The sequence below is a fragment of the Thamnophis sirtalis genome, unplaced genomic scaffold (genome assembly GCF_051295495.1).
Source record: "Thamnophis sirtalis isolate CommonGarterSnake01/CBP01778 unplaced genomic scaffold, rThaSir2_p1.2 scaffold_4, whole genome shotgun sequence".
In the NCBI taxonomy this organism is placed as follows: domain Eukaryota; kingdom Metazoa; phylum Chordata; class Lepidosauria; order Squamata; family Natricidae; genus Thamnophis; species Thamnophis sirtalis.
Window position 1 is genome coordinate 37,741,655 of NW_028261384.1, and position 458,687 is coordinate 38,200,341.

The 458,687-nt window shown below is 38.1% G+C and overlaps 2 protein-coding genes across 5 annotated transcripts; one reads left to right on the top strand and one right to left on the bottom strand.

Annotated features, from left to right (window-relative positions):
• Positions 1-28,384: 28,384 nt before the first annotated feature.
• On the bottom strand, positions 28,385-136,388 carry SNX13 (sorting nexin 13). Of its 4 annotated transcripts, none has more exons than XM_014076341.2 (26): positions 136,217-136,387; positions 96,689-96,801; positions 91,451-91,553; positions 90,915-91,004; positions 83,541-83,662; positions 81,380-81,501; positions 79,977-80,078; positions 79,318-79,406; positions 75,292-75,375; positions 68,173-68,311; positions 60,905-60,993; positions 60,361-60,460; positions 57,063-57,256; positions 55,040-55,144; positions 54,707-54,839; positions 53,287-53,324; positions 52,400-52,469; positions 50,603-50,775; positions 49,741-49,848; positions 48,761-48,871; positions 44,479-44,640; positions 40,017-40,088; positions 36,101-36,246; positions 33,286-33,354; positions 32,111-32,223; positions 28,385-31,836 (listed from the first exon to the last, which is right to left on the bottom strand). In XM_014076341.2, the coding sequence occupies exons 1-26, from the start codon at positions 136,229-136,231 to the stop codon at positions 31,589-31,591; spliced, it is 2,910 nt and encodes a 969-aa protein (XP_013931816.1). In that variant the 5' UTR covers positions 136,232-136,387; the 3' UTR covers positions 28,385-31,588. The 4 variants fall into 4 exon arrangements, with proteins under 4 accessions (XP_013931816.1, XP_013931823.1, XP_087568888.1 ...); XM_014076348.2 differs by having other exon boundaries at positions 50,603-50,742; positions 136,217-136,385; XM_087712762.1 differs by lacking the exon at positions 136,217-136,387 and adding an exon at positions 131,421-131,545.
• Positions 136,389-136,659: 271 nt separating this feature from the next.
• LOC106557200 (histone deacetylase 9) lies at positions 136,660-430,787 on the top strand. Its single transcript, XM_014076373.2, has 18 exons — positions 136,660-137,190; positions 153,814-153,903; positions 161,443-161,535; positions 162,062-162,130; positions 164,280-164,383; positions 233,367-233,489; positions 330,136-330,198; positions 385,786-386,027; positions 387,705-387,852; positions 390,027-390,153; positions 391,597-391,715; positions 397,609-397,668; positions 400,398-400,529; positions 402,201-402,313; positions 410,492-410,608; positions 411,114-411,333; positions 412,719-412,936; positions 428,492-430,787. The coding sequence occupies exons 6-18, from the start codon at positions 233,471-233,473 to the stop codon at positions 428,804-428,806; spliced, it is 1,893 nt and encodes a 630-aa protein (XP_013931848.2). The 5' UTR covers positions 136,660-137,190; positions 153,814-153,903; positions 161,443-161,535; positions 162,062-162,130; positions 164,280-164,383; positions 233,367-233,470; the 3' UTR covers positions 428,807-430,787.
• Positions 430,788-458,687: the final 27,900 nt, after the last annotated feature.

Below are 458,687 nucleotides of genomic sequence, written 5' to 3' on the forward strand. Positions count from 1 at the left end.
CCTTTGCTTTTGGAGGGTTCACAGCAAGGGCTTCACCTCCCCTCTTCCCCCCTTGGCTTGGATCACATCTCAGCTGAGCGGGCGGGGATCCTTTGCTTTTGGAGGGTTCACAGCAAGGGCTTCACCTCCCCTCTTCCCCCCTCGGCTCGGATCACATCTCAGCTGAGCGGGCGGGGATCCTTTGCTTTTGGAGGGTTCACAGCAAGGGCTTCACCTCCCCTCTTCCCCCCTTGGCTTGGATCACATCTCAGCTGAGCGGGCGGGGATCCTTTGCTTTTGGAGGGTTCACAGCAAGGGTTTTACCTCCCCTCTTCCCCCCTCGGCTCGGATCACATCTCAGCTGAGCGGGCAGGGATCCTTTGCTTTTGGAGGGTTCACAGCAAGGGCTTCACCTCCCCTCTTCCCCCCTTGGCTTGGATCACATCTCAGCTGAGCGGGCGGGGATCCTTTGCTTTTGGAGGGTTCACAGCAAGGGTTTTACCTCCCCTCTTCCCCCCTTGGCTTGGATCACATCTCAGCTGAGCGGGCAGGGATCCTTTGCTTTTGGAGGGTTCACAGCAAGGGTTTTACCTCCCCTCTTCCCCCCTTGGCTTGGATCACATCTCAGCTGAGCGGGCGGGGATCCTTTGCTTTTGGAGGGTTCACAGCAAGGGTTTTACCTCCCCTCTTCCCCCCTCGGCTCGGATCACATCTCAGCTGAGCGGGCAGGGATCCTTTGCTTTTGGAAGCTTCACAGCAAGGGTTTTACCTCCCCCACCGATGCCGGCTTCCCCGCTGCGACTGGCGGGAATGGCAATGAAAGCTCGGGCTTCACTCCTCCGTCTGGGGCTGCGGCTAACAGGGACGGCCAAGCGCTTTCCTCAAAAACCCTGCCTTCCACACACACCCGGCTTCCAAAATCCGGGGAGTTGCGGGGAGGGACGATCTTATTCCCCTCTCTCAGGTTGCCCGGTTCCCCCCCCCCAGTTCCTCTCATGAGTAGCTCGCAAGGGAAGGCCTTCCCTTCCCTTGCTAAAGGCCGCCGCCGCCCACCCAAAGCAGCGAAGCCTCCCAATTCCCACCGGCACCAGAGTTACTCACCAGGGCAGTGCAGCAAAAACAAACAGCGAAGGCAAAATGAAATGGAGACAGTTGAGAGTCACGACTCGCACGGCGTGCTTAAGCGGACTCCAGCCAATCAGTGAGCTGGCTGGGATGGAAAATTTTAAGCACCCTCGTGCGTGCTTAAAGTTTTCCATCCTAGCCAGCTCACTGATTGGCTGGAGTCCCGGCCAATTAAATCAATGAGCGGCAGGCTGGGCTGGCTTAAATTTGTAGGTAGCATAGAACAGAATGATGAGCCAGCCAAGCAGCTGATGGGCGGGAGCTGCGAGCGCCAAAAAAAGCGTGCCTTTTAAAGAAGCGGGCGGGACGCGGGAAAATGTATCAAAAAGCGGGGGTGTCCCGCCAAAAGCGGGACGTCTGGTCACCTTAAGGTAGACCAGACAGAAAACCAATGCAATGTCAGTCAATACTACTTTTATTGTAAAAACTATAGTAACAGTATCTTGCAAGTCAGAATGTGCCTCAGCCCCTCCCCCTCTTTATCTTATTTTGAAATGAGGGGCCTGTCTGACACATTTACTCAAGCTACTTTCTAGAGCAGGCCCCAATACCCCTTCTATCTGACTACTATCTTGGTAACAACTCTTACTCCTATTCTCCCAACCCTGGGAGCAAAGTAATAAAGAAAGGACATTTGGAGGAGTGGGGAGAATGAAAGAAGAATGAGTTTAGAAAGGAATCTAAAGAAAAGAACTGTCAGTTAAGAAAGATGCAAATTAAAAAAAAATGTTTGAAGTAGAAAGAGGCCGCAAGAATGAAAGGATCATTTGAGGGCAAATTTCAAATTTGAAAAGGTATGCCAAATTAGAAGAGAAGCTAGACATTTATTTGTATACATTGTTTAATTGTATAAATTAAAGTAAAATGGCAATAATGGTAAAAACCAGTGGTTGGATGCTGCTGGTTTAACATTCAGTTTGGTGAGCGCGCACTTTGTGAACATGTGTGCTTTGCACATGCATGCAGTTCTGAAAATGGAGCATTTAGAAGCTCAGCTGTTTGCCTTCCTAGTCAGCAATGATAAGTAAAACAGCAGGAGGGGGGAATCAGCTGTTCCGAACAATTGAGATGAGCTAGAAAGCAGGAAATAAAGGATAGAGCAGAGCAGGTGCGTGGGTCCAACCGATTGTTGGAGCTGCCAGTTTGCCCGAACTGGTCCGAACCGGTAGAATCTCACCCTGGTAAAAGGCTTGTATACAAGAATGGTGACTGTCTTTTTACTTATATTATCAGGTCAACTTTGGATCTTCACACTCCAGTAATATTGGATTAAAGAGATCAACATAATGCCTGAACTGAGTTTCTTTGAAGGCAACACTGTTACCCCATAAATGTATAAAAGAGAATCTGTTGTTATTTTTCTTTTACTGTAAACTTTGAAAAGGAAATAGGGCCTTAATGGAAAATAGTAAAAAAATAATAATCATAAAACATTATTAGTCATCTTTTGTGAGCCTAGGAATTTATATTCAAATAACATGTAATACCTGCTGGAGATGCCAAAGAGATTTTAAAAAAAATCTTCAGAAAAACACAGCTTTGATGAGGATGAGTAACACTTGACATTTTAAAGCTTGGACTTTTTTTCTTAAATGTTTGCCTTTCAAAGGACAACTACATTTCCAAATATTTGGTTTATTGTGATCCATCTCTTTGATGCTAGGGCCATGGCATTAAACAGAGGAGCACATTTCTTTTTATTTATTTTTTTCAAACTAATGCATTTAACACTTTGCATTCTAAAACATATTGAAACCACTTGCTTGAAATTACTAAACTGATCGAGAACTTAACTGAAATGAAGAACATTATCATTAAATGAAGAAAATGGTTTCTTGAGTGATCTTAAGAGCCTGAAATGAGATTTGCCCCTTGAGATCTTCAGTGTAATAGACTTAGTAATGTGTTTTGATTAACTGAGATTTACTGTGTACAATGCAAGGAAAGTAATTTTGGAGTCTGACAGAGGGAATTAATTCAGCTGATTCCTTCTCTACAGATAGTCCATAATGGAGAAACACAAATTGAAATTTCATTTTCATGTTAAATGAGTCACACCCAATTTTATGATTTTTCTTTTCTAAGCAGTTGTTAAGTGAATCACGCACTCATTAAGCAAATCCGGCTTCTCCCATTAACTCTGCGTGCTGGGAAGGTTGCAACTAGCAATTACATGATCCAGTATGCTGCTACAGACATAAATACATGCCTGTTGCTATGCACCAAAATTTTGATCATGTGACTGTGACAATGTTGTGACTGTTGTAATATGACGAACGTTATAAGTCATTTTTTTCAGTGCTATTGTAACTTTGAACAGTCACTTAAATGAAGGGTTAAGGACTAACAGTATTCCATTTTGAATATGTTCATTTTGATTCAATTTTCACTATAATTTATTGCACACGAATGTACTCCATGATTACATATTTAACCCTGTTGCAACAAAATTACATATATGAAAAGATAAATTGCAGTGCTGGCTGGACTAAGAAGCAACTCTCATGGGTCCAACAAGGCTTTATGTGCTATTTCTCCTTGGGAAGAAATTGTGACACTTAAACATGCTACATTCATACCATATTGTTTTACTATGAAAAGATACAGGGGATAAAACTTCCCCAGGTTTGATTTTCTACAGAGAGAAGTTACAATATGATTTTAAACTTATTTACAGATATAGAGTTTGTTTCGGAATTACAACATCATCAAAAAAAGTGATTTAGGGCCATTCGTATACTTACATCTGTTATAGCCGTGGTCATCTGATCAAAATCCAGATGTTTGGCAACTGACTCATATTTATGATGGGGTCATGTGATCCCTTTGAAACCTTCTGACACGGAAAGTCAATGGGGAAGCCAGATTCACTTAACAACTGGGTTACTAATTTAACAACTGCAGTGATTTACTTAACAACCGTGGCAAGAAAGATCGTAAAATGGGACAAAACTCATTTAACAAATTTCTCACTTAGCAACAAAAAACTAGGGCTCAATTGTGGTAATAAATTGACGACTATCTGTAATGGATCTTGTACTCCCACATGAAATTTCCAAAATACTCCTGCAAGATTGTCTCTATTTTTGTTTTTTTATTTTCCTGCAGATATGCACTCTATATTAATCAATAGCAATAGGAGAGCGTTTTCAACATTTTCTAATAAATATATGGAAAAGGCCCTGCATTGGGAAAGTATTTCTCTACATAATAAGTGCACAGAAGCAATAATGAATAGGAAGAGCTGCCTTGATTTTTGTTTGTAGGTTGCCTAAATGCCATAGGTGTGTTATCTTGTGAGAGAAATGCTGGTTATTAAAAAGTGGGGGAGGGAACCATAGTCATTTGGGAGGACTTTTACCTAAAATTAAAAGCATATAAAATGATGGACTGCCCAGTACAGTGGTGGGTTACGACTGGTACACCCTGGTACAGGCATACTGGTGCCTACCGGGAGCACCGGGTACCGTTCCAGTACGGTGCTCCAGAGGGCCTGCCCACCCATCGTCCTTACTGTATTTGAGCTCTTCGGGGATTCCGTGCATGTGTACAGAGCATACAGCACCTTTGCGACACTCTACTGAGCAGCTGGAGCATTGGGGAGGCATCACGGAGCGTCACAGACATTAAATACGCATGCATGTGCTGCGTGCGTTCATCTGGTGGACTCCGAACCCCGTTGCATCGTATCGGTTGCACCGGGATCCGGAACCCACCACTGGCCCAGTACCACTATATGCTATGAAGCATGCTGGTCATTAGGTGTTTCCCTTCTTGATCAGTTCAACAACAATAATACAGTGTGGCAGCAATTGGTTATTACACTAATAACAAAGAAAATATGGGGAAATCCTCTACAGAGGTATGGACAAATTCTATTAGCAATAGCCACATCATTGCCTGTACTGCCTACCACTTTAACATTGATGGGAAGTCCTGTGCAAAGATCAAAGCAAAGGTGGAAAGACACAATTAACATGGACATCAGAATAATTCCATAGGGCCCAATTGCTGTGTTTGATCACATGACATGGTATTCACTGACCTGAAAAGAAACCTGAGAGAAAATGCTGGGATAATGAAGAAGTAGTGAACTGAAGAGTCTTTGTTCCCCATTAAGCAGAAGCGAAATAGCCTTTTAAAACTGTGGAATGGCAGATAGGAAGAGAGATACAATTATAACTCTGGTTCATATCAGAGCCCTGATTTATATAAAACACTATTTGACATGACCTCTCAGTAGGCATCAGTTTAAAGAGATCCACAGAGCAACATATTGAATGAAATAAATCTGATTCAGCAGCTACTGTGAGGAATTTCACCATATACTTTGGATTACCAGCATAAATTTATGTGAAACCAGGGGTGTTTCTCCTACCTGGAGTATAAGATGAAAAGGTAAATTGTGTAAAGAGATTGTGTAACTTCAGATCCAGGGCTCTCTGCAGGTGTAAAAAAAAGGATTAAGAAAGCGACTGCAGTTGTGTGACTGAAACCCCTCCCCCTTTTTTTTCTTTTGATTATGCCACGTGCCTATATAAAAAGTCTGAAGATTTGACTCTTGGTCCATTTTATACTACCTTTCAGATATCCCTAAGGATATACCCTAAGGGCAGCCAAAGCAGGTTTTGCAGGGGTGACCTTGAGAGCTAACCACTGGCCCTGAAAAGGACATTTATAAACAAAACCAAAGTACAATTTCCTCCTGTTGTTCCAGCCCAGCAAAAGATAACAACGATAAAGGCAACATACTCCTAACTTTAGAGTTCATATACAGCTATCATGACCACAGACCAGTGATTGTTTAATATTTATTTCTTTGTATCCTGCCTTTAATATTTTTACAAATAAGACAAGGCAAAGAACCAAGACATCTTCCTCTTCCTATTTTTCCCACGAAAATAATTGTATGAGGTGGTTGGGCTGAGAACACAGGTCTGCAAAAAAATTTTTTTTTCGAGAGCTGTTTTGGTTATTCCATGTAATCTTTATGTTTTTTAGTACACTGAATCCAAAAATGACCTCCGTTTTGTCATAGGACAACATGTTTCTTGACAATTTAGGTAACTAAATTGGAATTTAGTTAATTTAGAAGCCCTATGGAATTATTCTGAGCCAAGGTGGCGCAGTGGTTAAATGCAGCACTGCAGGCTACTGCTAAATCAGCAGGTCAGCGGTTCAAATCTCACCGGCTCAGGGTTGACTCAGCCTTCCATCCTTCCGAGGTGGGTAAAATGAGGACCCAGATTGTTGGGGGCAATATGCTGACTCTCTGTAAACCGCTTAGAGAGGCCTGAAAGGCCTATGAAGCGGTATATAAGTCTACTGCTATTGCTATTGCTATTGCTAACTATGTTAAATAAGGCAATACCTCAAAATAAATGGAAATAGACTTATAAAATTAAAGTTTTATTACAATATTTTCATGAAAATTCTTTTTTGAACTGAAATGAGCTCACCTACACACACTAACCTTGATTGTTCTTCCTTGTGAGGCTCCTCTTGGTGCATTTACGCTTGTGAGTAGCATCTGGAATGTCTCTCTGAAGCAGCCAACAGTAGTCTGCCATCATTGTAATGCTCCATTTTCCCTGGTATCTCCTTTCCATCTCTTTAATGTCTTGATGGAATCGTTCACCTTGTTCCTCAGGTCCCAAATTTTCAGGAAAGTAGTCAAGGTGGGACTGGAGGAAATGCAGTTTCAAACTCATCAGGCAACCTAAAGCTTGAAATGCTTTCGATGATCTTCTTGTAGTGAGGATCTTTGTTATTGCCTAAAAGTTTCAGTATGACTTCTTTAAATGCAATCCACCCTTCTTTTTGAGGATCCGTCATGTATTGACAAATTCTTGATCAACTATAAGCCTTCTAATGTCTGGTCCAACAAACACACCTTCCTTCAAATTTGCCTCCGACAGGCATGGAAATTTGGTGACCAAGTATTTGAAGCATTCTCCATCTCTTGGAAGTGATTTTACGAATTGCTTCATCCATCCCAATTTTATGTGGAGAGGTGGTAGAAGAACTTTATGGGAAGGTACCAAAGTTTCTTGGAGGACATATTTTTCATGAACTGTTAGAACCCTCGGCTGCCAACTCTTCTTGGTCCAGTGATTTTGTCGGTCTTGACTGTCCCATAGACACAGAAAACAAGGGTATTTGGTATACCCAGCTTGTTGCCGAGCAGCATGTACAAGACCTTCAAGTCCCCACACACTTGCCAACCATGGTCTTCATATTTAACTTTACGAAGAACCAATTCCAAGTTCTCATAGGTTTCCTTCAAGTGTATGGAATGACCTACAGGTATGGAAGCGTAAAAACCATTGTGGAGTAAAATTGCTTTGAGACTTCTTTTTAAAGAATCTATAAAAAGACGCAATTTCTCTGAATCATATTGGATTTTAACTTAACCCATCAGACCTTCAACATTGATGCAATAAACTAACTTGTCTTCCTGGGCGAAGTAAGAAATGAACTCCTTTTCACGATGTCTGAACCATGAAGATGACACTTCCTGAGTGCAGCTTTTGGACTTTTTGGACTGCACTTTCATCTGCCCTATTATCTGCACTTTCATCTGCACTTTCATCTGCCACGGCCATCGCTGCCTGATGCCGCCTTGGACCTGCTGCCGCAGATAGCGCCACTACTGGACGAGTGGGGGTGCTTACAGTACGTAAGAAGGCCCTCTCCTTCCCTCAACTACTCTGGACTTTTTGGACCTTCCCAGAACTTGCACCTTTTTTAATAACTGCGCAATTTTCTTTTTCTTTCTTTTTCTCTCTCCCTCTTTTTTCTTTCTTTTGTATGGGATATGCATGGGATATGCATGTGATTGAGTGAATGATCCCACTTTTATTGACCTATCTTGCTGTATTTTGTGTGTTTTAATTATTACGTGGGGATTGCTTGGGCGAACGAATGAGTGTGTTTGATTCGGAGGACCTGCCGAGGAACACGGGGGTCATCGGGGTGGTTGGGGGAATTGCGGACACGGGAGTGGGCCGGAGCATTACGGTCGTAACAGGGAGGGGCAGATATGGCGGGGATTTTAGGGCTGGCCATTACCGGGGAAGGAGGGCTTGCTACGTTACAGAGATCCCTCCTTCCGGCCCTATGAGCCTCACTCCAAGGCCAGATGGCGCGAGTAATCAGGACCCTGGTCTCCGGCTGTTGTCGCTAAATGCCAGGTCTGTAGTTCATAAGGCTCCCCTTGTCCGGGACTTAATTTTAGACGAGAGGGCAGACCTGGCACGTATTACTGAAACCTGGCTGGGCCCGGAGGGAGATGTGCCCAGAAGGTTTTCAGGTGCTTCATCAGCCGAGAGCTCAGGGAAGGGGTGGCGGTGTGGCCATTGTTATCCAAGAGTCTCTAGTTCCTCGTAGGATCCCTGATCCGGAGCTTGTCGGGTGTGAGTCCCTGCTGGTGAAGTTGGACCTCAAGGGTCAAGTGGGTCTGCTGTTAACGTACCTGCCTCCCAACAGCATTGCAGCAGCCCTCCCCTCGCTCCTCGAGTCGGTAGCCGAGCTGGCAATTGAGTTCCCCAGGCTTATGGTTCTGGGGGATTTCAATTTGCCTTCGCTCGGTGAACACTCTGATGGAGCGCAGGAGTTCATGGCCTCCATGACAGCCATGGGCTTGACCCAAGTAGTTCAGGGCCCAACCCACTCAGCAGGTCACATGCTCGACCTCGTATTTCTTTCGGAGCAGTGGACTTGTGATCTTGGTCTGAGGGATAGTGAGATCATACCCCTGTCGTGGTCAGACCACTACCTACTGAGACTTGACTTTTGGAGACCAAACCCCCACTGTAGGGAGGAGGAACCGAACAGGTGGTTCCGCCCCAGGCGACTTATGGACCCTTTGGGGTTCCAGACGGAGCTTGGGGTTATCCCTGATACCCTCGCCCGCAGTCCGGCGGAGACTCTGGTTGCTGCCTGGAATTCGGCAGCGACAGAGTCTCTTAACTGGATTGCGCCTGTACGGCCGCTCCGAGGCAGTGGATCCAGGAGGGCTCCTTGGTTTACTGAGGAACTCCGGGAGATGAAGCGCCGAAAGACATGCCTAGAGCACCAGTGGAGATCCAGTAAATCCGAATCGAGCCGAGCACTTTTGACAACCTGCGTCAGAGAGTACGTTAGAGCACTTAGGACGTCAAAGAGAAATCATATCGCCTCTCTGATTGCGTCCGCCGAGTCGCGCCCAGCCGCCCTGTTTAGGATAACCCGTTCCCTCCTAAATAGGAGGGATTCGGTCGATCCGCTGCAGGGCAGGGCTGAAGATTACGTCCAATTCCTGGCGGACAAGGTTGCTCGGCTTCGGGCGGACCTGGACTCCAATTTAGCAGACCCAGCCGAGGCACTAAGGGATAATCTGGTAAGTCATCTCTGGATTGATTTTCAAGCTGTTACCCCTGAGGACGTGGACAAGGCGATCAGAGCAGTAGGTGCCTCCACATGCGTGCTGGACCCGTGCCCCTCCTGGCTGGCTGTAAACAGCATGGAGGTGACACGGGGCTGGATCCAGGTGGTTGTTGCCACCTCCCTTCGGGAGGGGGTCTTTCCCCCCGCTCTAAAGACGGCGGTGGTGAGACCCCTCCTGAATAAACCATCTTTGGATCCAGCCGTTTTAAACAACTATCGTCCAGTCTCCAACCTCCCCTTTGTGGGGAAGGTTGTTGAGAAGGTGGTGGCCTTTCAGCTCCAGCGGTCCTTGGAGGAAGCTAGTTATCTGGATCCATTCCAGTCAGGCTTCAGACCCGGCTACAGCACAGAAAGCGCTTTGGTCGCATTGACCAATGATCTCTGGAGAGCCAGGGATGGAGGCCACGCCTCCATCCTGGTACTCCTTGACCTCTCAGCGGCTTTCGATACCATCGACCATGGTATCCTTCTGCGACGACTGCGGGAGGTGGGGGTGGGAGGCACTGTTCTACGGTGGTTCTCCACTTACCTCTCGGACAGGTCGCAGTCGGTGTTAGTCAGAGGGCAGAGATTGACCCCTAGGCCCCTAACGTATGGGGTGCCGCAGGGTTCGGTCCTGTCCCCCCTTCTTTTTAATATCTACATGAAACCGCTGGGCGAGATCATTCGATGGCACGGGATAAAATACCATCAATATGCGGACGATACACAGCTGTATCTGTCCGCCCCGTGCCAACTCAATGAAGCAATGGATGTGATGTGCCAGGGTCTTGAGGCCATTAGAGACTGGATGGGGGTTAACAAGCTTGTACTCAATCCAGATAAGACCGAGTGGCTGTTGTGCTTCCCTCCCACTAATTGGCCCAGTGCTCCATCTCTCAGGCTGGGGGGTCAAATTATATGCCCCTCAGATAGGGTCCGCAACTTGGGAGTCCTCCTGGATCCACAGCTGACTTTTGAGCATCACTTGTCAGCTGTGACCAGGGGGGAATTTGCCCAGATTCGTCTGGTGCGCCAGTTGCGCCCCTACCTGAACCGGGAGGCCCTCACAACAGTCACTCGTGCCCTTGTGACCTCTAGGCTGGAGTACTGCAATGTGCTTTACATGGGGCTGCCCTTGAAGAGTATCCGGCGACTTCAGTTGGCCCAGAATGCGGCCGCGTGAGTGATTGTGGGTGCACCTCGTTTCACCCACGTAACACCTATCCTCCGTGAGCTGCACTGGCTTCCTGTTGCTCTCCGCTACTTATCACCTACAAAGCTCTTCATGGTATTGGGTCTGGGTACTTGAGAGACCGCCTACTGCCAATTACCTCCACCAGACCGAACAGATCGCATAGATTAGGCCTCCAGCGAATTCCATCAACGAGCCAATGTCATCTGGCAACTACCCGGAGGAGGGCCTTCTCGGTGGCTGCTCCGACCCTCTGGAACGAACTCCCCATGGAGATTCGTACCCTCACCACCCTCCAGACCTTCCGCACTGCCCTTAAAATCTGGCTATCGCAGCAGGCCTGGGGCTAAGGACCTAACCCCCACCCGAATGGTATGACTGTTGTGTTATCTTTTAACAATGTATTGTATTTTGTTCATGACTTGTTTGTCCTCCCCTCCCCTGACTTGTGAGCCGCCCTGAGTCCCCTCAGGGAAAAGGGCAGCATACAAATAAAGGAACTGAACTGACACTCCTGGCAACAATAAATTCCTGCTTTTCAGCCTTGATCCAAATAACTCAGCGGCATCTTTGGGAAGATTCAAGTCTCTTACCAAATCATTCATCTTCTCCTGAGAAAATAATTTTGGTCTTGTATCATCTTCAAAGTCAGAACTTGATTCGTCATCTGGTTCAGGTATGGCTTCACCTTCATCAGAGCTAGGTATCTCTTCCAAGGTAGCAGGGGGCTTGGGTACTGGTATATCTGTGCCATGGGGGATGGGACTAATTGCTGATTGAAGATTGGGGTATGAAATGGAATGCTTCCATTTGGAATTAAACCCTTTCACATCACATGAACAAAAGTAACAATCCTCACTATGGTCCTTTTGCTCTCGCCATACCATAGGAATCCCATAACGGAAAGATTTTTTTTTTTTTTACCCTTGAACCAGCTTGGAGATCCTTAACACACCATTTGCACACTTTATGAGGCACCCAAACTTTATCTTGATCTCCAATTTTTAGTCCAAAGTATGCAAAGTATACTTTTTTCACAAAGTCTGTAATATTCTGCTGTTGCTTCAACACTGTATATTCACCACAGATGAAAGAGAAACTGTCTGGTGAATTAATAACTTTTGCGGAGCTATAACATAACAGTTGAAGAATGACAAGCTAACATGAATTACGATGAAAAAGTGTGAACAGCCTAGAACCAAGAACCTGATTCGTGCACAAGTGTGGCATGCAGGAGAGAGCAGCTCTGTGTCTGTACACGAGACTTCACAGTGCTGGCCATGCCCCCTGCACTGACCAGAGATGCTGCTATCTGCCCTGTGTCTCCGTCCCACTGGATTCTTCAGGAAAGATTAACCCCTTCTACCATTAGAAGCACAGACTTAAAACTTGCTTAGCTTATGTATATATTGATGACAATCAGTTTTACAGTGCTATTTTTTTTACATAACTCAGACAAACCCTTTAAGGGTTTTTTGGGCATTTTATATCTTAAATGCACTTATGTGAATTAATTAATAGTAATTTGGGCTTTAAATTTGGTTAAAAATCCATAATATTTTTTTAAAAAAAATATCGATACATTTGAACACAATTTTGCATGTTGTGGCAAATCATGATGTCTAGGAATTTTTTCAATATTTTATTTGTTTTCAGCACACTAAAATACATGGAAATTAGATGAAAATAATCCAACAGCTTTTTAGTCGCAGACCTGTGAATGACTAGCCCAGAATCACCTACAGGCTTTCATGACTATGAATTTGTGACCTTCTAGTTGCCTTAACTACTAGATCTCAGTTTCCAGCAAAGAACATTACTTAAACTTTTCAGTTATTAAAATATGTCAATATAGGTCATACTTGCTTAATAACCATTTTATGACTTTGAAATTATGGTAGCTGTGGAATTGGTGATTTATGACCTGTAAAGCACCCTGGTGGGAGTAAATCAGTGGGTTTCCATTTTTTTTACTACTGGTTTACTCATTTGCGCATGTTCATGTGCTTGTGGCGCTTCTGCGCATGAGCAGAAGCACCTGGGTGAATGGGTGGAGCCTCCTGCTGCCACCACTACTGGTTTACCCAATCTGGGCTGAATGGCAGGAACACATCTCTGGGGTAAATGGCCATACTGATCCAACCCCACCCACATTCAAGAGATTGCATGTCAGGCAGGCCTGCTTTAAAGCCTGTCACAATGTTCTATGGTCACATGACTTGGATGTGCAATGTTTTTTTTTTCTGGAAAAAAGTGCCCATTCAAATGGATGGCTTCACTTAATGGTTATGGAATTCACTTAATGACCACTGTGAAAAAAGCCAGAAATTTACTTATGGTCACATGACTTATGACTATAACATATTATGAACATAATTCCAGACTCAATTCCAGGCATAAGTTGAAGACTATTTAAAATTAGCACATTTCAACTGAGCAGTTACTGCTTGAAAAATATTTTTCACTGATAATAGATATCTTCTTTATACATTTCATTTAAAATATGATTTCTCATATAAGTCCAAATTTTACATCCCAACTCTTTCCATGATATAAAACTTCATCTGCAACAGTTTTCTGACACAAACCTTTTTACATTTGCCAATTTCAAAAAAAATATGGCTTTTCCTGAGAAAGTCATCCTCTAACATTTATTTATAAAAGATTACATCTGAAAGGTTGTTGGCGGCTTTTAACTAAACAAGGTCACTGTGACAAGTGACAAATATTATAAATCTGTCCTGAAACGATTTCCTTTTAAATTTTAAACCATGTTCCCACGCCCAAGTGTTTTAAGAATTCTGCTGTGTCATGGGGGGTGGGGGGTGGAGGAGTACATGTCTTCAGGGTGAAAAGCTCAGTATATAAATAGAGGAAATTTTAAGTGGAGATCTGGACTAAAAGTAAGCTGTCTTTATAATTCTTGATTCAAACCATAAAGTAAAAAAATACAATCTTTGAGGATGATCATTTCCACTCACATCAAGTATTATTTTCATTTGTTTTGTTTTTAAACCAATCCACTTTAAATCATAGCCTACATGAGAGGGCTAAATTTTTTTATCCATAAAAAAATTCTGTGCGACTTACCTTTTTAGATTTTATTTTTTTTAGATTTTATTTGTGATTTATAGGCCGCCCTTTTCCCTGAGGGGACTCAGGGAGGCTTACAATTCATGGGAGGGGGAGTGCAAGACAAAACATAAGACAATACGTGAATGAGAAAAAAATAAAGCAAGAAAACACAACTTTCATTCAACATTCGGGTGGGGGCGAATTAGAATCTTATCCCCAGGCCTGACGGGATAGCCAGATCTTAAGGGCTGTGCGGAAGGTCTGGACGGTGGTGAGGGTGCGAATCTCCATGGGGAGATGGTTCCAAAGGGTCGGAGCTGCTACTGAGAAGGCTCTCCTCCGCGTAGTCGCCAGTCGGCACTGACTGGCGGATGGAACTCGGAGGGGGCCTAATCTGTGCAATCTAATAGGTCGAAGGGAGGTAATCGGCAGGAGGTGGTCTCTCAAGTACTCAGATCCACTACCATGGAGGGCTTTATGGATGGTAACACACAACCTGCAGTTTAAGTCTCCTTTTTTCCTTCACATTAGGGATCCTTTGAAAGCAGAGATTCTGTAACAATAGCTAGGGTTTCCAAGCTTTTTCTGCTAAGTTGAAATAGGATTTGTTTTCAAAAGAAGAAATAAGGCTGTCCTTTCTGATTTATATTTTTCTGATTTATATTTATTTTAGCATATTGACTGATTGTATTTCAATTAATTGAAAGCAAGATTGTTTAGCACCACATACTATCTGCTTTCACTCTGCAACCTGATCATATTCCTGATTATGTTTGGATATCTATTTTGAATATTGAATGTTATATATTCAATAGTAGATATATAGAAATATACACACACATACACTAAACTGAATGGACTAAATAGGGGGGAAATCTCTAATATGAATATCATGATTACTTTCTTGGTTAGTCATGATAAATGTAAATAATTCAATTTTCTTTGACACATTGAATAATTTTTTCATAAGATTAGGTTAAAGTGTGGTTATTTAGTTGTCAATTCACTGAGATGTGCAAACAAAATTTCAGTGGCCTTTACCTTTTCCCAAATTATTCTGGATTCACAAATCCTGTACTGGTTTACTTGGAAATAATATTTTTTTGTAAATTCATCTTACTTCAAAGTAAGTATTCATATGATGACAGTATTAGGAAATTAGTAAAATATAAAATTGTTGTGGTAGTTCCCATCACATTTCTAGGTTTATTTAATGATATTCATATAATATAAGACAATGATGGTTAACCCTTTCAGCACCAAGTGCTGATACTAGAGCACACACATGCCAGAGCACCAGAACCTGGAAGAGAGCAGCTGGTCAGTGCACATGTGCACAATGGAACCCGGAAGAGCAGCTGGCGACAGCGCACCTGCCCACAGAGAGGGCTCTGTGTGCAGTATGTTGCAATTGCCAAAAAAGCCAATGCAGTCCTAGGCTGCATTAACAGAGGGATAGAATCAAGATCACATGAAGAGTTAGTATCACTTTTTATGCCTTGGTAAGACAACAGTTGAAATCTGCATCTAACATTAATCGCCATAATGCAAAAAAAGATGTTGAGATTCTAGAAAGAGTGCAGAAAAGAGCAACAAAAATGATTGGGAACTGGCGGCTAAAAAATATGAATAATAGTTATGGGAACTGGTATGCCTAGTCTAATGGACAGAAGGATTAGGGGTGACATGCTTTCAGAACAGAGATGGGTTGCTGCCGGTTTGGCCCGGTTCAGCTGAACCGGTAGTGGAAGTCAGGCTTGGGTTGCAGACCCAGGCCTGCCATGCCCCTGAACTGGTTCCCTCACTGTTGCTGGGCTGCATTTTGGATTTGCACATCCGTGCGGAACAATTTAGATTGTAAAGTGCACGCGAGTGCGTTGTGCACAGGTTGCGAACCAGTAGTAAAACCAGCAGCAACCTAGTCCCGTTTCAGAATAGAAAACAATTGAAAGTTGCTACTTGTTTACAGATTGAGGACACATTCTGTTAGAGTTAGTCTAGTTAAATTAGACAATTAGAAATATATTGATTCCAAAACTGTTGCCTTATAAGGTGCTGTTTCATCTAGTTAAAAGGTCATGTCAACAGTTTTAGTAATATATAGTAGTATTAGATATATTATGCCAAAATAGTGTAGACCTTTTATGGGAGATTCCCAGAAATATGGTGATTTGGTTTAAGATTTGATTTTGCTAGGAACACTTGTCCTCTTGCTTCTCTTACAAAGAACTTGCACATTGAAAATGTTCTTCAGCATTAGAGATTCTGGCTTTCACTAATTATATATGAAGTGCCAATTAAAACTGGTACAAAAGCTGGTATAATAAAGGTTAAAGGTCAAGGGTACTTGAGAGACCGACTGCTGCCAATTACCTCCCAAAGACCCATTAGATCACACAGGGTTGGCCTCCTCCGGGTTCCATCTGCCAGCCAATGCCATCTGGCTACTACCCAGGGGAGGGCCTTCTCTGTGGCAGCGCCGGCCCTTTGGAACGAACTCCCCACCGAGATTCGGACCCTCACCTCTCTTCAGGCCTTTCGAAAAGCCATTAAAACCTGGCTGTGTCGGCAGGCCTGGGGTTGATGAGTTCCCTTCCCCTCTCGATTGTGTGTCTGTTGGTTATTTTAAATGCTTGTATTTGTAGTTCTTGTGTTTCCCTTCCCCTCTTGGGTCTGTGAGCCGCCCTGAGTCCCGCTGGGAATAGGGCGGCATATAAATAAAATGAAACCTGAAACCTGTTAACACAGAATCTTCTTGACTATTTGACATGGATATCCCATGAAACCCAATTTATGATTTTTCAAAGGAAGCAATGAAATTTACAAATATTGTATCTCTGTTGTCATATCTTTGAATCTATTTTTTCATTAAGATAGAGTTGTTTCTATTTTACTGATATTTTGTAGATTGTTCAGAACTAATTTGAAAGAAATATCGGTTGTGATTATTTCCATCTATTTATTTATTGGAATTCTTATTATTATGGTTATTTTAGTTGTTTTTCATATATTTTGCTAGTTTAATAACAAAGAAGACTTACACGTAATCTGATAAGCCAACAAGAGTTGTTTGATTACAGTGACTAATAAATCAGATCAGTAACTTAAATAAATACATTTGACTCGCCATTATGGAGAGGACATTAGTTCTTCAGATTTGGATTAGAACTGATATCATACCAGCACTTGAATCATATACACAATCCAGGTCTTAATTACCTCCAATTCCTTTTGTATGCAAACAGAAACACATGTTTAGAATTGTTTGTTTGGGATATGACAATGTATACAACAGCTGACTTACATTTTTGTTAACAGGTGTTCCTGGAAAATATGCACATGGGATAGAAATTATACCTTCTCGCTGAAATGTTTCTTGGCCAAACTTGCTTAAAATCATGAAAAAGCCTGCATCTCTCCTAGTTAGGGATGTCAGTTGTCCAGTATTTTGCAAATGTATCAATGTCCAATAATGTGTATTCTATTAATTGTATGCATATATGCTAACCATATAACTTACGTATAAGACAGCCATGCAGTTATGTTCTTATCATAATTCATGAAATAGAAGCTGTGTAAGGATGATGGTTGAATATTTTGTAAACTCCAAAGCTGGATCTTCAGAGTGATGCAACTGGAAACTGCCATTATTACATTTCTATGGAATCTATTGCAAGGACAAAATCGATATAATTTTTTGAATGTTTTATTGCATCTAGGTAGACAAGTTGAAGGAACAAATTCAACAGAGCAGCAAAATCATAGTTCAACTTACTTTCCAAAGAAGTGGCAGTAAGAAGATTGTTTAGCATCTATATGGTTCAACAATTCATCACAAATTTGCTGATTTCTTTGCTGATCACTAGATGGCAGTATAAGCCTAAAGCAAAACATTTCTGTTGTTCGGCAAGCTGGGAGAAGGGCTGGAGAACAAACAAGCAAGCAAGCAAGAAACAAGTGGGATGTGATAGATGGTTTTCCTTGTATTGTTTGAAGCCTGAAAGGGGCCCAGACATTCCTTTTTTGTTTTAAATAATTTGTATTGAACAGGTTTTTTTCTCCCAATTTTGTAATACAGTTGTCATCTTTGCAACATTCCTGCATGGGTATATATCCATTATACCTCCATTTTCCCCTTTATATCCATGCATGTATACATATACTTCTTTTATACATATTTATCTACTAGTGTACTAATTTGTATGCAATACATCTTACATTTTGTATCATGTCTATTTGTACGGCTTTGTAACTATTTTCTAACTCCTTAATCTTTCTTCCCTTGATGTTTTCCTAATCTTTACATCTATCCTGTAACCATTTGTACCATATTATTCCATGCCTTGTAATATTCAGATTGTCCTTTATCTTTTATTTCTCTTCTAAGTCTATCTCGGCACACTCTAACACTTTTCTTATAACATTTTCCTCTGATGGTTTATTTTTATTTTTCCAATTTTGTACATAGATAATTCTAACTGCAGTTATGACATGTAATATTAAATATTGATTTTTTTTCATCATAATTCTCTGAAATTATTGCTAATAACAATAGTTCTGGTTTTAATTCTATTGGTTGTTTGATTATCTCAAGCCATTTTTTTTATTCTTAGACAATATTTTTTTTGCTACTTATCATATCACATGTGATAATTTCTTTTATCATTCTTCACTCCTTCTCATAAAAATATTAATGGTACATTATTGAATCTATCTTGATTCTATCAATTATTTTTTTCTTTAATTCAATCATGCCTGATTCTCGTAGTCTGCCTGGACAAATCTTCGCAGTTTTCTTGGCTAGGTTTTCAGAAATGGTTTGCCATTATTGCTTCCTTTCTAGGACTAAGAAAAAGTGACTGGCTGACCACTAAGCTGGCTTTGTGCCTATGATAGGATTAGAACTCATAGCCTCCTGGTTTCTAGGCCAAGGATGGCAAACTGGATTTCTTTGAGGGCATTTTCAGCAGTCCGTTTGAAAACATTTTCGCTAATCTTGCTGGTGGCAACTGCCATCTGTAGAACATTTTGTATGTTTTCTTTTCTTGCCCTGAACATGGCAGTTGAGAATAAAGGAGGTAAGCAGGTTAGTGAAGGGATGTGGCTGCCTTGGGAGGGGGGGGGTGAGGGACCTGTGTGTGTTTGTGTGTGTGTGAGAGAGAGGTGGGGAGATGGAGGGAACATTGCTGCCAGGCCTGGATAACTGTCCGAGGTTGGATCGGATCTCTCTCTCTCACACATACACACATACGGGCACACAGACCATTCTTTCTTTGGAATCGCAGCACAGACGCCCGTCCCAGGATTGCAAGGCTGAAGGCTTTGGATTCAGCCTTTGGGGGATGTGTTTCTAGTGCTGCAATCCCAATAAAGAACAATCGGCAGGCTTTTCCTTCAGCCTGTCCTTTCTCCCTTCTCTTTGACAGCCGCCTGGTTTCCAATGGGGTGGAGGAGAAGGAATCCACGTTTTTCCTTCATTTGCAGGATTTCCCCCCCCCCCTGCTTCATAGGAAACCAGGCGGCTGTTAGAGAAGGGAGTGCACCCACGTGGCTTTTCCAACAGCCAAAGAAGAAACAGGCACACACACACCTACCTGCCAAAAGGCTCAATCCAAAGTCTTCAGCCTTGCAATCCTGGGAGGGGGCGTCTGTGCTGCGATTCCAAAGAAAGAACTGGCTGCAGGAAAATCCACCCCTTTTTCTTGCCGATGGTTCTTTAGCAGTGATGCTATTTCTCCCAATCCTCCTCTCCGGCAAAGGAAATGGGTGGGCAGCGCAAGCGAGTGGCGACTTGGCCGGTGGGGGGACCGAGTTAGGGTGGTCCAGGGGAGAGTGTTCCAGTGTGTGGCCTCCAGAAGAACGGGTATGCAAAGGCACACTAAATTTCATGAAGGGGTACAGGCGTACCGGGGCATACCTGCTGAAACCCACCCCTGGCGCAGTCACTAAAAACCAAAATGGTGTCAGCCCAGCGACAGAACCAATTAGGGGGCATGGCAGGCCTGGGTCACTGCCAGTTCTGCAACCCAGGCCTGAATTCCGCTTCAGGTTTGGCCATTTGACCGAACCAGGCTAAACTGGGAAGCCACCTTTGCATTTGGACATATTAATGCTTCCATAGTTAATAACCAAATTGGTAATTTATTATAGTGATTTCTTTTACATTTTTGCCTTGTTTGTAATAGAGTATTTCAAATTTGGTGTATTTGGAAGTAACTGTTTATTGTTTTTCCCATCCCATATGAAAGCACGGCAAATTGTAGGTCGTGTCCTATGGTTAATATTCTTTTATTCTTTAGGTTTATCTAATCTTTTAGCCATGTGAGAGTGGCTGCCTGATAGTAAAGCTCCCAATCTGGGAGCCCGAAACATCCTTTCTCTATACTATCCTGTAATAGTTTTAATTTGATATGTGGGTTTTTTCCCCTAGCCAAATGAATTTTGTTGTTAGTTTGTTTAATTCTTTGAAGAATTTTTTCCCTAGTTTATTGGTACTACTTTGAAAAGAAACAGAAATTTCAGTAATATTCATTTTGATTGCAGCTATTCTCCCCATAAGTGAAAATTGCAGGGTTTTTTCCAATTTTCCAGATCTTTTTTTATTTGTTGCATAATCTTGTTATAATCATCTTCTTTGATCGATGAACATTTTCCTGTTAGCCAAATTCCCAAATATTTCACCTTCTTTGTCATCTGCATGCCCATTTCCCTCCAATTCTTTCTCCTGTTTTTAGTAAGATTTTTTTATTATCTTTGTTTTGCTTATTGATTTTGAGACTTGCTACCTTGCCAAATTCTTCTGTTTTTTTTGTATTAATTTAGATCTTGCTTCTAATGGTTCTTCTAGGATAAATACTAGACCATCTGCAAGGGCTTGAACTTTATATATTTTTTTATTTTTAGACCTTTTATTTCTTTTCCTGTATAATGTTTAATAGTAGTATATCTAAGGTACCCAGACATTCCTATAAGGTTATGCAGGTGAAAAATTAGAATATTGTGCAAAAGTTCATTTATTTCAGTAATGCAACTTAAAAGGTGAAACTAATATATGAGATGACTCATTACATGCAAAGCATGAGAGCCTTCAGCTCTTCTGCATTGTTCGGTCTCATGTTTCTCATATTTCTCTTGGCAATGCCCCATAGATTCTCTATGGGATGATTCAGGTAAAATGAGTTTGCTGGCCAATCAAGCACAGTAATCCCACAGTCATTGAACTAGGTTTTGGTGCTTTTGGCAGTGTCGGCAGCTGGAAAATGAAGTCAGCATTCCCATAAAACTTGTCTGCGGAAGGAAGCATGAAGTGCTCCAAAATCTCCTGGTAGACAGCTGCGTTGACCCTTGTCTTAATGAAACACAGTGGTCCAAAGTCCTGTTGCTCAGTGGTCCAAAGTCCTCTTTTCTGATGAGAGCAACTTTTGCCAAAAGCACCAAAAACTGGTTCAATGACCGTGGGATTACTGTGCTTGATTGGCCTCTCCATTCTTCGTCCATACTCTAGGTCCTTGATTTCCAAATGAGATAGGTTATAGGTTATAGGTTTAGGTTTATTTCATTTCTATGCCGCCCTATTCCCGGAGGGACTCAGGGCGGCTAACAAACCCGGGGGGGGGGGGTAGTACAGACAAGGCAACACAACAAGCAGATAGAGAAAACAATTTTTAAAAACAATCAACAGTCACACAATTCGAGCGGGGAAGGGAACTCGTCAACCCCAGGCCTGCCGGAACAGCCAGGTTTTAACGGCTTTACGGAATGCCTGAAGGGAAGTGAGGGTCCGAATCTCTGCGGGGAGTTCGTTCCAGCGGGCAAATTCCGGGAATTTGTTAGGAAAGGAGTATTATTTATCAACTTTAATTATACTGCCACTTAAAGAAGAAAGAGACCCAGCATTAGTGATACATGGCATTAATGGGACTGTTCTTAAAAACAATCTTGAATTTACAACTGGTCTAGAATGCTGCTAGTTTGAGGTTTACTAGTACTCTTCAACTTGTGTTGAAATAATTACAGTATGTTGGTTGCAGGTGATTTTCCAAGACAAATTTAAAATGCTCATTTTGTTATATAAACTAAATATGGTTTAACTCCAAGTGACCTGCTGGACTGACTTTTTTGTGTCTTCAGTCTTTTCAGATGTTGCTCTGGATATGTAATGACATAGCAAAAATTGATAATGAATTTATCTTTTCTTTTGCTAAGCCTTTTTAGAGTAGAGAAGTTTTTTTAAATTATTAAGTAGAGCTTAATACTGTGGCAAAAAGATGATTAAAAACAAGTATGGTCCCCATGTGGTTTTAAAATGAGGGCTTCCTTTATAACACTTATTTTGTAGGGTATCTTTTATGGAGAAGAGTTAGATTTTCATAGTCTAGAAAACTATGTAGAAAGAGGCAAACAAAATTGGGTTCATACTTTATTCTAAAAGCAGTAGCTTGCTCAGCAGTGGTTTGATAAATTGTTTTATTAACTATAGATCACTGTGATTAAATTTATACATTCAAAGTCAGGGCCAAGCAGTGCATATTATGACTTCACCTAATGTGTATAGCCCATCAATGAACTTTCATAGTGATTCAAATCTTTTCCCCAAATATTAGATGTTCACTTTGATGAAAAAAATGAAAAACTTAGAAGAAATTAATAATTACTTTTTAAGTTCTTAGAGATAGGATACTTTTGTAATTTGATTCCCCTAATCTCCTTTTCTGGCAACAAAAATCAAAATAAATAATATATGAATAAGCATATTAAAAAAAATGGTATATTTTTAAACTTCAGCAGGTGAGCTTTATTTTTAGCTGCATATTTCTAACACCTGCCTTAATACAGTTCTAAATGGTCTCAAAATAATAATAATAATAATAATAATAATAATAATAATAATAATAATAATAATAAATAATGCATTTGGGGAGACGTTATTTCATCAGTATCAAACTTGATGAAAGATTCAGCAGAGCTGTATCTTGGGAATCAGCTTTAAATATTCCCTATAGTGTCATAACTCATCAGAAATGCAGAATTGATTCCAGGTATTTATTAGTTGACTACTTTCCCAAAAGATTCTAAGTGCAAAGAAATAATTCTGTGTAGCAGTCTAAATCTGTATAATACACAGGTTCTCTTTTCTAATCTTCCATCCTTCCTGCTTAAATAGGAGATCCTATACCATTTCAGAGAAGTGGTTGCCTTTGTATTCTTATAGACCAGGGTGTCAAACTCAAGGCTTGGGGACCGGATCTGGCCCATGGGGTGCTTAGAACTGGCCCATAGGGCCACCCTAGAAACAGAGAAGGACTGGCCTGCAGTGCCTCTGCCAGCAAAAATGGAGCTCGGGGCGACATGGAGATGAGACAACAACATGCGGTCCTCCTCAACTCTATTTTCACTGGCAGAGGATTGCAGGAGGCTGTTGCAGCTGAAAATGGAGTTCGGGATCCTCTTTTCTCTGGCAAAGTGTTTGTGCCACTAAAGGTGCCCCTGACATGAGTGACATCAAGCTGGCCATGCCCACCCTGGCCATGCCTACTCTGTGCCCCAAGGTCAAATACAACCCTAATGCGGCCCTCAGTGAAATTGAGTTTAACACACCTGTTATAGATCTTCTGCGATAGAATACCCACAACTTCAGAAGACAAATAGCTCTACTAATTAATTGTTCTAAGTGTTAGGAAATTTCCGCTTATTTCTAGATTGGTTCTCTCCATCCATTGCTTCTAACTTCTACCTTCAAGTGTTTTGTAGAATAAACTGACAGCCCCTTAGATATTGGATAACAAAATGCATTAACCCTTCACTATTCAAGGGCATTCCCATGCTTTCTTATGGAGAACCAAAATTATTCAAAACAACATAAATCAAAAGAAAAAAGAAAAAACCCAGTCCATCAGAGGTTAAAATAAATCAACATTAAGCCTAACTGGTCAACTGTTAAGAATAAAAAAACTAACTAACACAGAAGATTCAAAAAGTGAAATTAAAACCATGTATGAAAAATGAACTGCCAAGACCACTTCCAAAGAAAATTGGAATTGATCACTTTATTCCTAGGGTATATCATTTTTTTAAAAAAACTTTGATCATAGTATCTGGCTTCACTTAAAAGAAATTTTCTGAGAATTGCAATATGGTACTAGAAGTAAGGGATGGAATATTTAAGGCCAAGTAATTAGTAGAACCGTTTTCCATAACTATGTTTTCCAAATTTCCTTTGAATAAATTAATATATACTCAGCTTTTTCTCTTAAAGCAAGAAATAAAATTCCATACTATTAGCTTATACTAAATAAAAAGAATGTGTTTTTAGGATATGCCTAAATGTCAATCTATGCTACCTGGATAAGTTAACATAGAAAGAACAACTGTAGCAACAGTAAAACACTGAAATGTTTATTTAACTCGTTTATATATTTCCCATAACTTAAATATTCAATGGAAATGTTTCAAACTAAGCTTGATGCTTGTTTTCTCGTATCAATCAAATATATTGGAACCAGCTCTCATTTAAAAGCTTAGCATGTAACTTCAAAATAATTACTCAACCCTTAGCAGGTGCTCTTCGGGGTAAGATGTAACCAAAAAGTCAGCAGCTGGAATTTACATCTGCAAGTGCTCTTCTCATTAAATGGTGTATTGAATGATCAAAGCAAAAATTCCAAGTCACACCTCAATCAGTTGTCTCAAAATCCAATTATTGTTTGTAGAAACTTAAGCAGCTGAGAAAGGTGCATATACTGTCTCTCTCACACATGTATATACACAATAGATTTCATAAAGAATAATTATGACTTAACATTTGATTTTTGGAGAAGAATACATTTATCTCCAAAATAAGAGATAACCAAAAGAACATTAAAAATGTTTATAAATATATAATTTTACATTATATATAATTTTGCTGTATATTTAGATGTGTTGAAATGAATATGAAATGTTTTGTATTCATACATTTGTTGATTCTTATATGTCCTTAAACTTGTTTTGGTTTGATTGCATAATATTAAGATGATTACCTCTGAAAACTTCTCTTCTAATGGCTGGCATCACTAAACATTGAAAGTTTTAAAGAAGATATTGCATAACTATTTGTCTGAAGTGGTGTAGGGTTTCCTGCCTAAGCAGGGGGTTGGTTGGACTAAAAGATCACCAAGGCCCTTCCAACTCTGTTTTTTGTTTCATAAAGCTTGTTAATCTTTATTAATAACAATGAACAGTTGGAAAAAGTAAACATATATGTATTGTGTGTGTGTGTGTGTGTGTATCTATCTATCTACACACACACACGCACACATTGTGTAGGTATGTTTCTCAATGTATAGATTTGTCAAATGATACACAGGTCTGGCAGGCGAGGGGGGTGAAGGATGTTGGTTTTCTGGTCTTTAGTGATCCATATATAATCATTATTTGAGATGGTAGTACTGCAATTAAATGTTTTCCAAGTAAATAGGAATATAATCAAGATGTTGAAAGCAACACCAAAGCATTATTATTCTCTACAAAACCAGATAGGGTAATTTTGCATTTCAAGTTTATATATAGTATCTTTTGTTACAATAGGAAAATTGGCAGCTGGATTAAAATATATTAGTTCCATTTCAGGTTGGGAATTGAATTACCATCAAGTAGAATATACAATAGAATTGCAGTCTCTGTGTTAACACTTTTGAATTTCTTGGCTCACTGGGTGGAACCTGCAATACCCTTGATAATACTGGTAGGAGTGGATGCTTTATAACATTGGACAGCTGGAATGAGAGAGGACCAGACACAAATTAAATTAAGAGGTGTAAAATGCAGTGAGAATAAAAACAATTTGTGATGGTGAAAACAGGTGCCAACTGACATTTAGTCCATATTTGGTTGCACTTTCTTTGTTCTTTGTATGATTAGCAGCTAGATTGAATTAGAACAGATTTAATGCTGCTGTGACCCTTTATAAATTCCCTATTTAAAAAAGCAGGAACTTATTTTTTAAAATAGTAAGATACTCAGAAATGATCAAACCCTGTTGATAACAGAATATGTTGGTTGTAATAAAAAAAGCAACACCATAGTAATATAATTTATATTCACATAATTATTTTTTAAAATCTTGTTTTATTTTACTTGTTTTTAAATTAATTAATTTAGAATCCATCTTAGATTTGTAAATCTAATTGGTAAATAAGTATCATATACTTAAAAATTTCAAGGAAATGAATTTTTGAAAATTGTGTGGCTGGTTCTAACTTATCATGTAGTTTATCACAGAAATTATGGAAATGATTATTGTATTTAATGTAAGCACTTGCTGGTTTTCATCTAGAAATTAAAGTGGAAAACTGATTTGAGTATGCAGAAATTTAGTTTACTTGTTCATTAGTTTACCTTCATCACTTACTTTATATGTGATTTATTTTGCAAAGCCCCATTTTGTTTTGGGAACATGTTTTGGTTAGATTTAAAGGTATTGATGCAATAGACAAGTTCAATAGGAAAGCTACTTTGTATAATACATTTCTTAATTAAATGATCTGATCACAAAATCTTTCTGTTTCATTGTATCCTAAGATTGGTTTTGTCATTGCTTGTTACTGGATGTAATGAAAATTCCCAACGTTCAAACCTTCTTAGGATGGTATTAGAATGGATGATTTCACCTTTTTCGGCTTGTGGAACCAGCTAGCTAAAAACTTTTTTTCCTGAAATCAAGAACCCAAACAAATAAAGAAACAAACAAACTAATAAACAAACAAACTAATAAACAAACAACTACAGTAGATTGAAATTTGTATTGTGTGACCTTAGTTTCTTGGAAGCCTGTTAAGCTCTAGAGTTCTGCAAAAGATAGTTGTAAAAGTCCTGCATTCTAGAGCCTAATGCATCAGATTTGTTCTTATAAACTTAATTAATTTCAATAAATAACTGGATAACTATATTTTAATTGCTATTTCAAGTTTATTTTAAAATAAGCATTTTAGCACACGGGGGGTGTTAACAAAAAGTGACAGAGTTTTAAAAGAAATCCTTAGATAATAATCAACCCTTGATTCTAAGTGATATGTCATTTTCTTGGCAACTCTATATCGAAATTGGCTAACATGGCAATTGTACTAAAAGAATGGGAATTGTACCAAAGCAAGAGAATATTTGTAGTTCAGGGTTTTTGGAGGCAAAAATATATGAAAAAAGGTTGCAGAAATTGGGTATGGCTAGTCTAGTGAAAAGGACGACTAGGGATGACATGATAACAGTATTCCATGATAACAGCCCCCCCCCAAAAAGGGGACAATTATTTTCCAAAGTACCAGAAGGCTGGACAAGCAACAATAGATGGAAACTAATCAAGGAGAGGAGCAACCTGGAATTAAGGAGAAACGTCCTAGCAGTGAGGACAATTAATAAGTGGAACAGTTTGCCTTCGAAAGCTGTAGGAGCTTTATCGATGAAGGCAAACACCTATTTGAAATGGTATAGGCTCTCCTGCTTGAGCAGGGGGGCTGGTGTAGAAGATGTCCAAGGTCCCTTCCAGCTATATTCTGATTGATTGATTGAAATAACTCTTTATTGTTTGTTCTAAGATGAATCTGAAATAGCTGGAGGGTTTATAGATACCAAGCAGAGCAAGAGTCCCAGTACTCAAACCACAGCTGTGAAAAACAAAGTTTAAGAGGAAAAAACAGCTAAAGGATCTTTGTTTGCCCTAATACATTTCTACCACTATTTATAGTAAGTGTAATTGAACTACAGGTCCACAAATGTGCTCTACATGGGGCTGCCCTTGAAGAGCATCCAGCGACTTCAGCTAGTCCAAAATGCAGCCGCGCGAGTGATTGTGGGCGCACCACGGTTCGCCCACATAACACCGATCCTCCGTGAGCTGCGCTGGCTACCTGTTGGTCTCCGGGTGCACTTCAAGGTCCTTCTTACCATCTATAAAGTGCTCCATGGTAGTGGATCTGGCTATTTGAGAGACCGCCTTCTGCCGATTACCTCCCTCCGTCCCATCAGATCACATAGAGTAGGCCTCCTCCGAATTCCATCCGCCAGTCAGTGCCGACTGGCGACTACGCGGAGGAGAGCCTTCTCAGTTGCAGCTCCGACGCTATGGAACAATCTCCCCGTGGAGATCCGCACCCTCACCACCATCCAGGCCTTCCGCATAGCCCTCAAGATCTGGCTATCCCGTCAGGCCTGGGGATAAGACTTTACTCTCGCCCCTCCCGAATGTTGAATGAATGTTGGGTTTTTTATTGTTAATTATTTTTATTCACATTTTCTTTTTGTGTTTTGTCCTGCACTCCCCTCCCTTTTTATTGTAAGCCGCCCTGAGTCCCCTCAGGGAAAAGGGCGGCCTATAAATGCTTAATAAAATGAAATGAAATGAAAATGAAACATAAGCTTGTGTATGTTTGTTCTAAATAACTATCATACTTAGTACATTTGCCAAAATAAATGATTTCTAAATATAGCTAAATCACAATTTGTTCTTTTAGCAGGAATCAAAATCCATTATTAGGACACAGAATTTAACTGTTAATATTAGAAATACATTGTTGTTACCTCATAGATTGTACATTTTTTACACAAGGCAAATAAATGGGTCAAATGCAAATATTTCTTGTTAATGCTTTATTAGTGTACTTTTTTTCCAAGCTCCTTCGTTGGACAAAACATAAAGGAAACTCCAAATAAAAATTTAGAGTTTTCAGCTGTTCAGAACAAAAGAGAATATGGCATTCCATTTACCCATTTTTTTCTTTAAAGAAAAGCATATTGATAGAACCATTAGGCACGCAGTTGACACATACTATACAATTTTATGCACATGTCACTTATATATCTTCTACATGTTGATGTGCTCTTTAGATTTTGCTCCTTGCAAAGTAAGAACTATGCTTTTTTGAGCATAGAAAAGATTTTCAAGGAGTGACAAACCAGACTTTTAAAACAAGTCGTTAGATAAGCCAACACAGCAGCAATAACTGAATATTATACATTGTTAATATAGTTTACCCTTGATCTCAAAACCTTAAAAATGTTTTTTTACAATTATTCAAATACACATGCATTACATGAAAATATTGCACTAAAGTTGGAATTGAGAGTGGAGTTCATATTTTATTTTTTAAAATTATTACACTTTCTGGCAGCATTAAAATTGTTTAATCGTAGCAATACCAGAGGCAGAAGCTTGAGGATGAACTATATGAATATTCAACCTTACTATCCATTCTCTTAAATTAAGGCTAAATGCATTTGTTGGACAATGGCACATTTATTTTTAGAGGCTAGTCATAGCATTCTCAGGCTGGGATCTGTGTGACTAATTATCTGCAGCAATAACGTAAATTCTGTGGATGCGCTAAAGGGTATAAAATGATGGGCTACAGTTCATGTAATGTCAATGGATCACATGTGAGTTAATTATAATCATTTATTAGGGCAATGTATATAACATGCTAACTCCCTGTAGGCTCATTTTGAAATTAAATACAGATGACAAAACACTATGGTATAGTAACTATTAACATAAAAGACATATTATGTTTCCTTAATGCAATGGTTTATTGGCTACGAAATAAATTTCTAAAGTTAACTACTGAGAATAATCCTAAAACCTACAGATGATATTCATGGATAAGAGATACATTCTATTTTACTGACTGAGATTTGTCCATTTGTATTTTAGATCTGAGAAAATCTACAAGAATTATTTCAAGTTCAAGTAAGAAATCGAAGGATAGTTCTAATTTGTCTCTCATTGGGCTTCCTTTGTCTGATGGTTTATGTAGATTCTGGTTGCCCACTCTTTAAAAATCAACTGCCTGGAATACAAGGACATTTAGAGGTCAAATATACCTGTTGAGAGGATGAAAGTTTACACTGCAGGGGTAATTCAAAGGATCCAATATTCCTTCAGTTAAAATGCAAAGAACACCAGAATGCTAGGACCATGGACTGGGGTCCTATTTTTCTATGTAAAATAATTTTTTTTTAATAGAAACATTTATATATCTAAATCTCATTATTATTTGTACAGCCAAACTATTTTTAACTTTTCATTAAGAAATGGGAAAAAGAAAAAAAAAATCAAAAACCAGAAATTTATTAAAGGTCAACAGTTATCTATATTTAGAAGCATGGGGCATGATAGACAGGAAATGATATTTCATGTATTTTATTTTAAACTATCCTGGTACCACTAAAAGATACTTACACATATAGTATATAGATCTGTAATGATATATTTTTTAAAAGCCACAATTGCGATTTAGCACATGCTTCTTATAATGAACATAATGAAATTTTTAATAATTTTTAATAATTTTAATTTTTCATTTCTGTAAGCCGCCCGGAGTCCTTCGGGATTGGGCGGCCTAGAAATTCAATAAATGAAATGAAATTAAATGAAACATGTAAAAACTTGAAGCAATGCTGCTCACTTTTCATTTATTTTGAAGCTGCAGATTATTTTCTCCTGAATGTAAATAGTAACTTCAGTTACAAGATCTTTGCAAATACAATAGTATTTACACTCAAAAGTCAAACATTTCTTCAAAAGAAATCATGTTAATGAACCATATATTTTTAATGAAAAGGTTCAATATAAGAATAGTATATTAATAGTACATATTGTAGTTTGGCTATTCTTAGGGATTTAAAAATCTTTTTAAATAGACTACATAATATATTATTTTGAAATTGAAACAAATAAACTGTACTTTTTGGTGGTGTCAGGGATTCTTGAAGAAAAATAAGGAAACAAAAATGTAAATTCAAGTCCAAACGATTATTACTTCATTCATAATTAGACATTATGCTGGAAATAAAGAAAACAGATAGGACATTCCATGTAGAAAATATTTTTTAAAATTTATATTATGCAAAACATTAAAAGCAAGTCTGTAAGACTTTCACATCAGTAACAATAATCAGTAACAATTCATTTTAGTGTTTTACCAGCTGAGGTGAATGTATCAGAGTGATTTCTTTAAGGTCAAATAGGATTATTATTTTTTAAAAAGAAGATCCTAATGTCAAGAACATAGTACTTTTCTTTGCTTCTTTCCCAATCTCCCAGATTACTAACAAAGAAATAAATGTACTAACTCTTGGTTTAATTTTAAATATTGTTTTGAGCCTTTTCATTTAAAAGTTATATGTACCCCTGAAAGAAGTAATTTGAAGAATATATCAAGACCCTTAAACCTATGGTTTTTTCCCCTACCCTATTCCACTGTTTAGTAAAACTTGAACTAAGTGTTTCTTAAGTTCATAAAGGTTTTCCACATATTAAACTTAATTTGGAAAAATAATTGGAAAGCATAGATTTTTTTACAACCATTTGTCACTAGACTTCTTATCATGCTAGTCCAACTTCTGCAGAGCTAAGAGACACTCATAATACAAATCAAATCACACTTGATTCTCACATTGCACAATCTCCTAGTTCCAAGCAAAGCAGTCAAGTCCTCTATTTCCATCCTAGAAGTTGTGCTTTACTTTAATCAATGGACCCAACATAGAATTTTTTATTGTTCGCAATTACAATCTATAAGATTCGGAAGAGACAGAGATTTTCACAGCAGACTAGTAGTCTTCTCAATGTTACACAAAGATACACCAAATCATTTAAAACACATGAATCCAAATCATGATAGTGGTTGCATTAGTGATGAAAAATGAGAACCACCACAATTCTTATGTATGTATTAACGATCTAATATACGATTCTAAAAGATTGGTGTGAGAATAACAGCATGAGTTTTAAGCCCCAGAGAACATGCCCAGGTTTTGGGCAAATTACAGTAGAGAGTGTCACCTTTTCTGTAAATAAGATGATTGTGTAGATTGTAGTTTATGTTTATATACCTGCATCTGTTTTGAACGTGAATGCAATTTTTTGAAGAGATCATGGAATCCATACTCTGAAAATAAAGTTTCCAAGAAGCCTTCCAGGAAAACATATACCATTCTCTTATTTAGCTGAGTATGCTGGAACATTTCAAAGACTCGGAGAATGCCTTTTCTTGTTGTCTCAGCACCAAGGATATGCTTCAACTCATCTAGATAAACCACAAAACAAACTTCAGTAAAAGTTTTATCTTCATTTTCACATATACATTAATGGAATGAATTTCTGATTATAAATTATTAAAAATACTGTTTAAAATAGATTCTGTAAAAAGTTTAATATTACATTCAAGAAAGATTACCTTTTTAATACAAGTATTATTTCTCCACTTGTTTTATAAAACATCATTTACATGGATTTTATTTAGTTATTACATTTGATGGTATTTCCTATATCTGTTCATTAGTTTAACACATTTCACGTACCAGGCATTACTCCCAGCAGTTTTGTTTTTGCAGCAATTCGTGTTCGCATTCTGATTGAATGATCTCTGTGTGGAACAGTTTCAGCTAAAATGCCATTTGGCCAAAAGGCATCTCTAGAAAGAGACAAATCTACTTATTAAAATGACTATCATTTTAGAATTCCAATATCTGAAAATAGTGCTGTTACCAAATACATTTTGCCTGGTTTGCATGAAAAAAACCCACAGAACTTGAATGTTTTTTTTTCTTGATAAATATATGTGCATTATTAGACTAAGCTTTTGAGTGATTTACTGAATTTATAATATCTTTGGCATTACGCATATGACTGTGCTCCAACTTATAAGGTGGAGCCCAATGAAACAATATTAAGCTCAGGAATCAATAAAATCTAACTAGATGGTATATGAAAAGTTACATACACTCTCTCTTCATTTAGTGATTATATTTCTTTCCAATGATTGGTTGTTAAGTGAACACATAACTGTGTGAAAGAGACTACAAAGATCATTGGTTGTTGCCACCTTATTCAGATAAAATTCTTTCTTATGGTATCCTGTGTGTGTGAGACATTCTTTCCCCCCCACTCTCATTTTTTGCCTCCTCACAAGTAGATGAATTGATTAAACAAGCTAACTCTTCCTGATCTGCCCTTTTCAGCAGCATAGTGCTTCTCTAAAAAGCACTAACTGCAAATTAGCAAGCTCATTTTTATGACCTTAACTGATTGAACTCTCTGGCCAGCTGCTACTATTGCCTGAAATTGACCAGATATTGATCAGTTTTACACAGTTTACACAGTTTTTACACTTTTGTAGTCAAGTACCAGAAATTTAGTGATAAATGTATGCATTGATCAGAAAATGATTTTTAATTTACTGTATTCCTGAATGTTGCATTTGTGAATTTGTTAACCAAGGTAGTTACCAAATGAGGAGTAATTGTAAAGCTATTGCATTTAATCAGAAATAAAAGCTTGAATTTTTACTGCAGAGGGTTTTTACACCTTCTTTTCTTTTTGTATTATTTTACAAATCAGTTACTTTCTACAAAGTAAATCTTTTTGTAAATGGCTAATAATATGTTAAGTCTTAGTAAGCTCTGTTGAAGAAAAAAATATCTTGTAACCACTAAAATTAACTTTAAGGGAACCTGTCTTTGTTTTAAAGACCTACCTAAACCGTTTAACTGCATCTGCTACTTGTTCAGGAGATGTCATCCAATCAACATGATCAACTATTTTTCTGAAAGAAATAAAATGTCTGAATTAATAATTTTGAAATAAGTGTTTGCTTTTATATATCTGTATCCAAACTAAATTACTTGAACCTGGGTTCCATTAAAGTCACAAGAACACCTCTAAGGTCAACTACAAATGAATCCAACCTACTTCACGATAATTTTAAAAACTCCTTGTGACAAAGAATCAAAAATATAACAATAGTGAAAAAAAGAGAACAGAAGGGTATATGCTCCATTTGACAGATACATATCCTCTGTTGTAACAAATTTATTGCGGATACAATTGCTAAAGTATTTTTACATTTGGTTAATATGCTGTCTGAAAACATATTTGCACAGTATTCAGAATACCGAAAGCTCCTATGAGCTTTCTTTGTGGCTTATTAATAATATCATATAATTACTGAGAATTAGAAACAGCTAATCTTGATATTTATGATGAAACTTAATTTAATGATAATTTCACTCTCGGTTTCCCATCTAAATGCAACCAGAAGATAGGGCACAAATTGCTATTTTAGTTTTATTAAATACCGTATTTTCACGACCATAAGGCGCACCGGATTATAAGCCGCAGTATCAGTTAACGTTAATTTTTCAAACTTTTTTCATATATAAAGCGCACCGGGTTATAAGCCGCACTTTTTTTTGCAACATTTCGCCCCCCTGCCTGCATTCCGTTTCCTAGCCTGCCTGGCCACTCGTTCATTTCGTTTCCCCCCCTGCCTGCATTCCGTTTCCTAGCCTGCCTGGCCACTCGTTCATTCCGTTTCCTAGCCTGCCTGCCTGTAAGATAATAAATGACAGTAAAAACATAAAGCATAATTATTCTTTTTCTTTGCCATTCTTATATTATTATTATTCCATTTGGAAGGTTATAAGGTATAGTTTAAAATGCTTTGAAATCCCCATTCCCTCCCCACTCCAGGGGAAGGATACTATGAAATCCCCAAATCCTCCCCACTCCAGGGGAAGGATACTATGAAATCCCCATTCCCTCCCCACTCCAGGGGAAGGATACTATGAAATCCCCATTCCCTCCCCACTCCAGGGGAAGGATACTATGAAATCGGGAGGGAGAGATTTTCGATCTTTTTCCATATATAAAGCGCACCGGGTTATAAGCCGCACTGCCGGTTTTTTATCAAATTTTAGGATTTTCAGTGCGGCTTATAGTCGTGAAAATACGGTACATAAAAAAAACTGGACCATAAGCAGCAATGGAACCTCAGCTTCTATTTGTAACAAGAAAACAGAGCATCTATTTATGTATTAGTTTATTCAGAAAGATGGAGCAATAAATGTCAAGAGAGTATTCAATTACTCATGCCCTAGTTATTTGTTTTAAGAATATCATAATATAATCTATAGGGAGCTGCTCCTGAAGAAGTTTTACAAAAATTCAGCACTCAGATGGTGATTGATGAATTCTAAGGATATCCTCAATGCTTTGGGAATTGCACTGTTTGCTGTTGTTTTAAAAGTCCTTTAAAGCCCAATAGGGCTGGTCATCATTATGTGATGAATCAGCTTCTCCATATCCATCTGCATGCCCAGCAGATAAAATATTATCAACTTTCTCCAGGTCCTATCCATACAAGTATGTCATCTGATAGGCTCTTGGTAGACAGGGACATCAAAAATATTAAGCATGTTGGAGCTCCACCCTTCTGCATTGTATTGGTGTTATATATACAAAAAGTAAAGCTTGGTTATATTGCTATATTGTTTAAATCTTCCCACTGTAAATACTGCTGGTGTGAAGTATGGAGTCTGATGAAACAATTATGAAACAGGAGGATGCTCAGGCAAATTCTTCTTTCCTTTGTCTATTCTCTGCAGGCCCAGCAATATGAGAAAAGCAGTTATTCATATCATATTCATTCTCTAATTCACAATACAAGTAGTCCTCAACTTACAATCACAATTGAGCCAAGAATTTATGTTGCTAAGTGAGAAATTTGTTAAGTAAGTTTTGCTCCATTTTACAACTTGTCTCACAGCCACATCACTCGCGTCAGCCTGGATGACAAACAGCTGTTTCGGGTCGGGGTATTTCAAGATTGGCTCTCTAGCAAATAGGGCTTTCAATATTTCGAAGGCCCATTGAGACTCCCCTGTTCACTGGAGCAGTTGGCCAGGGCATGGCTTTGTTGATGTATGCTTTGTGTGGAGTAATTCAGTCAATGGCAATGCCACCCTGGCAAACGATGGAATAAACTGCCGATAAAAGTTGGCAAAGCTAAGGAAGCTTTACAGATGTCTCTGCATTTTGAGTGCCTGTCACTCCAACACAGCTCGCATTTTACCAGGATCCATCTGCATCCCGGAGCTGGAAATATGATAGCGAGTTTTGCTCTATTTTACAATTTTTCATATTTGTCAAGTGAATAGCAATAGCACTTAGAGTTATACACCGCTTAACAGTGCTTTACAACTCTCTCTAAGCAGTTTACAGCGTCAGCATATTGCCCCCAATAATATGGGACCTCATTTTACCAACCTCATAAGGAAGAAAGGCTGAGTCAACCTTGAGCCAGTGAGACCCAAACTGTCAAACTGCTGGCAGTGATCAGCAGAAGTAGCCTGCAGTACTGCATTCTAACCACTGTGCCATAACAGTTCTTCACTGTTGTGGACTACCTGTACAGCCATATTCATATAATTGATGTTTAAAAGTGGGAGCATAGATTTGTATCTTTTCCACTAATGCACAGTTTTTTAAGAATAAGGAAATGAAAAAAGTACTTATTTATTGTATATCCATGCATTGCTCTAATAAGCTGCTGAAGCAAATTTTTGATATTCCGTCGTAGCCACTGATTTCTCTCCTTCAGATCGAATATTTCATCCATGAGTAGCAGCATTATTTTAAGAGGTACATTGTCTTCTACCTAATAAAATATAATGGAGTACTCACTGTTTAAAGACAAAAGATTACTTAACTTAAACAACATTAAATTGCTGGTTTGTTAAAAATGTTTATTAATACTAGAATTCTTATGTTCAAGCAACTATATTGGATTAGATCCAGTAATATTTATTCTTTCAAGTAAAATTAATCCCTACTTGATCTAGCAGATAATGACATAAAAATGAGATAATTTTCCACATGTTTTCTTTCCAAAGATTCCTATGACACTGTAAGGCTACTGTTGTAGAATACTGTAATGAAGGAAAAATAAATGATAGCTCTTATTTTCCTGTTTAACTTTCATATAAGCTTCCCTTCTATTTATGCATGCAGAGGACCACTGGACAAGGCCTTAAGACCTACTTAATTAGAAGTACTAACAATTTTATTAGTAGGTAGACTTCACAGGCCCTTCCTTAGAATAAGCTTCAGCACAGACCCACCTAGGAAAGGTGAAATCTACCAGTTGATCTAATCTAGGAAAAGAATGGAGCAATGTAAGATTCTGAACTGTTTTCACACTCTATATTGAATGTTGTAACTTCTTATTTTGTTGCCATGGCCATGAACGTTTATTGCTTTTCAATAGAAGTTGTTATTCTTTTGCTTTTCCAATAAACCATTTTGGTCTTCTGAATCCATAAATTTTCTACCCACACAGTGCTGGAGCAAATGATATGCTCTACACTACAGTAGACACTATTTGAAAGGATCATTAGCCCTATAAAGCAGATTTTGTTAAATGGAGTGGAAGCATAAGGATTCTAAACATTTATAGATAGAAAACTTTACTGCGGTCTTTTACCAGTGTGATTCAAAATGTTTTTAAGGATTCAAAATATATCAAAATATAACTACTAATATTTAACACTAAAAATTTAAAAAGGATCCCCATTTTACACTTTTGTGAGACACATAAAAAACTTTCTAATAATTCATTACATAGTGTTACTTTTAAAAGCTATTATGTAAACAACTGTACATTTAGTAATAGTTCACCTATATTTCTACCAATATGTTTTCTGAAAAACTAATGAAATACAATACAATTTTTCAGAGTCTAAAGCGCACTGGAGTATAAGACGCACCAAGGTTTTGAAAAGGAAAAATTTAAAAAAGTAGGTAGGTAGCTAGAGAGATACAGAGGGAGAGAAATAAAGAGAAATACAGCAGGTAGGTACATAAAGGGATAGAGAGAGAGAGAGAGAAATAGAGATAGAGAGAGAAATACAGTAGGTAGGTAGGGAGAGTGTGTGTTTGGTAGGCAGGTAGAGGGATAGAGAGAGAAATAGAAAGAGATAGAGAGAGAAATACAGTAGATAGGAAGGGAGACAGCGAGTAGGTAGGTAGGTAGGTAGATAGAGGAACAGAGAGAGAAATACAGTAGATACGTAGGGAGAGAGAGAGAGAGTAGGTAGGTAGGTAGAGGGAGAGAGAGGGAGAGAAATACAGTAGATATGTAGGGAGAGAGTAGATAGGTAGAGGGATAGAGAGAGAAATACAGTAGGTAGGTAGGTAGATGTTTCCAGATTTAATTATCCGTGTGCTGGAGAAGGAAATCGGTGACTTTGTATCTGCTCGCACAGCACTTGATCAGTGTAGTTCTCATCAGTTAAAGAGCTTTCCAAAAGAAAAAAAAGTTTTTATACTCTGCAAACCTCCCAAAAAATGGCCTGTTTTTAGCGAAAATGGGCCCGTTTTTTTCATATAAAAGGCATGAATAGCCTGGGGGGGGGGAGAGCAAAAAACGGCCCATTTTTCACAAAAACGGGCCTGGTTTTTGTCAAAAAAAATGCATGCGTAGCCTTATGGAAGCTTATAGAATGCTGCTGGAGGCTGGGTGGGGTTGCAAAAAACGGCCCATTTTTTGCTTATTACTGCCCTCCCCAGCCCCCAGGAGTTCTCTGAAAGCCTTAATAAGGCTATACACCATTTGGTGAAAGGGGCGTGACTTCGGGAGGCAAAAAATGCTGTATTCGATGTATAAGAAGCACCCAAATTTTCAGCCTCTTTTTTGAGGAAAAAAGGTGTGTCTTATACTCCGAAAAATACGGTATGTTTTGAAAATAAATGAGGGAGGTAAAGAACTTCTCGGGGTATATCATGGCTTTGCAATTATCTATTGAAATTTATTACTTTTCTCATCACCTTTAAAGTTCACAGCACTGTGGCATATTGCAAATTGAAACTTCAATATCAAAATGCTTTAGAAATGTTAACTTCAGACAAATCTTTTTAGCATTCTGATGCCCCTTTACATATAATTTTTACACATCTAAAAAGCATTTTCTGAACCAATAAAATGCACAATGGATTATGAAATGCTGTAATACAAATACAATACAATAAGCACCAATCAATGTGCCCAGTATGGTATACCATTATTCCATTACCATTATAATACCATATTATACCAATGTACCATGAATTAGGGAATGAATGTATCAATAATGAAGTCAGAACACAGAAAATTACAGAGTTCAAAATTAATTCAAACAAGGTATATAGATAAATCTATAATATTAAAAAGAACAACATACAAACTCATAAACATATAGAACTTCTGGGATGAAGTAGGTTATTTGGCAATGTCACAGTCACAATAAGTAAACAGAAATACCAACTGGAATGCTTTAATGTGGCAAGTAAAAATGTAAAGTATAGAACAGGTGCAGAAATCTGAACCATGACAAATGTATCCATAATCACTGATAATCTTGTGGATTTGTATTCTCAATAAGATAAAATGTCTTTCAATTTATTTCATATATTTGGAATTTGGGAAAGTAGAGGATCACAGATTTGGAATATTTATTACCTAAAGTTTCATAGTGATAAAATAATCATTTGCTGATAGATTATAAATACCCTGAAAATGCTTCTTTTGTATAGTCATGGAAGTCAAAATCAAAAGAAATGCTCAATCAGTTCTGCATGACTATCACAGACCAAGTCTTCTTTGAATCTTGCACCTTTTTGTGGATTTTACACCTGACCTAAGGATCTGTTTTGTTTTAGAAAACATAAGCAAGCCACAGGCAGAAAAAGAATGTTCCAAAGTTGTAGAAAGAATCACCATTAACCATTCCCCCACTGATTAAAAGGGGTTGTCATAAATTTCTACCTGTATGTCAAATAATGAAGATAATCCTCTATATCTATATACATTAATTATAACTACAACTATTACTTAACCTTGAAGGAAATGGAGAATCCAACTTGAAGTATCCCTAATTTTAAAATAAACAATAAATTGGTATATTTTTTATTTTTTTATTTATTAAATTCAACTAAGGGACTCTGTATTAAGTATTACCTGAATAAATTATTCATAATATAATTTTTGACTTTATAAATATACAATAATTATTTGAAATTGAATGTTCATTTTTTTTTACCAAAGTTCTGAAATACAAAACATTTATTCTGCTGCTATTTGTTTTTATATCTTATTATGTTTTCATCTAGGGGACAATGCTCATGCATTCAGGGCTTGTCTTTGTGAAGAAACTGCCTTGTTAAGATGCACAGCTTTCACAATTGAAATAAATTTTCTAAGGATCCACCATAAGACACAAGGATTTGAAGTTAAAAAAAAGAACATTGTTCACGCACAGTAAGAATTTATAAAATAAATAGATTGTTATGAAAAGTTGGATACACTCCAATGAATAAATAGACTATACAATTTGCTATTTTGTAATTAAGCCTGATTTCTGTTGAAACTAATCAATCAAACAATTAACTCACATTATCATCTAGATGTGCTGCAACTCGACAATGTTTAGGATCAACATATGTCTTCTGCATTAAAGGAGGTTCCTAAATATTCCAGGCAGGGAAAAGAAATTATAAAAGACAGAATCATTTAAAAATACAGGGTAACAAAATGTAACTCAAAATTGTATTTTATAGCAGACATATATATGTTAAAAACTCTTACTTATATGTGAGATATTTAAATCAAAGTTAAAAGAAATCACAATTTGAAATATGTTATTATTATCTGTAGTCAAATGATAACCAGCCACATTTTTATACTTATTAATGTATAGCAACATATAGAACATACAAATAAAATTGAATTTATCAAATACAATCTAATATAGCATATATGACATTATACAATGATTTTATAATTTAAACCAAGGTATAATGTAATATTGACATCAATTATATAATGTTTTCATTTTAGTATAGTTTAACCAATAATATTTTGACTTATGCAAATGTAATTTGTACAGTTAATGAGACCTGTATTTGTAAATTTACAAATCTTATCAATATAACAAGAGAAAAATGAAAACATATTCAATTGCAATTAGCATCTCTTTTCCTTTTTATTTAGTCATTTAAATTTATTTATTCAAATATTTAAATAATCTTTAAAAAGAAAGATGCATTCATATGTGCAGAGCAAAGGTAGGTTAGCAATGACAAGGCCAAATGGAATAAGTATATTTTATTCAGGGATAGGTAAACGATTGATGAAAGCAAGGCTATTGAGAAAAATGAAAGAAAACAAATTGCTTCAGATATGTCCCACCCAGCAATTTTAGTATAGATCTGAGTTGTGTATATCTAGCCTGTCTAAAATCAGGCCTAACTTATTTATATCTACACTGAACCATAAAACTCAGGCACTGAACAAAGAGCATACCAATCTCTAAGAAGTACTGCAAAGACAGGTTAAATGAAAATATGTTATAACAGGAAAGTAGGTTTGACATAAAGTCAGGATAATTTAATAGAATTTGCCGTTGTTGATAATGTGTACCATTCTTATACAGTGAAAAAGAAATGTGAAGAAATTGTAAAGTGTGAGAAGTAGAAGTTTCCATAATATCCAAGTATAAAATTACATTTTGGATCAAAATCAAGGCTTTTTTAATACAGTAGTTCTATTTAAAACAACAACAACAACAACAAACAACTTATAACATGATTCGTTAGTCTCACTAAAATTCATTTGGGATATCAAATGTACCTAAGCAAACTTCTAAACTGAGCAATTATAAATGTCAAACAAATATGATAATTGTATATGTCTGCATGTATGTTTTCAGACACAAAACACCCACATATTATATCTGTATATATGTGTAGCACAAAAATTTTGTTCTAATTTATATAAATGTTTATAAATCATTAAAAAGTTTCAACTTAACCCAGAAGCTGTTATGGGTTTAAGAAAAAATTAATTATCAATGCTTATAATTTAAGTGTGAGAATTATTTATTTATTATAATTATTTCTCACCCAATTGTATCAAAATGAGATTTTTACACAAAAAAACCTGCTCTTTATATGTAGTTTACTAGTTGCTTTGACGATAAAAATGTTCCTTCAAAGCAACAGATATTATTTAATTAATCTATATGCTGTTTGTTCCCAATGGTACTAGACAGCTAACAATGATCACCAAACCCAAAACATATTTATCCTCAAAAAGAACAAACGTACAAATGAAATATATCATATAAGGAATCAAAACTATGTTCTAAAAAGATATGTAATCTGCCAAATTCAATACTTCAGACACAGTATGCTCCATTCTGGGTTTAGTTTAACTGCTCTCATGAACACAGAATGGAGTTTCTGTACAGGTTCTCATCCAATCAAGTCATGGTTGTCTCCTTAAAAGGGGGCTTTTTAAGGAGGCAAAAAAAAAAAAAAAACCAAGAAAGTCCAATTGCTTCCTTCATGACAGAGAATCTCTACAGTCTTTTATCTATCTATGTAATTTGGGATGAACCACCCTTTGAATGGTGTGGGAGTAGGAATGGATTTCCAGAGGAAAAATTGCAGACTGCGGGAATCAGGATAACTACTCGGGTGACCTTGAAGACACAGATAACCTCCAAGTGTTTCAATGACTCTCTAAAAGGATGCAAATTACCAGCTGTTTGCAAGGAATATAAATCCTTCCATTCCCCACTATCCTGTCAGAGCTGAAGAAAATTTCTTGGATGAGAACCAAAACGCATTCAAAAGAAAAAACAAAACAGCAAAGTCCAGTTGCCTCCTGAAAAAGCACCTTTGGGATAGAATGAAAATGCTGACCATGAGGAAAAATTCCAGATATAGCAACAGCCCTGGAAAAATGCCCATTTTCAAGTCTTTGTTAAATGGCTTTCTTATGTAGACAGGATATGAAGAATCTGACCCTATTTAATCTGACTGGATGGGCACATACATATAGGATATAGTATTCCTCAGATCACTGTCTATAGCTATGTAGGGCTTTAACAACTAGACAACTAGAGCCTGATTTGTATCTAGAACTTGAGCTTCTGAAGCATTGGAGTTATCTATTATTGCCTGAGTAGTCACATTTTATGTCAATGTTTTTGTGTAAAGCTTTTGAAGGGTAACCCCATTCAGACTGTATTAGAGTAATCCAAATGTAAAGTGAGTAGGGCATAGATGACTCACTTTTCATTTGGATTACTCTAATACAGTGTACAGTTATTCTTGAAAAGCTTTCAGCAACTACATTTTCATAACATGTGACTACTCAGACAATAATAGATAACTCCAATAAACAAGGGCTCCCAATTCAGGAATTGTAATTACTACACAAGATGTAATTGGATATGTGAGAAGACAGAGGATGCTGTAATGTAATGTGGTCAAGTTCCATAATAATTTCCTTATATCATTGTACAGCTTTGAGCAAACTGGTTACCTCTTCCTGAGGAAATTCTCAAAGCTCTTTATCTATTATGAATTGGAGGAGGACCAACATAATAGGTTATTTTTCATAATGGAAAAGGTCCCATTGCAAATAGCAATCACAGAGGGGTCTGTCCATGACAATGGGCTAAGCTTGATTCCTTCCACTTCCATGTTGTATCTGTTCATTTAGCCTGGATCACTTAAATACATGAGACTCTCAGTAAATTAGTTGGGTCCATGGTTGTCATGACAGTCTAGACCAGTGATGGCGAACTGTTGGGCCTGTTTTTCACCCTCTCCAGCCTCGGAAGGCTTCCCTGAAGCCTCGGGAGGTCGAAAAACATCACCAACAGCCCAACCAGAAGTCCGGGAACGAACTTCCGGTTGGCCAGTTTGGGGCGTTTTTTGAACTCCCCAGCCTTCAGAGGCTTTCCTGAAGCCTGGGAAGGGCAAAAATGGCCTCCCCCAGCCCTATGGAAGGGTGGAAAATCAACTGGCTGGCGTGCACATGCATGTGGGAGCTGAAGGCTGGCATGCCAGCAAATATGGCTCTGCCTGCCACCTGTGGCACGCGTGCCATAGATTCGCCATCAGAGGTCTCTTCAGCTCTTGCAAAAGCCTTGACTAGAAAAGGCAATTTGAAATTCTCACTGTCACTAGTTTGGAGTATTTCACTGCTACCCCAGTAAGTAGACTAAGCAGCTACAGCAGGGATGTTACTATGCAGCAAGGGCAATAGAATTTGGTATCCCGGTACTTGGAATGAAGAATGACAGATGAATGGCAGAATTGGCCAGAAATATAACTTATTATTATACACACACTGCTCAAAATTAATTATTTTATTTCTTTTTTATTCCTGCTTTCTTCTATATATTTTTTAAACTGGTGAACTCGGAGAGATTAAGTAACTATTATAAGGCATAATTTTATTAATACAAATTCATTTTTTCCAGATAATTTTCTGCTTTTCAAAGTTTTTTTAACTTTAACATTTTTTTAAAAAAATGAACTTCTGAATGGAAGGCAGAACATAAAAAAATACATTTGTAATTATTTTAATGAAAAAAGATAGGTTATTAGGGGTAGAAAACACTGATTTGAGATTTATTTACATTATTAAGAACTGATAATGCAGATAAATTCTAAATTAGTTTTCTATTATTAATAAGCTACCATTTTTTAAATAAACATTTAATCTATGAACTCAGGTATCGTATAGAACATCATAAAAGCTCAAAAAATCAGGTAAATATGGTAGATCATTATGTGCCTACAGCAGATTTCCTCTGAATTTCTTAATAAATTTCCCGGTTGCATCTTTTATTTTAGAATAAATTCAAAACAGCTTTGATCTTCAGGTCTGCTTCTTTTCAGGGTAATTTACTATATTTTCAGCTCTACAATAAAATAATTTACTAGTGTTTTACCAATAATTAACATATTCAACTTTTCACCTGCTCTTTTCTTATTTGTTTAATTGAAGTAACCTAAAACAGTACAAACTGTGTTGTCTTATTTAGTACATTCTTACCTTGAAAAATGATTGCTTTATATCTTGTCCCAATCTTTCTGATATTTTGCCCATGTTGTCTGACATTTTTGTCATCCCCTCTGTGAAGCTGTCAGGGATGGACTTGACAGCATTTGAAACATTTCTCATAGAGTTACGCAGTGGATTTACAAATGTGTCCACCTGAAGAGGAAAACATTTACCACGCTTGCAGAAATCTATGAGGACATGATTATAGTCATCCAATAATGCATGTTGGAAAACATAACACTATTTTGGAGACTAGTAACACAAAATCATTAGTAAAAATAATACATGGTATAAATATAAAGCATTCATATTCAATTATCTTGAATATAAAACATCCTAATCACATACTCATAGTGAGCATTACCGCATCAGATAGATTCTTTTTTGTTCTTTATCCACCTCTGTATTCAATTCCCAGAATGTGCTCTGCTACATTCTGACAGCAAATTTCTTAGGGCAAAATATGGTTTTTCCTCTGCTACTGAGCAAAGTTCTTCAACTGAGGCCAAATAGTTGGAAATCAATGAGTTATTTACATCAATCATAGAAGCCTCCATTTGTCTCTTTCAGCAGAAACCTTCTACATCATAGCTCATAGCCTCATTAACAGATGATTTGTTTGTTTGTTTGTTTGTGTGTGTGTGTGTGTGTGTGTGTGTGTATTCTTTTTTGTTCTTTATCCACCTCTGTATTCAATTCCTAGAATGTGCTCTGCTACATTCTGACATAATAAAGTGGTGTTCTGGAAAGCTGGGAGAAAATTAAAAGGAAAATTGTGAACCATAAAACCTTATTAGCCCGTTAGACAACTATAAATTTTAATTCAGGCAAATGCTTACTATATACATATTTTACTTTGAGATCACGTAAGAGAATATCCATGTAGGAGTAAATAATGACAGATCTATATAGAGAATGCTGGTAAGGAGGAAAGCAAAATATAATTTCAGAATTAACTCCTCATAGTTTGCAATTGCCTGTTTTATCTCTCATACAGAATGTCCAGAATATGATAATCATAAATAATAATAATTGGACACAACTTAGAAAATCTGTGCATTGACAAAAATTCCATCTAGCAATTACAAAAGGAACATTTGAATTGAATGCTTGGATTGGCATGTATTCTAGACTGATACATTATTACATTCTAGTTCTGGGGCAGACCTTGATTCATATGAAGGCCCATGTAAGCTAAAGAAGTGACAGCTGTGATATCGCATTGTTGTACATATAACAACATCTGCCTATTCTAGGTTCTTGGGAAGGACTCAATGTGAGTATAAAAATGGGAAATCCAGTCTACACATCGGGCTGACTATGCAGCAACTCATTAAACCTTTATGTTGCCCAATTCTCAACTACTTTGGGCAACTCCTAACAATCAAATAAAGAAATGACAATAAAATCAATAAATGTTAAGATAAAGCTAAGAGATAGAAAATGTGATAAAGCAAGGGATCTCTCTCTCTTTCTGACTTCATGGATTTTCTAAACAACAGCAAATTGGAAGCCATCCAGATATTAGGAGAAGCCTTGGAGCCTCCTTCCAGAGGGAAGGAACTGCTACAGAAGAGATATGCTTCCAAGGTCTTGATAAATGACATTGTTTAATTAAAATAAATCATAATGTACCAACCCTGCAAAATAGAATTGGTTGGACAGATGTTATTGGCGATAGGTGGTCCTTCAAGTAAACAGATTCTATGCCATATGTTATGACATTAGCTGATTTTTTTTTAATACTATTGAATCAGAATGCTAATGTTCAAATTATTTGATGTTTATAAATAAAGTGTAATATATATTATTCATTTATCTCCATGTATTCTGTTCAGTTCTGCATTTCATTTTCAAATATCTAGAACCCACTGGTTCTCTTCATCTGTTCATTTATGAAATTACTCTGCCACTCCAAATATGGAAAAGAGTGATCACATTTTGAAATGTAAAATATATCAGTTACAGCAGTCTAGAAAACAGGAATAACAGTATCTAAACGATACAGCTTGGGGGCAAGACATAGTATAGTAGTTAAAATAAATGGAAGCATGTTATACACAGGTAGTCCTGACTTCCAACGATTTGTTTAACAATAGTTCAGAATTATAATGGCTTTGGAGAGGGTGATCTATGAAGTGCTTCTGGCCTTTGCAAAACGTTTTTTCACATAGATACAGATGAAAGGCGCTGAAATCCAATTAGAGAGCAGTAAGTGCAGTAAAGGAAGCAGCACACTGTGCGTCAGGTTTGTGGAGAGGCCTTGGAAGACCCTAGGTGGGCCACATCCAAAACACTGCTTCTGTTCATTTGGGGACTACTTGCATTTTGATAGCAAATATTTTCAGCTCCTGAGTGGAGCCTTCTAAGTTATTCCCCGCCCCTTGCAACTCTATTCTCCTTACCTGAGACTCCATCAGCTTAATGAATTGCATAATTGCTTAACGACTACAATTGGGAATTCCAGTCCCAATTGTGGTGACAAATTGAGGACTAACTGTATTCAAGTATTTGCAAGAAAGATATATTAAGCTTGAAAAATACAGTATAAAATTTAGCATAAAATACACATTAAAGTTCACCATTTACACTTTAAACTAGATTTCAATCTAGTTTTCAAATAGAAACTTTCAAACATTTTGTGGAATATACCACTTTTTCTAGAACAATTAAGCCAAATATATGTAATTTAGTTCAGTTATTTTAGCGAGGCCTAAGTAAGCTATCAGTCACTGTCCAAAAACTCCAATTGATTCAAATACATTAAGTGACTGTAAAATTAAAAAGAATACTGCCTCATAACTTGGGAAATACAATGTCTATTTTTTAATCTCCAAAATTATTTTATATGTCAACTTGCATTTATCAAACTTCAAGAACCCAAGTAGAACATCCGAAACACTTTTTCCCATATGTCCTTCTCATATGGAAGCTTTGCTTCTATGTTTCTACCTTTTTGAGTTAATTTAGCTAAAGACAAGAAATAGAGATATTACAATTAGTGCTTTAGAAAAGCCTTCTATAAATCAGAAAGCAAATAAAAACATTTTTTTCTTATTTATGCAAAAATGTTGATGGTTAAAAAGTTGCTGGTTTATTAAATTTTAGTATGATTTGATGCCTTATACGGATAACTAAACATCCTTTAACACAGTGGTTCTCAACCTGTGGGTCGGGACCCCTTTCACAGGCCTAAGACCATTGGAAAACACATATTTTCAAAAAAAATACGGAAAACATAAAATTTTATGGTTGGGGGTCCCCACAAGACGAGGAACTGTATTAAAGGGTTGCGGCATTAGGAAGGTTGAGACCCACTGCTTTAACACATATAATAAACTAATTGAAACACCACATTTATGAAATTTGTGAAATATCTGCAATTATTTTTTAAAAAATATTGCTTTTGATACAATTTCAAGCAAAAGATTACCATTAGAAGACATAGGAAAAATTTGCAAGGCATAGTTCTCAGCTTAATCTTGAAGGAATTATTGGTCTCTTATCCAACATATAAAATCAGTGTAGATAACACAATACAAATTTTATTGCTTAATTCCATAAAGGTTTTAAGAAGAACCAAGCAACTCAGGTTATTGGAAGCTACTGTTGTTGAAATATTTTTTAGAACTGCTATTAAATCTTAAATTAAATCTTCAATTAATTTTAAAATATTTATTAAAAAGAATGGCCAAAGCAAAAAAAAAAAAAAGATACCTGTGCAAAAAATTTGCAAAGGAATGTACTTTTATCCTAACTGCTGAATGATCAGTTTTGACAAGGGCTGTATGAGAAAAAAAGCTGTGCTTTGATTCTTTGATGTTGCACAACCTCAGAAAGCAATTTCAGCGGGAGACATGCATTCTTTCTTTAGAGCAGGCAAATGGAAACTATAAAGCAAGTGATGCCTGAAATGACCAGCAGATTTAAAGGTAGATCAAAGGACAGAAATCTTAACATGTTTAAAAACACTACATTTCCGAATAAATTTTAGAATTAACCACACTTTCTACATATTCAAAGAAACATTCAAAAGAAAATATTCTCACTACAAAGATTCTATATTGAAAAATTGGTTCTCTGAAAATAAGTCAGTAGTTCTATTCCAAAATCTTATTTGCAGTCTGTATTTATACAAACTAACAAATTCATACATTAATTGCATCATATTGGTTAAAGGGCTATGCCATTGAGTTTTGATGAAATGAAAACAGACTAAACAATGTATTCTTTACAAATTTCTGATTGCTAAATTATATTAAATACAACTTACCTTCCGAGCAAAATCTCCTTTCTCTTTATTGTATGCCTTGTTTTCCAAGAAATCATACACATAGTGTGCTAAAGTCGGATAAGCTTTCATCACTTCGGGTGTTAACAAAAGCTAGTAAGTAAAACATGAGAATTATGTTTAGAAAGATGAATATTTTGGTCTGAAATTAAAACAATGCAAATATACATATATTTAAATCAATTTAAAATACAAATACAATGCAAATATACTGCCTAAAGTCCTACCCAAGTGGAGTGAATTACTGAATTATTGTTGAACAATTTTACCGATGCTACACAGCTTCCCTTGGCCAAAGCTACACATTCCACATTAATTTTAAGGACAATTAGCTCAGTATGATAAGTATGGTTTGATTACATCTGGAAGTGAACTCATTTAATGTACCAGTCTCCCAAGAGCCAAACAGGTGGTCTTTAACCAATGATGTTGTGCTAACAGGAACTCAACTGCTAAGTAAAATGAGTGAAGATACAACATTATGACAGTTCTGGCAGTCCCACTTGCTACTCTTAGGCAAATCCCAGGTAACTGCAGCATTTTATGATCAAATGATCACCACTTGTGATCTCTAGCCATCTTTCCTATTGACTTTGTTGGAAGCTGGTAGTGAAAGTCTCAAATGGCAGTCATATGACCAAGGGATGTTGCAATATTATAATTGTGATCTGGTTGCAGGACACACAAATTGTGATCATGTGATTGTTGGGGACATTGCAATGGCCACAACCTTATGAGTGTATTGCAAACACCCTGAAGTGCTATCATAACTTCAATCACTAATGAGTGGACATTAAATGAGGCCTGAGGTATTTTTCAAATATTTATGTAATTATATTTATATAATACCAAAGCATGCTATCCTAAATTACCTATAAATTGTATTGTATTTTCCTCAAAATGGGGGAGGGAAATAAAAAATGCACTCATCTTTAATTAAGAATCTGAATATGAGAACATACCTGTAAGTATGAATTTAAATCTTTTTTCCTTTTTTCTAAGAAATCTCTATCCATATTGTTGAATGTTTTTTTACCAGGAAGCTTCAATAAATTTCCTAGGTTTTCAAACTAAAAACAAATAGAATTTATTATAAACACATACATATGTTGTAGCATTTCAGCAAGAGAGAGTACTACTGATTAATTTCGTAAAGATATCACCACACAGAGTTGCTGAGAGCTAGGTGGCATTTACATTTAATAAATAAGAAAATTAGAATTAACTATGATAAAACATTATGTTTACATCGTTAGCTAATTACACTTGGAATTTACAATCACCAGTTTCTGGACTTGGCCACTCTAGCTTGAAGGTATAGATTTGAGTAACAACAGATCAGTATAAATTTTCTCAGTATCTAAATTAGCTATCAAAAAGAAGAGATGTTGCCCAGTTTACATTCTCTTTTTTTCATACATGCTAACAAGATTTTCTACATGTATGAATATTTAGTTGTGCCAGCCTTCAATATTGTGTCAATATTAACATCTAGAGTAATGCAATTAAGAAACATTTTGCAATTGTTTATAAAAAGTATATTTGCAAGAAGTCAATGTACATGGGTTATAAAAGATAAAATAATAATAATAATAACATAGTTGAAGTTTGGAACCAGACAGTCTGGAATGCAAATTTCATCAGGTTCCAATTAGCTTACACCAGTTTAAATGTGTAATCAAGGTACTGTGGAATTGTTTTAAGAATAAGATAAGCTAAAATCAGTTGATTTCAAGCAAGCAAAATGAAATTTATCCATTGCTAATTTCAATTAATGAATGTTTTTTCTCAAAAAGTAAACAAACCAAGATAATTTCAAATTACCTGTTCAATAATTCTCATATGGAAGTCATGGAAATCACTGTAGCGACGATATGTTTTCCATTCATCATTAGCAGTCACAGTTCGACGTTGAACAGTTATAGTATATAATGCATATGTCCTCCCATGGTCATTACAAACTCCTGCCATAGTATATGGGTCATAATCAGCATAGACTATCAATTAAAATAAATAATAATGGATAGACGAAAAGAAAGATGGAAATAGTGGAAGAAATATGAAATGAAAAACTGCTGAAAATGAGAGGAGTCAAATCAATATGGACATGCATGCTGCATGAAATTCTTTAGTGTTATTCTATTTTTCCCTATTTATTTCAAAAGGAAATGATATGATGAGTTTATATGTATATATTATTTACTGTTACAAGAAAACTTACATAAATTTCTGGAACTTAACTTTCATTCCTCATCTGAGAGATGCAAGGAAAATAGAAATAACTTTTTTATTCAAATTAATTAGAGTTTCATGTTATACTTCCTCTATAAAAGATAAGTAATTTTAATTAAGGGTAGATGAATTAACAATATTTATGCTATTTGTCATAATAGAAGATCAACTTTTTCTGGCCATATTTTAGATTAATCTCTTGCAAAAAAATATTACCTAGTCAAATTGGAAAACTTTAATAGATTCACCCAAAGGTGCTTTCAAAAGGCAACTGGACTTTATTTTCCTTGAGGACATTTCACTTCTCATCCAAGAAGCTTCTTCAATTCTGACTGAATGGTGGTGAATGGAAGGGCTTATATTCCTTACTCTCTCTTTCTGAGAGCCACTGAAGGTTTACCTATATCCTCAGGGTCATCTGCTTAGTGCAAATGGGTGTGGAACCTTCTTGGAACTGCTGAAAGAACTGTGTTGTAAACAGGGGACAGGTGGTGGTGTCATATCCCCCCCCTCTGTTGAGAGAGGGCTGTTCAATCTTAATATAATGGCTTTCAAACAGAATGTGGACAGAAAGAACCACTGGTTTGAAAGAGAGGTCAAAGAGACCATTAACATTAAGACCGAACAGAGAGGGAAAGATAAGACACTATCTATCTCCTGTTTTCAATGGTGCAAGGCAAGTACCTTTGAGGATCTGGCATGGCAGGATGCGGGGAGGGGGGGTAGATATTTGGGCGTGCTGCAGCATTTCTGCAAAGTTAAGAATTCTACAGAAGAATTCTACAGTCATTCATAAGGGCAAATGCCTGAATGACTTCTATAGAATTCATAATTTTGAAACAGAATTGTATATAGTTTTTGGAAGGTACATTGAAACGTTGAATGATCATTAAATGATCTGTAGTACTATCAAAGGTGATAGAGCACTGAGTTAGGTGATATATATCAGATGTTAGTAGAATCCATAATTCGGGGACAGCAATGCATATTGTTATTGTATCTTTAGCATATTCTAATATATTGAGGTTAATTCTTTGGTTTTATAGAATGATTGATTGAATAAAAGAAAAAATATCACAAGTGAAAAAAATACATGTTCAGAGAATGAAAGAACCACAGAAATGAAAGTTGAACTCTCAAATGGTACATGAAAAAGGATAATAAGACAGGCATTTTTACTGGATGTAAATTTAAAATTAATCTTAAATATGCAAGTAAGACTTTTATTAGCTAATTTAAGTTTTTCTTCTTTGATTTTCCACATATTACGACCAAGAAAATAAATGATGATAATGGCTAAAATTATATTAAACAAATAGTTAATTAAAAGGTTAATCAGTTAGTTACTTTACCTTCTCATAAAAACACAAATACCTATATGAAACTCACCAGTATCTGAAATGCATGCATGTAGCTGTATCAACTCATCAGCAGACACATTTGAAAGATCATCCAGTGACTAGTGGGTGAAAGGAAATCCAGAGTTATTATTTATATTCCAGAAATATTATTGCACAAATGGAAAGTTTTTTTTTTCAATGCAGTCTTCTAACTTTGGAATTTATTCCAAATTAGGTATACCAGTACTATCATTTCTATTTTCTGATGTCAAACAAAGACATTTTTATTCTGCCAGGATTTTTGATAATTTGTTAATGTTGTGAGTTTTACCTTTTTTTACTGATCCTTTTTAATTTTCCAACACTGTTAGATTTTTAAATAGCGCTATGTATATTTTGTTCTATTGCCTTTAACCACACATTTTTCTTGTAACTAGCTACTTAATTACTTATAAAATAAAGTAGTCTCAAAAACAAAACTATATTCTAACTTTTATTTACTCACCATTTACTTTATCAATGTCATAATGAAAAATAAAACTCGAAGTTCTAATTAAAATATATTATTTGCCACTTTTTTGTGCAAACAGAGAACTTGTAAAAATGCTTTACCTATTTAAGACTTAGGGTTTTTTTTTTAAAGCGACACAGAATACATAATTGGAAAGTAATTATTTTTCTGATAATCACTCTTTCTGATATATGATGACCAGGACGACCAAACAAATCAAATCAAATGATCAAAAAATCAAACCCTTTTCTCACTTATTTATACATATATACTTTCACTTCTTTTAAACAAATAACAACAGAATACAGTGGTCTTTTAAAAAATGTAAAATTTTCTTTATAGTGTTGTTTTTGTTTCATTGGTTGCTCTTGTCTTAAGTAAATGAGTAATATTTTGAACTTCTATAATGTTGAAAAAGAACCTACCAAATTAATGCTGCCTGTAGGGGATCCATTAAATGATTCTGTGTAAAGAGAACATTTTTTTAAATAAAAAGCCATACAATAGAAATATACATTGAAACATGAATTTAGAATTATATACACATATAAAATATTTGGAGTCAGGATGAAAAAAATAATATCCTATTTTCCCGAAATAAGACGTCCCTGAATAAAAGCCCAATTGGGCTTTTGAACACATGAACTAAAATAAGCCCTCCCCTAAAAATACCCCCCCTAAATATTGCAACACAGCAGAAACCATGAGGTGACCATGCTCACCGCCTACTGTACCTCAAAAATAATATCTCCCCGAAAATAAAGCTAAGTGCTTATTTTTGGGGCCAAAAGAAAATAAGACCTTGTTTTATTTTTGGGGAAACATGGTAGTGATTAACTGGTTAATACATTAAAATATTAACTAGTTAATCACCATGTTTTCTTCACCCTAAATCCATTTATTTTAACTCCATATTAGGTAATGAGAGTGATAAGAAATTGAACTGACATGTAAATTTTAGGACACTGCCTAGATACAAAGTATTATAACACCTCAGTTATGATATTGCTTTTAATCACACTTTTTATCTTGTTTTTAGAGATATGATTTCTCCCTGCTTATTTAAAAATATTAATTTATTTATAATGGATAATCTTACTATTTAACACAGTAGGAACTAAACATTATTACAACTTAAGATCATTATAAAGAAAGAAAAAGCTAAGGCATTACAACTCTGAAGTCATAATACTTAGGAAATATAAATTGAAATAGTGAAATTTCCATCCATCTCTTTTAAACAAGTTGAAACAAATTAATTACTAGCAGGGAATCCTTAGCTCTATTGACTGCTAAAATTTAAATGAAAATTTATGCTATTGTCAACATAGGCCACTAGGGGGTAGCCAAGCTTATGCTTTGTTTATAACTGTAGAAATACATTTAATATAAAGATTAGAGACAAGAGTGTTAGACATTAAGAGTTTCTGCATAAGCTTAAGAAAAGGCCATATTTAATTTTACTCCTAAAAGTTATTCTTAAAGAAGGAACATGTTTTTTTCAGGTTCTTGTAGAAGTATGAAAATAATCATATTCCTTTAATGACTAGCAAATTCACACCTATGAGATATGAAGCCCCTTTTCAGAATCAAAGCATGCACAACACATTACCATGGAAAATTGCAATAAAACAGCAACAAAAAAGCCAAATTATGCCAAAAATGAAATGTTCCCAATTCTTTTATGTAGAGGTGTGCAAAAATTTTCCAAATTATTTTTAGTGCATCTGCATAAACCTCTTAGCAAAAAAAAAGTTAAATACTATCTAACGAGGAAACATTACTTATTTCCTACCTACATATTGATACTTACAGGTATAAGCCTACCTGATGTGGACAACTTACCCCCTTCACCATCATCTGATCCTCTGAAACTAGGATCCTTTAGCATATCTAGCTCAGCAAGCATTCGTACATAAAGTGTATGCTGCTTGAATGAAGGATAGAACCTTTCGTCTTGCAGCATCAATTCATATACCTTAATGAAATTAAAGCTTAATATTATGCAAAATAGGTAATCTAAATCATAAAGCACTTTGTTATATAAAATATTAATGCAATAAGAAATAATGCAATAAGTATTTGCATTATTCTACATTTCAGTCTAGAAATTAACAAAAAGTCATAAATATTGACAGATTAACAATTAGATTAGCAGATCGGAATAAAACAGTTTACCTTTCTTTGAATCTGATCAAAAATTTCAGGAGTTGGGTCCTCATTATTCAACTTTTCTTCCAGCTTTGCTACCAATGGATCATCGATATTAATTCTTGGAGAAGCCTACCATACAGAATTACATTATTTTAGTTTTTATTTTCATTTATTTATTTATTTGTAAAAATTAAATAACAGCCATTATTATTAGATACAATAAAGCTAGAGAATTATAAAAACTGTGTCACTTATTTTAATAAAAGCAAATTACTCAAGTGGTTCAATTCATTCATAAAATTTTGAGGTATTTGAAAGAGTATTTACAAGTGACATACACATTGAAATAATTATATGTGGTTGGGATAAGAAGAAGTAAAAAGGTAGTTCAAATATCCACAGCTTTACTCTTAAGATCTGGAATTTCTGAATATACAAGAATGAAAACAAATACAAAGGCAATATGAATTCTAAAAATAGAAATAACCATTTATTTATATTCATTCACCAGGCTTTTTCAGAGTTTAGTGTCGCAAGATTTTTGGAAAAATGAACTGGATGTTTGGCTGTCATATAGTTATAGAAAATATAGATATCAAAACTAGATCTACATTAATTATAGAAATATTTATTATGGTGATATTTATCAGTCATGTCACAATTCAATTTTTCTTACTAAACCATCTTTGTATATGTGAGTGTCTAAAACATGGTAAAATTAGCTTATACATTTAGTTTACTCAAATCATAGGACAACCTTCATCCTGGCAAGGTGTGAGGCCCCCTTTATATTTAAAAAAATCTAGTATCCTGAATTATTGTGGACCAATGGAGATGGGAAGGTAGAAACAAGTGAGCATATGTTGCTTGCCAATACAATAAACATGTAAAAAGTACTTATATCATATTATTGCTTATATAATTTCTAGATCATCCCAGGCATTTCTATAATCTTTGCTATTTTCTGACATGAAATCTTCCATGACATATAATATGGCAAAATTTTGGGTGGCAGCATGTAAGAACAGGAAGTTTCTGATTTCTTCATAATATTATCAATAATTGTTTTTCTCCTCAGACTTATTTTTCTTTCTAAGCTTTGTAATATGTTTCCTAAGCTCCTTTGTACTTTTTTTAATACAGCAGTTAATTGCTTTTCAGAGATATATCTTCTATTTTAGGCCAAATGTTTTAATAGTTACTTCTTGTATGCACGATTGTACTGTTTTATGCACTTTCTAGAGATTCTAGAGAGTACCCTGTGTATATGGGGTAATTTTCTAGGTTCAATTTTATCGCCATTCAAGATTAGTTTGCATACAATTTTATTCCTTGACTTACGACCATGAGTTTTGTGCCATTTTACAGCCTTTCTTGCCATAGTTGTCTTAAACAATTTTAACATGACTACTTGTAATATACTCTTCCAACTGTGATTCTTTTTATTATTATTTTAGTACCTAGTATGGCAGACTTCACTACCTTTGATGAATTTTAATCAAAGGTAGTAGGTAATCAACTACTTTGAAACTCATTGAGTTTTGTACTCAACACATTTTGATGTGAAAATTTTGTCCTGGTACTTATCATTTGTTTGGTACTCAACGCACAAGCTAGAACTTGTCTGTGTCAGCTGAATTATGATTCACTATTTTATTCCTTATGGGAAAAATTTGTTTGGTATACATTGTTTTTGGTACTCCTGGAACCAAGTAACAATGAGTAACTCCTGGAACCAAGTAACAATGAGTAACAACGTACTACTGTATTTGCTACCTCAATTATATTGTATGATTTTTTTTACTTTTTATATTAAATGTTATGTTAGTCTGATTATAATAAAGTTTTAAGTACCGTTATTTTCAGTAATCAATAGTTATCTCATGTTGTTCTATATATTTTATTCAATTGGTTAGACATTGTAATAACGTTGAATGCCAAGACTATTGATTTTCAGAATTTTTTCAAATTATTCACTTCTACAAATCTATTTGTAGATAGATGTTTTATAAAACATCGTTTTTGTTTTCAAAGAACCAATTCTTACCTTTTCTGATAAATACTGATCATATATTCCAACTGCAGCTGTTCTTAATAGACCTTTGGTTTGTGTTGTTTGATGCATTCCATCCTTCTGATGGTTCAGCAATACTTCCAGCTGTTTCTGAGCTGTAACCCTGTATCCTTCTACTGTTATCCAGAAAAAAAGATGTGCTTGACCTCCCATCTGCTGCATGTAATCTTTAAAAAATAATAATTAAATAAACAATTCAACCATATTATAATGGTTATATTTAAAACATCTTATAATTGATGGAAGCCTTTCTTTCTTTCTCTTTCTTTTTTATTTCTTTCTTTCTTCCTTCCTTCCTTCCTTTCTTCCTTCCTTCAAAATGCCAACTACATTCACACTGATTTTCTGAAGCAATGTTTTCTAAAAGTGATGCACTATTAAAAAGCACATAGACTTATATATGCTCCACAGGGCTTTACATATTGATTGCTCTCTACAATCTGAGTCCTCATTTTATTGACCTCGGAAAGATGGATGACTGAGTCTATCTTGACCAGTCAGGATCGAACTCCCAGAAGTGGGCAGAGTTAGCCTACAATACTGCATTCTAATCAGTGGTGAAATTCACATTTTTTTTACTACTGATTCTGTGGCTGTGGTTTGGTGGGCATGGTGTGGCTTGGTGGAAATGCTTTGGTGGACATGGCAGGGGAAGGATATTGCAAAATCTCCATTCCCACCCCACTCCAGGGAAAAGATACTGCAAAATCTCCATTACCAACCTACTCTTCGGCAAGCCAGAGGTGGCATTTGCTAATTCTCCGAACTACTGAAAATTTCTGCTACCGGTTCTCCGATCTACTCAAATTTTTCCACTACTGTTCTCTGGAACCTGTTGGATTCTAATCCCTGTGCTACCATGACATATTATGTTATTTGGCCCTTGAAGTATAAGAAGTCATCTTTTGCACATGACTGATTTTCTTTGTTATGTACTACTACATATTTTAGGTTCTAAATGCAGACCGCCAGTTGGGGACCCTTCTGTTTGTATTGTGTCTTTTGCTATATGTTTATATAATGTTTCAATCTGCACATTGTAAGAAGTGTACAGTTAGATCAACAATATAAATCTACAATAAACCAACACAAAAATATCTTTAAAATATTACATCAAATGTAACAACTTTAGATGAAACAGTTAAATTTTGAACTCTAAAGAAGTTATGAAAGGCATTTTCTACTCATTTGAACTGGTTAGACCCTATCTGGAAATTCAAATACTCTGTTCCTGAGTGACACAAGTTATTAACTAGCACAGGTAATCCTCGACTTACAAAATTAATAGAGCCTGCCCATTGTCTGAAGTCAGGGACTATGTTAAATGAAGCACCTAACTAATGACCTCCTTGTCTCTGCTTTGCTCAATGCATTTGTTAAATGAATGCATGGATTGTTACAGTAAGTAGAACATGGGGTGACTCAGGTATGGGAGAAACTGAGGGAGGCCTAATGCATGCACAGCCACTCCCAGGAGACCTTCACCTCATCCTCTTAATATATCCCATGGCCTTCCTGCCAACCTTTGATTTCCCCAAAGCCCTACGGGTCTCTTCCATACCCCACCCCATCACCTTTCGCTTACTTACTTTTTGATAAGCTCAGGAAGTCAGCGTAGAGACTTCCATTCCAATCCTACTACTTCAATTTCTTCTTAGCTCTGCCAGCACTAGTCTTACACTGGCAGGGCTAAAAAGATATCCTAGTGGTTTATGCTGTCTGGGGGGAAATGATTCCCATGGAAACAAAAGAGATAGGATTTCTTCTTCTTGATTATGGCATTTGGCCCAGCGAAGGAACGGCCTTCTCTCCACTGACTTCCTAAAATCATCCAAAAGTAAATAAGCAAATGGTGATAGGGGACTGTGGGGTGGGAAGGAATGCATAGAACCCAGTATATTGGCAAAGCAAGCCTATATATACTGGGTTCTGGGGACCTCTGAGGATCTGGGCAGGCAAGATGGAGGGAAATAGGTAAGTGGGTGTGCTGCAGCATCTCTAAAGTCAGTTGCAAGGGTGAGTGATCGTGGGGAGGATAATAATTTGTAACTTCAAAACAATTATATTTAGTATTTGGGGTTGCATTGTAACTTTGAACATTCTTTGAATGGACTGTCGTAGCTCAAGGATTACCTGTATTGTACTTGGAAACACATTGGTAGCTAATGAAACAATAGTAATGGGAATGTTACATGGCTACATGTTCTCATTCTAATAAGCCAAAAGTAATTTTAAAAATTATGGCAGCCAAAATATGCCTTAAATATCTCGCTTTGCTAAAACCTCTGGATGAATCTAGTACGTAGGTAATGGTGTGGAGTGTACACAAAGCTTAGGCAAGTACATGAAGAACTTTGAAACACTATTGAAAGAAACCCCAATTGTGCCAGTGGATTGACTACGTTTTATTTTCTTCTTGACTACCTAATGTTCAGGTAGCTTTTACTGGAGGAAATAATTGAAAAAAAAGTGACACATTTGCAGATTAGTTATTATTGTGATCCTTGGGCAGTGAGCAAGAGAGCATACAGTTTCTTTTGAATTTCCACTGCTTTCAAAAGCTACAAGATAGAATTTTATGATGTGGCCTGATAAAACATGAAACATTCAAGCTATTCAAATTTTTGTATTGATATAATGCAGCCAACTCAAGAATGTTTCAACGGAATACTGTGAATAAAGCAATTGTTTCTGAATTGAAAATGAAGTGTTTTATGGATTTCATGCATATTCAGATTCATTGACATGAATGTTCAAAATAGATCTTTTTTTAAGCAGTAACCACCATAGAAATTAAATACAAATCTCAGTAAATTATTTTATTTTGCTTGATATTTTTATGGAAGAAAGCTGATACTAATCGGCATAAAATACTAAATGTACTCTAAATAGAGTTAATGACAGAAGTTGTTTACATTTCTATGGCCTACAGCAAGCGTGTCAAACTGGCAGCCCCAGGGCTGAACGCAGCCTGCACAGGCCATACCCACCTCAGCTCTGCAAAGGCCAAAAACATTGTGATATGTCATAATGCAAGAGAGTTTGATTGTTAATTCAAGAGCTTACTTAACTGTGTAGATATTTGAAAAAGAGAAACACCCATCTTTTTATTAAATCAATTTGGGGAATAAAAAAATAGAAGGGATCAAAACAGTCCTCACAGTTATCTTTATTCATTTTTAGGTAAATACATGCACATTTATAGCATCCTATTACAATACTACAGTTTTAATCCTGCATATATATGCATTTCCAACTACTGTTTTCTTACCCATAAAAAACTGTAGTGCAACATTGTTTACTAGAATGTTGTCCAGAGGGACTGTGCAAAGTTTTCCAAAATTTGCAGCCAGTTTCACAGTATCTATTTCCTGAATAAAGGTACAATACATTAATAGACATGGCTATGCAATATTTATACAACATGGCTTATTTTTGCTACATATAAAAATCAGCGATGTTGTCTTCTCATAAGATTTTAGGTACAGAGATTCATAAATAAAGTTAACTTTTTTACTTTAACTTGCATGTACAATTTAAGTTTGCTTGATAATGGATATGCAATAGATTCTTTACCTTGAGCTAGGATCTTAGTTCAGTAGCAATCAGGTATACAGCAAAATTAATTTCTTTTTTTTAGACTGATGTGATATGAGAACCTAATCTGACAAATTCAAGTTACTGACATTCATTAACTATTGAAAACAATGCAAAATATTCTGATAACACTGAGCTCTATTATTTGATTTAGAAAATAAAGTCTCATAGTTGGCTCAGATGGTTATGTATAATTGCAATACATGAAACATACTTACTTTTCCTGACTGTAGCCTCAGTATTCTTGAATCACATACTTTCTTAACAAATAGTAAGCTATTTATCTGATTTTTTATATGGTTAATATCTGAAAAGAAAATCAAGTAAGATTTAAAAGTATAAAAACATCTATTTAAATTCTAAATGAATTGGAAATGTATTGCTTAAGGCTACATAGAAGGAGAAGACAATCAAAAGTCTCTGAAGAAAAATGAATGCATTTTTTCTAATCAGATTCAATGCTGCTGTTATTGATAATCACAGATAATCACTATTACTTAAGAAATGAAAATTTGGGTTTTGTGAATTATTTTAGTAGAATATATTATATTTTTCTAGAGAAAATATTTTAAAAGCTAGCATTGATTCTAAATGAGATACACTTTAAAATAATGAGCTACATTATGGACATAAGTGCACCGCACTACTGTCTATTGGTTTTCCTATGTACAACCTTTGAAAACTTAAGGATTACCTCATTATTGAGCACAAAATTAATTATGATGGAAAATTCATTTTAAAATAAAAATGTCTTTCAAAGCAACATTCAGCCCTTACAAATGCATAAATTAAATTTGTTTTAGGTGCCAAGAACCAAGAGAGGCATTTGAAATTACTTAATAGTAGTTTCCTTTATTCTTTTTCACACCTATAGACAGAATCTTGCTGGACTAAAGCAACTATTTCCATAGCTAGACTATGAGAATAGGGAAGGAGGTGTCATTTTAATTCTCTTCAAACTTTTCAAGTTCTTCAGCCACTTTGCCCTTTAAAAAACTGCATCCTCACTGAATTAGATAAAATCTTTAACAGGTACTGATGAAAAAGTAATTAAAAACCTTTATGGCTACCTATTAGAGGTGAAGCTACAGGAAGAACAAGTTAAAGAAACTATGTTAGCTTGGGGGGAAAATTTTGAGCATGGGACTGACCTAGAGAAATGGCAAAAATGGTGGTCTCAAAACTATAAAATGACAATGTCAACTGCATATAAAGAGAATTTGTATAAGATGTTTTACAGGTGGCATTTATACTCAACGAGAATTGCAAGTATGTCTAAGAACAAATCCGAAAAATGCTGGAAATGTCATCAGACGCCAGGCTCATACATGTGGTGGACTTGTACTGAAGCTAAAAGATATTGGACTAAAATTCACATGTGGTTGGAGAAAACGATACATAAACACATAGACTTAAAACCAGAACTTTTTTTTATTGGATATCATACCAGAAACATACAATAAAGACTTGAAATATTTGATTGTAAATGTCTTAACAGCTGCTAGAATTGTAGTTGCAAAAAATTGGAAAAATGAGAAAACACCAACACAGGAGGAAACTATTCGGAAAATAATGGAATGTGCTGAAATGAATAAACTTACATTTGAAATTAGAGAACAGGAGAATGAGCAATTTTATAAGGTATGGGATTTGTTTTACCAATGGTTAGACAAAAAACTTGGAAATGAAATTGTTTATTTATGTACTACCAGAAAGTTATAGTCATTATTACGAAGGTTTTTTGCTATGAAATAGAGTGCTTGATCATATGACATATAAAGGACAATAATGTATTTAATGTATAAGAGTGGGATGATTTGAACACTATGTATAATTGTAAGTTCATTGTAAGATTCAGTTTTCTCCTTGTGTCTATAGTGAATGGTTGTTTAGGATTTTAATATTTTGTCTCCAAAGCGTTTGAAAACTTATGGAACTAACCCTGGAAGCTGTGCGGGAAGGGGCTCCTGCAGGAGATCGAGATTCAGGGGACCCAGAGAGGCGGCTATCTGGGGGGTTGCCGCGTTCGGGCGGCTCCCGGTCAGTGTTGCCGCCCTTGGTGGTTTTCGTGCTGGTCAATGGTGCTGGTCGGCGGCAGTGTCAGATGGCGTTGCGCTGGTGGCATTTTTGGCCTTGTTTCTTCGGCCATGGGAAGCTCGTGGACCTGTGCTGGACTATTCATCGCCCCACGGAGAGGGTGGTCAGCCTGTGACAGTACTGGGCGAGATTGGGCGAGTGGTTCTATCTGCCGCCACCGCGGCTCTCCCGGGCATCCACCCTCCCTTTCTACTCGGCTCGGCCATTCCTCTGGCGCGGCCTCTCCTCCACTCTGCCGTCGCCTCTACGGGGCCCCCTGTTACTCGACACCTGGCTCCTTTTAAACGCGGTTTCTGGACTTTCAATCTCGGCTCCATCTATTGCGACCATCGCCACCCGCTGCTGCCCCAGGAGTGCCGCCTCAGACAGCGCCATTATTCAGTCCATCTCACTTTCAGCGTTACAAATTTCAGATAGGCGGGGCACCTGGAGATTGGCCGAATACCTCTTCCAGTGACCGCCATTCCTGGCCTCGGCTGGAGCCTCTCTCACCCTTCTCCTCTGTTTCCTCCTCCGCTTTATCTTTTTGAAAAATACCATCGCTGCAGCAAGTATGAAAATCCTTTGATATACCAGCAACGCCTGCAGCTTGTTTTCCATTATACTCTTTCAGTGGAAGGGGGCGACGGAAGATGGTGAAGATGCGGGTGGGGGACTTAACGCCCTTTCAGCCAACACATGCTCCCCCTTCAATCCGCCTCAGCCACCCCAGACTTTGGCCCCCTTTTTCTGCACCGTTCCAGGTTCACAAGAAAGAAGCGAAGACGAGACACTCTTCCCCTACATCATCTACATACTTGAGAGACCGCCTCCTGCCAATTACCTCCTACAGATCCATTAGATCCCACAGATTAGGCCTCCTCCGAATTCCATCTGCTGGCCAATGCCGGCTGTCGATCACCGACCCTTTGGAACGAGCTCCCTGTGGAGATTCGGACCCTCGCCACCCTTCAGGCCTTCCGGACAGCCGTTAAGACCTGGCTGTCCCAGGAAGCCTGGGGTTGAGTTCCCCCCCTACTCGAATTTGCTGTGCTTGCTGTGTTTTTTAAATCGTTTGTATTGTTGTCCTGTTTTTGTCTTATTTTTCTGTATTTGTTCCCCTTCCCTTGGCTTTTGTTCAGCCCCCCTGAGTCCCTTCGGGGAATAGGGCGGCTTACAAATTGAATAAATCCAATCCAAATCCAATCCAATCCATCACTGGTTTTCAGCTATTTGAACTGCATGAACCGCTTGTACGAAATTAACACCTACGCAAAAAGGTTTTGTAGTGGCTATGGATGTTGCCCCCCAAGGATAGTCCAGATATTCCATCTTTAAGCCTGGGGGGGTGAAACTTTACACCCCTCAGAGAGGGCCCACAACTTGGGTGTCCTCCTGGACCCGCAGCTGACACTAGAACACCATTTGACAGCTGTGACCAGGGGAGCTTTTGCCCAGGTTCGCCTGGTGCACCAGTTGCGGCCCTACCTGGACCGGGAGGCACTTCAAATGGTCACTCACGCCCTCGTCACCTCAAGACTTGACTACTGTAACACGCTCTATATGGGGCTGCCCCTGAAAAGTGTTCAGAGACTACAATTGGTCCAGAATGCGGCCGCGCGAGCGATACTGGGTGTACTGAGATACACCATATTACACCCATCCTCCGCAAGCTGCACTGGCCCCTATCGGTCTCCGAATGCGCTTCAAGGTGCTGGTTATCACCTTTAAAGTCCTACATGGCTTAGGACCTGGATATCTACGAGACCGTCTTCTGCCACATACCTCCCAGCGTCCAATAAGATCACAAAGGATGGGCCTTCTCCAGGTGCCGTCGACTAGACAATGTCATCCGGCGGCTCCTCAAGGGAGGGCCTTCTCTGTAGCTGCCCCGGCCCTATGGAACGATCTACCCCCAAAGATCCGGACCCTCCTCACTTTCTCGGCCTTCCTAAAGTCTACTAAGACCTGGCTATTCCGGCAGGCCTGGGGCTGTTGACCTCATGAATGAGGTCCAGCCCCACTAAGATTGAGTGCAAGATGGGTCTTTTTAACTTGCTTTCCCTCTCTATTTTAATCTTGGGGCAGTGGAGACGTGATCTTGAACTAAGGGGAATAGAGATCTCGCCCTTGTCATGGTCAGATCACTTCCTGCTGAGGCTTGACTTCCGGAAGCTACTCCCCCACTGCAGGGAGGTGAAACCGATTAAATGGTTCCGCCCAAGCGCCTGATGGACCCATTGAGATTTCAGAAGGAGCTTGAAGAGATACCTGACTCCCTTGCCCACAATCCGACAGAGTCCTTGGTCGCCGCCTGGAATACAGTGGCAACTGAGGCACTAGATCGGATTGCGCCTTTGTGGCCTCTCTGGGGCAGTGGATCCAGGAGGGCACCTTGGTTTACCGAGGAACTCCGGGAGATGAAGCGCCAATAGAGACACCTAGAGCAACGTTGGAGGGCTAGCAACTCCGAATCCGACCGAACACAACTAAGAGCCTTTATTAGGACTTATTTAGTGGCGATACGGGCGGCAAAATGTACACATTTTTCCCACTCTAATTGCGTCCGCAGAATCTCGTCCAGCCGCCCTGTTTAGGATAACCCGCTCCCTCCTGAAAGGAGAGGACACGGAGCAGTCCTTACAGGGAAGGGCTGAGGAATTTGCTCAGTTTCTGTCGGACAAAATCATTCAGATTCGGATGGACCTTGACTCCACTTGGACAGTACCAGTATCGCTCCCATGGCCTTGATCAGACTTCTTGGAATGAGTTCCAGCTTGTCACCCCTGAGGAAGTGGACAAGGCCATGGGAGCGATAAGTGCCTCCACCTGTTTACTGGACCCGTGCTTGGTCTCAACCAGCAGGGAGGTAACACGAGGCTGGCTCCAGAGGATCAGGAACACGTCTCTGCAGGAGGGATCTTTCCCGCAACCTATGAAGGAAGCGGTGGTAAGACCCCTCCTTAAGAAGCCTTCTCTGGACCCAGCTATCCTTAAAAACTATTGTCTAGTCTCCAACCTCCCTTTTTTGGGGAAGGTTGTTGAGAAGGTGGTGGCCCTTCAACTCCGACGGACCTTGGATGAAGCAGATTATCTAGACTCCTTTCAGTCTGGTTTCAGGCCTGGATACTGCACTGAAACCGCCTTGGTCATGCTGACCAATAATCTCTGGCGGGCATTCCTCTATCCTGGTGCTCCTTGACCTCTCAGCGGCCTTCGATACCATCGACCATGGTATCCTTCTGCGACGGCTGGAAGAGGTGGGAGTGGGAGGCACCGTTTTACGGTGGTTCTCCTCTTACCTCTCCGGCAGGTCGCAGTTGGTGTTGGTTGGAGAACAAAGGTCGACCCCTAGTCCCCTTAAATATGGGGTGCTGCAGGGCTCGGTCTTGTCCCCCCTCCTATACAATATCTACATGAAGTCACTGGGTGAGATAATTCGCCGGCACGGGATTAAATACCATCAATATGCGGATGATACTCAGTTGTATCTCTTCACCCCGTGCCAACTCAGTGTAGCGGTGGAAGTGATGTGCCAGTGCCTGGAAGTTGTCAGGGTCTGGATGGGAGTGAACAAACTTGCACTCAATCCTGACAAGACCGAGTGCCTGTGGATGTTGCCCCCCAAGGACAAACCAGATATTCCATCCCTAAGCCTGGGGGATGAAATTTTATACCACTCAGAGAGGGTCTGCAACTTGGGTGTCCTCCTGGACCCGCAGCTGACATTAGAACATCACTTGTCAGCTGTGACCAGGGGGGCCTTTGCCCAGGTCCGCCTGGTGCACCAGTTGCGGCCCTACCTGGATCGGGAGGCACTTCAAACGGTCACTCACGCCCTCGTCACCTCAAGACTTGACTACTGTAACGTGCTCTACATGGGGCTGCCCCTGAAAAGTGTTCGGAGACTACAATTGGTCCAGAATGCAGCCGCGCGAGCGATATTGGGTATACCAAGATACACCCATGTTACACCTATCCTCCGCGAGCTGCACTGGCTTCCTATTGGTCTCCGAACGCGTTTCATGGTGCTGGTTATTACCTTTAAAGCCCTACATGGCCTAGGACCTGGATATCTGCGAGACCGTCTTCTGCCAACAGCTGATAAGATCACACAGGGTGGGCCTTCTCCGGGTGCCGTTGACCAGACAATGCCATCTGGCGGCTCCCTGGGGGAGGGCCTTCTCTGTAGCCGCTCCGACCCTATGGAATGATCTACCCCCAGAGATCCAGATCCTTCCCACTCTCACGGTCTTCCGAAAGGCTACCAAAACCTGGCTATTCCGGCAGGCCTGGGGCTGTTGATCTCATGAATGAGGTCCAGCCCCACCTAGATTGAGTGCATGAAGTGATCTTTTAATCTGTTTTAATCTGTTTTTTTCTCTATTTTTAATTCTTTACTTTTTTAAAATATGTATTTCTGTAAGCTGCCCGGAGTCCTTTGGGATTGGGCGGCCTATAAATTTATTAAATACTTAATACTTAAGTATTTATCATGTTATACTGGAAAGATTTTTATATGTTAAATGGATTAATTATGATGTAATGAATAATTGATACATATATGAATTGAAATATTCAATAACTACTTGGATTAGCAATGGAAAACTATTTCTGGAGTTGAATATGCCACACTATAAGTATTGTATACTCTATGGATAATTAATATTAATGGTAACCTGAACACATAATGCTCAATGATAATGACGTATTTAGTTATGTTTGATGGATAACCAGTGATCTTATTTTTAATTGTAAAAACTGATGCACAAAAGTTTGTAACCAAACGACATGCTTGACAAAATTGAGAAAAGTTTTTTGAATGTGTTGTTTTGTTTTTGTTTGTTTTAAAAGTAAAAAAAAATATATTTTTTAAAAAAGCTGGATACTCCTATAAATCTAGATTATATTCCACAATTTGTTAGAGCAAGCATTTTCACAGCATACAATTACCCACAAAATTGTCTTTCCTTTACAATGTCTACTGGAATAGGTAAGTTTTTTCAAGGAAACTTCTATGCATACAGGACATGGCTTCAAACTACATAATATCTCACCTTGGCAAGCTTTTATCCAGATTTAAATTCCAAAACAAAATTGGAATAAAATCATAACAGCTTGTTATTCAAGAGAGGAAAGTTTCTTATTATTACAAAATAGTCAGTTATGGAAATTTATCTAGCCATCCAAGAAGTTTACTGTGCTTATACGAGGCATAATTAAAAACTGCCAGAGTACTTGCATCTTTATTCTACACCTCCCCAAAATCCGCAAATCATCTTATTCTTAAATAGAAAATTTTTCCTTTAAGAATGATTATGACCTTCTAACTTTTAGGAGAATGCTACCTAAAGAAAAAATAGACAACATCTTATAGTTATATAATAATTATAAACATAACAGTACTAACCATCTCCAGCTGTATCCAAAGAACGAAGATACTGCAGTTCTTCTGTGGCTTTGTCTCTTACTGCTTCTAACTCTCCTATTTTATCACTTACTTTAACAATGTTCATAAAGGCCTCATAATTGCAAATTGAATCACGAATCTGAAATATGTAAGAAATAAAATATTAATAAAACATTTTCAGATGTGAATTATATATATAAATAAGCAGTTGCTTTTAAAGTCTGCATTTATATTAAAAAAAAGCATCCTCTGAATAACTCAGCTCTTATTATTTCCCTTCTATCATTGTGCGTATGATAGCACATATTAAATAAAAATATTTAATATTTACCAATGAAGCACATGTGGCTATATTTAAGATTATATTCATTTTATTTGTGAATTATACATTTTAATGGCATATACATCATTTTTTACTTTTTTTGGGGTCAGCACTACTTTGAATAGTATTATCAATTAACTAACAATTTCAAAGAAAATAAAGTACACTATACTGAATATTAGGAAATGCATATTTCAGTTACATATTAAACATGAACTGTTACCTTAAAATCATGGCTAAATATTGTTTATACAAATTTAAGATAATTTATCACTTGTGTCAGCAGAGAAGGCATGCTGTGGATCCTATCAGTCCAATTATTTCTCTGGCAGGGTGCAGAAGAAGGGCCTATTCTGCTTTGGCTCCTGCCCTCTGGAACATCTTGGTCCCTGATGTGATCAAGTAATAATAGATACCACCTTACCCCATTTCACTTCCCCTCCCTATGTGTCCTTAGATTTTAATATTTGATTTTAATTTATTAATGTTTTAATTGCATTTGTGTAGACATATTTTATGCCTGTAAGCCATCCAGGGATACTCTATGGTAAGATGGGTTGCCAATAATTTTATAAAATAATAAATAAATATTGATAAGCTATAATGAATAAAATCCTATCAATTATTTAAAAACTGAGTAATTTCTGAAAATTTCTGAAAATCTTACTGATCTTATTATTATGAACATTTATTAATACAGTAAAAATAATAATAGTTTAAAAAAAGTTAATGCACAGAATGCCTTGACAGAAAGAATTTATTAATATCCCCTTTGGCAGCTTCCAATTTTCCCTATAGCCAATTAAGAATCATTCCATTTTTTTGTCTACCCCACCTCCTTCCTTGTTCAGCCTTATGGCTTAGAAGTATTATTCATGCATTGCATATTTGTAATGTCCAAAAGATTTCAATAATTTTAAATCCTGGGAAGCCATTTTAAGACAATTTGTTTTGGTTATTGTAAGCATGTCATAGTTGATTTGGATTGTTGTCTCATACCTTTAAGTCTTTGTTATTTTTTCAATGATTGTGGAAAATTAGAGATACATTTTATTTATTATGATATATATTATATGATATATATCCCAACATGTATACAGAGCCACTCCAGTCCAAGTTTTCCAGTTCAGCAAGAGTCGAGTTGATGATTCCAGCTGAGTAGTATATCACTGGAACTGCCCATGTATTACTGGCTTTAATTATGTTTCCAGCATGTTTAAAGCATTCAGCTTTAATTTTAATATTTTGCGGACCCTCATGATGTATTCCTTTTGCGTTGACTCTTTGACTTTTCCATTCAAGATGTTATCTGCTTCCAATGTGCCTAGGTACTGGTAACCATCATCCTTTTCTAATGCTTTTACTATATTTCCATTTCCCAATTCTATTCCTTCTGTTTTTTCCATTTTTCCTTGCTGCATGGATAATATAGCACATTTTTCAAGTCTAAAGTTCATTTTGATATCACTGCTGAACAGTTGAACTGTGTTGAGTATTGCTTTAAATTAAGTGGGGCTTTTCGCATATATTTTAAAGTCATCCATATATAGTAGATTGTTTATCTTGCCATGTTGGCTTGAGATTTGGTATCCCAGTATTGTGTTTTGTAGGATTATTGTCAGTGGAATTAATGCAATGTTGAACAGCAGTGGTGAAAGTGAACCCCCTTGGAAGATTGCTCGTCTGATGTTAACTTCACCAATGTTAACTTCACCAATGTTCTCCCCATTTTGTTGTTAGAACTGTTTTTCCATTTTTACGTATTTGTTTTCAAAAATGTACATATTTTTGCTGATTCCAAAGTTTTCCAGACAGGTGTTAATCCAGCTGTGGGGTAATGAGTCCAATGCCTTCTTGTAATCAATTATTATTATTATTACACAATTGTATCACAGCGGCCAGTTGTTTCGCCGGATTTGGCATTGGTTACTAGTCGGGCCCCACCCAGGGGCCTAGGACGTCGTAACGTATTTTCGTAATATGCGTGCAGATCCAAGCAGTGCGGCTTTTTGCATTTGACTGATGGTGATTTTGTCAATTTTTAACTGTTTTAAATGTAATTCCAGTGCTTTTGGAATAGCACCCAGTGTGCCAATTACCACTGGAATAACCACTGCTGGTTTGTGCCATAGTCATTGAATTTCGATTTTTAAGTCCTGGTATCTTGCGATTTTTTCATGTTCCTTCTCGGCGACCCTGCTATCACCTGGTATTGCGATGTCTATGATTGTGACCTTATTTTTCTCAACCAGTGTGATGTCTGGTGTATTATGCGCCAGTATTTTGTCGGTTTGTATACGGAAATCCCACAAGATCTTGACCATCTGATTTTCGGTGACTTTTTCAGGCTGATGTTCCCACCAGTTTTTTGCTGTTTTGATATTATAATTTTTGCACAAATTCCAATGGATCATTTGTGCTACTGAATTGTCCCGCAATTTATAATCAGTCTGCGCGATTTTCTTACAGCAGCTGAGTATGTGATCAACAGTTTCATCAGCTTCTTTGCAAAGTCTGCATTTGGCATCATCAGAGGATTTTTCTATTTTGGCCTTAATGGCATTTGTGCGGATAGCTTGTTCTTGCGCAGCCAGGATTAGTGACTCTGTTTCTTTCTTTAATGTACCTGTTTTTAACCATAACCAAGTTTGTTCACTGTCCACTTTATCTTTTATTTTTTACAGAAATTGGCCATGCAGTGCTTTGTTCTGCCAACTCTCCATTCTTGATTTTATCACTTCTTTTCTATATTCTTGTTTCGTCTGTTGGGCCTTCAGGAGATTTTTGTTCTTTACTTCGATTAATAGATGTTCTTGACTTTCTTTTAAATAATCAGCCAGTGCATGTTTTTCTTCTTCAACTGTTTGCTTCACTTGTAATAATCCTCTGCCACCTGATTTTCGGGGCAGATATAGTCTATCAGTATCACCACGTGGATGTAAACTGTAGTGCATTGTCATTAGTTTCCTGGTTTTTCGGTCCAAAAGGTCCAAATCAGCTTGTGTCCAGTTAACTATACCAGCTGTGTATCTTATAACTGGTATTGCCCAGGTATTTATGGCCTTGATTGTATTTCCGCCATTCAATTTAGATTTCAAAATTTTCCTAACTCTGTTGGTGTACTCTCGCCTGACAGTAGTTTTTACTTCTCCATGTTTGATGTTATCCAACTGCAGAATGCCTAAGTATTTGTAGGCTTCATTTTCTTTGCATTTAATTAATTGGCCATTGGGCATTTCAATTCCCTCACATGCAGTGATTTTGCCCCTTTTTATGGATACAGTGGCGCATTTTTCCATGCCAAACTGCATTGAAATATCGGTGCTGAATACTCGGACTGTGTTTGTCAATGATTGGATTTCTATTTCTGACTTTCCATAGAGTTTCAAATCATCCATATATAGTAAATGCGAAATTTTTTCAGCTTTTTTGGCTGTTTGGTAGCCTAATTTCATTTTTTTTAAGATTACTGATAGTGGGATCATTGCGATGATGAAGAGAAGAGGTGAAAGTGAATCACCCTGGAAAATTCCTCGCTTGATATTAACCATTCCGTAGCTCTCATTCCCTACTGCCAACTCAGTTCTCCATTGTTTCATTGCCTTTTCAGTAAAGGATGTAATATTTTTGCTAATGCCAGTTGTTTCTAAGCATTTTATGATCCAACTATGTGGCAGTGAGTCAAATGCCTTTTTGTAATCAATCCAGACCATATTCAAGTTCGTTTTTCTGTTCTTACAATTTTCTAATATCATTTTATCAATTAGAAGCTGATCTTTTGTGCCCCTGCTCCTTCTTTTGTTGCCTTTTTGCTCTACTGGCAAGATGTTGTTTGTTTCCAAATAATCCATCATGTTATCTGCAATAATGCCTGTGAGTAATTTGAAGGTTGTTGGCAAGCATGTTATTGGTCTATAGTTTTCAGGTGTTGTTCCTTTAGTTGGATCTTTATTAATATAATATAATATAATATAATATAATATAATATAATATAATATAATATAATATAATATAATATAATATAATATAATATAATATAATATAATAAATATAATATAATATAATATATATAATATAATATAATATAATATAATATAATATAATATAATATAATATAATATAATATAATATAATATAATATAATATAATATATTATTATTATTATTATTATTATTATTATTATTATTATTATACAATTGTATCACAGCGGCCAGTTGTTTCGCTGGATTTGGCATTGGTTACTAGTCGGGCCCCACCCAGGGCCTAGGACATCGTAACATATTTTCGTAATATGCGTGCATATCCAAGCAGTGCGGCTTTTTGCATTTGACTGATGGTGATTTTGTCAATTTTTAACTGTTTTAAATGTAATTCCAGTGCTTTTGGAATAGCAACCAGTGTGCCGATTACCACTGGAATTACCACTGCTGGTTTGTGCCATAGTCATTGAATTTCGATTTTTAAGTCCTGATATTTTGCGATTTTTTCATGTTCCTTCTCGTGACCCGGCTATCACCTGGTATTGCGATGTCTATGATTGTGACCTTATTTTTCTCAACCAGTGTGATGTGTGGTGTATTATGCACCAGTATTTTGTCTATTTGTATATGGAAATCCCACAAGATCTTGACCATCTGATTTTCGGTGACTTTTTCAGGCTGATGTTCCCACCAGTTTGTTGCTGTTTTAATATTATAATTTTTGCACAAATTCCAATGAATCATTTGTGCTACTGAATTGTGCCGCAATTTATAATCAGTCTGTGCGATTTTTTTATAGCAGCTGAGTATGTGATCAACAGTTTCATCAGCTTCTTTGCAAAGTCTGCATTTGGCATCATCAGACGATTTTTCGATTTTGGCCTTAATGGCATTTGTGCGGATAGCTTGTTCTTGCGCAGCCAGGATTAGTGACTCTGTTTCTTTCTTTAATGTACCTGTTGTTAACCATAACCAAGTTTGTTCACTGTCCACTTTATCTTTTATTTTTTCCAGAAATTGGCCATGCAGTGCTTTGTTCTGCCAACTCTCCATTCTTGATTTTATCACATCTTTTTTGTATTCTTGTTTCATCTGTTGGGCCTTCAGTAGATTTTTGTTCTTTACTTCGATTAATAGATGTTCTTGACTGTCTTTTAAATAATCAGCCAGTGCATGTTTTTCTTCTTCAATTGTTTGCTTCACTTGTAATAATCCTCTGCCACCTGATTTTTGGGGCAGGTATAGTCTATCAGTATCACCACGTGGATGTAAACTGTAGTACATTGTCATTAGTTTCCTGGTTTTTTGGTCCAAAATGTCCAAATCAGCTTGTGTCCAATTAACTATACCAGCTGTGTATCTTATAACTGGTATTTCCCAGGTATTTATGGCCTTGATTGTATTTCCACCATTCAATTTAGATTTCAAAATTTTCCTAACTCTGTTGGTGTACTCTCGCCTGACAATAGTAACTGCAGAATGCCTAAGTATTTGTAGGCTTCATTTTCGTTGCATTTAATTAGTTGGCCATTGGGCATTTCAATTCCCTCATATGCAGTGATTTTGCCCCTTTTTATGGATACAGTGGCACATTTTTCCATGCCAAACTGCATTGAAATATCGGTGCTGAATACTCGGACTGTGTTTGTCAATGATTGGATTTCTATTTCTGACTTTCCATAGAGTTTCAAATCATCCATATATAGTAAATGTGAAATTTTTTCAGCTTCTTTGGCTGTTTGGTAGCCTAATTTCATTTTTTATTAAGATTACTGATAGTGGGATCATCGCGATGATGAAGAGAAGAGGTGAAAGTGAATCACCCTGGAAAATTCCTTGCTTGATATTAACCATTCCGTAGATCACATTCCCTTCTGCCAACTCAGTTCTCCATTGTTTCATTGCCTTTTCAGTAAAGGATGTAATATTTTTGCTAATGCCAGTTGTTTCCAAGCATTTTATGATCCAACTATGTGGCAGTGAGTCAAATGCCTTTTTGTAATCAATCCGGACCATATTCAAGTTCGTTTTTCTGTTCTTACAATTTTCTAATATCATTTTATCAATTAGGAGCTGATCTTTTGTGCCCCTGCTCCTTCTTTTGTTGCCTTTTTGCTCTACTGGCAAGATGTTGTTTGTTTCCAAATAATCCTTCATGTTATTTGAAGGTTGTTGGCAAGCATGTTATTGGTCTGTAGTTTTCAGGTGTTGTTCCTTTAGTTGCATCTTTCTGAATCAAGTATGTTTTTCCAGTTGTCAACCATTCATCAATTTGGCCCTTTTGTAAAATTTCATTTAGTTGCCTGGCCAATATTGCATGTAAACTGGTCAGATATTTGAGCCAGAATTGGTAATTCTGGTTCTTGGTCCTTTCCAGGTGATGTAATTGGTCCTTTCCAGGTGATGTCCAATTCTTTACTTTTTTAACTCGATTTTTGACCATCTCAGTTGTTATTTCTAATACTTGCATTTGTTTGTTGCCAATGCTTTTCTCAAAGTCATGTTTTTCCATTTTTACATATTGGCTTTCAAAAATGTACATATTTTTGCTGACTCCAAAGTTTTCAGACAGGTGTTAATCCCGCTGTGGGGTAATGAGTCCAATGCCTTCTTGTAATCTATTATTATTATTATTATTATTATTATTATTATTATTATTATTATTATTATTATTAATAATTTTCTGAGTCAATTTTCTGCTGGTTTCAAGAATAGAAGATAGCTGAAGTTGAGATATATTTAAATTATTCTGTTTAGCCCGAAAATTGTTGATTTCTGCTTTGCCAGGTTTGGCTTTATGATTTTTAAATAACTTACCATCCATATGAAATGCTGATTAATATAATCAGGATCACTGAGCTGATTTATTAATGGAAGAAGAATTCCTTGAGAAAGGATTTCCTGAAAAATAATGAATAATAAAATTAGACATACTGTTCCTATATATAATTTCTGCAGAATATTACTTTTGATTCAGGATTTTGCTAAAATAATTAAAAAGCCAGATAAATCAGTTTATCCCTACAGACAATTGGATTGAGATGGGTGGCTATACAAATGGAATAAATAAAAGAATAAATAAATAAATATTTTTTCATATATTTTGAAAAATACATTTAATATACTTTAAAGATTATTTTTAGTAAGTAGCAGCTAGTTTTATGTTTTCAAATTTGTATCCTTAAGTAAGCACAAGCATAGTTTAATTCTTAGTACCAAATCCTATAGTAACATAATTAAACTGAAATCCTTTTTCATTAATTGTCTTCCACTGCAATTTAATAATACAAAGAATGGCTGCATAAACTGTAATCATGTTCTACATGCACTGCAGTGTCAACATACTGATGATTATCTAAAATAGAAGATAACTCAGTACATATTGGTTCTTTATTTATTTGAAACCTCTACTACCCTGATTTTAAATTACAGAATGTATACCATTATCTTAGTCTTGAATTACTAGTTTGATCCAAGATTCATCCAAAATTGAAGATTTATATGAAGGAAAGAAGAGAAATACTGAAAAGATGAACAAGAACTAATATTGTAAGAAAACATGGTCTGAGATATGACCTAAAAATTGATTCTTAACTTTTCTTCTTCTTCAGAAGTTTATGACAGTCCTATATTCTTGAAATACAGGTTATTTATATTTGGTCATGTGTTTGTTCAGATCTCTGAAGAAAGCCTACAGTCCAATTCGTATTTGCAAAAGTCAATGTATTTCCTTAATACAAACTTGATAACAATCAAGAAATGCCCTGATTCAATCCCATTTCATCTCCTTGACTTCATAACAGCAGTTCAGGGGTGTCAAACACAAGGCCCGCAGGCCAGATCCAGCCTGCAATGTGGTCAGATCTCACCTTTGGGGCCCTCCTGGAAAATGTAAGGAGCCGCCTCGTGTCACTTCAGCCCAGTTTACCCAATGCAAAGAGGAAACATGCCAGCAGTTTCAGGAGTGATGTCAAGCTGGCTATGCCCACCCAGTTAGCCACACCCGGTGAGTGACATCAAGATGGCCACACCCACCCAGTCGGCCAAGCATACCTGGCCCCTAAAGTCATCCACAGCCCTGATGCGGCCCTCAATGAAATTGAGTTTGACACTCCTGCAGTAGATAATAAAAATTAACTTGGAAAAAGGCTAATTTTGTTAGTCTCGAAATATTAAGTCATTTCAATGTAAAGTTTTTTAACAACAGAATCTCATGGGTATTTAGTACAATAGTTATGTAATGAAGATAACTACATAGTTTGAAAAAGTAGCTTTCATTAATATTTTGTGCAACAGGGTAGTTAGAGATAGCCTACTGCCACCTGGGCTGTCTACTTTGCTGCAAAAAAAATTAGGCTACCCTACTGAACAGCAGACAGATGACACTAATGTGAAGCATTTCTTCATGATCATGGTTTTAAGCCATGGACAACATAACAGCTTATGGCTACACATTAATATTTATTGTTAATTAATAATTAAACCCGTAATGGTACTACTATTTTAAAACCTGCATTTTTACAGTACAAATTAGTTGTAGTGTGAAATACTATTACAAATAAAAACAATATTTTATTCTATGCAAATTAATACCAAATTAGAATACTCCTCGACTTACAACTTCAATTGTGATCACAATTTCAACTGTAAGTTGGAATTTTTAAAGTGTATCAGCATATGACTGGACACAATTTTACAATCATTTTTATTATAATCATTAAACAAATCACTGTAGCTTATTACAAAATAATTACAAATGATTGTTAAGTGAACCCATTACCCAATTGATGCTGGCTAGAAAGGTCGCAAATCACCATCACATGAATGCAGGGTATTAAATTAGTTGTAAATGTGAGCTGTTTGTCAGGCATCTGAATTGTGATCTTGTCACTAAAGGGATGATGTGACTAGGTTCAAGGGCAGGTCATAAATAACTTTTTCTGAGACCATTGCTTAGGTTTTCAAGATCATCCAAGTTCAGATAGATTACTTTAAACAAAGATCATATTATGAACTTAATTTTATGAATTTTAGGAGATATCAGATGTCCCAACCACAATATTCATTTTAAAGAAAGAAGGATGCTTGTATAGAATTAAAACTTTACTTAAGAGGATGTTGTGTAAAAATATGTTTAAAATGAGAGTTTTTAAGTGGTAAAAGAAATGCAGTAAAGCAATAGTTGTTAAAAATATGATGGCAAATAGTTGATTAGTGGTGGGAGAACTGGAAAAAGATGATACGTTATTATAATTATCCCTATCATTTTATCCTGTCTTTTTATAGATAATCCTTAATTTACTACCACAATTAGGACTGGAATTCTACTGCCTAAGCAATGTGATTGTTAAATGAGTCATCATATGATCAGATTCAACTTTACAACCATTTTGCAGTTCTTAAATGGCTAAGTAATCATAGATTCGTTAAATGACTCTGACTTCCTCAATTGACTTCGTTGGAAGCGAGTTGGGAAAGTCACAAATCACTGAAACCAACCATTGGTTTACAACCATTGTAAATGCAAGCCAGTAGCCAAGTGCCTAAATCATAATCATTTTTCTCTAAGTTTGGAATATAATACAACTTTGAGAATGGATTGTAAATTGTAAATCATATTTTCTAAGACTGTCATAATTTAAAACTGTCATTAAATGAATAGCCATAAGTGAAGAACTACTTGTTTATACATGTAGCTGTAGTTTGCAAAACACAAAACAAAATAGACTTTATAATTATTAGACTGGAATCTAATAATAATTTATACTCTTAACTTTGTGTCATTTAGCATGAAGCAAAAGTATCTGTTACAGGTTTTCTCATCACTGTCTTTCTTTCAGGATAGCTGGGTCAAAACAGATTTCAAATAAATACTCTACATATAACGAATCAGTCCACATAAGCTTCATTTCAAACAGACTCTCCTATCCCAAATGTATTAGTGGTTGTAAAAGTAAATACTTTGGATATAGGTCTCTTCAAGAGTGTGCAGGGACAACTCCTCTGCATTTGTAGTGTAAACTGTGACCAACACAGAGTTTTTCTCTTCATGATATGAGGAAAACAAAAATAAATATGAAAGAAATAAATAATAAATATATAGGAGGTAGCAAAGTATCTAAAAACATTTTATTATATATTGTCTAAAATATTTCAGTGACACAAGTCAAGCATAGAAATATTCAACAATATAAAATATACAATATAAATAAAGGCCTACAGTCACTCTGGATTGACGTTAGGATAAACTACATAAATAAATAACTATAAAGCAGAGAAAACTGAAAACAAAAAAAATACAATGTAGCCTGGCTCATAAACATATACACAGATGTGATTGGATGAAAAAATGAAGTTAGTGTTTTTTAAAGGAAGTATATTATTTTAAATAAAAGGAATGATGTACAAACAATAGAGTTATCCATATGCTTATATACAGTTATATAATATGTCTAGAATTATTAGATACAGAAGTATTAGAAATAGCAGAGACTTAATGCATGCCTCCTGTATTTTCAAGCAGATGTTTCATGCCTCAATCAGAGCTCCTATTCAAAAGAGGACTCAAAACCATGTTGATATAAAAGAATGAAGAATGGTCAATTTCTGGGACTTCTATAAAAATAAGTTCTCAATTGCAGACTGCCCATTTTATTTTTAGATATTGTTAATGAATATTGTATTTAATATTTATTTTTAAATTATATATTTTATTATATAAATATTATTTATATTTATATAATATACATAATTAAATAATATTTATAATATATTAATATTATGCAGCTCTTAGGCTAAATAATATTGGATTACTGCAGTCATATAATATGAAATTAAATTTACCCTGACAAAATATCTCATGATCTTGTTCTGGAAGTCCCCGGGAGGTAGCAATAAATACAGTAAAACTTCACACAGATCCCTTAGGAATCCTAAAAGTACAAGGTAAGAATGTGTATCAAAATCTAGTAATATCCATCTATCCATCCACCCATCTACCAAATACCATTGATAATTTTAGATGTAAATAGACAACTAAATTTTAGGTAAGTTTAGTCATAAGATTAATTTGAAACATTTTGCAACATTTCTAAACTAACAGAAAAATAGTATATAAATATGCTTCGTTTCTCCAATAGCAGAATTAAATGTCATATCTTATGATATAAAAATGCTTACTGACCACCAAACTATCAATATAGACGTTTAGTCAAATGAAGTAATTCCCTCCCTTAAATAGTTTACTGCAGACTTCTAATTTTTTTTCAGTCATACAATCATATTCTTTCCTTTAAAGTATATAATTCTTTTATAATATAGTAAAATAATTATATAGTCATATAGTTTGAACATAATACATAAAAACAGCTAATATTTTACCCTATATTAATTATATTGTTTTAAAGCTTAATAAAATGTTATCTATATCTATACTGTAGAATAGAGATGATGATCAGCACTTTTCATTTAATGTATAATTAAGAAAGAAAATAATCATATACCTTCTTCATCTTTGGGAGATGTGCAGACCAGATCACGACAGATGGTCTCTTCCATTTCAACTTCAACTTCAAAAAATGTATCTACAAGATCTTCTGCTCCATCTACACCAAAATTGGAAACTTGAGCAGATTTCATCTAGAAGAACTTTAGTCTGCAATAATCCCTATTACTGAAGTAATTGCATTCAGATTTCGCCTCCTTATAAACTTTTGTTATTTTAACATTTATGTACTATTTGCATATGGATTAGTAATTTAATTCTCTTTCCTACATTTTCAAAGGTATCCAGTTGCTAAAGAAGAGACTTACTGTCAATTTCGAAGAGTACATTGTATGTACAGCTGTACTGCAATTACAATATATAATGTAGATAGTGCCTTCCATATCAGAGTCAAAAGACAGCAAGGAATATGTTCTTGTGTTTGAATGTATAACACAAAGCAAAAAAGAATAATAATTCTTACTGGTTTTTGTGCAGTAGGAAGCAAACTGTTATTTGCTAGGCTGTACTGTATTGCACATCCTGTATTTCCATTTCTTTTTAGTTACTTTGCAAATCATGTGAAGATGGCCAAAATATTCTACATTCAAGACCAGCAATTCACGTACTCTACCCCTTCAAGTTGTCTTCCTTCCATCCAGGATTATGAGTTCTGGCTGAATAGAAATTAAACAAGAAAGCTTTTCTACAGAAGGCACATCTGTCTTTGGCCAGTGATTTCTGTTTATGCAGGAATCCAATGCTGTACTTACATAACCAAAATGTTCTAATCCCGCCCTTTAAATTCCCCTGCAATTGCCTCTATTCTCCCTTTAAAAAAATGCAAGGCATATTATCAGGTAGCCTAAAATCAGGGCAAGGATGAAGAAACCAGAAAAAGACAGTGGGGGAGACTGCATCTAGCAGTACAATGCGTGCCATATACAATATGCTATTTATCTGTAATGTAAACAGAACAGTGACTGAATTAAGGAACTTTTAGTAGAAAAAAACATAGTGTACCTTCTGTGTCGCTGTTTTTACTTCTGGAACAGCATTGATCCCAAGGTCCATATGGCCATGACTTTCAGGCAAGTCTTAAAGACCTGCCTCTTCCAGAAGGCATTGTATCAGGATGATTTGTGAATTCACTGATTTAGTATTGGTTTCAAGTTTTCATACTCTCTGGATGCTTGTCTATTATGTTTACAATATTATTTATTGTAATATTGCATTATCTTTATTTGTACAACACCTTGAACTGCATCAAAATCAGATGGCCTTATAAATATAATAACATAAATATAAAAATAGCAATAACTTTATACATAAGACAGATTGAATTAACGCAATTTAGGAAAGAAACTGCCTTCATTTAATTTATTATAACATTTCTATAAGGAGAACATATTTAGTCAGTACCTTTAATTTGTTCATCTCTTTCAGATATTCTTTGCTGAGCTTTTCTGAATACTCTAAGATGAGTAGTAAAGTCATCTACAATTCGAGTAGTAAAATAAGGTTGCCAATCTATTTCTTTTGTCCTTAAAAATTAAAAAAAAATGACAATGTATTACATAGAAGAATTTTTAATACAAATTGACACTTTATTTTTCTGATCTTAACTTGTTCATTGGATGATAATTTTAGTTAGATTTTTGACACTACAATAACACTACAATATTAAATATACAATAGGCACACAGAGGAAAAAATTAGAAGAGAGGGCAAAATGGATAGCCAAATTGGAGGTGGTGGAAAAAGCCTTGCAATAGGACCCAGTAAATGATAAGAAAAAAGAAGAAATGGCTAGAATTAAGCACGGGATATCTCTTCTAGACCAGGAGGATGTTGCTCGGAAACTTAGGGAGATTAAACAAAACTTTTTTGAGCATGCTAACAAACCGGACCGTTGGCTCTCTTATAGACTTCGGAAAGAAAGAAAGAGCAGACGTATAGCTCAACTGCAGAATAGTAAAGGGGAATTAGTAGAAACTAAGGGTAGAAACAGGAAATTATTCAAGGTTTTTTTCAGCAACTATATAGTAGAGCGGAAATTTCTGAGGACCAAATTAAGTAATTTTTAGATAATGCAAATCTACCTAAGATCTCAAATGAAGTGAAAGGGGTACTAAACCAAAAGATAACAATAGATGAATTAGAAAAGGCAGTCAAAAAAATGGAAAACAACAAAACTCCTGTCATGGATGGTTTGCCAGTTGAAATCTATAAAACTTTTTTGGAAATCTTAGGACAAGAGATAATAGTAATATTTAATGCTGTCTTGACGGATTCTATCACACCGAAATTGTGGGCTGAGGCCTATATAACCCTTTTGCCTAAAGCTGGAGTTGACCGTACCCAAATTAAAAACTATAGGCCCATTTCACTTTTCAATGTGGATTATAAAATCTTTGCAGCTATACTGGCAGATAGACTTAAATTCTTCCTTAGCAAATTTATACACCCTGATCAGAACGGCTTCCTGCCATCAAGGCATTTGAAAGATAATGTTAGAATTATTTTGGATGCCTTATAATATTAGGAAGCCCGGCCAGACAAACAAGTGGCCTTTATGTTTCTCGACGCACAAAAGGCTTTTGATCAGGTTAATTGGAAGTTTATGTTGTCACAATTAGAAAATATGAAGTTTGGAGAAAACTCCATTAAGCTCCATCTATATAGTTATACAAACTGACGTTCTTAATATAAAGGGAATGTTTTACAGCAATGATGATGAATCATAAATGGCTAACTAGCAATAATTCCATCCACTGAATTCCACCTAAATCTTACTAAAATTAAGTTTCTTAAGTTTCTATAAAATGCATAGATATTTAAACTATAGCTATCAGTAACTTTTCACAATTTTAGGGCAAATTTCTAATAATACTATTTTTTAAAAAGATGTTCAGTTTTTTGTAGTCAGCTTCATAAATGAGGCAGAGTTGTCTCTGGGATCTGGTGAATGGCCGACACTGGATCCATCCTGAAATCCAAGCATGATTTTGGCATAGAGTGTTTGGAGTATGACGCACTTAAAACCAGCCAGAGACAAGAGATCCCTTTCTAGTTCAGAGAGTTTGCTGCAAATTTCCCATGTTGTTTAAATGTTTTTCAGCTAGCTGTAGAAAACAGAGCAAGTCATCTTTGCAGGCAGCAGTGGCGTGCAACCTTTCCTGCTAGCTTTTCCACTGTTTGGGGAAGTCAGAAGGGAAGATTATAAATGACGATCACATGATCATAGGGAGCCTGGTAACCAATCATAAGTATGAACAAGCAACCATACTGCGATTACATGACTATAACTTAGAGTATGTCATAAGTCATACTTTCAAAAGCTAACCTTCATTTAGCAGCAATGTAATTTCAAATAGTCTCTTAACTTTATTAAGTTCTTTATGTTCATTAAGCAAAGACAATCTATAACAATATTTGTTCTGTGAAATACCTAGATCGTTTTTATAAATAACATATGTTTGAAGATATTCACAGGTAATTGCCATAAATAACCTTCTTTTATAAAATATTGGGAGATTTTTACAGACTTGTTTGAAAAAAATATACTGAAAATAATTCTTACCTAGAAGAAAACTGAATTAGTGCATTTTGGAGAGTCTGCCTGATTTCAAGAAGAAAAGATTCATCATCACTTAGTGTATAATACCAATACTGGACATAGTCACGCAAGGAAAATTGAATGATCTGAAATATATACATTTTTAAAAAAATCAAACATTAAAGCATTCATAAAGCAATTACATTTAACAAATATTTAGCAAATCAACTTAATAATATAAAAATTATGGTTATAATGATCTAGTTAGTTTGCATTACTTTATAAATGCATAAAAATCTATGAAACTTCAAACTGTTAACACTGATCACTATTTCAAATATTTATGACAATCATATAATCCCTTTACTTTACAGGTAGTCTTCAACTTACAACCAGAATTGAGTTCAATATTTCAATTGCTAGGCAAGGCAGTTGTTAAGTGAGTTTTGTTCCATTTTACGATCTTTTTTTGCCACAGTAATTAAGCAAATTACTGCAGTTATTAAGTGAATCATGTGGTCATTAGATGAATCTCACTTTCCCCATTGACCTAGCTTGGAAAAGCCAGTAGGAAAAGTTACAAATAGTGATCACATGACCCCAGGACAATGCAACAATCATAAATATATACCAATTGACAAATGCCTGAATTTTGATCACATAAGTATGGGGAACTACAACATACCTAAGTATTAAAACCAATGATAAATTAACTTTTTCAGTGCTGTTATAAATTTGAAAGGTCACTAAATAAATGGTTGTAAAGTCAATTACTACCTTTACAGCTTTTCAAATTAGGAATGAGAATTTCATCTTGTCCATATTTATGAGCAAATTAATCTAATTATTCCTAAAAACATTTCAACAGATACAATTATGCTGTGTTCTCTTCTGAAGTGGAACTGAACGAATATGAGTACATGAAGAAATAACATGCAATTGTCATAAATCAATTCTTACATCCTTAGCTTGAATCCCACAAGATAAATGGAACAATAGTTCTTTTAATTTTCTTTCTTAAGTCTGCTAACTTGATTATGTGTGTGTGTATGCAATCTTCATTTAATTTCCACTGCCAGCATCCCAATATAACTGTACTAATTTGAAGTTTTTTCAATTATCCTCTTTTGCCTTTTTTGTTTTTAAGGGATTTCATATAGAAATTTATTTTAGTAATAGAAATGAGTGTACCCCTGCACCCCCACTTGCCCCCATTGTGTTTTGGACTTTGTCTTTCATTTTCCAAGCACTTACAACTCCATATTTTCTGATTTTTCATATTCTAGATGTTTCAGAAATTGAGGAGGAGCCAAAAAGTGTAGTAAATGATATGTTTTATAATGATCAGTATATTTATATTGGCCAACAAGGAGTACCATTAAATGTGCTATGTGGTATGCATACTATCACAGTGATTCTATAATTTACCAGGAGATATTTTGTTTGTTTTCATTTTCTCATAATCCTAGAATTAAGTGATTATTTAAAAGGGTAATATAATTTGGATGGGGACAATGTATGAACCTGCTAGAATATTGCAGCTACAATAGATTATATTTTGGAGCCTTAAAACAGCTCTTTTTATCCCTGTTTGTTAGAATCAATATAAGTTTCACATATTTTCTTCCATGCACTATTTTCTCATGCTCTACACTAAATTAAATTATGATGTTCCATTTTCTCTTACAACAGAATGCATTGTTTAAAGTTTCCATTACTGATTTGTTGCAATCTACCTGTGATAATTTTGTATTTACTTTAGTTTGAATATTAGCTTACTTCAATCATAGTTTCTGAGATCAGGAATTAAATGTTTCTGCCCCATTAGACAGGGAGTGGTACCTAACATTGACATTTTTCATGTGAGCAAACCATAGTAATAACTTAGTCTATAGTTATGATCTATTCAGATTAGCAGCAGATAATATAGTACACCTGCACTATCCAAAAACAACTTCATCATCTAGCTTCTAGCAAACTTCTAGCAAGAAATTCTACTCAAAATGCATGGACTATGTGCAGAATTATTAGGCAAGTATTTTGTCACAATTATTGGCGAACTATTAGTGTGCAGAATTATTATGCAACTAAATGAAAAATGAAAATTTGTCCATCTCACTCATTTATTTGCATCTCTTAAAGTGAGAATAAACGAACAACAACGAAGTACAAATATACATTTCTGACATTTTTTTTAAAGTGCCAATACCCTTCTTTTCAATAACAGTCATAAGCCTTCCATTCAAGAAATCTGTCAGTTTCTTGATTGGTTGATGATCAACTTTTTGTGCAGTAGAAACTACAGTCTCCCAGACACTGTTTAGAGAGGTATACTGTTTTCCTCATCGCAAATCTACCGTTTAAGAAGGGCCCAAAGTGATGAAGGAGGCCATGTTACTATTTTTTTAATCTTTAAGGCTTTTTTTCATGGTCCCGTGGGAGTCTGAATCTGCAGTGGAAGATGAGGTGGAACAAAACTGACAGCGAGTGATAGAGCACTCTGTTGGCCTTGGAGAAAACTGGGGAAGGGCCCAGGCAAGGCTGTTAGGAATTAGTAAGGCCTGCAAGCAAGGAGGAGAGACAGAGCTCAGACGATGAGCAAGAACCACCCCCTCCTGATGCAAGGGTTCGGAGAGGGCAGAGAAGGCATGATATCGCAGACAGAACAGGCCACTCGCGAGGAGAGCGCCCCGCCCAGCTTTATCAGGCAGACTTGGAGAATCATGGGGAGGGGAATCTGTTGGGAACAAACACTGAGATCCGGAAGTGTTGTATGCTGAACATTTGAACTTGCCAAGAGTTCTTGCATTCCTTGTTGGTGTTCTGGACTAATTATCTTGATCTTTTGCTCCCTGAACTCCTTGCTTGCACTTGTTTTGCAAAATACATTTGGGATTTATTGCCGTGCAGCCTTAGCTCAGACGGCGCTGGGTTGGACTAATTGTAGCCAGAGGCTGTTTGAGGCTTTTATGTGGATTTGTTCTCACTCTGTTCTGGGACTTGCCAGAAACGTGGAAGCGTTTTGGGAGATTTGGAGTAATAAAGAGGCAATTTGAACTGCTAGCTGTTTATGTTATCTCTGTGCTATGCCCTTGGTCATCACACCTTTACTGGCTAGCTACATAATGCAGTACTTCGATGCAAGGGATGGAGCATTGTCCTGCATAAAAATCATCAGTCTTTTTGAAAGATGCAGACATTTTCTTGGACCACTGTTTGAAGAAAGTGTCTTCTAAAACCTGGCAGTAGATTTGGGAATTGATTTTGAGTCCATCTTCAACCTGAAAAGGTCCAACTAGCTCATCTTTAATAATACCAGTCCATACCAGTATCCCACCTCCACCTTCCTGGCATCTGAATTGAAGTGGAGCTCTGTGCCCATTACTGATCCAGCCACAGATCCATTCATCTGGTTCTTCAAAAGTCACTCTCATCTCATCAGTCCATAAAACCTTTGAAAAAAACTGTTATTTCTTGGCCTAGTCTTGCCGTTTCAACTTATGTGTCTTATGGCAGTCCGGTTTCAGTCTTTCTTCTCTTGGCCATGTCTTCAAGCACTGAACACCTTGTATTTCTGGGCACTCCAGGTAGGTTGCAGTTCTAGAATATGACCGCACTGGAGGATAATGGATTTCTGGTAATTCACATTTAATTCATCTCAAATCTTTGGCAGTTAACGTGCATCTTTTTTTCTCAACATGTTTTTTGCAATCCTGTTGACTATTAGCAATAAAACTTTTGATTGTTCTGTGATCACACCTCGATATCTTAGAAATTTTAAGAGTGCTTAATCCCTCTGAAAGACTAATGTATTTTTCGGATTATAAAACATTCCAGACTATAAGAGGCACTTAGCTTTTGTGGAGAAAAACAAGGGGGGGAAGAATCTGCCTCTGCCTCCCAGCAGCCATCCACTATTCATCTGGCCTATTTTACGCAGCCCGTTTACTGCCTTTGCCCATTTGCCACCGCCCATTTTCTGCCACCCGTTCGCTGTGGTCCGTTTACTGCCGCTGCCTGTTTGCCGCCACACGTTTGCCGTGGCCGATTAGCTGCCCCCCATTTGCAGTGGCCTGTTCGCTGCCCTTGTGGTCCATTCACCGCCACAAATATTCAGAATATAAGATGCACAGACATTTCCATCCACTTTTTTGAGGGGGGGAATGCGTTTTATTCTCTGAAAAATATGGTATTTTCAAGTTTTGACTTTTCAGAGTCAATTAAATCTTTTTTTTTTTGTCTATTTCATCTGGGGAAAAGAAGCTGCCTAATAATTTTGCACACAAGATGCTGATCTTAGGCCGTATTCTCCCCCTTTACAAAAAAATAATAATCAGCCGATATGATTATATCCACCAAGCATTCATTTTTATACAGGTTGGAGGTGGTAAATATGCATTAAAATGATTTGGTCAACATCAGAGATGGGTTCCTACCAGAATAGTCTGGTTCGGCAGAATAGGTAGTAACTCCAGCTGATACATGACTGTTCTATCCGCCATCTTGATTTTCTGTTCTGCACATGCGCAGAACAATGTTCATTGAAAAAATGTAATTTTTTCCCATTTTTAAATGTTGTGTGCATGCACAGATCATTTTAAGTACAAATGCTCCGCTGACCTGCCTCACCCAGACACTCCTCACCTCCTGGGTGGCTTCCCTGCCTAAGCTGACTTGCCTGCGTAAGCTGCCACGTGGTGCCTGCCCTGCGCTCCAAGTGAGCTGCTTCCTCCTCCTACAGGTAAGTCCCATTGCCCCCACCCAGAGCTTGCTGCACCCCCCCTGGCTTGCAACCTTACCTTCCCTGGTTCCCAGGAGGCTACAGGGAGGCCTGCTAGGCCCAAAATAGAGCGTGGAGGACCTAGCAAGACTCCCTGCATCCCCTGGCAGAAAAAGCAGGGGAGGGGGCTTCAAGAGAGAAAGAAAGAAAGAAAGAAAGAAAGAAAGAAAGAAAGATAGAAAGAAAGAAAGAAATCCTCACTGTTTGGGGATTCCCAAGTGCATGGAGCAGAGTGGTCTTCAAACTTGACAATTTTAAGACTTGTGGACACCAACTCCCAGAATTCAGCTCTGCTGGCTGGAGAATTCTGAGAGTTGAAAGTCCACAAGTCTTAAAGTTGCCAAGTTTGAAGACCTTTAGTATGGAGCTTGAGTTGAGAGCTTATTGAAAGTGCCAGATGATCAATGGGCATGTTCTCAGTTTCAAAACATCTGGCTTTTCTTCTGCATACCAAAGACCACCTGGAGTTCTTCACAGAAAGGGAGGAAGGAAGGATAAATGGAGGGAGGGAAGGAGGGAAGGAAGGAAGGAAGGGAGAAAGAGGGAAGCGAAGGGAAAGTGAATGAGATATGGATAGATGGATAGAGGGAGGGAGGGGGGGGAGAGAGAGAGAGAGAGAAAGGAAAGGAAGGAAGACCACAAACCCGGCACTAGATGCAGCTTCAGAGGATGCTTTGAAGCAACACAGCAATCCAGGGCTGGAAGGGACCTCAGAGGTCATCTAGTCCAACCCCCTGGTCCAAGAGGAGACCTTATATCATCTTGGTTATTTTAGTGCCTCTAACACAGAGGAGAAATTCCCAGAAATCCCCAGGCACTGCCAACCTCTGTGCTCTAATAATAATAATAAAAAAAACTAGAGCAAAAATTTCATGTAGTATTAAAAAGAATAGAAAGGGAGGGTGATGTATTGTTTAATGGACTGTTAAATTGGCAAAATGGACGACTAAATTGACCACATCCACCTGTCACATGACCGCCAAGCTATTCCCACCTGGTCATATGACTGCCAAGCCAGTCCTACCTGGACATATGACTGCCAAGCCAGTCCTACCCGGTCACATGACTGTCAAGCCACGCCCCAAAATAAGCCACACCCATAGAACTGGTTGCAAAGTTTTTTGAAACCCACCACTGGTCAACATACACACTTGCCTTATAATTGTACACAAGTGTTCTTATGTTTTGTAAATAGTTCTGCTATTAGTTTTGAAATACCCCTTTATAAAAACAATTAATTTTTCAAAACAAATCCTAAATAGTAACAGCAACAATTCTGAGAGTAAGCTTAGGAGAGGAACTGGCACTGGTAATAATATAAGCAGAGGATCATGATGTGTGCACGCGTGTTTGTGCGCGCATAATTTTGCTATCTATCTTTGCTAGATGTATTAACCAAGATTGGAATCAAAACTAATAGCAGAACTATAGACCAGAGATAATATCTCTCCCCCACACACCAGATCAGAGTCTGAAGACAAAAAAGCTAAAAGTGATTCACAACATAACCTCAGTAGAAAACAAATATTACTATAATATAGGTATCCCTTGTTTTACAATCGAATTGGGACCACAAGCTTGATTGCTAAATGATACTGTCACTAAGCAGAAAATCACATAACTGCATCTGTTTTATAATATTTACAATATTATTTCAGCTTTTCTCTTTTTCCCAACTTTTTCAGGTGTCCTACGGCCCAATTTGGAGTTAGGATAATTAACAAGAAGAGAATTAATGTTTGCATTTATATTTATGGGACAGGATGGGAGTACAAGAGAATAAGCAAACATGCAATGCAGAACACATACTGAAAAAATGTGTTGGTGCTGACTACATAGTATGCTCTTGGCTGCAAGCAGTTTAAGGAACTGAAAGTATATTGAAAGTATAACACTGATTAAAATCTTGTCAATTACAAGCAGCAACTGGGAGTCAGCTAAGGTCACAAAGCTGAGTTTGTTAACTTGTGGTTAGCACCAGATAGGAAATTCCAGGAAGGCAGCTCAACAATAGTTTGCTTGTTTAATCTCTCAGCTCTACCAATGTAAAAAGTGGAAGAAGACAAAAAGGATGTGTGTGCGTGTGTCAGGCACAGGACAAGTCATGCTAACTATTTTGATCAACACAGGACAAGAGAGAGAAAAAAAGAGGGAGAGACATAGACAGACAGACAGATATATAAAGATGTTGCCAATGTCATTAATATGGGCATTAGTTGCAGTTATTTTTTCAATACTGTTGTAACTTCAAATAATTGCTACCTGAAGTAGTCATTAAGTGAGATCTATTAGTATCATCATCCTAGCTTGACAATAGAGAGGCAAATGCTGACAAGAGACATACATTCAAGACATTCATGAGTCAAAGACTTTTGGGTAAAGTTAAAAACATTCAGGAGAGGGTATATTTTATATTATGTTGTGAATCTTCCATTCAAGGTTTGAAAAGAACAGGTATTTCATGCTGCACACGGCATTCATGTTACTTGTAACATAAATTATATATTGTACAATTTAAATACAGATTATTTTCTTGTCAAAATATTTACATTTAATAGTTGAACTCACAGAACATTAGAGTAATAAACTTTTTAAAAAATCAATGTTTTTCAACTCACTTGCTGCAGAGGTTCATCAATTATATAGGCACCAGTTAACCTCCTATCAATCTTAATAGGTTTGCTTTCTTCTTTCATTTCTTCTATGCACTTTGGAAAAGAACACACAAAGTTAATTTGTATTGTAGTTTTATAAGCTTGCAATTTTAGTTCACATAAATACAAATTTGAACAAAGATTAAGTTTTACAATATAACCGCTATGAAATGGTCTTTTCAAATTTTAATAGAGGTGGGATACAAACAAACATATTTTTTTTCTTGTCAATTGTTATTACTTCCTCAGTGGTCTTTCCAGATTTTAATCAAGCAGGATATAAATAAACAAACAAACAGGACCAAGCAAGTCAATGGGTAATCCAGATTCACTTAACAGTGTTACTAACTTAAAAACTGCAGTGATTCACTCAACAACTGTAGCAAGAAAATTAATAAAATAGGACAAAATTCACTTAAAAATTGTCTCTTAAAAACAGAAAAATTGCGTTCAATTGTAGTCTTAAGTTGAGGACTACAGCTTTTATTTTTATTGCTTACCTTATTAATGCCAAATGAGATTGGAGGAAGAAAGGAGTGTTCACACTGTTCGAGGTACTTCTCAGAATTAGTTTTTCCAAACAAGAGTGTTACCACAAAGCCCCTCAAAAAATAAATTACATAACAAACTTTGAGATAATGTAGTGACTTTCAGAATGAACAACTACTCATATATGCATATTTCTAAGGTTATTCCTACAACTGCTCCATTAGGATGCTAAACATTTTATTTAAAAACATTGTTATTAAAGAAGCACAGTTGGTAGAATTAAATTTTCCTTAATGCCTTTAAAATTAGCTTTGTTCCTCTAGAGGGAATTGAAAATTATTATAATTTCATAACATTGCTCATAGCAAATTTTAAATAAATACAATTGAGTAAATCATAACTATTTAGAAGTGAAAATCATAACTATTCAAGCGATGTTTGGGTCCTGAGACGGAGAAAAGGTCCTGAAGAGTATTGTGGGCATAGAGAGAAATTCCAGGCATAGGCCGTTACTGACGGTGGACCTGACCCAGGTATCTGATGTTATCTGATCCCATTGATCCGCAAACAGTTCCAGGCGGCCACCTATGGGAAAACTCGGGTTGGAGTCATTTCCCTTTATGGAAGGGGCAGCTGCCCCTCCCCTCATGAAAGGACTGACGGGACTGGCCCTGGTACCTACCCCTATCCTGGTAGTAAGGGCGATCAACCTGCCTGTCAGATCAGTAGGGAAAGTACCTATGTTGCTGATACTCCAGCTTAGGGGGCTTGTAAGAAGGTTTATGGTATGAGCCCGGTCGGGAGTCTGGTTCCCTAGCATTAGTGGGTAAGACCTTCTTCTTGTCTTTGTTCTCTATGAGAATCGGGTCTAAGGATTCACCTTGTGTACGGGGTGGATGCCAGGTTCCATTTGGACTTATTGCCCACTTGCCAACTGCGTAGCCAAGGTAGCCACCTGGAGGTCACCAAGGTAGATAAAGCTCGTTCTTGTGTGAGAAATACCTTGCAGATTCTGGAGTGTTGTTCGACTATGCGGATAGTGACGCTGAGATCCCGACATGCCTGTTCCCTGGATGATGACATCAACAAGATGATGTCCAGATAACAAACGAGTCTCACTGGACGAGATAGAAGTCATGCAGCGACAGCGGCTAGAAGCTTGGTAAATGTCCTGGGAGCCGATGAGAGGCCGAAGGGTAGAGCCTTGTCCTGGAAATTCTGGTCTGCAAATTGGAACCTCAGAAACTTGCGATGTGCTGGATGAATGGGAATGTTTGGGTATGCCTCCTTCAGGTCGATTGACGTCAGGAAGTTGCCCTGCCTGATGCAACCCAAGATGGCTGGACTGATTGTATCTTGATGTGCTTGTATGCTAAATGGATGTTAAGTTTCTTGAGGTCCAGTATGGCTCTCACCCCTCCTGAGGCCTTGGGAATGAGGAAGAGGATTGAGTAAAATCCTTTGCCCTCCTGACCCTGCGGTACCTGTTCGATGGCCACTATGTCCAGCAAATGCCTGATCTCTGCCCACATCAGTTGTCGTTTGTGGGCAGATTTCAGAAGGAGAAAGCAGATGAATGTCCATGAAGGTAAGGAGAGAAGGTCCAGGGTACGTCCATAACAGATCGTGTTCAAGACCCAACTGTCGGTTGTTGTCACCTTCTACTGATCGGCGTAGAGTTGCAGGCTATGAGAGGGGACCGGTGACGGTCACTTGGTTCTTCGAAAGGAGTGGTTGGAGAACCTCCTTCTAAAGGACCTGCGGATATCCTGCAGCTTGTTTTTGTCCCTAAATGAAGCCCTGTCATGGGAGCGGTCCTGTGTTTGGGAATAAGGTCTGGTAAATCCCCCGGAAGGAGAGACTGCAGTCCGAAAGGGCTGCCTACGAAAAAAAGAACAGCCTTTGCGGTCCAGTTTTTTTGTAACCACCGGCAAGACTTTGCGTTTGTTCTTGGACTCAATTAAGACAGAGTCCAAGGCCTCACCAAAGAGCTTGCCGCCCTTAAAGGGAGCTGAAGCCAATTTCCACTTTGCCTCCATGTCTGCCTGCCAATGGTGGAGCCACAGCAATCGGCACTAAGTCACATTAGAGGCCGGGGTCCTAGAGGAGAATTTGGTGGTGTTAAGTGAGTCGTCAGCTGAATATTCAACTGCTGCAATAATTTTGTTGATGTCCTGGCGTGATCTAGTGTCACCAGCTGGAAGGTTGGCTAGCAGCTTACGAAGCCAAAACAAGGCTGCCCTAGTAAAGTATGAAGAGGAGGCCTTCATGGCCTATGCAGTGGCCAGATGAGTTTTATGACAGGCCTTCTCCGCCCTCTTGTCCTCCGCCTTGAATCCCTCCAGCTGATCAGCTGGAAGGATCGAATTCGAGGTTAGGGCCACTATGGGGTCATCTACCTGAGAAAGCTTCAGAAAGTCCTCAATGCTACTTTCCATCGAACAGAGGTTTTTATCTACCCCACTGGGATTAGCCATAGACCTGGGCTGGGCCCATTGGCGCTGGATAACACCCAGAAAGAGCTGGGGAGTGGAACCAGATCCTGAGGAGGGGTTGCTCTCCTTGAAGAGCCGAGGGCCTGGATCTGAGGAACCAACAGTTTCCTTATTACCCTGCTCTGTGGCATTGTTCTTATCGGATTGAGCGGGGAGTCTCATCTGGACAGATGAAGCTCTCGCCTTAGTGAGGATGGCCCTAAACATGGAAGGCTTGAATAACCCCGAAAAGGCAGGGGTGTCAGGAGCCGGATTCTCTTCCTCAGATAGGTCTGGGGCGCCTCGCTGACAGCTGAGGAGAGGCCCTGCTAGGTTGGTCCTGAGCGGCAGCGGCATGCACCTTAACTCTGGCTCGGCTATTGGGAGGCAAGGTGAGGCCTAGTTGCTGGATGCCATCTGCAATGCCCTGCGAAATCACGCATGCAACCACCTCCTGCATTGCAGGGGACAACTCAGAACCTGGATCCTGAGAGGGGCATGTGACCCCAGTTCTAGGTTCTGGAGGAGAGTTCCTCTTCCAACAGAGAGCAGGCATCTTCCATGTAATCCTCCTCAAGGGAGGAGGCAAGGGACCTGAAAGATGCCCTAGAAGGATTGGGCCAAAAACCAAAATCCCCTTCTTCTACCAGGGATGGTAATCTATCTGCTGGTTGGCAATTACGGAAGGAGCTGCAGGAACTCAGCTGGTGGTGCCTCCCTGGCATGGGCAGTTTGCTCCTGAGCAGATCGTGTCCTTTGAAACTGCCTTTCCAATACCGTTTGTCGCCTCTCAGCCAATCTTTCTTCTGCTTTGGAAGTCTTGTTTTTGGGCTGCTTCCCTTTTGCAGGGCGACTTGCACTGTCCCCCTTGGCAGGACCTGTCTGATCACTGACTTCAGCCACACTATTGCTGGCCATGGTCCACTCCAAGTTGTAACACAGGCACGTTGAATAATTAAGCCTTGGAAGTGCCTGGGATATAAGTGATGAGCCCCTTATGCAGTCACAGTTCTGAGGGAAGGGCCAGACAAGGAGCAACAGTGGTGCAAAGTTTTGGCGCCAAATTGGAAAGTCTCAGTGTGCCCGCAGATCCGCGCTGTAATAAAATGGGGAATGGCCACAGCAAAGCCAAATTCCCCTCTTCCTGGGGAGGGGGGAACCTGCCTGGAGCTCCAGAATGAGATTCTGATGTTAAACGACCTCCCAGCGGCAATCTGCTTTGGAAGCCAGGCTGCAGCATTTTAAATGGCTGGGAAATAAAGCACACCACTTTTTTTCATTTCAAAATCATCTCCGCGAGTTTTGGAGCGGCACCGGGGAACTGACAGCAATATGGATGGATAGCTCAGTAGAGCCTCCAGGGCTAGAAACAGTCCTCCGACAGCGTCTGGGGGTTCCCTAGCCTTCCTACCTGCCCCCTGAGCTCGCCAACAGCTGCTGACGAGCCTCCCAGTGGTGCCTCAACTGCAGTGGTCGCCGAAGGCAGCCTCACTCCAAGCTGCCTGTTCCGCACATGAGAAAGGCTGTATGAGAAAGTTTTCACTTGCAGGGAAAAATAATAAAACCCTAATGCTTCCTAAACTATCCATTGACAACAAAAATAAAAAATTAGGCTACACTAGACTGTTTGGAGAGTCCAACTTGCTATCCAAGAACTGTATCTCCCCAACTGCATCCTTTTAGGGTGACTGAGTTTTTTAAACTGAGCCTCTAAAGGGAGCAGGAGGCGTAGCTACAAAAACTTTGAACTCAGTCCTTGGGCAGCAAGCTGAAGTTAACCCATGCTTGGACACTCCAAGCAGCGCCTAGGAGAATGGCCTTTATATATTTTCATCTGAGTTTCATTCCCTTCAGACAGACTCTCAAGCCCTAGTTATCTCAGGACATGACTACTATAACATACTTTACATGGGGCAGACCTTGAAGATCACAAGTTTCAGCCCATTCAGAAAGCAATAATGCCCCTATAACCATCACAGCTTCATAAGTTACACTGGTCACCAGCTTGCTTCAGGTGCAATTCAAACTATTGGTCATTATCTATAATCTCATATAATCCTATATTTTCAGATTTATTGGGAGTTAGGTGACATGTCAATTTAATTTAATAGAATAACGACAGTACTGTATATACTCAAGTATAAGCCGAGTTTTTCAGCCCACTTTTTGGGCTGAAAAAAGCCGCCTCGGCTTATACTCAAGTCAGTGAAAAATTTGCCCGAAATGGAGGAGAAAAAGGGGCGGGGCCATGCCGCTGGGTGACGTTCGTGAATGGCCCGGCGCCCCTGTGAGTTTCCCCTCCCTCTGTGTCAGTTTGCCGCGCAGCGCGCACCGCACCACCCCCCCTCCTCACGTTCTAATGTAATGCAGGGCTGTCTTACGATTCCCCTTCCTCCCCTTCCTGCCACTCTGCAACAATGTCCCACCTCCTCCTTGTTATGGCAAGCAGCCACATAGCGATGTCCCACCTCCTCTGGTACAGTCATCCAATGATAGGAATCACTGTGCCGTGTGTCATAGGAGGCGGGACATCGCTCCCGCGGCTACACGGGACATCATTACCGGTAGCTGCTGCATTTCCCACCCTAGGCTTATACTCGAGTCAATAACTTTCCAGTTTTTTTGTGGTAAAATTAGGTGCCTCGGCTTATATTCGGGTCGGCCTATACTCGAGTATATACGGTAATAGAGATAATGATAACAATGATAATCATATTGTCAATCTTAATTTTAACATTTCTTCACCATGATGAACAAATCAAATGATATACTTACCCACCCACAGAGCAGAGAATATAAAATGCGAAGTAAAATATAGCAAATGGTCCAAATGTAATTAGAAAAAGCAGAACAACAAGGCTTCCCCATCCCCATATGGAAAGATTGGTCTGAAATAAAATGAGAGAAAAAAACAGGTTTATGTTTACATCTAAGTATAAACTTTTGCCTAATATTTTCTAATTTGACATAACTCTCATGGAGCATCAGATAAAGTCTTTATACCAGAATTTATTTCATAAAAACATATTGTCAGGATTTTTTTTTGCCTTTTCATTGAGATAATTAGAAGTAAAAGTTAAGTAGACTTTCACAGGGATGAAAGTAATCCATTAGGAAAAATACTGCCAACATAATATCAAAACTGAGTATTTCCTGAATACTTCCAGAAAAATGTACGTTTTAATGTTACATTTTCAGAATCTAAAAAAAGGTCTGTTGTGTTGAATCCAAAATTATTTGGATTTATATTCTTGATAAGAATCCTTTGCTTATAGCAATTGGCCATAAACTATACACTATTCTTCAAAGTTTACATAAACTATTTTGAAATCAAGTCAGAATATAACCAATCCTCCTCAAAAGCCCTTTCAACAAAATACAATTTCTGTTGACTTCTGGTAGACATTGCTGTGAGATCAGACACGAGGGATGGATCTCCACACTCCTGTGCCGAGTTCTCCCCCTTGGTGAGGTCCGAAAGGAGCCAAAGCCACCGTGTAGAGACAGTGAAGCAAAAAGGAGTGTCCTATAAGGTCACAGAGAATCACAGGTCTCCTGTCTAACACAGGTTGCTTTTTTGCTCTCTGCTGCGACGAGGAGAAGAGGCAGCCTAAAGATAGCTGCAACAAAGCTGGGACAATTGAGGAACAACTAAGACTGGTACCGGAGCGAAGTAGGTAAACCGTGATTGGAACTGGGGGAGATAATTCATTTTCACTTAAAACCTAACCCCAAGGACTAATATAGAACTATTTTCTCAGAACTATTTCTTAAAGCGGTGATTAAGCATACTGAAAAAAACCCAGACTGGAAGGAAAAGACTTAAAGAGAGAAAAACAATACATTAAAAGAAAAAATGGACTCTTAAACTGGGAAGACGTAGTAATGGGAAGGCATTTTAAAATACTAGAAGTATTTGCTTAAAAATATTCTGCTTTTACAATTGAATTATTATTAAAATTACAATTGAAAGACTAAAATAAGATTGATTATTGGCAATACTGAAATTTAATCTGAGAGTGCTGACAAAAGGAAACTATACAACTCTGGAAATACTTACACGAAGGATTGTGAAAATATTTAATGGTTACATCTAACTACTGGAGACTTAAATATGAGAACAAGGAAGTTATTTAAATAAAGTGATCCCTGAACATTATATTAAATTTTTAACACAAAATAAGATGATTAACAAGGAAGAAATGAGTAGAACTTTGAAGGAGATGGTGTTGATTTTCCAAAGCAGGAAGAAAGGGTTCAAGGAGATTACAGAAAAAATAGAAAATACTATACAAGGGTTGATGAGTAAAGATCGATGCTCAGAAAAGAACGGAGCTAAAAGGAGAAATGGAAAAAAAAATGAATTGAAGAACAAAAGAAGAAAATAAGGAGGAGATAGTAATAAAAATAATAGTGATTGATGAATTAAACCAGTGGGAAAATATCTTAAGGGAGTTGAAAAGAGAATTTGAGACATAGGAAGATACCTTCGAAAGGGAGAGAGGGGTTTGGGCAGATATTTTGGAAGCTAGGCAAGAGGGTAGTGATGGAAGAAACATTTAGATTGAATAGCCAAAAGTAGATGCAGACAGAGATAAAGATCCAAGAGAGGAATATGGGATGTAAGTAAAAAAAAAAAAGCATAGCAACCAAAGTCTGAAGTGGCAAGAGACGATAGAAGGAAAGGATTTTTCTTTTTTGTTGTTGTTCTGATTCGCTTTTCTCTTCTCTTTCTTTCCTTTTTTTCTTAGAATGGTGGTATGATTAGAAGTTAGGTAGGATAGAAAGAAAACGCCTTTTAATAAAAGGGTGACATGATTAAAAGGATAGAGATAGGGTCAAGAGAAAGGGGGAATATTAGTGGATAGTTGAATAATCAAATAATGATAGACTATAACATGTGTATTATTATTAGAAATATATAAATTGGTTGAATGTAATAACTATGATTAGTTTTATTAGTATCAGGATGTATGACACCCAAGTCCCACACTGTTCATGCATTGATACATATATGTAAAACAAAATAAAAAAAATTAACAAAAAAACATTTTCTATCAATAATTAAAATATTGATGTGATAAATTTCTATTCTTCTTTATACTAACTAAATTTAAAATTGTTCTTAAAACTCCAATCATTACTTATTATTAATATATATGCCCTTGCATATTTTCTATTGCAGGTTAGTAGCAGAAGTGCAGAATCAGTTTAGAAATTAGAGATGAGATGAAAAGCAGGAAGCAAAAAAAGTATCTGTAGAAACCTATATAATATTGCTTAGCTTTACAACAAACAGAAAAGGAAAGACAGTGAAAGAAGGCATGTATTAGGTATTAGCCTAAATGCAGTTTGGAAACTAAACAGCATTACACTGACATGAAGCCTAACCACTACATTTCCACAATAGCCATGAATTATTTATTTGCTTATTCTAATTATATGTTTCCCATTTCAAATCAGTGATTCTGGGTAGCGAACAATCATAATAAAAACAATTAAAACTGATAAAACACAATATAAGAAAGATATTAAATACAAATAGTAGCCAAGTAATATTATAATGTGTCAGTGTCAACATAACTACAGAAAGAAATGTGGCCCTTCATACCCTCAGATTCCCAGGGCTGGTAAACTGCCAGGTCTTGAAGTCCTTCTAAATGGCCAAAAGAGGCAGAGCCATCCTAACTGGAAGAAGGATGTTTCAGAGGTAGGTACCATGCAGAAAAAGCATGTCTCCTAGTCGCTATAAGCGACTAGGTGGCTGTGTTCATTGCTGACTATTTATATATCCAACTATATTATCTTTCTAGCTATCATATTATGTCACACTTTACAACTGTATCATTTAGTGATGAATGATAACAGCCAGTTTGGTCTAGAGGTTTTAGAAAACAAGATAGAAAGTGGGAGACTATGTGCTCTAATCCCCTCCTCAGCCAAAGACAGCTGAGTGATTGGGCCATTCACTCTCTTTCAGCCTAACACAGTTCACACGGCTGTTATTCTGGGGGAAAAGGAGGAGAAAAGTGTGTTCGAAATGTTTACCACTTCAGGTTATTTTTAAAATAATAAAGATGGAATACAAATACATCAGTTTTTCAACTTAAAGTACACTTAGTTTTGGCACAATAGTTGCAATTAGCATAATACAGCCATAATACTAGTCCAATTAGCAATTTAGAAGCCACAAGTTATACTGAAGTTTACAAATAATCTTTGAAGAGACTAATATAGACAATACTTACAATATCTAATTTTACAAAGCATGGATACTAAATACATAATTTTGCTTAAGTATAATCATCACTAGTACACTAACTCAATTTGATAAAAGTTGCAACAGAAACATATCTGCTCTTATCGGAAAAGAGAGATCAATAAATCCTATTCCATTAGCTAAATTTCTTCCAGCGTGAGATAAAAATCATTTTATTTAGCAGATGTTTCTCTATTCAAAGTATCTGACTTGTCTGGATTGGCAAGGTTATTGGATCCGGTTATTACATATTTATTACATAAATACATAAAATCCAAAAGAGCTGAGCAGTAGTCTTCCGCGAATAAACTCTTCAGGCATGAATAGAATTACTGCCAAAATGTCTCTAACTAATAGAATCTAATCCTAAAGAATATAATGATGTGATTACATTAAAAACTGTTGAGCATTCTAAGAAAAATACATAGCCGTTCCATCTTTTTTCTGAACTGTCACCTATGACAACAGTAAAGACCAGGCAAATGATTGACCTGCCCTGTAATTGTTCGAACACCTTGCTTACCACCTCAAAAACTTAATTCAATAAAAAATGTAGAATTTGACATTACTACAGCCAATCTTGGTTGACAGTCTTTATAATCATTATTTTTCTACAAATATGACAGATTAAGCATCCAAAACACCTAGATAACAAGCCATATAGAAATTTCACTAGATGGTATTATTGAACAAAACACTATCAAAGAAGACATTATTATTTCAATACGTCAGCAGTGAGTATCTCAAATACGAAATCTAGTATCGGATTCCACCTGGGATTCCCCCCCCCCCCATTTATTTCCTAATCATAATCCCACCTGCTTCATTGCCTTTGTTCTCCAGAGAACATAAGGGCTGATTTAAGTAGGAAGCAATTAAATGAAATAACCTAAGTACTGAATGGCTATGGTAGAGTCAGTGGTTCCAATTAAATCAACTAGAAATTCTGCAAGGATTCTCTAGAATCCTATGGGATTCATAAGCATGTCAATGTAGACTTAACTGGCAATTTATTTCTGCAAAGAAATATACGCAGGTTGTCCTCAACTTACAACTACAATTGACCCAAAATTTCCTTTGATAAGCAAGATAGTTCCTAAGTGAGTTTTGTCTCAGTTTACAGATTTTCTTGCCATAATTGTTAAGCGAATCACTGCAGCAATTATGAAATGATTCTTAAGTGAATTCACTTCCCCATTGACTTTGCTTGTCACGAGGTCACAAAAGGGACCCTGGGACCCTGGGATACTGCACGTTTTGTGAAATATCTCTGTAAAGATACATCTTTGGAGTTATTTCATTTCATTTATTCATTAATTCTTAGAAAACAGGATGGGTAAAGTATTTTTTTCCCCCTGAAAAAGGGAATCATGGATATTGTGCTACAAAGTTGCTATTAGGTTGTTACTAAGCATCAGATACTCAACTTATGTATCAGATACAGATACTCAACTTATGACCACAATTGAGCCCACAACTTACACGTTAAGTAAGCTTTGTCCCATTTTGTGACCTTTCTTGCCACAGTTGTTTGTTAAGTGAATCACTGCCATTTGACCTTGGGACAGCGCAACCATCATAAATGTGAGTCAGTTGCCACATATCTGAATTTTGGTCACATGATCATGGAGATACCGCAATGGTTTTAAGTATGAAAAACATGACTGTCACTTTTTTCACTGTGTTATAACTTCAAATGATCACTAAATGAACTGCTGAAAGTCAAGGGGTACTTGTAATATGTGTTCAGTGCTACAAAACACAGTAAAATTGGAGGTTATTTTAACTAACTCATTTATGTAGGATCATATAATATTTTGTAGGTAGAATGTAAAAGGTAAGAAAAAAAGAAAACGACCATTGGTCTTACCTGAAGGGTCCTTCTCTGCACACTGCGGGAGAGTCCAAGCTGTGGGTTATTTCAGTCTGGTTGCCCTGGAACTGAGGAAAGACTTTTCCTTGGCCACGCCTCCATGCATGCCTAATCCCCAGAAATTTGAGACACTTTGGCCGTGGAGATGCAGCTGAAGAGGACCGTAGAATGGAACCGTGTTGACACGACAATCCGTAACCCCGGACAGACCAGGGTGGGTTGGACTCTCCCGCAGTGTGCAGAGAAGGACCCTTCAGGTAAGACCAATGGTCGTTCTCCTGCACACTGCTTAGAGAGTCCAAGCTGTGGGACATACCCAAGTTAATGTCCATCTGGGCGGGCAGAATCAGAGTCACGGGGTACGACAGAAGTCACTGCCTGCAGCGCCCGCCTGCCAAAGGCCGCCTCAGCCGAAGCAAATGTGTCTAGCTTATAGTGTCTAATGAACGGAGAGGGTGTAGACCACGCGGCTGCCCTGCAGATCTCCTCAATCAGCGCTTGCGTGGCCCAAGCTGCAGAAGTCGCCGCACTGCGCGTAGAGTGAGCCGTAATTCGGAGAGGAACCGCTCTCGACTGTAGTTCGTACGCAGATGCAATACAGGCTCTGAGCCATCTGCCAATCGTGGACGAAGAGACCTTCTTTCCCAGCGACCCGGGCTGGAAAGATACAAAGAGAGCCTCGGACTTCCGGAAATCAGAGGTGCAATGGACGTAGATTTTCAGTGCTCGTCGCACGTCAAGTTTGTGCCACTTGCACTTGCTCGGATGGGAAGGATGCGGGCAAAAGTTCGGCAAGACAACCTCCTGCGCCCTGTGGTACCAGGAGTTGACCTTAGTGAGAAAGGTCGGATCAAGCCGCAAAACGACCCTGTCAGAATGGACGACGCAAGTCCTGGCGCATAGACAGAGCCGCCAGCTCCGAGATCCGACGGGCGGAGGTGATGGCGATAAGAAAAGAAGTCTTTAGTGAAAGATGCTTGAGAGAGGCTGTCTGGAGAGGCTCAAACGGTGGCCCCGTGAGTGCCTGTAGCACCACAGAAAGTTGCCATGTCAGATAACAGTGGACTGTGGGAGGCCGGATGTTAGAGGCGCCTTTGAGGAAGCAGCGCACCCTGGGAACCTTGTTGAGAGGAAGAGAAGGGTCGCCGGCCCAAACGGTAGACAAGGCCGCCACCTGGCGACGAGACCCCTCCCAATGCCCCCCTGCAGAAAGTCCAGCACTCGTGCCACTGGAGCAGTGACAGGGTTGAGTCCTGATGTCTCACACCACTGGGCGAATGTAGCCCAAGTGGAATCGTAAATCCTAGTCGTCGACGGACGCCGAACCGCTTGAATGGTGTGGATGACGTCATCTGACAGACCTTCAGCCCTTAGCCGGTCCCCCTCAAGTGCCAAACGGCCAGCTGCAGCCACTGGGGCTCCGGATGGACAATGGCCCCTTGGCTGAGGGAGACATGTTCCGGGGGAATCTGCCACGGCGGGGACACCGACAGACTGACCAAGTCGGCGAACTATGACCTCCGGGGCCAGTGAGGCGCCACGAGCAGTACTTCCACCCCCTCTTCTATGATCTTGATTAGAAGACAGGGAAGGAGTGGAAGAGGAGGAAACGCATAAAGGAGGCCGCGAGGCCAGTTGCATCTGTTCCTTCCGCTCCCGGACACTGGAAACGGGAGAAGAAGTGCGGAAGGTGCGTGTTGGCTTTTGTCGCAAACAGGTCTATCTTTGGTAGACCAAAACAGCGAGACAGTTGTTGAAACAGAGCAGGGTCCAGCCGCCATTCCGCGGAGTCGATGGTGGTCCTACTCAACCAGTCCGCCTGGGTGTTGTCCACGCCGGAGATGTGGTCGGAGTGGATCGATTCCAGGTGCCGCTCCGCCCATAGTCCCAAGGTTTCCGCCTCTGCCATCAGTCTTTTGGACCTGGTGCCGCCCTGGCGGTTTATGTGCACCTTCGTGGCGACGTTGTCCGTCATCAATAGGACATGATGGTGGAGTATGTGATGGTGGAAATAACGGCGGGCCAACCTTGCGGCTCGCAGCTCCAGAAGGTTGATGCTGCAACGCGATTCCGCCGGGGACCACCTGCCTTGGACCACGAGATGATCCATGTGTGCTCCCCAACCTGCGAGACTGGCGTCAGTGGTGATGACCAGTCGGTCGGGCTCCTTGAACAGGTGTCCCTTGGTCAGAGCTGGAGATGTCCACCACCGGAGGGATCTTTTGACTGACTGAGGTACTGGAATCAGTCTTGGTGAGTTGCTCCTGTTGGCCCTCTGATGAGGAAGAAGCAGCCACTGCAGGGCTCTGGAGTGGAGACGAGCCCAAGGGACGATCAACAGACAGATCATCTTCCCCAATAGCTGTGAGAGGAGGACAATCAGAACCTGCCTTGCTTGCCGTACTGAGATGGTCATGGACCTGAGGGCCTCTAACCTGTCTTGGGAGAGGAACACCCTGCAGGAGATGGTGTCTATCACTGCCCCCAAGTGATTGATTTTGGTGGTGGGGGTAAGGTGACTTTTTTCGAGATTTAGGGAGAACCTGTGATGCCTGAGGGTCCTCATGGTTATCTGGAGATCCCGCAAGGCCTGCCGCCTGCATGACGACTGAATAATGATGTCGTCCAGGTAGCATTGGAGCCTTGTGGGCCTGCAGCGGAGATGGGCCGCCACTACTGCCAGAACCTTGGTGAAGGTCCTGGGGACCGAGGACAGGCCAAATGGAAGAGCCCTGTACTGGAAGTGGCAGCCTGCATAAAAGAAGCACAGGAACTTCCAATGTCAGGGGTGAATTGGGATGTGTAAGTAGGCCTCCCGCAGATCTATGGAGGTGAGGAGGTCTCCCTGGCGTATCCCAGCTAAGATGGACTGAAGGGACTGCATCTTGAACCTCAATAGACAATATAGACAACATGCCTGTTGAGGTTCTTGAGGTCCAAGATGGCCCTCCACCCCCCCGAGTTCTTTGGGACCAGGAAGAGGATGGAGTAGAACCCCCTCCCCTCCTGGTCGGGGGGCACTTGTTTGATGGCATTAATCTCCAGGAGGTGGAGGACCTCCTGGTTCATCTGCTCCCTCTTGGTGGGACATGAGGGAGTGGGGCACCTGATAGAGTTTCTGGGAGTGGAGGATAGGAATTCCAGGGATAGACCCTCCCTGACCACCTGTAAGACCCAGGCATCGTGAGCCGTCTGGGCCCAGTGGGAGGCGAACAGCTGCAGTCGACCCCCAATTGGCGATGAGCTCGAGGAGTCACTTGGACTTCCAGAAGGGCCTGTTGGGGGCGCCTCCTCGATTGAATTTGCGGAAGCCAAACTGCTGCCTACCGCGGTCTCGAAAGGAAGACCTGTCCTGAGCCCTGTCCCCCTGCTGCCCAGGATTTCTGTTAAGGGGTAGAAGGAGGTGGACGTGGAGGGCTCTGAGGGCCGAAAGGACTGCCGCCTCGCATAAGGTGTGGACTTGCGGTCCTGTTTTTTGGATGTAGAGGGAAGGATCTTTCTTTTATCCTTTGATTCGATCAGTTCAGTTCAGTTCAGTTGCGTTTATTTATAGGCCGCCCTTTTCCCTGGGGGGACTCAGGGCGGCTAACAACTTATGGGAGGGGAAGACATACAATAACATAAAAAACAAAGTGTAGTTAAGATCAAACAACATTCATTCAACATTCGGGCGGGGGCAAACTATGATCTTTACCCCCAGGCCTGGCGGGATAGCCAGATCTTGAGGGCTGTGCGGAAGGTCTGAAGGGTGGTGAGGGTACGAATCTCCACGGGGAGATCGTTCCAGAGGGTCGGAGCTGCTACAGAAAAGGCTCTCCTCCGCGTAGTTGCCAGCCGACACTGGCTGGCAGATGGCACTCGGAGGAGGCCTAATCTGTGGGATCTTATGGGTCGGGAGGAGGTAATTGGCAGAAGGCGGTCTCCCAAGTACGCAGATCCACTACCATGAAGGGCTTTATAGGTAGTAAGAAGCACCTTGAAGTGCACACGGAGGCCAACAGGTAGCCAGTGCAGCTCGCGGAGGATAGGTGTTATGTGGGCGAACCGAGGTGCACCCACGATCACTCGCGCGGCCGCATTCTGGACTAGCTGAAGCCGCCGAATGCTCTTCAAGGGCAGCCCCATGTAGAGCACGTTGCAGTATTCCAGCCTAGAGGTCACGAGGGCACGAGTGACTGTTGTGAGAGCCTCCCGATTCAGGTAGGGCCGCAACTGGCGCACCAGGCGAACCTGGGCAAATGCCCCCCTGGTCACAGCCGACAGGTGGTGATCAAAAGTCAGCTGTGGATCCAGGAGGACTCCCAAGTTGCCTCCCAATTATTTGGTGAGGTCTTGGATTCCTTCCTGAACCCTGGATCAGGAAGGAATCCAAGACCTCACCAAATAATTTGGACCCCTTGAAGGGGGCAGAAGCCAATTTCCACTTATGCTTCTGGTCCGCCTGCCAATGTCGGAGCCAGAGCAGTCTGTGGGAGATGACATTCGCGGCTAGAGCCCTAGAAGTGAATTTGGTGGCGTTAAGGGCCACGTCAGCAGCGTATTGAGACGCTGCAATGAGCTTGGTCATGTCCTGATGAAGCCGGGCGTCCCCTGCGGGAATCTTATTTAGGATGTCGCGTGACCAGATTACAGTCACTCTGCTAAAAAAGGAGACGGAAGAAGAAGCCCTAATAGCCCAGGCCGCCGCCAGGTGAGCCTTGTGACAGACTTTCTTGGCCTTTCTGTCCTCCGCCTTGAGGCCTTCAGACAGGTCCGCAGGCAGGGAGGCGTTAGAAGTAAGGGCCGTAATGGGAGGATCTACTGCTGGGAGAGCCAAGAGGTCTTCCAAGACAGGCTCCATTGTGTACAGTTTCTTGTCTACCCCGCTAGGTGAGGACAAGGTGGCTGGTTGAACCCACTGACGCTGTATCAGGTCTAGAAACAACCCCGGAACGGGAACCAACTCTTGCTGGGAAGTTGGAGCATCAAACATGACCGCATTCGGGTTTACTGGGACCGAATCCATCTGAGAGGTAGTGGGCTTTGGTTTGATGCCTACCATAGTGGTGGCCTTCACCTTGCGGAGGACCGACTTAAACAAGCTGGGCTTGAATAGGCCAGAGTAAAAAGGAGTATCCGGGGAGAGATCCTCATCCTCGGACAGACCCTGCTCTATGGGATCCGCTGCCTCCAAGGCCGAAGCCTCGCTCACAACAGAGGATTCCAGGGAAGGATGGCGCACCCGCTTGGCCGGGGGAGGGCCGCCCTGAACCTTGGGAGTCGAAGGAGCCGCCTGCTTATCCCGTGCCCGCATGGCATCAGCTATGCCCTTGGCTATGGCACGTTCCACTATCGCCTGCATCCTAGGGGAGAGCTCGGGATCCTGGTCCAAGTCAACATCAGCTCCCAAGGGTTCCTCCCCCTGGGAAGGTGAATCCTCTGGGGGAACAGCTTCCTGGGCTGGTTCTTGTTCAGGGGAAGGAGGTTCAGAAAAGGACCGGTCAGGAGACAGATTTTGAGAGTCCACCTCTTCTGCCATAATGGCTGACAAATCCCTTCTGGGAAGTGGCAGGACAAAGGAATCCCCGGAGGGAGTCTCCTTAGCCGCTCGGCGACTGGCTTTTTCAAATTGCTTGTCAAGCGCCCGTTGCCGCCTTGCAGCGTCCCTGGCCTCAGCAGCAGATGGAGTTCTGAGGGGAGGGGTCTGGGAGGGAGCCCTGTCTCCACTAGCCCCCCCGCCCAAAGATAAAGAGGGAACCTGATCCAGTCCCTGGGAGGGTCCTGGTCTACTGGACAGTGGTCCCGATTTCTCCATGCCTAGGTTGCACAAGCAAGCAAGCGCAGGCCGAATGAGAGAGAGCTGCAGTAGATGATATTCTGCTCTGTAACAAAGGATAAGAGAGAAGTGTCAGTAATCAGGCCATATGCAAATATAAAAGCATAAAGTAATAAGGAGCGAAGTGCAGAAAAGGTGCCTGAACTGGAGGTTTTTTGATATCAGGCGTATAGTCAGTGATAGACAAGCCTGGCAGGGATGAGGGGAGGCTTGGGCCTTGAGGCTTGAGAAGGCCAGGATTACTATAGGCCTCCCAGGCTGGGCGATGGTCTTTGATTAGGCCAAGGCACCAGCTCTGCTCGCCCAGGAATGGCGAAAAAGGTGGAGACAGAGAAGACACAAAGGCCAGAGGGCCCCACCCCTTACTGGCCTACTGCCCCTCAGCGGTCCCTGCTGTAGCGTGGTTGCGCGGCCTGCAGCTGGGCCTAAACGGCAAATTCGCGCCTAAAATGGCCACCGCGCCATGAGGGAATAGCAAGCGCCATGCGGTGATCGCCCTAGCCCTGGGCGATCGCACGCGCGTGCCTCCGCAGCAGTTCCTATGAGCGAGGGGCTTGAAAAAACGAAGAACTCACAAGAAAACAATAAAAAGGGAACACGAGGGGAGAATCAGGCTCCTGGAGCCTTCCTGCCGCCACTCACGCCGTTTTAAAAGGCACGGCAAGCCTCCGAGATCGTCCTGAGGAGATCGACAAAGGAGGCCCTTCCCCCAGCCAAACGCTTACCTCCTGCCTCCTGGAGGCTTGAATACAACAAATAGAGATAGAGGAACAAAAGGAAAGGCAAGAATGCCTAAGGGGAGAAATATGCTCAGCAGGAAAAGTCAGAAGTAATAAAGAGAGTCCAAGCAAAGCACTATTTTAGCTGGAGCTCCCAAAACAGCTTCCAAACGGGCCAAACTGAGGAAAATTTCTGGGGATTAGGCACGCCTGGAGGCGTGGCCAAGGAAAAGTCTTTCCTCAGTTCCAGGGCAACCAGACTGAAATAACCCACAGCTTGGACTCTCTAAGCAATGTGCAGGAGAAACTTTTTTCTTCACAACCTGCAGACCAGCAAAGTATTGTGTTTCATAGAGTACATAAACCTGATTCTAAATCTATATCATAAATTCTGCTATTTCTTCTGCTATAATGTTTACCAGTCATGGATTACTGTCTTTGTTCTAACTCTTTCAGATACTTTAGCCCTTGTTTTAAGTTGACATTTTTCTGAAAAAATGTCTATGTGTCTATGTAGACGTGTGTGTGTGTGTGTGTGTGTGTGTGTCTATGTGTATGTGTATGTATGTATGTATGTATGTACATTGTGAATTGTCTTATCCCTCTTAACCTTGTTTGGAGTTAAGTCAGTATAGAGAAAACTATTGTAAAGTCTGCAGCAGCGCTGGATGGTTGTCTTTATTTTCTTTTGGGCTTCAGATTCACATTTTTCTGTCTGAAAACTTAGATAAACATTTTAAATTTTTGTGAAGTTTGCAGCTTATACAGTGAAAAAAATAATTCTAGAACTGTATCAAATTATAGCGTTACAATACTATGAAAGATGTTGTGAAAAGACTTTCTAAAAGTTTGGATGGATAAATTTGAACAGATACAGAGCATAATATTATAATCTGTTTTATTTGATATTCTTTACATTTTCATGCTGCTTTTTAGTCATATTTTAAAAAGACAAAATTCAGATAATATGTAACATATAAGCCACCATAAGGATTGGATAGTTTGTGTATACAGCTCAGGTCATCCTCCCTTTCTACTTCTTTGTGCACAGCAGGTGTGTCAAACTGAGGGCCTGCGGATTGGATGCATCATATGCAGGCCACGCTCACCCCAGCTCCAGGGGAAAACGTCACGATATGTCACATGATAGCAACATTATGCTGCGAGTTTGACAGCAGTGGTGTAGAGGATGTATGACTTTTTCATTACATCAGCAGTTTAAGAGATACTTGAAATACAGCGTGAATAAGTTATTACAGAGGCTAGAATCAAAATAGTTTAAAATAATTAGAATAGAATTACTGAGTAGCAATGATTTTTATGACAGCTTCTGAGATTGTCTTATGTGATTGTTCACATAATCTTGTGTGATTGTTTCACAAGAAAAAAAATGACCTATTTTCCTCCCAAATTATATCATTCCACTTAGTGAAACTGAGATGTCCAGTTTATTCTGTTGTATGAAGGTCTAAGACAAAATAAATTCTGGAACAAGAAATAATTAAGTGAATGATTGTGCAATAAGTAGGTTTAAGAATTATTTGGCAAGAAGCTCTAAGTACATGTGACTATGCCTCCTTTAAAAATAAATTCATTGTCTTAGCTCAAATATGTTTTTAAAATGCTTTGTTAACACAGAATGATGGAGTTATCTTGTTCACCCAAAAACTATTTTTGAAACCGTTGAAACACACTGCCTAAAAGTACTTCTGTTGCAGGAAGCCAAGGTTTTGCTTTGAAAAAATCTTAAAATGTCTATAAAAAAGAGAAGCATTTGACATTCTAAAAATGGGCCTGATGCCAGTATAGAGCAACTATTAAGTGCCCATAAACTAGAATGAAGAACTGAAGCTTTGCTGAAGCTGGTCGAATAATGCAGTTGAAAATAAATAGGGAGATCAGACCTGGAATTTCTCCCCCCCCCCCTTCTCTTTCTGCATTTCTCTCATTTCTCTCTTTCTTCCCTCTCCTCTCATTCTCTTTCTCCATCCTCTCTCTCATTCTCTCTTTCTCCACCTCTCTGTTTCTCATTTCTCTCTTCTCCCCCCCCATGTGTGTGCGCGCAAGCCTGATATAAAACAGTCATCCACTTCCCTAGCAAAGGAAGGTGTTTGAGACTGCGTCGCAACTCTGAGTGCCAACATCACAACTGCCCCTTCCTCTTTCCCCCATCTTGTTGGGGTCACGGTCTCTTCTTCTTTCCCCCACCCTACGAGCTTGCCATTCCCCTCGCGGCGCCTGCAGAGCAGGCAGACTTTATCCTCTCCTCTTTCCCAAGGCATGATCAAATACACAACTTTCCAGAGCAGCATCTGTTTGGCTTGCCCTGCAGATTGCCTTTTTTTCTCCTCTTGGCTCATTTTTTAACTTTAGAGGCAGTGTTTACAGGCAGAGCCTTCCCCTTTGTTTTTCTGCCTTCCTTTTCACTCGAACTGTGTGACTGTACAGCAGGATTACCCTGCTGGCCTATGACACTGAGCATTTGGGGGAGTATAGTGCTCCTCGCTCTGTCACCAGAGCTTCAGTGCTCTACTCAGGGAGTAAGAAAGCTGCCTTGCCGCTTTGTGCTCTTTAGAAGTCATTTAAAAGGACTGCAGCGTTGAGAGGTGAACGCTCCTGGGAACCAACTAGCCACCAACGTCTAGCGGCATTATTGTCCAGCTTCTCATTCTCCACTAGCTGCCAATGAACAGAGGCGGCCATTGAGTCTCACACTCAATTCAAGTGGCTGCTAAAACACTGTCAAAGGCGTTGCGCTTGCTATGGCGGCATCCTGGCAGTAGCAGCCAAGTAAGGGAAGGAGAGGGGCCAGAGAATGAAGCAGGCTGGCTGGTGGTTTCAGGCATATAATAAAAGGAGCATCTGGGTTCGTCTCTTCACTTGGCAACTGCAGGAGCCACAACAAACAAAAGGCTTCCCTCCCCTCTTCCAGCAAAGTCATAATTACTCAAAGAAACAAGCGCGTGCACACAAAAAGATGGTTTTGGCGACAAGAGGGGAAATGTTTATTATGCCAGGGCTGGCCACAGCTAAAGGCCAGGAGCAAGCAAGCACCTCCACACATACCATCTTTATGTGGCTGGGAAGATATGTGTGAATGGGGAGACACCCTCAAACGAGTGCCAAAGCGCAGCAAAGGCACATGCAGGGCGGGTGGCTGCTCGCTTAAGGAGGGTCTTAACAGGATGTAAAAGGACGTGGCGTCTCTCCTGCACTAAGGCTCCGGCCATCGCCTTGTCGTGTTATTTCTTTCACCCTCCAATGAGAGGAGGAGGAAGGGGGAGGAGGAGGGTTGCCAGAGCTTTAGTGCCGGAGCGAAGCAGCTCTGTACCTACCTCCTTATCACATTTTCACCTAAGGCAGCCTTAGCTTCCTGCCACTTTGGGCCAGAGTTTGAGCCCTCTGTGCTCGGCTGAGGAGCTGCAGGAGAGACACGGCAAGGTGATGGCTGGGGCCTTAGTGCAGGAGTCTTTTTGTGTACTGCTAAGACCATCCTTAAGTGAGCAGCTGGCCACTCAACGTGTCCCTTTGCGGCACTTTGGTGCTCACTTGAGGAGGGCTCTCCCTGCGTGTGCGCACCCTCCCGGCCCCGCCACAGTCAGCCAGGGGATCACAACAGGAGAAGGGCTGCCCGCATGGAAGTCTCCATGACAGCAATCAATTTCCAAAAAGAAATAAAAGTAGCGAAGCACCCCAAGACAAGCTTGCTGGCTTGGCCCAGCTGCAGCTTTTTGAAAGAGAGAAAAGAGACTCAGAAACAGACACAGAGAAAGAAACACACACACACACACACACACACACACACACACAGAGAGAGAGAGAGAGAGAGAGAGAGAGAGAGAGAGAGAGAGAGAGAGAGAGAGAAAAAGAGAGAGAGAGAAAAAGAGAGAGAGAGAAGAGGGGGGAAATAGGGGGAGATCGGCTGACGAGTGAGGGCTTTCTCTGAGCCTGACACCTGGGGTGGGCGTTTGAAGTTTGGCAGGGCCAGCTCCCTTTTCTCGCTCCCCTGAACCTTTTAAAGCCACAGTTGGGTGCTGTTGACCTGTCCTCCTTTTTGATGTTCCCCTCTCCTGAATTCCATTTCCACCCTGCCAGCCCTTGTGTGTGAAGGCTGGCATCAGTCTGGGCTGAGCCAGGCCAGTGTCTCTGGGAGGAGAGCAGGCTGCGCGTCTCCCCAAACAACTGAGGCATGCTGATCACAAACAAGGGCCAGAAAAAACTCCACAAAAATGAGGCACTAGAGAATCAGTCCTGGCCTTGTCTCCATCCCTGGCTTCATCCTTATCTTCTCAGGCCCTGCGAGGGAGAGGCAGGGTCAGTCAGTGATGGGACAGGGAGCCACAGCAGCAGGAGTGGTGCGAAGCAAGTCTGGCCAGGAAGAAATGAAGGGGAGGAGAAGGCCGAGCTTCTACTAGGGAAATGGGAAAGCGAGCCAGGTTGTGTCAGTGAGCACTGCTCTTCCTCTCAGCCACCTCTCAAGGTTGGATAGGTTGGACTTGTGACTGTTCCCATCTGCTCTGCTTCTCCTCCTCCTCTAAGAGAAAAGAGGCAGTGATGCCGGCCCGGGGCTTACTTTCCTTAGTGCTCGCCGCTGTTGCCCATGCCAGATGGAGCATTGGAAGACAGGCCGGTCCCGCACACCTGCCTGCTGCTTTCCTGGCTGTCTGCCAGATGGGGCCCGGGCTGCAGCCGGCAGGGAGGGAATGTGTGCAGAGAAAAATGGGAGGCACCCTGTTAGCAGAGGCTTTGTATAGATGGCGAGGGAAGGGCACAGCGGCAGAGGAGGCTGGCCATCCCCAAGTTGGTTCTTGGAGGAGGAGGAGGCAGGGATGCCGGACCAGTGCTCGCTTCCCTTACCGCTCACTGTCGCCACCCATGCCAGACGGAGCATTGGAAGCCAGGCCGGTCCTGCCTGTTCATTCCTTTCCCACCTGCCCATCCAGCTGACCAGATGGGGCCCAGGCTGCAGCCAGCGGGGAGAGTGTGTGCGCAGAGCAAAATGGGAGGTGCTCCACCAGCAGAGGCTCCACATGGACAGCAAGGGAAGGGCATAGCGGTGGGGGAGGCTGGCCATACCCCAAGCTGGCTCTCGGAGGAAGGAAGCAGGGATGCCAGACAGGGGCTCGCTTCTCTTATTGCCAGATGAAGCATTGGAAGCCAGGTTGTCCCGTTCACCCACTGCTTTCCCTGCCGACCACCCAGTTTACCAGGCAGGGCCCAGGTTACAGCTGGCAGGGAGAGGGTGCTAGCCTAGTGTGATTGCTGCTTACCTGTGTGTAGGCAGGAGGTGGCAGTTCTGTGGATTCACATGGCAAAGCCGAGGCAAGATGAGCATTGGAGTGGGCCAGTTGGAAGGGTGTGGTCAGCCAGTGCAATAAAAATTGATCTGCGCATGCACAGAAGCAAAACCTAAGATGGTGGCACCTATGGTAGCACGGGGAAAACTAGTTCAGGGGCATGGCAGGCCTGAGTCATTGCCTATTCCAGCGACTCAGGCCGCCAAACCACTATAAGTTCAGCTGAACCGGTCCGAACCGGTACAAACCCATCTGTTTGTGATCTTGAACATTAAATATTTCAATGAGCCTACATTAAGCTGACCTTTAAATTGAGTTGGAAATTTTACCTGGGTGTGTCCATGAAACAGTCTGCTTCATAAACTAAACTGGTTGCTAATTTGTTTCCGGATGTGATTCAAGATGTTTATTAGACCTTCTAACCCTACACGGTGTGGGATTTTGTTATTTGACTGATTATCTCCTGTCATCTCTCCTGGCCAATAAGAACCAGCAAAGGTGGTGTATGTTAGTTCTCTTCTATTAAACAAATTACTTCAGGGACTAAGGAAACAAGCCTCCTGTTATATCATCAAATTAAATTCCCTTTATAATCTGGATGCCTCCTGTCCTTATGGCATTCCAGAGGGACTTAACGATCTGATTGTTTTCGCTGAACTTGGGCTGAAAATCTTTGTGAATTTTGTTGATGGTTGGATTCATCATTCTTTCTTTTTAAATTTGTTTTAATTATTGCATTTGAATTATTATATTTTATCTTTTTGTTATGTTGTTGAGATTTGTTTAGAGATAGTCTAAAAAGCACCTATCCTTACATTTTTTGAGAGGCAAATATGGATCTGGAAAAGGTCTTTGGGAGATTGTGTCTTTGTGTATAGGTAGTCCTCGACATAATTATTTGTTCAGTGATCATTCAAAGTCCCAACAGCACTGAAAAAAATGTAGTTATGACCATTTTTATACTTACACAGCTGCATCATTCCCATATCTATTGGGGGATGATCAAAATTTGGGTCCTTGGCAAATGGCGTGTATTTTTAATGGTTGCAGTGTCCCAGGTCCTTTTGAGACTTTCTGACAAGCAAGGCAATGGGGAAGTCAGATTCACTTAATAGCTATGTTACTAATTTAACAATTGCTGTAATTCACTTAATAACTTTCGCAAGAAAGGTCATAAAATGGGGCGAAACTCATTTAACAAAGGTCTTGCTTAGCAACATAAATTTTGGGCTCAATTATAGTCATAATTTGAGGACTATCTATACAGCAAAAGCACTAGTCACTGCTTCAGGTCCTGAAGGATATAACTTGACATTCAATCGAAGGTGCTAGAGAAGATGTCACTAGGCTTTTGTCACTGGGTTTTTGCTCTGTTTTTTTTTATCAGCTTCTGACAGAACTTATGAAATGCAAATTTGAGTAAAGAATAAGTATCATTAGAAACTCTTCCACCAAAATATGGACAAGGGCCAAAACTGGTCCTAGAGACACCCATACTTAATTTACACAGGCAATGACCAAAGTTGGGGACATTATTAATAATTAGAAAAATATACCATGTTTACCCAAAAATAAGACAGGGTCTTATTTTCTTTTGACCCACAAAATATTGATTGGGTCTTATTATTGGGGGGGGTATTGTTTTGGGGTTGCCAGGTGGCTGCTTTCTTGTGAGTGGGTGCCCGAAGAGCCAGGACAGCCTCAGGGGCAAACGGCTGTATTGCGCTGTTGCATCAGCACAACGTACCAGCCATGAGATGACCACGCTCATGTACAACCACCCAGCAACCATCCTTTCCAGCTAGGCAGAGCACCATTCACGGACCCACTGATATCCCAAAGGCGCTAAGCCGCGTGGTGCTTTGCCCTCTCCCTAGCTCCTGCGGCTTGACGCATTCAGGATACCTTTAGGTCAGTGCATGGTGCTCTACACGGCTGGAAAGGGATCTTCCGTCCCCAGCTGGTGTGCCTCCCAATCTCACCTTGCCCTGGCCCAGCTCTCCATGCAGGGTCAGTGTGCTGCTGCTGCGCTCCGAGCATAACCTATTCTCCAGCTTCCAAACTCCGTAGATCCGCAGCCAAGTCTTTCACCAGGGACCGCTCTGGGAGTACGCTCTATAGTTGTGGGCTGGCTGAGGCAGAGCGTACTCCCAGAGCGTACAACCATAGAGCGTATTCCCAGAGTGGCAACTTCTGGAAGGCTCAACATCCTACCTCCGTGCTTTGGAAGCCGCAGAAAAAGCCATGCAGTGGCAGTGGGCGGTGGCGACAGCTCTGCAGGGAGAGTTGGGCAAGGGCATTGTGAGGCTGGGAGGTGCGCGAGCAGGGAGTGGAAAAGCTGTTCGCGCAACACTCCCTCTCCAGCCATGCAGAGCCCCATTGACTCACCTAGGAGCATTCCGAAGGCACCAAGCTGTGGAAGCCGGATGGCAGCGAACAGGTGCTCACGCGGCTTGGTGATACCTAGGTCAGTGAATGGCGCTGTGCCTGGCTGGAAGGGGGGGTTGCTGGGCAGCTGCTCGTGAGCGTGGTCACCTCATAGCTGCTATGTAGTGCTGCCGCGACAGCGCAACACAGCTGTTCGACCCTGAGGCTGTGCCCGGCTCTTCAGGAACCCGTTCGCAAGAGAGTAACCGCCCAGCAACCCCCCTCTCCAGTTGGGCACAGCACCACTCACTGACCTAGCGGTATCCCAAAGCCGCCAAGCAACGCGAGCCTTTGCCCCCCTATTCCTGCGGCTTGGCGCCTTCGGGATACTGCTAGGTTGGTGAATGGCACTCTGCCTGGCTGGAGGGGGGGTTGTCCCGGGGGCTTATTTTCAGGGGAAGGCTTACATTTTTGCCCACCCAAAAAAATGTGGCATGGCCTTATTATCAGGACATGTTGTATTTTCGGGGAAACATGGTACTAACTTGAAAATTATGTATTAACCATACATTGTATTAATTATGTATTAACCATACATTGAGATAATAAGTGTTTAAGAAGTGATGTCTCTGACTTGAAACAAGAATATAGCAGATGCTTCATTCTATAGTATCTTACTTTCAACAGGTGAAATGGCACACCAGATCTAATATTTATGAATTATCACTCTACATGTAAAGGTATCTCTTTCAGCAGCTTTCTGAAATTTGTATCTAATTTCCTTCTGTGAGGCATCATCTGAAACTCTAATAAAAAACCAAACTAATCACTATTTACACAGCACCTTTTGTTGAACTCACTGGAATATAGTGCCAATTAATATGCTAACACCAGGAATAATAAAAAGACTACATTAAAATCAATATGCCTTATTTTAATCATGGACAAAGATCTTTAAGATTTATTTAATAAAAGGATAAAGTTAAGTTTTCAATTTTTTGCACAAAATTTGAAATTTCCAACCTGTACTAGTTTAACTTATCTATTTTTAAAAACACATTTTGATTTAATTACTGGTTAACTTCATATGCTGTAATTATATAAAATGTTGCTTATGTTCTTTGAATTCCAGTTGCTTTAACATAATAATTACTTCATTTTAAGCAATCTATTTATTAGTGACTATGTATAATTTGAATCAAAAGTGATATGTTTAGTTTCTTATTCAATTGTTTTCTTCTACGTAATGGAAAATATCTGTTTTGTATTTGATATTTGCAATATTAAAACAAAAGATATAAGAGATATTTTTGCAATAAAGAGTACAACATATTTGAAACGTTTTCATTTCCAATATACTATAATAAATTATTTCCAGAAATATACTTAATGGATAGTATACATGTAGTATATTTATCTTTTACATTGTTGCATAATACTTTCATTATGAATTGTATCCTTCTACCTTTCTTCTCTCACGTTTTATGTTCTACTTTACATCTGGCCATGTTTCGTTGTTTTGCCAAAGCATAGGGCAAAAATTTGAAAAAGTAACTTGCGGCAAATATGTCAGATTATGGTATATGTCACCTACAAACAAACTGTAGCTTGTTTCAATTACACATAATCAAGATATGTACTCTCAGTATGCTTGTGTATCCTCTCAAACTGTCACTGATGTGTTCAAAAAGAAAATGAAACATGTTTATAATATTTCAAAATGAATACTGGGGAGTAGTTTCAGAGGCAGAATACTATCCTGGGTGGCATCTTCAGCACATTCTCATTTGATGTCCACTGCCTGTAAGCCATTTTTAAACACTCGACACTACATTTTGTGTGATTTACCCCATTTTTCCTCCAATGGCTCCCATCTTATAACATTTTTCGGGTATCGATGTTCTAACAAATGAAGAATATAGCTAGCCACGGACATTCAATGTTCTATCATAATGATCTGTATCTTCCTAGGTCCTCTCCACCACAACATTTCCTCATTGGTGATAATGTTGCATAAAGTGACATCTAAAATTCTCCATAGACAAAGTTGATGGAATGACCATTGGCTTACCTGAAGGGTTGTTCTCTGTGCACTGCGGAAGAGTCCAAGCATGGGTTAAACTCAGCCAATCTCCCCAGGACTGAATTGAAACTTTAGCCACGCCTCTGGTGCTGATTTTACTCCAGTTTTTTCAATGAAGGCGTGGAACTATTGCACGTTGAAAGGTGACCAAACAAAGTCCATACAAAAAGTGTCACCTGTTGCACCAGGGCACTGATGCTCACCATCTGCTCTGGAGAGAAGGAGACCTGACAGGTCACAGTGTCTATGATTGCACTGAGATGTTGTAATCTGGTGGTCGGCGTGAAATGGTTTTTTTCTAGGTTGACAGAGAACCCGTGGTCTTGAAGGGTTTTCATTGTGTACTGCAAATCTTGTGGCGCTTGTTGGCGGGACAATGACTGGATGAGGATGTCATCCAGATAGCATTGGAGCCGCACTGGACAAGATCTGAGAAAGGTTGCTACCACTGCGAGGATCTTTGTAAATGTTCTGGGGGCAGATGAAAGGCCAAATGGCGGGGCCCTGTACTGATAGTGTTGGCCTGCATAAAAGAACCTCAGAAATCTGCTGTGAGCCCTGCGAATTGGGTCGTAGAGGTATGTCTCCTTGAGATCTACGGAGGTTAGCAGGTCTCCTGGCCTGATGCAGCCCAGAATTGACTGGAGGGACTGCATCTTGAACCTCTTGTATGCTAAGTGGTAATTTAGCTTTTTCAAATCTAGTATTCCTCTCCTACAACCTCCCCTATCTTTGGGACAAGGAAAAGTATGGAATAAAACCCTGTCCCTTCCTGACAGAGTGGAACAGGTTCTATGGCCTTGAGGTCCCTGAGATGAAGGATCTCCTGTTCCATGAGAGTTTTCTTGACAGGGCAAGAGGGGGTTGGGCACCGGATGAAGTGATGAGGTAGGGTCGAGATGAATTCTAGTGACAGACCTATGCAAATTATTTGCAGAACCCACTGGTCTGATGTGATTCACTCCCATTGGGCATGGAACAGTTGAAGACATCCGATGGGAACTGTCCTCTGGTGGTCACTTATAACATCTGAAGGGTTTAGAGCCATGATGGCGAACCTATGGCAAATGTGCAAGAAGTGGCACACAGAGGCATCTCTCCAGACAAGCAAACCATCGCCCACTGTTGTTTCAGCCAGCCAGCTGGTCTTCATGGTCAGGGGACTGCTGGAAACCAGAAGATCAGTCACCCAGTGTGCATCTGCGTGCTGAGCGGCTGCTCTTTTGGTTTCTGGTACATGCATGCACATTGGCCACTTGGTCTTCTGTTTTCTGCCACACATAGGCACTTGGTTGGTGCTCTTCCAGTTTCCAGTGCATGCATGTGCACAAGCCTGCTGGTTTTTGAGCATGCATGCATACCAGAAACTGGAAGACCATGGGAGCGATGTGAATGCACACGCCAGTAACCTGAAGAGCAGCCATCTAGTGCGCACATTGCACCAGGCGGCTGCTCTTCCAGTTTCCGGCACATGCACGTGCGCACATGCACGCATGCTCCTTTTTCGGCACGGTGCCAAAAAGGTTCGCCAAAACTGGTCTAGAGGAGGCCCCCTCCCGCGAAAGTTACATTTGGAGAACTACTGTCGGCGGCCTCTGTCGTGAAAAGTCTTTATTTTCTGAGAATAGAGCATAATACTATGTGAATGGGCTAAATATCTAAAAATGACCAAACGTAAATATACTTCTAGAAAGGATGGATGGCTTTGAAAATCAGTTGCTGCCTGGAAGGGCTATTTGTTGATAAACTCAAGTGTCCAGCATGAATAGGAATTCTCTTTTCTTCTCTAGGCCCTTCAGATGTTATAAGTGACCATCAGAGGACGGCCCCCATTGGGTGGCAAGCAAAAGGGAGAAAGCAGAACTTAACTTATTTTTTTGCATCCACCTTTACACAAAGGGAAAACACAGTCCAACCTATCAAAAACAGTACTGAAAAAACAGATTAGGAACACAAGTTGAAATAGTCAAGAAAATACCATGTTCCCCCGAAAATATGACCTTTCCCGAAAACAAGCCCTAGCCTGATTTTCATACCTGCCCCTAAAATAAGCCCTACCTCTCAAAATAAGTTCTAGTTAAGCCCTACCCACCGTCTGATTATACGAGATGGAGTGATGTACAAGCTTAAAAATCAAGCTAGGGTGGGGTAGTGGGGGAGAGGATGCTGCAAGGCTTTTTGTGGCTTTGTGTGTGAGTGGCGGCAGCTCTGTGACTACACACCAGTGCAACCACTTATGGCAAGATACCGCGAACCTCATCGTTGTGCTGCTGCCAGTCGTGTGTACAATGGCACAACAAGCCTTGCTGTGTCGTGCTCCGAGAGACTGTGCCGGTGTGACAAGCCTCACAAAGACTCTTTTCTGGTGGAGTTTGGGGGAGAGAAACAAGCCAGGGTCTCTGTTGCTTCTTTCCTGGTGTGCAACCCAATGTTCTCAAAAGGCAGGAAGGTGACATGCCAAGCTTGACCTGTACCCACAACTTTTGTATTAATACCACTTCCTCAGCCTGCTATCCAAGCCACCCCTCCTTCATGTTGAGGTTTTAGGAATACCTCACAAGCAAATTCACCCACCATTTTGCCATGAACCACCCAGCTTCCGACCTAGGGCAAAGCTAAAGCAGGAAGAAGCTACAGCTGCCGCTTCAACCATGACTGCTCACTGGCCTTGATCATACTGAGAGCACAACAATGCCTTTTGTAGCAGCAGACGCCATAACCAAAACACCATTTTCGGCTTCTCTGGGACACTGAGCTGCCCTGAAGGGTAGTGCAAAAAAAAAAAAATTTAAGACATCTCCCCCCCCCCCAAATAAATCCTTGTGCTTATTCTGGAGGTCAAAATAAAACAAGACTGGGGCTCATTTTCCACAAAACACAGTAGTTAGTGAGCACCTATCCACTCTAAATGAGTTCAAATCACCAAGACCAGATGTTTTAGATCCCAAAGTTCTGAAAAGCTAGTAGAAAAAACTGGAAAAAAACTGGTAGACATGATTATAAAACCATTGAACTATATCTTTCAAAGAACCTGGAGCACCAGAGAACTATCAGAGGACTAGAAAAGAGCTGATGTAGTTACCATCTTCAGAAAAAAAAGGGGGGGGGATTCCGGAAACTACAGACCTATCAGCCTAACCTCAATGCCTGGGAAGATTCATGAAAAGATAATCAAGCAACAAATCAGCAAACATCTAGAGGCAAACAAAGTCATAATCAAAAGCTAACATAGGTTTGTCAAAAACAATTCATGCCAAACAAATCTTATTGTATTCTTTGACAAAGTGAGAAAATTAGTAAACCAGAGGAATGCTGTGGATATAATTTATTTGGATTTCAGTAAGACATTTCATAAAGCAGATCACAACCTACTACCTTGATAAGATAGGAAAATGTGGATTAGACAGCATCACCACCAGATGTATTTTGGCTGACCAACTGTACTCAACGTGTAGTCCTCAATGGAAGTGCATCTAACACTCTCTTTTAGGCCCAGTATTCTTCAATATTTTTATCAATTATTTGGATGAGGGGATATATGGGAAACTCATCAATTTTGCAGAATCGCTATCCCATGTTAAAAGGGATTTCAAAACTGCTCACAACATCTGAATGAGAAACAGCATAATAAAACTGTATTAAGTAAACTTTGGATTCAGAAGATCACATTTCTGCCTAAATAAACAAAGGTGTTGGATGTGAAGCATTTAAATTCATGTTAATGTTATCTTAATTTTATGACCTGTATTAACATACAGAATGTAGCATTGGCTTACCTGATATGTTCAGAGGTGGAGACAGCATCCTTGTGTGGGTTATTCTCACGTACCATCTAATAGAACTGAGTCTGCAAAATTTAAGTCCCACCTCTTCATGCTGAAATCCCCAACTTTTTGACAAAGACCAATATGCAGACAGATGTGTGTGAAAAGAAATGATCTCTCTTGAAATAACGTCCCGGACCTTAAGGGTGGGGCAGGATGCTGTCTCCACCTTTTAGAAAATAAGTGTATCAGGTAAGCCAATGCTACATTTTCCTGACTCAGTGGAGACAGCATCCTTGGGTAGGACATACCAAAGCTTGTCCAACATTATGGGTGGGAAACCATCCGGGACGAATCCCTCTGACTAACCATGACCTGTTGTAAGACTCGCCTCCCAAAGACCGCATCAGTCGATGCGTACCTGTCAATACTTTAGTGTCTAATAAAGGTGGATGGAGACGACCACGTGGCCACCCTGCACACCTCATATAATGGGGCCCATGTACCTCAGGTGGCTGTGGCAGCTACGCTATGTGTTGAATGCGCAGTAATGTGATCTGGGACTGGCTGATCCTGAGAAGAACATGCCTTTGCAATGCATGCCCTGATCCACCTTCCTAAGGAAGAGGACGCTTTGAGGCCCATAGAGTCTGGTTGAAAAGAAACAAACAATGCTTCTGTGTAACGGAAGGTCGATGTCCTGCGTAAATAGATCTTCAGAGCTCTCCGAACGTCCAGGGTGTGCCAGTTGCATTTGAGGCAATGGACTGGGTCAGGACAGAAGTTGAGAAGCACCAATTCCTGAGTGGAATGAAAGATGGAATTCACCTTAGGAATGAATGCTGGATCCACCCTGAGAACCACTCTGACCATATGGAAGGTGCACAGATCCTGTTGCATAGAAAGTGCTGCTAGTACCAAGATCCGACAAGTGGACATGATTGCCACTAGGAACAACACTTTTTGCGACATATAGAGAAGGGAGGTGTCCCACAGTGGCTCAAATGGGGTCTGAGTGAAGGCCTGGAGAACGAGAGGCAGGTCCCATGAAGGGTAGCGATGCTGGTGGGTGGGTGCAGGTTACCAGCACCCTTCAGGAATTGTTGAATAAGCAGTTTGGAGGACAATGACCTGTCAAGGCCAGAGCATAGAACGGAAGATAGAGCCGTGACCTGGCGATCGCGCCAGTCTGGTAGTCAACCCATCCTGCAGAAATTGGAGAATGTGACACATCTGAGCTCGGAGGGGAGCCACCTTCTTGGGCTGGCACCAAGAACAGAAAGCCTTCCAAGTGGAGTCATAGATTCAAATGGTGGCCGGTCTCCTGGCTGTCTGGATCATCTGAATGACATCTGGTGACAGACCCTCAGCGGTCATTGAGTGCCACTCAACCTTCATGCGGTCAGCTTGACCCACTGTGGGTCTGGATGAGATGTGGCCCCCTGGAAGAGAGACGTCCCAGAGGGGGGATCCTCCATGGGGGAGCAACTGACAGAGGCAGGAGATCCGCGAACCACGGGTGGTGCGGCCAGTGAGGCGCTTGGAGGATTAACTCCGCCCTTTCCTCCAGCAGCTTCTTGATGACTCGCTGGATCAGGGGAAATGGAAGAAATAAAGAAGACCCTTCGGCCAGAGACATCGTAGTGCATCCCTCCCCTCCTTCCCTGGAGCTGCATACCTCAAGTAAAACCGAGAGAACTTGTTGCAGCTGGTGGCAAAGAGATCGACCATGGGAACCCCAAACCTCTGGTCAGCTCTCTGAAGTGGGTTGCGTGGAGTTCCTAATCGGCCTGATGTACCTGTGATCGGCTCAGCCAATCGGCCGTGATGTTGTTGGCACCCGCTAGGTGCTTGGCCCCTATGGAGAGGTGACTCCGCCCAGGCCAGCAGCTGCTGGGCCTTCTTCATCAGCCACTTGGATCAGATTCCATCCTGCCGGTTGATGTGGGCTTTCACCATCACGTTGTCCATCAGGACTAACACGTATTGCCCCTCTACTGATGGTTGGAAGCACAGGAGCCCAGGTGAATCGCTCTCTGTTCCAGGAACTTGATTGTCTGTTGCTATTCCAAGTTGGTCCACTGACCCTGTGCCACCTCTGTGTCGGAATGGGCCCTCCATCCCAGCAGGATGGTGTCGGTAGTTATGGTCACCCAGCATGGTTCTCGGAATGAGCAACCCTTCGTTATGGCTTGTAACAACCACCAGGCCAGGGAATTGTGGACACGGGGGGTAAGGTGATCCATACTAATGAACAGCTGCTGTTGTCCTTCTGGAATGGCAGGAGCAACCATTGGAGGGGCCTGCTGTGAAGTCTGGGCCAGTGCACTATTGCAAAGCACGAGCCGGCAGAAACCTTCAGTGTTGTGGCCGAATGGGAATGTGTAGATAAGCCTCCTTCAAGTTGATGGACGTAAGGACGTCCCCCTGGCGAATCCCCACTAGGATAGTCTGCAGGGATTGCATCTTGAACCTCCTGCATGCGATGTGACGGTTGAGGTTCTTGAGATCCAAGATGGCTCTCCACCCCCCTGAGTTCTTGGGCACCAGGAAGAGAATGAAATAAAATCCCTCCCTTCCTGGTTGGGTGGAATTTGTTCCACAGCATTGATCTCCAGGAGATGGAGAATTTCCTGGGTTATGAGTTCCCTCTTGAGGGGGCAAGAAGGGATTGGACAGTGGATGAAGTTCCAAGGGGGTTGGGAGAGAAACTCCAAGGAAAGCCTGACAGTCTGGAGGACCCAGGCGTCCTCCGTGGTCAGTGCCCATTGGAGGATGAACAGCTGGAGCTGGCCCCCAATGGGAGGGGAGCATTGGTCACTTGGACTTCTGGAAGGGCCTGTTTGAGGCCTCGCTGTGGTTGGTCCTGCGGTAGTTGAATGGCTGCCTACCCGTCCCAAAAGGACTCCCTGTCCTGGGAACTATCTCCCGACTGACCAGTTGGTTTGTTTGAGGGAGCAGAAGAGGATCCGTGGACTCACTGGAACGAAAGGACTGCCTCTTGAAGTAGGGAGAGGATTTACGATCTTGTTTCTTGTTCAAGATGGGCAGAACTTTCCGTTTATCTTTGGATTCAATCAAGAAGGGGTCTAAGACCTCCCCAAATAATTTGGACCCCTTAAACGGGGCAGATGCCAATTTCCACTTGTTCTTCTGGTCCGCCTGCCAGTGACGGAGCCAGAGAAGGCGGCAGGAGGTCACGTTGGATGATAATGCCCTAGAGGCAAATTTGGCCGCATTAAGGAAGGCATTAGTCGAATACTGGGATGCTGTAATAATTTTTGTTATGTCCTGGCAAAGACTAGTGTCTCCTGCCGGTAGCTTAGTCTGAAACTCACGCAGCCAAATGACAGAGGCTCTGTTAAAGAAGGACATGGATGAAGACGCCTTAATGGCCCAGGCCACCCCTGATGAGTCTGTGGCAGGCCTTCTTTTTTTGTCCTCTGCCTTGAAGCCTTCCAATAGGTCAGCCGGAAGGACTGAATTAGAAGTAAGAGCCGCTATAGGGAGTCTACAGATGGCACGACCAGGATGTCTTCCAGCACGGGGTTAACTGAGTACAGCTTCTTGTCCCCCATCACTGGGCAAGGCCAGGAGCCAGGCTGGGCCCATTGCTGTTGAATGACATCCATAAAGAGATTGGGAACTGGCACCACTCTTGCTGAGGTGCCTGAACGTTAAACATGCTAGCATTGCGGTTAACAGGAGCGGAATCTAGGATCCCTGCACGGTCTTAGGTTTAGTACCCACTTGGGTGGTGTTCTTAGCCTTGTGTAAGATGGACTTAAATAGGCTAGGCTTAAAAAGCCCTGAAAAGACAGGAGTGTCCGGAGGAGGGTCCTTGTCCTCAGAGAGCTCCTGCTCTTCCTGATCCGGGTCCTCCAAAATGGAAACCTTGCTTGGCGCTGAGAATTCCAGAGATGGGTGATGGACCTGCCTGGCAGTGGAGGAAGCCTCCTACCTAGGCTGGGAGGAGCTGGGAGTGATGGGTGCTTGGTCACACCTCTGCATCCCTTGGGCAATACCCTGAGAAATGGCATGGGCGACCACCGTTACATGTGGGCAGATAAGGCACACCAGGCTGCACTCTTGAAAGGTCGGGAAAAACAACAAATCCCAACTAAAAGGGGAATGCTGGCAGCCGCCAAAGCCTCACTGCTCCTGCTGCACTTTAAAGCAAATACGGCAGCTCTCCGCTGCCGTCCAAAGGCGGCCCGGCAAGCGAAGCACTCCCCACCACCACCACACCCATCTAGGAGAAATCAAACAACGTGAAGCAAAAAAGGGAGACAATTTAAACTGCTAGTTATGGGAAAAACAAATTAAGGAAAAAGAAAGGGAAAAAGCTAGAAGGAGAGCCCAAGCCTAGTTAAATTATGCTGGAGCTCACAAATACAAGTCCTGAACGGGCAGACTGAGGAAAAATTCTAGCACCAAGTAACATCAGGAGGCGTGGCCAAGGAAAAAGATTCCCCAGTCCCAGGGCAACCAGACTGATTTAACCCGTTGCTTGGACTCTCCAAGTGATGCACAGGAAAAATTCAACTGTTTAATAGTACAATAACATCAAAAAGCCTCCTCTCTTTTACCTTGCCAACCTATAAAGTAAAGCTTTTAAAATTCCTGATGTAACAATTCTGTTCCAAACATTTTAATTTGCATATGCATATTATTCTAATATATACTATAGAATACATTAGATAACTGACTCTATGTTCTGGACACTATGCTGCAGTAGATATGTAAATACTGCCATTAAAAAACAAGCAAATAAACAAAGCAAATCGCACAAACTTGAAATCTATCCAAACCTTCATTTACAAGTTTGTATCTAAAATGAAAGATTTTAATTTACAAAATACAATAGAATCAAATTAATAAAGTTCTGAATCATACTTAAATATAACTTCGTCAAATTGTAAGAAAAATGACCAATGAATATAAACTTATAAAAAGAGCAGCTCTGATGTATTTATACATACTGTGATGTTTAATTGCTTTGATATTTTTTTCTTTTGGATTTTAGTTTGTAATCATCTATTTAGGTTTATTTCCTTTGTCTTCTATTAAGGAAGTGAATTCAGTCCTGGCCTCACAAACTGTCTTTTTCCTTCCTATCAGGTTTAAAGTTATCCTCTTAGTATAGTATTTCATGTCACAACTTGAACATGAATTTACGCTAAATGTTATTAACAATGAACATGAACACATTTTAAATCTAGCAGACTCTTAGAAAAGATGATGTAGTGTATATTACATTAATCAGAGATGAATATCAAGAGGCTTATATTATTTACACCTTAATTCTAATACCTGAATCTTTGCTTGTAATACCGTCAGGACATTTTTCCCTAAATTAGGTGTAATAACATTCTTATGCAATTATAATCACATATTTCATATCTACCAAATAAGTATCCAGATGAAGTCCCACGTTAACAGATATTTTATTAGCACATTAATGCTAAAATAAGATTTCTAATTAAATTTATGCAGCAGAACTGCAAATGCATAGCCCTCTTTATGAACTCATATATACAGTAGCTTTTACTTATGTTGTTCACAAGCAATTCTTCCAAACAACACTGGCAATTGGTATTAAATTCATCATAGGTCCACTCAGCAAATCAGATTTCTTTACGTCGTTACACACATTTTAATAATCATGACTTGGCCACAGTGGAATCCTGTGGTACAATAATTTGTTCCCTAATAAAGATTGAAGCAAAAGCTTTTGCAAAGTCTGCCACTCAGTAAACATGCAGATCTCTTGTTCAATGAAATATGCCAATATCCAGTGATCAATTGATTTGGTCATAAATGGTAGTAATTATACACTGCTCCTCTTCTTCGGTACAAAACTATTTTTCAAATTTATTTGACATTTCTTCAGTTATGCCTAACATAGTTGCTGTGCAGCATCCTTCATGAGAAATATTCCCACATTGTATGTCTATGTATATGAAGTGTTGGAAGAAATGTCCATCTGGGTTCAGTTCCAAGTGGAGAGAAAGACACTGGAAACATGGAGGGTGATTGGAAAGATGGTTTTAATGGTGAAGCAGAACCACCAAGCACATGTGATTTTGGGTAGCTGACCACAAGAAATAGAGAGTGAGTATTATCTATGCCCTCTCTTGGGCTTTGAACTTGAGCTTCCTGTTCCTGTGGCAAGAGCATGTATTCTATTGGCTGTCAGACTTCCAGGGGGCTATGCAGGGGTCACAGCTGAGGTTGTCTGAATTAAGATTGGTTGAACCTTGCTGGGTGATGTAATGACCCAGGTGATTTTGCAATGCAGTGAGCCCTGCTGGTAGATGAGTAGAGGGCTAATCTTATTATGTCCTGAGGTCATGTCTTAATCCCATCACCCTGGAGCTGAAGTTCTAATTATCTTGTACATAGGTTGGCCCAGTCTTAATGTGAACCAAATATCTGCTGGGGACAGAGAGCTGCTCTTTGTTATTAAAAACATGTTTCTCCTTTTCTCATCCAGGGAAATACAATATTCTGCCTTTTTAATATTTCCTATAATATTTCATTTTTCTAGGAGAGGGGTGGGTGCTAACTTTCTACAGAAGCTCGTACTCTTGTTTTTCAGGCTCATGTGAATGCTTTCTAAATTGATTCTAGCTATTTTGTAAAACAATATTAAGCCTGACCCCACCCACCCCACCCCCCCAAAAAACCAGATCTGTTTTAACTAATGAAAAAAGATGTTTCACATGCAATTCTTGTTAAGGCACCTTTTTAAGAAACTCTACAGAAAAGTATTTAATTATTTCATTATCAATTTATATCATCATCAAAAAATTTCAACTCTGCTTTCTGAACTAGTTAGAGGCCGTGAAACATCTTTCAATTGTTATTTTTGTCATTTTGATTGGATACATTTTTTTAGAAGAGCAATTCCAGTAAAAGTATATAATTAAATGAGTTTTAAGTAATTAATTTAAACAATTTGGTAACTCTTATTGAATAAAAAATTATTTTTTCTTCTATGAGAGGACTATAACTTCTATGAGAGGACTTAACCATACTTGATCAAAGCTAGATTAACAAAAGGGTTAAAGATGAGCGAATGTTTGTTCTATGAGCTTTCCAATGTGTTTCAAACAATATTTTTCAATTTCTCTGCTTTAAATGAGATTCTCTTAACTACCATTATGAGATAGTAGGCTTTTATTGCAATTGTGGGGACACCCCCCCCCCGCTAGAAGAATGAAATATTTTGGGAAATATTAAAAAGGTGGAATATTGTATTTACTAAAGGAGAAATGGAGAAACAAGCCCTTAAAGACAGAAAGCAGCCCCCACCTTTACTTAATAATGCGCAGCAGACTGGGCCATCCTATCTGCAAAACAAAAGACCTTTAGCTCCAGGATGATGGGATTAAGAAGAGCAGGACATGATCCTTCAGGACATAATAGGATTAACCCTTTACGATTTATCAGAAGATACAGTGCTCACTACTTTGCACAATCTCCTAAGGGCATTTCTGACATTGCACAACCCCCCTAGGAGCATCTCTGAAACTTATACAAATCCATATACTCATCAAACCAAATGATCAGGTGACCCAGGACTGCTGTTGGTTCTGTTTATCATTAAATTTTCTTTCCAATCAGCCTCCATGTTTCCAGTGCCCTTTTCCCGATTTAGAACTGAAACAGATGGATTTTCCCTCTAACATAATTTAACCAACTTCTGTTTCAGCTGATGTCTGAATCTTGCTTGCAAAATTGGATGAAGCTGAATTTTACTTCTACTCAAGTAAAACTGGTTAGCTAGAACTGAAACAGATAGATTTCCCTCTAAAATAATTTAACCAAGTTCTGTTTCAGCTGATGTCTTTATCTTGCTTGCAAAATTGGATGAAGCTGAATTTTACTTCTACTCAAGTAAAGCTGGTTAGCAATGTAATAGATAATCAGCTTTTCTGATGCTATTAATCTTTTATAATCTCAATACATTCCTTTGCTTCTATTCCATATCAATTCAGATTATTTGAAGGGAGTGATATGTGAACAAATTGGTAAATAACTAATAAATATGTTAAAAGGAAAGACAGTTTCTTTACATTAAGTCATTCAGGTGAATACATTGTCAGGTGCATTTGAATTCAAGTTAGAAACAGAAGTAGCAATTTCTACAAAATTCTAGTGTTTCTCAGAGTAAAGACCCCAAGAGCCTGGTAGTATATTCACTCAAATGAATTATATACCTGCCATAAAATGAAAAGATTAATTGTGCAGCATATGCCCCAAAACACTAATAAAACTTCCTATGATTTGCGGAACTCTAAAAATCATCTTTAGTATATTAGGTGAGATTCAATCTCTGGACTGTAAAGTTTATGTTATTTAACCCCCAAGGGTGAAAGGTTATTTAGAATTATATATTCGGGTTAAAAAGACAGAATAAGAGGGAGACTGGATTGAAGATTTTTATATCTGAAGGAGCTCTAGCTAGTTTCAGCAATGTTTTAATCTGTTTTAAAGTATGCAATTCCAGGAGTCATTTTCTTGGGTCCAGGCTTGAGTGTTTATTCATTCAGTTTGAATAACATGAACATCTGCAATTGTACCAGATTTCATATATTTAAAAGCATTTTCCATCTCCACCACTAAAAACATCTTTATAACAGAAGTAATTCCTCCAGTTATGATTGCAATAGAAAGCAGAATTATGTCACTAAACAATAAAGTCATAAAAGTGCACATCACACCCTGTTGCCATTGGTAAACAAAGACATGAACTGTTAAGCAACTTACAACTTCCTGCTGAGTTTCAATAACGAAGTCATTAGGAAAACAGGTAGAAGGCTGCAAGTCAGCTTGCAAGGAGTTTGCAAACAGGCCAGCAGGCAGGCAAAGTAGCTGCTGGGAGAGAGGGAGAGTATGGACAGGCATACAGAGTGAGGCTTGGTATGAGTGCTGCTAGATGGATAAGTTGCACAAATGGCCAGAGAAAGTTTGAGAAGAGTGTATAAGGAGGTTGGCCTGGATGCTGGGGAGAGGGTTAAAAAAATGGCTGGGGAAATGCGGCCTGAGTCCAGCGACACTTGGGGATGGTGCACAAGGGTGAGAGACAAGTGTGAGTGCAGCAGGGTTGGGTTGCTGCTGCCAATGGAAGAGGACAGAAATGACATGGGCAACATGGACAAGTGCAGCAAGCTTGGGGTTGTTAGGTGGAGAGGAAGGCATGAGCGATTAAAAAAAGTCTACAAGTTTGTGTGAATAGCAAGGTTCAGGGAGGATACATGATGATGAATGGATGGCTGACAAGGCACACGGGGCTGGGGAAAGGTTACAGGTGGTGACACTTACTTTTGCTCTTCCGTACCAGGTTTCTCATTTACTCTGCTGATTACAAAATGTGATCCCACTACAGGATGCTGCAAATATCTCTTAGCATCAAGCACCTAGATCAGGTCTGTGAAAATGGTGATCCTCAGGCTGGATAAGTCATGTGCAGGCCACACCCACCCCAGCTCTGCAAAGCAAAAATGTCACGATACATCATGAACCAGTCCATGACACAATTAAACTCAATACCCTAGATCAAGTTCATTGCTGGGTGCTGGGACAGTACAAACTTTGAGGATAGGTTATCATTTGTTGGGTGCCACTGTAACAATAGATCAGTACCTGATCAATACTTGCACACATGCTCTTAATATTCATACTATTTCATTTTTGTTGCTAGAACTTTTCAGTAATTTACATTTAGAAGAAAATGGAATGGTGCTTATTTTCTGCTGTATGATAACGTTTTTTCATCCTGCTTTGATATTGTCCAACTTTTCAATTTGTTCCAAATGTTAGTGCAGTTGTGTATCAGATTTATCTTTCAATAAATTATTAACTTCTATATGATTCAAGATTTTAATTGTAAGCACTCCTGTAGAAAATGTTCTAAAGACAAGTTATTTTAGTCATAATAAAAAATGAAGTTTTTAATTGTATCAAATTCTTTCAGAATAGATGATCTTATTTTAAAATAAGGTTATGGGACAGGTAATCTTAACCTTTAATAAGGATATTTTTGTTACTATAGCATCATGACATAAAAAAGTAATTTAATGATTTAAATTAATTTTGCTTGTTAACTTCAAATCCTAACATGTTTGCAGAACAATGGGGAAGAACATTTAATATCATTGTTATTTTCTATCACCACTGCTTTCTTGGATTACAGTTAAGGAAGCCTGCAGCAAATCAAGTACAGATAGTCCTCAACTTACACCACTTCATTTAGTGACCAAAATTATAATGGCACTGAAAAAAGTGACATGACCATTTTTCACATTTACAACCGCTGCTGCCTCCCCTTGGTTATGTGATCAAAATTTGGATGGTTGACAACTGACTCATAATTATGACAGTGATAGTGTCAAGGAGACATGTCATCACCATTTTCAATCTTCATGTAAGCAAAGTGTCAGATGCTGCTTCATTTATTAATCAGGAAAGAAACCACTCAACTCCATTTGTTTGAAACTAAGTGTACTTTTACTAATTACAAACGAATAGCAGCAAAGCTAAGCTGAGTCTGGTTAATTGGGCGCGAAAGCAATGAATATCATGTATGGGTCAATCCCCTTCCCTTGGTCCATAGTCCAATTATAATTCACCCAACTGTCAGGTGGGAGATATCTTCAAAAAACATCATCAGGGTGGAATGTTGGACAGTTAACCTTGGCGGGAAACTCTCTTCCTCCACATGCACAATGAGATGGTCAGGACAGCTTCTAGAAGATTCCTCCAGCACATAATGATTCCCCTCCCAAATACCATGCCCCCCCTCCCGTTTCAATGGCAGCCGAAGCAGCAGCAAAGCAGAGGCTGACACAAAGTCAATGGGGAAGACAGATTCTCTTAACTACCATGTTACTAGCTTAATAATTACAGTGATTCACTTAGCAATGTGGCAAGAAAGATCATAAAATGGGGCAAAACTCACTTAACAAATGTTTCACTTAGCAATAGAAATTTTGGGCTGAATTGTAGTTGTAAGTAGAGGACTACCTGTATTCTACTGAACTACTCTGATAATTAAGACCATATTTCTATTCAAAGTATGTTGTTATATTCAACTTACTCTCCACCCATTGAAATAAAGCAAGGGAAATCTAAGAGTTAAGCTGAAGTTGCTTAATTCAGTCAGATTCAAAAAATCTACAAGACATTAATATACAACTGAAAACCCATATTATAAAATTATTTCTCCTACATGTAATGTTTTTAATACACAATAATTGTATTTTAAGATATTGTAAACTTGCATATAAAGGGCATTATATGTCAAAGCAACTAGACACACAGGGACAATTTTTTCCCTTGTGCCATCACTCTGAACACCTAATTCTCACAGTACTGTCTTATGTCTAAGTATATTCACCCCTGTAGTATAGTTGTAATTATTATCCTTCTCATCTTCTCTACCGCCCCCTCTTACTTATATTATTATTATTACCCCCAGCTTTGTATGAATACTGAGAGCTTCTGCATCAGAAACAAATTCCTTATGTATTTCGCTTGGCTAAAAAAAAAAATTCTAATTCTAATATCAAGAAAGCTACTCATGTATATTATTTCTTATTATGCTGAAATCAAATGACATAAAATCTTTATGCAATAAACTATAAAGCTAATGTACAATTTTGTGTGCCATTTCTGCTTATAATTATCATTGCAGCAGAAGCAATACACAAGAATAAACTAAATTTTTGTTATAGAAGACAGCTCTATCTCTTTGCTGGTAGAAATCAAATAGCATCATACACTGTACCATAAATCGTAGAAAGTGCATAAACCGATCTAGGAGACAAATCAAAAGACACATTTCCAATTTACCTCACATGTAACACGTAATAAAACATGTTTAAAACTCTGGAAAAAATACATTATCTGAAAAGAGAAACCTTTTCAAATAATATTTCATTGATATGAATATGCTGTAATTTCAAATTCTATTGGAACAAATAAATATTAACTAATGATGGTGTAGGATTTCCTGCCTAAGCAGGGGGTTGGAGTAGAAGACTTCCAAGGTCCCTTCCAACTGTGTTATTCTATCTATACTAATCATCACATGAAGGGTAAATCTGTATTCTATTATTTACTCTATATAAACTCTGGAATGCTTTTGTTTCAATGTATTAAGTATGCTCATTTTTTAACACTTTAACTGTGAAAATAGGATCTAAATCCTCTTATACGATTCATGCTTATTATAACAATGAAGACAAACAAAATTCAACATTATAAATTAGTGCTAAATACATTAGGATATTACTAACTTGGGACCAGTTTTCTTCTCTCAGCCAACCTACCACACAGAGAGGCTGCTGTGGGGAAAATCGTCGAAAGCACTATACGTGCCACAGTGGACCAATAAGGAATCAAGACAGAAGTTGCATCCAATTGAAGCTCTGTTTGGCAACTTTCTCAATACTGCACACATGTACAAAGTGACAGGAATTGTACTGCAATTTGATGACTGCTGTCTTAACCTTTTTGATTCCACCACTAACTTATGGGTCACCCTGAGCTCCTGAAAATAAAGGAAGCTATAATATAATAAATACTTTTAAGTAATTTTACATTAATACAAAGATTGATTATGTTGTATCCATTTTGCTGATGAAAAGAGGTTCCAAATTACTGTGACACAAAGGAACAAATTGTTTCCTTGCATCAGAAATGGCATCTTTCTGAATAAGCTTTCTCTTTCTTTGACAAGTCAAATACCTTTACTGATAAGAATAGTATTTGTTTAGAAATAAAGGATTTTTAGGTTATAAATATTTCAAGTAAATTATCTGAGGAAAACTCATTAGAATATCACAAAAATGCACTTAATGACGAAGAAACCAACTATATTTTATACAGAAAGTTGCACGAGCGAAACTATGTGGTCAGATAATGTCTAGTTCAATATGTCATGAAAATTCATAAAACAGGATTGAGTAAACTATGTTTAAATTAACCATGTATAATTATTTGAAAAGACAGCTGAAGTATACTAATGATCTGACAGGATAAAGCATCATACTTGTCTAAGCGGCATCATACTGTATACTATTTTGGGGTTTATGCCAATACAGATTGCAACTGTACTACAAGAGTTGTAATAACCAGATTTCTAGTGTAGATTTATACAAAAAATCCAAAAACTAATTAAGCACAATAGCTTAAACCACTCAACAGCAGAATTAGAATTCTCAGAAAACAATTCTGTATAATTTATGAGTCCACAAAGCTTTTTAACAATGCTGTCACACTGTGTTATAAACCTTACCTTATGGTAAGATAGTAAGCAATTTTTTACAAAAAAAGTATATTGACAGCATTCAACCAAGAATGAGCATACAGTACAATTACTGTGAAGTCAAAGTGGATGAAAAAGTAGCAGACACATGAGACACAGAATGAATGTTGTGCCTCTTTTTAAAAAATCCCACTTTCACTGACAGTTCCTACTTCCATCTTCACTAATAAATGACTGTAAAAACATCAGCTCACTCTGCCCTTGCTTTGGAAAATAAATTGCACCATCATATTAAAGAAACTGAGGCAGACACAGGATGCGATGAGGCACTGGAAGCTAAAACAAGCCATTGGGTTCCTCTCAGCTGATGACACAAAGCAACTTCAATACTGGGTTAACAGGGAAAAGAAAAGGGACTAGTGTTATTCATGTAAAAACAAGCTAGAAAGTAAACACCCTTCCAACAGAGGCCTAGGGGAGAATAGTTCTTTTCAGCAGGCATTAGTAGCCTAATCACCTTGACGTCTTTTCAAAAGCCAAGCAAACCCTCGCTTCGCTGCTAAGCGTCCGGGAAAACCCCTCACTGACAGCCCAAAGGAACACCCAAACCACAATACGAGATAAAACTCATCCGAGGCCAATCTACCCCAGGAAAGCGATGCGGCGCTCTGATTGGGAGCAGGAAAGTGGGCCTAGACCGTCCGAGGCTAGGAGATTGGGTGAAAGAACTCTTCAGAAAGCAGAGGAGCTTCAGAAAGAGAGAGAAAAAAAGAACCACTGCCTCCACCGCGGACCCCACCAGCCCTCCTCTCCGTTTCCCAATCCGCCGCTTTCGACGCCGAATTTTTACCTCAGCTAACATCATTACTCGCGGTGGAAGACTCCGGCTCTAGCTCCGCCGCATGGTGCGTCTATCCCCAGCCGCAGCCCAACGCACAGCACTAAGGAAGGGATCCCCGCAGCTCTCAGCCACTTCAGCGATCCCTCCGTAACGCCAAACCCATTCCAATTACCGCCGCCGCCGCCGCCCGCTCAAGAGGGGCGGCCATCTTAGCTACGTGAGACGCCGCCGCCCGCCGCCACCGCTTTCCGTGGCGCAGCCGCCCAATGGGGCAGTAAGACGCGGGGCAGGCCTCTCTCTCTGTCTCGTTTGGCTGGCCTCCCTGAGTTTGGCGCGGTTTGCTCTCGCGCCGAGGAGAGCAGAAGTCAGATAGAAATTTGTTCGTCCTGTCTGCTGCGGGGCGTCCCAGGACGGGGCTTTGAGCTTGCAAAGCACATCTGAACGGAAAGAGGAGGGCAGAACCGGGGTTGGTACAGGCTGTAGGAAATCCAGGTTTAAATTGGTTCTTGTAGAGAACCGGATGGTATCTGTTTAATGGCTCTTACACTGTAATAAAGGGGGTGGAGCAAGAAGAAGACATTTCATAGTATTTATCATCTTGAAGAATAGAGAGTTTAATCTTTAAACTTCAATGGAAAGATTAGCAAAGGAGAACACGAGAAGAGGAACTGCAACCAGCTGCAGGCACAAACATGCTGACCTCACTTTCTTAAAAGTGTTATTCATGTTCCTTCAGCTGACTAAAACTACCAGCATGAAGCTGACAGCCCAACCCAGTCCTGCCATGGATTTAACTCCACCAAGTGGTGATATCCTTATACAGTGTTCTTGTTAGCAAAAGGATTTCCCTGTTTTGTTTTCCTCTTTCTCCTGCCAAAATCATCAACCTGCAGGAAAACATCTTCATCCAGGTCATAATTAGGGGCTGAGGACAGATGGGTGATTCACATTTGGCCATCGAAACTTGCTCTTGCTTTGTACAGGTATTTTTAAATAGAAACCTTCCATAATTTGCCATTTTGGGACGTGTTATGGTCTTCAGGTAGGAGCTGAATTTGGGTGGATTGGGAGTTCTTCAGGAAGTTAACCCTTGTTCAAAGCAGGCTATTCAGCTATGGGATATTCCATGATTTAAATACCTTCAGTCTGTAACCCCTGGGACCAAATGCATCATTTCATGATTATGTGGCATCTGCAAAGGGCTTCCTCTGCCTTAATAATTTTTACACAAGAACTACATTTGTCTAAATTTTCTGCTCTGAAGCATCATTTTATCTTTATCTTTGTAGACAGCCCTATTGTTTACAATAAACTAAATTACTCGTTAAATACTTGTGTACCAATTCATTAATACAGGTAGTCCTCAACTTATGACCACAATCGAGCCCAACATTTCTGTTGCTAAGTGAAACATTTGTTAATTTTGTCCCATTTTACAACTTTTTTTGCCACAATTGTTAAATGAATGACTGCAGTTGGTACATTAAGTAAAACATTTGTTGTTAAACTAGTTTCCCCATTGACTTTCTTGTCAGAAGGTCAGAAAAGGGGGTCACATGATCTGGAGACACAGCAATCATCATAAATATGAAACAGTTGCCAAGCATCTGAATTTTGATCATGAGGCTAGAAATGTGCCCATAAGTGTTAAAAATGGTCATAAGTCACTTTTTTCAGTGATGTCGTAACTGAACGGTTACTAAATGAACTGTTGTAAGTTCAGGACTACCTGTATGCTGATTATACCCAGCTATATGTCTCAGCCCATGGTGAGTTAAGCTATTCCCCGACCTCCCTCTCAGCGCTTGGAGACTGCTAAGAGCTGGATAGGGCTAAAACTGAACCCAGAAAAGACAGAGTGCTCTGAGTTGGAGTTTTTTAGTTCATGGAGAATTGCCATCTCTAGTCCTAGATGGAGTGGTACTACCCCAGACAGACCCATAATCTGGGGCTTCTCCTAGACTCATGACTGCTGCTTGAGTCATGTCCAGAATGACCTTCATGTAACTGGATTGTGCACTAGGTATGCCCTTTCCTGGCTCAACAATCCTTGCTCACAGTTGCTCACACCTTAATCACCTCCTGTCTTGACTATTGCAATACACTGTACATGGGGCTGCCCTTGAAAAATATCTAGAAGCTTCAATTGGTTCAAAATACAGTGGCTCATATGGCTTTGTGCAGGCCTTAATCTGCATATGTACCATCTTTCCTGTGAGAATAGTTTTGGCTGACAATTTGCTTCCAGGTCCAGTTCAAGGTGCTGATTCTCACCTTTACATGGCTTGGAAGCAGATTATTTGAAGGGCCATCTTTTTTCTTTTACAACTACTGACCCACAGAGCAAGAAGACAGAATGCTACAGGCCCCTTCTAAGGAGTCCATGTAGCAGAATGAAACAGAAGGGCCTTTTCTGTGGTGGCTCCCTCCCTGTGGAACATCAATCTATGGAGATAAGATTGGTCCGCACTTTGCATCCCTCTTTCGCCATGTTTTGAAGTTTTTCCAACAGGCACAGGGAATCCAAAATAGGAACAACACATCAAATAGCTTATTTGATTGACTGTTGTCATCTGGCCAGTGGTTGGTTATTACTTTTTATTGTTTCTTATATTAGGATTTTATTTATGTAAGCCACACGGAATTACTTAAAGTAAGTTAGGCAGCCATATTTTTTAAAATAAATAAATGCTTATTTCGTGCGGGACCCCTGATAAAGCTTTTTGAAATAGACAAAGTTTGTTGGATAAGTGCTTCAGTTTGCGAGTGAGTGACTGAAATACCATGCCAACTACCACACTTGCATAAATGCTGACTTCACTTTTTTAATGAAATAGAGAGTGGAGTGCAATGGTATGTAGCTTCCCCTTGCTCCCAAATAGTAATTCTCAAAGGGTGGTCTGAGGATTCCTGAGAGTTCCTGAAGAAGTTTCAGCAGGCTTTTAAAGTCAAATATTTTACATTTCTCTTTTTTATTTCTAATATACCTATCAGTAGATAAATCCTTTATAAAATATAGCTCTTTGGGTCCTGGGCCATTATTAGGGAGATAAATCCAGTGGTGGGATTCAAATAATTTAACAACTGGTTCTGTGGGTGCGGCTAGGTAGGCATGTGACTGAGTGGGCATGGCCAATTCAATGTCACTCATGACAAGGTGGGGCGGCACCTTGCTGTGAGTGACATCGAGTTGGCCTCGCCTACTCAGTCACGTGACTGATGCTGCAGAGACAGGGTGATTTCTTACCTTCCCCCTCCCCTGCCCTTGGACTGACAAAATAAAAGCTCATCTAAAGATCGTGACTGCCTGCCAAGTCTGCCTGCCAAGTACTGGCAAAAGGAGACTAGGGAGAAAAAAAGAGAAGGGCCGATGGAAATGCCCCATTTTCCGTGCTGTGCTGCATTGGGATAGGTAGGTGGGGGAGGAGCAAAAAGCCTACTGGGTCTGTACATACTCACCAGCACAATGGCGAATTTCTCTTCCAGCTCGCTGGTTCAGGCATTGGGAGCTTGGCCAATTTTTTTCCAGCGCTTGTTCAGGGAATCCCAGGAGCAGCAGCATATTGCATGTTTTTCACTCCAAGCAGCCCTGACTGGAAAACACATGGCTGGGGTGGAGGAGCAGTCCTTCTGAACAAGCTCCAAACTGTTGCTGCAAGCCTGGGTTCCCAGCAAGAGAGCTGCAAGCCTAGCTCTGGTTGCAGGCATGCAATTGTGAGGGCAGGCTTTTTCCAAGGCTGTTCATAGAGGAAAACAAAGATGAATCCGCCGGAGTACAGGATTTCCACCTCTCATGTGGGGAACCCAGATTTGCAACTCAGTTTGAAGCTTGTTAAAAAGGACCGCTCCTCTACCCCAGCCATGCATTTTCCAGTCTGGCCTGCTTGGAGTGAAAAGTATGTTGTCAAGTCCCAATTCAGGGTTCGCCATACCTGGGGTGGGATGGGGGCCACAGAGCTACAACCATCGGAGCTGGCGAGCAAGCCTGTGGTGGTGGCGGTCGCAGCAGGACACATCAGGACAATGCTGGCCTGAAGCTTGTCAGCAGGCCATTCTCCTGGCCAGGAGTATGGCCTGCTGGGGTATGTGTCTGATGCAAAGAACAGGGTAGCAAAGGACCAGGAGATTGGTGCGACACATCAGGCAATGCGGTATCCGGCCACCAGAAGTCCCATCGCCCCCGTTCTGTTCTTCATTCCAACCTGTGCACCCCATTGCCTGTTGGTGCTGCTCATGGCCAGACGCGTCCAGGAGGACAGCGTCCTGAGGAACGGTAGGCCCACGTTGTCCTGACATGTCCCACTGCTCCTGGCTATCGATGCCCTGTTCTCTGCACCAGCCGAAGCTGCTCAAAAGGCAGCTGCTATAGCCTGTTCCCTTAGGTACTTAAAAGCAGCTTCCGAGGCAGGAAAAGTTCAGCCAGATCATCTTCTCAGCCTCAAACACATACAGAGAAAACATGCACACATCTCAGGACCTTCTGCGAGGAGACGGTGCATGCCCATTATCCCTAACCCAGCGCCTTCAGATGGGTGCATGTTTGTTTGAAGGTAAAAAGGAAGAGAAGACTTGGCTGAACTTTTCTGTCTTCCTCTCTTCTGACACTGGCCTGGCAGATGAGCAGCCTCGCAACCAGTAGGGCAAGTGTCCTTCCAGGCAGCACAGCCTAGCTTCCTTGCCAGGGGAGAGAGAGCATTCTCACAGCTAGCACATCCTGGCTTCCTGGCCAGAGAGGGTTTAGCCTTCTGAGAAGCATGGCCATGCGGCTTCTCAGCTGGCATTCAGAGGCAAGCTGGAAGCTCCAGAAAGCACGGGAATGGAGCCATGGTGGCGAAGCAAGCCAGGCAAGTCCGGGGACAGGGGGCAGCTAGCTAGCCAAGCTGCAAGTGCCGCAGGAGATGGAGCCACTGTGCGGCAGCGAAGCAAGCCAGGCAAGCCCAGGGACAGTGGTGGGAAGTGCAGCAGCAGTTGCAGGTAGGCCAGCCCAGGAGTCAACTCATCTGGGGCTTGAAGCGGCCTAGGCCAACCCAGGAGTCAGCACTCAACTGGGCTTGCAGCAACGGAGGCAGCTAGGCCATGAGTCAGCACTCAACTGGGGCTTGCTTGCAGGTGTACTCACCCAGGGAGATCAGGGCCATGGCGGAAGGCAAGCAGGCAAAGGCAGGCAGCAATGGGGGCGAGCAGACAAGATGAGGAATGACTGGGAGGGAAGGGGCTGGTGGGTGGGGCCAGCCAATGGCATGATTTGCTGTTTTTCTGAACTGGGCAATCTTGTAATATCCGGTTCACCCGAACCGGCTGAATCGGGTAAATCATATATGAACTGAACTGAAAATAAATGAACTGAACTGAAAGTAAATCATAAATGATTTAAAAGATGATAGAATGGAAAAATTATCAAATTTGCAGTTAACACCAAGGTAGTAGGAATAGCCAACACTCCAGAATATAGGCTCAAGATACAGAAGGATCTCGACAGACTTGAACCCTATATAACAGAATGAAATTCAATAGTGACAAAAATAAGGTTCTACATTTAGGCACAGACACCCCCCCTCCAATATACAGATATAGAATAAGTGGTACCTGACTCAATAGTAATAAATGTGAGAAGAATCTTGGAATTCTAGTGGATTCCACTAGTGGACTTAAATATGAGCTAGAAGTGTGCTGCAGCTGACAAAAAAAGCCAACACAGTCGTAGACTGCATTAACAGAAGAAAAGAATTAAGATCATATGAAATGTTAATACCATTTATAATGCCTCGCTAAGACCACACTTGAAATGTGGCATTGTGGCATCCAGTTGTGGTTGCCACAATATAAAAAAGATGTTGAGAATCTAGAAAAAGTGCAGAAGAGCAAAAAAGATGGTTTAGGGTATTGAAGATTAAAACATAAGAAGAATGGTTGCAAGAATAGGGTACATCTAGTTTAATACAATGAAAGACTGTGGGTGACATGATAGAATAGAATATAAAAAAAACAGTTGGAAGGGACCTTGGAGGTCTTCTAGTCTTAGACAGAAAACCCTACACCACTTCAGACAAATGGTTATCCAATCTCTTCTTAAAAACTTCAACCATTTGCCACTGATTAATTGTTCCACTGATTAATTGTTCTAACTGTCAGGAAATTTCTCCTTAGTTCTAAGTTGCTTCCCTCCTTGATTAGTTTCTACCCATTGCTTCTTGTCCTACCCTCAGGTGCCTGGGAGAATAGCTTGACTCTCTCTTCTTTGTGATAGCCACTGAGATATTGGAATACTGCTATCATGTCACACCTAATCCTTCTTTTTATTAATCTAGACATACCTAGTTCCAGCAACTGTTTCTTATATGTTTTAGCCTCCAATCCCTTCATCATCCCTGTTGCTCTTCTCTGCACTCTTTCTAGAGTCTCAACAACTTTTTTACATTGTGGTGACCAAAATTGGATGCAGTATTCCAAGCGTGGTCTTACTAAGGCATTATAAAGTGGTATTAACACTTCAAGTGATCTTGATTCTATCTGTCTGTTTATGGAGCCTAGAACTGTATTAGCTTTTTTGGCAGCTGCAGCACACTGCTTGCTCATATTTAAATGATTGTCCACTAGAATTCCAAGATCCTCTCACAGTTACTACTATTGAACGAGGTATCACATAAACTGTACCTGTGCATTTTGTTTGTCTCCGAAGTGAGGCATGGGAGGAGTCACACATGGGTATTAACACAGCCCTTTTGCCCTGGAGACTGAGGTAAATCTTGAGGCCATACCTCCGTTCCTCCTCTGACCTCCCAGATTAACCTCAGAACCTCAGTCTCCAGCCCAGAAGGAGTGCTTTCCTGACTCTCCCTCACTTCGAAGACTTGAGGTTTTTTCCAGAATTTTTTAGGTTTTCTTATCTTGGATTGTCTTCAACCCTCCTCATCCGTGCTCTGCACTGCTAGCATTCCAAGCCTCGCCGCTTGCTAGCATGAGCCCAAGGAGGCTGGACGGTCGCGTAAGAGGGGAAGCAGCCTCTAAGCTGTGCTGCTCACAGAAACAGCTACAGGCTTGCCAGGAGACCCCCGCAGACTTCGTAGGACCGAAGACCCTGCAGGATTGTCCCCCATCGCTCCTGAGCCTCAGAGGAGATCGGACCGCAGATTGGCGACTGCCATCTTTGCCATCTGCCATCTTGGAGCACGTGAGTGAGCGTGTGGCCAGCGTACCTCCTACGGATGCCAAGACCACTCAAGAAACACCCTGAAGTCGTAAGAGGCTTAAAAGGGGCCTTAACTCCGCCGGCAATCCGGGGAGAGCCCTAGATTCTGTGCTTGCTGGCATTTGGGCTGTGGATCGACGGCAGAGAAGGAGCGCGGAGCTTTGAAGAGTATTGCGCACAGCGACTGAGCCGGCAAGGAGAGAGGAGGGAGTGAACGTCGGAACTGTAAGTGTTATGGCGGAGGCGGCGAGGAACGGGGGTGCTGGACCTAGATCCCCAGGGGATTTGGACCCAGGCAAGGGGACCTCTGGGGGGGTCCCCCGGTCACCAGAGCGAGGTCCCCCACCAAGAGAATCACCCCCAGCCCCCCTAGGAAGGAGACCTTCACTAAGGAGGGTCAAGTTACCAAGACATCCATGAGAAGGTTTAGGATTACTATTAGTCCATCACCTTCTAGATCACGCTCCCCCCGCAGGCTGCCTACGCTGGAAGAGGCCTGGGTGGCATCCCCTGGTTCCCCAAGGAGCTCAGGTAGAGGGCGCAGCTCCCTATCGCCCCCCCCCCATTGCCTGCCCATCATCAGAGGCTAGGGGAGATCCCTTTGGGCACAGGGCCCCCAGCCCTGCCAGGCACTGGGTGGCACCGCAATCACCAGAACCAAGGGAGTTCTTGCAACCTCCAGAGCTGCACCCTCCCTTCCAGAGCTTCCTGATAGCTTCCAGGAGGTTTTCGCCAGGGCCGTACCCCAGGGGATTGCCTCTGGGATGAAACAACAGTCCCAGGGTTCCAGGAGTAGTCCTCCTGAGACCATTCCAGAGGTTATCAGGATCGCCCCAGGTCCTCTGCTCCCAGAGAACCCAGGTCACCCTCCCCCTCCATTGTCAATGAGTCTTCAGATCTAGAGGAGGGGGAATTGAAGGAGGTGGGGTTTTCTGAGGATGACGACGCCCTGGCCCCTGAGGCGCCCAACATCACTGGGCTGTTTCCCCCCTCCTTGTTTATCTCCTTACTTCTAAAGCCAGAGCCACAGCAGACTTGGACACTCCCCCGAGTCCAGTCCAACAACTGCCACCCCCGGCACTAGCGGGGGGAACAAGAAGGGCTCCTTCCAGAGGCCCCAGGTGGAGAAGGAGATCCCCACTCCAGAGATGTTCCTAGAGGTGCTTAAGTCCCAGTGGGTTAAGCCAGGGTCCTTTTCCAACCCGGGAGGAAATGAACATAGGTGGCGCAGTGGTAAGAGTGCTGTACTGCAGCCACTTCAGCTGACTGTTATCTGCAGTTCGGCTGTTCAAATCTCACCGGCTCAGGGTTGACTCAGCCTTCCATCCTTCCGAGGTGGGTAAAATGAGGACCCAGACTGTGGGGGCGATATGCTGACTCTGTAAACCGCTTAGAGAGGGCTGAAAGCCCTATGAAGCGCTATATAAGTCTAACTGCTATTGCTATTGCTATTTATAATCTCAATTCTATCTTCACCCAAGCTCTGCAGGTAGACATTCTGGTCACCAGCCTGGCTTCAGCTTCTGCGGTGATGACTGGAGACATAGCCAACTGTCTCCGTGGCATGACAAAACTGCGCTCGACTAAAGCACGCCCGATTAAACCGCATCGCTGACGTCATCAACAGGGCGACAACAGTGAGCGTGGAGAAAGAAGAGCGCTTTAAATAGCGCTTTGAAAGCAAGCCAGTTCAAGTTAAGGTAAGGGTTAGGTTTAGGTTTAGGATTAGGTTTAGGGGGTTAGGTTTAGATTTAGGGGTTAATTTTAGGTTTAGCATTTACAGCGTGCTTCTGTCTACGTGCTGTTGTCACCCTGTGATGACGTCAGCTACGCAGTTTCGTCGAGTGCGCTTTAGTCGAACGCGGTTTTGTGGTGGAACCAACTGTCTCAAGGCAGAAGACAAGAAGGTGGAGATGGTTATGCGTAAATCCTTTCAGGCAATAACCTGGGTTATTAGGGTGACCGCGACCGCCTCCTTTTTTAACAGGTCAACAGTGCTATATAGGGCTGGAACAGTTAAGAGACAGGACCCTGGCCAAGGAAGTACAACTGTTGCAGGACATCTCCAAGGTGCTGGCAGCCACCCAGTTTTCAGTGGACGCCACACTGGATGCAGTTAAGTATGCCTCGCGAGCTTTGTCGTCCTCTGTAGCGTCCAGGTGCTTGCTGTGGCTGCGTCACTGGCAGGTGGAATCCCGTGCAAAGTGGCACCTGGCAGGAGCTGACTACACCGGGACAAGCTGTTCGGTTCTTCGCTGGATCCCATCTTGGTGGAGGACAAGAATAAGCGTAAGGTCTTCCCGGCCATGACCAGACGGTCGCCTCCTCTAGAGACCCAGCCAAATGGGCCCTTACGGCTAACACCATCAAACACCTGTTAGACATCAAGACCATAGAATTGGTACCAGAGGGGGAGAGGGGTTCTGGATTTTATTTGAACCTGTTCCTGGTTCCCAAGAGTTCAGGGGTGTGGAGAGCCATTTTGGACCTTAAACTGCTCAATTCTAGAGAGGGATACCGTAGGTCCAAGATGGCCTCCCTGAAATCCATCCTAGAGAGCATCCGACATGGCAACTTCCTGGCCTCCATCGACCTCACGGAGGCCTATCTGCATATCAGAATCACCCCTGAACATTGTAGGTTCCTCAGGTTTTCCCACGAAGGCAGCCACTTCCAGTATAGAGCCCTTCCCTTTGGGCTGGCCTCAGCTCCCAGGACCTTTACTAAGGTGCTGGCCATGTCCATGGGTCACCTTCGTTCCTTCTCGGTCCGGCTCAATTGCTACCTGGATGACATCCTCGTCCTAGTCAGGTCCCCAGCCACTGCCAGGCAGGACACGCTAAGGTCCCTGGGGTTCTCGATCAACCTTGAGAAGAGTCACATAGTCCCACCTACCAGGCTTCAACACCTGGGGTCCATCATAGATTCGGTGTCTGGAGAGGTCTTCCTCTCCCAGGAGCGTAGGGACAGCATTGTTCATCTGGTTCAGGAGATATGCAAGTCATGCTCTGTCCCTGTAGTTCTTCTTTCCAGGCTCCTTGGGAAGTTCATTTCTTGCATAGGGATCATGGCTTGGGCTCGTCTCCACACCAGGGAGCTCCAGTGGTTCCTGCTCCCACACCAGACGCCAGCTTCAAGTTTCGAGTGTCATCTCAGGTGCTTCTCTCACTCCATTGATGGATGACCCCAGCCCTAGACAGGGGGTCACTCTTCAGAGAACCAGAGAGGAAGGTGCTCATGACTGACACAAGGCTGTTCGGCTGGGGAGCACACCTGGAGGCTCAGATAGCCCAGGGCCGCTGGACTCCAGCAGACCTGTGCAACATCAACTGGCTGGAGCTCAAGGCCATCCATCTGGCTCTATGCCACTTCAAGACTACAGTGACCAATCAGCATGTCCTGGTCTTGACGGACAACGTGGTAACCAAGGCCCACGTGAACAGACAGGGGGGCACCCATTCCAAGGTCCTGCGCGACAAGGCCCTCCGGTTGGGGAACTGGGCAGAGAGGAACCTTCGATCGATCAGAGCGGAGCACATCTCCGGGATAGAGAACCAACAGGTGGACTGGCTCAGCAGGGAGACAGTCGACTACAGAGAGTGGCAACTCCATCCCACCATCTTTCTACAGATATGCAAGAGGTTCAGACGCCCGGCAGTGGATCTCTTCGCAACTCCAGTGAACGCCCAGCAGCCAAGCTTCATATCGAGGTTCCCATCCAGAGGCACCATGGACACAGATGCCTTTAGTTGCAGATGGCTGCCTGATCTCCTCTACACCTTTCCTCCCCTTCCCCTCATCCCTGGGGTTCTGAGGAAGTTAATGTCAGAGAGAGCAGAGATGGTTCTAGTGGCCTCCTTCTGGCCACGTTGTCCCTGGCTAGCAACCTGGTGGAGCTATCCTCAGCTTCCCACTGGAGGATTCCCCAAGGGGAGGTATCCCTGCACCAGGGGTCTCTGGAGCATCCGGACCCGGAGTGGCTCCATCTGACCATCTGGTGATTGAGCGGGAACAACTAAAAGGCACTCAATTCTTCGTGAAGGTCATTAGGACCATTGAGACGTCCAAGAGGCAGTCTACCACTCACATCTACAATGCCTCTTGGGTCGCCTTCGCAGATTGGTGCTGAGCAAAGGGCATTGACCCAGCTTTGGCATCCGTGCCCCAGATTCTGGACTTTCTACAGGAAGGTGTGGAAAAAGGTCTGGTCCCCAGTACCCTTAGGAGACAAGTCTCTGCCCTCTCCATGGCCCTGGGGGGGGGGTGGACTCCCCGCCTTTATCCTAGCACCTGGTCCTAAGGCGTTTCTTCAAGGCAGCGGCGAATCTGAAGGCCCCTGTGGTCCATCGATTCCCAACCTGCGACCTGCCCATGGTCCTCCAGAGGCACCTTTTGAACCCTTGAGGGAGGTTTCCCTCCAATTTCTAACTCTCAAGGTAGTTTTCCTGGTTGCCATCACCTCAGCCAGGAGAGTATCTGAGCTTAACGCTCTTTCCAGCAGAGAGGATCTCTGCACCTTCCTGGATAACCGGGTCGTCCTCAGACTGGACCTCACATTCATGCCCAAGATCTACTCTCCCTTCCACAGGCATTAGGGATAGTTCTGCCGGACTTCTGTCTGCAGCCCTCCAGAGACAGAGAAAGATCATGGCACCGCCTGGACGTCAGAAGAGCCCTGCGCATCTACCTGAAGCGCACGGCGCCCTTTAGGTGTTTAGAGGCTCTCTTCATCTCCTTTCAGACGTCCACCTGGGAGCCAAGGTCTCCCCAGCAAACATCAGTAGGTGGATCAGAGCGGCCATCTCCAAGGCCTACGATGCACGCGAACTCCATGTCCCAGAGGGCCTTACCGCGCACTCCACCAGAAGTGCGGTCACCTCAATGGTCTGGGCCACTGAGGCTCCCATAGAGGAGATCTGCAGGGCTGCCGCCTGGTCCTCTCCCTCGCCTTTCATCAGGCATTACTGGCTAGACGCATACACCTCCGCAGAGGTGGCATTTGGGAAGAGGGTTCTTCAGGGAGTCCTGGACTCTCGGGGGGTTCAGGCCCATTGATTCCCTCCCAAGGACATCTAGGTTTGGTATGTCCCATGTGTGACTCCTCCCACGCCTCACTTTGAAGACTGTCAGTTGGTCTTAGCTAGACTGCATGTCTCGAAGATGGCATGGGAATAGTTACTTCCCTCCCTTTAGAGCGCCCTGCGCCAAGGGGCTGAGTTAGTTCAGTGGTCAGGCAGGGCCAGGCAGGAAGGATGTGTGTGTGTTTCTGTGTCCCTTCCTTCCAGGTGCTCTGCTATGAACCATTGGTTAATCTGGGAGGTCAGAGGAGGAATGGAGGTGTGGCCTCAAGACTTATTTCAGTCTCCAGGGCAAAAGAGCTGTGTTAATATCCATATGTGACTACTCCCACGCCATCTTCGATACATGCAGTTCAGGTAAGTCCAACTGATATTCTTGCCTAAATATAGAACCTTACTTTTTTCACCTGTGAATTTCATTTTGTTAGATACCGCTCAAATTCAAGTCTGTCAAGATCCTTCTGTATCTTAAGCCTATCTTTTGGAGTGTTAGCTGTTCCTACTACCTTGGTGTCATCTGCAAATTTGATTAATTCTCCATCTATCCCCTCATCCAAATCATTGATGAAGATGACTGACCTAAAACAGAGCTTTTGGGTACCCCACTCCATACTTCCCTCCATGTACATGAAGTTCCATTGAGGACTACACTTTGAGTGCAGTTGGTCAGCCAGTTACGAATCTACCTGACAGTGATGCTGTCTAACCCACATTTTTCTATTTTATCGTTGTAGGTTATGCTCTACTTTATCAAATGCCTTTCTGAAGTCCAAGTAAATTATATCAACAATATCCCTTTGGTCCACCAATTTTGTCAATTTGTCAAATAATGCAATAAGATTAGTCTGGCATGATCTGTTTTTGACAAACCAATGTTGGCTTTTGGTTATTATTTTGTTTGCTTCTAGGTTTCGCTGATTCTTTGCTTGATTATTTTTTACAGAATCTTCCCTACTATTGAGGTCAAACTAATAGCTCTGTAGTTTTCTGGTTTGACCCCCCCCCCTTTTTTTTTTTTTTTTTGAAAATGGGAACTACATCAGCTCTTTCCAGTTCTCTGGCAGTTCCCTGGTGCTCAAGGATCTTTGAAAGATATAGTTCAGTGGTTCTGACATCTTGTCTGTCAGTTCCTTCAGAACCTTGGGGTATAATCCATCTAGTTCTGGTGATGGAATGTTCTAATATTTAAGGGGCTGCTATAAATAAGAGAGAGTTCAACTTATTCTCTAAAGTACCTGAGCACAGAGCAAGAAGTAATACATGAAAGCTAATCAAGGAGAGAACCAGCCTAAAACTAAGAAGAACAATTAAAACAGTGCTTCCAGAAGTTCACTTGTCTTCATATAAGACACAGGAGGACAAGAGGAAGAGATTGGATAACCATTTGTCTGAAATGGTATAAGGTCTGAGTTTAAGCTTGGGGCTGGACTAGAAGATGCCCAAGATCCTATCCAACTCTATTATTCTGTTATTCTATTAAGATAAAGAGTTCCTTATACCAAGATGTTTGAGAACTGTTGCTGTACAGCAGCACCTTACAAAACCTTTTTCGCTTTCAGAAGAAAGATCAGCAATGTTCTCGACAATTTCAATTGTGAACATGGTAAAGTGTTCCAAGAGCATGGAGTTGTGTTCTGCATGAAATGATGGATCAGAACCATATTCAAAAATAACTATAGACATAGAATATGCTTTACCATAGATACTTATATTCATTGATTTGTAGGTTATCTATTGCACTCTCACAGCCATACACATGTTAACTCTATGAAATTCCTCTCCCCATACATATAAAGTCCTTAAAGTACCTTTGTAAAAAAAGGAAAAAAAATATTCACAGCAAGCTGAAGAGATTATGAGTGGAGACAAAAATAAGAGTTAGTTAGGAACTTGTGGTGTGGTAAACCAAATTGTTGACCATATCTGAAAGATGGTATGGCTAGCAACTGACCCAGTAGAAAGGTATAAATAATAAATAGGTCACATGAATGGGTTTATCTAAAATATTCCAATGTCAAGCTGTAGTTTCCACTGTGTCTCCTTTTTCTTTGTTGTGTCTGCCTTTCTCTACCTTGCAATATAGTGTGTCAGCAGTGGTTCTGCTGTTGTTCATAGCTGCTAAGCATGTATCAAAATATCAAAGCTTTGCTGAGTGTTCAACATATTCTGTAACGTTGTTTGCTGGCATACAAGCCCAGAGTCCCCTTGTAGGGGAAATAGGTAGCAAAAAAATAATAATACATAAAAATATATCTGTTCATACAGGTAGTCCTTAGTTGATGCAGCTACCAAACGAGCCAATGCAGTCCTGGACCATATCAACAGAGGGATAGTATCAAGATCACACAAGATAAAATTGCTGCTTTATACTGCACCGGTGAGACCACACTTAGAACAGTGTTTTTCAACCTTTTTTGTGCAAAGGCACACTTTTTTCATGAAAAAAATCACGAGGCACACCACCATTAGAAAATGTTAAAAAAATTTAACTGTGCTTATATTGACTATATATAAAGTAATTTTTCCACGGCACACCTTACACTATGTCACGGCACACTAGTGTGCCGCGGCACAGTGGTTGAAAAACACTGACTTAGAATACTGCATCCATTTCTGGTCATCATAATACAAAAGAAGATGTTGAGATCCTAGAGAAAGTGCAAAGAAAAGCAACAAAGATATCTAGGAGACTGGAGTCTAAAACATATGAATAAAGTTTTGTGAACTGGGGATGTCTAGTCTAATGAAGATAAGGACAAGATGTGATAGCAATTTTCCAGTATCTAAAGGGCTGTTGCAAAGAAAAGAAAGTCACACTATTTTCTAAAGCATCTAAAGGCAGAACAACAAATGATGGAAACTTATCAAAGAGAGATTCACTAGAACACTAGAACTAAGGAAAAATTTCTTTTCAGTGAGAACAATTAATCAGTAGAATGACTTGCATTCAGAAGTTATGAGTTTTTAAGAGGTGATTGGACAGCCATTTTTCTGGAATGGTACAGAGTCTCCTGCTTGAGCAGATGATTGGACTAGAAGACCTCAGGTTTTTTCCAAGTCTGTTATTCTATTCTATTATTAATGGCTACTCATTCAGCAATCCTTTGAAGTTACAATAGCACTGAATGATGTTTAGGACTGTCACAGTACCCCTGCCCTCAATTTGGGTGCCTGGCAACTAGTTCGCACTTAGCGGGATCATATAATCACAATTACAGAGAAGATTGCAATTTGCTGTTCAGATAAGACTTTCCCTTTGGTACACCTTTCCCTAGCCATTCTACTCTCACTGTGTTTCAAAGCCCACCTGAACACTCTTGCTAAGCTTTGCTGCACCCACACTTTGCCTCTCATCATCCATGCATCTTACCCAAACCTCATTGCACTTGTGCCATATCTTTTCTTGTCACATGAACCTTGGCATCATCTCTTGCCTGGCAGAAATAACCTCAAGTTCCTTACCCTCACATTGTGCATCCCTCACCATGTAAGCACTTTCACAACCCTCCTTGAGCCTTGCTGCATTCACACCTCAGCTCCGCAGACTATTGGTTACTTTCTTCCACGTGGAAGCAGTTGCCTTAATCCTATATGAACTATCTGGGATTGGCAACTTCCTGCTTGCTTTCCCATAGATTTTGGTTTTTGGGAGCCAGCAGGAAGTTGCAAGCAGATTCTTGCTTATCAACCCACATTCTTACTTAATGATGGCAACAGGTATTGCAGGGATTGTCATCAATGTAGTTATGTGATATAATATGTTACAATATCATTTAGTGATACGAATTCTGATTGCAACTGTCATTATAACTATCTGTACATCAAAATTGTAGAAACATATACCATAATGTTCATTTTTAATAGATTCCATAGTCCTCTTTTCATTTTTCTTATGCTGTTGAAAATAGGACATGAAAAAAATCTGGTTTAGCTAGAACTGTCTCCTGATTATGAATGTTTTTCATTCTGTTATCAGAATACTTATGGCAAAGGCACTAAAAACCCGTGTTTTTCTGTTTCCTTTATCAATGTGAGGGAGGAGGCAGAACTAGTGCATAAATAAGAACTACATACTTATTCAAAACCTATCTCATGGTTTACTGTAGTATCTTGTTTTTTAAAAGGTTACAGCATTTACAAAAAACAACAATTTAATCACAGCAGACTGATTAACTTAAACGACCCATGTTTTTTAGCCAAAAAAAGTTTCTGAATAAAAACACAATATTTAGTAGGAGTCATTTAGGTTCTTGTTTTCAATGTGGTTTCAAGTGCTTAGATGACTTTACTGCTCATATTCCATCTATTTAGTTGAGGCACCAGATGGGCCATCTATGTTCGTATAAAATTATGAGGGTTAGCAAAATGTCTTGGTAGATAAATAGCGTTGTCTTTGTTAACTGAAATAGCATCTGCTGTTTCTGAGGAATCAGCATTTACATAATCCACATATCTTAGTAAATCGTTTTCCTTTCCTTCTTTTATTTCTTTCTAGTTTTGAAAGTGCGTATTAGAAATATACATTGTCTCTATATAGTCTCAGATAAATTCTTCCTTATCTGCACATCTTGAAACTTCAGAATTACTATGATTTTGTGCTAATCATTTATGCTGTATTCTTCTAATCAATTAGTGTTTGAACTAAAAATAATAAAATACATTGTCCCAAAGGTGTTTTTTCAAGAGGCAACTGCAGACCTTTAAATGAGATAAAAAGTTACAATGATGGGGGAGCTTTACATATACCTCTAAGTGATACTAAAACAGTATAATAAGACATGAATCTTGAGTTTCAAAATCATAGCAGTGGTGAACAGAAATGGACGGCAGAGAGGCTAGTGGAAAAGACCTCAAAAGGAACTAAAATAAAGAGGAAAAAGAAGAAGAAATAATAAATACTGGCATTCTGTCACTCACTGATAACAAGTATAATTAAAATTCAGAAATCAGACATGCAACTGAAATACTGAAGTTGATATCCTAACTAGGATTAGCATAGCTATTTTAAATTCCCAAATATTTAATAGTTCACTGGTAAAACAGATGTTTGCTATGACAAACACCTCTAGCATCTCCAAAGATAGCAGGAAAAATTGCTGCCTTAAATATGGCTGCCAGTCACTAGCTTAATTGACTTACATCAAGTGATAGTAACTTTCACTAGTTTTGGTTTAATGTTAGCAAATTATGGTGCATTTCATAAACCTTGATTAATGAAACCATGGCTTCATGTGATGATGAATGGCAGTTTCTTGTGACACTGTATATATAAACTATGTGTTCTCTTATTGTTCATAAGTCTATCTTTCATTCTGAATTGTGTTGTTTGTATTTCACAGAGGAGCAAAGAATAGTAAGAATGATGAAGGAACAGTGTGATTTGCAGTGAAGTTTTCTCTCTCTAGGTGTTTCACATTAGGACAACAAAGGTGAGTGAGTTTTTTTAAAATAAGAGCATTAAGTATGATAGCAAGTGATTAACCTTAACAATTACTTCCTTATTTGTTGAAAATATTATTAAATACTATCTGAATTGTTATTATTAAATACTATCTGAATTGTCAGAGATTCATAGTCAGATTAATGGAATTATTTTTCCCCATCTTTGAGCTTTACTTTAGAATAGTCTTCTGGCCACAATACTATCTACTTTGACATCAGATCTGGCCATACACCAGGGGTGAAATTCAGCAGGTTCTGACAGGTTCTGTAGAACCGGTAGCGGAAATTTTGATAGTTTGGAGAACTGGCAAATATCTCCTCTGACTGGTTCCAGAGTGGCAGGGGTGGGAAGGGAGATTTGCAATATACTTCCACAAGGAGTGGGGAGGGAATTGGGATTTTGCAGTATCCTTCCCCTGTGATGCCCAACAAGCCATGCCCACAGAACCAACAGTAAAAAACTTTGAATTTCACCACTGCCATGCACTCTACCCAAGCATAACATAGTCTGCAAGGTCGCTAAGTGAACTGTTGTAATTCAGGGATTACCTGTATATGAAAATAGAAAAACAAGCATCTTCTCAAACATGCACTTTTCCTTCAAAAAGTTAATCACCCTAGACAGCTACAATAACTGATGTCTTTATCTTCATCTAGCTAGACTATTGTAGCATCCTCTACTTTGGAACTTAAAAACTACTTGAAATTGTGTAAAATAAATAAAAACAGTATTAGAAAACTACATAGTTTTTAATTCTTTGTTTGTCTTTTACTTATTAAAAGTATGCCTTATTTTTATTGTTATATTTGTTTTCACTTTAAAATATTACAATTATAAATGCTGATTTTTCTATTGAACCTGGCTTATACTGCTATTAATAAAAAATCTAGGATTTCATTTTCTTTTATTTTTGGAACAGCCTTTGAGTCATGTTTATTCAGAAATCTCTAAGATAGATTTTTTTTTTTGCACGTACTGTTGTCTAGAACAGTGACTCTTAACCTGGGCGATATCACCCAGGGGGCGATTTTGTTTTTCAGGGGAGGGGAATGGAATGGAAAGGGGTGAACTGGGGGCGAAGAAACGGAAGGGGGGCAATATGGGGGCGATGGAATGAGAAGTTTTGGTGACACTTTTGAGACTTTTTTCATACAGTGAACCGCTGTATATCTGTCATACAAAAACATCAGATCGCTCGCTATTAGTGGATTGAACTGTGTTTTAAAATGCTCCTCCAGCTAGCTTCAGTACAGAATCCGGTACATATGTGAATACACATCGCTCATCTTCATGTACGTTGTGCAGCAGCCTCTATCACTCTACCCATACAGTGGCGCGCCATTGGCCAGAATGGGCAGTGATGGAGGGGTGAGCGCTTCTTTCGAAACATCACATGCTGAGTGGCTGTCCCCTGTGATGTCAGCTGTAATGTCATCATAACTGTTGACACTAGGTTTATCGACGTCCATGTGTGTTTTATAGTGTTCCAGTCCAATCGAAAATTTAATTTGCAGTTAGTGCATTTCATTTTGAAGACCTCTCAACATAGCCGAGAAGAGGAAGTGTCGCCAATATTCGACGGAATACCTTGAATTGGGATTCATTCCATCTCCTTCCAACATACAGCTTCTGTTCATCTTCTTTGTGAGAAAATTTTTTCAAATGAAGCGATGAAGCCTTCCCAACTGAAATACCATTTGGTAAGAATTCATTCAGATAAAGCTGACAAACCGGTATCGTTTTTCCAATCCTTAAAGGCCAAGCTTGAGGGTCGCAGCACTGTTGAGAAGATATTTGGACTAAGATGCTTTTCCCAAAAGGTGAATGAACTTTCTTGATTTTTTTCCTTTGAAAACAATTTGCTTTCTCACACAGATCAGTATTTACATTTTAATTCTCACCACTCACTGAAGCACAAACTCGGAGTAATTATTGCTGTGCTGTATGTTTGCCTACAAAAAAGGAGGGAAGAGAAAATGAACAAAAACACATCAAAGAAGCCCTCAGAATTTGTAGCAATCCTAACTGGGCCTTCATCAAATCCACAAAAAGATCAGGAAGGAGCTTCTTCATAACAGACAATGAAGAGAACAACAAATGGAGCAACATTGTCATTCTATATGTTGCAGGAATATTTTAAAAGTTCAGGAAGATTTTCATCCAACACAACCATTTCATATAGGAATATATTGAGACAGAATTTTGTCCACCCCAAGAACAAAACACCCAAATACAAACAGAGTATGTACAGTATAATGCAGTGAAATATGTGTAGATGTGTAACTTGGGGAATCAAAACAATCACTTCACAAATACATGGCATAACATAGGAGAACAAACGCATCATCAGGACAAGATTCAGTAATCCATCTTCATCTGAAAGACAAGGACAGCAAAGTTCACATTCTGGACAGAGAAGATCACTAATTTTAAAGATGACATCTATGTTAAAATTGAACATTTCTCCCTCAGCAGAGGAGAAAGGTTAGAACACCACATATCTCCTGTTTATAATGCAGTCCTTTCAACAATCCCAAGAAAGTGCCACACCTGTTTACACTCTGATTCAGTTGACTCTGAGATACAGATAAACCCCTTAGTAGCCTCAATGACTCTCAGAGAAGTAACAACCAACCCTTAGAGCCGTGATGATGAACCTATGGCACGCATGCCCGAAGTGGTACATGGAGTCATGTCACCTGGCATGCACATTGTTGCCTGTTCCTCTTCTGGTTTCTGGCGTGCATGCACGTGTGACGATCAACTGGCCTTTATGCATGAGGCCGTGCCGGAAACCGGAAACTGGTCTTCCGTTTTTCAGCGTGAGCAGGAACACTGGCCTGCTGATCGGAGTGTGCAGTGGTAACTGGCATGCATGCATGCACTGCAAACCAGAAGTTCATTTTCCACGCTGCAATGCCTCCTGGGCAGCTCCTCTTCATAGTTGTGTCCCAAACAAGCTCCCTTTTTGACTTTTAGTGCCACGTGCACACACTCCCTGTTTAGAACTCGGTGCTGAAAAGATTTGCCATCACTGCCTTAGAGTGCTAACAACCAGATGACTGCAAAAAATATACATTCTTCCATTCCCACCAATCAATTAGAACTAAAAAAAGCTTCTTGAATGAGAAGTGAAATATTTTTGAAGGAAAAAAAACAGAAAAGTCCAGTTGCCTTTTGGAAAAAAGCAGCTTTGCAACTCTACATAGTGCATTCTTTCTTGCAATGGATAGGTGGCATATAAAGACATTGGTATTAGAACATAGATATTTTTAACATTTGTATTTTATTGTGCTACTAATCTAAATGAAATGTTAATATATATTGCTAGCCCATGTATGACATATGTTAATAAATATTTTTTTTCAAAGTCAAAATGGCTAGATACAATGGACAAAACAATAGGAACTGGTTGTTTGGGAATTGATAGGAACAATAGGAAACCTAAACAAAGAAATACACACAAATGATGAATATTGGCTACATAATAACAATTGACAACTTGTCACTGACTAGACCATCCAAACTCTTAAGGAGCTTCTTTTCTTTTTATAAATTATATATCATTTTATTAGATTATAGAATAAAATACACAAATACAAATGGAAATGTTAGGACACAGTGAGGAGGGGAGAGAGAAAGAAAAGTGAGGAGGAGAGGAGGAAAAGAAAAAAAAAGGTGTTGACTTTTGACTCCTTCTGTTGGCAGTAGAACAAAGCATTAACATTGAATCTCAACTTTTTACTTTTCCATAATAGTATAAACTAACTTCTATAGCAACAAATTAATCTAATCAGTAAAACCCAAAATCAAAGGATTTACTTTCTAACCTATAAATTTCTATGCAATTAAGTAGCTGATATATAGGTAGTCCTTATAACCTCAGCCCAAAATGTCTGTTGCTAAACAAAACACTTGTTAAATGAATTTTTAACCATTCTTGCCACAATTATTAAGTGAATCACTACAGTTGTTAAATTAGTATCATGGTTGTTAAGTGAATCTGATGTTTCCATTGACTTTGCTTGTCATAAGGTTGCAAAAGAGGATAACATATTCTCAGGACACTGCAATTCTCATGAGTCAGTTGCCAAGAATCTAAATTTTGATCATGTGACCATGCAGATGCTGCAATGGTCATAAGTCACTTTTTTCCCATACCGTTGTAACTTAGAACAGTCACTAAACAAACTGGTGTACTACCTGTAATTGAGCAGAATATATAGCCATGTATTTAGAGAGTTTTTCCCTATTTCAAGCCATCACCCAAGAAGCCCAGCAACATTTCCCTACAAAAGTTCAGAAGTGATTACAGTTAACCAGAAGTGCCACTTCATTAAACCCTGCAAAGCAAGAGGGCAGACTGGTGTCCATGGTTTACCACAGCATTTGTAGTGATACTGTCTTTGGTATGCTGAGTTAATGTGCTCAACGTATTTTGCAGAATAGGCATTGTGTGTAATAAAGGGAAAAACAGCCTCCTTGAGAGTAATCATATGTGGACTCAATGTATCATAAGTTTAAAGGCTATCAGGCAAGGCTTTGGGATTGACGGAGGGAGAAAAGCAAGCAAAACACATACTTCACCTCACTTCACTGAAGAATGTAAAACAAAAGTGCCAATGGGCGTCTGTGTTCAGGTTTGTAAAGCCCTCCCAGTGCTTCAGTGAGGCTGGCCTTGAAGCAACTCCCTTTCAGTCTGAAGTGGGAGGGGAATTTAGCCATTCCATCTCTTGCCAACTGGGAGAGTAGGTGGCTGCCACAAGGAGAAAGGAGTGCCTACCCATCTTCTGCTGAGGCTATCATTCCTGGAAGGAGCAAAATAACATATCAACGTGACTTACCTCTTGTTGGATATTGTAAGTTTATTTAATACTTTTATTTTTCTAAAAGAGCTTAATGAGTGTGAATAAATTAATTCCTCTTTTGGTATATCCAGCGTTTGCCTTTTGACACTGGTAACTGCTTGCCTGCTCCCTAAAACTCTTCATAAATGGATTACCCTCATGTTACTAGTCATGATAATACTAGTATTAAAAAATAAAAAGTGACCCTTTGATAGAAATCATGCAAGCTAAGGGGAGAATTTTTAATTGCCAAATCAAATGGCTCAATTAAATCAGTGTACTAAGAGTCAATTTTTGTGATGTAATGATTAAAGGGCACTAGGCTAAATCTGAAAAGATTCATATTATATAAAAAATTCTAGCATGGTTCTTTGAATAGTTGTGAGCCTTTCTTTACAATTTGAAGTTCCCATTTTCAATATGCATCAGACTTTTGCGACTTGAACCTTTTTAGTTAGGGAAGGACTACAGGTCCTGATGTAACAGACTGCATTGAAGCAGAAATTTCTCTGAAAGGAGGGAAATGAGACAAAAGACAACATAGCCAGGAGATGGATTGTAGCTATAGGAAGAGATTTAGGATAGCCACTTTCTGGAATCTTCCAGGTATATCCATTAGGGTTAGAGTTAGGTTAGGGAATGGCACACCAAATGTTTTAGAATAGACCCCCTCCTAGTTTTCCAGAGAGAAAAAGAAAAGGGGAAGAGAAATACTTTCAAACTTGTAAGATTCTGTTAATGTAACTTAATAAAGATAGAAGTAGTCCTGGCTGTGCTTCTTGTCTGAACTACACCTTAGGGCTAATACATATTTAAATACAGGCAATGTAACTATGGTTATACTTTTTAGCCCTTTCCTGCATGCATGGATTCAACTCCATTCACCAAGACCAGACACACTTCTTCCCTCCTTCCGCCCGAAATTTAAATCTTGCCCCTCTAATTCCCAAATCCTTCCATTTCTTAACAGTATCCATTCTTTCATCCAGACTAGACTGCAAAATATAATTTCAATTCAAATAAGCCCAATCCTTTTCTTTATTTTGCATTTTATAATACCTTAAATTTAACTCATGTTTTGTCCCTTGCCATACACATTTAGATATGTCTTTCTGCATTGTTTAACTTTTATATTAGATGTCAAAACTAGTATTATCTGAAATAAAAATAACATTCTAGGCAAAATATTCATCTTAATCACAGATAACATAATTCTGCAGTTCTTAACATTTAATGGATCTTGCACTCCACTTCTTTTGGGCAATAGACTTGGGAAGACTTGACACATTTGGACATTTGAAGTTTTCAACTGCTATTGTAAGAACCTGTAAGCCCCCTGCTGGTTGGTTTATTGTACTTTTTTGAACGTAGTATAATGTTCAGATTTTAGGAAGTGAAAAGAATGGACCTTTTCATAATGCCCATAAGTTTCAATTATTATATTTGCTGGCAAAATATATTATGATATGTGTAGCACTTTAAAGAAAATGGAATAAGTTCAACATCTACAAAAGGAAATAATATACCACAATGCTGTGGGAACTTACTGCAATGTTCAGAAGTTTCTACAGTGCTATGCATACCTCTACAAGGTAGCAAAATGAAATGGTTTGCCTGGCAGCCACCACTTTGTCTCCTCCATAAAAAGGTGGGACAAAATTGTGGCCACATTCAGGTTGTTCCACGCGGCCTAGAAACAAACTGTTTTATTTTCCTTTTTTAACCAGGTCTGCACAGTGCTGTAAAAGCTTTCTGCAGCATTCAGAAGGTTCTACAGTATTATTAGTATTTATATAAGGCTGCAAAATGAAGCAGTTTGCATAGTTGCCAGCATTTTGTCCCTGCCCAGAAACAGGAGGAACAAAATGATGGCCGCATTGAGGTCACCACCAAACAGCCCAGAAACAAACTGCTTCATTTTGCTGCCTTAACAAGTCTGCACAATGCTTCAGAAGCTTTCTAAAGTGTTCAGAAACTTCTGCAGCACTGTGCAAACTTCACTAAGGCAGGAAAACAAAGCAGTTTGTCTGGCAATTGCCATTTTGTTGCTGCCCATAAGGGGGCAGCACAAATGGCAACTGCTTCTGGATCACTGCCACATGGCCTGGGGACACATACCTGTCCTTCTTCCAGAACGTAAGATCTGCAAAAGATAAATGTGGTAGTGTGCTGCATGATGAGCATATAGGTAATAGACCCAAGTGCTGCAGGGTTCTGGCTGGGTGGGGTGGGAGGAGAGGCAGAAGGTGACCCTGTGGTGGGTCATTAGAACAAATGACAACAGGACTGCTACAGCCATTATAACTTAGAAATGGGATTGTATATAGCTTTTTTTGGGGGGGGGTCGTCTCTTTTCACTGAACATTTGTTAATGGCCTGTTGCACTTCAACGACTACGTATATAAGAAAGAGATTGGCCCATTTTTAGAGGCAATATCTAGTTAGTTATAATTAAACAAACACAAGACAATTAAAGTACATGTTCTGAATATAGTATAGTAGAAACCAAGGTACACATTCACCCAAGCACCTCTCTTTCTGTTTGGGCCTGGGAGTGATATGAGAAACTATTAAAATATATGAGCTTTATATACCAGGTCTCTTGTAGCAGTAAAATTTCATTTGGCTGTACATAGACTGTAAATTCTGAATTGGATTGTTTGTTTCCCATCTTGCAGTGCTTCCGTCTTGCAGTATTCCAGAACCTTTCCCCTTAGGGGGAAAATTGGGAATCGTTCAGAAAAAGAACAGAAGCAGCAGATCTGATAGAGGTGATAAGGTTTGCAGTGTGAAATTCAAAGAATCTGATGAAACCTGTGTATGAGGGAAGGAAGGGGACAAGGAAATATTTTAATATAAAAGCTATTCATTGACTTGGCACTAGTTTCTATTTTGGGTAATTATTTTAGTAATAGGAAGAAGGTTGTTTAAATTGGGGTATTACTTTGTAATTTGAAGGTTTTAATTGTAGTTGATCAGAAAAGGAGGCTCTGCAAGAATCTTTTCTTAGAGAAAAAATAGAGTATGTGTTGCTTGGGGATAACTAGAATATATTCAGAAGGGGACAAGAGAGGGCAACTATGTTGGTCTCAGCATTGCTATAAGAGCTAGGGCTTTCTTCATGCTTTTGGGGTGGGGTGTAGAATAAAGAGTGCTGATATGGAAGGTGTACTATTATTAAAGAGCAAATTAGTAAAATTCTGATTTGTTTTGATTTTGCTAGTCTACACAAAGTAGAACTTTGTCTACTTCTGGGAAGTCAGGCAAAATAATTTCTAACTTATATATTCTTTATAGGCACAGGAAAGCAAGAAGGAGATCATTTATCTGAACATAAATTCTATTTCGGTCTTCTCAAAGTTCTCAGTAAGTATGCTGGTTAGTTCTTATCTGTGTATTTCTGTAAATTTAGTACTACTCTTAGTAGTAAGTCCAGAATCTGAGGAGGATGGAATGGGGGGTCAGCAGGGGGTTGATTGTTAAAATTTTGAAAACCCGAGTGAGAAATTTGCAAAGAAGCCAAATAATTTTCCGTTTTTATTAGCATAGACAATATTATGAATCAGAGGTGGATTCAAATGTTACTACTTGTTCTGTGGACATGGCTTGGTGGGTGTGGCATGGCTTGGTGGGAGTAGCTGGGTGGGCAGGGCAGGGGAAGGATATTGTAAAATCTCTACTCCCACCCCATTCCAGCGGAAGGATACTCTAAAAAGATAATAGATGGGGGCAGGGCCCGTCAGAGGTGACATTTACCGGTTCTCCAAACTACTCAAAATGTCTGCTACCGGTTCTCCAGAACTGGTCAGAACCAGGGGTGGGTTGTTGCCGGCATTACTGCTGGTTCTCAACCTGCATGTGTGTGCACTGTTCAATGTTCTCAACCTGCATGTGTGCAGAAAAAATTTTCAGTGAATTGCACATGCACAGTCACTAAAATCCAAAATGGCAGCGGCCAAGGGGCAGCGAGGAAAGAGCTTTGGGGGCGTGGCAGGCCTGGGTCACTGCTGGTTCTGCGACCCTGGCCTGAATTCTGCTACCGGTTCAGCCGAACTGGCAGAACCCACCTCTGGTATGGATTTGTTCAAGATAAGTAGTATTCTGTCCACATCCCTGGCGCTTAGTAACCAATCTACAGATATTAATTTAGCTTGAGCAATGTTGCAACCAAGTCAAAGACATGATTACTCTTTTTAAGTGTCTATTTTATGAATATTTGCAGTATTGTTTTAAATTACAAGCATAATTTGGGATGGTTTCAAGGTATAGAATGATACTGAAAAGTTCATCTTGTAAGAATGGTTTTGGTTCTTCCAACTTCCACCTTCTGGCAAACAAACAGGGATATCTAGTTTATTATTTGTCTTTGCTATTTATATTCAAGCATAACAGGGAAACAGCATTGTGGATTTAGTCTCATAAAGGAGCACAATACTAGGAGAAGAGCCATGTTTTTCTCCTCAGTATTGTGTTCCTTCTTGAGACTGAATCCTCAATGTTGTTTCTCTGTTATGCTTGAATATAAATACCAATGACAAATAATAAACTGGATTTCCCCGTGTGTTTAACACAAGTTGAAAGATGAAACCACCCAGACCCTTGGGGTGAAGTCTTTTGTTAGGTAAAATGGGCTTTTCAGGAGGGCACCAAAACAAAGGAAGTTCACAGTTAAATACCTAGAATGTTGAGGTCCTTTAACCATTGGAGAATGGTGTTGGGTTTTTCTAGGTTGCAATTTCCTTGTAAGGTTATCCTTGGCTTGTATTATGAAATGGGGAGGAAGCTTTTATTCTATGATTTATATGAAAGTGTTGCTCTGCTGGGGCAAGAAAGATTAGTTTGGGTCTGATAAGATTAGGGAAAGAGAGGGTTTGACCCAGTCACATCCAAAATCCAATGAGAGGAATAAATGCAATCTCCATTTTGTTTTGTCTATGTAAGGAGGTATTCCACCAACCTAGAAAGAGTCTGTGGCCAGGGAATTAGACATAACATTACTTATAGGACTATTTGTCTGTTGATCTAAAAGATGTTTTTCTTGAAGAGGGAGAAAAACAGATCCATCTGCTTGTACATTCTGTCTCCTCAAAAATCAGCTAAAGACTCAAACTATGATAAGAAATTTTGCACTAACTGCAGTCTGATTCTAGGGCCAGATCTTCAAGACTTTTCTTGCCTAGGATTTGTCAGGCTCTTTTCCATTGGGATTTCGGAGATAAATAAAAATTCCAAACAACATAGCAATATATTTCTGAGTATCAGTGCTAGTAAGGAATAGCAGGAGAATAATGTAACATCTCTAGAGTATATCATTAATACTGAGTTAATTTCAGTTAATTTCAGTCTTCCTACTGGATCCCTTAGATGCAAAGAGCATAAAATATCTTCATATTCAAGATGAGCCTTGCTGAAAAAATAGCATTTTTGGGTTCCTCTGAGTTCCTTTTCCCCCATTAATCTTCGGTCTTGTCTCACTGCTTTGTCTTAATCACTTATCCCATTTTTCCTCCCATAGTACTTGCTTCCTTGTGTCTGTGCTGAAAGTACAGAAGGATCTGTAAAGTCTGCTTGCTCTTTTACTGAGTTCTTCAAAGGATTCTTTAAAGCACAAAAGAAAAGGTAAAATTATTATCTTTACCTATTACCACAATATTAGTATCATTTCTTCCTCTTTGCCTTCAAGATTCCATCCTGTATGCATCTGAAATGTATGCATTTCAGGTGCTTCTATTGCCCCTTTTCCTTAGCTTCTAGGAATGTAGATGGAAACATGGCTGCCTAGATGTCCTCTTGAAGAGAGTGAAATAGTAAGATTTATTACAATGACGTAATTTAGCTTGGATTTAGTTCATTTTCTTAAAGGCTAAATTCATTATCCTAGAAATCACTAATACAACAAAGAAAGAAATGAAGGAAAGACAGCTAGTTTGGTCTGGTTATGGTTATAGAGAAGATAGGAGAAAGGAGTATTAGGCATGTTCTCTGCCTTGAGTTATTTATAAAATAATAAAGTGATATAGTAAATAAAATAAAAATGGTACTTTAATCACAATCAAATGTCTTTTTTCCTTCCTTCCTTCCCTTCCTCCCTTCCTCCCTCCCTCCCTCCTTCCACCTTCCCTCATTGATTGATTGATTGATTGATTGATTGCCATTTTAAGGTGAATGTAATTTGCATACATTTAACAGTCCATTTGGCAGAGACAGGTATGTAGCTACATATGGAAAAGAAATGTTTCAGACAAAAGGCAAATATAATCCTTTTACATGCTAGCTGTGTTTGATTATTAACTGAACAAATGGTTATCCATACCTTCAGATGATCCCACATATTATGTGTGTAATTCTTATGAGCAGATAAATATGTTTTGTTCTGCAGATCCATTGACTGTAATGTGGTTTTATTAAATATTGTCTAATAAACATTATACAAATTTTATAAATAAACACATATTTTAGGACAGTGTATCAGGACAGTATGCCTTCTATCTTTTTTGTGCAATAGTTTAAGTATCCAATGAACCATGCAGCCTAGTAATCAAAATTAAAGAAATTTATAAAATACAGTTTCAATATCAATCTAATTCTCAACTGTAGATGGCAGTTTATTCCATCATTTTTCTAAAATGAAAGCACAATATTAGCATGAAGTTTTTAATAAGGTTTTGTTTAAAACGACATACACACCAAACTATGAATAATAATATGGTAACCCAAGGAAAAAGTTATGTCTTTATCCTATATATAGTTTGGATAAAATAAATCATATTGTACTTTTAGGAAACAATATTCATGACTCTTACTATATTTTCTAGTTATCTAAGCTAAATTTCAGAACCTATGGAAGAAGAATGGACAAAGTGTGGCTCTGCAGAACTTATTTCAGGCTTAGCCAGCATGGCCAATGCTAGAAAAAAATAAGAGTTACCGTTGGTGACATCTACAGAGCCACACATTACTTACCTCTGTTGTAGGTAACTACTAGTTGCCCTTTTCAACTCAGCATTATTATTATTTTTACTTTGCTACCAGGTAAAACTTTATAAACTAAACATATATAGTGGGCACTAAGTTTGAAGAACTAAAAAAAGATCAATTTGCATATGAATTCTGGTATGGGAATATATGGATAATATTTTATGTTAATTCTTTAATGATTGTGAGTTCTATGTACTACAAGAAAAATGTATTTCAGATTTACTATTGAGAATAATGCCAATATGTAGATCACTAAAAGGATAGGGACTTATTTGGGACACATAGTGGGGAGATTTTTCTTTTGATTGCCATAGAGAAGATAGTGCTCTCTTTATCTGCTCCAGGAGAAAAATATATTTTATTTAATATCCAGTTATTAATAATAGAGTTCTTTAATATCTTTTGGAAATAATATATCCAGAGGAGCAGACATAATTGATGACACTGTAGATCCATTTGTATCTCTAGTTTTCAAATATTTTGGAATATTTCAAATGTTATCATTTTCTATACTTTCTTCGCAATGTTGACTGAAGATAAAAAGCAAGGACGTCTTTTTTTCTTTTTATGCCTGGAGTATTTAGCTCCCTCTAGTGTCCAATTTCAGAAATTATTAGGATTTTAGCTGTCTTAAACAATTTTGTACCTCTGAAGGTACTATTTATTCCATTATGTTTTGAAGAATTATCCTGCTGATGGTCTGAATTGAGCCCTTTCTATAATTTTTCCAAACATTTCATTAGATAGGAAAATATAAATATGAAAAGAAGCAAGGAAAATAATGTGATTCAATTTTACTGAGGAAAGCAAAATTAATTTCTAAAAGAATTATTAGGAAAATGTTCTTTCCTACTCTTCCTCAATATAGATGCCTCTAGATTTATGGATAATTTCCAGGTTCCCTATTAGAATGGCCATTGCTGAGAATTCTGGAATTTCCCACATTACTTACATTCCTCCTAAATTAGATAAGACATTCTAATTGCCCTAGAGATATGAATTTGTGGCCAATACATTTGTAGCTGGTTTATTTTGTTAAAAAAATCTACAACCTGAAACTCTCAATCACAAGAATTGTCCTCCATTCTCTTTATTTATAGTATAGGATCCTAAAAAAAAACCCCACAAAGTTCTCTAAACCATAAAACTGTCTTCTGTCTTTATTTATATTCTGGAGTAGTGAGATAATGAAGAGAAGCTGAGCAGGAGAGATATATGGACAGACATTATTATTGATCCTATTTATCCTAGAACTGGTAAAAAGGGACTTTTATACAGATACTTAAGATTCCTTCCTACCCCACCCCATCACCGATGTACTGATATGAGGAAAAGGTCCAAGTGGGTGGAAGGATTTTTGATCCTCTCTCAAGCTTATTTTCTCAGAATTGGTTCTAAAACTAGACGTAAAGTTTATTAGTACAAAAATTGTAAACGGAGCAAAGAAGGAAGCAGGGGGCTTTAGAAAGACAACATTATGGCAATTCAAGTTTTTGATTAATTTTTTTTTTTTTTTTTTTTTTAGAATTGTAGGTCTTCATTTTATTTATTTGTTCACAAACAAATTGTGTATCTTTTGTTTGACTTCATATTCTTCCTTTTTATATTTAAGGATTTGTATTGTTACCAACTGTATGATCGATAAACTTGCACAACTTCTTTGTAAATGTCCAGATTATATTTGAAATGTCTTCTATCCATTATTTTAAATAGTCTTCAATACACTGTGAAGAAGATCTGATCACACATCCTTCTTCTTTTTTTTTTTTAAGAGAACTTTTTTATTTTTCTTTAAAAAAAAAACCACAAATATGTCATCATTTGTCAATCATTAAGACATTGAAGTACAATTTTTTTTGTTGTGTGTACCCCTCCCTCCCTCCACCCCCCCACCCCCCCTCCTCCTTCCCCCCCCGACTTCCCAGAACCCGTACACGGTATGGATTTTTAACTAACACAGTCTAAAATCTATTGAGAAAAAAGAAATAAAGAAATTAATGACATTCTAGATTGACCTTAGCTTCTTCTTACTGAACTGACTTTTAACAGTTTAAATCATTTCTGATCTTAAGCATAGGCTAACTGGAATTTCTTAGTCCCGTATTTATTTTGTATATAGTCAATCCATTTTTTCCAGTCTCGTTTATATCTCTCATTTGAATGATCTTTGAGATATGCCGATATTTTAGCCATTTCAGCTAAGTTTGTTACTTTCAATGTCCATTCTTGGATTGTAGGCAAGTCTTCCTTCTTCCAATATTGCGCCACCAACAGTCTTGCTGCAGTTATCAGGTGCAGAATCAAATTGGTCTCTACCACTGTAAAGTCAGTACATATACCTAGTAAAAATAACTGAGGAATAAACTTTATCCTTCTTTTAAAAACATTTTGCATGACCCACCATATTTTTATCCAAAATGCCTTAACCTTTTGGCAGGTCCACCATATATGATAATATGTAGCATCGAGAGAACCACACCTCCAACATTTAGGCTGTACATTCGGATACATAGAAGCCAACTTTTTAGGATCTAAATGCCATCTATAGAACATCTTGTAAAAATTTTCTCTCAGATTTTGAGCTTGTGTAAATTTCACATTTCTTACCCAAATTCTTTCCCATGTATCCAACATTATTGGTTCCTCAATATTTTGAGCCCATTTTATCATACAATCTTTAACTAATTCTGTTTCCGAATCCATCTGTATTAATACATTATATATCCTCTTTATATGCATTAAGCTTTGATCTCTTATTTGTTTAAACAGATTATCCTCAACTTGAATAAAACCAATTTTTTGATCTATTTTCCACCTAGCCTGTAATTGCCCATACTGGAACCATGTTTGAACTACCTTCTCCTCTTTTAATACCTCTAAAGATTTTAATTGTAATACCCCCCTTTCCGAGGTAAGAAGCTGTCTGTAAGTAATTCTGTCCTGTTTTTGTGCTGTATTCATATTTTCAATTGCATGTCTAGGAATTGCCCACATGGGTATCTTGTCATTTAATTTATATTGGTATTTCTTCCAAACCCGCAATAAAGCATTTCTTAAAATATGACTTTTAAAGTTCTTATCCAATTTTTTGTTGAATAACAGGTAAGCATGCCAACCAAATACCAGATCGTGTCCCTCAATGTTCAATATTCTATCATTGGTTAAATGAATCCAATCACTAATTACAGATAATGCCACTGCATCATAATATAGTTTTAAATTAGGTAGTTTCAATCCTCCTCTCTCACGTACATCTTGCATTATTTTCATCTTTACCCTCGGCTTCTTTCCTGCCCACACAAATTTGTTGATACCCTTCTGCCATTCTAAAAGGTTCGCATCTTTTTTAAGTATAGGTAACATTTGGAAAAGAAATAAAAATTTTGGTAAAATGTTCATTTTCACTGCCGTTATCCTGCCCAGCAAAGATAAGTGCAATTTCTCCCATTTTTTCATCTCTGTCTGTATGCTATGCCAAAGTGGTTCATAATTATGCTTATATAATTTCCCATTTGAAGTTAAAATGTTAACTCCAAGATATTTAACTTTTTTAACTACCTCACATCCTAGCATCACTCCTAATTCTTCCTTTTGTTTAATATTCATATTTATAGCTAATATTTTGGTTTTTCCTAAGTTTATTTTAAAGCCAGACACTTGACCATATTGATTAATCGTATTCATTAAAACCATACTGGATTTCTGCGGTTGTTCCAATATTATGACCAAATCATCCGCAAAAGCGCAGACTCTATATTCTTGCTGCCTAATCTTGATCCCTTTTAAACCATCCAAGCCCCGTATTTTATTCAACAATACTTCCAAAGTTATAATAAACAATAATGGGGACAAAGGACAGCCCTGTCTTGTACCTTTTCCAATTTGAAAAGAGTCTGTTAAACTTCCATTGACTATGATTTGTGCTGTTTGCTGTTGGTATATTGCTTTAATTGACTGTAAAAAATTATCTCCTATCTGCATTTTTTGCAATATCTTCAGCAGAAATTGCCAGTTAACTCGATCAAAGGCCTTCTCAGCATCCAAAAATATAAATGCAGCAGGGATCTGGTTGTTCTTTCCCAAATATTCTAATGCATTAATAATTAATCTGACATTACTTTTCATCTGTCTCCCTTGTATAAAACCTGTTTGGTCCGTATGTATCAATTGTTGAATGACCAACATTAACCTATTTGCTAATATTTTAGTAAAAATTTTATAATCTACATTCAGTAATGAAATAGGTCTATAATTTTTGGGTTGAGTAGTATCTTGATCTTCTTTGGGTATCAAAGATATAAACGCTGTCTTCCAAGATGGAGGGACTTTACCTTCCGTTTGAATCATATTAAATAATTCTCTAAGAGGTTCTACCATTTCTAACTGTAAGTTTTTATAGTAAACCGCTGTCAAGCCATCTGTACCTGGTGCTTTCCCTGACTTTAATTGCTTAATTACCTGCAGGATTTCCCCCGAGGTTATTGGTTGATTCAATTTTTGCCTGTGTTCTTCTCTAACTGAAGGTATTTTCTCCTTGCCTAAATATTTGTCTATGTCTAAACCATTAATTTTATCCCCTTTATACAGTTCTGTAAAAAATTCCCAGAAAGCCTTTTGAATCTCTTCCTGTTGGAACACCTCCTTCCCTCTGTAAATCAGTTTAGATATATTTCGAGTTTTCCTTTTTTTCCTAATCTGATAAGCTAACCATCTGCCAGGTTTGTTTGCATTACAAAAAGTATTGTGTTTTGCATATAATAAATTAGTAGCTACCTGGTCAGAGATCAACATGTCAAATTGAGATTTTAATATGTTAATAGCTTCCTTAACCTTTGTATCGTCTGGTTTCCTTGTTAACTCCAGCTCTTTTCTCTTAATTTCCTCTTCCAGTTCTGTTCGTTTTAACCCTTGCTTATTTCTATGTGTTTTATTTATATTCATCAAAACTCCTCTCATATACGCTTTGCTTGCATCCCATACAAATTCCATAGATGTACCCTTATTCATATTCAAAACAAAATATTCAGATAGTAATTTTTTACAATCATTAATATAGTTTTCATATCTAAATAAATTTTCATTCAGATTTTGATTAATTATTGTTTTCCTTATTTTTATATCTTGGCTTTAAATCAAACCAAAGACATTATTTTTGTTCAACACAATCTATATGTGGGAACTTAAACCTTTTTTTTTCACAAAGTTTGCTATACGTTACTGTGCTTAGTAGTGTGATTTTATACTATTTCATATGGTTATGTAATAATCCAAATTCAGGAGAGGGAATATGTTTTGGATGAAGGCTCATTTTGTGTTTGCCAGCAAATGTTTAAAAGATTTGAGCAGCGGGACCGGAAAAAGCACAATAGATGTGAGGTATTGAGAGGTCTGAAGTGTGTGCCCACACAGCTATGAATTCCTCTTTCCTTTTCAAATCTTCATTTATCAGCCTGTTTTCATGCCGTTTTGTTCAGTAGTAGCAAATAAACAGAGAAGGAAATTGTACCTTATTGAGGCCTTTGATTCAATCTCCCTCTCTATATTTTTACTGCTACTGAACATCCAAAATGGCCTGAAAAATGTTTCAAAACAGCCTGAAAAATGCCCCCCAAACAGGTTGAAAAATGTCCCCAAAATAGGTTGAAAAATGGGTGGAGGGACAGCCAGTGGTGGGATTAGACAGTTCACCAAACTGGGCAAAATTTTAACAATTGATTCACCTGAACTGGTCCAAACCGGTTGAATCGCACCTCTGACTATGAGAAAATATTTAGTAGAGGATCTTGTGACAATAGTTCTAAAATAATTGTCTTTGTATTTGTATACTTACCTCCATGATAAGAGTATATATCCAAGTATAATTTTCTTGAATGAAGAAATCACATTTGAGGCCTTTAATATGTTTTCAAATGTTTGTGCTTTTTTAGCAGAGCATAGTAGTGTTCAGTACCTAGAACTGAATTCTACTGAACTACTTATAGCCAGGTCTTAGGACTAAACAAATAAGAGAATGAGAAATGTGTGTTTGCTGCTCCATTATTGTAAGGTAAACATTACCAAAGTAAGAATAGAAAATGAAGATATGATATTATATATCCAAATCTTATTATCATTTATTCTGTTGACAGGGCAAATTCTGGTTCTAGCACAGAATCAGTTTTGGCAGTCAGTTTTTGCTTGACTGCTTTTTGAAATATTCTAATAGTAACTATTGAAATGCTTTATTGTATAGGGGAATTTGTGGAACTAAACTTTTTGCTACAAATGAAGGGTCATGGCATTAGCTGCTACTGCTTAGTTGCTATTTGCAGTCATAATCCTTTTTGAGAATATCTTAATCTTTTTTCATTAACACTAACTGGAATGTTAAAAACAAAGGATTTAGGACTGCTTCTATTAACACAATGTTTCTCAACCTTAACAGCTTTAAAATGTGTGCCCTTCATGATATTATCCTTCTCCCACCTCCTGAAAAGCAAAGGTATAGTGCTACCTTTGAAATTTTTCATTCTCAGAACAGTGGCAAATATACAAATGCAGAAGTAACAATACTAAAATACCTTCATTATAATCATACATGGTTCAGTAAACTTTTAAATTAGATACAAACACAGATAGGTGAACAGACAGGATGAAGATCTTAGGAAAATAAATCATGCAATGTTTTATAGCATAACAGGAAACGGATGTGACACTTTGGGATGAAAAATTAAAGTCACCTATAAAAAGCTACATTTCTTTCACAATTGCAGTGTCATTCAGTCACAGCTACTTTTTATTCTGGAGGATTAGAAAAATCACATGGAAGGTATAAGGTATTTTCTAATCAAGATACTGTTTTTTATGATAAGCATATTATTATTTTACTCATTAACTAAATAAAGATAATTTCAACCAACAAACAGATGAATTTGTAAATTAAGTTCTTAAACATGTTTTGATGAGAAAGGCACACAATCTGTGTTTGCAAGTTTTGACATTAACTGATACATATTTAAATATATTTAGGGCAGAACTGACGTATGACATTAAGAAACCAAGGAAGTGTGGTTAATGAAAACATAATCTGCTCCAAGAATCCTACATAAGACAGTTATGGTATTGAAATCATGAATTGTTGATTAAGTCTTAATGGCTGAATTCATATCAAATGTGAATTTACCAAAGTAGTAAAATAAATTAATCTGCACACTGTTAGTTAGATACCACTTGTATCAATTGCATTTTATTATTATTCCATTTGTGAATCACAAGAATGAAAATTTGCTGCTCCTGGTAGACATGGTTATTCTTGCAAATCAGTAAAAATTGATAAAGGCAGCTGTTATTCTAACTGCTGGCCTAACAAATAATCAGGATATGGAAAAAAGAAAAAAGACCAGTGACATTAAGAAGACGAATGCCACATAACATGTAATTACTGGACACTAATACTGCTGAATTCATATAGCATTCTGAGCAATAATTAGTTCAATTCAAAATTGTGATCATGTGATTATAATCCAGGATTTTGACAAATGGCCTGCAGTTCTAACTGACCCAATGTTCTATGGTCATGTGGTTGCAATTTGCAATCTCCTCTGGCAGCTTCTGACAAGCAAAGTCAATGGGGAAGCTGGCAAGAGGTCACAAATAGTGATCATGTGCCCATTATTCCCAATGATCTTTGGATTCACTCAATAACAGCAGCCAGAATTGCCTTTGCTAAATTGCATAAGCTGATAAGATCATACCATGTGACTTGGTGATGGAAATTCTAATCATTGTTATAGGTGTTACCTGTATTAGTTAATTCATTGGGCTAAGTCAAACATTGTAGTTTACAAATCATATTAGCATTAGATTTCCAGGAAAGCCAAAACCAGTCAACCCACATTAGATTTAGGACAAAAGAAAGCCTAACTATTGAAGTACACTTTGAATGTCTCTGCCAAAGTTGCAATTACAGGGGTTTCTGCTGAAAAGCATCTTTTGTACCACATTCTCCTAATGGAGATGTTTCTTTAACATTGGGAGCCCCTTGTCAGCACAGGCAGCGCCCAAAGTAACAGAATGTTAGGTATAATTTTTTATTAGAAAGAAAGAGTATATAATAAAGTTATACAAAGTTAGGAAAATATAGTGTAGGAACTGAAGGAAAACCCAGCATAGTTATATTTCTCATAATGTACAATTAAGTTAAATCTTATAATTTATTTCATGAGGTGTATTAAAGGCCAACAACTTTAATGGCTTGTAAAGAGAGCTAATTTAATTTATGGGCTTTTGTGCCAGGGTTTAGAACACTGGAAGTGTGACAGAACCAGTTTCTTAACTTTATTGATGGTTATTTTATGATGAGTAACTTATGTGCTTTATAATATGCATGTTATTTATTTTTATCTGTCATATTGTAAGCTGCCCAGTCATCTTTTTGGGTGGCTATATAATCAATAAATCAAACAAACAAATAAATTGATGGCTATTAAAGCACTATTTCCTCCTATATCACTTATGCTAATCAGTATTACTTGTTGAAGAAAAAGTAGGTAGGAGTAGTCTACTACATAACTCATAACTTTTCCTGTCAGAAGAGTTCTAGAAAAAATCATTTAAAATGAATTAAAGGAAAGAGTTCCAGCAATTCTGTATTATCTTGGTTTAAGGGTAATTTCATTTTAAAAGAATTTTAAGCAGGTCTATAAGCTTGCATAATTTGACACACTTTAAAGTTCAGACAAGAAACTTGACACTAAAATTGAGGAGTTTATTTCAAGCACAATCTGCCCTTAAGACTTTCTGGTGCTTTTTAAAACTTATTCACAGAACATAGCTTGCTTGAATTGTTCTTTCTACTCTCAGAACCTATAAAAAGTAGCATCTATCTCTTAAAAAGAAATAGTTTACACCCACTGGGATATTTTATGAAACAGGTTTCCTTGTTTCAGTACAACATGATACTGTTCTATATCTTTTCATTTATAATTATTTTCTTATAGGTTTGAGTATACAGAATCCATCCAGCAAAGAGATATTTGAATTAAATGCTTGAGTTCATATACTATGTATACCATAATATGGTTTATTCTATTTTGACTTGGCATGAGACAAGTTCCAGTTCTTATACAATAAACCCTCAGATGCTTGGGCCTTCAACTGTTGCTGATTAGTGTCAGGTCAATCAACAGCAAGTGCCCCTCCCTTATTTGTGACCTTACTGGAGGAACAAGTTGATCTGGAGTGTATCATCAAGACCTAGCTGACACAGAGGGTGATGTTCCTCTATTGGAGAGGTGTCTAACTGGGTTTAGGTCTCGGGTGAAGCATTTGTCATTTGGGAATCTATTTTGGTCTTTTGATGGCTTTTGATACCATCAACCATGGAATCATTTTGGGCCAGATGTGATATCTGGGACTGGCTGGTGCAGTCTTTTATAGATTCAGCCCCTTTCTTCAAGGCTAATCCCAATTGTGTTCATAAAGAGGAAGAGTTCCAGTTTGCAAATGCTCCTTTGTGGTGTGCCATACAATTCGGTGCTCTCTTTTTAACATCTATATCAGGCTATCTGTTCGGGATGGTTTAGGTCTGTTTGGACCACCCAGCGGCAAAAGTATTGGCTGCGGTCTCAAAGCATCGAGATCGCACGACCATCTCGTCGCGACGTTGGCTCCTCCTGCTCAGCCATTATTTCTTGTTCTATTCTCAGACTGGAAGAATTCTTTGGATAATAGGTCGAACCCTGTTCTGATTATTTTGAGTAGGGAATATATTATATTTTGGATGTTTCATTTCTTTCCTGTAATGACTTCCACTATGTTCATTTCTTCTTTATTTGAACTTCTTTGAATCAATTATTATCTGTCCATTGGTGTCTTCAGCATACTTGTGTAAAATTGGAACCTTGTTCTAAGTTCAGCTTTTGGATGAATTCTTGTTTTTCTTTATCTGTTTCCATATTCATGTAGATGTTTTTATAATACTGCTTCTTGTCTCTTGTAACAGCTGTCTGAAATTCCTTTAATTTCCTCCTCAAGATATTTGTATTTCTTGTGTTCTCTTCTGTTCTGTACTTGGCAATTTCCACCATTAGTTCTAACACTGCCTTCCTGTTAGTGTTAGTATTTTTCTTTCTGTGATCAGCTGTGAAGTAAAGCCTTTGCCTTATTTTTTCATACTTTAATATAGTGTACCATCACAATGTATTCCATGATCTTATCCAAGTATTATATATATATATATATATATATATATATATATATATATATATATATATATATATATATATATATATATATATATATATATATATATATATATATATATATATATATATATATATATATATATATTATATATCTTTAGAGAAGTGAGCCAGCTGGAATTAAAACCAGAGAGAAGCTAGAGTTAACAATAAGTGTAATATAAAGTATAAAAGAGGTGATATATGCCATTAATGAGGTTTGTTGAATATTTTTCTAACTTTTGCTTCTTTGTCCCATTATCTTCAAGGAACTAAACATCTTGAATCGATAATAATAACAATTATGTTCTATTTCTTTTGCTTTCCTTCTCTTACCATTTATGTATTACCATTTTGTTACAAATACTTTCCTTAACCATACTACCTTGATAAACTAAGATTGTCTGGTAAATGATAATAATCGATAGGTTAAGAAATATATACATTTACAAAACATTTTTGCTTATAATTTTCAGCTGTACAGGATGAATACAGGATAAATAAAGTAGGACCATCTCGCAATATGTTTTGAAGAGAAAGCTATGATTCATAAGTGTATATAGTATCTGTCTGGAAAAGCTGCAGCTATGTTAAGAGGTTAAGACAGCTCTTATAGGTGCAGTTATCACATTGCCCTAATGTAGCTTAACATTAGATTAATATTCTTCTACCTACATGCTGTTTTAGATTTCAGTTGTTTTAATTACTAGCCAAGCTAGATAATGATTTTTGATGACCAGGAATGATGGTGTGCGTGCGTGTGCGTGCATGTGTGTGTGTATCTGTATCTGTATGAGAAAGATCCTGGTAAAGATTTCATATTCTTTTGGAACTAAAGTAATGATCAGGTTATAAAATTGTACCCCATGTATTATTTGAAGTTGGAACAGTTTTACCTTGGCTTCTCCTTAAAACATCTGTTGTGCTGTAATTAATAATGGTGGTGAAAACAGAGTGCAGAAGAGCAGTGCTAATTAGTCTACATATGATGTATTCAGAGTTTTAAAAAGCAATCACATCCATACATGTAAGGGGCAACCTTGTTTACTGTAGTTCTCCAAATGTGAAGTGATAGCATCTTGTCCTAGATGACTTTACAGAGGGATTTTTTTCCTCATAAACCAATTTAATCAAACATCATTCAAATTGCCCTTCACTGCATTTGTGTGCTCAGTATCTTCCAAAACTAAAGAGTTATCAGGCAGTCAGTTTTTATATTAATGGTCTGCTTCAGAACCTTGAGTTTTTCTGCACTGCAACCTTAACCCGTTTGACAGCTGTGTGTAAACTATCTGGAAAACTAGTTAGCTTAAATTAATTTTATGGATTATAGCTCCTTCTTGTTCTTTGATGATAGTAATGCTCTGATACTTTGTCAAGACCACATTTATCAAGGTCCTAGATAGGTGGATTCCCTTGCTTCTTTATACTTCCATTTGTGCTGGAAAATGGAACCCTTTCTTTTCCAAAAGAGTATTTTATTTGACATTCCTTTATTTCTTTTCGTCTGATTTGTTCCCTGTGAACTAGTGCATAAACTCATCCCCCCCCCCAAATATATTTTTTATTATTCTTCCTGGTATTTGGCATTGAAAGGGAAACAGGCATAAAGCTTGACAATTTCCTTTGGTTAAAATAAAAATTAAAAAAGAAATAAAGATCCATTCTATCAGTAAATATGTTAAAATAATTTTAGCATTTTTCCTGTATCTTTGGCTTGAAGGGGAACTGGTGGAGCACTTGCCAATTTCACTTACTTTAAACAATAGTACCTTCAAGTGAACTTGTAAAACAAAAATTTGCCCTTTAATCTTTCCACAAATGAGCACATATTTTAATAAAAACAATCCATCAGGGTTCATCAACATCCATTCAGAAAGAGACAGGCATTTCAATGGCTTAGGAGACAATGGCAATGGCCAAGTGACAAAAAAAGAGATGGTCCTGCTACATCAAACAATAGCTGCCAACTGCAGAGAAGAAAGTGATGTTAAAATAGTATAATGTAGAAAGGGAATTGAAAGGCACAGTTTCTGCCAGAACAAATCTACTTCAATATATATAGAAGGAAAAAGCATGTAGAAGTTACCTGTCTTGGGGCTTGGGGTAGGTAGATAATTGTTAGGTTCCTGTTCCTGATAAAAATATTAGAGGCTGTACTCATACTGGAATAATCTGATTGTCCAGAATAGGAATCAAAATAATTATATTCCAGAAGTTATCTTTTAATGTTGCACTATGTGTCATAATGGCAGTTGCTGTCAACACATCATAAGGTCCAACTGATTCCTGAATTGACAAGCTTTGGAAATCTGTTAGATTTACACATTATCTAAGCTATAAACCATGGTTTATAAACTACAATGATTTTGCATAATTAACATTTAATATTAAACTAAATCAAACACTAACATTCAGGAGTAATGTAAATATAAACCCAACAACATACAGTTATAAAAAAGGTTAAATGTTATCTCCCTTGAAAAATGGACACATAAAACCACTATAAAGTAGTATAGTATAAACTTGTTCTCATTAGAAGTATTGAAGCCAATCCCAAAGATGCTTTTTGAAAAGGCAACTGGTCTTTCTTTGTTTTTCCATGAAGATGTTTTGCTTCTTCATTTCAATCAGTACAACTATTGTATAATCTGTATAACTGGGAATCTCCATAGATTGAAGTCACTATGGAATGAGTTATTATGCTCAGTTTTAATAACATATATGATAATTATTAAAAGCTTGAAAAATTGAATTTAAAATGTCTTTCACTCTATTAATCAGATATCGGGAGAAGACAGATCTTTTATGTGTTAGCCAAACTTTTAAAACATATGTTATTAGAGAATTGAGGCATTGTTTAATCCAAAGTCCAAAATGGTACCGGTCCATGGCTTCTTAGAAACCGGACCACACTAGTGATTGGCGAACAAGCAAAGCTTTATCGGTGCATATATGGGAACTAGATTGTGAGTGAAACTATTTCCCCCCACTGTTGAAAAACTATCTTCCATAAAACCAGTCCCCTGGTGCCAGAAAGGTTGGGAACAGCTGATTTAATCAATATTCTTAAAATGTTATATAGCACCTATATTTGAACATAAATTGCAACGTGGAAATTTCTTCTAACTTTGTAAGATATACCTAATTATTTTTACTGCATTTTCTCTTAATTCCTTCTTCTTTAACTGTAATCAGGAGAAAAGAAAAGCTTTAAACTTTCCAAGGCTATCATCTTTACCTTACTATTTCTAGGAAACATAAAGCAGTTCTCTACTTCTTTTCAAAACCAGTCTGTACATCTGGACTGTGTATGTAGTTGAAGGTGAAAATGCTGAAACTGAAAGGAAAACAGGACATGAGAATGTATGCATTCACATATTGTACTAAATCATCTTATGTTTCATAATGCTTCATAATATGTCTAAATTTGACATATAAATATAAATAAATAAATAAATAAATAAATATGAAACATTGAATAAAAATCCTGAACCCAGCTATCTTCTGGCAAGCTTCATGGCACTGTAGTGATTTAAACTTACATCTCACATATCTATTATCCTGTCTCTCCTTTATTAAAGAATAAATAATACCTAAGAAGCTGGTGAAGAAAAAAAAAAGTTTTTTCCAAACAAAAAATGAAGATGGACTTATTTGTAGATAACATTTTTTTCTTATGGGCCTGTCTTATGTTTAGGAGTTCCTGAAAGCACCTCTGGTCTCACCTTATCTGTTCTGTTGCTTCCGTGTACAACTTCTCCATATAACACTGTATAATGCTTGTATACTAACACTGATAGATGAATGTACTATAATTAGAATTACTGAATGAAGGTTTTTTTGTTCCTGGCGCAATGTCCTAGAGAGGAAATTCCCACCCCATTAAAACAAAATGTATGACTGCAAGGATTCAGTTTCCTATATTTAGATCAATGAGATGTAATTAAGGATGTAATCTTAAATTTAGACATTTCAGCATTCACCAGGAAGATTTGATATTAGTTTCACATTAGCAACAAATAGCAATTTTAGAACTATATAATCAGAAGAGAAAAAATAGCTTTCAATAGCAAAAAATAAATAAAAAGGCTTCAACGGAAAGAGACATTATTCCTGTGCTTTATTCATGTTGCAGTTTTTGAACCTGGAACATTTTTGGAAGAACAGTGTGTGTGTAAAAAAAAACTTTAAATATCAGTGTGTACATAAACAGATGTATTCTCTTAGAATATTGTGTGTGAGCATAATGAAGAAATATAAACAAACAAACAGCATCCACTTGCATCAAAAGGTTATTTCTTCAGTCTTGGTAAAGGGGACTATGTGGTAATAATCAATATAAACACATGGATGTTAGTTCCAACTCAGTAATGGTTATCATTGAGCATTCCTAACTTCTTTGTGTGGTCCTTGTTATTGTTAAAATATTCCTAATGGAGGAAGCATTAAGGAGCAACGAAAAGTGCAGTCAATTCTTTCAGAAAGGAAAAATGCTTTTCTTAAATACAGTTGCAATTGACAAAATGCTGGATATTTTGTGACAATTATAGCTCTTTCATAAACTGTCAAATCTTGTCATAACACATGCTATAAACAAGGACAGATTTAGAGGTGCTTTATGATAGTTATGTGTAGGATGTAGACTGCTGGATGTTAAATTTCAAGTGCAGGGGAAAAAACTTTAATAGATCTTTGCTTGTTTATTGCAAGAGTGTTCTCTTTATGTGAGTTGAATCATACATTTACTGTCATAAATTTCAGCATTTGACATTTCCAGTCAACTTTATTTGTGACAGTTGCTGATATGTAAACAGAATTATAAAGAACCTTCAGCAACTCAAGATACGTAGAAGAGTTTTAAAACTTCCTAGGTATTTTCTTACTTTTTCTTTCCTTTATGAAAACTGAGATTGTTTTTCAGGGTCTGATTATACATGGATGGTTATATTATAATAAAGCAAATCTATTTGACATGACAGCAAAAGTAGAATGCTTTGTTATGAAAAGCTGGGACGAGATTAGATTCTGTAGGTGACTGAAGTCCTATTATTATTATTAATAATAATAATTCAAATTCTAAACACTTGTAAGTCATATATAGGAACATTTCAGGAGATAATACTTCTTATGTTTGGATAAAATGAACAATGTCAGAAATTCTGAATACACCCTCAGCATGAAATCTTCACAGTAAATTAGCTGAAGAATTGGACATGGAGGCATGAGGATCACTAAAGTTCAGTTGCCTAAGTATGAAAGAAGGGGTGCAGCTAATTTATTTATCTACCTCCTGGAAACCTATTTATCTTGTTCAGCCAATAGAGGAGTGTCCTACTTTTTTTTCATTCCTAAGATCTATATGTAGCCTGTCAATTGCTGCATTTCAAAAATTAGATATTGATATGGATAGCACCAATAAACATAATTTATATCTGTCTTGCATTTATTATATATTTGACAAATTCTTGTTTTGTGATGTGAAATATTACAATTTGGTAAGAGATTTTAGACAGGCTCTGTGTATCAAGATTTTTGTAGGTCACATATTGAACTGAATGGCAGTTTATTTTATTGCAGAATTCCATTTGTCGATATAATGGACTGCTTATAGCCATTTCTGTTGTTGCATTATTGACTGCATCTGCAATATCTTGACATGGCTTTATTTATTTGTTCAATTTCTATGGATGTTATTAGGTAAACTAGAGAGGACACCCACTTAGATGAGTTAATTTTACTTTATGGTAAGGCTACATTAGCAGAATCTTGCAAGTGTAAAAGAAAAATTCTTTGTCTGTCACTTGTAATAGCCTGATCAATTAGGCTGTTCTTAAGTTTCCATGAGTGATTGGACTAGCTCTGATAATTGAACCAATTCTCGGACAGTTGAAACACTCTTGCAAGGAATAAAATGGGCCAATTTATGTAAATAAATCAACTAATACAAGTACAGTGTTATATTCCCACACTTGAGGAAGATCAATAATGAAATATAGAGAAAAAATGTCTCAAGATTGGAGTAGAGGTGTTTAGTGGTTGCAGTAATTCAATAGGCTTATAAGAGATTGGATTTAATCCCTGGTTATCAGGAAACCTAATACTTAACATCAGCATGGACTTTCAGATACAAACATTCTCTTTAAAGTCTTTATTGGGTTTTAAATATCCCCACATATTATGTTGTTTTGTTTTCATCACACAACTGTAGTTTTCTTCTGTTGTGGGAGAATGACATCTAAATGTCATTGTGGATAACTAGCCTCCTACCTTTCACCTGAAAGGTGAAACAGTAACTTGTTGGACTCTGTCAAGCTCATCCACCCAGATTGTGGCATATGCATCCTGTTGCTGATAAAGAGATCTACAGTCTATATTCCTGCTCCCAGCCTTTCATATTTCTCTAGTTTATGGCATGGCACAAAGTTTTATGGTTGCAGTATTGCTGTTGATGGGTGGATGTGAGTGGGAACTTCATAGTCTGAGGTTTCTAATTGCATGAGAAGGCATCTGGAAGCATGTTCTGGAAGCTGGGACATATGAAAAATAAAACTAAAGCAGAAGAAAAACTTTGTCCACTGCCATGGATGTGGGATTTTGTGTTTTGTAGCATGTCTAAATTTTTATGGTACGACGAACTTGCATAGAGAGGGCTGTTCCTTCCAGCAGGTCTCTCCATTATTGAAAGATATTTTTACATCATCAATTCTTTATTATCCCACAACTCTACTTAATTATAACAAGTAAATTATCTGTAAGAAGATTTCATAAACATATGAGCCAAGAATACATTTCTTAAAATGTTAGGTGAGATCAGAGTATGATTACATAGATAATATTCATAATGTTAGTGATCTGTATAAGGAACATTCTGAAATTGGAAAAATAATGCAATGTGGATGAATGTTTAATAATGTTAAAAATAATTTAGAGACTGAACAAGAAAATATAAGAGGAGGGGTTAAATAGGGAGATTTAAAGTATTTTTTTAATAAGCATCCAGATTGAAACCACAAGGTTTAACTATTCACCTTATTCTTTAACTCAAAATAAAAGCTTATTGGGCTTGTATAACTTATATCAGGAAAGATTTGGTTAATAGATCTAATAGTAGGAAAATATTATTTTAGCCACCTTACAAGTCAAGCATGTTTTTATATCAAGATTTATGATTATGAAGTGACAGAAGAGAGCAACTTATTTAAGTTTGTTATTTTAGAATGAGCCACAGGTTGATTTAAAGTTAGAACACTAACAGGGAAAATAAGTTACTCACCACTAGTTTTACTTTTTCATATATCTTTACTGTAGAAAATAGAATGGAAAGAGCTTAAAAATCTGATGGATTTATAAGATTTAATAACTACCAAACTGTTTTGCTGCTTCTAATATAATTCATGCTCTCTATTTTTTGAGGTCTGGTAACTGGTGAAGTTTCATTACAATCAAGTTATACAATAGGCAGTTATATAAAATAGCACCATTATTTTCTTAACCTTCAAAGTGCAGTGTAATATTCGCACCATATCCAACACAAGTAACAGGAGAATTTAACTGCCTACAAAATAAACAGTGATGTTTTGATCCACTTCAGCATAGCATACTGTACATTTTATCTGAAGCAGAGAAAGAAATGCAAGAATATCTAGCCAAAACTGAAGTCATGCAGTCCAGTGACTTTAAACAAGAATTTTGCAAAAGTTTTCAAAAGGTGCTTTGGGACAAGTAGAATAGGAAACAAAGCACCTCTATTTGACATTAAAGCTGCCACAGAGCAATATAATTTCTGTTCTGGAAATGAATGGACAGTTCCAATATATCGTAGAACAAGATCAGATGGCTCTCTTTATTCATCTTTTAACTTTTTTTCTGTGTTAAAAGTATCAAGAAGTCCTTGTTTTCACATGTTTACTAGTACGTGTGTCCAGCTTTCAGTATTTGGTAGCCTAATTCTCTTTTTCTTGCAATAAACCTGACAGAGATTTTGTGTAAACCTACTTTCATAAGTGTGAGCTGATGTTAGAGGATTGACACACATCTTTCACAGGCTATTTCCAACATATAAAGCAATACTATCAGTTTTTTAACAGATGGTACAAAATTTGAAGAGAGGTGCTTTGTTATATTCCCTTGAATTGTGACACACTGCTTTCAAATGCTTTCCACAGCCCTACTATATGAAACATCTTAAGTAAAATAAATTAAAAATATGCTACATATTCATAAAATGAGAATAGAGTGCTGACCTAGAACATTCTGTTCTCAAAATAACAATCTCAAAGGGAAGATATAATTAATTCTGGATTTAAAAGATTTAAATAACTACTCATCTAGAATGGTTGACTGCATTATAGCAATTTATACTTCCTATCTTGTATTGATCAAGATAATTGCCTAGAACAATCAATGCTGGAATGGAGATTGTGGGCAGGTATCTTTGCGATGGATATGGATATTCTAGACTAGTATATTCTTTAAATTTATGAATTTTTGATGTCATAATATGTCACATTAATCCAGAAATTTTATTTATCAAGTAATATATGTTGAAATCAACAATAGTAGGTTGTACTAATGTAGCCAGGAAAACAGATTCTAAGCATAAGGCAAAGACAACAAAATGCCGGCAATTACCTATTGCAAGTAACTTATTTCCTCCACCTTACAAAGCTCTATATCTTGGGTCCCTCTACACAGGATGCTAGATATCATCCATTTCTCTTTTTTTAAAGAAAAAAATAGAAAGCAACTGTTCTTATACCTTCTTACTGAAAATAAATGTTCTAGGTAGGATATAGTATGAAACCCTAACATAGCAGCTCACCCTATATTGAATAACTTATCCAGTCTGTGTCTTTCTGTAATTTTATTCTGTACCTGGGACAGGTTTTCTGATAGGCATCTTTGGTGATGAAGAAAAGCTCTTGCAGGAACAAACTACAAAAAGCCCTGGGGTAGCAATGAGAGAAAGGAATATATGCAGTAAGAATTGGGGAAATCTTAATTTAGATACTTGGAGTCAACAAGGTAGCTTAACATATCTATTTCAAACCATGAGGAAGAGATTCCTTACTCCAAACATTATTTTCCAACAGTATTTGCTTTTGTCCTTTTACTATTGGCAGTTAGAGTATGAAAAACAGCAGCAGAAAACTATTTTCCTAGAAAAAAAAATTTTTTTTGTCTTGGCTAAGAATCAACACTAACTTGATGACACATAATTAATCAGGCTTTAAAAACTTTATGGTAGGGAAGGGTCAATCTGGTTGTTCTCCTTTTGACAAACATGCAATTTAATCAAATATATACTTATTTTAAAGCAATTTTCTATGAAGTTGTGGATTAGATTGCTGAGGAATCACTAAACACTTTATAGCAGTGTTTCTCAAACCTGCCAGCTTTAAGTTGTATGGACTTTAACTATTAGAATTCTTCAATCAGTAGTTTGGCTAGGGATCACTGGGAGTTGAAATCCAAGATCTTCAAGTTACTAAGATTGAGAAACACTACTTTCAGTATAGCCTTACAGGTAGTCCTCGACTTACGACCACAATTGAGCCCAACATTTCCATTACTAAGCTTAAGTGTTAAATGAATGTTGCCCCATATTATGACCTTTCTTGGCACAGTTGTTAAGTGAATAATTGCAGTTGTTTAGTGAATCATTTGCTCATTAGGTCAGGAGTAGTCAACTTTTTTATACCTACCGCCACTTTTGTATCTCTGTTAGTAGTAAAATTTTCTAACCGCCCACTGGTTCCACAGTAATGGTGATTTATAAATTAGGGAAGTCAATTAAATTTTAAAAAGGAAAGTGCTTCAGTATCGGACAAAACCCGTACCGCTCACCATGAAAGCTGGAACGCCCACTAGTGGGCGGTAGGGACCAGGTTGACTACCACTGCATTAGGCAAATCTGATTTCCCCCACTGACTTTGCTTATTGGAATCTGGCTGGGAGGTTACAAATGGTGATCAAAGATTGTGGCATAGTGCATCTGTTGTAAATACAGGCCAGTTGCTTAACCTCCAAATTTTGATTATATGACCATGAGGATGCTGCAATGATCCTAAAATGACTGAAACTGATCATGTCACTTTTTTCAGTGCCATTATAACTTCAAATGACTACTAAATGAATGGTTGGAAGTTGAGGACTACCTGTACTTCAATATATAGCATATGTATAACTAATAGAGTTGTACACATACATAAAGGTGTTTCAAAACTTATTGAGTTCCTGTCTTTCAGTTCTTAAATAAAGCACCTTTTTCTGAAGTCTCTCCAGTAGTTGTGGAGGGCAGCTGTACAATCTGGGAAAAGGAACTTGACTTTAAACAGCCATGGACAAAGTCTACACTTGGAATTTGCATGTCAGGATACATTTTTGTTTTTGAATTAAAAGTTCTATACTGCCATAGTTTATAGATCATTAGTTCTTTTTTTTAGCTGCCCATTTTCTGCCCATTATAACTTAATGGAGAAAATATACTATTTATTAGTAGCATTAGAAGCTTTGTAAACAATTTTTAAAATTGAAAAGAAGCTTTACTGTGTTTTCATCATTTTAAAATCTAAAGTTTTAATATATCAACTCTAATTCTCACCTGATTGTTTCTTATGGTGCAGAGCATCTTATACAGTCTTGATCTGACAGGTCTATACATATGTTCAGTTTTTTTAATAGCCCAAATTTCCAAAATCTTAATGAGAAAACTGAGGTACGATTGGTAAACTGTGAGAGTATATGTTACTAATATGTAATTATTAGCTTTAAATATTTTTGCCAGAATATTCTTGGGAAAATAGAATAACAGCTGTTGGCCATACCTTCAAAATAGAGATAGCAGTTCCCTTCCATTCTCACATTTACTTAATTTCCCCATACTTCGACAATTCCTTTGTGAAGTATATTTTTTCTTTTTCTTTTTTAAAAAGTATGATATTTGGTTTTACTTCTAAGCAGACACCAATAAGATTGCAGATTTCATAATCAATGTTGTCATGCAGAGTCAATTTTATTAAACAATTCCAAAATTCCAGTATAAAATTAGTTTGGTATCCATATATCTGAGATAGTATCTGTTACATTGTGTTAAGATATGATTTAACTGAGACTAATTACCACTGTCTAGGCACTATGAGTGGCAAGAATATATTACTGGTTTTATTAATAGAATAGTGAATTGGATTATAAACTAACAAATACTCCCTATATTTAAGATTACACATCTTTAGAGGGGGTGTTTCCACCTGTTCCTGAGAGATAGAATTTATATTTGAACAATACAGCTAAAGGCATAAAAGACTTTATACAGCATATGGTAGGGGAGCAAGGAAGACTCTTCAGCAAAGGTGGCTCTGTGGGAAGGCAGTAAGAATGATGTGCTAGTCCTTCCAGACAGGAGGATGCAAAAATGAGGTTAATATTCAGGCTGTAAAAAGTTATCTAACTGGAGGTGTAAGTGACATGTTGAAGCTATTCATCAGAATTGCTGTGAAAACAGAAATAAAACAGGATGCCCATGGAGTTTACCCAAAATAGAAGGCTCAAGTCTGAGCAACCAGCTGAGCAGACAAATGAAATATGGATAACAGAGGCTGAATCTATATGAAGTGGAAATAATGACTTTAAGCTCCTCCCATTTTCTTTTTACTTTATTGAGCTGCAAGGCAACTGTAAGAGGCTTTTGTCAGAAATACATTTTGCTGAACTGAAGGTAGACACTTGAATGCTGGAATCTTTCCAACTCTCCATTCAATCATTTGCAAAATGTCTGCATCATCTATATATGAATAAGTTTCTTGCTTACAAAATTAAGTAAAAACATAACATATAATTGCCCCAAAGATGCTTTTTAAAGAGGCAATTAGACCTTCTTGTTTTTCTTTGAAAACAAGATCGAATTTGCTTCTCATCCAAGACCTTTCTTTAGCTTTGAAGAAGATAATTATATTCAGAAACTATTTGAGGAGGATAACTGCTTTTTAGCAAATAAAATAATATATTTTTATTAAATTATTATTCCCAGTGAATCACCTTTCTGGGCTTTTTAACAATTAACAGAAAATCATCTGGGGATGCCTCACATACGTATCTTTTATGTCAAGTCTTCTGTCTTATGGAGGAGCCTGCCCTGGGAGAAATAAATGCCCCTGGCCCTGTTGGCCTTCAGAAAAGAGGTGAAGACTTAGTTTTCTCCTAGGCACTGAGGCAGAATGTTGATAGAGCTGTCATGAATGCAACTTTTATAGGACCTCAACATTGTTTGCTCTTATAAATTGACTTTTTATTATTTTATGTTTTAATTTTGTTTTCCACCCAGACTTCTTTCTGATAGATGGGGAGCTATGAACATTTGCTTAATATATAAAATAAAATAAGAACAGTAATGCAATACTATACCGCACCTCACCACACCACATCACACAAAAGCGTGCACACACATTTTATTCATTCATCCATTAAAGGGCAGAAAAAGAAGGCCAAAAGAAAAACAGACATGGCTAGGTATCTCACTCAGTAACCAGTTGCAACATTCTACACCAACTATAGTTTCCAGAGCTAATAAAAGATACATTACAGTAATCTAGTATGAAGTTACTAATATGTGAAAAATAGTAGGTAAATGATTCCAGTCCAGGGAAAAATGCAACCAAAGAGTCATAGTGCTGGAAGGGATCTTGGAGGTCTTCTAGTTCAATCACTGCCCAAGGCAGGTTGAACTCCCATTGATGGAAGATACTAGGATCACACTTCCTAGTACCTGGAAATGACTTGACTTCATGGCCTTCTTGTTGTCAGAATGCAATTTTAGTTTGCATCTCAGGCTGTCACTTACATCATTCCTATGTGCAAATCCAGAATATGAACAACTTCTCCTTATTCATATACTACAGAGAACAGGACCAAATGATGACCTTCTCAAGTTTCTTATTATAAATGTAAAAAAAACCCATGTTCCTGACTCTCAGTAATGCATACCAGGTCAGTTGTCTTATCTATCATTATGAAGGAATAAAAGCTCAAGAACCAATGTGGCGTTTTACATAAGTATCAGGAAAGAACTGATAGGAAGCCACATCTACTGAGAAAAGGATTCTCAGTAGATATGGTCTTTGTTTAGTCCTTTACTCTCATAGTCTTTGCCTCTCCACAATCATCTCACTTTCTCCAAAGGGACTCCATTACACAAATAAAAATAAATTATAAATAAAGTTGTAAACAATTGTGCACCCAGCCCACCCACTAAACATAAGGAGTAAGATATCAAGGAGACCAATTCTTCCTAGTTTCACTATCAGTTCTTGCAAAAGAGGTGCTATACTCTTGAAATTTTTCATAACATTAATATTCACATTCTTGTTTCAGAAAGACCTGGCTAATGCACTGTCAAAAATGCCTCCTGCAAAATAAAGAAATAAAGAGTTTTAGAGGAAATCTAAACATGGACACTATAACTAAATCTTTCATATTCAAGTTGTAGTTAAGCCATGACATATACTTTCATAAGAATTAAAATTAAAATGCAGCCATGTTATAAAAAAGTATGAACTATGCAATTTAAAGGGATTTACTTTGCTTAGAAATGCAAATTTCAAATGGAGAATAACAAGAAAGCTCATATGTCTGGATGACTCAAAAAAGAAAAAGAATTTTGGAAAATTAAAAAAAAGATAATATCAAAAGAGCACTATTTGAAGATTAGGCATGGTTGAGAATCATTTTTGGGAAGTTTTTATGTTCTTTGCTGTAGGCATTTTCAACTGGTCACTTAATAATGGTCTCTTCAGCTCTACCTCACCCATTTTCATTAGGCAGGAAAAAAAGAAGAAGCAAGTACATGGGATCACTTACAACTGATGGAAAATAAATTTTTTCACTTCACTTCTTCAATGAGAAATTATCAAAATTTGCATGTTTCTCAATAGTGAGATAGAAAGATTTTGAAATTAAACACTTTTGAATGTAAGGAATAGCAAAGTCACATTCATAATTTCAAAGGAGTTTGATTATTGGAAGCAATGAATTTGGATTAAGTCATTTATTTATTATTTATTTATTAATAAGATTTATAGGCCGCCCAATCCCGAGGGATTCCGGGCAGCTTACAAAAAAGAGAAGAAAGAAATAATAAAAAAAATAAAGAAGACCAATTTAAAATCACCACACATACATTCGTTCTGATCGGGGCTGGACCTCAACAGTGAGGTCAACAGCCCCAGGCCTGCTGGAATAGCCAGGTTTTAACAGCTTTTCTGAAGGCCATGAGAGTGGGTAAGGTCCGGATCTCTGGGGGTAGCTCATTTCAAAGGATTGGAGCAGCCACAGAGAAGGCTCTCCTCCGGGGAGCCCCCAGCTGACATTGTCTGGCTGATGGCATCTGAACGAGGCCCACCCTATGGGATCTCACCGTCCGCTGGGAAGTATGTGGCAGTAGGCGGTCTCGCAGGTACGCTGGCCCTAAGCCATGTAGGGCTTTAAAGGTAATAACCAACATCTTGAATTGTGTCCAGAGACCAATAGGTAGCCAGTGCAGCTCGCGGAGGATAGGTGTAATGTGTATCGCTTGCGCGGCTGCATTCTGGATTAGCTGCAGTCTCCAAACACTTTTCAAGGGTAGCCTCATGTAGAGCGTGTTGCAGTAATCCAGCCTTGAGGTGACTAGGGCGTGAGTGACCGTTTGAAGTGCCTCCCGATCCAAGTAGGGCCGCAATTGATGCACCAGGCAAACCTGGGCAAAGGACCCCCTGGTCACAGCCGACAAATGGTGTTCCAGTGTCAACTGTGAATCCAGGAGGACCCCCAAGTTGTGGGCCCTCTCTGAGGGGTGTAAGTTTTCACCCTCCAGCATCAAGGATGGACTGTCTAGGCTGTCCTTCGGGGGCAACATCCATAGCCACTCAGTCTAGTCGGGATTGAGTACAAGTTTATTTACCCTCATCCAGATCCTGACAGCTTCCAGGCATTGGCACATCACATCCGCCGCTACACTGAGCTGGCACAGGGCAGAGAGATACAATTGTGTATCATCTGCATACTGATGGTACTTAACCCCATGCTGTCGAATAATCTCACCCAGCGGCTTCATGTAGATGTTAAATAGGAGGGGGGACAAGACCGAACCCTGTGGCACACCACATTTAAGGGGTCTAGGTCAACCGTTGCCCCCCGACCAACACCGACTTCAACCTGTCAGAGAGCTAAGAGGAGAACCACCGTAAAACGGTGCCTCTCACTCCCACCTCCTCTAGCCGTTGCAGAAGGATACCATGGTTGATGGTATCGAAGGCCGCTGAGAGGTCAAGAAGCACCAGGATAGAGGAATGTCCTCTATCCCTGGCCCGCCAGAGATCATCGGTCAGTGCCACCAAAGCGGTTTCTGTGCTGTACCCAGGCCTGAAACCAGACTGAAAGGAGTCTAGATAATCCGCTTCATTCAAGGTCCGTTGGAGTTGAAGCGCCACCACCTTCTCAACAACCTTCCCCAAAAAAGGAATGTTGGAGACTGGACGATAGTTCTTAAGAATAGCTGGGTCCAGAGAAGGCTTCTTGAGGAGAGGTCTTACCACCGCTTCCTTTAATGGTTGCGGGAAAGACCCCTCCTGCAAAGATGCGTTCGTAATCATCTGGAGCCAGCCTCGTGTTACCTCCCTGCTGGTCGAAACCAGCCAGGAGGGGCACGGGTCCAGTAAACAGGTGGAAGCATTCATCACTCCCATGACCTTGTCCACTTCCTCAGGAGTGACAAACTCGAACTCATCCCAGCAAATCTGACTGAGACTCTCCCTTGGCATCTCAGCTGGTACTGCCCAAGTAGAGTCCAAGTCTGCCTGAATCTGAGTGATTTTATCCGACAGAAACTGAACGAACTCCTCAGCTCTTTCCTGCAGGGGTTCCCCCGCCTCCTCACCTTTCAGGAGGGAGCGGGTCACCCTTAACAGGGCTGCTGGGTGAGATTCCGCGGATGCAATAAGTGTGGGGAAATGTGTACATTTTGCCGCCCGTATCGCCACTAAATAAGTCCTGATAAAGGCTCTTAATAGTGTTCGGTCAGATTCGGAGTTACTAGTCCTCCAGCGTCACTCTAGGCATCTCTTTGGCGCTTCATCTCCCGGAGTTCCTCGGGGAACCAAGGTGCCCTCCTGGATCCACTGCCACGGAGAGGCCGCAAAGGCGCAATCCGATCCAGTGCCTCAGCCGCTGCAACATTCCAGGCTGCGACCAAGGACTCTGTCGGATTGTGGACAAGGGAGTCAGGTATCCCTCCAAGCTCCTTCTGAAATCCTTCCAGGTCCATCAGGTGCCTGGGGCGGAACCACTTAATCGGCTCCACCTCCCTGCAATGGGGGCGTAGCTTCCTAAAGTCAAGCCTCAGCAAGGAGTGATTTGACCATGACAAGGGCGAGGTCTCTATTCCCCTTAATTCAAGATCACATCTCCACTGCCCTGAGAGAAATACAAGGTCGAGTGTGTGTCCTGTTCTATGAGTTGGACCCTGAATTACTTGGGTCAAGTCCATGGTTGTCATGGAAGCCATGAACTCCTGAGCCCCATCAGAGTGTTCACCCAGGGATGGCAGGTTAAAGCCCCCCAGGACCATTAGTCTGGGGAATTCCACCACCAACCCGGCTACCACCTCTAGGAGCACAGGCAGGGCTGTTATGACGCAGCTGGGAGGTAGGTACATCAGGAACAAGCCCAATTGAACCCCTAGGTCCAACTTCAGGAGGAGAGACTCACCCCCCACAATCTCTGGGGCAGGGATCCTGCAAGGAACGAACGACCTTCAGATGATAACTGCTACTCCCCCACTTTCTCTGGTGTCATGGTTGGTGGAGCACCTGGAACCCATCTGGGCACATTTCTGAGAGGGGGACTCCTCCCTCTTGCTCAGCCAGATTTCAGTTATTAATGCCAGGTCTACCTCCTCATCTAATATTAAGTCCCAGACGAGGGGAGCTTTATTTACCACAGACCTGGCATTTAGCAACAGCAACCTGAAGCCAGGGCCCTGATCTCCTCTGCCACCAGGTCCTTGAGTTGAGCCTAAGGGGCAGGAACAAGGAATCGCTGTGATGTAGCGAGTCCTTCTTCCCCGGTAATGGCTAGCCCTACAGCTCCCGTCATATCTGCCCCTCCCAGCCATAACTGAAATGCTCCGACTCTCCCCCATCCCTTTGCTCTAAATGTGCTTCATTGGTAGTTATAAGTCTAAGATCCAGTCTTGGAAAAGGTTATGCCCAATTATATGAAGGTGCTAATGTGTTTAGTTGATTCCCCATCTAGTTGCCATATATATCTCTGGTTATGTTTAGCAAAAACCATACTTTTTTATTTGGATTTTCTAATGATTAGAGAGTTATCCTGACAGTAGTAGCCAGATCTCTTTAGTAAACTACACAGTCCTACTTGTGAGTATGATCATAGGTCTTTGTTCATATACTCAAAGTGATACTGCAAGTTACGCTCCTTGTTTATTTATGTCAGAAGCATCACAATTAGAATAAGGCATACTATATGACAGTGATGGCAGACCTTTTTGGCACTGAGTGCCAAAAAGGGAGCATGTCCGTGGGCGCACACGCTCCATTTACCTGTGGGCACTTGTTTGGGTCACAATCAGGAAGAGGCGCTGCCCAGGAAACATGCACATGCTGGAAAATGAACTTCTGGTTACCAACGTGCACATGTACACCAGCCAGTAAGTCTTCCAGTTACTGCTGTGCATGCACACACACGTTGATCAGCTGGCCAGCACACATGCTTACTTACTCTGAACCAGCTCTTTCGGTTTCCAGAACTGCCGCACATACACCAGCTGATTGTTGCGTGTGCATGTGCATCAGAAACTCGGAAGAGGAATGGGCGACGCCGCGCATGCCACATGACATGGCTCCACGTGCCCCTTCAGACATGTGTGCCATAGGTTCGCTATCACTGCTATATGTCATGGTATTTAAAATATAAATTACAAGATTAAAATATGTACAAATTAAACAGATCTTGCCCAGAAACTAGCAACATTGCATTCTGTCACACTCTCATGAGGTACTCAAGTATACATTGATTAGGTTACAAAGAACAGGTACAAATATGTGTTGTCTGCATGTCACCACAATTGCAAAGAGCATAAGTAACTAGATAGCCCCATTTGTTCAGAGTGTCTCTGGCTCGTGTTGTACCCATGATACCCATGATGTGTCAATGATTTCCATACTTCCCAGTTTTGGTCAGATCCATGTGCGAGCTCCGTTATTGCTTCCATCCAGTGTTGATTCTTCATAGCTTTCCATAGATCCACTCTGCTTTCAAATTCTTCAAAGCCTTCCGTCAACTTAAGGAAACTTTTCCTGAATTTTAGTCTCTGCTGAGCTGATTGTAGACCATATACAGGATGTTGTCTAGATATTGATTATTTGATTCTATCTCTGTATGCTGCTGCTTCTCTGCAAACAGCAGGTAGTGGTGGGGGGTTGATGGCTAGGTGGTACATCTTATCTAGAGGGGTAGGTTTAAAGCATCTGGTAATAATTCTGCTAACTTCATTCAGAGCAACAATTCCTTTCCCAGCATATGCTGATTTATACCAGACTAGGCAGGGCTATTTGCTGCTGAGTAAAGGTAAAGGTTCCCCTTGCACATTTGTGCTAGTCATTCCCGACTCTAGGAGTTGGTGCTCATCTCTGTTTCAAAGCCGAAGAGCCAAAGCTGTCCGAAGACATTTCCATGGTCATTTGGCTGGCATGGCTAAATGCCGAAGGCGCACCAAATGCTGTTACCTTCCCACCAAGGTGATGCCTATTTTTCTACTTGCATTTTTACATGCTTTCGAACTGCTTGGTTGGCAGAAGCTGAGACAAGTAATGGTACAATTTAGTGGTATAGTGCTGCTTATATGTTAGTGAACTAGAGTGAACACAAAATATTTAGGGCTATGGCATGCTCCAATAATGCCCCTTTCCATATAATATTCCTAGCAGCCTGCTTATTACGAAGGCACATACCTGAGTTTTTGCTGAATATGGTCTTAACTGGTTAGCACAATAATATCTATCCAGCTTTATGAGGCTTCAGTTAAGCATTGTTCAACCTGCTCAAATAGTTTTCCCTGTACAGCCATTCCTCTATTGTCAGCATACATATAGTTGTTAGTACCTTAAGGAAGTGGCTGATCATTATGTAAATATTAAAAAGAGTTGAAGCTTATATTTTTATTATACTCCTAACACTATTAAATTAAAATTAGATTTTAATTTATCAGACAATTCGTTAAATTCTTCTTACTATAGAGTTAGATTTTAATAGCATTTAAAATCTAGCATCATAGGAAGCAGAATTCAGCTAATTGTATGATACAATGAAGCGACATAAGTTAAAGCAGGACCTACTGAATAGTTTGGTCTGTGATACTTTGTAATACAAAGTATATCTAATGAAATGTAAAAATATGCTTGGCATACATTAGTTCATTTCAAAAAATTGTGTTCAACCCTTGGATATAAAAAACAAGATAATTACAAGATTTTCTGTAATCATTAGCTGACTTTTCTCAAACCATTTCCACTTATTATATTTTTTCACAGTTAAAGCCATTTCAGCATCCCCACAGTGACATGATCAAAATTCGGATGCTTGGCAACTGGTTCATATTTATGATGGTTGCAGTGTCTCAGGGTCATACGATCAGCTTTTCAAACTTCAGACAAGCAGAGCCGGTGTGGAAACCAGATTCACTTAACAACCTTGTTACTAACTTAACAACTCTGGCAAAAAGGTTGTAGAATGGTGCAAAAGTCACTTAACTAATGTCTTGCTTAACAACATAAATTTTGGGCTCAATTATGGCCATAAATCAGGGATTACCAGTACAGTACACTGGGATTAATTTGATTTTTGCTTAAGTGTTTTTACTAATTAGTAAAGTTTTGTTTATGATGGACCATAGCTTAAAACTCTTTTATGAATCAATAAGTTATTTAAACCTGTCTGGAGAAATTCCAGCTTCTGGAATCCAGCTTTTTTTTTTTTGTGGCCAACATCAGTATTTGTTAATTTCCAAAAACAACTCAACTGCAATGTGTTACTTGATGTTCTTCAGATATATCCAATTTAACCTTATCATTCTAGCCATGACCCCAGTATGATTCTAGAAGGAAGCTTTAATCTAGACATAGTGGAGCATGGATAATATATATGCACTCAAACTATGGCTGCACTTTGATGATGTGTTGAACCACAAACAACTAGCTAACCATGTTTAGTCTAGGTTGATGTGTGAATTCATCATCTGTAGTTAATTTACAGTTTATCATGGCTTGTTGTGCTAGAAGACTGGGTTGCTATGAGGATGCTGAACCATAGAAAGCTGCCGTGTCCACCAAGGATGGCAGATGGCTCACGAGCTTTGCTGGAAAAATACAGCAATGAATCGAACAGGAAAGGGAGCAAGTCCTCTGAATGCTCGCTCCTGAAGTCACCTCGCGGCAGTGTTCAAAAAGAGGCGCCGCACTTAGGTTGTTCACGGATTTTTCACACATGCAAATCAGATACACAGCAGGGGGCTGTCCCTCACCCCCTCCCCAAATCTGCCCTTGCTTCTTCGTGGGGTCGGCAACTTAGCGGTCCCTCCTTGCACCTGCTCTTTCTGCACTGTTTTCCTTCGCCTTCTCCGTCGCCGCTCTCCGCACTCACTTCTCCGGGCGGCAGCGTGAGCCAGGCGCGTGGGCTGAAGTGGAATCGGCGGCAGATCCTCCGCCTTCCTCCCCCCCCCTCACTCGCTGCTATTTTTAGTAAATCCTCCTCAAATCGCCACGGCGGGCTGAGAGCGCAAAGCTCAGCCCCTCGTGGCTGTGGCAGCGGAGGTAGCGGCAGCGGTGGAGGCTCCACTCCGAATCCCTCCCCTCGCATTTCTTTCGTCTCGACCTCACCGCGAGCATCGGCTGGTTCTTTCACCCGCACCCAGGCTCGCCCGGGTGCCGGTTTACTCTCCTGGGCAGCAGATCATGGGAAGCCTCTTCCGCCGCAACCGGGATAGAGGTAACTTTTCCCCCGCCCTCCGTGTCCTAGACCTGCACCACCAGAAGATGGCAGCTTGGTGCAGGTGTGCAAGTAAACGCATCCCCAATGGAGAGGATTTTGTCAAAATAATAGTAATACACTAGCATCTGAAAAGATGGGATAGCAGCAGCGATGACGGATAGACAGATGAATCGATGGACCTTCTCCCCATCCATCCCTATATTCCCGTCTTTAAATTACTTTATTATCTTTACCCTTCAGCTCTCCGAAGGGACTCATCTCCATCCCTACGAAGCTCAGTAGGGCGTACATCAGGGCGGGAAAAGCACCTGGCGACGCAGACCCGGTCAACTTTTTCCAGCCTTCCTACCGCCAAGTGGCTTCTATTTCGTGCGTGTTTGGCAGGGGGTGCCCGAAGTTCGGCTGCCCTAGGCTTTCCTCGTGGTGGTCTTTTGCATAGTTTAGGATGGTGCTCCGGGTTGATCGGCAGTGAAGCCGTTTAGCTGCTTCAGCATCGCTTTCGGAGCTGGCAGCTTTTCACAAGGTTAGCCGGGAAAATGCCTGTGCGGGTTCTTCTCCTCTCCTATATTCGTCTGCTATTTAAACAGATCATCGGAAATCTATCAACCCCCCCCCCCCTCCAGCCTCCAAATAATCTGCTGAGAGTGGGTAGGAAGGTAAATTATATATTTGTTAAATGATTTGGCAATTATAAGCATCTCTGGATTGTCACCATATGGAATGTATCAAACAGGTAGAGAAACTTATCAGTGCACATCATGTGTAGTGACAGAATACCAATCACTGTGGTTCAGACTGGGCCTTTTCAGCTTGGGTAATTGCTTAACTAATTAATAATTCATTGATTAATTACAGGGTTCTGTGTTTCTGAAAAATTAAGGCTGCAACATGAGAAGACTTGGAAGTATCATTGAACAAAATGGACTTTGTTTTCAAGTTAGCCAGCATAGGAGGCATTTCTAAAAATGAAAACAGAGCATTATTCCCCCTGGTTTTCATCTGCTTTATCAGGTTGGATAACCTGATTGGGTTGGATTGTAGGAAGAAAATAAAATTTGTTGGGTTTGGTTCTAAGAAAAATCTATAGAACAAACTTTTGGGGATTAATAACTCTAGCCCTAAAACTAAGAAAATACCCAATGTTTGCTTTTAAAGAATAAAAAAACTATTTTAGAGGGTTTAGAAATTATTCTTTATAATAGAAATACAATTGTTTTGATATTCAATGAATATTATAAAACTACTTTAAAAAACCCCAAAATATGATTTTGTCACAGAAAAATCACGTAAAGTCAAAGAAAGTTATTGTACTTCAATATAGCAGTACAGCAAACTATTTTTCACTTAAAATAGATGAATCTGTCCTAGAAATTTGAAACTTAAAAAGGTTTTACTTATATTTTAAAGAATTAAAATGTGTTAGGTAGGTAGATGTGTGTAACCTGTTTATGTCTAAAATAAATTGTTTTACTAAATATTAAATAGTTTTAAGAGGTAAAAGGTCATTATATTTTTACACAAAACTAGATAATCACAAGAGTGAAATATACATTTTTCATCTTTGAAAAATGTTATTAGGTTCATATGATTAAATGTCACATGATATTGTGGTTTAATTATTTTATTTAAATAATGCAATTTACCAAAGAAGGTAAAAAAATATTAAGATAAATATCAACCTATGCATTAGTCAGAAATAAGAACTGCCCAGTGAGAGCAGATGCTGACTGCCCAAAGTTGGGAATGTCCATGACACATAACTGCATACAGACTTTTGCCTAGTTCTGTGTTGCTTTTTGCTTCATTTCAAAAATCTTTCACAAGTATCACTTAGAGTTTTGATAGCAGCATCTTGTGACCTGCTTTTTGGGAAACAGTGAAAAAAGGGCATGAACCAAAACATTTTTGAACATAGCATACTAGACATTATAATTATAATATTTTAATTTATTTATATGTGGTGCTAAATTTAGTATGGCATAAGATGAAGTAATGGGCTGCACAATTTTCTTCTTCCCTCCCTCCCTCTTATTAAGAAAACTTTCGTGCCATTTTATGTTGATAGCACCTTGTTATATTACTTAAACAAAACAAATTATATTTATTCTTTAATTTTATTTATGTAATAAGTTAAACTATAATTTAAAACATCTCAAGAAACCAGAGCTGGAATTATATCAGTTTTTGTATGGATTTAATATTAAACTAAGGTTAATATAGAATGGATACAGATATTGCATGTGTAAATGAGTCTAAAATTTGCTGTGGCCATATTTTAACAATATATCACAGTGAAGAGTTTCTTTTCCTTAGAGTACATGATGCTTCTCTATTAAGTTGATATGATTCATAATAATTGTTTGAAATGTGGGATAAGAATGCAAATAAAAGTCATTTATATCTTATGAGCTTTTTAAGGACCTAATTCCTCTATCATATCCTTATAAATGTATATGTATATATATATATATATGTCTTTTCAAATTCTTATATAATGTAAAGAGACAAGAAATACTTTATGTTTCTGATTTTCTAATCCTTGTTGCATATTTTTCTAAAAAATATGCTTCTCTCTTTGTAGAATTTATGAATGAATGAAGAGCCATTCAAGTAATTCCTAGAATTAATGTTTGCAGTTTTAAAGAGATAATTACATTTAGTTTCTTGCAGCAAAACATTCCTTTGTGATTTAAGCTTTTTGACCAGAACCTTTAACAAATGCATGGAATTTCCAGTTTTATTTCTATTATTTTTCTGATCTTTTGTGAGCCTGATTTCTGAGATAAAGTATGTATAACTTTAACTGCTTTAAAAGTTTCAGATAAGTTCTTATGAAATATTTTGGGTTAAAAATTCAATAACATTAGGTAAAATTTACATATAAAAATCTATTCCTATTCCTAGAAAATACACTTTTAGATATGGAAAAAATGCTAGATGTAAAAAAATTCCTAAATATATATATTGATATAGATGATATATAAATGAAATACAATTTATATGATATCATTTTGTATGAAAAATATGAAGTATTTTGGGATAAAATTCAATGACATTAGATAAAATTTATATATGAAAATCTATTGAGATTCCTAGAAGGCACAATTTAAAATATGCGAAAAGAAAGGAATACTACATAAATGCCAGAGTGATGTATCTAGAGATAGATCTAGAGATAGATATATAAAATGGAAATGTCAATCATTGTGATCCTCCAGTCATGTTTCTTTATAGAAGGCCAACATCTTCAGCACTTCTGTACAGTTAATAGAAGGAAAAGAGCCATGATGCTAAATTAAAAATAATTGCAGGTCACAAAGGAATACCTGATATATACATTAGCTGTGGAGCAGCTAGCAGTAGGGTGGCAATGATAGAGTTGATAGTGTTGATGATTGGATGAGTTGGAAGTGTCAAAAAATTAGGTGGCAGGAGGTCCTTCCTGGCACTGGCAAAATTTGACAGCACTGGATCTGCTGAGTTTTCAAAAAAAAACACCATATGTTGTACAGGTCTAATCTAATCACACCAAGTTTAAAGTCATCTATTGGAATTCCAAGATTCTTGTCCACATGACTCTACTGTATATCAGTGTTAGTCTGTTTAACCTGAGAATCATTATGTGAGATTTTCTTATCAAATTATCAACAGTAAAAACATTTTTTCAATGTTACAAAATTACCAACCAAGTAAGAGGAATTACATATTATTGTTATTTTATGACAGAATCACATAGTTTTACTGAATTCCTAATATCACTCAGGAATAAAAGTGATATTCCTTTTGTCTTTTCCATATCTAAAATTGTGTCTTCCAGAAATCTTTGTATGTTTTCATATATAAATTTTACCCAGTGTTACTGAATTTAACCCAAAATACTTCATAAGAACTCATACAAAATTTTAATATCTACTAGATATATCTATATATCTATATATATAAGATCTCTCTCTCTCTCTCACTTTCTTTCATCTGTATCTATAACTATACCTATTTACCTGGAAGAAATTTGAGTTTATTGGACTTTTTAAAAGCCAATGTAAAATATTTGTTTCTATTTGCTATACTTTTTGGGCGTTATTTAATTATTGTATTGAGCTACAAATCCCAGCTGGAATAATTCATTAAAAATCTATACACTACAGTAAAAATAAATGCAATAGAGTTAGATTTCTTGCCTTTAGAATTCTACAGTGTTACAAAAATTTTATATTAGGGTATTTTTGCATGTTTCTAAAAACGATTGAATTACCAGAATTTTATGAATGATATATGTATGTGATTATTTTTTTCTTCCTTAAATGCTATTAAAATAATTGCTTGTAGATAAGGAGTAGGAAACCTTGGACTTGGTTGCAGGTTACATAGTAAGGGTGCAAATTATGGAGCAAGTTTCATTTAATGGAGGTTATTTAAGTTATTAAAGTTGATACATGTCTGATAGTACTTTTTCTAAATGAGCTGTACTAGTTGTAACTACTATGAAGAATCAATGGAACTGATTTAACTGAGTATACTAGGTTATATGTTAATTAAAGTAACTTTTTGGTTTGAAAGACAATTTGAAATTTAAATTATACACTATCAGAAAATATATTTACTACATTATAAATACATTTAATTGTTTATTATATTTTCTTTATGTATTTATCTTGGGGGGGGGGATAGATATCAGCACACATAAATCCCAGAATGTGTCTTCCAGAGAAAACACTAAAGCAAATAGAAAGTAATTAATTATAAAGTAAATATTACTTTATGCTTCCCTTTCTCAGTGGAATTGCAATAATTTGGAGAAAATAATTTTAAGAATTTCAATCAATATCCCATATTTTTAAATGACTGTATATATAAATGTCAGCAAATATTCAGATTTCAAAATTAACACTTTAAGATCTTACGTTTAAAATCCTAATTTCTTCACACTTTGTACACTTGTCAGTTTTTTCCCTAAAGATCAGATTTAAATTAAGTGTTTAAAAGTTTATAGTTTTATCAGAAAATGGTCTTCACCCTAATACTAGTGAACTGTGATATATTAATAGCTGAAGACCATAGTATTGCCCTAATCAAGTCTTGTACAAACACCATTCTTACTATACTATACTAATATTTAAAACAATAGAAAAGAATCTCATTTTTCTGAAATTGCATGAAATGTTATGTATAGGAATCATTTTGGTATTCCAGACTTAATATACCTAACCCAAAGTGGGAAAGTTATATAATACATGCTGTGCAGTCTGTTAAATGTACAAAAATGGATAAAATGTTAATTACATATAGTATTCTTGACATATATCATTAGATCCCTAGGAGGTAAGGCTGTTAATTTTAGGCTTTGCTTTCAAAAGAGATGACTTTAAGGCAGAAATGTAAAATATTTGAAAAGTAAAGTAATATTATTCGTTTAATGCATTAATTGGATTTTAAAAAATCAATTTATGTCTGTATGAGTGTCCCACCAATTGTGTTTAAAATTGCATTTGAAAAACAATTGGTGAGACATTCATATGGATATAAATCCTTCTAATGTATATGTTATATTGTTAACAGTGTTTAACTGTCTAAAATCTATATTTTGCAATTTATGTAAACTGTTATTTAAGTATTTCTACATTGCATACTGATTATATTAGAATATATAAGAGAGACATGCTTTATATAACAGATGTTTTTGTAAGCACTGGGATTTAAATTTAAAGGATGAGCTTTAACTATATGATTAAAATAAGTAGAATTTATTATAGTAGATATGTAAAATAAGTGTACATATTATATATAAAATACATATTATTTTCCCCACAACAACACTATGAGGTGAGTTGGCCTAAGAGAGACTGGACCAAAGTTAGCCAACTGTAATTTAAGTAAAATTATTTTATTTTGCTTAAGCTATATTTTAGAATTTAATTGTAGATTCAATGATAACTTTTGAAAGTCATGTCAATTCTTTGCTGAGTCTTTCTGGATCTGATGATCTTCAGCAATGTTCTGTACAAAGTTTAGCCCATGTATTGATTCCTTTATTCATTTATTTTTCTCCCGAGTCTATTTTTAGATTCTGAACTCCTTAGGAAAGAGACCTGTCAAACATGTTATGAAAAAATGCCAGTTAAATATGCATAATACTGTGTCTTCATGCAGTAGTATGTTTATGTATGAATTCTAAAAATATTACTAATATAGCTGAATTTACATTTGAAAACATTGATTTATCTTATGCATAATGATTTAATCTCAAATTAAAAACTGTTTCTAGCACTTTTTCTTTTTCTAATTTTCCTTTATTTACTCTTTAACAGTAAATGTTCAGCTGCATTCAGTCTTTCTGAGTCGACCCTGAAAAAAGGGATTACAGCCATAAAAAGAAAAAAACCCTCTTTTTAATTAACTTTTTAATTAACTCAATAATCAATCATAGTCACTTTGTGTAAGATGGGTAGCCATTTAATTTGACAAATTTAAAAAATAGTTAAATCTAGAACATACGGTCTCAACCTGTGAAAACTTAAGATCAGCTAAAAGTACCACCTGCTTTAACAAGAGACATTGCCAGCATATTTTCCCATAATGTGCTGCCTTTATACCACTAAGTATGTTTTCATGTTGTTTATTATTATATTATAAACTGCAGTAATACCTATTTTTTCTATACTTCATTGGGAGAAAAAAGTGAAGGGAGAGAGGAAAGTACAAAAAGGAAGTTTTTTGTTACCTCTACTTACAAATGGCCTAAGAGAGAGACTGATTAAAGTTACCCAACTTCATAGCTAAGGCAGGACTTGAACCTATGGTTTTCTGCTTTCTAGCCCTGGTTCCTTAACTACTAGACCAAACTGACTACCTATCATTATTATTATAATTATTATATAATTGTATCACAGCAGCCAGTTGTTTCGCCGGATTTGACATTGGTTACTAGTCAGGCCCCACCCAGGGGCCTAGGACGTCGTAACATATTTTCGTTATATGCGTGCAGATCCAAGCAGTGCAGCTTTTTGCATTTGACTGATGGTGATTTTGTCAATTTTTAACTGTTTTAAATGTAATTCCAACGGCGGAGTTGTTATATTATTATTATTATTATTATTATCATCATCATCATCATCATCATCATCATCATCATCATCATCATCATCATCATCTTTGGTGAGATTCACAGCCTTTGGGGCTGGTTGGCAGCTGATCAGCTCAAGTCCCAACCAAGGACCTAGGTAGCCCTTTGAGTATTGCTCAAAGGGGTCCAATTACAATCGGTACAACACACAATTTCTTTTTCCATAGTCGCTCAACTTCAATTTGCAAGTCCCGGTACTTTGTGATTTTTTCTGGCTGTTTATCTTCAATTCATGCATCTCCAGGTATTGCAATGTCAATGAACCATACTTCTTTCTTTTCTACTATTGTTATGTCAGGTGTGTTGTGGGCCAAGTGCCTATCAGTCTGGATTCTGAAATTCCACAAGATCTTGACTTTCTCATTCTCTAAAACCTTCTGAACCTGTTCCCAGTAGTTTTTGCTGTACTCAAATCCAAACTTTTGGCACAATTTCCTGTGAATGATCTTAGCAACGCGGTCATGACGTTGTAAGTAGCCAGTTTCTGAAATTTTGCTGCACCCACTGATCAAGTGGTCGACTGTCTCGTCTTTCTCATTACAGAGGCGACATTTGCTATTGGTGGTAACATGTTAAATTTTTGCCTTCATGCAGTTTGTGGCTAAGGCTTGTTCTTGAGCTGCCAAAATAAAGCCTTCTGTTTCTTTTTTCAGTGCTCCTGATCTTAACCAGTTCCAAGTTAGCTTTTGGTCAGCTTTGCCTTCAATACTTTTCAAGTATTTTATGCATAGCTTTGTTTTTCCAATTTTCAGCTCGCTTCTCAATTACTTCTTTCTTAGATTCAGCTTTTGACTTAGTTGTCTTTAAAAGGCCTCCTTTATTTACTTCCTTAATCATTGGTTCTTCACTTTTCTGGATGTAATCATTCAGTGTGTTTTTCTTCTTCCACAGTCTGTTTTACTTGTAGGAGTCCTCGACCGCCTTCTGCTCTTGGTAGATATAATCGGTCAACATTACTTTTAGGGTGCAAAGCATGATTCATTGTCATAAACTTCCTTGTTTTTCTATCCAAATTGTCCAACTCCATCTGGGTCCAGTCAATTATTCCTGCACAGTATCAAATCACAGATATAGCCCAGGTATTCATGGCTTTTATGATGTTTTCTCCACTCAATTTGGACTTTAATATCTTGCGAAATCATCGAATGTACTTGGCTGAAGTTAATTCCTTGACTTTATTATGCATTAAGTCAGAGGCCTCTAAAATCTCCAAGTACTTGTAGCCTTCTTCTGGTTTTACTGCCTTTATCATTTCTTCATTCTCAAGTTCTATTCCATCATCTTTTTTGACCTTGCCTGCTTTGGTTGCCATTATTGCACATTTGTCAATTCCAAACTGCATACCAATGTCTTGGCTAAATTCTTTTGTGCTTTCAATTAATAAATTCAGTTCAGCTTTTGTTTTACCAAACAGCTTCAAATCATTCATGTACGCCAAGTGCGAAATTTTCAGTCCTTTCTTTGCAAGTTTGTATCCATAGTTCATCTTCTTCAAAATGATTGTCAGTTGTCAGCATTGAGAGTATAAAAAGTAGGGGTGAAAGGGAATCACCCTGGAAAATGCCTCTTTTAATTTCAACTTCACCCAGTACTTCTTCATTAGCTATAAGCTTCATTTTCCAGAGGTTCATTGAAGTTTCCATGAATTTTTGTATGTTGCTGCTGATGCTAAAGATTTTCAGGCATTTCTTGATCCAGCTATGGGGAACTGAATCAAATGCTTTCTTATAGTCTATCCAAGCCATGAACAGGTTGGTTTGTCTTTTCTTTGAATTCTTTAGGATTAATTTGTCAATCAGCAATAGGTCCTTTGTTCCTCTTGATTTTTGCAGCATCCTTTCTGTTCTACAGGAAGAAAGGTATTTCTTTCCAAGTATCCATACATTTGGTTTCCAATGATACCAGTAAGAAGCTTGTATGTTGTGGGCAAACAGGTGATTGGCTATAGTTTCCAGGATCCTTTCCTTTATCTTTATCTTTTTGGATCAAAGATGTCCTTCCTGCTGTCATCCACTCATCATTTTCAGGTTTTTTAAAGATCTGATTCATTTGGGCTGCCAATCCTTTGTGCACACTTATAAGTGCCTTTAACCAGAAGCCATGTAACCTCACCAGGTGCACTCCAGTTCTTCACTTTTCTTGACTGTCTTTGCACCATTTCTTTTGTTATTTTCACATCTTCTATTTTATGCACTTTAATAGAATTCTCAATCTGTTTGATCCATTTTGCATTTTTGTTGTCTTCTTGTTGTTTTCCGACAAATTCTTCCAGAATTTCAGAGCTTTCTCTTTATCAGGCTTTTCATTTGTTGTTACTCCATCTCCACTTTCTAAGCTCTTATAAAACTGGAGCTGATTTGCTCTGAATTGTGAGTTTTTCTTGAATTGAGGTACTCGGTTTTCATATCTTTTAATCTTTTCAGCAATGGCAACAACCCTCTGCTTCAGCTCTTCAATTACTATCGCAATCTCTTTATTCTCCAAATCGTATCTTGCTTCCAGATTGATTTTGACCTGCTTGTTCTTTAGCTGACCTTGCCTTAGGTTCTTCAAGTTGCTCAAGTCTCCACAAAATTTTTTGATCTTCAATTCCAACGGAATTTTTCATTTAGGCTTCCTCTTCTTGCCTCTTTGGTTCTTTTGTATTCTCAAACCCAATTCTTTGGTGGTTATGAAGGCTGCTGCATACATCAGCTGGTTTGTTTCAGCTAATGTAGTGGTTTGAATGATTTGCACAGCCTCATTGACCTTTTTAAGTATGTTTCTCAATTATTTCCGGTTCACTTGGTTCAGCTTTGGCAAATGTGTTCTTTCAGCATCTTCCATTTGATGCTCTATTTTCTCAGCTAATTGAGCAATATCTGTTGGTGTTTGTTCTTCAGTGCTTCCTTGTTCTTTATCTTCATCCATTTCAGCATCCTCTTCCTCCCTTTCTTCCTCAGTTTGCTTTTGAGTCTGCAAATCATTCTTAATTTTACTCTTCTTTGTTGGTATACTAAGATCATTAGTTGCTTTCTCTTCAATTCCTATTAATTCTGCTGTAGTGAAAAATTTGTGGCTTAGAATTACATGTCATTGGTCCATTCACCTTTGTTCACTGATATCACACTCCGTGTGGTTCACCTTACAAATCTGATACATTTTGAAATCGTTTTTGAAATCCACGTTTTGCTGGCTCAGACTGATAGTAAGCTTTCATAATAGAGATCCTTTCTTCCCTTATCCAGATTTTTCGCTTTTTCATTTTTTCTTCCAATAGCTTGTCAGCTCCATGCCCTGGTTGCCTAGCAGAGGGAGCTGAGCCCTGTAGCTCATTTTGGGCAGAAAGCCCAGGAGCCATAGTATCCAATGGAACTCTTGTTAATCCAGGTGACGGTTCTGCCAGCATAAATTTCATTTTTTTTTTTTGTATTCACCATATTTGTATGGGTTGTGGAGCAAATTTTGTCTGGCCCTTCACCTAAGACCTGTCTGATATGGTTGTATCTGTTCAGCATATCCCTTAGGATCATTAGAGCGTGCAAGCCCCTCCACCCTGAGAAGGTAAAGCTCCTCGGAGGGAATAATAATAATAATAATAATAATAATAATAATAATAATAATCATTATTATTATCATTATTTAAAAGACACTCAAGAACATCTATTAATCGAAGTAAAGAACAAAAATCTACTGAAGGCCCAACAGACAAAACAAGAATACAGAAAAGATGTGATAAAATCAAGAATGGAGAGTTGGCAGAACAAAGCACTGCATGGTCAATTTCTGGAAAAAATAAAAGATAAAGTGGACAGTGAACAAACTTGGTTATGGTTAAAAACAGGTACATTAAAGAAAGAAACAGAGTCACTAATCCTGGCTGCGCAAGAACAAGCTATCCGCACAAATGCGATTAAGGCCAAAATCGAAAAATCCTCTGATGATGCCAAATGCAGACTTTGCAAAGAAGCTGATGAAACTGTTGATCACATACTCAGCTGCTGTAAAAAAATCGCGCAGACTGATTATAAATTGCGGCACAATTCAGTAGCACAAATGATCCATTGGAATTTGTGCAAAAATTATAATATTAAAACAGCAACAAACTGGTGGGAACATCAGCCTGAAAAAGTCACCGAAAATCAGATGGTCAAGATCTTGTGGGATTTCCGTATACAAACCGACAAAATACTGGCGCATAATACACCAGACATCACACTGGTTGAGAAAAATAAGGTCACAATCATAGACATCGCAATACCAGGTGATAGCAGGGTCGCCGAGAAGGAACATGAAAAAATTGCAAGATACCAGGACTTAAAAATCGAAATTCAACGACTATGGCACAAACCAGCAGTGGTAATTCCAGTGGTAATTGGCACACTGGGTGCTATTCCAAAAGCACTGGAATTACATTTAAAACAGTTAAAAATTGACAAAATCACCATCAGTCAAATGCAAAAAGCCGCACTGCTTGGATCTGCACGCATATTACGAAAATATGTTACGACGTCCTAGGCCCCTGGGTGGGGCCCGACTAGTAACCAATGCCAAATCCGGCGAAACAACTGGCCGCTGTGATACAATTGTATAATAATCATCATCATCATCATCATCATCATCAGATGAAAATTCTGTAAGAACAGAAAAACGAACTTGAATATGGTCTGGATTGATTACAAAAAGGCATTTGACTCACTGCCACATAGTTGGATCATAAAATGCTTAGAAACAACTGGCATTAGCAAAAATATTACATCCTTTACTGAAAAGGCAATGACACAATGGAGAACTGAGTTGGCAGTAGGGAATGAGAGCTACGGAATGGTTAATATCAAGCGAGGAATTTTCCAGGGTGATTCACTTTCACCTCTTCTCTTCATCATCGCAATGATCCCACTATCAGTAATCTTAAAAAAAATGAAATTAGGCTACCAAACAGCCAAAAAAGCTGAAAAAATTTCGCATTTACTATATATGGATGATTTGAAACTCTATGGAAAGTCAGAAATAGAAATCCAATCATTGACAAATACAGTCCGAGTATTCAGCACCGATATTTCAATGCAGTTTGGCATGGAAAAATGCGCCACTGTATCCATAAAAAGGGGCAAAATCACTGCATCTGAGGGAATTGAAATGCCCAATGGCCAACTAATTAAATGCAAAGAAAATGAAGCCTACAAATACTTAGGCATTCTGCAGTTGGATAACATCAAGCATGGAGAAGTAAAAACTATTGTCAGGCGAGAGTACACCAACAGAGTTAGGAAAATTTTGAAATCTAAATTGAATGGTGGAAATACAATCAAGGCCATAAATACCTGGGCAATACCAGTTATAAGATACACAGCTGGCATAGTTAACTGGACACAAGCTGATTTGGACCTTTGGGACCGAAAAACCAGGAAACTAATGACAATGCACTACAGTTTACATCCACGTGGTGATACTGATAGACTATATCTGCCCCGAAAATCAGGTGGCAGAGGATTATTACAAGTGAAGCAAACAGTTGAAGAGGAAAAACATGCACTGGCTGATTATTTAAAAGAAAGTCAAGAACATCTATTAATCGAAGTAAAGAACAAAAATCTACTGAAGGCCCAACAGACAAAACAAGAATACAGAAAAGATGTGATAAAATCAAGAATGGAGAGTTGGCAGAACAGAGCACTGCATGGTCAATTTCTGGAAAAAATAAAAGATAAAGTGGACAGTGAACAAACTTGGTTATGGTTAAAAACAGGTACATTAAAGAAAGAAACAGAGTCACTAATCCTGGCTGCGCAAGAACAAGCTATCCGCACAAATGCGATTAAGGCCAAAATCGAAAAATCCTCTGATGATGCCAAATGCAGACTTTGCAAAGAAGCTGATGAAACTGTTGATCACATACTCAGCTGCTGTAAAAAAATCGCGCAGACTGATTATAAATTGCGGCACAATTCAGTAGCACAAATGATCCATTGGAATTTGTGCAAAAATTATAATATTAAAACAGCAACAAACTGGTGGGAACATCAGCCTGAAAAAGTCACCGAAAATCAGATGGTCAAGATCTTGTGGGATTTCCGTATACAAACCGACAAAATACTGGCGCATAATACACCAGACATCACACTGGTTGAGAAAAATAAGGTCACAATCATAGACATCGCAATACCAGGTGATAGCAGGGTCGCCGAGAAGGAACATGAAAAAATTGCAAGATACCAGGACTTAAAAATCGAAATTCAACGACTATGGCACAAACCAGCAGTGGTAATTCCAGTGGTAATTGGCACACTGGGTGCTATTCCAAAAGCACTGGAATTACATTTAAAACAGTTAAAAATTGACAAAATCACCATCAGTCAAATGCAAAAAGCCGCACTGCTTGGATCTGCACGCATATTACGAAAATATGTTACGACGTCCTAGGCCCCTGGGTGGGGCCCGACTAGTAACCAATGCCAAATCCGGCGAAACAACTGGCCGCTGTGATACAATTGTATAATAATAATAATAATAATAATCATCATCATCAGATGAAAATTGAAAATCAGATGGTCAAGATCTTGTGGGATTTCCATATACAACCGGACAAAATACTGGTGCATAATACACCAGACATCACACTGGTTGAGAAAAATAAGGTCACAATCATAGACATCACAATACCAGGTGATAGCAGGGTAGCCGAGAAGGAACATGAAAAAATTGCAAAATACCAGGACTTAAAAATCGAAATTCAGCGACTATGGCACTAACAGACAGTGGTAATTCCAGTGGTAATTGGCACACTGGGTGCTATTCCAAAAGCACTAGAATTACATTTAAAACAGTTAAAAATTGACAAAATCACCATCAGTCAAATGCAAAAAGCCGCACTGCTTGAATCTGCACGCATATTACGAAAATACTTTACAACGTCCTAGGCCCCTGGGTGGGGCCTGACTAGTAACCAATGCCAAATCCAGCGAAACAACTGGCTGCTGTGATACAATTATATAATAATAATAGTCACAAAGTTACCAGTTGTTCAGATTGAATTTAGCATTTTTATCCACCTACCAAGTCTTTCCCAAGGAAAGTCAAATGTATTGCAAATGTATTGGCAAATGTGGGTGTTTGATGGAGTTAAAAGTATTGTTGCAGGATGTAAGCTGTTAAGCTGTCTTTTGCAATTGACAGATGATGAACTTGTCAATGGCAATAGCGTTTGTGTTGCTGTTGTTGTTAATTGTGAAATTAATAGTTCACAAGCACTTTAGAATCTATTTAATTTGCTTCCAGTGCAAATAATCTAATTGAATTAGTCTTCTTGTTAAAGGTGTTTTCAGTCTGAGAAAGAGAAAGAGGACAATGGTTTGGAAACATTGCGAGCTTCGAATATCTACAAAATTCTTTTTTTTATCAAGAAAGTGATTTACCTCCTTCCCAATGGATCGCACATTTGTTAGCAAGATAAAGTATGCAAGTATTACCTCCCAAAGACCCATTAGATCACACAGAGTAGGCCTCCTCCGGGTTCCGTCTACCAGCCAATGTCATCTGGCTACTACCCGGGGGAGGGCCTTCTCTGTGGCAGCTCCGGCCCTTTGGAATGAACTCCCTGCAGAGATTCGGACCCTCACCTCTCTCCAGGCCTTCCGAAAAGCCGTTAAAACCTGGCCTGGGCTCGATGAGTTCCCTTCTCCTCTCGAATCATGTGGCTGTTGGTTTAAATGCCCTGTACTTTGTAGTTTTTGTGTTTTTCCCTTCCCTTCCTTTGGGTTTGTGCGCCGCCCTGAGGCCCGTAGGGAATACGGCGGCATATAAATAAAATGAAACTAAACAAACTAAACTAAACTAATAATATTTCTTACAACTAATGTTTTTTTTAATCTTTCAATAAATCTGATTAAAGAAGACCTAATGAGAACCATGTTTCTATTGCCAAAACTGAAAAGTTTATTTATTTATTTATTTATTAGCTGCCTGCTTAGCTAGCAATGGGTATATTAGCTGTTGCAGAGGCTCAGCCTTAAAAACATTTCCTGTGAATACTAAAGCAGTTCAAAATGATAGGTTATTATAGCCTGATTGTATATATATATTTATTGGAGTTTACATTCCATTTACATTACATTTTATGATCTTTCTTGCCACAGTTGTTAAATGAAACACAGCAGTTGTTAAGATAGTAACATGGTTGTTAAGAATATCTGGCTTCTCTACTGATTTTACTTGCCAGAATGTGGCAAAAGGTTATCACGTAACCCCACGGCCCTCTAACCATCATAAATATGAGTCAGTTGCCAAGAGTCTGAATTTTGATCCTGAGACCAAGGGAATGGTGCAATGGTTGTAAGTGTGAAAAATGGCAATAAGTTACTTTTTTCAGTTTCTTTGTAACATTGAACTGTTACTAAATGAACTGTTGTAAATCAAGGATTACTTGTTAATTTTCTTTTGTGATACTCAAATGGCTTAAATTCTTCCACATATGTAAGTATTTAAGTCATATGATATTTTATCATTAGCTCTTTCTTATATTTGGTTCATAGATTACATAGAAATAGAATATGAAAATGGTTGCTTTAGTCCCTAATGATGCTACTTGTTATGAAGAGAGATGGAGCATATGCTTTTTTTCAGAACTGAATTTTTATCCCCTGGAATGTAAGAATGCCCTTCCCTTGAGTAGATGTTTAAACCACCTTATTGTTTTTACTGAGGATGCATGACATGACTTGATACTTTAGCACTTGCATTTTTAAGTTCCTCTGAAGTAAGAACCTCACATAAACATAATGCACTGTAGAAGAAGTGGGTGTGATGTTGTGACAGGATTTATTCAACCACTTTGAAAAATCAGAAAGAACATTGACTTACAGTTCATGACCTTCATTACAGTAACATTTTTAGATAAAATTCCAAATTTGTAATTTGTTCCACACTTTTGTTTGAATGAATATTTTATTTCTGTTCTTAATTTTGCACTTACATATTTAAAATTCTTAATTATTTTTAATTTTTAAACATAACTTTCTAAATATTGGAGTATTAATTCTTTTTAGTTCTGTGAATCACTAATGATTCAGATAAATACTTACATATTGTAAAAAGGATTGTTGTTTTAATAAAGCCTGCAATGATACAACCCAACAGAGGGACAATGCCATTGTTTACGGAATACACATAATGAAATTTAAGTTAGAGGAGAGAGATCTAGGTTTTTAAGAGTAAGAGCAGTTCAGTGATAGAATCAATTGGCCAAATAACCAACTAGCTGCCAATCTATGTATGTATTCAGACAGAGGCTAGATAGTGATTGTGCTGTTTATTTGGTTTTTCTGCAGTGAATTGAAAGTCAAAACATTTGCCCAAATGGTCCCTTCCAATTCAATGATTCTACCTGTATAAAATTAATAATTAAATTCTTTTACTTAACAACTTTATTCTACCATAAAATCTAGGGCCAATATTATTATGCTCATCAATTAATTATACCTAATATTGGATCTTGGTATGGCTTTATTTAATATATTCCTTTTTCCATATGCTTTTGGCAATAGAAATGGAAATTAATTATTCTTTATTCTGTAAAACATAACAATATTAAAACATAATATTTCTGCTAGTTGAAGGCCTACCGTAGTCCATAATTTTCTTTCTCCGAGTGACCATCTAGTGCCCTGAGATGTTCGTAATAGATGTAATTCTCTTCTACCATTTGAATATATTGCCCCAATCTGCTGTAGCATTGACTAATTAGACTTTGATAGCTTGTTATCCAACCTGTCAAATGTCCAATCTAGTAATGGTATAATCAAGACTGTTAAGTTTATTCAAGAACTTTTGATAAATAAATTTGTGAAAGGTATTTTGAAAGCCCAAGTATACAATGTCAGCAGGATCACTTGTATCTATATGCCTGTTGACATTCTAAAAAACTTTAGTACAGGAGTGTGAAATTCAAGGCCTGGGGGCCAGATCTGCTGATACTTAGATCTGGCCCACGGGGCTGCTATGGAAACAGCAAAGGACTGGCCTGAAGTGTCTCTGCCAGTGAAAATAGAGCTTGGGAAGGCCACAGGAAGCCCCCTGCAGGAATGCTTCGTAGCCGAAAATGGATTTGGGAACCCATTTTTGCTGGTAGAGGCACTTCAGGCCAGTCCTTTGCTGTTTCTGTGGTAGCCCCATGGGCCAGATCTAAGCATCAGCAGAACTGGCCCCCAGGCCTTGAATTTGACACCCCTGTACTAGAGTTTTCTTCTGAAAAGATTAATACAGGCTCAGATATCTTCTTATATCTTCTGTACTAAAATTCTCTGCAATTTCCATATATTTCTTGAGCTTCCTTACACTATTTCCAGCAGCCTAACTGTTTTCCTGTCTGATTTACTTTTATACTTTTAGGAAGATTCCTCAGGTGGTAATGGTGGTAATTTGTTAATTTGAATATTTTTGTAGTGACCAAGCCATGGATTGAACAATCAAATGTCATGTATATTAACAGTGTGAATTTATGTTTTACAATAATTTCACTTTACATTATTTCTTCTGAAAGGACTGGTTATTATTGGAATCACGTGTCAGTTGCTAATTGGATTCTGATTCGTAGACTGTCTTTAAATTGAAAGCATTTTTCCTAGGGACAAGTATTTATTCCCCATAATTAAAACTGAGACAGTATTCCCAATGAATGATTTGAGAGCATGTGATGCTGTTGTATTACTGATGTTAAATATATGTACTGATCAACTTGGTTATTAAATGAAGTAGTCACTAAGTGAAACAATGACTGTGCTTATCACTTCAGCTTTCTTTTTCTTTGCTGACCTAAAAAAGTTATAATTGTGAGGATTTATCATAAAATCACTTTTTATAACGATTGTAACTGTGACTGGTCACTAAAAGAGGCAGACTCGAAACAAAAACTACCTGTAACTACCATATTTTCCCCCAAATAAGCCCTATCCCCAAAATAAGCCCTAGCATTATTTTTAATGTGCTCCTAATATAAGCTCAACCCCAGAAATAAGCTCTAGTTAACATTATCATCAGCCGGGGGAGGCATGGCCAGCACAAGAAGCAGTGAGGATTGATGATGTTTGGCAGCTGCAGGCAAGCTGAGAGATGTAAAGACAAGCCTCACATGGCTGCCCATTCCATCCTCTGTCTCTCTGCTTGCTTGTGGTTCACACGGCAAGTTGGAATTGTCAGCTGCGCAAAGATGAGCTTCCCATGCTCCCCCCTGCTCTACCCCACCGACTTTCAGCTGTCTAACGGCCCCTGCAGCCAGATAACATGCTTCCCTCTTACACCTCTACCACTTTCTGTTGCTTGGACAGGTAATCAACTCACCTGCACTGCAATGATTCACTTAACTGTGGCAAGAAAGATCGTAAAATGGGGCAAAACTCATGTAACAATTGTCTCGCTTAGCAACAAAACTTTTTGGATTCAATTGTGGTATTAAGTCAAGGACTATCTGTAGTCCTGTAGTACTTGTATTTTCTATACAAGTTATATAGTGCATTAGTGGGTTTTAGTAAGTGGTATACAGTATACTGGTAGCAACTAATGATGCTGGTGAAATATGTACTTCCATGAATTAGATACAGGTTTGATTTAGTTTTTGGTGACAGCTTCAAACAAGAGGTGCATATGACAGTGGTCTATAACCTTTGCATCTTGACAGCATGGCTAAGGAGGGTGGGGGAGGGAAACTGTTGTGCATGTGCACGTAGTCCTTGTGCAAGTGACAGGCTGGCATGCACACAAATGAATACCCACCATTAAGTTGAGCTGCTCACACGCTCCAGCAAGCCACTTGTACAGCCCAATTCCAAATAGGTGACAATCCAGGGGTGAGTTGAGTCTCAGGAGTTTGGAATTTTAAATCAGTTAAAATTTTAAATTGAACACTTTCAAACAAGGTTATAAAAGTTATCTTGATGGGGCCTTTATCTCACATAGCTTTTGCAATCATAGATTGATGAATGAAGAACTATTCATGAATGTTTTGAAATAACCCGTATAGTTATTGTTTTTTGATGTATTAATGCAATATATTAATAAATTTGCATTATAAGTGCACAATATATTGTCATAGAAGGTCACAGTAATATGTTTTATATTTCATTGTAATTTATATATTTTTTGATCTTTATGTCATTAAAGCCACATTCTTGCCAGTGATAACTTAGCTCATATCACATTTTACAAAGGAATCATAGCAAGAAGGCCATAATTAAAATATTAGCATAGCATTTTTATTTAATATGTACTTGTTTTATTTTTAACATTAAGACACACATGTTGAAATAGTAATGTGCTACAATGTTTATAAAAATTATTTTGTCTTTTTAAAATAAAGTTTAGAATACTAAATCAATTTGGCTACATAAAAATCACTTTTTTAAAGTTAACTGGAAACAGACTTCGCATCATCTTCCCTTTTTGTTTGAGGTGACTCATTCATGTTACTATGCTAATTTATTCTAGAGACATACTATGACCTTTTTTATTTAGTAAATTTGTAATATTTTCTGTTTCTAATTCAAAACTGTTGGCTTCCATGTGTCAAATGGTGCCATAGACTCTGTAAGTTCACTTGAACTGAAGCAAATGGGTCTTTTGGGGGAACTGGGTTATATAGTTATATAAAACCATCTATTCCATCATTCTAATTCCTTTTTTTGTCACTGGCTAATGAAATTGGTCAATTAATCTAAATGTTAATACATATTTTTACCATTGAAATATAGAGGTGTGTTATTAATAGTTTCATGCTTGTAAAAGCTTAATATAGAATGTCAGCTTTGCCAAGGAAAAATTAGCCTTCAACAGACTTTATTTAGTACCAGCCAAAATGCTGTCATTTTTAAAATCAGAATTGGTTTTGAATGTTATAGCTGGAAAAATGACTAACACTTCATATTATTTTATCTGGCTACAGTGTGAAAGGAAAACATCAGGGCACAATGTCAATCTTGAAACTTGTCAAACTGTGAGAATGTACACTGGCACAAACCATTGTGTCCAACAGTTGGCTTCTTTCAACCACATATTGTTCCAATGTGAACAAAATTATTATTTCCAAGAAAGTATTTTATTAAAGTTCTAACATGAATATTCCTATTATAGTTTGATGGCTGTATTTTCTTAAGTCTTTTTTTTTTAGGCAGAAGATAGCAACTAGAAACATAAAAATTAATTTTACTCAGTGATCCTATTAAATTAACAATAGATAATTGACCAACAAAAAATTAAGCGGGTTCCTTTAACTGTATGAAAACTGGCTGAAAGTTGCATCTGGCTGTGGGATCTTATACTTATTATAAAGTAGCTGGAATTTAGTTTTCAATTTCTTTTAAAATTTTCAACTCAGTTGGAGTTTTTCATTACAAAAAATATAAGTTGGTAGCAGGCAAAAGCTTTACCAGCTCCAGTTACTCCCAATCTGTTTCAGGTGGTTGATATGATACGTCACCACTTTAGTTTCTCCTGGCCAGTAAATAACTTTTATCAAAGCTATCACTGATGTTTTTCGCCAGTTCCTAATACAAGAACTGAAACCTACAGGTTGCGAGTTCTAGTCCCACCTTTGACAGGAAAACTGGCTGGATGACTTTGGACAAGTTATTCTTTCACATTCAAATTCCTCATAGGAATATTGTGGAGAAAATAGGAGCAAAAGAAGTATTAGATATGTCCATCACCTTAAGTTATTTACAAAGGTAGAATAAAGAATATAAACATAGACAAACTAGACAGATAGATATAGGGTAGATATATGGATATTATTGTTTCTAAGCTACTTAGATATCAGAGTGCAGTATTGATAACGGGGAATTGAAGTAAACACTGGCATTATATTTACAGAAATCTCCATTGTTTTCTCTTTAGATCATGTTCTGAGATTAGAATATATCAGTTACTACTTGAAATGACATTATTGCATTACACTTGATAATATATGAGTGGCAAATTGCTCCTTCTCTGCTATTGCTATTATTGAAGAAAGCTTAAAAATAGTCATTCCAAACTAAGTTAATTCATATTTGCTTCAAAATGTTCTCTCTAATTGTTTGCAAAATTTTAAATCCTTACAGTAGATTATTATCATCTTGTCTAAATTCAGTTATTGTGAAGATTAAAAAAGGCATCTTGGTGGTTTGAACTACCAATTCCTTTTGTAGCTACAGTACATAGATGCTTTAATACTTTATGTCCTTTAGATAAAGTTTACAAAGCTCCGAGGAATGGTAGATATTTAGTGTGATAATTGTGTCAGTACTGCCAAATAATTTCTTGCAAAAATCAAATTCAACAGATTGCTACCTAGCTTAATCTGCTGTAATGTTATTCAGAATCTTAAATTATCTATTTCAGGGATGGATCATTTTAATAGAACCTCACACTCTGCAGTTGTTTCAGCAAATTTAAACCTTAATATAAAGTTCCTAACAATTGACTTCTGTCAAATTCAGTTCCAACAATTTATTTTCATCGTATTTATGAAAAAAATCATCTTCTGCCTAGAGAAATAGCAACAGTAATTAAGAATTACATTTGAGTGCCACAAAAGTACAGAATCCAGTAAGAGAAGTTTTAATGGGAATATTAAAATTTGTTATGATAATTAGCTTGGCAAAAATCAGCATCAGTTCTTAGACCAGGACTATCAGTATGATCAAATAATATTCATGGGCAACAGGCTGGGAAGCCTACCAATACTAATTATTGGTGGGGTAACTGACAACCTGAAGATAGCTGAGGGTATCTGAGCAACATGAATTCATATGAAATTGTTTATACTTCTGCAGTCATGATACTTCTTTTCCCTTTCATTCAATTTTCTTACAGTTAGTGAAGTATAAACAATGGATACCATTTTAAATAAGTCAGTCATGCAGTGCAAATAAGTAAGTAGGTAAATAAATGGGACATAGATTACATAAAGATTTATTGTTGTTACAGATTATATATATATATATATATGTGTGTGTGTGTGTGTGTGTGTGTGTGTAGTATTTGTGACTTTAAAAGATATATATACACACACACACACACACACACATCTATCTATCTATCTATCTATCTATCTATCTATCTATCTATCTATCTATCTATATGCACGCACACACACATACGCACACAGACATATATATGTTATATATAACATAACATATATATATATGTTTTGGTCAAGACACAGAAAAAGGAAATATATATAAATATAACAAATATAACAAAAAGGCAACAGTAAAAAATATTGGGTTTCTGTCTGGATGGTCTCTTGTGACGAGCCGAAGACAGAGAGTGGAAGTGTGACCTTCCTCCCATATTTGGGCATACCAGGGGTTGTGACTTTAAATATATATATATATATATATATATACTTTATATATATATATAAAGTATATATATATACTTTATATATATATTTCATTTTTCTGTGCCTTGACCAAAACACTTGGGATGGCTAAACGCAATGAAAAGAAATATTATCCATTAAAACAAACATCAGCAAGACAGTGGTTAAAATAAATATATTGCTGGAATACATGAGCAAAAAGTGTAGTTTTTATGCTAAAAATATAAAAAATGGCATAAGATCTTGAGTGTTAAGATGGAACCGAAAGAGAATCTTCTTAGTGTATTTGTACCTAAAGCATAAAATTTAGTTTCTGTTGACTTGCACTACCTAGAATGAAACCTAATGAAGAGGAGCAGTGTCAGCAACATCAATTCTGTTGATTTGTATTCTTCCGCTCATCTGAAAATAACAGGCTGAATGGACAAAACCAGGACATGGCAAGATAAATGCTCAATAAACATATGGGAAAAGCAGCATGCTGCTAATGCAGCAAGAAAGAATCAAAGTGCATTGCAGCACAAGCAAAGATGACTTATATGCCTGGAAAAAAGAACAAAATTAAATTGCTCAAAAATATAATAGTTTTAAAAAAATTAAATTAAAAAACTATGTTTATTATGATTTTTATTTCAAAAGTTACAGGATGGCAAACCAAATGGTTTGTTTTGAAGTACAGTTTGTTCCAAGCTGTCATTGAAGAGAAATCTGCTTTCATATAATTTATGCTGTATTCTTGATTGCTTCTCCTAGGTATACGTGCATATAACAATTTCTGCATTGACCCCCTCATTAGGCAGATGGAGTTTTTGAGAAGCTTTGTTCCCAGTATCAAATAATAATATGTATTATGTGTCTTTCCCTGTGTTCCCATTTCAAATATAAAAGGAAAAATTTCATTTTTATTATGAAAACAGTAGTCTAGACTACTTTCTCTTCTATTTTGTTTCTGGTTCTGCAGGTTGATGTCCATTTGCTTCTTACAAAATGTTTTTAACTTACTAGATCAAATTAAGATAAGTGCATTAATTTTACTTGTGGTCTGAGGGGCAAAATTAACTTAATTCAGAACAGTTTCCATGAGAGCAGCCTTCAGGATATATTGTAAGATTTGAAAAGTCTTAACAATCATTTAGCTGAGATGTTTGAATGGAACCATTTTTAAGATATAATTTTTAATTAAAGATTTTAATTATAGTAGACACACCTATAGTAATAACAAATTAAACTGAAAGAAAGTAATTAAAAAAGGAATAAATAGTTGCAAAAAATTAAAAAGAGGACATAAAGAAATTAATGCACACACATATACATATATATGTATACATATGTATCTATATCTCTATATTTATATATATATATATATTGCTATCCCCTTTGTATAAATATATGAAGAACTCATTTCTAATATTTATGACAAGTATAAGCAAGTTTGGTAGTTCTTCATTCCCTATAAATTTGCAATAGCTATGGGATATTCTTTTGCACAACACATCCCTTATCTATAAGAAAATCCACAAGACATCAACTTTTCACCCTAGTGTCAGCTAAAAGTTTGTAAAAGAATGTGAGAATTTCATAAAAAGATCTTTCATTTTTAACACTAATCAAATAACTTAGTTCTTTCCCTGTAAAACTCTTAATCTTTAGTTGTTCAAATGTTAGAAGATTTGATCTCTTTTAAATTCTACTTGATCTTATTACTTAGGCTACTTGATCTTATTACTTAGGTCAAACTGGATTTCTTTGAGGGCCAGATCAGCATTGTAGTTCTCCTTTGCGGGCTGGGGAGTGGAGAGGGTGGAGTGACGGATGCCTCCTGCAGCACTCTGCTGGTCATCCCATTTTTTGGCCCATTTTGAGCCCATTTTGGGGCTGGTTTTGGCCTGATTTCAGCCCATTTTCTGCCGGCAGAGTGCTGCAGGAGGCATGGAGGGTGAAAATGAGGGACGGGAGGCTGCATGCGGCCTGTTTTAGCTGCCAGAGACACTGCAAGCTGGTCCTTTCATATATTCCATGCTGGCCCCATGGGCTGGTTTTAAGCACCAGATGGGCTCTGCGAGCCTTGAGTTTGACACTAGGCTTTTGCAAAGCTTTAACACACATTTTTTGTACAGCCTGTTTTCACTCTAACTGTTCATTTGTTCTTGTTCTTTTTCATTTTTGAATAATAATCCTTTTGATGAATTATCCAAATAGATAGACCAAGAAAGTTTTGAGCCTCATTACATTTTTTTTTCTTCAATATTCTTTTGTGTTGGAAATAATAAAACACACATGTGGACATAATGTTGTCTACCATCAGTTAGCAAATGGACAACAGCAATAGCACTTAGACATATACCACTTCACAGTGCTTACATAGTATGCATATATTTCTCCCTGCTCTTATTTTTAAATGTAAAATCCAGAATTACTGTTAAATATTTATTGAGGGATTTTTTCAATGAAATATTTTGGTTACATGAAAAAGTCATTGGGTTTACATTTATATCTATTAAAATTAGTACAATCTAAAATAGTCAGAATTAAATGGCTTGCTCTGTAAGTATCAGAGACTTGATCTAATCCTACTTGCCTTAATTATATTTTACAAAATTATCAATAAAAGTGAAAATGTTTCAATTAAATATTTGTATATAAGAAGTAAACATTTAAGAAGTATCTCCTGAATGATGGTAGAGCAATATAGTCACTACTGACAAGAACTTTGATTTCCACTCTGCATTTTGGCTGGTTTATTGTTTTAAACCACAGGCATCTAGAAGGGTTGGAATCAGGGGTGGACTTCAAAATTTTTACCGGTTGCTGGGTGGGTGTAGCCATGGTGGGTGGGGCCATGTCAGTCACCTGCATCACAGAGGGGTTGCCTTCCCTGGGCTCCGGAGGCATTCAACGAGCATCCGGGAGAGTGAAAATGGCTTCCCTGGGCTCTGGAGGCCCATTTTTCACCCTCCCCGAGCCTCCATGTGTGCCCTGCACTTACCTGCATCCAAAACAGGCTGGGTGGGGACTCCTGGGAGGGACTGGGCAGGGTGGCAGGGCCAGCCAGGAGTGGGATTTGGAGGTTCTTCGAACTGCACAGAATCTTAGCTAGAGGTTCTCCTGAACCAGAGGTGAAATTCAGTAAGTTCTGACAGGTTCTGGAGAACTGGCAAATACCACCTATTACGGTTTACGGTTTATTAGGATTTGTATGCCGCCCACTCTCAAGAGACTCAGGGTGGCTTACAGATAAAGGCAGGAAGGGAGAACATATAAAAAATTAAAAAGAACAGACGTTAAAATGTCTCAACATTCATATAGCTTAGAATGGGGCTGGATAAATCAATAGCCCCATGCCTGCTGGAACAGCCAGGTCTTAATCGCTTTGCAGAAGGCCGGAAGAGTAGTAAGGGTCCGGATCTCCATGGGAAGATCTTTCCATAGGGCTGGAGCAGCTACAGAGAAGGCCCTCCCCCGGGGCGTCGCCAGCTGACATTGACCGGCAGATGGAATCTGGAGGAGGCCTAGTCTGTGATCTTATAGGTCTCTGGGAGGTAAATGGCAGGAGGCGGTCTCTCAGGTAGCCAGGTCCTAAACCATGTAGGGCTTTAAAAGTAAGAACTAGCACCTTGAAATGTGTCCGGAGACCAATGGGAAGCCAGTGCAGCTCACAGAGGATAGGTGTAACGTGGGTGTACCTAGGTACACCTACTATCGCTCGCGCAGCTGTATTCTGGACTAACTGAAGTCTTCGAACACTCTTCAAGGGCAGCCCCATGTAGAGCGCGTTACAGTAATCCAGTCTTGAGGTGACGAGGGCATGAGTGACCATCCGAAGGGCCTCCCGGTCCAGATAGGGTCGCAACTGGTGCACCAGGCGAACTTGGGCAAAGGCCCCCCTGGTCATAGCCGACAAGTGATGTTCTAACGTCCGCTGTAGATCCAGGAGGACTCCCAAATTGCGAACCCTCTCTGAGGGGCGTATAGTTTCATCCCCCAGGCTTAGAGATGGAATAGCTGGACCATCCTTGGGAGGGAGCATCAACAGCCACTCAGTCTTGTCGGGATTGAGTACAAGCTTGTTCGCTCCCATCCAGACGCTGACAGCCTCCAGGCACTGGCACATCATTTCTACCGCTTCGCTGAGTTGGCATGGGGTGGACAGATACAATTGAGTATCGTTTGTGTATTGGTGGTATTTAATCCTGTGCCGGCGTATGATCTCACCCAGCGACTTCATGTAGATGTTAAATAGGAGGGGGGACAGGACAGAGCCCTGCGGCACCCCATAATTGAGGGACCTCGGGGTCGATCTCTGCCCTCCAACCAACACCGACTGCGACCTGTCCGAGAGGTAGGAGGAGAACCACCGTAAAATGGTGCCTCCCACTCCCATCTCTCGCAACCGTCGCAGAAGGATACCATGGTCGATGGTATCGAAGGCCGTTGAGAGGTCAAGAAGCACTAGGATAGAGGAGTGACCCCTATCCCTGGCTCGCCAGAGATCATCAATCAGCACGACCAAAGCAGTTTCTGTGCTGTAACCAAGCCTGAAACCCGATTGAAAGGGATCCAGATAATCAGTTTCATCCAAGATCCGTCGGAGTTGAAAGGCCACCACCTTCTCAACAACCTTCCCTACAAAGGGGAGGTTGGAGACTGGACGATAGTTGTTCAAAATGGCTTGGTCCAGAGAAGGTTTCTTCAGGAGGGGTCTCACCACTGCATCCTTTAGGAGGTGCGGGAAGGATCCCTCCCGGAGAGAGGTGTTAACAATCGTCTGGAGCCAGCCACGTGTCACCTCCCTGCTGGTCGAGACCAGCCAGGAGGGGCACAAGTCCAGTATACAGGTGGAGGCACTCACCGCTCCCATGGCCTTGTCCACTTCCTCAGGAGTGACAAGTTGAAACTTGCTCCATAAAATTCGCTCAAGACCTTCCCCCGGTACCTTGGCTGGTACCGTGCAATTGGAGTCCAGGTCCGTCCGAATCTGAGCGACTTTATCCGATAGAAACTGGACAAATTCCTCAGCTCTACCCTGTAAAGGGTCGTCCGCATCCCTCCCTTTCAAGAGGGAGTGGGATATTCTAAACAAGGCGGCTGATTCTGTGGATGCAATAAGAGAAATGCACATTTTGCCGCCCGTATCGCCACGAGATAGATCCTGATATAGGCTCTCTGTGCTCGGTCAGATTCAGAGTTACTAGCCCTCCAGCGGCGCTCTAGGCGTCTCTTTTGGCGCTTCATCTCCCGGAGTTCCTCGGCAAACCAAGGAGTCCTCCTGGATCCACTACCTCGGAGAGGCCATAAAGGCACAATCCGGTTTAGAGCCCCCGCCGCCACTGTATTCCAAGCAGCGACTAAGGACTCTGCCGGACTGTGGACGAGAGCGTCAGGTATTTCACCAAGCGCCGTCTGAAATCCCATAGGGTCAGTCAGGCGCCTGGGGCAGAACCACCTAATCAACAGTGGGGGATTGGTTTCTGAAAGTCAAGCCTCAGTAGGAAGTGATCAGACCATGACAAAGGCAAGGTCTTAATGCCCTTCAAATCTAGATCACGTTTCCACTGCTCCGAGAGAAATACGAGGTCAAGCGTGTGACCCGCTGAGTGAGTCGGATCCCAAATTACTTGGGTCAAGTCCATGGCTGTCATGAAAGCCATGAACTCCTGCGCCCCATCAGAGCTTTCGCCGAGCGAAGGCAGGTTGAAATCCCCCAGCACTATAAGCCTGGGGAACTCTACCGCCAGTTTGGCTACTGACTCGAGAAGCGCAGGGAGGGCTGTTGTAACGCTGTTGGGAGATAGGTACGTTAACAACAAGCCCACTTGACCCTCAAGGTCCAACTTCATCAACAAGGACTCACACTCGACAAGCTCCGAAGCAGGGATCCTACGAGGAATTGATGACCTTCGGATGATGACAGCCACTCCCCCACCCCTTCTCGGGTCGCGGCTGATGGAGCACCTGAAACCCTTCTGGGCACATTTCAGTGAGGGGGACTACTCCCTCCTGGTCCAGCCAAGTTTCAGTAATACATGCCAGGTCTGCCCCCTCGTCTAATATTAAGTCCCGGACGAGGGGAGCTTTGTGAACCACAGACCTGGCATTTAGCAACAACAGCCTGAGACCAGGGCCCTGACAACTCTCGCCATCTGGTCCTGGAGTGGAACTAACAGGGCCGGAAGGAGGGATTGCTGTGACGTAGCAGACCCTCCTTCCCCGGTAATGGCTAGCCCTGAAGTTCCTATATCTGGCCCCAGAGTTAGGTTAGGTTTAGGTTTATTAGATTTATATGCTGCCCTTTTCCCAAGGACTTAGGGTGGCGTACAACATTAAAAGAAACACATAATACAAAAGTTTAAAAAAATTAAATAGCATATCCCAAACCCAATTAAAATTGACAATGACATTTTTTTAAAAAAAAATTGAATTAAAGTTAACAGTGATCAATAATTTATTTTGTTTTCTTCAGGCCAACAACAGGGCGTGTTGGAAGAACTGGAGGTCAGAGATTATACGAAGCTCCGGGGGCACCTCATTCCAGAGGGAAGGCGCTCCCACAGAGAAGGCTCTACCCCTGGGGGTCACTAGCTGACACTGTCTGGCCGACGGCACCCTGAGGAAGCCAACTCTGTGGGATCGCACTGGACGGTGGGAGGCTACCGGTGGCAGTAGGTGGTCTGACAGGTACCCTGGGTCTAAGACATGGAGCGCTTTAAATGTCATAATTAGTACCTTGAATCGCATGAGTGACTGTGCACAGAGCATCCCGATCCAGGAAGGGGCGCAACTGACTTACTAGGCTTCCCTGGTAAAAGCTTCCCTGGTCACGGCCATCAGGTGTTCTTCTAAACTAAGCCGCGTATCCAGGAGGATGCCCAGATTGCGGGCCCTCTCTGAGGGGATAAAATTTCTCCCCCTATCATCAAAGATGGAACAAGATGCACAAATCAGGATGACAGAAACCACATCCACTTCGTCTTGGAGGGATTGAGCTTGAGCCTGTTCCTCCCCATCCAGATCCGTACATCCTCCAGGCATCGGAACATCATGTCAAGGGCATCGTTTGGGTGATTTCGGGTAGAGATGAAAATTTGGTTATCATCAGCATATTGATGATATTGTACAGCAATACCACGGATGATCTCGCCCACTGGTTTCATATATATGTTGAACAGGAGGGGTGGGAGAACCGACCCCTGGGGCACCCCACAAGTGACGCGCCATGGGGTCGATCCCTGCCCTCCAGTCAACACAAACTGCGACTGATCTGACAGGTAGGAGGAGAACCACCCCCAACCTCTCGAGTCGTCGCAGTAGGATACCATGTTCGATGGTATCGAAAGCCACTGAGAGGTCTAATAGGACCATGACAGAGGAGCAGCCCCTGTCCCGGGTCCACCAGAGATCATCGACCAACGCGACCAATGCTGTCTCCGTGCTGTATCCGGGCCTGAAACCCAACTGAAATGGATCCAGGTAGACAGCTTCATCCAGGGACTGGGGAAGCTGACGTGCTACCGCATTCCTCAACAACCTAAACAACTTTCATCCTGTCTCCAACCTCCCCTTTATTGGGAAGGTTGTGGAGAAGGTGGTGGCCTTCCAGCTTCAACGGGCCTTGGAGGAAGCTAGTTATCTTGACCCCTTCCAGTCCGGCTTCAGACCTGGTTACAGCACAGAAACCGCTTTGGTCGCATTGACCGATGATCTCTGGAGGGCCAGAGATGGAGGCTATGCATCCATCCTGGTTCTCCTTGACCTCTCAGCGGCTTTCGATACCATCGACCATGGTATCCTTCTGCGACGACTGCGGGAGGTGGGGGTGGGAGGCACTGTTTTACAGTGGTTCTCCTCCTACCTCTCGGACAGGTCGCAGTCGGTGTTGGTCGGGGGGCAGAGATCGTCCCTGAGGCCCCTAATATGCGGGGTGCCGCAGGGTTCGGTCTTATCCCCCCTACTATTTAACATATACATGAAACCGCTGGGCGAGATCATTCGGAGGCACGGGATAAAATACCACCAATATGCGGACGATACGCAACTGTATCTGTCCGCCCCGTGCCAACTCAATGAAGCGGTGGACGTGATGAACCAGGGTCTTGAGGCCGTTAAGAACTGGATGAGCGCTAACAAACTGGTACTCAACCCGGACAAGACCGAGTGGCTGTTGTGTTTCCCTCCCAACAATTTGGCCAATGTTCCAACACTTAGGCTGGGGGGTCAAATTTTATACCCTTCAGATAGGGTCCGCAACCTAGGAGTCCTCCTGGATCCACAGCTGACTTTTGACCACCAGTTGTCAGCTGTGACCAGGGGGGCATTTGCCCAGGTTCGCCTGGTCCGTCAGTTGCGGCCCTACCTAAACTGGGAGGCTCTCGCAACAGTCACTCGAGCCCTTGTGATCTCTAGGCTGGAATACTGCAATGGGCTCTACATGGGGTTGCCCTTGAAGTGCATCCGGCGACTGCAGTTAGTCCAGAATGCAGCCACGCGAGTGATAGTGGGCGCACCGCGGTTCGCCCACGTTACACCCATCCTCCGCGAGCTGCACTGGCTACCTGTCAATCTCCGGGTGCGCTTCAGGGTACTGATGACCACCTTTAAAGCACTCCATGGTAGTGAATCTGGGTACTTGAGAGACCGCCTTCTGCCGATTACCTCCCTCCGACCGATTAGATCGCACAGACTGGGCCTCCTCCGAATCCCATCCGCCAGTCAATGTCGACTGGCGACTACATGGAGGAGAGCCTTTTCTGTTGCAGCTCCGACCCTGTGGAACGACCTCCCCGTCGAGATCCGTACCCTCACCACCATCCAGACCTTCCGCGCAGCCCTCAAGATCTGGCTCTCCCATCAGGCCTGGGGATAGGTTCCCAATTTACCCGCCCGAGTGTTGACTGTTGAATGAAAGTTGTGTTTTATTATTTTCTTCTGTTCGCACATTGTTTGTCTTTTGATATTGCACCCCCTTCCCTGTGATTGTAAGCCGCCCTGAGTCCCCTCAGGGAAAAGGGTGGCCTATAAATCTTAATAAAATGTCTAAAAATGTCTAACCTTTGCTACAAAGCGAAGATTGGAGACAGGACAATAGTTGGCTAAAGAAACTGGGTCCAGGGAATGTTTCTTAAGGAGGGGCCTCACCACTGCCTCCTTCAAGGCGGTGGAAAAGAACCCCTCTCTCAACGAAGCGTTGGTAATCGCCAGCCTCGTGTCACCTCTTGGGAAGCCGAGACTAACCAAGAGGGACACAGGTCCAGCACACAAGTGGCAGCACTGAGTCTCCCCATAATCCTGTCCATGCCCTTGGGGGTCATAGGATCAAACTCATCCCAGATAGTCTCCACAAGATTCATCCCTGTCGACTCACCCGAGTCTACCAAGTCAGAGTCCAAGCCTGTCCGGATCTGAGCAATTTTATCCTGCAGATACTGAACAAATTCTTCAGTCCTACCCTGCAAGGGGTCTTTCCCAGCTCCTTGGTTAAGTAAGGAGTGGGTGACCCTAAACAGGGCGGCTGGGCAGTTATCTGTGGACACGATAAGAGCGGAAAAATGTTGCCGTTTTGCCATTTTTATCGCCACTAAATAGGATTGAATATGAATTCTTACTAGTGTTCAATCAGATTCGGACCGGCAGGTCCTCCAATCACTCTCTAGATATCTTTTCTGGCGTTTCATCTCCCGGAGCTCCTCGGTAAACCAGGGAGCTAACCGGGATCGACACCGGGTCAGAGGCCGCAAAGGCAGAACATGATCCAAAGCCCCAGTGGCCGCCCTATCCCAGGCTTCCGCTAGGGCTTCGATCGAGTTGTGAGCAAGGGATTCAGGAAAAGTCCCAAGCTCCATCAGGAACCTTTCAGGGTCCATCAGGCGCCTGGGGCGGAACCATCTAGTCGGTTCCACCTGTCTGCGGTGAGGGGTAACAGTATGGAAGTCATGCCTAAAGAGGAAAGGATCCGACCATGACAAGGGTTGGATAGAAATATCCCCTAAATCATTCATCCACTGCCCAGAGACAAAAATCAGGTCGAGCGTGTGTCCCCCATTATGGGTGGGGCCTTGAATTAACTCAGTTAGGTCCATAGCCATCATGGAAGCCATGAACTCCCGAGCTGACTCAGATGTTTCGCCAATGGAAGACAGATTGAAATCCCCCAGGATCATAAGCCTGGGGAAATCAACCGCCAATCCAGTTAACACATCCAGCAGCTGCGGCAGGGCCGATGAAACATAGCAGGGAGAGAGGTACATAACAAAAAGGCCCACCTGATACTCCAACTCCAAGGCCCAATTTCACAAAAAGGGTCTCACACCCACCTATCTGAGGCACAGTGACCTCCTGAGGTCTGAGACTTTCCCTAATAACCACTGCCACCCCCCCCATCCCTGCCCTGGGCTCTTGGCTGGTGAAACGCCCGGAAGCCTGGTGGGCATAATTCACTAAGGGAACACCCCCCTCATGACCCAACCAGATTTCCATAATGCACGCCAGGTCTGCTCTACCCTCTTGTATGAGGTCATAAATGAGGGGAGCCTTATGTACCATGGACCTGGCATTAAGCGACACCAGTCGGAGACCAGGGTCCTGTAATCCCGAGCACCAGGGGTGTGAGAAGGGTGATGAGGGTCGGAACACGCAATCGCTCTTAAACAGCAGACCCGCGGACCCCGAACATAATTTGGCCCTCGGCCCCCACCATATCTGCCTCTCCCACAAACAGTAGAGATGGTGAACCCCCCAATGGAATGGCTTAATGTCTCCCCCAGAATCCCAATCCGTCCTAGCACTCCCGACCCATGCCCATTATTTAGCTCTGACCTGTGCACTGGCAGACTTCCCCCCAAGCCTGTCTGAGCAATCCGACTCAACCCCCCCCGCCCTCCCCTTAAAATTTGATTTAAAAACCCCAGTAAAAAACTCCTAGGAAGTCTCTTCTTTGCATGCCACCTCTCGGGATTCCAAGATCCATCATTAAGGAAGCGTCTTGTTAGGCAAGAAGGCCATTCCCAGGAAAGGGGGAGTTCCCGAAGGGAATAAAGTTCTGTCGCAGTATAGCATAGAGTGTGGCATCAACCAAATGGGATGATATCACGGGGAGATGGAACAAGGAGATGACATGTCCACAGGGGGGAGGAGCAGACAGTGTTCAATGGGGGTAGTGGGAGGCTGCTGCTGGGCATACCCACACCAGCTGCAGAGATCCCAAGCCAGGCAACACGCTGCTGCTGCCGCTGAGCACACCCATGCCGGCTTCAGAGACACCAGTCTGGGCGTTCCGATGACCACACCCATGCCAGCTGTGTTCAAGGGGGGGTAGCGGGAAGCTGGTGCTGAGCCCGTCCACACCAGCTGCAGAGATCCCAAGCTGGGTGGCCCGCTGCTTCTGCCACTGAACATACCCACACCGGCTTCAGAGCCCCCAGGCTGGGCGTTCCGATGACCACAACCATGCCAGCTGTTGCCGCTGAGCACACCCACGCAGGCTTCAGAGTCACCAGTCTGGGCGTTCCAATGACCACACCCATGCCAGCTGTGTTCAAGGGTGGTAGTGGGAAGCTGGTGCTGAGCCCATCCACGCTGGCTGAAGAGATCCCATGCTGGGCGTCCCTCTGCTGCTGCTGACCGCACCCACATTGGCAGCCACTGATGCTCTTCATTCTCCTCTCACCGCCAGCCGCCCCCTTTCACTCACAATGTTCCGGCTATTAAGCAGTAAACAACAGCTCAAGGGTATCTCCGAGGTCCCAGGAAGTTCTCATAGCTAAATTTGGAACCAACGATGGAATAGGGTACCCCTGAAAGCCCCTGAGAAGGACAATCATCTCCCCGAAACTCTCCTCAAACACAACAGGATACCATCTTGGGCATGCGCACAGAGACCCTGTGGGGTGGGAATGGAAATTTTGCAATATCCTTCCCCTGGAGTGGGGTGGGAATGGAAATTTTGCAGTATCCTTCCCCTGGAGTGGGGTTGGAATAGAAATTTTGCAGTATCCTTCCCCTGTCATGCCCACCAAGCCACGCCCACAGAACCAGTAGTAATTTTTTTGAATTTCACCACTGTCCTGAACCCCTGCGAACTCCCAGCAGCCTACCCCTCAGACTGCTAATGTTGATTCTAATGAGTGCCAGCACAGAAGCATATTTGTGAGCAAATCTGTTTCTCTCACAATCACATTTCTTTGCAGAGAATCTGTTGGCAATAGGTGAAACCAGAGTTAAACCTGGTTAGATCTGCAGGATCCAATTCGGGTCAGTCACAGGTACCAGAGGTTTAGTCTTATGAGCTTTTGAATTCATGCTTGATCCCATCTTCAAGGAACTTTTCTCTCAGCAGAATGTATGGTGAGTGAGAAGTTACCTGACAATAGGCTAACAGCACAAGACTGAAACCTCAGAACACTAAACTTCTGGTCTTGGTGACTGACTCAGATTGGATCCTACAACATTATGTGGGAGAGATATATTTGCCTTCATTTGTGATGATTAGATCTCCCTCAGTTAGTTATTTCCAGATTGAAAGGGAAATGTAATCTTTCTGAGCATGGATTGTCTGAAGCATGTAAAAAGCAAGATAGAAATCTGGCGCAGTTTTAGCAGAAAGAATGGGGTGCAAGAGAGAAATGCCGGAACTTTTCTTGTTCTAGAAATTTTATGTGTACCCCTTCCTCCATTATTTTCTCCTTCTTTATCAGTTGACTTATGTAGTGAAGTAATTAGAAGGCACAGGGAATTTGTATGTAATATTGGTATATTTGGTATTCTGTTATTCTTAGAGGCATACAGTATGCAGGTAGTCCTAATAATTGCTGTGTTTAGCAATCAATTGAAGTTAAGATGGTGCTGGAAAAGTAATTTTATGACTGTTCATTAAATTTAACCACAATCACAGCAGTCACATGATGGTAATTTGGGTACTGGATAACAGCATGGATTTATGACCATTGCAGCATATCGCAGATAAGTTCATTTTTTTTAGTTTTAAGTCAGTTTCTGACAGTCAATGGAAAAACCAGCAGTAAAATTGCGTGTTATATCTCACTTAAAAATCGCAAATGATTTGCTTAATGACAAAGTTCCTTAGTAATGGAGTTGCCAGTCCCAGTTGTGATTGTTAAGTGAGGATTACAATACCTATATTATTTTTAAAGAAGACTTCAAGGAATTATAATTACTTTGCCACACACATTTCTCCTGTCATAAAATGGTCCCTTTTTAAAAAATTAATGTAATGTTACATTTAATGTAAAATATTACGTTATTCTCTGATTTATCACTTTGAAATATGATTAATGGTCAAAATATGTGATAATTATATTAAAACAGGCAGTGTAAATAATGCAAAATATCATAATAAAACATTAAACACTTGCTAATCATTCTAAGGATAACAAATCTGAATTAGTGTTTTTTAATCTAAAATATTTTTGAATACTTGGATTTTTGAGAACTTGTAGTAAATTTTATTTCAATATTTGAAATGTATTAAAATAAAACTTTGAAAAGATCATCTTTTTAAAAAATATTTCTATATCTATATTATCATACAATATGAAATCTTGCCCAGTTTTATTGTTCATAGGATCTCATGGATATTTTTGAGCAGTTTCATATTTTCACTTATTCCATAAAACAGTTGGCTGTCAAGTGTAACAGTGGCTTCGCATGGAATCTAATAGGGATTTACATAGAAAGTACCAAATAAATTGCAAAATCTTCTTATCTCAATTAGGAAATTAGATATTTCCTCAGATCAAATCTTTTGAGTTTTCATTAATGTTATGAAAGAGGTAAAAGAAAAGAAATATAGTAATTTCACTAAGTATGAACATTTTAGCAATACTAAATCAATTCCAAATCACTTATCCCTTTTTCAGTTATTTATATGTTGTGTAATATATTATTCTTTTTCATTAATAGATTGAATGCTATAGATTAACATCAGACTGGTGAGCCCAGTGAAAGTAGAAGCAATTTTGAACATTTGATACCTGTGTCCAGTCTTCATCACTACTTCAGTAACAATGAGTTTCACAGCACAAGGTTAGTCTGTTTTTATTTTAAGTTTCTACTGCTGTGCAAGATTGGTATTCGTGTCATCATACTGATGAGTCAAATGATTAGATAATTAAATGTGAGCTCTGTTTGATTTACTTCTAAATGAATTAGAAATATATGTATATCAAGTTGTGTGATTAGATGTTTATCTCTATGAAGTATTAATATTCAAACTTTCTGTTTTAATTTGTAGCAAATTTTTGAATGTGTTTTATTAGGCTCAGTGTGTCCTTCAAACGAAACTGAAATGCCTAGTTGTTTTTTCAGTGTGCACACAGAGCAATTTATGCACACAAAAAGAACACTATATACAGTAATAGATCACATGTATTCATAATTTTGCTGCCTGGATTATTTTTCTTTCCCACACAATAATAGTTCTATCTCTACCAATACCTGGGGTAGCTTATACCTGGCAGTACCACCTGCTAATTTAGCCATGTTTAGAAATTCAAACTTAAGTTCTATAAATATAACACATATACACACTATAATATTATCATTAATGTATCACTAAACTTTTACCAAAAATATTCTGGAGAAAAAGTGCAATTGATGATAACATTATATGATTCTAGTAAAAGTCTACAAGAATATGAAAAAGGCTTGTTTTTTTAAAGTAATTATTTAATTACTTTAATTATTCCATTATTTAATGAAAATGAATAGATGAATAGGTTAGGGTTAGGGGTTAAGGTTAACCGTAACCCTAACCCTAAAATGAGAATATATGCTTATGACAAACAGTAAATAATCTTTAATATAGTAACATGAAATGCAAAAATAGTGTGTTGTTGAAAATTTTATCAAATTACAATCAAATAATATATTTATATCTAAACAATATTTTATCATAAAATAGGCTTATATTTCACTGATTTGCTTACCTAAAATGAGGAGAAAGGTATTTCATTTTTCCAAGTAATTTTATTAAGAAGTATAAATGAAAAGAATAAAAATTAATAAAACTACAAAAATAGAAACTACCAACAGAAAAACAACAGAAAAAGAAAAGGAGATGTGTTTAACAAAAGGAAGGAAAATATAAAGAATTATCATACTTCACAACAGCTGACAGTCTAAAAGTGTATCATCATCTCTAAATGAGATACCTTCTTCCCATAGCTCATCTTTTAATTAATGAAAACAGAGTCCAAATGAAATGTAAATGAATATTTGACATCAAAAATCCAGAAAAAGAAACATATAAAACTGCTTTTATATCTGAAAAAAAGAAGAGAGGCCAATCTTATAAACTTTCCATTAGTATTGAAAATTGTTCTTTAATCTCTTCAAAAAAGTCCTAGACAGATAATCTGTGTTTCAAAGCAAAAATCCACAAGAATCTTAACTAATATCTTTTTGTATCAATAAATAAAATTTATCTTTTTGATTGTCATTTCTAAAAAGTTTTTTCAAATCAATACCATCTCCATTTTCCAATGAGAAAATATTTCTAAATAATTAAAAATATAATTCCGATTACTTCTGGGCCTCTTAATCTATTGTTAACTTTGCAAAATCCATATAGCAAACACATTTTTTATGTATAGTCCAAAATCATATGTTTTAAAAACTTTTAAAATCAAATTTACACCATTGTCTTTTAAGTAGTTGGAAATGCATCCAATCAATAAAATCTTGTCAGTCTGAAGAAATTTAATCTCTCCAATATATACCATCTTGAATCCAGAATTCCCCTTGTAAAGGTTGACTACCTACAAAAGCCATCAAATGTCAGCACACCATAGCACATACAAAATGTATAGTTCACTTTTTAATGTGTTGTAATATTTTACCTTTGAAACAAATCAATTTAATTTGTTTTTCACATAAAATTTATACTTCATTTTTAATGCATTTTAATATTTTACTTCTGAAACAAATAAATTTAATCGGTGTTTCCAATACTGATATTTACAAGTATTCAATTATCATTCTGTTTTTTCAGTTTTTTTGTTATGGTAAGCAATGTGTTTAGTTCCTTCTTATTTCAAACTCTCTATTATCATCCTGGTGCCCAAGAAACCATTCATAGCAATAGCAATAGTACTTAGACTTATATACCCCTTCACAGTACTTTACAGCCAGTTTGCAGATGATACATCAGTCATTGGGCTTATTCGGGATGGGAATAAATCTGCATGCAAATAGGGGGTTGAACAACTGACCTTAGGGTGCAGCTGGAACAATCTGGACTGAACACACTTAAAATTGTACATAGTGGATTTTAGGAACGGCCTACCACCTCTTACAATGTTAGACAGGTTGAAGAATAGAGCTCTTCAGGTTTTGGAGTTCTATAATCTCCCAGGGCTTAAAATGGACACCTAACATTAGAACCCTCATTAAAAAGGCACAACAAAGAATGTACTTCCTACCTCAACTCAAAAACCTTTTTATTGCTCAAGGAGCTGCTAATAAAATTCTATAGAGGCATTATTGAGTCTGTTAGTTGTACTTCTATAACTGTCTAGTTTGGTACAATAACCAAACAGGACAGGTACAGACTTAACAGATAGTTAAGACTGCAGAAAAAACAATCGCAACTGGCCCATCTTCCAGATATACAAAACCTGTATACTGCAAGAGCCAAAAAGAGAACTGACAAAATATCTACAGATCCCTCACATCCTGGACATAAACTGTTCCAGCTTTTCCTCCCAAGACACTGCTATAGGGCATTGCATGCCAAAACAACTAGACACAGACATAGTTTTTCCCTCATGCCATCACTCTGCTGAACATCTAATTCCCACAGCACTGCATTATACCCAAGGATATTTACCTATTTAGTAGGGCTGTATTACTATTCTTCTTCTCATCTTTCCCATTTTCTTCTACTATTGATATCTTATGATTATACTACTTTGTTGTTTGTTTGTACACTGAGAGTTTATGCATCAGAGATATAAAATCCTTGTGTATCCAATCACACAATTAGCCAATAAAGGTTTTTGTATTCAAAAAGTATACATTCAGGAAATTGAGAGAAAAAGTATGTACAAATATAGTCAAATTAGTGATTAGAATAAAAATGGAAAGGAAGAATAAATTCATTGCATATATATTTGTGCAGTTTGCATTATAATATCAGTATATACAGAGAGAGAGAGAGAGAGAGAGAGAGAGAGAGAGAGAGAGGATCAGTTTTATTTTCCTTAGTACATAAACATTTTTGTAATTCTAGTAGCAGTATCTGGAACAAAGCAAAAGAAAAACCAGTTTAAGAACAATAGCAAGATAATTTAATCATTATTTCATCTCTTTTGAATTTAAGAATGTCCTAAAACTGAGATTTGCCAAAGAAATCTTGCTAAACCCACTGAGCTGCACTTGCTTATATAATTACATCTAGAATAACAAAGGATAAGCATAATCCCAAATTTTTCATGTTTACAACCATATTCTTATTCAGTGAATTGTATGTGGGGGCGTAAGAGAGAAAGAAAGTGTCACAGTATGTGCTATTTAGTGTAATTACAAAATGGACTGGCAGTTTTAGAAATCTAGATTTTGGACCATATGTTGGAATTATTAAAAAGAAACCTTAGTGATTAGCATTCTAGCTGTATTTCTTAGCAATGAAAAACTTGTTCTAATTTTAAGTTTATCCATTTATATAGGTGCTGTTAAAGAGTTCACATAAATATCACATAATTTAGCTACAATTTCATTGTGTTACATTTCACTCAGTTTTTTCAAACTTGAGAATTAAATTTTTTTCAGTAGGGAATCTAAGATTATCTCAGTTTTTATTTTTATTTAGTCTCTCTGTATTTGCATGTACGTATGTATGTGAGAGAAATGAGAGAGAAATAGAGAGAGAGAGAGAGAGAGAGAGAGAGAGAGAGAGAGAGAGAGAGAGAGAGAGAGAGAGAGAGAGAGAGAGAGAGAGAGATCAATCTCATAGTATATGGTATAGAACCCAGCATGTAATCAAATTATCCATATTAATTCTGCAGGCAGAATTAAATTTATTTTGTTACCCTTTCATGCAGAGTGTAAAAGTAAAGATTGAAATATGTGTAACTACTTTCTACTTTTTTTTTGAAATATGGGATACAATTTAAACATAGCACTATACATCAAATAAAAATTTTACAGATACAAATTCTGAGATTGGTAAGTATTGGGGTAAAACTGAATTCATTTTTAGATTTTAGAATTTTCTTGGCTTTCTTTTCAAAATAACTTCATAAGATAGACTGAGAATGAATTATAAGCATAATAATGTCCAGAAGGCCTGCTGAATGATGACTTCAATCCAGCTCTCTCTGGACTCAGCATAACCCTGTTACTTTACATTCTTGGCATTCGGATAGAAACTTTCAGTTTTAGAATCACTGAATTCCAGTGTTTGAAAGCTATACTAGTAAGAATTGCTAGCTTGAAAAGAAAATAGAAAAATTGCTTACCATTTTGTGAAATAGAATACTAATAAACTGGTTTTACATAAGCTATTATTGATTTTTGGAGCAAGGCAAAGGTAATAACTGACACATTCATTATTTAAGATGACAAACATATCATTCAATTAAGCAGATTAATTGCTAATTTTCAATTTGTATCATGATCACCTGAGATAAAAATTTCCTGCTTCAGCAAGAAGTTGAACTGGAAAGACCTTCAAGGTCCCTTCCAATTCTGTTGTTTTGTTAAAAACAAATTTCAAACTGTAATTAACACAACAGCCACAAATTAATCTGATTATGATTAGCTTTTTGTAAACCCAGAATACTATGTTAAAGACAGTACTTTCAAACATTTATTATTATATGTTGGGACTGTATAAACAGTTTAGTAGTACTTTCTGATTAAGTAAAAGCAACGGTATTTGTTTCCTATTTTAAAGGAGCAAGATAATATGGGGTGTCTTTTACTACTATCTGTATATTATAAAATGTAATGATTTTGTGGTATCATTTTCTTGTGTTTTCTTTTTATTTCTCAGATGTGCAAGATATACACATCTGTTATGTTCCAATCCAGAACTTACACTGTAATTTTGAGAAGCAGATGGACAAATTCTTTAACTATTTACATCGGTCATTACATTTGTTTGATCATTTTCTATCAATTCCAATGATCAAACAAAAATGTATAAGTATAGTTTCCTTAGGGTAGATTAATTTATAAAGATGGCAAGATTTAGCATGTGGTTTCAAAACTTCATTAATATGGATGGTTTTGTGTAGTTAATGGTACAACTGAATAACAACAAATGAAGGCCAGAGGATGTTTGTTACTCAAATGATCTCAAAGGGACTTGCTTGAGTATTTTCTGTTCACACCAACTAAAACATGGAATGTTTCCTTCAATAGTATGATGCAACAAATGTGCCTCCTGTGTAGTAACATTAATTTACAGCAACACAAGAACCGATTTAATTGAACACAGCCGTATGAGTCTTTAGAGACTAAGCCCTGTCTAAATGAATGGCTCATTCTTACAGCTATAAAGCAAATGTTAAATCTCACCAGGAGGAGGTAAATGTTTCTATTTTGTTGTTTGCTTTGTTTGTTCTAAACTATGCTGTCATTAAAGAAATGTTTACATCCTGTAGCTATTACACATTCTTCCCCAATCTTTGTACATAAAAATCTTAGGATGAATTAAGTTTTTTTCATCAAAAAGCTGTTTGGTTTAAAAGAGGATAAATGAATATTCATAAATATTCAGTAAATGAATATGTATGGTCCATGTTTAGGAACAAAAATACTTGAATGTGCATTTTTATTGTATCTATTCATTATCTAGAATTTAGCTTTCACTCATTAATTGAAGATTTGTTACTGGCAAATGCATAACCTATCATTTTTTGATACATTTTTAAGAGAGGCTTTGAGGACATTTAATAAGCAAACAATCAGGAATTGGTGAGATATTCTATATAGTAACACAGTTTAGTTTTTTGCTCCAGTGAAACAATCTGATATTCTAGTAATAAAGAATTCAATAAGTATGTTTAGGGATAAATGTATTTCCTATAACATAGGACATGTTTAGGACATAGAATATTTTATTTACTTTTGAATGCAATATTTTACCCCTGTGCTTTTTCTCTCTCTTCTTTTAAAGTAGAGAACGTCACAAAAATTAAAATGAATGGTGGTAAAACCTCACATAGCAAAAGTGAGAGGTTTGATAGAATTGCCCTAATCAGGCTTTAAAAGTAGTACACAACTCTGGAAGCTTATGCTGAGGCCAAGAATATGTAATAAAGAAAAGTACATTCAAGTAGGTTTTTTAATGTTTGAAAATTCTGACTTAGTGAAAAACAGCTTTATTTATTTATTTTTAAGAAGCAAAATAGTTTGTGATTGAAGAACATTTTATTTTACTTATATCACCTACACACGGAATAGTTGGTACTTGGAAAATTTATTATTGCAGTAAATTGGGTATGAACTTGAGGAGAGTCAAATAATACTAGCCTATTTTTTTCTTTTTTCTTCTTCTGCTTTGTCAATGAAATTTTCTTCTAGGGGAAGCTCTGTAGTTCTGAACATTTCTTTCTCAACCCATATATTTTCTGCAAAGCTAGAAAAGATTGTGTTTCAATCTTGAAGAAAATAATTCAGGCAGCGTAGATGTTTACTAAGCAAAATGGACCGCACTGAAATTCTAGAAAGGATAATGGAACCAGGCTATTGTCATCGTGATCCTTGACAAAATTATTTGCTTTCTGTAGTAGTGAACAGTCAGTTTCCCTGGTATAAATTAAGATTACCAGTAAAAACAACAACAACCCTGAAATCTCTCTCTCTCTGGTTTATTCTTACCATGATGGTTTGGATCCTTGCTTATTTTTTCCAAATTACAACATAATACAGTTATTCTGCCTAGTCCTGACTTATAACCATTAATTTAACAACTGTTGGAAATTACAACAAACTGAAAAATATATTTACAATTGGCCCTCACACTTATAGCTGTTACTTCATCCCCATGGTTACATGATCAAAATCCAGGCACTTGGCAACTGATGTGTGTGTGCGTGTGTGCGTGCGCGCGCACACACACACACACAAACAATGACTGCAATGTCTAGGGTCAAGTGATTACCATTTGTTACCTTCCAAATAGGCTTCCAATAAGCAGACTCAATGGAGGAATCTGGATTCATTTAATAACCATGTTATTCACTTAACTGTTGCAGTGATTTTCTTAACAACTATGGCAGAAAAGATTGTAAAATTGGATGTAATTCACTTAACAGCTGCCTTGATTAACAATGGAAATTCTGGCCCTAATTGTGATCATAAGTCAAGGACTCTCTGTATATAACATTTGTTTCAAATTAACAGCAACTTATTTTATACTATTAATTATGCTGAACATTGTAATTTTTAGGATGAAATCTCAAAGTCAACTTCTATAGCATAGTATAATATATAAATTCCAAGAGTCTCTCTTTCATAGATTTATTTTGAAAATACGAATGAATAGAAAGTAATACATTTTACATGAAATTTGGGGAAGCTGAAAGAAGATTTTAAAATAATCCAGGTTTGCATTTTAAACAGGCTTTTTATAAAATTTTATTTAGATGTTAGCTAGGGTTATCAAAGTTATTAGGAAAAAATAGCTTCCCCAGATGTTTCTTCATGGAATCATAGGAAAGAATTCTGAAATTCACAGGTGAATAAACCAACTGTTAGTTACAATATGCAAACTCCCCTATTAATTCTTAATTATAAGCACCTATAAGCTTGACCCTATAACATCACTGTAGCATTAGACACAAAACCAGATCTACTTTGACTATTATATAAGTATAGGTTTCTCAGGGAAAGACAGAGAAACAAAAAGAAACCTTTCACACAACATATAATCTAGCTCAATTGTATAAGTTATTTTTAATACTTTCATCCATTGTTCACATGTTTAAAGAGATAGCTCGATGGGGAGCAGGTAGCATGTTTATATCTCTGAGTCTGTATCTGTTAAAAATGGGAAAAAAGTAGAACACAAACTATTTTATATAGCTCTCCAATCCATCTTGCTTGATAGCAAGTCTCCTGTAACAATTGCACAAACCTTTTTATAACTGTAGGTGGTTGTTCATTTATTAATGTAAACAACATGTGCCTTGGATGTGTGATCCCTAAAAATAAACCAGTAGAGGTAAAAATAGATTTCTGGAACTTTTTGAGATGCAGCTTAATCAGAAACAGCTGCAAGCTGTCTAGAAAATTTAAGTTAGATGAACCAGATGGCTTTCCTTTTAGGTTTGATATGAGCGACTTAAAATTCAATAATGTATTCTACCAATAGAACTGTTCTTATAAATGTATTTGTTTTAGAGTGGACACTTCTAATTATAAAGCTAGTAAAATGTTAATTTATTTTAATGTTTGCTTTAAGGATACATGTCAGGACGTATTTAGCATATGATATTAATGAAGGCAAATTACATGGACCTAATTCTGAAGTCAACAAGAAAACCTGTAGTTAAGTTGATTTCAATAGAATTATGTATCTTGGCATTAGTAAAAGCTGGTTCTGAATCAGTGTTAAAGATCAATGTTATATCTGTCTTTATGAGTTTATATCTGTTACCCAGCCAATTATGTGAAGAATTTGAAAAAAAACCTATTCTCTCCAAAAAGACACAACTTGATACATTTTACTGAAATAAATTGAAGCCTTTTTAGACTCCAAAAATGGAGCAACAAGTCTCTCATTTAAGAGGTTGTGGGATCAAAATCTTTCTGACAAGGTAGTTAAACAATGTCTGGGTGGAGATGCCATGTGGCATGTATATAACAATCATCTACTTGCAACTGAGATTCTTCCTTAAGGTCTTATAAAACAGACAGACTATCCTATTGTTCATTGATTCTTGGATTCTTGGATTCAATCACCTAATTAACTGATATGGTTACAAATTACATGATCTACTATAAACTATTAATTTCAGATTTTTAGCCACTTAATCACTTTTTATCTGTCTTAGACTAGACATGCTGATTATTTAAAGGTGATAAATTGCAACTATGACTATGAATAGGACAGCAAGTTATAATCACAAGGTGTTTTTTTGGTCAAACTTGTTCTGACATCTAACTGTAGAAATTTGTGGAAGACTATGAAGATAAGCTTCCTATCAAATGACTTATGACCAGCCCTTGCACTAATGACCATAGCGGTATCCGCATAATCCAGGTGGTTAGTAACTGGCACTTATTTACAACAAGAGGAACCAATTAGGTGGTTCCACCTCAGGCGCCTTATGGACCCTTTGGGTTTTCAGACGGAGCTTGGTGTTGTTCCTGATACCCTCGCCCGCAGTCCAGCGGAGACTCTGGTTGCTGCCTGGAATTCAGCAGCGGCAGGGGCTCTTAACCGGATTGCGCCTTTACGGCCGATCCGAGGCAGTGGATCCAGGAGGGCTCCTTGGTTTACTGAGGAACTCCGGGAGATGAAGCGCCGAAAGAGACGCCTAGAGCAACAATGGAGATCCAGTAAGTCTGAGTCAGACCGAGCGCTTTTAACATCCAGCATCAGAGTCTACCTCCGGGCAATCAGGACGACAAAAAGAACACACATTGCCTCTCTGATAGCTTCCGCTGAGTCGCGCCCAGCCGCCTTGTTCAGGATAACCCGTTCCCTCCTAAACAGGAGGGATACGAGCGATCCTTTGCAAGGCAGAGCTGAGGACTACGTCCAATTCCTCGCGGATAAAGTTGCTCGGCTTCAGATGGACCCGGACTCCAATTGCGCAGAGCCAGCCGAGGCACCAGGGGAGAATCTGGATGGACATCACTGGATTGATTTTCAAGCTGTTACCCCTGAGGACGTGGACAAGACCATGGGAGCCGTAAGTGCCTCCACATGTGTGCTGGACCCGTGCCCCTCCTGGCTGGTTGCTAACAGCAGGGAGGTGACACGGGGCTGGATCCAGGCGGTTGTTACCGCCTCCCTTCGGGGGGGGGTTCTTTTCCCCCACTTTAAAGGCGGCGGCGGTGAGACCCCTTCTGAAGAAGCCATCTTTGGATCCAGCCATTTTAAACAACTATCCTCCAGTCTCCAACCTCCCCTTCGTGGGGAAGGTTGTTGAGAAAGTGATGGCCTTTCAGCTCCGGCGGTCCTTGGAGGAAACCGATTATCTAGATCCCTTCCAGTCGGGATTTAGGCCTGGCCACAGCACGGAAACCGCTTTGGTCGCGCTGACCGATGATCTCTGGAGAGCCAGGGATGGAGGTCATGCCTCCGTCCTAGTGCTCCTTGACCTCTCAGCGGCCTTTGATACCATCAACCATGGTATCCTTCTGCGACGACTGCTGGAGGTGGGGGTGGGAGGCCCTGTTCTACGGTGGTTCTCCTCTTACCTCTCGGACAGGTTGCAGTCAGTATTGGTTGGAGGGCAGAGATCAACCCCTAGGCCCCTGAATCATGGGGTGCCACAAGGTTCGGTCCTGTCCTCCCTCCTGTTTAATATCTACATGAAGCCGCTGGATGAGATCATTCGACGGCACGGGATAAAATACCATCAGTATGCAGACGATACACAGTTGTATCTGTCCGCCCCATGCCAACTCAGTGAAGCGGTTGACGTGATGTGCCAGTGCCTAGAGGCTGTTAGGGTCTGGATGGGGGTTAACAAGCTTGTACTCAACCCGGATAAGACCGAGTGGCTGGTGTGTTTCCCTCCTACTAATTGGCCAAGTTTTCCATCTCTCAAGCTGGGGGGTCAAACAGTACGCCCCTCAGACAGGGTCCGCAATTTGGGAGTCCTCCTGGACCCACAGCTGACTTTCGAACACCACTTGTCGGCTGTGACCAGGGGGACATTTGCCCAGGTTCGCCTGGTGCACCAATTGCATCCCTACCTGAACCGGGAGGCTCTCAGAACAGTCACTCGGCCCCTTGTGACCTCTAGACTGGACTACTGCAACGTGCTCTACATGGGGCAGCCCTTGAAGAGCATTCGGAGACTTCAGCTTGTCCAGAATGCAGCCGCGTGAGCGATCGTGGGTGCACCTCGGTTCACCCATGTAACACCTATCCTCCGCGAGCTGCACTGGCTGCCTATTGGTCTTCGGATACGCTTCAAGGCGCTAGTCGTCACTTATAAAGCCCTTCATGGTATTGGACCTGGGTACTTGAGAGACCGCCTGCTGCCAATTACCTCCAATAGACCGATTAGATCCCACAGATTAGGCCTCCTCCGAATTCCATCCGCCGGCCAATGCCGGCTGGCGACTACCCGGAGGAGAGCCTTCTCTGTGGCTGCTCCGGCCCTCTGGAACGAGCTCCCCGTGGAGATTCGGACGCTCACCACCCTCCAGGCCTTCTGCAAAGCTCTTAAAACCTGGCTGTTCCGACAGGCCTGGGGCTAAAGAGCTTTTGCCCCCCCCATCGAATGGTATGGTTGTTGTGTGCTTTTAAATTGTGTATTGTTTTGTTTGTCTTTTTATCCCTTATCTGTATCCCCTTCCCTGACTTGGATTGTGAGCCGCCCTGAGTCCCCTCTGGGGAAAAGGGCGGCATATAAGTGCAATAAATTCAATTCAATTCAATTCAGTTGCAGCATCTCAGGGTCACATGAGCATTATTTTCAATCTTCCCAGTGTGTTTCCAATAAGCAAAGTCAATGGGGGATTCGCCTAACAAGTGTATGGTTCGACTAAAACCATGACAAAAAAGGTTATAGATTTGGGTGCAACTCACTTAACAGCATTGCCTAACAACTTAAGCTCTCGGCCCAATTCAGGTTATAATTTGAGGATTCCCTGTAAAGCACATTATTTGTTTGCGGAAGATTGTAAGTTTTCTCTCTGATTTTTCCAGTTAGGGTGAAAATTCTACCCAAACCTCTGAACTATTGTCAATCAGCACTGACAAAACTAGAGTAGCTAGATAAATAATCTGATTCCAGCTATAACAGCTTGAATATATTCCTATGACCAAGCCTTTGTATGGTTTATCCATCCAGAATTACCTTATTCAGACTAGATTTTTGGTTAATTAAGATAACAGACCTACTATATACATTTTTCATTTTCTTTTCATAATGGCTTTATTAGAGTTTTAGACAATAATAATAATAAATAAAATTAACAGAAATTAATATTTAGAGTAGAAAATAAAAAGCAAAGGAAGAAAAAAGGGACAAAGCCAAAAGTGCAGAAAAAAGTATAAAGAAATAACTTCTGTATTTTTTTTACATCAGTTCTAAATATAATTATAAATTTACCTCTTGCTCTATGGTTATAAAATAACTTTGATTTTTCAGTAATCAACTATTTCTTTTTCTAGCCCTAAAAACTATATATCAGTGATGGCAAACCTATGGCACCCATACCACTGGTGGCATGCGGAGCCATTTGTTAGGGCATGTGAGGCATTGCCATGTCAGCTCCCTGAAGCTCCCAGAAGAAGAAAAATGGCCCTATGGGCAACCCGGAAGTTCAGGAATGGACTTCCAGGTTGCCAGTAGGGCCATTTTTCGGCCTCCGGAGGCTTCAGAGAAGTCTCCTGAAGCCACAGGAGCATCTCCAGGGGGCAGGGGAGGCCACTTTCACCCTCCCCAGGCTCCTAGAAAGTCTCTGGAGCCTGGGAGGGCAAAAAACAGGTTCATCACAGGCCAAAAGTGGGGGAGGATGGGGGGTCGCATGTATATAATTATGGATGTGGTACGCCCACGCACGACCCTCTGTGCTTCCCGCTTTTGGCACGCAATGACAAAAAGGTTAGCCATCACTGCTATATATCATAAGTTCATTTCTCCCCGTTTCATTCAAATAGAGGTTTCCATTCATCATTAAACTTGATTAATCTTTTCTCTGCTCAAAACTGTCAATTTAGCCATCTCAGCAAATTCTATCATCTTTACCATCTGTTCTTCCATTATGGTTAGTGTCAAGCCTTTACTATCCATCTTATTGTAGGTCTTTGACTTAAACAGTATATTGAGTGACTGTTTTTACTTAAAAAAAGGTGACTTTTTCACATTTATGACCATTGCAGCAACCCCATGGTCACATGGTCAAAATTAAGGTTCTTGGCAATTGATTCACATTTCTGATTATTGTAGTGTCCTGGGATTATGTGATAATCTTTTGCCACCTTCTGACAAGCAAAGTCAACAGGGAGCCAGATTCACATTACAACTGTAGCAAGAAAGGTCGCATAATGAGGAAAAATTCACTTAACAAATGCCTCTGCTGGCAACAGAAAGTTTGGACTCAATTGTTGTCATAAATCAAAGACTCTCTAAATTGATTATCATTAATTTAAACTGATGTAATATCTCATCATGCATACCTACCATATTCAAAATTATTAATTAACAAAAATATCCAAGGGAATTCTTGATAATATAATACCAGGTTTTCAGAGAAATTTCCCTAATATATTCCTGCGCATTCTCTGAACAAAGTTACATACATTATATTTGGCAAACAAAAAGACAGCACTAAAAATGGTGCAGATCTGATCCAAGGTAAAATAATTCATCCACCTATCAGCATCCATCTACTCGGATGCCTAGCATGGTTTACCATATGATAATTACCACAGGGAAGTTCATTTTGATATCTTCTAGAGTTTTGGCTCTTCAAAGTAGGCCAGAATATGAAACGGTCTCTTTTATCAGTTAACGGTTCCTGCATTTCTTCATTAAATATTACCCCTGCCTCCCTTTGCATAGAAGGACCATTTACCCACAGTGCTGCATATAATAGAGCTGCATATAAGGTAACTATAACTGTAACATCAAGGACTATTTGTGTATCATCATCATTCTAGTCATTGTCTATTCACATGCCTCTTCCATATGTTTTCAACTAATACAGTCTTCAGTTTTCTTTTGAACAACACTTGCTCATGTCATCTCCATCTTGTTTTAGGTCTTTTTTGTGGATGCTTTTTATTAAGTTGAATACATTCTGTAAATAGAGTTATACCAAAATTTTCTAAAGTTGGTAATTCATTGATGGAGTTGGATCTTACATTTCAACATTTTGCTAAGAAATAATCTGATCAATTAAAGTAATCTCATGATACTATATTTGTAGATTTAAATTTGATCTGATATCTCTGGAGAAAAATAAAGCAATAAACAATAATTTGAAAGTTGGACTAAAATAAATCAATTTCTACATCAAGTTATTAGTTGAACATTTAACCAATTTCCAGCATTTTTTTCAATTCTGGAAAACAAATATATTTCAGTTTTTTATAGTTTATGCAGTTATCTTTCAAAGGCTTCTCTGTAACATTGGCTGTGAACTGGATTGATAAATCTTTCCTGATTAATTACTGGTGAAAAAAAATTAGACTGAGAAATTGAGAGATTGAAGTGCACAAATTTTCAAGCCAAAGGAAGCTATAATTCCCAAGTTTAATTTATTTATATATATAAAAGCAAAATACCACGAAATCTCCAGAACCATAAAGTCTACAAACTTGAAATTTGGCACATATGTTCCTCTTGGTATCTAGGTGCTCACTAAGAAATCATTAGTATTTCTTACATTATTATTAACATGGTCTGATGCTAAGGAATTAAATGTTCTACTCCTTCTTCCCATCTGAAACGAACTCTGTTCCAACTGCCACTTGGGCATGGATGTGGCCAGCGCATGACTCATCTGGCCTGCTTGCTGGGAGTTTAGACATTTTACTCCCCCTCCCCACCTGAAAAATGCTCTGATGCTAAGGAGTTAGACTGACGGAGAGAATGGGATAACATAGGAGAGGCCTCTCCGGAGAGAAGGGGATAGGAGAGAATCAATGGGGCCAGCCTTAGGGAGAGAAGGGGAAAAGATAGGAGAGGCCTCTGTGGGACAAGCCTGAGGGAGAGAAGGAGAGAAGAAAAGAGAGCCAAGCCTGAAGCGGAGAAGAGAGGCCCATAGTAACTGCTCATTAATTTTCTAGCTGTAAGTGTTGATTTATGAAGCCCGATCACATAGTTTCGTAATACAGCACAGGTATCCAGCCAGTATGTTATATTACTAAATTTAAATGCTAGCTTACACATAGCTTAATAGTTTACTTTATTCTGTTTAATATTCTGTTAAGAGCTTTTTGGACTGCCTTGTTGCTCATCACCAGAATGGAAGCCAAAGATAATGTCAGTTTTTATTAAATCCTCACTCATCAACAAGACATTCTCAGGGAGCATTTTTTTGATTCAGTCTAAATTACACTTTTCCATTTTATGTTGTCTTGGATTTTAGGTCCATTTGATATAGCATGCTTCAGTTTGTTTCAAAGTATATTGGTTACTTTGTGGAGGAAGGAATATTTCTTCCATCAACATGGTGCTTACTGTGCACTTTAATGACTGTTAAAGCTGCCTTTTACCATGAGAACTGTAATAACACTATGGGTGGAATTCTTGATTGACAAATTGAAGGTTAGCAATAGCAATAGCAGTTAGACTTATATACCACTTCATAGGGCTTTCAGCCCTCTCTAAGCGGTTTACAGAGTCAGCATATTGCCCCCAACAACAATCTGGGTCCTCATTTTACCCACCTCGGAAGGATGGAAGGCTGAGTCAATCCTGAGCCGATGAGATTTGAACAGCCGAACTGCAGAACTGCAGTCAGCTGAAGTAGCCTGCAGTGCTGCATTTAACCACTGCGCCACCTCGGCACCTCGGTTGACGGTTTGACATTTTGAAATCTGTTAGAAACATTCTAAAACTATTTTTTTCTTTCTCTGAGCATCTTATTGCATTCCATTTACTTATTTCATTTTTTAAAAATACAATAATGTATTGTTTCACCATTTTTCCAGTAATCTGAAGCCCTTCTGTTTGGTTTAGAAACATTGCCCCTTATATGTCATAACAATCTGGCTGTGACATACTGTTCATCAGCCCGATAATGGTCAGGATTGATTCAGCTGATCTGGCTAGCTAGGTGGATGTGTGTGCTCTTGCCCTCAGTGTAAGGGGCCAACCATCCCAGATAGAAGAAACTTCTTCTTTCGGATGCTGTGGTGTGTTCATGCCTATTGTCTTTCCTGATTAATATGCCTTCAAGAGCTTGAATTATTGGACTGTGTTGATAAGGACTTTGACCATTAGGTAAATAAACCTTTTTATTAGACATTGTTTGCTTCTCATAAGCTATTGGAATGGCAACTAAATCTAAGTATTCAACAGCTAGCTCAATTTCAACTGTGCCACTATCTGCTGTGCCAGACAACTGGTGGAAGAAGATACTTCTGCTTCGTTAAAAGAAATCCTGGCTCAAGTACAAGTCTTAAAGTTAATTTAACAAGATCTGGAAGAATTTCAATATGATTTAAAACAGATGCAAGAAAAAAATGGCTCAATATGAGGATTGATTGGCTGCCTACAAGACAATTACTCAAGCCAGTCATAATATTTTGGATAAAAAAATTACTTATTTAGATTCATAATTGTGCCTGAAGAATCTATGTGTGATTAGAATTGACAACACTTCAAGTCAATCAAACTTGACTAAATTTACGAAGGATATTTTTCAGATAGTTACCTCCATTGAGAATTGATTTTCCAGTTGAGATTGATCATTTGTTTTAATCATATGGTTAAAATTTCTTTAGGAAGAAGGAAGAGTGAAGTTAGTTTAAATATTAGTATCATGCAATTCCTCTGTGTTAATACAAGAGAAGAGATTTTACATCTATTTTTCCAGAAATCATTAAAGTTTCCTTTGAAGTGGGGTTCTAGTAAAACTAAGGTACACTATTTATTTATCCTAATTTTACTAAGGAGATTTTGGAAAGGAGAAACATCTTTACAAAAGCTCAAAAGCTCAACTGGTTAATGCAAGTTCAATATTTCAAGCTACATTTTGTGTTAATTTTCAAGATTAGATACATAGATTTGATAAAACTTCTATTTTAAAATCTAATGCTGGATAAGCTTGATTGTGTTTCATTCCATGGAATCTGCCATAGAACAAGTGTGGGTTGGCATACAGTTCTGTTATAGAAACATCAATTTAAAAGGCTTGATGCTGGCACTATTTTCTGTACTCATTTTTGTTTATGTTTAGTTATTTTCAAGATAGTGAATCCAGGCATATTGCCAATTGCGCAATTTATTTTTATCATACGGCACATATTGTTCAACTAGTAATATTTGACATTGTTGTGTAATTTTCTGTATAAAAGAATGCCATCTCCTTTTAGGAAATAATCAAGTTCTGTGATTTTTTTAAATTTTTTTACTTTTATAACTTTTTCTCTTTTTTAAAGAATCTTTTTTAATCTCTTTAATAGTGTGAGTTGTTTGCTTTATATATACACACAAAACACACACACACATAAAATCTATAAATCAGAAACTCAGAAAAACATTTACACACACACAAACACACACACAAACAAACAAACAAAACTGGGTTCCAAGTGGGGAGGAAGACAATGGAAACATGGAGGCTGTTTGGAAAGATGGTTTAATGGTGATCAGTCGACATGGTTTGAGGACCACATGGTTGAGCACATGGAAGAGAGAGAAAGATATATTTATACCTCTCTTGGGCTTTGAATTTGAACTTATCCTATTGGTTTCAGTCAGACTCCCATGGGGCTATGCAGTCATAGCTGAAGTTGTCTGTGTCCCAGGCTTGGTTGAATCTTGCTGGGTGATTCAATTAAAGGCAATTTCCTATTGTGGCTCAATGGCTTTGCCCTGAAGGCAATTTCTCCCATCATCCTGTAGCTCAGGTCTTTTGTTTCTGTTTTCTTTAAGATTTTTTATTTCTCTTTAAGGGGAAATAATCTGCTTTTTAAATATTTCCTAGAATATTTCATTCTTCTAGGAAAGGAGTGGGTGCTAACTTCCTACGTGTGTGTGTGAGAGAGAGGGGGGGGGAGGAGGATATTTTATTGTTCAATTTAGTATGGAAATTCTGATTTGTGAACAACACTGGAAAATAAGTCAAATAAATACAGAAAAGTTAATTATTAGATATGTATTAAATGGCGAAGGTCAGAAGTGATATTCAGCCAGTTCAGACCTATTCCGGTAACAATGGCTGACTGGCCATGCCCCTGAACCGGTCCCCCTGTCGCTACCTGCTTGCCCACCTGACGCTCATCCTGCCCATCCAAGCCCTATATATGCCTTTGCCATGCTGCCCAGCCCACAGATACATGGCTCGCCAGTCACCTCTGCACCTCACTCGCTCTGGTCAGCCCACCAAAAATAAGTAAGCATTTGCCCGCTTGCCCTGAGTTGGGGCCCGAGGCCCCAGGAACATACTATTTCCTGAGGCCCCAGAGTTGCCGCACTCTCGCCACCCACCTCAGCCGGGTTTGGGAATGTGCCATTCCCCGGCTCCGTCCTCGCCCTCTCGCCATCATCCTCTCGCCACCCACCTCAGCCAGCAAGAAGAAAGGTGCTGCCACCTTTGCACATGCTGACCAGAGGACCTTCTGGTGCTCTGCGGCCAGTGGCTGGCTGCAAAAGAAGCTTCTCATACATTTCTTTGAGTGTTGGCGGATCAGAGGCTTCTTTTTCAGTCAGCCGCTGGTCGCAGGGCACCAAAACATTCTCCAGTTGGCCAGTGACAAGAAAGCTCACTTCTCACTGGCTGACTGGAAGACCTTTCAGCACCCTGCAACCAGTAACTATCTGAAAGAATCCTCTCAGCCGTCTTTTTGAGTGCTGGCTGGTCATATAAAGGGAGTGGGCAGCGGCAGCAGCAGCCTTGATCTTAGTTGTGGGCCTGGCCTAGGAAGGCAGGGAGCAGCTCGCCTGGGTGCTTCTGTGACTGCTGTGGAAGGAGCATCCCTTCTCTCCTCTGACGGGCCACTCATGCAGTTGCAGCCGCAGCATCCCACTCCTGCTGGCATGCTGAGCTGAGCCACTGGGACAGCTGGGTCCCATCCATGAGTTCCCACCCTGCGGCATCTGGACCTGGATGTCGGCTACGAGCCAGTGTGTCCCCCCCAAAAAATGACAAAAAGCCCCAAATTTTTTTGCCACCAGTTCAGTGGGCATGGATTGGTGGGGGAGTCATGTAACTGAGTGTGCCTGAGTGACATCAAGTTGGCCATGCCAACTCAGTCACATGCCCCCCAACCTAGCCCCCTCCAACTCCAATTCCCACTGAACCAGTGGCGGAAATTTTTGAAACTCACCACTGGTGAAGGTCATGAAATGAATTGTTATCAGAAGAATATTGATAGGTGAGATAAATTTTATGGATGAAGTTACACTTAACAGAGAAATGTTGCAACAATACAAGAAAGAAAATGTAATTTTAGTGTAGTAAATCTCCAAGTAAATAATAAGCAGAGATATTGCTTATCTTCAGGAGAGTCATGTAATGAAACAAGATAAATACTTCATTAGTATGTAGTCTGTGAAATAAACAGATACTTTGACATAAGCTAAAGGTGTGGTCATTATGGTTCAAAAAAGGTTTCAAATTTATGTATACCCAAAGGTGGGCTTTAGCCGTTTCAGACCCGTTCGGGTGAACTGGTTGTTAAGATTCTATGCAGTTCAGTGAACCGGTAAATTCCACCACTAGCTGGCCCCACCCTACACCACTCCACACAGTCACTCCTCATCTCGCCCAGCATAGCTGCTGCTGCTCTCTGTCTGTCTCCCTCGCTTGTCTTGACCACATGGTCTCTGCAGGCCAGCAGCTTGCTTGCCTCCCCCCACGGCCTCATCCATGCAATGCTCTCTATGCAGACCAGCTTAATAGCCCTGATCTTCCTGGGTGAGCCTGCGAGCAAGGTCTGAATCCTGGCCTGGCTGCCTCCAATGTGACTGAGCCAGATTGATTGCTTTCTGGCACAGCCTACTATGCAGCAGCCGCGGCAAAGCTCACTGCCTCAACTGCCTTCCTTCGCAGATCTCTTCTCCTTGCTCACCTAGACTAGACTGACCCAGTTGCTTCGGCCTGCTCCTGCCCACTCCAGCAGCAGAAGCCTCGAGTCAGAGATAAGTATGGCTGGGCGCCTCCATGTCCAGGGGAGACATTAAACCATTCCATTGGGAGGTTTGTAATCTCTATATGGGAGGGGTAGATATGGTGGGGGGCAAATTATGTTCAGGGGACACAGGTTTTCTGTTTAAGAGTGATTGTGCGCTCCAACCCTCATTGCCCCTCTCACACCCCTGGGTGCTCTGGATTACAGGACCCGGGTCTCCGGCTATTATTGCTTAATGCCAGGTCCATGGTACATAAGGCTCCCTTCATTCATTGTCACCCCTGAGGAAGTGGACAAGGCCATGGGAGCGATGAGCGTCTCCACCTGTTTACTGGACCCGTGCCCCTCCTGGCTGGTTTCGACCAGCAGGAGGTGACACACAGCTGGCTCCAGGCAATTACCAATGCTTCTTTGCAGGAGGGGTCTTTCCCGCAACCATTAAAGGAAGCGGTGGTGAGACCCTGCCTCAAGAAGCCTTCCCTGGATCCAGGCGTCTTGAAAAACTACCGTCCTGTCTCCAACCTTCCTTTTTGGGGGAAGGTTGTTGAGAAGGTAGTGGCGCTTCAACTCCGACGGACCTTGAATGAAGCGGATTATCTGGATTCCTTTCAGTCTGGTTTCAGGCCTGGGTACAGCACAGAAACCGCTTTGGTTGCACTGATCGATGATCTGCGGCGGGCCAGGGATAGAGGGCATTCCTCTATTGATGCAATTCAAGGTGTTGGTTATCACCTTTAAAGCCCTACATGGCTCAGGACCAGCGTATCTGCGAGACCGCCTACTGCCACATACCTCCCAATGGCCAATAAAATCCCACAGGGTGGGCCTCCTTCGGATGCTGTCAGCCGGACAATGTCGGCTGGCGGGCCCCCGAAGGAGAGCCTTCTCTGTGGCTGCTCCGACCCTGTGGAACCAGCTACCCCCAGAGGTCTGGACCTTACCCACTCTCATGGCCTTCAGAAAAGCTGTTAAAATCTGGCTGTTCCGGCAGGCCTGGCGCTGTTGACCTTATTGCTAAGGTCCAGCCCCCATTAGAAATGCATGCGTGTTGTTAAATTTTTAAATTATTCTTTTATTTTGGTTTTCTTTTTTCTTTCTTTGTAAGCCGCCTGGAGTCCTCCGGGATTGGGCGGCCTAGAAATTTAACAAATAAATAACAAATAAATTTACGACCTTATATAAGAGGGAAGAGCAGACCTGGCGTGCATTACGGAGATCTGGTTGGGCCATGAGGAGGGTGTTCCCCTCATTGAATTATGGGGCCTTGGATCGCATTGTGCCTTTGTAGCCTCTGACCCAGTGCCGATTCTGGGAAGCTCCCTGGTTTACAGAGGAGCTCCGGGAGATGAAATGCCAGAAAAGACGCCTAGATAGTGATTGGAGGGCCAGCCGGTCTGAATCCGACTGAACACTAGTAAGAATTCATATTAAATCCTACTTAGTGGCGATAAAAGCAACAAAACGGCAACATTTTCCACTCATCGCATCTGCAAATAACTGTCCAGCCACCCTGTTTAGGATGACCCGCTCCTTGCTTAATCAAGGAACTGGGGAAGACCCCTTGCAGGATAGGGCTGAGGAATTTGTTCAGTATCTGCAGGATAAAATTGCTCAGATTCGCACAGGCTTGGACTCTGACTGGGTAGATTCGGGCGAATCAACGGGGATGAATCTTGTGAAAAATACCTGGGATGAGTTTGACCCTGTGATTCCCGAGGGCATGGACAGGGTTATGGGAAGACTTAGTGCTGTCACTTGTGTGCTGGACCTGTGCCCTCTTGGTTAGTTTCAGCTTCCTAGGAGGTGACATGAGGCTGGCTCCAGGCGATTACCAACACTTGGTTGAGAGAGGGGTTCTTTCCCACCGCCTTGAAGGAGGCGGTGGTGAGGCCCCTCCTTAAGAAGCCTTCCCTGGACCCAGCCTCTTTAGCCAACTATCGTCCGGTCTCCAACCTTCGCTTTGTAGTGAAGGTTGTTGAGAGCATGGTAGCACGTCAGCTTCCCCAGTACCTGGATGAAGCTGCCTATCTGAATCCGTTTCAGTCTGGTTTCAGGCCCGGGTACAGCACAGAGATGGCATTGGTCGCGTTGGTTGATGATCTCTGGTGAGCCCGGGACAGGGGTTGCTCCTCTGTCCTGGTCCTATTAGACCTCTCGGTGGCTTTCAATACCATTGACCATGGTATCCTACTGCGGCGACTCGGGGGGCTGGGAGTGGGGGGCACCATTTTGCAGTGGTTCTCCTGCTACCTGTCAGATCGATCGCAGTTGTGTTGACTGGAGGGCAGAGATCGACCCTGAGGCACCTCACTTATGGAGTGCCCCAGGGGTTGGTTCTCTCACCCCTCCTGTTCAACATATACATGAAACCGCTGGGTGAAATCATCCATAGTTTTGGGGTACGGTATCATCAATGCGCTGATGATACCCAACTTTTAATCTTTACCCCAAGCCACCCAAATGATGCCCTCGATGTGATATTCCGATGCCTGGAGGCTGTGTGGATCTGGATGGGGATGAACAGGCTCAAGGTCAATCCCTCCAAGACTGAGTGGCTGTGGTTTCCGTCATCCTGATTTTTGCATCTTGCACCATCTTTGATGATAGAGGGAGAAATCTTAGCCCCCTCAGAGAGGGCCCGCAATCTGGGAGTCCTCCTGGATACACAGCTTAGTTTAGAAGAACACCTGATGGCCGTGACCAGGGGGGGGGCATTTACCAAGTTCACCTGGTACGCCAGTTGCGCCTCTACCTGGATCAGGATGCCCTGTGCACAGTCACTCATGCTCTCGTCCTTTCTCGCCTGAACTACTGTAACGCTCTCTACATGGGGCTGCTCTTGAAGAGCACCCGGAGGCTTTAGCTGGTCCAGAATGCGGCCATGTGGGTTTTCATGGGGGTACCGGTGCTCCCATGTTACACCTCTTTTAGGTGGCCGGCACTGGTTGCCAGTTGTATTCCGGGTGTGATTCAAGGTGTTAATTATGATCTTTAAAGCGCTCCATGGCTTAGGCCCAAGGTACCTGTGAGACCACCTACTGCCACCGGTAGCCTTCCACCGTCCAGTACGATCCCACAGAGTTGGCCTTCTCAGGGTGCTGTCGGCCAGGCAGTATAGGCTGGCGATCCCCAGGGGGAGAGCCTTCTCTGTGGGAGCACCTTCCCTTTGGAATGAGCTACCCCCGGAGTTACACATAATTCCCGACCTGTGGTCCTTCCGGCACGCCCAAAAAAGTTGGGTTTTCCAGCAAGCAGGCCTGGCCTGAATAAAATTAATTATTAATTTTAATTGTTAACGTTAATCTAATTTCTAAATTTCATTGTAAATGTCTATTGGGGTTTTTGGATATTCTATTTAATCTTTCTTTTAACTTTTGTAATATGTGTTTTTATGTTGTACACCGCCTGAGTCCTTTGGGAAAAGGGCGGCATATAAGTCCAATAAACCTAAACCTAAACCATCCTTGGGATAGCAGGACTGGGAAAGGTGCTCGTCTCCAAAGCCTCCTGTTCCTCTTGCCCTCTGCCTCCTATTGCTTCTCTGAACCTCAATCCGTTTCTTTCTCTCTGCCTTCTACTGCTTAGCCTCCTTAAATCTTGCTTTTTAGGAAAAAATGAATGCTCTCAAAATGAACATTAGCCTCAGATTAATTTATATTCTGACAGGAATTCCAATTTATCTGGAAAATATTTTTTGAAAATAAATTAATGTGTTCTGAAATTTTTTGTGTGGTTCTTGGATTCTGAGAATATATTTATTGAAAATGCAATTTACAATTAATGAGATAGGGTTTGTTTTTTATGAATCTGGAGCTACAGTATATTATGCTTACCTAGTGTCAAGTAATAAATACTTGAAATCAAGAACTGATGCTTAGACAGGGCTGTGAAGTGGTATATAAGTCTAAATTTATAGTTATTGCTATATATATTCCACAGTTGTTAAAACTGGAAAATTTATACATAAATACCCCTCCTTCCCTCCCTCCCTCCTTCCCTCCCTCCCTCTCTCTCTTTTCCAAGTTCAGCAACTCAAAATATCTACATATTAAATCGTTATTTGCATGGACAGTTTTAGAATCTAAATAGATTAATATTTAATGTCTCTGGAAACAATTCCATTAATTAGAAAAGTATGGAATGGAATGTGTAATTAAAACAAAATTTGATCCTTTGCCCCCCTAAGCTACATGGCTTTATGGGGAAATCCAATTTTAAATACCGGGAAATATTAGATAGAAATGGGATATTGTCTTTGGTCCAACTGCTGAAGATAACTTTTTAAAATATTTTATGTTAAAAGACAAATACATATCCCAGATTTAATCCAGTGGCAATATTTATAGTAATTTTTTTGTTAATAGCATTGTTTGGACCAGCACCATTTTTAGCTTCTGAGAGACTTGAAATATAAGAACATCTTGTTGAATTCTTTAAAAAATTTTTAAAAAGCTCTACTACTTCTTTCTACAGATATTTATAAGCAATAAATCAATTTGATATGCAGATACTAAGAAATGAGTAGAATAAAAAATTAAAGATTTCTATGTTGCTTATACAATGAGAGGTTGTTTTAACTTTTATAGTAATTGTGAAAATGAACCATAAATTATGGCTTATACCCCAAAAAATGTTTAGAATTTATTGAATTCCATTATATTGTACAGATGTACAAAAATAAAATTTTGTTGGAAATGTAATAGGACTAATGTTTCTTTAAAACACCTGTTTAATACAGGTAATGCTTGTTTAGTGACCAAAATTAGGAGGGACAACTCAGTTATTTAAAATATTTGCTAAGTTAAACTTATGACTTTACTTCATTTTTCATTGCTTTACATCTGTTTAGGTCAAATGTGATAGAAAGCAAAATTAATTTAACTAATGGCAAGGTAGTTTAAAAGATAAAGATTTCCCATGACTAGTCATTCTGATTCTAAGGGGCAGTGTTTATCTCTGTTTCTGAGTCGAGGCAGCCAGTGTTGTCCAAAGATTCTCTATTTATCTATTCAGATTTGATTTTGATTAGTTATAGGTTTAAATGTTAGGTTAAAATTCTGTCCTGAAACCAAGGTTATGTTTATATGTTTTAAATAGCGTCAGTAATAATTAAAAACAATTATAAAATTTGAACTAATTCTTTTATGTTAAAAAACTTAGATGAATATATAAAATAATCTTGGAGCATGATAGTGCCATTTTTTTGTTACATGATATTTTCTTGGGATAGGGAACTTGATGGTAAGAAGTCAGATACTGCAAAAATGTATGACTATATAATGATTCATGAATCTTTTGTTTCTTTATAAATGTATTTTCTTCTTTGATGTCTCCTCAGAGAATTAACTTCAAATACTATGGTCATAGCATAATTTCACACTTTGTGAACATGCTGATAACCTATTATCTCTCCAAACTTTTGTGCATGCCAATTCCCTATTCAATTTCCTGATAGTTTATTACATTTGAACTATGCATGATAGTCAAACAGTTATATCAAGATTCATGAACATGCAGATTGTGTAAGGCCAAAATCCCCCCTCCCCCCATAAGATAAAGGTGGGGAGGGCCACTCTATAATATACACTGTCATTTATCTTACAGTGTATTTTCTTTACAACCAAAGTAAAAAATATATAAAATAGTTATATCTTTTGTTGATTGTTTATAGTTTATGGTTTACTTAACTGCTTTTATTTTATTTTATTTTATTTTAAGTTTTATTATAAGCTACAAAGACTTGCATGAATAACTACAGACATGAACTATTCTCAAAGGTTTGTGATTTTAACTTGTGATTACTTTAAGCACTAGTGAAAATGGAAGATGCTAATTTCACAGCATGGGATGGGAGATTGAACACAATTCAAGAACAAAGATTGTTAAGGGTTAGAAGTATTTATATGGCTGCAAGCAAAATAATGATTATGCGATAATGGTACTGTTGTGATGCTTTATGAAGCAGTAATCTGGCTCCCACCAAAAAGAATTGCTCATACCCTCATTCTTTATCTCAGTAAGGGGAATGGATTTTTTTCTGAGTAGCACAGCAGGGCAATAACATTGTTTTTATTTTGCACTTAGTTTTTATGTAAAATGCATAATATACCACAATGAGATGGAAAAAGAACAGAAAAACAATATTGACAAACAATATATTATTAGTTTGGAAATTTATAAAAACTGTACATATCTATGCACAGATCCCCAACTGCTATGTGTGTAGATACAGTGTTCTGTTCAATACCAGATATATGAATTAGGTTTGTATGTGTGTGTATGTGTGTGTATGTGTGCAGGAATTGGCACAACACAGCACAACACACATAGACATCTTTCCACACAATGGTAGAGATGGAAAGGCTTGGAAAAAAACATGAAAAATTGGGGGAAAATAGGTTTCCCCCCTGTTTTTTTCAAACACCTTTAGAAAAACAAAAACAAAAAATGGGGAAAAAATAGAAAAAAACCAATTCCCACCACAAATGTTCCAGTTTTTTTTCCAGGTGTTCCCATAGACTAATCTCTATTATGTCCCCCCCCCCCAACATTTTTAATGATACATTCATGTGAACAGTACAATTTTCATTTAGTGTGCAGTTGTAAGTTTTTATTTATTAAAAATATATCATTATTATTATTAATACATTTGGAAAATCTGCCAGCTATATAGCTTAAGAGTTCTGCTTTAGTCAACTCTGAATTAGTTATTGGAAGTTAATGGGATAAGAATTGCTTTCTTAACTCTTGAGAGTATCTCTGCATTTTTTATCGTATTAATGTTTTTTAATAATTTGATTAAAATTATCAAAATATAATAAAGTAAAGGTAATGAGAAAGTGAGGCATTAGAAAAGAAGAACATAGAAGTTGGGGTAAAACGGAAAAAAGAGAAAAAAACCCATTAATTTCCAACTCCTTACAACACAGTAGAATAAAGGCAATAAGATTATTATCTCAATTTTTACTTTTGCATACTTAGAATATACTAGTCATTTCTATAAGAACAGATCTACCTGATCAGGAAATCCCAGTCAGAATTTCATTTTTTTCCTGTCTTAAGCACAAAATCTAGAAGCAGTTTCTAACTAGAAACAAAACTGGATTTATTCTTTTATTTGATTAAAGCAGTTAATTTGGCTCTGCTAGCTCCATCATATTATTTATTTACAGGTGTTGGAAGAAATGTTCATCTGGGTTCAGTTACAAGTGGGGAGAAAATCATTGGAAACATGGAGGCTGATTGGAAAGATGGTTTATTGATAAACAGGATCACATGGGTTAGAAGTCCTAGTGCAGCTGAACACATGGGTTTGAGAGAGAGAGGTATTTACACCCTCTCTTGGGCCTTGCCCTTGAGCTTCCTGTTCCTGTGCAAGAAATGTATTCTATTGGTTGTTGACAGAATCTCATGTGGAGTCATGTTTGTCTGAATCAAGTTTGGTTGAACCTTGGGCTGATGTGCTATGTGGTTAGGTCTGCTGTTAGATGGGTAGAGGGCTAATCCTATTATTTCCTGAGGGTTGAAGGTCTTTTGTCTTACATATGGGCTGATCCAGTCTTTTGTCTTGTAGATAGGCTGGCACCAAAATATCTGCTGGGGCCAGGGAGCTGAAGCTAAATTCCTATTTCCTTTAAGATTTTTCTTTAGGGGAAATATTCTGTCCTTTTAATATTTCCTAGAATATTTCAGAACAACAAAGTTAGAGACATTCTTATCTTGTGTTGTTTTTTTTAAATTTTACATGGCTTGGTTAAGTCTTCATTAATAATACTATTTTCTTGGTGTGATCTATTATATTGCTTTAACCCCATATCTTCAAAACTTTAAATGTAAAGACTCAATTTAAATTGTGAAAACTTTTCTCTGCATCCAGAAATATTAAAGCCTGTTTGCTTCTCGTAGTATTACAGATAGTCAATAATATTCAAGAAAGTTCTCACACAGTTTTTTCAGTTGCCTTTTTACAAGAACTAGATTGATCCTCCTGGATTAAGCACTAGGGGACTCTCTTCAATATTTCTGCCAATATTGTAATAATTTTTTTTATAATTGTCTATAATGCTTTATCATCAAAAGAACTGGATTTCCTTTGATAATAATGCAATTTAGTTTCTTTCCAAGATTGAGGCATCTTTGTTCCCTGTAATATGCAATTCATTATATCTTGCAATCGCTGTAAGAATTGTCTTCAAAACATTTGTAATATTGGCTTGTGAAACAATCTGGATCTAATGCTTTACCTATTTTTATCTATTCTCAGACTTTTTTAGAGTTTGATATTTGATATTACAAAGATAGTTACTGGTTCATTAAGAAGTTGTGTTTGAACTTGTGAGAATTCCAATCAATGTTGTTTTTGTAGGTAATCATCTAGATATTTCATCTAGATATTTTTTTGTATGTCTATTTCCAGTTTCTTATAAAGATTACAGTAGGGATTATAAAATGAGATGATTATCTGTTATTACAAGTTCACCTACTTGAATTTTCCCTCTCTTTTCCTTTTCTCTTATTTTTCTCAGTATACATACCACCATCTTTCTGGTTTATTTGCAAATACAAAATGCCTCTATTTCATATAATTTAGTTTAGTTTCTATTGCTAGTAATATAGAATGTGTTAACAATAGATAGTTGTTGGCATAACAGTTTAAATTGATGTAGAATTTTATAATCCATTGGTGACTTTTGCAATTCAATCTCTTTATTTTTAATTTCATCTATTATCTTTTGCATCTTTGCCTGAAATGCCTTCTTTTCTGAATGATTGTATTGTATGAAGTATCTCATTACTGCTTTACTAGCATCTCAAAAAGTTATTAAATTTGTTCCTTTGTCCAAATTATCAAAATGTTCATTTGATTTCTTTTTACAGTCCTTTGTGATCACCTCCTTCTGCAAAATATCTTTGTTTAATCTCAATCTATAATTCAAGACTTTTTTATGAATGTCAAAAGAACTGGATTATGGTCTGAAAATGATTTAGGCAAAATATCAACTTCTGAAATTTTATTTGCCAATATTTTAGAAGTCCATATAATATCAATTTTTGAAAATGATTTATGTCATTTTCTAGCCAATCAGTTTTTTCTAGGAAAAAGGAGATGATTGATCCATGAGATATTAAACAAACTTTATTGGAATATAAACCACTATTGATTTTAGTCCATTAAGTTCTATTTTTAGAGAAAAATCTATAACTTTCCTTTAAGTTGGATTTTATATATAAAATAACTCTATTAATATTGTTTTGCACCCGCTGAGATGAATTCTTCACCTAGTTTTTATTTGTTAAATATTTCTTATCTTGTATTTTGATATGTGTTTCCTGCAAACAAAGTATGTCGCCATTTAGTTTCCTCAAATAATGAAGTATTTTTTTCCGCTTGGATAGGTTATGGCCATCCAAGTTTAGATATAGTATGTCAGGGCATGAGGTTCAGAGAATGGTGGGGTCATTTCCAGTGCTAGCTAATCTGAAGTGCAAAAACTCAAATGACCTCAAGAGAAATACGAAGAAGTTTGTTTTCTAATTCTCATTTTGGCTGTTTAGTAGTAACCTGGATTTTTGCAGCCCAATTATGTATGTTGCTTGAAAGAGCTATGCTTTATCTTGTAATTACTCTAACATCAATATATCAGCCATAACTTTTTGCTAAAAAGTTTGAAAGATGTTTGAAAGTGTTGTTTTCCTGCAACCATGTGGGGACATATTTACATTTTTTTTAAGTAAAAGGAGATAATCTCTGTTGGATTTTGCAGTAAATTCTTGATAAGTGTACATTTCAATATGCAGTTTGGGTTGTAATTCTACAGGCACTTACCTAAGAGCAAGCTTCATTGAATTTAATGAGACATCATTTCCAAATGAAAGTGTAAAAGCTTGTAATGTTAATCCTCATTCCCGCGGGTAACCTTTGTTTTTTACAGTAAGAGAAAAAGTAGTCTTCTTGGAGTAAAGGTTGATTTTTTTTAACCTGTATAATGCTGCAAATTGGTTCAGAATAAATTATGTTAATTATGTATAACAATTTTATATATATAGAGAGAAATTCTGTGTCAATAAGTGTTAAAGTAAGCAACTTTACTGTATTAAGGAGAAAAAAGAAAAACAGAAAATAAGATTTTTTTTCTTAGTCTGAATTTAAAAACAATTTTGACTCATAAAGGTGTAGTTATATATTTGTGTGTGTGTGTGTGTGTGTGTGTGTGTGTGTGTATGCATGCATGTATGTAATGTATGTATGTATGTACCGTATGTAATACTGCTCAAATCAAAAGATTATTACAGTTGCAAGAAAAAGTATGTGAACCCCTTGGGATTACGTGGAGTTTTGCATGAATTGGTCATAAAATGTGCTCTGAACTTCATCTAAGTCACAACAATAGAAAAACACAGTCTGCTGAAAATAATACTACACAAACATTAGAAGTTGCCATGGTTTAATTGCACATAACATGTAAACATTCACAGTGCAGGGAGGAAAAAGTATGTGAACCGTTGAACTTAATAACTGGTTGATCCTCCTTTGGCAGCAATAATCTCAACCAAACATTTCCTGTAGTTGCAGGTCAGACCTGCACAACGATCTGGAGTAATTTTGGACCACTCTTCTTCACAAAACTGTTTCAGTGTAGCAATATTCTTGGGATGTCTGGTGTGAATTGTTCTCTTAAGGTCATGCCACAGCATTTCAATCGGGTTGAGGTCAGGACTCTGACTGGGCCACTCCAGAGGGCGTATTCTGTGCTGTTGAAGCCATTTTTCTGTTGACTTACTTGTATGTTTTGGGTCCTTGTCCTGTTGCATCACCCATCCTCTGCGGAGCTTCAGTTGGCGGACAGATGGTCATATGTTTTCCTGCAAAATGTCTTGATAAACTCTGGAATTCATTTTCCCATCAATGACAACAATCCGTCCAGGCCCTGAGGCAGCAAAGCAGCCCCAAACCATGATGCTCCCTCCACCATGTTTTACAGTGGGGATGAGGTTTTGATGTTGGTGTGCTATGCCTTTTTTTTTCCAAACATAACATTGTGTGTTTTCCCCAAACAACTCAATTTTGGTTTCATCTGTCCACAGTATATTTTGCCAGTAGTGCTGTGGAACATCCAGGTGCTCTTTGCAAACTTCAAACGTGCTGCAATATTTTTCTTGGACAGCAATGGCTTCCTCCATGGTGTCCTCCCATGTACTCCATTCTTGTTTAATGTTTTCCTTATTGTAAATGTGTCAACAAAAATGTTAGCATGTGCCAGAGGTTTCTGTAGGTCTTTAGCTGACACTCTAGGATTCTTCTTTACCTCATGAAGCATTCTGTGCTGTGCTCTTGCAGTCATTTTTACAGGACGACCACACCTAGGGAGAGTAGCAACAGTGCTAAACTTTCTCCATTTGTAGACAGTCTGTCTTACCGTGGACACACGAACATCAAGGCTTTTGTAACCCTTTCCAGCTTCATGCAAGTCAACAATTCTTGATCATGGGTCTTCTGAGAGCTTTTTTCTGCAAGGCATGGTTTACATCAGACAGTTCTTCTTGAAACCAGTAAACCCAAAATAGGTGTGTGTTTTTAAAGGGCAGAACACCTGTGAGCAACACATCCAATATCATCACATTGATTGGAGTCAAGGTTGGCTCATGCCTGGCTCCAATTAGCTCTTGGAGAAGTCATTAGGCTAGGGGCTCACATACTTTTTCCTCCCTGCACTGTGAATGTTTACATGTTACATCTAATGTTTGTGTAGTATTATTTTCAGCAGACTGTGTTTTTCTATTGTTGTGACTTAGATGAAGTTCAGAGCACATCTTATGACCAATTCATGCAAAACTCCACGTAATTCCAAGGGGTTCACATACTTTTTCTTGCAACTGTATATCAGTTGCTATATAGCTTAAATTCTAAAGGTGTGGAAAGGAATTGCAACAGATTTGAAACTAAATTCTAAATTGAGATGGGGAAATGTTCATAAAGCAGATTAAAAGTGATTTGCCATATTTTGGATTTTATCAAGGAACAGTGTGGAATTTTTGCCTTGTTCTTTAGATGATGATATTTGCTAATATAGGAAATGGAGTTGTCTATATTGAGTTACATATAGATCTTATTTTTTTACTTATTGCAAAAGCTTTGATGTTTTAAAAAAGAGCGTAGGAATGAGAATAAAATTAAATGAGAGACTAGGGTTAAAACATTTGAGGAGCATCCATTTAAAGATAATTGAGAGTGTCAATTCGTTTTCTGCCACCATAGTCATGTTTGTCATGGGAAAATGGGGGCAAATGTATTTAAAATAAATTGCTAGAGGAAATGGAAGGAAACAATATGTCTACATTTCTCAAAATTATACTTTCTCAAAGAATTAGAGTAAAGTGTGATGACAAATCAAGCTAAAATTGGACACGAGAGAGATTTATTTTTATTGTTGCTTCTAGTGGCTTTTAAATAATCAATTTCTCAAGAAAACTACTGAGAAGTTTCTAATATTTTGCTTCAAGGAGAAATATGACTAAGGTTAATTTAGTTTTTGTTACTTAAGTGCTGGATAACGATATTGATATAAAAACAATGTAGTAATAATAATTATGTCTTTACAGTACATGTATTTTTAAATGCTTACAGAATTAAAATTGATCAGCTAATAGTAATTATGTTTCAAATATATGATGATTTATAACATGTAATATTAGTACCATTTTAGAATGATTTTCCCCTTAATTATTTTTTTAAAATAAAGGTAGCTTAGTTTATCTGATTGAAACATTTGATTTTCTATTTCCCCCTCCTTTTGAATAGTTGGATGTGTCTGAATTGTTAGATTGCTTTCATTTTCAGATACTATGATTATATCAAACATGGAACTTAATAAAAGCTACTTATGTATCATTGAATATAGTGAAATTATTGCTTAAACTATATAGATTCCAGCATAATATTGAAGTATTGGTGATTTGACTTTTTTCTTTTGCTTTCAATATTTTATTTAAAAACTGATACAACCCTTAGGTTGTATCCAAAGGTTGCTGAGTCAAATATGTGCAAGATTGTCTCAAGGATTCATAAAAATATTAAGTTTTTTTCTGTTTATGCAACAGAGGTAATTACACTATTCTTAATTTTAGCACACAAAATGCAAAAGAGCAGGATTGGTTATAATTTACTAGCAAAGCTCCATAACACTTTTCTAGTAGAAAAATGGCAGGACAAAGACAGGACAATTTATGAAGTAATGGTTTATTTTGTGTTGATATTGAAATCTTACTGCCTTTTATGCATAATTCAAAGTCTTAACTGGAAATATTTCTAAATAATGAAAAAAATCAAGTTTAGTAATCTTTTGGGCAGCCCTTGAAGAGCATTCGGAGACTTCAGCTTGTCCAGAATGCAGCCGCACGAGTGATTGTGGGTGCACCCCGGTACACCCACGTCACACCTATCCTCCGCGAGCTGCACTGGCTGCCTATTGGTCTTCGGATATGCTTCAGGATGTTAGTCGTCACTTATAAAGCCCTTCATGGTATTGGACTTGGGTACTTGAGAGACCGCCTGCTGCCAATTACTCCAACAGACCTATTAGATCCCACAGATTAGGCCTCCTCCGAATTCCATCTACTGGCCAATGCCGATTGGCTACCACCCGGAGGAGGGCCTTTTCTGTGGCTGCTCCGGCCCTCTGGAACGAGCTCCCCGTGGAGATTCGGACCCTCACCACCCTTCAGGCTTTCCGCAAAGCCCTTAAAACCTGGCTGTTCCGACAGGCCTGGGGCTGACGAGTTCCCCGCCCCCGCTCGAATTGTGTGGTTGTTGAGTGTTTTTAAATTGTTGTAGTTGTTTGTCCGTTGTTTTTCCTCCTGTTTGTATTCCCCTCCCCTTACTTGGTTTGTGAGCCGCCCTGAGTCCCTCTGGGAATAGGGTGGCATAGAAATGCAATAAATCAAATCAAATCAAATCTTTTGTTGTTGTTGATTAAAACAAGATATTCATAGGATATTAAGGTTTATTAAACAGTCATAATCTAGTATGGAAATAAGGTGAAGTCCTTCAATAGATTTAAAAAGGTAAAATGTTATTTAAATCAAAAAAAATTCCAGAGTGGGTTTGCAGGATAGTCCAGTAATGGGTCTTGTCACAGCCAATTGGCCTCGAGACTGGGTTGAATCTGAAGCCACGTCTCTGAGTCCTCTCCTCTGACCCCAGTTTCAATCCAGTCTGGCCAGCAGAGAGACTGAAAAAAGATTGATTCCTAAAAGAAATATCCATTACTGGACCCTCCTCAAATCCAGCGCGGCTTCCTGCCTTTCAGGGACCCTACCTTTTCTTCTTGTAAGTTCCCTGTTGGTGGCTGTGGTTTTCCACCTGCCTGGGGCTTGGTTTTTTTTTTCAAGTTTTAAAGCTCCGGTGATTGGATCATTGTCCCGGTGGCCATTTTGGCCAGCGACCATGTGGAGCCTGGAGGCCATGTGATCAACACTGGAAGAGGCTAATGGGCTCTGGTTTCCAGCCCGACAACTTCTAAAGCCGAAGAGAAGCACCAGCAAGCAGAGGGAGCGCGGAGAAGAGTATGAAGCCTTCAGCGCCAGGGAAAGCCGGGCTGGGAAGACACACAACAGAAGCACAACCCCCTGGAAGTTGCAAAAGGCTCCAAGGGCACAAATGCAGCAAATTCAAAGGGGAAGAGAGACCGGTTGCTGCAACTGAAGAGGAGGTAAGGGACAGATCGGGTGGAAGCACGAGGAGTGGCCGTAAGTAGAGTGCGATGGCGGACAAGGCCCCTTCACCTCTTATGTACCTGGCGGAGGGTACTTCTTCCAGGCAGTGGCCCACTGCCACCTCCAGGAGGCTTAAGGCATCAGCTGACCCTCGCCCCTCCCATGCCTGCCAGAAGGACGAGAATAGGAGGCACAGTGCTCTATTAAAGACTTTCTCCAAGGCAGAGAGGTTGTGGGCCCTGCAAGGTGGGATCAGCCCTTCCCCTTCCAGATCCAGGTCCAGGTCACCCTTGGGGGGCCTTCTTGGCAGGATTCTCTCCCCAGATCCCCTAATTCCCTAAGGGGGTGCAGTGGGGGGTTGCCCATTTCCCCCCCTTTCCATGGAGGATGTTGATCAAGTAGATAACCAGCCTGGGTTTCTATCTCTAGAGAGGTAGAGATCCATCCAGGCCAACCCTGGCACCTATCCCCAGCCATAGTCAGGTGCCAGTGGGATCCAGCTGGGGTTCCTTAGAAGCAAAGGACATGCCTGTGGGTCTTCAGAATCTCATTGAAAGAGCCATTGCATTTGGTGTGGCTGCAGGCATGCAGCACCTGGTGCCTTCCTCTGCCTCTCGGGGCGAGGTCATGGTCCCCAGCTCTTCATTATCCCAGCCACGGGGTCCTTCCCAGCCAGTTCATCCCCCCAGGTCCCCTCCTTGGCTAGTGAGGGGTCTGCCCTGGGGGACAAGGCGCAGCATGATCCAGATCTCTCTGAAGATGAGGAGGAACTGGAGTCTGAACCTCCCGCCTTCATGGGATTGTTCCTTCCAACCTTGTTCTGTTCCCTCCTATGCAAAGCACGTGCCACTGCTCAGCTGGGGGGGGAAGGTAACCAAGGAACGGGAGCCAGCAAGGAAGCTCCAGGTCATGGTCTATTCTGAGCCAAAAATGGTTAAGGAAGAGATTGCTGCTCCTGACCTTTTCCTGGAAAGATTAAGAGTTAAGAGGCAGTGGGAGACACCTGGGGTTTTCCCCACCCCAGGCATCAATGACAGACGGTTCTATAACATTGAACCAGATTTCTCGCAAGCATTGCAGATGCCCTCTGTGGATCCGCCGGTGGTAGCCTTGGCTACCCCAGCATCGCTGGTACCCAAGGATGTGGAGGAGGACAGGAAGGCGGAGATGATCCTCAGGAAGACCTTCCAATTGTTGGCTTGGGCCATTAAGGCGGCGGCCTCCGCCTCATTTTTCAACCGTATGACCATCCTTTGGATGGAGCAGATTCAGGTGCGCATTCCACCGGAGGACGTCCGCCCACACCACGATATAAACAAGTTAGTGGCAGTCGCTCAGTTCTCAGCTGACACTAGCTTAAACGCTATGAAGTTTGCTTCCAGGACTATGACAACGTCCGTCACATCACCTCCTGTGGCTCTGTTGCTGGCAGGCGAACAACAAGGCAAAGCGACAGCTAGCGACAGCAGCCTACACAGGGGTGGGGTTGCCTCTTCGGGATTTCCCTTGATTCCATCCTGGTGGAGGATAAGAACAAGAAGAAGGCGCTTCCAACATCGACCAAGAAGGCAGAGCAGAAGACCATGCCCTATTATCGCAGGTCAGGACAGAGATCACAGGAACAAGACACCCACCAGAGCAGGTACGCTGTGGGCAGGGCAGATAGGCCATCCAACAGGAGATTAAATAAGGATAGACCCGCTTTCAGCCTTAGGGCAAATGGCCCTTTCGAGGAGGGGGTGGTCACTCCTTCTGCCCGGGCAAATAGATTGCCCATGACCCCACCCATTGGCAGCTGCTTAGCTCTGTTCGCAGACGCCTGGGCGAAGATATCCACGGATGCCTGGATCCTCAGTATGGTGACCCATGGTCTCCGCCTGGAATTCCTTTCCCTTCCCCCCACTTGTTTCTGGGTGTTCCCCTCGGCCAAGAACTTTGACAAGCGCCAGCTGATGCTGCAGGCCATCCAGCACCTGCTTGACATTGCAACCATAGAGAGAGTCCCTGAGGACCAGGTAGGCAAGGGGTTTTATTCAAACCTGTTCCTAGTGCCAAAAGCATCAGGGCGATGGAGAGCCATTTTAGACCTAAAGCTGCTAAACCAATTCTTAGTATATAGACACTTCAAAATGGCATCCCTCAAGTCCATCCTGGCAGGGATTCGGGAGGGGGATTACATGGCATCGATTGATCTCATGGATTTCCCTCTCTATTTATTTACTACTACTAAACATCTAAAAGGGCCCAAAAACCAGCCCCCAAAAGAATCGAAAATGGTCTGAAAAATGCCCCCAAACAGTCTGGAAAACAGCTCAAAAACAGCTGAAAAATGCCCCCCAAAAAGAGCAGGGGTGGGGCCAGCCAGTGGTGGGATTAGCAGGTTTGTTGAGCTGGGCAGAATTTTAACAACTGGTTCACCTAAACTGCTCGAACCGGCTGGATCCCACTTCTGCTATCACCCTAGTATTTCTCTTATCTGAATATTGTAAGGCTCTGTCTTCATTTAGCTTCCAAAATCAGATATCAGAACATTTAATCAGCTTTCAGTCTATGACTGATAATATGTTAATACTTGTCCAATTGAAATGTTATAGTCCAGCTGACATGTTGACAAATGCTAGAATAGCACAAATGTTTTGTTGTACCATCCAATTCAGCTGTTATGATTGCTAAGCATCATATAACTGTAATATATGCAACTGCTTATGTGTGCTATTGGAATGGATAAGAAAGTTCATGCAGATAGGAAAATCATTAGACTCTAGAAGTAGAAATGGGTTGAAGTGAGTGACTTTAGAACAAACATAAGTAATGTCTTATGTGGAAGTAATAAGTCAGGATTTCTAAATATTTGAAAATAGAATTTTGGGATTGAAGAAGACACACTGGTGTGTGGTTCTTCATTGAACACAGATGTGGTGTTGAAGTCCGGGCTGGAAGTGTAGCTTCTAACCCAATGGGAACGTAAAAGTCGATTGTTGTATTGACTGGGTGTTATGTTGTGATGCTGTTTATTGTTTTCTATCAGTTTTTGTCAATGCCTGTCTTCAAAGCTGGTGGACAGCATAAGGCTCCCTAGTGGGTTCTGTCAACTGCTGTACATTCTAGTTTCCTTGGCTAGATGTCACAATGATGTAGGTTTTCTTTCACAACATCTTTGTAGCACTTGAGTAGTTGACTGCAAGGTTTCTTCCCAGATTCCAGTACACTATAGAGCAATTGGAGAAGCTCAAGGCTCCTTTCTGATGACATGACCCATCCATTTCAGCTGGACTCTAATGATCAGGGACTCAGTGCTGGTGGACTATGTATGATCCAAGATCAGGAAATTGGAAATACACTCTTGCCAACAAATGCCAAGGATTTGGCATGTGACATTTATTTCATTTTTGGCATATATGGACGTAGAGAGGCCAGACCATACTTCCATATAAAAGAGAAGAGATAGTCACAGCTCTGTAGACTTTCAGTTTTTTGTAGATATGAATGTTGCGTTGATTAAGCAGTTTGCTACACAATCATGGAGAAACTGAATCACTTCATGAATTTCTTTGAGCATCCATATCTCTAGATGATACAGAGAGTGTTCTGTTTGCAGTGTTAAATGCTTTTGTCAGGGCAATAAAGACAGAGTAAAGAGACTTGTTCCATGGATTTCTGTTGGTCTGGCCTCATGGAAAATATCATATCTGCAGTATTCTGTTCTGACCAAAAACCACACTGCACACTGAGACAGTGATAAGTCTGTTCAGGAGAATGTAGGCAATTGTCTGGAATGGACAGCAGTGAGATACCTTTATACTTTTTGCAGTCTGAGTTGCTTTTCCTGTTTTTATAAACAGACACAGTGAGGGCATCATGCAAGTAATCAAGTATCTCTTCTATGGACCAAATGTCTTTCAAGATAACTCGAAACACCTGCAAGACATTTGAGTGTAACGCCTTGTAGACCTCAGCTGGAATGGCATTCTATCCTATTACTTTATTTGAGTTCATCTATAATCTTTATTGATTGTAGATCTAACATATATTTATTGATCTCATCAGTGGAGGAAGGAAGGTCTAGGACATCTAAGATGAGTTGCTGAGAAATCTGCTGTAAGTCATTTGATCAACTGGATGGTCTTTGAAGTTGGAAAAGTGTTCAGGTCAGTGATTTTTCAGTGCTCCTCTAATCAGATAATAGTAAGGAGAGGCACCCTGATTTAGAAGGAGCATAAATAGGCTTTGTAGCACTGAAGAACTTTGTGATGGCATGCATGTCTGCATAGCATTCTACCTGCTTTTCTCTACCACCACTAGTCCTATATTTTTCTACCTGTATTGTTCAGGTGCTTAAACTTATCTTTCTTTGAAACAGATAATGGTTCATTTTGCCAATGTGCTTAAACCTTGTTCTTGGCCTAGAAGACTGCTGAAATTGTCCTATGGCTTTCATCAAACCAGTCTTTATGCACCCAAATTTTCAATCCAAATGTTGCAGTTTGTCTGATAACATCTTTAAGCAGCAACCACTTTTCAAAATAGGGTCCTATTAGAGATAGATTATCAGAAAGTTTTTAATCCACACAAATAAAAGAGTGTTAAGAACAGAATAAATTAGTTTGGGGTATTCAGTCAGGGTTCCCAAGTATTTGGAAATAGAATTAGTAAATGAATAAAGACATAATTACAATTTAGTTGACTACTAAAAATTGAATTATAAACGACAGTGAAAGTATAGCCTTAGGCATGTGACTGTGCATTTTAAAGCGCTACATTTAACAGCAGTGCAAAAAGGTTTTTTTTCCAGGATTTAAAAAGTTATTATCACCTTGGCTGTATATCTACCAGGATTTTTTTTTCTTCTGTAACACTGCATACATTTTGAGATGTTGTTTCAAGATGTGACCTACTTAGAAAATTAACTTCTGTTAAAGCTAATATTTCTATTTTCAAATACCTTGAAAGTGTGTCATAGAAGAAACTATTCTGTTCATAAAATTTAAATGCACCGCACATTTAAAGAATATTTTCAACTTCATAATACAATATGCTTAATTTAAATTCCAAATACATCTGCGTGTTTAACTCTATCATGATAGCCATATCAACTGTAGCATTTATTCAATGCATGTACATTAGTTTTATCAAAACAAAAAAATTGGTAATGATTGAAAACTAATAAAATAATTATATCTGTCATTAACGTTAGAGACAATTTATTCTCTCCCTCACCAACCCCAGGAACAGAGTAGCTTGGTTAAGTTTTTAAAACAAGTGTATCCAACCAGCAACCCACAGGCAACATTTAGCCCTGACAGTAATACAGTCCTACAAGATTTTAAACTTTCAATATTATTGCATGATTTATATTCATTAATTACATACATTTTGTATAAAAATAGTGCTTTATATTATGTAATTTATTATGTAATCATAATGACTTCCATTATACTTTAAACCTAACAACGCCATAACAATATATTGCTTTGATCATTAAGAATAGCCAGATATTGGGTTTTTTTATGTTGAAGTTAGCCACAATAATGGTTTTCATGTTTTAGTCATGTTTTAGTCTACCTTTAGTCTGTTTATTACCACTAGTCTGTTTATTGTAAGCTTTTGGGAGACCATTAGATGTAAATAAATGACGATTTGAAATTTAGTTAATTTTGTCTTTTCAGGTTGATAAAATAATTTATATATGAGAATTCTCCTTACCAGTAGAAATCCATGAATTAGAATTGATCAATTTAAAAAATGTCTACTTTTCACTTCGTTAAAGCTGATATTCATGCTTTCTTTATGGTTTCCTCCTAAACTGATGTATCTCTTAACCTCAAGGAAAAAACAGTATACATTCAGAAAGACATTTCTTGGCTCATCTGGTCTATTTATAGAGTTCATTTTGTTTTGACAGTGTATTTACTTTAAAATTTGAGGAAGTTTTTTGTGTGTGACTTAAAATCAGTGTTGACTTCTGATGAAAACTTCCTGCAGTTTTCTTGGCAAAATTTTCAGAAGTGTTGATTTTTTTCTCCGAGGGTAGAGGAAAGAATGATTGCCCAAGGTCATCCAGTTGATTTTACATGGGGTGAAACTCAGTCTCCCAGTTTCTAGCCTGATGGTTTAACCACCATACAGTTGGATTTTGTGGAAATTATTATTTTTAAATATCATGTATTTTTGCAATTTTACCACACTTAATATTGAAGGAAATATTTAAAAGAATATGCAAAAATATCTAAAAATAATGGTAGTGAAGAATGAACCAATAATATTGGTAACTTGCTGCTAGCCCTGGATAACTCCCAAGGTTGTATCAGATTTGGATCTCTCTCTCACTCTCTCGGATCTCTCTCTCTCCCCCACCTTCTCTCTCTCTCTCTCTCCCTCCCTCCCTCCCCTCCCTCCCTCCCTCCCTCCCTCTCTCTCTCTCTCTCTCTCTCACACACACACACACAAACACACACACAAACACACACACAAACACACACACACACACACACACACACACACACACCATTCTTTCTCTGGGATCACAGCACAGATGCCTCTCCAAGGATTGCAAGGCTGAAGGCTTTGGATTGAGCCTTTTGAGGATGTGTTTTTGGTGCTATGATCCCAATAAAGAATGATTTGGCAGGAAAAGGTGATGGATTTTCCTGCAGCCTGTCTTTTCTCCCTTCTCTTTGACAGCCGCTTGGTTTCCAATTGGGGGGGAAGGAATCCATGCATTTTTTCTAACGCATGGATTCCTCCCCCCATTGGAAACCAGGCGACTGTCAAAGAGTAGGGAGCGCATGCCATGTGGGCTTTTCCAACAGCCGAAGAAGGAACAGGAGGGGAGGATTCGGCTGTTGGACAAACCCATGTGGCGTGTAGTGCTCCCTTCTCCTTGACAGCCACTTGTTTCCAAAGGGGGGGGGATCCATGCAGAGGGAGGAAAAACACATGCATTACTTCCCCCCATTGGAAACAAGGCAGCTGTCAAAGAGAAGGGAGCGCATGCCACGTGGACTTCTCCCAATCTTCTGCTCCAGCGAAGGAAATGGGTGGGCAGGGCAGGCCTGGTCCAGACAGGCAGGGAGAGTGAGTGAGCGGCGATTGGGCGGGTGGGGCGAAGCGAGCACGGGGGCAGGCCAGAGTAGGGAGCGTTCCAGTACGGAGCCTCCAGAAGATCAGATACAGGAAGGCAGGCTAAATTTCACCATCTGGTACGCTTGTACCGGTGCATACCAGCTGAAATCCAGCCCTGATTTCTAGCTGCTATAAACCTGTGTTATATTAGACAAAGCTGTAACAAATTGTGCAGAATAAGCAAGAATCCTGTGTCTATATGGAAAACTAGTGATAAAAACAGAATGACTATATTTTTCTGTAATAAATAGATTTAAGACCTTGCTTGCAGGGTTTTAAATTATCTAAGGATTGAGTTACTGTGTGTAATGGGGCTGTGTTAAGATTTTTTTTAAAAAAAATAGTAGAAGTAATATAATAATAATAATTATGTTATTTTATCTTAAAACATAGAAGTATGTATTTTAAAGCTTTTTAAAACATTTCTGAAATGAAAACCTTTTGGTACCATAAACTGGAAGTTTCATGCTTATCCTATCTATGATTTATAACATTTACAATCAGTACACAATTTAATAGGCACAATTCACCTTCCCCAAAGCTCAGAAGATAGTTTCTAAAAGCACATATAATAAAAATTATAACATAGTAGCAAAAGTTACTATTTTCTAAAAAAAATTCACTCTAGGAGACAATGCCTTCCTTAAAGGGAAGATTTTGAGCATGACCCGGAAGATAAGAAATTTCAGATATTACGTCCAGCTCTTCCATATACAGATAGTTCTTAATTTACAACCATAGTTGAGTCCAAAATTTATGTAAGAAATTTAAGTAAATTTTGCCCCATTTTATGATTTTTCTTGCCACATTTGTTAAGTGAATCACTGCAGTTGTTAAATTAGCAACATTGTTGATAAGTGAATCTGGCTTTTCTATTGACTTTGTTCACATGATCCCGAAACACTGTAATTGTCATAAATATGAATCAATTGTCAAGCATCCAAATGTAAATCAGATGACCATGAGAATGCTGCAACAGTCATATGTATAAAAAGTCATAAGTTACTATTTTCAGTACCTTTGTCACTTTGAACCACCACTAAATGAACTGTTGTAAGTCGAGGACTACCTATACTATCAAATTTCTCTGTGCCACTGTTAGGAGTTAGTCGAAGATCTCTCTGTCGCTCTCTCTCTCATTTTTGGGACAGATAGGCTCACATGGAATGATGTATTATTAGATCAAAGAAATAGAACTAGCTATTGGTGAATAAAAATATTTGATTATGAATGGTAGAGCTGTGTAGATCTCTTTGAATTTGAAGGAGAGAAAAAAACCAACCACAGTTTTTCAAAGGGATGATGCAATCCCCAAGGGGTTTAGGTCATCTATATCCGTTAGTAGAATAGCTGATGAATTTCATAGATTTATTAAATAGTTTTTTCTAGCAACAGGACAGAAAAATAGAAATTCACAAACCATATAGGTTAGTGCACTAATAAAATATGTCCCAAACATTCAAACCAATGCTTTATTTTGGAGAATAACCTTTTCTTTAATGAAGAAAATAAAATTTCAGCTTTCATTGTATGATTTCTGTTGCTGTATAAATCACTCTCTTAGTCTAAGCTAATACCATTTTTAAATGAAAATAAACATGAAGAAGTCAGAATTAGGTTATTTTTGTCATTATCTCTGGCTTATGTAGATGATGTATGAAGAAAGATAAACACAGCTGGGGTTTGTTAATCTACATTAAGTCTGAATTGCTGAGAATAGCAAAAATATTTTTCAAGCTTGAATATGCTATAAATTCACAGCAGAACTCAGATGTCATCAAGGTTATAAATTTCAGTATACATGATTGGCTTGTCCTATTAAAGACCAGTGGGATGTTATTATTTTAGTGCTTTGCTGTGTATATTAAGAGTATACATATTGATCAGATATGTAAAATGTGTTTGAGTGTTATCTATTTTATCTATTATATATATATATATATATATATATATATATATATATATATATATATATATATATATATATATATATATATATATATATATATATATATATATATATATATATATAGTGTGTGTGTGTGTGTGTGTGTGTGTGTGTGTGTGTACATATATTTGTAAAAAAATATATCATTGCTATGACTGACACCCCATACCACATAATGATATGTGTTTTGAGGTGAATTAAATATTTATAATAGCAATGATATATGTAAGTGAACTGATAATGGCCACTTATAATCCTGACTATTTTCATGTGTGCTAATATATTTTGTACAAATCTGTTGATGATGCTGTGATCTCGTCTTGGACAGCCATCTGTTCTAATTAGAACAAAAAAGGCCCAACAGCATGAATTTAGCATAAATTTAGGCATAAGAATAGTGCTCATGTTGATGCAGTAGAGTCTATTTTATAAAAGTTTATTTTTTAATAAATAGTTAAATTTTTAAAACAACATATTACTTTTGGTTTTGCTCTAATTAGAAATAGCTAAGAGATCACCTTGGGATGTTTCAATGGTGAGGTTAGTGAAGAGTGTATATCCTGTCTGCTGGGTGTAAGACAGTGGGAGAGATTGAGAGTAACTGGGATTGCATGAATTTGGTGCAAGAATGTGTTGATTGTTGTTGTTTTTTTTTGAAAAGTACATTTTATTTATTTCATTTTCATTTTCATTTTATACAATCACTTATATACTGTGCGTAACAAAAAACAAAGAGAAAAAAATCCACCATAAAAAAAAAAACCCAACATGACACTTCAATCCCCCATACACCCTCTCTTCTCCCCCTCCAACTTTCATTTCTCCCCTCCAGCATTCCCCTCTTCTACTTCCCTTCCCCCTCAGACATCTCCCCCTCCCTCCATCTCACCCTCCTTACATTCCATCTCACTCCCTCTTTACTTCTCCCTCCTCTTTCCCTCTTCTCCTCACTTTGGTGTATCCCTACAATTAATCTATTCAGTTTGGTTTTTTAAAAAATAAAAGAGAAAAAAAAAAAGGGAAAACGAGCCGCAGTATACAAGTGAATTCTTATTGTTCTAAGAATTGAAACTGTAATTCCACCCTCCCCCCTCCCCCCTATAATCCCCCCTCCCTAACCCCCTTACGGCTTCGCAGGTCCCATACCCGGCATAATTCTTTAACAAGCACTTGAGTATAATAAAGCCAGCTAACTTTAAAATTGAAAAAAAATAAATAAAAGCCAAAAAATAGAGAATAGTAAAAAATAGAAAAGAAAAAAACACACACACACACACAAAAAGAAAAGAAAAACAAGAAGGGTCAATAAACCCACTACGTTAACACAGCTTCCCATCATCTGTAAATCTTAAACAATGTAGCTCATTCCAAATTTCGGTTATTTTACTACTTGCAGGGTTTCAAACTGTATTAGAGCCAGGTAAGTTAATCAATTAGGGTTCCCCAACTAAAAGTCTCATTGCTTTGTCTATCTATTCAGACCTTTAATTTATCTCTTTTTTATCCGAATATCCAAACCTTTCTATAAAACCATTAAACTCAAGTACTTCTTTCATTTTTCATTTCCAACATCTCCCTTTCTATCCTTACCCACCTCCACATGTAAATTTTTTACCTTCCACCCTGCCTTTATCCATATCCACATATATATTTTATCCGCGTCCATTGCTCCTCACATATTTACTCCACCTTCCTGGAGACTCTCCGACCAATCTTTCTTGACCTTATATTGAAATAGCAACTCAAACAAACATCAGCTTGCATTCTAGCCCCAAGTAGTCTAATTAAGCTTTCGCTACCCTTCCCTCTCCCACGCGCCTCCCAACTCCGTTCGTCCCTGACCACAACTCAAAAAGATCGCAATCTCCGCTCTCCTCGCCTAGGAAAATAATTCATGCGCAGTTTGAGTTAGAGTTCAAACAAATCTTATATACAATATGTGTCCACAATCAGCAACGCTTCTTTCAGTCTCCATGTCTCATCATCGATATACAACTTTTCCATTTTATCCCAGACAGAAATCATAAAGTTTTAAGAACATCGCTAAGTCTTTATTCTTTAGTCTTCTGCCCTTCCGGAAGAGGAAAGCAACACCCTCCGCCTTTTAGCCACGTGTCTCGCTGCTTGTCTTCTCCTTCTCCTTGTCTCTCTCCAGGTCCGGATGAGTCAGGAAGTCCCGCCTTCAGGGTCTCGTAGTAAAATTCTCGGGCTTCACAGACAGAATTAATGCGGTGTTTTTGGTTGCCAAATGTAACTGTAATGCCAGCTGGGACTTCCCATTTGTATGGAATCTGAGAATTTCTGAGTTCTTCGGTTAAGAAAGCGTACTCTTTCCTTGTTCTTAATATTTGAGATGGTATCTCTTTAAAAACAATCAAGTCCTGTCCATCAATTCTCAACCTCTTGCTGTAAAGCCTCTGTATTATCTCATTTCTGGATTCCCTTGTGGTAAAGTATATAATTATGTCCCTCGGAAGCTGTCGCTGTTTTGCTACCCACGAATTCTGGCGGTAAATTCTTTGAATCTGCCAATCAAAGTTAAGTCCCGGACTTCCCACCAAGCGGCTAAGAGCCTCAAAGAAAATCTGTTTCAAATTCTCCTGTTGGTTTTCACGCAGTCCTCTAACTCTTATTGCGAAGGCAGTCTTATTATAATTTATCATGACAAGTTGTTTTTGGGCATTTTCAATTTCCTGTTGTAACGTTTGAATTTTGGATATCAAATTAAGGTTAGTTTCTTCCAAAAGTTCCAATTTGTCCTCCGTTTCAGCAATATAATCTGTCATGACTGTCATTACTCCGATCATATCCTCCTTTGCCTGAGCAATTTTAGCATCAAATTGATCATATAAATCCGATATCAGTTGATTAATTTCCTGTCTGAAATCATTAAGCGTTTTGAGAAGAAATTCTTGTGTTAACAAATCTCCCGTGGAGGGTGTAGGAGGCAAGGGTAGCGGCTTCATAGCAGTTTTTTGAGATATGTTATTAAGGAAGCGCTTCTGTTTAGATTTGGGAGCCATTCCAGAGTAAAAATAAAAGACAAGCAATCAAGCGAGCCAAGAATCAAAGTCTCTGCTCCCCTCAGTTAATCTTTTAGCAATTAGTACAGAGAAGCCTTCAGGAGGGTAGGGCTGACTAAGTACGTCACATCAAACACAAAAGCTACAAGATCGCCATCTTGTGACGCAGCTAAAAAAAAAAAAGGGAGCCTTTTGCGAAGTTGAAGCTGGTATTTTAGATAGTAATGGAAGAAATTCCTCAGGAATGGTCCCCGCCCGGATTAATTTTTAAATAGCTTAGCTTTGTCCTGGGGGGGGGGGGGCAATCTGCCTAGGGCTGCAAAAAAGGCAGCGCGGAAAAACTGGCCGGAGTAAAAGCTCAGCTAATGTTGAACCTCTTCTCCATTCACAGCAAAAAAAAGCTATGAATTACAAAGAGATCCTAACGACTGACCTTCTCCCTGCCCCTTTCTGCCAGAAAGGGGAGATATCTATAGATCTTATAAGATATACGAACCAGAATCCTGACAGGAGCTTCGTTGAGCTCCCGACGGCGGCAGGCTCCTCCCCCCCAGAATGTGTTGATTGTTATCTGGAATTTGGGTCCCTGAGTGTAGCTGCAGAAGTTGTGCCGTAATCAGTATATGGATAAGGGTGTCAGCAAAATTATTAAAATGGGGCCTTTGATTTTGATATTTTTTGGAGTAGAGCTACATAAAGCACACAACAAAATTCAGTTAGTCAAATTACATATGAGTATAAAGGTAAATGCCAACAATTAAACAAATTAACATGTGCATAATATATCACATATTATAACATAGTAGTAACCTATCACGCCACAAAGGTATAAGCAGATTAAAGTAGTAAAATTAGGATGTAATCATAACCCTCAGAAATATAACGTACAATGAATATGACTGTACAAAGCACTTTGGTAGTTGCCATCATCACTATCTGGGAACTGAGAAGAAGAAAAAAGTTACCCTTTAGGAAGATTTTTCCTTCCAAAACAGTTTGAAGCTCAATGTCACCAGTAAAATAAATCCAGATTTAGATTAAATTAGTCTTCCTAACCTGGAGTAAATATCTTCTTCCATGCAAGAAATTTTCTATCTTCCTCTTCACAGAGATGATTTTTCAAAATGCAACTGGACTTTCTATGGAAGGATTTATATTCCTTGTAATCATCTAATCGCTAGTACTCTCTCCAAGAGTCATTGAGGTCACTTGGGAGTCATGTGTGTCCTGAATCAGGGTCAGAGTGCAAATGGTTATGGAATCGTCTTGGAACTGCTGAAAGCATTCTTCCTCTTCTTCCTCTCTTATTTGCAATCCTATCAAGGTTCATAATTGCATAAGCGTTACCACTTATAACACACCACAAACACATATTGTCATTAATTGCATGAGAATATTTGACCTATTCTGTCTATCTTTGGTTCCTTTTTGCTTATAACAAGTGGGAACATCCATAATCAATATATAAATCTGGCCTTTTGTATGGGAAATCATGTTTTTTTAAATCTTTGCTTCATATTTAATAGGCAGTGTTGTAGAAATATAAGATGAAAATAATTGTGAAAAATTTTCAATAAGGAAAAATAAAACAAAACAGAAAGCCTTTTCTGGACAGAGGACACAATTTGATTTTGCTCTTTTGTTTGCTCATTTTATTGTGAGATCTACAAAAAAACAGATGGAGCTGGATTTTTAAAAAGGTTTTATTAGACAACCCATGCCTCACTGGGCCATCATTTCAGAGATATTTCCTTTCCTAAACAGAGAAACAGAGACAAAAAACAGTGGAAGCAGGAATGATTTCTAACTTCTTGCCAGCTTCCCCATTAAATTTCCTTGTAGGAACTAAGGAGGAACCATCAGAACTCAGAATAGAATAGGAATAGGAAGAATAGAAATAGGAATAGGAATGGAATGGAATAGAATAGAATCTTTATTGTCTCTTTAAATGTACAATAATCAGCATATACTAAAATGAAATTTTGTTACATTTAACTTTCAAAGGACAAGCATTATGCATATACCCACACACATATATAACACAGGGAAACATCACAGTCTAGTTTGGATATGTACATATATATGGCAGGAAAAAAAGAATCCTGTGACCTTACAAGATGGATTGCATAAGGAACAAAGCTGTTACAGAATTTATTAGTCGTGCTATAGATACTTTGAAACTTCCTTCGAGACAGGCGCAACAGAACCAGATCATGAAGTTGAGTGTACGGGATCTCTAACAATGCTTTGAGTTTAAGCACAAAGTGCTTATAAGCAGTATCCTCAATAATGGGAAGTAAGCTTCCTATAATCTTCTCAGCTGTCCTTACCACTCTCTGTGCGGACCTTCTATTTGAGGCACTGCTACCACCAAACCAAACAGTGATGGAGTTTGTTAAAACATTTTCAATCGTGCCTTTGTAAAAAGTGGCCAGAACAGAAAGAAAAATATGTGCTCTTCTTATCTGACACAGAAAATGCAAATGCTGGTTTATAGGCATCACTAAATATAACGTATGAAGAGACCAAGACAAATGATTAGTTATCTGCACCCCCAGATACTTAATACTATTGACCACCTCCCCAGCTGCAGCCTTGTTACAAAGTAGAATATGACTATGGCGTCTTTTTCTAAAATCTACAATGATCTCCTTTGTTTTGTTAACATTCAAAACTATGTAATTTTTATTGCACCATTCCACAAAGCCTTCATGTCCTCCTTATAAGAATCTTCATTGTCATCTTAGATAAGCCCCATTACTGCCATGTCATCTGCATACTTCACAATATAATTTGTAGCAGACTTGGCACAAGGATCATCAAGATGAACAGTAAGGCACAGCCCTGTGTGGAACCCATACTCAAGGATATGGAATTGGGAACTTCTCTTTCAACTCACACAAATAGGAGCCTATCAATAAAGTATCCAGTTACATAAAGAAGTATTAAAACCTAATAGGCACAGTTTGTTCACCAAATGCCGAAGAATGGTTTTATTGAACACTGAACTAAAATCAACAAACATTATTCACATATGACTATTCTTCTTCTACAGGTCCGCCAAACTAAGATGAAGCATACAAGAAAGTGCTTCCAATAAGCAAATGATAATGATGTAGGGGGGAGGAATGAAATAATATAGTCCTTCACCAATCTCTCAAAACATTTCATCATAATAGAAGTGAGAGTAACTGGACGGTACTCATTAGGCATGTAATTATAGATTTTCCAGGGGGATGGGTTGGTACAATGATTGCAGTCATAAAACATGAGGGGACCATAGTCTCATGCAGCGAAAGACTGAAGATGTCTGTAAGAACAGAGGCCAGCTGGTCAGCATACTCCTTAAGTACTTGCCCAGGAATATTATCGGGATCCCTAGCCTTTCGTATGTTGACTTTCCTCAGGATTTTCCAAACGGCCATTGTATCAAACCTGAGCATCTATTCACCAGGAACAGCCTTTCTTGTTGGAATGTTATTTGAGGCCTCAATCCATCCCACAAAACATGTTTAGCTTATTTAGAAAATCCATGTCTTTCTTACATGTCAGGGAAGCTGCCTTATAATCAGTAATAACCCAGTTATCTTGCCACATGTGTCTAGAGTCCATAGGATGTTGAAAATAAATCTGTACTTTCTGACCATAGAACCACTTTTGGTTTTTATAGCACATCGCAAATCAGCTCTTGTCATAGTCAGTGCTGCCACATCACTTGATTTAAAAGCAGCATTTCTCACCTTCAACATCACACCTACCTCCAGAGACATCCAAGATTTTTAATTTTCCCACATAACAATTATCTTAAGGACACTGACATCCTCCATACACTTTTGAATATAAGCAGTCTTATCAGTATGTTGACCATTCATTGCAGCCTCTTTAAATATCTTCTAATTTATGTATCCAAAACAATCTTGTAAAGCTTATAGCTCCTGCCAGCCACACTCTCACCTGTTTCGTAGTTGATCTCTCTCTAATTAACAAAAGCTTATATGCTAGAATAAGCATCACAGAGAGATGATCTGAAGAGCCAAAATGAGGATGAGGCCTTATAAGCTTTTTCGATGTTAGAATAAGCCAAATCCAGAATATTCAGATCTCTAGTAGCAAAATCCACTAATTGATGAAAATTAGGGAGCGCTGCTTTCCAAACAATCCTTATTGCTCATTCCTTATTTCTTCCTTTCATCTCTTCCTCCCTGGGTAGATTACAATAGTTCTAGTTCTACAAAAAATATCCATCAAAATATTAGTCACAAATTAGTAAAAAATAGTGATACTTTTAAATATGTTCTACTGATAATAACTGTCATACATTGTTTTAATGAGTCAATATCATAGTACATAGAAAATTGGCCAAAATGTTACATAATATCTCATAAGGAACACTTACATTGCCTTATATGTTGTGTGTGAAATTATTGATATTAATGATAAACATTGGGGATTTGTTGGAAACACTTGTCTAATCCACTGTAGTAGCTATTTTATACAACAAATGTGGCAAACTCTTTGCACTGCTTATTCCTTTCCCTTTTAGCATTAAACTGACTATGGGCCACACAGTTTATGGATTGTAATGATAGTATAGTTAGACCATGTATAATTGACAGACTGGATTTTATCATAGATTTTAGTTGTTATTTATTATTTTATACTAGAATTTTAACTATATTTACTGTGTTTTTATTTGTTCTTGTCTCTGGTCTATGACTAATAAATTTAATTGTTAAGATTTTAAAAAAAAGAATTATACAAATTATGCACGTAGAATTTCTTAATTTAGTTTCAGCTGAAATGATATTTGACTGATTGCTTTGTGATCGCTGTGTGAGAAATCTATTTCAGAAGTTGAATTTTATTTCTCACTGCAAAGTGAATTATTGTCTGTCTGTCACCGTCCGTTCGTCTGTTTTATCTATCTCAGATTAAGTGTTAAATAAAATTATTCATAAAGGCTGAATGAAATAAAAATGATAGTTACATTTTGCTATCCCCTACCTTAAATTGCAGTCTGACAAAGCTGTTTATTACTATGATGTATATGTAAATATTTTTTATGCAGTCATTGAAAATTTTTGAACAATTATAAACAACTGGAAACAACTGGAATGTAACAATTATCCATTCTGAATTAAGGCAAAAAAAAAACATTTTACATTGTAACTCCAGTTTCCTGAAGCTGTAAGGATGCCAATACACATAAAGCACACCCTCTTTATTCAGTTACTCCAATAAAGTTCAGGGAGAACTAAGTTTTCTGAATATCCTGTCCCATGCTTATGTAAGCCAAAGTCAGTTATTTTAACCTACTTTAATGATGACTTTACTCTTTTTTATGGGTAAAATAGGCACTGAAAATATTCTAGGGTAGTGCTGTGAATGTTGAGGCAACATTTTAGATGGCTTGTGGCTGCTTAATATTATTTTTTACAAGAGACTTCAATTTGTATATTTGTTTTTGAATCATAGCACTGCCAAAAGAAATCTAATTTGGCATGATTAGTTGCTTAATTTTCCATTTATTTTTGCTTTATAGTAATAAAAAATCATTTATTATATATTATGTAAATGTAATTAATTATAGTTACATTATATTTCCCAATGTGGGTACTATGGATATATCTATAATTACAATGTGTTTATAGTGATTATATAAAAATCAATATTTAAATTATCTACATGCTGATATAAGTGGTTTTTTAATATAGGTCCCACTGTGAAGTCTAAAACTTTACTTATGTTTGCCTAGACTGAATAAAGCATTCACAATGTGATATCAGGTTGCTCTTATACTGAACATTTTTAACATTAGCATAGTTAACTCCCAGTTTTGGAAAAAATTATTCCAGTTCAAATCATCCCTTGAATAAAGTATTCTTTGAATACTGTTATGGATCTATCTTCATGCATGTTTAACCTTAGAAGCACAAGTAAAGCTTAGTTTTGAGAGGAAAAACCTATCTTGATATATTGTTTCATATATGGTTGTGCTCTTCCCTCTTTATTTCCCTCTCTCCCATCTTGCTGGTCCTCGCTTATTCCTGCAATTACCTTGTCCTTGTAAAAAAATAATGAAAGGCACGCGTGATTTAAAAGGCAGGCAGGCGCACGTGCATGTGCACACACACACACACACCACAAACGCATCCCTTCCTTTTCCTTCCCAGCTTCCGAAGCATAAAGTTCCAAACGCGGAAAGGAAACAAGAGCGAGTCTCTCTCCCTCTCTCTCTCTCTCCCCCCCTCTCTCTTTCTCTCTCTCTCTCTCTCTCTCTCTCTCTCTCTCTCTCACACACACACACAGAAGGAGAGAGTAAGAGGGAGGGAGAGAGAGAGAAAATATGGGAGTGCAAAAAGGGCAGGAAGAGCACAACTCAGAATTTGTGACTGGGGACATCGGTGAGGGCCCCCCCAACCGTTCCCAGCAAGCAGGCTGCTAAATAGAACCATGATTTTCTATCTCTTTCCCTCTCCACACACCCTTCCTGCATTGGTTATTGGGGATCAGAAGGCAGGAATCAATACAAAAGCCTGCAAAAGGTTAAAAGAAAAAGGCGGTGGTGACGGGGATCAGAGAGAGAATGCAGGGAAGCTGCACATGGTTTTCTTTTCTTTTTTTTAAAGGGCAGCTGAAGCGGTAGGTCGGTGAAAGAAATTCTCCCTCCCGGGTCAGGGCAGAGCTGTGACATTAAAAATCACTGCGCTGCAGTTGGAAACTGCTGCACAGTTTTCTTGTCACGTGTGCAGCTGTTCAGCCGCGCAGCTTAGAGGGAACATTGCTTCAGACATGTTCAGACAACCTTCAGACATCTCTGCTTGGATGACTGAGAATCTTCATCGACATTTTTGCAATTGTTTGGGGGAAGAATACCCTGAGGTTGATGTGACTGGAGTTGGTATATTCCAATGACTCTCTGTCTAACTACCTTGCTCTGACTGAGGGAGCTGCCGGATAGGCAGTGAGACATCTCTGTGTTGAGGACTCGGACAGCTCGTTTAAATATCTGTCAAGCAGCGATAATGCTGAATCGCCTGTAAATAGTTCAAATGTAAATAAACCTCTTGTTCGGCAGTCCTGGCTCTCTTCTCGTCTTTCCGCTGATTCTCTAAACTCTGAAAGTAAAAATTAGTCCAATTTTATTGATTCAACTTCCAACAACTTCAAACCTCAAACATCTCTGCCTGGATGATTGAGAATCTTCATAGACATTTTTGTAACTGTTTTGGGGAAGAATCCCTTGAGGCTAGTGTGGCAGGAGTTAGTTAGTATATTCCCACGACTCTAACTGCCTTGGTCTGACTGAAGAAGTTGCCTGGATACATCTTAGAAAGTAAAAATTAGTCCAGTTGCAATGATTCAAGCTTCAGAGAACTTTAGACCTTCAGACAACCTTTGGACATCTCTGTCTGGATGATTGAGAATCTTCATTGACAAGTGTATGTTTAGTTACACCTGTGTAATAGGTGGCATTTCCTGCCAACTTTAAGATAATTAATAATAACTTTGGGCACATTTTGATCAGTATGTCCAAGGCTAAACCAAAGCTGAATTTACTCTGGATATGTATGCTGTTTTATGTGAGCTAGAGTGTCTAATATGGAGACTACCTTTCAAAACATCATACTATATTTTACCCTTGTGTACAGCTGTGTTATATATCTAAGAGCTGATTTACACTAAGTCTGAAGCAAAAAATGGTTGCATTCTGACCAGTGAAAAGTAACTTGAAATAGGTCCTGCTTTTGCTTTTACATGTTATTCTAATTTTCTTGACCCATTGGCCAGTTCAGATATTTCTTTTAGTGACAAATCTAATGGCCTTAATTAGACAGATACCACTAGCTGTTAAAATCTCTCTGGGAACTCTTTTCAATTAATAGAAAATCTCATGAATACTAATAATGTTTTCTTTCTGGCATTTCCATAAATTTCTCTCCAGCTGAGTACCATTTCAAGAATAAAACTTGCAAACCAAGATGATTGGATAAAATTTGAACAAGAACAGCATGTGTTGGACGAAAGGAACACATGAATAAAAAACCAAGTGAAATCCACTTTGTGTTTAAATGGGAAACTTGTACCAGTATCAAATATTAACTTTAACTTTATTTACAATTCTAATGCTTAGTTGGAAGTCTCTATCAGCCTAGGTAAAGGACTTTACTTAAAGGAAGATTAAAGGAATAGTCTGTATGACTGCTATCCCACCATGGTAGTAATTGTGTCATACATACATTTTAGTATCAAAATGATACATCATTCCAGATTTGTTCCATTTTTTCATTTTATTCAAACAATTGATAAAATAAATAGAAGCAGTTTCATTATAGTCTCAAAATTTCTTAGTATATTTGAGGACCGTCTAATTGCTCTGGTATAGTCAATGATGCAGATGTTAAGACTGAAAAATGGGAGACTATAAATTGTAATCCTGCCTTTGGCACAAAACCAAACACCCAGAGTGACCTGGGCCAATTATTGTCTCCCAGTCCCAGGAAGACTATGGCAAATCATTTCTAAAATATTGCCTAAAAAATGGAGGGACTTGTCCAGGCAGACAGCAGGCAGTATCTTGAAGGTACCATATACCCTCAAATTGCTATAGGCACCAATATGAAAAACAATCTCTTTCATCTTCATATAAGATATATTTCAATTCCACCCCTCTCTACTTTTCCTAATTCTAGAATTAAGAAAGATATTAGTGGGAATTTTTCCTTTCCTTTTTTTCCTAGTTAAACAAACTGGCAGCTGGCTTTGATCTAAGTCAAAATTTTCCAGCTCAAAAGGTTGGGAACTTACAGTTTAGATTTCACTCATTTCTTACCACACCATTAAAGGCTGAGATTGAAGCTATAAAAACAACCTATAAATATTAAAATAAATATTATTCAGGTAGTTCTTGAGTTACAATTGTAATGGATCCTACCCATTCCAATCGTATCCCGGAGATTCGTGGGAGTGAATCTCGTACCTTGAACGGGATCACTCCTTCCTTTCACCAATGCATTTGGTAATCGAATAGGAAGCTTGTAAAGTGCACATGAGGTATTTCAGGGTGGGGAAGGCCATTTGGATGGAACTGATGGAACCGGCCCCCTGCCTTAAGACCAGGGGAGGCCCACAGATGGCCAAGCAGAGTATTGAAGGGCTAGAACCCCCCCTAAACTTCATTATACCCTGCAATGGGCCAGGAAGGCCCACGGAGGGGCACATGCAGCTGAGAAGCTGGAGAGGCGACTGCTTGCTAAATGACCTGGCATGGCAGGTTGGGTGGGGAGAAAAGCAATCGTGGGGCACATGAGGCCCAAACAGAGCTGCTTCTTTTTGTTTCATGTTTTTTATTCTGTTTTACATATACATATCAACACGTGAACAGTGTGACACCTGGGTGTCGTACATTCTAATGTAAATATAACTAGTAAAATTAATTGTCCTGTTTCTGCATTGCTCATATTTGCTGTAAGGAAGGTAAGTGTATAGCACCTCTGGATAGGATCCTCATTACTGTAAGTTCAGCCACCTTCCTGTTAGATATATGACCTTCCTGGTTGGCAAAGTCCTTGTGGGAGATGATACGTAGCTGAATTCTTGTGGTAATGAACTCCTCATTGAGAGAAAAGGCTTGTTGAATTAAAGAAATGCTAGTTCATTCTCTTTTCAAGGAGAAATTAATAGGCATAGCTATAATGGAAATTTTGTATCCAATATCTGTTCTTTCCTTATTAGGAACATAACAAATTCAGAGTATTTGATCTAGATCCAGATCTATATATGGGACAGAAACAGCATTGGTTGTGCTTTTAGATGTCCCTTGGTGTGAATGGGATGGGGGTAGTGCATCCATCCTGACTTTTGTTAATCTCTGGATGATCTGTGATAGCATTAATCATAGTATCCTTTTTTAGATTGATACTCACTCTTCTAGCCTTTAGGAAGGGCCCGATGAAGACATGGGTATGCCTGACTCAGGCAGTAGTAGTCAGCTTTGGCAATGGCTATAGTAAATGAATAGTGTACATTAAATACATGTGTGGTTTATATTTACTGGCTGATTGTGATTATATTTTACTGAATTTGTAATCATGGTTTTAGAATAGCTGTTAATGTTCTTTTTTATGTTTCTGATGTTTTAACTGTTGTGAGCCACACAGAGTTACATTTGTGAGATGGATAGCAATAATAAACAAACAAACAATATAGTGATTTCTTAAAACAAAGCTGCATGATATAAGGAGATGCAAGCAGGCTATTAACATCTCAATAATGTGTGGTTAAAAATTAATAAATGGTATAACAACTTAATTTGCATCTATTCAATTATTATTATCCGGGAAAATTTTAGATGTATTTTCACAATCTACTTACTAGATGCTAACACATCAGTTTAATAATAATATAATATAGTGATATAATGTAATATAATATAATGTAATATAATATAATAATATAATATAACCAGATACTTTGTATATAGTTCGATCAAGTCTTCCACCCCTAGGAAATTTCTTGTCAATTCCTCCTTTTAAAATAGTTTATTGCATTTTTAAAATTCTGATGTTATTTAAACTGAAAATTGTGGAGGTAAATGCTGCTATATTCAACCTTGCCGTATCCAAATTGTTTTGATATATTCAAAAAAACAAGAATAAAATTCTTTCTAGATTTCCTAGAAAGTCTGTTTAACATTGTAAAATCTCTCTATGAAACCAAAAGTATAATATGTGATAATGAAAAATGGAATGCCTTTATTCATGCACTGAATTTATTCAAGCATATTTACATACAATATGAAACTGTTTGCTGCATTTACTTAGTGTAGAAAGTTAAAATTAATGAGCAAGCCTTATCTAATCAGCTCACTGAAACCCCAACAGCTGTTTCTTACAGTTAATATGAATTAAAATAGATGTGTCTGTATTTTAGTGTTTCCATGCAATTGATAATCATATATTTCAAACTGCCTCCAGAATTTTGTTCCTCATTTAGACACAGGCTTATATGTATGCACACTCACATCAAAAACTATAATTTGTATGAAATTCTTTTTACAAATTAAAATGATATTTCCAAACATATAGTGATTTCTTTTCAATAATAGGTAAAGGTTGCTTAACAATGACCATTTAACTTGATTTCCAATCTGTCAGTTTGTATGAATGTATGTGATTCTAATCATGCACAGCTTTTTTTTTCTTGATTTACATAAATCATAGAGTAATCATAAATTACTCTATATAATCACAACATTCAGGATTTCTTTATAGAATCCTCTGGGAGAAATTAAAATGCACTATTATCAATACATATTCCTTATACAAAAATTGTATGATAATTCCACCTTGAAAGTAAGGTGCAATCCTCAAGGGACTTTAACTGGGCCAGTAAGTGTACGGCAGGGTTGCATCCTGTCCCCTCCCCTTTTAACTTCTATATCACCCCCCCTTATAGATCGCTTACAGAATCCTGCTGCATCCTCCTAACTTAGCACAACGCAAAATTCCAATTCTCTTATATACTGACAATGCCACTATTATTTCACAAACTCCTGTAGGACTGAAGAGAGCGATTAGGGCAACACTTGGCTATTGCAGGCAAAACAAGCTGGTAACTTGATTGATTTATCTTAACTTTGATAAATCAAAAATTTTAGTTTTTGCTAAAAGACCTAGCCAATACTCCTGGAAAATAGAAGGCATAGTTTGGAACAGGTTAGAACATTTAGATATCTTGGTGTAGTTTTCCACTCGCAAAGAAACATGAAAGGCTCAACTCGATCATACATTGCAAGCAGCCAATAGGTCCTCAAATGCAATTAAACACTTCTTTTACACAGGTGCAAGGCAGTTAATACCTGCTGCCTTAAAACTTTTCGAGGCCAAAACATTGGCAGAAATTCTATATGGGGCACAAACAGGAATCCTCGCAAAGAAAGACTTGCTAGAAACCAGACAAACCCAGAGGGACTGTCCCCCACTAGTGTTGCTTGACAACTTCCCCTTCCCCTGGAAATAGGCAATAGATCATAAACTAGGCTCTTATGGGCTCTCACCAGTATTCTTAATGTACCTAGGCTTTGGCCAGGGAAAGTAAGTAGTAATCAATAGAATGAAGCACATGGAGTTCCAAGAAGAATAAATAGGTTGCCTCTCCACAGTAGGGATGGACTCAAACAGGGTGTGTGGGAATTAGCAAGATACCTAAATGATTTGATCTTCCCAAAACAATAGCTTTCTTCAGATTTAACATTCTTCCTTCAGCACTTGAACAGCGCAGGTATAAGAGAACTCCAATAGCAGAACGGCTATGTATATGTGGTAAAGGAGAAGTTGAAGATATCTCACATGTTTTATTGTACTGTGAGCTATAGCAAGTCCAAAGATCTGCATATATTCTCCCCTTACTAAGGAGGGCAGACAATTTTTATGTAGGCTTTCTCCTCCAGGACTCAAACCCGTCTACCACGCATGCAGTGGCAAAATTCTGTGTTGCTGCAATGTCCGCAAAAAAAAAAAAATTGGTTACAGAATTATAGCTGTCATCTTGTACCAATTATTTGGACATGTTTCTAACAATTTCTGGAGCATTGCATTTACTCCCATACCTATCGGGTTTTCATCTATGTAAACCAGAGAGTGACCTGAACAGTTTGAGAGCATGTATATTATTATCCACTTTTAATATCAGTACTTTTAAAATATATTTTAATGTCAGTACTTTTTAATATATTGTAAAAAGTAATGTCTAGTGGTGGTCTTTGACCGTAATAGACAGGTCAATATACTATATTTTATAGAATCATATTTTTTTCCTAAATTAAAAAAATATGGGATTATAAAACAATGCAAGTTATTTCTGTTGCAGAAATTATTAGTGCATGCTACTTTTATGTGCATGAATGTATATCATGTATAAGTATGTACATTCTAAAACTGTGTGATAGGACAAAAAAGGTGTAAGAGTTATTCTTGGCAGAACTTCATGGGTTCTTTTTGTATAGAAGTTTATATCTGGTTTATACCTGTTCTTTGTGATGAAATTACTGAATCTTAGTTTCACGCTATTTCCTTCTGAGCTTTCTGAATTAGCTCTCACATCCTGAAACAACCTAGCTTTGATTATACAGGTGGTCTTTGATTTACAACCATTTGTTTAGTGACCATTTGAAATTACAATGGCATTAAAAAAACAAATTATTATACTGTTTTTCACACAAAAGTTAAACAAAAACAGTCATATAAATAAAATAAAACTAAACAACCATCTTGAGGCTCTCTGGCTTCACAGGTGGCAGTAAGTATTCTTGTATTTCTAAACAAAGGATTGTATTCAATTCCTATCCTGTAACAGAATGGAAGCCATTAGATCAAGGGTGTCAAGTTGGTGTCCAGTGGCCCGGATGTGTCATGCACTGGCCATGCCCACCCTAACTCCACAAATGGGAAAAACGTCACGAAAGGTCACATGATGGCAATGTGATGCCATAAGTTTTACACTCTTGTATTAGATGGATACTGTCTATTTGTCCTGTTGTAACTGTGGAAAAAACCTTGAGAGGCTGGACGAAGACGTATGTAAGAGACAGCCTAGCCCAAAATTGGATAACGGATAGGGCAAGTGGCTCAGAAGAAACCATAACTAGTTTATGTATTGGACTGTATGTTTGGGGTGGGGGGGAGATAAGCAATGCCTGTAAGTGATGCTGCTGGCATTTAAAGGAAGCAAATGAAAGTGTTCCTTGTGCCCATCTTACATTTTTATTGTGCAACCGAAGATGGATTTGAAACCAACAACTGGAGTTTGTTGCCCAAGATATCACTGATTTTTGTAAAGCACTCCTGCAAGCAGTTGCTAAAAATAATTACAAATAATAAAATATTTGGAAATTGGCACTAAATATTGTCTGAAGGAGAAAAGAAAAGGAGGTGTAGTTCAAATAAAAAATGTCAAAACCTTTCAAACCAGTGAGAGTTTCATAACTATGCCTAATTGAGGAGCTTAAGGTAAAGAGAATTTATTTCTGAAACTAAGTAAAAACATATTTACATTTCTACTGATGATACTTATTGCCCAAGCAAGTAATTTTGATATATAGGCAGTTGAATTTACCATGGTATATGTGCACTAAAATCCATAAACTTGTATTGCTAGAAAATAATTTGAAGAAGGAAAGGATAAGAATATAAATTGAGGCTAAAAAATAATATCAACACATGGGGGTTATGGAAATGATCAGCTTTATTAAATTATTTTAATTTTAGCTTTGTGGTGCTTGTATAGTAAGATGTATTGCTGTGAAAGTTTTTATGAATTACAGGTCATCAAATGTGAAGAATGTTATCTGTGGAAAAACATTCTATGTACAGAGACTATGGGAGTTCTTAAAGGAAGGCAGAGGCGATAGAGGAAAAAATGCCAAACAGTAAGAAGTCTACATATATAGATGGCATATTTTGAGCTATATTCAGTAATTCATCACCATTAGAGCAGCCAGTTTAAGACATTTTCTGAGGAATTTAGACATTAATTTCTACTTTTTATGTATTGTCACCAGCGTCATCCAGAGCACATTTAATCCCATTCAGAACAGAATAGATTTTGTGCAGATTAAGATAATCTTCATTAACCTAATTTGTAGAGCAAGTACCACATTGTTTTTTTAAAAAATTGTACGATTTTTCACAAACTTCCTTTGCTATACGTTTATTTTTGTATTACACTCTATTGGAATTACATCGCCACCTACTGGCCACTTAGTATTAGATGCAACGTTTTCTTTTATCAAACATATAAGTAAAACAAATAATTTGCATTACAGATATAATAAAGTTGAACTTTTAATGAAATTTCATACGATGTTTATATATTCAAATTAAGCCAAAACTTGGCACTGTTATAAGAATTCCCTTGATGATTTAAAAAGAAATACTGAAGGATCATACTAGCAATAATGGTTGCTGTAGAAAAAAATTAAACCTTTTTTATTTATTTATGTTTATGAAAGACCTTAAGGGAAGCTTGTGTTATCTTTCACTTACTTTATAGTTGATACCATATAATACTTTTTAAAAGTATACAGAATAAATTTCAAGCAAGAATGCACAACTTTGGTAAATTAAAAAGTTCCCTTAATTGTCATTTTACAAAGTGAAAGGAATCAGAATCAATCAGAATAGAGCTAGTAGAGACCTTGGATGTCTTCTGGTTCAGCTTCCTATTCAAACAGGAGACCCTATACCATTTCAGACAGGTGGCTATCCAGTTTCTTCTTAAAAACCTCCAGTGATAAAGCACCCACAACTTCTGACAGCGAGCTGTTTCACTGGTTAATTGTCCTCACTGTTAGAAAGTTTCTCCATTAATTTATATATAAATTTAATGTAATTAAAAGTTAAATATACACCATGACATTTATATCCCAATTAGTTAATATTTTTCCTTCTATTATATTTAAATTATAAAAAAATAATTTTGGGCAGCAAGATTTGTGAGGATAGCATCCAACATGTTAATGGGTTACATGAGCTGTTATAAACAAAAATTACATATCTCTGCATTAAAAGAGCAATTGGTCATACAAGTAGTCTCAGATTTATGACCAGAATTGGTATTGGAACTTCCATTGCTAAGCAGTATGGTTGTTAACTGACAAGCGGCTAATTTTATGAGTTTTTTGCCATGGTTATTAAGCAAATTATCATGGTGAACCATGCAGTCCTTGAACAAATTCAGCTTTCCAAATTGACTTTATTTGTTGGAAGCTGGCTGGGAAGGTCGCAAATAATGATCAGGTGATTCTAAAATGATGTAACCTTTATAAATACATGCTAGTTGCCAAGTGATCAAATTTTGATCATGTAGCTGTAGAGATGCTGCAACAATCATAAGTGTGAAGATCAATCATAAGTAACTTTTTTCAGTTCTGCTGAAACTAAATAAATGGTTGTATGTCAAAGACTACCTGTAATTACAATATACTTCCCTTTAATATAAAGGTTAGTCCAGTTTAGTCAGTAGTTCATAAGTAATAAAGGCTGAATCCATTAATTTTAAACTACTATGTGTTTTTGAGAAGATAGATTTTTAAATTTTTGAATTTGCTGTGATTTACTCTCAGTAATTATGTACTGTGTAAGACAGGGTATTATTTTCTTTTGACCCATAAAATATGGCTTGGGCATTATTATCAGGCGAGGGCTTATTGTTTTGGGGTCTCCGGGCGGCTGCTCCCTTTCGAGCCAGACACAGCCTCAGGGATGAAGCAACCATAAGGTGACCATGCTCATGAGCAGCCGCCCAGCAAACCCCCTCTCCAGCTAGGCAGAGCACCATTCACTGACCTAGGGGGTATCCCTAAGGCGTCAAGCCACGTGGTGCTCTACCTGCTTCCCAGCTCCCATGGCTTGGCACATTCGGGATACCCCCTAGGTCAGTACATGGAGCTCTGCCCGGCTGGAGAGAGTGGTTGTGCGAGCGCCTGTTCTGCCCCCAGCTCACATGCCTCCCAGCCTCACCATGCCCTGGCCCAGCTCTCCCTGCAGGGCCAGAGCAGCACCACCACTTTCACTGCCACCACCATGCTTTGAGTATAACTTCTTCTCCGGCTTCCAAACTCTGGAATTCGGCTTCTAATTCTTCCAGCAATGGCCACACTAGGAGTGCTCTCTATAGTTGTGGGCCGGCTGCCATAGGGGGGTGGGCATAGCGCCACATGGATTAGCGCCTTAGGGATATCTCCTAGATCAGTGAATGGCACTCTGCCCAACTGGAGAGGGGGTTTGCCAAGCAGCTGCTCATGAGCATGGTCACCTCATGGCTGCTTCATCCCTGAAGCTGTGCCTGGTTCTTTGGGAGCCTGCTCACAAGGGACCAGCCACCCAGCAACTCCCCCCTCTGGCCAGGCAGAACGCCACTCGCCAACCTAGTGGTATCCCGAAGGCGGGCAAGCAATGTGAGCGCTTTTCTCCCCCTGGCTGCCATGACTTGGTACCTTCGGGATACTGCTAGGTCAATGAGTGGTGCTCTGCCTGGCTGGAGGGGGGGTTGTCCAGGGCGCATATTTTCAGGGGGGCTTATATTTTTGCCCATGTGAAAAATCTGGCAAGACCTTAGTTTCAGGACAGGTTGTATTTTTGGGGAAACACGGTAACAAGGATGGGGCTCTTCAGGAATGGTATCTAGCCCAACACCTTAAGGATCAATCTTAAGCATCAATCTTAAACCCAATATTAAGCCCAATCTTAAACATCATCAGTATCAACTCCATGCCATGTAATTGGATTGAAAAGGATCCAAATAATCTTTTACTTCCAGCACTCTCTAAAAAGAGAAAGCTGGAAACAGGATGAAAACTGTCTAATACCACTGAGTCAAGCAATGGCTTTTTTGAGAAGGGGTGGATCCAATGGTGGAATTCAACCCACTTAACAACTGTTTCACCGAAAGTGTGAGTATGCATGTATATATGCGTGCATGGCTTCCTCCATATGGTCAGGGTCGACCAAGCAGTCTTTGAGGGCCTGCTCTGTTCCATCTCTACTCTCTGGGACAGTGGCTGCTTCTCTCCATTGCTGCTCTTGCTGGGAGAGAGTGTGTCTCTTGTTAGCAGTTGGGAGCTGCCTCTTTCCTCTCATCCAGAAAGCGTGCAACATGGAGAAGCAGCAGCCATGTTGATGCTGGTTCTCTGTGCCACAGCACTTTCTGAATGGGGCAGAAGAAAGCTGTGGCTCATAGCTGCTAAATTGCATAAGACTCTCTCTCTCCTAGCAAGAGAAGCAGCTGCTGACCCGGAGAGCACATGGAGCATCTCCACGAGCGACTGAGGTTCAGCAAGGAATGGAAGAAGCTGCAAGATCTACTGCAGCGCTTTTTGGATGGGGCTTCTTAAAAGCCTCCAGTGACAGTTGAAGTAGAGGCAAGCATAGGAGGGGAGGAGGTATATGAAGTCCTTGCCTAATGATCACAACCAGGACTACCATAAAAGCTATGACTAAGCAGTTCACTAACAACTGTTTCAGGGGAGAACTTCCAGACCCAATTATAATTGGTAAGTGATGACTACCTCTACTACTACTACTACTCAGAAATTCAAATGAATAAAGTAATGATATATAAAGAATGTTTGGTTTGTACTATTCACTACTGCCCATCGATCAAGGAAAGAGTAGGGTAATACTTTCAAAAACAAACTACACATTTTTACAAGAGGGGAGTTAATTTCCCTGCGAACCTTGCCAAGTTTAACCATTCTATGAAATATCTCTCTTGTTTTGCTTCCAGCTCTCTGTTTCAGATTTTGGAAACTACATATATTATGGGATTATTCAATGCCCTTTGACAAAGATGTAAATTCAATATTATGGAGACGATACAGGTAGTCCTTGATTTACAACAGTTCATTTAGTGACTGTTCAAAGTCATGAAGGCACTGAAAAAAGTGACTTATGACTGTTTTTCATATTTACAACCATTGCAGTATCACCATGGTCACGTGATCAAAATTCAAATGCTTGGCAATTGATTCATATTTATGACAGTTGCAGGATCCCAGGATCACGTGATCACCTTTTGTGACCTTCTGACAAGCAAAGCTAATGGATAAACCAAATTCACTTAACACTTAAGTATTACTAAGAACAACTGAAGTGATTCACTTAACAACTGTGGCAAGAAAGGTCATAAAATGTGGCAAAACTCATTTAACAACTGTCTCACTTAACAACAAAAATTTTATGTTCAATTGTGGCTATAAGTCGAGGTCTACTGGTTCTTATATAATGCTAATGTAGAACAGAGCATCTATACAATATAAGTATATTTCAGAAGATAGATAGATAGATAGATAGATAGATAGATAGATAGATAGATAGATAGATAGATAGATAGATAGATAGATAGTAAATTGGATTCCAGAACTTAAGTTTTGCTTAATATCAAATAGCCAGGGTTATTTACTTGGACTTCAGTAAGGCATTTGATTAAATAGACCACAACCTACTACTTAATAAAATAGAAAAATGTGGGTTAGACGGTACTACCACCGAATGGAATTATAAGTGCAATTACATGAAGTCCTCAAAGGAAGTGAATCTACATGGATGTTTTAGATATTTAGATAGATGTTTTAAATATATGTATCAATGATTTAGATGAAGGGATATTCACCAAATTTGCAGATGACACCAAGCTGGCAGGAATAACCAACACTCCAGCTACCCCCAGAGGTCCGGACCTTACCCACTCTCATGGCCTTCAGAAAGCCGTTAAAACCTGGCTGTTCCGGCACGCCTGGGGCTGTTGACCTTAGTGTTAAGGTCCAGCCCCGATTAGAACATATGTGTTGTGTATTTTAAACTATTTTTTTTAACTTATTTTAGGTTTAGGTTTAGGTAGGTTTAGGTAGTTTATTTATATGCCGCCCTTTTCCCTGGGGGGACTCAGGGCGGCTCACAGTTCAGAAGGAAGGGAAGACAAACAGATTAAACACATAAGACAGTACATTGTTAAAAGCACAACATTCATACAATTCGGGTGGGGTTGAGGTCTTTAGCCCCAGACCTGTCGGGATAGCCAGGTTTTAAGGGCTATGCGGAAGGTCTGGAGGGTGGTGAGGGTACGAATCTCCATGGGGAGTTCGTTCCATAGGGTCGGAGCTGCCACCGAGAAGGCTCTCCTCCGCGTGGTTGCCAGTCGGCATTGACTGGCTGATGGAACTCGGAGGAGGCCTAATCTATGGGATCTAATTGGTCGAGTGGAGGTAATTGGCAGGAGGCGGTCTCTCAAGAACCCAGATCCACTACCATGAAGGGCTTTGTAGGTGACAAGTAGCACCTTGAAGTGTACCCGGAGATCGACAGGTAGCCAGTGCAGCTCGCGGAGGATAGGTGTTATGTGGGTGAAACGAGGTGCACCCACGATCGCTCGCGCGGCCGCATTCTGGACTAGCTGAAGTCGCCGAATACTCTTCAAGGGCAGCCCCATGTAGAGCACATTGCAGTACTCCAGCCTAGAGGTCACAAGGGCACGAGTGACTGTTGTGAGAGCCTCCCGGTTCAGGTAGGGGCGCAACTGGTGCACCAGGCGAACCTGGGCAAATGCCCCCCTGGTCACAGCTGACAAATGGTGTTCAAAAGTCAGCTGTGGGTCCAGGAGGACTCCCAAGTTGCGGACCCTGTCTGAGGGGCGTAGTATTTGACCCTCCAGCCTGAGAGATGGAACACTTGACAAATTAGTGGGAGGGAAGCACAACAGCCACTCGGTCTTATCTGGATTGAGCACAAGCTTGTTAACCCTCATCCAGTCTCTAACGGCCTCAAGGCCCTGGCTCATCACGTCCACCGCTTCATTGAGTTGGCACGGGGCGGACAGATACAACTGTGTATCGTCCGCATACTGGTGGTATTTTATCCCGTGCCGCCGAATGATCTCGCCCAGTGGTTTCATGTAGATATTAAAAAGTAGGGGGAACAGGACCTAACCCTGCGGCACCCCATATGTTAGGGCCTAGGGGTCGATCTCTGCCCTCCGACTAACACCGAATGCGACCTGTCCGAGAGGTAAGAGGAGAACCACCGTAAAACAGTGCCTCCCACCCCCACCTCCTGCAGTCGTCGCAGAAGGATACCATGGTCGATGGTATCGAAAGCCGCTGAGAGGTCAAGGAGTACCAGGATGGAGGCGTGGCCTCCATCCCTGGCTCTCCAGAGATCATCGGTCAATGCGACCAAAGCGGTTTCTGTGCTGTAGCCAGGCCTGAAGCCAGACTGGAAAGGATCAAGATAACTAGCTTCCTCCAAGGACCACTGGAGCTGAAAGGCCACCACCTTCTCAACAACCTTCCCCACAAAGGGGAGGTTGGAGACTGGACGATAGTTGTTGAGAACGTCTGGATCCAAGGATGGTTTCTTCAGGAGGGGTCTCACCACCGCCGCCTTAAGAGCGGGGGGAAAGACCCCCTCCCGAAGGGAGGCGGTAACAACCGCCTGGATCCAGCCCCGTGTCACCTCGCTGCTGTTAACAACCAGCCAGGAGGGGAACGGGTTGTTTTTCTTTTTTTCTTCTTTCATTGTAAGCCGCCCGGAGTCCTCCGGGACTGGGCGGCCTATAAATTTAATAAATGAAAATGAATGAAATGAAATGAGCTTAAGATACAAAAAGGATTTTGATAGATCTGGGCCCTGTCTAACAAAATGAAATTCAGTGGTGAAAAAAGTAAGGTTCTACATTTAGGCAAGAGAAAAACAAAAGCATAGGTATAGTATAGGTCAGTCATGGTGAACCTTTTCCTTATGGTGTCGCAAAATTCTGGTTGGCCCTTTGGGGCCGTTTTTTGACCTCTCCAGGCTTTAGGAAAGCCTCTGGAGGCTGGGGAGGGCAAAAAATGGCCCCAATGGGCCAATTGGAAGTTTGGAAACAATCCATTTGCAGCTTCTGGAGAGCTTCGGGGGGGGGGGGGGGAGAGACTGGCCATTTTCATCCTCCCCAGGTTTCAGGAAAGCCTCTGGAGGCTGGAGAGGGCAAAAAAATGGCCCCATGTAGGTAGTACATAGCTTAATAGGAGAAATTGTGCGTGGGCTCTTGTAGTCCTAGTGGACAATCACTTAAATATGAGCCAGCAGTGTGCTGCAGCTGCCAAAAAGCCAATACAGTCTTAGGCTATATTAACAGGGATAGAATCAAGATTCTGTGAAATGTTAATATCACTTTATAATGCCACACTTGGAATAATGGATGTTGAGACTCAATGCATTGAAGAACAACAAAGATGATTAGGGGACTGGAAGCTAAAATATGTAAAGAACGGCTGCTGGAATTGAGTATGGTATGTCTAGTTTAATGAAAAGAAGGACTAGGGTGATATGATAGCAGTATTCCAATATATCAGGGGTTGCCACAAAGACAAAACTATTCTCCAAAGCACCTGAAGGCAGGACAAGAAACAATGGAAGGAAACTAATAATAAAACCTATACTATAGGCCACCCAATCAAACAGAGGAAGTAGATGAACTTTTTGCTAGTCAGCTAACTAAGGTATGTAGGAAACACATCACAATAGTAATGGGGGATTTTAACTACCCTGACATCAAACTCTACACCAAGCGGAAGATCCAATAGGTCACTAATAAACCTAACAGACAACTGTTTCCCAAAACGTAGAGAAGGGAAAAAGGGTATCAGTCATATTGGATTTAATTCTCACTAACAGAGGAAATGATAGAAGGTGTTGAAACTACAGGAACCTGGGGGGCAAATGATCATGCAATATTAGAATTCAGCATTATGCAAGAACAAGTAGTAGAACAAATTGAAACTAGAATCTTGGACTTTAAGAGAGCTAATTTCAATTCCATGGAAGTTAGAACAATCATTGAAACAGCTTGTCTCCAAATGTTGTGAATACTGAAAGTTTTTAAGAAGAGATTGGACAATAATTTGTCTGAAATGGTATAGTATTTCCAGTTTGGGCAGGGGGTTGGACTAAAAGACCTCCAACTCTGACATTCTATTACTAATTTTTTTTTGTAATTATTTCTGTATTATTAACTTTTGAAGATAGCATAAGAAACTCTGAAATACAGTTTTTGGGGAATAGTCACAGAAGTATTTTGATCTTAACTGCAGAAGGTCCCTTATTATCACTCTTCATAGGTAACAAAGGTTTTACATGCTGAGTAAAAGATCTTGAAAATTTCTAAATTAGAATATCTATTCTTATTTCCAGCAGTCTTTGATCTTACAGACATCAAATACTTTTTTTATCTTACTCTGTGATAAATAATATGAAGATTGCATGGTTAACACTAAAACAAGTTTATATATATTTCTTTATGAATTTAATATATGAAATACCTCTAGAGGGAGGTAAAGAATCATTATTTAGTAATAATGTGTATGTCTATATCAGCATGTGACTAATAGAATGGTGAATGTTTTTATGAAATACTTATATAAAAGGTTGATTTGGCTAAAAGAACAAATTAATAATAGATGTGAGGTGCTTAGAAATCTGAATATATCTGAATATATAATAAATAGTTTTATTGTAGCCAATGAGGTTGTTTCAGGATATTTGGATTATCCGAGGCAGGTAGGCAGTTAAGAAATACAATAAACAAACAAACAAACATTTTTTAAATTAATTGCAAGACAGTTCACAGAAATGAATACCTTATAGTAAGAACCCAGGAATTTAAATAATAAAAAAGTGACTTCAAAGCAAAAGAAAATATGTTTAAATTATTACAATGCACTCCACATAGGGCTTTCCTTGAAAACCACTTGGAAACTCAACCATCCAGAATTTAGCAGCATGTAAAATAATAAGGCCATGTAACACCTTTCTTACATGAGCTACAACAGTGAGTTATTGAGCTCAGCTGGGTTCCAGTTCTTTCTTGGTGCAATTTAAGAGCATCACTTTTAATGTGCTATATGGCAAAGGGCTACCTTGTCTATGCAACCACTTTCTCTACGGACATCTATGGATTGTACCAGGTGAGCTACAGTTGGTACATTTCTTCCCGTAAATATTGTCATTGATGGGAGCCAGAAAGCATGCCTTTTCCATAGCAGCTCCTGCCCTATGGAACATTCTGCTTCCTGAAAGTTCAGCAGGACTTTTAGCCTTCCAAAAAGCTTTGAACACCTGTGGTTCTACAAAACTTTACATTTAAAGTTTGATTTGATACCAGATATTCGTTATTTTTAATGTTTTAAGCTGTTTAGTTTTAATATGTTTTGACTTTTGATTGGAATCTATCCAGAATTGGTGGGAAGATGATTGGCTAGACAAATGTTTTAAATATACTTTTTAAAATAAATCAATAGAATTATTAAAAAAGAGGCACAAATTTAATTAACAGTCAAAAAGTTTATTTAACCAAAGGCTTTCTTAAGTTTGTTTGAATTAAATATTTTAAAAAATGATGGAATATAATGGAGCCAATTTGGTATGCTCATCGAAATCATGTTACTACTGAAAAATACTACTTCGTATTTTTCAAAATCCTCAAAGACCTGTTTTTTTCCAATTAGGTTATGATTATCTTTGGGAACATGAATGTTTGAATGAAAATAAGCAGATGCGAAACTTTTTTGGGGGGGGGGGGGATTTTCAGGCTTGAAGGAAATCTGTGTTTGTATTGGATAACTGAATTTTGAAACTCTTTATTTCATAAAAGAAAATTCCAAAGTAAGATAGCTGTCTGGCAGTTTTTCAGATGACCACATATTTATGAAGATTCTCTAGTGTTATAACTTAAGAAGTACCTCTGAAATGAGCAAGTTATGAAAGGTTCATCTCATGACCAAAATAAATGCACTATTTAATCACACATATTGGTAGGCTCTTCCTATGCCATATAGAGCTAAATAATTTTAAATGACTGGTTTCTCACTACATGATTCTGACACTAGTTATAAATTCTAGAATCTATGCTGAGTGATTCAAAAGCTACTCCTGTGAACGTTTATTCCCTGAATGCTCATGAATACTTTATGAAATTGATGACCTATTTAGATATATTCCTGTGCAAATAAAGGCAAAGAAAAATCTGAGCATAACAGCAGCCTGAAGCAACTCTGAAGAAGATTCTTGGATAAGAAGTGAAATGTCTTCAAAGAAAAAACAAAAAGTCTAGTTGCCTCCCAATAAAGCAGCTTTGGGACATACACTACTGTGCAAAAGTTTTAGGCAGATGTGAAAAAATGCTGTAAACAAAGAATGCTTTCAGAAATATAAATAATGATTGTTTATTTTTGTCAATTTTCAAAAAGCAAAGTGAGCGAACAAAAGAAAAATCTAAATCAAATCAATATTTGGTGTGATCACCCTTTGCCTTCAAACCAGCATCAATTCTCATAGGTACACTTGCACAAAGTCAGGAATTTTGCAGGATTATAGTCAGTTGTATGATCAACCAATTATACCAAAGAGGTGCTAATGATCATCAAGGTCACACTAGGTTGAAACCCAGTCATGAACTGAAACAGAAACAGCTGTGTAGGAGGCTTAAAACTGGGTGAAGAACAGCCAAACTCTGCTACCAAGGTGAGATGGTGAAAGACAGTTTCATGTCATGGCAAGATTGAGCACAACATCAAAACAAGGTAGTTATACTGCATCAACACGGTCTCTCTTAGACAAAGATTTCAAAGCAGACTGAGGTTTCAAGATGTGCTGTTCAAGCTCTTTTGAAGAAGCACAAAGAAACGGGCAACGTTGAGGATCATAGACACAGTGGTTGGCCAAGGAAACTTAGTGCAGCAGATGAAAGACGCATAAAGCTTATTATCCTTCGAAATCGGAAGATGTCCAGCAGTGCCATCAGCTCATAACTGGCAGAAACCAGTGGGACCCAGGTACACCCATCTACTGTCTAGAGAAGTCTGGCCAAAAGTGGTCTTCATGGAAGAGTTGCAGCCACAAAGCCATACCTCTGACATGGGAACAAGGCCAAGTGACTAAAGTATGCACGAAAACATAGGAACTGGGGTGCACAAAAATGGCAAAAGGTGCTCTGGACTGATGAGTCCAAATTTGAAATATTTGGCTGTAGCAGAAGGCAGTTTGTTCGTCGAAGGCTGGAGAGCGGTACAATAATTAGTGTCTGCAGGCAACAGTGAAGCATGGTGGAGGTTCCTTGAACGTTTGGGGCTGCATTTCTGCAAATGGAGTTGGAGATTTGGTCAGGATTAATGGTGTTCTCAATGCTAAGAAATACAGGCAGATACTTATCTATCATGCAATATTATCAGGGAGGCGTATGATTGGCCCCAAATTTATTCTGCAGCAGGACAACGACCCCAAGCATACAGAATTATCTTCAACGTAAAGAAGAACAAGAAATACTGGAAGTGATGGCCTGGCCCCCACAGAGCCCTGATCTCAACACCCTCGAATGTGTCTGGGGTTGCAAGAAGAGACGGAAGGATGTGAGAAAGCCTACATCCACAGAAGATCTGTGGTCTCCAAGATGTTTGGAACAACCTACCAGCCGAGTTCCTTCAAAACTGTGTGCAAGTGTACCTAGAAGAATTGATATTGGTTTGAAGGCAAAGGGTGGTCACACCAAATATTGATTTGATTTAGATTTTTCTTTTGTTTGCTCACTTTGCATTTTGAAAATTGGCAAAAATAAACAATCATTTATATTTCTGAAAGCATTCTTTGTTTACAGCATTTTTTCACACCTGCCTACAACTTTTGCACGGTACTGTATATATGGGTACCTTACCATTATCTGTTATAATGTTTTTATTTAGTATGTATTGTAAACTCGTGTTGTGTGTGGGTTGTTGTGAGGGAATTGACACACAGGAGCCATGTATGCAAGACAGATCTTTATTAGTACCAGATGACAAGCGATTCAAAGATTTCCCTGCAACTGTCAGGGTATTTATACTAGCCAGAAGCAACTGTCAAGCCCAACTGTCACGAGGCCAGCCAATCAGATGCTGTGCCTTGACCAACCAATTAGAATGCAACACAGGTTGTTGCTGAGTTATAACAGTATGTATCAGTACAACCCTATTTAAAATGTTACCCTTGTAAAATATATAAATCTATTTTTAATGACATAGGAAAAGTCAGTTCCCAAATCTGAAATTTATCAACGTGCATGGAGTACATATGACTATTCTGTACGTACTTTTTTTCCACACTTGTATGTTAGATATTCTTGTCATGCTGAAAGCATTGATATGTTCTGAATTGTGAAAAACATAAAATTCAGGAAGTAAATATTCTCAAATAGTATATTTTCGGACTATAAGACACACCATAAATTTGAAGAGGTAAATTTTTAAAAAAGTGTTTGCACTCTGCAGGCCTCCCAAACTTTCTGCATGCCTCATTTTTTGCCAAAAAAAAAAAGGGGAGGCATGCAGAGCTTTGGGAGGCTTGAGGAGTGTTCCTGGGGGTTGGGGGCTAAAATCAAGCAAAAAATGGTCCGTTTTTGGCCAAAAAAGGGGGCATGCCAGTTTTTTGTCCATTTTTGCCCTCCCCAGCCTCCAGGAGCACTTTGCAAGCCTTCCAAACCCTCTGCGTGTCCATTTTTGCAAAAGGGGCAGGGTTTCAGTAGGCCAAAAATGCTGTATTCAGTGTATAAGATGTACTAAGATTTTCACCCTCTTTTTTGGGAGGGAAAGATGCATCTTATACTTTGAAAAATAAGGTAATCAAATTTAGTACCGTGTTTTCCTGAAATTACAACATGTCCTGATAATAAGGCCATGCCACATTTTTCTGGTGGGCAAAAATATAAGGCCTCCACTGCAAATAAGTCCCCCTGAACAACCCTCCACCTCCGACCAGGCAGAGTGCTGCTCACCAACCTAGCGGTATCCCAAAGGTGCCAAGCCACAGGAACCGGGGGGGGGGAGGCAAAGGTGATGGCGCTGCTTGGTGCCTTCGGGATACCACTAGGTTGGTGAGTGGCTCTGTGCCTAACTGAAGAGGGGGGGATTGCCGGGTGGCTGCTCTCTTGCGAGCGGGTTCCCAAAGAGCTGAGCACAGCCTCATGGGCGAATGGCTGTGTTGTGCTGTCGAAACAGCTGCTTGTGTAACCCCCCTCTCCAGCTGTGCTGAGTGCCATTCACTGGAATTTTGAAGGCACCAAGCCGTGGGAGCTGGGCGTTGTCGTATAGGCGCTCACACAGCTTGGCAATACCCCTAGGTCAGTGAATGGTGCTGTGCCCGGCTGGAAAGGGTGTTTGCTGGGTGGCTGCTCGTGAGTGTGGTCACTTCATGGCAGCTGTGTTGCGCTGCTATGACAGCACAACACAGCCATTCACACATGAAGCTGTGCCCAGCTCTTTGGGAGCCCACTCGGAAGAAGTGAAGCTTTGCTGAGCCAGTCCGCCTGCATATTGGTCACCCCAGAGATGTGCTCTGTGATCTTTGGGGTGCCTCTCCACACAGAGGCTCAGTCGCTTGGCCTCCTGCATGAGGGACCTGGACCGGATGTGTCCCCCCCGATGGTTGATGTGGGCTATGGTGCCACATTGTCTACCAGTATTAGAAGATATTTGCCAGTGACTGTCCCTTGGAACTGACATAAAGCCAGGTAGACCACCCGCAGTTCCAGCCAGTTGATACTTCGAGCCCGTTCCAACTGGGATCACTGCCCCTAGGCCACCTGCTTCCAAATACGCTGGAATCCGTAGTGACCTTCAATCTCGTGGATTCCTTCAATAGACAGCCTCTGGAGATGGCTCTCCACCAGTGGAGAGATCGAAGGACGTCTACTAGAACATGGACCTTGGTGGACAAATTGCTATGGCCTTCTCTCTGAAAAGGCAAAGGAAACCATTGAAGATCCCTGGCATGCAGATGTGCCCAGGGAACAATGGAGATGCAGGACACCATCTTGCCCAGGAATTGTGAGAGTAGGGCTAGAGAAACAGTACATTCTCCCTTGACCCAGCCTGCAAAGTCCTTGAGGCTTGTCTGCTGCTCCTGGGATAGATAGACCCTTCATTCCAAGTTGCCCCTAAATGTAGTAGATGGTTCATGGAGGTGAAGTGACTCTTTTCTAGGTTGATAGAGAACCTGCGGTGTTGCAGTGTCTAGACGGTAACCCGCAGATCCTCCCTAGCTTGGAAGGCCAAGGATGATTGGATCAGGATATCATCGAGATAACACTGGACGTGCATGGTAAGACTCAGAGATGAGCCACCAAGGTGGCTAGGAGCTTCATAAACAACTTTGGTGCAGATGACAGTCTGAAGGGTAAAGCCCTATATTGATGGTACTGGCTGTCATAATGAAACCGTAGGTATTGCTAGTGGGAATGTCAAATGAGGACATGGAAAAAGGAAGTCACCCTCCCTGACACCCCTCAGAATGGATTAAAGTGAGTGCATCTTGAACCACTTGTATACAAGTTCAGCCCTTTAAGGTCCAGAATAGATCTCTACCCCCTTAGAATTTGGGAATCACAAAGAGGATAGAATAGAATTCCTGTCCCTGTTGGCCCTCTGGAACTGGTTGAATCACATGGATGTCTAGCATGTTTTATTGCCAACTCCATGAGGGCCTTCTTATCCAGTGATTTGGACACAGGACAATGGATGAAGAACCTCGGGGGTGTGAAAGGAATTCCAGCGAAAGACCTAACCTCATAGTGTCACGAAACCAGATGTCAGATGTAATTTCCTCCCATTAATCAGCAAAGAGGGTCAGGAGCCCCCCCTGATGGGAGGGTTCAAGATACGGTTACTTGGGGCCGCAAAAGTAATGACCTCCACCACAAAAATGCCACTTCAACCATCTACTTCTAGTTGCTCTGTCAGGATACTGCCTCTTCCTGGAGTTGTAGTTTCACTGGCACTGGCTTCCATAGTCCAATAGGATAGTTGACGGGAATACGAGGATGACCAAAAAGACCATCTGGATAAGGGTGTCAGGATCTTTCTCTTGTCCCTGGATTCAATTAGTAAAGGTTCCAGGGCTTCGCCAACCAGGTGTTCCCCTTTGAAGATAGCTGAGGCAAGTCGCCATTTGTGGCAGGCACCCACCTGCCAGTGATGGAGCCATAGTACAATTAAGTATGATTAAAGAATGAAGCCCTCATAGATGCCCGGACTGCCCATATGGCTTCTTGGTGCATTTTATGTAGCATCTGTTCCATCCTCCTGTCCTCTGGTATAAGAGTCTCTTCTGATTCCCTTGGCATGGAGGACAATTGCTGTAATGCCGCCACAGGAGCATCTATAGTTAGTATCTGCAGAACCAGAGCCAGGTCCTGGTCTACATTGTAGAATCTCCTGTCAGTTGTTGATGCGATGGGCCATGTTACAGGAGATGCTCACTGCCTCTGTACAACATTGATGAATAACTTGGCAAGATAATTACCTTTTCCTGTGCTGTAGGTTCCTTGAAGAGTGGATGAGTTGGGCTGGACTCGGGAGCTGAAGAACTGGCTCCAAGGCATGTTGTGTTTTTGGCTTTAAAAAGTAGAGATTTGAACAGTCCAAGTTTGAAAAGGGCCACAAAGGAAAGCTGGTTAGGGGAAATCCCCTCATTGTCTGACATGTCAATGTCTCTCTGGCTTTTCTCATCTGAGTGTGGAGACTGAGGCAAGCTCCAGTGCAATGGTGCTGGAGAGCATGGTTCAGGGAAGGAAGGCAACACTTGCTGGCCTAGTGGGATAAGGGTGGGACCTGTCCCCTCATGATTGCCGACACCTGGGAGGAGGCATGCCTGGACTGCTGCAGCCTAGCCTGAATGCCCTGTCTATCAACTATGATGGTCTGCATGTTAATTGGTTCTACTAGACCTGCTTCCATCACTGAGGTGGGAGTAAAAGTGGCCTCAGGCACCATCCTTGGCCACTCTGACTGCAACTCCAAGCCTCTGTGGCCTCTTGCATGTCTGACATAGAGCCCCATATGCCAGCTCTGCTGATGGGCAGTGAGGAATTGGTTGGAGAAGATTGATCTCCAGCTCTCCCTGGAGAAAGATAGGGAAGGCAATCTGATGGTGCTGCTTGTCTGTCCCCTGTCTAAAGCAAGAATACTTTTTCTGGCAGACTTTTCACATACCTTTGCTAAGACTCTGTGTCTTCTTTACTCATCCCTCTCAACCACTTTGGAGTGCTTAGAGCCCCTGCCAGAACTCTGTATCCCTGGAGCCTTGCTTTGAAGTGCCTGCTGCCACTTCAGGCACAAAATATAATGAATCTACCTATGAACTTTTTTCCATACCTAAAAATTCTGATACTAAAACTTTCATTTATGATTACAAATGAAATAGCGGTTTAATTTTGTATAACTAATAGGGAAAGGGATGAAATATTTTCATTTTGGGGTTTTATTTGCATCCCAGAGTGCTTCTGAATTGAAAATTCATATATAACCATGATGGTGAACCTATGACACCAACTACTCTTCCTGTTTCTGGTGCATGCATGCATGCTGACCAGCTGGTCTTCATGTGTGCTGAAGTGCCGGAAATACGAAGACCAGCTGGCCGGCATGGAGGCGCACACCGGAAACTGGAAGACCAGCTGGCAGGCATGTGCATGCTCACCGGCCAGCTGGTCTTCTAGTTTATAGGCTCCGGCCACCCTTGCATGCACGTTCCAGCTTTGGCACTTGGTGCTGAAAAGGTTAGCTGTCACTGATATATAACTTTTAAACCTCATCTGGCCAATTATTTTAAAATCTGGTGCTGCTTTTCTTACTTGAAATGCAGAATAATTTAATTTAGTAACTACAAGCTAGGTTCTGATTTTAAGCTCAGATCTTCTCTTTATTTAGTTGCTTGCTTGATTACTTATGTGTTGTTCTATATAGAAGCACCCTGAATGACTTAATTCCATTCTTATAATAAAGATGTTAAAATAAGCTATAATACAAATACAAAATTTGCTATTATAAAATAACAGACTATAGTAAAAATAATAACAGAAGTTATAAAAAGGGTACAAGGGCCTCTAAGAACAAAAAAAAAAAAAAAAAACAACCTAAGGACAACCTTTTTTCTCTACTATCCACAATTATTAGGCAAGTGAGTATTTTGACCATATCATCATTTTTACCATATTTTCCACCTCCAAGCTGCATAAACCTGAATGCTTAGTGAATACAAACATATCAGGTGATGTGCATTTGTGTAATTAGTTCATTGAAATTTCGTTTCCAAAGGAGAAGCCTACAGAAAAGGCGATAGAATGCTGTACAGTCAGGCCAGGAACGTATTAATAAGGAAAATCAGAGCAGCAAAAAGCTACTCTGAAAAGTTAAGGAATCAGTTCTCAACAAATAAACCAGCAAACATGTGGAAAACCCTTTAAAATATCACCAGTTACAGCAAACCTCCTTCCCATGCTGAAGGAAATCAACAACTGGCAGAGTAATGTGTTTTACTGTAGGTTTGAGGAAAAACTACTGCCACCCATCTCCACAATCCCCATCTCAGACATACAAACAACAGCTAAGCCTCCTACAACCTACCCTATCCCTTTGGACCCACCCCCTCTGGTGATTACAGAGAATGAGATGCAAGGTCTATTTCACAGACAAAAGCCATGAAAAGTACCAGGTCCAGACAAGATAATTTAGCGGGACATGACTGGTGGATGTTGGTTTAAATCAGGGGTAAAATTCAGAAGATTTTGACAGGTTCTGGAGAACCGGTAGTGGAAATTTTGAGTAGTTTGGAGAACCAGCAAATACAACCTCTGGCTGGCCCCACAGTGGGGTGGGAATGGAGACTTTGCAATATCCTTCCCCAGGAGTAGGGAGGAAACGGAGATTTTGCAGTATTCTTCCCCTGCCATGCCCACCAAGCCATAAAACCGGTAGTAAAAAAAATTGAATTTCACCACTGGTTTAAATCATATTAGAAGAACAATATGTGAACTGTAAGTGGCAAGAAGAGGCATTCTGTTGTTCTATTTAAGTGGCCTGTCTTTCAATAGGTCCTTAGTGGGAATATATATTTCTTTTTTGACGTTTGATTTCACTGAGTGATTAGTTCAGGCTCCTGTCTCTATCATGTGGCTGAGAATAATAGACTCTGAGAACAGACAATTAGATTTGTAGAATGTTCTGAGATGAATTGGGAAACATAAAAGTACATATTATTATCTGCCAATTTTCTGTATGGTATAATATACTGCACTGATTGTATAGTTTCACCATGAAATAAAGAAATGGATTTGTTCAGAAGATAGCCTGAGGTTATGTTTGATGGTGTAGGGTAGATGTTGTTGAGATTTCATGTAATTTAAAAGAGTTTATTTTGCATGAATGCAGATGGTGAGAATATCATTAATGGATATCAAATAAGAATTCTAAAGGTAAATCATAAGAAACATTGAAAACCTTGGTGTATTGAGGAGCTAACTGTGAACCTCTAATTTTCACCCTGCTTTGTTCTTTTATGTTGCCAAAGGTAAAAAAGTTATGAGAAAATACAAATTATCAGTCTATTGACAAGGCATCAATGATAGTGCTTCTGATGGCTTCAATGTCTGTAGCCATGGAGATTAAATGATGTTGTTAGGGAAGTTGCAAATAGATTCCAGGCATTTAGGAAGTATATAGTGCCTCTCTTTTGAGTCTGTTGGTAGCAGAATCCATGAAACCTGATATTCTGGCTGTGATGCTTAAGACAAGGGATAATTCAGATTGCTAGACTTTGTAGTTTGGGAAGTAGATGGAAAAGCCTCGTTGGAGCTTTTGGGGGTGTCTCCATTTGGACATGGACATATTTTTTCTTAAGAAATTCTTGCATCAGATTGTGTAGTTTCTTCTGTTGTGTTGCTGAGGAATGTCTGCATCACAAAAATCTATACCATACTAATTTATTTTATCAGTTTATCATTTATTTATTTCAGTAATAAAGGTAAATTACTCAGAGGCACAAATGAACCAACTGTTCATATTCATGATTTCATGAGCAGCATAATTTCTGGATTTTTTCATTTTAGAGAAACAGAATTGTTCTTTATTCCACTATAGAAAAACCATGTTAAATGGTTTGTTTGGTGAGCTAGTAAAATATAGGATCCTCCAGAATTCCAGTCATAAAAAGATTCTGATCTGTGTGGTAAAATCAATACATAAACTGGGTTTTGAAATACTGTATATGAACCTTAGGACATTTGAAATATCTATATATCACTTTGTAATAGAGATTGAGATTAGGTCTGTGCACTGTAGACTATAAAACTCAAGGAGATAGCAGAAAACAATTGTGATTGGTTGAACACATTTAAATGAAAGCATTTAGTAAATAATATTGATATTTAAATGGTTTGGAGTAACAGCATAAATTAATCAATTATATACTGGCTTACAATTTTATGGATAGAATGGTGGGAGACATAACAAATCGTTTATGTATTTTGTCCTAGCCTATTTTAGATCTAAATGGTGGGTCTGCAGCAAGCACTTATTTCACATATGTCCTGACTGGATGGCTGGGGACCAAAGTATTTATGAACTTCACTTGTTACATTTTCATGTCATTGGACTTATTTTTCTAATATTTTGCATGTACAAATATATTTATTTATGCAGACACCTGTTTGTAAAGCAACTCTGGGTAGCTAATACAGTTTGAACACCCCTACCCCACTCCCCTCTGCCTTTAATTCATTTGTGGAGTCTTAGTGAACATATCTGTGTATGGTATATAACAATATTTTTCTTATTGTATTTATCTTCAGCATGGATAGCATTTAAAGGAGCTCTCAACATGAAATTTGTGGGATTATTTTCCTTATATATTTCTATGTTTTTATCTGATAATATAGGATGTCCTTGCTTAATGAACATTAGTTTAATGACCATTTGAAGCTATGATGGCACTGAACAAATGGTATTTATATCCAATCCTGCAAGATATAGCCATTGCACGGCTGGTTGGTCACATGATAAAAATTCAGGAGCTTGGCAGCATGACTGCATTTATGACCACAGTGTATGCTTCAATTCCTCACCTGCTTATCTCCTGCTACCTCTGCTCTTTTGGCCACTCAGTATTCTGTGCCAACCCTGCTACCTTGCACACCACCCATTCTTCTATTTTGCACCCCTCACCCTGCAATCTGCTATCCCTGCTACTCCTCATAAAGGCTGCAAAGAACTTGCTACTGCCTAAGGGTTAATAAAGGACTAGGCTAGGCACACCTCATCAACAAATTATTCTTGATTTTTCAAGGTATTTGATTCTAACTTTCTCTAATGTTTCCTGACATAATAAAGTAAAATACAAATACTATTTCTAGTCATCTAGTATTCTTTTAAATATAACAAAAAAGTCACTGGGAATAAAGTCTGTACAACAATAAATAGTCTGAATCCTGCAGTAGATAGTCTACCTATGGAGCTTGTAGGATCTCTACCTCTGGAATCTTTTTTTTAAAGTCTGAACAGGAAAGATATTTTCTATACATTGCAGAAAAAGACAAAAATCAATGTAATTGCAGAGGGTTGATCTAGATAATTCTTGAGGTCCCTGGCAACTTTTGATTGTGTGAGTCATTATGGCTCCCTGTTTTATATCCTTGTTTCTTTATATTGTAGTGACAATGAGATTTGCTCAAAACAGAAGGCAGATAGTTTAAAATATCAGCTTCTGTCTATCTAAGGAACATGTCAAAACTAGATCAAATTGTCATTTGACATAATAATATAAACTTGTTATAATTTAACACACAACAATCTCTTCAAATCCTTTCCTCCTTCATTTTATTATGGCCTTTTTGTGTTACAGAATCATTAAACAATAACATTCACAGACTTCAAAAGTTGGCAGACTGTCTTCACTTTGCCAGATTGTCTGGAAATGAACACATTGATTTTAATTTTATCAAAAAGATAAATCTGACACTTCAACACTTCAATAATTTCATGAATAAGACTGGTGGATAGAAAATTGGGTTGATCAAGATATTATTTACTAAGAAAAATGCAGGTTTATTCAAAAAAGTCATTGGGGGTAATCATGTCTCAAGCCAAAGATTATGGTAATTTGCCTTATAGTGAGACAAGGAATTGGCAGTCATGAATATATACTTATTACAGGGGTGCTATTAAAATGATTTCTTGAAAATCACACTCTTTAGTGTTCCTATCTGCATAAAACTGGACATGAAGGAGTCAGGCCAGCTATCTGAGTTTTAATTTTCAGATGATATTATGATTGCAAAAAATGTAGTTTTTCACTTTCAATCCAAATATGGCACTCTTATCTAAATTACATCAGTACTGTCTAATTTCAGATGTTTGGAGGCTATCTGTCAGTCTTTACTAAATAATTCCAGTTAAAGCAAGATAGGAGACCTGGTGTTTGGATTTCTTTCTAATTTCTTTCTAATTTCTTTACCAACAGTGATCACAGGACTTAATCATATGTTTTTTAGTTTCATATTTGTGTGGGTGGGTTGGTGCATCTCTGTATTATATCTACTTGTAAGTGTATATTGAGAAGGATACCTGAAATGCAGCAATCAGCAGGATCCTGAGCTGCTGTACAACTACTGCCTTAATAAAGATATACCGATAGTCCTCGACTTACAACAGTACATTCAGCGACCGTTCAAAGTTATAAGGAAACAGAAAGAAGTTAGTTTCACACTTACAGCTGTTGCAGCATCCCCATAGTCATTTGATTAAAATTCAGATCTAGGCAACAGAGTCACATTTATGACGGTTGTGGTGTTCTGGAATATGTGATTCCTTTTTGTGACCTTCTGACAATCAAAATCAATGGGGAAGCCAGATTCATTTAACAACTTTGTTACTAATTTAACAATTACACTGATTCTCTTAATAAGTGAGGCAAGAAAGATCATAAAGGGGAACAAAACTTAACAAACCTCTTGCTTAGCCATAGAAATTTTGGGCTCAACTGTGGCTGTAAATCAAGGATTACTGTATTGTGATGGGATTTTTTTCTGGAATGATTTTTCTCTTGTGATCTGATTAAGGTCATTATTCTTTTCTCCCTTCATACCCCATACCAAATTTGATCATATACAAATCAAATAACTATGATGATACCTTGGAATAATACCTTTCTTCCAAAACGACACAAAAGTAAGAGTTTTGCAAGCAAAATACTATGAATACTATAAATTGAATTAGATAAATAATGATATAAATTATATTTATATTTATATAATTTACATATATATATATATATATATATATATATATATATATATATATATATATATATACATACATATACATACACACACACACATACATACACACACACACACACAAATATATTGTTCGTTTTTCTTATAAAGAAATATGTTAGAATAACTCTGCATCTTGACACAGGCAGCGAACTACATCATTATCAATCCTCTCTGCATTCTTAAAATGTTTCCTTTGAAAATGCAGGATTTAGCTTGTTTTCTGTATAATGAATTTCATAAATATTTACTTTCAAATCCTTAGGGTACTTTCATATATAACAGAACTATCCTTGCTTCTAGTAACAGTAAACAATAGTACACTTGTATTTATATATGAAAAGTTATCCCTTGACCTATAAAACACAGATGTTCACTTGCTTTATAAGCAATTGTTAAGCAGAAGGTAAGGGAAGGGCTTGAAAGAAATCAAAAGCATTTGGTCTCCAAAGATTGTTAATATATGCTATATAGGTATCTTAAATTAAGCCAGAACAACTGATATCATGCACACTGATTGGTAACAGATTTCTGGATTTCAGGTAAAATTATTTATCCAATTGTCTCAAAATGTCAGAGAGAATATTTGAGATTTTTTTTGCATAATATTTCCTGTCTCTAGACTTAAATCCTTCCTTCTGGTAGACAGTGAGGGTAGTGGTAAAGAATACCTAAAACATTTCTACCTTAGAGAAGGTAGTTTCAGTATGAATTGCCTTTTCCTTAAGGAGTTTCAAAATGCAGTATATATAACTCTTCACAACATATCCTTGCTTCTAGTAACAGTAAACAATAGTACACTTGTATTTATATATGAAAAGTTATCCCTTGACCTATAAAACACAGATGTTCACTTGCTTTATAAGCAATTGTTAAGCAGAAGGTAAGGGAAGGGCTTGAAAGAAATCAAAAGCATTTGGTCTCCAAAGATTGTTAATATATGCTATATAGGTATCTTAAATTAAGCCAGAACAACTGATATCATGCACACTGATTGGTAACAGATTTCTGGATTTCAGGTAAAATTATTTATCCAATTGTCTCAAAATGTCAGAGAGAATATTTGAGATTTTTTTTGCATAATATTTCCTGTCTCTAGACTTAAATCCTTCCTTCTGGTAGACAGTGAGGGTAGTGGTAAAGAATACCTAAAACATTTCTACCTTAGAGAAGGTAGTTTCAGTATGAATTGCCTTTTCCTTAAGGAGTTTCAAAATGCAGTATATATAACTCTTCACAACATATTCTAATGCCCAATATTTTATGATATGTTTCTTAAATTCAAAAGAGTGAAACCCTTATATCATGCAGTCACTAGAGGCAGGGGAGACGGGGCCTCACCAGTCTCCTGAGGAAAAGGAAACAATTTTTAAAATAATTTAAAAGGCCAAGGTAATTGCTCCCAGACTCTAAGTCACAGTGACTCTGAGTCTGCTTAGTGCAGTTAGTAGGAGGAGGCTAGAGAACTATGGGCCTCCTTTGCATAAGGAATTTTTCGCCTTTTAAGAGTTAACCAAGAGTTAAAAAGCAAAAAATTCCATATGCAAATGAGGCACGTGATTCTCCCGCCTCCTCCTTCAGAGGGCACTTTGTTTAGAGGCTATTTTAAAACATTTAAGCAGAGTCATCCACGTGGTGACTCTAGCAACAATTAGCCTAGCCTGCCTGGCCCTGGCTAGACCAAATCTAGCATTTTTGATGCAGCTGAAGGTATGTGGGTCAGAGGGAGGGGGCAGCGGGGAGGAATTCAATTTATTTGTAATGTAAGTAATTGTAATTTGTTTTTATTATGTGTATGTGCGTGTGTGTGTGTGTGTGTGTGTGTGTGTAGTTTTTTTTTTACCTGCCTCTGCTGGCACGCGGGCTGGCACATCTATTTTTATTTTTCATTTTTTTTATTTTTTTTTATTTTTTTTTAAAGCCATGCCTCCTCGGCGCGCCATAGAGCAAAACATGTTCTGGTTTGTGGCCGGGTGGCATGCACTTTAAAGTGCCGGCTTGCCTTCCGCACCGGCTGGCCTGGAAGGCAAGCCGGCACTTTAGAGCTCGGCCACCATTGCGAAACATGTTTCTCTGAATGGCGGCCGAGCCCTGCCGGCACTCTAAAGTGCTGGCATGCCTTCCGGGCCGGCCGGCCATTCAGCGCTTGCACCCAGCACTTGCACGCCCACCGGACGGCGCCGGGGAGGAGAGGAACTGTGCGGGTCCCGCCGCTGACGGTACGGGCAAGGGTTGGCTGGCTGGGGGTGGGGGTGGCTGCTGCTGAGGCCTCCAGCCTTGCAATCCTGTGTGGGGAAGGCGAAGGTTCGCTCCGGAGCTGTGGAAGACCGTTGCACTGGGAAGCCTCTGCCCCGGGGATCCCCTGCTCCCCCCATTCGGACCCAAAGGAGCCTGGGTGCAGGCCATGGAAGACATGGTTTGGCGGCATGGAGGAGGAAGGGGTGATCTCCCCCTCCGTTTGTCTGTCCCGCTGCAGAGCTCCTCCTAGGGGAGGGGGAGGCGGCGAGTGCGCTGATCCCCGTTTGCAAGACCAGCCCTTGCCTTTTTGTCCCATTGGGAAGGGGTGGGTGGGGGACAAGAAGGAGGCAGGCTGGCCTCGTCGCTTGCATTTCCCCTATTCCCCCCTCCCAATATAGGTGCAGAGAAAGAGCCAGGCTTCAGAAAGGAAAGGGTATTTTTAATAATTTTCTTTGTCTGAATATGATTTCCCATTGAGGAAAAGGAGAGTTTTAATTCCCCATCAGTAAAAAAAAAAGTTTAGTCTTTGAAGGGCCTTTGTGTGACATCTGCCTCTGTGTGTGTGTGTGTGTGTGTGTGTGTGTGTGACATCAGTGCCTCACCAGCCATAAACCTCCCCGCACGTCACTGCTTATATCTGTTTTCCTTGTCCGGAATGAAAATTTACATGTCTTCCCTCACTGTAATCCTGAAGTGAATGTATGTTTTGTTTACTGGAAATTGGAAAACATTTTTCTTTCATTTTCATATATAAAACAATGTATTAGTAATTATTCCACCTATGGTATCTCATTGTTATGTACCAATTATAGAATAAGGTTTTTGTTTAAAATTATTCCTGGTCATCATAAATTTTACATATTCAAACTAAATGCTATTACATTGCACACATGTCATGCAGAATATGACAGAAGATTACATTATGAAGACTGGGAAAATGTTAGGTAAATTGAACCCAAAATAATAAAAAGTATAGATCTGTGTAATTATGGCAATTATTATTCATACCCATTGTAACTAGAAAGTTATTGGCAAGCAGATAATTGACCTATAGTTGCCTGGAGCTGCCCCTCTTTCATTATTAGGTATATTTTGTCAGATGTTAGCTACTCATCAATTTTACTCCCTTGCAATAAGCAGTTTTTAATTTGCTTGGCAACAAGTAGGTGTAAACTAATCAGATGTTTCAACCAAAATTCATGTGATTCATCTTTATCTGATGCTGACCAACTCTTGGCCTTCCTTGTCATTTTCTTCTCTTATTACAAATTCTTTTTCATTTTTTAAAATTCTTATCAACCTCCTTTAACAAAACTACATTCTAATTGTATTTCTTTGGGTTATTCCATATCAGTACCCAGAACTATATTTTTCTTTCTTATAAGATATTGACTGATTCATTGCAATTTCACTATTGATAGATTTGTAAAAATGTTTCTTATTCAATTAAAATGGGTTATTCTATAATTTACAATTCTTTCAACCTTTGTATCTGCTGATCTTCTGATACACCTATTATTTGCTGTTTTATTATTTCCAGTGCTTCCTTGATCTTCCTTATTTTGAAGTGGTATTTTTGATTAGGTATTCTTCTTGTTCTTCAGTTCTTTTCTTTAATCTGTTCTAATTTGCTTTTGTCTGATCTCAGATTGCTAATCTTATTTTCCAGTCTGATCTTCCATTTTAGTGGCACATTGTTTGGCTTTTTTTCTTCTTTGTTGATTTTGCAACCCAGGTATTCAGTTATTACTGCAGCTTTGCTGTGCATTAGTTGGTTTGCTTCTTGCAGTGAACTAGTGCTTATATTTGATATTGCAGTATTGGAATCTTTTAATTCTTGTACTTTTTATTTGGAACAAACTTCAATGCAGCCAACCTTATTTGGATGTTTTGGTACTGTTTTATACACTCATTTATTCTTTGTTTCAGTTCTTCTGTTCTTTTACTTTATTAGTTAAAGGGTTTTCCTCTTTCTGAGGCACTGAGGACATGTGCCTAGTTCCAATGAGAACAATTCTATTTCCCTGCAAGATTGCTCTAATAACAACTCTGTCTTGTTTGCTTCTACACCAGGGGTGTCAAATTTGCAGAATGCAGGGCAGATGCATCACCCCCCCTCACCATTTAGCGAAAGGGAGGACAGTTGCGATATATCATGTGATGACAACATGATGCTATGAGTTTGACACCCCTTCTCTACAGTCTGAGTTACTGTACTGGCAAAGCTTTGATTTATTTGCCCTGGGTAGACCTTTGCAGTTCTTCCTATAGGAACTTTGCAGTTCTTCCTAAGAGACACCTCACATCTTGGAAATAAATTGTTTCAACTTCTACCCTCAGAACGATGCTATAGGGCCCTGCACACCAGAACAACTAGACACAAGGACAATTTTTCCCCTAATGCCATCACTCTGCTTAACTTCTAATTCCCACAACACAGTCAAATAATTTACTAAGACTGTGTTACTATTCTTCTTCTCATCCTTTCCAATTCCCACAACAGTCAAATAATTTAGTAATACTGTATTACTATTATACTTCTCTTCCTTCTTAATAAGATATCTCTTCCCACTTATGACTATAACAATGTTGCTTCTATTCTATTCTCATAAATACTTTATTTCATATTGACATTGATCTGGATGTTGTTCTTTCCAAAAATGGTGCATTTATTTCAAATATCCTCTTTTTGCTGAACTTGAACTATGAATGATCACTATTTCTTTGTTTTTAATCACTGTATATTTGTGACAAGTAAACATCTTTTCTTTCAGTATTCTGCAGCTGCTAGCTCTGGTTGCTTAACCAACGGTCCTTAGTCCTATAGTTCATTTTTGAACCAGATTTCCAGGATATACACATCTATTGCAGTTCTTGTTAACCCCGGTGATGATTTAGGTGGTAAATATTTTGGTAATTTACTGTCTTGCCATGTTTTTTATGGGAGACAAGTTTTTGTTTCACTCCTCTAATGAGACTTATCCAGACTATACCTCAGGCATAGTTCCCATCTTCCTCAGAGCACAAGTCCCACAACCATGTCAAGGTAGTGCCTCACTAGGTGTGGTTCTTCTTATTTTGTTGTTATTGTTGTTATTATTATTATTTACAGAACAATGTGAAATCACTACCGCCGGTTTTTTAGCTGGCATTGGCCTTCATATGCACTGAATTCTTCCCAAAACTTAGGATATTGTAGTATATTGGCATAGTATATGTGTGAATCCAAGCAGTGTTGCCTTTTTTAATTGATAGATGGAAATTTTGTCAATTGACAGATTTTCTAAGGGGAATAGCAATAGCAATAGCAATAGCAGTTAGACTTATATACCGCTTCATGGGGCTTTCAGCCCTCTCTAAGCGGTTTACAGAGTCAGCATATCCCCACCACCTAGAACTGCTGATCGGCGGTATTCTGGGAGGGTGATCCAACTGCCAATCAGCTGCTCAGCAGCAAACACTCCAGCATTTCCCGGCAGCAGCAAATGGTAGCAGAGGTGGCAGGCACCCCCCCCCGCCCCAATATTCACTTTATAAGACACAGAGACATTTCCACCCATTTGGTGGTGGGGGGGGGAGTGTGTCTTAAAGTGCAAAAAATATGGTAATTTGTGCATTGGTTCCTACTATTTATATTACTTTTGGATTTCTTTAACATCCAAATGTTTTTTTTAAATTCTTAACTCCCTAGATTCAATTTCCTTATTTAATAGGTTTGCTAGATTTGGCCTACAAAAATATAGATGACCAGTAGATGGCCACACACAAAACTGAAATCTTCTGCATCTCTTAGCTGCATACTAGTTATCCAGATTTTTGCATATAGATATCATAGCCCTATTATTTAGACAAGTCTGTTAGTAAGTCATCATTATCCTCACTTCATTTAAGTTATATTATATAGGAAGAATCCATACAGAATGGGTAAGAGGAAATTGGTAAGACTTTGAGAGCTGGAAAATCATAATTCAGATTCCTTTAGCTATTTAAAAGTTGTAAAAGAGAAAATAAGAGAATCTCAAATCTTTGAGAATGAAGATTAAAGAAAATATCCAATTAACTGTCTTGTGCTATAACAGTTTCCCTCCCTCCCTCCCTCCCTCCCTCCCTCCCTCCCTCCCTCCCTCCCTCCCTCTTTCTTTCTTTCTTTCTTTCTTTCTTTCTTTCTTTCTTTCTTTCTTTCTTTCTTTGTCTTGTCATCTAAAATTTGATTAACTGTATTTTGCCACATGTAGGAATACCCTTAATATATATATAAATGGATCTTCATTACAGGTTTTTTTTAACACATATTCTTCATTTAGGTTTAAAATTGATGTTCCTAAATTAACCTCTTGATCTATTCTATATAGTTAAAATTACATTTAAAGCAAACAATTCTCTAATATGCTATGTACTATAGGATCAGTAATGTCAGCATTTTTGGAATAGGCTCCAATTCCAGATGATTTAACTAAAGGATCAGATTTCAGTATCCATACATTTACTGTAACCTTGGAACTCTGGAATTTCTGTATGTCAGACAATGAGAAAGAAATTGCAGTAATATTTATCACTGCGGTAAGAAAAACATTCTGAAAAATTCCTGAAATACTATGTAATGGTTATAACTGCTGTTCTTATATGCATTCTTAGTTTATAGAATTTAGCAAGGGAGTTACCAATACTAAAAGCAGTAGAATGCTGTAATTTTGATTTGGTGAAATGCATGCCTATAATACACAACACTCTTGATATTTTAATATCCAATGTTAAAATATCAACATTCAACATTCATGCTTCAAAATTATAACACGGCTTATCAAGGCTTTATTATGGATATGCAAATAAAGGTGTGCATACTATATATTCACTGTTTTTTTTATTTGCAATTAATGTACAGTGACTTAGGAACTATCTACATAATGTACAATACACCATTTAACTGTTTTGTACATATGCACTGAGCCATAAATTAAATCTCCTCAAATAAATTCAACAAGGTGCTGTATGAATGAGTAAAGAACCTATCTATATTCATTCCTTGAAGCTGTGAATAAACATTTCAAATGTTTTGATACATATTTCACTGTTCATTCAGAAGCTCAAGACATCTTATATGATTCCATTAATTGTATTTCTCAACAACGGTCTTGTATATTAGGTCAGGCTAAAAGAGTTGATTGATCCGAAGTAAGTCTGTGAGTGTTCATATCTGACAGTGTTCTTAAATTTAGGATTGCTGAGTTCTGCTTCAACACACATCTATTGTACCACAGCAAAATAAAGTGATTAATTTAAGGCCACCCAAGATAGCCTATGAATAAAAGACAATTATGTTAGGATAACAAAACGTTTTATTGGTATTTTGCACAGGCCTAATATAAACTAAGAAAGCCTAAGAAATATAAGCTAAGAAAGTCTGGTATAATGGTTAAAGTACCAGGCCACAAACTGGAAGACTTTTTATTACCTTTGGCAAAAAGCAACTTATGTGACTTTGAGCGAGTCTCTCTATTAGCCCTAGAAAAAAGGCAATAGCAAACCATCACTGAAATTCTTGACAACAAACCTTTAAGCATTTGTCCAGGAGCCAAGACTGATTTAAGGTGTGTATGTGCAGACATACACAAAGACACACAGAAAACCTCATTCTCCACATCCATGTTTCCAAACAAAATGACTTGTACAACATATAGAACTGCAATCTGGCTGATTAGTGTGTTATTGATAGTCCAGATTATTCAATTTTGATGGGGTGTTTACATTTCCTAAAGAATGGCTGGCTGGCACATTTACTGATCCAATGTCTATGGAGATTCTCAATCATCCACATCATGATTCCAGTTGCCTTTTGGAAAAAGCACTTTTGGTATTTACTGCTTCAATGTTAAATAAAAGACAAATATAGCATAAAAAGAGGAAATCAACACAACAAAAATACTTCTCAGAATTTGACTATAGAGAAGTTTGGAGTTTTATGTTATAGAGTTCAAGATACCAAGAATCAAGTCAATCTGTATTTAATCAGGCAAAGATCCAGCGTCCTCCTTTAAACCCAGCTCAACTAAATTGAGCATCAGTATAAAGTACTTGCCTCCAGCCACAGCAGTATCAACTGTGCCATACTGACCAACAGTTTGAAAACTGGCAGAACTTTTCGCATAGGGAGATGAAATCTTTTTTTTTTTTTTGCTCCTTGCTTTGCTTTTGAGCTCACTAGGGATGCTGTACTACTGTACTTCACCAATTGCAAGCACACTATTTTGCTCTATTATTTTTACACCATGTTATTTTCTTCACAGAGCAAATGAATCACACAAAACAAGCTTTCAATTTCCCAAAGATAAAAATACCTTAAAGTATTTCAGTGTGAAAGCGGGAGGTAATAACCATAGCTTAGAAATTATCCTAGCAGGTCAAATGAAGCAGAAGATTTCACTTGCTCAAGCATCTCTAGAAGACATATCTAATCCCAAATTGTTTAAAATACAATTTCTTTTCTGCCATCTCTTAATTCTCTGATTCAATTTTGATTACAGTAATCTGTCATGCTAAGGCCATTGAATAGTTTATTAATTTGGGTGCAGTCTATGAATTTCCTACCCATTCTCTATACATCTACTGGATGAGATCAATTCCAACAGTTTGTTTTTAACGAAGAAGGGAGAAGAAAATTGATAGGCCAGATCTTGTAGTCATGTTTTCTACTTCATAAAAACCAACCATCTGTTTGAATATGAAAGACTATATAGTACTTTAGACAAACTCTAAGAAAGGAAATCAGAGACTAAGTTACCATTGAATACAGTAGTTAGCACGTTAATAACAAACTAAATTCAGCACATAAATCACTTAGTAGCAAATTCACTTCTGTGGGTAAAGGGAACATATTTCTATTTACATTCCGATAATTATATACAATTTCATATTTCTCTTCATACATTTATATTTTTGTTATTTTCTTTAAATAATTTTATTCCCTCCATCTTTCCCTCCTTCCTTCCTTCCTTCCTTCCTTCCTTCCTTCCTTCCTTCCTTCCTTCCTTCCTTCCTTCCTTCCTTTTCTGCAATGGCTAAATGATCACTATAGATTGCAGTGAAATTAATCTATGTACTATCATAGTGATGGCAAACCATTTTGGCACCCTGTGCCAAAAAGGGAGCACTTCATGCTCATCTAGACTGTGACCAGGAAGAGGAGTTGCCCAAGGAACATGTGTTTACCGGAAAAAGTATTACTTCTGGTTTCTGGCACTGCTGCTTGCACAAAGGCCAGCTGATCATTGCATGCGCATGCACGTCAGGAACTCAGAAGAGCAACGGTTGACACTGTGCATGGCAGGTGAGATGGCTCTGAGTGCCACTTTGGGCACGTTTGTCATAGGTTCGCCATTAGGGCACTATCTTCTCAAACTTGGCACCTAAATTATGAAAGGAACCATGTATTCTTCTGGATTGTAAAGTCCCAGTTTACTGTCTTTACATTTAATAGAGATTGCTAAAAACTTTATATTTGTCATAGAATAAGGTGCTCAACTAATAGGGGTTCTTTTCTGTCATACTATCTTTTGTTTTCTCTGAGGGAGTTGGCTTTATCCAATACTCTTTCAGAGCTGAAAATAACAATGAAATAAAAGTTACATCTGTTTACTACATCATTTAGATTCATATGTCATGTTTTGTTCTCTTTTTTTACTCCGTTCTTACATTTTTTAATTGGCTGCCAGATTGTCCCATCCGATTTTATTGTTTTTATATCTTTTAACGTGGTGTTTGTTAGAGATTTTGCTGTTTGTTACTTTTCATATTCATTTTGCATTTTGTTAACGGAAACAAGGAATATAAATGACACAAATAATAATAAATGAATCTATTTTATACACATTCCACAATACAATTTACTGGGAAGCCATCTTGTGAATATCTGGCTTAAATGAATGGAACCAGTAGGACTACATACTTTCAGTGGTATATCTAGTGGCTTATATCTTTTCAGTGAATTATGTCTGTTATGGGCTAAACGAAACCTATAATTTTCTGTGTTTCACAGGTATACAATGATTATATACAGCTCACATTCAAACAGAGGACATAGTAACATTCCAGTTTCTCTGACATCACTTAGTTTGTTTTGTTAATGACTTGTTAGCAGTCATGGATGAAACTAATAAACAAGTTTTATTGTTGTATTAATATTATTATTAAAATGATATTTAGATAATTTTATGCAAGTTAAATTTGCAATAAATAATCATATATATTTTCACCAGTTATTATCAAGTTATATTAATCAATCCAGGAAAAAATGAATGACAAGGGGGAATTATAGGAAGAAATACCCATTTGGTTCAATTCCAAACCGGGAGAAAGGCATTAGAGACAAAATGGAAGCTGATGACTGATTGGAAAGATGGTTTAATGATGAACAGAACTATCAAGCACATGATTCTCATACAGCTGACAAAATGGAGTTGAGAGTGAGGGGGTTTTATACTTTTTTTGGGCTTTGCACTTGAACTTCCTATTCCTGTGCATGTACATGTATTCTATTGGCTGTTGTCAAACTCCCATGGGGCCATGTAGGGATCATAGCTGCTTCTATAGACAAAGTACAAATCCTAGGTGTTTGTCTGAGTTAAGTTTGGTTGAAGTTTGGACTGCTCTGTTGGGCAATTCCTAGTGGCTTAGTGGCTTTGCCCTGTGTTGGATCTTGAGTGAGGGCTAATTCTACCATTCTGCCTTTGTTTCAAAATATTCTGTCTTGAATGGATTACCAAATCTGCATTTCTGAAAGGTGGCCTTCTCCATTTGGTTTCTGAATAGGCTGGCCCAATCTTTCTTAATGGGCATAAAATATCTGCTGGGCATATTAAGGAAATGGGGTTGCTTTCTCTCTCTAAAAAAAAATGTTTCTCCATTTGGGAAATATAATATTCTGCCTTTTTAAATATTCCTTAAAACATTTCATTCTTCTAAGAAAGGGCTGGGTTCCCACATTTCTATGCCTCATAAATAATAACACGTTCTATTAAACTTGTTATGTCCTTAAAATTGCACTGCTCTATCTACCACTGGCTTCTTCTGCTATTTACTTTGAAATAGTGCTAAGATTTATATATGTCAATAGTTTTTGGTATTTTTTTTACATTTCCATTCTGTAATATGTATATCAATTCTGTTTTCTTATAAGTGAACTCTAAATAGAGCAATTTGTTTCTTTTCTTTACTTGCACATATGCTTTTTATTGGCATCACATATACTGAAGTTGGTTCGATTGGATGATTTGTTTGGTTTTATTTTCATCTTTTTAAGAAGTATGTGTTATATTTCAAAATTTGGAACATCTTAAGTGTTGCTGCAAGTTTGAATGCTCAGAAGTATAGCCACAGAGGTATGAAATAAAATTATAAGGTATAAGAAGATGTGAGACTAAGGTATAAGTAAAACTTTTGATCCCAACAAGGAAGAAAATATCGAACTGATGCATTTAAGTGCATGTTACCATTGCTATGGATAAATTATGATGAAGAGATTTATTCAATCTTTTTGGAGTCATACATACTATCTGACTCACCAGCAAACAATATAATTTTAAGACATTTATGGAAGTTGTTACCAAAATGGATATGGGTCATATAGTAAAACAATGATCCAGTAATCAAGTCTGCAGATTAATAAAGAAGAACAAATATTGCTGAATTGAGAGTTTCCAAGAACAAAGAGCCATAATTTCTACATAGCAATTTTCCAAAGCATCCATGCTTTGAAATAAGCATGAACCATTAATATCATTAGTTTATTCAAAATGTATAAAGCAGTGGGACCCTTAGGAAGCTCTGATGTCTGTCAATGCCCAAAATATGTGATAATAGCATTGCTCCAGCCAGCCAACTCTCTGCAATAAAGCAGGAGAAACAGCAAACAAAAATAGAACATTCAGGTTTGTTGTGTGACAGTGAAGCAAAAACCACAGCATGAGTAGAAGCTTCCACAGTGTTATTTCTGAACTTACACAGGTCTATTTCCCTTGTACTCATTGGCAATCCAGTTTACTATCCACCAAAGAGAGTCATTGGCTGAAATTAAAATACTGATCTCTCTCCATCACATGCATAAACAGATTTAAAAATGTAAACATACATGCAAATAGAGAGAGAACATAAAGAGGAGAGGGGGGAGGGGGAGAGAGAGAGAGAGAGATGCATGCAGGTTTGGCATTGGGACAAAGAATTGCTTCTGAGGGATTACATTGGAGACCTGCAGCTTTTTAAGACGGAGACCGGCCAGCTGGGTTTGCTGAAATATTTTTAAATGCATTCATGAAGGCTCCGATCATCAGGCCACGCTTGACCTATTTTTGGCTCAGACCAGCCATTGTTCTATTTCTGTTGCCTGAGGGCTCTGCTGTTGTTGATCTGTATGCAAATGAGCACTCACTAGCTCCAGCCAATTTTGCCAAGTAGAGGAAGAGAGGCAGGCAGAAAGGCAAAGACAGAACAGGAGGAGGAAGAGGAAGCATTGGACTCTAAGGATAATGACATGTGCCAGGGTTGAGAGTAATTGAAACTGAAATCCATAGGGAATACAATCCCTAGAAAATGTCTGCTAGTCTTTGAATTTCAGTGGCTTTGTTTCTCTCATTCGATTCCCAAGAATAAATTGAAAGAGAAATTTATCTTTCTTCCACCTGCTCTTTGAATGCAGAACACAACTAAGGTACATCATATATTTTATCTCATTTGATACATGCACACATATACATACATGCAAACACATACACACAGTGAATTGTATTAGAACTGGATTTCATTATAAATTAAACTGGATTGATAACTTAGAAATCTGTCTGTATGAAAGTAGTTCATAGTGTATATATTCATTTTGGCAATTTGTACTATGAATATTGTTTAAATCCCTCAGAAAGGTTTGTTTCCAACATCCCTGTACGATTGGTGATGAATCTTTCATGTAGCTGCACTGCAGACTGATTGGAATATGTTGCAGACAATTTATGAGAGTGAATTGTTTTTCCTCAGATGGAGTTTCAAGACGTGATCAGCTCTTGGCTCAGCAAAGAATGCACAGCATGATCAACTCAGGTAGGAAATGCAGAGTAATTTATCTATAAAATAAAGATATGAAATATTAATAACATTGCTGAGAGAGGGATTTGTCATCTCTTATGTTTAGTTTCTTATTAGTTCCATTATTTCCAACATTTTGTTCTAATATTTTGTAGATTGAATGTCATATCATTTTGGGAATTTCTGTTGTTGTTGGTTTGGGAAACCATTACAGGTTATAATAGTAAACCTACCTAGCAGCTTGTCTGCTTGAAATAAAGCCCTACAGGCTGAGCTACTCCAAACATACTTTACTATTCAAATCAATGAGTTCTTAAGGTAGCAGTTCTTAGCCACAAATTTAAATTTTTGTTTTCCTGAAGAGGATTATGTCCTTGTTGCAACTAGAAAATCTGTTAAAATATTGCTTAGGGTTGATTTTACCAATGAACAGCTATACCAACTCAGAAGGTGCAAGTTATTGATGTCCTGGATGCATGCTCCCACTGTAATATTGTTGCTGAAAAATTTGTATGGTTTCTGCTAATATATTTTTTTGTATTCTATAGTGATGTTTTTGAGTTCCTTGATTTGCACTACATTTGAGTTCATTTCTAGGACTTGAAACATACTTGGGAAAATTGAATGGGAAAATTAGTTGGCAATGAGTCACTGCAAGTGTTTTAAAACAGGTGTTTTAAAAATGCAGTTACCAAATGGCTAAAGCTCCCATCCCCCACCCCGCCTGGCTAACTTTTATGGCAGCTTCAAATTTATATTCTGCTTAGATGTTTTGTAAAAATCATCAAGGTGATGTGATCTTGGAGCAATTATTTTATGTGTTTGCCAGTCCTTTAAAAAACAATAAATGTTGTGGAGTTTGTAGGTATTTCCAAAATTGTAATGAGATTATTTTAATCCTAATTTCTCTAGTTTGTCATTTTAAATTCTCTCCACTTTCTTCATTTGAAATATTTGCTTATATCTTCAAGTCATTTATAAAGATTTTTGAGATTAAAAAAATTGATTGACAGTTTACCTACTGTGATATTTAGCTTTCCAGTACATCTATTGATCTTTACAGGATTTAAAATGTATGACATTTGGTATTCTGTTACTTTTGCTGGTTTATGTGGTAAAACATAGAGAATTATACCTTTATAGAAAAATTTAAATAGAACAATAAGAAACAAGGTTTCTTAGAAATTGTGAATGTGTTCTCCCTCCCTTTTAATTTTGTTTTTGAGAATGATTTAATTTTTACACATTCTTAAAAAAAGAGAAAATAATGCCAGTTGAATTTTTCTATTACTTTTTCCATACTAGAAAAAGTCATGTTTTCTACTTCTTACACTTTTTTTTGATGGCTTTTGATCTCTGGCTAAGTGAAAAGTATTTAAGTTAATCTGGTTCCACAATAATTATTTTGGGAAAGGAGAAAGGAATGAGTATAAAAAATAACATATTACTACCGAGATACATTAAATGTACATCTGAACTCTTCAAAAGTCTTGAAAGAATTGCAATTAGTAATTAACTCTTAAAATAATAATATATAAAAGTAAAGATTTCCCTATCCGATCACGTCCGAATCTAGGGTTTAGTGCTCATCTCTTTTTCTCAGCCAATAGAGCTAGCGTTATGTGAAGAAATTTTGTATGGTCATGTGGCTTTCTTTATTAAGCTATTTTGGACTTGTGGAGAATTTCATATTCTGTTTATCTACTATGTATAGTCATAGACTATAAGACTGAGCGTATTGAATTCAGCGGGTCAAATTTCTCATTAGAAGCACAGGCTTACACTATAGTTCCTGTACAGATGTAAGATTTTGGACAGGTGTGATTTTCTTAAACTCAAAAGATATGGCCAGCAGTGTCTGATGATATTCCATCTTAATGGTTAAAGTTACACCACCTTAATAATTAAAGTATCAACAGAAATAATCTATACAGGTATATCACTATTTAGATTCTTGATTATCCAGGTCACGGTTGTTCAAAAGGTCCTTTTAAAACAACTTAAATTTTGAACAAGCTTCTTGGATGAGGAGTGAAACATTTTCAAAGGAAAAAAAATCAAGAAACGCCAATTGCCTTTTTGAAAAAGCACTTTTGGGACATGTACAGCTATAAAACTTCAGACTACCATTTATATGTCTTAAGAGTCAACTCATTTTTTCTTTTCCAAAACATTAGTAGAGATTAGTAGAGATTATGAAATCTCTAATAGTCATTTGAATAAAAATGTTTTAAATGATTTATTAAATAGAAAAATGATGAAATGTTAGCTGATGAGTCACAGAAAGGAATTCAAGTAAAATAAAGTATCTATAGTAGAGATCCTGGAAAGGCAATAGTGTAGCAAAAGAGTAGTAGCATGAGATATTATTTGGAGCTTTTATTAAAAGCTCTTTCATTCCATTAAAATCTCTGATGTCAAGTTTATAGTAAATAATTTAATGGGTTTGTAATTAATTCAATATATAACTATTCAATCACAAGCATGATCATCAGCATGACTAACAGTATCTCCTATGGTGCCAGCCTGACTATATGGACAATTTATATGTAGTTGACTCTGTTTTGAATTATTTTAATTAATAATTACATACTTAACAACAGACATACTACCGCATTTCCCCCAAAATTTGACATGTCCTGAAACTAAGGCCATGCCACATTTTTCGAGTGGGCAAAAATATAGAGCCTCCCCTGAAAATAAGCCCCCTGGACAACCCCTGTTCCGGCCAGGTGAAGTGCCACTTACCAACCTAGTGGTATCCCGAAGGTGCCAAGCTGCAGGAACCAGGATGGGGGAAAAGGTGCTTTCATTGCTTGGCGCCTTCGGGATACTGCTAAGTTGGTGAGTGGCGCTGTGTCCAGCTAGAGAGAGGGGTTGCCGGGCGGCTGCTCTCTTGTGAGTGGGCTCCCAAAAAGCTGGGCACAGCCTCAGGGGTGAACAGCTGTGTTGCGCTGTCGCAGTAGCGCAACACAGTAGCCATGAAGCGACCATGCTCACGAGCAGCCACCCTGCAAACCCCCTTTCCATCTGGGCACAGCGCCATTCACTGATCTAGGGGTATTGCCAAGCCGAGTGAGTGCCTGTTTGCCGCTGCCCAGCTCCCGCAGCTCCCGCAGCTTGGCACCTTTGAAATGCCAGTGAATGGCACTCTGCACAGCTGGAGAGAAGGGTTGAGCGAGTGGCTGTTCCGCTCCCTGCTCATGTGCCTCCCAGACTCACAATGCCCTGGCCCAGCTCTCCCTACAAAGCCAGGGCATCACTGCTGCCACTGCTGCTGCTGCAGCCATCCCAACATGGCTTTTTTGGTGGCTTCCAAACCACGAAAGTAGGCTGCTGAATCTTCCAGCAGTGGCCGCTCTGGTTGTACGCTCTGCTGGCAGCTGGCCCACAACCATAGACTGTACGCCCAGAGTGGCCACTGCCAGAAGAAAATAAGGCCCTGTCTTATTTTTGGGGAAACACGGTATTTCGGCTATGCTATTAGACATGAGGTCATAATGATTGCTCATACAATTTTCTTAATCTTTAAAAATTAAATGTGAGATATGTTGTTAAATTTACTTTATATAGTTAAATTTTTCATTTATTGATCAAAACACATTTTATAAATTGAGAAACAAATATATTATAATAATAAATAATTAGTTACTTAGTTATTTACTGCAATGTTTTCAGAGTCTTACAGCATTCATTACATATTGTTTTTTTACACATATAACACAAATGAAAAGTTTTTCTCTTTAACTTTGGATCATACAGAACCCATGTTTTTCTTTTTTCAATTTTATCTAAATGTTTGTCTTGTGACATTTCCTCTACTTGCAGAATTTTTCAAATTGAAGCCTTCAGCTCTCTCGGTATTTTTTTATCCAGTCTTCTCATCATTTCATTTCTAACCAATGATTTTGCTAATTGTTTGACAAAGTTAAGCCTGGTTATCTTCTTACTGGTGTTACCATAATGTTACAATTGTAAAGGATGAAATAATTTATTAAACTAATATCCAATATTCTGAAAAATATTGCCATAGGCCATATTCTGGTATGCCTCCCACTAGAATATATGGCACACTTTTGGTCCAATGAATCAACACCTCCTTTTTTACTGTTCTAGTAAATAATAATTTCAGGTTTGTTGCTATCGGGTTTGATGTATTCATTTTGATTCATGAAGGATACTAAACATACTGTATGATTTTTCTTCAAAACATATGACAAGAAGGTTATTTATTTTGTAAATCCATACATGGAGGAGCCAACAGCTTTCCTTCAATGTGGAAGAAATGAAAGAGAAATTTCAGGTTTATTTTTCTCTGGAGTCCCTACATAAGTCAAATCTCTGTCTCTTAATTTGCGAACTATTTCAATTGAACTAAACCAATTATATATTTCTATTAGTACAAAATAGATGTTTGGCTAATCCCAATACAGATTAAGTTTGGAAAATTTATGGTCCTTCTCTGATAAAGATCGTCCATCTAAATTCTTGCCTAAATATAAATAACCATTAAAAAATAGCTATTGCAAGAAACTGTAAGGCATCAGAACTTTAGCTCATATTTATCAGGTTTTAGTGGAAGATACATTTTGAATTTGCATCTCCCACAAAATCCAATTAACATCTCATCAATGGTGGCTGACGTCCCAATCATATAAGCATCCTGGAATTTTTTTTTATAAATTGTGCAAAAATTTCTGCAATCGGGGCGGAGGGATCCTTTCGGTCATCTGGATTATCAAATTGAAGGCACCGAAGAAGAACAGCAAATCTGTTTCGATTCATTACACATCTAAAAATTCCTAGACCAGTTCCATCAGTAGAAAAAAAACCAATGTTTTCCTGGTTGGATCTAAAAATTGATGTATAGAGCAGTAAACCAAAAAAATATATTGATCTCTATCAAATTCATATCCAAGATATATATTTAACATCATAGAGAATAGCTGTTAACTGGTTAACTCTCCAGTTTAGTACTTTCACATATTTTGGGCCTACAATTCACAGAATGATATAATATAGCTTCCTGACCCATTTAAATTGTGAAGTGCTTTCCTGGACTTTGTATGTGCCAGTTGGATTCAGTTAGCCATTGATTCTTGCCATGCTGAACTTGGAAACCAGACCTGTGCAACGGAGATGCTTTCTGAGGATCTATTTGGTGGGTTTGAATAAGCACCTGTAGAACTCTTGGTGTATATACATTTGTGTGGGGGGGAAAGAGGCAGCACTCTAGCACATTAGTTGTGCCATTGCATTCTGGATAAATTATAGCTTCAAATATTATTCAAAAACAATCCCATGTAGAGTACACTGCAATAGTTTAAGTAATCAAGATATAAATGACTGTATGAGACAATTGACATACAAGAAGGAATTGTGCAAGACACTTGGACTCAAATGCTTCCTGGACAATAATTCTAGACTGTGTCTTACTCAACTCCAGTTAATCTGCACATCCAGATTCCAAGTCAGAGCATATTCACGTGACTTTATATGACAGTTGCCTTGCATAATCTTTTCAGTGGTTCTATAATTTTCTTCCAGCTCATCCCTGCCCAGGAGAAATAGGTCACCTAGATCAGCTAGATCACCTTTACCTGGCTATCTGTAGACGTGATAAGAATAGAAAAATAATTATAAGTTGCTACTCTAATTACCACAATGTAATTCTTAATATAGACCTTTAACTATGCTCAGTTGTATTTGCTGTTTGTTTTCCTCCAATGATTCTCTAGATGCTGCTTTTATCACTTTGTCTCCAAAAAAATCAAGGAGCTTTCTGAAAATGTAAACAAAGAATCCATATAGGCACGATGTAATCCAAGATTAAGTCCCCTTATTTGAAGTGCCAACTAAGGCCTCAGTTGAATCATGCATCAGAACATCAGGAACAATACCAAATGGTTCAGGAAGACAAACCTTGCAGCATTTGGAAAACACAGTACAGTATATCCCCAGTCTGCTTCTTCATAACTCCTTCATAACAGTCATAACTTCTTTAGCACCATTAACCTGAGTGCTTTCATTCTACAGTGTACTAGCGGTTAGCATCCCTGGATTACTATTACCGCCATCTCTCAGATTGAAATTGAGAAACCATTCCAATTAGTCATAGTGACAATTCTGTCAATAATTCAGTACTGCCAAATCATCAGCCAAGTGGTGGTACCTTAAACTAGTGCTTCACATCTGCTGATCTGCCACTTATCTCCATCAACTCATCCCACAATCCAAAAGGCCAAATCATCCAGCTGTCAGGCCTGCAGTCATATTCCTTTTAGGATCTTTGGCATGCCACATTCTCTATTATTTTTCTATGCTCTTTCATTAGTGGGGAATAGGGAGGGGGAATAGTAAGGAGCAGAATGTGTTGTCATAATAAAACATTTATTTCCAGAAGCCCAAGGTCATCTTTTGTCTCCACAACTCTGCACCTGACCAGAACTAGATGGGTGGAAATGCCAGCATGGCAGAGGAACATTGGACCATGAGATGGACTTGGGTGTGGGGGCAAGGGTTTGAAATTTCAACTGGGTGGAAACCCAGGAAGCTTTCAGATTCGGGTTTTCACAGTTTGTACCAACATATCTGTTAGGAATATAATATATAAAGGCACTGGCAAGCTGCTAAGAGGATATTAAGATATCTTAAGCAAATGACGCATTATGCATTGTATTTAGAACCTAAAGATGATCTGAGCTTGACTGCATATGCTGATGCAAGTTTTGCTACAGATGTGTCTACACGGAAATCAATATCAGAGTTTGTTGTATTCCTGGGAAAAGCACTAATTGGATGGCGGTCTATTAGACAAAAACATTTAAGTCTATTGACTATGGAGGCTGAGTTCCCATGTTTGTCATTATTATGTACAGATTTAGTGTGTTATAAACAACTCTTGCTGGATATGGGAATTAACATACGAGAGCCTATTGTCGTTAATGAGGACAATCAAGCAGCAATTCAGATGGCATCCAATCTTGCTGTAAAAACTAGGTCAAAAGACACTGATATAAGATATCTGAATGTACGGCAAAGTATGAATAGTAAATTAGTTTCACTGGAGTATTGTATGTCTGAAGACAACTTCGCAGATCATTTTACTAAGGCCCAAGGCATAAACGTTGTTGCGAGGAATACAGATTAAGATTGTAAAATTTATATATTGTCCTACCCAAAGGGGAGAATGTTAGGAATATAATTCTAACAGTTGGGTTGGCAATATATAAATCATGTAACAATTCTATACCTGTTTCTTTAAATTGTATTGTAAAATGTGACTGGTTGCTGTTTTTCCTCAATCGGCCATAAGAGGAAGCCAGGATGATTGTTAACTCTCTGTTTGTTAGATGCTGGCTAATCTGATCTGAGTGCCGTGAGCTATTGTAAGTTTTGCAACTGCTAGCAAACTTCGATTACTGAACTGATTATATGATACTGGACTATGTTATTTGGATTATCCCTTAACTGAAAGACATTGATGACTGACTGTCTTATCTGTGTATGACTTGGACTGTTTGATGGACTGTGATACCTCTATTTCCACAAAAGTAAAAGCCTTTTAAACTGCAGTGTCTCTGAATGCTGGTTTATGTGTTCCCCAATACAACTTTCACAACACTTCGCTGAACGCTCTCCCAATGGGGAGCTTACTTAATAATGTCTCTCTTATTAAATTGGAACTTTGATGAAAGCTATGCCTTGAACTCTGATTTAATTCTGGATGATATTTGGAACGCTGAAACCAGCTTGATTACCTTGCCATTTCAGAAACTCCATACCACACAAACACATACCAGCACTGACTTCTGCTGCACTGAACTACTGTTTCAAAGTGGGTCTTTGGACCCTCTTTGGACCCCTACACAGATTTTAGATCTTGCAAGGATCAATATCAACATCAGTGAACAAAGAACTATGCCACAGAATCTGATTTCAGGGTCATTATAGAAATATTTTTTTAAATGCTTCTTAATCTTATTTTGCTTGTCTCTTCCCATGCAAACTTCACACATTACAAATACAAATACAAGAGTAGGAAGGGACCTTGGAGGTCTTCTAGTCCAACCCCTTGCCTAGTCAGGAAACCCTATACCGTTTCAGACAAATGGCTATCCAACATCTTCTTAAAGACTTCCAGTGTTGGGGCATTCACAATTTCTGGAGGCAAGCTGTTCCACTGATTAATTGTTCTAACTCAGGAAATTTCTCCTCATTTCTAAGTTGCTTCTCTCCTTGATTAGTTTCCACCCATTGCTACTTGTTCTACCCTCAGGTGCCCTGGAGAATAGTTTGACTCCCTCTTCTTTGTGCAATGCCTGAGATATTGGAACACTGTTATCATGTCTTCCCTAGTTCTTCTTTTCATTAAACTAGACATACCCAGTTCTTGCAACCATTCTTCATATGTTTTAGTCTCCAATCCCCTAATCATCTTTGTTGCTCTTCTCTGCACTCTTTCTAGAGTCTCTACATCTTTTCTACATTGTGGTGACAAAAACTGAATGCAGTATTCCAAGTGTGGCCTCACAAGGCATTTATAAAGTGGCATTAACACTTCACATGATCTTGATTCTGTCCCTCTGTTTATGTAGCCTAGAACTGTGTTGGGTTTTTTGACAGCTGCATTCCTTTCAAATCTATTTGTTGTTCTATCTCAGACTTTCTCTCTCTTCTCGGTTGGTCTTTAGGTCCTGATGAAGGTATCTTTTATTTATACAACCACTCTTTTTAGTAGTTTGCAATAGAGAATTCAGAGTGTAAAATATAGCAACATTAGATGGCTTGGGTGTTCACCATTAGACCTAGCCACTTCAAAATATTTGTCAATTTATGTTTTCTTCCACATTTTATGCTAACTTATGTCTAAATGTATTCTTTTTAGCAGATTACCTGCTGAGAATATTTATTTTGAAATTCATTGGCAGAAGATGCACACTGTTAAAAATTGCAAGCATCAAATTCTGATTTAAAATATTGTAGGTAACAGTGGCAGCTCTAGTTTCAACACTTATTATCATGGTACCAAAACCAGGGAGTGGGGAAAACAATTAAAAAAACAACATACAGGTTAATTGAACTCAAAATTTCTTTCAATTGTTAAGTACGTTTTGCTACATTTTATCACCTTTCTTGCCACAGTTGTTAAATGAATCCATGTAGTTGTTAAGTTAAGTTAGTAACATGGTTGTTAAGTGTATCTGGTTTCTCCACTGACTTTTCTTATCAGAAAGTCATAAAAGGTGATCATATGACTTCAGGACACTGTAACCATCATAAATACATGCTGGTTGCCAAGTGTCCAAATTTTAATCACATGACTATGGGGATGCTGCATGGTCATAAGTATGAAAGATCATAAGTGACTTTTTTCAGAAGTTTAATAACTGAGCAATCACTAAACAAATAGTTTTAAATCAAAGACTACCTGTATGATTAAAGTCATATGATTTGTATTTTCAAATCAGTCTGAATTGGATATAATGAATTTAAATATTCTATTATAAATTTAAATATATTATTCCTATATTGGAGAATATGTTTTATAGAATAAATTTTAAAAGGATTCTGAGTTATCAAGGGTACCTGTGATAAATATTGGGAAAACTGTAATCGTACAGTTTTGTTATGTATGTAGGTATAAAATTTACATGTTTTTCTGCTTTTGCCAATTATCATTAGGTAGTCCTTATTTAACAATTGATTTGTTTAGCCATTAAATAACTTTGCGAATAGTCCTCACATTTACAACTTTCACAAGCAAAGGAAAGCTAAAGTGAGATTGTAAGTATAGTCACACTTTCACTTACCAAACATTTTACTTAATGATTGAGTTGCAAGTCCCAATTGTTGTCACTAAACAAGGACTACCTGTGTTGCATGTTTATATAAAGCAGTTGTACAGAGATATTATGTAAGGAAGACAGAATTCATTGAATGTTATACAAGGCAATTTTAAGGGAGACCAAAGGATTCAAGGATTATCAATTAAGTGAGATACAAAAAAGCAATACTGAAAGAAAATGACTTAGAAGTACAAAAATAAATAAATAAATGGAACAACTAGATTTGTGCTAGAAAAATATAAGCTCATGCTTTAAAACTACATTGCATGGGACCAGGTTATTTGAAGGATTGTCCTTTCTTGGTTACATCTACTCATCGCACCAGAGCAGGGAATGTTAGGGGTCCTCCATCTTTAAGGAGGTGCATCTAATGGGATCAAGAAGGAGGGCTTTCTACATAGTGGCCACTTCCTTATAAAACATTATTCTTGTGGGAATAAGATTAGACTCTCACAAAGCCCTGAAGACCTGGTTTTGCCAAAGCATCTGGGAAACCCAGAGTGTGATGGAGCCCATTAAGTGGCTTATTTGATGGGTTGGTTGTTGTTGCTGGTGTGTGTGTGTGTGTGTGTGTGTGTGTGTGTGTGTGTGTGTGTTATTATTTTACTTATTTCATATTAGGTTTTATCTTTGTTAATGCTTGGAGTCACTAAGGGTGGGTTGGGTGGCCTTATAAATTTTCTTCAATAAGTAAAAAAGTTTTTCACATACATTTTATCCAGAGTTTATTTATCCACTAAATAGATAGCATCCTTCAGTCCAATCCAACACTGAACTAGAAATTCAGGGGAAAGTGCCTGATAATAACATATATGAAATGAGGTTTTATAAATTAATTTCTCTCTGTGGACTTCCTCCAAACATAATAAAACAACTTTTCAATGTGGATATCACTTTTCCAAAAAGTAGCCAGTGAAACAGAATAGGACTGAAGAATCGTTGGCTCTTCAGATTATTATTTTTTAAACAAAGCAAAATAATACTAAAAATTTACCATGTGATGATATTAAATATTAAAAATAAATTATTAAATATTACATAAATGATACCCATTAGTCCAGTAGATTAACTTTAAAAACGTTTAACTTTCCAGTATATTTAGCTACACTCAATCCATTCATTTGGGCTCCAAAGCCCTCCAATTTAATATGGAAATCACTTAAAGCTGTTTACATTTCTAGAAATACATTTCCTGACTCTATATACACTTAATAGTACTGTGACTTTTATAACAAAAGGGTGATATTTTGACCCATATCTGTATATAAATGCAGTGTTGAGTATCTGCCTTTTTTATGTCATGCAACTAGAGATACGACTTTGTACTAGTCACCAATAAAAGTCCATTTTCCTATAATCAGTATTTTCTTACCCCGTTTCCCTGAAAATAAGACCTCCCCCGATAATAAGCCCAATCAAACTTTTGAGCGCATGCGCTAAAATAAGTCCTTCCCTGAAAATAAGCCCTCCCCAAAAATATTGCAACACAGGAGCAGCCATAAGATGACCACACTCACCACCTCCTGCACCTCAAAAATAATAAGATCTCCCCGAAAATAAGGCCAAGTGCTTCTTTTTTGGGGGGGGGGGTGGTCAAAAGAAAATAAGACCTGTCTCAGTTTTTGGGGAAACACAGTAGTTAGTTAGTTATATCTATTTGTAAAATTTATTGGATACACACCTTAGCACAGGGTAACTGGATGGTTTACAGTCTTAAATTATATACTTGCATCATTTTAATAAATTAAAGATATGAAGTAGCATCAAAATAATTATACTTTAATTCTTTTCCTACTGTAAACCACATGAAGTATTGAATAGCAATAATTAAAATATATTGCTTGAAAATATGTAAATTGTGGTTAACATTTTACTTATTCACCTCAAAACTGGTAAACAGTTTTCTAGAGATACATGGAAAGAGAATATGGTCATTTTTTCCTGCTGCACCGCATTTATGGATATTAATATTGGATATCAATCAATATATATTATAGTAAATTGCAATTATACTTTATATACAATGTATTAGATATAAATTGTAATTTATATACAATGTATTAGATAATGGCTAATTTATACCTAATTAAAGGTTAGTGGGAGAAGGGATCTATCAGATTTGTGGATTTAGCTAATTTTTGATGTATGTATAAAATATTTAAAAAGAAATATTGTTTGAGTTTATGGTAAGAAGCTATTATTATTATCTGGGTTCATTTTGAGATAAAATGTTTTGATAGCAACTTGCAGACTATGTTTTTACACAATTCTCCTCACCTTAACTAATATTATGTTTTAGAGTTTTGCTTATTACCTTTATGGACTCATCAGTTCTTCCAAGTAACCACATCTTCATTTTAGACATCATATAATGACTTAAGTATATAGACAAATAAATTCACTTTCCAAGACTAGAATATAGTCATCCTGATAGTCACTATTAAATTGAAAAGTATAAGTATAGAAGTGGAATATAAAATATACAAATAATACAAAAATATTTACTAATACCGGTAATTAACAGTCAAGATTCAGTAGGGAATTGCTGTTTGTTAGTTGCAGAAGGGAAAGTATATTATCCTCCCCTCACAAATACCCCCGCCCACAAATACTTTATATTTTCTTTTAAAATTAACAACAACCCTATACTTATAGGTATCTTAATTTACAAAAGTGGTTCTTGTTACTAAAAAGAAATATTTTAACTGAATTAATCATTTTTTGCTTGCGATAAATGATATTTCTTACCAAACCAAAAATTTACAACAAATCACCCCACTTTGTTTTTTCACCTGTAAAATATGTCTAATTTTATGAAATAGTGGATAATGTTCTCTTTCTGAGGAATAATTTGTATTTAATATTGGATTCAATAAATATTAATATTTAATCTGGTAAATCTATTGAATGACTAACATGCAGCAAAAATTATTATATGAAAAATATCCTACCATTGTATGTGATGATAGAGATATAAATGTACATACTTTTTAAAGAAATATAAAGTGTATTATCTGCATACAGGTTATATCAATATGGATTTTACTCAGTGATACTCAATGATACTCAATGATATGTTCACTAATTTGCCATTTGACTATGAATAACTGGGAATTTAATAAAATTAAGTGAATGAATTGAGTAAAGAGTGATGTTCCATTTTTTTCTGGATTTGATAAAGAACAAGAACTATTTCCTCTACACAATCAGCATGAAATTTAGGAAGTTTTATTAACAGATAAATATAATTGTCATGTTGATTAGTAACTATCACTTAATTATTTAGATGACTTGAAACTATTTCATAGTTTTGCTATATTGATTTTTTTTCATTATTTCACTTTATTCCATTTTTCTAGAAGAAAAGTTTAGATGGATTAATAATATAAATTGTTCTGTTAGATACTAATCTAAAGCATCATTTTCTGTGGAACAGGCTGACTCCCCTTGGTCAGTTATTCTTAGTGTAGTTTATTTTTATCTTATGGTGTTACAGGTCTAAGATTAGTCAGTTAGGCGTTATCATACCATCTGAGTTACCTCCTAATATAACTCTACACCGGAATGATTATTTATAGACTGAGCATTCTGTCATTTTTGAGTTATTTCTGGTAGTTTAAATAAAGAAGAATAAGTCAAGAAAAACCACAGATTCCTTCCTGCTGCCAAAACAACATGATAACTGCTGGTAGACAGAGAATGATACTGTTTTAACCATGTGTTAGTTGCAAATATGACAGCTCTTTATCTTCACTTTCTATTAAAAAGTATTAACTGTTAGTATAATTCCCTCTCTAATGGGCAGAGAGAAGAAGATCAAAATGAATCAAACTATTAGACCATATATTGGATAATGATAACAACCTGATTAATCCAAGGAATTCTTTGATAATTTCCTATCATTTCGTTTCCTTTGTGTAACTCTGGTATTCTTGTTGCTAGTTTTTATTGGGTTTATAATGTAAGCCACCTTGAACCTTCCCAATTTGCAGATATATACTGTGACTAATATATTCTAGAAAGCTTTATTATTAAAGTGTTCGATGATGCCATCCAACATAAGCATGTCAATTGCTTCAGCATCAGCCTAGCTAATGGAAACTCACTACACAGGTTTGTAAAATTATTATTTGAGAAAAAGACATCCTGAATTCATTTTGACTGAATATTTTAGGCAGTTGAAACACTTTTATTTTCTCTGTTACATAAACAATTTCTTCAACTTTAGCCTTTCCTATTATGATTCCAATGTGACACCCAGATTATCCCCTTTTATATGCATTTCATTGCATTCATTGGTCCACGTTGCCTAAGCAGTACTCTTTAGTTTATGACATTATTTAACAACTGAAGTTATGACAACTCAAAAATAATATTTTATCATCATAAAGCACTTCCAGTCATAGTAAAATATTGATACAGCTGCAATTACATTATTGTAATCTGGGTGCTTAGTAACCTATTCATACTTGTGACTGGTTGCCAAACACCCTGCAGTTGTGATTGCCATTTGCAGTCTTCTCTGCCAGCTTCCCCATAAAAGCAGTGGGGAAGCTGGCAGGAAAGACTACAAGCTAGTGCCACCTGCTGAAGAATTTCCCCTCCTCTCCATACATGGTATTGATGGGGACAGAAATCCTTTTTCAGGCTGCAAAAAGAAAGCTTGGATCTCTAAGATCCCCATTTGTTTCTGCAGCCCAGCACACAAATTCTTTCTACACAAAATTCTTTATTCCTTTATTCCTTTGGGACTATAACGTAATTTCTGTGAAACTATATTGTACAGGAAATACACTTTTTAGGGCTTTGATTGGAGTAAAGTGATCTTCAAAAAAATATTGAGCAGGTTGTAAATAGTAATTCTGACCAAAAAATTAGTATCAACAAGTTGTGTGTATTTAAGGTAATTTTAGCTCTTCCTTCTTTATTACTGTCTGTACTATATCTTTGGAATAAATATGGGGTTACATCTGCCTTGGGGTAAACTTTATTTAGCACTCTTCATCCTAATTTAAAGCCAGGACAAATATATACCTTTATGTTTCTGTGCTTACAAATAATCACTTCTTCCAAGAAACAGCCATTTCCCCTATAGAACAAATACTACCCAGCACCATCATATCAAAATTTGCACATAATTCCCTTCCTTTGTAAGCATTGTACCAAGATTTCTATTTATTTAGTAGTATTTTTAATGCCTTTATTTCATTTTTTGTCAAACATGTCTACGTTTCAAAATATGGTAACTGTTGCAGTAATATCTCTACATATCTTTAGACAAGCATATGGATTTGAAACTATTAGATGTTAATTAATAATTCATTATATAGCATAGTTATATAACTTCTGAAACATTATTTGAATTATTTTGTAATTTCAAGTTATGTATTTCTGCATGAATGAAGCATCTTGATTGATATAGTTTACAATAAATGTAAAATTTTAATTGTGTGTATAAAATATATGGTAGGTATTCATTAAAAAGGAAAAGGAAATAAAATATTTATTTATTTGTTTTTATTTATTGTTTATTTATTTGTTTATTTATCTATAATCCTGTATTTATTACTTATATAAATAATTCATGGTAGCAAATAAAAATACTCCTTTGCCTCCTATTTTAACCATAAGAACAATTATGTGAGGTAGTATAGACTAAAAGAGAGTATTTGGCCTAAAAATACCCAACTGGATTTCATACCTAAGGTGGAACTAGAATTCACAATCTTTTGGTTTCTAGTCTGGTTGCTTAGCCACTGAAGTACAGATCTTTAAAAATCTAAAAATAGACAATAGCCCATACTTATTGATACATACATATTTATATTAGTAATATAGGAAAATATTGGACATTCAGTTATATAGAAGACAATATCCCTGTGAAGGAGAAAACTATTCATCAGCTATCACCATGTTTTTCATATCTTTCTTCATGACCTAATGTCTGGGTTTTTTCCCTTCACCGAACCATTAGGAACAACTATTCTGTGAACAGGAAAGGAATAAGAAGACTCATTACCATTATTATAGCTCTAAATGATCTTACATGAGGTCCTTCAAAAGTTTTGTCACATGAATAGAACAAGTCAAAACAATAATAATAATCCATCTTACTTGGAGCTCTCTATATTATCAGATGTTACCGTAACAGCTCTTAGGGCCTTGGTTAGGACTTGAATTGTTAAGTTTTTACCAATCCAAGACTGTGAATTGAATTGAAGATTAAATGTTAAATCATCACCATCATCCAAAGAAAAATAGTGAAAACTGAAGGAATCAAGCTGCCCCATGAAAATAACATTAAGAGTCTGGATGGAGATATTTACCAGAAATACCAGGTATCCTTCAAGCTGACAACATCAAGCACACTGAAGTCAAGAAAAAGATTGGAGTGAAAAAGATCTTAAAATCAAAACTCAATGGAGGAAATACCATCAAGGCAATCAACACCTGGGCAATTCCAGTCATTAGATACAAAGCAGGAATAGTGGACTGGATTCAAGCAGACCTAAAAACAATGGAAAGGAAAACCAGAAAAATAATAACAATGAATCATGCCCTTCATCTTCACAGCGACATTGACAGGCAAATAGGTAGGCCTGGAATGTTGCAAGTATATCAGATGGTTGAAGATGAAAAAATGTCTTTGGAAGAATATATGTAAGACAATGAAGAAAATGCACTGAAGTCAGTATTATTAAATACGAGGCGTGAGGTAAAAACAAGTATGCCAGGAAGCCTTACTGACTATCAGAGAGACCAAACTGGCCTACAAGAAAGACCAAATGAAGAACAAAATGGATGCATAGGAAGAAAAAGCATTACATGGCCAGGACACTAAAACAATATACAAGGGAAAGCAGATAATACAAGACCTGGCAAAGTCTAAGAGCAAGAAAGTTAAAGAAAGACACTATGGGACTAATTCTGGCTGGCATCGGCAGAAGCAGCCATGTGGGGGAAGAGGAGGCTGTGGGGGCTGGGTTTTTAAAGTCATCAAGTTTTTGTTCTTCTTTTTCCTTGATTTGCAGTATGGCTCTTTGGTTCTGGGAGCATTGTTCCTGGATTGAGGGCTATTTCCTTTGGAAGAAAAGGCAGTGGGAGCAGAGGAGGCAGGACTCAGCTCATAAGGGTCCCTTCTCTGACTTGAATTCAGTGTTTGTTTTTGTGTGTGCATGCGTGCATGTGCTTGTGGGGAGGCTTTCGTCCCCCACTACTTCTCTCTTCCTCTGATTTCTTTTTTTCTTGGAAATAAAGGAGGTGCGGGGAGAAGGGAGGAAGTTGTCTCAAAAACCGAGACCCCAACATTAAAAGAATGGCTTTTCAAATCCTTAAAAAGTTATGATGCCGATCCTGGGCCAGCGATTTCTCGTTTTCTTTTGGAAAAAAAGATGCAGCAGGTATCTGAGTGTGCATCCCTGGCTCTTAATAAGGGCCACATTTAAAAATGGGGGAGTCTCCTTCTCCCCCAGGAAAGGGAAGAGAGGAAGAAAGAAGATAGAAATGAGGGAAGAAGGCGGGGCTTAGCAGTGAGAAGACGGAGTTTCAGGCTATTCCTGAAATTCCCCTATTCCGAAGGAATTTTTGGACGGGTTGAAGACCCTAGCTGTCCCGGAGAAGACAGTGAAAGGTGAGGGGAGATCCAGTGATCTCAGAGATGATCGCAAAGTCTCTGGGGGGCGTGGAATTAACCCCTCCTGCCAACTCCTTTCTGGATTAGCTGTATGCTAACCGAAACTGCAGGTTGCCCCTAAAAATGGTATGAGTGGATTCAACTGGTAAGCTGATTTTATTACTCAAAGAGAGACAGTCCGCACTAAAATTTAAGATAATTGGAACCAAAGAACAGAAGAATCTAGCGGCGAATTGGTTTTTTTTTTTAATAGATTTATGGCTGGTGGTTACCCTATTTCTTAAACGCTTTAAGGAATTCTTCAACATTCCCCCTGACTCTTTCTAAGTGGGTTGTAAAACTAACGATCTGACACTTTTATTGCTTGGCTGTGTTGGTCTAAGATCAGATAAGATCGCACAGCTCCCAGCATGTTTTTACTTGCAAATATCTTAGAGTCTCTAACTGTGACACAACATGGCGTCGAATTATATTCCCAAGGGCTCGCTTCATACACTTTTTTCTGCATTTCGAAAACTGTTCGATTCTTATCAAAGATTTGAAAAAAAATTGGATTATTTGACATTAAAACTTGAAGGAAAAGGTGAGAACGCTGAATGTTTGAATGTTCCTGAAATACAAATGAAAAATGTGAGAAATGACGTCTGGTCTATCTCGGAGGAAGGAAGAAATGCTATGCTGGAAAGTGGGGGAGCTAAAGAAACTACACTTTATGAAACATCATTGGCAGATTCCATAATTCCACCTTCGAGAATTAAAGTCAATTTGAAAAGTTTAACAAGCCTGGGACAACATTATTATCTCATCAGAGACATTCTGAGCAAAAAGGTGTGAAGATATCCCTGTTTGGACTTGCTTATAAAAACATTTGGTAAATCTATTCAACGAATGGCAATAGGACTGAGAAGGTTTTGTTATTGGAGAGACATAGGCTGACAGATGGAAGAATACAACTTAAAATTAGCTAAATCTAATTACTCTTATTTGTAATAGATATAGCTAAATAATAACTGATATTGATAGTAATGTATATAATGTGGAGTTGTTATGATAAATAATAATTGGATATGAGAAAGGAAGGTTGGAAATACTTTTGGACTATATATAAAGGTTATTAATTACAATAATTACCACTATTAAAAATAAAATAAAATATATACAGTTAAATATTAATTAATATGGGGAAAATGTTATGATATATGATATAACTACATAAAGAAGGGAGAATGATAATAAACTATACTGCATGGAAGATGGACTTTTTGGTATTAAATATTATGGATGCTCAGCTAAAATAGGATATGAGGATTTGATGTTAATAGAGGATTTTACAAATAAGTAAATGAAATTTCAGCATGTGGTTATGAACTAAATCTTTGGCATAGTTAAGGTTGAAGGATGTTTAAATAACTGTAGTTAACTAAAAGTGGAGGTATAATGATGTCAATATGATAAACATTTGAGTTAAGATATTTGAATTAATATGAATTAATGGAAGAGATGCACCAAAACATGTTGTAACCAGCTGATATACTTTTTTTAATATAATATATACCTGTGTTGTTGTTTTTTTTGTTTTTTGTTTTTTGTTTTTTCTTCCCTGCCTTGTCCTTTGTTCTTTTTGTCTTTTTTGTTTTTGTTTTGTTGGTTTTATTTTATTTTATTTTTTCTTTTCCCACTGGTGTGGGCATGTATTGTTTAAGAGTATTATTATTATTAATATTTTAAAATAATAATTACAGTCAAATGAAAATGGATATATGCCGATGGTGATATGTATGAATATCTGAGTTAAAACACTTGAGTTAACATGAGTTATGTTTGTTGACTGTGGAGGAGATGTACGAAAGTTTATTTGTGGCCGACTGATACACTTTCTATAGCATGTAAAGAAGGATGTTGTACTTGTTTTAAATTAAAAATTAAAAAAAAATTAATAAAAAAAAGATAGAAATGAGAAGTAGGGTGGGAGAAAGGAAGGGAGGAAGGAAGATGGGAATGAGAAGGAGGGATGCAGGGAAGGAAGGAAGAAAGCAGATGGGAATGAGGAGGGAGGCAGGGAAGCTGGCCACAGCCACTCCAGTCACATTCACCCCAGCCATACCCACCTAGCCGGCTGGGGTCAATCACAACCTTGATGTGGCCCTCTGTGAAATTGAGTTTGACATCTCTGGGTTAGTGGATCAAGAAAAAGAAAAGAACTTTGCTAGCTTGATACCATCAGAGCTGATACAAAGATGAACATTCAACAATTGGCAGATGTGCTTGACAGAGTAGCATGGATAACACCTGCCTATAAAGTTGCCAAGAGTTGGACACCACTGAATGGTTGAAACTACTACTACCATTTTTAGAATCCAGCTCCTCAGTTGCAAAATATTAGAACTATTTTCATAATTCACATTTTTAGTGCTAAACAGCAAATTTAATTCTGTAACTGGATTTACAATGTTGGAATCAAAATATCATCTAGGATAGAACCATAATTTTGTTTCAATAGCCAAGACTGCCCCTATGTTTTATTACCAGAAACTAACAAAACTATTTATTAATTTAAATAGCATAGTTTATGTTTTATATCATGCAAAACACATATAAAACATTTTACAAAATATGAAATTTGATAATATGAAAAATACATTAAAGCAATAGAGAACGTATATTCATTAAAAAGTTTGGAGAGAGAGAAGAAAGCAAAATCACATAAGACCCATTTTCCCCAATATGCACATTCTTTATTGATTGCAATTCCAAATACTTTTCCTAGGAGTTAGAAGGATAGTATCAGATGCCGACTTCAACCTCCTAATTGTATGGGAGTACTACCTAATAGTGTGAGTAAAGAATCTAGTTACAGTAGTTTAACTGCCAACAGAAGTAAAAATGATTTACAAATAGCTTTTGTAACAGAATTTGCTAATGCATGTCTTCATTTCTTCTTGATGCCTCTCTAGTTCTATGTTAAAATTAGGAAGTTTTCAGAATAACAAGTTGGCAGTCTATATCCTAATTTGTGTTGGTAGAATTGATTCTCTTTAGTAAATTTGTCAGGAAATATACTGAAATAAAATTTTCCATGCAGTTATATTACCTTCATTTCTTATTAGCACAGATAACAAAGAGACTAATATGTAATCTAGTCATGTACACAAACATAAACATTGCTATTTTGATAATATAAATCATTTACTTTGAAATTAAATTAAATGCATAAAGTTAAATTATAAGAGAAGTGGGAAAAATTATTTTTCTATTTCTCTAAAAAATTGATGTAGTCTGGTAATATATTTTGCTGACTGACAATTTTATTAAAAGTCATAGGCTTTACTATAATGAACTGCAGCTCACTTCATCATATGCATTAATTTATACTTACACATATGATACATTAGTTATGCATTGCAAATATCACTTGCAGTTTGAGATACTTATAATGTAATCTACTGGATCCTCACCAAATTGCAAGAACACAAGTGAATAATCAGACGTGGAAACCCAATCTCATTGGTAGCCTTACATTGCAATGAACTAGGGCATACGTTCAATTTCATAGCTACGAAGTGTCAGCATTCAGAGTAATGCGCCCATTAAAACTATAACTCTGAGGCAGATAGATTCCTCAAAGAATATGTTTATTAGATACATCATATCAGCACAGCTGATGAAAACCAGTGGGTCGGTAAGGAGGCAGTATGTAGCATTCTGCCTCTGAAAGCTTCTGCGAGGTCTTGGTATTCAGGAGGATTCCTAGGGGCTGTTTGAACATGATTTTCATTTTATTGTTTTGATTCATGCCCTCTGGCTGTTGTACAGTTCCCTTCTCAAGGCTGATGGGAGGAGTGAGAGGGCCTATTCCTAGCCTCAGCTTTCTTTTCCCACCTTCCCACCAGATAATAGGGCCTATTTGTCCAGCGAGGACAGTCCCAGGATCATCACTTTGGTCATTTTTGGTGCCACTATGAAGCGGATGTTTTCTCTGTGCCTGCCCATCTCTAGCCTGAGTGGTTCGCCGAGGAGCATAGTGGGGGCTCATCCTATCAATGATCTATCGGCTTCTTTGAATTTTGATTCCAAACTTCAGGACATTTTGTAAACTGATTAGGCAGCAGGTGCATCCCAAATCTGGCACATAAAGAACTCTGAGAGTCAGACTATAAGTTTTAGTCCCACCTTTATCACAAAGTCAGCTGGATGACCTTTAACTATTCATTTTGTTTCAGTTCCTAGGAAGGAGACAATGGCAAGCCGCTTCTGAAAAAACCTTTTAAAGATCATTGCAGGAAAAAAAATAGCTCTAGTAGTGAATCTAACCAAAACCCATACTAGTCCAGTATTTTTCACAATCAGGTGCTATGTTTAAAATTATTGCTTTGCAACTATTATTTAATGTCATGCCTTTTTAAAATTAGAGGTAAGAGCTAAGTTAAATGGAGGGGTGCTTGGTGATCTCTGAGCTTAATTGTTTTCTTGCAGACATTTTATTACTCAAACTAGGTAACATTATCAGTGCAGTTACCTAGTTTGGGTAATGAGATGTCTTCAAGAGAACAACCAAGCTCAAAGAACATTAAAGACCCCACATTTTGACCTTGAGCTACAAATATTCTCCTCTATCAGTAACTCATATGAAAGTATTATTTTCTGGTCATTATATTTTTAAATAACTACAATAATAATTTGGATACTTTATATGAATGGGCTTCAGTTTAAATGTCTGATAGTTTGTTGGTTATCTACAATTATTTACAAATCCAATATTTAAGGACAGTCCTATTTCATCATATACAGTATTTAGCATAGTAGATGCTTCAATTTACAATTATAATAAGTTTTATTTCCAAACCATATAAATATAACAGAAAAGCAGAGTTATAGAAGGTACCTTGGAAGTCTTCTAGTCCAATCTCCTGCTTAAGCAGGAGACCCTATACTATTTCAGACAAGTGACTGTCAAGTTTCTTCTTAAAAACCTTCAGGGATGAAGAAGCCACAACTTTTAAGGCAAGCCATTCCTCTGGTTAATTGTTCTCACTGTTAGGATGTTTCTCCTTAGTTCTAGGTTGCTTCTCTCCTTATTAGTTTTCATCAGTTTTTGCTTTGCCTTTTGGTGCTTTGGAAAATAAGCTGCCACTCTCTTCTTTGTAGCAGCCCTCAAATATTGGAACACTGCTATCATGTCATCCCTAGTCCTTTTAGTCCAATGTTGGCGAACCTTTTTGGAACTGAGTACCGAAATAGAAGTGTGCACATGGGGGAATGCCAGAAATCGGAAGTACAGCTCCCCGGTGCTCATGCACTCGCTGGGAATCTGAGCTTCTGGTTTCTGGTGCACACCTGTGCCGGTCACCTAGTCTTCCAGTTTCTGGCACGCAAGTGTGCGTGAAGACCATCTCACCGGTGCATATTCATGCACCAGAAACTGGAAGTTCAACATCCCGGCATGTGCATGAGCACCAAGGAGTTGCTCTTCCAGTTTCCGGTGCTCCTGTGCATGCGAAGACCAGCTGGCTGGTGCGCCGGAACCCAGAAGAGCAACATGTGACGGCTGGTGTTCCCAGAGAGATGGCTCTGAGTGCCACTTCTGGCATGTATGTCATAGGTTTGCCATCATGGTTCTAGTCACATACACTTGTATAATAGTTTCACTTATAGTTAACATAGCATTTCTGTAGTTCAGGGAGATTTCATTTTGAGTTTTAAAAAATATGATATTATGAATAAGTGTATTTCCATATGATGTTCCTTAATATAGTTAAAGCAAAATCACTGAAATTATAAAAGAGAGTTTCAGAATCCATTAGAAAGGCTGGGGGATAAAGTATATGCATGGGGATTAAGGGATTTCTATTTATAGTCTATAAATGAAAAAGCTGATGGTTGGGGTAGAAAGCATAATCATATGCTATAAATAACTTCAAGGTAACAACATAAATGAAGGTTAGGAATATTCTTTCTCAAGAGATGGTGAAAAGTGCAGGGCTGGCCTAAAACTAGTTATTAAGCTCTTTATGTATGACAGGGAAAACTAGTCGAAACCTACAGTGAGAAATGTCAAAATGCATTCTCTCCAGCACAGAATGGGGAACACTTAAGCACCATTTGCAATGGGAATAGTGACAGTGATTGTGTTGCCTAAATGCAAAGAATACAGCTGTAATTATAGTGTTGCAGTACTTTTACGTTGTGTACTTTATGTTGCAGTATGCTGCAAGGAGTTGATGTAACAATATTAAGAAAGATTCAACATAATTGTTTCAGCATCTTGATTTTTTTTTTTTTTACTGGTGTTATGCTGGTCTTTCAGAATCTTCCAAGATATATACAGGACTTTCCGTAGCCTGATGGGCCAAGGAAGATTGAATCAGGTTATCGTCCAGGTAAAACTGGACATGCACGGGCAGAACCCGACGATAAGCAGCCAATGCAGCCAGTACTTTTGTGAATGCTGTAGCTGCTGTCAACAGGCCAAATTATGAGGCCCTATGCTGGTAATGGTGTCCAGCATACTGAAATGAAAGGTATTGCTGGTGTAGTGGAGAAATGGGCACATGTAAGTAAGCCTCAATTAATGGATGTGAGGAAGCCTCCCTCCCGAATGTCTCCCAGGATAGATTGGAATGACTGCTTCTTGAACTGCTGGTATACAAGATGTCAGTTCAATCTTTGAGGTCTAGAATAGCTTTCCACCTCCCCCATCCCTCCAAGGCCTTTGGAATGACAAACATGATCAAATATAATCTCTGCCCTTGTTGGCCCTCTGGAACCCGCTGGATCGCTCGAAAGTCCAGCAGGTGCTATATTGCTATTTCCATGAAGGCCTTCTTTGAAACGTCTTTAGAGACTGGGTAGCAGATAAAGAACCTTGGGTATGTGGAGAGAAATTCAAGGGAGGGGCATAATTTCACCATCTCCTGGACCCAAGCTTCCGATGTAATCAACTCTCATTAGAGGGCTAGGCAGTCCCCTGATGGGAAGGTTAGATGTGCAGTTACTTGGGACGATGAAAGGAACGACCTTCTCCACAAAAAAGGCTGGTTAAACTGTCTACCTCTGGCCAATCTATATGGATGTTGCCGCTATCTTGGGATATAAGTCCCCAGGGCCTGGGTGTTCCCCTTTGAAGGAAACTGAGGTAAGTTGCCACTTGTGGCAGGTTTCCACATTCCCTTGGCATAGGCAGAGCAAGCAGTCTACTAAGGCCAAAGCAATGATCCATGAGGCCAATCTGGCTGTATTTAGTGTGGTGTCTGCTGAGAACTGGAGCACTGCCACGAGCTGTTTATGCCCCTACAGCTGCCTGATGGGCCCTCTGAAGCATCTGGTCTGCCTTTCTGTTTTCTGATTTTAGGCTCTCTTTAGGTTTATCATGTATGGGGTGGAAGAGGACTGCAAGGCCGCCACTTGTGTATCCTCAGCTGGAATCTGGAGCACCTTTGCGAGATTTGGACATGTAGCCTTTGGTGTCTTGATGTTGCCAGCACTGCCTCCTCTGCCATCTTGGCTGTTATAACGGCAGACTGTTGTCAAAGAGAGCTCTCGCTCTCCTTCCTCTCTAAACAAAGTCTTGATAGTTCTTTTTTTTTTTTTAATGTTCGCATATTTTTATTTCCATTTTCATAACATACAATCACATGTATACTATACATAGCCAGTATCATATAGTATTAAATAATGATTACATCAGTTCTTCTTGTCCTCAATGCCCCAAAAAGATTAACACCCCTTATTAGCTCTTCTACTCTCCATACACCTCTTTCTTCTGCCTCTCTCTTACTTCCTATCTTCCCTCCATCTTCCTTTCCTACTCCACTTCCCCTCCCTTTCTCCTCCTCTCTCTACATATCACTCCTCCTTATCCTCATCCTCCTCATTTTTTCCCCTTACCCTCTCTCCTATCCCTCTCTTCCCACCTTTCTTTTCCCTTCTGCTTCCCAGTCTTCCTCTCATTAATGTATTTCCACTTCCATACTATTCTACTTCCCCTTCCTTTCTCCTTCTACTCTGTCCCCTTACCAGTCCTCCTTATATAACTCATCTTCCCCCTTCACCCTCTCTCCTATCCCTCTCTTCCTATCTTCTCTCCTCTACTTCTGACTCTTCTACATACTGTCTTCCCTCCATCATTTTCTACTCTACTTCCCCTTCCTTTCTCCTTCTCCTTTCTCCCCTTACCACTCCTCCTTATACACCTCATCTTCCCCCTTTACCCTCTCTCCTATCCCTCTCTTCCTACCTTTCTTCTCTCCTCTACTTCCCACTCTTCCTCTAATTCACTTGGTGTGTTTCAGCATCTGAGCAAAATCCCTTTTGTGTTGATGGTATTTATAATTCCATTTCAATATACATAAAAAAAGAAAAAATAGCAGTATACATGTACAATCATCCAACATCCTGCTCCAACTTAGTAAACTCTTGTGTATTTTCAGGGAGGCCCCTTATCCTTAAAGCCAATTCCATTTGCCTATACTGTAGCATTATGATTTCATTGTCTGCATCGCTAACCTTTTGCTGGACCGCCTCCAATTTCGTTGCCAAGTTCGTATTAGCGTCACTAAGTTCTTCTAACTTTTCTTCAAGGGCCTGTACATAACCAACTATTAAATTCAGAGCCGTCACCAAGTCCCCTCTAATCATTTGGTTACATGTCATAAGTTTTTCAGACATCTGTTTGTTAGAAGCAGCTATCTCTTCCTTAAATTTTATTTCCATTGTAACAGCATGATTTTTTAACCCATTGATTAATTCCTTCTGCAGAATTTCCCTTGTCAGGGGGTCGCCTGCAGATGTAGAAGGGAGTGATGATTGTATTTTAGCAGAAGGCGCTGGTGAAATTCCGGCACTTTTCGATGCGGGGGGAGGAGGGGGGGAATTTTTGCTTAGAAGCCATCTCAAATTTAATCTTCTTTAGTCAGTTAAAAAGTCCAGGCAGTCCAATTATACAGCAATTGCTGTTTGTTTTGATAATAATCTCTTCTTGATAGTAAATCACTTTTAGGCTTCGCAAAAGCTCTACCCAATGCACGGCCCTCCTACACAACTCGGCGCCATTTTTATAGAGCTTTCAGCAAGTAATCAGCAGAAGGAATTCTTTACAATGGAGCTAAGGATTTATACATACAATTAAGAAGTTTACAAGTATTGGTTCAGCTTGGCTTGAGGTCCATAATAAATCATTGTGCTGAAGATGAGCGAAAACCTTCGTTCTGCAACAAAAGGCAGAATAAATCCTGGCACGGAGATGCCATGTTACAGCCGGTGTTTTCCCATTCTCCTCCCGGCGTTTATGCTGAAAGAGCTAGTTGGAAAACATCCGATGCATAGCTGCTCATCTCTCTCTTTTAAGGCCGAAGGGAGGATAGATAAACTGCTAAACAGCTTGATAGATTGCTGTTTAGACAGATTAACGACACCAAGATTCCAGAGCTGTTAGAGATAACAACCCTCTCTCAGGCCCTGCCCCAAAGTCTTGATAGTTCTTAACGTTTGACAGCTCAAAGAAGTGCGGCAGCCTCAGCTGCTCAAGCTGAAGTTTGCTAAAGATGGAGTGGGATCTGCCCCAGGAGAAGACCACTGCATTTGGACTACTTCAACAAAACATTTTGGTAGAGGAGATTACCTCAGCCACTGCTATAGGCTCGAAAAAGAGTGGATTCATTGGATTAGTTGAGCCCTGTAGTTCTGGATCTGCTGCTTGAGCCCCCCCAAAAGGGGTGAAGTTTTCTCCTTAAAGAGAAGCTATTTTAAAAGACTAGGCCTGTGATGGCGAACCTATGGCACACGTGCCAGAAGTGGCATGCAGAATCTTCCCTGTGGGCATGTGTGCCATCGCCAGCTGGTCCTCATATGTGCCGGTCAGCTGGTCTTCATTACCTGAAAGCATCCCTAATAAGGGCAGTTTTCCAGGCTGTTTTTGCACCTTTTTAGGGCTGTTTTCAGGCTGTTTAGGAGACATTTTCTAGGCCTGAAAAATGTTCTGAAAATGCCCCGAAAAATGGCCAAAAAACAACATGCACCAGACAGATGATCTTTGGGTTTCTGGCACTCCCGCATGTGCACATGCCATGCATGCACATTCCAGTTTGGGCACACAGTGCTGAAAAGGTTCGCTAGACTGTAAAGGTCCAGTAAACACTGACTGATTAGGCCTCAGGTCATCCGAAAGATATAATTCCCTTTGCCCTTCCTGCTCTGAGAGCGGACACCGGCTCTTTTGTGAGGGAACAGGTGATTATGGCTCAGGGAAATTCGGGAAATCCCCTTGAAAATGGGGAGCCAGGCAGTGGTCTGGGTCCACAGGGAAACCAGAGGCCACCGAAGATGCTTGCCTGGACTGCTGGAGACCAGCAGCTATGTCCTGTCTGATAGCCTCTGCAATGATAGCCTGCATATTATCTTAGGCTATTGGCTCTTTACTCATCTCAGGGCGAAGGCCCACTGCTGTTGGGGTGAAGGTGGTCTCAGGCACAGCTCATTCTCACAGAGCTGGTCACTGATCTCTGCAAAGATATGCAGGTCTGACATTGATCCCAAAAGCTCTTTATAGCTTGCAGGCAAAAGGGAGCTCTCAGGAGAAATCTGCTCTGTAGCTCCCTCTGGAGACAGGCTCAGCGATATAGCCTATTGGAATGTCTTGGCTCAGTTCACACATCTGACAGTTGGTTCTTATTAATATCAGTTCTAGCACATCACTTTTCCAGGACTTTTTGCCCCCTGCTCTCACTTTTGAAAGCTCTTCTAGCCTTCATTATATTCATAGAGTTCTGCTTTGCCCCTGCCTCTGAGAAGAGATTTCTGTCAGAGGCTGTTGGAGCAACATCTCTTACTGCTGAAGGAAACCCAGCAATTCTACTGTTGAATGGGAGTCAGCCAGGTAACACTCACAGAAAATCCAGAAAAACTTTTCCTATTCAAAGAGATGCAGGAATGTTTCTAGAAATGGAGGAAATTTTGACACATTTGTCCTTGCTGAGGGACTGAGTTAAAAGCTGGGAGCCCTAGCATCAGAGGCGTATCCTCATAGCTCTGACAGACTCAGTCCAATCAGCTAAGCAGACAAAGTCAACCCATTCCTGGATGCTATCTCCACCACAATGGAGAACAATAAATTTCTGTTTCCCCTGACAATCTTGTTATTGTATTGAAGGGGTTCTGGATTAATGCTTCCAAGTCTCAAGATCTCCACAGTTAATCCTCATCTAAAATTATATCTCTGCCTCGGAGATTGACTAATTGAAATGGATTCATTAGAAAATAGAACAACAAAATCATTCATCAATGAATATTGTTCATTAAGTTTGAGAAATGGCATACAGTAAGGATAAAAAATGACATATCATAGATACTAATACAATTCATTGCTGTGAATAATTAGTAAGGTTCCCTGTTAAAAAGAAAGATATTTTGATTTTTTTAAGCTGTTCTGGAATGAAAAAATGTAAATGATCAGTGAGGGCAACAGAGATAGGTTTTCAGTAATTTTTTGCTAGCAATCAGATTTTAGAGTTTTGCAGCTCAGATCTAGAAGTCCTTAAACAAAAATTAACAATTAAAGTTAATAATCAGGGTGATGAGAAATAGGGATTTTAAAGCACTTAATGTAGAAGAAAAATATGAGCAAGCACCAATTAGCATAGTAGCAGGACACACAATTATGAGTATTTTTGAAAGTATGCATTTTCTAGAGCAATTAACTATTCCGTTCTTTCCAGAAGTACAGCAGTGTGATGGTTCAATTGTAATCATGCAGCATCATTCTTCCTATTATAATTTGAGCAATGATTCAACCTGAATAGTAAGGATATTTACAATCAGAGGTGGTGTTCAGTAGGTTCTGACCAGTTCTGCATAACTGGTAGCTGAAATTTTGAATAGTTCGAAGAACCGGTAATTACCACTTCTGACTGCCCCCACCTCCATCTATTCTCTGCCTCCCGAGTCCCAGCTGTCGGGAGAAAATTGAGATTTTTCAGTAACCTTTCCCTGAAGTGGGATGGGAATGGAGATTTTACAATATCCTTCTCCTGCCAGGCCTACCAAACCATGCTCACAAAATCAGTGTTAAATTTTTTTGAATCCCACCACTGTTTACAATGTGTTTCATTCATTTAGTTTGAATGAAGCTTAGATTTAGAGGCTCAGGTTCTTTCCTCCTACTGTTCAAGAATGAAGAATTTCATTTGAATATTCTAATATTCTAATATTAATATTGCTGTCAAATGTATAATTATCAAAATTATTTCTGTTATATATTGTAATAAAAGGAAATATCAATAATATGTTCTGTTCCTTTTCTACAGTTTCTTTATTTCATAAACTAGTCAAGGCTCTATGTTCTATTTATACTATAATTGTGTGTTTTTCCCCTAATATTTTAAGTTTGTTTTCTTACAAGTGTCTCTTTTATTCAAAGAATGACTGGCAAGGACTGCCTTCTTTTGGCAGATTTCCCAGGAGTTAGGGTAGCTTGAGCATGAAAACCTATCTCTCTATCATTTTATATGACACATATCAGCATTTAATATTTATTACATTTTGAATCAAGGGACATAGTGGCTCAGTGGCTAAGATTTTGAGCTTGTCAATCAGAACGGTCGGCAGTTCGGCGGTTAGAATCCTTAGCGCCGTGTAATGGAGTAAGCTCCCATTTACTTGTCCCAGCTCCTTCCAGCCTAGCAGTTCGAAAGCATGTAAAAATGCATGTAGAAAAATAGGGACCACTTTGGTAGGATGGTAACAGTGTTCCATGCGCCTTTGGCATTTAGTCATGCCAGCCACATGACCAGGGAGACATCTTCGGACAGCTCTGGCTCTTCAGTTAGAAACGGAGACAAGGTACCCTAGAGTCAAGAATGACTAGCATATATATGTGAGGGGAACTTTTACCTTTACCTTTACATTTTGAATCAGCCATCCAGAATCATATATTTACAGGTTTTGCCATTAAGACACAGTTTTCTTTTTCTGAAGTCAGTTTGCTGACTTATTTCAGTGTTATGATTGACATTTGCCTATATTTTCCTACTTTTCTTTTCTCTGACATTTTTCAATAGAACAGCAAAAAGATATGCTAGAATGGATTTTAATGCCCAGGTTCAGGCGCTCTTATTTATTTAGAGAACATTATGTTTACACACCAAATATTTTATCTATTTAATATAATAAATACCTGAATATAAACATGTGAAAACTGAATACAGGGTTATATGGGTTTGTGGTAATAAGAAAAGATGGAGCATTGTAAACTTTCTCTAATTAAATGCTGCAGAAAAAATATTAAAGATTGCACCTAACTATCCTTAAAAGTTGTAAAAGAACGGAGAAAGGAATTGACTATTGTGATAATGCAGTGATGAGAGGAAAAATTTCATAAATATGTAATAATCCCCATTATACCTTTTTGGACTCACTTTGTAGAACCTTTTACTGATATGAAAGTAACCGTGAGCCCAAAAATCCTAATTCTGGCAACTTTATTGTAATGTAATTTTTTTATCACACCATTTAGCAATATGTTGTTGGCAGTTCTACATATCTATATACAAAAATCAAATTGTCTTCATTATTTGAGTCACCTTTTCTTTTTTTTATTTTGGTATTGTTCTGAAGCATTTATAGGCATTTTCATTTTTCTTTTAGATAAGAAACATTTTTACCTAAAATATTTTACTTTGTTTTATTATTAATTAAATTGTTTAATTAATATTATAAAATAGAAAGTACTGTGACATGCAAAGATGTAGTGTATCTGAATATTAATTATACAGTAATGTAATAGTTTTTTATACTAGTAAATAATATGAAACTTTTACTTTTGAAATAAATTAATATTATAAGGGATGAAATGTTGGTAAAACAAAGTTGATGAACATCATAATGTTATATGTTCATGATTTTACAATGAAAATTTATTTTTAATTAATAACATTTTATTTTTAATCAGCAATATTTGATGACAATAGCTTCCACAATTCTTACTAAAGTACTCTAAATATCTAAATATTATGTAAACAAAATTTTGTATTTTGTTTTTATAGTATTTTTCATTAGTTGGAAACACCAATGTGTATAGCTTTATTCATACATTCATTTAAACGCATAAGCACAGTGTTGGTGCAAGTGATTTCATTCAGTTCTTTGTTATTCAATGCTGTGGGCTATGAAGTATTCAAAGGGCATTGCAAGTTCAAATTGTCTCCTCTTAGCATTAAAATTATATGTTCCCAAAATTTGGTACAGCATTAGTGCTTTGAAGGTTTTCCAACTGGCTGCACATATGTATAAACAGACATAAATAACACTTCCGTTGGGATGCAGATCCAATTGGCTGTGCATACAGATAGCTGGATGACCCATGTGAAACAACCATGCCAAAGTTCCCACACGACACAGCTATTTCATGCTTCCAGGACAGGTGTCCCATTTCATCCCTTATGAATGTCTCACATAGCTATGTTGGCATGGCACATAAATAGGATTTGTACCAGGTACCACTGATTTTGTTTAGATAATCTGTCATAAAACATCACAAATTTAATTTAATTGTTGTACATTTTTATTTTATCATACTTTATACTTTTCATTGTATTTGGTATACAAAGCATTTCATTTGCTGCTTTATTAATTGTTTATTATTGCACTTTATTAAAAAGTACAATAATCTGCTTCCCCTCCCCCCAATGGCTTGCTGTGGTGACAATCCCCATAGAGCTGCCACCCTGCCTACACATAGGCTGAAATAATTAAGAAGTTCCTAGATGGGCATGGTTAACAAGATGCAGTGCATCCACATTTTGAACAGAGAATGTGGAGAGCATTCAATTCACTTCTCAAAGCACTCCTCCACATGTACTTGTTGAGGCATAGCATACTGATACAATCAATTTCAAAATGTTTGATATTTTATGGAGTGATGATACCAATAGCAACATTTCAAAGTTGGTTTATTTTTAATCTTTATTACTAGGTTTATTTTGGACAATACAAATTCAGGACTCAGGACTAAATGGATATCATATTACAGTTCCTAAGGACAGAAATGAAAAAAAATAAAAATATAATCCTAAGGATCACAGGACTGCTATAGCATACCTGGCCTGATGGTGAATTATGAATATGTTTTTCCCTCTCTGACTTTAGATTTTAAGGTTTCTAAATCATGAAGGTTAATCTTCATATCATTCATGGAATATGTGGATGGCAGGATATGCAGGTTAGTTGGGTCAAAAGGTCTGGCCCTTCGTCCATATGACGGAATAGTCATTTATGATAATATTTATGACATAAATTTTCATGGAATTTCAATCTTCCCCAATGAACTGGAAGGTGCTCTATAAGTAGCTCCTACTGTACCAGTGAGATGCTCTTAACAGCATTTCCATCCATGAAATCTATCATAGGCAAGTACATGCCACAAATATTTATAAGGATATATTAAATGTAAGGGATGTTAAAACATGCTTTATTTTAAAGTTATTGCTATTTCCCATCCCTTCCTTAAAAATAAACCATTGTAGATGTTCCTTAAAGAAGAATTATTTGGTATTCTGTAATCCTGAGAAGTTTAAGAAAGATTAAACGACACCTTAGCAAACAGCAGATGGCAGGTACAAACACCAAGTGGTCTTTCTCACACTCGGTTTGGTATAGTACAATCTTTTTTCTAGTGCTAAGAGTTTCATGAACCCATTAAAATTGCTCTGCTATGAGGCCATGAACTCATCCTCTTGTAATGCTCTAAGAATTTTGACATGAATATGGTAGGATTTGATAACTTTTGGATAGCCACTTATCTATTTTGAGTCTATGTGGTGTTATGACTATATAAGCACTCACAAAAATTAATATATTGCAATATCATAGAATTCTCTAGGAATATATAGTGGCCCATCTGTGCATATTGCAAAAAATAAAAAACCCTGACTGTGTTATATTTTATGTAAGAAGATAGCTTATAAAATTGAATCAATGCTTTGCTACACTGACATATCAGTAGCTCAGAATAAACTGCTTTAGCTATATCCAAAACCTAAAATAACTTGAAGAAATTGTAACTCTAATTACATAAAAATAAATAACGTGGAGCATTTTCCTAATAAAAATATAAAAATACACAAGACTTAGCTATTTGCAGTATTTTTGTAACAGACATTTCAGTGAATTAAATTTCCAGGAAATTCCAAGAGCTGTAAGATTATGTGAAAACCCAGCTCTCTGGAAAAGGCGCTAAGAAAAGTAGAAAGAAAGAAGTGGCAAGGTTGATGGATTTAGTGCCTCATTGGAAGACTAGGATATGGATACATCACAGAATAATTGTGAAAACCTTGCTAAGTACATCACAGGGATTTATCTAGTTGTGAGGAGTCAGTGTTGACTTGAAGCCACACAGAGATGCACATACACACTCACAAACTCACACACAGACTAGTATGTATCTATCTATCTATCTATCTATCTATCTATCTATCTATCTATCTATCATCTATCTATCTATCTATCTATCATCTATCTTTGATTTAGAATGTATTCTGAAAGATTCCCCAAGTTCAGTCATACATAAATATGGCTCAGACAAATCATTTGTATTTTTTTATATTTGATTGGCTTAATAATTTTTTTAAATATTTGAATGGCTTAAGACTTTTTTTTAGCAAACTGTCAGCATTCCAGGTAATGCACCCAAAGAAATTACAACTCTGAGGCAGATAGATTCCTCCAAAGAACAATTTATTGGATACACCATATTGGTGAAAACCAACTCTGATTGTTGGTTTTCACCTGATTAAAAAGTAAAAGTTTCTTCTTCCCTCAAGTCATCAATCAATGTGGTCCAATGTGGTTGATGGCCTCAGCCAGGTTCACTTCAGTGTTGACAGTTTTTTCCACAGATTTACATGGGTTTCAGACAGTCTTGTTTATGACCTCTGTTGAGACTGGCAACTTATATCATTAAGCAAAGCAGTCATTAAATGAAACTATCACCATGCTTATAATCTTACTTAAGCTTTTTTGGTTTAAACATGAGGATTGGTTGCAAAGTTATCTTTTCATCATTGTCATAATTGAGAACAGTTGCTATACAAGGCAATTGCTAAATGAGGACTATCTATATACCAATTTTAAATTGTATATAGTAAGCTTTGGTTAGATGCTACAGTAACAAACTGAAGTTCTTAAATATATTTTAGATGAAATCTAAAGTACAGTGAAATTATCTAATATTTACTCAGAGATAAATATTTTAATATAGAGATATTAGAGTTTACTACTCGTATATACTCGAGTATAGGCTGACCCGAATATAAGCCAAGGCACCTAATTTTACCACAAAAAACTGGAAAAGTTATTGACTCGAGTATAAGCCTAGGGTGGGAAATGCAGCAGCTACCGGTAAATTTCAAAAATAAAAAATCAGTGTTATTTGAAACTCAAAGTTATGTTTATTCAAGGGACCCGCTTAATTAAAGTGTTCTATAATATCAGTATGACTTATAATACTGCAAGTCTGCAATATTAAAATACTTGTATAGGGGATCCCCGGGATCCCCCAAAGAGATCAAATCACAACCAGTATGCCACCTTCTTGGTATATTGTTTTTATTTTCATTGAGTTTTTAAAAATGAGCATTATTTCATCCTTTTTTTTAATGTTTGATTGGTATCTGCAATTTGTGTTAATTCTCTTTCAAGTACATTTTTTTTCATGAAAACTGTTTTATTTCATTTTCATTTTCATTTTGTACAATCACTTATATACTGTGCAATTAAGAAAACAATAAACACAACTCATCTTCTATTCCACCATAGAAAACCAACGTAACACTTTCTTCTCCCCCTCCAACTTTCATTTCTCCCCTCCAACATTCCCCTCTTCTACTTCCCCTCCCCCTCAGACATTCCTTTCTCCCCTTCCCTCCATCTCACCCTCCTTACATTCCCCTCTCACTCCCTCTCTACTCCTCCCTCTTCTTTCCCTGTACTCCTCGCTTCGGTGTATTTCTACTATTCATTAATCTATTCGATTTATATTTTATACTAAAGTTGAAAGAAAAGAAAAAAAAGGAAAATAAAAGGAAAAGAGGGAAAAAAAGAAGAAAAAAGCAGCAGTATACAAGTACATTCTTATTGTTTTGGAAATTGAAACTATATTTTCCCCCTCCCCCCCTCCCCCCATTAAACCCCCCCTCCCTAGCCCCCTTCCGACTTCCCAGATCCCATACCCGGCATAGCTTTTTATAAAACACAGTCTAGAGTATATTAAAACCAAATAGATTAAAAATTAAAAGATAAAAGATAAGGGAAAAAAGAAAGGAATAAAAAAACAAAAAAAAGGGAAAAATCAATAAACTCTCTACATTGAGCTCAGCTTCCCATCATTATTAAAACTTAAACAATGTACAATATACATCATTCCTAATCTCAATTAATTTATTACTTGCAGGATTTCAAACTATATTGAATCAAATAGAATTCTACTCTAGCTAGGGGGCTTATCTCTTTATCTAAATATCTGTCCAATTCCAAACCTTTAATTTGTCCCTTTTATACCTCCTTCTCTATAAAGCAATTTAAACACATCTCAAATACTTCTCTCGGTTTCCTTTTCCCACTCTTCTCATCCTACCTCTACCCGTGTCCATATATATATTTTATTTCATCCGTACTCCTTTCATATTTGCTCCGCCTTCCTGCAAACTCCCTGGGTGTATCCTTCCAAACATTATATTCAAATAACAGTTTATATAAAAATCAACTTACTTTCCAGCTCAAAATAAGCTCTAATTGAACCTTCACTACCCTCCCATCTACACCACACTTCCCAACTCCATTCAACCTAAACCACAATCCAGGAACATCACGATCTCCGCCCTCCTCACCCTAGAAAATAAATCATAAACAATGTATATAAAAGTTCAGAGTTATCCGTCAAGTCTTTTTTAAGTCCCATACAATATATTTTCCGAGGAAATCAGCATCACTTCTTTCAGCCTTAATGTCTCTTCATCGGTATACAACTATACCATTATGTACAAGACAGAAGTCACAAAGTATTATTCAAATTAAGAATTAAGCAAATGTTTTGGAAGCATAACTAAATCCTTGTTCTCTGCTCTTCTGCCCTTCCGGAGGGGGGAAACGATACCTCCCGCCTTGTAGTTGTGTGTTTTGTTGTTTCTCTTCTGCTTCTCCTTGTCTTTCTCCAAGTCCAGGTAATTCAGGATGTCCCGCCTTTAGGATCTTATAATAAAAATCTCGGGCTTCCCAAACAGAGTTGAGGTGATGTTTTTGGTCATCAAATGTAACTATAATACCAAATGGCACATCCCATCTGTACTGTATCTGACAATTTCTGAGTTCTTTAGTTAGAAAAGCATAGTCTCTCCTGGCTCTTAACATTTGGGGTGGTATTTCTTTGAAAACGATCAAGTCCTGTCCATCAATTCGCAGCCTGTTATTATAAAACTCTTGTAATATCGCATTTCTGGATTCTCTTGTGGCAAAATATATAATTATATCTCTCGGAAGCTGTCTCTGTTTTGCTGCCCATGAATTATGGCGGTAAAATTTTTGGATCTGCCAATCAAGGTTGAGTCCCGGACTTCCCACCAAACAACTGAAAGCCTCAGAAAAAATCTGTTTCAAATTCTCCTGTTCATTTTCACGCAATCCCCTAACTCTTATTGCAAACGCTGTTTTTTTATAATTTGTCATAACAAGTTGTTTTTCTGCGTTTTCAACTTCCTGTTGCAACCCTTCAATTTTAGATGTCAGGTTGGAATTAGCTTCCTCCAATAGCTCCAGTTTATCTTCCATTCCAGCAATATAATCTGTCATTACAGTTATGACCCCGATCATATCCTCCTTTGTTTGAGCAATCTTGGCATCAAGCTTGTTACATAAGTCCGAAATAAGTTGCTTCATTTCCTCTCTAAATTCTTTAAGTGTTTCAAAAAGAAATTCTTTCGTTAACAAATCTCCAGTAGAGGGCGTAGAAGGCAAGAGCTGCGGCTTTATAGCAATTGCTTGGGATGTATTGTTAAAAAAACATCTAGACTGCTTTGACTTCGGAGCCATTATAAAAAGGAAACAAACAAAGTCTCTGCTCACCTTGATTTAAGATAAGATACTTTCAATAAGCTTTTGGCAATTAATAAAGAGAAGTCTTCAAGGAAACAGGGCTGATTTCTATGCCAGGAAGGTGGAAATATATCATATATCAAATGCGGAAGCTATAAAATCGCCATTTTGAAGAGCAATTAAACAAAGGAGTTTTTTATAAAGTTGAAGCTGGTATTTTGAATAATAATTTTAAAAAAGGGGTTCTCAGGAATGGTCGCTGCTCGGATTGATTTTAAATAACTTAGTTTCAAATTTGTCCTGGGGGGGGGTGACTTGCCTAGAGCTGAAAAAAACAGCTGAGAAGATCTGGCCGGAGTGAATGACTCAGCTTTTTGTTGAACCTTCTTCTCCGTTCACAGCCAAAAAAAAAAAAAAAAGCTGTGAACTACAAAGAGGATTCTAACGACTGAGTTCCTCCCTGCTTCTTTCTTGTCTGAAAGAAGAGATATCTATAGATCTTGTAGATATACGAACCAGAACTCTGAGGGCAGCTCCGTTGAGCCACCGGCAACGGCAGCGCCTCCCCCCCGGAAGTCTGTGTTAATTCTGTTCATACATATAATATAAATGAAAAACCCAGCTCTCTTAAAAAATCTTTTAAGTTCTTTCTGGTGCTCTCTTTTAGAATTGGCCAACTAATATTTCTGTTCGCCCAACTAATGCCAGGCAGAGTTAACTGAAAAAGTAATTTTTCATGAAAGGACATTTTCCTAGGATTTTAATTGTTCTTACTGTCAGATTTCTCCTTATTTCCAGCTTGAGTCTCCTTCTGACAAGTTTCCATTGCTTCTTGTCCTGTCCTCAGGTGCTATTGCTGTGCCTCCTCCTCCTCCTCCTCCTCCAACAGCATCAGCACATTTGCTGCCCAGCGCTGCGGCTGAGGTGAAGCCACCAAAGCTCCCACTGGCGCCCCCGCAGCATTGGGCGGATATCCAGCAGTGCTGTTGGAGGAGGAGGAGGCGAACCAGCCTGCCATCGCTGGCCATTGCCAGCCCCGCCGCTCTTCCCGCCCCCTTCCAAGCCCCACAGTCCAGCGGACGGAACAGAAGCAGCCCCGGGGCTTCGCTGCTGCTGCCCACATTTTCTGGAGGGGGATCCCTTGGAGAGGGGATTCCTTCCTGCGAGACTGTTGGAGGAGGAGGAGGAGAACCAGCCTGCCATCGCTGGCCACTGCCAGCCCCGCCGCTCTTCCCGCCCCCTTCCAAGCGGCAGCGGAGCCCCGGGGCTGCTTCTGCTCCGTCCGCTGGACTGTGGGGCTTTGAAGGGGGCGGGAAGAGCGGCAGGGCTGGCGGTGGCCAGCGATGGCAGGCTGGAATCCCCTCTCCAAGGGATCCCCGTCCAGAAAATGCGGGGAGTGGCAGCGGAGCCCCGGGGCTGCTTCTGCTCCGTCCGCTGGACTGTGAGGCTTGGAAGGGGGTGGGAAGAGCGGCGGGGCTGGCGGTGGCCGGCAATGGCAGGCTGGTTCGCCTTCTCCTCCTCCAACATGCAACAGCACTGCCGGATCCAGTTGTAAACTTGAGTATAAGCCGAGGCGGCTTTTTTCAGCCCAAAAAGTGGGCTGAAAAACTCGGCTTATACTCGAGTATATACGGTAGTAAGGAAATCGAATACACTTCGGTGGAATTTAAGTCTAGTCACAAATGTAGAGTTGGAATTCTACTTTGATTATTTAATAGATTATTTATCCTGTATTTGTTGTAGCAATGTAGGTGCAGCATCTCGGTCACTGATGCCCTGGTCATCTTCTATTTGAACTACTGCAATGCACTCTACATGGGATTACCTTGAAAAGTATCTGGAAGCTTCATCTGGTACAGCAGCTATGTGAGCCATACTGCATGCCCAAAGGAGGGCATAAATAAGAGCTCTGTTCCCCAAACTGAACTGGGTTCCAGTTTGCTTCTGGGTCCAATTCAAGGTGTTGTTTATTACATGTAATGCACTACATGGCATAGGGCCAAGTCACTTACAGAATTGACTTTGTCCCATCACATCACCCGTTCTATTCATTCAGGCAGGGAAGATATGCTGCAGACCTCACCAGTCAAAGAATTTTGACTAACTAGGTCAAGAAAGAAGGCCTTTTTTGTCATTGCCCATGCATTGTGAAACATCTTTCCCTCACAAACTCTTGGCCTCCCCAAGTTGGTCAATCCTGGCAGTAGAGCCTTATGGGGGAGCATGGGGATCCATACAACTATGAGGCTAGTTGGCCCCATGAGATCCATCACCCACCACTTGTATAAACAACAGCTAATTTCCCTGTCTTGGAATTTTCTATCTTTTGAAATTTTATGTTGTTGGTTTATAATTTTAAAAATATTTAATCTTCAATTATTCTGTTTTTAAAGCTTAATTGTATTAAGCATTAAAACTAAAAAACCTGTGGCTCTAACTTTTTAGGAAAAATATAAGCCACATTTGTATCATATCATGTACACTGAGACTAAGAGTAACACTAAAATCAGTAAATGCCTTTACTACTGTTATATTGTTTGAATGAATAATAGAAAATAAATATTTAATATATTTAAGAAAAATATACAATACAGATATATTTATTAATATAAAACCTTATATAAAGCTTATCAGAGTTCTAAATAACACACCCAATGAAAGAAGACTCTGAGGCTTGAGTTTCCTCAAGCCATATCCATGTCCATTGCATGGTCCAATCAGGCAGCGTCCAAAACTGGAGACGCTTCCCAGTCACCTCATCCCAGCTGCAGGGAAGGTGTCCTTGACTCTCTGAGAAAAGAATATTATTTTGACTATATATCTCCCATAGTCCATATAATCCTCCCTCCCATTTTCCAAAAGTAAAAAATGAAGTCCCAATGTACAAGATGGCTTCCAGATCTGACAAAGCTTTTTACTTATTTAAACATATTCAGGAATGGTTCTTTTTGTTAGTATTATATTACTATATTTCTCCTCCTCCTCTTCACCTTCCCTCCCTCAACCCCTCCCTCTGCTTTTCCTTATCCTCCTTTCACTTCAGGTGTTGAATGAGATACAAAGTTCTGGTTCTTGCACATCTGGTTGCCGCAAACATTGTTATTTGATGCTTTTGTAGTGTATCTTTGTTGTTATTTCTCCATCTTCTGAGTCTGCCTTGTGTTCCTTGCCCTTCTCCTCTTTTTTGTATATGCCTTTTATAGTATGGAATCCTGACATCCTCTCCAGATGATAAAACCACTTAACTTAGTAGTTTAATATTTGTTCTATTCAATTCTTTTTCTTATAATCTCATTTTTTATTTTATCCCTTTTGGTCCCTCCATCAACTTTCCTCAAACTTCTCATTTCTATGGTAACTAACTTTCACTTATGCTTTATTACAAATATCCAGGTTTGCTACTGGTAACATAGGTTGGAGATATGTATTTCAGATGTTTTTTTGTGCTGATTGTTACTTGTGGCGGGTTCAGCCAACAGGGAGCCACAACAGAGGGACAAAAGGGCCATATGCAGCCCCAGAGCTGCAGGTTGCCAACAGCCAAACTAGACATATCCAGTTACTACATCTGTTCTTCATATGTTTAACTTCAACTCCCCTAATCATCTTTTTATATCTTGGCAACCAAACTAGGTGCAATATTCTAAGTGTGGTCTTATCAAGGCATTATAAAATGGTATTAACACTTCCCGTCATATTTATTCCATACCTCTGTCTAAAACTGCCTTAACTTTTTTTGCAGCTGCAGCATACTGGTGGTTTATATTTAACTGATTGTCCACTAACACTTGAAGATCCCTGTCTCAGTTACCACTGTTGAGCCAGTACCACCTATTCCATGCCTGTGCATTTGGTTTTGCTTGCCTAAATGTAGAACTCTATTTTTCCCCCATTGAATTTCATTTTGTTAGATAGGCCCCAGTGTTCAAGTCTGTCAAGATCCTTCTGTATCTAAAGCTAACTTCTGGATTATTGTCTATTCCTGCCAGGTTGGTGAAAATTTTGATGAGTTCCCTTCTATCCTCTTATATAAATCATTGATGAAGATATTGAAGATTACCATACCCCTTATAGTAATTCAAATGATAACATCATTTGTTTGAGAGGAGTGGCTTTCTTCCCATCTTTCCACTTTCTATTCATCCTAACAGAAACTGAGCTTCTCAGAAACCTCCAAGTGAACTCTGCCAATAACCTTTGTGTATAATCTCTAGCATATTGGAATATTAGTGTAGCCTCTAGAATTCAATACGTGCATTACTCCTTACAATATAGAGAACTGTGGAAGGCAAATTCAAACCAAGCATGTTCTCTATATCTGCTTCCCTGGTTCTAAATTTCTTGAAAGCACTATTAAATCTCTTTATAAATATTTCTTATCAACCGATATCAGATATACTGATGATACATGAACACATACTGTATTGTTATTTGCATGTGAGAGAAGTTGATGTTGAACATGTACTCTATCATTTGTATAATTCGAATGGTAAATAGGAATTTCAAATGTCTATGATATCAGCCTATACTTACACAGTATTCTGTGAACTACAAACTTCCATTTGGGGCTATTTCCTCAAATGCATCATTATGTGCATGAAGGAGAAAAGGCAAGCAACCACATTGCCATCATCCAAGGAGGATCCTACTCTGTGAAGTATATTAACTAGGCTATTGAGAGAATTACTTTCTGAATACAGTAGACCCTCTGGTCATGACCATAATCCGTTCCATAACTTTGGTCGCAACCCAATTTGCTTGTGACACAAACCTAATTTTGGAAATTTAGTGCTTACAAAGAAAATAGTGCAGAACAGAAATCAGCCGTGATTTTTTGTGGGGGTAAATATTCTCCTGTGCATTGCTTGAGATACCATGCATGGGTATAACTTCAGTCTATATGCCCAGAAACTGATTTTGAATTGTTTGGGCATGCCTCCTTGGCTGACTGGTTTCAGTTTCTTAATTCAGTCTAGCCTGAAGAGTCACGTTCTTTTGACTCTTTCGGTATTCTGAACAGATAAACAGATTTCAGCATAGAATTTCAAGACCTTACATAGAATTCTTCTATAGCACACTGAGGATTTTACTGGAGTTATCTTCCTTCACTCAGGAAGCTGTGCGGCTTCAGTGGCACTCAGGTAGCCATCACTTGCATTTTCAGCAATAAGGAGCCTCAGTGAGTGTTTGCTAGGGCGGATTTGTTCGGTGCATCCGAGTTACTGTGAGAAACAGAATTGCCATATTTGGACAAGAAGACTGGAGGGGCAGACCGTAGTATGGCTTCCAGCGCCGACTCGGCTTGTCAGTAAGCTGCGGAGACAAGCAGTTGCCATTTTGGGCTTCAGCCATGTGATCGGTTGCCATTTTGAAGCTCCTCATGCAATGTCTCCCATGTTTAATTGCTCCCGGTCAGCTCAAATTCGCCAGATCATGACAGAGGCTCTAAATAAATCAACCTCTTCCAGGTCCGGTTCTATATTTAGCTGCTCCAGCCCTTGTGATGGCCTCTTCGAGAGGCTGCAGCAAGGAGACCCCAGTGCTCCCAGCCAACATTAGAAGGGCCTCTGATGTATGATGGGGCTGCCTTGATCTGGAGCCTCGACCACCATTTCAACCCAATAGACAATTGACTATTCCCTGTGACATCTCTTCTTCCCCGTCCTAAGCCAAGAGTTCGGGCTCTTAGGTACTTAGGTACTCCTAAGCAGCTGCAAGCATTATATTTTGCTCTCACCTACTCCTATTCCCGGGGTCACTGTCCAAGAATTTGGTCACATCCTGGGGCTCTAGCATTCTTCTGACACTCACTTCCTTCCACTTTATTCAGCATGGATATTGACATCTAAGAGAATCAGGCCCTTGCCCTAAGGCACTCCCTCATGGCTGATAATAGACCAAGCACTAGCAAGGCATCTCATAAAAAGTCATCTACTGCCCCTGACAAGCATTTGTCCAGGTGTCAGAAGGCATTGGAGAAACAGTTCACCAAGGGCTAAAAGGCTTCACTGTGCCAAGCAAGTACTTCTGCAGCTGCTTCAGCTCCATATCCTTCACCTGATAGAGAGTGGCATGATCTTTCTCCAGAGGCTCTACAGTATCCTCTGGTGTTACAGGTGGCTTGTTTTGAGGAAACCTTCGCTCCATTTGATTGCTTTCCTGCAGCAGAGGGAGGTTCAGAAGTTCACAGTTGGCCCCTGTGCCTGCCTCTCCAGCAGAGACTCTTCAACTCCAAGTGGGTCCCAGCTCTGGTCTTATGCAGGAAATGTGTCCCTACATAGCTGAGGCCATTGTTCAAGGGGTTGAGGCTGCTTTCCATCACAGAAGCCAACAGGGGTCTTTTCCACCCGACCCACCGGTTGGCAGATAGGATTCAGTGGCTGGACATCAACTGCTGTCAGGAAAGTAATTCTCCCCATCATTTCACTCACAGTCAGGATTCCATATTAGAGGAAGGGGAGGTTGATGCCCATGAGCTGTTTGAGGATGAGAGGCTAGCCCCTAACAAACCCACCTTCACTGGTCTGTTCACCCCATCTCTGTTTGTTTAAGTCCCTCCTGTATAAGGCCATGGCTGTGATGGGGCGGGAGGCTCTGCTCCCCAGAGGGAACCTCAAGATCCAAGTGAACAGCTGTTCACCAAGCCAACTGCTGATCAGAAGATCATTCCTTCTCCTCAGTTATTTAAGGACATCATCCAGCACCAATGGGCCCAGCCGGGCTCAGTCACTTCACCTAGTGGCTCTGACAGGTGTTTTTATACAGTGACTCCTGACTTGGATGAGCTGCTTCAACAGCCCAAGGTTGATGCTCCCATAGCAGCTCTTACATCTTCAGCCCTCATTCCCTCTGACTTCATGGAAGGTCTGAAGGTTGAGGATAAGAAGGCAGAAACTTTTTTCTGAAAGACTCACCTAGCCATTGTGTGGGCTACGGCGGCCTCATTCTTTAATAGGGCTTCCCTGTTGTGGCATCACCAAATACTAGTCAGGATCCCCCTAGAAGACACTAGGCTCTGCCAGGACATTAACAAGTTGGCGGAGACCCACTGAATTCTCAGCTGATGCCACACTGAACACCACCAAGTTTGCCTCTGAGGCATTGGCTTCCAATCTTATGTCTCGGCGGCTTGCCTGGCTTCACCACTGGCAAGCCAGCATGCATTCAAAATGGCATCTAGCATCGGCCTCTTTCATGAGAGGGAAACTCTTCAGAGAGGTGTTGGATCCGGTCCTTATTGAGGCCAAGGATAAAAAAAATATACTGCCTTTCAGCTATCAAAGAGCAGATCACATACCCCTTACCCTCATAGGCAGCCATTTTGGCCTGCTGACACTGGGTTCCCTGATTCCAGTTTCAGCGATCCTACTCCCAAGAAACAGACTGTCCTCAGGAAAGATGCTCCGTCTGGCATAGAGGCAGGTAGCAGCCTTTCTCCAGACGTGTCTTCCGGGGAACTAGTAACAAGCCCTTCTGGAAAAGTGACTTCCAGTTAGACACTCCCATTGGTGGTCATCTGCAGTTATTCATGACTCAGTGGACAAGCACCACCACAGATGAGTGCATTTTGCAGACAGTGAGACTAGGGCTTACCTTGAACCTTATATTCCCTCTCCTCATTATTTTATTTGTTGCCTCATCACAAGGGACCCCTTCAAGCAGGGAAGCAGAAATACATTCTCTATTGAAGATCAGGGCAATAGAACCAGTTCCCAGGGATCGTGAATGGGAAGGATTCTATTTCATCCTGTTCCTTGTCCCGAAGAACTCAGGGCGGTGGAGTGCAATCTTGGACCTAAAGAAACTAAATGTACACATAGCTTACAAATGCTTCAAGATGCAGTCCCTTTGGTCCATCCTTGCTTGGAACCTTCTCACTTCCATAAACCTAAAGGAGTCCTACAATACTTGCATGTACCCATCCTCCCATCCCACAGAAGGTTCCTGAGATTTTGTTATGCATACCGTCATTATCAGTACCATGCCCTTCCATTTGGCTTCTCATCGGCCCCCAAAACCTTCACCAAGCTGTTGGCAGTGGTTGCAGTTCATCTCAGATCTGTCCCAATTGGCCTACAATGCTACCTGGACGACATACTGATCCAGTTGGCCTCCCTTCGCTATACATGATTCCTGCGCATCACCCTCACAGCACTGCAACAGCATGGGTTCACCATGAATGTGGAAAAGAGCCATCTAACACCAGACACAAGGCTTGGGGGCTGTGATAGAGACCAACCACTGCACAGTGTCTCTCTCCCCAAATTGTCTGGATAGCATATATCAGCTGGTGGCCTCCGTCAGTTCCCAGTGCAGTGTGCTCCTTCTGTTGCTGTCTCGCCTGCTTGGAAAGATGATCTCCTGTATAGTGATTGTTCCCTGGGCGCGTCTTCACTCCTGACCGTTGCAGTGGCTTCTTCTTCCACATCAGAAGAATGGCTCCAGCACGTCCAACCTGTCTGTCAGGGTACCACGCAGGATACGCCAATCTCTTCATTGGTGGACATTGTCATCCATGCAGAAAAGATGTCTGTTCAAGGAACTCACCCAGGAGATGGTCACCTCAGATGCCAGCCTGTTTGGTTTGGACACTCACTTCGAGACTTGAGTGACTCAGGGCTGATGGTCACAGGACAAGCTGGAGAACAGTATCAATTGACTGGAATTCAGGGCTGCCTATCTGGCACTATGTCGATTCCAGGACAGAGTATCTGGCTGGCACATGATCCTGTTGATGGACAACATGGCCACCAAGGCACATGTGAACCATCAGGGCAGCACTCACTCCAGGGTTCTGATGCACGAAGCAGAACCTCTGGCCACCTGTCATCCATAGGTACCATCATGGGACCTATCTATTGTCTTACAGACTCTCACCTTGCCACCATTTGAACCACTGAAATTTACCAGCTTCAGACTCCTAACCTTAAAGGCTCAGACTCCTAACCTTGAAGGTAGCCTTCCTCATGGCTATCACCTCGGCCAGGAGGATTTCAGAATTGGTGGTACGGCCGGACTTATGAATCATCCATACGGACAGAGTTATCCTTAGACTTAACCTGTCCTTTATACCTAATGTGAACTCATGGTTCAGTTCAGTTCAGTTTATTGTATTTATATGCTGCCCTTTTCCCCCGAAGGGGACTCAGGGCAGCTCACAACTCGAACTGGAGAAGGGGGATACAGACAAAAATTTAAAAAACAAGCATAACAATATATAATTTAAAACTCACAACAGTCATACCATTCGAGACGGGGGCAACAGCTCTTTAGCCCCAGGCCTGTCGAAACAGCCAAGTTTTGAGGGCTTTGTGGAAGGCCTGGAGGGTGGTGAGGGTTCGAATCTCCACGGGGAGTTCGTTCCAGAGGGTCGGAGCAGCCACAGAGAGGCTCTCCTCCGGGTAGTCACCAGTCGACACTGGCCGGCGGATGGAATTCGGAGGAGGCCTAATCTGTGGGATCTAATCGGTCTAGTGGAGGTAATTGGCAGCAGGCGGTCTCTCAAGTACCCAGGTCCCAAGAATTAATTTTGCTGGACTTTTGCCCTGGGGCCATCCATCCCACCAGAAGACAGTGGCATAAGCTAGATGTCAGACGAGCCATTCATCGGTACATGAAGAGGATGGCTTCCTTCTGATGGACTGAAGCCTTGTTTGTTTCATTTCAACCAGTGTCCATGGGTAAGAAGGTATCACCATCTACGATTGGTCACTAGTTGAGAATCTGCATAACAATGGCCTATGATGCAGTTCCATGCTGCATCACAGCACATTTGACTTGCAGCACCACTACCATTGTTGCTTTGGCTACTCATGCATCGGTGGAAGAGATTTGTAAGGCTGCGACCTGAGCTTCGCCATTGCCCTTTATCAAATATTAGAAGCTGGACTCATTTGCCTTGGCTGGGGTGGCATTTGGATGACACATACTTCAAAGGGTTCACTCTATGTAAGGGACCCTGGACCAGACTGTCACCCACCCTTGATCATCTATGCTTGGGTATATCCCATGCATGGAGTCTCCAAGCAGCGCACAGGAGAAAGACCTTTGGTCTTACTGAATGGTAGTTCTCTCTGTGTTGTGGGAGACTCCATTACCATCCTGGGAACAAGGGTCCAGTGTGCGACTAAGTTCATACTGCAGACATCACGACTTATTGGATCTACACCTTCGTTAATAGACTGAAACCAGTCAAGGCAAGGAGGCGTGTCCAAACAATTTAAACTCAGTCTCTGGGCAGATAGACAGAAGTTATACCCATGCATGGAGTCACCTGCAGCACACAGAGTACTACTGTTCAGGTAAGACCAACAGTCTTTTTGGTTAGAACCCGATTTGGTTGTGGTCAAAAGTGTTCGTGACTAGAGGTTCTACTATATTCTGAACTGAATGCTGGCAAACAATTTTTTGAATACCAACTACCTGGCAGAAAAATGGCAATTTAGTATTTAAAGTGCTCAAGTAAATTTGAAGGTTAAATCCATGTTTATCTCTGCCCTATTTTTATCTTACACTCATCAGAAGCTAGCTTTAGGAGACGTATTCTTATTCTTCATTAGGAAAAATAACATTTTTTAAAAAATGAGGATTGATTTATTAATTTGTAGGAAGATGTTCTGTTTCTGGATTAAAATTTCTGTTAAAAAGCAACAAAGAAACTAAGATATATTTAGGTATTGTTAACGTTGTTTCGTGGTTTTGCCATAACTTCATAATTTTGTTTCACAATACATTCCGTCCCCTGCCAATTAATAACAAGAAGTTAACATCAATATAACACTGCTTTTAATATAAAGCCACATTTATAAGTGATGGAATACTGAACATTGAAAGTGTTTTCTCCATAACCTGCTATGATGTCCATATGTTTCCTGGGTAAAATTAAGATGCTGTTAATGATTTGTAAGGCCCTTCGTTGGCACAGATTATTTGAGGGTTCTCTTCTTCCCTCTCCATTATCTTGGCCATTATGTCCAACAGGACAGACATACTGTGAGTTGTATCAGTTATGGAATCAGGCAGGGTCAGGGTCACTTATGTGTGTGACCCCTTACAGTGCTTATCTCATTGTTTTTCTCTCTGATTGTATTGTGTGGAACTTTACATGGCGCTCTGTGTGTGTGTGTGTGTGTGTGTGTGTGTGTGTGTGTGTGTGTGTGTGTGTGTGGTCTATGTAGGTATGTATGTATGTATTTATTTACGTACAAACAAATACAAGCAATAATTATATGGATCTTCCTCTAGTTGCTTAATTGCTAAATGCTTACTATAAAAGCCAAACTTTAATTATTCTCCAGAAGGCCATAATACTAAGACACATTCATTTCTCAGGGAGTAGTTATTCCAAAGATAAGGAGTCTGTGGATAATATTGCATCCTAAACCAAACATCTTGAAGAGAGGGCAGACCAGCGCCTTTCTCAAGGCAGCTGTATATATTCCTCCTGCAATTAAATGTTGACTGTAGTCTTGATCCATTGTCTTATGTGCTGCTTTAATTAGTTAGAAGGGACAAGAGTCACGGTCTCAATTGGTAGTGCTTACATCACAGAGGATCCTATCAACGGTCACCAAAACCTTTTGGAGTGATACTGCAAGACATTGCTTCTGTCATTTCCCAGTTGCTACCTATCTATCCAGTTGCTACCTATCAACTCAGAGCAAATACATTTTTATTCACCAAATGACTGACCAAATGATTGTCCCATTCACCTGATAGATTTTCCTGCACATTTTAATAAAATCTGGGACCACTAAGCAGATGTAATAAGAGATGAAAATTCTGCAGATGAAATATGGGTTGAAAATTTATAATACTGCAATAAGAAATTGTAAAGAGCAAGGTGTATGAGCAGAATTAGAATCTCAAATTGATAGAAACATGAAATATTTGTTTACTCTGAATAGAATTTAAATCTGCAGCATCATAATTCAAGTCCTGACCTTCTTCTATGGCAACCCATTTGAAGAGTTCAAATGTAGCTTCTCTTACCCCTCAAGACTCAAATATTTCCATTGCTTCAATTTCTGATCATAATACTTAATTTTTACTTTTATAAGCCTAATTGTTCTGAACTTAGTCCATGTTGTTTGAAACCTTCTTAACCTGTACTGATAGAATCAATATATAATATCTGAATTGAGGTATAAGAGACACAAAATACAGTCATATAATTAATTGCAACAGTTTAAAAATTGTGGTGTTTTTTTAAAATTCAGCCTTGAAAATAGAAAGGTGTAATGGGTTCTTTTACTTCCTAGTTGAAGCAAAGTCTGGACAGGTATTTGTTTGGATCTGTATATAGAGTAAGAGCTTTGATGCAATATTCTAAATGTGCTCTTCCAACTCCATGTTGCTATAACTTCAATGAGGTTATCCATACCTATCAATTCAACTTTTCGTGGATGTATCAGAATCTTTTACATTGTCCCACTGGATAGGAAAACATTGTCCTGAAAAGTCACTCAGCTGGCTGATGGCCAATTTATGAATTGCTCCCTAATTATATCATTGATGCCACAAATATTCTGTTAAAAAATGGACCATATTTGGTACGTGCTTCTCTGTCCTATAGAGCTATGTGAGACTTTAAAATTAAAATACAATTTCATGTGGATCTTCAAAATAACATGATAGGTTAATAATTCAGAAAATACATGAACATGTTTTCATCCATTGCAAAGCATTTATTTAGAAGCACTTGCATAGCCTTGTGCAGCATATTTAGTTACATTTGGTTTGTTTGAGATTGGCTTAGTATGTGAGAATCTAGACATTGTAGTTTGTGTACTGTGACTAAATGTGTTATGAAAACTTAACCAGTTAAAGTGTCTTCTTTAAATCATGGTTTTAAATAAAATATGCCTTAGATGAGAAAAATTAATTACTACACCCAGAGAGGGTTGCAAAATAGGCTGGAGAAGAAGACTTAGATGTGAATATGCTTATATTTTGTAAATATTACTACTTATTACTCGTAGCATGACAAAACCGCGCTCGACTAAAGCGCGCCCGATTAAACCGCGTCTCTGACATCATCAACAGGGCGACAACAGCGAGCGCGGAGAAAGAAGGGCGCTTTAAATAGCGCTTTGAAAGCAAGCCGATTCAACTTAAGGTAAGGGTTAAGTTTAGTGTTAGGTTTAGGGTTGGGTTAAGGGTTAGGTTTAGGGTTAGGTTAAGGGTTAGGATTAGGTTTAGGGTTAGGTTAAGGGTTAGGGTTAGGGTTAGGTTTAGGGTTAGGTTAAGGGTTAGGTTTAGGTTTAGGTTTAGGGTTAGGTTTAGAATTAGGTTTAGGGGGGTTAGGTTTAGGTTTAGGGGTTAATTTTAGGTTTAGCGTTTACAGCATGCTTCTGTCTCCGCGCTGTTGTCGCCCTGTGATGACGTCAGCTATGCGGTTTCGTCGAGCGCGCTTTAGTCGAACGCGGTTTTGTGGGGGAACCCTTATTACTATTAAAAGTTGTACTATCCAATATCTTGCACTGGATCACCTCCCTTTGGAACGATCTCCCCATGGAGATTCGCACCCTCACCACCCTCCAGACCTTCCGCACAGCCCTTAAAATCTGGCTATCCCGTCAGGCCTGGGGTTAAAGAATGTAACTCACCCCCACCCGAATGGTATGAATGTTGTGTTCTATTTTTAATTATGTATTGTCCTTATGTGTTATTGTTTGTATCCCCCTCCCTTTGAGTTGTAAGCCACCCTGAGTCCCCCCAGGGAAAAGGGCAGCCTATAAATAAATTTTCAAAAAAAAAATCATTGGACAATCATCAAAACATTTGATAGTTTAGGACTTTTTTATTTTAAGAATATGTAGCATGTGGCCATGGGGGGGGAGGGGCAGTATTTTTCTAGTGGAATCTTCCTTGTGATATTCTGTGTTATGTGTACTTTTCTTTTTACATATTTGCATTGTATTTACTCTCTTAGAGATGTGGATATATTTTTCTGCTTTTTTATATGAGGAATATTTTATACTCTGCCACTGTAGTTAATCTAATGGGAGCACGATTTTTGCTCAGTCTAGTCACTTTTATTGTTTTTGGTGACGCCTATTAGATAGCATGAGAGATAAGAAAATCTATTGCTCTACCGTAAACATGACAAGCCTCTATCACTTACATTGCAATTAATGCTAAAAATAGAAGGCATCTATGATAAGGCTGTGACTTGAAGGGAATAAAACATTGTCCAAATAAAAAAGATTTATCTAAAGGATTGGCAAAGTGATCTTTCACTGAGCTGTCATTTTACTGATTGCTATTTCTATGTGATTTGGGTGGAATATTCATCCTTTCCTCTCTTCACTCCAGGCACTATTGATTTCTTGTATAAATGCTGCTATATTTAGGCTGGAGAAATAGAATGTACATTGCTGCAGTAGAAATTGAATAGTAGAACTGGGATTATACTATCTGCTTTTCTTTAGATTTGGAAAAATTATTTATAATTAAAGATAATTTTTGTAACTCAAGGATTTGCAATTCTGTGATAAATTGTAGAACAAAAGCCAGAGATTTTATATTGCCATTGAAGCAAGTATAGTTACCAGGGAAAATAAACTGCATTGAGCTTTGCAAATATACTTTCAGGAAAAAAAAATACTAATGGTAATAGAAGCCATGTTGCTAGGAAGTACCATAGTGAGGTGTTGAGTATATTCCATGATTAATGTCTACCTATACTCCCAATACATCGTGCATTAAAAAATAGATATGTAAAACTAAATAATAAGTTCACATTGTTGCTGCAAATATGTTTTTAAAAAATCAGAAGATGTAGCTATTCAAATCCATTTTGTAATCCTTCCTTATTTATTTTAACTATGGGAGAGCTGAAAGTGAACAAATACAGCAATGTTGTCTTTAAAAAAAACACCTGCATATTGGTCCAAATATGTTTTATGAAACAGGTGTCAGGAAATGAGGCAAATATGTAGTATATCTTTGTTTGAAGACTGCTTTGATATATTTGTATATACTGCCCTCTTCTGGATGAGATGTAAACTAATCTGTTTTGCACCATGGGCATGATTAAGCTGTTCCCCTCCGTACACCATTAAAAAATTCTTACATAGAACCTTCAATCATATATTTCAATAAAAATATTGTATACAGATATGTACATAGATATCAAACCAATATATTTAAAAAGCTAGAGGTGTCACTAAAGCTACAATATAACAATAGTTGCATATTTTATATGGCATTATTAAGTTATATTTTACTATAAAGTACAGCATGGTAACCAATATATGGCCATCCTGCTAAGCAATAATTGGTAATCCCAAAGATATACAATTACAAACGGTTGCTGCTAATAGCTATCTCTAAAGACCATGCCCGCCTCTATAAGAAGAACCATTACTTCATCAAATATTCTAAATATTTCATTATTTCTCATCTTTCTCTAAATGGGACAAATTAAAACATTTTTTTTAGAGTATGGCCTTTCTGTTGGACTGCCCAAAGGTAGCAAATTAGTTTAGCAGGAATGTCAGTAAAGTTGAGTAAAGGAAATGAAGATTTATATTTCATTTGTTCTGTTTTTACCTGGCCCTGGTATTTCTATCCAACAAGAAAGAACTACTGTAAATCCATGCAGTATAAGGAACTAGATGTCCTAGTGGTCTATGATAGATTCCTATATTCATGACTCTCTGCAAAGGATGGAGGGTAAATGATAAATACAATAATGCAAAATATTGTAAATAACATGCCAAATTCATAACAATACAAACATGAAAATTATGTAACTTACACATTTATATCAAAAATGTGTCACAGACACATTTCCTAGGAATGTCATTGGGATTCATTGAACATGCTTTTTGAATGTCCTTAACTTAAGAGACTTTACAAGCACTGTATTTTCCAGCATATAAGGCGACTGGGTGTATAAGACTACCCCCTACTTTTCCTGTTAAAATATAGAGGTGGGTTATATTCACCGTATAAGACTACCCTCTTCCGAGGCACATCAAATAATCAATCAGCGTCCATTTTATTTCCAGTGCCTTTCTCCCAGCTTGGAACTGAACCAAGTGATTTTTCCAAGTGATTTTTCCTTCTAACATTTCCCTTCCCCAAACTGGACCCCAGATGAGTCGGGTTGTCTTCTTCTAGCGAGAGGGTTGAAGTGGGGGGATACAGCAACCATCATAAGTTTGAACCAGTTGCCAAGCATCTGAATTTTGATCCCCTGACCATGGGGAATGCTACAAAGATTTTTTTTCTAATGAGGATGTAAGTTTGAATGGTCTCTAAATAAACTGTTGTAAGTGAAGCCTACCTGTACCTTGTAGCTGTATTGTGTCATGCAGGCCTCAAAAGCAGATCAGGAAAGGCTGTTTTGATTACCTATGGAATTCCACTATATGAGAAAGTTCAGCTTGTTCCTTTTTAATCCCTAGACCAGCTCTCCTTGCCTATTATTTCAATCACCAAACTTTTAATGCGAAGACAGGCCCGCCACAGACACTAATGTTGCGCAACACACAAGGCCGACTACTAAATTAACATGATTAAGGCGCATACACATGTCTGCCTGTGTTGGAATTTCAGTGCAGGAGCCCCCCCCCACACACACACAAACACTCTGCAGACAGAGTTGCAGTGCAATGCCGCATAAAGCAACCCAGGCTCTGGCGTCATCTTGGCCAGTTCCCTTCTGAGCCTCAATAGCCAGTGAGAAAGGGCCAAGCCGGGGGGAGAGGGAGATATCCAAGTCCTACGCTTTCCAAGAACAGCCCCCTTCTACTGCACCCCTATCTGGGGCCACAACTGCCCCATTTTCCCTGCTGGGCCCCTGCAAAGAGGACGGGGTGGCAAAGCACAAGGTGGACCAGCAGCAGAGCGCTCCAAGCCAGCACCAGCAGCCAACCTGCCAGCTCCTCCACCTGCTAGCAGCAGCGCGACAGCCCAGCCAGGCGGGGAAGTGGTGCTTGGGTCCCCAAGGTGTGGGGCGGGTTGGCAGGGGTGACGGAGCAGAAGAGGAGCGAATGGCGTGCTGAGAAGGATGGCCAGTTTCCTCCACCCAAACAACCTCATTCAAATGAACACATTTTTAATCAATGTCAATATTGTTCTTTTATTTTTTATACACCGATTGATGGTTTTGTTTTGGTTTTTTGGCATGGCCTTTCTTATACCTGACATATAAGACAACCCCCTATTTTTGAAATATTTTTTTTGGTTAAAAAGTCATCTTATACGCCAGAAAATATGGTACTGTATTTATAGAGTAAACTTTTGTACCATATATAAACTGTCTCTTATAATTTCACAATATTTAAATAACAATTTTTTATTGATTTTTACAAATTATTACATAAAACATATGAATTGATTCCTAAGTTTCCCAATACAAGTTCCTAAGTTATCTGATATTTATCAATTAAGCAATTACCAATGGATATTTAACTTCACCTTTCATAAAGAATATTACAAACAAAAATGTAATGCATAAGCAGAAGAAAATAATATAAAAATGAATGAAACAACTCCCATGGAGTGATGGTAAGACATTTTCATATTTAATATTCTATTTTCTTTAACAACATGCTCTAAATTTAAAGGAAAACAAAACCTATATTTTTTTTTATTAAAAGAATAGATTGTAGAACAAAATGTGGCTCACATATAAGCTATCTTCTCTCCCTTAATATTTGACATTAAATTCTGGATTGCCTCATATTATGAAAAGTATTTAATTTATGATAGCAAGAATCAAATGACATGACTTATAAGCATCACATAAAATCAGCAGCAGTTAATTTTTTTTCTATCCCTAGCACATTAATTTTAAATTAGTTTAACAAAGGTGGAAGAGCTTTGGGGTTTTACTAAAATCTGTGACAACAAATACTATCAAAACTTACTTTGAAAAGTTAAAAGACTGTTTATGATAATATCTAGTCTTACAGTATTATCAAGAGGCCAGAGAAGATAACATCTATTTAAGTAGAGAGGAAACAAAACCTTCATTTTATATATGCATAAAATTTAAATCTATTTCCTACGTTTTTTGTTTTTTGTTTGTATTAGTGGATGTGAAATCAGAAATTCCTCTTGGATTAGAACAAGTCAGACCATTAGATTTGAGAACTGATGTCAGGATGATGGTACCCATGATGGATCCCTTGATGCAGGAAAAGCAGTTGCAACATGAATTAATCCTGATTCAACATCAGCAGCAGATTCAGAAACAGCTTTTGATAGCAGAATTTCAGAAACAGCATGAGAACCTGACACGACAGCACCAAGCACAGATCCAAGAGCACATAAAGGTAGTAGATTTTTTCCCCTCTCTTCATAGTGCATCAGAAGGAGGAAGGGATTGGTTACTGTAGAAATTGAGTAGCAGTGACTGAGTTATTTCTCTTGTACATCAACATGGTATGTGATGAAAGTTTATATTAGTCCCTCACTTTGCTATATCTATCTGTCTCTCACTTCAATGCAGATATACATATAAGAATAGCTGTTTGCAATTATAGCAAAACAAGTTATTATTGAAAGACTAAGTAAAGTCAGCAAATTTGAGAACACTTTTGGAAGATACAGATACTGATCTAATTAAAAAGTACTATATACTGTTATGTGTCTCTTTTTTAAAAACTTATAAATAAAATATAAGGACTGGTTCTTTGAACAGCACTTTCCAAACTTCAGGACAATTTTTTTAAAAAAGCTTAGATTTTGAATTACATTTTGAGATCCTGTTTTTCTAAATATCAGAAATATTTAGTATTATTCAGCTAGCAGATTGCCTTTATCCCTATGCTTTTATGTTTGAAAATGTTTGTTATAATTGGAATAAATGATTATTAAACAATCAGTGATCATTAAAATGAGCAAAATAAATGTAACTTTTTTGGTGCTAAATCATTTAATACAATGTGGCTTCAGTTTATTCATTCTTTGAAACTTGATATGTCTTATTTATTTATTTTTAATTCCATGCTTCTGTTTACTTCTAATAATGTATCAGGATTAAGTTTGGATATGAAACTATCCTTTGCTTATAATGTAATGATCAAATGGAATGTTGGCAATATAGCAAATGAGAAAAAAAGGTTTCTCATGTTAAAAGTCTTGTTTGAAAACTAAACCACCAGGAAAGCCATATCATATATATAAAATAAGTATTTTTAAGAGAGATTCAGTCAGAAACTGGAAATCCCTTAATAAAAAAGAAAATTATGGCTGTCAGCTGTCTGAATTTATTTTTAATTAAGGCTGATACCCTTTATATAAAAATAGCATTCTAAAATCTGTTAAACAACTGACCATAAACAAGAATACTATAGCCACAATTTTTCTTGAAATAAGTGAAATGAGTTAGCTATTATTAGGGAATTACAATATTTAGATGACCACTAGATGGTATCAAACAAATTCAGGAAAAGTAATTCTTTGCTGACATCTAGTAGTAATCCATATTGTTTTAGTTCAGATGGAACTAAACCTTAACTGTTGATAACTTAGTTTCTTTACTTTCAGGGAAGTTATTTTTATCTGGAATAGAACATTTATTTAATTTGTTATAAATAGTTTGATTTACATTTGTAAAGTTCACACTTTCCAATTAATTGGAACACAATAACTATTTTGGTTTTTGCATTTCATGAGCTTTAGATTGGATACATTCATTGCAAAAAGGAAAGCAGAAATTAGAATAGTGTGTTCAAAAACCTTGCACTCATTTCATGTAATTTTTAATGAAAATATTTACAAATCAATGCCAAAATAGAGTAGAATTGTGTTTTCTAACATTTTATATATTATAGCACAGATTTCTCCAAATGTATGGGTCAGCTTCCAGAATTGTAACTGTAGCTATTCTAGCTTGCGAATTCTAAGAGCTACTTTTATACATTCACAAAGTTTGTGAAGCCCTTATTATGTATGACCAATCCTACCATAAAAACTGCACATTCTCATGACTTTGTCTTTTTTACAAGTTACAAAAGGAACTCTTAGCCATTAAGCATCAACAAGACATTCTTGAAAAAGAACAGAAACTTGAACAACAGAGGCAAGAACAGGAATTGGAGAGACATCACAGGGAGCAATGTCCGCCAATCAAAAGCCGAGAAAGAAGCCGAGAAAGTAAGATATGTTCAATCAGACTAGAAGAGGATATCTAAGTTTTGTATACCTCTCCCACCAACCTTCATTATCCCTCTTTATAAAAATATGGCATGACAATAAAATTCTATGCAGATTAAATATATAATTCTCTAAAATATAGAATAATATTATTCTATATTTTAAATTTATTTTATTATATTTCCATGATAATGTGTGCATAAATATGGAGATATATTCTGCATAGATTAGAGAGGACATGAAATATTCCTTCTATTGTTTCAGTTCCATAATTTAGTTATTTTGGCTTTTAATAACACAGCTCTGTGTTTCTGTGGTTTTAAGGCAAATAAAGTCTAAAAGAAAGACATGCAATATGATACTCACTAGGGGGAGATAGATGCATATAAGTTTGCTCACAAAGGGAATGGAAATAAAGGCCAAATATTTCAGTATTTCAAAATGCTACTTATAGAAGGAAACAAATTATAACATCAGATGCCTTCATTTTACCTCTGGAATTTCTCATTGATAATGTACTGTGTGCCAATATTGAGGAAAAATTGATAATTTTATTGTATTTTTTCTATATGCTTTCATTTTAGAAGAAAATTATATAAATTTAGTAGTAGCATAATATTAAGCATTGGATTTTGAAAGAAGATTCTTCTTCTGTGCTACTTCACTTATAATAATAAAGCACATATTTCAGAGTATGCCCGCTTTCTTTATACTAAGCTTATAATAACATATATTTCATACTTTCATTTGTTGTGATTATAACAGTATTGGTTAGCCTAATGCATGCTTATTTCTCTTTAATATAAATAATTAGACCTTGAAAGTAATGATACATGAAACCATTCATTCTCTATTAGGAATTTGATTCATAATCAGTATATTATATACATTATTTCCACAATTTTTTTTAGTTATGAACATTGCGCAATCATCAGTTGCAAACTAAAACTGATTAAAATCATACCTTTATAGACATTACAGGAAAACTAAGAACATAGTGTGGAGTTTTATTCTAAAGTAGTCAATCAAATACAAATACAATAGCAGAGTTGGAAGGGTCCTTGGAGGTTATACCGTTATATCCTATACTGTTTCAGACAAATGGCTATCCAACATCTTCTTAAAGACTTCCAGTATTGGGGCATTCACAACTTCTGGAGGCAAGCTGTTCCACTGATTAATTGTTCTAACTGTCAGGAAATTTCTTCTCAGTTCTAAGTTGCTTCACTCCTTGATTATTTTCCACCCATTGTTCTACCCTCAGGTGCTTGGAGAATAGTTTGACTCCCTCTTTTTTGTGGCAACCCCTGAGATATTGGAACACTGCTATCATGTCTCCCCTAGTCCTTCTTTTCAGTAAACTAAATATACCCAATTCCAGTAAGCGTTCTTCATATGTTTTAGCCTCCAGTCCCCTAATCATCTTGCTATAGTTTAAAGCAATGGTGGGAAATATTTATTGTTTAGATACCATGTTTTTTAAAATATTTTTTAGCCTCTCAGGGTGCTTCAAGTTATGTCATTCAAGTGAGGGGACTAAAAATTGTGGGAATTGAATGTGGAAATAGATATAGTTTGCCTCACATATGGAAATAGGTGGTGATGAGGCCAAATATTGTCTTCTGGTAATAGATTGCCTATTCTGATTTAAATAATGTTCAAGAGATCTGTTATGTTGAAGACCACTGTTCAGGTTACAAAACTAAGAGTGAACCCATATCTCTTGTTGCTTATTTGTTAGACTAATATATCTTCTTCAGAGGTGTTCAGGATGGAATATACTGTACTTTCCCCCCTCAGTTTTCCCTGCAATCCTAAAACTGATCTAAAATTCACCCGTTGAGGTACGATGGTTGAAATCAGATCTGAATTTGGAACTCCTTATTCTTAGACCATTTCCATTAACTACTACACCACATTGGTTTTATTTCCCTTTATTGTATTACTTGGTTTCAGTGAAGCTAAAAGATATGCTTTACAATTTTAATTTACACTGTTTTTCTTTTCATTATTTTATTTTGTTCTGTCATTGTAATTGCTCATATGAATTGCTCACAATTGCTCATATTAAATTTTTATTAGATACTTATTTGGACCACAGTCAAAATTAGAAAGCTGTATTGGAATGCATGGGTATATATGAATGGAATGATAAAAAATGCTGTATGTTTTAGGAGCAGTGGCCAGTACTGAAGTGAAGCAGAAACTTCAAGAGTTCCTGCTGAGTAAATCAGCGGCAAAAGACTCACTATCTAATGAAAAGAATCATTCCACTAGCCGGCGCCCCAAGCTCTGGCACATGTATGTTTATCCTTTTGCATCTTAAGCCATCTTCTTATTATCAAACAAAAATACTAATCTTCATCAGGAGAAAATGAATTTAACCATATGCTATTCAGTATAGAAGAGAGATGAGGTACTGCATCTCCCTTACTTTTCCTTTAATGTCACTTAAACCAGCCTCTTTTTTTAATTGTTCAGATAGGTCCTGTGAATACAGTATTTTTGATATAAAATGAAATACCAGTACCATTGATTTCATTTAACTCTGTTTTGAATTAAGATGGAATAACTATGTTCTATGTATACAGTATTTAAATGAAAATTTTGTATGTTTTTAAGGAAAACTTTAATGGTGATAAATGATGATGTTGATGATTAGGATAGTGGTAGTCAATGCACTGGGGCTCTATTACAACATGTATTATCATAAATTATATGTTTACGTAAATAGTGATATGTGAGGCAAGGGCCAATTTCAAAATACCCATTTATCATGTTTTCTTAAAAATAAGACCGAGTATTTATTAATATTTATTTTCAGTCCAAAAGACCAATTAGGGCTTATTTTCAAGGGATGTCTTTTTTTGCATCACAAAGCCCAGCCCTCCATGCATGCATGGGAGAAAGTGAGTGCACAGGAAGGAGGGGGCAACAGTGTCTGGCCACAGTCCACTGGTTCCTTGGTGGGGATACTCTGTGAGGCATCTCAGGTTTCATTTGGTGGGGAAGGAAGGCTTTGGAAACTTCCTTTTTATTTACATTCATCATCAATATTGTAATATGTCCCTGTATTTCTCAAAAAATGATTTGTATTTACCATGATTAGCCTCCTAGAACCCCAATGGGATGGCGAGATATGAATTCTGCACATAAGCTACAGGAATGTGGACAATAGCACCCTCAAAGCTCACAACGCTTCCTCGCTTGAGGTGCGCTATGCTTTAAGGGTGCTTTCAACTTCACGGCTCAATAAAACTCTTCAACTGCAGCGGACTGTGGTTCCCATCATCTTCAGAAAGCCTGGGTAACAGAATCCTTAGGCCAAGTTCCTTGCAGCTGAAACAATCCAACTTCCTATGGAGTGGGCAGGCTCTTAACTAGGCCTATTGGGAGTAGTGCTTATATTAGGCACATGCTAAAATCATTGCAGGGCTTATTTTATTTTCAGGGAAACCCAGTAGTGACTCTCCCTTTAGAGAGTCTTATTCCTGCTGCTAAAATTTAAAAGGTTTTCCCTTTTCATGCAATCTTTGATTTTAAAAAGTCAAAACAATAAAATTAAAATCAGGTAACAGGAACTTCCTTTTTCCAGAGAACATATCTCCAGACTTATACCTCCTGAATTATTGGAAGAGAACAAGGGTTAAATCTCTATACATTTTGTGGACATGATGCAGAAAAATCATTTCTAATTTGTATATTAATAAGTAATACTAATCAGTGATAACTACTTTTCTATAGGGCTTCCCATCATACCTCACTGGATCAAGCTTCTCCTCCCCTTTGTGGGACGTCTTCATATAAATACACATTGCCGGGGGCACAAGATGCCAAGGATGACTTCCCACTCCGCAAAACTGGTGAGCATATTAAAATGATTTTAAATGCCAATTTAATTCTGTAATCATATGAAACTTGATCTAATCATAGTATGTAATACTTGATTTGAGTTTAGATAAAACATAATTATATAAGCTAAATTGGAATCTTATTTTCCATTTTCACAACAGCTGCTGATTATGATTACATGAGCGGAGGATAGGATATTAATGGTGTGGTGCCAATAGTGATGATGGAGGAGGAGGATGGTGTTGATATTTTATCCTAACTTTTTAAATAGATTATTTGGTCTGGTCAAGGCAGCAAAGAAGCCTAATACTCCACCTTCCTCCTATTTTCCCCACAAAAAACAAAAAAACCTGAGGTGGGCTGAGAAAGCGTGAATGGCATAAAGTTATTCAGTTGGCTTTCATGCTTTAAGAAGTCTAGAATTCTTGTGCATTACTACCCCTCGGTCTGCATGATTATTTTGAAAATACTATAGCCATTGATCGATTGAAAAATGTATTACAGTACTGAAGAAGGTAACATGTTCGTGGATATTTCAATTATCTAAAAAATATTTCTCTGGTAGATTTATAAATTGTTCAGTTAATAAGTTTAATGTCTAAAATAAATAGCTGTTTTGAAATTCTTTTTAAATTCTTTTTTTAACAATACTTTATATATACAAAAATATAAAGAATTAAAAGAACTTCCTAAAAGCAACTTTTTATTATATTTTCTCTTGTTCTAATATGGCGATCCTTTAAAATGGTGTGTGTGTGTGTGTGTGCGTGCGTGGACGCACACACACACATTTGCGTGTGTGCTTAATTTGCTTTCCTATTTTAAAAAGTTCCTTTGAAAGGCATTATCAATATTTAAGAGGTATAACACTGTTGATTGGTAAAGTTAAACATTTTCAAACATTTTAACAGTATTGTTCTGCATTGCAGCTGTTAATACTCTTACATCTCCATGGGGGTTTCAAAATATTCTTTAATTCAATTCTCATTGTCTATATATGAGCTACAGCATAATTAAAAACAGATGTTTTCTATACATTATTCCAAATATTTGGGCACACTGCACGTCAGCTGCAGAGAGAATACACAACTATGAGATTCTTTTTAAAAACCCAGGGGTGAGAGAAAAGAAGAATGAACTCATTTCATTTTGGCTACTTCTATAATCAGTGCAGTTTTGTGCAGAATGTTAACATAGTAACTATTTTTTAAAGAAAATAATATTTTTTCCCATCACAAGTTTATCATTTGGTTGCCATTCTAGTAGATTTTGTTTAAGAAATAGATACTAAATTTGAGGGGGACTAATTTCGGCCCTCAGCAACATATTCACATTCAGCTTCTAATAAGTACTTGACAGTTTTAGAGGAAAAACAACCGGAACTGGGATGACACAAGTGAAATGACCCTAAACTGATCAGGGTGGCTACAGGGCATCCTTTAGGCAAAGGGGACATTCTGGAGCCTACTGCATCCTCATGGGACCATTTCTGACAAAGCTGTCCCATGAAACATTCAGAGAGTAAGGAGGAAAGAGAGAAGCAGGTTCTTTTTTGGCAAATGTTTGACCTTTGTCACAAGAGTGTATTTTTCCCCCTTATCCTTTTCTTTGAGCTATGAATGGTGAGTGTCACTGGTTTCTGATTCAACCAATCAGTGTAGGCTTGTCATCTAATTTTGAAGAAGTTGCTTCATCAGCATTGGGCTTTGTTTTTTCTGAGAAAACAAGGAATCTCTGTTCTTACCTCTAACTATGCACTTCAAATTAAATGATTGCAAATCCAAAGCAGAATGTATGAGTTGAAATGTCTATTATATAAAAAGTTTGTCTATTGATTCTCTTCTTTGCTTTTTATGGTTGGCAATTGTAACCAAGAAGGCAAAAGTGATGATTTGCAAATGCTGTCTACATTTGAACAGATAGAAAAAGAATTTCTACTATATAAATGAATTGAAAGATAGGAAATCAACTTGGGGAAATAAGTTATCTCCCGACTATTTATTTCTAAATAAACTGAAGCTTAGTTGGAGTAAATAGAGTATGTGAATACAAGAAAACTTGGTAGGTATCAGGTGACTCCATCTTTGAAGTTAATGAGGTCACGCAGTAGTGAGATTGCAGAATATATTAAGGTGTAGAGGAAGAGATGAATCACTGGACAAAACAGGTTGATGAAATTCACATTGCCCCCAAATATGACACTAGATTTTTCAAAAATTCTTTTTTAAAAATTCAATATTGCATCAAAGCCAGCCAAGTTCAATGCTTGTACAAAATTCAGTTGTTCTTTCATATCAAGCCGACTCTTCATTTATTGATCATATCACTCATCTTATGAAAAAAATCGTCAAAATATTAGGTTCCACACAATTATGAAGTTGCTGGATATTGAAACATTTTCTTCATTTTCAGGAAGCCGCAGTCTGACAGTCTGGTAAAGTAATGGGATAGATCTATAGTAACAGAAATGGGTGAGGAGCGAACCTTGTAGAGCCCCACAAGAATAAAGCAGATTCTCTTTGCTACTGTCAGGAATTGTACATAGAATGGCATTTCTGGTCTACACAGCACAAAGATGAGATCACAAAGCTCTCCCTCTTAGTTATGGCTATATATCAGACTTCTAAAGCAGACTGTGTCGGTTATTGATAAAGGATCTTTTCCAAGCTATGGAAAAGTTTATATTAAATATGTGCTCAGACTCAGTAAGTTGGAGCTCTTTTTGAATAATGGCACTAGTTTTATAGTCTTTCTTGATTTTCTCATGGGAAAGTAATATAAATGAGAGTGATTTCTCCCAGTTGGCTTTCAGTGTTAGCAATGCAAATCATGCTGAAATTGTACATAATTCTCTTCCAAAGGAAAGGAAATAGCTTTTCAATAGTTTTCCTCAGTGTCCTATTGACTTATGGTGGTATACAATTAAGTCTGTAAAATTACTCTACCAGATGGAAGTTTATGCTGTGCATGAAGCTAATTAAGTCAAACTTATTTAATAATTAGGATTAAAAAATCCAAATCATAAAGTAATTTTATCTTAATTAAATTCTTTAGGGAGGCAAAAGAGATTAACATTGTCACTTTTGTCTTAATATTTATAAATGTTCATTTGTTCCAAGCAGTTCAAATTATCATTCATGGTTCTTCCAGTATTATCTCTATTATCTCTATAACAATCCTATAAGATAGGCTAGGTTGAATAATAATGATTTACTTAATGTCACCAGGTTCCTTCATGGTTGAAGAGAAATCTAAATCTTGATTTCCTAAAATAATTCTGCAAATAAAATATTATTTTGATAAGAAAGACAATTTATTTATTCATTCATTTGTAGATATTTCTCCCTAATCTTTCCAAACACATTTCAAAGAGGACAAGAGCAGATTCAGCATAGTCTGAAGCTGGAGCATGTTACGAGGAAGAGCTTTAAAAGAACCATTCTCTAGAATCCTCCAGGGTATATCTGTTAGGTGAGGGTAGTGTAGGTTTAATCTGGCAAAATTCTGCCTATAAGGTGTAAGCAAATAGAGAATTGAACTTTACCTGGAGTTTTTTATGTTGCTCTTGGACTAGGCCGGACAAATTCTGGCCTTCCCAAAAAAATGGTAAAGTCACCTTCACCAACTTATCTATTTATAAGCCTTAGAACAGGGGTGTCAAACTCAAGGCCTGCTGGCTGGATGTGGCCTGCAGCATGTTTAGATCTGTCCGCAGGGCTACCTTGGAAACAACAAAGAACCGGCCCGGAGTGCCTCTGCTAGTAGAAACAGAACTTGGATGGGTAGCTCTCCCGAGCTCTATTTTCACTGGCAGAGGATTAGCCATCAGAGTTGAAAATAGAACTTGGGAGCCCATTTTCATTCAGGTCACCACAAGCGCCCCCTGACATGAATGATGTTGAACTGGCTATGCCCACTCTGGCCACACCCATCCCATCCCCTGAAGGTTGAACACAACCCTGATGCATGTTCTCTCTATTTTTTTTTCAAGCCAAAGGTCAGACTTATCCTTTAAATAACAAGTTGGGTAATGAATCCCCCAAAATAAGCAGAGTTGGATCAAATCAGTGAATTGGACTAAAACAATTTCATAATGCAAACTCTTTTAGAATTGTTTTCACTTGTAGAGGCAAGCAACTGACTTTCAGTATGTCTTAATGACAACTCAACCATCTGTAACATACTTTACAATAGAGAGTTTAATGTGCTTACAAGGCAGATCACAATCTGATATTTTGATGAACTCATCGTAGTTCAGATCAATTTTGTAAGAACAGAATTATTTATTTAAAGTTAAATTAATAAGCTGCTACAATGTCAATTAAATAATAGGAAATATTAATGATTAAAATAATTGATCAAAGCAAAGGTTAAAAGATGTATTTTAAGGGCTGTTTTAAAAGCTGATATATACACTGGGACTCTAAAATACCCAGAGATTGAATTTTAAAGTCTAGAAAGCTCAGTGCTGCTGAATAATTGTGAAACAACTTAATGGACATTTAAATGCTGTTAGATATTGAAATTCATGTAGCAAGAGGCATTCACTGAAATAACCTGGATCTCTGAAGAGTAATAATAATGACCAGCACTTTGTTTTTTGCCTAGAAATGAAGTGGCTATCAATACACTGCTTTAAGCAGGAATGTAATATAGCTTCTTTGCCTTGTTCTTAAGACAAATTTGACTGCTGACTTTTATACTGACTGAAGTTTCTTGTTTGGATGAAAAAGCAATCCTATGTAAAGTACATTAAATATATATTGAGAACAAGCAAATACCTCACAATTTCAAGGTTATTATGTTTATTTGTTTACCTATCTTGCCAAGTGATTGGACTCAAAACAATTTACTTATTTTTTTATTATTGTAATTGAAAGAAAGGTATTTATTATTATCACAAAATATCTAGAACCAGATATAATAAGCAAATGCCCCCATCCCCCAGGAATGGTAAAAGAATGTAGTCGATGTTGGCTTTCTAAAAGGTAGGAAAATGAAGTGTCACAAAACATTAGATGGCAAACTTTCCACAGGACTAGAACAGGGTTGGAAAATGTTTGCTTCTTCTCTTCCATATTTCTAGCTTCCTGAAGATGGGAATGTGGAGCAACTCCTGAGTAGGCCACACTAGATGGGAAAATTCTGTTCAGACCAGATGGTACTGGAGGAAATGTGAAAATGTTTTATATGTGAAAAATAGCACTTGAATTTGATCTGCAAAAAGTACCCAACACAATGCCAACAAGAGTGAGGTAAACCAACTAAATGGTTCTAACCCATTTGCAGTTGGTTACTATATTCTGTACTGAAGATGACTTTGAATTTTCCAAGTCATCTTCCAAGACAGTCCCAATTTTCCTTTGGAAACCCACATATTTTACATTTTTATGTTCTAGAGTCAAACTATCTTTTTTAGGAAAGGTGGTGGTTTTACAACTACATAGAGTTCTAGAGAGGATGAATTATTTACTCCCATATTAGTTAAGATTCACAACTGGCTATGGTTGCTCTGCTAGATTATCTCTGGCAAGGTTGAAATGGAGAAGTGTGACTGTCCTGGTTTTGTTGAACTTTTGGCCATAGTAACTGGACCTTTTTCAGGGTTGGAAATGTGGGACATTGTTTTACAGTGGTTATTACTCTTTCTGAGTAGTCAACAGCAAACAGTATGTATCTGAGAAAACAACATGTGTCTGGGAAGAGGTCACCTGCTCAGATGTTCTATTATAAGGATGCCCTGCCACTCAACATTTACTTGAAGCTGCTGGAATAGGCCGTTCATTGATACAGAGTGAGATAACATTAGTAGGCTGAAGATAGCCAGCTCCACATCTGAGCACTAATAGGCTGGAATAGTTGTGAATCCAAAGGCTTATCAATCTGAATATGTTCCATCTGTAGGTTATGTGGAGAGTCAAGGAGATCACCTTGAGGAAAAGGTAGTGTTTGGAAGAGATTCAGGTAGGATCCTCCTGATTCACTGAGATATAAACTGGTGTAGAATGTGTGGGTAGTAAATTATGCTGGATATATAGAAAATGTAACACCACTACTAAGTGAGCTTGCAAAGGCTACCAGTGTGTTTCTGGGTACAATTCAAGGTGCTGGTTATCATCTTTAAAGCCCTACATGGCTTGGGACTATGTTACCTGAGGAACCATCTTTTTCCAATAATCTCTATCCTTTCAATTCGATCCAGAAGATTGGGCATACTGCAGATCCTGTCATCCAGAAAGTTGATTGGCAGGAACTAGAAGATGGACCTCCTCTGCCATAGATCCTACTTTGTGCAATATACTCCCATTGGAGATTAAAATGGTCCCAAGCCTGTTGGCCTTTCATAAGACTTTAAAAATTTGTCTATGTACCTAGGCCTATAATGTGTTAGGACTCTGTTTCTTGACTTTACTATTAATTGCTTAACGAACTCATCTGTAATATGTATTTATTTTTGTAATACTTTTATTCTTTTTAATTGTTTTATGATTTTAGAATCGTAAGTCACCCCCAGTCATTAGGCTGAGATGGGTGGCTATAGAAATTGAATAATGGAATAAATAAGGTAAAAGAGAGAGGAGGTAAGGCACAATAAGTCTTGCAAGATTAATGTCAGCCTTTTGTGGTAAAGCATATCAGGAAATAGAGTTCTTATAAGACTAGAACTATATATTTTTTGAGAACCTGAATTTTGCAACTCCGATTGCATTTTACCTTCCTTCCTCTTATATCTCATTGAATACTTATTGTTCCTCAGAACTTAAGGAATGTTTAGCTTCTTTTCTTATATAATAATTCTTATTTCCTTCAAGGTTATCCCGGTTCTCTACATGCTAACGTAGTGCTCCTATATGGAGCTGATTCACAATCTTGAGTTTCTCTTGGACTCAAACTTCCACTTGAACAGTAGGTGAAGGCCATGACAAGGACAGCCTTCACAGAATTGTAGCACTTTTGTCCTTTTTTGAATTAAAATGCATTGCACATAATCATTTTTTATTTTTTTTTAATTATTATAGGTGTCTATCTCACATATGTGAGCAGATTCTAATAAAATAGATAAAAACAAACAAAACATATAATACAAAATGAAAACACATGAAAGCTAAACTTCATAAAATAACTATCAACTACATCAGGAAGTGGACTTACCAGACCTAGAAACAAATCCAACATTTTAGCGCCTTGTGAAAGGCCAGCACGCTCACGGCTAGCCTAATCTGGAAATTATGTTTCACATAGGAATGCCATTCTTGTTTTTGTTACCTTAACATTGGAGGTTTGCAACTTCCTTGAAAAACATTGAAGGAGGTTTTACCCTTCTGTACATGTAACCACCTGAATAAAATTAATCCAATCTATTCCAAGAGCTGAATTGTTTGCCAATTAGCTTTGGAGTGAATTCAGAGTATGGTTATCATTTTTAAATCTTTCCATGGTTTAGGACCTCAATGTCTTTAAGAGTAACTTCTCTGACTGTCTTCACAAATCTGTCAATTCAGTAAACAAGGAGAGAAGGCTTGCTGTAGGTCCTATCTCTAAAGGAATTCTACCCACAAAGACCTTTAATCAAACCTTCTCAATGGTGGTCTCCTTCTCTGAATCAGCTTACCTTTGCAAAACCAAATCAACTCTTTCCATAAGACTATTAGTACATGGATGTTTGCTCTAACAATAGGGGATGTAAGACAGAATCTGTCCTTGGTGGAGGATATTGTTGGAATGGGTGGATTACATTTATGATTATAATGTTATAGTAATTATTATAATGTTACAGTAATTATTTTACTGATGATTATATAGTATATAGTTTAGAGGCTGAAGGAATGGAGTATCACTGATAGAAATAACTAACTAAATAAATAAGTAAATAAATAAATATGTAGATAGATAAATATGTAGATAAATTTACTTTAAAAAACAAATAGATATATTAGGTTTATCCTGTTTTTCAGTTGTGATAATTGTCATGAACAAGATATATTCTTTAAGTATACTTTTTCACTTAAAAAATAATGAAACAACATCAGTACACTTTACAGAGCATTTGGGAAATGAGTAAATTAAAACAAATAGTTTTGAACAATATTTTATATCAGTGTTTGACTTTCCAGATTTTAAATTCCATTTTCTTTCAGCCCTATCTACATGGCAAATGCGAAAGATGGAAATTTCATGTAATATTAAAAACACCACATGTCAACCACATTTGTTTTATACAAACATGTAGAATTCATAAATCAAACTCCACTGTTTATGATTTAAAGAGATGATTAGGAGTCCAAGTCCTTGGTTTTTTACAAAAAACCAAGCTAATCATGACTTGTTTGCATTTTGCTGGTGGTTTATTCTTTTAAAATTGGTATTTATAGATTTATTGAGGCTTCAGCAATAAACAGTAATAAACCAGAAATAAGATGAGTTAATACAAGCTAAGTAAATTATCATTCATTGCATTAAGACATATATATATATATATAAACAGACAACATAAACCATGGTTTCAAATAGTGGTTCAGACATTTATATCTGAACATGGTCTTATTTAATAATTTGCATAACTTTGTTCAATGGCCATGTTGTTAAATTGGAAGTTATTGTCTAACTTTGTCAAACTGGGAAGGCAGCAGATCCCAAAAGGAAGCTTGCAGGTTTGTAGTCTGTAATGATAGATTTTGTGATCTTATTCTCAGCCTCTGAACCCAATTTGAAAGTTCGCTCCAAGTTAAAACAAAAAGTAACAGAAAGAAGAAGCAGCCCTTTACTCAGAAGGAAGGATGGAACAATGGTCTGCTCATTGAAGAAAAGATTAATTGAGATGACAGGTAATGAACTAGAAATATCATGTCTAATTATTTTTATAGTTTATTACATAGCCAGGCAGCTATCCAGACTGGATTTGGCATTTTTATCCAACTATAGAGTCCTTCCCAAGGATCTGGGTTAGGCAGATTTTGAAGTTTAAAGGGTTAAAGATATAATTTCAGAATATGTTCTAAGTAAAACTGCCTTTTGCAATTGATTATGGTGGTTTTGTCAATCCAATGGTGTTCAGGTAGTGCTCCAGTTGTTTTGGGATTTCACCAAAATACAGTAATATTGATACTACCTTTCCTTTCTTTTCCCATAGTCATTCTATTTCTGTTTGCAGATCTTTGTATTTTGTTATCTTCTCCAGTTCTTTCTCTTTCATTCTGTCTCCAGCCTTTTCATCTATCCAGCCATTTTTGTCTTTCTTATTGATAATACATCTGGGGTGTTATGTGGCCTGTCTGTTTGAATTCTAAAGTGCTGGAGCAATTTATCTTCTTCATTTTCTTTGACTTTATCTATTTTATGGTTCCACTAGTTTAATTAACTTTAATTTACACTAGTTCTTATTATATTATTTCTGCCACTGGTTTGTTTTAATGAGGATCTTTATTTGGAAGATACTTTTAAAATCAATGTAAATCCTAAGAATTGTGCACTTCTAAAAAATGATTTAGAAAAAGTTATTCACAAGAAATGATTTATATCTTATGTAAAAATGAACCACAGTAACTCCAGCTATATACATGTTAAAATGGCCAAACCTTTCCAAGATTCCATGCAAGGTTTGAAGAAGATTGTGCTATTAAAGTCACTTTAATTACCAGTTTATTTTTTTAAATGGCATCTTTATTTTGTAGTTTGTGCAGAAACCTGAAAAAGATCATAAAAGTTTCTTTAATGAGGTACCATGTTTGTGCTTGCATGAGATCTGAAACAATTTTCAATAATTTCAGTCACAGCCTTAGTAATTAGGTAATTTAAAGGAACCAAATGATATTGTGTGTCTTTTGCTCGTTAGCATCAAGATTATTTTTGAAGACAGTATTTATGAGCCATCTGTTCATTTACTTTTTATATAAAAAGGACATTTTATGTTTGTATGATGAATAGTATTTATAAACATACCATTTTGCTTTGGCATATTATATACACACATAAAAAAACAAAGTATGATAAAATCATTAAGATACTATATTAAGGTTTTGAAGATAACTGTTTTTCCCTTAAAATTCACTGACTGAACTGCAAATGAGGTATTGTTTTTTATTAGTTGCTCATATAAAGGCCAGTTCACAACTGAGTCCTCCAGGGGTTTATCCAAACAGCCTAGGAATGGCAGCAGGCCTCATGAATTGATGACATGTTATCTTGACCTTTGGGAGTCCAGTATCTCTATCATGCTGGTCTCTTACAGAGGCAGCAGAGAATGCAGCCAAAGGTACTTCCTTTTCCTTTACTCGTTAGGAACTTTTTTTTAGTATTTTGCCTACTACTGAGGAAGGAGAAAAATTACTGCTCAAGTAATAAATTGTGGGTTTTTGTGTATTGGAAACATTATGAGGTAAAGAAAAATTATAACACAAATAAAGGAATACATTGTGTGGGCAACTTATTTTCTATTGTAGGTGAAACTTTATAATGACCAATCATACTTAGATTTATTTCTTTTACCAACATTCCAGAATCATCAGTTGGTAGCAGTTCTCCAGGATCAGGCCCAAGTTCACCATGTAATTGTCCTACAAGAAATACAGAGAATGAAACATCAGTATTGCCTTTGAATTCTTCAGCCGAGGTAAGAAAATAATGGTTTTGTGTATCTGATATTTCAAGGACTGCACTAATCTTAAGATACCAAAAACTATAACACGTTCAAAATGCAGTGCTTAAGTAGTTATGGATACCGGGTGATTTATCCTTTAACATCCATCTGTTGAGATCTACACAGATTATAATTTCATTTCTGGATGCAATTCAGAGAGATTATTGTCGCCTTTAAAGCCCTTTGGTTCTAACAGTACACTCTGCCTATCCTTTTAAATCTGAAAATAAAAGTTCTCTCTGAGTTTCTACCTTTAGCCAGTGTCATCTTCAGAGATTTCAGGCTTGGATTTTTTCATCTGGCTTTCCACCCCTCTTTAGAAAAGCATTCCTTCCAGTTTCAGAGTGGCTGCACTGCAACTGTACAGGTGGTCCTCGACTTATGATCACAATTGAGCCCAAATTTTCTGTGGTTAATTGAGACATTTGTTTAGTGAGTTTTGCCTCATTTTACAGTTATTAAGCGAATCATCACAGTTAAATTAATAAGTTGTTAAATGAATCTGACTTCCCCATTGATTTTGTTTCTCAGAAGGTCAAAAAGTTGATCACATGATCACAAGATATTGCAGCTGTTAATAACATGAACTAGTTGCCAAGGAGGCAACACGCAGCCCGTTTCTGCTCAGCAGAGTGCTGCTGGAGGCCAAGGAGGCCAAAAATGGGCCACATGGGGGCTGCATGCACTCCTGCAGCCTGTTTTGGCTGGCAGAAGCATCGTGGGCCGGTCCTTTGATATTTCCAGGCCAGGCCCGTAGGACAGATTTAAGCACTCTTGAATTTGACACCCCGATCTAAAATATTGGGATGCCAAAACAGTCCGTCTTTAATGATAAAGGCCATATCTGGAATACTGCATCCAGTTTTGGTCACCACATTACAAAAAAGATGTTGAGACGTTGGTAGAAATGCAAAGAAGAGCATGATTAAATGATTAATATCATTAAAGGCCTGGAGACTAAAACATATTAAGAAAAGTTGCAGAATTTGGGTTTGGCTAGTCTAGAGAAAAGAAAGACTAGTGATGACATGATAGCAGTATTTCAGCATTTGAGAGGCTGCCGCAAACAGAAGGGGATCAATTTATTTTCCAAAGCACAAGAAACAATGGAGGGAAACTAACCCTGGAATTAAGATCAAACTTCCTATCAGTGAGGATAATTAACAGTAACCAGTGGAACAGCTTGCTATGGAAGTTGTGGGTGCTTTACTAAAGGTTTTTAAAAAAGAGACTGTACAGTCACTTGTCTGATAAGGTGTAAGGTGCAGGGTCTGACTAGAAGACTTCCATGTCCGTTCCAGCTCTTTTCTGATTCTGATTATAATAAACATATTTTAATCTCAGATATACTCTGTTTCTTTTAATTAAACATTGATGAATTGGAGGAAAATAAAATTTAAAATTTGCCAGAAATTTAAAATCCAAGGTTATAATTATTTTAGAATAGAACAGAGCAGAACAGAGCAGAATAGAATTATTTATTTATTTATTTATTTATTTATTTATTTATTTATTTATTTATTTATTTTATTATCAAAATTTATATGCCGCCCAATCCCAAAGGACTCCGGGCAGCTTACAAAAAAAGAGAAAAAAAAGAGGGAAAAAAAAGACAGTTTAAAATCACAATACCACATACATTCATTCTAATCAGGGTTGGACCTCAACAATGAGGTCAACAGCCCCAGGCCTCCTGAAACAGCCAGGTTTTTACAGCTTTCCTGAAGTCTATGAGAGTGGGTATGGTCTGAATCTCTGGGGGTAGCTGATTCCAAAGAGTTGGAGCAGCCACAGAGAAGGCTCTCCTCCAGGAGCCCGCCAGCCGACACTGTCCAGCTGACGGTGTCTGAAGGAGGCCCAATCTGTGGGATCTTACTGGCCGCTGAGAGGTATGTGGCAGTAGGCGGTCACGAAGGTACGCTGGCCCTAAGCCATGTAGGGCTTTAAAGGTAATAACCAACACCTTGAATTGCGTCCGGAGACCAATTGGTAGCCAGTGCAGCTCGTGGAGGACAAGTGTAACGTGGGTGTACCTTGGTGCATGCAATATTGCTCGCGCGGCCGCATTCTGGACTAGCTGCAGTCTCCGAACGCTTTTCAAGGGTAGCCCCATGTAGAGCGTGTTGCAATAATCCAGCCTTGAGACGACAAGGGTGTGAGCAACCGTTTGAAGTGCCTCCCGATCCAAATAGGGCCGCAATTGGTGCACCAGACGAATCTGGGCAAAGGCCCCCCTGATCACAGCCGATAGACGATGTTCCAGTTTCAGCTGCGAATCCAGGAGGACCCCCTGGATCCTCTACGGGGTGTAAATTTTCACCCCCCAGGGTTAAGGATGGACTGTCTAGGCTGTCCTTCGGGGGCAGCATCCAAAGCCACTCAGTCTTATTGGGATTGAGCACAAGTTTGTTCACCCCCATCCAGTTCCTAACAGCCTCCAGGCATAGGCACATCATGTCCGCCGCTACATTGAGCTGGCATGGGGCATAAAGATACAGTTGAGTATCATCTGTGTATTGGTGGTACTTTACCCCGTGCTGTCGCATGATCTCACCCAGCGGCTTCATGTAGATTTTAAATAGGAGGGGAAACCCTGTGGCACACCACATTTGAGGGGCTTAGGGGTCAACCTTTGGCCCCGACCAACACCAACTGCGACCTGTCAGAGAGGTAAGAGGAGAACCACCGTAAAATGGTGCCTCTCACTCCCACCTCCCCTAGGCATCGCAGAAGGATACCATGGTTGATGGTATCGAAGGCCGCTGAGAGGTCAAGAAGCACCAGGATAGAGGAATGTCCTCTATCCCTAGCTCGCCAGAGATCATCGGTCAGGGCGACAAAAGCGGTTTCCGTGTTGTACCCAGTCCTGAAACCGGACTGAAACCGTTTCATTCAAGGTCCTTCGGAGTTGAAGCGCCACCACCTTCTCAACAACCTTCCCCAAAAAAGGAAGGTTGGAGACAGGACAATAGTTTTTCAAAATAGCTGGGTCCAGGGAAGGCTTCTTGAGGAGGGGTCTTACCACTGCTTCCTTTAATGGTTGCGGAAAAGACCCCTCCTGCAAAGATGCATTAGTAATCGTCTGGAGCCCATTGCACTGCAAAATGGATGGGGATTACCAAACTCTTCCATGAATGAAAGAAAAGTGGGACACCTAAGCCCTATTAGCATGTAGGCATTTTTTTGTTTTGGTGAAACACTTCCTTATATGCAGAAAATTGTAAAATAAGTGCCTGACATTTCAGTTAAAAAGAATTGGAAGACACATCATAGACAAAAATTGAGAAATTGACATATTTTTATTAACCATCAGGCAAACTATTTACAATAACTCTTAAACATATGATTGTATTAATTATAATTGTATTTAGCTGCATTCTGGACTTGGATTCATGCATCAAAAAACTTATTAAAACTTAATTTAAAAAACTATTTATCTGCAAAATCTATTATTTAGCATGTAATTTGCATATACTTGCATTATGTTGATTTCTACTAAATTCAATAAAATGAAATGGAAAAACATTTGCAAGATTGCAACCTGTGAAAAATTTTGATTAAAAAAAATAGCATAAGGGAAAGTAATTTGTCAGTTAGAAAGCTAAAGGGATAATTCTTCAGGTCATTGGCAGGACAATAACCTCTGAAGCTGCAAAGCCCAGTTCAGTCTCCAACAGTGACTTTTTCTAATAACGAATTAATTGTATGTGTGAACTCTGATCCAAGGGCAGGCGTGTGACCTCTTCACACTGATAAGTAGCTTCTCTTTGGCCCAGAACAATCCCCTTCCCTAAAAGGTTACATTGATAGCTAACATGTGGTGTTTTTGAGTTATAAAGCTCTGGATAAGATTCCAGGAAGTTAAAAATATAGAATCTCAAAATACACTAATCCATACAGCAATAATTTTAACATAGAAAGTTTAATTTGGATAAGAAAATAATGCTGCACAATCTGTTAATTTTCTAGCATTAATGCCTTCTGGAAAGATTCTGCTAAATGTTTCATCATATTAAACAATAAAATGGGAGATACTTTTTCAACTCTTAATGAAGAAATAGGTTCTCATAATCTAATTTTAAATATCTTTTAAAACATACCAGAGCGAGGAAAAACATATTTGCAGCCTTTAAAAAGAATGTTTTGATGAATATTAAAACAAATAAATTTACTATTACATGGTATTATTTATTCTGCTGTTGAAATGTTAATTAGGGAACCAGGATATCATTGAATAAGTAAAACATATGTTGTGCATATCTAAGATCTCTGTTGCGTGTAGGCTAAAAAGGATTTTGATGTAAAATACTACATACCTGTTGCTAAAGAAATAAGAAGAAAGAGGTAAGAAAATAGTAACCTACATTCAGCAAGGGAACTGCTTTAGTATAAAGATTAATCTGTGTTCCATTATTGTTTTGAATATATATTGATTATATGGAAATATTTTCCATCTGCTTATTCATATATTGTATTAGGATAGTTGGATTTATCAGTTTATTTCAAGTGGAACTATTGATTTCAATTATCAAAAATATGTGTATTAGAAAATAAATTGGAGAAACATAATTGCTTATAACAATAGAAATAGGTCTGTCAGTTCTAGTTTAGGTGCATGCATCCACATTATTAAATTATTTTATACAGGAATTCCTATAAATAGCCAATTAAATTTTTACCTAACCCCTGTGTTCTCCCATATTTCATATAATTTTGTAGTTTTATATGTTATATAATTTCTATAAACCAGAGTTATGTTTATTTAAATATGGATATGATTGTACTAAGAACTATCAGGGAACTTGGGGATGTTCTATAGAGAAGGTGTACAAAATATCTGTAGACCCACGTTTCCTAACCATACCTCTTCAATGGGCTCAGTAATTGAGAAAAAACTGAGAGTGTTTATCTTTTTAGACAGTTAAGGAACAAACTGGTTACTTTATATCTTGCAAGTACAACAATCCAAGGGAATTCCCCTTGGATTGTTTAATATTGCTTACCATTTCAGCTCCCCAAACAGAAAATGCAACTACAGAAACAACATTTTATTGAAGTATTCTGTGTGTTTGCTGTAGTTATTACATGGTGTGTTTTTTTTAAAAAAAAGAACTACATAAGAATTTCACCTTAGATTTCTTTTTTAAATGGCAACTCCTCTAAGATCAGGAAGATGGGATGTAGATGAAGAAAACCTTTTTAAAGGTCTTTAACATAGGCCACATATGCTCTGTATAGAGAATAAACATCCAATCATCAGTCTATGGTCAAAACTGGTGGGAGAATCTGATTTGGCAGTTTAAATCATGTCAGATGGGAATGAAATAAAGTTCTATATACCAAGTCAAATAATTGCCCATCTTATTATCATTTTTGTTGAAAGGCTAAACAGTAGTATTCCAGGATTCCCATCATGAATATTTCAACACCCTTCATAGGCATGCTAGGGATTGGACTTGGGATATTTTGAATCAGTATGTGCTTTACCATGGTGCCACATCCCTTGCCCAAGGATGCATGTAATAATTAATCTGAATTCTTCCCGGCTCGGAATATTCTCATTGGGCCAGTGGTTGGTTCCTGCCAGTTCTAACATCTTCTATAAAAGAGGTTCCACAAATATACAGTGCCTTTAAAACTGGTCCTAGCTCCCTCCCCCCTCCCATCCACACATCATCAAGATGAAGAGTGAGAGGAGGAATTCTGGGAGTTGAAGTCTACAAGTCTTAAAACTGTCAAGTTTGAACATCCCTGAGAGTTTTTTTCTAAAGAGTTAGGGATGCAAGGGTCTTGTAACTTGATAGCTTTAAGACTTGCATACTTCAATGCCAGAGTTCCTGAGCCAATATGACTGGAGGAGGAATTCTGGGAATTGAAGTCCACAAGTCTTAAAGCTGCCAAGTTTGAACATCCCTGGGGTTTTTTTTTCTAAAGGGTTAGGGGTGCAAGGGTCTTGTAACTTGACAGCTTTAAGACTTGCGTGCTTCAAATGCCAGAGTTTCTGAGCCAACATTTTGGTTGCTAAGTAAGAGCATTGTTCAGTAAGTTTCACCACATTTTACAAGTTGGCCATGCCCACCCAGTCACATGACTGCCAAGCCACTCCCACCCGGTCACACAGCCAGAAAGCCACTCCCACCCAGTCACATGGCTGGCAAGCCACTCCCACAAAGCAGGCCACGCCTACAGAAGAGGTTCTTTAAAAACTTTGAAATCCACCACTGCATTGGGCCTGACATTTTGTGGCTTTTTCTGATCTCTATTATTCAAGAAAACAAAACCATTCACAAGTTGTGTGACATTTTCTGAACCAACTGACCACAGAGGATAACCATTCATTCCACTGGATATTGCTATGCTGCTATTTACACCATTTCAGAATAGCTATTATGATACATTACTGGCAGGAAATTATATATTTTTTAATTAAACACATACTAATTGGATAGTACCAAGTATATTTTTGATGATAAAAATGATTTTAAAGATATACTTTAGTGACACATGTAAGCTTTAAAGATTACTTTTAAATATATTAACCATATATTTCTAAATCTTGGCATTTAAAGACACATTAAATAATATATGTAAAAGTATATACATAAATTATTGTGAAATATAAAGAAATATAGATTAAAATTATTACACAATGTATTGAGTAAAGAACAGTTCACAAGCTAATCTACTACTTGCATGTTTCCAACATCTATAAAATATAAACATTATTTCACACAGAATTATTATTGTCATGTTCCAGCATATAATTTGTGTATATATTGTCATTGTTTCTTTTTTATTTTCATGTGCACATGACTAAAAATATTTTACACTGCTGCATGTTTTCAGTATGATTCTAATAGATGAGTTATATAGACAATTTCTTTATGATGTCAATGATACGTTTAGTCTCCAAACAAACTCTATAGGGAGGTTATGTTTTGGAATAACATCCTGTGTTTTTGTGCTGTTCAATTCTTTACTGATGGTCTGAGGTTGCATTGTATTAACTCTAGGTATTTTCCAACGTTAATTGATATCCCAGGTTTGTCCAGAGGAAAATCTACAGCTCTACACAACATGCTTGACAAGTTATTATATTTATTTTAGTCAAAGCTTGAGTGCACAGGATCCCTCATAGAGGTGGTCTATTATTGGAGTGCCATATGCTTTTTGTTTGGGAAGAAAGCAGTCCCTGTGTCATACTGTTACAGAGGGTATTCTTTTTCAAGGATGTTGTTCCCTTGAGGACCATATCATGCCAGAGTTCCAAAGTCCAGTAAGACCTTTTGCAGCTCTTATTGTGTAAAAAAAAATCTGGGAAGGAGGGAAGAGTTAAACAATAACAAAAAAAAGGGTAATTTTAGAAGGTATAGTAGGCCACATGTTGAAGAACATGAATTTCAGAAAAGGAAAGGGCAAAATTAACATTTTTATTAAGAGCTTTCAATAAGTGTCAGAAAAGCATGCCCAGAAAAGCACGTTTCACTCTGCTGTAGAGTGACTAACTACTTAGAAATTGTTTACATATAGTAAATATCGTGTTAAGTCATTAAAGGGCATGTTACATTGTCTTCGTATTATATTATAGGAAGCAAAATAGTAATACTTTAGCCAATTTCAATATTTTGGATTATATCCAAAATTAAGAAGCCATACACCTTGTAAACCCTATGGAAAGAACTGGAACCAAATAACCAATGCACAATATATAAGCTTAGATAAATAGTGTTACCATTACAGACGAAGAAGAGAAAGTGGCAATTCCCAGCTAATGTCGGAACTGCAGTATTTATTATTCCCCAGCCACATTCCGCACACAAGGTGCCAACAAAATACTTGACAACTCTGCTAGGTTTTGCTTTTCCATGAAAGCAGAATGAACAAAAAGTAATGTGAAGATTAACTTATTAAGCTATCACAGTCCAGATATATTGGCAATTAACTCTGAATTTCAAGTAGGCTGTGGATTAATTCACCATTCTATGTTCCAATGGCTTGAAATTACTACCTGTAATTGTGAAATTGTGTTCTAAGAATTGTAATATAAAGTTTTTCATTATCAGAATACCACTAGTGTGAAAGAGGAAACTTTTTTTCTTGTTTGTCCAACAAGAGCCAAACACAATCTTCTCTTTTAAAAAATTTCCATAGGTTCCACAACACTGCATTCTCATCAATGAAGAATCAATGAACCTTTTGAATCTCTATGCATCTCCTTCTTTACCTAACATCACTTTAGGACTTCCGGCAGTACAACCACCACTCACAGTAAGTGATTGGTTTAGGAGTACTTTTGCTGACTTTAGTTGAGATGTCTTAGAATACTCTCAAGTTGTTATTCAAGGCAGGGTTAAAATAATATAGAATGATTTCAAGAAATCATAGAAATTATATACTGTTAAAATAGTCTTTATTTTACATTTTTCCTCAATAATTTTGTTGTTATTTCAAGTAAGGAAATAAATTATCATAGATCTAATAATTTTCAACTTATGTATATGCCAAGGCAATTTAATTCTTTTGACTCCCACTTTTTGTATTTATCTTTTACCAGCTTCTTTGTCTGACAAGGAGCAAATCTGGAAAATTGATACAGATATGAAATGCTAAATGACAAGAAGGGCTGAAGATGCCTCATTTACCTGCCATATCTCTATATTAAACATTATCTTGTGCCATGGGAATAATAAAGTTTTTAAAACTTCTTTGTTCAGTTTTTAAATGTGCAATTTGAAAGTGTTCTTTTTTAATATTTTCTTCATTTGCTCTATAGGTATCATCACCATTTGCAGAAAAGCAAAATAATGAGATGCACTCAATCAGGCAAGGAGTAGCCATATCTAGTCAGCCCAGGGGGACTATCAGTTCACTTTCAAGTCCTCCGCCCATTGTTCCCATTGTTCCAGAGGGGAAGCCAAACTATAGCCATCAGGCTATCTTGCAACATTTGCTATTGAAGGAGAAAATGAGGCAGCAAAAACTTCTACCCACAGGTAATTATGAATTAATTATTGGAAAAAGACTTTATTTTTAACCAAAAATTCAATTGTAGAGAAAAATAGGGAGTTGCCTTGAAACAACCCAATATCTACTATCTCAAAGATAAACAATTTTCAATTCAGAATTCACCTACAAACCCTACATTGTTTTTATATTGCAATGTAAAATACGCTCTGATCCAAATGCCCTAGTTTCTTGCCAACTGTATTTTTCAAAATTTTAGGCACAAAATAAATACAATTATTATTGAATAATACAATGTTTAAAATATAAAATATGTGAGGGTTGGAAATTCAGCCCTGTGTTTGATGAGGGGTGAATCGTAGTTTTCCTTGGAGTATACCTTATGATTAAGTAAAATAAACCCGAGGTAGATTCTAAGAAAACACATTTTTATTGTAAAATAAATAACAAACAAACTTACTGGCTAATAACTACATTCTGGTAAAGTTCCTAGCCTACCTCCTCATGGCAGGCAAAACAGAAAGAGAAAGAGAAAGAACAAAAGGGACATGCGGAGTAGCTTACAGAGAAGATTGAGCCTACCGTATGTCTTAGAATATAAGCACAGCTGGCAAAATAAAAAAACATCGTGACAAAATATACATGAATCCATCTTATTCTCCCAAAAACTCAGTTCCAGTAAATCCAAGACTAGTCCATTGCAATCATAAATAGCAGAAAATATTTCCCCAAGTCAAAAAACTGTCTACAGATAATTTCTAATATATATTAATTGTTAGGATCAGAAATCTGATTATTCAAATCTTTTAGAAGAGATACAAAGGACAGAAGTATGAAGTTTTTACATTTATCTATCAGGATTCTGCTTTCATCAAATTCGTTAACTTTTATATTTCGTTTAAAAAAAATATTAATGTAATCACCATGCAATCATTTCTATCATTTCTATTTTATACTAAATCAAATGTTAATGTTATACTTTTTTAAAAAGAAAAGGAACAGAAATATTAATACTGTGTTAATAAATAGCTATTTTCTACTTTAGACAAATTTGTTCCAATTTGATTCCAACTGTCCAAATCATTGTATTGATTTGACTTGTTGGTTCTATTCAGAAAATCAATTCAATGTGGACATCAGGATTTATGACCCATTTTATGCAAATTAATTTGAGCACTAAAACCAAGTGTGTATATGTGCAGTCTTTATGATAAATCCAATTGCAGATACTAATTCAATTTGCTGTTTGCAGTAAATTTTCTCTTTAGTTTGAAAGAAAAATGTACATTGGTGATTCAAATATCACACATGCCTAATTCTATATTTAATTAGTCCAATTTTATGAAAAATGATAACTATGATCTTACATTTCATTGGCTTTTCTTTTGATGAGATGTATGTTGTTGACCTGCAGGTACAGGCCCTTTTCATCCACCGTCACCATTGGCAACCAATGAAAGTGTCTCACCTGGCCTAAGAGCTGCACATAAATTACCTCGACACAGGCCACTAAACAGAACCCAGTCTGCTCCCCTCCCCCAGAGCACCTTGGCTCAACTTGTCATTCAACAACAGCATCAGCAGTTTCTGGAGAAGCAGAAACAGTACCAGCAGCAAATTCACATGAACAAAGTAAGTTTTTATGAGTGCAATACATGACAGAGTGCAGTAAAACACATATATTCAAGACAAAAATGGCTAGATATAAGTTCAGTTTATAGGAGAGGTACTTTTGCTCATTTTTAAAAAAAAATCATTGCCAAGTATCAGAATTTTCTGTGAGTGTGATTATACAACAGCATTTTTGGTTTAATGATATAAATATATTAACAAATCTTTTCTGCAACATCCCTTTTATGTCTGCAAGTGCTTTTGAAAGCAGATCAGAACTCAATTAATCATCACTTTCTATTTCACCTAAACAGATTGTAAGTATTGAAAAAAGCCAAGATTTCAATCACATTAATAGGAGAATTCTGCTTTATATTCATGCATGCATTAGGGAGAATGGAAACAGTAATCCAAGGCTAATATATAGTTCCACTTATTAAGCTGAGATTCGATAGTTCATATATAGCCTACATATTTTCTAAACAGGCCATTATGCATGATGTTACACAACAGAAACAGTTATTTTAATTTACAACAACAAGGCATAAAATTAACAAGTAGTCCCATTTTAAATGTAGTGCACATTCATTGGGGCTACATAAGGGCCTATACATTTTTTGTTACAATTAAAAAGACTAATGATCAGAATATAGTTATTCATTGTCATCATTTATCTATTATATGATCATTTTATGTTATAGTTTTGAATGATAGAATATTTTGTAATGTATTTTATACATCTACTTCATGATTTTAACACATCATACGTTTTTCCTATAGAAGTTTATTTAGGCAACTTCTAGGATTCCTGAGTACAAATTATTTTTTCTCTTTTTGTGATAGTAGATATAATCATATGACAAAAATAAATTCAAAATATGTTATATCCATCTCACTAGGTAATTCCCCCCTCCCTTGAGCTACTGATTATCTTAGGTTATCTTTCATTCCTATTATTCTATGTTCTTAAAATTCCCAATCAAATTAGAAACACAACCTGGATTTTAACTATATAGTTTATACAGTGGTTTGATTATTAAATCTCATTTTAATTAGGAAAAATGAAGACTAGAGAACTTCAAAGTTTAGATCTGATCCTTGCATGTTAACCTCTCTCAACTTGGATGTTTTGATTACTCAACTTCAACTCTACTGGGCTTTTCATTTACTATGTGTTCCATATGTTTAATCAAGATGGCATTGGTATATCTTGAACTTCCTAGGTTTTTCAATATATTTTGCTATCGTGTAGTTGCTTGAGGAAAAGCAATCTTTTATTACTGTTTGAAAGACAAAATCTCTCTGATATTTTTCCTCAAGAAATACAGCATAATGATTAGCTGCATTTCATGTTTTTTCCATAAAATTGTTTTCAATTGATATTGATTTCTTATGTTTTCAGGCATGTTATTAGTTCTATTAATTAATTAAGATAATTATTATAATAATCCAAACCACTGTAAGATAAAAACTTCTTCATTGAAGGTTGGTCTGCAATGTAACCAACCCAGCTAGTCTAGTGAAAGAATAGAAGAGAAGAGAATTCAATTCTTTATTGGCCAAGTGTGATTCAGCACACAAGGTATTTGTCTTTGGTGCACATTGCTTTCAATGTACATAAAGAAAAATAAAATACATTTATCAAGAATCATAAGATATAATACTTAGTGACAGTCATAGGTTGCTAATAAGCAATCAAATCATACTAGGAAGTATAAAAAGAATAAGAGTAATACAGTCTTTCTAAATAGTCTTCCCAAATAATTTGACAGTATTGTGGGAATTGGTTGTTTAGCAGTATGATGGTATTCAGGAAAAAAACTGTCCTTGTGTCTAGTAGTTCTTATGTGCAGTGCCCTATATATAGTGTTGTTTTGATGGTAGAAGTTGAAATAATTTATGTCTAGGATGTTAGGCGTTTGTAGATATTTTTCACAGCCCTCTTTTTGGCTTGTGCAGTATACAGGTCTTCAATGGAAGGCAGGTTGGTAGCAATTGCTTTTTTCTGCAGTTCTAATTATCCGGTGAAGTCTGTTTCTGTCTTGTTTGGTTGCAGAGCCAAAGCAGACAGTCATAGAGGTGCAGATGACAAATTCAATAATTCCTCTTAGAACTGAATCAGCAGCTCTTTGGGAAGTTTGAGCTTTCTCAGTTGGCACAGAAAGAACGTACTTGGTTGTGCTTTTCTGAAAACATTTTTGATGTTAGGTGTTCATTTTAAGTCTTGAGATATGATAGAACCTAGAAATGTGACGGTCTCTACTGTTGATACTGTATTGTCTAGTATTGTAAGAGGTGGTAGTATAGGAGGGTTTCTACCACCATTTCTATGGTTTTGAGTGTATTTATTTCAAAATTGTTCTGATTGCACAACAAGGCTAGTTGTATGCAGATTTATTGTTGTCTCAAATGAGACCAATCACTGTTGTATCATCTGCAAACTTCAACAGTTTAGCAGATGGATCTTTTGAGATTCAGTCATTGCTGTATAGAAAGAAGATAAGTGGAGAGAGTACACAGTCCGGGGTGGGAGGGGAAGCTCCCGTGCTAATTGTATAGGTATCTAATGTGATTTTTGCCTAGCTCCCCCTTCTGCTTCCTGTCTGTTAGGAAGCTTATGATCCATTTGCAAATATGGTCAGTTACAGCTAGCTGATTTAATTTAGTTAGAAGAATATCTGGAATGATGGTATTGAATGCTGAGCTGAAGTCTACAAAGAGGACCCTTGCTAGGTCTTTGGAGATTCAAGATGTTGTAGGATGTAGTGCAGAGTCATATTGACAGCATCATCTGTCGATCTAGTTACTCGGTAGGCAAATTGCAAGAGGTATAACAGTGAGTCTGTGATGGTTTTCAGGTGGGCCAGCACTAGGCTTTCAAAGAGCTTCATAACTGCAGATTTTAGAGCAACCTATCTGAAATCATTGAGTTCCTTGATGGAGGATTTCTTCATAACTATGAAGTTGATGAATCCTTTATAGTTTTCTTCTCAAGAATTGAGGGAGAATGATTTATCTAGATTGCTTCTATAACTAAATGAAGACTAGAATATGAATCTTCCCAGTTAAAGAACTTAATCCAGTTCTTTAACTATTATATCACACAGACATTCATAGCCATATACAGCCATCTAGAAATGCAACATGGTCTGCCAAATGCAAAATAATATTTCCTGGTTTTTATAGTTCCAAGTGGGAAGCCAAAGTAGTTCTAATAATAAATCCTACTATTTTCTATTAATAAAAACTGGAAAAACTATATTATTATAGATTTCCCCCAGTAAGAATATTTTTTGTATTTTCAATGTTTAAAAAGTATTTGATCCAATTATATTTCTCTTATAATCAGTTCCAGATATAAACCAACACAGTGATTCAAATGATAACTACAAAAACTAACAGAGACCAAAAAACACAGATTTCTTTGGAATATTTCTACTATTAAAAAAAAAAGAAACAAGTAAATTGGAGCAGCAATATTTCAATTTAGTGAAAGGAAAAAAAAAACCAGATAGCTTCTTCTGTCATGTTTCAGAAACCCATGTTTTGATGTAGGAAACATTATCCCTTCTCATTGGAGGTTTATACCTATGGGATGCAATACAGTGACCTTCTCATACATTTTAGCTGAGATGCAAATTTTGACATCTCATCTAGAAGTCAGCAGAGAGTCTTGCCCTCACTTTCTGAAAAATGGATGTGTGGAAACCTGAACTCGGCTTCCTATTTAAAGATACTTTGCTGTTGCCAGATTTAATATAATTCTATCAAGATGACAGCTTGTTTCCTTCTAGAGTCCTTTGATCATAATTTTTAGAACTCCATTCTGCCCAATAAAAAGAACAGAATTCTGGCAGTTCCAGTTAAACAAATTGTCACAGGTATCAAAAAACTGACACTGCAATAGAACTTTTACTGTTTCAAGTATCTCTGATGTAAAAGATGCCATTCCTATTACACCATGCACACTAAACTATTTTAAGTCATCTGAAATATTAAAAATAAAATCTGCCAGGTCCCATATTTGTTTCCCCCCGTAGCCAACTATTTTCCCCAAATAAACTTTCAAGCAGTAATTACTATAGTGCTTTACTACTTTAGTACCTAGCATTAAGGGGCATAGTGCCTCTGATCTAGGGCATAAAATATAGTCAGGATGACTAATAACCATTAGTTGTTATTTTATCATTTTTTAAAAAAATGATTTTTGTTTTTGTTAGTTGCAAAGTTGTGTCCGAACCATTGTGACCCCATGGACAACGTTCATCCAGTCCAGTGGTGGGTTTCAAAATTTTTTAGAACCTATTCTGTAGGTGTGGTCTGTTTTGTTGGAGTGGCTTGGTGGTCATGTGACCAGGTGGGAGTGAATTAGTGATCATGTGACTGGGTGGGATTAGTTTGACTGAGTGGCAGTGGCAGTGGCAGTGGCTTGGCAGTTATGTGACCAGATGGGAGTAACTTGGCAGTTATGTGATCGAGTGGGAGTAGCTTGGCAGTCATGTGACTGGGTGGGAGTGGCCAAATTGTTGTCACTGAATTCTTTGCCCCAAAGAATGATCTACAAAAAGAAGATATAAAAAAAGAAAATTTATTATTTTGTGCACTTACTACTTAAATAAGAATAAAATAAGTACATAAAAAATAAAACAGCTACTTACAGAGGAAATATAGCTGTCACGCCAGCCTTCAACATTACTGACCATCTTACACACACTCTTCCAGCCTCTCTCCCTCTTTCCTCTTCCTGGATTCACTCAGACATTTTTAAAACCCACAGCCCACACACTTCCAGCCTCTCTGCCTCTTCCCTCTTCTTGGATTCACTCAGACATTTTTAAAACTCACAGCCTGTGCACATGCACAGACTTCCAGCCCCTCTGTCTCTTCCCTCTTCCTGGATTCACTCGTTTTTAAAAGAGTGGAAGAGTGTGTTCGTGTGCACAGGTTGTGAGTTTTAAAAATGTCTGTGTTAGATCGGCAGCAATACAAAAGAAGAAGAGGCGTCTGAGGTAACCTTCAAGAACTCTATTACACGCAAGAACAGTAACTGTGAGTAGACCGGCACCTCTCCTCCATCTGACAGCTTTTTATATGGAGCTGTCAGACGGACGAGCCAATAGCCTTTCGTATGACAGCCCGGCAACTCGCAGGTGTGCCTGATTGGCTAAGATGCGCCTGGCTGCTGCCAAGCTATCATTCGTAAATCCGAGGACTTACGAGGCTATTACAGTCTGAGTGAATTCAGGAAGAGGGAAGCGGCAGAGGGGCTGGAAGAATGTGTGCTGTGCACAGGCTGTGAGCTTTAAAGACATCTGAGTGAATCCAGGAAGAGGGAAGAGGCAGAGGGACTGGAAGCATGTGTTCCTATAATATCTTCCAGCCCCTCTGCCTCTTCCCTCTTCCTGGATTCATTCAGGCATTTTTTAGAACCCACAGCTTGTGCACACTCTTCTAGCAGCCCTCTGCCTCTTTTCTCTTCCCCAATATCCTCCCACCCACCCCCAGCTATTCAGCAGTTATTCTTCTTCTGGTTATTCTTTTGGGAACTTTTTGGCAGCATGGTGCAGATGGGTGGGGCAAGTGAAAAAGCGAACGAGTGGATGGAGCATTCTGATATGGGGCCTCCTGACCAACGGGTACCCCTGCTCCAAGCCTTCCTGTCCTCTACAATCCCCCAGAGTCCATTTAAGTTCACACCTACTGTTTTGGTGACTCCAGCCATCCACCTTTCTCTGTCATCTCTTTCTTCTTTTGCCCTCACAAAAATTGATAGCCATCTGTAATCGTATGATTGAAACTAGATGTTCTGTGCAAAGATTCATTTCTTTTTCGTTTGCTAAAATCTGTATAATTCAGCCTAGTACTATCTATAAACTTTCATTATTTTTATAAGGATGATAAAAGCATTAACTTACCTCAGGCCCCAGTCTTTTCTGTGTGTCATGACCTTTAGGAAAAAAGTGAATCTGAGTGAATCCATAATCTGAGCTCTTTGCCTCTCTCTGATTCAGATTCATCTTCTCATATTGTGAGAAAAAGAAAAAAAAGGACTGTAACATTCTATCCAATTTCTTCCACATCATTACCCAATTTGAATCCTGTTATAACCTTTCTATTTTCTTATTTTTAAGCAACAAATTTCCATTGTTGTACATTTCAAGTTGTATGCACCCTTGAATTGATGTAACTGAGGATGGTTGTATATATTTGAATGAAAGAACTCCTGCATGTATTTTTCCTACACACAGAGAGACATACACACATAAACACACTGAGCCACACACACTGGATTGCACTCTCAATCAGTATTTATAGAATTCAAATATTCTTTTCCTGATCTATTTCTATCAGTTTCAGATCACATGAAATTAAAATTTGTATTCTGGATCAACTGAAATTTATTCATTATCTGCAAAGGCAAAAAGACCTAGTCCAGATTGCTAAAAACTATTTTTGACCTTCCAAAGTTTCCATGCTAGAGTTGAATTCAGGAGAACAATAAATTATTCACTTAGAATTATTCATTTATTAATTATTCAATGGAGTACAGATACTTAATACCAAAGATCTGTTTTTTTTAAAAAAAAATCCAGATTAATCCATTTCCCTAAACAGAGCATCTCATTTGTTCAAATTAACTGCCAATTTATTTGCCTTTGTCTATCTCAAACATCTGCCTGAATTCTACAAAAAAATGAGAGCTGAGAGCTGAGTTTCAGCCATAGTTTAAGAGCACTTCAACAGAACTTCGAGCAAATCTACCCTTATATAAGATACAAATATGAAACCTAGTCCTCCTGGAACATAAATCTGGAGAAGACATGTATCACAAGTGCCTATAAAATAGGTTGTTGTTGTTAATTGCAAAGTTGTGTCTGACCCATTGCAATCCCATGGACAACATTCCTCCAGGCCGTCCTGTCCTCTACCATCCGCTGGAGTCCATTTAAGCTCACTCCGATTGCTTCAGTGACTCCATCCAGCTCCTCATTCTCTGGGGGCACCAGATACCGTTCCAGTATGGTGCTCTGGAGGGCCAGCCCACTCTCCCGCCCGCGCTCTTTACCTGTATTTGAGCTTTGGGGCTTCCGTGCACGTGCATGGAGCATACAGCACCTGCGTGATGCTCCGCCAAGCAGCTGGAGCATCACAGAAGAGTCGCGGGCGGTAAGTACACTTACGCACACGCTGCACGCATGCATATGGTAGATGCCTGGCCCCGTTGCACTGTACCGTTTGCACCAGGATCTGGAACCCACAACTGATAGATACATAAACTTTTATTTTATTTATCATTCTTAATTATAAATTACTAATTTCTGCTTCTATTCTCTTGTCTAACCATTTATAAAGTAGGTCCCAAGTTAAATAGTACTCTGTTTCCTCTTTATCCTTAATTTTCATTGTTAACCTTTCCATTTCAGCACAGTCTAATCTTTTATTTTCATCTATTAGAATATTTATGTTTTTACAATTTTGTATGTACATAATTCTTGCTGCCATTACCACATATAATATTAAATATGTAATTGTTTTATTATATTTTCCCAGTAATATACCTAAAGAAATGTTGATATTTCTTCTAACCACCTTTTTAACTTTAACCAATATTTTTTTGCCATTGGACAAGTCCATCACATATGGTAATAGGAACCTGGTATCTGTTTACATTTGCAGCACATTGGCAATGTGTTCTGGAACATCTTTGCCATTCTTGCTGGTGGCAAATGCCATCTGTAGAATATTTTGTAAATGTTTTCTTTGTATGCTGTTGACATAGTTAGTTTATAGTTTATTTCCCAAAGTTTTTGCCAATTGTCTAATTCTATAGTATCCAAAAATTTTGGTCCATACTGTCATGGTTTCTTTTATATGTTCTTCTTCCATTCTAAAATTCAATAAGTAGCTATATAATTTATTTTCTTTATCGTCTGTCCCTAGAAATATATTATCTAGTTCTAAGAGTTCTTCACAGAATCCATATATTTCTGCATCTTTCTTGTATCTCGTTTGTATTTGAATATATGGCCACAAATCGATTTCTTGTTTTTTTTTTAGTTCCTGTTTCGATTTTAAATCCCCTTGTTAATTTAGGATATCTTTATACTTTATGATTTTTTTCCAGTTCAAGAGCATTTGGATGTATTAGCGCTTCAATCATAGATAGCCAGACTAGTATTTTCATGTAATGTTTCTGTTTGATTTTTTCCCATACAGAGAGCAGAGCATTTCTGATATAATGCCTTTGGAAGTATCTATGTATTTTACTTTTCCCATACCATGTAAATGCGTGCCACCCAATTGTAAGCCATGTCCCTCTAAGGTCAATATTCTTTTGTTTTTCAAGTTTAGCCACTCTTTTGCTCATGTGAGCACTGAAACCTGGTACTATAGCTCCCAATCTGGTAGTCCACCCCCTCCCCCTTACTTTTGGTCTCTTATAACATTTTCAGTTTGATTCTTGGTTTTTTGCCTTGCCAAACAAATTTTAAAATCAATTTGTTTAGGTCCTAAAAAAACCTTTTTCTTAGTTTTATTGGAATTGCTTGAAATAAAAATTGCAATTTTGATAGAATATTCATTTTTGTTGTGGCTATCCTTTTGACCAACGACAATTGTAGATTTCTCCATTTTTCCAAGTATCTTTATTTAATGTAGTTGTCTTCTTTAATAATTGTACATCTTGCTGTTAACCAGATTCCCAAATATTTTATTTTTTTAGTTATTTGCATGTCCATCTTTTCAGTTAATTCATTTTTCTGTTTATTTGTGAGATTCTTTGTGAACATCTTAGTTTTTTCCTTGTTTATTTTGAGTCCTGCCACCTCACCAAACTCTTCCATATCCAGGGGTTTCTAAAGTTACAGCCCATGATTTCTTGTCACAAAAATGCTTTGAGTAAATTGCAAAAATCGATCCTCAAGATTGTAAAAACATTCATAATATTAGAATATTATGGCAGATTCCTAATATTTGAAGTGAACTGCAATCTTACAGTGTGGCATGGAACTCTTAATTGTAAAGAAGTCAAGATTATCAATAGATAATTGTTCCATCTTGTAATTCACATGATTCTTAATCATCTACACTAGATATTTTTGAGTTATTATAGCAATATTTGCTTTGATATTGCTGTTTTTATAAAATATTAATTTTTACTTAATGAAGACAATTTCTCTAAATGGATTTTATTCAGGTTGAAAGAAGAAAACTCTGTTTTCAATATTTAAATAAACAGCTGCTTACTGCCAGAAGTGATTAAATGCATCAATGGATCTGTACATAATATTGCTTTTAGCTAAACTGACTAGTATAAATTATCTCCCTTAGGAATTTATGTCATGCTTCTTAGAGTACTTTGCAGAGAGCATGCAACCTAATTTATCTCTAAAGCCCCTTATTTTGCTACTTTTAGTTGTTCCTTTTGAGTCTTTTGTTCTTTGAATATCTACATGGGTATTAATCTCAAGAACAGCAGGAAAGTTTTATTTTAGGACGGTTGACACTTGGGAGTAAAGTTGGTGAGTTTATCTGTGTACTGCATTCAGTAGTCAGCTTAGATCTTCATGTTGAGTAAAACTCTCCTCTCTCTTTCTCCATCTCTTTCCCCTCCCATTGCCACTATTTAGATCACAGATGTCAAACTTGATTTCATTGAGGGTGCATCAGACTTGTGTTTGACCTTGGGGGGGCAGGTGGGTATGGCCAGGGTAAGCATGGGCAGCTTGTGTCACTTATGTTGGGGGCACCTGTGGTGGCCAAATGCTATGGCAGGACTTCCCCCAGACCCTTCCTCCCTCTCATTATAATCTCCTTCCTTCCTTTTCTTCTTTTTTCTTCTCTCTTCATTTTCCTTTCTTCTTCCTTTCCCTTTTTCCTTCTTTTTCCTTTGTTGCTCTCTTCCCATCTTCCCATCTTTTTATTTGTCTTTTCTCTTTACCTTTCTCTTTTCCTGTCTTGGATGCTCAAATGCAAAAAGGGAAACATTCTCCTTTTGTTTTGTTCTACTTTTAGTTTTTTTGCTACCCTTCAGGCAGAAAAAATGGAGTTTTTTTGTGGGGGGGTCAACTGCAGCCTCCCCAAACTTCATTTTCATTGGCAGAAGCACCACAGCCCAGTCCTTCACTGTTTCCAGGATGGCCCCATGGGCCAGATCTAAACAATCCATGGGACAGATCCGGCCCATGGGCCTTGAGTTTGGCACCCCTGGTTTAGATGGACATGCAAATTCTTTGTAATTTCTGGGATACAAAAAATTGGAAGTTAATTTCTTTTGCATTTTAATAACTTGCAAACACTGGTTTATAAAGAAAAAATATATAAATATATAAAATTGAATCTAGTTATTAATTCAAATATATACATTCTTCATTAAAGAACTATATTTCTAGATCAGGGACTATATATTTCTTTATATAATCCTTATATTATATTAGTGTTGTGGCCCAGCAGGAGCCGTTGGAGCTGTCACCAGACTCCGACAGCAAGGGGCCCTATGAGTCGGTCCTTGCCTGAGGATGTGGAGGACCCTGGACAGGGTTCTGACTCTGAGCAGGGCACAGAGAGATTGGTTGGCCACCAGGTGGTGCCTGAGCCTTGGATCAGTGGGGAGGAGACAAGGGAGAGTGATCCAGAAACCAACAGTAAGTTGTTCCTGGATGCACGCCATCAAAGAGCTACTCGGCGTCAGGAGCAATAGCTCAGCTGGTGGTCATTAGGCTTCTCTCCAGACTATAAAAAAGACTGCTTGTGCCACACACTTCTTGCAGAAGTCAACGCTTTGACTAAAGAGAAACTAACTTGGCAGGCTGGATTGCTGCCAAGGTTTGTTTGAATTGCTGCCAAGGTTTGTCGGACTTGCTGCCAAGGTCCTTATCTGTTCGTTTACTTGGCTTTCAGCCACCAAGATTCTGGTCTTGTTATTAAAGAACATTCCACTTAAGCTTGTCTCGGCTTTCGTTACTGGACGGAGGAGGGGGTCAGAACAATTTGGATGTTTAAATAAATGATTATTCAAATTCAGATTAAAAGACCAATTTTCCACTCACATAAACTAGGTAGTAAAACTTATTTTTGAAGATTAAATTTCAGTATGTACAATTGCATATTTTAACTCTATATTCATTTCAAAGAGAACATCTACTTCTTTTCAAATAAAAATATTAAAATAATTAAGATGATGAATAAGATTCTAAATTTTTTAACCCTGGTTTGATTGCATACTATCTGTCCTACCTTTTTGTTTCTATTTCTTCACATGTTCTCATCCCAAGGGTACTTTTACAGGAGGCAACTGGACTTTCTTATTTTGTTCTTTAAAAAGACATTTTGCTTCTCATTCAAGAAGCTTTTTCGGGTCTGACTGGATGGTGAGGAATGGAAGGATTTATATTCCTTGCAGACAGCTGGTCATTTGCATACTTTTAGAGGATTGTTGAAGCACTTGGAGGTTCTTCTAAAGATTCCTCTTTGTGACCCACTCTGCAAGAAATATAAATCCTTCCATTCCATTCCCCACCATCCAGTCAGAGCTGAAGAAGCTTCTTGGATAAGAAGCGAAATATCTTTAAAACAAAAACAAAAAAAGAAAGTCCAGTTGTCTCCTAAAAAAGTACCCTTGGGATAAGAAACATGTGAAGAAATAAAAACAAAAAGGTAGGACAGATAGTATGCAATCAAATCAGATTTTGATTGCACAAAAGATAAGAAGTGAAACATCTTCAAAGAAAAAAACAAGAAAGTCCAGTTGCCTCCTGAAAAAGCATCTTTGGGACAACCATGACCTGGATGACTGAAAATCTCTATGGACTTTTCTTGTTAAAAAATATTCAGAACAGATAATATAAATAAATTTCATACAATTTTAAATTATTATAGAAGTGTGGAAGATTATAAATGATAAATTATCTAAAAGTATTTGAGTGATTTTATAAAATAGTAAAGTATAGATATTACCAGGAATGTGAATGCTTCAGAAATGATTGAAAAAGAGTGATTCAGGCTCTACATAATAATGAGCACGGCACTTTTTCATTATTTATTGATGTTGCCTGACAATTTCAGTTTAACAAAGATTCAACTTTGCATACTTTGCATACTGTAACACATGGAAGCCTGGAAAAAGCTGGGCATCTTTAATAAATGGTGTTACAAGTGTGTTTGCAGAAGGTGCAACCTCCTTATTCCAAATCATTTTTGAAGCATATGAAGATCTTTATTGTCTGCTGATACCATTTTGAATGTTCTCACTTTAATGTTAAGATAGTGTCTATCTCTGTTTAGCTACATATATACGAGTACACACAATACAAATATTAAACAAACAATAAAAAGTAGCTTAACAGTTGGTCTTTTATAATGATTAGGACTATTTTTTTCCCTTGGGTATCTATTAAGAAAAATCTTTGTATGTTGTTTGTAGCTGTTCTGTATATTGAGTAACATTTAAATAATAAGCCTTGTATAGCCTGCATCTGTATATTTAAGATAATGTGTATGAAGACAAGTATATACTTTACATTGCCAATCCTGCTTCAAATGATAATGAGGATTGCTAAAATCTTTTGGAAGTTCATGATTTTTTTCTTCCTTCTGAGTATCTAGAACAGTGGTGGGTTGCAGGCGGTACATTCCGGTATGGGCATACCAGACCCTGCCCGAAGCACCGGGTACCTTTCCAGTACGGTGTTCCGGATGGCCCATCTGCCCACCTGAACTCCTTACCTGTCCTTTAAGCCTTTGGCGCGTAAAGTGCCTAAGCGATGCTCCGCTGAGCAGCTGGAGCATCGCGGAGTCTTGCAGAGGTGTTGCAGGCAGGTATGATGCATGTGTGCGCTGCGCATGTGTGTGTGTGTGTGTGTGTCGTGTGCATCCATGTGCGTGACACCGGGCCCGTTCCAACCGTATTGGTTGAAACGGGATCTGGAGCCCACTACATACTTGCTAAAATTTCTATGCTTTATTCTCAATTGTCAAACATATCTTTAAAATTATATAATCAGATAGCCTTTGGGGTATTATTCAATAGGAGCTGAGGCCAATAACCTGATTTATCTTGTCACCTGCCATGTCCTACTATTGGTCATATCAGGCAACTTGAAGACATGTGGACTTCCAAGCTTGTTGAGAATTCCACACATCTTGTTGGAGTTTCCAGAATTAAGAAACACTGTTCTATCTTATGAATATAGGATTTTATTCTTTCCTAGAGACTGTCTAATGGCCTGGTTGGCCTCTTTGGTCAAATACAATGCACTATTGATTTTGAAAGGTTTTTCCAGCTTTTTCTTTGTGCTTGTTTTCAGTTGTCAGTTTCTCCATCCTTTACAGCTGCTAGGAAATAAATAAATGCATCCTTGATTCCTTCCCACTTCTACAAAATTAGGTTGATCTCCAATTGCTTTCCTACCACAGCCATATGGGTTTCTCCCCCCTGGATCTCTGACTGGGAGCCTGAGACATCTTGTGACAATTGCATGGAAAGGAAGTAGTCAGTTATATTTGGTGAAGATGAAAAGTTATTTTTTTTTTAAATTAAGGATATTTCAGCAGACAAATGATCTAACTTTCTTCAGTTCTTGTGGAAATATTACTGTTGGGTTGATGAAACAGACATCGGTGCCTACTTTCTCTGTATGTGTATTATATGTGCACATGTTCTGAAAATTCACTTGCATATATAAATCTATTATGTAGGTTTACAAAAAAAAGCTTGGAATTTATTTCATGTATCAGTGCTAAAGTTGCTGTAAATGTGCTCTTTATGTGAACTATGCCAGATGTCACATGAGGGTTGCAACATCTGCCTTATCAGGTCTGCAAGAATAGCACTATAATGCATCACAGAAGAAAAAAAATCCGCTTTGAACTTGAAAGCATGCAGAAGGAGTACAGTGAGGAAATAAATATGTTTCCTAACTGTGCTGTAATCTGGATCTCATTCTCTCTTGGATTCTCTTTAAGGGTAACCCACCTGATGCCGAGCAACTGGCATATGGAATGTTTTACAGATGGTCCAGCATCAGTGACTCATGTAGCTGTAGATGATTATCTGTCACACAGATGTTTTAGCTTGTATTTTTTGACTGACCAGTCAGCAGCAACCATTTCTGGTGGCTCAGCAACAGATGTTTCAAATGTCTGAATATCTTGTCCATTCTGAAGATAAGCAGCTAGTTCCTTTACATACCTGATACATTGCAGTAGTTTTGGAAGCAATTGGAGAATGTGTGTTTCCTTGTACAGCTTCTATCTTGAGTTTTATCATCACACTAGACGAGATCAATATGCTGCTATTCCTTGCTCTTATCCAAATGTGGTATTGTTTTCAGAAGCAAATCTGGGATCGCGATTGAAATTATTACTGATCTTTTAATTTTCTTCATTTATTCAATCTTATATAATCGCAACTAGTAAACATAAATACCAACAGCCCAAGACTGTCAACTTTGCAAAGAGTTCACTTATAATAACTAAAGGAATAAAGGAAAGCCAATGTCAGTTTGCTATCATTTAAGAAATGACTGTGATGCAATCTGAAAACTATGCGAGTGTTCTGATACCTTTAAGATAAAGTTTATATAGACATTGTTAACTAGTATGAAGTTAGCCAAATATAAATAGAAAAATAATTATCTGTTTTCTCCTTCAGAGTTGTTACAAAAGATGTTGAAATTTATCTAACATGATGTTAATCAAACACACACTAATTAATCCTTTTCCATTATTCCCCAATGTTGTCTCTACGCAGTTGTCTGTAAAGACAGAAGACCGAAAAACTCTAAATTGTATTTTAAAGCTACTATATTTATTATAAACCATCCAATAAATATAGTACATTTAAAATAAAATTAATATTTAGAATTTGAAACCAAACTGCTAAGCCTATTTTACCCTAAATCATAGCTGGACTACAGCCAAGCAAAACAAGCCTTGTGCAAAGGGTAGAGGACAGCAAGAAGCAAGTGTACTTAGGGAAAGCTCTTGTTTCTGGCTCCAGACTCTTAATAGATATGTTGTTACTCCTGCCAGTTATCTCAGCCAGAGATGGCAAACTATCGGAAAAGCATTTTTGCTCGCCCTGTGCCATACACTTCCATCAGCCATCCTGAAATCTTCAAAGTCTGATCAGTTATGTGATTATTCAATTTTAAGCTCATAATTTAATGATCTTATAGCTAATGCATTTCTTACTTGGGATGGAACACCACGTATTACAGAAAATGCTATATTTAAAAGTAAAAACATTAATATGTTTTCTATGATATTATATGATATGACTACTTGATATTTATGAACTTGGCTTAACAAGCGTATGGATATAATTGTGTATATATTGTAATGGATTTCTTGCATATACATTATTTTACAAAATGTGTATTTTGCTATGTTTCAGTTTTATTGTCCACTGCACATTAAGTACTTTACATTTGAAAGATCTAAAGTGGTTTATTCTTATGAAATTATTGTACTACAAATTGCTCATCTAATCCCATTGTAAAAAATTGAGCCAAGTAGCTTTTTATCTTTATATTTCTCTGTTTACTTCTTTCATCCAATTCCTGTTCTCTATTTCAGATGCTTTCTAAGTCCATAGAACAATTAAAACAACCTGGCAGTTTGGAAGAAGCTGAAGAAGAACTTCAAGGAGAGCATTTGATGCAGGAAGAAGGAGCTGCCTCTGTTGGTGTCAGCATTAGGGATGACAGCAGTGGCATTTCTTTGCAGAACTTGGGAAAACCTTTTGGAGCTGTGAAGGTGAAAGAGGAACCAAAGGACAGTGATGATGGTATTCAAAATCAGCAAATGGAATCTGGGGAGCGGTCTACTTTTATGCAACAGGTAACAGGCACAGATTTAGCTCCAGATTGTATCATTAAAGTGATTGTTTGAGTACAATGATGTTAACATTTTAAATGTTAACATCATTGTTAACATTTTAAAATTCCTGATAAAGAGAATGTTTATTGTTTTTTCCATCCTCAGAATCCCAAAGAGTTATGCAATTTAACATCAGCATAATAAAGAACATATATGTGCCCATACTTTAAGTATAGTGAAAAGGTGCTTGTTAATTAAAGAATTCTTGCTGTTGTATATACACCTTTTAGTAATTAGTAGAAGTCATATTAATTACAGTGGATTCTGCCTTATTAGATCTAGCAGAAAGAAACTCATTGTTGTATAAATTTTCTGTGGAGATCAACTACTGACCAAACCTGAGATTTGTGCTTTTTATATTCATTCTTGCCTTTCTCTAAGCCTTTTTTGATATTGCCTAATGTACAATTTATTCATTTTGTATATGCACACTAGTAGCCCTACATACTGTTAAAGGGAGAGAAATCTTTCCTTTGTTACACAGATACTGGTCCAAATACCAGTGATCTGAGCTTTGTATATAATATGAGGGAACCAATGTAGAAAACTAATACAAAAAACTGAATGTATTTTTTAAAATGAATTTTCTTCCTCTCCATTTTCATTAAGTTTATGTGATTTTTTTTTAAAACGTATTTTTTTCTCTATTCCATTTGAAGATATTTGTAGCAAGGAACCTAACTTTTAAGTTATTAGATCTTTTCTTGTTAGTTGACCTGTTCTCAAATGACAGCACAGCACACACTGTAGCAGAAAAGTTTACATGCTAATAACAGTGTCAGTATGTTTGGCATCCACCTTGTTCTTTGTTTAAAAGGCAACAACCATTCATTACACAGAACATCAGTCCCTGAAAGAAACCGGGGACATTCTGCAAAGCATAGGTGCTTCTGTGATTATTCAGATTCCTATTTATCCAAATGCTTATATCATTGAGATAATTTGATATGCAGTACAAACAGTTTCTGACTTAACTCAGAGCTATGTCAGTCACTTCTTTTTTCCTGGAGAATAATAATGGTGTGGAGGTAGACAGAAGTGCCTTGTGGAAACAGGAAGTCCAAGTAATTCATGCACTTGGAATGTAAGAACAGAGCAAAGAGAAGCAGAGTCTAATGTTTTATTCTCTGTTTTGAGAATAAAAAAGGGCACTCTGTAAGTTGATTTATGTTAAGAGAAAATAGCACGGTGAATAGGGAAATTGTTAAGGAAGTTTTCCAGCGAAACATTTCCTTTTCTATTTCCTTTTGATAAGTTTACTCTGTTGTAGTTTACTTCTGTTTAGCTAAAGAGTCATTGTATTAACATCCCTTTATGCATAGTTCAGGATTGACCTGGAATGAATTTTGAATTTTTTGTTATATTGTTTGTATTTTAAGGTATTTTAAGATTCAGTATACTTTTTCACAAGAGTATTTTGCCAAATGAAGAATATTCTTCTAATATAAGCTTGTAGTATTTACATTTTAACCTTATTTTTTTTAAAGAAAACATTATAAAAGTTTGCAATGTGTACAGACTAACATTTTTCATGTGAGTGCGCGTATATAAATGTATATACCTATACCCATAAGATAGACAGGCAAATACAATGTGTTTATAATTGATTATTTTCTTACAGTGGACAAAATTCATAGCATAAGGTTTATATGTATCCATGTTATTTCTTGTCACAAATGTAGATATTTACCTAATTCATTATATGTATCACAGTAAAAAAGGCAGAACGTCTATGGTATACATGAGTTTCTTTCACAGAGGAAATACCAGGATAAGAAAATGGTAATCTGTGAAACAGTTCTAAATTCTAGACTATATACCTATACCACAACTGTTGCCTTTTCCAGTGACATATATTGGTTTATTATTTTCTTTAGACTTTAGATTGTTTATTTGGTGCTATTCCCCCCACTTCTCAATATCTGTCCCACAAATGTTTTCATTTATTAAATCTAAAATGGAGAACTCCATCATTCAGGAAGTCCTTCACCATTCAACTCCACCATTCAACTTCTTAAATATGTGCTACAGGAGGAGGAAGATGGGATAGAAGCTTTTAATTCATTGTTGAACTTTGGGCACATTTTTCCCCCCAGTAGAGACCAGCTACAGTATTTCTCTTAATATTATGTACAGACAGACTATTAAGAAATTTTAGAATATAATACATCTTTGGAAGCTATTCTTTCTTGAACAAAACTCCTCAAGTAGGCATATAATATGTATAATGTTATATGTTAATATAAAGAAGACATATAAAGTATGTTCTGATCCTACACATTTTTGTTTCTTTCTTACAGTCTTTTAGCACACAGAGGCAGAAAAACTGCATTTTTGAATTATATTTTGTTTGGATAAGAACCTGAACATAGGTTTTCTATAAAATGTTTCAAAAGTACATATAACTAGAAAGAAAGAAAGGTATTTTTATAATGCAGTTGAGAAAACATACCCTATTTTAGCCAACTGATTTCTATGTTATTAAATTTTTCCAAAAATTAGCTAAAACCAATGAAAAAAGAAAACTGGGTTTAAGAAATTTTATTTTTTATTACCACATTTAAAATCTATTGTACTTATTATAATTTACACTTTTGGTGATTTCTTGTTCATGTTGTAAAATATTTTGTTTGTATGTTTCCTATTTTGCCTAATACAAATTTATATATTTCTTTCACAAATAAAGATTTTTTTTCTCAAATGATTTCCTTTCACCTACTTGACTTTGTGTAAATTTGATTAATTCTTAAAGCTAGTTCTTTTTATTTGATATTGGCAATACGTTTGCTTATTACTATTCAAACAATGGATTCAGAACCATGATTTTATTCCACAGTTTAAATTACACAAAGTCTATTTTTGGTTTGTTATGTGATTCCACATTAACCATCACACATTGTAAAAAATATGGAAAAATTATCTGTGCATGTTCATTTTATCCTCATCATATTTGTCTTAATTTGTGCATCAACCATTTCATCATCTTGAAAAATGTAGTATAAATAAATACCAGTTTTCCCAAATTTTGATTCTGGTTATTCAAAGTTTTTAACCATGGATATGATTTGACTCCAAATGTTTTAAAAATTAGCATGGAAGAAATTTATTTGCTCATGAAATATTATAGAATTGATAGTAATCCTGAGGAATTTACAGTCAAGAAATACAAGGTGACCATTTTAAGTTTATTTTTTAAAAATCACACATTAACAACTAATACCTCCAGTATAGGACAAATTGGTAATATTTCAAATTCATTCAAATCAATAGGAATAGTTAGTCATGGCCATGTCTTATTTACCCAGATAATTACACTACAAGAAAACATATTCCTTTGCATATTTTCACATGATAAGCTCAACTTCTTCAAGTAATTCCTAGAACAACATTTGTGGGATTATATGTTTTCTGGACTGATGTCAACTATTAAACAAAATCTGACTGTCCTCTTCCTAAGGAGAAGCACTCAGATATCAAGTTGGGCAGGACTGTATAGATTTGTTTGTTTGTTTTTATAAAAAGCTGAATATGCTACAGGGAAAACCTATTAACTCATGGTCAGCAGTCCCCTCTCATCTGCTGAAATAAATGAATGAAGCTTAGGCAGTAATGACTATAGTAGCCTCTAAAGTGCCACAAGTTTTCTCATGTTTTTCCTTCAGAAAATTTAATACAGCTATCCTTCTGGAAACTCTCTTTGTGTGCCATTCCTAATGAAAAAGATTTTAAATAAATCATTTAAAATGTTAGTAAAAATATTAAAGAAATCTTGTTGTGATAAGTGTATACACATTATAAAAAATTAAAACTAATTTTCTAGTTCAAACTTTATACCTTAATTTTTTCCTTTGGAAAAACCATTTTGGATACAACATTCACACTATCATATCCATTTGTATTATTAACAGATAGGGAGGTACAAAACATTTTGAATTATTTGTGTTGCAATATGGAAGTTTGAACCATTGCAGAAGTGTTTCAAATTTGAAACAGTTTTGCTTCAGATACAAAATAGATTTCTTGATCTTGAATTAGGGGCATTTTTACATCAACAAATGGTTGGAACAATCCATTTTGAGGTCCAAACCTCAGACACAAAGCATTTAACACCCGTATCAATCTAAAGTCACTTTTTGTAATTTGTTGTTCCACGTCCTGTTAATTATTAAATATTTATGTATGAATGACATTTCATTCCATAAAATATTAGAATTCAAAAGAAAAACAACTTATGTTTCTCCTAAGAGTTAAAGTGGCTACTAGCAGTTTCTTCAAAAGCTTTTCCTAATATGTGTTCATTTGTGCACATATATAGTCAACACTTTCACTGGACTGCTAATGGAATGAAATAGTTAATGTATATATACGTGCAGATACAATACATGCAGTCATTATCTATCAAAATTGGAATCAGAATTTCCATTGCAAAGTAAGGTAGTTAAATGAATCATGTCTAATGTTTTGTCATAGTTATTAAATGATTTTTTGTCATAGTTATTAAATGAATCATTGCAGTTGTTAAGTGCATCATCCAGTCATTAAACAAATTGGGCTTCCCCAATTGACTTTGCTTGTTGGATCTATCTGGGAAAGTCACAAATGGTAATCATATGACCTGAGATGCTGTAACTGCCATAAATACATGCCAGATGCCAAGCATCCAGATTTTGATTATGTGATCTTCGGGATGTTGCAAAAATCATAAGTGCAAAGATTGGCCATGTGTCACTTTTTAAAGGCCACTATAACTTTGAACAGTTGCTAAATGAATGGTTATAAGTTGAGCACTACCTGTATGAGCTGCCTTCAAATAAGGTACATCCAATATTCTAGAGCAGTGTTTCTTGGCAGCTTTAAGATGTGTAGATTTCAGCTTTGAGAATTCATAGCTAGCATGCTATATGGAGAATTCTGGGAGGTGGGGTCCGTACATATTTTAGCATTTCCAAATTTGAGAAACACTGTTCTAGAGGACATGGTTACTCTAATAACTCAAGAAAGAGTGTTTCACTTAGACCAATGCATTTCGTGAATCTGTCCCTTTCAAGTACCGTGCACCTTGTTTTTTATTCATAGAGCAAGCCTGATCACTTGCTCTATGAAAAATAATAGTTATAAAATTTAGTGATTACACAATATGTTTTCAGCAAACTGTTGCATTTAAACAATATATATATTTAAGGAATCCTAAAATTTTAATATTTTCATTAGCTATGCATATTCTTAAAATTCAAACAAACATTCTGGGTTTGGTTTGTTTTTTTTCTCCTACCTGTATACTCTGTACGCACACGCGCGCACACGCACTCACACACACCCCTGGTGTACCATGCATACAAAGGATGACAACAATTAGAAATAATTTTCAGCATTTCAACTGTGAATAAAATTGAGGCTTGGAATATTAAGGGAACAGATTGCAGTGTCACATCCTTAAAGTCAATAATTTTAAAAAGTGTTTCATTCTACATTTCAAGACATTATTAAACCATGCATATTGTGAAAATATATTAAACTAAATTTATAGCAGTTTGGATTTTGTATATTTAACAATTTCAATCTGCAACTATGGCAGTCCTCTTCTGTTTTTCATATATGTTGGTCTTCATTACCATAACTCCCAGTCATCAAAGGCTAGATGTGAACAAGATTGAGAAAAAAACTATTTGATAAACTATAGTTGTTAACAATGAAATGAAATAGCTATTTCTGTAAGCTAGCATGAAAGTTCTAGCTGCTACTACAATTGCTGCTATAATTCTTAGTGCTTCAGGAAAGGTATGTTAAGGACTTTAAATCATTTCTGCTTGTTTGTTGCATTGAATAAAATCAAATGCAATTCTTTTGCTTGTTGTTATTTTTGTTTATCTTCATTTTGGCCTTTGGCTGAAATCATAGTTGCATTCAACTCACTGATGGAGTCTTAATTATGTGACTAAATTTCAGTCATGTTACTAAATTTCAGTCAATTCCCTCAATTTTGTTATTGAAATCCAACTATGCTGAATGAAAAAAAACTTATGTTTCTGTAACTAGATTTCACATTCCTGTTCAAAATTTCATGATACAATTATAAATACTCATTCCCTGTTTTATCTTCACTGGCACTCCGAGGTACTTTAAATGTAAAATAAAATTCTCTTTTTTTCTCAGGAACCAACTTTTTGTGTTCAAAAATTTTATGTTAATACTTCAGATAAATATTATCATCTTAATTAATTCTTCATTACAGTTACAACCAGATTGTTTGCTTCCAATATGCAAGGAAAATCAAGGTTAGCAAATCTTTCATGTCAGTACTCCATTCTCCCTATCTTTTAACCAACATAGTTCTTTAGAGAATAAAATAAATTTCTATTTCCTATAATGAAATTTGCTGTTATTGATTTTTTTTGTATCATCCTTGTGCTCCTATTGTCACATCAGAGGCAGATGTTTTATTCCATAGAACCTGGATCCAAGCAAAGTGGCATGCATTCAGAAATTGCAAGAAAGCAACTAGAGTTTTTAATGCTGAATCTTATAGGTTCAACCCCACCTTCAACCATTAAATCTCAGTAGATGAAATAGAGCAGTGTGAAAACTAATTGCCTTTAAAAAAAAATAAACCAGTATCTTCAGCATTGAAGCAACCAAGATATAGAATTGTTTTAATGCTGTTTTCATTCTCTATGTGCTAGTTTCAACTCTATCTTCAGTCCTTCAAATTATTAGGATTCACCAACATTTATAATAAATATAGTTGTAAAACTACTAAAATAGTTAGGAGAGAGCCTGCCCGGAACTTGAAGGTCAAAGATGCTTCCTTCATCCAGGAATACAAACATAATCCCTGTTCTCCTGAAAAATTTTATGTCTTGTTCTAGAATGAGGTATCAACCCTTTATGTCTGTCCCGGATCCAAGAAAAAAGGCACACTTAATTTAAGCTGTTGCAGAAGGGGTTGTGTTTAAACAGTCACACACAGCAAAACAACTTTTCTAATGGTAGAACTAATAGCTAATGGTTCTACTATTAGGTGTCAAAAATATATATAATCTGCACAAAGTGGTGGCGAAACAATCACTAATATAGGTAGAGGAAAATAGCAATAATAATGCTGAATTCATTATTTAGACAAAATTCAGGAAATATTTCCTATATGCCTATACATATTCCATGGATTATATGAATGAGCATATGGGATAGACGTGTATGGAATAAGAACTCTGTGGAAGTACAAGATTAGGATATGAACCATATGCCATCTTCAGAATATACATAGCCAAAAGTTCTACAGAGGACAGAAACAACTCATTCCAACTTTGTCCTCTGTCTGGCATTCACGTAGCTGCTAGGAGCAAACATTCTGAATATCAGGAACGGAAATGAAAGGACATTTCAGAGAACAGAAGAAGGTTTTGGCCTCAAACTTGGAAATGAAGGACACACATTCAGGGCGCATACATAGTACTTTCCAGATGTAATGGGACAGTGCCATTCCACAAAGCAGGATTAATTTTATTATTTCACCAATTCTGTATCAAACAACTGTTTTATATGAATATAAAACAGTGCACTGGCTACCTGTTGGTCTCCGGGTGCACTTCAAGGTCCTACTCACCACCTATAAAGCGCTCCATGGTAGTGGATCTGGCTATTTGAGAAACCGCCTTCTGCCAATTACCTCCCTGCGTCCCATCAGATCGCATAGAGTTGGCCTCCTCCGTATTCCATCCGCCAGTCAGTGCCGACTGGCGACTACTCGGAGGAGAGCCTTCTCTGTTGCGGCTCCGACACTATGGAACAATCTCCCCGTGGAGATTCGTACCCTCACCACCGTCCAGGCCTTCCGCACAGCCCTCAAGAACTGGCTAACCCGTCAGGCCTGGGGATAATCTTATTTCGCCCCTCCCGAATGCTGAGTGAATGTTGAGTTTTATTGTCTAATTTACTTTGTGCACATTTCTTTTTTCGTATTGTCCCACACTCCCCTTCCTTTTTTGATTGTAAGCCGCCCTGAGTCCCCTCAGGGAAAAGGGCGGCCTATAAATAAACAAATCAAATAAACAAATCAATCAATATTACAAATTTCATTTATATAGTGGCAATATAAAATGGAACCAACCATAGGTGTAACAGCACCACCCATAATTCTCCAGAAATCATATAAAGCTTGGATAGAAATTTGTAGAGCTTTCATTTTTTAAAATGTGAAGCATTCTTCATTGTGTTTTAAGGCACACATCTGAAAGATTTCAACGAAATTCAAGGTTCCTTTGAAATATCACTGAAACCAAGAAATCTTAATCCCATGTGAACTGCATCATTGAATGGCTGACCTTAAACATGTTTCTGGGCTAAAAGTGCCAACAATATTTATTTTTAGAAAAAAAATAGCCAGCATTTTCATTTATGTGCACCTATTTATTGCTGAATGACATGAAAGTACTTTGTTAGTGATTCAATAAAAGAGTTATTGGGCAAGTAAATTTTATAGAGAGACAAGCCAATTTTTTATCCAAAATGTATCCATGTTTATATTAAAACTTTACTTATACAAAAAACGTTCTTCCCACTATATTACTCTTTCAAACATTGCCTTACCACGGTGATCAACAAGGATAAAGAATGCCTTAGAAGTAGAAATTTTAGCTGATGCACCCTCAAAACTTACCAGTGATCTAATCTGGCACTCTCAAGTGTTCAGTCATATTATTTACCAGCACACATGCGAATTGGGTTTTAAAAAATATTTTACTGCCAAGCAAATTCAACAGTGACAAATTATTTCAGCCTGCTGTTGGCAGTGTCACTGGAAATACCCAAAAGTGCTGATAAATATATTGTATGACTGAGGGCCAACCTACACATCAGGAATTTATATAGTATGGTCCTTCTGAAAAGCTACTGCTTAAGATAACGGTTGAGTCTTTGTGTAATGGAGTGATAGCACACACTTTTGTGTAGATAAGTAGCCAGTAAAGAAGAAAGTGTGTGCATACTGTGCATACTCTACCATGTTAATTGTAGTCAGAGGATTTGTCAAGTTCCCCCATAGCATTTGAAATTCTACACTCCTAGAAATCTTGAATTTCATTCTTTTTATGGATATCTACAGTGATTCCTGTATTACATCTACATTGTTTCTAATTTGGAAACTGGGAGGCATCTTAGAAAGAAGAAAAAAGACACAGCTAAAAAAAGACTACTACTTATTTATTTTGGATACTGAAAAATAGCATAATGCTCACCTGTTTCCCACACAATACCCAGATGTATAAGTCTGTAGACCTGAGAAGAGAATCTAGATTATGGATTAGAAAGTAATATGAACAGTACATATGTTATTCCAATTTACATGCATATGTGTTATTTAAAAATAAGGGCTAGTTCTAGCAATGAATTCATCAGAATGCTACATCCTGATATTCAAGAAAAAGGATTGGCAATCCTAAAAGATTAGGTACCAGTCTGCCCAATGGTATTTGAAAGCACATCCTGGATTTCCCACAGTTAAAAGAGAAATAATAAACACTTTAAAGAATCATTCTAATCACATAAATCTACACATTTAGAGAAATTTCAGCATGAACAAGAATGCTTTTGGCATTCTTATATGAGACATCAGGAGATCGTTAACATCAAGTGGTCATGAAATGCTTGCGAAATTTAGATGAATGTGAGATGACCAACAACCAGCAAACAAGATTGCACAGTTGTGTTCATAGGTTGACAAAGTTTCTCAATGTCCTTAGATAAAGATAAGCCACAGAAAAAACAGATTTGTCTTGCATGGAGTCTAAGCACATACATGAGTACTTAGAATAAATCTTTCATAAAAAGCATAGCATCTTCAAAGTAAATTGCTTTACTGTCACAATGTTCATGTTCAATAGTATGACCCATCAGATCGCACAGATTGGGCCTCCTCCGAGTTCCATCCGCCAGTCAGTGCCGACTGGCGACTACGCGGAGGAGAGCCTTCTCAGTAGCAGCTCCGACCATTTGGAACGATCTCCCCGTAGAGATTCGCACCCTCACCACCGTCCAGACCTTCCGCGCAGCCCTTAAGATCTGGCTATCCCGTCAGGCCTGGGGATAAGTTTTTCATCCGCCCCACCCGAATGTTGAATGAATGTTGTGTTTTATTGTTTTATTTTATTCACATATTATTTCATGTTTTGTCTTGCACTCCTTTCCCACAAATTGTAAGCCACCCTGAGTCCCTTCAGGGAAAAGGGCGGCCTATAAATGACAATAAAATCTCAAAATCTCAAATCTCAAATGATCAAATGTGATATAAAAAACTTGGGGATTGTTCAAAAGTAGATTTGACAATTAGGTAGGTAGGGCTTTGCCATAGGACAGAATGTTCATTTTTGTTCTACCATCCTTTTTTTCCACCACTGTCTGTCAGTGACAACTATTTTTCTTTATCCATTAAAATTCTTGGGTTATTTAATGGATGTTGCACTTGGATGAAAAGTATCTGTTGATCATTTTAAATAATAAAATATAAGTTCAATGGACTGCCCTGTATGGGAGGCCTAAACCAACTGAGTTGTATACTATTTTTGCATATGTAGATCTAGCAGGTTAGTTTTTTAATATGTGGACTAAGCACAGAGGATTAGATTCTATGCAATATATCTCTGAATTTCCAACAATTACAAGAGCATATTAGTAGTCTTAAATTTCTGCTTATTGCTTCCCTTTATTATCTGACTGGTTCCTGCAAGAAAAAAGACTACTAGTTTATCTAGGCCTCGATTTTGATTCCACACAGTTCTTCTAGTCTTGAAGAAGTAATGTACATCCTCTTCAATCCCATATACTTATATTGATAGTAATCAGCAAATGTTAATAATCTCAACATTCAAACTTTTTGATAAACTCTGTTGATTGCATAACAATTTGACTCCACCCCAATAACAAATCCATGTCTGATACTCATAACACAATGATAGGGAAATTATGAAGAAATTATGTTGTTCATATAATAATTATGTCACATTTGTGAGCGTCTTACATTTTTCAAATGATTTTACTTTTCCTAGTCTAATCTAGTATAAAAGTTTTACTGTTACAGTTTGTGTGTGGCCAGGCAATGGCATATGGAAAACATGTTTCCTGCTATTTAATTTAATTACTCCAATCATGTGCCAGCCCCAGGCATGTCATTCTGGACCTGTGAGGCTCTTTGTCTGTCAAAGAGATGGACAATATCTTGGCTTTGTTTAGTTGCTCTGCAGGCTGTGGATAAAAAACACTGAAATACCGACTGTTTGTTTAACCAAAGTTTGCATTTTTTGCCATTTGGCTTTGATTTCTTTTTGTTTTCCAGCAAGGAAAGGAAAGGACAGGACATTTTGGCCTTGCTGAGCTAAAAGGGAAACATAAGGATAAGAAGATGAACTGTCACATTTCTGAGGTTTGCTATATGAAAATGTGTTCTGGTTAGAAATGAGCTTTGTTAGCAGAAATTAAAGACATGAATCACGGTTTATTTTAGACTTCCCTGCTAGCGTGGCACAAATGGAACAAAAACATTTTAAAAAGAGAGGTGGAGGGAGAGAGAGGGGGGGATCTATTATAACTGTTTTCTTATAATGAACTAAGTTTTGAATATTTTTTGGTGGTTTGGGAATACTATTTCATTTGTAGCATCATCTTTAATGGGCAAAATAATAAAGAGAGCAGATACACACACACACACACACACACACACACACAGAGAGAGAGAGAGAGAGAGAGAGAGAGAGAGAGAGAGAGAGAGAGAGAGAGAGAGAGAGAGAGAGAGAGAGAGATTCTGCTTTGAAATAATCTTCAGGCATAAAGTGCCTATCTTTTTTAATTGATTGATTGATCGATCGATTGATTGATTGATTGATTGCAGCTCTTCCAAGTTTTATAATGATTTCCATAGGGACTGAACCTGTAACCTTTTGCATAACTCCATTATTGAGCATTGCCTTTCATCTAATGAAGGAAATCAGGCCTTACTGAAAAGTTTAATATTAAAACAACTTGCATGATATCCGTAGGTGTACAGAAGAAAAGAAAAGCTGAAAGTTTTGAACTTTTACTCACATATGGAGTAAAACAAATTGTGCATAATCTTTTCTAGCAAGGCTAAAAAAAGATTGCTAGAAAAATACAAGCAAAACTATTGAAGAAAATGAATGTTAGACATACTTGTAATTTCTGTATTAGTTTGTTGGAATTCAATTTTCTTTTAACTTTTAAAATTTAATTTCTCCATTCAGTTGGAGGTATATTATAAAGTACATATTGAATGATTGTCATTATTTCATCCTGCTTAGGTATGTGATATGTTACGTTATGAATAACCTACCAGAATTACTTATTAATAGCAAGTAGGCAAAGTTGTCTATAGAATCCAACAATTTTATTACAATGACAGATTAAGCCTCATGAGATTGGAATGCAAGCAATGGCCTTTGTATGCGGGTAGTCCTCAACTTTTGGCCACAACGGAGCCCAACATTTTCGTTGTTAAGTGAAACATTTGTTAAACGAGTTTTGCTCTAACTGCTCTCACTTTGTTAAGTGAATCTGATTTTTCCATTGACTTTGCTTGTCAGAAAGTCACAAAAGGGAATCACATGACCTTGGGACATAGCATTGGTCATAAATATGGACCAGTTGCCAAGCATCTGAATGTTGATCACACGGTTATGGGGTTGCTGCAAAGTTCATAACTGAAAAACGGTCATAATTCAATTTTTTTCAGTGCCGTTGTAACTTTGAATGGTTACAAAAAGAACTGTAAATCGAGCATTACATGTAATATGATATTGAAATGTGCATAGCAATGTATAATATAACATTTTTTTTGTTATTTAACCTTCTTGCCTCTCTTTCATGAGAATGTGTCAGTAGATGGAGAAAGAGTTGGTACAGGGTCATGTCCTGGAGATTATAGAGGGCTATCAGTCAAGAAATGCCTTAATTTGGAAGCTGGGTGTATTGCTCTAGATGAGTCTTTTAAGTCCATATTATTCTAAACTCCAGAACTATAGGATTTGTGAAACATTGGGGAAGAAAATTAAGTATAGTATATTGTCTAATGTGCCATGCCCTTCATCTAATTTAAAAAGCAAGGTGTTCAAGTGTAAATCAATACAGATGGTCCTTGACTTACAACAATTCATTTAGTGACCATTTAAAATTACAACAGCACTGAACAAAGTGACTTATGACTATTTTTCACATTTATGACCTTTGTAACAATCCCAGGGTCATGTGATCAAAATTCAGATTCTTGGCAACTGACTCATATTTATGATAGTCCCAGGGTCTTGTGTTCACTTTTTGCGACTTTCTGACAAGCAAAGTCAATGGGAAAGCCAGATTCACTTAACAACCATGTTACTAATTTAACACTGCAGTGATTCACTTAACAACTATTTCAAGAAAGGTTGTAAAATGGAGCAAAACTCTTGTGATAAATGTCTCACAACATTTTGTACTTAATTGTGCTCATAAGTTGACAACTACTTGTAATGATATGGGAATATCAATTAAATAAATAAATTTCAATTCTTTGGCAAAACCAATCTGAAAAGAAAGAAAGAATGGAAGAAAGAAAGAAAGAGAGAAAGAAAGAAAGAAGGAAGGAAGGAAGGAATTAACAAGGGGGAGGGGAAGGATGCTTTTGGCTAATTTTAGTTCTGTTCATTTACAGAAAAAAAAACAAAATATTCCATTACTTATTTACTCCCAAACACTCTGAAAGATGTCCCTTGACTACTCAAAATAAAAATGAAGTTAAAAAGGGCAAAGAAGCATGGAATAGTCAAGGGACTCACCAAGCTTGCCATAATTAAGTGTTGAAAAACCCAACTATTTGATAAGCTTAATAAATCTGTAATTAGCCCAACATACTCTTCGATAAGAACAGAATTATCAGCCATAGTATCAGTAATCAGTTATCTAGGGACTACTACTGGTAGTCCTCAACTTACAACAGTTTGTTTAGTGACTGTTCAAAGTTACAATGACATGAGAAAAGTGAAATGATTGTTTTCACGCTTTTACAACCATTGCAAAATCCCCATGGTCACATAATAAAAATTTAGATGCTTGGCAACTGACTCATATTTATGACAGTTGCACTGTCCCGGGGTCATGTGATCCCCTTTTGTGGTCTTCTGAAAAGCAAAGTCAGTGGGGAAGTCAGATTCATTTAACAACCATGTTACTAACTTAACAATTGCACTTAACAACTGCACTTAACAATTGTGTCAAGAAAGATTGTAAAGTGGAGCAAAATTCACTTAACAACTTCACTTAGCAATATAAATTTTGGGCTCAGTTATGGCTGTAAGTCAACCTTCTACCAACAAGGCAGAAGAATGGTGTGCAAAGAAATCATTGGTGATGTACATGTAACATTTGCTCTCTTGCTGACACATAGAGTCAAAGTGTTGTAAATCCATTGCACCAACTATTCGATAAGAACAATATTTATGAATATTACATCTAATGCTGAAAATCTGTGGAAGCTATTTGTGCTGTAATATCTATACTTTAAAATGATCTGTAACTGAAACTTCATTTGAAGTTTGCAATTCCCCACCTTCTTTGTGGCTCACCAGTTTTTAGAAAGGTTGATGAAAATGTGTATAGATAATAAGAAAGGCCTGGACTCTCCCAGCAATAATTTTTGAGAAATTGCCACACAAGTGTTTTTTTTAAGATGTTTCCATAAAATAGGGGCAAACTATTTTACCAAATGGCCTATGATTCTACTTTTGGCTGATAAGCAATACCTAAAGCAGCCTTCGTTTGACATTTGGATATCAAATTACTTTCGTGGTAAAATAATGCATCAATAACTTTATGGAATGTAAGCAAAGAGGTGGAACTGTTGTGTTAGGTGCCACAAAACGTCACTAATAGAGTTCATTGGCAGAAGTGCCAAAATATTTTGGAAATGACAAATGCTTTTTCCATCACACCTGTTTTTTTTAAATGGAAATACTCATTTGTCACTGAAGGTCAAAGGCCATGTGAGGTTCCCTGTGAAAAAGGAACAGATTCTAAACCGTAAACGTCTTTTATTCGGGCCCTATTAAAACAAATACAATATAAAGAAATTAGACATGTAAATGTGCCTCTTAGGTGACCTTAATTATTTATTTGGTTTTTAATCCTTTGTTAAACATACGTACTGTTCATATTACTTTCTAATCCATAATCTAGATTCTCTTCTACAGACTTATACATCTAGGTAAATAAATAAATTTATTTATTTGATTTCTATTGCTGCCAATTCTCAACACATGATTCTGGGCAACATACAGCACAATGCATGAAAACAAATTTTAAAAACTATTAAAACATTAAAATAATACAAAAGTAAATATATTTGATACCAAGTAGCATCATTATTATGGAAGTTACTACAGCCAAGAAATGGGACCCTTAGCCCATTTGGTAACCCAGGACTGGATACACAACCAAGACTTACAAAACGGCCAACAGAGTCCCGGTCAACCTGGCCTCTGAAAGGAGAATGCTAACCCTAGTCAACATTCCTTGGAATGTCCTGAAGGTTCTTGATGGAACCTAAAACATGCCAGCTTTTCCTAATAATAACAATCTTATAAGATAGGTTGAATGACTGGCCTATCCAATCAGCAGATAGATTTAATGGTTAAAGGAGAACCAGAAATCAGGTTTTTCAGCTCCTATTTGTGTACCTTAACTACTAGACCAAATTGGATCTTTAACCTTCAATGTCTCTTGAAGACATTGAGCATAGTGTTGATCAACTGCAGGAAAAGACATCAGATCATTATGTTTTGCCTCATTCTTTGGTTTAAAGAAAGAACTAGTGGCTCTCCAAATATTGTACTTATATATCATCCACCCCTGGAAGTAAAGACTAGAAGAACAATTTTAAGTTCAACATATTTATAATCTCTGGTTGGAATGGACATTTTCCACCTATGTTGTGACGAGAAAAAGATCTCACTCAAAAAGAAAAGTTACAGTTCTTGCCTCACAATCAGGAGAGTTCAATCTTAGAGAGTAGCAGATATTTCTTATGAATAATTGTCTGCTGAAAATTCTGCATAGGCATTGGGAAGGGCATCCAGCCAATAACTGCTCAATTCCAATTAGTTGCCCTGACTCCATCATGAAGCAAAGAATTGCAGGGCCGCTAAAAGAAAAAAAAATGATTTAGCTTTTAAGTGTTTTATTATTTTCATCAATTTTCTTTATGCTGTTTCTGGTTTCTCAATTTGTTTTATTGTAGTCCAAATATTCCCCTTGTGCTTTGACCAATTGTACAACTGTCCACTATCAAACTATTATTTCCTGTGATCTCAACACTATATCTCTGTTGATACAACCTGAGAGTGCATAAACATTTTTGACAGAACTGCACTCTATTGATTCAAGCTAAGAATCACTCAACTGGTTTTTCTTCCTAAAGGGCACAATCTCCCATTTCTCAACAATAAACTGCATTTTGGTCCAATGCTGAAGCCTAAAATCCATTTGAACCTCAAGTCTTGAACCTGTCTGCTAAGGTGTTAGTGATCTCCCTCCATATTTGTGTAGTCCTCCAATCTGATAAGATACTCTTCTATCATTTCTGTAAGCCATTTATAAAAATACTGAGTAACATTCGGGTCAAGGCAGAGCCCTTATGTACCCCAGTGAATACCCTTCTCCAGGCCTGCATATAACTTGGCTCTTAAGCCACCCACCTAATAATAAATAAGCTCTGCAATAATAAAATTCTACAGTCTGATACATATACTTAAGTTCTTCTGTTTCCATGGGGTTTCAATATATATAACCAAGAGCACACATGCAGACCCAGAAAACAAAACAATTGAATTTTATAGATTTAAGAATAAAGTGTAGACTAGATGAGATAAATAGCATGAAATATAATCCCGGAAGGCTTAAAAGAAAACAATAAAATGGTAAAAGAAGTTGATTTTTAGGATATACACCTAAATACATTCTTCTAATAACTGATGGCTTTGTTGAAATCACTGAAATATCTGAGTTTATGTATTGAAGGTAGCAAGCAGGATCCAAGATTTATTGCTTTTACTAAGCATAACAGTATGAGAGTATTTGGCTGCCTGATGAGTTGCATTGAAATGAGGGCGCCTTTGGTTTGATAGGTGGTGTATTTGTTCTGTGGCTCGAATTCACTCAAGGAAAGATTTTTGATGCACTAGCCAATGATAACTGTCTGGAAAAATGGATAAACCCAAACCTCCAAGTTTTGGATAGAGGACAAAATGAAATACTTGAATATGGAGAGGTGGAGGTTTGGAGAAGCCAAATTTCTATGGGGATGTGAGGCAGTTTTGTCCAAAAAAAAAACCTCATGTGGTTTATCACCTTTAAAAAAGAATCAAAGAAGGCCAAATCATGGCAATTTCAAATAGGGAGTGGTATTCTTTCCTTTAGAGGGATGGTTGTCTAAAATGGAGGAAACCATGATTTTGGACCACATTGCTAAGTATTCCAAAAAGAGACTCTTACTACCGGTTTGGCTTCCCTTTTTGAGATGGTTGCTTACTTTTAAATCCTTTCAACAAGACCTCACTCCATTTGGACAACCAGCATGAATCACTCTAGAGGAAATTAGCACAGTATTTTCCCAAGTGCCCAATCTGGTTCGGATTTTCTTTTTTTCTTTTTCTTTTTGCATCTGAAACATAAACAGACACACACACGCATAAAGAGTTTCATAAGCTTACAGGCTATGGCTGCAATTCAGCTTAATACAGCTGTGGGGCTACCTTGAATAAAAAACTGCTTGTAATTCTTAGAAAGAAAAGAGGTGGCTGCTCTGACCCAGAACAGCATCTTTGAACTTTGACTGGGACTCGTGGTTTGCCCAGGAGAACAAAGCTATGCATTTACCATCTTATCCTAGTAAATCACTGGCTTAATGGGCCTTTCTGACTTTGTCTTCAAGTGCAGGGCTAGAATCTGTAACACTTCTTTATTTCTATTCTGTTGAGCTCTTTGAAAAATGTATTTAACTAGTAAATATTTTATTTAGTTATAGAATGTTTAAACAATTATAGGGCAAAAGATTTTATAGATCTCTTTTGAATGTTCCCTTCCTGGATTAGAGGACACTGATAACTATTTTTTTCTCCTAAAACGTCTGGTGTTGGTTTTTTTTATTAGCATAAATTACTATAAAGTTAATATAATGCCTGTCTTGCACAGAAGGAAGAGAAGAGATTATACATTTTGGTAGGAATGTTTGCCTGCTATGTAATTTTAATTTTATAATAATTTATGCTTGTTATAATGCAAGAACCATGATCATAAGTTCAAATTGCCATGCCTCGGTAGATGAATAGAAATTCAATAAACACATTTAAAAATCAAGGTATGGAAATGCAATTAGTGCAATATTTACTTTTTGTTCCAGTTCCACATTCATGAAGTCTCCATATGATCATGTCATGCTTAAAGGAAATCTATAATGGTTTTACTCACCTACTGCTGACACTACCTACATGCTTGTACACATGTGAGTCACGTCTTAGACAATCTAGCATAAACTGCAAATGCTCTGTACCATGAAATGAAAACACACCTGTCTTAACTTAGAACTCACTTATGCAGGCCCATATTATTAGAGGGATGATACAAAACCTGGACACTTTACATAAGAAATAGATATATGGAAAAATGCAAATATTTTAGAGAAGTTCATTCTTAAGTATAATCTTGTTTTTCATTCTGCATTGTCTCTAGAACTGATAAAAGTGCTCTAATATTCTATATAGCAGAGACTAGACAGTTGAGTATTTTTGCATGAAATTAAAAACCTATTTAATGGGACTTATTTAATTGGAATACAGATTTCTAAATAATCTATATTCCATTGCTCTTTCTTGTATTTCAATCACTTCAGACTTTAAAATCTTACTGAGTAGGTGCAGTTAGCAGCATAATATAAGGTTATGTTATTTTTTCCATGGTCTATTAATATCTTGTTACTGTGAGCCTGTGCTGGTTGGTGGTTTCTAGACTGTGGTATTTGGCTTCAAGGTAAATGGAGAGAAAAAACCCAAGACCACCTTCAATATGAATATTTACCTCCAACTGCTACTTAACATAAATTACATTGGTTATTTTCATGCTTATATTTCAACAGAAGCTAAGTGTTTGATGTCATCCCAGCTAAAACTGCATTCAAATATTCAGCAAACTGTATTGCACTAATTGATACCATCATTATTTTCAACAAACTATGCCCTTTTTCAAAAGCTAGACAACATATAGACTACAGATTGTAGAATATTAATTAAGACCATATCAAATTACAGGCAAGGTCTCCAAAGATATGTTCGATGAAACAAAAGGAATAACTGAAGAGATTTTGTGTCAAATGAGCCCCATATGGATATTACCTCTAAGCATTCAGTATCATTTTCATACTCGGTTGCCTTAATATGAAGTGTATCTAAAAGCAGGAAGATTTAGATAGCATATATGCAGTAGGGATAATTTGCAAGATTAGTCAAATTAGGGCCAATTCTGATAACACAATAGAATTTCCTCTGCATTGTTTCACACTTCACAGTAAACACGGAAATTGTTTCTTTAATTCTGTAAGACCCACTGGTTTCTTCCACGTATGAGAGAAAGAAAATTCCAGGTTAAAAGGAGGTATAGTTTTGGATACTCTGTCAGGTTCTTCACTTCAATCTCAGGACTATCAGCTTGTTTTTCATCAGTGCTGTGGCTCAAACAAATGAAAAAAAGTTGTCATACAGAATTGTACATGGGATCCAGAGCCTTTCTTGCCTTTGATCACTTATTATGGGAAAAGTTAGGATTTACCCCAATTGCCTTCTCTTGCATTAGTTCCTATTAAGAACTGCAATGGAACACACAATTCTTAAGCCACCACAAGATCAAGCTCTTTGGAGTTTTAAGACATTAAAAGCAATATCTATAAAGAAGCACAAAACTTAATTAAGTTAATTTAGTCAAGTAAGTCTAATATATTCAAAATATCTGGCTTCATTCAGCAATCTGATTGCTGCAAAACCTAAAGGTATAATTTTCAATGCTACCTTGAACAGTTGCAGTTTCCCATAAAGAAAGCACTGCACTAGTTGACTCTGGAAGTAATTACTAAATAAATGAATTTGTAAATTCATAAAGAATTTACAATTCAGAGTCCGGGGAAAACACCACCTCAGGCTGAAAATTTACCCAATAATATTCCTTCCATTTTTTTTTGATGTTCCTTCCTTTCCATCCAGATATTTATAAGTAACAATCAGCAATATTTCAAGATCGACTACATTAATAATTGTAAATGAGAGATATAACATGAAAGGTATAATAGCAATTATTAATGATGTTGTAACTAGCCATTAACTTGACACAGAGAAGGAAAAATTCTGAAGAATTCACAGCCATGGACAAGAAAACAAGCAGTAAACCTAGTAACCTAACAGTCCTAACTCCCAAAGTAAACAGACTCAGCCTAATGATTGATTGATTGATTGATTGATTGATTTATAATACCAGTCTATGTAGAGTTTTACACACACACACAAACACACACCATATTTTTTGGAGTATAAGATGCACCTTTTTCCCTCAAAAAAAAAGGATGAAAATGTGGGTACATCTTATACACTGAATACATCATTTATTTGTCTCCAGAAACCCTGCCCCTTCACAAAATGACCATGCACAGCCTCTAGGAAGTTTTCAGAGAGCTCCTGGGGGCTGGGGAGGGCAGAAATGAGTGAAAAACGGGCTGTATTTTGCTAAATTTTGCCCCCCAGCCACCAGGAGCACTTATAAGCCTCCTAAAAGCTATGCATGCCATTTTTTTGAAAAAATAGGACCCCGTTTTGTGAAAAATGGAGTGTTTTGGGGAGATCTGGAGAGTGCAAAAACTTTTTTTAAAATTTGCCTCTTCAAAATCTTGGTGCGTCTTATATTCTGAAAAATACAGTTTGTGTGTGTGTGTCTGTGTGTGTGTGTGTGTGTGTGCAGTGAGCTGACTCACAAACAATTAAAAATAAAGCAAAATGATACAAAAACTGTAACAACAATTAAAAGTATACAACAATGCCCCAGAACTTTGCTCCTGTTATTCAACACATATTTGAAACTACTCAGAAAACTGATAAACCAACTGGGCCAACTGTTAACTTTCCCAGAGCACCTATGCCACAACATCTCCAAACGTGAAAGCTAGATAAGTGTCTCTGGATAATGTTTATTTTAATCCTGAAACTAAACCATTCATTTGTATACCTTGCCCAAAGCAAGAATGAGTAGCACTTATTCAAATCAAAGACATCTCAAAATACATTAAAAACATAAACACAGAGAACTTCTTTAAGAAAATGATCAATTATTATTATTTTCCTAAACTCATGTGACTTAACTGGAGATCTAAGGGCAATGATCTTTCCTTGTTAAAAACATCATTACTTTCTCAAGGCCAGCAAAAATAAAAAAATAAAAGTATTCAATGAAATATGACGAACAGTTGATATTTTTCACATCTCAGACTGAAAACTGGAATCAAGCTTATAGGTAATTTAAATGATTTTATTTGTAAAGTGCTTCTTGAAGAACAAGAAAATTTCTGAAAAATTCATCCCCCCCATCCCCCAGCTCATTGGAATAGCAACAATGAGAAATACTGAGCAGATGTAAAGGTTCTGTGCATCTTTCATTGCTGAGCTCAAAGCATTGGGAATGGTTTGGCTGCTTTGAACACCATATGATTTGTGATCATGCTGTGAATTGGTCATGTACTTTAAGTAATAGCTGCTTCAGTGCATGCCAGACATCAATACAGATGATCCACCCTGCCTATTTTTCCACATAATCTAGTTGGGTTGTATAAATTAAATTCCTAGAGCTGGTTTTTTTAAATAAAAAAATAAGCCTATTTTAAAGAAGGAAATGTTACTCCATCATTTCCTGTGTATCTTTTATCTATTACTCAAAGAAATGAAGAGAGATTTTACAATGTTACCACGCAAATAGTAAGAATAGGAAACTATTTTAACTGTTTATCTATAAAAGCATTAGTTATGTTAATAAAAAGGCTTTTTCTATATTCATCAGCTGTTTGCTGCTTCCGTTACATTTTTTAAATAAAATCTTAGTTCTGAAATCTGATATTCATCTTGTTAAGAACAGAAAAATTACTTTGTATTTAAAGTAGGAGGTAGGTAAGATAAAATCCAAAAATTTTTTACCACTCCGTGTGCTTTGCAATAAAGTAGATAGCTCAGTGATCTTCCTAAATATTTTATTCTTCTTTTTATCATTACTATTCAGGCTTGGCAAATGTATATATAAAAAATGGAACATGTATTAAAGTATTTTTAAATCCTAAATTCTTCCTGGCAAATGTTGCATCATGAAATATATGTATAGGTTATGTGTTTAAACCAATGTTTCAGACATCTTCAAAGACAGGTTAGAAAAGTCAGGATGGTTCTCTAATCCCATTGCCTCTTCTTTTTAAATGGTATAATGATGCATATAAAAAGGTATGGGGCTTTGATCATGCCATTCCAGCTACTATCTTGACTTTCTTGTCTTACTCTGAAAGCTATGCTGACATCAAATATGCTTCTTTCTCTTCAGCTATATACAACAGTCTAAATCAACATTTCTCAGTCTCAGCAACTTTAAAATGTATAGACTTTCAGATCCAGGAATTCTTCAGCCAGCATGTTGAAATCTATCCTTCTTAAAATTGCTGAGATTAAGAAACAGTGATCTAGACTCATGATTAAGCTCGTGGTTAAAGCTATCTATATTATGGTCCGTACCTTTGAGGGATATATTTGTATCTATATAGTATATAATATGTGTGTGTGTGTGTGTGTGTGTGTGTGTGTTTGTCTATATAGAGAAGGGGGAGAGAGGGAAGGAAGGATGAAGACAGAGAGAGAGAGACATACAGAGAGAAAAACAGAGACAGAGTATAGTGAATATAACGAATATATATTATATAGGGGTGTGTGTTTGTGTGTATGCATAATTTATATTGAAATGTTTATTTACTATTTTATGCATTGGAGCTTGAAAATTCCAAAGTTGTTAATTTAAAGGAAATCATTAAAATGGGGGAAGGGCCAGAATTGCTACTTTAGAATCATATAGCATTACTCTATCACTTTTCTCTCCCTAACATTATAGAAGATATTGTACATAAATTTAGGTGGCTATTATTCATCTCTTCACTGTTCATCAGAATTGGAAATTTATTTTAAAAATAAAATAGTTCAGATTCTTCAACACCTACAATTGAGAATTTGGAAAAAGTGCAAAGAAGGAGAACGAATGTGATTAAAGGCCTGGAGATAAAATATATGAAGAACAGTTGCAAGATTTGGGTTTGAATAGTCTAGAGAAAAGAAAGGCTAGGCAGAACAGTATTCCAGTATTTGAAAGATTGCCACAAAGAAGAGAAAGTCAAGTTATTTTCCAAGTATACCAGAAGGCAGGATGAGAAACAATGAATGTAAACTAACCAAGAAGAGAAGCAACCTGCAATTAAGGGGAAAAAAATCTAACAGTGAAAACAATTAACCAGTGGAAGAGCTTGCCTTCAGAAGTTGTGGGTGCTTCATCACTGGAGGTTTTTAAGAAAAGAGATTCTTGCTTGAGCAGGAGATTGGACTAGAACAGTGTTTTTCAACCACTGTGCCGCGGCACACTAGTGTGCCGTGACATAGTGTAAGGTGTGCCGTGGGAAAATTACTTTATATATAGTCAATATAGGCACAGAGTTAAATTTTTTTAACATTTTCTAATGGTGGTGTGCCTTGTGATTTTTTTCATGAAAAAAGTGTACCTTTGCACAAAAAAGGTTGAAAAACACTGGACTAGAAGACCCTCAAGGTCCCTTCCAACTGTATTCTGATTGAATTTTACTCCAGTAATATGGTTTTGCTAGTAACATCTGTATAATGAAGCTACAAAAGTTCTTTATAGTTTACATTGGTTATTGTCCAGCCTTAGAGAAAACAAATAAGGTAAAGAATACAAGATAAGGATACACCAAAACAAATAAAATGAAATGTTAAAATGTATAAATTGAACGTATTGCTGTCATCTGTTAATCTGATGATTAACAAAAAGGTTTCGGTGCAAAGATTATAAGATGACAGAAGGAAGGAAGGCAGGCAGGCAGGCTGGTTGATTGGTTCATGGTTATAAAGTAATTAATGAGAGGTTTAACAGACATCATTGTTACTAAACTAGAAACAAATTTAATCAATTCAAATTGTTCCTTGTGAGGTTAAATTTTGCTGGCTGTTTGTCAAAACATGACATAATAAAAGAATGGACAATGATGAGCTAAAAGAAAGTTGGCATTTACAAAAGTTTCACTGTGGCAAATGAACATGTATTCTATTTGTGTTGCAGATTTTAATAAGGCTGATAGTATAGAAACACCTGGGTAAGTTACTGCTGATAAGAACTAAAACAGCTTACAATAGAACAAAAAAGTAGAAGTTGTGAGCACTTTTTTTAAATAAAAAGGATGATTAAAAAAGGATAATGCTGTTCAGTCCATCTGCATGTATGATTAATTACATTATTTACAGAGATGTAAATTTATCAATCTGAGTTTGGCGCTAACGCTACAGAAACTTATTCAGATAAGCCTTTCTTCTGAAGGGGATTTTAGTAGCCATTTGACACAATACTAATGTAGGGAGGCATAATCAGGATTTTCTTTTGTGGTTTCTTAATGGAAAAGTCCAGGCAGAGCATCCTGTACGTCCAGCAGGTGTTGCTGTAAGAGCAGGCAGAGTATTTTTCAAAGAGAATAAAATTCATTCATAGCCTGGGACTCCGCAGTCCACTATAAATGCAAGCATCTCACTTGGCAATGGAAGAGACTACTGCTGTGCTACTGGAGTGACCCCACCATTCAGGCATGCCGTGCTAAAAAACTTGTGGCAGACAAAAATAAAAAAAAATTAAACTGATCCAAAGGAAGTGTTTTTGTGTGTCTGAGAGACAGAGGAGATGGCCTTTTCCAACTGGCCTTAAAAAAAAAGAAGGCAAGTTCAGAAATTGTAGTAGCCTAAAGAGAAAAGGATGCTTCACTCTAAGTATTCCAGACAAAATTAAAGTGTCATTAAATTGTTCTTAAATGCAAATTTACAGAATGAAAATCAGGCAATGTGAAGGTACCAGCCAACAAAAGCAAGAGCATCTGGAAAGCCAGTGACCAATTACAAGTTCAGCATCCAAGCAAAACATCTTGAATTGCTGGTAGTGCAATAAATTAAAGTTTGCACTTTCCTATTTTGCAAGTGAAAACAGCACTACATCAGGCACAAGAAAGGCAGATGAAATGATGACCTTTTTTCTTCAGCCCACCTTAGTTTTCAGCAGAGATCTGGGTGTCTTAAGTATGAGGGTTACATTCTTGGGCCAAGAAGTGAGTAGCTTCTACAGCTCTAGTGAAATGAAGTTTTGTTTGCCAGGGATAATAGATAAAAGCCAAAGAGCCTGGAAGACAATCAGTTCCAGGGGCTGTTAATTCTTGACCTCCCCATGATTAATTGGCTTTCTTTAATGAGATAAAAGTTCAAGAGTGGGAGGTGGCCCCAAGGTGTTCAAAGGGCATGAAATGGCCAACTGCTGGATTATTTCAGTCCTTCATTGGGCTATTTCAGAGCTTGAACATGGAGCCTGTTTGTATTAAAACTTTCCTAAAGATGCATGGTAAGGAAAATATTAACTCAACAGCTTCTTTAACATAGAGAGGGAAGGAGGGAGGATGGATGGATGGAAGGAAGGAAGAAAAGAAAGAAGGAAGGAAGGGGTTTTTTAATCCATTTTTTGACAGTTATTTGTTCTTAGATTGTATTCTGGACTATCTGTTGGGAATAACTGCCTTGATCTTGACACAAGCGGTGAAGATTTCAGACAGGAGAAGATATAAGATAATGGAATATCCTGTAGGAGGCTTCTTAGGGTTTACTGTAAATAAAATGTTATCTTCAAAGGAAAAATATCTTGAAGTGACAAATGGCAGTTGTGTCATCAGTGTATTTTCTACAGCTATTTATATTCATTTGGCCATATTTTTCTTAGTGCTCAAACACTGGAAGCTTTTAAGAAAAGATTGGACAACCATTTATCTGAAATGGCACAGGGTTTACTACTTGAGCAAAGAGTTGGATTAAAAGACTTCCAAGGTCCCTTCCAATTCTGGTATTCTGTTATTCTTCTGTTGCTGTTGTAATTATGATTAAAATAATGGGGAAGTTGGATCTGATAACATTTTATACATAGCAACATACAGGGACAGATATAGAATTAATAGATCAATAACCAATATCATATTCAATAAAATATATTACCTCCTATCAGTGATTGTTACAAAGTTCACTAAAATAATGAAATAGATTATCATGTTGCATTTGTAAATTGTTCAGAGAATTCTGGCACTGGCAGTGATTATATAAAACCTTTATATAGAAAGTGGTGAAATGTTCACTTTATTACAGTGCCATTGTAACTTTGAACAGTCATTAAATTAACTGTATATTGCATTATCATATCAACAGTAAAGTATTATATAATGGTAAATAAAAAAACTAACACGAGGGGAAAATATTTCAGAAGAAAATAGAGAGGCTAGCAAAGCTAAATTTAAACCAATTATAGAAGAAAAAGTAAAACAAAAGAAATGAAATAAAAAAGATTATGAGAAAAACGGAAAAGAAGTCTAGAAAGATAACTGATAACAATGTGTAAAGGTCTATTCTAAAAATCATGGAAACTCTTTTTCACAGACAGATGTTAATTTCAGTCCTGAAATATGTTTCAGTGTGGCAAAGAAAAGCTTGAACATATTAATTAGACTAACATTTATTCTAGAAGTGACCTCCAAGGAATAAGCAATTAGCTCCCCACAATCACTGCTACCAGATTGTGCCTGGAAATGAAAGGGGCAGGGGATTCAATTGGTTCTATTCTGTTTGTAGCATGGTGTCTTCCAAGGAGCACTGCCTGTCCTAATGATAATTCCTGTATTCTGACGTAACAGTGTCAAGGAAGAGAAGCATATATCATGTTGTAAATACTACAAGCAACTCAAAGAACCCTTAGAGATACTGCCTCTTTTTGTTTTGTATTTTGGCTAGAACCTTTTCAGTACAATTCAGAGATCATCCAGAAAGGATATGGATGTTAATCAGTTAAAGGCTCAATGTAAACAAATTAAATTTATCAGAACACATGTCATAGTATTTATCAGAATCACGTCAGATACTTTTGTTGTCATTGTTGTTGCTATTTACACACTGAGAGAAAATGTGAAATATTTTAATGGAAAATAAACTTGAAACATAATGAGCCAAAATAAAAGAGGGCAAATATATAACATAATAGCAGAGTTGAAAGACATTGGAGGACTTCTAGTCCAATTCCTGCTCAAGTAGGAGACCTTATAGCGTTCTGGAAAAAAGGCTGTTCAATATCTTCTTTAAAACCTCAGTTGATGGACCACCAAAACTTCTAGAGGCAACTGATTAAATGTTCCCACTGGAAATATTTTCTTAGTTCTAGGTTGGATCTCTCCTTGATAAGTTTCTATCTGTTACTTCTTGTCCTGCCTCAAGTGCTTTGGGAAATAGGTTGAGCTCCTTTTTTCGGTGACAGCCACTCAAACATTGGAAGACTGCTATCATGTTACCCCTCGTTGTTTTCTTCATTAAACAGTACGGGGCCAGTTGCTTCAAACGTTCTTTACATATTTTAGCCTCCAGCCACCAATCATCTTTGTTGTTCTTCTCTGTACTCTTTCTAGAGTCTCAACATCTTTTATTTTGTATCTTGTACTAGATGCAATATTTCAAATGGGTCTTACCAAGACAGTGTAAAGTGGCACTTCACACTGGTTTTGACACTACCCTCTGTTGATACAATCTAGGGTTGCATCAGCTGGCTTGTATTTAAGTAGTTGTCTACAAGGATTCCTAAATTCCTTGCAGTTACTGTTGCTGAGCAAGGTACCATATACTCTATACCTGTGCATTTGGTTTTTCTTGCCTAAGTGAAACCTTTTCGCACCATTGAATTGCATTTTGTTGAACAGAGCCCAGTATTCAACTCTGTCAAGTTCCTTCTGGATCTTGAGCCTATCTACTAAACAGAGATCGGTTGCCAATTTCTTTATTACCAATTTGGGCACCCTCCCACGCATGTGCGACACTTCTGCACATGTGCAGAAGCATCTGGGAGGGTGGGTGGAGGCTCTCACTGTCGCTACTACAGGTTTGGCTGATCCAGCAGCAACCCATCTCTGCTTCTAAAGTACTAGGCCTAAGACAGAACCTTGAAGTATTCACTATATACGTCCCATCATGTGGATTAGTTCCATTAAAACTGTGGTTGGTCAATCAGCTACAAATCCATCTGGGGGTGATGCTACCTTTCCCACATTTTTCTATCTAACTAATAAGTATGTTGTGGTATACTTTGTCAAATGTCTTACTGAATACAAGTATGCTATGTCCTTAGCATTTTGCTGGTTCATTAATTTACTTCTTTTGTTAAAGAACACAATAGACTTCTAGTAATAGCTTTGCTTGTTTCTACTGGTAGGTGTTCACAGCTGCATTGCTTGATTATCTTTTCCAGGACTTTCCAAGAAATTTGCATATCCCTTGGGTATAAGATTATAGCTAAGATGTTGATTATGCTATCAATTGGTGGATTGAGAATTGTTGCCTAACAAAATAAATGGTTAATATCGCTACTGTAAAGCAGTGGGATTTCAGTATAAGTCTACAAGTCTGAACACATCAATAATAATTCAATTATAGCCTTGAAACAGGCTATCTAAAGATATTGGTTTGATTCAACCACAAGAGGGAGCAATAGTAGGAACGATGGGCAATTACATAAACACGCATATCTTAACAATTCCTACAGGACACCTTAATGTGAATATATTTAATTGTATGTGAATAAGGAATAATTTCCACTGAGTATGATTGAAATCTTGAACAATTATTGTTTTACTTTCTAATTCTGAGTGGAAATAATAGCCACTCTAAATTCAAACGTGCACACCTTGAGGTGCAGCTAATTATATTTAATTGCAGTATCTGCTTGGAAACAATTTTGTTTTGTCCAATTCTCAACACTCTTGGGCCACTTGAGGATATTATAGGGAGAATGTAGCAATCATATCAGAATGAAACCAAGTGAATAATATATATAAAAAATCTGAAATATTTTCTTTCTTTATAGAAAGAGAAATCTAAGAACCGTTTTCAGACGAAAGTAGTTCAGGAAACTATAGTTTAGTTCAAATCAGTTTAAATGTTTTCCTCTCCTCCCTTAACATCAGACTGTGTTTATTTTCAAACAATACATATGTTTGAAAGTTTGCTGAGTTTTGACATACACTGATATGTGGCATTTTTTTAAAAAAAGGATTCATATTGAAGAATGATCAGTCATGTGTCAACTTATTAGAAACATTATACTAGAGTAATAATTTTTCTTTTAAAATATGCTTTGACAAGACAATTTGAAAATTGGGAATAATGTGAACACTAATAATACAGAAATAGATTGAGTAACTTAATGAATAAAATGCAACTAATTTTTAAAATTATTTTCTAACAAAAATAATTCCAAATCATTTGTAATGTTATAAAGAATTATAAAAAACTGTTTGCAGCACAATATGTTTGCATTTATTATTTCCCCCCAAGTTTAATATTTATTTAGATTCAGACTGAAGCATATAAGAGTGGCATGTTTAGGTTCTGAAGATCTGACAGCCAGATTATTATGGCAAATATGGAACTCAATAGATAGAAAAAGCAATTAGAATATTCACTTTTGT

Bases quoted from the DNA above. Each gene is read 5' to 3' on its own strand.
- SNX13 (XM_014076341.2), bottom strand. The intron at 53,325-54,706 runs GTAAGTTGTCCA...CTCTTTACACAG, and splicing joins ATCAGATGATGGTGAAGGGG to AATCATTTAATGGATCCCCT. The intron at 48,872-49,740 runs GTATGTTCTCAT...TTTACTTACTAG, and splicing joins ATTTAAATTCATACTTACAG to CTTTTGTTAACACCCGAAGT.
- LOC106557200 (XM_014076373.2), top strand. The intron at 390,154-391,596 runs GTATGTTTATCC...ACTTTTCTATAG, and splicing joins CGCCCCAAGCTCTGGCACAT to GGCTTCCCATCATACCTCAC. The intron at 400,530-402,200 runs GTAATGAACTAG...CCAACATTCCAG, and splicing joins AAGATTAATTGAGATGACAG to AATCATCAGTTGGTAGCAGT.